The sequence below is a fragment of the Molothrus ater genome, chromosome 1 (assembly GCF_012460135.2).
Source record: "Molothrus ater isolate BHLD 08-10-18 breed brown headed cowbird chromosome 1, BPBGC_Mater_1.1, whole genome shotgun sequence".
In the NCBI taxonomy this organism is placed as follows: domain Eukaryota; kingdom Metazoa; phylum Chordata; class Aves; order Passeriformes; family Icteridae; genus Molothrus; species Molothrus ater.
This window is the reverse complement of record NC_050478.2, coordinates 100856517-101433232: the sequence shown is the minus strand read 5'-3', so window position 1 is coordinate 101433232 and position 576716 is coordinate 100856517. Positions and strand designations below refer to the sequence as shown.

The window sequence follows — 576716 nt, the reverse complement described above, 5'->3', positions numbered from 1 at the left end:
TGTTTCTGCGAGGACTAGGCCCAAACTAAATCTTACCAAAGCTGACTCTTGCTATTTTGTCTTAAAGTATCTTTCCAGGAGCAACTTCATTATCTAGGCATGGGTATGTACAGCTTGTGGGACCATAAAAAAACCTCTCGGTGTAAAGGCAAAGAGCTTTCCCCTTCTGGGCATGGATGGAGTCAAGAGACTGAATGAACCATCCACATCTTGCTGCATTGTCTTCCATGATCTGTCAGGCTCTACATCAGAAAAGTCTTCTCACATTGTTTCTTCTCAATTGAGTCTTCTCACATTTTTCTCACATTGTTTCTTCTAGGGAGTGTGGGGAAGCATAGAGAGGTATTTGTTGGTTAACCCATTGCAGAGGTTTTCCCATGGGTGGTAACCAGTGCCTAGCCTGTTTGAAGGGACAGTGTTACTGACTGGTTGCATTCTAGTCTGAAAACAATATATTTTGTTATATTTGTTTTTGATGTTTAGTTAAGATGAAGTGCTGCTGGTGAGAGACTTTACAGACTACAGTGAAGATTCTTTTTACTTTATTCTTTGCTTGCCTTGTGAGCAACCTCTCAGCTGTGCAATGGGTGTTGGCACAGACATGTGAGCATCTTTCTTCACTTGACTGAGACAGTTGTAGGTGAGGCCATGTGGGGAGGGACAATTGATAAAGAGAAATGTGCAACATAGGACAGTTCTTTTGTTACACTGCTAGCTGCCATGCAGCACAGGAGCCTTTCTCACACTTTGGGATATGATACTTGACAGGAGTTTGTTGGTCAGCCTCTTCTCCTTCCTGGGACAGGAGAGCTGCCCTTTGTTCCTGCACCATGCCACAACTCCTCCCTGAGAGACAAAGCTGGGCTTCCATGCTGTGTTGCACTTGATTCCAACCTTGTCTTGAGCTCTAAGAGCTGATAAGGACACTGATGTTTAACGGGCTGGTGGGCCCTCAGCAGCAGCTCTGATAGGGAGGTAAACCCCTCTTGTAAACACTATAAATCCAGGTTTAGGATTTGCAAGTCAAATCCCTGCCTGGCTAATGTGTGAAAAGGTGTTTTTCTAGTCCAAAATGGTGATTATCACATCCACAAAAGCTCTGCTAAACTCCCACTGAGTGGGAACCAGGTACCTAAGGACCCCTGCAGATCTGGCCTTTACTGTGATGATTCAGTGGCAAAAAAAAGAAAATTCCTATGGAATAAGGTGCAAAGCAATGGTGGTCAACCTGTGTTTAACATCAAATGTTACTGCAAAACCTGATGAACTAGAAATAAACCTTAAGAAAGGTTGGTTTGATTTCATTTATGATTACTTGAGATTGTTTAGGATTATAGCTGCTATTTAAATTTTTGTAGGTAAAACTCCTTGCAGAAGTAACACTGGCTGGAATGTATATACATATGCTGAAAATTATGGAGTTGGTGTATTTATGCAATGGCTCACAGTCCTCCCAATATCCAGAGACTAAAAGGAGGATATATGCTACATCAGCAGTGTGCAGTCAGTTGCATTGTCCATTACTGTTTCATAAATCCAAGCTAAGATGCACAGAAGAGAACACAAAAAATCACACGTATTTTAATTAATTTTAGGTTGGTGTGGTGGTTTGACTGTGGCTAGATGCTAAGTGCCCTCCCAAGCTGCTCTAGCACTGCCCACCTCAGCTGGGCAGGGAGGGAAATATAGCTAAAAGCTCATGGGTTGAGATAATAACAGGGAGAAATCACTCAGCAAATACTGTCACAGGCAAAAGAGGTTCAAATTGGGGAAATTAATTCAATTTATTACTTAAATAATATTATTTAATTATAAATAATTTAAATTAATAATTTAAAATGAATTTATATTTTTATTTATGAATTTAAAATTTATTTTATTTATGATTTTTAAAAATTACTAATTTAAAATAATTTAAATTATTAAATCTAAAATAATAATTTATTATTTAAATTAATTTAATTTATTCGATATGAGATCAGGATAGGAAAATGAGAAGTAAAAAATAAACCTTAAAACACCTTCACCACACCTCCCTCTTCTTCTCAGGCTCAACTTCACCCCCAATTGTCTATCCCTCCTCCCCAGGTGGCACATGGGAGGTTGGGAATGGGAGCTGCAGCCAGTTCATCACACGTTGTCTCTGCCACTCTTTCCTCCTTAGGGGAAAGTCTGTCTTCTGTATCTTCTCTTAAATGGACTCTAACAGCAATGGGATTTATGTGGATACACCTAAAATCAGCTCTCAGTCATCAAAACAAGTATTATTGCTTGTGTGCCATGTGTCAAGGGAGATGAAGGTCATGTGTTGGCTTTAAACTAAAGGCTTCTCAGATGGGATCAATAAATGGTGTGGGATGTCAGATTTGTTTAGTTTTCTCCAATAAAACAATCCTTTTTTCCTTTTAATCTAGAAAAGCCATCCATAATGAGATGGGGGACTGTGCTATACATCCTGGGAAACAAAACAGCCTTTTTAGGAGGAACTCACTGACAAGGGCTGAAAGTCTTGGGCGCACTCTATGGAAACAGTCAGGCTAATTCACTGCTCAGAAGTTAATTAGTATAAATGATAGAGGATCCAGCCTCTTTCCTTTCCCTTATATTTCCAAATATCTCCTGGAGCCAAATTGAGACAGTGCACAATGAGTGTTTAAACACACTTGTCCCTCTCCCCCCCTTGCTAGCAGCAGTGTCTGGAATACAGGTTGTAAATCAGGTCCTACAGTGATTGATCCATGTGCTAGCAAGCGAAGCATAAAAATAGCAGCACGGTTGAAAGGACATTAAAAAAAGGGAAACAGACCATTATTATTTCTGGGCTCAAGGGAAAGAGCAGTTGAATCTGTCATGCTGGCCAAGTCTGAGTAGCCCTGGTCTGTCTGAAAAACACAGACAACTGCTTTGCTCCCTCCTCCGCAGCTGTGTGCACCCTGTAAACAAGGAGCCAGCCCCATTTTTCTAGCCTGTGAACCTGGGTCCCTGAGGTTTGAGTCCTTTCAGGAACTTCTCTTAAACCTTTGTGTGCTCTAAACCAACTCTATTTCTCTGGCTGTGAAATAACATGCTGGCAGGGCAAATTGCATCTTTGCTCTCTCTGATGCTGTCATAAAAGTTACTGACATGCCCACCATATATTTGAAGCATATTTTCCCCCTTATCTTTGGCTGGGGAGAACATTTCTAGAGCTTTCCATAGTACTGCTAGACACAGAAAATCCGTAGTTTAACTATTCTGACAGCTTAATTGGGAGCCAGGAGGTTCCATCCTGTTAATGTTTAAACAAGAATTGCTGCTGAAGCAGGAAAGATAGGGTAGCAATATTTTCATCAAAATAAATAGCTGAAAATAAAGATAGGAAGGAAAAACTTGCTGCTTATATTTTTGCATTTATGCACCCCTATTTTATTAACAAGGAGCTGTGTAGAGCTGGAGCAACAAGAGAGGCTTGTCAGTCTCAAAGTGTCTTTTAGACATTGACTGTGCACTTAAGTACTCTTCTGATATGGATAAGCAAAAGTAATAATGGAATAATTTGGTAATCCTTACCGTATGTACTGAGTTGCTGTTTCTTTCCAAGAAGGCAATTTACCATTTCCATACTTCTGCTGCCTATGCCTGGAAAACCCTGGTAAAATTCTTTGCCTCTGTAACATGCACAGGTGCATACACATATAGGGTCTATTTTATGTGTATGTAAAGTACTGAGGGATTTGTTATTTCAGGATTTTGGCATTGCTCAGGTGGCTCAGGTGCTATTGAGCTAACCTTTAAATGGATGAAAAATGCTTTTGTTTCTGAGTATGACGGAATCCTTACTTAATTGCAGACATTGGCATCATCTTATCTGCCTCTTCCTTTACGCTGCTTCAGAAACTGAAAAGGATCCTGATGATTATTCAAGGAATCAAGTAGAAATTTCAAGTCCTGTGATTTGATGATTTGTTATGATTTCTACTTTCCCCAAATGTCTGTGGTACCTCTTATCCCTTTTCTAACTGCAGTAAGATTGACTTAACCTCTGTCCCTCACATCAAATGCATTTTTGTGCTGTGTGTTTTATGTTCTCACTACCAATACTTTCTTTCCAGACTTTCTGATCACTTTTTATTCTTGGAAAATGTATATTAGCATTTAACAAGACCTAATAATGGTTTGTGCTGTGTTCTCAGTTTCTTGGCAAAATCCTGCCTTGAATGGCTTGAAAGTTTCTGCTGAAATTATGATGCTTATGCCCAGCTGTATCTCTGTGAATATTAAGGTAATGCAATTTTCAATGTACTATTCTGGAGTTATATTCTCATGACTATGCTCTTCTCTGAGAAGAGCATGTGGTTTGGATACAGGATGACATTTTGGGTGTGTTCTCTTTAACCAGAGTGTCTTGTGGTAGGAGTTCCCTATCAGGCAGGGAAGAAACATTTTCTTGGCTAAGTCTGTTTTGCCCTGCATGTGCTTTAATTAAGACTGTCTCCATATTAATTAAAATAATCCTCAGCAAGGCAAAAATTAGGGCAATTATCAAACACATAAAAATGTTAGTGCACAAGTCTTTGTACCTACATATCAGCATGTACCTACACCCAAGCAATGTCTTCAGCACCATACTACTCAATGCACAGCAAAAATCTACTGTATTCTTATAGGGCATGTTTTTTTGCTGAAAACATGGGGCTTTTCTGACACTTTTAACTTCAAACAAATCTTAATGTGGTGTGAATGCTTAGCTTGATTTAGGAGCAGCTTGCTTCAGTTTATTTTAAATCCATTGAGCCTTGGGGCTGAGATACTTGGTGACATTACAGCCATTCAATAAATTGTCTTTCAGCAGCTGAGTCTGCAGTGAGACTGAGTCAAGCTGAAAGAGGATTAGTCCTGCCCTTGCTCTGGAGCACGCCAGATTACACCAGCTTGTCTCTTGAAGGGGCTGTGTCTAAAAGCACAGCAGTATGCCTTTGCTCTGCTCCAGGTTTGGAGATAACTATTCCCTGCATTCCTATAGCCTGCTCCTCTGTTGTCCATTCCCTCACCTTGCAGTCTGTGTAACTCATTCTCTCATTGCTCTTAAATGGGTCTGTAAAATTATGTGATCTGGAGATGGCTTCCCCCTCAACACACACTTTTAATCATCTCAGATGTTCAGCAGCTTGAGTCTGCATGTTCTACTTATCCTTTGCTGTAAACCTCTTGGACACTGTTATATTCAGCCATTCATGGATTATCCAGTTTAGACCTCAATCTCAATAGATGCAGCTTCATTAGGATGTAAAGCCCATGTAGTTAAATTTACTTTCTTATCACGTCCATGCAACAAATATCTCAGTCTCAAGACTTACCTTATCTAGGGATTATTTTGATGGCTGAAGCAATAACCTGAATAGACTCTGAAATGTTAGCTAAAACTTCTGGTTATGATTTTTTCTTCATTAATTCATTAGTTTTCCTTTCCATTCTGACACAGGTCCATCAGTCACATGGAGTTTTTGTCAAAGGCAAATAGATGATGTGAGTTAAAGACTTAAAAAATATTTAAGACATCATGAGATGCCTTTAAGACATCATAAAAACTGATGACCAGATTTATGGGTAACAAAAAAGTGAGGGGTCTGAAGAAGCTGAGGTAAAAAATTACAAGCCTGACAATATTTATGTGAAAGCTTCAGATTGGTCAACTAACCAAAGACAGCCCAACCACAGTAGAAAGCAGAGACAGGAGGAATATTTGAAGAAATGAAAACAGACCAGTGCCTTTATCATGTTAATAAAGGGCATCTGCCTTACAGGCCATTCGGAAACATGGGAGGTATGTGCAAGTATGAGAGGTTTCTTCTTCTCCCTGTGCGCATTAGTTGAGATCATGTAGAAGGGAAAATCTTAACTCATTTCCATTACCCCTTATCCTAGGAGTGATTCCCCAAGATCTGTGTATTCATGGCCTGAGATTTCACTGATTTTTTTGCTGGTGGCGATACCTGCATCTGAGGTGCTCAACAGCTCTGCTCCCCATGCTGTTGCCCATTGCAGAGAGGAAGAGGAAGAGAAAAGGGATCTGAGAACTCTAGAATTCACTTTTCTTATAAGTCAACCCTAAAAGGTCGAACTGAAATTAAAGACCTGCTGTGTAAGGGTCTGATTTCCCAAAACAAATTAAATTACTTAGTTGCCTATCTAAGGTAATGCAAATAGCCCTCTTTGTTTTGCCAAACAGAAATCAGAATTTACCGACAGCCTTCTAAGGAAGTTCCTGCTAAAGCATGGAGAGAAAGGACAAGTGAGGTTTGGTCACCTTGCAGCTGGAGATTGGAAGGTGGAAGGTAGAAAACCAGCACACAGCCATTGAAGTGGACATGTGGTTTGCATCGTTTTGTTTTGATAAAAGGTATTTTGTATGAGAAAGGCTCCTTTCCCTTCTATTGCTAGCCAAGGTTCCCAAGGGCATTTGAAAGCTTTGGAGACATCTTGGGCTGGTTGAAGCAGTCTCTCTTTACTGCTAGGCAGGTAGTGGATCAGGAGTCTGGTGCAGGATTTCCCCATCAGCAAGGCAGGTGGAGGCCAGGAGAGACAAGGTCCCATGGGAACTCAGATGTTCCTGATCTGTCAGGAGCTTCTAGCTGGGTTACCAGGCTGTCAACTAAGCTGCTAAGAGACATCATTACTCCCAGCAGCTGATATATTCTTTCTACAAACTATCTATAGATTATTACATCCTGTTTAAATGGAAGATTTAATTGATGCAAACCCTGAAAAGTGGAAATCACTGCTGTCCATCTCTTTCCTTGCACCCTGTTGCAGGGCTTGTCCCAAGGCAGCTGTACTGGCTGCTCTACCCCATGTAGATGGCTCTGAAGCACTGCCAGTTTTCCCAGGAGCTCCAAAAGCAGACATGAAAGTAGTTTCTATATGAGGTGGTTTGTGGGACAAAACACAGGCACTTTTGTATGTAGTTTTATTTTCTTGCCATCCAGGCCTGCACTGGCCTCTTCCCCTGGCATACAGACCATCAGAGCACAGCAAAATGCACACCCTCATCAAGCTGTGAAGATTTAATTACCCCAAGCCCCAGTTTGTGAGAGAGCAAGTCACATTGGCAGTTGAATTAAACAACTATACCTGTGGTTTTCCTTAAGCTCAACCAGTGAAAAGACTCACTTAAACTCTCTCTCAACATCATGGTTTCCACCACTTCTCTGTCAGCCTTACTGTAAATCACTGGGATGGCAGATTTAAGGCAAATCTACTTTCTGAGCTGCTGGGACAGCAAGAGTTAAGCAACTGAGCTGGAAATCCCATGAGATCAGGCTTTTCTAGTGGCAAGATTTCTCATGCTTCCTGCTTTTTGATGTGCTGGAAGTACTTTATGCTCGGCCTTTCTTGTGGTATCTTGGCACAACTTCTGTAAATACTTGAAGGGACATCATCAACATAACAATCATGCTTCTGTCTAAAATGTTTTTATTATTCCAAGTCACAACTAAAAGAGAAAGAGATTGTGGTCTCTTTCATTCAGGCACTTAAGCATTGACCAGCTTTTCTACGTGTCAGTCAGATCATGCTCTAGAAGATTTAAAGTTTAAATTCAGGACTGTATTTTCTTTGCTGACAGTGCTGGTAGAGAGAAAGTTTTGACACCTTGTTTCCACCCTCACCTCACCACTATTTGCTACCCTGTTGGTTGGTTATAGTCTGTAAGTGGTTGTCCAGTAAACCTGATCACTTTCTCCTTTTTTTTTTTCGTGTGTGTGTGTGTGTAAGAGAGAGTTGTTTTAATAAGAACAATTTCATCATCCTCTCTTTACAATGATGGCTCACTGTAAAGCTTTATCACTTCACAGTGATGGCTCACTGGCTTTTCAGTTGCTGGCTCCAACAACTACTTTTTGGGCTGAACTGGGAGAATGGCAGCCTGGGGAAGGATGAAACACTCAAAGGTGGGGGAGATCGGGAACCTGCAGACAGAACTGCTTGGTACTGCTGACTGACACTTTGACCATCTTTGGGCTTTGTACTGAAAACCCAAATTCCACTGCATATATGCACATCACAGCTCCTCTCAAGTCACAAGCCTAAAGGCTGAAATGAAGTATCTGCTTTCTGCTCTGAAATGATCTTGTTGTGTTGCACAGCGCACCTGGTATGAGCTGTGTGGTCTTCAGGCAGTAATATTTCTTATTACCTTCGTTGTATTTTCAGTAACCACTGAAATTATGTCAACTACAGGGCACCAAACACTTACAGAAGCCCTTGAAAGTTTCCAATGAGAATATGCACTGAGCAATTGGGTGTTCAGAGCTGAACTGACACTTAGACAAATTCCAAGGCTGTTTGGAGCCAGTGTTTTAGTTGGGCATTATCTTCAGTCTAAAATGAGTCTTGGAGTATGTCTTTTGTCATGGTTATAAGCAGACAAGGAGGTCTGTACCAGCATACACCTGCTGCTGATAGAAACACTGACACTGGGATGATATTTCTAGAGTCACTGTCACAATTGTGGGTTATGCTGATGAGGAAAACTTGCACACAGGCTGCTTTTAATTTATGAAATGTATCCCCAGAATGTGTAAAATGTGCAAACAACTGTCCTCAAATTTCACATGCCATATCCTCTTTTCACTTGTCCCTCCCATCCCTTTGGTTTCCTCAGCTCACAGTGCATGCCCTCTCTTGCAGGTGAAATGCAGACCCTCCATGTGCCATAGGCTGCTGGGAATGACAGGACACATTCTTCCAGAGCTGCCTGATGGCTGCTCCAGAAGGTACACTACAGGAGTGGATAAGGACCCATTAGAAGCCAGGAAGTCTCTAATGTATTGTCTTTTCAAGCAAACAGCTTTAGCTTTTTAGTTCTCCACTTACATTAATCATGCCTGTCATGAGCCACTTGGAGAGCTGCAGCCACCTCAGGGTGGCCTGCAAAGCTTCCTGCTTCACTCAGAGCTCTGCCTCTTGAAGTTTCCCGTCCCACTGTTTGTATGAAGCCTACAGGAGACAAACCAAACAAGATATTTACTTCTTTCACTCAGTAACCAGAGCCTCCCCCATAAGGTGAACCACCAGTGAGGTGGAGGCAATAAGCATCATCTTACTGATGCTGACTCTAGCTCTTCTTCCCCCATTGTTACTGAAGTTTTCTTAAACATCTGGTTTTCCATGTATCCTAGTATTTGAAAAGAGTTTTAGGAGACTTAGAATATTTCATGATATATATTTTTTAAGCGGTTAGCAATTTGCAAGCAATGTGATCAATATTAACAAAAATCAGTCAAGAGGAATGAGCTTCTCTCTGCACAAACATGTTCTCCCTTCTCAAGTCCTGTCAGTTTGGGACTTTAAATGCACTTGGTTTGAATTTTTTTTCTTTATTTAAGGAAAACATGAAGAAGCATAATTTTTCAAAACATGACATCATGTTGAACAACAGACAGGACCAGAGAAACTCTATCTACTTGAATACAAGGTAATTTGAGTCTACTTAGAGAAATTATGTCAGTCTAATACTTCTGTGTTGCAAATTTGAAATACTCTGGCTTGGAGGGATATTTGAATCTTAATGCAAAGTGAATGCAGTTGCAGTTTAGCCTCAAATCTCGTACCCTTTTTTTTTTTTTTTTTTTTTTTTTTTTTTTTTTTTGCATTGGCTTGGAGGAAAGGAATCTGGAAACTGGAGTTGTATTCACAATTTTATGACTAGGATCTCTTTCTGCCTTAAATCTCATTTTATCTTCGTATGTGTAAAACGCCCGAGCAAGCAGCTGTGTTTCTTAGTTTATTGAGCTGTAAAATATGTTGGCGATATTCACCTGTTCCTGGTGTCCTGAGATGCCTGGAAGGGCAGAACTCTTCCAAAGGAAAGACAGTGAAGGAGTAAGGCAAGAAGGGCATAGGACTAACATTGAATTTTAAACAATAAATTGTAAGCAAAATAAAGGAAAATAAAGAGTTCTGAATGACCAAGGAGGTTTTAATGTGGAGGAATGTCTTGCAGGAATCTGCTCTCTGATGAATGCTAATTAATAGTCCTACAGCAGATCAGGTATATCCTAGAGACTGATGCCTTGGAAGTGCTTTTCTTTGATTAAGCTTTATGTCTAGCAGTAGAGAAATTAGGTCATTTTATATGATGCAAGATTTATACTAGGGAACAATGATTCTGAAAAAAGTTCTGGTAGTGGCTAAAAGGAACTGCTATGATCCTGACATAGATATCAGGGGTAGATTGTTAGTAGCATTTATAATACCACTTCAAAACTAGGAATTTGTAACTTAATATTTCTTTTTTTTTTTTTCAATAACATATTGGCAAATTTATAAAAAGAGCTTTTTGAGCCCTTGATTTAAGTTATAAAATGAATGATTTAAGGAGTCCAGATTTCATAGTGTATCGATGAGAATAAGTTCAGAATTTAGGGAATGGTGTGGTTACACCCTGCATTGCATATGGAGAATGCAGCCAGTAACAGTGGGCTTTTGGACTTGTGAGGCAATGGTGGCAGCATTCAGAAGCTAAAGGACGATGCAGAGGAATACCAAGTGTAAAAATTAGGTAGCTGTTTTACCAGGTTTACATTTCTAAACGGCAGAATTTTCTTGTTGAGACGTGACTTGTCCTTCAACCCAAATATTTTTATCTCCTGTAAATATATCATGGACTATTCCACGATATTATGGGGAAGGGGTGTGGGGGCATATTGTTGATAAGGAGATGCTTCAATTAAATCAACACAATAATTATTTTTTGCCTTAGTTGTAAAAGTATGAGTATTCCTTAAAAAATCATTACTTTTTTTCCATCGCTCATCAGAAAACCTGAAGTTGCCAAAAGAATTTAAGGTTTTATTTCAGGGTATTAATGGTTCAATGTAGACCAAAAGGTCTCCCTCTCTTTAATTTTTTAAATGTAGCTCTTCATAGAAAGAAGGTTTTTTGCAGGATGTATCTATCCAAATGACTCTCTGTTATATGATGCTGTATTTTTAATCCCACAGCATATGGAAAACATTCCCCTGTATGGAAGAGGTATCGTTTTATAAAGTCGAGATTTTGCTTACCCCAGTGACTCAGAGTCAAAGCAATATCCCTTTTGTGCTTCCAGAGAGTGATGTAATGAACCAGACTTCCATGTGCACACACTAAAGCCTGGCTAGATGCGTGTGTGCTTGGGATTAGTAGCTGCCAGTCCTGACCTCTGCCTTGCCTGATGGATCAGGATCCACTGCTCCCTACCGCAGAGGGCCTGAAGACCTCCGTGCAATGCAAGCTGCATTTCGGTGCAGTTCTGAGAACTTCTGTGGGATGTGGGTGGGCAGAAGGTTTTGCTCAGTGGAAACATTTAAATTTGAGTTTGGAAACACTTTTACTAGCCAACAAGTTGTTTTCTTTTAAGCTTTCACAGACCGAGGAACATCGTCACATAATTCCATTAGTGAATCCAGCAAGTTTTTGTTGAATTGCAAAACCTCTTTTAGGAAGTTATTAAACAATGATTTAGAGACCAAAGATATGACAAATTTACCACTTCCCTTAATGTCTTTTTCCAATGCATAATTGACTCAATTTATTTCCACTTTGCATTTTAGATCTATCTTTTAGCCATTGAAAGTTAATGCACTTTGCTGCCAGCTCACAGTCCTAAGACTAATCACAAATTTTAACATGTGTCAGAGATAAAATAACTCAAAAAGTATGAATAATAATCTCTGTATCTCTTTAAATGATAGTAAAATTGATTGGCAACCTTCATGCCTTTCACCCACAGTGAGTATTTGAGCTGAAGATAGAAATGCCACTTCTTTGAAGGTGGTGGCTCCCTTTAACTTGGGTTTGCTTGTCTTTCCGCATTGCACACTGTGATTACCCATCAACAGCAATGCCAGAGGCTCTTGCAGCTTAGCAGGGGCAGCTCAGGACACGACTTTCATCTTGTTGAAACAAATAGTAATATCAAAGTTCTTACAACCCTCTGAAACATGGCAGAGACTTTGAGGTGAATATTTAGCGACAGGGCTGTGTGTGGGCAGTGCAAACACAAGCTGCAGCAAACAAGAGCCTTACAGCTTTTTCTTCCAGTTGTCCTACAGAGGACCGAAAGTTGCGAGCAATTTGCTCATTATTAGACCGGAGTCACCGGAGCAGGGCCTCTTCGTGTTGACTCGTGAAACCCTTTCATGCTTATCAGCATACAGCTGGATTTCCTCTGCTTTATCACACTGCCACTTTTCCTGTATGGCTCTCAGATTTGTTTGGAGTTCTCTGGTCTTGCTATTATATGCAGGTCTCTTTGATGCAACGATAGATCTTGCAACTGTGCTCCGTGAAATGTGCACCTCTCCTGAGGTGTTGTATAATTACAGGATCACTCTTATCTCATCAATCTTAATGTTTTCTAATTTTTTTGCCCCGTGGTCTTGTTTGAGGCATGGCATAAGATATCCCTGAAGATTTCCAAATTATTTTATTGTAATTCTTTAGAGTTTTTCATGTTGAGCTTTTAATAAAGGAAAACTTTGAGTATGAATATCTACTCAGTGCACAGTTTCCCTTATAGTAGCTTGTTTTGAAATGAAAGAAGTATTTTATTCATCAGTGGAAGAACTTTTAATTGTACTTGTTATGCTCAGGAGAGGACTCTGGACTGTTTCACATTAATAAAACTCTTCCTCTTCCATCAGGATTTCTGCTTGGCTCTTACACGTTGCCATTGTCTCCTGAAGTGGCAAACTTGAAATGTGTACTCCCTTGTGACTGAAATGTTGAGAGAATTGTCCAACATAACAGCTATATACTGCTTTGTAATCTTATGAATAATTTCAGATTGATTGACTCCAGTCTCCAGCTTTGCCTCACTTATGACAGCTGTATTTCTTGTTTTGCTCCCTGAACTTTAAATGTCTTCCGTGTGTACTTTATAGTTGACTGATTATGCATTACCTGCAAATTAAGAGAGTTGCTCCCATCCATGCAAATTAAGATAATTTCTTTAGGTGGAACCATTTTTATAACATTTTTTCAATGCTGTTTTGAATTCCTGCTTTAATTGATATATTTTTAATCTCTTTTCTCCATTTTCTCTTGCTTCCTGAGATACATTGCTGCTTTTACATTGCTGTCTGCCTCTTGCTATAGCAGGGAGCTATAGCAGAAGGGAACTGGGCAGCAGTAATAGAATGAACTGGTGCCTAAACAAGCTCATGAAAAGATATTGTATCTAGGAATGGAGAAATAGGGCCTGGAACTGACAAAGTTGTAGGTTTGAGACCTCTGCATAGCGAGTGCAAGATTGTACTTCCACAAGCAGGGCTGCCACTTTTAAAAGGTGTGGCCCAGTCTGTGGTAAATTCTGCCTCTGTAAGGGTCCTCTTTTTTGGTATAGACCTGTAAATAAAAAAAAAAAGTACATCTCCAGATAGTCCACACAGATATGAAAGGGTAGGAAAAAATTAGCATGACTGGAGGGTATACAGTACACTGGTGGGAGTGTGGGTTGCACACAACCTGGTGTTATACCTATGGAAATTTGGTGTTTACAGAGTTTCTTTTGCTAAATGTTATTGAGAAAGCCCAGTGAGAGGCTTAGTTGCTCACAAGAACAAGACACTGTCCCCACTCTCAGGTGTGGATGTTCTAGTTTGGCCCTAGAAATGCAGATAATATTGCAGAGTGTCTTGCTTCCTTTTTTCTTTGGTGAGAAACAAAATGCATCGATGTAACTGTTTTTAGCCCTTAATCCTTCTTCCCCCACCCTCCTGGGTAGAGACAAATGCTCACTATGAATTACTTAGCCAGAAAACAGATACAGCTCTAGTATTGTCTGTCAGCAATAGCTAATGGTAGTAAGACTGCTATATACCAGAAAAGGTCTATGAAAAAATGATCTCTTTCGTTTTCTTTTATTTTATTGTTTTATTTTCTTTTTTTTTCTTTCTTTCTTTTTTTTTTTTTTTCTTTTCTTTAAGGGAACACATAGCTCTCAACAAGGAACACTTAATATTGTGCTTTTTGGAAACAAAATGCACAGATTGTAGCTTAAGTGGCTTTTAACTTTGAAGGTCAGGCAGTACTGCATCCTCTTACACACTGAAAAAGAATGCTCAGGGACCTCAGTTTCTAAAGATCAGATTTCACAACATTCCTATTTGTTGAGCACTCACTAATTGCTGAAATTATTAATCACAAAGTTAAGCAAATTAACGATGTGGGTAGGCAAATTCAAATTTTTCTTCATGTATTATCATTTGGGTCATATCACTGTATCATAGGAAGGGAAGAGAAAGGGAAACTTAATCTACAACTTGGCCTTCACACTGTTTGGCAGCATATTAAAGTGAACAATCTGTGTAAGTATATTCTATAATTTCAGGCTCCCTGGATATGATAGACACTTCATGCACAAAGTTTGCTTTCAGCACAATTTTTTACCATTTCTAAAATAAATTCAGTGGCACATTTCAGTTTGTTTAACTGAGATAACGTTCAAAGTAATGGAATTAATTATCTCCCTTGTGCTCTTAGCTATGGCACTAAGCACTCACTGACATGCTAGACCATTGAAAGTATTCTCTTCCTCCTTCACAATCTTTAACAGGTCAATACTCTCACATCCAAGCATAGCTAACCTGGAGTACCTAATGCATTACTTACTGTCCTCTGAATAGAACTGCACTAAATATCTGGTTAATATTTGCCATATGCAATGTGGGATATGCTTTTGTGATAGCAGAGAGCTAACAAAACTATTTACAGAGCAGAGGGGGTTAAGTGTGCTGCTATTTTCTTCTTTTCTCTCTGCTAAGAGGGCTCTGTTTGCACTCTCTGAAATTAAGACATGGTGTGACCTCAGCTTAGTTGGATGGATTAGTTGAGTTTTTATTTGGTTTTGATGGGTGAATACAGACAAAGAGAAACCATCCAGTCTCAAGTGGATGGAAAATAGACATGGGTCCTGTGCACAGCAGTATTTATGTGTCACTGCCCAAAAATGCAGGTAGTGAAGAGAGAGGCAGAAGAGTGGGTTAGTTTTGCCCTCAACAATGAAGGCATCGAGTTGCTTTTGACAGGTATGTACACACATCAGAACTACTCTGAGATATCTGGTATCAAAATACTCTAAAGAACATGAAGTTGACCCTAACTGTTGGCTGAAGGATATTAATTTGTGGGAGACAGGTCTGGAAAAACCGGGGCAAATGCTGCAGCCATGGGTCATCCCCCACAGTTTCCCAGGGGTGCACGAGAAGTCAGCGCTGCTCACAGACATCCTCTACCACAGAGCAATGGCTGCTGTGTGTGTTGTACACCAGCATCAGTCTGGTGATGTGTCATGTGAACACCTCAGTGGGAGCTCTTTGAAGTACGGAAATTAGACCTGCAGTTGTAGAAGGCACCCTTGTAAATGAAAAACAATTTTCTAAAAGAGTCAATCTTCATGCTGGAGAAGTGCTGCACAGTGGACTGGGAGCACTAGTGACCTCCCAGTGTCAGCTGCAGGGCATGTTTGACATGCAGACTGATCTGGTGAGATTCCTGATATCCTGGGCTTTTCATCACAACCTTTTCCTCAGTTCTCAAAGTGTAGTTTGACAGCTGGCCTTATTCATATTGGTCTCATTTTTGCAGTGATCAGATATAAAGAACTCAATCATGGGGCACAAGTAGCAATGTTTTCAATTTCTAATGGAGAAATAAGCAACCCATTTTAGGGAAATATTGTAAAAGCAGATATTTCAGCACTTGTGAAATAATGAAATCAAGAGAAAGGGAGGATTTTTGTTTTGTATAAAATTGACATGATTTGAAAGGATTTTAAAAAATCTAATGACTTTTCAGAGACTCCTTCCTCTGTAATTGAGACAGAAGTGTAACTCAATCAGAAGGCAATGTTGGTTGGTTTAATGCACAGATTATGGTTTCAGAGAAGCATTTATTTCCCTACACACTGGACATCTGGAAACATTCCCCTGCCACATTTTATTAGAACATTGAAATCACCTCGTTAAATGATATGGAGGGATTTAGAAAGCAAGGTAATTGTTGGGAGATCAATCACCGATTAAACTTCCCATGCCACTTTAATATGTTCCCATTTACTGCCACAGACACTCATTCTAATCATTGGCTATGCCATTTAAATGATTTTCATCACAGACTTCCAGGTTTTCTGAGCCTTCTCCTGGTGTAATGACCCCCACAGCATTTTCCTGTCTTTGTTGTTGAGCAAATGAGCTGATAAGCAATGAAGTACATATGCCAAATTACTATTTTAGTACCCACTGCTGCTTTTCTCTCAAAGATATAATAGTAGAAAAGGAGCTGAACAGAAATCTCACTTGCTTATTTGCATCTGTTCTCTCAAATCCTGAAACAGAGCTTTGTTTGTGCCAGTACACCACAGACTAGATGAAGTGGTGAGTGTCCTGCTGTGACCAGGGGATATTTGAGGTGGATAAGAGGAAGTACATGGTGGGGGTTGGATCCTGAAGGCAAGTGGGCATTCAGGGAGGAAGATGAAATCCACTGGGGAGAACTGAAGTGCTGAGGACTGCCCTGGTGAAGGTGTCCACGAATGCTGAGCCAGCATTTGACATCTTGGAGCAAGAAGCCTTTGAAGGAAGAATATCACTGTTGATGCAGGAATTGGGGGAAGAAGAAGACCATCAGTGCAAAGGGGAAGCTGGTGAGAGGTTTTGAGTAGTGTTACTGATAAAGAATTTAGAGAAAGAAAAAATACAAACCAAGAACCATACCTGGACAGGCACAAGTGTCCTAAGGGTCACTGGGCAGAGTTGGCACAACTGAAAAATGCACGTTTTCTTGATGAGAGGAAAATATTCTAAAACTGTGCCTTGTATCAACTTTTTTGCTTCTTTGCAGGGAGAACCAAGAAAATGTAATGTCTGTATTGGGACTTATGATCTATAGCAAAGTTTTTTCTGCAAAACTGTATACAATTGATGTACCTACATAATTGCATATCCTCCATGGTCTTTTCCTGAAGATGTGTGTTGGAGAGAGCCATTCATCTGGTTAATATTTATTTGCACTTTAATCCCCTTTTCTGTCCCACTCCAAACTAATTACGTGTGCATTTGTCCCTCCCTTTAACCACTGCAAATAGAAAGCAGACGGAAAGCCAGGAGCTTTGACAAAAAGCAGGAAGAGGAGAAGAAAAAGCCCTGAGAAAATGATAGCCACACATGGCACACTCTGATCTCAGTGTAATGAGGAGGCTTGTAAAGGCTTGCATTTGTGGGTCATTTACCCGTGCCGTACAGAGTGTTTGTTTTACTTGGTAAACAAGGATCACAGCACTCCGCTTTCGGGCAAATAGATTGTGGATATATTTTCAAAACTGAAGTTGAATGACTTTAAAAGTGTGTAATAGCTCTCACTGCTTTTCATTTCTTTTATACATAGCTTTTTAAATGTTGTGTGACTATTGACAGCCCTGGAAGGTAATCTAGGGTGATTTTCCCCTTGTTTTGATTTGGGCAGTCAAAAGAGATATAGCTCTTTTCCATGTCCAGATAGCAGCTGTGGAATTTCTCTGTCTCTGAACATATTTTACTCCAGTTTCTGATGTTTCTGCCTGGCTCTGCTCTCTTAGCTATGATCTCAGCATCACTCTGAGGTGCTCAGCCATCGATGCTGCTCACATGTTGGCTTGCTCCAGGTGCAAGGAGATTGGCTTGCCTGGTGTGAAAACTCAGCAGTACAGTATGGACTCAGGCTCTGCCCCTTGGCTCTTGCCTTGTTGCAACCAGCTTGACCCACACATCAAGCAAAAGTAAACTTGTACTTGGACATGGTTTACGAAGAGATGAGAGACATGGTCTCTGTTTTTTCACCTCCACACAGAGCCCCAGAAACCTGAGAATTGCCGCACAGTGACCTCTTCTAGAAGTTATAGACCAGTTCTTACCTGTGCAGTACAATGTGATCCAGGACTCTCCACACAGTTTGGGTAAAGTGCCTTTTAATGCTCTCTGTTAGTGACTGCCCTTTGATGTTACTCTCAGTATTTAAAACTCTGCTCCTTTGGTCTTTGTGGAAATGAAAAATATTTTACCACTCTAGCAAAATTATGCACTTCAGATGTACTTTGGTAATTTTTTGCAGGAGTCCTCAGACTTTCTGATCAAGATCGACTTCAAGACCTCAGACCAGAATCCAGCTAAGGCAAATTTGTATTTATTCAAGATGCTTCATGAGTGCTTCTAGCTTTACCTGAAAACAAAATACCTTGATACCGTGTCTCTAATCTCATACCTGCCCATTCCTCAACTAGATTGCTGCTGTCCTCCTGTGGATCTAATCCATCCCCCTTCCTCCCTGGGGAGCATCTTATCCTGCCTTCACCCCCAAAAATCCAGCTCCCTGCATGCCTGACAGGCCAGCAGCCCCTCAGCCCAACCCACAACCTTCATTGTCATGGTGAATCAGCAGCTTGAATACCGGGTCAGTTCTCACTCATGTGCAACTCTTTCTGCTCTGGGGAAGTTCTCAGGACCCAGGCAGTGTCAGTCCTCCCAACTCTGAGGCTCCCTCAGCCAGGGTGTGACAGGAATTCACAGCAGCAGGGTATCATGCTGCTTACTGCCTGTGAATTTGGTGTAACACGAGGATTTTGGACAGAAGAGCCATATGCTGTGGGCTGTGGTAATCCTCTGCTTTTGGTCTCACATTAATTTTGTACCCTGTGAGGTTTGCTCTGAGTTTCATAGTCACCTTCTGAAAATAGTGAGTTTTGGCCTTCTTCCAGCAAAAGCCAAAATTTCCTTCATCCTCAGGCCCAAAGGACTGGGTTGGAAGGAGGGAAGAAGCAGAGGGAACAGGGACTAGGCTGACCTCTTTTTCCACGTAAGGGGACCAGCTGGGAACACAGGCAACCTAACAGATTCTAAAAGCTGCCTGCTGCCCTACCCTTTCCAGAAACCCTCTCTGTTCTCAGCAGGGGGAAACAGCTCTTGAGGCAGCTTTTCTCCAGGCTGAGAGAAGGTGGAGGTCATGGAGTCAGGAACAACTTTGATGCTGGAGCTGTGAAGACTTGACCTGTGACTATAGCCTGCCTCCTGGTCTTCCTGAGATTAAATTATGATATAGAGCAATACCAGAAATAACACCAGTCATTTAACAGGGGTGAGGAGTTTTTAACTCTGACTTAGCCCTGACCTGTTTTGTGATGCTGAGAGACCCAACAGTCTGTCATGTGCCCTGTTTTGCTAGGTGGTGATGAAATCCAGGGAGTGACTACAGACCAGGCTTGGAGGGCTGTAATTTCTGAAACAGCGTCTGAAAAGTTTGGGGATGATGGTGGGATTTCAGCAGGTCCTGTCCTCAGCTGGGACTGCATTCCTGCTATTCTCATTAGAGGGAAGCCACACTGCATCAGTGGAAAACTGCTGGAAATGTCCCTGATAGCGCAACAGAGGGACAGACTATTGGACAAAAGGAAGGGTGATGCCAAATTTTGGGGCATGGCCGTTGGAAGGAATGCCCTGGCAGTGCTCCAGGCTTAAAACCCCAGCTTGCCATAGTGGGTGCTTTTCATCCAAGCTTTCAGAGACATCACATCAGTTTGGTTTAGTAAATATTTCAACAGCGTTTTGAAGTTCCAATGAAAACAGAGAAAACCTTTGATGTCTACAGACCCTTTATCCCACCACACATCTCACCCCATGCTTTTCAGCAACATTGTTTAGTCAGGGCTCGCTGAGGCCAAAGGGATACAAGGTGCAAAATCTTAGGCCCACTGAAGTCAGTAGAAAACTTTTCCCTGTTACAGTGAGGCCAGGTGCATGCTGAATTAAGTCAAAGAGAACAATTTTAGTTTCTCCATTTCTCTCTTTAAAAAAAAAAAAAAAAACAAACCAAAAAACACCCAAAAAGAATTCTGGTCAGAAAACAAGAACCTCTGACAAAACCCCAAAACGGAATAAGCATCGTGTGTGAGGAATTATTTTTAAATTTTTCATTTATTTTTTCAGGAAGGGTTGTCTTGGACATTAATCCATGGGATAGAAACAAACTGAGAACTATTTTTTTGATGGCCAGCCTGGAAATCCCTGCATCACTGAAGCAGTGGTAACTATTGTTTTTCTGGGTGGAAAAACATGGATTTTTCACATTGGTTTTCCCAAAAGAATTTTTTTCAACAGAATTATTATTCTTCTGCTGAAAATGCCTGTTCTATGATATGGATATTTTATGCATATTAATCATTCCAGGAAAAATTCCTACCCAGCAAGTCTATTCAATGCCTTACTTATTTTCCTTCTTTGTGTTTTGCATTCCAAATGTAAATATTAACAGTAATTTCTAAGGCTCACAAGGAGACTCCCAAGTTTAATAAAGCCTATGTTGTGAGTCTTTGCCTTATTACATTTCTGCTTAGAAAATATGGTGCATAACAACTGAGGGCCAAAGAATGCATCGACACAAACTGGGGATTTCTGCAATACCTGTGTGGGTGTTTAAGGGGGAGAACACTGCATTCTGAAGTTTGACTCCAGTGAATGTGTTAGTATATATGCATAAGATCTAGTTTGTTTTCCTCTCTATTTTCTCTCTGCTACTCTGTCTTTCTCTGTCTCTCTCTGTCTCCTAATATTTTGTCAGTGTTTTGTTTATGAGTTGCTTTTTCTTTTTTTGTTTTGTTTCAACCACCAAGATGGATTTTAATTTTCTTTCCTTTTTCTTCCTTTTCTTTTTTAATTCCCTTTATCTTCCTATTCCAATTTATTTTCCTTTTTTTCCTACTTCTGCCTTTCTCTGTGGGAGCTCATCCTTATCCCTGATTTAGTGTGATAACACAGAAAAAACCCCCTTGTTTTCAGAAGCTCCCGTCTGTCTCAGGACAAGCACTACGCTAGACCGGCTCCTGACAAAACATAGCCCTTTTGTTCAGCATGTGTTGGCTCACCCCAGCTGAATGAAATGGCTTTGTTTTAGGTGTAGATAGTAAGCTGGGTCTGCCTGGCAGGTGCATCTTGCAGCCAGTGTCACACTGCAGTAAATTCTGTAATTACAGGTCATGGAGGTGGAGCTCTCCTTTGATGTGACTTTTTCTGTTGTTGCAAGCGGATACAATTTGACTGAGATATCAAATGCAGATAGCAGTAAAAATTTAATTAACAAATCAAAGCTTTTATCTGGGGTTTTAGAACTCAAGCCAACAGGTTTCTTCAATCTAAAGAAATCACAGAGATGGAGGGGCGAGGGCAGTGCCTTTGTAGTGTATACAGCTTACGACCTTTTTTATAATGCTTGCAAAGATAAAGCCTCTTTAACTGTTACTTTCCCTTTAAGAAGCTTTTAGATCTTCTCCAAAAACAAGGATATTGTTCACTTCATTTTCATCATTTTAACTCTTCAGTATGTGTGCATTTCTCTCATGATACTGCAGATTACTTACCAGGGGAAGACAAAACATGCTCACACTTCCCTTCCTGCAGCTGGGGCTGCACAGAGCACCCCACTACTCCAAATTCATGTGCTGGATTGATTATTTCTCTTGTGCTGAGCCAGACAGTGATGGTGTCAGTGGCTTGACATTCCTTCCATAATTTACTTACCATCTTAACAATGAAAGCCTCAGTGAAATGAGGCTGAAACTTGGCTCTTAGCTCCTTCATCTGCAGGGAAGTGGATGCTCTTCACTTTCAGTGCTTTCCAGGAGTGTGTCATGATCAAAGCAGATGGGTCCACATGCTGACTGCCTCAGTCACCCCACTCATTCTACTGCTAACTGGGAGCTGGGAGAGCAGCACTCTGCCTGTTACATGTGGTGTTTGTGATTACAGCTGCCTGTGAACAGAAGTAAGAGCAAAAGGACAAAATAATAATAATAATAATAATAATAATAATAATAATAATAATAATAATAATAATAATAATAATAAATAATTCACATGCCTGGTGCTAGAGGCCACATGTCAGAGCACCCCAAAAAAACATAATGAGAGATAATCAGAGCATATTGCACCCTGTATCTCAATAAATACAACTGACTTGCATTTATGGGCCAGCTCTTTTTCAGAAGTTATTTCCAAGGCTGTGTACAGACCAAAGTTTTAAAATGCTGCATGACAGATTGAAAGAGAATAAGTAAAAGAAAAATGATCTCAGCTGTTCACCATGATACTATGTATTTCAATTTTCAAGACCTAGAAGTCCTTCAAAGGAATGAACACTCTCTGAGAGAGATCCCAGGCTGATCTTCTGTGGTTCTGTAGAGTCAAGTTGTCCTATTTGTGTAATTCCTGTCTTTCTCAGTGTATCTGAGATTGGCCCAGGAGTTTCTGCAAGTTTGCACACAAAGGTCCTGGTTCAGGGAAACATGTAACAGTATCAGACAGCACTTAGGAGAGTCTTAAATATAGAAACATTTAATCAGGGTCTAAAGGACCTGCCTGAAATGAAGCAAAAGAACCTGAGTCAAAGACCTCTGAAATCAGCACAGCACCACAAACCTGTGCTTGTGCCAGTGTATGTGCAGAGGCTCTCACCTGGAATTATAGATCTGGATTTCTGAGCTGACTACTAGAGGGACTACTGAAACAAAACTCTACCAAGCATGATAGAAAGTGATGATAATCCTAGTGAATTTATAGTGTCAATCATATATAGCACAGTTACCCAATTCTAAACTCTCAAACTACCACTGTTGCAAAAGCATCAAAAGCTATCCAAACCTCTAGCTGGAGTTTGGAGAACTCCAAGAAGAAAAAAAGAAAGTAAAAACAAATGAAAGAAAGAAGAAAAAAGGAAAGAACGGAAGGAGAGAAAAAGAAAAGATAGGCCATCCTTATATTTAAAGTATGCAAATTAACTTCTTGACATTTGCATTACTAATTTTAGTGCTTTGATAGAAGTACTCTGTTACCAGACTTTAAAGCCTCAGATATCACCTCAAAGAGCTAAGGAAAAAGAAGGAAAGACTTCAAAGTGAACAATTACCTGTTGATGATGTATTATATTTAAAGGCTCTGGCTGTGGATTAAAGCTAGTCCTAGGATTGTTAATAGCCTGCAGTAAACAACTAATGAATCAAAGAAAAGGAACAAAAAGCAGCTCTAGTTGAAGGACATTCCCACTAATACCAAAAGCCAGAGTCTAAGTGTTAAGTGTAACACAATAAAATACAGTCATTTCACACTAGAGTGTATAAGAATTTAGAAAAATGGGCACAGGTGAATTATTAGGGGCTGTCCTTTGAGCTTTGTTCTCAAAGCCCTTTGATGCCATTAACAGCACCAGGTTTTCCAGTCCTCTGTTATCTTTTTTGTTTTTTCAGTTTACATGCAATTTTTCTGTTGTATAACGAAGAGGATAGGTCTGAATGTGAAGAGCCATACCTACAGCAGCAATAGAAACAGCAAACTTCCATACTGCAGAAGTAAAAGCTCAAAGAAGGAGGCACAGAGCAGGAAATGGAGAGAAAACAGCTGAAAACAGTGCAGAATAAATTGGATGTCTACAGGGATCTCTCTGATTTGGAGCTGTTAAGAATCTTGATGAAATAGGAAAGTCAGTGATTTAAAGGGGGTGGTTGGGAGAAATTATTTCAACATAGTTCAGCTAAGTAGATGACAGCAGTGCTGCAATCATAGTCCTTCAATCATGGCCCATCTTTGTCCCACCAGAGCAAAACCTTTTAAGCTGTTGGCAGCATTCACATGAGCAACAGTGGAAGACCCTCATTTCATACTAGATGGAGCCCTGATTTGAGAAGCTTTAAAGAGGGAATGTTATTTTTACTTAAATGTGTGGGAACTGAGGTAAGGGAGAACTTTTCAGGGGAAAGTACTTTTTCTCTTTGAAAATAATTTTGGGAGAATTAAGGCACAGGAAAACCACTGTGAGCTTGCAATTCATTAGGGTGCTATTGATACATACATATGTGTGTGTGTGGCATGGTGTGAAATGACTTTTCATCTTTTGTCAGATCTAAGCTTTTAAAGGCTGCTAAGTTTTCTCAGGAAAATTTAGGAATTGATTGAAAATAAAGGAGAGCTAAATGTGGATGATGCACATTGCACTGCACAGTGCACATGCACTGAAGAGCTAATAGGTATTTCTAATGAAAGTGATTATTTTTAAGACTGAAGGAAAAAAACCAACCAAACAACAAAAACTCCAAAGCAACAACAAATCACAACTAGACAAAACTAATAATGCCCTAGAAGTGGCCTACAGATCATCTCTGTCTTTCTGCACTCTGTGGTGGATTGAGATAATAGTGTATCTTCCTGAGGTAAGTTTTAAAACCAGCCTGGCTATTCAGCAACCACCATATCCAGTCTGTGGCAGGTCTGAATCATGAAATTTTTAGGTTTGGAAGGGTTCCCTGGAGATCACCTAGTCCAACACTCCTGCCAAGGCAGGGTCACCTGGAGCAGGTTACACAGGAACTCTTTGGGTGGGTTTTGAATGTCTCCAGAGAGGGAGATTCCATGACCTCCCTGGGCAGCCTGTTCCAGTGCTCTGCCACCCTCAAGGTAAAAAAGTTCTTCCTCATGTTGAGGTAGAACTTCTTGTTTCAGTTTATGGCCACTACTCCTTGCGCTGTCACTGGCCACCACTGAAAAGAGGCTGGAACCACACTCTTGGTACCTGCCCGTGAGATATTGACCTCCATTAGTGAGATCCCCTCTCAGTCTTCTCTTCTCTAGACTGAACAGGCCCAGCTCCCTCAGCCTCTCCTCATAAGAGAGATGCTTCAGACTCCCAGTAATCATTGTGGGTCTCCACTAAACCCTCTGCAGTAGCTCCTTGTCTTTCTTGTACTGAGGAGCCCAGCACTGGACACAGCACTGCAGAGGTGGCATCACGAGGGCTGAGGGGCAGGATCACCTCCCTTGTCCTTCGGCCACACTCTTCTCAATGCACCCCAGGATACTCTTGGCCCTCCTGGCTGTAAGGGCATTGCCAGCTCATGGTCAGCTGGTCATCCACCAAGGCTCCCAGGTCCTTGTCAGCCCCCAGCCTGTGCTGGTGCTTGGGATTTTCACCTTGCTCTACACAAGCAAGGCCCACTGTCTCTAGGTCTGTGTGGGAAAGACCCCAGGATTCCCATCCCCAGCAGGAGAGATGTTATGTGCCTGAAGTGCTTCCTTAATCACAGGATGCAATATGGTAACAATTAGTTTTTGAGACTGAAGACTGGTTTTTTTCCACCATAATAAGTCACTGGTTCAGAGCTGGGACCTACTCAGCCACTCTTCGTGACATCACTCACCCTGAATGAGGACTCATTGGTCAGCTCATCTCAGGGAAAGGATTGCTAATGTACACCTGAGATAAAAATCAGGCTACACAAAGTGTCTCAGAAACATTAAGAAGGATATGAGAGAGAATGAGTCAGCTTGTGAAAAGCCAGAAAAGGGCAGTGTACACATGATGATGGGGACAAGGCTTTCCTCATTACACGTAGGGTTGCTGCTGAGTGTCTGCTCCTCTCCATAGGGATGGCTGCTGAGGGACCTGGACCCTTGTATATCAATACATTCATGGCAAGAGTTCATTTTATAATGACTGTAGAACTAAACAGGGAACAAAAGTGTCCCAACTTCATTTTGAGTATGTCTTTCCCTACCTGGTACTGGGATTCCTGTCTCCCACCATTCCCTGTCTTGGAACACATGGCCTTTCTGGAGCTGCAGTCCCATGGGAGGCAGTGAGTCAGTTTGGTGTCATATCACCACGGGAGAAGAGTCCCTTCCACTGCCCCATCTCACCATCTTTGTATTGCCCTTGCTGTCTCCTGACTGTAAGCTCCTGCTGCTTACCATGTGTGGGCTTTTGGAACACTACTTTACATGATTTAATTCCAAATATGGCAGAGGACTAACGTAGCAAAAATGGCTCAAGGAAGCATCTGATGAAGATGGAGCTGCCCCAAAGGAGGGTGGGGCAGCACTGGGAGATTCCCTGAAAGGATGGAAGAGTCTGAAAGGAGGGAAGGATAGAGGAGACATGCCTTTTTCCAGACACATAAGCTGTGAAACAGCACCCAAAGACATTTTTCTGAGTTTTGTTAAAGTCCCTGGAAAGAGGCAGGCAGTCTGAACTGAGAAAGCTGAGCTGCTCTCTAGGAGTTTTGATAAAGATAGCCTGAACAATGAATGTGGACTACAAAACAAACATTTGGAAGCTGAAAGTTAAATGAGGTGAAGCCCAAGCATAATCCTTGTCACTTCAGGTAAATTGTTCATCATTATTCCTGTATTCACTGTTTGCATGCATGTATGTGACGGCTGTCTTTATGTTTGAGGTTCCTTAGTAGGCCACACATACTTCTGCAACAAGCTGGTAGTTTCCATGTCCTGTCTCACCCTTGCTGTCCATAGTTTTTTGCTGCTTCCAGAGGTCTGGGATTCAATAATAAAACACTACATCCTGCGTAGTGTTTTCTTATTGAATCCCAAACCTCTGGAAAGTCCCACAGTCAGTTTGCCAAAGGTTGCCATTTTAGTGCATTATTTGTTTGTGCCGTAGCAATGCCCAGAGGCCCCTTTGTGCAGAGCAGCATTTGTGGCTGGTACATTTGCAGCTGTCCTAAGGTCCAGGACAAGCTCTCACAGCCCCATCCCTGCCTCTTCGGTGCACAGTGTTTTCAGCCATCATTAAAGCTTAATATGTTCCATTTGGCACCATTGCAAGAAATCTATCTTGTTTGGGGAAAATGTATTTTATTAAGCCCAAAGAAAAGACACAGCCACTTTTGGGTGATATTGACTATTCGCGAAATGTCATTCCCGAGTTGTCTGGTTTGCCAAGTGTGGGACATATGTTAGTAATTGACAATGAGCAGAGTGGATCTCTTCTATAAATGGCTATTTCAAGACACGACTAGTAATAAAATAAAGGGGCCAGGGGTTCCTCAGAAGATCTAAAACTGTACATCCTTTAAAGCTGTTATCGCTAGCAGGCGAGACTTGTTCTCCCCCTTTCTCTTCCAGACTGCTTTTCTTCCTGTAGAACCTTAGGCCTGTTCCTCATTTTTGCTTATGTTGCAACAGACGGGTTTTTTGTTTCTTCAGGAGACAGCTAGCTGAAATCTGTGTCTCGTGTTTCTGAATACACTTTCCACCAACATTTGTTCTATCCTTAGTTGAACAACTCCAGCAATGACATACAATGATTTTTGGGGACCTGAAGGAAGAAATAGTTTCATGAAAATGTCTTAATTATTCCTATGGATTCTAACTCTTCATTCAGTTGCACTGCAGAGATGTAAACTATCATAGATACTTTAAAAGAGACAGAGACCTAAATTTGCTCTCATGTCACCACTGCTTTAATGTGAAAACATTAATTCAGATGACATAATTTCTGAACATATCAGTGGGTTGGAAGGGTTTGAACATACAAATAATTATGTATGTGTGCAATCCTGCAGTCTTTTGTTGCCACAGACCTGTTTGCTCCAGGAAGTTATTGGTCTGTAGTGATGGAGGTAGAAACAGGTTTTTAAGAGACCGAAGTACACCTGGATATCGAATGGAATGGACAATACAGTGCACACAACGAAAAAGGTGCCACCTGTATAAGGTTCTGTCAAGTTTGTCTGATATTTGGTGGGTCAAGACTATATGGTTGTTTGGGTGGCTGGTCACATTTTTTTTTTTCATGCAGAATACTGGTAAGTTTGAGCGTGGTTGTGGTAAAATGATGTGTAAGTAGATGCTGGAAATCCATCCTTCTGGTGACTTGGCCTAATTAGCAAGGAGAAGAAAAGAAAGAGGCGCAGATGACTGATGCAAAGTTGTATCTGCCCTTTATGATGTGTCTTTCTTTCATGTCTTAGTGGGCTCCACTTTGCTATGGGACACTTGTGTAACAGAAGAACTGGTTTACATTTTTGCCTGTTCTTTCCAAAGCAACGCCAGCTGATGTGATCCGCCCCAATAAACATTAGCTAACTATTCCAATATGTTCTGTGTGGGGTGTAGTCTAAACCAGAAAATGATGCAAAATACTGCATCCCCCTTCTCAGGCAACAGCCATGGCCAAATTGGTGCGTGATTTATGCACCAACAGCAATAACAGCCCAAGGAGCACTAAGGTCAGCAGGAGTCTTTCCACTGACTTCAAAAAGTATCATCTCCAGCCACCTGAGACAATGTTAGGCACATTTACCCCAGAAATAAACGTGGATTATGAAACATTTATGAGACTGTTTTCTCTCTTTTATTCAATCTGGTGATGAGCAATCCCAAACCAGAGATCTCTTGGCTCATGGGGAGGTGGCGTTGCCTGGCTGCAAATGGAGCCAAACCTTTGGTATTTTCCATTTGTCTCAGCCTCCAAGATGCGAAGCTTTTCCTGACCCTTGGGTAGAGAATGCAGGTTAGTCCTTCCATGTGGAGTCAGCATTTGTTGATCTCCTTTCCAGTTTGTATTGCTTGTTTTCCCATTAAAGGAGGAAAGAAAGGCAAATTAGATCACTTTTTGGAAGGAGGGGGACTGAACTATTGTTCTTACCTACTTCATATCTATATAAGTCCCATACATCAGTTCTTGTGCATCAAATAAAGTAAAAAAATCATAAATAAGTCTGATCCCTGCTTCTCTGTATGCACAATTTTAACAGTAATGGATATACATTCAGCTGTTGGACTCATAATTTATGCACTTTGCATAAGGATGGTACAGCCTGACAACACTGCTGCCTGGTAAGACATCAGAGAAAGTGCTCTAGCAGGGTCAGGCACCATGACTACTGCTTGGAAAAAAACCCAACCAATTAGCAAAACTCCAGGAGTAACAGTATCCTTCACAAACCAAGGAAGGATCTTGATAACTGCAGGGTTGAGCTATTACTTTTCAGCTCAGAATTAAAATTTTTTATTGAATACTTTCAGGACAGAAAAAAAATTGCAACGGTAATCTAGAGAGGTTGGATAAAGTTAAGCTGTTATTTTCAGCTCTCCCAGCTATACTCTGTTAAATTACATCTTGTAGGACATGAGTAACAGTGATTTCAATCCTGTGGCTCTCAAATTGTGGGTAAAACTATGACAGGACCTGAGCTTTTCCTCTCTCCCCACTCTTTCTGCCACACAAGTTATGACTATCCAGGGAGCAGCAGGAGTATGTTGGAGAAGTAACACTGAGCAATGTGGGTGAGGGGAATCAGGCATGACAAAGTTAACTATTACCACCCAACATCTGATTTTTTCTAAATAGTCTTTGCACTAAAGGCAGCCAGCGACAATGGTATTACGTTATTGCTGACAGTAATTCCTTTGTTGGGATATATGTTTTGCTGACAGCAGTCGAAATCTTGGAGGTATTTGCCATTGGGAACTTGGTCCCATCCCTCCTCATTTGTTTATTATTTGCTCTGATGCTTTGGTCTCTCAGCCAGCTGGCTTGTGTGGAAAGGGGGTTTCTGGAAGAGCAGGCTGGCTCAGGCCTTGGGGGGTCGTTACCATGTCCCTGATTGTGCACTTGACACCAACACGCTGGGTGATTTAGGACCAGACACTTGCTGTCTTTGCCTCCATTTCCCTCCAGTGAAATTGTTAATGGTGGTGGTGCTTACTTTACAAACTGCATAGAGTTGTACAGTTGCCAAGCTCTCTATGAGGCAACAGATGACATCAATTAGTTGTTTTGTACAGGCCCAACACTAAGAAAGAAAAAAGTTCTTTCATTCGCTGTGGCACTGAGGTCATTATGTTTCTCCATCCATCTTGAACATCTAGCCTTGTAGGGCATGAGTCAGGATCAGTTGTGCACTTTGCCTTTCTGTGTTCAAATACAGAAAGGACCTGTAAACATGCAATAGTCAGCATTTATCATCTGATCTATCAAAAGATAAAAACATAATGTGATTTATTGCCTATCTTTACTTTGGCCCCAGTATGAAAGATTATATTTTATTTGCTCAATGGACTTGTAATTAAACAAAGAAAGAAAGAAAAAAACCCCAAACCCTAGTAATTCTCTTTGTTTTCTTAGTGCTCATAGTTTTTCCGTTATTTGGTCTTCTCCAAATTTCTCTGAATTTTACCCTAAACTTCTGCTTCAGTTTGAAGTTAAAAGAAAATTTAGTATAGACTTTAACAAAACCAGAAGAGGCCTCAATGTCTTGCCAAAACTTTTAAAAGGTGAAGATGCTGAGTTGCTTAGAGGAGATGCTTTGGATTCTTCATACTATGAGTTGGTTTACTAAATACTGACTTAATGCATATAAAAAAGGGGGGGAATCCCCCTAGAGTCTCATGTTACAGAACAGAAAAAAATGCCTCACTTGTTTGTGATTAAACCAAAGTCTTATGGATTACTATGCATTTTTTTTCAATATAGGAAAAGCATACAGGGAAAAATTGGCAACTATGACTACCATAGTTCCACCAGTGCAATAGGAGCCAAAAAATTTGCAGTATGGGATGGTTTCTTTGTGTAGCATTTTGGAGATGTCAGACACATGGGGTTTTTTTGCACAGACTAATGCGTGGCCTTTGCATCAAGTCTATAGCTGCATTACATTTGATAAGGGTTCCTAGAAATTAAGACCTTAAAACAGGCTGTCATTCATACCTTTGCAGGGCGGGGTGAAAGTATGAAATCTCCTCATTAAAAAAGAGCCAAATCACGTTACTGGAGTAGATCAAGTTACTGGACTTCATGCACTTCATGAATCTCTGGCATGGTGTTTGATTCAGGATTGCCTTCAAGATGTGAAAGAGGAAAAAGACCTGCTGGAAAGCCCATGGCTGTGTCCTTCTTAACTCAAGCAGTAATCACTGTAGCTTCCTTTCCCAGTTGTTTCCTTGTGACCCATTGATCCTCCTGGACCCAGGCTCTGAGATTTCAAGGCCCTTGGCAGACCACTGAGCTCTGAGCGAAGAGGTAGCACATGGGTGTGATGAAAAGGGTGAAAGCTTTATGGAATCGGCTCTATTTTCCCTTCCTCGTACAGGCGCTCGCTTATCACTGTAGTTTTCCTGAAAGATCAAAAATAAAGTCTTCCTGGATTTGGAGTAGTAAGAAGTTGATTTTATTGCAGAAATGTGACACTGTAGGAGTTAAAGTAAATCCCAATATTTTGGTTCTTCATGGTGCAGCTGCCTTGCCATATTTAATACCACACTGTCACCAATATTGTGCAAAAGCTTCAGTACAAACAGATTAACAAGTAGCAGTGACACCACACCAATAGCAATAATCTAAAGTAAATTATCTCTTCTTCCTACTGTTCTTTCCCTTTGCATTTCTGCTCTGGCTGAATTACGAAATTCTCTAGGCCATGCATTTTATTGAGGTGACTGCAATTCTGCAGTAGCAAGCATTTCTGCCCTTTAGCTGTTAAGCACATGGTGCTCCAAACATGACAGCAAACCACTAGGAATGTCAGCTGCATCCCACCCTACTGGGAATTCAACATTTTTCTGAAGACAAAAAATATTTCCCTTGGCTGATATATTATAATAGCTAATAATAATAATAATAATAATAATAATAATAATAACAACAACAACAATAATGCTGTGCTTTCAAAAGATGTTTTCTAACCTAGAGTCTGAACGCTGTATATCACTTACTTTTAATCAGGTCTGATATTGTATGAAAAGGTTTGTATCATCCTTAGGAAAAGACAATAACACAAATGAAAATGGATTCTCAACCAGTGCAATCCAGAATTTGTTAGTTTTATTGAAGTGAATGATCACTCACTTTATTGAAGTGAATGATCAGCTTTGTTTTCTTCACCCCATCTATATGACCATTACTCTAGCGGCAAAGAGAGTGTTAGCACCTTTTGATAAATAATCTTGGCTATCAAGAATCCAATTCCTTTTCCTTTTCCTTTTCCGTTTTCCCCCATGTTTCCACCTTCTGCTTTCTTTCCTCTTTGTACTGGTTTTTTTGTTTGTTTTTGCAGTTTTTTAAGGTTGTCTATCTGGAAGCAAAGCAAACACTGGCTTTCTTTCTTTCTTTCAAATGAGATTTTGGTTGAGGCAGCAATAAAACATTTGTGGTGAGCATCAAGGGGCCATCTGCAAGGCCCCTTAAGCCTTGGGATCAAGACACCCATAAGCATGGGTTCAATGCTTAAAAAATTATTCACAAAGTAAGCATATCAATGAGGTGCACTGAAAGCAAAGCCTCCTGGAGTGCTTCTCTCAAAGCTGTTATTTAAAGCTTTTGAGTTGCTTCAACCCACATGGCTTTGAACAGAGCTTCTGAGGTTGTCTGGGTTAAAGCTGGCCTCTTTAACTTGAGGACAGCCTGCTCTCCCACTTCTTCAGCTACTGGCCTGCAGGCAGGAGGATAAAGACCAGCCCTGTCTCATGTGCAGGGACTGCAGATTACTGAGAAGGCTTTGGACCTACATATCATCCATAATACCTCCCTTAGTCATGAGAGTGCCATTAAATCAAGGGAATGTTCTCATGAATGGCCTTCCCACGACCTCTGCATGCTGACTATTTGCAAGACTTGTTTACTTTCAGTGTTAGATGATGAAACCTGATGGGGACTACTGCCCTCTCTACATGAACATGTAAAGGCAGGGACCCAAGGGAATGGTTCTTCATGTTTTCACTTCTTCTGCTTGGCAAGTGAGGGTTGCCTTTTGACTGAAGAGCTGGGGAAATCTGCCCCTTCTCTGGTGTCCTGATGTTATGGCTAAGGCACCAAAGGGATCTGGGAGAAAGGCGGTGAAGGCAGCACGAGCTGCTCATGCTGCTTTGTGTTTCAGGAAGCTCCACACTCCAGGTGTCTGTGTCCCTGTTGGTCCTGCACTGCAGTTCCTGCACCTGCAATGGCTCTGCCACCCTGAGCTGGGACTTCCCACCTCTCACATGTGCCACTTGCAGTGGAGGAGGATGAGATGGGAAGACCTGACTGAGTCTGCTCCTGTTGCTTCATTTTCAGTAACGCTGCTGAGGCTCTCAGCTGCTGCCTGCAGCCTGCTTATCACTGTGCTCACTTATCACAGTGCTGACAGGCATTGTGATCCTGAGTATGTAGCACTGCAACAAATTTGATATGTTGAGTGTGAACTTGTCTGTTCTAATGAGCTTAGAAGGTCCTGATCCTTCCATCACAATAAATTTACAAGGCAGCCTGGAAAAGGTTTAGAGGTGGGCAATAAAGATGATCAAAGGTACAGAAAGGCTCTGTGTGAAGGATGACTAAGCTAGGACTTTTGTATATGGAAAGGAGATAAAGGAGAAGGAGGTGATACATTTACAAAAAAAAAATAAATTGAGTGGCATGGACAGAATGAATAGATTGATTTTTTTACTCCTTTCTAGTACATGAGCTGGGAGACATCAGATTAAGCTAATAAAATAGTAGGGCTCCAAACAAAACATCTTAGTCAGCTGACCCATGGATCTCCTTGACAAAGGATGGTGCGGGTGCTGAAGTTTTTAGGATTTCAAGGACAGACTAGAGATTTAACATAAGAGTCATGCCCTGGGAGTATTAACCACATAGATACCACAGCCTCATCAAGAGGTTCCTGTTCTGAAAATGTCAGAAAACTGGGAGAGTGTTACAGGGAGTTTTCATATATGCCTGTTCACTAGGCATCTGCTGTTGGTGTGGTGGGAAGTAGGATAGAAGGACCTTCAGTCTGACATTTTACAGTTTTCCTTCTGTTCTTCACAGCAGTGAAAAGTCTGCAAAGCTGTAGAAACTATGAGTAGGCTTTAGGTCACTTAACTTTAACTCTCAGAAAATAGAGGCTCTAGAAATCTCCCAGAAATCAGTGGCGTGGAGGGCACACCACCCACCCTAAGATAGGTATCCAAAAGGACAGATGAATCACCATCTCCAGCTACCTTTTATTTCTGATTTCCCAGGGAGTCTGGACAGCTGCCTCGTGTTGGATGAGTAGTTTCTTTCTAAGTTCAGTTAATCTTACTTGAGTGAGACTGATCCTGATTAAAGTGGGTTTTGGCAGTAGGTTTAAGGCCTTTTTCTGCAAGGTTTCAAATGCCACTGTGTTAAGGCTAGCATTTATTAGATGTGTCCTTTGAAAAAAGCTCCTTGAGCATGACTGGGAATTTCACTCTTCAAAGGTCAGTGGTCTGCAGCAACAAAACCAATCAAGCTCTACCTGGGGTCTGAGGAATCTCTGTTTCAGAGTGTGGGACTTCTGACATTTCACTGCCTATTTAGACACTGCATCTGAAACTAATTAAAAGGAAGGTGACTGATAGCTGAGAGACAGAGATTACTGGCTTGTGTTATACTGTCCAGAAACATTACATGACCATTCCCAGCTGTTGTTCCGGCATGGGGTACACCAGCTGTCTCATCAAATCACACCATGGAATAACAGCACAGAAATCTTCCATATTATCCTGCCATAAGAAAACAACTCCTACTGACAAGACCCCAAAACTAAAAAAGAGTATCTTGAAAGCTAATTATTTTTTGCTTCCTCTGATTACGTTTTGACTTCCAGGAAGCAGATGTAAACACAGTCCACATCCATTCCAGCTTTGTAATCACCAGCCTTTGTTTTTGTAAATGTATCTAAACTGCTAACTTCATTTTCACAGCGCTTAAATTACTTGGAAAATTCTTTCTCATCCAGATTGCCAAGATGTAGAGTGACAGACTTTGGCACTATTGGAGCAGTGTACCCTGCCTGCCTTCTGTGGATGCTTCTGTGGATGTGTTAATCACTATAGCACAGCTTTCCAAACCCATCAGATATTGCTGAATGTTATATACATATTAATTAAGTGAAATACATGCCTTTTTCTTTTTAGTTCTGCCTTTTACAAGAGATTGTGACATTCAAGACGTAAAATCAAATTTGCACCAGATTTTAGATTTCATAGGGACTGACTTAGTAAAAGACAAGATTAGCAAAAATAGCCCTATTGTATTTTCCTTTTGTAAATTTGACTGGATGTAATTCTTTAAATGTATAACCAGTATCTTATCAACGCAAAGCTGCTATACTTGATCCCAGATATGAAACTGGCAGGAAATGGTTTACTATAACAAAATGCAGAACTGTGCTATCACCAGCTTGCCTGAGGAAAAGGCTAAAAATCTTAAAATTTTAATTGTAGCTGAATTTTAAAAATACCAGATGCTATTTGATATTTAGATATGGAAATTATAATAAAATCTATGAATACTAATTCTTCAAGGTCTTACAGTGTCATAAACCCAGAATAATGCCACTGAATACACCTACGTTTTGCTGATATAGAACTGCTGGAAGGGTAGAGTCAGATCTCAGGTATTTTTCACCTGTTCTGTTTAACCTGGCCAGACCTTTACCTACCACAGTCATTGCTGTGTGTGCAAAGCTCAGACATCAGAGCTTTTTGTCTAGAGAATATGAAGCAACACTATCCTTAGGTAAAGAGAGCCCATAACACATTCAAAGGCTCACAGTGTGGGAGAAACTCATAATTTAAGCCAGTGTGGGTGGCTGAATACTCTGAATCCCTTTATGGATCTTTTAAAAGTTATGAGCTGACAGCATTGTACCTTACCTACTCCTCTGAATGCCATTTTGTGCTGTCCTTGTCCTGCTGGGGGAGGTAAGGCTTGTCAAATGAGTAAGAGTATCTAGATACCTTCCTCCCCTTCACTTCAGTTAAAATTAGGCACAGAAATGCCTTTGTGGGTTTGGGCCTGGTAAGCAGTGAGATATAGCAGGGAATCAAAGTGACCTGCAGGAACAGCGTGGCATCTGAGCAGCTGCAGTGGGTATTTTGTGGCAATGCTGGTGGCAGATGGACCAAAGGAATTGTCTCTGGATGCACCACGGCTGTTCTCCTCTCTGTGCAGAAGCCCACACTCACCTGAGGCTGATGCTGACTCTCTAGGATGGATGGGAATTACAGCTGACCAAGTAACTTGTGCTAGCTGTCCCATCAGCTCTCTGAAGAAAGTGTTTTCTTAGAAGCATTTCTAGAAGTCCTCTGCAAGTTGGTGGTGTGGCACTTTTTAGGAATTTGCAAAAAAAGTGACACTGCAAGCAGCCAGACAAGAGTTGGACAGTGTACAAAGACAGCTTCCAAGAAAAAAGGCTAATATCAACAAATATAGGTCAGATACACATAATCATTTATCTGCTCTGGCCACACTAACAGTAAACCAGCTGCAAACATATGACATGCTGAGTGTACTTCAAAGGCTTTTCACAATTCCTTAGCTTGGACAGAAGCAAGGCAATGTGGGTGCCAAGGCAGACACAGGAATCTTCCCCAGACAACTATTTCTTAGCCTGCCATTGCATCCTGATTACTCCCTTTCAGAAAAGGAGAGCTGCCATAATTACCTGGTTTCTTTCCTGTTATAATTGGCACTAAGCAACAAGGTTTTATGGTTGCATTTAATTCTCAAGCCTAAAGGAAAGGAGAGAAGCCTAAGGCAGGGGAAGGTGGGGACATGGGTTTTAGCTGAATTAATCTGTAGGGCTGGGCAATTTAGCTAGAGAGCCATCAAATACCCAGTGGAAGGATTGGGGAAGTTCCTTCCCATTTTTGGAGGCTGCTTCAGACAATGTGCTGGAAGTTTGTGTGAGGGGCAGGCTGTCCTGCTGCCCTCTCAGGGTCATCACCCAAGAGCTGTGCTGGGGACAGAGACACAAAGCAAGCACACAGAGTGGTTAAAGGCTGGCCTGCAAGGCCAGGAGCTGGGCAACATGGGAACAAGTGTCATGCCTGCTGGGAGGGCCATGTGCCTGTTAACCCTGTTCAGAAACTATCACCTCACTTGGCAAATGCTCTCAGGATTTGTTGTGAGCCTTTTGTGGCAATGATGTGCACCTGGGCTAATAAACACTGTGTACCACCCATGAATCAGCACTGGTATGGTTAAGTCTCGGGGAACTTTCTTTTTTTTCCACACAGATAAAAGATCCCTTAAAAATATCTTTCAGTTGTAGTTCCAGGATATTTTCCATACTGGATACAGCTACAGATTTCCTATCTTCCCAGAAACAAAGGTGGCACAAGGGTTGTGTACAAGGCCAGGTAGTAAATAGTGCTGAATCCCAAAGAAATGTCATCATAAGTATCTCTTGATTTTGGAGCCATGTAAAAATGAAAACTGAGCTCAGGTTCAGTAAATAAATAAAAAAAAAAGTATAAGCCTCTACAAGAAAAAAAAAACATTGTGCACATATAAAACCCTTTCTGGGATTGTGATTTTTCCAAAGTGCTGTGAGTTGAAAGTTGTTTTTCATTCAACAGCTACAGCTGTGACTCCAGCTGTCCCCCCTGAATGTTATTTGAATCAAGAAGCCTTTCGTGCTGAGGATTGACCTTTCAAAGGGTTTCATATTGTGTGTGTTACCCCTTTTTGTGCTTCATTATGTATATGCTGATGAGCTGAGGGTGGTGGCCAGGTGATAAATTGCTAGCAAGTGATAAATTGCTAGATAGCCTACTCATTAGTTGGAAGGCTTGTAAGTAAAGAAGAGAAGAAAGAACTGGGAAGATCAAGGACTGTTAGTGGAAGGTGGTGAGAGGTCCCGTGGAACAGGATTAAAACGAGTGAGTCTGAACCTGACTGTGTTGGTGGGTGCTGCCTGTGGTTCATGCTGCTTTTTGGAAGGGGTGGCTGGACGTTCCCACCATGACTGGAAGGTTTTCTCCTTTAGCTCTTTGCACATGTGAACTTTTGTGCTTAGCTGTGTAAATAGATTGCTCAGCATGTGGGTACCTCTGTAAATATGTGCTACTATACTCTTCAAATGAATAGCCATGGTGTCTGCTACGTGGAAAAAAGAAAGCCTTCTCCTTGGGGAAGCAAGGGATGGTATTTGGTTGATGCTGACTCCAGCATGTCTTGAGATGCAGTTTGATATGTAAGGCCATGCAGTACAGCAGTGCTACCTTCCACCTAAGGAAGGCTCTCTGCCTTGTTGAAGAAACCCTTAATTTTAATAAGACTGATTGTCCTTTCCCACCCATGGTAAAAGCATCACACTTGTTTGTTACCTGTGAATGCTGGCAAAATACCTGTAGATAAGTGTTGCAGTTTCTGGCATTTTCTTTTGGAGTTCTTGAGACAGTGAATGCTTTTCAAGGTGTGCATGGCTGGTGGAAGGAAGCTGATAGAAGCTCATATTCAGTGCCTATCAAAACTTAATTCTTGAAAACTGAGAGAAACACTCTAATTAGCTGGGCTTTCCTGAAATGATTAGTTGCAAATGAGTAAATTTACTTAATGGGGCAGTCTTGCCATGCAGGCAGTTGTGGATTTTTCTTGTCTATAACTCTTTCTGACAGAACTTGGACTTCTGGTCAACCAGGGCCTGCAATCAGTGTGACATTATCTGTGGTTCTGCTGGTATTGGAGTGAGATTGGTCTCTTGCCATCATATTTTGGCAGCACAAGCCACATGTGCAAAAGAGACAATACAGACTTATGGGTCCCCTGTGGCTGTCTCCGCACCTCTGAAAAGAAAATGTATGATATTGGCAATGATGCACCAACTTTGGGAACTGTTCCAGGAGTTGTCCCTGAAGCATCCAAGGAAGAAAAGAGTTAAATCTATGCTCCTGGAAACAGAAGGGCAAACACACAAACACACTGCCATGTTAAACCCAGGCAGCCAAGCTGCAAGGATGCTGTGCACAGAATAAGCCTAGAAGGAACTACAACAGATATGTTGGGGCTTTCACAGCTTTGACTGCAGTAGAGATTAATCTAGACTTCTGTGTTGTGCCCAAAATACAAGGCTGGGAGCAGGTAACCTCCTACCTCTTTCTGCAGATGTTCCCATCTGCAGTGAGTGTAGCCTGGAGGAGTTTGTGCCATCTGCAATGGACCATCATAAAACACTCTAAGACACAGAAAACTGTTTGTTGCTACTGAAGTGCTGGTGCTTGACAGCAAATACTTTTATTTATAGTCAATGCATCAACAGATCACCTGAGGAAGCAATGCTTATAGAGTGATTATAGTAGAGTGATTTTGAAGGCCTGTCACTGCAAACTTGGGACCATTCACACATGGATATGTGGTGATACTAGTGTTTTATGCCCAAAGTTATTTTAGTGCTGCAGACAGCTGTATTTCAAATTCTTGGGGCTTGGAGAAGCATGGTGAGCAGCTAGCAATATATTAACATAGATTAAAAAAATACTTCTGAATATCTGTGTCAATCACTGTTGGTAGGGTGAGGGGGAAGTGGCACTGAGGGCTTGTAACAGCCAGCTTTCCAGAAAGACTCTTGTAACATTCTTTAAAGGGTCACTAATACACTGATTTTCATGACTATTTTCTAGTTAGGTACAAAAACATCTTAAATCCTTTCAAAGGCCTTTAAGTGAGATGCAGTTTGAAGAAAGGAATTTTTTTCCCCAATTGAGCAATGGAAAGAACTGCAAGGGGAGAAGCCAATAAAATTACAGGCTTTTTGGGTTATCCAAGGTAATCTTAATCTGAAAATTAGAAGCAGGCACATCAGGTTAAGAATGGGATGAGAACAATTGCTCTGATAATGAAAGGACAGAAAGTGGTTTCCAGTCCTTAAAAATTACACTGTGGACTCCCACTCTAAATCAGGATACTTAAAACAAATAATGCAATCTGTGCTGTAGAAAGGGGAATAACAGTAGGTAGGAGAAATAGGAATAAATTACCAATAGCAGAGGAAGTGGGTACTTGGTGCAGATTGTAAAAAATCCATGAGAGGTAATGTCTCCTTGTATATCTAACTTTTGATGAAAAATAACATTTTAAGAAATTCCTACTCTCTTCTCATCCACAGAGTACTATTTACATCCACACTCCCTGCTCCTCCCCTTCCTCCCCACCTTGGCTGGGCTGCACAGATGTTTAGGAGGCCACTGGGGAACTGTAGTAGGGAATTGATCAGAGGCCTTTAAAAATCCTTGCCAAAAAGCATAAATCATCCCTGTGCTTGAGCTAGAGACCCCCACCTATGTTTGCAAGGTACAATTACTTCCACTCCAAAATCTCTGTGTGGAGCTTGCACATTCTTCCTCAGCCTGGATCTAGCTTGGGGTGCCAGCATGTGGTGTAGGTGAGCCTGGTTTATCCCGTGTGCTGGCCACAGTTCTGTCTATACAAATCCTGACGGGGTTTTGTAAGATCAGGCCCATCTTTTATTAAAGACACCTAAAATTATCTTGTTTTCCTGTGTTTAAGTGTTCTCCTGACAGCACTTCTTTGTGGAACATCCTTTCCTTAGAGTTTTGTTAAGTAGTAGGGACATAACATAAATATGTACATAATCCTGGGATTGGCAGCCTTGTGGATGCTATGCACATAATCCAAGCCTGTCACTGGGAGTTATGAGTATCCCATGAGAAAAAGCAGAATCACAGTAGCAAGCAGTGTTCTGGTAATCTGTACAAGGTGGGATTGCTTCTGCCCCTCCTCATCCCCATTTAAGGTTTCTCAAAGTAAAAGATGTATTGATATATTTTTGCTGTTTTCATCAGCAATTCAACTACATGGGTTTCAGTTGGCTTAATATAAAAATTTTGTTGATAACTTGTGCTTTGAGTAGCTGTCACCATTTTTTAAAATGACAAAATCTATGAAAAACCTGATACCATTAAAAATACAATATCTACAGAGAAAAGCCTCAATATGAAGTTTGCTCGTTATTTCAAAGAAAACATAGTTATTGCAATAACTGTTGATCCAAAACACTTCACATGTGGGAAAGTTTAGCTGAAGAAAGAACAGTTCATATATCTATAAAGACAGACATCTATAAAAAAAGGCATATAACTTGACCATTTAAACTCCTAATCATGAGTTTAAATAGCAAGGTCTAGCTCACTTCCTTTTCCCAGTATTTCATCTGCAGATTTATGGGTATAAACTCTAGGAGAGAGATCCAGTTTACGTGTTCTATCCTGCTCCATCTGGCCTTTTAAGAAGGCTCACACCAAGGTGGTTATGTCTTGGGATGGAACATCTTCATATGGTGGTGATAGTTTGTTCCCTTCAAAGTATTTTTCTATTGTGGTTCTGTGTTTTAGAGGAGCCAATTAAAAGCATGCTTGGCAGGACATAGCTTTTTCAGCTTATCAAGGCTGGAACTTGCTAGATAAGCTCTGTTGCAGTCTATGCCTATATCATGCCTCTGCAGCTTTTAAATGCACTGTAATTTAATGCTGCCTGCCAATAGTATATTACTTCCTATATGTGGAATTTAAATGCTGGACAATTTGGCTTTTTACTGGGTTCACTAGAAAGTTATAAAGAATTATGTGCCAGAATTTCTTTTTTTTTTTTCTTTTCTTCACATTTAGGCCTTATTTTAAGAATTCTATATTGGCTTCATGCTGAGGTCTATGCGAACACAAATTGGTGCATGGGGAACCACATCCTGCCACGTGGCAGCTCCCAACAGCTCTGCTGTCCTGGGATGAGAATGGGTGTGGATGTGTGGGGGCCTCACCTTGTGCAAAAACTGGCCCTGACCCACATGTAGATGAGCAGCTATTGCTCTCCAGTGCTGCCTTGGCTTGGGCTGAAATAGAGCTGAGTGGTGTGCCAAGGAATAGGACGTTGCAGTTGACTCCATGGCAAGAATCCTGTTCCAAGGAACGAGGAAATGCTGGGTGGCTGCTGGCTGGTGGTAACCTACTCTGCTGTGACATCATCTAAGTAAAGGATTTTCAAACCTATGTGTCCAACATAAGGGCATGTTAAAGGATCTTGGGATGTAAAGTACATATTTGACATAGCCATGCTAAGATCCTTCAAGCCAGAGCCCACCTAGTGCAGTTTGAATATTTCATACATTTCTGGTTTTACTTTAGTTTATTATCTGCTTCCAGCTGAGTCACATGACTGTAAACAGATCAGTTTGTCTCTAGGGAAATGATTCCAGAAAATTGGGAGAGTCTGATCAGTCCAAATACCATCTGCAGAAATGAAGATTTTAAAACTCACATAAGGTTGACCAATCTTACACTGCTCCTGTTTGTTCTCTTATGTTTTACTTGGGTAAGCATATAATTTTCTGGCACAAAGTCTAATTTGTTGCATGGATGCTGACATTGCAGCAATGTTCCTCAGCACTTCCAAATTTCGAAAGCAAAAAGTGGCTGACTTCAAAGTAATGCAGATATTCATGAGCTTGTGTCACCAAAATCAATGTGGAGACCTAAACTTTAAGAAAAACTAGTTAAAAAAATAACTTGGGTCCTTGAGAACATTGTCCTCAGACTTTTTCTTATTAATGTTGCTGTCATAGACTTGAAGACAAAGCAAAACTGGTTAGAACCACCACAAGAGTGAACTCTCCATCAGCTCAGCTCCACAGCAGCTCACAGAAATGTTGCCATTGTTCATATTTTCTGTAGTTTGGTCAAGTGGCTGCCTGGTCACAGCAATTTAGGTGCTCAGCAGATGACAGCTCAGTACAGAGGCAACGCTGGAAAATGTCAGCACTTGGAATAGGGACAAGGAGCAAGTTTGGGATTAGGAAGGTGCTGGAAGTGCTGATGAAGCACTGATTTCTGTGCTTTTCAGATTTGTCTTTCAGGCTTGTGCTACCTGTGAGGAAGAGCAGACGGCTGGTTCTGCCACTGCCCTGTGCCTTCGGAAAGGCACAGGAAGAATAAAACACCAACAGTCACAATACACAGAGGTGTGCAGACATCCTCATTACTGTAGTGAAGCCCGCTGAAACAAACTTATGGACTGCAGGTATACACCTGCTCAGCACTGAGCCCTTGCCTTCAGGCAATAGGATCACAGTCCTTGGGATGACTGCCATGATCTACTTATCCTTGAGTAAATAGTTGTTAATTCCTCCTCTGGATAATGTATGACTAACATTAGTGGGACACCCAATTGCTATTCAGAGCACAGTCAGAATTCTCTTCCTACCACTTTGCTTTGCATCTCCCCTTTTCTTTGCTTCATTTAAAATTTCCTCTCACTACATTTCAGGGCTTCTTCTAGGCAGGCATGCTGTAAGCATCAGATCTCCTCAGCATGCCAATGTACCTGTCTACTTTGTTCAGCCATTAGTGACAGAATACCATTAACTTCTCTCATCCTACAGCACTGCCTTTTACAAAAATGCCATACTTACTAGCCTTTCCCAAAGAAGCCTGCAGCCTGCTGTGTTGGTCTTAAAGCACTCTGAAACAGTGGGGCCTGAGTCCCTATTTATTTATTTATTTATTTATTTAATCTGGACTCTTAGTGCAGTGAGATTTCTGTACAAATTGGGATATTAGTGAGACATAACTTCTTGACTGGAAGTTGATCACCTTGCTTAATGACTTCAATAATATGACTCAAACCCAGTGAGCTCAGATACTGCCTTTGGGTTGATCCAGACTATGAAAAAACATTTAGGATGGAAAGTAGTCCAGAATGATCTCTTGTTAACATGGCTGCTTGTATTTGAAATTTAAAATATGATGGCTGTAATTTAAAGTGTGATCTTTACCTTTTGTGCCTTCAGTTCTCAACTCCATCCTGCTGCAGTGGCAGGGGAAGGGGAAGCAAGAGAGCAACACCTGGTTTGGGAGAGTCTCCATGGGGGTGAACTGGGGAGTATGATTCCTAAACCATGGCATCTGCAGTAAAAGCTGAGAATCTTCCTGTGAAGAAGACAGCTGGTTTTCAGAAGGCAATTTCTGGGCTTTTTTGACCCATTTAGAAGCATTAGACACTGGCTGCCTTCAGTATGCAAAACTTGTGCATGGCATTTTTGAGCAGTCTACTTGCTGATGAGCTGCTGCATCACAAAGCTGCCTAACTGGGGCAGCTTCTTGCAGCAAGGCTTTCAAATGGATGTCATTGACCTAAGCTGTGGTGCCAGCAGCAACAGGGACTGGAGGAATTTTGCATGTTTTTCAGTCTGAAGTCCAGATTCTGACTAAACCCTGCATGGGTGCTGGTATCCAGTGATGGGTTGGATCAGTCTCAGTCACAGCTGGGTACACTGCATATCTTCTTTCCAGCCTGTAGTTCTGGATTTTCTGTCTGATGTGGTTTTGAAAAGTACCAGCAAATTCTTGCAGAAGTCTTTTTTTTCCTAACTGCAGCTTATGGATATTCTCCAGGCAGAATGGCAAAACTTGTCCTGAACTTTCTCCTCTTGCTTTCTGTTAAAGACTGGTTGACCCTTCTTGGTTTACCTTGCATTTGAACTATGGTGTTGGAAGAAATCCATTCTGTACACACATAATCAAGGCCTTTCCCCAAACCTCCCTGTTGTGCATTCCAGCAGAGATTAACCATGGCCACTTCGGGCACAACCCACATGTGGCAGCTGTGGGTAGTGAACACAATGTTAAACATCTCCTACACAGAGAATCACGAGACAGACTGCAGTCTCATTAAGTCCCTGGTACTCTCCCATTCCTATTTTGTTCATTTAAATTCCCCTGAAGAGGGAGTATCAGCTTTCCAGAAGAGAAGAAACACTGACTGCTTACTGAGGAACAGCTGAAAGCTATCATTTTTAGACTTATGATTTCTTTTGACATTGAATGCTTACACTGGAAGACACATTTTTCACTACAAACTATTTCTATTTTGCTTAGTAGAGCAAAAGAAATGATTAAAGCAAAAGCTATTCCCAGTTTACAATCACTTCTTCAAGATGGTAATAATAATTGACCTTAGGTTAGTCTCTATATAAATTATATTTGAAATTGTGTAAGTTGCAAAGAAGCACAGCCGAACAGTCCCCAACACATTTTCCAACAGAAAATTACGTCAGATTTCAGTAAGACATGGAGTGAAACTTGCTTTAGTTCTTAAATGCTGTGCCCTAAACAGAAATCAAGCACTTGTATCCCATATGTTACAAGTATGATGTTTTGCTAGTCATTAACAAGAAAAGTATTATGCTTAATCTGAGGTTTTTCTAAAGTTTTTTTTTTTTTTTTTTTGGCAATTACACTATGGAAGGGAGCAGCTGAAATAATAATAAGACTTTATACGTGCAGGGAACTTTCATCTGGGAATATCAAAATAATTTATAAGTCTAGTTAAGTCTATCTTGATATTTTCCTAGGATACTGCTTTCCTATGGCATTTGGTAAGCCAGTAACTTTGCCCTGGTTTAGCAGAAGGGAGAACTGGGGCACAGAAAGGGTGAACAACCCATGCAGGGTTACTGCAGCAGATCATGGAGGGTTAGCCAAGATTCATGCACACAGAGATGTTGTTCACATGATGGGTTTGGCTTACACCTTGGTTTCTTATGGTAGGGAGGTTCTTACTGCCAGTAGCCTTTCCCCCCTGCAGTGTGGAATATCCAGGTCCTGAGGATCTACCTCTGGGTGCTGGTAGCTGCTTGCCTCCCTCTTAATTTCATTCATTCACAAAGGGTCACTCACTAGGTTCCCTTTGGATGCCCAAGCCCCTCTCTTCCCTGTGCCAGAAAATTGGGCTCTTCCACCCCCAGCAAGGAACCCAGCTGGGACAAGGAGCACCTGAGTGACAGACTCCCAGATAGCCACACTTACAGGGGAGGCAAAATGCACCTGTTGAAAGCCTGATGCATCTTCAGGTGTCTAGTAAGCATCCTGAGGTATCTGGAGAACAGCAATCCCTCGGTTTTAAGTAATGAAGGCCCACTTCCTGATGCTAAATCCCTAGCTGAGAAGAAAGGGTGAAATCTCCTGACCACTGAATGTGGGACCACTCTAGGGAGTCTGTCAGCCACTTAAGAGACACGTCTTCAAGAATAGGGGGTGGCTCTGATCTGGGAGATCTTCATGTGTCTCTCTTGAAACAAGCTGACCCCTTGTTCCAAACAGCTCCTTTCTGTCTGGAGCTGCAAATACATCTTCTTTAAAAAGAACATATTTTCACAGGCTGTAAATCAAACTCCTCTTCCTCATCAAGGGAGAAATGCCCCATATTTCATGGCAGAGAGCTTATAAAAGCACAAGGGTGCTAACCCTGGGTCTCTGTGGATGGTCTGGGCAAGACCTGAAGAAGAGCCACATTGTGTACTCTGGATAGAGGAATTTCCCTGTTGTGCCCATTTCTGCTGCCCATGTGAAATCTAACTGCAAAAAACACTAACTGGGAAACATAAATCTGTAGGTTTACAATTAGCTTTAGGCAGGTGCCAGTGCATAGACTTATGTACACTTGAAAGAATATTATAAACTTTATTTGTTCAGTTTTATGTGTGTTGGGCAGAATGTGTTTTGAGGAATAAATCAAGGGTGAAAAAAAGAAATGTGCATTGTAGCTCATTGTCAGTCACACACAAGGATTATGAATTTTTTGGCAGAGGTTCCAATAGTAGTTTTAAAAGAACCTTTTCCCTTTCTGGGATGCAGAATATAGGAATTGTAGGAATTCAGAGACTGTAGGAATAGCAGAGATTTTCTATCTCACATTGTTCATTTTATTTCAGTATCTCCCCTCTCCTTAAGTGCTACCTTCTTGCTACAGTTTATAGCTGAGATTTTTGGGCAGGAGGCACAGCTTAGAAAGTACAGTGTGAAGCTCTGGAAACCTGGCAAAGTGTGGGAGCTGGTCTGGGACATCGGGACTTTTGCAGGATGTATGAGCTGCTCAGTCAGGTAAGGGAGCACCCAAAATTCTATGAAAATAAGCATTTCCCTTCAAAAATCTGGACTTAGACCACAAACCCCAGTTATATGAGATCTCAAAATAGAAAATAGCTTTTGTTTTCCTGGAAGGTACCATGCTGCTGATTCAGAACTGAAACACCACTACTCCACCAAAGAATAAGCAAATTGGTATCTGCATGGCTTGCAGTTAGGGAAAACCAGGAGAATATATTTTTTTACTATTATCTCTGTTTTTCCAGTGATTCTGTTCAATTAACATGACTAGATCTACAGATCCCAATGTCATTATTGGATTCCAAAAAAACCAAAACCAGCAGGTGCCAAGCAGACTTGCAGATCTTCCAGAAATTTTATTCATTAATGAACTCCAACTTCAAATACACCCAAAGCAAACATATGTACAGAAGGCTTAAATTCAGATGTGTTGAAGGAATTCCAGTTCAGGACATTTTATTAACCTCCACATAACTGATTGTGCTTTAGCTCTGCACATGTTTTGATTTGTCACTGTTCAAAAAAAATCAACAGCTCATGCAGATCAGATGCCTGGTTGAAATATTTTGTGAAAGTGAATGATCAAAAACAGGTCAAATGCCTCATTCTATCTTGCTCAAACATGTTCAAAACCAGAATAATTCATAGCATTTGCTTAACTTTATTAATGCTTTTTGTCTTTTTTTTCCCTCTAAAATCTCTGTAAAGGAATATCACAGTCTGTGAATTCCAGGACATAAATATGTACATAGACAAATTAATTGCTAGTTATGATGTGCATTAAAAAAACTGACAAACCAGTATATTGAAAAAAAATCATTTTATGAGTTGTTACTTGCTTGAAGAGCATTGTTAAGGTATGAAACTGAGATGTTAGGTTAAGTTAGAAGGAAAATTCTCACACAAAATGAATAATATAGAGCCTTACCTTGTAAGGTGAGACAGGGTTTTGGTGTGAAGGTCCACATGAAATGGGGATGTTTGTATTAAAAGTATTGTTATAGTCTGGCTTTTCTTAAGAAGTTGATTGTGGCAGTGAAGGTCAGAAATGTCATCTTTGGACTGTTTCCTAATTTCATTCTCTTAATGAAAATTTAGCCAATTTGCAAATAATATTGCTGCTGTTGATTGAATTTTATAAGATCTTTCAGTACATATGGAAAAGTACCTTCAACATGTATCTTTAATGGTCTTAGGAAGAAGGTAATTAAAACCACATACTTCATAATGAGCAATGTCATTCTAAATCAGAAAACTTTGTATGTCTTTGATTTTTTTACTATTACCCCTTTTTTCTTGAAATCTGCTATAATTTATGGGAAAACACTAGTCTTTTGTAGAATGACATGGAACTAGGATTTTATAATCTTTCTAAGTAGTATTAAAATTATTTCCCACAATTGTTGTTTCCTTTGGGATGATTAAATGTCCTTATCATTACCATTCCACATATATATACCAATTGTCTGTAATAACTTTGTTGGCAATCAATGCCTTCTATGGGATTTTTTTTTTTGTTTAGTTGTAGTCTCACTTTTCACATGGATGATACATCTTGCCCATGTTTTGGACCAATGTGTATTTCTGTTTATGTGCATATGTGTGGCACTGATTTTTAGTCTGAGGATCACTGAATATGTGGTAAGACTAGTTACTTTCACTGTTTCTTTTGACTCAAATCTTTAAAAAAATTATTGTACTTCAAAGTGACTAACATTTGGTTTCTGTTTAGAATAAAGTTTTGAGCCAACTTTTTCTTTTTCCCCCTTCTCTCTCTCTCTTCCCCCAACCTGCCTGCCTAATACCTGAGCCATTTAACCGTGTGATTAATGTAAAATAAAGATCACCCAGAATTTCACTGTCTGTAAGATGAATTATACTCTCCAAACATAATGTAGTTGGAGACTTGCTCTTCACATGTGGTGGTTTTTTTTTTTCCCTCTGAGTGCACTGTCTGATCTATACATGAGGGACTAGTGAGACTCACACTGTTCCCTGCAAGGTTCTGGTTTGATGATGATAATTTTATTTTTAGGGCATTGTTATTGATATTGGCTAGCATTACTCATAGCCTTTAATCAAAAGGAAGGAGTGATAAAGACATCTTTACGATAAGCTCGTATGTGATAAGCATGAGAAATATGGAAAAAGATTAAAGACCTAGTATCTTGGCCTCAGAGAAAAGAGTCTTTGTCCTGTTAAAAATAAAGTTGACCAGATGTGCTCATTTAGGCATAGCAGCTCTCATTTTCTCATCAAACGCATCACTGGTTAGGCTTTTAAAATCAAAACCTTTCGAATTGGAGTTCCCATAATGATTTTTACATTGCTGTGTGACCAAGTTATGGAGAGCACTTCAGCTTGTACCTTTTTTCTGCAGGTGTATAGCCAAAACAAGCTGGCAACTAAATATGTGCTGTAATTCCTCACTGAATCAGGGTGTCAAGTGACATAGTTTTTCCCTTGCTGACCTGTTCCTGTGCATGAACATCTTTGTTGTTGCACTGAAGTGAGGCAGGTTGTAAAAAAAAGAAAAAACAAACAGCTGCAGGTGCAATCGTCTTATCAATCAACCTGTAAAATCACTCAGTCTCTACATCTATTTCTCTGAAAGAGCCTAAGGAGTTAAAAAACCAAACTTATAAAAATTAAAGAAAACAACCAAGTGAAATACCAACCAGGCCACCTGTCCCTGTAGCACTCACCCACCAGGCTGCATATGCTTGCCACTGTTTGAGGATGAGGTTTGTCAGAAGCAACAGCATCTGGCAGGGAGGAGTCTTCATTTGCACATTCAAGGTTCATGCGGTTAACCGAGCCCTTCTACTTCAGGGTCACACACAGCTTGTGGGAGCATTTTCTCATTAGGTTTTACAGTTTAGAGGAGACTGAACATATTGGTCTGCAGGACTGCTGAGAGGTTAAATTTGAGACAGGGATTTTAATTGGAATATTTGCATACAACTGTGTGCTCTGGAATGAAGACTTATTTTTCATTCACCCAGGCAGCTGACTGTGTAGGTTCCTACTCTAAGTATGAAGAAGAAAAGGAAAACTTTAAGAACTATACCTCAGGACAGCAAGAAGCATCTGGACATATCCTAAAATAAAAAGTTTGGTTATGTACCAGGCATTTATTCCATCACTTTGACTGTATTATGCTGACACAGTGAATTCCCATCCTCTTCTGCATTTTTGAAGCAGAACCAAAACTCTAGGAGAATATAGATTATTAATGTTTTTTTCCCCCCGTTTTTTTTTAATGTGAAAATTGTCTGCTTTTGAATGGTCTTTAGGGGAAGTAAGTCTATCTTTCAAATGTCTTTTTCCATAGACAGCTCTTTCTTGTCTATCAGGAAACATTGCTGGCTTTTGCTGGAAGAGTGTAATGAAAGAGCTGTTTAGATTTCACAAGTTCTTAAAAAATAATTTTATTACTGTCGAGTGGAACCACTTTTAATGTTTTTCATGTCCTAGATGGGATTTATCAGTGTTGACAGAAACCTTAAAGAGGTGGAGAAAATAGTAAACAGTCTTTTAAGCTGGAAGATTATATGTGTATCCAAGCATCTAGCAGCTCTGAAATGGATAGCTGATCTTCAAATCAGTAGGAACAGCCACATGGCTGCCTCATCTTACCTGATGAAAATCCTATTCAAGTTTTTGCCATTCTGCCCCAAGATTATGGAGGGGACAGGTAGGGAGAAGGTATTATGAATCTTTCAGCAGTATTTCATACCCCTCATTCCCAAATGATGGTGAAAGAACTGCTGATGGTCTGTGATGCCACAGGCCATGCTTACTTCTGTGAATCAGCACTGGAAGGGCTCCACTGGTGTACTTTAGGTCCCTTCCCATCCCTCAGATTGTCACAGAACCACAGTCTTTTCTTCACTGGGCCTTGCTGTGCAAAATGCATCCTTTGCTGCGTGGCAGTTTGCTTGGTGGGCTGTTCAGTCCCAGGCTGTATGTCTGTGTGATGGTTTGCAAAAAAGGCATGTAGAACCCATCACTCACCTACATCCAGTAACTGGCTTGACTTCTTGAGAGCCTTGTATGGTTAGGAACAGGGATCAGTAAAGATGAATGGTATCTTTGGTGGCCATTCATGTATAGCAGAAAACTCCTAGGGGGCAGATGAAGTTTGTCTGGCCTCTGCTGCCTAATGACCCTTCTTCTGGAGAGTCTCATGCTGAATTTGTAGTGGTGTCTCTTTGTTTAAACATTGACTTTCAATTTATCACTTAAGGGACCCAGCCTTAAATTACTGATGGGTCATTATTTGCCCTTCCTAATGGTAAACTGAACTGTGCACACAAACAAATCAGAAACAGCTGAAGGTAAAATGCTTTCTACTCTGGCAGCCCAGCACTTTATGCCGGTGTCACTTTGATTAACATAAACTGTCAGTGGCCATGGCAGCTAGAGAAAAGTTTGTCTTTATTACCTGGAAACTCAGCAACACAGCTGTTACTGCTTTAGTATGGCCATAGGATGGAAAATGGATAGTCTGTGATGCCCCGTGTTGGGTGCTGTGTGAGCACAAGCCAGAAAGTCTGTTTCCATTTCCTGGTGCTTGGAGCAGAGGGCTCTGGCCTCCTTGGCCACAGACTATTTTCAGGCAGGCAGTAGGCATCCTCCACAAATGTTCAGGCAGGGCTCCTATGAGCCTGTGCTGACTCAAGTGAAAATCCAGCTCAGTGTTAGGCACAAGTAAATAGAGAGGGCCCTCTGGAGACACTGCCATATTGTTTCCACTTCTTCTTAGGCTTCCTGAGCACTAGGGATATCAAGAGGCAATAATATAAACCTATCCAGTAGTTTTTTCCCCTTGTAGGATCTGTATCTCATTAATTTTTGTGGGCTGGAGAATATATCCAGTAAATACCTAGTGGATTAAGCCCACAAAAGTATGATAGTCTTGGTTTACAAGCTAAGCAGTGCTCCCCAGGTAAACCTTTGCTTTTTTTCTCCATCACTTGCTGAAATGGAGTTACATGTAACTAGAAGGGAGCCATGTGGGAATAAAAGCATCCAAACAGCGAAACATGGTGCTGTTAGGAGAATGGAGGTTGGGCTGCAGGACCTAAACAAACCTCATTTACTGTAGATAACAGATTGCTTATACTGCTGTGTGCATTCAACATTTTCCATCAGAGTTATGAGTTTTCTGGCTGATGCACATTGTCTGTGGTTGCATAAAAGATTGTGATATAAAATCAAGGTGAGGCCAAGCTGGTGGAGTTTCATTCACGGCTGGGATGTTTCTGATGATGTGTAACTATCCTCCAAAACTGATCCTCTATGCTTATCTAAGTCACATCTACCACTTCTGACCCCCCCTTCAGCCCCTACATTTGAATGTGAGAGTGATATCATTATGCAGTCAGAAATGTTTTCAGGTTGGGTTTTTCTTTGGCCTCCTTATATTTACTCGTTTGTTTCCTTATAATGTCATGGTTCTGCTTGGAAATATGTTTGGCTACACGGGAAGAGTACCCATTCCAATTTTTGCTTCCTGACCTTTGGTGAAGCTAAAATAAATTGCTTTTTGGAAAGAAACCAGAGGCTCTCCTCTCTGTTCCTTTCAAAGAAATCTGACCTTACAGTTGTTTCTTGTGGGGACAGTAGAAGCTTCTTTGAGCCAGAAAAAAGGAAGCAGGAAAGGGTAAAATTTTCTTATGCTGACTTTTTTTTAAAATAATTCGGATATTCCTTGATGGACACAGGGTTTTTCAAATCCTTTTTTCTTATTGACAGGGCTGCTTTGTCTGTCATGCTTTATGCACTTAACTCCTTGTTGCTTTAACAGAGTATCTGGCACCCCCCAGCCACTGTACACGTGTTCCCTCTCCTGGAGGCCTGAGATGGCTGCTGCTGTTCCCTCTAAAGCACAGCCAGAAAGGATGAGAAGCCGTGCACAGACTGGACAGAACTAATGAAGTAGGTGTCTGCAAGCCCCTCACATAGCCTTGCATGAATTCTTGGAGATGTTCTCCCAGCTGCAGGGGTCATGGGCTGGGACTCGAGCTACAAGTGCTGTACAGGTATTGCATAGGAAATTGAGGCAATAAATTCTGCCAGCTGATGAGGGGTCATCACTCTGGCACTTTTATGGTCTCAGGGATCACAGAGAGGCAAACATGGCATCAGCTTGCAGCCTGTGCTGCTCAGGGGAATTCCTGGAGCCTGGAGGTTCAGGTGCTGGCAGTGCAGGCTTAGAAGTCCCATATAAGTTCTGATGTCTTCTCTGGGCATCTGATTTCAGCTCCAGCTTTTCCCAGAGAGTGCTCAGCTCTGTCCAGGGAAGAAAGTCAGCTGACTTACATATGCAACCTTTTGCTTTTTCAGACTAGGCATGTGTGTTTGGAAGAGAATGACAGGCTTAGGAGAGCAGTGACCATGAATTTCTCAATCTTAACCATGTGCCTATCTATGTCTTATCAAAGTCTGAGGCTCAAGGTTGTGTAAAGTATTTTAAAATTACTCTCTAAAGTGAATAAGTAATGAACCATCCTGATCATTGTTAGAGAAAACAATGCCATTGGAGGAGACAGGGAAAGTTCCTTTCTGACAATTCTTTTTAACAATGTGATACAATTTATTTGAAATTTGGGGAGCAGTTAGGGGCAAAGGGAGAAACACCCCTTCCTTTGGTTAACCTTGCTCGGGAAATGTGAATCACTGAACTAAATAAAGTTTGTAAAAGATGCTCTGAAAATACTATGCTACGCCCTATAATTCAGCCAAGAATGAAGGAGGAGGGAAAAGAAAACATCAAAAGTCCCTGCTTTTTTTATATTGCTTCCTGGCACATTTCTCTTCCCCCCACTTCCCCCTCCCCCCTCCCCATCTTCTTTCTGGTTTTGTTTTGTTTCATCTCTTCCCCCCCCCCCCCTTTTCTTTTTTAAAAAAATCCTTTTCATTTTGTAAAGCTGGTACCATAACTTTAACAACAATCTTGTTGTCTACAGATGACAACAATGAGAAATGCCAAAGGAGAAGTGAGTCCTGTAGGGACCGGATGACAACAAAGGCAGTTTTCAACATTTTTATTAGGACCTCATGATGTACACATGAAAAATTAAGTTCAGAATATTAACTGCTCTTCAGATGGTGCTGTTTAAGTCTGGAGGATGTTAACATTCCTGCTGCATGACAAAGGTCCCCCACCCCCTGTGTTGATACTCATCCTGCTCAAAGGGGCAGTAACATCTAAGGATGAACAGGCTGGGCACCAAATCCTGTTTGAAGGCTACTTTCACAGACTTATCTTGGGATTTCCTAGCACCCCCTTGCCAGGGTCAGTTTGCCCTTGAGGGCTAGGCTGCCTAGCTCTAGCTCTTTGCAGTGCCCCAGCTGTTTCATTTCCACACATTTGAATGTATGCTTTGGCAGAGAGGATTATTAGTGGCAGAGGAGAAAAGGCAGCAGGGGAGTACCTGTCCCTGAAGTGTGGGAGTGGGAGTTTTGATGCTGTTTGAACAGCCGCTCGTGTAGTCAGGTGACATCATGGGGAAAGAGTGTAGACTGTTTGTATGGACAAACCCAGCTGTGGTACCCCTGTGCTGGCCTGTGTGGATACTGGGAGCTGGCAGTGGCATATAGTGGCAGGGTGACAGCAGGCATTGGGAGGCCTTGGGCTTGTTCCCCCAGCGCTTGGGGCAGCTGAGTGTGAAACCATCCCTTTGGTGTCTGGCATTCAGCCTCACCTGTTTAATTGAAGTTTAGCAGGGAGAGCATGTGTGGCTCACTTGAATGATGCTCCTCTGGAGCATGCCTGAATATGCCCTACTCTCCTAACCATGAAGAAAGCAGCAAAATAAACTGAACTGTCTTATTTTCCTGTCCTTTCTAAAAAGCCATGTTGCTAGGGAGACCACTGCTGCTCTGCCCTCTTCCTGCCCCTGATGGATGTCTTGTGGGTAGCTCAGAGGGTTGGGACCTGGAGTTGTGCAGCCACCTGGGCTTTGCAGAGAGGTGGCAGCTCTCACTGCCAGGAGGCACAAAACCAGCTTGTTGTCTGCTTCTCTGTCTCTGTTTTGCTGGCTGACCCCTTGCCCCGCCTCATAAAAACAAACACACGCAGCCTGCCTGACTTCCAGGTGCTTTTACTGGTTAAACACCCATGGCAGCAGATGCAGCCAGGGGAGGGCTGGGGACTACAGCAGGATGGGAAGGGAAGGGGTTTGGGTTTTTTTCCCCAGGCTGCCGAGCTTTGCAGCCACTATTTAGCCTGAGGGCTGGACTAGCACGCATGTGGCTCAGGCAGTCCCCATGGAGCACTAATGACCTTTGGGTCTGTAGCTTCACTGTCCCCAGACCTGGTGCTTTTCCATCTGGTTCCTGGTATTCCCTTGAATCCCTGCTGGCTGTTTAATAGCAGTCAGGGAGTTTCAATGAAGCTGAGGTCACTTTGACTCACTAAATGTCATTGCTTCTAAACTGGAACCAGAGTGAGTTGAGGGTTGTGTTTCTGCTGGGGGGAGCAATGACAAAATGTCTCTTGACTCCTCCCCAGATGTTGATCATGAGCCCACAGCCTGAGCTCCAGGTTTACTGTGTGTGAGGGTCAGTCTCTGCAGTACATTTATGAACATGCCCCTGAGTGGACTGCTTTTCTTTAGATGTGGGTTTTATGTCAAAGTCCTTATATATTTCATGGGGTTTTTTTTGTGTTTGTGTGTACTCATTGTTTGTGTGTACCTGAAGTTGCCTGATGTTCCCAGCCTCTGTGAGGAATATATTTGAGCACTCAGTAGGCCAGCATGAGCAAAGAAACTTCCATATGTCCTTAATGTCAGTGAAAGCTGAAAACAGATGATTTCTGACAATTGATTGGCTTCCAGATCTGCTGGTAACACCAAGAAGCTGTGGCCAGTTAAGTACTACTGCACCAAGCCCTGAGCCTGGCTGTGCTTCACTCTGTGGCTCTGTTGTGCTGTCAAGGAGCAGAGCCTTGTGCCAGGAGAGCTGCCTCAGAGACTGCTGAGCCCAGGGCACTCCTCTTGGTCTGTGGAGAGAAGGCCTGAAGCTGCCTTTCCATGAAAAGCCTGAGTGCTCTGCTGAAGAAGTGATTATGCTGCCCTTCTAACCCCTCACCCTTTTTCTATTTTTTCTTCCTCTCTTCTTAAGAAAGTAATGGGGGAAAGTTTGTGAGAGAATAGTGTTTGCTGATCTTGTGCAAAGCATGGTGACAAATGATGGCTGGAGAAGCATGACAAGGCATGTAAACTTGTGCTAATGGAAACCTGTGTGTGCCAGCTGAGTGTTTATTCAGGCCTGTCATTGTCAACAGAGACCCCTTTACAAGTATTGTTTGTAGTAACAAGTGCACCATGAAGGAGACTGTGGCTTTGAATTCTATGTATTTTCCTCTTTGAAAGAAATTAAAAAAAAAAAAGCCATTACCCTATTTTGACATGGAATAATGGTAGTAACTAAATACCCGTTTGTATGTCTGCATATTTTGGATTTAATCAGCCTACTTTCTATAAATCAAACTTCCTCTTAATTGCACTGTTCTCATTGGTACTGCTGAACATATGTTACTGTCCCAAGTGTATGTATCTGGTTTGTCACCTGCATCTTTTGATATCCCTGGCTGAAGCAGGATCAAAAAAAGAAAGGATCAGCAGTGTCCCAATGTTTTTTCTCTGCAGAGCAAGAGATAAAAGAGATTGTTGAGCAGACTGTCACACTTATTATTGTGGCTTTTCAGCAAAATGTTTCTCAACTAAACAAGTAATAGTGGAAGTTAATTTTGAATATAATTCACTGATTTGCAGTTATTTATACAAAATACATATAAATTCTTAAACATGACATAAACAAAGGGCTAAATCTTATTTCAAAACTGCATTAGAATGTACTGTATCCATTCTGTAGAAAAAGAGAAATATCCAAGGAGTTTTGCTGATCTTTGACTGAATTTATCATATATACCTCTTTTTCCCTTTTTAAAAAATAAGAATATCTTACAGCTGTAAATTTTTGTCAGCCTTGTGGACCTATACAGATATCAACTGGATACCAGTTGATTGAGACTGAGAGTTCAGAGAATCAGAAATAGGACTAGATAACTAGGGTAACCAACTTCATCTACATTTGGCAATTTAGAATAGCATCCAAGCTTTGCCTGTTAGATCTCCTGTGTTGCATCACAAAGAAATGAGTGTGTGATGGCACACACTGGAAATTTGGGATTGGTCTGTTTCTGATTCCATTCTGGCTTTCTGAGACTCCTAGTTTCATCATGCCTCAGTGTCTTTTACTTTAAAAATGCCAAAAATCCACACTCAGAAGTACTTTCCTCAAAAAGACCCTGCAAAATTTAATTGTTTTAAAATTCTTGGGGGGAGTTTAGGAGAGAACATCCCCTTAAAGATCTGCATCTGCACAATGAAGCAGGGATTAGTTTAAATGGGGAATGTGGCCAATGCAGTGATCTTTGAGCTGAGAGAGTAGTCCTGACCCAAATGTTTTCTCTTATTTTCTGCTTCACTGGTCTTCTACAGAGATTGCTGCTGTACCAGGGTGCCAGTAACGCCCCCTGAGCATTTTGGTAGAGCTGATTTAGGGGGAGGCCCAGATGTGTTTTGGGTATGCTGGCTCACCACCCTCCCAAATGTAACTTAAATCCCAAAGCTGCAGCAGAAACTGTGGGGAGGCAGAGTCTGTTGTGTGAGATAAAGTTTTAATCTCTCCTGTTTCCCTTGGCACTCCTGCTAGCTGGGCACACAGGAAAAGCATTCAAGTAATTTATGCATCTGGCCTTTTTGTATAGCCTTGGGAGGACCCTGCTTAGTAGGCTCTGCTCTCTAGTTCAATAGAAACAGCACTCAGTTTGTGAGCCTCTGAAGAGCTTAACTCCCTGTTACTTGGAAAAAATATCTGCATCAGGTCTTAAGGTCCTCTGCAGCTAAGCTTTTAGGGTTGGCTGTTGAAGCGATCTAGGAGGTTAAGTGTAAAAACCTGCTCCTGGAAAGAACTGGAAATGGAAAGAAATTATATATTCGACTACATCGGGGAGAGAATGTGCAAAGCAATTTAAGCCAGAGCAGTTTAAGCATTGAACAGTGGCTGGTGGAAGATTTGTTGTCAAGTGTTTCCATTTTTCTTTATCAACTTGAGAAGTGAACAAATCGCTGGCATTCGGTTCCAAAAGTACACGCCCAGACCTTTGCAGACAATGCCAAACTTTTTCAGATGCTACTGACTCCAGAATCCAAACTACCAGTTTCATCTGTGCTTGAATACTGGGCCTGCTAGCAACGTGCTTAACAAACTTTCTTGGCCAGAGCAGACAGCAATTAATTGGTTTATACATGTTTATACTGGACAGAAACTAACCCCTTGTTAGAAAGAACTGTGCATAAAAATAGTTGTGACAAAGAGCCTGGACTCAAAGAAAGACTGTACCTTAGGTCACCTAAACAAAATCTCTTGTTTCCTTCTGCTTTTATCAGGAGGTATCTTTGAATTTTTACAATGGAGTGTCTTGCCAAGATCCCCTGGTTTCCGTGACTCAGAGCTGTGGGTCAGCAAGCAGCAGAAATGCACCAGCATTGCTCCCTGCCCAGGCCAGCCAGCCTGCCCTGACACAGGGTGTGCTGTCAGGCTGCATTATTCCCTGCATGTGGCTCCAAGGGCTCTGTGTTTCCAAATGGCCCAGCCACAGAAGGACAGACAAACCTCACTTGGAGACCTGGCCACGGCTCTCAGCTATGCTACAGAGATACCCTTGTAAGCACTCCCCTCTTTTGCTCCACAGCACTCCTTGAGCTGCTTTGACAGTCCAGAATAATAGAACATTGCCAGGCACCTTCAATAGCCAAGAACATTGCTACTGAAAACACAGGTTTATTAAGAACTTTTGAAATTCCCAGGCTAGAAACAGATGTGCTTTTCTAAAGGTGCTTCTGCTGAAAGGTTAATTTTGTATAAGTTACCATCCAGGAGAGAAATTATGTCATCAGTGTACAGCTAGTAATTTGTCTCTAGAAGGGTTAAAGCAAAGAAAACTCTGAGTCACTAGAAAGGAATAATTCCTTTATTTGAAGCACACATGAAACAGGAGTCCGGATGGCAAAGGAACAAAGCCTTATTCTTTCATGTGCATTTGCTGAACGCCTTGGTGTCTTAGATAAAGGACAAGTATCTACTAGTGGATTAACATTATGAAAAAGTCAGGATTAAAAAAAATTAAATAATTCTCAGTGAGGCTGTGTAATTGAAACTCCATAGAAGTTCAAAAGCTTAGGCCAGTAAGCTCCTGGCCACCAGCTAATTCATGTATTTTATGACAAGAAGGCAGAATGCTAATTAACAGAACAGCATATGGAGGGGGAGAATGAGAGGGCTGCATGGATATTCAGTGACAACCATCTGAACTTCAGAGGCAGTACAGAGGGCTATTAATGCACTCCCTTGCCCTGTCTGAGAGTGCTGACCTCACTTCTAATCCTGCCCCTCCAGGGTACTTAATTTCCAGCATTGCTCAACCCAGTCAGGCCTGTTTAACAGTTTCTTTTCTGAGTTAGTCTCTTTGAAGAGGCCCTATTTTCTGTTCAGTGACATGAAAGAGATACTGATGTTGATTATCAAAGGCATGTGCTCCAAACCACCAAGTGTCTAATGCCCAGGGGAGGTAATATTATCTCTGCCTTCAACATTTACATCCTCCTGCCAAGAAAGATGTGGTGGTTAACTAGCACATCTTTTTTCCTTCCTACTAATTTTACATGAGCTATTAATCAGAGGGGAAAATTAACTAATTCTTCGGCTTGTAGGTCATGCTAGGGCAGCACTCTCATCTAGATTAAAGGGACTGTGGACTGGTGCAAAGTCAGCTGTGCTGTTCCTTGGACCCAGACAGGTTTATGTATGATCTTTTTGCTACATTGCACCGATGAAGTTTCACTGCAAGTCTGTCCAGTAACTGCAAACCTTAGCCCAGCTGCACAGCTGGAGGGCTGGTTGCCCCCACTACTCCTGCTTCTGGGAGGAGTCTGCTTCACCTACCAGCTGCCAGGGTAAAGATCAATCAACATCTGCCTGCTCCCTGTGAAAGGGAAAAATCTCTCCTGAAGAAGGAGCTCTTGGGCATTCACCTTCTGATGAAGAGGGAAGGCCTCTCTTCCAAGCAGTCATAATTGCCTGTGCTTTTAACCCAGAAATCCTTGAAATTCCACTGTGGGCAGGTGGAGCTCAGAGGTAAAAACAGGGGAAGCAATTGCTACCTTAAATGAAGTTATCACTCGGGGTTTCTTTCTATTATGATTCCCTACTCACTGGCTGGCTGAAGAGCTTAGTCTGCTGCAGGGCAGCAGAGAGAGCTGTGGCTCAGCATAAGTGCATAAAGCACTGACAAATGACACCACCGCTGAAACTCATCTCCTGAAGCCAAAGTGATCATGCATGTGCAGCAGCAGGTCCTCTTTGATGCAGTGGTTCAAGTCTTGTCCCATCATGACCCTCACAGTACAGCAGCTATACTAGGCATGCATGTATATATATCGTGCTTTTTTACTATGGATTCTGGGGTCTGGACTCCATGGCTCAAGAGGTCTCCTTAAGCTTTGTGTCAAGTAAGATTACACAAAGCCAGAGGGTTTTTTCTTGAGATGGGAATTGAATCCTAACCTTTCACCTTGTGTTTCTCTGCATCTTTCCCCCCACCATCACTCTTAAGGTACATTCTGACTTCCTAGATGACAAAAAAAAGTAATCCCAGAATGCTGGAGGAAGCTGTTTAGTGAAGTTTAGCTGGATCAGCATTTCTTCATCTTTTGCCCAAATCCATACTAAGGGATTTCAAAATACTGTGTGCACTGATAATGAAAACAATGTAGATATGGTCACGTAGTTTTAAATTTTTATCTGTGATAACATTTTGAAATAAGGGGCTTTGAGTTGACAGAAATGGGTCATATAAGCATCTAGACAGATTTATAGCAATTTGTGTAGGTCAGGTGCTCTCTTTTGAGCTGAACACTAAAAAGTCCAGTGAAGGGTATCTAAACTCTTTTCAGTGAAATATGGCCATGTGAGTTTTTGTAACATTTTACAAATACATAGTATCAGGACACTGACTAAACACTTAGAAACGTGTTCTTTTAACAGTGTCTGAGAGCGGAATGAACATGAGTTCCTCCACTACCCATGGATCCATTGTAGGCAGCTGTCATCTGTCTGTCTGTTGGGTTTTTCCTTTATAAAGATGTAACTACACGTGAAATATCTCATGTAATTATTGCAGCAGAGCACATGCAAAGCACTTCTGGCAATAGGAGCATCTGATCTGCATGTGTTCCTGCTGCAGTGCCAAGCCTGGGGAAGTTTTTCTGCTGCTTACTTGTGGATCTGCCCTTCCTGCATGCAAACCTTAGATACTCATTCATTCTCTGTGAGAGCTGACCCCAAGTATTTTTGAGGTTTTTCAAAAAAATTATTTTGACTGAAAGAACAACACTTAGGTCAGGACTTTCAAGTCTTTGCTATGCTTTTGCCTTTGTCCTTTATCTGGCATGCACAATACAGATAAAAGCCTCCTTTGGCACTCTTATGTGGTTTTCAGCTCCATATTGCTACCAGCTAATGAGTAATTCCATCACCATGGAGTTGCTAATGAGTTTCTGCTAGGAAACACAGAAATAACATGTACGAGCAAATGTTCATGATGTGCCCTCAAAAAGTGCTTGGATTTGGTCTTCCAGAAGAGGATTCAGCAGTGTTTTCCTCAGTCTTAATTAATCCCAGAATGAAAAAGCACCGAGCTGTGTTCAGACAGTTCTGTTTTGATCAAGACTGACTTTATTCAATAGTGTGTCTGCACATAATAATAATACATTTTGTGATGACTGAGCGTATTCTGCCAACACTTAGCTCTGGAACAAAGGACAGTGGCAGTGGTGTATGAAAATGTGTGTAAAAGCCCTTTACTGATGAGATCTACACTGGACAGATCAAAAAACAGGATCCTTCACACAGGAGGAAAAAAAAGTATTATTGCTGTTTTATCTTGATTTGGAAACCAAGTGTTCTGGCTCATCACCAGCATCAGACTTGTGCTCTTTTATGCTTCAGCCTCTGGAAAGTCCAGCCTTGGACGGAGGCCACTGGATAATAACTGGAAGCTGCCATTGATCTAGAAAACAGGAGGAGCTGACATAATGGCAGGGCTAGAGCTAACCAGACTAAATGAACCTCTGTTCCTCAAGCGTGACTTGGAGGGAGCCATGGAAAGAGCTAGCAGATAGTCCAGTCTCATGCTGAAATCAGGGCAGGCTGAACTGAATATCAAATGTTGGCTTTAAGCTGGGTGATGTGTTTTCCCAAAAATCTCATTTCTCACTAAGAGCATTGGTCTTTGTTGTAGGATGCTCTTACATTTCAAACATTCCTTGTTCCAAGGCAAGTAACTGTCACTCATTTAGATTTCATATGTTTCATATGTTCATTAATTTCATAAGTAATACCTATATGTTGTCTGATCCAGCTTATTCCACTGTGTTCTCTTCTTTATATTAACTCTGTATACTTGTCCTAGGGTGGTACCTCGACAATACTCTATGTAACAAAAAAAAGAATTTAAATGTTTTAGCAATTTATCTTGCTTTGGTTATTTTAGACTAGCTGTGAACTAAGGTGTTAATATATTTAGCTCTTACATTGGCAATGGCAGAGCTATAATGAAGAAGAATACATTTGCAGCAGGATTACCAGCAACATATGTGTTTGCTCTTGTCATTTGACAGAAAACAGAATTTTTACAATAGGCAAGCTGTGCAGCTCTGATTAGTTATATCCAGTTATCTCAAATAATCTTCTGCACTAAGCCTGTTTAGAAAACGGAGACTCTTAAGAGGAGGTTGCTGGTTTCTAGACCTCTAGCTGCATAGTAATGGAACTCAGTAACACACCAGCATTTCCATTTCAGTGACACTGGTACCATTTTGTTGATATATTCTTATGTCTTATGGGGGAGTTTTTCTGAAATTTTTTAATTTTGTGTTTCCTTAAAGTTGAACACTCAACTCCTGACCTCAGAACCACTGGAATCCATCAATCTTTGACCACATTCCCCAGGTATAATTGGGTCTATGTCAGCCTGCTGTGAGCAGGCTACATGATAACTACATGAATACTATGCAGACAAAACTTAATTTAAGGCTGTTACTAGAGTGGCATTTCTAATATCCTGTGATACATACCACAGTTAGACTAATGTGGTCAAAAAACATCCACTTTTTAATAACTCGTCATGAATGCCCTGGGCTTGGCTGTGATAGAGTTAATTTTCTTCTTAGCAGTTGGTACAGTGCTGTGCTTTGGATTTAGTATGAGAATAAGTTTGATAACACACTGATGTTTTAGATGTTGCTAAGTAGTGGTTACCCTAAATCAAGGATTTCCAGTGTCTCATGCTCTGCCAGTGAGCAGGAACATGGCAATTTAGGGGGTAGCATGGCCAAAACAGCTGACCTGAACTAGCCAAAGTGATACCCCATACCAGAGAAGGTCATGCTCAGTCTATAAACTGGGGGGATTTTGCAGGAGCCACCAGTCACTGCTTGGGGATGGACTGGGTATTGATCAGTGGATAGTGAGCAACTGTATTGTGCATCACTTGTCTTTCTTGGATTTAATCCTCTGTCTCTTTTTCATTACAGTTATTATTATTACTACTACTATTAATATTAGTATTTTTAGTATATTTTGTTTTGTTTGAATTAATAACCCGTTCTTATCTCAACCCATGAGTTTTACTTGTTTTTCCTATCCTACTCCCCACTGGGAGGTGGGTGTGTGTGAGCCAGCAGCTTCATGGCAGCTCAGCTGATAGCTGGGGTTAAACCACCACAAAGCAGTATATAGGTTTTTCCACTGATGCAATTACCAATACCAAGTTGAGCTAGTTGGCTGATTTAGGCCCATTTTGGATCACTTAAATGTCTATGAATCAGCTGATTAATTATTACCACTGCCAACACTACCCATTTTGCCAGTGGGCTGGGTAACTGTGTAGCTGTGAGGAATCAGAGAGGATATTCAGGCAGAGATTGGTCTTCCCTAGAATGAACTCATGTTTTGTGGAAGCTCCATGTCAATTTTTTCCTTCTCCATTCCCATTTCATATAATTCTTGCGCTCAGAGGACATCCAAACTATAGGCTCTATTAATCTTTTTCATTACAGCCTTGCCAGTGACCAGCACGCTGGAAAGTGTCTTGTGTAGTTTCTAGGAAGGTAATGGTGTTTAAAGAAGTCACAGTATTTTATCCTGATGATGTTGGTTCTCTGTGTTGTGAAATTTTGCTGTTGATCTGCTCAGTATTATTAAACAATGCTCAAGCCTTTTATTCTCTGGAAGGAACAGTAAATGGGTTTATTTTTTTAGTATCTTGAATTGCTATAAGAAGTGCTGGGGGCAAGTCCAGTCTCAGAGAACATTCACCCACTGTATTTTCCTGTGCTAAGTTCACAGCTGTTAAGGACATCTGTGCTACTCAATAGCTCTTATTACCTTAAAATAAGGTAGGCAGTTTCCTCCACATTTCTTCCCAAGGCCAGAATTTTGCCCAAATTGTTCATATGATAGTAATAATCAATCAAAATTAATTTCAATTATAGCACTGCTTTTTTGCCACTCTCTTTCTCATGCCAAGCCTTCCTGCAGAATTATGTCAGTTTATTTTATAGAATTTATTCCCCCAAATATACTAAGGAAGGTGGTTTTAATGTTCAATACTAAAAATCATTATTTTTCTGAGGCCACTTTCCCTCATATTGCCAGAGAGAGAGATACACAAAAGCATAATATAATTTATTGAACATTGGAACTGATCTGGATAGCCCTCCTCCATTACACTGCTCATCTGAGCTCAGCAACCATCAGAGAAATGCTGGTGGTCTTGAATGTGAACTGCTATGTTTTTCCAGTTGACAGCTTTTGAGTGGAGGCACAGTTGCCCTAATACCTCTTTTTCTGGGCAGAGTTTTTACATGCAAAGCAACAAATGCAACCTGTGGTCAAAGAGTAATGTAACCATTCTTAGGTATTTCATCCTTACACAAACATCTTTCAACACAGCTATTCTGTACAAGACGACACTTGGATGGTTTCAAACAGATCTGTTATTGTCATTCTGATTATGGCACAGCTGAGGGCTTTGATCAGCACAGTAGGCAAAAAGGCTGCTGGCATAATAGAAGAGTCATTTTTTAAAAAAATGCTCCAAAAAATAAAAGGCTGCAAATCTAAATTTCATCTTCTAAGCCCTCAGCTCCCCTCAATAATTCCCAGTTATGACCACACATCTTGAAGAAATAACATTACATATTAACTCAAGAATACTATCATATTCCATTTGTAAATCATCTTACACCTTGCAATCCTATTCCCACCTCCAAATCCATACTGAGTTGCAAAGCACAAAGAGGAAAAGGCACTGCCTCCTCCCGTGTGCTTGCTTATTAGAATGGGGCTCATTCCTTGGCTGTGGCACAAATGATAATTTGCCCCTCAAGCTCCCTCTTGTAATTTTGCCACTGGTTTACCTCAAGGGGAATTGCCTGGTTACCTCCAGTGTAAGACTGGAGGGGAAAGCTCCTTTGCAATCATACATTGAATTTGGGAAGTGCCCATAAGACAGTGAAGAGCTGGGTGAGTGCAGTCTGTGGGATGATGCAGTGTGACCTCAAGAAGGGAGCAGAAGGCAACTAATTCCTGCTAAACCCTGCACATATTAAACACCTTCTGGTGTGCCCATGTGTGTTAAACCATCATGAAACTCCTAGGGAAGAAAGGGATGTCATTCATGTAATTCCACCCATAACCTACACCAACATCTGGCCCTAGTAATGAAAACATTTGCCCTCTGTGAGCTACAGAGTGGCTGTTCCTGCTGGGTCTGGAATTGAGGCTAGAGCAAAGCCATGCTGCTTTGGGAGCAGAGCTGATGATTTTCTGCTACATGTTGTGTGCTGTTTCCCCAGGGTAGTCAGGATCAAGCCCTAGCCCAGGGAAGACAGTGAAGCTTCTCTTATGGTGGGTCTTTCCAGCTGCACAATGCAGAAGAGCATCTCCTGTAGAACCAACTCTCTCACAAGCCACTAGGGTCTTTGTCAGGCTTTTTCTCTTGGTTTTATTCTGCCTGTGACCACATCTCACTTGCTATTTGAAGGAAAAAGCCATGCAGTCCTTTTCCTGGGACAGAGACTACTCCTGCAGTGCCCCACAGCCTGTTTGCTGCTGCAGAAACCCCTCCTGACTCAGTGACTTATTAGCAGCCAGGGCTTTGCAGGTGACCGCTCACATGCCAACTACTGCCTGCAGCTGCCTCAGGAATTGTCCGCTTGCTTGGGGCCGAAACAAGAGTGTCAAGGTAAAGTAGCCTCTGCTTGGTCCCCAAATTCACATGGAGGAAATCACGAGAGGCAGCCTGGCCTGTGGAATGTGCCCATGGCATGTGCTTGCATTTGCTAGCATGACAACAGTCCCAAAGAGGCTTAGAAACACTTTGGGAGCAGTGAGGGAGGAGGCATTGCCACTTGTGCTGCTCCTGCACTTTTATGGTTGAGAAAGATTTCACCCTGGAGGACATAACAGAGCAGGAGAGCAGGAGAAAGCTCTGGGTCTTTCAAGTATTTTTGCAATACATTAATGTGATTTTTAGTGAGGACTCTTCTCCTTACTTGACCTGTTGTGCCCCATTGCATTACATTTGACTTTACTGATGAGCACAAGGAGCACCTCTAGTGAGCTGCCAAGCAGCCCAATGTTGTGTCTTGAAAATCTTCATGCTCCTCCTCTCTCCTCCTCCATCTGCTCGAGGGGATTAGGGCCAGGTAGGGAGTGAGGTGGAAATGACCACAGAGAAGAGAGGAAGCACAGTTGAAGAAGGCAGAGCTGGAAGCCTGGCATGAGAAAGGGGAATATGAAAGCAGAAATAGGAGGGTCAAACAGAAGTGTTTTGAGAAAGGAGAGAGGAGGTAGAAATAAGAAGTGATCCTTTCTAGTCTGCAGGTTCCCCAGGCTAGGAACCTTACCTGCCTCTGTGATTGCATATTGTCCTCAGATATTCTGGGTACTGCTCTGTCATGTAGACTTCTGAGCATGGTGGTGGGAACCAGGAGGCTGAAGGTTGCTGCAGTATTGGTAGCTTCTCTTTGCTAGAGACAGGGTGAGATGCAGATGCTGTACAGAGTTCTTTGCATTGCTAGACCTGTTGAGAGCTTTCTCTCAGGTAAAAGCTGTTGCCTACAGCTAAGGTGTGGAAAGACAGTATGAGCGTGTCCCTTTGGAAAGAGAGGTTAACAAATATAGAGGAAAGGAAGATATATATCATAAAATAAGATGATGGGTGTCACCTTAAGAAACCTGTGGGGAGTTGCTAACAGTACTGTTGTTCTGAGGAGGGTTCATGACATTTACAGATTACAGTCTTCATCCTCAGTCTTCCCCCCAAATTTATGTTTATGCTCCTGCTCTGTATTCAGCAAGCTGAATGAATGAATGAATGAATGAATGAATGAATGAATGAATGAATGAATGAATGAATGAATGAAAAAAATAGTTAATATGTGGCATGAAATGCTAACCTAAAACTTTCATAAATGGATCCCAGTCTATAACTGTCCAGTTAAGAAAATGCAGCAGCTTTACAAATCGAGTGATACTAGACTTGGGCAAGCCAAGTGATCAGAGGTACAGCCAAGCCATAGTGAAACAAGCCAAAAAAACAGACATCGGCCAACAAGGCTGACTAACTATGTAAAGTATGAAAAAAAAAGAAAATAATAATAGATATGCAAGATCACTGTGGCCGCCAGGAAAAGGTGCCAAATATCCCTGCTGGCTTTGGTTCTCTTGGCCTGGATATACAAGTGGATGCTGAGCTGAGCCCAAACGAGGCATCAAGCACGAGCCTGGCCTGCTCCTTCATTGGCTCAACAGCTCATCCTTGCCAGAATGTGTGAGCAGGGTTCATTATGGAGATTGTCTTGTCCATAGGGAAAAAAGCAGAAAAGCCTGACCTGATCTCCCCTCATTGCCCCTGAAATGAGGCCACCTTTCAAGGTTTCATCAAGATCACTCCCACTGACGCTATAACACTAATTTCTGTTTCTGGTTTTGCAGCTGTGATCCGACTCCTGAGAGCTAATGCTCCTGAAAGCAGCCAGGTCTGCTTTCATTTGTGGCTCCTTTTCCCCTGCACAAAACATCATAGGTTTAGAGAGGTGTGGAATGTATGGTGGATGCTTCCAAAGGCTGAACATACTCTAAATATCACATTGACACAAAGGTGTTTTATTAATGTTTTTAATTTCTTTAGTGAGATTCTTCATCAAGGTCTGTAGATGGCAGTAGGTTGGTTTTCTCTGAGGTATTTTGCTCAAATACTTATGCAGTAGAGCATGTACTTTTCTCTACACAAACTTTGATCTTTGCAGGGTCAACCCACACTGAAAGTGGTAACTAGATGCCATTCTCCAATGACTTGGGTCAAGGGTTGGGGAGGTACTCAGGGTATTTCACTACTGTATACAAAACTATTGACCATGTGCTTAACCATGAATAAAGAAATTAACCACAAATAAAGAAATTTCCTATATATAAACAGAAAAGCTGAAAAGCAACAGTACAATACATCAGCTTTTGATATTTACCTGTCTCTGGAGTCTCTCAGCTTTATGCTCCTTATATTTACAATGGTTTTTGGCAAGAGAGATAAGTGACTTAAAAATAGATAAGAAAAGTAAAAAAACATCTGAATCAGCAGTGAAAAGCTCTATGGAGTCTTTCTATTGCCACTAGTGGCTTTTTGGAACAAGGCTTTCCTGAATTAGAAGTTAGAGACACAATGTTTGGCTCAGAATACACATTTAAAAAAAAAAAGGTATTCATTCAGATTTGATCCTGATTGCAAAACAAATGTTAAAATTATTAGAATTACTTACGTGATAATTGTTTTTCTTCAGGGCAAAACAGTAATTTGAAGAAACCAGAACCATAACTGATCTTTTGGTTTGTAATTACCTTTATAGATGCACAATTGCATAGTTGGCTCTGGCAATTGAAATTATTCTATTTGCTTTTCTTTGTGCATGTTGTCTGTAATTACCGCATCTGAGCACAGAAGATGCTCTGTAGTTGTTTTGTGAGGCCAAAAGGATGAGGGAGCCTGTGGTTTAGTTGCTGGAAAATTTCAAAGGCATTTTGAATACAACAAAATTCCTAAGGAATTGCCTGCTTTGTTGAGTTACTTTTATTCTTCTTCTTTTTTTTTTTTTTTTTTTTTTTTTTTTTTTTGGTGTGTGTGTTCTTTAGGGTGTGGAGTGGGAGGAGAGATGACAAGACCATATGGGCTTATTTACTACTCACAGAGGAGTTCAAGCATTTCTGTGCCTGCTCTAAGTATTGTGGAATGTTGCTAACAATTGTAAATAATTTTATGCTTATTTTGCAATCTGCTTCAACTGCATGACTGAAGCCCTCGGTTGTTTTGCTATTGTCATGAACGGATGGAAAATGAGATCTTAAACAAAATGTGATGCTGAAGTGTACTTCCCCTTTCTTAAATCTGCAGATAGGTTCATTGGTGCCCTCCTCTGATTTTTGGAAAACAAAAGGCTGGATGAGAAGAACTGGTCAAAACATGAGGATTATGACTAAGGACCGACAATTCAGCATGATTGTACCATAATTTCATTTCCCCTTTATAAAGGACAGATAACTTTGCTCTGTGATCTGTCTCTGCACAAAATAGCATAGCATATAGTAATATTTTTAGTATATAGTAAATCTGTTGATTGGCATACTTGCTCATATGTTTTGGTTTTTATTTGTTTAATTGGAAAGGTCCCTTTACAGCATTCTGGCATAGTAAAACAACTCCAACACAGACATAATTTTCAAGGACTCCTGTCTGATGTCTAGACTGCTATCATATACACACACATTCTTGTATATAAGAGAAGTGCTATGGGCTACAACCTTGCCCATTTGGCAGAAGAGGACTCTTTTCCATAAAACTAAGTGTTATGTGTGCTACTTTCAGCCAGTGGAATAAATGCCCCCAGGAACTGAGGTCCTGTACAGATTTAGCACTGTCTGCCTGCTTGCTGCAAGTGCAAAGTGACTTTTTCAGGCTTGTCTTCTGTAGTATAGATATGTATCAACATACATAACCACAATTTAAAGTAACCCCTCAAAAATAATACAACCCAATGAACTTCACTGCTCATGCCGGTCTTCCCTGAGGAATGGTGAACAAACAGATGATATGGGCCAAGTCTTAGTCACATGAGAAGCTTTCAGAAACTGCTCAAAAGCTATGGTAAAGTGCAATATTGGAACATGAACACAACAGGAGGAAGTACTCCCTGCTGCTTCTTGCTGACAGTAAGCTAAACTTTTGGTCAGGACTTAGGCCTTTCTTTGCTGGAGTCTCCCTCTTAAATGCAAACAATTTTGGTTACATACTTCATTTTCTAATACACATATCTCCTTTGGCTTCGTGACAGTCAAATGGGATATAAGTGAGGTTAAGGGCACACTCCAAGTTTTCTCCTGTGAGCTACGAGAATCTGGTCCCAGAACTGAGTTAAACTGAATCAGACATGAGCCTCATCATTAACCTTGCTATCCATCATAAACAGTTCCATGGGATCAGTTGTGGTTGTTGCTTCTTCAAGAAATTTGTTAATAGAGAAGAATTTTTAGTTTCTCTTACCTCTTCACCTGGACCTTACTTTGAGGGACACCATGCCTGCAAGCAAGGAAAGTGAGATGTACAACCTAGAGCTATCATACTTCCATATTTACCCTGCACTTTGTCTCCCCTGATATTTTGTCAATTTAGAGGATTTTCAGGAGTATTCAAAATTCTGACAAGACATTTGAAAACCCTGAGACAACAAAGACATGGTAAAGGGAAGGGCTGTGCAGCCACAGACTGCATTTATTTCTCCCCAAAGGCGCCTCTTTGCTGCAGTGGCAGGTGGAGAGCCCCAGGCAGATGCAGCTGGGTGGAGATGCTCCAGAGAATAAGCCAGGGGATGAGTGAGGCTGGGGTGCCAGCTTTTACCACAGCCAGAGACAGGGGAAACACCTCGAGGGAAAGATGGGATTTTTCCCTGTGTTATACCTCAGTAGTATCTGGCTCTGTGTTATCAGCAAAGCTTCAAATAGCTTATCTTTTGCCTATGTGTTTGTCCTCCTTGCCAGCCCAACATTTCTTCATTTAAATGTGTGAATAATAATCCCCTGAGTAGATATGGCTAATATAAAAGCATACTGAAATCCCCAAATATTCGGGGAAAGATCTTATCTTTTGTTGCATGGAAAGATGTCTGCAGTCTGGCTTCAATAAAGGAATAACTTAAAAGGCAGAAAAATAAGCAGCAGAACATCAGCTCTCACTTCAGTGTGTAAACTTTGGAAAGGCCACCTGTCAGATCCCTGGTGGAAAGCCGCATTTTGTTTGGCATCTGGCTGATTGCCATGATGAAATGTTGAAGTGTTTGGAAACCTGTGGAACTTTCTTCAAAAGGCACACTTCCCCTCCCCCTTTCTCTAAATAATTAAATCTTAAATGTTCTGGCTTGCAGTTAAGAAAAGATAAAACACAACGGCAGGATTCTTTCAAACACACAAGCTAATAACGTGGGGGCCTTTCGTGTTATTTATTTTAGCTTTCCCCACATGAATTACAAAAGAAATTGCCTCAGTGTCACCTTAACTTTTCATCCCAGGCAGTCACTGATTCTGATCTTGCTAACAGTGAAGTAAATCTGAAGTAACTCTGCTGAAATGTGACCTACTTGCAGAGGACTGCCTATTCATTTCAGTGCAGAATTGGCATGCAAGCACAACTGTGATCTTTTAAGTCTTGTCCTGTCATGAAGTGTATCAGTCACTACAAGCTACTCCAGATTTGGGAGACTCACTAACCAGACTTAGCCATTGTGACTAAACAATGTCAGAAAATAGAATGAGACTCACAAACATCATCTGGGTGACGTCTTGTGAAAAGATAAAAATTTCACGTGAAGTCAGTTTGACAGCAAGCATATTTTGCTCTGATCACTCATTTTGTCTGTTTTCCCTAACAATACATTGTGTTTCAGGTTGAAAGCAAGTAGTTTTATGATTCCAGCACTTTTAGGAATGCAAAGCTCCAGATTAACACCATCTGTTGTTTGAAGATAAAAGTAGAGACACTGTTGTTAGTGGCTAGTTCTTTTTGTAATTGCTGTTCTTTTAAGAAGCAGACATTATGAAGTTACTCTTTCCCCAGTAGATGTATATGGGACTGCCGACAAGAGGATATATGCTCTTGAGAAGTTGAACCCATATTTTCTTACAGCTACATGTGCTATTTAAGAAAAAAAATTGTTTTATTCCTTGAAGTTTCTTGTTGGCTTTAATGCTCACAGATACTAGAGAATAGAGGGCCTAGAGTCACCTGTGGCCTTGATGCACAGACTGGGCTGCCAACATTCAGCTTTCTCCCACTAACATATCCTAAAGCAAAGCATGAGAAGTCAGTCTGCTGTGTTTCTGCCAGAATGGTAGTGCCTACAGATGAAACCATGCGCTGCTGAAACATTCCCCACTCTTTTCCAGCATGTGTTATGCACACCGTATAAGGGGGCAAGTGCTGTTCCTTCTGGGGATCTAGCTCTCTGTCTTGCATATGGGAGTTGGAAGAGTGCAGGGACAAATCAGCTCAGTGATCTTGTCTTGCATGCTGGTTAGTAGACCTAAAGAGGGAAATGAATTTGCCACAGGTAAAGGAGCACAGCCAGAACCAAGAACTCGACTGTAACTGTGCAGTTCTCTCTGCACAGGTCTGGCAGTGTTTTGCCCTAAACTCAAAAAAAGCCTGTCAAAGGCTTCCAAACACTGCCCAGCTACAGCTGGGAATTAGCACAGGACAAGGACTAAAAGGCATTTTGGGTGCAAGCACACTGTTTAGACAATAAGGCAGTTTAGCTTACCCTATAGCTATGCTGTGCTTGTTGGCTCAGGGCAAAGAGCAGCTGAGCAGAGACAGATTATTTCATTCACCACCACGCTCTGATCTATCCTTGGGAGAAGCCCAGCACCCAGTGACTGGATACCTGTTACAGGGTCATTTTTGAGATTTATGATGTATTTCCTACTGGATCCCATGAGGTACAAGTCAGGCTTGCTGCTATTATCCCTTGACTCTGGCACAATATCGATTAATATCAATATCAGTATTATCTGAGACACAGGCAATTGAAGATACAGGTAATTGGATGGCAAGAACCAAATTCAGCTTGCAGGAAATGGTGTTGTCTTAACTGACACATGCTGAATTTCATCCAGGAATTTTGGGATCCTTAACAAACTCTGTCTCATATCTTTTGATGAAAATCTGGAGGTTTTATATTTTAATATCCAAGTCTTGTATATTTTTTCTGTGCTTTTAGTGAGTACGGTAGTTTAAAGACAAGTTTTGTGCAAATAATAAGAAGTGAGAAAGTCTTCTAGGACAGGAATGGTCCTCAATATTTCCAGACTGGTGACAGTATCTTATTTAAATAAAGCAGCATATTTTGTGGCTCCAACATTTAAAATATTTTAAATATTTTTGCATTACAAAACTAAATCAGAAGAAAAAAAAGGTATGCATCTATTAATCACGAGCATATTTTTCTCATGTATTACAAAAAACCCAAAAAACCACTGAAAAAGGTTTCACTTTAGTAAAATTTCTTGCCATGTCCAGGAATCCTTACTTAGGCAAACAGAGTGAGAGGGTTATGTGAAGCTTCTCTAAGTTAGGCCTGCAAAGGTCCATCTAAAATTTCCAAAAATAAGTGCACAAATGACTCCTAAGTGGAACCAAAGGCCAAGTAGTTGCTGGTCATGTTACCTCATGTTGCCTCAGGGCAATCACAAGCACAAATAGAGGCTAGGAGGAGAATGGATTAAGAGCAGACCTGAGAAGAAAGACTTCACAGAATCAAAAAATCCTTAGGGTTGGAAGAGACCTCCAGAGATCATCTGGTCCAAACCCCCTGCCAAGGCAGGGTCACCTAGAGCTGGTTACTCAGGGTGGGGTTTGAACGTCTCCAGACAGGGAGAGCCCATCAACTCCCTGGGCAACCTGTTCCAGGGCTCTGCCACCCCCAGCACATAAAAGTTCTTCTTCATGTTGAAGTGAAACTCTGTTTCTAGTTTATGGCCATTGCTCCATGTCCTGTCACTGGGCACCACTGAAAAGAGCCTGGCACCATCCTCTTGGCACCTGCCTTTGAGATTATAGTCTTTCTTGTACTGAGGAGCCCAGAACTGGACACAGCACTGCAGAGGTGGCCTTACCAGAACTGAGGGGCAGGATCACCTCCCTTGACCTTTGGCCACACTCTTCTCAATGCACCCTAGGATACTCTTGGCCCTCCTGGCTGTAAGGGCATTGCCAGCTCATGGTCAGCTGGTCATCCACCAAGACTCCCAGGTCCTTCTCCAATAAGTCAAGCAGTGTGGCCAGCAGGGTGAGGAGGGGATTCTGCCCCTCTGCTCTTCTCTGGTGAGACCCCACCTGCGGTGCTGTGTCTTGGTCTGGGACCCAGAAGGAAAGAAGAACATAGAGATCTTGGAGTGGATTCAGAGGAGGACCACAACAATGACCAAAGGGCTGAAACACCTCTCCTGTGAAGATAGGCTGAGAGATCTGGAATTTTTCAGCTGGGAGAAGGCTCCAGGGAAACCCAATAGCAACCTTCCAGTATCTAAAGGGAGCTTACAAGAAAGCCAGAGAGGGACAATGTGCTGTTCCCCTTTGAAGCTCCCCTGTGCTCCCCTCAGACCTTCAAAGATAAAGAGGCATCCCAATCTCCCATAGCTAGACTTCAGGGGAATTATAGTGCAACCATGAAAAGCTGACAGACAGCTTAAAGGACTTTTTCCTGGTTTAGAATCTGGGGGCAAGCCCTGTGGCATAGCCCCTGAAGCCTGTCCCTTGGTGAAAAGAGCAACTAAAATCCCTTATAGGCTGTGTGAGGGTATTTACACACAAAGATTTTTTTTCTCCAAAGCCTCTTCCTGTGGGTTTAAACTACAACGGGGATAGTTCAGACTACCGTAAATGTTGATACAATTGTAGGAAAACAAGAATCCAGTTTGCCCTTTCCTGTCAAAGAGTAATTTCTTCACTCGGAAAGTGATGACTGAGCCCTGATCCAAAGAAATCCTGAATGCTCAGCAGTTCATGTTAAGGAGCAAAAAAAAACCCCAAATCCCCCTTTTATTCTGCCATAGCGTTTTGGTAACTTTTCAACGTGCTGTCATCTGGTGACAACAAAGGCCTCATATCTCCTTTCAAAAGCCTTCCTTTTGACCTTGTACTAATTAGAGTACATGTAAAAACAATTGCAAATTAAAATTCAGCATAATATCTCTGTTAGCTATTTCTAAAAATAATGATGAATGGCACAAAGAAATATCAACACAACAGCTTTGCGTAAGCTGCTTGTGATTTGTAAATGTCTTTGGTTAATCTACAAACTTGCACACATTTTTTTTTGACCTTTATGAGGTTATGCTTTGCTCAGATTGCTGGTCATGTGTTTAAAAGCTAATATGTTGACTTTGTTTTTAAAGCAAGCATGGGGTTTATAACTCCAGGGCATGTTTTCATCCCCATTGTACAGGGGCGTATACATGTCAAGATGTACTACTCAAAGATAATACTTCAGAATCATATATGGGCCTGCTGGAATTTTGTGTCTGACAGAATATGCACATCCCAGCTGAGAGAGGATAATGCAAATAATGTAATGCAATATTTGGGAATTTCCTTGGGGGTTGTATAATACTGCATCCTCTTGAAGTTCAGTGATGAGCTCTCCACATCATTTATTAAGCATGTTAGAAATGTGAGCACCTAATTCCTATTTGGATCTGGAGGAACTTGATCCTCATAGAGATTTTTTGGTGACTCTACAAAGATTGCTACAGCCCGAACTGTGTCTTGAAGGATAAGAGAGAAAATTCCTTGAAGTAAAACCTGTTTCAGTCATGTGTATCCCTCTCCTTGTTTCTCACTACTGTGAGAAACCAGGAGACTAATATTTTCAAGGTTTCATTCTCACAAGATGCCTGTGGAATGTTTGGTGCTAACTTTTGTGCATTTCAGTGAGCAGCCAAGATAAGTTTTTCACTGAGAAATGATCCTGAACAGCCTATGCTGTTATTCAGAATGCCTGGGGATGTGACAGGAATTGGTTTTCACAGTATGTTTCCTTCCTAAGATTTTAAATAAGGATAGCAAGATGTCTGAAAGACTACAATGGCAAAGCAAATAATGATCCAGATCATCATATCCCTGGTTAGGGATACTGGGAGTTAATGGGAGCTGTGAGAGCTCAGCTCTTCAAAGGATGTACTTAGAGGCCTTCTCTCATTCATCTGTCCCACCCCTTTGGCCTATGTCCCTATATGATAAAGTTTCGTGAGAGGGACCCAGGGGTATATGGAGCCTGGAAGCAGCTGATGGTCCTTGAAAAAATTCATCTGTCCTTGCCTGCCTGGAGCCTGCTCTGCATGGTCTGAAGGCCAAACATCAGTTGTTAGGACAGCAAAAATCTGCTTATCTATTTCATGAGGCACCATGAGTGGGGATTTGCTGACAGGCTACTTAAAAACAGGCAGGAAACCTTAGCTCATTTACCCTTGAATGTAAGAAACATCCCTTGAACAGGTCAACGGCAGATCTGTACACACAGTAAGGGACTTACAATGATGCAACACCCCCCTTTCCTGTCAGTTCACGAATAGAGAGATGGAATAGCTTTCATTTGATGCAGCAAGAGACAGTACAGGTTTCTAGAAGCAGTATGAATCATGACCTTAAAGAAGAGCAATGTTAGCCTGAAGGTGTAACTTACTGTTAGCTTTTGTGGTATCAGCTGGTAAGTAGACTGGAATCAGTCTATCTTAGATGCTTTTTACTCACAGTACAGGCCAACACTCTAACACAGCAAGAAGACAAATCTTTCTGACCTCAGCTTATGCCCAGAAGCATGACAATTGGTGAGCCTCATCTTCTTCTAGCCTCACTGGCATAACTACAGATGCCCTTCTTATTCTCGTAAGAGTGAGGCTGAGGGTGGGAGAAGATTGCTCATGGTCCTTGGTACCTCCTCTGGTGTTAGTCAATGACAAAATGATGCCTCCCAATGGGAATGTAAGAAACATCCCAACTTGCCAGCACAGTGACCTGCCACTCCCTGCTGAATAGGACACAAATGGAAACAGCCAGTGCGTCAAATGAAGCTGACCACATTCCACAGGACTTTTTGTAGCCCCCACAGGTGGACAGCCAGGCTGTATACACAGCCCAGCTCTTATGCCAAAATTTGTTCAGTACTTTGACTCCACAGGATAAACAATCTTCAAGAATGAAGACTTTCAGGCACTGGTCTCCACTTCAGATAGTGTTAATGTATATACCCTTAGCAGATCATGCCATCAGTACAGAGGTGGTTGAGGACAACTGTAGTAGAAATAACGTGAACAGCACCCCAAAAGCGGCATTTAGTAACTAGACAGCCCTGATGCAAAGAGATTGAAGTTTAAAATAAGTTTGCAAAGAAGAAAGATAGACACCAGAGAGAAACAGAGTACCTGGGCTATCTGTTGTTTCCACACCACTCAATTTTTGTATTTTCCTTCTCTGACATGATGCTGCTCTGGATTCTGCTTTCTCTGGCAAATCACCAATATGGAAACTCCTCTTCATTTTTTCAGGAACTAAACTTCCCAGCCTTCATTCTTCACATCCAAAATAGATGCATACACATGTTTAAATGCTTGCTTTTTTTTTTTTTATTCTATAAATACTTTTTTTTCCCCCCTTATTATGTCTGTATTTGATCATGAAGGAAATCCTACAACAACTTACTCAATACAGGATCCTGTTCAGTGCTGGAACACTTGTATCCAAGCCAGCTGTCCCAAATGCACTTCCATTATTGAAAATAATTACCTAAGTTTGTCTCACTAATAACACAAGTTTGTTGCTAACCAGTAGAAAGCATATCACTTCTACAAGTGGTATTCCCTCAAGCTTTACCTTCTTCCCTTTTATTTTACATTTCTGATTCACAGATTTCTCATTTCAGTTTTCTTTCATTTAGCATTCTTCCATTACTCATGCTGAAACTGTAAAATGAAGGTCCCAGTTACAGCACTAGGTTTTATGACTTTTTGTGTGTATGTGAGTAGAATGTGTGTATAAAACCATAAATGAATACATAAAGAGATCAAGTTAAACATGGCACCTACACTGGATTGCTTCTCCTCTTTGTAGTTATTTCCACTTGCATATAGGTTTGCCAGCCTAGGACTGTAAAGGTTAAATCTTGCTTAGAGAGCTTTAAGTTACATCTTTCTGAACTCTGAAGTGCTTGAGATTGCAATTCAATTTTCTTCAAAAGAGGTTTTTGTTTGTTTTGGTAATACACCAAGTCTTTCCTGTGAAAGTCAGCTCAACATTCATATTATAATAACACCTAGAAGCTCAGAGCTAGAATTAAAATGCTGTTGAGCCTAATCGCACTAACTGCTCTCTAAACATAGATGTCCCTGTCCCAAACCTACAAGATATGACAAATATGAACAGATGGCTAAGATAAAAAAAATAAGGACATCAAACAGGATATTCCCAGTTCTTAGGACTCAGTGCTCAAAACTCTTTATTCATGTATCCATAATTCAGGTGGAAGTGAATGCTTAGGGGAAGAATGTAAGAATAGTGCAATTACGGAGTGACCTTCCCATTGCTTTACCTCCCAGATTCCAGTACTAATTTGTTTAGGGGCTCCTTAAGTCACAGGCTGAATATACATTGTTGTGTTTAGCCATGTTGCATCAGTTTTTTTCCATGAATCTGTCTTAATTATTTTATAAAAGTAATTTTGGGCTCCAGAGCATCCTGTGACAATGAGTTCCCCATTTTAATTATTTGCAGAAAGACAATTTAATTTTGTTTGCTTTGAACTGCTTGTCTCATAACTTAATTAGTTGCCAATAAATTCTTGCAGTTAATTGTTCCCTATTTATTTTCTCTGAAGCAAGTCACTTAGTATCATGAGACCCTGCTACAACTCCCTACTGTGTGCTTTAGTTTTAGCTAGCCTGAATAATTCTGTATTGTTGCTAACTCAATCACCTCATCCTTCAGTCCCTTCCCAGTTCATTTAATGAACTGCATGAGTCAGTATAGCTCCTCGTATGGACCTTACTGGTAACCTCCTTCAAATGAACAAGGCAACTATTTATTCTTACCCTTTATTTTCTAAAAAAATAATCATCCATGTGACCACTCCCATGACAGCTTAGTTCCTTCTAAGCATTTCTGGTAAAAGATGTCAAATGCTTGCTAATAAAATCACCATATCAATTGAATCAATGCTACTTACAAGTTCAGTGACTGGATCAAAGAACTGAAATAGGATAAATATTAATAAGAAATAAGAAATAAGATAGTACTTCTAGAAGATAGAAGAAATAAGATAGTACTTTTCCTCTAGAAGCTTTACTCTCCTCTTCAAGTCTTTCCTAGATACGTCGTGATTATCCACATGTGAACTAACTCTGGTTTTTTTTAGATTTTCCATTGTATTTATCACCTTGTATTTCTCTTGTGCACGGGCTGATTTAAGCAATATATCATGCACCACAACTCAGTCGTAGCCTTCATAGTGAGGTCCTCTGGACCATTTAGGTAAACACCACATGGTCCTGATTAACAATTATTGTGTGGTTTGCATTTTTGTCTACGCACAAAAGTCCTTGTATCAACACTTCAGATTGAGATAAATCTTTGGACTCTTCCTGTGTAAAGGACAGTCCTGGTATAGGAAACTCCATGAACTTCTCTGTAACGAACAGTGAAGCCTTGGCATCAATATTAGGTTTTACACATAGATAATTTTTCAAGCTCACTGATTCTCTGGCATGTGTCCTGCTTTTGAGGTTTGAAAAGTTTGTATTATTAGTTTTTTAATACCTTTGGTAAATTGCATGCTTCGTATTGGCCTTCCTTTATGATTATCTTGCCAATGTTTACGATTTCTTCTATTTTCCTCTTAAAAATAACCCCCAGTTCTGAAGAATGAAATATCACACCTGTTAGCTTTTGTCATAGTTGTTGTTGTTGTTTTAGCTGCATTGGTTTCTTTTTTTACTGACTGAAAATTTTTAACTGGTAGAAAATATTTAGTCTTTCAACCCTAAACCTTCTTCTTGCTCTCATTCTCTCAAGTGTTAACTTACCCTGTTAGTTACTCAACCTGATTAACTTTGCCTTATCTTTCACTGGCTTTTCTGAGATTCAGTGCCAAGGGTCTGCATTTCAGAATCTTTCTGAATTAACACATTGTGAATCAGCTCCTGCTCAATCATCAGGCCTAATCCAAGAGCTTCACCTCTTTGGATCTTTCATTTTATTTTTTTTGAAATTGCTACTATTTTCATTATTTATAATTTAGATCAGCCTCCTCTTGTGGGATATTTACCTCATCTGCAGCAGGGTGAATGAAATTCCCAGTTACTATAGCATTTTCACCTTGACAGCTTCTCATACCTTCAAGAGTCAGTTGGAGTTTCTAGGATTCTGAACATGTTTTTTTTCCTACAATCTCAATTCTCTCCAGGTGCTACAGAGCATAAGCTGTCTACTCCTGTCTAGTGTATTTTCATGTTTATTATATTCAGCAAAGTTTGAGAAAAAGAAGCTCTTCATCTCTGTCTCCAACAGTAGCAACCTTATTCCATGGATTCTGGCATCCTGCCTTTAACAATGTGCAGTTCAGGATCTCAGACTAAGGAGAGGCCCTGTGCAGTACTTAGGATGAAAGAATTCTTCTTACAGATCTGCTGCAACATGATCAGAGCCAAATTATTGTAGATTTCTACATCAACAATGAAACTGGTGAATTTTTCAATGTCTTTGTGCTAGAACAGGTTTTATGAATACACCCAAGAAACATTCCAAAGCAGATTATAATCTTAATCTTAATCTTAAAGAAGGTCTTCTTTGAATATAAGAGTCTTGGCAAGGGACATTTAAACTTAAAAATAGCAACCCACAAGTCTTAAATTTTTGGGTTTTTTTTGCACCTGAACCTTGAAGTTATGGTAAGACTTCATGTTAGATTTATAAAAAGAGGGCACATCCTTTGACAAGATTATCAATCATAGATATCTCGCACCTTTAATAACTTTGTGTGAACAGCAATGACTCATTTACTTCTTGGCACAGTACAGCTCCCTGTCTCAGTGTCATAGCTAGAGATGAAGGGAGAAAATTCAAAATATCTAAAAATAAAAACTTAGGAAAGTGGGAAGAGAAGTATTTAAAGACAATATATCTGAAAGATAATAGAATGGAAGTTTCCTCACATATGTGAATCTAAACTACTACAGATCTAAATGGGGAAAATCAAACAAAAGTATTTTATTAACTGTTAAATTGAAAGCAAATGGACCATCTTAAGGAATTATTTTTACCATATGGTACCAGCTGTAATGTTATATTCTTCCTTCTCCCCTTTCTGCATATAGTAAGCCATATCTAGCTCTTCACTTTTAATCTTGTTTAATACCAGAAAGAAGTAAACGCCAAATGGTCTACTTCTATTGATGTCATTCATTCCCAATAAGTTAAGTTTTCATTTCAGGTACAGAGCAATGATTGCACATCTGTTTTCTGTGGCTTTTTCTGTGGCTGATGCATCTGCACAGACTGCAGTGAAAAAGGGTCTGTGCACAGTGCTAAATTGTTAAAGAGGGAGTGACATAAACTGATAAAGGATGAGGATGCTAAGATAAAAAAAACTGAATAGTTGACCAATAAATGAATTTTAAAAAAATTTTTACTTCTGTTCATATCCAGTAAAATAACTTAGTCTCAGGCCTAATATCACAGATTGGAATTACTCTGAGGCTCATTCTGGGTTTCATCGCTTTGGGAAATCTTTATAATGTCATGTCTTCTCTGTTATCTGCAGCAGTATTTCAAGCACAGATTACTCCTTCTTCACATATGACACTGTTATGCTATTCCCAATCCTGATGTCTCAGAAAAAAACCTTTATTTTTTCCTGTGAAGAAAGTCCATTCCTTGCCTGTGTTTTAATTACCCTGTGAATTTTGTCTCTTTATGTCCATATTAAAAGTCTCTCAATTTATACTCCAAAATCAAATGGGTGGTTTGGGACAGTACTTTTCAAGTAACAGCTCTTATTGCCATAGGTGAAGTTGAGTGATAGATTAAAGAGGACATAAAGGCATGAAATTCTGTAGCCTTCAGCAGTTGTGGTAGCTTGGGGTGAGGTTGATGGCTTCACGTGCCTTGAGGTGACTGAGCTGCAGAACTTGAGTGCAAATATTTCTTCCTTGTACCTTTACCAAGAGATCTAGTCCCCCTCAAGATTGGAGGAAGCAGCTATCATATAACACAGTGCATGATTTGGGATTGTTAGTTGGGACAGGAACTAAGTCTCCAGGTATCATGACTATTGAGGGCTGAGTACAAAGCTGTTGTACTCTGCCCAATACTGTTTCCTGTTCTGTGTGTACTCAGAGGTGTATCTTGTGGAAGCAGAGACTTCCCTGCCTTCTTAAGCTCTAACAGGAAATAAGGCAAGGAAATGCTGAGAAAGCTGAAGTCCCAAGGACACTGTTGTACTCCTCTTGTGACCACAATCCCATGCCTTTTCTTCCAGCACACTTCCTGCACTCTACTAGAGTGTATCTAGTGTGAGCCATCCCAAAGCATGCATGCTGTAAATTAGAAAACAGCTACAATGGGAAGCTGCAGAGGGAAAACATGAAGAAACAGACTCACATTCTCTTATGGGAATTTTCCAGGTAGCTCAGAGAAAGAAGTGGACTTCAGAAGTGTGAACCCAAGAAAGGATTAACCAGAAATATCTGCAGTATTTCCAGTAACAGAGAATAGCAAAGAGCAACCAAGCACAGCAGAAATGTCACAGACAAGATAGCTAGTGTCATTCTGGTCAGGAGAGAAAAGGTTGCCTTCCTGGAACTAAGAGCAAGCAGGCAGACATTTGAGTAGGTGACAAGCTCTGGGTGAGCAGACTTGATGTCTGAGAGGCTGCCTCATCTGCATGGGTTTGTCTTCTTTCTTTAAGCTTTTATTTGTAAATATTTTTAAATTTATCATCCACTCAAAATGTTATAAGCACTTTGATTTTCACTTTATCTTGGCCTGGATTAATTGGGATTTAGAGAGATGAATAACAAATAATTTCTTAAGCAGGGAGCATTAGACAACAGCTGTATGTATCTGTTAGAAGAGCACTACTCTGAGAAGCACAAATGGATTCAGAGGTAGAGCTGGTCCCCAGATTAGGGGAGATATGACACTGATTTTTTTGTTTGGATTATATGTTGTAGCTTGCACGAATAATTATTACCCCTTTATACTATTAGGAAAGTGTAGGTCTCCTTAAAAAGCTGTACTTGGCTTATGCCCACATTCAGAATCTTTTCTGTGTGGTGCCACAGGAGATTGCCAGGCACTCTCTGAGCCTAGCTTGAGACATCTGCTGTAGGAGGTGGGTCTCTACCACATTTTCAGGAAGGATGTGCTCAGACTGGTAACAGTCTAGCTATAACAGGCTGGCAGGCACTGTAGGATGCCAAATGCACTTCAGAAACACGGTAAATTAAACCCATGCCGTGCCCTCTCCTGCTGTTAGGAGAATGGCTCTGCACTGCTTTTTGTGTAGTCACTGCTAGCTTGATACCAACAACCAAGCCAGATTGTTTAAATCTAGTTCAAGTATTTGTGCATAACACAGCAATGCAGAAGTATCCAGGAACTCTCATTACATTGAACAGACAAGCTATTTTATATTTTTAGTGGAAAGAAAAAAACAACAACCCTGCAGTCTAAAAAATATTTACATAGGACATTGCAATTATTGTTCAGAATTAATGAGCTTTATCCCCTCCTTTTGGCTTAAAGAACACAAAATCCCAATGAAAGGAAACAGATGTAGTTGTTTTAAGCATTTCCAAAGGAAACTGCAGTAAAGTCTGAAACATCACTGTATAAATGCCTTGTGTGTCATGGAGATGTTCTGATATTGTTTTCATTTGCCAGCTGTGTGTAAAGAGGGAGTTATGTCTGTGGCCAACAGATCTTCCCACATCAGAGCAGTAACAACAACAAAGCAACGGAAATATTAGGAAAACACTAACTTTACCTTCAAATACACTTGATTTTCCTAAACAAGAAACGTGAATTAGGAATAGTTTCAAAGAAAAATGGCCAGAATTTATAATGCTCTACTGAAAAAGACAATAAAAGGAATAAAGAGCATTAATAAAATGAAATAGTCTATAGGGAATTTGGCCAACAAATAAGATATCAGAACATTACCTCCTGGCTCTCCTTGTTAGCTATTGCTTGTCATTCCCTATCCTCCAAGAAAAATACCAGGACTTTCAGTTGATCTGAAGAGATATGGCATAATAAACTAGCTAAGAATTTCTGGGCCTACAAATCAGGTGATTCAAGTCCAGCTCCTGCCTCTGCCTTTACCATTGGTGTTAAATGTTATTATCTGTGTTACGGTAACACCTAGAAAAATCAGTGTAGCAGACATTTCTACAGCAGACCCATAAAACTACAGTCTTTGCCCTGGAAACACCTGCAGCCTGGTGATACAGACTTCCTGTGCTTTGGTCTTTCTATCAGTCAGTCAAACTAGGAACTCCTGTTTGACCAGGATGTCTGTATGACCCGACTGTGGGTTTCTGATTGATGTTCTTTTTCTGTTTATTTCTTCTGACCCCTGTGCTTGAAAAACAACTGAACATGGCAATCCACTGGTCACAGGTCTAGTTTTGCATTCAACACTACACACTGCAGGGATATGTTCAAACCTTACTACATATGGAGTCCAAGCTACTGAACTCATTGGGAAAACAATTTAATCAACACATCCAAGGGATAAAACTTCTTGAAATGCTTTTGAACCACATGGTTGTATGATAGCACGACACTTTAAATTACTGACTACAGTGGTTTCAGCTGGGATAATGTTAATTTTCTTCCTATCAGTTGGTACGGTGCTGTGATTTGGATTTAGTATGAGAAAAATGTTGATAACACATCGATGTTCTGGCTGCTGTTAAGAAGTGCTTACCCTAAATCAAGGTCTTTTCAGTGTCTCATGCTCTGCCAGTGAAGCAGGTGCACAAGAAGCTGGGGGGGAGAACCAAACTGGCCAAAGGAATATTCTATACCACAGAATGTCCTGCTTAGTGTATAAACTGGGAGAAGTTGATTAGGGGCTGCTGATTGCTGCTCAGGGACAGACAGGGTATCAGTCAGCAAGTGGTGAGCAGCTGTATTGTGCATCACTTGTTTTGCTTGGATTTTATACTACTTTCTCTCTCTCTCCTCTAACAATTATTATTATTTATTTTATTTCAATTATTAAACTGTTCTTATCTCAATCCACAAGATTTATCTTTTCTTTCTGATTCTTCTCCCCACTAGATGGGGTTAAACCATGACGCCGATGCTTTCAACTGGGAATGCAGTGGAAGTGACAAAATATCTTCCATGAACTGAAAAAATATAACGCACAACTAATATAAAATAAGGGCTAAGATCTGCAGTGAAAAAGATGGTAGTTCTCTGTGAAAATCCTGTCTTGGGTGTGTGGATTTTTTAATGTATTTCTTTGACAGTGTCTTCCCTCAGTCAGTTGAAATGTTGACCCTGATAGCCACTTCAGTAACCTAATTTCTCTCTTTGTTTATTCTGGTCACTTTTTGCATTTCAAAGCATTATCCTTCAATTTACAAGAACTATAGTATTGTCCTGACAGCTTCCAGTTAAACTAGAAGACCTTAGAAAGCCCTTAACCCTAAAAACCTAAATAAAATTTTACAAAGCCCTAGTACCCTAATGAAAGAGTATATAGGAATAAACTTCTGGTGACCCAACAGAAAGAAAATATCAGAGAACAATAAACCTTTCAGGAGAAAATATTTCAGCACATATATATCCTGTTCAGTGAATACCATCTACAGTGTCAATAAAATACAGGAAGGCTGTCAGAGCTCACTTGCTGGACAAAAGCTCTAGAAAAGGGAACTTTTATTTTCCACCAGCAGAGGATTGTGTTTTCCATAGAGTGAAGAAAACACAGGTCAGTTTACCAACAAGGGCCTCCTCTCCTACAGGAGCCACAGGGAAAGATTCTACACAAGAGCAATTACACAAACCAAAACCCAAAAGTGGAATTGCAGTAGCTTGTGCCATATCTGAGCAACATTCACCATCCTTCACCTGTTCTGCTGGGCTGAAATTCATCCATCATCAAGGCCTCTGCTCCCATCTCAAGGATGTGCAGCTGAGAACAAGACACTGATGACTGAAGCTGCAGGTAGCAGAGGCTTGGACTAATGAGCCTCTGCAGAAAGGCTCCTCACAGCCCTGTTTGGACAATGTGTGTGTGTGTGTTTTTTTGGAAGGGGTGAGGATGCCAGAGTACAGAGAGAGAACAAAAGTACAGATAAGAGTTGTCCTATGCCCAAGGTCAAATGTTTTCAAAACCCTAAAATAAACCAGGGCCATCCTGTATTTGTGATCTTATTTGGCAATAAAAGCAACATTTATTTAGTTCTTTCCCTTTTCCAGCCTTCTCAACTGTTAATTCCAATTCTAGACTAAGCCCCAATGCATCTTGTATTTAGTATCTGCAACTTAGTACAAGTCACCTTAACATATTTTTTTTCTTGCAATTCTGTATTTTGGTCCTATACCTGCATGTTTTCAACAGCATTACCACACAGTTGTCCCTTACAGAGACATCAGAAGATTCATCTCTACAACCAGCTCCACCTTTCCCTTTTTAACCTTTTGTATCTTGAGTCCAGCAGCCATTCATCCCAGCCTGGCTCATATGATACTATTCTGGTAATTTGCAGTCTAATTAGGATGCACAATTCCAGCTTAAGAGCACTAGAGAACTGCTGTGCTTCTTTGTAGTTATCAGCAGAAGCTCTGCAGATCTGAGAACTTGCTTCTTGAGGAAGGCAATTAATTTTCAAATTAGTAACTTGTACACACATTTTCTCCTTCCTCCCACCAGCTTTAATTGAACAAAATGTTTGAAAGGTACTCCAGAGTAAGAAACTTGTTTGGTTAAGACACCAAAGCCAAGTTCTTTCCCTACCGTGGACTTCCCAGGAGAAATCTGGCAAAGCTTATAAACATTTCCCTTCACTATCAGTAAAATTTAGTAAGTGGGAAGGCTATAGAGAGAATAAATCAACCAACAACTGCTCCTAGGTATCATGGGATTGAAACCACATAAATTCAGAGAAAGCTAAAAATCTGGATGCTGGGAAAAAGTAAGTAGACTATAATAAGAGACAGTGTCTTACTACTGTCCCACCAATGTGCCTCATTACTATGGATTACAAGAAAACATTTAGAAATGAGAGGACAATTTGTCCCCAGACCCATTAAATTCTTGGCCCGTTCAGTAGCAGTGTCCAGGAGCCCATGCCCTTTTTTATTTCTTTTTTTCTTTTGATGGAAAATGTTTCTTAGGATGAATAACCTTAAGACAAGCTATGAACTTCACACAGGTCACAAATAATCCTGCAAGCTAAAACAGCTTGATCTTTACCACTTTGGTCTAAAGTCACCTAGGGACTGTTCCCTTGGTTGAAGTCTTTGATCAGTCTTATTAATTTGACATAAGTTTGTAAGCAACTCTGAGATTAATGGAAAACAGAGAGATGTTCCAACAAAGACCTTGGAAGGATGACTCAGAATCTACACAAAAATAAAACAGAAACCTGTCCTCCTAAATACAGACCAGTGCATGAACTGGGCAGTGGATACAGCTGAATGGTTTTGTTTGGCTAGGCACAAGTACAGTTGTATATTGAAACTACAAGTTTTTTAAGGCAAACAAGAGGGGCAGAACCCTGTTCTACTTGTTCAAATAAGCCCCAAAGAACAGACCCTGGTAAATCAAGGGGAATGGGCTTTTTCTAGCATAATGATAACAGTGCTCTTTTAATCAGCTTAATAAGCCTTCAAGTTTCATCTTTTTAACATTCAAATTTAACCTTCTATCAAGTTTACTTAATTTAAAAATGAAGGCTGATCTCATTTCCACCAACTGAATTCCCAGTTGTTATTTACAACAAATAATTCTGACATTATCCCTCCAGATGCGTGTTGAAGGCCAGAGAAGAATATCTGTGGCAGTCTGTCATATTCTGATCCTATATCTCATTTCCCTTTCGCTTACTAGGCAGACTTCCTTTTCAAAGAAGGTTGCTGAAAGCATTTTTTAATAGATAGAAAGCAAGTTTCTTTGCCCATGGCCTCTGGAAGAATTCCAGATCTTAGTGGCATAGCTCTGTGAAAAATGTCTTTCTTGTTGCTTGCATTTTCTTCTTCACTGCTCAGCGTTTGCTGTCAAACACAGCATTGTAAGGGCAGTCAGCTGCCACTCAAAGTAGTGCTGAATGAAGAGTCCAGCCAAGCTGCAGCTGTACAGGACAGAGCACCAGCGCACAGACAGAGATCTGGGCTTACTGTGTTGATAGACTAGAAGTGACATGAGCCAAGAAGAGAAAACTGTTGTGAGACAGCAGAGAAGCAGGCTTGCCCTTAAGTGACTTTCCTCATATAAAAGACAGGTTTAAAATACTTTCCTTTTCATTTTTCTTATCTTATTGTACTATTCTTCAGAAAGATGGTAAAGCTGTTAATGTCCTCAAAAAGACTTCTAAAAGTCTTTGAAATTCACCAGATTAGCACCAGGCAGATGCTTGTAAGGGAAACAGTTCATTAAGGATCGAACACACTTGCACCTAGTTCCTCACAGAAGGGCACATCAGTTGTATGCATGCATACAGCCAGGCACATCTGAGGAACAAACAGGATCTTGATGTCTGCTTCTAATGTGCACAGGAGGGCTATTCATGTAAGAAACCTGAATGAACTGCAATCTCAGTATGAAGCCTTTATACGACTTAAACCCACCTACAGTGGTCAAATTTCAAAGTTGTGCAATAGATGAGCAAAATGAGAGCACATCACTTAAACCAAGTCCTTAAAATATATGTGTCCTTCAGGCTTGTATAAGATTTAAGGAATGTATAGACCCCATTTTGGCATAAAAGTCATTTCACATCTGGAGAGACCAGAATATGTGATTCAATCTGTTCACAGCTACAAGGGATAAACTGTATATGAAGGTTGTCTTTGAAGATTGAAAGACTGCTAAGAGTGAACTCTTTTCATTATCTATGCTAAGTATCTCTGTATCAGAATCTTTCCTGAGAAACATATCTATCAATTATTTCAGCTAGAATTTGGCTTCAAGCATGTTTACTGATTCCACCAGGTACTGCCATGATAATACATTCAAACATTGCCAAGTATAAGCATGTCACACCTATTCTCAGGACTTTTAACAGGAAACTAGTAGGTCCATAAAATCCAGCTGTCACAGACAGAGAAGAAAGGGAGATGCTGTTCAATGCCTCTTCCAAGGGAATCAAATAAAGCTGCTAAAATTCCAGGTTCAAAATAAATCAAAGAAGGTGATTGTTATTATACCTAGATAAGCTGTGGAACACCTCTTCTGATACTGTAGAAGAGGAAATTTTAAATGAGTGTGAAGGAACACTGGACAAACTCATGTAAGAAAAATCAACCATGGATTATGAAATATAAAGTGTAAATTCCACTTAGAAAGTCTACAAAATGAAAGTATGTGGAAGATAGGAGAATACAAGGGAAAGCATCATATGCGATTGCCTTTCTACATAATTTTCTAGCCATTTTGGCTACTCTTGAAGAGTAGAAAACTGTAAGAGATGGTTCTATTTTCCAACCAGGTGTGACCCCTCTTAGCTTCTGACAATCCTCAGCCTCAGATTTGTCAAGCATGAAAAACTTCAAAGCAAACAATCCCTTATTTTATTTTGTAAGAAAAAAATAATCAGTCTTTGAGTTACAGTGTAACATTAAAGAATCATTAAAAAGATAAAGGCCTCAAAGAGAAATTATAATGCAAAAGCTGTGAGATTTTTTCCTGCTTGCTTTATTATAAAGCATATAAAGGAAGGGGTTTCAGCTAAAAATACAACAAAAGACCCTCACTGACTGGGTCTCAAGTGCAACCGATTTAACAAACTGTAGTGTCAATTTCTCCCACCAAAAAAGGAAAATGGGAGAGTAACTGAATAACTGTTTTATGTGAATGAAATAGGCACGTATAATTATGGCAGATGAAACATTTTCAGACAGATGTGTGATTTCTGTCTGTGAAGGCAGAGAACAGTAAACTAATAGAAGGTTGTAGAACCAGTATAAATGTGGCTGCTTGATCTGCTAGAGGCAGAAAAGTCTTTAATATGTTGGACAGTACCTGTGGCGCCTGTATATCGTCTGATCAAGCCTTTACTGGCATAGTCTTTCTTTTATTTTTCTCCTTAAGAATGTTCCTTCTCAAATATATTTCTGTCATTTGTAATGGCTTCTGCTGCCTGCCTAGACTTTCCTCTGATAAACCTGCATTATTTTTTTCACTACCTGATAAAAGATTCTTCTCTGATTCCCATCCCCACAGGATAGCTGAAGTGAGCAGAATCTAGTAGTGGCAGAAAATTCATTATATAGGGTGACTATCCTTTGAAAACATTTTGTTAAAGAGATTTTCTGTCTGTGTTACACCACAAATGTGTTACTACTTCCCTTCATCTTCCTCTCTGGAGGAACAGAGCAAGCATCAAACGATGGAATGGAAGAAGGCAATCATTTGTACACTATTTTCACTGTTTGTCTCCTTTTTTTACCCCCCCAAACTGAGATTAATATACTGTGGAGAGACTAAAGTGCCAAGATATTTGTGGTTCATCTAAATGGAAGCAGCAATTGGTGGATCTGCTATATAAACGCGTCTGTGGGCCAGATTTGCTTAGCAAACCCACAGCTGTACTGCAGTAACACTCATTTTCTTCCTGTCTTCCTGGGTAGTCACATGAAGAAAATATATGGTCTTTTCCATTATGTAGGTACAGCAGTCAATCTGGAATACTTCAGCAGACCTTGCAACAAAAATTCTGAGAGGGAAAAGCTGGTATCAAGCCAACATTTTTTCCTGGTAATCCTAATGAAAGAACATATGGCGATCTGAATTAAGACTTAACCCAGAACCTTGATCCAAACTTTGCTGAAGTAGGAGGATATTTTCATCCAAATTTAGGTCAGAAGTTTGCAGGTTGTGACCTGTTTTTGTAATCAGACAAATTCACACATTCAATGAGCAACAATCTTTTCAGAAATTCCAATTTCAAAGCTTGGGTCAGTGATTGAAGATCCATCATTGCCTGGGTACTCTGTTTGTACATGTGTAAGTGTGCCTTGAATTATTTTTATAACACTGCTTGCTGTAAAGAAGTGATAACCTGCTTGTCAAGAACAGCAAGTCTGTAACACAACAAATTAATCTTTTCATGCTGATTAACTGTACTTTGTACCACTGATCCCTAGAAGAACTGTTACATGTCCCTTTAGAAATATATTTATTTAATATCTTTATCACTGAAGGGAGAAGAAAAAGAAAATACTTAAGATTACTAGTGGCAATTAACAATATATACTAAATAAAAGTAATTTTTTTCAGAAGGGGAACTTGGTTATCTCGGTTAAAAATTACATTCCAGAAATCCTTTGTAATGTACTTTCCTTCCCAAAGGGTTTGTAAATTAATACATCATTTGCTGTGTCTGTGTAGGTTCGTACTTGTTGGCAAAAGAAAAGTCCTGGAAAACAAAAAAGCAAAACTCCCAATTACAATAAAATATAACCTTAACTACCAGCCTGCTGGAAGTGGTCTTAACATGACAGATTTTAACATTAAAGTCAACTAGCATTACAATGTGATGGGCTTGACAACTGGTATTGCTTACCGGAGGCACTCACGTGCAATTTTAGTATACGGCTGAACTGAGCTAATTAAGTCCTAAAGGATTAATCCAAGAGTCTTGTACAATTCTTCATCCTACTGGAGTAACTTTACCTTTGATTTCTGATTTAATAATGAACTTGTCCTCTTCATGGATTCTTCCAGACAGTTTGATCTTGAGGTTTCTGTCAATAGACCACCTTTATCATAAGCAGCTTAGATCTACATAATCTGATTTTTAACATCTACATTACTGGAAGTCTCTGTTGAACAACAGATGAGATGGTGCACGTGTAAGGTAGCTGAGCTACAACTCAGGGTTCAGGGTTCACCTTCACAGGTGAGCATCTGCAGAGAGATAAGGAATCTGTGGCTTCCTTTTCCTTGTTATTACTGTCATTGGTGATCATCACCCACACTGTTCTCATGAGAATTGGAGAGGTCCTTCTTCATGCAGGGACTGCCAATTTATTGTCAGATTTTATTTACTCTCTGTTTGTTTTCCCAGAATTGTTCTGTGAAGGGGGTGGTGGGCAAGGGACACTGGGCAGAGAGGAGATACCCACCATCTCTCAGGGCACCACCTGACATGAGACCCATTCCTTTGGCTCATGTGATACAGCCGATATGGCTGTACAGCCCCACTCCTCAGAAAGAGCCAGAGGCCTTGCCACAAGTAGTTTGTCATGATCTGCACACTGGCACAGGCAGGTCCAGTCCCTGCCCCAAGGGACTTGCAGTGACAGGGCTGTGCTGCAGCAGAGTCCTGTTGGGAAAGCCTGTTTGTCTCTGTGGAGGAATGATCAAACCCCATTATGCAATAGTGGCTTTTTGTTCCGTTTACTGTCTTTACTCCCCATTTGTTTCCATGGTAGCAGTATGGCAAAATTAAGATTTGTAATGTAAAATCAAGGAAAGAGACCATTTTTTCCTGTCAGAAGCCAGTTTGTGATATATTGAAATATATCTATGACAGCTAAACCTAAATCTGTTTCAAAAAGAAGAGATACATTTAGCAGAAATGTCAAAATCGGGAATTTTGTTTTGTTTCATAATAGTCCCCTTCAGCTGGAGTTTATAGGATTTATTTTTATATTTTTATGCTCCAGCATAGAGACAATGCTTAGATATAAACCCAGACATACCCAAAACAAGATGGCAATTTCATAGCAAAATCTTTTACTACTTTAAACTACACTGCAAATTAACTTAAGGTTATGTAACACCAGAACATACCACTCCTGTCTGGCACCAATCTAAACAGTTCTAAATATGTGTTCACATAGAGCCCTCCTGTGTTTGCTAGGTTTCATTACAACAGGCAATTACATCTGACAGACAATTTATTGACCTACATCGACATGACTGAGCTCCAGAAGTGAATGCCAAGCTCCTGTCCTCTCACATTTACACAGCATGGACTGTTGAATTCCACTTGCCAAATACTCTTTCAAGCTCCAAAAGGTGACAAGTGAGAATCTGTCACTAGCTCTTAGTTACACCATTTTTCAGTGATAGGCATCATAAATATCAATAATTTATTTGTTATAAATATTGCTTATGATTTTTATCACATAATCATAGAATGGCTGGAAGAGATTCAAGATCATCTAATTACAACCCCCTGGCCATGGGGGGGAGACACTTTTCACCAGACCAGGATGCTTAGATACCCTCCCAACCTGGCTTTGAACACTTCCAGGGATGGGGTAGCCACAACTTCTCTAGCCAACCTGTTCCAGTGCCTCACCACCCTCAAAGGGAAAATATCCTTCTTAATCTCTTATCTAAACCTAATGTTTTTCAGTTTGAATCCATTCCTGCTAGTCCTTGTCAGTACACACCCTTGTAAAAAGTCCCTCTCCATCTTTCCTGTAGGCTTCCTTCAGGTACTGGAAAGCCACAGTTAAGTCACTCTAAAGCCTTTTCTTCTCCAGGCTGAACAATCTCAATTCTCTCAACCTTTCCTCATGGGTGAGGTGCTCCATCCCTCTTGTCATCTTTGTGCCCTTGCTTCAATGGGTTGTTGTCTTTCCTGCACTGGGGACTGCAGAGCTGGATGCAGCACTGCATGCGGGTCTCACCAGAGCTGAGCAGAGGAGCAGAGGACAGATGGAAAAGAAAGAGAGAACAGTGTAAAAAATGTAGGAGGTAGAAAGCAAACACACAGAAGCTGGGCATGATGCTGTGCACAGTATTTGAAAGACAGAATGGCATGTAAGAAGCACATCCATTGCAAGGAAGACCTGGCATGCAGAACTGTAAGAAAATGCTACCTTGAGTTACCTTTCCTTCTCTGTAGGTCAGTCTGTAGTCATCATTGATTATCTGTGAGGGGAAGCAGATCTGTAAGTTCAGTAATTGCTCTTTGTGAAGCAAGTTTAGAGACAAGAAGATACATTTTGCAGGTTAAAAGAAAGACTTTGTAGTTGATTTACCCTATAGTTCTTCAAAATAAAAGTGGAGAAGTACCCGCATTTTCATAGATTAATTTCTCACTAACATAAAGACTATGAATTTTAGAAGGAGGTTTTGATTCACCTGGATTGAAATTTTCTCACTAGTGTTTTCAGAGGATATGGCATTAATGGTAATTACATTTAAGAAAGTTCATTATGCTCATGTGATTTTAGCATATGAGAAAGTTTAATTATGTATCTTTGGACAGCCCAAGGATAGGATATTATAATTTTTTTTTTCACAAAATACCAAACATTTTCTTTTCATAAGAAAAAACACCTCTGGGTTCTGTCCTACATACACTACAGCCATAAATGGTCTATTCTGGATCAGAAAATTAAGTTAGAGTTTTTATCAAAATAAGTCAGATAAAAGAAATGGTGGATTATTTAAACAAAATTAATTTAAATTATTCTGGTCTACACGATTAGGGTGAAATACTAAGGTTTAATTAATTAAGGGAAAATGTGACTTAGAAGGACTATAGAAAAGGAAATCATGTTTACTAAAGTTTATTTCAAGATTTATTTCTATATTTCAAGGGAAAATCATAAATGGGCCATAGCTAATTATTCTGAATGAACCAAGACATTCACTCCCTTCTAAATGTTTTTCATTAACTCAAAAGGGCTGTTTACAATACAGTAATATTTAACTACTATGGCCTACTGGAAGAGAAATCTAAGTTCTGGTGGGAGAATGACATGAAATGTCTAATGTTTGTCTAGGCTTTTATGGACTTCATTTTATTTTTGTTCTGGAAGGAAATGAATGAAAATCCTTAAATGCAGAAACCAGGCTACAGTTAAGACTAGTAGGAATGCATTTTTTGAATGTCTTGTTTAACACTTCCAAATAGATTTTCAAAAGTTCATAATGACCAGTGAACCCTAATTGGACATCAGAGTATATCTGTATGAAGCAGCCCACTGAACTCTTAGAACTTTGAATAGCACACATAGGTGCTAGAGATATTTGATTTTTTTATTAGAGAATAGAAATTTCACTCACTATAGTGACTTCAGTCACAGATGAAATTCTAAAGATTTTTGCTACCTTTATCTAAAGACCAAGACCTAATGTACAGATGTAGTCCCTGTAGGAGTAACGAGTCTTTAGGCCACTGAATCAAATGGAATCCTACTATCAAATTCTCCTTTAACATTTAGAAAGTAGCTCACTGTTATATTTGAGAGTAAGAATCACCAGCTTTAACAGTGCTAAATGAACTGGAAGATTTATTTTCTTTACTTCTGATGTTTACATGGAGAACAATAGAGCCTCACTTCTCAGTCACTGAGCTGCCCATGGAACTGAGTTCAGTACCTTGGGAGGCCTTCAGCTGCACCCCCACATGGCTGCCTCACCAGCTTGGATAATCAGGTCATTGGAAAAGACTTACAAAAGTGCACAGTTTGGGCTGCTGCAGACATGTACTGCTGCAGCATGATAATGGAGGATGTAAATGACAATTCAGAGTGGCAGAACTGACTCCTCTACAGGGGGAAATAGACTTTGATATTATCTAATCAATGGTGTCATGAGGTAGGATGTTCAGATACATGACCAAAGCAATTAGTCTCAGAAAACATTTTATGCTGAGGAGTAAAACACTGGGGGAATGCAGCAGATGTTTTCATAAACTCTATGCTGCCATGTGAAACAAAACCTAGCAACTGTGACTGCCCTGTATTGTGTCTCATCCATAGTCCTAATGAGGAGAGCACTGTGGAGCAGCTTCTGTCCAGGCTTGTATTCCTGATTCTGCCAAGGAGGCTAGAAGATTTCCAAATGCTCTTCTGAAGCAGACTAAGGAAAACAATGTAGAAAAAGGTTAAGCCAATTAAAAACAAACAAAAAAAAGTTATCCTTCTCTGTAAATCTTGCTCCAGGTGTGCAAAACTATGCTGTCAATAAAAGTGAACAAAAGTTTATTGATATCCTTGAATAAGGCCAGCCTTATTGATTTTATTGGGTATTAGTGATCTCACTTCCCTGTTCATGGGTACAGAGTAGAAGGTGGCACCTGAAAGAATCAGTCATTATCGAATTTGGTATTTCAATGGAAAAGTGGAAAAATCTAATTATGCTTTCAAAGCTGATGAAAACAGTTATGTTTTCCTGCCTCTGTTTTGGGATCTATTTCAAACACTATTTCAGTGAAAAATTGAAGGATACATGTTCATGTCAAGTTATGAATGCCTCTTGATTTGAGAAGCAATGCTACATGTTATACCATGAGGCACTGAGCATCTTGTTGTTAAACTGCTGCAAAGCAATGAAGATCCATCAAAATCCCCTGTGTGGATTCTGTGGGAGGAATAGCTGGCTTTCTACCAGGAGATCTGATGTGAGAGTTTTCTGTAGAGAATAATTCAGAAAGAAGGAAGGATGAAGAAAAACAGGAGAGGAGTCCAGATGTTCTAGAATTGCAAAGCCGGAGCAGAAAAGGGGTCACATTTTTAAATTAGGTATGTGCTCTATCTTGAGCAAGTTACCTCATCAACAGAAAGAGAAGCTAAAGTAAAGCTATGATTACACATTTATGATGTGGTACTTCAATTGACTTAAGCAATTCATGCCTGCACCATATATTCCTGCCCCTCTTCGTGCAGGTGTGACTGCTTGGTAAATTGCCAGAGGGAACAGAGCTAGCTAGGAAGAGCCTAGCCAACAAACTGTGAACCTAGCCCAGTAACAAATTGGCATCCTGAAGGAGTCCAGGTGATTCCAGAAGTGGTTTTCTGGTGAGATCCCAGTCTCAGAATGGGAAATTTTTGCTCCAAAGGTCATCCTTCCAAGATCTACTAACCAGCAGAATGAAGATATTTTTAATTGGAACAGGTTGTCAGGGCTGTGGAATTGCCACCACTGGAAAATAGAAAATTAGTAACTACTTCTCTGAGACCACCAAAAAAAGCCCTATAAGCATTTGTTAATGGTGGGTCAGGTGCTGGTGGTGCACACAACCATTAGGTATGAAAGCAAATTATCATCACTTGTGGATGCAGTGGCTGAGAAGATGAGGAAGTATCAAGGAGTAAGTCTAGGGGTAATAAATGCCAAAGACACTGAGTTGGTCAGATTCAAATGGAGCATGTGGGAAGTGGTGTGGTGCCAATTATCCAACCTTCCTATCCAGCAGGAGTAGGTGACTCAACTCTCCTCCAGAAGAGCTCTTCTTCACATCTGTAAATATTGTACATTTATTTGTGAGTCATACGTTACTATTGTATAAAATTAATTTGACTTTAAATAAATTACAATTTGAGAGTTGTCATGACTGAGGGAAATGGATTATTTTTGGAAGCAAGGGAGACCAGGGGAATAGTAGGGAGGGACTCAAAGGGTGTTGATAATCTTGATGCATTATCTATCTTACTACTTACTGACAAAATCAACCTGCCTTACCTATGTGGACAGGCCACCTTACTTAACCTTCAATAGAGGCATGTAAATTATGTATGTTCAACAAATAGTGTGGAAGGCATTATGAATGATTCATGTTGGCTCATCCTACCAGAATATCCTCCTCCTTTCTCATGTCCAGTGAATCTGGAAATCCAAGTAGACATTACCACCTTCCCCCAGTTAGGATATTTATAATACCTCTCTCTTTATTCTCTGACATCTAAGAAAAGGCATGCTCACATTGCAGTCCTGTGCTATTTAATTAAAGACAATCAGTATCAATCTACAGAAAACCAGTCTTTATTAACTTTCCTGCCCTCAGAGTTATTAATTTGCTTTCTGCCATATCCACAAAAACAGTAATGTCTGAAAGACAAATAAGTTATATGGATTTTTTTTTTAGTGCTGAAGACAGGAAAAGGAAAGATACCAGAGCACTGAGGTGCTGGCACTGGGTTGGAGTGATGACAGAGCACATTTTTGCGTATATCATGGGCCCAAAATTTGTCTGACCCAATTGTACATTAGACCATTAGTGATGGCCCAGTCTTTCTGGGAGAAGAAATATGCAGATCCCTCTCCCTTACTCCCAGATAATTTCCTCAGCATGGCAGTGGAGCTGTATTGTAGTTATGACTCCAATTTCAGACACTAATAAATTACAAGGCAGAACTTTCCATGTTCTGCTGCCATAAAAGGGTACCAGACAGAGGTGAGAAATCCAGATCTAGGAAAACTTAAATTCACCTTCCAGATCCACTGGAGTAGCAGATAGGATTCAGCAGCTGACTTAAAGTACATTTTGCTGCAGTCAGTCCTGACTTTCTGAAAGAACATAACAGATTTATAGAAAAATTACAGTTCATTAAGAAACAAATTTTAGCTATGGTTTTACTAATAATTTCATATAACTAACAACTCTGAAGGACACCCTGGTTGTTCAGATGCCAGGCCTGTGGAGGGACCCAGCCATAATGGTGGAAGGTGCTGTCTCCAGCTGCTTGCCTACAGCCTTTAGCCAGAAGTTATCCCCATGAAGCCTCACACAGGTGCTTTTTAACCCATTTAAGACAAATGAATTGTAAAGCTTAAGCACCTTGTTTCTCACAGCTTGATTCCTTTGGTTGCAATGGTGCAAATGAAGAAATGCTTAGAAGACAGAAGCTCTCTGCAAGGTGTAGTGATGGGCAGATGAGGACTGGCTAATGATCAATGACTTCTACTAATACAGCTATTTACAGAGTTCACATCTTTGTCACTCCAACTATTTTCCCTGCAAATTTTTTTTTCACATTTTACCTGGTCATTTTTTAGCACCAAATTCTAATTCACAGCCAAGCACCAGATGCTGTGATATGATCCTTCCCAGACATAAAATCTCCGGAGGTTCCATGTCTAGAAAATAAAAGCTACCTAAGAATATCCTATTTCATTTAATACTAGTCTTGGAAATCTTCCGTCTGGTCATTCCAGTATAAAGTGTAACCAGACAGTGCACATGTGCAGTTTCACTAGAAAGTGAACAGATATTTACAACCCAGGGAACAGAGCAGGCAAGAAGCCCTTGCAAAAACAAATACACAAACTAGAAGTCATAAGTTTGGTGCTTCAGAACAACAGTGAGATTATTCTGTCATTCAATGCTGCTGTCTAGGATTTAATTTTCCTGGTTAACACAAATTTATTTGAAAGACACTGCAGCAAGCTCATAGTTAGCTGGCCAGATCTATCCTGGCTGACATTACGAGGGGAAAAAAAAGACAGACGTGATGACAGAGGAATCTTTCTGATCATAGCTTCCTCTGCTTTATACCTGCTACCACCGAGCACTTGCCAAAAACCTTTTCTGTGTATGTATTATGCAAGACTAGCTATTTTCTCCCAGTACTCCCGTGACAACTCATCTGCTTTTCAAAGCAGAAAACCTCTCTACAACCTTTTTCCCTACTTTGATCTAAGACAGAGAATAACAGTATTTAAGATTTAGTAGGATTTTTCCACCATTTGCAATAGATGATAACCTCTCAAGTGCAATGCAAGAACCAAAATCAGAAAATTAAGTGTCCATGTCATCAAGGGAATGTGGGAAAAAGAAAAGGAAGGGAAAGCAATTCAGACTAGTGAGTTTTATGACTACCTAGAGTAAAACAAATCACGTAAATATTGCTTATTTTCCCAGTTGATGTAGAAACTTGTAAAGCTCTGATTCCTGTAAAGGGTATGGACTTTCAGAGAATCACAGAATATTGAGTTGGAAGGGACCCATAAAGTTCATTTCAATGACTTCTAGGCTCTCGGAAGTTCTGCAAATTTAACCAGGTTCTTGTTTTGCTCTCTGGTGTTGATAAATACTTCATTTATTCAGATTGGAATAAAATAATGATGTTCAGGATTGGAGAAGAAATACCTTCTTGGGCTCCATGACTGATATTCTTTTTCTCAGGGATGTTTCACATTAACAAAACTAAGGCATCAAGGAAGCTGGACATACAAGCAATAAGAGACTTTAGCAGTTTTGACTTAACTACTGAGTGTATAATTTGGGTATCTTGCACAATTGTGTCGCCTGTGTCAGCAACTCTGGTGTGCTCAGCCACTATTCACACCTTCTGCATCAGATCTCTGTGCCAGCCCGGCTGGATACACACTCTTGTTTTCACCAAGTCAGAAGATCATGCCTCAGCAGAACTGCCTCTGGAGGCTTCCTCAAGGCAGGACATGCAGTGCTGCTCAGATTTTGGCCTCTGAGTTGTGCACTGATAAAAAAACTGGCCTCCTTTTGAAAACTCTGGGGAACGCAGGTCTTGCTCATTGCTGTTCTGGGCTGTGTCCAGTTCTAGGCTCCTCAGTACAGGAAAGACAAGGAGCAGAGGGTCCAGCAGATGCCACAAAGACCGAGCATCTCTCTTATGAGGAGAGGCTGTGGGAGCTGGGCCGGTTTAGTCTGAAAACTGAGAGGGGATCCCATGAATACATATAAATGTCTCAAAGGAGGATGTCAAGAGGATGGTGCCAGGCTCTTTTTTGTGGTGTTTAGTGACAGGACAAGGAGCGATGGTCACAAAATAAAATGCAGGGACTTTCACCACAGCATGAGGAAGAACTTCACACTGAGCGTGGCAGAGCGCTGGAACAGGCTGCCCAGGGCGGTCGTAGAGTCTCCCTCTGGAGACATTCAAACCCCACCTGGTTCCTGTGTCACCTGCTCTAGCTGACCCTCCTTGGCAGGACGGAGTGGAGCAGATGATCTCCAGAGGCCCCTTCCAAGCCTAACGATTGTGGGATTCTGTGTGATTCTGTTTTGTAAAAACTTTCTGTCGGCCTAGCACAGGAGCGGGCTGTTCACGGGAGGTGCCCGCCGCCCCCGGAGCGCGGCACAGCCCAGCGCTGCGCACCCCTGCCCGCACAGGCCGCGCCGGCGGCTCCGCGCCCGGGGCCGGTCCTCAGCACTCCCGGCACTCGGGGCACTCCGGGGCGCTCCGGGCACACGGGGCGCTCCGGCCGTGGCCCGGGCGCAGGCGCGGGGAGCAGGCGGGGCCCGGGCCGCTCCTCCCGGTGCCCGTGATCCCTGCGCCGTTCCGTAGCCGCAGCGCAGGGAGGCGGAGGAGCGTGGCCGAGCCCGGCCCGCCGCGCTGGCGAGATGGCGGCGCAGAAGATTAACGAGGCGCTGGAGCACATCGCGAAAGCGGAGAAATAGTGAGCGGAGGGTCAGCGGGGCGGAGGGTGCGGCTGGGGGGAGCTGGTGAGCCACTGCCAAGCAGCTGCCAGCTCGGCGCCCGCGCTGTCCGGGGCGCCCGGCGCTCCTGCCCCATGGAGGCGGCGTGTCCCCTCCCGGCCCGACAGGGGGGCTGAGGAGACTCCGTGGGTCAGGCGGCCGCACCTCGGGAGAAGGGGAGGGAGGTGGCGAGGCCGCGGGGGCCGGCCCGGGGGGTGGGGGGCATGGCTGCACCGCCCCTCCTCTGCCTGAGGGGAGCCTCCGTCCGGGGCTGAGTGCTCTAGAGGGCCTGCTGCCCCGAACAGGGAGAGTACAGCGGCCCCAAGACCGAACAGGGGGGTCGGTGAGGCGGTGCGGCTCAGAGGCCTGGAGCCCGAGCAGTTTCCTTTAGGGCCTTGTGGCCTGTATTGCTCCGACCCTGACGGCAAAGCGAGGGCTGTCACTTCTGCCCTTCCGCTAAAGTCAGTGGGAGGAAGACGAGTCACAGAATCAGTTAGGTTGGAAAAGGTGTCTGAGATGATCGAATCCAACCCTTGACACAACACCACTCTGTCAACTAGACCAGGGCACTGAGTGCCACATCCAGTCTTTCCTTAAACAGCTCTGGGGTTGGTGAGTCTATCACCTCCTGGGCAGCCCACTCCAATACCTAATAACCCTTTCTGTGAAGAATTTCTTCCAAATGTCCATCCTAAATCTTCTTTCTTCCAAATGTCCATCCTAAATCTCCCCTGGCACATCTGAAGGCTAGAGACAAGTGGGAGAAAAGAGTTATGGAGACTGTGTTAGAAAAAAGGGCTTGACTTTGCTGAGGTGGTGTGTGTTTGTTTCCTGTCTGTGAGAAATGCGTGATTGGTGCTTCTCAGGTGGCTTCAAAGACCTGTACTTACATTTATCTTGGAGAGCTTAACATCTATGGTAGTCTATAACTGTGCATTTTAACACTGAATATAGCCATTTTGCTGAATTGCACAGAGTATGGTATACATGTAATGGAGTGGACTAATCCAAGGATGCCATAGTTTTAGTAAGAGTAGTGACAGGCCCTCTGGAAATCATGGATCAAATGTATAAATTGGCATAGAGGAAAAACTTTGAAATTGAAAAAACCCAGCATGTCTTACTCAAGTTACTTGACTGAAAGTGCCCTCCTGCAGAATTAATTTTAGGCTTATCTGGAGAGCACTTAAAATAAAAGGGACTAAGACCTTTAATTGTGTGTAGATTGAGTGCATTGTATATTTCAGCTTGATGTGTTTGAGACTTCTGACTGTGATAAAAAGAACACAGTATAAAGGCTTGTATTAGTGTTACACACTCTGGTCATCATCCAAGTAAGACAAAACGATCACCTTAGTATCCACATGCAACTGTTTTGCCAAGTAAAGAATGTATTGCATATGATGTGTTGGCCTATAACAAATACGTAAGCAGTCTGTAAAGTTATGGTAATATTTTAATTTCTTTTAAAAATGAGGAAGTCAGCATATTAAATTCCAAATTGCCTAATGACTCACCTAATTTTCCAATATTCATTTTTCCCTATGTATTTGTGCCCATGCGTGGCACCTTTTAGTGTCATGATCTATTTTAGACATAGAAATGACATTTGAGTCTTTGTGTTGGTAAGTAAATTCCTTTGATTGTGTATGCATTGGAGAATCATTGATAATTCTCAGAAGCAAAAAAAAACCAGTCCTGTAGAGGAATGATGGAAACTTCCTGATGTGTGAAAAAAATATTGTCAGGTGTCACGGTATTAGAAATCTGGAGATATGTTGGTGTAGGAGGAAGTATTTTTCTTCTGCTGACTTCTTACTGCTGAGAAGATGGGCTTGGGAAGACGCTGTGGGAATAGTAAAAGCATGTTAGGGTGAGGGTTGTAACTGTAGGAGATAATTGCAGTGCTTTATGCAATTCTTAACAGTGCTGGCATTTGTTTTTATGGTAGAGATGCCACCATAGTATTGGCACATAGGTAATTGCTCATTTCCAGGGCTATTCTAAAGTTTGAAATGTATCTGAAGTGCCTTGATGGTAAAACATAAAATCTTTACTAATTGTTTCTTGTGTTTTAGCCTAAAAACTGGATTCTTAAAGTGGAAACCAGATTATGACAGTGCAGCTACTGAATATGGGAAGGCAGGTATGTGGCAGTAAATATGGCCATATATATTTCAAAGTATTCATCAAGCTTAGTCGCTTATAATGTTTTATGTATTTTTACTACATTACTGTGTAAGTAAAACTGTTGTGAAGACTAAATGTAAGATGAAGCAACAAAAAATCCTCTTGGTAGCACTGTAAAATAAATTTCAGGTTGTTCTTGGAGATCTAGAACAGTCTCCAAAACCAGTTGTTTTTTTTTTTTTTTCAAGCTTACAATTTCTATGTGACAAAAATAAAGCTTCCTTTCCTTCTTTCACTTGTCCACCCCCAAATCCTGTGACTTTATCTACAAAACAACAGACGTTCGAGCTGGTTTTAAAATTTTGCTTTATCATCATCTTATGAAATATGTCCAGTCAAAGACTGTCTCTGTAAGGTGAGATGTTGCCAGCTTGGGGTTTTTTTTCAGGCACAGTAAGGTCTCGTTCCTCCCTTTTTCCACTGCCAAGTGACACACTGAGTATAAAATCCTTAGTGTTGATTTCTTTTTGTTCTTAAGCATTTTCTTCTTTCTCATGGTAGTAATTTGTTGTGGTCTTTTGACTTCTTACTCTAGGCATTCCTGCTTTTTCACCTAAGATTGAATACAAAAATATGAACTTGGAAGAACAACTGGAGAATTTATAAATTGAAATTTATTTTAAATCTTACTTTATATTTTATTAGTTAAACAAGATAGAAATATATATTTGTACCCTGAAATGATTGTGCTGATGAAGTTATGCTTTGTTGGTGGCACATTTCTGACCTTGTATAACTTCTAATGATTAAAATTATATAAATATGCATTCCTCCATGTCTGTAATTAAAATCCAGTATGAGTGACTCTCAAAGTCCACCTGAACACATTGAGAGCTCTGTATGATACTGTGGTGGTATGGAAGTGGTGTTGATAATAAATGTCTTTAATGGTAACTAAGTAACTAATGAAACGAAGAGAACTATCTGGGATTTTTGGGAAGAGGTTGGTAAACTGTAACCATGCATTTAAAAAGCCTGTTTGCGTCTTTAGGTAGATAAATTCTCAAGCAGCAGTGGTAAAAATGAAGACAAGGTCAAGTTGTAAATAAAATCTTTTATTTCCTTTTTTGCAGCTGTTGCTTTTAAGAATGCCAAGCAGTTTGACCAGGCAAGGGAAGCCTGTTTACGGGAAGCTGAGGCACATGAAAACAATAAAGCGTATCTTTTCATTCACTGAGATTCTTTCTTTCCCAGAAGCTAACTAGTTGCTACTTAAATTGGAGTAATGGGGGTTGGGAGCAGGTTATTTAATATATTTGCACATTTTGTCAGTGTAACAGAATTGCTTTTTAAAAGTCTGTTCCTGTGTGCTCTGAGGAAACTAAAGAGCTGTTGGTGAGAAAGTTAGTGTTGTCCCAAATAACAGCTGACAGGTGCCTGAGATACCTAGGGACTGCTTCAGAAATTTAATTGGTTTTTATTATCTACTAATGCATAGTATAAACTAAATGAAGCTCTGACATTATTACAGTATTTGTAGTTAGATACAAAATATGTTCCTGCTTATTTAATAAGCAGGAACTTATTTTAAGGAAGTGTGCTTTTTACAACTTTTTATGTAGCTATACATTGGTATATTGCATTTATTCTGTCCTTGGAATTATTTATTTTTGACAACTTGCCTGTAGTTGTAGTAGGTTTGATTTGCCTTTATGGGGATCCTTGCTTTGAAATTAGTAGTTGTGTAAGATTTTATACATTAATATTTTTCCTGCATTATATTTTTGTGGCTTTTGTCCTTGACTTCAACAATTTCATGTCTAGTCTCTTTCATGCTGCCAAGTAAGTACAGACGTGCTAAGTAATCTGAAACAGATTTTTTAACATACAGTACATTTTGATCTCAGAGTAAGTGTTTTGGTTCAAGTAATTTTGCTGCTTCATAATTAGTTCAGTGGAAGTGTGAGCTAGGAAAGTTTGAAAACATGTAATGGCCACCTGAAGAAATTATGATTTTGGCATTCTTTAGCACCTTTTGATAGCAAATATTTTTTCTTAGATGAACTTCTTGTAATTTTGGAGTTCTACACTGCTGAGCTAATTAAGAAATTTTTAATTAAAGAGTACTTCAGAGATGACAATAATCCAGATATTGCCTGGGGATTGGGTTAGAATAGATTTTACTGAGAAGTGTGGTTGAATTTTGTGGAAGATAAAGTTACATGTGTGCTGTGTCATTAAATAAAACACTTTAAATATCTTCAAAGCATTAAATATTAACAGTGAAGATGTTAGATAGTCAGTGCACGTTAACTTTTGATTCATAACTACAGCTTGTTGTAATACACCATCTCTGACCAAATTGTACAATTTTTTTCTCTGCAGAGCTTATGAACAAGCTGGCATGATGCTAAAGGTATTCTCATTCACTAGTTTTTATTTTTAAGTTCTATTTTATAATGACAAATATTGTGCACTGTACTATTTTACAAATATATGTAAGCAAATTGCATATTGAAGTGAAATTTTTTTGTTGACTCATAGTCCCCATTTCTGCCTTCAGTAGATTAGGGAAGCAACATTTGTATTTGGGGGGAAAGATAGTTTTCCTTTTCTAAAAGAAGAGTCCCTCATGTCAGTGGGTAACAGAAGAGTGGTGCTGCTTTTGCTATGAACTACTACAAATTCATGACTTACAGAAAAGTTTAGTACTTTAAAGTAACTTTTACGGAGTTGGTGGTTAACTTTCACTAGCTCTACAAGTTTGTAAATAAATAAGTTATTTTAATTTGCTTTGATTTGTGTCCTTGCATGTAAACTCCTTTCCTGACAACAGTGTTCTGGTGACTGTTGCCTTGTAGGAGATGCAGAGGCTTCCTGAAGCAGTTCAGCTGATCGAGAAAGCCAGTATGATGTACCTGGAGAATGGGACACCAGACACAGCAGCCATTGCACTGGAACGGGCTGGAAAGTGAGTCTGACTTACTGTGGCTAAAATCTGTGCGGGGCATGGGTATGTCTGGGCTTTCCTTTTATGTCTTTTTGATGCTTTCAGGTAAAAAATATTTTCCTTTCATCTGAAGAGAAAGTATTGATGTTTATTACAGGTTAATAGAAAATGTGAGTCCAGAGAAGGCTGTGCAGCTCTATCAGCAAGCAGCATCAGGTGTTTGAAGTAAGTGGGAGATTTTTATCCACGTTTTCAGTTTGTTGGGTTCTTTTCTTTCCACTATAAAGAAGAAGCCTAAGATTAGGTTCTAAATTACGTTTACTTCATTTTACATCAGTGGCTGAGTAATGAAGCTGAAGGCTTCTCATGCTCTAGAGAAGGAGATGACAAAAGTTAGGATTCAGTTTACTTTGCCCTTTTCTCAGTTTAGGACTTGACAGAATCTGAATTTTATCGTTCAAGTGTTCTGGCTCTTGTTGGGCAGAACAGAGGGTAGAGTACATATCTGCTGTTGAGCACTGGAACTCAAAATAATTTGAAATCCCTGAAGGCACAGGAGAAAATATTTTGCATGGTGCTTCACCCATTTAAATGAGACAATGATTTGCCTTTTTACAAGTGGCTTTGATGTACTTTTCTATTGTCAGTTGTCATGGGTTTTTTCAGATTAGTAAATTTACATTGACATTCCTCTGCTGAGCAGATCCACGCAGGAGCTGGCTGTGGAACTCAGGAGCACCAATACACTTCATGTTTCCCTTGAGTGTATGAATTGCTGATCTAATAGCTAACAGGTGTTCTAAACTACAGGTGACACACTTAGATGTGGTCTTAATTCTGTGCAAATGAAACAAAAATGTCTGAATTCTTTTTTTTCTTCTCTAGAATGAAGAACGTTTACGGCAGGCGTTAGAAATGCTAGGGAAGGCATCAAGACTTCTGGTCAGAGGACGCAGGTATAGCTTTATCACTTTTTGTTCTTTTAATGAAATTGAATCTTAAAATGTGATTTTGATTGTGGGTTTTTTGTCTTGGTGTTGTTGGTTTTTTATGTACTATTAATTCTTATTTGAGACTTGCTTCAAACTAAGGTCCAGTTTCTGTGGGATATGCCATGTTCATCCAGGAACCACCTGATTTTCTGTTCTGGGATGGCAGAATGTGAGCTGAAAGACTTTTGCTCTGTGAAAACACCAGTGTTCATTAATTCTTATGTTATTTCAGGATTTTTTGGGGTTTTTTTCCAACATTAAATGTAGAAAGTACTTGAAAAATCTTCTATAGCTGTGGGATATAAAACAGAGGAATTGGGACTGACCTGAAGAATGAAATCTGCAGCAGTCTGATTCTGGACTTCTTAAAGAAGAGTGAATCTTGGACTCTCAGTGAGACAAGTTTAATTGTAAATTACTTATACCAAACTTTACCTTCAGTTCATCTTAGACTTGCTTCGCTGAAACATTGAGGTCTTTTAAGAACTATATTGCTAGTCATGGATATCAGACTTACTGATAGCTTATAGTAACCTCAGGACATACAGATGTGCTAGGGTGTATAACAAAGCATTTGTCTTTTACAGTGTTACAAAAACCAAGGTTTCTCTAAATAAATATCAGAGATGTTCTTAGCATGTAGGCAAAAGGAATTGCTGACTATATATTTACCTCATCTATATATTTACCTTATTTACCTTTACTTTTATTCTGTTAGTAAAATCTACTGCTGATTTTTAGTTGTGTTGCTGTTTATTCGAGTATACTTGCTGCTGTATTAGTTAAACACTTTGTAATTAGCCTTGGGTTCATTGTGTTGTATTCCTGGCGCTGATACTCCTGTTTTTTTTGTTTTTAGATTAGATGAGGCTGCACTGTCTCTTCAAAAGGAAAAAAGTATTTATAAGGAAATTGAAAACTACCCCACTTGCTATAAGGTAAAGTCTAAGAGACAGCTTCTGATAATACATTTCAATTTTTTTATTTTTGTTGTTACTGACATCTGACAGATGATGGGCACCTCTTAATTCAGTGATAATTTTCTTGCTGAATGATGAGAGTTTGTGGTAGTGGTGTTTCCCCAAACTTCAGCTGTGCTTTTGTAAGTTTTAAAATGCTATTATCTACAGGAGCTGTCAAAACTAAACAACACATAAAAAATAAAGATGTTATCAAAAAAACAAACTACAAAAACCGTTACTTGGGACAGCAATCCATTAAAATGTTATAGGAGATAACCTATTTCATACTAGCTGAGAAGATGGCTTTCTGCTTTTTCACTAGTTTGTTCTGACTCACGTCATCATCTTAGGATGATTGTAATGAGCTCGAGATATTGTTAATATCTCGTACTAGATATTAACAGTCTACTATTTTTCTCATATTTTATTGTTAATTTCTAAAGAATCATAAGGCTTACTCTTTTTATTTTTTGTTTAGAAAACTATTGCTCAAGTCTTAGTTCATCTTCATAGAAATGATTATGTTGCTGCAGAAAGATGTGTGAGGGAAAGCTACAGGTAAGTCTGCTTCGTGTCCTGTGATTTAAACTGATTGTTTCACTAGTGGAGATCTATCTTGCTTGACATTTTTCTTTCATAAAATATTAACCTGCACTTCTGTTGACTTAAAGTACAATAATAATGTTTTCTTGTGTATGGCTATCAGGAATCTTTTTCAGACATAACAATTTAGCTGTACCGGTTACAGTGATTCTTCTTAACAAACCTAAAATACAGAGTCATAAAGAACTAGTTATGTGTGACAGGGGAAATGAGATGAAAATTAGAAGTTCTTGCCATGTTACAGGAGAAAATTTTGGTGTCAAAATATGGATTAGTGTTTAACCCTGGCAGTTCCTCATTTCACCTTTCATTGGAACTTCAGTAGCAAAATCTCAAAACAACATGTTTTTACTTAAACTGCGTTTTTAGTGAAATGAACATATGTATGAGTTAAATTGTAGTACTTTACCTTTAGAAATAATCTTTCAAGGTCAGTCTTTAAACATCTTGCTCATGTTTTCCATATCTCCAGTTTTATATACAGAAACTCATGACAGGAATTTTCTGTATGTGAAGTGGAGAGTTTATTGACTAATCAGGAAAAAAAAAATCAAATATTCTTGTTTCATCTTTACTGGTATTGTGGTCTTATTTGCAGTGTGCAAACTAATATTACTTAAAGTTTAATTTTTATGAATATGATTCATGTACCTAAAGAAATCAACTCTTAATTTCCTTCAGTATACCAGGATTTAATGGAAGTGAAGACTGTGCAGCACTGGAGCAACTTTTAGAAGGGTATGATCAGCAAGATCAGGATCAAGTTTCTGAAGTTTGTAATTCTCCACTTTTCAAATACATGGATAATGATGTAAGTAGACAGATCCTGTGATTGGGGGCTTTTTTCAGGTTAAGAGGGTGGGGATTTTTTCCTAGTAGAGGAAAATAAGAGCACAGTCTGTGCATTTATTGTGACTTCCTGTCATGCTTCCCTTTGGCTGTGAGCTTCCTGCATTCTTTTACTTTGCCTGCCAGTGATGGTGCTGCCTAACTTTCAGATGGTGCAAAGAGTTATGTGAAAGAACAGCTTGTTAAGGATTTGCTTAATTTGTTTAATGAGTTGACCAAAATTCAGGCCTCTTCTGTTTGCTTCCATAAGAGCAAGAACAGTCTGCTGCTTCTGCTTTTTCTCAGAAATACCATGCAGCAGATGAATGTGCATAAACATGAACAGAGCAGGATGCCTACTGCATTCAGTGATGGCATCATTGAATGGTTTTTTCCATTGCTTATTCTTAGTAAGGTATTCATTCAGGATAGATTTTAATTTGGAGCGAGTAATTGTGTCTCTTTCTCCACCATTTTTTTATTTAATTGAATTTGTAAATAGTAGGAAGTATAAGATAAGCGTGAAGTAATGGAAACATCCATCCCTACCAAACCTTGTAGCAGTATTGACTAATTTCACTTCATTGAATAGTAAAAATTGAGTTACTAGTCTTGCTGAACAACACTTAAAAAACTGTTTACATGATCTAATAGTAGATAATGTATGAAAAGGCTACATACTGGAATTACTTCTTTTCTACATAAAGCTTGAGCCAGAGGAGGTTAAAGAAGGTTCAAAATGTGGCCAATTTATTTGATAATAAGCAGCATCAATACAGATCTTATATCCCATTCACAGAGTATTTGAGAAAGAGAAAATTGGACCAATGTTATGTTTATTCCAAGCTGAGAGCCATCATCACTCTTGGTTTTTTGTATTGAATGTTGCCTGCTTGCTTATTCTGAGCATCAGTCAATTCTGTGATAGCACAGAAATTAAACTTGCCTTGTTATTGTCAGTATGCCAAGCTTGGTCTTACCTTGGTGGTGCCAGGAGGTGGAATGAAGAAGAAATCGCCAAACGCTGCCCAAGACAAAGCCAGAGGACCAGCTGCAGTGGGCTCTCATGCTGATGAGGAAGAGGATGAATATTCTGGTGGACTATGCTAGCTACAGACTAGGTTGTCATATCTGACTGACTTGTGATGCTGAGCATATCCAAAGGTACCAGATTTACCAGAGCTTCATTGCAATTGTGATATGGGAATCCTAATATTAACATGGCAGCTTCTGGGTTCAGTGCAGGAGAAAAAGCATGATTGTACCCATCGTCTTGAAACATCTTTGGACTTCATCTCTTATCTGGCAGGAGCTTCCTTAGGGCCCTGCCTTCAGCTGACAGGAAAAAAATTGAGGAGAGTTTTACTAAAAGCACAGTTTAAAAGAAACCAAAACTTCAGAAGCACTGGAGAGGAAGTAGTACAAAATTTTAAATGCTGGATTTCAACAGCTGACACTTCTGGTCCCAGTAAGATGTTTGCAGTTGTCTTCAGAGTTAAATGTATGATCTCTGCCTGTTTATCTCCTGTTTAAGACCATTTGAGGCAGACTGTGCCAGGCAGGATTTTTACTTGTGTAAGCGCTAGGGGGAGCATTCAGTTTGTTTTCAACGTGTTTTTACTGCACTGGGGAATATTATTTTAATACTTTATTTTTACAGCATCCACATGAGTGTGAAAAACACTAAGTCAACTAGCTTGAAGTTATCTTGCAAGCTTAAAAATACACATCTGCCTTTCCTCATAAGAAATTTATTGACCTGAAGTACTTGGAAATAAATGTGTCCACAGTGTTTGTAATGTGCACCTTAGAAAAGGAAGGAGTGAACAACCATTCTTAGCGGTGTTTTTGAAGCATGCCATAACCAAAAAAGAAACTGAAGTTAGCAGGTAATGTGCACAGAATATAAACTTCTGAAGACAAATGTTTAACAAAAGCTTAGGTGGAATGTTTCAGTGATATGTTTGAGTTTATAAGTGTCCTAGGTGTTTATTTGCTAATCAGTATGCTGAAAATATGAAAGAATCAAATATCTTCATACATGCTAATGTATGAAGACATTTGATTCTTTTATATTTTCAAAGCATTGAACAGGTATCTCCTATAAGTGGCATTTTTCAAACTTGCTTAGAATCCAAGGTAACCAAATTTTAATGCATCCTATTTATATTTGGTTCCAAGTCATCATATGTTTTGCAAGCTTCTTTAGTGTCCTGAATTTGTTTCACCATTTTATGCTTAAAAGTTGTTGAGTCTAGAAGTTTCACCTGTGGCTTGTTTTTTCAGCAGGACCTAAGCAAGGTCTGCACTAGGGTGACATCACTTGGAATCCAGCAGGGATTTGTATGTGATGCCCAAAGCTCTGTAAACAAGAGACCAAAAGCACAGTTTAAAGTGTTGGGATAGTTTCTGCCATATTAAAGAATTGGATGTCATCAAAAATATCAAGCATATGTGTGACAAAATTGTGTCAGGCGTAATTGTGATGAAGGTTCAGATTTTAGAGAGCTAATGCTCACTTTGCCTGGGGTGAATAGCACTCAGTAACATTGAGATAGGAGCACAAACTGCAGCATAATTTGCTGTCACATTAGAAGGTCACATTATTCAATTTAATGGGTATTCAAAAACCAGTTTTGTGTCTTTGTCTTGTGTAGTAATAACCATGAGTTTTAAAGCTATTTAAGATGCACCTGTAGGTCTTCACTATCTGATGGGTAATTTCCTTTGTTATTGATGATGTATGTAAAAGTTTTGGCTCTGTGAAATTTTAGGAAGTGAGGTGCTTTTCTCTGAGAATGCTTGCAGTTATATGTGAAAGATGGTTTGCAAGACTTTACTAAAATTCTAGAACTCTCCTAGAATTTTTGCTGTTGGAGGAACTCACTTCAGTTTAACTGGAGTTTAACTTTTGCCTTCTGGATTCGAATCAAGTGGAACATAACACTTACTATGGTGAGTCTTCATCACAGGTAGAAAAAAATGCACATGTAGGAACTCAGGAGACACTAAGTTGTTTTCTTCAAGCGTTTCCTGCTCCTTCTAGTTCTGAAATCAGTTTTGTTGTGTGAGCCCAAGGAGTCTGCTTTTTGTGTGTGTGAACAGTTGCATATATCTGAAATGACGAGGTGCATAAGAAAACTGGGAACTGTGTGTGCTTCTGTGGAAGAATTTTCAGATTGATTTAAACTGTGCTTGTAACACTAACAGGCCCTTAAAAGAAAATGTAAAATTTGAAATTTGTGTTGCATTTTTAAGACATACTTTCCATGTGGCCAAAAAAAAAAAAAAAAGGGCAAAACTGTCTTCCTCCCTCCTCGAGTTGTTTCTTTGTTCTGTGCGGAAACTTTCAAGTGTGGAAATCTGGGACAGAAGTGACTGGTACTAAACATGTTAAGCTGCCATTGAATTGACATTTCTGATTCTTAGTAGTAGAATCTTAATCTTTAATTGCAATGTTGCTGCAAAGACCAAATCTGCAGAAATGGAAGCATCTGAAAATAAGATGGTCTATTTTATATAACTTATTCTCCTATTTTAGACAGTGAAAGTGTGTTAGGAATGTTAACTGCCTTTTAGTAAATGTTTAACTATAGAATAAACTGTCTGTATATTATGTGTTAGTGTTTGTTTCTATCTTTCAAAGCAATTTGCACACTTATGTAAATACCATTTAAGTGATCTAAATGGAAAATATAACATTTACAGCAAAAGAGTTTCCAAAACCAGTGTTGACTGTAATAAAAAAATAAAGTTAAATTGTGCATGGAGGCTGAGCAATGGCTGATGCAATGTTTATGTAAAATCAGAAGATTTCTAAATTATCTGTAACTTAATGGTCAGATGATCAAGTGCAGTGTGAAACCTGTGCTTTACTTGTTTTTTTCCCAAATCTGTGGTGTAATAGAGTACAAAATGTGTTTGCAACAGCTCTACAGATGCTGCCTCTTGAGGCTGTGTGTTCCACCAACATGAAGAATAAAACTTGAAATTAATGCATATGTGGTAGCTTTCTCTGTTGTTGATCAAGTCCTGCTGAGGGCCACCATTTGAAAATTAATGTTAATTATATTTAATTTGTCACGGGGGTAGATTTTCAAAGTGTTTTTTTGGCATGAGAATAAAAGTTTGGAATCAATGGAGAGTTGAAATCAATGGGAGTTTGAAAAACAACTAGATTTCTTCACACAACTTAAGGATGTGAATTCTATAACTCTTTGGAGACTTCATAATAGTAGAAAAATCACCTTTTCTACTGTTTTAAACTGAAACTTGCTGGAGTATTTGAAGGTTGAAGAATCTGGCACTGGAGTTCTTCCAGTGTAGTGGGAATTGTTCCTTAGATGCTGCAAATATGCAGCTGTATAAAATTATAAGAACTGAGCTGCTCTCAGGAGAAAAAAAAAAAAAAAAGCCATGTCATCTAGATTTATAATAAGTAGTGAACTTTTTTGGATGCAGGAAATGGAAAAAAGAAGCGACCCCAACCTCTATGACTAGTAGTGGTAATAAAATTGGAGGAAGTAGATGTAACTTTAGAGAGCAGGGGGGAACCACTTGGGATCTGCGGTTTGAGTCTGAGCAGGGCCATGAATCTCCGAGTTAATGGTGTGTAGATGCCAGCGTGCCCAGGAGCTGGGCCTTTCTCTCCTCTGCCTGTAGGAGAGGATGTGCCGAGTGCTGTCTCTGACCGCCTTCCGCAGGGCTGGCCGCTCTTTGTTTCAGAGCCGCTGCCACTGCCCTTCTGCCGCGATTTCCAGAGTGGCTGTCAGCCTGGAACAGGAGCGGGGAGGCAGCTGCAAGGCTGCACGTACGTTTCCAGAACATGTGGCTGTTGTGATTCATCTGCTGAGTCCGGTGGGAATAGGGGTAAGAGAATAGAATCGAGGCGTAGCTGGACTGCGCAGTGCGCACTGCCAGCATCTTCGCTGGTGTGCGACCAGTGTGGACTGCGCCACAGAAATGTTCCAGTCCTAGAGTGACAGAAGCGGGCCCCAGCCTGTGCACAGTGAAAATGGGTTACTAGAAGTTGTCTTGTTTTCGACTTGTATTTACGTGTCTTTATTTTGCGTTGTTTCTGAGCTCTGTGTAACGCGGCGTGGGTTATCCCAAGAGCATTGTTCCCTCTCAGCGCTAGATGGTGCCGCAGAGCCGGCACCAGCCTTTCCTCCGCTGCCGGGAGCCTCTGCTCCGTGTCCAGAACAGCTTCTGCCTTTAAATATGCTCAGGTGGAGCGTTGGTTTGGTTAGAAATATCCACACGGGGACCTGCCCTTGCTGCTGCTTGTCATGGCTTGAAACACCTGCCCGAAGTCCTAGAAGTCAGCTTAGGAAGACAGCTTAGGTTGTTGTGTTTTCACTTGTCGGAATATAGGCCTGGGAAATCGGGTGATTAAGAGCCAGGTTATGGATAGTAGGTGGGTGGGCAAAGAAAGCAGTAGCCAGTGTGCACTATAACGTGTTAAAAGACATTTTCAGCTCCAGGGCTGGCTGATTCTGCTACAACTGGCAGTCTTAGTGCAGCCACACAATTTTATGAAATGCTTCACGCACAGACAAGGATAGGGGGCAGGGAAATTAACAAAATGGAAGGAGTGAGGAAGCTGGTCATCAGGCAATGGTATGTTGATGGGTGGAACAGAGCTGTAATTTGTTGAAATGAGTTTGCTTAAAAAAAAAATATACCACTTTCTGATTCATCCACAGAGGCAGGAAGGGAAGGATGAGGACTGGCATGACTGTTCTCTGCATGCTGGGAAGAGGTTCTGCTGCTGTGTGCTGTGTGAGGCAGTCTGAACACAGACACATTACATCTTTTGCCTGTCACTAACTGACTGGAATTCAGGAGTGAAAGGTAAAATTTTATAGCTGCAGACAGGGACTTCTTTGTGTGTGTAGCTGACAACTTTTTAGCCAATGCTTGCTGTGCTGGACTGCTCAAAAAATGTCCCAGAGTAATTGTGTTGGTAATAATAGAGCAGAGAATTCATGAGGTGTAAAGACCTATGGTACCCCATGTGTTTTATGGGTGCCAATTATTTTATTTAAGTGGCCACCATCCAGTAATTTTCTGGCTCCTCTTTTGTGTCAATGTATGATTTTCCAGGCTGAATGACTGGAGGAAGAATGAGGATCCTCTCAGCAGCACTAGAGCCCAGAGCACAGGTTGGGTGTGTAAGGAGTGAGTGGTTAAAGCTGGGTGGAACTGGGGGTCTAAGGCAGCTGTGTAGCAGCACTGACTGAGCAAAGTATTGTAAAGCTTTAGTAACAGAGCTGCAGAAAGAGTACTCTATTTTAAAATTCTCCTTTAAGTAAGACATGATCTGGTAACTTCTGCTACTGCCTTAATGTTTATCTTCCCAAACGTACCAGATTCTGCACCTTGTGGGAATTCCTGAGAAGCCATTTTCTTTGAAACAACATCAAAGAGTTATTTCTCACCACTTTGAAATACTTCAGTCTAATACTGATGCACTTTGGTGAAAGGCCATGCTGCTGAGAAACATTGGAAAGTGAAAGAAAACACCTTTGTTTTCTGTTGATTCAGGGTTTTTATTTTCCCCCTTTAGATCTTAATATTCTCTAAGATGAGGATTTTTTTCCCTTTGTAGCTCATGCATGTTAGTATGCAGTCTGAGATTCAAATAGTTGTTTTTCTGTATTTGTCATCCTGCAGCCATTAGGGAGCAGATTTCTTGTGACTGAGATGGGTGCAGGGAGAAATCAAGAGTGGAAGTATGCAGGGTGACTGCACATATTAGTCTCTTTTTGGTTCTTTTGGGTGTGCTAAGACAGAACTGCTTGTGATCTCTTCATGGATAGGCTGTCATATGGCTTCACATCTATGTGGTTTTGCTACCTCTTTTTTCCCTGGAGATGCCATGATTGGAAAAGTTCACACCTTGGAACAGGTGTGAATACCTCATGGCCAAACAAAATCTGGTATTAATGACATGCAACAAGGTAGTAAGTGCAAGTAGCAGCCTGAATGCACACACATGCTTTATGCTTATCCCTACTGACTTTTATAATAAGCATGATAATTTTTGTTTTAGAAGGTCATGGATATTTAAATGAGAAACCCTATTTCAGAAGTAGTGTTTCTTCACATGACTGAAGTGCAGTAATGGGATGACTTGAAATTTACTGTAATTTGGGCTATGCATTAATTGCTTCAACACTTTCAGGGAGGTTTCTGTTTCCAGGATAAATTTCTGTGTATCTGTTTTGCAGGAAACAGGTACAGGAAAACATTCCACATCTGTGATCACTTCAGTGGACTTTGAAATAGTTTGTTAAAAATGTAGAACGGGAGAATTCAGAGTAACTTTCTTCAGAGTATTTCAGGAATAATGCCTGTTGGGTTTTCCCTTTCTGAGTTTGTATTGTGAATAATTCCACTGATGACTTTGTGTAGTATTTCATTGCTATAATTAAAAAATTGGCCACTTTTAAATATAGATAGTGGTGCTGCTAGGACTTTGATCTTTATGAACTAGAATATGGGATATATTAATCAATATATTCACTATGAGTGAAGTGTACAAAGAGGCTAGGAGGCAATGTGTGATGGAAAGGAGTGAACTTACAGAGAGGAAACCAAGGAGGATTCCAGTCCAGTGCTGAGTACTTGTGCCCTCTTATGATTTCTTGATCATAGAAGAAGGGTGAAGGAACAGCTGGAGACATAATATGCTGTTTGACAAATAACAGAACAGCATGAATCACACATCTGATAGCTTGTGTAAATCACAGAAGTCACCAATTTTATCAGACACTTGAAGGTAGTTTGAGCATAAATCTGATGCAGGGCATCAGGGGAAAGCATTTTGTATGATGTCCCTTCAGTTAATATCAAATTTATACTATTCTGTTCCAATGCGTTTGTTCAGTAGAGTTTCCAGATGCACAGCAACTGAACAGAGAGTGCAATAAAGGGTATCCTGTTTGCTGCATTGTTTCCTTCCCTTTCCTTTTTAGTAGTGTACTTTTTGTCTTTGCTGCAGGAGCGGAAGTCTTCCTTGAAGGCCTTGCTGTATATCTCTTTTGGGGTGGGTTGTTTTGGTTTTGGGGTGTTTTTATTTGTTGGGGGCTTTTGTTTTGTTTTTTATTTTGTTTGTTTGGTTTTTTGTTTTTGTTCTTGTTTGGGCTGAAGAGAAACCAAACCTTTGCTTTAGGTGGATATTCCAGTACATTTTCACCCTTTTGACCATTTTTTTGTTGGATTCTCAGCATCTTATTAAAATCCTTACTTTTTAATTTAAAAGTGCTGAACTTGGTTTGCATCCACTGATAAGAAACTGTAGTTTCTCAGTAGAGGTAATGTACTATCATGGATCTGGAGCAGATGGAAAAACTCATAGTCTTTGTCAGGAATCCAGGATGTGCTGTGTTAGTGGCAGAAAGGCTGGCATTTTGTCACTGTTTTCCATTTTATCTTTGACCAAATGTAAATAATGAGTGAATACGACACAAAATCATTAGACTTAGGCCATGCCCATGTTGAGAGTTGTGGTAGATAAAATGAAGTCTTGAATTTCCAACGTACAAATTATTTTTCCACCCTGGAGCAGATTTTTAGGGGCTGTCATTTGTCACCAAACTCTTTTTCTTTTGAGTGTGGAATTCATACTTTTTCAAGTTAACTTAAAGAAGTTAAGTTAGTGGTGTGGCTCACTAATATAGCACACACCGTACAATACAGAATTACAGAATTTTGAGACAGCTGGGTTAAATGTGAAGTAATTGCTTAAAATAGGAATGCTATGGTCTTTGTCAGTCTTCTAAGTTATTTTTGTGTAGTTATTTGTCTTTGGCTCTCTTCCTGATTTTCCTAAACTTCATTTCTAAGTAGTTTTTAAAGTCATTGATATTCCTGATTTCTGTATGAATGGTTGGAAGTATCTGGCAGTGATTTTATCTTCAAATGAAGATTTAAGTTATTCCTAGACAGCTGTGGTATATTTTTGTTCACCTCGTCAATCTCTATATTATATTTGTCCCTATGGTTCACTTTGTTTAAGGGATGCCACATTACAAATCAACCATGTGAGTCTTACTTCATGTCTTTCAAAGTGTTCTGGGTTTTTTTGGGGTGGATGACTGGCAGCCTGTGGACCTTTGGCAAACTCTCATAGTCAGGCTGTAATCAAATTGTTTGGAGCAGAAGTCTAGGACAATTCTTGATCTTGTTTCTGCTGGTTGAGCTCTTTAATATAAATGTCTCAATGGTAGGAAGGAGAGGTTCCATGAAGAGCCTGGAAGCTGCACATCCCACCTGTGCTGAAGTTAAAAGAATCAAAGGGTGAAACTTTTGTAACCAGCAGGAGAGGATGAAACACTGTGACAGTCTGTGCACATTCCATCCTCACCCATGAGGGCGTATGCCTTAAAAAAAACCCCACTTTCATGAAAGGAAAAGAAGTAACTAAGGTAAGGAAATGGCATTTATTTTTTATTCCTTGAGTGATGCAGATTAAAAAAAATAATTATGGATGCTTTTATAGCCAATATTGCAATCACAGAGCTAGAAGCAAATTCTGAGCTCTAGTTTCAGATCTGTATCATCAATTGAATGTCCCTGGACCTGAGTGTGGGAGATAAGTTGGAGTCCAGCGTTCTCCAAGTGCATGTTAAGCAGTAAACTCTCTCCTTCTCTCTCTCTCTCAATCTTTCTCTCTCCTGTTAATGTATTTGCCTACAGACAGAATAGAGCAGATCCTCAGCTGTGCAAGGTGCACTGCCTTGAGGCAGCCAACTGTACCCACCAGCCAAAATTCCTGCATTGGAGGATTGCAAACTTTTGGCTTTCCACCCTTTCTCCCAGACAGGTCTCCATAGCAGGCAAAGGCTGGACTGAGAGTCCTCTATGTGTTTACCAGCCATAGACTCCCTCTCTTAGGGGAACGATACTCACTTTCTTCTTCTGCCAGGATTTCTAAATGCTGGATCATGCTTGCCAAGGCACTGAGTGGAAGAGACAAGTGGATAGAGAGATTGAGGCCACGGATGAGTTGGAGGTTGAAACAACATATACCATTTGTCAAGGTCATTAATTTCCAGGCAGATTGTCTTTGAGCACCGTGGGGCTGTTTGAGTTATTACTGAAATGCAGCAGTTTCCAGAGCTGAAGGATCCACAGCACAATAGTATGCAGAAACCTCACAGTGCAATAATATGAAAAATAACTGTCTCTAAATACTACTACAGTATGGACTTAAAGTAGGAATTTGTTGCTGTTTAGACTCATTGCTGGACTAGTTAGCCTTCCATCATCACTTCTGGTTCTGCTACATGCCTTGGTTTGGCTTTTCTCTTCTGTCATGAGAATTTATTGATACATACTGTTGTCATGGCCCTGTTACACCCAGTGATCCTGTACCAGCTTACTCTCCTTCTATTTGTTACTTAGAAGTTACCATGTTTCATTCTGTTGGTCTAACAGACTGCTAATTAGACAGTTCTAAGCAGTAATGCCAGGTAGGAATAAATCAGCCAGACAGTAATGTTGCTGTAACTCTCCACTTACAGTGAGTGGGTAACCTCAGGTCAACAGCATTTGTATTCTGCCTTTAGTGAAACCAGGGCTGAATGAAGGTATAAACATACCTGAAGTACTAGCATTCAGAAATATGGAAAAGCCTCTGAACATTATGCATTGAAAGCTTTAGCACAAGTCTGATATACTGTCTATTACAGTCAGTCCTTAGTTAATTGCTGACATTTAAATACTCATAAGACCTGGAGTCTGACATTTGTTGGCTTCCTCCCCTCCCTGCCTCCTTCTTTTCTCCTCCTCCTCCTCCTCCTCCTCCTCCAAAAAAAAAAAAAAAAAAGGAAAAAAAGCACACTAGTTGTCTACTTTATATGACAATCTCATAAATTACCATGGTGGAGTTAGTTTTCCAGCTGCCTGTGTCCTGCTGGTCCTGCTGGGTATTTGTTGGGGAAAAGAATTCTAAGAGTTTCATGTCTTATTATGAATGATTCTCCATCCTAAAGTTTGGAAGCTTGGACTGGATTGATTATTCCCCAGTTTAAAATATTTTCCTCTTTTATTCCAAGAGTAGTAACATTAACCTAATCCCAGGGAACCTGCCACTCAAAATGCTTTGGAGAGATAACATAATTGGAGAGAAGACCTGGCAATTTGCCCATGATTTCAAAATGTTATTCGTCTCTGATCACCACACTAAATGGAAGCCAGGTTCATTTCAGGAGTGACTTACTAACCAAGAATGGAGTTAATTTTAATGGAGAACATTAGAAAAACTGTTCAGCCATTGCTAGTGCTGATGTTGTGTCTTCAGTGTGTTAAGAAGAGTTGCAAACCACACATGCATTGCTGCCCCAAGATCAGAAATTTCTGTGAACTTGCAGCCCAAAGCTGTGCAGTACAACTTGTACCTCATAACCCGCGAAATAGGAAGAATGCTTATCAGCAATTATCTTCCTTCTACCTTTACTTTTTATCCTGGTTCATTTAGTTTCATCTTCTGAGACATGCATTTATAATGTTTTAGGTGCTTTAAACTGGGAGTGATGGTTGAGAAGCAATCCAACCAGAATGAGGACAGGGCAGCTAGCGACACAGTCTCCTCCAGGCATTCTCTCTTGAGGTGAGGGATGTACTATTCATTTTAGTCCATCTACTTCAGGTAAAGCTGCAAATAATGGAAAAAGGATGATCCACAGAATTTGGGAGATAATGCTATGGTGGTTTCTCTGGATATAAAATATGGGACTGACTGGTCCTTTTCTTTTGCTCACCCACTTCATTTCACCTCTCTTCAGCCCCTGTAAGGAGATAGAGCAATGAAATCAAGGCAGAATATTGTGAGAAACTGAACTCGTCATATGGGACAGCTGAAGAAGTGAAGCATCTGATAGTAATTGGTTAGTAAATTAAATTTTAACAACCTAGAGTTTGCACGCAGTCCAGTCCTTCTCCCCTAAAATAAATCACTCAGATTTTCAAATATGAAACACATGTTTTCTGTCTGACCCTGTCTTTCATGGAGCAGTGGAGATTGCAAACACAGATGCTCAGGTTTGTCTGCTTTCTTGGCTGCCGAGGCCGTAAATGGCAGCTTTGCTCTCGGAGCGCACGTGACACTGACATTGCTTGGTGCACTGCAGAACAGATACAGCTTCAGGCAGGCAAGCTGAGCTGGGTCCTGCTCAAACACTTTCACTCCCTTTAGGCCTTGTTCACCCAGGGCAGGACTGTGACCTGGGATCACAGGCCTGTCGCCCTGATTTTTTAAGATTTTCTAAGCTTCTGATGTTTACATTCTTGTAACAAACTTTCTCACACACTTTCTGTAAATAACTCATTGTTTTGCATTCCTTTATGGAGGAGGAAAAATTTGATTGACTGTTGGTTTGTCCAGTGTCATTGGAGAGGTGGCACTTTCGCCCTCCAATCCACTGTCACTTTTGGAAAACTATAAATGTTAGAGTCAGATAATAAACTCCCCTTTTCTTCACCTTGAGAACAGTGGTGTGTGCAGTTGTGTTGTTTTGTGTCCTATCGCGACACAGGCCCAGCCTCTCTCCCCTTCCTGGCCTGGGAGGGAGGGGGATGCCAGCTGCCCCTGTGATGTGGCCTACAGCAGAAGGCTGGCAGTCACCTGCCCTCTCTGCCTGCAGCAAAATGCAGATTTTTCCCCTTTCCTAGCTGTTCTGGCTTAAACCCAACAGCCATGGAGCACTCTGGCTCAACTGGCCCCTGATGGCTTTCCCCGAGCTTGTTCCCTGGAGCCACAAGCTCAAACACCCACTTGAGCACTGTCACAAGGGCTCACCCTTTTCCCAGAGGCGTTCAATGGACCTGCCCAGTCAGGTTTCCCTTTGAGGGCTAAAGCCCTTGTATTGTTATTTCCAGGAGAAATCTGAGGCTCTCTGCATACCATTTTTCCCTCTTTCTCATCAGAAGGACATGTCCCAGTCTGACGCCTAATTTTTAGCACTGCTATTCTGGAGCTGAAGGGGAAGCTGCATGTTTAAAGCTCCAGATCTGCTCTGACTACAGTCAGTGGGATTTTTCCTGTGTAGGTGCTAAATATTATTCAGTGTAAGCAAAATTTGGCCTTTTAGTTGTAATTTTTTTTTGCCATTATAAATCAAATCCTCTCTTTAATTTTTGCTTGAAATTTCTCCTCCTAGAGAGGAATTGCTGTAGCTATAACATTGCCATGAGGTATTCCAGCCTGGAGAGCTTGAAAGTAGTTTTCTTCCTTTATAGGTGTTTCTTAGGGAATCTGACTTGGTCTAAGGCCTTTGTGATTTAGTGATGTCTTTTGACTCCTAGAGTGATGTTGCTGATTGTTGGAAGATCAAATGGATTTGGTCCTGAGGGCAGCTTAGTAGTCTGAGGGGTTAAAAAAAGCTTCTGATGAAAGCACATGTTTTAATGCCCATGTATCATTGTTCCCTAGGGCTTAATTGGACAGCTTAAAAAATTAAAGTCCTGTGCTTGAACTTCCTTATAGCACCAAAATAAAACAAGGCTTGGCTTCAGGGAAAGCTAGGGTTTGCCTTCCCTCAGATGTGTTACAGCACTAGGAAGGGGCACTGTGGGACTCTCCTTCAAGGAAATGACAGTAGACTCCCCATTTTCAGTCACACTGACCCATCAGTGTGTTGGTGATCTGTGATTGTGCTGGGAATCCCAGACTCCCTGTGCTGGAGTCTGGGAGAGGAAATAGAGGCAGTGGGGATGAAGTGAATAAGAACCAGAAAAATTAAAATGTGCAGAGGCCAAAGGCTGGAGCAGTACCATCATTTCAACCTTTTTCTTTGAGGAGAAAATGTTCTTAAATAATCTCTGAGAACTCCTACTGCCTCCTGTCCACACCTGTGAACAGGATGGGACAGAAAGGACACATCAGTGGTTTAAACAGTCAGTACGAAGGTTCTAACACTGATGTCATGTGTGATTTGGGTATTTTACAGTGATCTAGCTCCAGCCTGGTCCTGTGCATCATCTTCTGTACTTCTCCATGACCACCCCGTCACATCTCCCCAGAAGGAAAAGAGCTGAAGACAAAAGCAGTCTGGTCCCATGGACTGAATTGCCTGTAAGAGGTAATAGCACATTAATATGCAGCTGCAGAGCACCCTCTGTGTTAGATTCAAAGGGAAAGGATTCAGAGAATGTGCTACAAAACCACTTCATAACACAAGTTAGAGTTTGGTAAGAGGGATCTGCTTGGGAAGCTGCCCTCAGTCCTGCACTGCAGATCCGAACTGCAGTGCTTCTGCTGTGGACACACCACTAACAGGAAAACAGACATTTACATTTCACTGCAAAGAAGAGTCCCCAGAGAGCCCTGTGATATCTTTGCAGTAAGCAACACTTAACAAGATTTTCTTCTAAAAGTCTCTTATAGCCATGTAATATCTGGAGAATTGTTTTGAGGTGGGAAGGAATCCCTTAAAGCACTTTGGTTTAGTTGCACGAAAGAATTTAGTCATGTAACCAAGAGTACAGTCCGTGGTTCAGCATTGCTTTGGATGGTCACTGATCATCTTGAATCTTAGTTACATTACTGATCTTCAAATCTTGCTGATTACATGAAGCATGTGAAGCTGCCTTTGTGCAGACTTCTGTCAGCAGCCTTATACTCTTTCAATGCCTGCTTTCTTGTACTGGGTCCTCAGCATTTTTTTTGTGGGTAGTTAAAGCGTTTTTATTATTCTTTTTAGAGCCTAGGGTTCTAATTTCCAAGCTGATGAAGTCCTTATCAATGTTAAATGAGCCTTTGGAGTAGTCAATTATATGGTAAAGGTGGAAATTAAGTTTTTACCTACTGAAATTTTTTATTGAAAATGTTTTAGCAAAACATCCCTGCAATAGCCACTTAATATAGGCAGTGTATGCTGATATCATGAATGTGTTTTGTAATATAAGAGGCACTTTCCATTCATTTAGGGACATAACTATGCAGTCATTTCTACTAGAGGGCTACAGTGCATGTAGATTGTAGTTTCATGTAGGAAGCTAAATTGATGTACTTTATTCTCCAGATTAACAGGCTTATTTTTTTTGAGATGATGTCTTTATCATCGTTTAGGCTTTTAAACCTGGAGATGTTAGTCACTACAGCCTATTATTGTAAGAACAAGAAGCTAAGGCTTCTGTATGAATTGCTGTTTGTTGACAAGCTCCTGCAGTTCAGTATCATTTTGATTTGTGTGTTATTACTATCTGGATGTGGTTTCTAGTTCTGCATTAAATTAAAGTAATAACACTGGAATTAATTAAGATTTGCTTTTTTGGGGTTTTTTTTCCCTTTTTTCCTCTGAGGGAAAATGTGTTAACAGCAGTCTTGGTTATGATGTGACCAAGAACATGGCAGCACTCTCCAGTGAAATTCCCATTTGCAGTGATGTTTGCAACCAAGTATTCTTTTATTGTGCAGAGCCACGAGGCTGATGAAAACAGACCTGCAATCCATCAGTTCTGAGCTGTGCTGCAGCCTCTCACTATTGCACAGGCTGCCTTCATCACCCTGCTTCAGCTGACTTCTTTTAAGCCAAGCATCATATTCTTTTAATCAGCAAGCAAGCCCTTCCTAGCAGCTGCAGTGCCTCCTGTAAAACCTGAGGCCATCTGGAAACTTGGCTGCTGTGCTTGCTTGGTCCAAGGTTGTGCTGATCTGCTCTGCACTGTGCTTGGTTGTAGAGGTGTCACAGGTCGCTGCAGCTGGATCGTGGTAGGGCTGAACCAGGCTGGAAGAGAGGCCACGATGCCTTCCTTGCATGGCACAGATCCATAGAGATCTGTTTCTGTGCACTGACTGACAGGGAAGAAGGGGAGCAGGTCTGATGGGAGGTTTTGGAGTCTTCCCTTTGTGCAGAGTCCTCCTTACTGCTTTGTAGCCACCAGAAGCTGTAGGGCTGGGCACTCCAGGCAGAGATGGCTGTACACAGGCTTGTGGAGTTGACCTTGGAGACTGAATCTTTCGTCTGTATTAATGAGTGATCTCTGTGTCTCTGTGGTATCTGCAGCTTTTGGAAAAGGTAGCAGATGTGGGACACTGCAAGCTTGCAATTTTCCAGTGCATTACCTGGATCTTGCTTTGCTGGTCTGGGTAGAACCAGCTCTTTGCTCACTGCTGCTGACACAGGTCACTGGAGCAGGGACTGCTCTAAAACTCTCCTGTTTGGGATTCTCCCAACAAAAGGCACCAGCTACCAAGTAGACTCAGCCCATCCACAATATTCTTAAGTATGTCCTAAGCAATCTGCCTTGGGGGAGCATCTGAGTTTGGTTTCTTTTAATCACAAATTACTTAAAGGTCTGCTTTTGCTGAAAAAAACCCCATACTGTTAAGCTGCTAATGTAATGAACCTATGCACAGTATCTATTCAATATAGATGGTTATATGTAAAATGTACAAATATATGCATTGCATTAGCTGATACAACAATTACTGAATGCAGGATCACTCCTATATGCCATGGGATGACTCATATGAGTAAGTTTTAAATGTGTTTTTTTCCAGCTATGCTACATGGCTGTGAATCTTCTTGTTTCCTGGTGGCTACACACAGTATTTAATGGGGGAGATTGCACAGATCTGCTACAAAGGCAACTCTTTGTAGGGGGATTTCACCACTGAAGGCTCCCATATTGTTAAGACTGCTAATTAAGACTGCTGTTAACACTTCTTCCCTCAGAAGTAAGATTTAAATCTGAAGTGACACTTCCCCACCACCCCTCCAAATTATCTGAGAGCTCAAGGTTCCTGCAGCAAGTGTTGTGGTTTTCTCCTGTAAGCACCTTGAGGCCCAGCAAGCTGCTTATGGCAACAGCTGAGCTGAGGTCAGCCATCCTGCTGTGACAGCAGCAAATTCCACTATTCCTCCAGTGCTCTTCTCTCTATGTTGTATAATTATTCATCTGCCTAAACCTATATGTATTTTTTCCTTTTTATTCCAGCCCCTGGGGATTTAGGGAGTTAAATTTTATTTAATGTCAGTCCAATTGTCTGAAAATTCGTTGAGTGTGAACTGGGAAATCGCTGGGAGACAGCTGAAAATCTTCCAAACTCATAAGACCTGGAGATCTTAGGGCGCTCTTGCACAGAGTTTTTCATTGTGGATTTCTTTGCCAGATCAGCTCTAAAACAGACTACAGATCCTTGTGATGAAAGCTGAAGAAGGCTGAATGCTAAAGAAAATATAACAGCTGCTGGAATGTGCAAATGTGCAGTCAAAGCAGTACCTGACAGTGGAGAGAGATCCAAAATACAGAAGTTCATGGGCTAACACTCACTGAAATATCAGTTACCAGACTGTACAGTGCAACTTCTTCAGAGGTGCTTGTATTTTCAACTACCTGAAAGAAGGTTGTGGTGAGGTGGGGGTCAGTCTCTTCTCCTGGGTAACAAATGACTGGACAAGAGAAAACAGTCTCAAGTTGTGCCAGGGGAAGCTTAGATTGGATGTTAAGAAAAATTGGGGTTGTCAGGCATTGGAATAGGATGCCCAAGGAAGTGGTGGAGTCATCATCCCTGGAAGTGTTCAAAACAATGTGTAGACATGGCCCTTGGGGACATGGTTAAGTGGTGGATTTGGCAGTTCTGGGTTAGTGGTTGGACTTGATGATAGTAAAGGTCTTTCCCAAACTAACTGGGTTTATGATTCTATGACAGGACTTAAAAACGAAATCTCTCTATAACCTTCTCAAATCTGCATTCATTTTTTGCCTTCCAAAAGTACTGGTTTGTGCCATTGCCTTCTGATCTTAGCTGATTCCATTCCTCCACCCTTTCTTTGTCTTTCCTTCTGTGTGTGCATGTCTCGTGCTCCCATTGGTGTGTTTTATGGGAAGGTCTGGCTGGTGCTTGGATCACTTTCCCTGTTTTCCCTACAAGACGATGCCGGTTGCTTCATGCAGGCATTGGGCTAACCTGTTCAGTTGGCTTGAGCTAGGAGCAGCTCTACTATTTCACCTTCACATGAGCCTTTCTGATCTTTTTTCATCTCACTGAGAGCATGACAGCTGCAAATAAACAATTTGCTAGTAGTGAGCACAGAGATTTGGCTGTACAGACTTGCTGGCTCTGGGAGTAAGCCTGAAAGTTAAGTGAGCCAGGAGAGTGGGCAACTAACTGCCTCTACTAGCCCTGGAAAAATGCTTGTCCAAAAAGGAGATCTGAGCATCTCCTCACAGGCACAGCCTTTTTGTTGAGGTCCTAGAAATCCAGGGAGTGATTTCTAACTCAGCTGGGTGATCTCTGGGATCCACTTGAAGATAAAGAGACACATCATCCAGCAACGTCTACTTTTCCTGTTGCTCACTCATTCCTCTTTTGGGGAGTTGCCTATCTTCAGAATGCTGAAGATCTGCTATTCCCCTAGTTATTGAAATACATCCATAAATAATCATTTCCCTCTCTAAATTACATTTAATTATTCTGTCAAGGCTATTTCAAGAGCATGCAGCCATCACAGGTAAAATCCATATCCACCTTTCCCTCTGCCTCCCTCTAACATCTCCTACTCATTAGATTGGGAAAGTTGATCTCTGATTTGGAGAGGCTGTATCTGCCTCTCAGCAAGAGACAGACAGCTTTACCTAGGCAGGGATCTGCTTACCTTGAAATGTTACCTCTTCATTTCACTTGTAATTCAGCAGTTCAGAGGTAATCTCTGCCTTATGTTACTTAAGTAGCAGCGCAGAAAGGTTGTTTTGCATGACTCACACGTTCCACATATTCTGTAAACTTTATTTTCTGTGTGGCATTTGCCTGATGTGATGAAATCACTGCTTACCTGATGCAATTTTTTTGTCCCAGTGGTGCAAAGCTGTAAAGACAATCTAACCTTCAACAACTGAGGTTCAGACACTGCTGCAGCACATGGTATTTATAATCCTACCACTTGATTAGGTGCTGAATGGTGTCTGGAGAGGCATATATGCTAATTCAGTTAACTTGAATGGCTCTGTTTGAAAAAAGAGAAAAAAAACCAAAACTCAAAAAGGAGAAATTACATCATGGACCTGCTCCCTAAAATCCATTTCTGTTCAGGGTCTTCCATCTGTGTTAGATACTTTACTTGTAAGCAGCCTTCAAGCTTTTAAACAATATGTTGAAAATCAGTGCCATAACAGCCTCCAAAGAGTTTTTTAGGAGTCTTGATCTTGCCTTTGATGAGCACTGAAGATGTGAAGAGAGAGACAATTCCTGATGTGCTATGCAATCATGAGACCGAGTTAGTTTTACTTCACCCTCCCCGTGTCAGTTCTGAGGAGGCTCCCGTGTTCCCTTTAGTGATGCTGTGTCTCATGCTCAGACAAGGGCCATGGCAGGCACAGGAGTGTCGCAGCTTTGGCTGTGGTGGCAGCGCAGAGGGGGGGCAGGGGAGGCTCCTGGCAGAGAGCAGGAGGCAGCTCCCCCTGCCAGCCCCCTCCTCTCCCCCTGCCAGCCCCCTCCCACCACCCACGCCACAGTGTCTAGACTGCCGCCCTGCACGGGGCAAGCACTGAGCTCAGCCCTTTCAAGTCAAGGAAAGCTCCTGTTGAGGGAATTTCACCTCAGAGACAAATGTGGGCTTAAGCATCCAGTGGGTTTATAAGCACTTTATATCCCTGGGCTCTCTGTGCCTGCGTTTTGCTGGCTCAAGGCCCCGAGCAGGTCAGTGCTTTGGGACATTATTGCTACTGGCTGGCAGCTGGACAGCTTGTGTCACACGAAGAAATTTCTCTGCCATTTCAGATCTGGTTTTCTTCTGACCCGGGGTGAGACATACAGGTCTGGAGAGTTTTATGGGACAGGCATGCCATAAAACGTTGACAGCCAAAAATAACTTTTCCCTGCTCCCTCTTTTCACATCCCACCTTCCAAGCCAATATTCGCTAAGGGCGGGGAAAGGAAGGGAGAGGCATGAGAAGACTGTCAGAAAGAGCAGTGCCTGTAAAACTTTTGGGGTGGGCTGCAGCATCAGCTTTGGTTGCTGAGTCCTGAGGAATTCAGTCAGTAATAAAGTTTCACCCCAGCGTTGTTTTTGACAGAACTGGAACTCCATTTCAAAACCGCCCTCGGACATTTTATCATCTGTAATAAGCACGTGGATGGATTGAAGAAGTAATAGCTACATCCTAAATGCAACCAGCACTCTCCACAGGAACAAAGGTTGAAGAAATAACCTTTGACCAGGAAATGGTGATCATGTCTGTTGCAGACATCTTTAAGAACCGAGTCTGATGTGGTCAAGGAGAGGGAAGTAGAATAGTTTCACAGCAAGTGCTGGACTTAATGTCTCCGAAGGACGGAGACCCCACAAGTTTCTTTATCCCTTGTAGTTTAAAAAAAAAATGTTTCTCATATCTAATGGAAATCTGTGTTGGGACTTTTGAATGCTACCTCTTGTTCCATCACAGTGCACCTTGGAGAAGAGTCTGGTTCCATCCTCTCTAAAGCTACATATATAAGGCACTTGAAGATGGGAACTCCCTTCAATCACCCCAAGTCTCTCTGCCTATTCTTACTTGTTTCCTAACACTGTTTAATGTTTAATATTGCTTCCAGAGACCAGATCTGGGGTTAGGAAACAGCACTAAGTGTAGATTTGCCCCACAAGCTGTATCCCACTGAGGAGCACAGAGATGCAGAAGTGGAAGGAGAGCTTGTGGGAGAAGGATGTCATAGGGAATGTGTAGGTGACTCCTGTTTTAGGGCCTCTGGATTGATCAGCATAAACATTTCCTATGACTTGGAATTGAATGGCACTTAATCTTGATAGTAAAAGTCTGGAAACTTGTGCTAGTGATCACTGCCGGAAGGAGTCAGATTTTATGCTTTATAAAACATTCTTAGTAAATGCAGTACAGTCATGTCTCATAGCCATCCTTTCTGTAGAGAGTTTCTTTTTTTTTCCCTGGTGTGGATGTTTTTCAGGAAGTGTGCATGATGGAGGGCCAGCTGTATGATAGTGTACCAGCAGAAATGGTTTACTCACAATGGACAATGGCTCAGTGTGGTTTCTGATCCTTTTTTTAACTGTTTCTCTGCAGCTGCAGGTCCTGTGCAGAGGGCATAGGATTGTGCAGCAGATACTGGGAAACTTGCCCCTCTTTTTTGCTGGCTGGTAACTGTTTGTGAGAGAGGGTGAAGGTAAAGGCATACTTTCCAGAAACAGAAATAATCAGATGCTTGCACCAGGGTTTAGAGATCAGTTCCTATTCCACTGGCTGAAAGAGTCTACTTAAAGAGGATGAAAACTTGAGTGGTACTGCTCTTGACATCCAAACCAATTCTCCTTCATTTCATATGAAAATGGGAGATGTTACAATTGCTTTGGGAATCCATACTTCAGACTTTTTGACTTCTGTGAATCTAATTTCTCAATCTGACTATTCCATTATATTTATAAATTGAAAGAGGCTATAAACACCTGCAAGCAAATGTTTTAATTGTTATATCAACAGCATAAGCATGTATGGATGGCTTTTTAAATAGCATAAAGGACTGAATCTGGTAGTGTGTGCCTTTGTGAAAGTCAGATGCACTTGGACAGAGGTGTGCCTTCCATCAGTCTTGGAGTCTTTGTGGCAGTGATGCGGCTGCCACAGCAAAGTTATACACCACCCTTCCATCCACAGCATGTGTAGGGTTAAAAAGGAACAGGTGCAGTGTAGAGCCCTTGTCAGCTACATGTAGGTGCAGCTGCATTTGTCACCTCTAATAGTCATCCCTAACTCACCCTCTCTAAAACTGTCCTACTCTAATTTCCTCTTTACTGCTGCCTTGTTTTTGTGGGGCTTATGTGAGTTAGGAGTTACACAGGCAAAAAAGGGCGTTTCATCTGTAGGTTAAACTCAACCATGGGAAGCAGGTTTTTCAAAGTCATAGAGTGTTGGCTCAGGCTGAGTCACAGTGTCTGAATCGTGGTGAAATGCAGCCAAATCGTACTGTTGATTAGCTACAACAGTCCTTGATCTATTTTGATCCATCCTGATAGGTTTCATAAGTACAGGCTGGGAAAACTGATGAAGGAAAATAAAAGGTTCAGTTCCTAGTCAGCAGCAAGATGCAGTGCAGTGAGAGCTGGCTAACCTCTCTGCTTTGTGGACCTTCCAGATGAATTTGTAATAGTGAAAGAGGAATGGTTTTGGAAGCAGGTGTTGCCAGGTGAAACTGAAAACACGTTTCTGTAAACACCACTGGTTGCATTTGATTTTATTTCTCAGACTTAAAACTGGTGGTTTTTCTTTAACAATCCCTCATGTCTAGTCACTCTTGCATCATTTTTCCATATTACCTGTTGCCATAGTATTCCAGAAATTGTGCCAATGTGATTTGAGATGAGTGAAATCGCACATTGCTCTGTGTTTACCTTTAAGTTGGACAATGAGAATATAATGGAAAACTTCACCAGATGTCTAAAACTCTAGAGTTTTAGGGCTGAGAACTGTGTTTGGGTGAATATATTCACGTGCACAGCTTTAGGTCTATCCTTTAGCTCCCTTGTTTAATACTTTTGACCCTTGCATGGTCCAGTGGAGATACCCTAGTTCAGGGTATGCATGATCTTCTTCATGCATTTTCTTCTTTGCCCTCAACCATATAGGAAGCATGAAAATAAGTATTAAATCATTCTGTGCTGCTGCCAAATGACTAAAGCTTCTCTTCAATAAGTGACCATCAGAATTTATATGTGTATGTGTGTGTTTTTCTTTTATCTTTCAGATATCATGTTGAACTGCACCCCAGTTGCAAGGAGAATTATTGTCTTCTCTTGCATGTGTGATCCATATTAATACTGCAAAATGAAGAGCTGTAGTAAAGAAGGCTTACAACTATTTACATGTTGAATAGTTCTGGTGGGAGCCAGTGCATGACTAATAAGGAAAAACTTCAAATGGGTACATCCTCTACAGATCCCTTTTAGAGAAGTTAATTCCTCTGTCTGTTTCATTGCACTTTTTCAGCTCCTGACCTGAAAGGCAGAAAAGCTCTTTCCTGAGTCACTGAGCCCTAGGATAGGTTTGCCCCTTTTCAGTTGTTGTGTAGACAGCATGCTTCCCCAAATCCCTTAATCCTTGTTCCTGCAGTTCATATTCTTGTAGCTGGAAGTGGAGGGCACCTCAGTGAGCTGCGCTGGGCTGCAGGGAAGTGCTCCAATGTATGCCTCAGAGGCTGCTGGCTGGGAAAATGCCCTCTTCACGGCTCTGCATGCCCTGCTCTTTATTTGATGTCAAGGACCTTGAGCTCATTGCATGGGCATCAAAAAGCCTGGCCACAGGAAAAGAAGGCACTCAGCTTTAGAATGCAGATGTTGAAATTGGCTTCCCCAGGCTGCAGCCAGGACATTTGGCTCAGAGGTGTTCCCTACAGAGTTCAGTGGAAGGTGGCACTCTCTGTTTGGGGCTGGCCACTTTGGTGGGTGACTCCAGCCTCTGCCCAGGAGATGTAGGGAAGTGTTCAGCATAGGGAGCACACCTCCCTGGATGTATTTGGAAGGAGAGCTGGGGCGATCTAAATCTCTGCTTGGTCAGCTGAAAAGGAAAGGGATGGCTGGAGCAGGGAAAATGAGAAATGCATCCACCTTTTTCTCCAGCACAGCAGACTCAGAATCTGTCAGAAACCCTGATTGAGACCAGTGCCCTTCCTCTCCTTTGGACTCCAAAAAAGACCACCACCAATTTTTCTTAATTTTTTTTTTTTAGCTGAAAGCAGTTGAAGTAGCTACATAAATTCCACAGACCTGGTGGACTGGCTGTGGAGTCTTGTCTAAGCAAAACAAGCAGGAGAAATATTACTTCATCAACAAAGTACTAAGAATATGTTTTGAATCCATACATCATGAGCTAAGAACCAGATGGGCTGGCTGAGTACTGTAAAAGAAACAGCTCAGATAGATAAACATCTGATAGATAGGATGATTCAAAAAGCCATCTGAAAATGCATTTTGTCTCCCTGCTCACAAATAACCTTCAGTCATTTTGTTTTGCAATGAAGTACTTTCAGCTCTGCTAGATTTCCTTAGTTCTTTTATTGTGTTTTTTATTGGGGTGGGAGTACAATTGTGCCATTCCAAAGGCCAAACTTTGGTGTCTCCCAGTGCCTTGTGCATGAATGGGAGCCTGCCTGTGCAAGAGAGAGCTTGAGGCTGGACTTGAGCTGGAACCTGGGGAGGAGGCAGGGCTGGCTGGCACTGGGATCTCTATGTCAGAGCCCTGGCAGCTGTGAACTTGTGCAGATTTTTAGGGGACAGGGAAGGGAATCTGTCATGTGCCACATGTGAGACCTGAGGACAAGGGATGGCACCCAGCAGAAAAAGCCACCTTGGTCGCAGTAGGCAGGAGGAAGAGAGCAAGCAGTGTCCAACTATGCCAAAATGAATGAGTTTTGACCTCTAGGGGCCCCATTGAAACAATCTGAAGTGATTTACTTTGCTTATGTGTCTACCAGAGCAATTGGTAGATAGAAGCATTTATTGTGTTTTTTTCTCATCTATTTGTTCCTTTATCTGTTTTCTTTTTTCCCTTCCCCTTTGAATAACAAGACCACAAGCAGCTGCTCATCTCTCAAGCTATCAGCTGTAAGCACCATGGTCCTGCTCAACTATGGAATAAGAATATAAAAAATTGGCATCTTTTCCAGATCCCAGTTGCCTTTTTGCAGGCCAGGCAACATGGTGTTGAATCAAGCCTGGAGTATTTGGAGCTCATCCATATTTTGTGACCCTTTTTGAGGAAGAATATTTTGACCCTTTAAAAAATAACTTTAGAAGGCTTTCTGTGAAAAGGAGAAAGGTACAGTTGAATTTTTGTCCAAAAGTTCCATGTGTTTCCTTTTGATACATGATGAACTTTACAACTCTTTTCTCTTTTCTCCCTGTGATCCACCCCTCTCTCCCTCCCTCCTGTCCCCAGCATTGTTTAAAACAGGGAAAATTTTTTATAGCTGGATGAATATCTAGTTAATACACTGCCTTGACCTCCAAAGTTTGGGCTCTACAAGGTATATGGAGATGTCAGCTGAAAGGGTTCATAAATATTTTAACTGCATTACCTCACTCTTGCTGCCATAACATTAAAAACGTGCTTTCCCTGAATGTTTGCTGCAGGAGTCTGACGGTCACGTCTGTGTCTGCTGGCAGCTCCCTCTTCTGCCCCAGCACGAGCTGCAGGAGACAACAGCTTGAAATATTAATGAGGGCTAATACAGCAAAGCTGTGCTCTTAAAAAAACAGAGAGAGAGACACACACATGCACAGATGCACACTGTCCAGGCATGTGTGTGTTTGATGTACTTGAATGTGCAAGGCAAGATGCTAAGTTGCAGAGCAGGCATTAGCTGGTGTCCAGCAATGCAGCACATCCAGCACAGCTGGGCTCCCTCAAGCCCTGTGGAGGTGTCAGATTCTTCACACCAAGACCAGATTCCCTCTGAAAAATTATATGACCTCATGAAAGCCTTTGAAGGAGGTTTGGGTTGGAACCACAGCACTGAGAGCTTTATGCTAGGAGGAGATCCTCATGGGTGCATTTCCCCACACCAGGGAAATGATTGTGTGTGATCTTGCTGGTGAGGAGAGGCAGGAAGAGATGGTCACAATACATCTGAGCTCTGTGTGTAATGTGTGTCCCTCTAGATAAACAATCCTGGTTTGAGCTTATGATCTGGTGAGTCCAGAGCCTGGGACTAATACAGGGTTAGTGTTTTAATTTTGTGCATTTTGTTAAGCATAGCAGTAATTTCTGCACATTGAAGAGGGATAGTTTCCTTCAAACATGAATACTCCTCCAGTTACTTTTAAGAGGAAAGTCCTTTCCTCTTGAAAGGAAGGAAAGTCTGCAGTCTCCCTGGTCATCAGCCAGTGTCCAACTAGTTTTCTTCATAGCAGATGATGTTTTTCATTAGAATTCTGTTTTAATAAGAGCTCTAAATGGCAGTCAGTGGAACTGGCCTTGGGAAGTACCTGTCAGGCCAGGAGAGGCAAGGAGAGATGTTTGCTGGTCCCTTCCATGGCTTGCTACTTGTGCAGCACATTCCTGAGACAAATCTTGAAGCTAAGATGTGAATGATTTCTCATACAATGAACTTTATCAACTTGAAACACAGGATTGAAGGACGAATCATTCTCACTGAATGATTCTGAATACTTGTTTCTTCTCCAGTTCTTTTTCTACTGTCTTAAGTGTCCACCTTAACTCTTAATATAACCTAAAAACACCTGTAGCCCTTCAGTTCAGTGGGTCAGGACTTGTAGGTCCTGCTCCCTTGGCTGCTGAACATGAATTTGCCTTTCCTATTGCATGCTCACAGGTTGCATTTCTCTTGTTCTCCCCAAGCTTTTAATAAAGCATTGGATTTCCTCTGGTTTCCTTCCTCAAGAAGGAAGCAACAAAATCTGATCTAAAATAGCCCATATGCACCCAGAGTAGAAACTCTGTTTAAATATCACATAATGCCAGGCAGAGCAGCCACAGTCTTAACTATCTATCTATCTATCTATCTATCTATCTATCTATCTATCTATCTATCTATCTATCTATCTATCTATCTATCTATATCTATCTATCTATCTATCTATCTATCTATCTATCTATCATCTATGTATCTATATCTATCTATCTATCTATCTATCTATCTATCTATCTATCTATCTATCTATCTATCTATCTATCTGCATTAACTATCCAGGGTATAAGCAGTTTATCAAATCAGGGAAAACTGTGAAAGCTTTAATTACACAGTGCAAGCTGAACCTTTTGCCCTGTCACACAGGCATGTGAGAGTTCTGGGATGCCTGGTGGTGCAGCTGGGTGTGTTGTCAAAGCACTTGTCCTTGCTCTGACTTCCAAACTCACACCACTGCCTGCGTAAGCACATGCAGGTTTCTAAATAGAGCCAAGGAAAACAAAACTGCAGCTGAAATCTGCTTCTTCTCCTGCTTTAAGGAGTTATGTCTGGACTATTGATGGGCAGAACAAGGGAGCTAATGTATCCACAGACTGGGAAAGCACACCAGCAGGTCACTTTGCATCTCTGACAGGATCTTAAAATCGTGACATTATTCAGATTGCAAGGGACATCAGGAAATTTCAGATCAAACCTACAATCCAAAGCATGGCCACTTAGAACAGGATGCTTGGGGCTTGATCAGCCAAGGCTGAGGATCTCACAGCTTCTCTGGGCACTTGCTCCAGTGTTTGATTGCCCTCATGGTAAAAATAATTTTCCATTTATTTAATCAGATCTATCATGCAGTTCTGCAGAGATTGGCTTTTCTGTATCTCACTCTCAGGCAGCTGTAGGCACCAATAAGCTTTTCCATGGGACTTCTCTGTTGTAAGGCTGAGCAAGCCCAGCTCCTGCAGCCTCTCCTCGCATGTTGTGCTCTCAGCTGCCTGCTCAGTCCAGTATGTCCATATCTTTCTTGCCCTGGAGCCCCCAAAGCTCCATGCAGTTCTCCAGGTGTGGTCTCACAAGTGAGAAATAGAAGGGACTAATAAATTTCCTTGACTTTCAAGGTGATCCTGTAAGTAAAGCCCAGCATGCTGTTGGTTTCCTTTGCCTCGAGAGCATGCTGCAACTCCCACCCCTGGTCTTGTCTCTTTTTATTCTAAAGCTGTTCCCAACCCATCTACCTAGTCTGCATTGCTGTAAGGGTTAGTCTGCCTCAGAGGCAGGATTTTTCTGCATTGCCCGAGCTCATGAAGTACCTGGCAGATAATTTCTCCAGCCTCCTGAGATCTGCCTTTCAAGGAAGTCCTGCCCCTGCTGTTGCAGCTGCCCAGCCCACGCCCCAGGAGAGAGCTGACATGCTCATGTTATCGCAAACCTCCCCAGACCGAGGTTCACTGAAGTCCACACTGCTGAAAGGGCACTCTGTTGTGTCCTCCAGGATGTTAATAAAGATGTTAGATGGTACTGGTCCCAGTACTGACCAGCTAGAATGCCCCTGGAAATTGGCTGCCACTTCAATTTTATCTGGACAGCTGGGCTCAAAGGATGATCTGGTACACTCCTCACCCATTGCAGGTAGCTACCCAGTCCAGATCAGTGATTTGACTATAGGCTGTTTTAAAAAGAAATAAATTAAAAAAAAAAAACAACAGAGGAATCCTTTTATTTTCAAAGTTTGATCAATCCATGAAAGAAAGAGCAGCACATTTTTTGCAAAGCCCAAATAACTGTACAGCTCGTTCTGAAGACAGATTATTTTTCCCAACAAAAAGGAGGTGCCTGTTGAAGAGAAGGAACCAGGAAGGGAGCTGGGACCAACTGTGGCCAGCATGGTTCTGCTGGCTGGTACCTTTAGAAACACACTGTATCCTTCACACTTCTTCCAGTGTTCATTTCCTTAAAATCACTGAACACCCAGGTGAGGATCCATCCAGCTATAAAGGACATTTTAGCATCCCTGAATGCTACGTCAGGGCTGCCCTGTATATTTCAATTTTCATTCACAGGACCTATGGAAGAAATGGAGCAAAACTTTGCAGGGGGGAATGCTGCCTGGGTATATGAGCAGCCACCTTTTCACTTCAGAGGAAATCAGGTTGTCTTCCAGTGAGTTCCAGTCATCAAATTATTTTATTGTTACAATATCATGAAGCAGATTTTATTTTGTGCACGTCAAGGTGCTCAAAGTGTTAGTTTTCACAGTATAGAATGGATGTGACAGCATTTGTCATGGAAGCACTCAGCAGAGTATGTTTCAACTTCATTTAGTTGTGCTGTTTTATGAAGTTCTGCAGTAAAATGTGCCAGCAAATTATGTTAGTTTCTTTCTGGTGATTAACTAATCATTCATATAATAAATAGCAGCTAACTACAAGAAAGAGATTTACTTGTCACAGATTAAGAAGAATGTCAAACTTTTCCCATTTCATGTAAAAAGGCAGAGGAAAAAATACTTCTAAAATGACTTTGCAACATGTGCTTTATTTTAAGTCATTACTGAATCAAAACTACAAGTATATCCTTTAAACATACCCTACCCACTCAATTACTTTTTTTCTCTTTTTTTTTTTTTTTGACGTGGAAAGAAACCTACACTGCAATGGTAAATTTTCATGCTGCAATGAGCCATTTGCTTCATTAATAATAGCAATTAAAAAAAAAAAGGACATTTCTCAAGCTCATATGTATGTCTATATTTGGGAACTTAAAAAAAAACCCGTCTCAGATGTAAAAATGTGACTTGGAATATGTAAACATTTTTGTATACCTGAAACACTGGAAGAAGAATATCAGCTAACAGCAAAACAAGAGTTGCCTTAAATCATCGAAATGGGAAAAAGCATGTCATGGGAAGCAGAGAGAAGCACACACTACTCAGTCTTTAAAGGGTTATAAGAAATGAAGTAGCACATTAGGTCATCGATTTCACTTTCTTTTCTCATCCAATGGAAAGCAGTAATGCTGAAGAGAATGGCCCAGCAGAACACCCCATAATTCAATAATTATTCTAGCCATTAGTTAATCTTGACGAAGTGTCAAGTTTCAGTTGCTTTTTCCTGAGAAAAGTCATTGATGTTTGGTGGAAATGTCTCCTGTGACTGTACAAATAAAATAAGGCATTTCAAGAGACTGTTTCTTGTTTTCTGACTGGTTTTTACTTTTTTGCTGACAGAGGCTTGTCCACAGTGTCCTTTGTACATCAAAACCTCTACTTTTCTACAAATGGGTATGGCTAGAATGTCTTCAGTTCCCAGTGTGGCCCTGGGTTCTGGGTGTCCTGAAGGCTCGTCAGTGTCCCATTACTGTAGCTTGAAAGTCAGTGATGTACAACAGCATATTGCACAATCCAAACTGTGTGGCTCCAGAGAGGATTAAGAAGGTACACTGGAGTCATCTGTGGGTTCACTCCTTTCATTTCTCTCTAAGGTGTAATGGTTGTCTGGAAAATTAAATTAGCCAGACAAAGATGCAAACTTTTTGCTGATTAAATTACAAAGCAGTCCCCAGATTGTAGAGGAGTGGCACATTAAAAATAACAAATCATTCAACCTTCTTCACTGTTGATCCTTAATTTGAAAGGCAGCATGGATTCCTAAGGCTGTAGCTTCCAGGATTCCTTCAGTGAAAAATCATTGCTACCCAACTATAAAAGGCTTAGCTCTTAAGAGAATATTGTGCTTTTTTTCTTTTTCCTTTAAAATTCAGATTTAACCAACTTGATTTGCAATGTGATGCCAAAGAGATCAATTTGTTTTTTCCCTAGTCCACTTGATCATAGTCTCTGGTGAGCGATACAGGAATATTAGCTTGGCGTACAGGTCTTCCTCTAGTTCCAGTTCTCCAGTCTCTCGCACCAGGAAAATGTCAGTGCACAGCTTCAGGATTCGGTCTACATTGGGCAGCTCCTCAAACATGATGGAGTGAGAGATCCCACTGAAGAATTCACGGACAAACTTCCCTATCACCAGGACAACTGAGGCATACAATCCCATAATGCTGAAAAGAAAGAAAGGAAGAGTTCAAATCGTGCCTCATAAAAGGGCAGCCAGGTGTGAGGAAGCTCATCCACATGGCTAACTGTAGTCTGTCAGTGGGCTGAACGTCAATTTCTAATTAGGGTCACGTTTCTGCTGTGCCACAGCATGAAGGAAAATAAGATCTCTTCAAACACCTCACAAATCTGGAATCATAAACAGCTGAGGCTGCTGACTTAAATTCATTGAGCCCAGTTGCTGATGGTTGCATGTCCTGACTGCTACAGCTTGGAAATCACAATCGGAAATCTGACAGCAGGTAAAGGCAAATAATCGGTCAGGTTTATATCTTATATTTTTTATTAAGGTATATGTAACTGGTGACAAACTAACATTTACCCTGATAATCTTTCTATGGGGACTTCCCCAAGATCCCACCAGAAGAGTGTATCTCCTGGGAATGCTTAGTCTCCTGCCTTCCTCTGTCTGTGGAGATGTATTTTATAACTCTTTCACACCCAGGGTCCTGGCTACAAGATTGGGAAGGTCACCAAAACCAGGCAGAGTTCAGGCAGAACTCAACCTGCAGCTGAACTAACATATTTTGAGTTATTTCTCTTCAGTAGGAAATTGGTGTGAAGGGTGCTTCTGTTTTTATTCCCACTGGAGAGCAGTTATCAGGGGTAATACTAACCGTGCAAACATTAATCCTTCTACAGATAATATTAATAGACGTGGATTTGAAAATCTCACAAAACCCCTTTTCAAAATGTTGTAATGTTCAAACACTCCAACAAGGACAAAAAATATACCCCCAATTCAGCAAACAGTCACTTCTACTTCTATCTTATATACTTTATTTAATTTTATGTAAAGATTTCCTCTTACCCATAACCAGCCAAGAATCCAAGGCTTGGTGGACTGACTTTATCACTGAATATGAAGAGTTCAAGACTCTCATGTGATGTTTTATGTCTTTTCCCAAGCTGATTCAAAACCCACCATTCTTCAGATGCATTTTTGACAAGGGAAACTGTAATATTTTCCCACTTGCAGTCTATTGAAAAAAAGAAGTGTTAATATATATACAATAAGAATTGCAAAATTCAAACATTTTGAGACAGATACTTCAAACATCTGCATTATAAAATGACTGAACAATGCAGAAGCAAAATTCTTCTAATACCATTTTACATATGCAAAATTATAAAACCCAGACTTCTGGGTTTTTTCTTTTGCAAATCTTATCTGAATCTGCATTAAATATTTAAAATATTTCATATCACCTACATACTCTTCTGTACAACTGTCAAATAATTTTGGTATTTTCAGGCCAAAATATCAATAGCACTCATCACTTCTGCATTTCAGACTTATAGAAACACATTGAACCTGGAAAGGTAGCAGTCAGCTTTTGTATCTCAAAGGGAAGCCATCACCATAAACCATTTGTGTCTGATATAAAAGATATTATTCTCTTGTACCAACAAAAAGGGTGCTATCCTGTTTTATGCATACTGATCACACAGACAGGAAATGAACTCTGGTCCTCCTGAGAGTACATTAGCAGTGTATACATTAAAGCCCTTTCAAAGAAACTCTGATTAGGGACCTGAACAATGACAGTGAAGCACTCTAGAAGAAATAACTTATTTCTGCTCACAGAGCTGGGTTCAGAATTATTTTTCTTGATGAACCTTGACAGGAACATACTACATAGCACTACTACTATTACATTCAAACTCCAAATTTAGCTTCTGTTGAGAAAATTGCTCTTGGATAAAGACTTGTTCCTACTATTCCAACCCAACAGGTTTTTCACACGTATGTATGTGCATGGGTGCACGTATTCCGTATGTCTGTGAGTACCTGTATGAATTCTGAAATTCAATGAGTTATTTGAAGTGGATTCTTTGTAGCCAATAAGGAAGGAATAGCTTAGAAAACCACAAAAATAATGCAGTGTCATTATTTAAGCTGAGGAGCTGCATTTGCAGAAATGTCAAACTACTGACTGTTCATGGTAAGGTAGCAGGGAGATGTGGAGAAGTGAAACTTGTAATCACTTACACATAAAACAAAGGAAAAGAGTTCCTAAAGCAGACTTGAAGAAGATGGACTTCATCCTTAGAGTCCTTACTGTTAAATCCAAAGCTAGAATACATGGAGATGCATTTTCTGCCTTATACTGTAATACCTTATCTCTCCTCAAGCTTGCAGACACCACGTAAAAACCATTTAAAGTGCATTTAACACTGAGGTGCCCCATAGCAGCAGTGAATATACAAGTGTGAGTGCTGCCTTGTACTTCTTTAAGCTATACTCTGTTTTCCATGGTCTGGAGACATACCTTTCAATAGCTGCTTTATGGGTTTTGCCAGAGAATCACTAGGAGCCTTGATGTAGTATGGATACACTTCCTCTAATGTTCTGGAAAAAAATGAGAAATAAAATATTTCATATTTTTATACCTCTAAAATAATTTAGAAACACCTAACAGTGCTATACACAGTTCCCACTGATTCTTGTCTTAAGTTATATCACTATAGTGTTCAGGCGTCACATCTGAAAATTAACTGGATTTTTCAGCTATGTTTTTTTCAGAACTTCAGCAGAGAGTTCTGTCCATAATGTCACCATTCACACACCATGAATTCCACATAGCTGGGGCACATGTGTTTGCACGGAATGCAGACTTTTAATTTTGTTTCCCTTTAAAAAAAGCTGCTTTTCTAGTTAGCAATAAAGTATATAATAAAGGCAGCACATTGCCAGTAGTAAACAAGCTAGAAAAATATGTTGTGAGCACAGCTATTACTTCAGAATTGCAAGGTGTTTCAATAATAACACCTGAAAAGAATGAGAATTTTTCATTGGGAAATATTTTCACAGCTTTTAGGTGGATTTCAAAATTCTAAAGAAAGATATTTGTAAAAGTTCTTCCACTGCACTCAAAATCAAATCATCTTGAGTGGGAATAAATTACCAGTATCTAGAGGGAGACACATTTCATTAAAAGCAGAGACACTGTTCTAACATTTTCTCTAATGACTGAAAAAGTCCAGGGAAGAGGAGCTCTCAGATAAATCCTGTGACACTTGGCTACATTGCATACACCAGGCTGAGGAAGAACAAGGGTGGCAATTGAAAATCCCTTCTGATCACTCCAACGGGTCCAAGAAAAGGTCAGCAGCTGAATTGTCCCAGCAGAGGTAGCAGAAAGCCTCCTGCAGAAGTATCTGAATTTCTCCTTCATGACCAAGTAAAAAAAACCTTAAATCTATAAAACTACTGCAAGACAGGCAAATGCAGCTATATTGTCTGCGTTACTGCTTGCCTTTGGCAAAGAGAGAATTATGAATTAATTAATTCTTCCCACAAATGAGAAAAATCTACCCTCTGTGGCCCTACATCACCTCAGGAAATATTGCTGTATCTTCACACAGCAGAAAAGAGGCATCAAATATTTTTAATTGCAATGATCACATGTGCAATAGCAGTCTGTATGTATGAGGGTGTGTGGGTGCAGAAAAACAGCTGTGCACAGAAAAGGCAAATCTAATTTCTACCTACTAACAAATAAGAACCCCTCAGAGTTTTCACAATCTCAGTTGCTCTCAGTTTAAACTTTTCAACTCCTTTGGCCACAAATCAGATCAAGTGGCCTTCAGGGATGATGTGTTGGCTTAGCAGTACTTAGAAACTACTGCTGTAAAGTAGTCCCCAGTGACAAGGTGGAAGAAGAAGAACCAGACTCTTTTCAGATCTAAAAGGAGTCACCACTGTGGTTAATGCTATAAAGATATATCTGTAGAATAATGTTTGATATCATATGAAGTGCATGCCTTGTGAATTTCCATCACAGGAAAAGATCTGATGTCAGAAATGACTGCAGATGTTACCCTTTGGCCGCAGTGATTTAACACTTCCTTGCCAATCTAGTACTATTCAGGAGTAACAATGTGAGATACAGTCTGGATAGTTATTCAGTTATTTAGAACAAAAAAATCTTCAATACAACATCCTCAGATCAAGTTGGACCGATGTAACTCAAAAGATGAGTTGAACTAAGAATATAGTGAACTTGTGCTTATCCAATAAATCAAAGAAAAGTTACTAATAGCTTCACCATGCTTGTCGTTGATGATCCTGTGTTCAGGGTCCTCTCAGCCTACATTTATAATAGGAAACAAGTTTTCACCTTTAATACTACTATTACTTGGTTTCAGTGCTGTTGGCATCTGTTATTAGAGGGGGATAGATGGGCAGACAACTGAAACATTTGCACTAGCTTGACCACCTTGGGAAATCAGGCTTCAAAGGGGAAAGTTTGCATATAAATAGAAAAAGAAAATAACTTACACCTTTTCCGGTTGATTTTCAGCCATCATTGTAGCAATATCTATTCTGGTATGTTTTTTAAGTGGGAAGGTAAGTTTATCTGATGCTATTTCAGCCTTGGCACCAAGGGAGAGATTCCTGTTATAAGTAAAAGGGAAAACACATTGACAACCTTCAATGAGAACATAACCTAAGCTGGGTGAGGCAGCTGCTGGGGGCTGCAGAGAAACACCCATGGTAGATGATGTGCAAAGGCAGGAAGCCTTTGTAAAAATGTATGCTGCCTCTGTGACACAACAGGACCACTTTCCTGCTGCTTGTGGCCTCCTGGGCTAGAAGAAAGGGAGCAGTCAAACAGAAGGTGACTGTGGTAAGTCCATAACATTTTCAGTTGTTCGTGTTCACAGCGTATCCCACAAGATCCAATTTGAGGGTGAAAAATGTCTCCTTGCACTAGTGTATGAATGCTTGTAGCCATGAAAGCATATGGGCAAACTCAGCAGCAGCACTAAAAATTAATGTAAGGCTCAGAAATGATGGAGTGATGTAATTCACTAGCTAATAGCCACTGCTTCTAGGAAAATAAGGGGGCGTGGGGGTGGGGATGTCAAATAAAGTTGCATTAAATTCATTATAAGCCTATTTCTGACTGTGGAAGAACGGACCCAGCATGTCCAGAGCTCCCACAGCAAATAGACTGACCTGCTTCTTGTGCATAGTCTTTCAACAATCCAGCTTCTACTTCCAAGGAAACATGTAAATAAGGAGGGTGCAAAGGAACTTGGATTCCATCGAGTGATGACTTAAACTCCAATTTAATCCAGTAATCTACAGGAACCCCATCTGGCAGACAGTAGCCAGCAAATGACCTTGGTGACTGGGTGTGCTCTAGCCTGAGTGCAAAAACTTTATACTCCAGGCTGTCTCTTTCAAGAACTTCATTGTAAAGTCAGTTCACTGGGGCCAAAGAAAGCTCACATGAGCAAAGGTCTCAACAAAATGGATCTGTGGCATTGTTATGGTATTTGCACATAAAAATTGTTGGTGTCACTTCCAGATTCCCTTAATAAGAGGATGAAGAACTTCTGTTTGTATTTCTTCATAGGTTTTCTGCCTTAACTAGGTCTAAGTGAATACACTTTCCATAAATGTTAGCAAGGTTTTTATTAAGGCCCGTTCATTGGAACATTCCCACCTAAAACTGGCTAAAAAATTCTTGCTTTTTCTTCCTTCCTGTCAAATCCCATTGAAAATTCCACCTGGACATTTTAAATAATCTATTTGGTAGTGGCTCTACTTTAGTTTTTGAGAACTGCAGGCAACAAATGTTTTCATGGGTAACAAAACTGACTTCTCTCTGTCTCTCTCCCTCCTACCCTCTGTGCTTTGCTCTGCCATACAATAGAATTTGCTAAAGAACTAAACCAAAAATACACTGTGAAACTGTTCTACTGAGCTAATGCTTGGCAAATGATCCATCCACCTGATAATAACTTTGTTTAATTACCTCTGAATGGTCCATGAAATAACTAAAGTGAAATCAGCATCAAAGTCTGTAAGTCCCTGTATCATTTTATTTCTACTGGGAGGGCTGATGGTCCATAAAGAGTTTGAATTTCCCTCCAGGTCTGCTCGAGTTATATCTTCTCTTGCATAGCCCTCTAGAAACTGCAAGGCAGCCTGTAGGTGCAGAAGAGGAAAAGAAAATTTCAGTGCAGTGATATTCACAAGACACAGAACTACATTTACCAGTCAGACAGGTTTGTAAATGTTTGATTAATTGTAAGTGCAGTGCTGCACACTGATTGTTTTCTTCAGGTACCAACTGGGGCTTGAGATAGGAAGGGGAATCAACAAAATATAGCCAAGCTAAAAAGGCAAAACAAAAATGGCCTCATTATTTGATGGCCATGTTGACTAAAGTGAGTCTGAAAGTTCATGAAACAAACTCTGTAGAGGGTATTTAAACTTGAGCTAAAATTTTACTCTGTCTTTTGTTAAGTATCTTTCTGCATAGAAAAGTGTCTGCAAAGGATGAACCAACTAGAACCATGTAACTTCCAAATGCATCTAGGTTACAATATTAGTGCCATTGTACATGGGCTATGTGGTAGGATCTAAGATCAAATTCTAAGATCAAATTCTTTAATGAGCTAGTAGCAAGCACTTCTTTTAAAGTTATATCTGATCAAATGTTAGTTACATTAGCAATACAACAGCTCCTACTAACTACTAGTCCTTTTCCTGAAGAAACTTGTGGAAACTGGGTGTGTTGCTCCATTAAACACTAAGACTATGCTTAAATATTTTTTTTTGAGATTTTTATGTCAAAAAATTTCTAGGCTATGCACACTTTCTTTTGACAGCACCACCATTCCCCACTAGAAGGTGAAAGATGTGCACTCTAGAAAGGAGCATGGGGCTTAAAAGTGCATAAGGCACTGCTTTGTCCCCACAACATGTTTTCTTTGGCAGTACACAAACAGCATCGCATCTCCCAAAGGTTTGGGTCATTTAGAGGAGAGGATTTCATTCAAACAACAGGACAATTAGGGTTTCTGCATTCCAGGATTTTGTGCAAAGATGTAGCTTGTCTCACCATAACCCAGCACTGTCCTGACAAATTATGTGTCTGAACTTTTTTTCATGCAAATCCTCTTTATAGAAATAGCTTCCAATTGATGACAGCACTGATGACCACTTACAACCACACAAACAAAACTCACAAAAGGCCTCCATGGAAACATACACACATTTTTAAGAAATGAGGTATTCTGCTTTTCACTTACAGTGTTACCCCTATAGCTTCTCAGAAAGTCATTGAACTCACTCGGATCCAAACTTTTGAGCTGATTCTGCTGAGCACTCATGGTAAAAATAGGCTGGGAAACAAAAGAACACATGCTTATCACATTTACTTCACATTGGCTGCTACATACACAGTCCAGCATCCTGTGCATCACAGTCCAAGACAATTATGGCACTCAATTCAATGAGACAATGCTATAATCTCCTTCCTCTGAGATGCAAGCTGCCTACAATTACCTTATATCTACCATGTGGACCTGTAGAATAATTTATTCAGTTTCCATTGGCAGTAGAGGCTGGTTTTGACTTGAAAATGAGGATAATATTTTGCATCAGTTATAAACTAACATATTTTTAAATCCAAAAGGTTTAAAAAAAAGGTTTAAAAGCTATTTATGGAAGCTTGCCAGGTACCTTGCATAAAGCAGGAGAGCTCAATTCAATGGAAGGAAGAAGAAATAGCACAAGGAAATATAATGCAAAAAACAGAGTTTGTTTTTAGTGTTTCTTCTTTTTTACCTGATAACCTCCTAAAGTTATTGTGATTGATACATCTAGAGGCTTGTTGGTGATGCCTGCAACAGATTTGATTAAAGACATGAAGAGCAGTGGGAACCAGACAATACAAATCAGCAAGACGATAATCATGCCACCCATTCCATACTTCACAACTTTCTTTTTCTTCTGGCCTCTTGGTTGGGGATATCTCTGCAAAAGCAAACAGCAGTATGGTAACGTCTTTTCTATCAAAGGCACACTTTATAAGATTTGATGAGTGAATATATAATGATCATAAGGCTTCCCATCTCATGTGGTTATTTGCTACCCCATTGTCACAACAGCTATTTTGAGATTTTTTTAGCCAAACCTGCACAGACACCCAATTTCTGATGGCAACAGAGAGAAGTGACAAGTGAATCCAAAATGTGTGTCCAGTGTGAAAAATATTGTAGACCTCTGTGATTTTGATTCTTCACAACCATAAAAAAAGAAGAATTTAGGTAGGATAATTTGATTTTTTTTGTCTAAGCGCTAGCATGAACTCACAAGAACAATATATAAAATAATAGCAGAAACAGCGATACAACAATTCGTTCCAAAAACTGCTATTATGAGGGACCCACTTTCTTGTATTTGCACTTCTGAAAAGTTCTATCACAAAACTCCTTAAGGCAGACTTCCTCTCACAGGTCTTGAAATGCTGCAAACTGTATATTGTGGCAGATGGGGGGAGCAGGAAAACTGCTTGCCAGCAACTGACAAATACAATCAGTAAAATTTCTGATATTGGCTACCTCCACATTCATTTCACACCTCACTTACAGTATTTCTAAGAGTTCACAGGCTTGATCCGTTTCTACACTGACTCCAATTAACTAATGTTAAAAATGTTGTTGCTGTTTAACTAATGTTAAAAATGTTGTTGCTGTTCCTAAAGTCTGGATACTGCTGATGTAACATCCTTCTCTTTCTTAGCTTCTGAGGACAAAAGTGACCGCTTTTCTTCTCCCTTCCAAGCAAATCACATGGCATGTCTGTTCTGCCTTGCCCATAATTCCTGTCCTCCACTATTTGCCTCATGATTGAATGCTCTTAATACTCTCGCCATCCTGTAAAATGTCTTACTTTCACTGTAATTTATTTTGGTGTAATTCTCTTACTGTGGTTTAACTCCACAGTGTTTAGTAGCCTATCCTCCATACATTGCATACCACATGTGCAAAATAAATATGCACTGTACTGCACTGCACCTCAAACACCCCAGGAATCTGGCTTTCAGGAAATTGTTCTTGCTTTGCAACATGAATCCATAAAGCCCTAGGAGAATATTACATTTGTAATACAATGCTTTATTTAAAACCAATTATTTACTTTTCAGAAGCAGTGTATTAAGTCATTTGTCTCATGCTACAGAATAGTATTTTCATTAAAATATCCTATCAAGATTAGCAGGGGTATTATTATTATTATTATTATTATTATTATTATTATTATTATTATTATTATTATTATTAGTCTGGAGGATAGTAGTTCAGGCACTTCTAATGATGTTATAGAACATCTCAGAGGGACTCTAGCAGTCGAAATACTTAGGCATTCCCCTCAGTGAGAGAGAGAGAGAACAGAAGTACCTTCACCAATACTTGCAAAGTTGTAACACAGTTATTTTTCTGTATGGCATTAGAACATACATGCCAGCTTAGACATGGGAATCCTCCCATGTCAGATCTCTGCTACACATAATGTGAATTGTAGCATAAAAAAATGTGGTGAGATAGAGAGTCAAAGTAGAGCTGGGTTATTACTTCCCCAACTCCTGAAGTTCTTCAGAACTCCTTCCATTCATGGCAGAAGTGGGAGTCACAGAGAAAAAGCCTATATGCATGATTTGTGTGCACTGTAGCTCTGAGTTAATCTACGTGATATACTTAGAAAGCCATTGCCATTAAGAGACAGGATTATAATAAAAGTAGAAATACGTCAGTAACACTTAAAAGTAAATCCACTTCAATGCAGATGTAGAATTTCTGACTGGTTTGGTCACTCTTAAAATAATGTTTAATATCTTTTTAAAATTGGCAAAATGAGCAAGCATATGGTTGCAATCTTTATAGCAGTTACAAAGAATCCAGAATTTGCAAGTTTAATTTGAACTGAAGCTTAAATGATTTAAATAGACTGAAATTTCAGTGAGACAAATGGTGGGTTTATCTGGCCTGCAGTTCAGTTCTGGATGTGCAGGGACTCTCCTGGAATAAAGGAGCCAGCTGAGTTCTCTCTGCAGTTACATGAACCCAGTGTCCCTAAACTGCAGGGCATGAGCTCTTGCTTCTACTGTGCTTTCTCCTCAGCTGCAGCTTCCCTGCTACTCCAGGTTACTCATTTAGTTGTGTGTGACTGTGGGAATACCAGGACTTCCAACCCCAGCCTTGAAACCCAGGCATGCAATTAAACCAGCAGGCACATGCTTCTGGAGTTCATGTTAATGGTGGAAAAATCAGCTGGACACAAAAGAGAAACTGTTTGAGGTTTCATTCACAGCAGCTGCCAACTAACATAAAGTACCCAACAGTCTGGATATTTCTGAACACAAGTGCCAGGCATATCTTCCAACAAACTTTTTGTGGTGGATTCCTCAATTGTTTAGGGACTCATGATTATTTTACTTCCCTCCTGCATGGGGGAAGAGAAGATCTGAATCACTCATATGGGGTTTCCTTACTTTTTCTGACTCTCGCCAACACTTCAGGATGAATATATGAGCATAGATATCTTCAACACAGATCCAGCTGGAAAGACTGAGAGTGGTATCAGTCCAAACCCAGTCCATTACTGCTCTCAGCTCGGTCAAAAATGGAACCAGGCGGAACCTGAAGGGAGACCACAGCAGATAACTTGTCAGAAACAGGGGCATCACATCAAACAAGCACAGCACGTGTATATATGACAAAAGGGAGAATTAAGACAGCATGAAAAGAGATTAATTGGGGATTCTGTAAACACAAATACAATCACATCCTTGTTTTACTCTAGATCTTGCCAGGCCATAAATGTGCTTATGCATCATTATGTCCATAACTGTGATTGAGCCCCTGATGGAATAGTACAAGATTTCCTAGATTCCTCTGACCTGGGAGAGAAGCACATGGATGGGGCTGCAGGAGTACATGGGAGAGGAGAAGCAGGATCGTGGGATTAATTTTAGACCACTAAATGTTGCATGGCATCTTTGCAGTAGGTGGGCAGCCCTCTGCTACATATGGAACTGGGCTTTGTGACTCAGGATTAAACAGCAGAAGAAGGTGGGAATCAACAGCAAATCAACATGCAATGAGCAGCTGTTCACAGGGCATCATTCCCTTTCCTTGTCCCACACTTTAAAGAGTATTTCATGTGAGGAAAGCTTTCTTCTGTAACTTTTACTTGGAATGCAAGAAGCCTATTCTGCAAATACTGTGAAAAGGCTGAAATGATTCAATTTTTTTCTGTGAATTACACATATGCTTCAAACTGGCTTAATCACAAGGCCACTGTAACAGTGTAAATGGAGGATGTGGTCTGCTTGTGTAAAACCACCTTTCACTCAGAGATAATGCTATGCCTGTTCCTTGCCCTAACTCCTGAGGAGTTTCAAATGTGCAACACTTTTCAAAGCAAACATATTTTCTTTTGTGCTTATTTTTAAGTTCCAGTTTCTGAGGTGTGTTGTCTTTCACTCCATTCCTTTCACCCGCTGAGGTATAGCAGGTAGACCTGCTCCAAAGGTCTCTTTGGGATTTGATACCTTATTACTTTTTAGGACAGCAGAATAAACAACATTACCTGTTTTCTTGCACAATATGTAGCCCCTATTTCTATTCACAAGGTGATTTCTAAGAAGTGTTGAAAATGTCTATTTATTTCATAGGGGATTGAATGGCTGACTGGTATATCAGGCTTCTGGTTTCAGATCAAGAGATGGGATTTTATGAAGTTTGCCTTCATAAAATTTTTCTTTTTCTTGTGGACTACAGAGAATATATGGCATATAGTGTGCAAAATTTACTGTGCTGTGCAAAATTTACTGTCTTATTTCCAGCAGTCTGTGAAGAAAAGTCATGAATAACCCCCTCATTTCACTATAGCAGATCCTTATTACACAAAAGAAAGAAGAAAGGCAGTAAGTCTATGCTTACCCTTGAAATAAGAACAGGTTGACATAGTTATAACTTTTTGTGAGGAAGTTGCCAAGAACACGAGTTGGATATCCGCAGCGTATCTGATAAGCTGATAAGCCAAAATAAACACATTTCACAAAATACCAGAGCTGGGCAACAGTGTTCTGGCTAAATTTCCTGTAAAGGAAAAGATAAAGGAAAATTATGAGCTTTGTATCTGTGCACGACCAAATTAGCTTGAAATGGTTTTTTGCTCCTGGCAGTTTCCCCTTCCTGAGGTCCTGTGAAAAGGCCTTGGTTGCTGATCCCATGGCAGAGTTAAAAGAGTATTGGAAAGACACTGAATGAAAAAGTCTAAAACCAGCATCCACTGCCACCTCAGGCTCCCTAAATAGTGAAGGTTTTGGGCAATGCCCTCTCCCTCTGCATGCTGAAGGTCCCTTGCTGCCCAACATGGACCAGTCTTCCTCAGCACCCTTGATTGCCCAGCCCTCAGTGATTCCTGGGCAGGGGCTCAATCAAGGCAGCTTTAGTGGCTACTTGTGCTCATGGCAGCACCTCATACAGGAATTTAAGATGGAGTGACCTCTGAAAATATTTTCTGCTTGACTCAAGTCTTATTCCAACAAATAGTTCAGACAGCTCTTCACTTTCTCTTCTCCAGACTGAACTAACCCTCAGCCTCTCCTCACATGTGCCATTCTGGTTGTTATTCAATAGCACAGTGGATCTGCAGCAGATGCCTCATGATGGACAGCATTTTCCAGCCAGCCATAACCCAATATTTTCAATTAAATCCCACAGAAGCATTTTAATTAAGAAATTTGCAGGGGGCTCTAATCTCACTTAGAAGGAATACAGGATGTTTCAGATGCAGATTTGATATTAACAACTTGATAGAGATTTCTCAAAAACACAAAGTAAAAATTATTTTATTTCCTAACAATTCTCAATGTGCAGTAGATAAGAGATCCATTTGAAAAATGATTTTTTTTTCAAATTTGTGCACAATTGCTACTTCACTTTCTTTTTGAGAGGAAGTGAGACTTTTCAGTCTTCTTTTACACTATAAACCTATTTCTTTTTTCCCAGTAAAATAACTTGGGTGTTAATGAAGTGTAAGGTGCCCAGGTGATACACTCAATTTCCATGGATAGCAAATGGAGTGAGGGGAATACTTCAAGGCAACTTAAAGTAGGAAGAGGGGAGTTAGCCAAACACTATGGATGGAACTTTAACACCTCTGCACTGCAGACTGCAGTGGTCAGTGCCCTGAACCATGAAATGTTGAATGAAAAATGAAAATGAAATGTTAAATGAAAAATGTTAGATTTGGGAGTGAGCCTAACCAGGTATGCGACATAAAATTTCATGCAGCAGGTGACCACCTCCACATCACCTGCAGAGCCAAGGGGCAGGAGCACAGGAGGAGAGCTTTGCTCTTCAGAACAGACACATATTTTAGACATTCCTTAGTTTAAGGAGATTTAAATCCACAGTTCACACATTTCAGGAAAGTGCTAAGTTATAAGTTACTCTGAGGGAGACATTTTCTACTCGCTCTTCTAAAGCAGCATGCAGCAGTCTTGGGAGCAGGGAATTGGATCAGAGGCCAACATTGTCTCAGATGAAGTCTCTAATCACTCAATTACAGGCAATTTCTCTTTCACCTGCTTGCATTTTGGCCTAAACTGAGAATATTTCTGTACCTATATAACTAATTCTTCCTCAAACTTATATTGGCCACAGTTACTGCTGTGGAAATGCATTCCAAATTTCTGCTTAGAAATGAGGCAAAGAAGAAACCTGGTCATGATTCCAAAGCCTAGCATAAACATCCCCAGTTGAAATACAAAGAACTTGGTAGAGCATCAGTATTCCACCCATATTGTTTCTTTATAAGGCTTATACCTTTCTGTCACTCCAGGCAAGATAAAGAACATCCAGAAATGTATTCCGAAAACAAGGATGACCTGGAAGATTACTTTTCCCATGACAGTCTTTTTGAGGTACAGTGCTCGATCTACCACCATGGTACCAAACTGAATGAGCACCATCACCAAGAATGCCTCTGGGACCTGGTCCTCTGATAATGAAGAGGTGATATCTGCTGCAGCAGAATGTTTCTGAAAAGCAAAATATAAGAGTGGTCAAGGAAAAAGAACACTTGCACGATATTTAGCATCTACAACACGTAAAGCCAGCTGAGGATTTACAGATAGATGCCTCTGTGACGTACCCCAAAAGCCCAAAATCCAAACACAATAATGATGAAGTCCACTGTATCTGCGAGGAACATCAGCACGTACACATCAGTCACTGCACTGTAGTCTGGATGAATAAGATTGTAGAAAAACTGTCTAATGGGCATGTACACCTGGAGAGTCCTAAAACAACATAGACCACAATGTGATTTAATAGCACATAACTTGCACTGAAGAAAGTAAAGGCTGAGTGTGATATGATTAATATTTTTAAAGATATCTAAGATCTACTCTGACAGCCTTCACAGGACTGCAGAGACACCAGTCCTTTGTTCTGATTGCTTCTAAACCACTGTATTAGGATTTGTTCGGTAGAAATATACACAGCCAACCAAGGTCATAAGGGATATTTAACTTTTTTATCAGGAAGATGCTATTTTAACAACTGCTGATTTGTCTGATGTTCAGCTGGTGGGACATCTGCATACAACAAACACTTGAATTAACATCAGTAGTAGCCTACTCCCTTTAAAATGCTGGCTTACTGCTTTACTGTTTGGAACCTCCCCCCAAACCCACACAAGTCCTCATATTGCTCACTTTTTAATTGTAAAAGCCTTGGCTTTGATCATCTGTTCTCGAAACTTTTCCATGAGAAGCTCTTTTCTAGATTTTTGCTTGATGCTTAACACACTGCTTCCCTTCTGACTGCTGTTCCGTGTACTGGTACTTCCTGGAAAAAAGAGGAGCGAAAGAGAAGTCAATTCAAAAGAAAAGTTTAAATACTAAAGTTAGAAAGTAATAAATCTTGAGACTTCCATTTCATATGACTCCCACATTTGAAAGAAGCTTTGAAATGAATTCTTCTTTTTTCCCCCAGTATGATAAAATCTTGAGAGCATCCAGTAAAGGTTTAATCACTGGCAGATCAGAACTTGATTAATAGCTATAAAAAGAGAAAGCAGACTAGTGATAAAAGCAAGTATTTGATTGATCTGACTTAGTCACCTCAATTGGTATTATATATATTTAGGCTAGAGTATTCCTGCCCTTTTTACAAGATGAGACATGTAATCTGTTCCAATTTAACTAATAAAAACATTTTCTTAATTCAAGTGTCTACAAATGTAGATATGAAAAATACATGTGCTTTGCATTCCCTCTAGCTGAAGATTATGCTGGACCAGAATTTCTGGATCTGGGCCACACCGAGCATTCCTTTCCCAGCTTTTGGATAATGTCATTTAGAAAACATAATGAATCACAAAATATGGCTCTCCATTTGAACTTTAGGAGTGTGGTCAAACATGAAGGCTTGGAGTGTGTTCAAACATGAAGATACATTGGTTCATATCCTATTTCATCACTGAGAAGCAGCAGGATTCAGTAGCCCCTGGGAGCTCCTCAGCAACCAGCCCAAGGTTTCAGTAGAATTATCCTATGGGAAATGAACATTTGTCCTTCTAATCCCAGAAATGCCATGACATTTACCTCTCTTAGATCTGTGTGAGGAGAAGCTGGACCTGTGAGAAAGCTGGGATATGCTGCTAGAACTCTTCCTCCTGATGGCAGTCTGCTGCTCGGGGAAGTGGACATGGATGGACTCCACAGATGCGGCAAGATTGACAGATTTCAAAGAGGCAGAAGAGCCTCTCCTGCCTCCTGTCAGAGAGAGCTCATCATCAGTATCCTCTTTATTACTGGAGCTGTCTCCTTTCTCATCCTCATCCCACAATCCATGGCACTAGTAGAAAAACAAGAGAACGTATCAAGCCTGTATTTCTGTCACAGTATTTATCACAGGCATTGCTCAGCTCAGTCACGTGTTCACAAGGGAGCAGACAAATTCAATGTGTTGGGATTTCATAGAAACATTTAGGTTGCAGAATTTCTTTAAGATCATCAATTCAGCTGCTAACTCAGCACTGCCAAATCCACCACTAAACCATGTCCCTCAGTGCCACATCTAAATGTTTTTTGAACATTTCCAGGGATGGTGACTCAACTGCTTCCCTGGGCAGCCACTTCAAATGCTCGATAACCCTTTAATGGAAAAAAAAATTCCTGATAATCAAATTAATGACTTCTTTATATCACAAGACTGATTTTAAAATTAAAATTAAAAATTAAATATTAAATAAGAAACTACCTGAACCCAGATTACCTTTAAAATGGATCTGTGAAAGAATAGAGCAAGAAGCTGAACAAGATCGTAGTGCACATAACCCTCTTTCTTCTCAATGCCAATAATATTGGGTGGATGGTAAGGTTTATCTTTTGTGTAATCCACATGTTTATTCCAAGGAAAGAAGCCAAACTGGAAGAAGTATTTGATGACAATGGCCACCTGTTTGGAAACACAACACACTTGGGGTGTTTTATAAGCATGTCAGATATAATAGCCTCATGACAGTAAGAGGGATAAAATATATCTGCTTTGTCAGTTTTATGAGAACATAAACAAGCATGCTTATTACTACAGAGGCATAACACCTCATGTTTCTCCAGAAATAAAGTCAATCAAAATTCAGCAGCAGATGATACTCAGTGGTACTTGAGATATCACAAGCAGTGGATTCTGTTTCTTGATTAACCATTACAAAGCAACAGTTTGCAAATGATCTGTTCTTGTGAGAACTGCTTTACATGCCAGGAAGGATATTGTTCATTGCAATGGAGGAAATAACTAACATGATCTTTCCATACCACAAAAATTTCTGAGGACTTTAGCAAATAGTTGTATTATTATGATGGGCCAAAGGCCCAGCCCAGATCCCAGGGATCAAAACCAGCAAGGGGGCCATGCAAAGATTACAACTTCAGATTTCTCTGTTCAACGTGGGCTTGCAAAACCAGCAGCATACCTCAGTGTAGACAATGGCTGTCATCCAGAAGCGTTTGCTTGGCCGAGGAACAGACAGCATGGCCCACAGGAATATAAGGATGGGAAGCACCAGGGTTATCATGGAGGCAGAGATCATGTGGTTAAGGATGATCACAAAATAGCAAACCATTTCTGACCGGGCCACCAGCGTGTTGTACAGGGCATAAATAAGGAGCAAGACTCGAGGCTGACCGACGTAGAACTTCTCTGACTCCTCCAACTCGTCATCATGAAACATCCTGCGAGGAGCAGAGTACCACAAATGAACTGAACATGAACTTCACAAGAGCTGCTTCTCAAATTGCTACTCTTTTTCCTTTTGAAAAGTATTAAAATCTGCTGCTCAGTCCAATGGAAGAAAAAAAAAGGGGGGGAATTAGATATGATAATCAAATAGCCTGATTCTAAGCTCAGAAAACAAGAATTTCAGAAAAAATAACTAGAAGCACTGTTCTGCTGGTTTTGAATTTATTCAGAAAGAGAATCAGCCTGGCCTAAGCACTTCTACAAACATGGCTTTCCTACAGCTGCCCAACCAACACATCTCAAGCAAATCACCCAATACTGGTATGGATTCACATCCCATTTATCAGCACAGATAGGAATTGAGAGAAAAAACAGAGGTACATCACCAGACCTATATTTTGAATTGTCCAGGGGCACAAGATTAGAACATAAAAAATACCCATGAGCATTAGATGTGCTCAATCTTCTATTTATATGACTCAAATAAATAGAAATGGCAGCAACTTTCATATACATTCATAACCCTCTTAGCTTTTCATAAAGTTTCTTGGATTGAGAAGGGATCTTACCAAAAAGAAAAAATTGCTTAAGAAAACCAGAAGACAAGGCACTGCATCTGGCAAAGTCAGATCTATACACCCTCTCTCTCCAGGTGAAGGCAGACTGAAAGGCAGTTCTGTGCTTTAATATTTTGCCCCTGCTTTCGGGGAAGCCCTCTCCAACTAAGTCAGGCCAGAGAGCAGCTGAAGATGTGTAGTGGCACCATCCCCACCTCAGTGCTGGTTGTGCTAGTGAGCACAGTGTCTAAGGGGCAAAGAAGGGAACATCCTCTCCCTTATGAAAGCACCTAGCAAGGTGGTGTCCCTCCATAACCCTCAGCTCCCACTGGCTTGAACAAAAACTGCCAAAGGTCAGAGTTTCCCTTTCAGTAATCCAAAATAATTAAAGGAGAAACATTTTCCCAGATAGCCCTGGAGGAAACTCATTTGAAATCACAGCTGCCTGGAGAAGAGAAGCCCTCTAAAAGAATTTTTAGAAAAGCTCTTGACCCCAAGACAATTGCAGCACAGAAATTCAATGCTAATCAGAAAGATTAAATATGGCATCTAGGAAGAAAGCAGAGATTCCTTCCAAGATGAGTTTGAGTCACTTTAGAAATCTCTAATTAGAACAACTGCACAGGAAATGAGCTTCTTCCCTTAAACCAAACTTAGCACAAGGTCTGTATCAGAATTTGTATGCTAGTTCTGAAACAAACCCCAAAGTAATAACAAAATTTTACACACTGTGATCAACAATTTTTCCTGGTTGATTCTTACTTGTTCAGGAGCAGCTCACTAGCTGTGAGCTCGTGCGTCAGTGGGGGCAGAATCCTGTCGAGTTTGTCTGTCCTACTGTCGTCCGGGCTCACCATCATGAGGCTCTTCCCAGCTGAGTCATCTGGGGAGCCAAAGGGAAGGTGTTCAAAGCTGACAGCTTTGCTGTAGGAAGGTGGAGCTTCTGCATTGCTGTCCACTGTGGAGTACAACGGCACATCGGTATCAGGAGTATATGCAGCTCCTTCTGAATCCAGGCTATAATCTTCCACCTCCTCTTCCTCCAACCTCGACGCAGAATGAGCTCCTTCTTCCTCGTGCTCCCCTTCTACCTCCTCAATGGTTTCTGTGGTTCCCTGACGGGAATAGAGCATGGTGACCTGTGTGGGTTCACTGTTGGAGATGGATGAAGAAAGTCAGCTGAGTTTTACAAGACTCATGATCAAGAAAAGTTTGTTAATTGTACCTTTATGCAGACAGCTGAGCAACCTCATTGCATTCCCAGGCCTCCAAAGTTCATATGATCTGGTAGAAAAGGTATTATCCTGAACTCTTCTTATACACATGGAACATCTGGGTCCATCTGTTCCCTAAATGACATCCCACTGAATTCACAGTGATTCACCATCTTTTAGCACCAGCAAGGGGCAAATTAGTATAATCAACAAGAGAAACTACACTACCTTTCTGAAAGTAGTTCAAACAGAGTTCTGAACAGAGTCAACACTTGCTATTACATCTATTTAGGACATGCTCCATGGTAAAGGATAGGCAGCCATGGGATTCCTTCTAAACACAGTGCTTTTAACAACCACTGTATGAGTGTTGTACACAACTGGAACATGAACTGAACACACACATATCAACTCTGATTCAAATAAAAGAAGATGTAACTTGCTAGCATGAAGAAATACAAACCAAATTACAAAACTGTTCCAGTAACAGGGTATCTTGCTTACCTTTAGATTGCCCTATGTTCTTCCATACAGTCTTCCCTTTTACTTTACCTGCCTTTACTTCTGCATGTACCAATTTCTGGATTCAGCTCTCTGATGCACTCTGATCAGTTCTTTGCTTGATTCACCTTCCTTACTCTTGGCTTGGCATAGACTTACACAATGGTTTGGGTATGAAAGTACCTTAGAAATCATCTACTTCCAGCTCCCCTGTCATGGGCAGGGACACCTCCCACTAGACCAGGTTGCTCAGAACCCCATCCAACCTGAACTTGAACAGGGATGCAACATCCATAATTTCTCTGAGCAACCTGTTCTAGTGTCTCACTACCCTCTGAATAAATTATTTCTTCATAATATCTAATCTAAACTTGCTCTCTTTTAATGTAAAGCCATTTCCTCGTGCCCTATCACTCCATTTCCTGTAAAAAGTCCCTCTCCTGCTCTCTTGTAGACATCCTTTCAATACTGGAAGTTCACTCTGTGGTTTCCCTGGAACCTTTTCTTCTCCAGCATGAACTCTCTCAGCCTGTCTACATGGGAGGGGTGCTCCAGCCCTCTGATTAAATTTGTGGCCTTCCCTCTCAAGTATTTTTTTACCTCTACTCTCTCTCTTTTTAGTCTCATTCCACTCCTTTTTCACAGGTTAGACAACAGGCACCAATTTAGTGTCTTTGTTGGCTGCATATTCCTGTATCTCAACAGAGACAAAACAAGATTTCACATAGCTCCTATGAAATTAATGGGGCCATATTTTCACATAAACTATAATCTTTTAGAGAAAACTGGCATTAGCAAAGCCATCTGGCACTACCATCTTCTTCCAAAATAAAAAATTAGGTTTCCTTTTTTTTTCTTTTACACTGCTTCCAAACTTATTGTGGCTATGTTAGGTCATGTTATTTATAGCAGAGTTTTAATTAGACCATGTAACACTTATGATGATGTGTGTTTGGATGATTCACAGTAGCACTCATATTGGTTAAAATGTACAAATTCAGAGAATCCCACAATTTCAAAACTGATTGACTCAAAAATTTTTTCAAACACTTTCAGAACTGAAAAACAATGATGCAAAATTACATAAAATTTCAGGTTTATAATATTTGTTAAACTATTGAAACACTGCTTCCCAATGTCATGTAAATCCCTGGGTTTTACCTGCTGAAAAGTGAATGAACAGTTCTGAACAGTTCATTCTCTTGCACTGGATATTAATATTATTTGCTTTTTTGTTATAGCTATTTTCCCTTTCCTAATTCCAATACCTTACTGTAAATCAATGGTAAAGTAATCACAACATATTTCAAAATCTTTCCTGTATGGAAAAAAAATAAATTGAAAAACTGGCACAATGGTGCCTTAGTTTCTAAAATTACACATCTCAGTCCATATTTAGGGTAACTGATTAGCTGAGAAACTTAACTTCCAGCTTCCAATTTAAGAACAAGCACTGACTCAGTAACTCTGAAAATAAGACACTTTTTTAGCTGAATAAATACAGCCTGTTTTTATACACTCAGTGTAATGTTGTGGAACAATGTTAAAAATACATGAATTGAGGGTGAAAAAACCCCCAAAAACCAGAACAAGAAGTGAAACAGCACATGAATCCTAGATTATGACCCTGACTTTGAATCTCAGACTGTGCCATGACACAGGAGGGAGTAAAGCTTCCTGTAACCATGCAAACCACTCTGCACACCACGTGTCTGCACACACAGGCCCGTGTACACTGCAGTCAGAATAATGGTATGGGTAAAGGAGTGAACAAAGCATGCATGAGTTAAGCACCTTGACACTATACTGCCACTGTCAGCTGATGAGGAGGACATATCCATGCTCTGCATTTTACGAAGCCTAGGTCGAGCGCGCTCACTTGTTTTAGGAACAGAGTCTGGTCCATCTAAATCATCAAGGGTTGACTGCCTTGAGAACAGCATGGTTGCTTCAGTGTAGCAGCTACAGCAGCGCAAACAGTTATAGAGACAGTGTTAAATACAAATGGTGTTATGGTACACATGGTTCAGTCAACAAATATGCTGGCCATGCAGCTAAACACCGACACAGAGAAAAAGATTCAGAGAGAAGATAAGGATTTGTTTAGAGTCACCACTGGGACACATTTCTATGCACAGGTTAGTCATGGTCAATTTCATATAGGGGCTATAGAAGGCCATCTATTCACTATTCAAGCAGATATGGAGCCAACATAGTGCTCTACATACTTTCCAGGGGAACAGACTTACATATGTGAGCAGGTTTTATTTTGTTTGTTTACCCCTGATATTTCCAGATTCCACAAGGATGTTTTGGGAAGGGACCTCCTCTGTACAAATTTTGTTTTATTATTGATATCCTGTGCTGAACTTTTTACACAGGTACAAGCCAATTTCCTAAAAGATCCCTTAAAACTGAGTAAGCTCACACTCCACAAATAGAAAAAATAGCTGTCAGACATTGGCTAATCCTCTTTCCAAACCAAAGAGCCAAATCGGATATGTTACTTAGCCAGTAAATGCATGTCAAATATAACCTGCTCTGCATGGGATGGCTTTTATTCTGATATTTACTAGGAAGCCCTGATGATTCTTTCCAGAAGATTTAATTTATTTCAATCACAGCTTAAAAGTATTTCAAAATTGGTAACATGTGCATCTTGAAATAAAGAACAGATATAATAAACCCTTATCTCCTTTCACTTATCAAATACAACAGGACACCAGAGACATACACAATACATTGAGCATTCATGTGTAACTGGAGAAAAGAAGAACTGGATGAGTTATGAGAAAGAAAATATATAATTAAATACAAGCATTTAACAGAGCAACAGGAAAGAAGCAAATACATTAATGACATATGGTAGGTAAAAATACTATTTCTCCTGTAAAAATCTTTGACAAACACAGATGTTGATGAAAAGAGTTGAGTGGTCTGATGTTTTACCACATGCAGTGACCTGCCTGAGTCTCTCAGAATAAAAGAAGAAAAGACCCCAAAATTCAGGATTTACACTCTACTTTTCTTCTTTTGACTCCATTTGTATTACACCTGAGCTGGAGCAGCAGGTGCTGCTTCAAACATCCAAGCATGATGTTTGTCCAGGGGCACAGAGAATTGGGAAAAAGGTCAGAAAAGACGGGCAATGGCATTTTCCAGGTTCCTTTGGTCTTGCAAGCTTGAAGTGAGGAAAAAAATCTGCTGGCATGAAGTTACAGTCTGCAGCTATTGACGTTAGAAAAATGGGAAGGAAAAAGCAAAAATATGTGGAGAGAAGAAGCAGTTAATCTTAGGCCTACCCTCACTGATGATCTTTTTTGACAGAATGGCTTTTTTGACTGGGGCTAAAAGCATACCTTGGCCTGTGAACAGAAGAAAAGAATCACCAAGATACCAAAGGTATTGTGAAATATTTTCCTTAAGAACAGCCTCACTAGCAGGGGCACCTCTGTCCCGCCAGTTCACTTGGCCAAAACCCCTTCCAAGGGGTTTGCCACTTCATTATTTCTGTGCGTGCACAAAGGCACACAAGGCCCTCCAGACAAAACCCGGAGGGCTGTCTGCGTGGTGTATGGTTTATGACCGGGGGGACCAGGGGGCCTGCCCTGGAGGTGTGATTCAGCACCTTAGGAGTTCAGCTGAAGCTTGGTGTTACTAACCTGAGGGGCTCTTGAGGGAGGAGGTTTCCCTCTGCACCTACAAAACATGGGATATAGCCAGGCCGTTCTATCTGTGAGGCTTTGGTGCTAAAATATGGGAAAATGGCAGCAAGCAGACAGTACAGTTTTTCAGGTGACCTTTCTGTCTATGTGCTACGATGTTTTATGCACGTGTCATTTTCGATCTCAAGGGCTGAGTTTATTCTTTTGAAGGGCACACCTAATAATAAGGTGTTGAAGGATTTTAAATGCAGATATAGTTCAAGGCAAACTGTCCAAGGGACTTAAGGAGAGCAGCTGTTTATGTTCACATGCCCACTCATATATTTTCAATGGAAGAAACATATGCCAGCTGCTCTCCCAAGCATGCCAGCCCTGACCTCGCTCCCAGAAAAATCAAAGGAAAAGCATCTATTAATCCCAATAGATATAAACATTTGTCCAGATGAGGGCCTGCAACATTTGGTTTAAAGCTGTTTTAAATGAAGAATGAATCATCAGAGTAATTACTGACTGAGCAGCTGTACTGTATCCTCAAATATCAGGAGATGTGTGTGAGTTGTCACCTATAGCACTGTCTCTGTATTCTTTATTTGCTTTAGGAGCATGCTCCCAGACATGGAGGAAATGAGAACACCAACAAAGTGAAGAGATTCACACTGAGCAAAGCTGATGTTGACACAAGTCATTGCCTATGACATAAATTTGATCCTAGCATATCTTCCTAAGTGATTTTTCGAATTTGTGTTGGAGACTTTGAAAGTATTAGCTTCTTAAAATAATTCAATGACTACTTATTTTAAATTGAATGCTCATTAGAAGTCCCAAGTTCAAACATTTTATATGAAGTTGATCAGATAACCATTTTAAATAGGGATATATATATATAGCAGAGATGTTTTTATCCTCAGTGGGTAGGAAATTTTTAAGCTTATTAGTTACTTTTTACTAAACAAATTTGCTCTTCACAGAGTTTTTTAGCTTAGTGAGTGGGTGAATTACATTTTTTTCTGTTTCCTTCTCTGCTCATGGGCTAATTTCTGACTGGCATTATCTGTTTGCTATCTGTATTACTACATTCTCCATGTCTTCAAGAAAAGATTCCAATCAATCCCTAACAATCACAGGGCCTAACTTGGACAAACGGGGGTTCTCCTTTCATCCTTCCTTCTGCCTCCCTAGGCAAAATTACTTCTCCAGTACCCCCTGCCTCAAGCCCTATTCTCCCTTCTAGTGAGGGAAGCACAGATAAAAGATGGTGCTCTTAGACATCCTGACAGGGATTGCCTCCTTCAGCTCCTATAAAAGTCTACACAAAGGTAGAGTGAGGAACTGAAATTGTTATTTGTCATTGGCAAAAATGAACACAAACTGAACTGGATACGAAACCTTAGATAATCTGAAATCTGACTTAGGTCCTTTGTGTAGCTGCTATTACATAATTGTAGGCAAAGCCCCAGAAAGGCAGCCAACTACATTTAGTAAGTTCCCTATCATCTTACTGAAATTCAGAGGTTTTTTTAACTAATAAACAGGTCATCAGTCAAGGAAACAAACTGCAGTAAATGCTCTGCCATGCTAGATCCCAATCCCTTTTGGTGGTGTTCCTCAAGGAGCTTGGTAAAGGAACAGCGTCAGTCCCTTCTCCTGGCCCATATGAACTTTGTGCGTTGTCTGTAGGATACATGAGAGTACTTATATATAAAGAGAAACCAAATAGCCTATGAATACCTCATAGTTTCTACAGCATAGAAAAATGATAGAATAAATGACAGCCATACAAAAAGAAAAAAAGCCACAAAGGATGCTCTACAGAAGTCCTTTCAGAGCTTTAACCAAGCTAAGAACAACATCCCTCAATTAGACTTATGAGGGTCAGCCCTGAATTTTACAAGAAATTTACAGTTCCTGCACTGATCCAGAGGATTTTTCTCTTTGGTTATCCAGTGTTTACCTGCAGTAATTCCTATCCTGAGCACTGAGGATTATGGCTTATTAAAATGGAATAGCTTCTGTGCTTCAGCATTCCTGTGTGCTTACAGACTTGTTCACCTTACTCAGGGACCTAATGTCCACTTCAGAATTTTGTCACTACAGAATTTTTAGTAGTGCAACCAAAGGATAACCAGAAAAGAACCCTTCTGCCCCTTCCCAGAAGTTCTCCATTGCAACCACAGATACATGATCACAGGGATGCTTTAGATTTAACTAGTCACTTCTACATTTACTAGAAATAATTACTTAAAAAAACAAACTGCCACATGCTCTTGTTTGGGTAATTAAAAAAAATAAATCAATAAGCTCATAAGAAGTTTAAAACATTTCACCTTTCTGAAAAACAACACAGGCACTTCTGTAATTGCTTGAAGAGATATGCAAGAGTGCCCCAACAGACAGATGGCACTATCATTCAATCAACAGACTCATTATTACTTCCTCTATTATTATAGCAGATGTCCACAATTTGTAATACTCAGTGCAAGAATATTTGATTGTTCATTACCAGAAAGAGAATTTGAAATTAGAGAAATCAGTCATAACTCTGCCTTTGCTATTCCTTTGTTTATAAACCCTGTGACATCTTCAAAGGAAATGGAGATGACAGAAACCCATGTGAAAGATTTAACTTTTTCTGTTGCAAAGCATCACTACAGAATCACTGAATTCTCTGAGTTTGAAAAGAGATTTTAAATGTGCAAATGTGCCTAAAGCAGGGTGAATAATGGGGGCTTATTCAAAAAAAAAACCAAAACAAAGCACAAGTTGAGCTCAACATTGGATACGAACTCATTGAAGAGGCAGAATCTATATATTAAAATTAAAAGATTTGTTTTTCTTTTTTTTAATAAATAATTTTGGAATTGGCTTCCTTTTGTTTATGGTTAAAGTTCCTGCTAATGATTGCATAGTAATTATACCTTCTATCTATAGTAATCAGGGTGAGCAAAAACTATTTAATGAAAGCAGGACTTATATTACAATTCATTTTTTAGGTGAGACTGGACTTTGTGGAGTTAAAATCTTCCCTGCAGATACCAAAGTGGATCCAAGCGAGCGGGCAACAGAATTTGACTTTAAATTTTTCTCACATCATCTGACTCCTGTAAAACTTTGAGACAAAACGCAGAGGTGTTGCTCAGTTGGACAACAAGCCACTGAGAAAGATTTGCTCAGGTCTGGTGTTTTTTCTGGAGTGAACCTCTCAAAGGCCAGTGCTCACTGAAGAGCAATTTATGGATATTTTTTTAAGCATAATACTCACAGGCACTCTCTTAACTCTGCTTTTCAATACTATCAGAAACGAAGACAGCCCCTCCTTATTTTCAGTCTGCTGACATCTACCCATACGCCATTAGTAAAAGCTATGCATAATTCAGTATACACAGAAGTTTCTGAGTTTGCTGGGAGTATCAAACACAATATAATACTGCCATAGCTCACAGAGGGGCAGGACACAGAAGGCCAGGGATTATGAAACAGCTGGATTTCCAAAGCATTCCCTTCTCCCCCTCATGTTATATAAATTTTGCAGTATGGTAGAAGTCAAGAACTCCAGGGGCATGGTGGGAACAGACTGCCTCTGTAAGAGAGGGAAGTGAATGTGTGTGCCTCTGTGTGCATGGAGCAGCAGGAGCAGGCAGTAATTTTGGCAAAGGACTTGACAGCATCCGTTTTCAGAAAAGAATGAGGAAGGTGGTTTTCCTGAACTAGTTTGAGTATTTGATTAACAAACATGTAGCTCTGCTGGACTGTAATCATGGCAGCTGGGAAACCAGGCTCTTCAGATGGTTTCTGCCCTGTGGGTATGAGAGGGGATTTTGTTTCAAATGCAGAATCTCTTTCAATGCAAAGCCTTTTCTGATTTGTGGACAACAATTTATTCTACAAAGACAAAATATTCACCATGAATGATCTCTTCCCAAATTCTGTGCCCGAAATCCTAAACCATTATCACAGAAGCATCCTCAGCACCTCTTAAGTTCCATTTCTTTTCACAAGGAACAGAATGCCAATGCCATTGACTCCTTACTCTAGGGGAAACTAAAAGCAGTGGGGTAGTCATGCAGTGAAAGAGAAGTTTAGCCAACAAGTGAGTCCATCACTACAAAGGAAAAGTAACAAATAGTAATTTTCACTATTAAGATGGCATGGACAAATCAAAAAGAATTCAACATTGGTTAGAAAGTTCATCAGTACTTAGACAATATCTAATATTACACCTACTGTATGATCCCTCTGTCTTTCACAGAATAAAATTAAATCAATACCTGGAGATGCTGTCATGAGATGCTGCTGAATCTAAACTATCCATTCTTTCAGATGCTTGCAAACCAGAAGCTTGACTGGGATTTTTATCAATTTCATCTAGTCCTGACTCCTCAGAAAGTTTCATCATATGGTTCTGGTAATACAAATGGATGCTCTCCCGTGTTGGAACATTTCCCTGTGGAAGAGAGCAGAGGTAGACACACATGGCCAGGGGGAGGTGTATTCTTTGAGGAAGCAGTTTCTTCTGTCATTTGGAAAGTAGCAGATTAAGGACTGTGCAAACACTTTCCTAGTAAATAGAAAACTACAACCTTTTCCTAGAGCAAGTCGGATTTTGACTTAACCTACCATGGATCAAAGTGTTCAGTTTTCAAGCAAAACTGTAGCAACCCATTTTGATTTCAAGCTATATTTAGCCACCACAACTCTGCTGGGTGGACTGCAGATCCTTCAGCATGGGAATGAGGAGTGGACTGCATCCATGACTCAATGTGCACTCCAGCAACTTTTGATGGATCTCTTTTAGATAGCTTTGCTGACTCTAGGAACAAGTATTGGTGGCCAGTAGCAGAAATTTTAAACACAAAAAAAGCCCAGATCTAGATTTTAATTAGTGTCCCAAAATCAAAATTTATTCATGAATTATGGACACAGCTGGAAATCCATGAAAAAAACACTGAAGACCTTTACTCTTTCTCTGAAGCAAGTACATGGAAGGATAGTTTTATTAACTGTCAGACCAGATCTGGGCACACAATCAAGTCTTTCTGGCTGTGATATTGTAATTAGAATTCTAAAGGTGTATTATAAGAATAAAACTGAGAATTTTCTGTTCCTAGGCAGAAATCTATCCAACTCATTCCACTAGTGATTCCACAGTACTTTTTCTAACTTATAATGAAGCCTTATGCAAGGACCTTTTCTACCTAACATAATAAAAGTAGTCTAAAATATTGCCTGTATTTCCTTTACTAATTTCAATAGTTTCTAGTACTTCAACTTTGACCCTCTACAGTGTCCAAAACTACAAGACTCAAAATACTCAAAATCTGATGTTTTGTGAAAAAAAAAAATCAAAAATCTTAACAAAATTTGACTCTCAGGTTTTTAATTAGGTATGTTTGTGCACAAGCTGTGTTGCTTCTTCAGTGGTAAATGTTGGTGCCATTATGACATCTTGAGTCTGAAACGATGGCACAAGTCACATTCTAGCTCCACTGCAGGCTTGGCATAAAGGATAAGAGTTGTATCATCTACTTGCATTTAGGAGATCTAAATACATTTCTGGTTACATTAACAACAACAATCTCTGCTAATAACAGGTTTTGCTAATATACAGCTAGCTTGTGGAGGATCACATATCTCCATTCTCACTGAAGAAATGTATGCCTGTATGTTGTCAGCCATTTCCAGAGCAAGTTGATCTACAAGAAGAGTGAAATAAGCAAACTGAGATAGTTTTGGAGCTGTTAAAAATGCTGGCCTTTCCCTACCTTCTTGAATCTATTCTGTCCCTTCAGAACCACACTATACTACAGAAGTGTGTCAGCCAAAACCATACATCAACCTCTCAAAGAATTATTTTTCCCTTAATTTGTTATGTGTCCAGGTAATAAATCAAATAATTTATTCTTTAAGGATTTATAAGCCACCAAGCTGTAAAAAAAAGTCCAGACTTATTTTTAAAATGCACGTGTATGTGAGATTTTCATAATTTTCCTCCTCACTGCCGTGATCTGAAGAGACAGCCTTTCATTTTTCACCAAGCTGGAAATGGTATTAGCAGACCAAAAAGGCTGAAGGCATTACCTTCTTAATCTCCCTGGTGAGCATGCAGCGCTCGATCCTGAGCACGGTGGAGATATCGATGTGTTCTCTGGAGATGGAGTTAAGCCAAGCTGTGAAACTGTCCAGCGTTGCCAGGAAAAGGACCCAAGTAAACTTCAAGATATTAAATATCCTCTTGATGATGTTATCTAAGGGAGAGCAAAAGCAATAGGGAATTAATGAACAAAAGTATCTTTTATTGTACTTTTGCCTGGAGTTAGATAAATTTTTCTTTTATTGTCTAATAATGGTAATCCAGGCTGTGAAACCCTGTCACATTAAGGAATCTCTGAAGATGGCTGGAGGCCTTTTGGCTGTCTGGACCATTTTCCTGACTGTATGCCTAGGCTTATCATCTGGAATCCCTATTCCACCCTGTAAGTCCTTGGTCCTGCAACTGTTAGTCAAATAAACAGTTCCTGATTTTAGAGGGACACTGTATGCACAGGTCTGTGAAATGAAACACAAGCATTTGGACATCTCCTGAGAGTATTCAACATCACCATGTCCTGTGATCTGAACAAGTGCTCAATCAGTGTGTTGAGCTGAACCTCTTCAGTGTCTAATTGCTGGTGTTTCTCTCTGCACAAACTTTGCCTTTTGTGCTTGAACCTTTCTAAGCTGAATTTTAAAGTCTAAACTGCCTAAACAGTCTTTGAATCTGACCTCACATCACTTTGAATCACACTTCTCTGTATTTACTGTTTTCAAAGCCTCTGTTTATCTAAGTACGCTGCACTGTGCCATCAATGATCTCAGATCAACAAGCATAAATAGGACAACTAATAATTTATAAAACTTTATTCTTGCACCATTTTGGCAAAACAGTACACTTTATCATAAGGCTTATGGATATATACCAACAATAGTAGCTTTATTTTTGCTCAACACATGTGTCTCAAGTTAATTTCTCATTTCAGTAGTTCATTTGGCATTAATAATGGTATTTCTCAGCCAAAAAGCAGCACTTCCACCTTATTTTTTATCCACTCACAAACATAAACATCACAGTAGAGTTCTCATATCATATTGCAAGTGTTCAAGGCCAGGCTGGACGGGGCTCTGAACAATCTGGTCTAGCAGAAGATGCCCCTGCCCATGGCAGGAGGGTTGGAACCAGATGACGTTTAAGATCCCTTGCAACACAAGCCATTCTATGATTCCATGAATCTAGGAAATACTGAAAAAATTCTTTTCAATAGCCAGTTCCAGGGCTAGCTGTCCCTGCTAGGTTCTAAAGCCCAGAACACTGGGTGTAAAGACAAAATTTCGATTAAGCAGCCTAAGAAACAGTAGAAAACTGTCAATAATCTGCCATGCATGATGCTCTCAACAACATCACTTCTTAGCTGTACCACAAGATGGCACGCAAAACTCTGCAGAATGAGTGCACAGCTCCTTACGAAGACTGCAAAAGGAAAGCTATAATAAAGAAAAAGATTTATCTGGACAGGCAGAGTTGTTGCATGCACATTTATGTGGAGAGAAACTATGAGAAAAATTCATTAGGGGTACTTTCCTGCAAAGTAGGTGCTGAAGTAGCAGCGTGTCCCATTTACCTGAGCACTGCCATGGAGCTGTCTGCTAGCACTGAGCAAAAAAGCATTTAGCACCCTCCACTTGGTCATATAATTATTTCAATAATATTATGCCCTTTTTTCAGACCTTTTCTATGTCAATCAGAATTGGAGATATTTTTTTAAGAGCTATCCACTTAAATTTTATTCATTCAATGTGCAGGTCTTGAAGTTGAGGAAATCCTGCCATTAAAAACTAAATGTAAAGCTGTTTCTTCTTCAAGGACCATCCATTACCTTTGAATTCCAGACAATATTATGAATAGGTGAAAAGAGAACAGCACACATACACAAAAATAAATAGCATGTATTCTTTTTTAACCCACACTCTTCCTCTCCAATATGGAACTGCTGAACTGCTGCTATTGACTTCAGAAGAAGTCACTGTTCAGAAGAAGTCACTGCTCTCAGGTTATTTTTTTTTTTTTATTGACCACCACTGGCCTGGCACAGTCTCACCATGGTGCCAAGTACTTCCAGTCTAATCTGAAAGGTCATTTTTCTCCCTGGGATGGAGGTGACTTAGCATACATTTTTAATGACGCTGTAGCTGTTCTGGCACCTTTGCTGTTCTTCAAAGTTTTTTAAAAATAATATTTTGGGGATCAATTGCTTCAGTGTTTTCAGACAGATAACTGCATTGCCAGTAAGTAACAAATAAAAAACCCACCATCCTCCCTCTCCCCCTCATATTCTCATAGCAGTGCAGCCCATTTATTTGAGACCAGTGCTCTTGTGAGATAGAAATTATACCTCCCACATCCCTTTAGTCTCTTCCATCTCTAAGTCACTCAGGGACACAATTCTAATTGGAACTGTGGGAAACAATTTTATATAGAGAAGAAAAGTAGCTCTTGATGATAAAGTCTCACTAAAGGTAAGCCATGGTGAAGATTTAATTAAGAGGAGAGTCTGTTTTCTTCTTTTGCTCTAGTTAGAAACAAGGAGACAAGGTTGGGTTTATGAACTATTAAATTTCTTTGTAGGAAAAATCTGAATGTGGGCAAGATCCTGAAAACTACTGGCATTTCTTCTGCTGTACAGAACCGTCCTAAGTCTGATTTTGAATGAGAATGTGTAAGATCAGGAACATGTAATGTTTTTAGAGGTGATTACTGTGCCTTGCTGAATGGATAAGTACCAAGAAAAGCATTATACTAACCTTGCTAAAACATACCCAAAATCAATGGAGATTTTAACACAGGGCTGTGTGTAATCAGGTCTAGAACCTTAGCTTAAGTTGCTCTGTAAGTAAAATACACAGCAGTGATCAAGTCTGAGCTGGCAGGTGTATTTGCTTAAGTGTTTAGAGAGGATGCAGTAGTTTTTGGTCCAGAATTAGAAGTTCCTATGCTCAAGGCTTGTAGATCTTGCAATAGAAAATCTGATAGTAGTTAGGAAGCTCTTCCTACATCAGTCAGAATGGATCACTACAATGCTGTCCCTGTGACAGACCACTGGTCACAACTGCACTGTAACAGCACAGAAACCCTCATTTTGCCTTTATACCTGGTCCATCAGATTTCTTCTTGACAGGTTCCTCCTCGCTGTCCTCACAGTCTGCATCATTGCCACCTCCTGCAAACAAGGAGGAAAACAGTGAGTGTTACACCTGCAGAAGTGTTGGTGTAAATGCCGTTCAAGCTAGAGAATGCTACAGTTACTAAGCAAGAGAGACTGGTTCCTCACCTACCACCATAACAGAAAGTACATTTCCATTTCCAAAGAATTCAAGGGAAGGGAAAATCCTGTCAGTGAAGGTGTTCATGGATAACATCCCTCTCTTGTAATTTGCAGTGGTGTTTTTATCTTAGACCTTAGATAGGCTGCTGAGTGAGATCATCTGGTGGTGTAAACCCAAATACTTTCTCAATCACTCCTCAGGCACACTCAGCAGCCTCACCTTCTGCTGACTCACACTTGAGCTCATTTATTCCTCTCCTGCAAAGGGCAACCTGAGCAGTGCTCTGATCTTTTCTTGCCTCTGGCCCACCAAACCTGAGAGAATTGAGTGGGACCTTCAGGCTGACCTGAAGCAGCAGAGTTGTTTTGACAACACCACGTGCATTTATTGAAGCCTGTAGCCAAAGAGTATTGCAGAATCACAGGCAGAAATGAAGGACAAACAAGTGATCCTCCTTCCATCTAATGCTCAGTAATTGCAGCTATAGTTTCAGTGGCAGAAGGCCAATTATAAATTCCTTCTTCTTGACAGGTAAAGATGCCAAACAGAGGAAATGTCCAGCTGATTAAGCCTGTATGGGTCCTTCTTTTCCCCACCCATACTGACCAGAAAATTTCTATTTCCTAGCTTAAAAATGGAGAAAAATATATATAAACCATTTATAAACTGGTGTTTTCTTCAGGGGCATGAATGATTTTACACTGCCACTAAAACCAAATCAACATTTGTATGTTTTACTTTTGCTATCTACTGAATTTACAGGTTTGTGGAAATTTGGGCTCCTCAGTGACTGCAACATGGAAAGTGAAACAAATTTCTGTATATTCTTCTTCATGTATCATCTCAAGCTTCTTTAGAGAAGAATATAGAAAATGTGGCCAAAATAAATAATATGTGTCTCTTTAATGGAACATTTTTTTTACAGTTCCACTTGAACTACAGGTGTTTGGAAACTCCCTCATGAAATAGTTCTTCAGCACCTTTCCCTGGGAATGTACATGACTTGACCATTGAAAAGAGTGACTTTGGTGAACTCTAGTCTGTACAGAAAGATAAACTTTTTTAAAATATGAGGAAGTGAAAGGGTAATGTCCTTGCTCTGCCAAACACTTTGTTTGTACTCCTAAATCTTGGAGATAGATTAAGTTCCAGGTTATGAGCTTTATAAAGTCATTACTTTACAGTTTACTGCAAGTACTTTACTTTACACTTTATTGCAAGTACTCCCACAAATGCTTTCACATAGCTGATGTGTTGAATCTTCCCAGTCAACAAAAGTTCTAGGCATTTTTTGCAACTCCATGGAAAATACATATATCCCATCTTCCCCTGTACCTCCCTCAAAGTGTGCCAGGCAGAACAGAAGGATATGGTTATAGCTGACCTTGTCATAGGTTAGTAAAGGAAAATAACACCAGCCAAAGTTAACTCATTTTTTCAGTTCTTAGCCAGCACTGAGAGCACTTCTCCTCTAAACCTCATCTGCCTTTCACTACCAGGAACAACAGGCAACAGTTAATATTGTATTTTTTAAAATGGAAAAGGTTACCTACCATCCCCAGATCCTTTTCTCCTTCTCTTCTCTTTCCCAAAACTTTTCTTCTCTTTGCGCCTCTGTCGTAGAGCTGTTTTAGGGTCAGTTATCCAGGCTTGATAAACAAACTGGAAGGAAAAAACTCATTTATATCAAGATTCCTCATGTTCTGAGAGTAAGCCATAGAATAAGCCACAAGCAGGACTATATAGTTTGAGTAAATGCATTCAGACCTGTGGGGGCAAGGAAATATTTTTAATCCCAAATCAAACACCTCCCTGCAGATCTGCTGAGTTTTCATGTGCTATTTTTGTAAGTGTAAAGCCAAATGTGGAAATACTTGTGGGTGACCCAAGCTGCATTAGAACCCACAAAAATTTATGCTCTGAACTTTGGGAATTAATACCTTTTTGTGCATATGGGCTACCTTGTCTGAATCTCTCTATTCTGTATCTCTACTTTATCACATTACAGACAAGATGCAGAGCAAAGAAAACTTTTAGAGAAAGTGCTGCAATCCACTAATTAAAGCATCAAAAGATGTAGCGATAACTGTACAGATGTACAGGTAACTGTATTTTTCACAGCTTAGGTATTTTTCCCCCTCTGTATGTCCCAGTGGAAGGTTCATAGATTTGTTATTCATACATGGTCCTGAAAGGCGCTCAGGAATTCCTCAGATTGCTTCCTGATTTTAACAATGGTGTTTCAGATAAGTCACTTATGAATCCTTCTGCTACTGGTTTTCCAGTTGTAAAATGAAGACAGCAATACTTACCTATTTATTTATCTAAGGTGTTTTATGGGACAAAATCCTGCTCACAGCACTCACTCAGATCAACAGTCTGTTGACCTGTATGACTGCATGAAGCATTGGAATTGGCCCAAAATATTTATAAATTATATAGCTGTGTGGGTAAAAAAAACCCCAAAAAGTAGGGAAAGAGGTGTTTTGCTCATTTAATGGTTTTCATTGAAAAATGGTAATTATCTTCGATTGTCTTCTATTTTTAAGCAACACAGGCCACTGGCAGAGACAGAGCAGGGAAGCACACAGATGCAGGCAAGAGGCTGAAAAAGCACAGTAACAAAACAGCTTTATCTAATTCACAGCACAAACATGCAGATGATGGCAACAACACACATATAACTCAGTGAAGCTGGAATTGCCCCTCATAGGACAGAATGGTAAGATTTCTATTTAATTTTTCTTATATTTTTAGAATTTTCCTATGCAAATCACTTTGGAACATTTAAAGTATTATTTTAAAACTGTTAAACTGATGTTAATTTAAAAGGGAAAAATACTTTGTTTGTTTGTGAATGTATACTGCCATGGAGAGGAAATTATTTTGATACTGTTGAGAAGAAGATCCTCTTCCAAATCTCTCAAAGTCTGTACTTTTAATTTGGTATGTCTGAGTTGTTCCAAACAAGCACCACATGAGAAAATGTGTGGGATCAGAGGCTCTGCTTTCCCTTTGCTTTGTAACAGGTGTCTTCTAATGAAGGTGATCTGGAGAAATGGTGATACTTAAATGAGCTAACACCATATTACTTTACTGAAGTCAGAAACTGCCGACATCTTCTATTGTCATTTAACTGTGAAAATGTACACTAGCCACAATTATAGTGTGAATAAAGAAATTGGAGCTAAAAGGCGGACTTGGAAGGGGGTAGAAAATTAGGATTAATAAAAGGAATTTGATTTATAAGTTTAATGTAACTACCTATGTTAAGCAGGGGGTATTTTAAGAGCATACTGGTTGGATACTAGTCTAGATTTCTACCACTGCACAAACTTCCAATTTAGTATCTCTTAGTCTTTGGAACTGGTACTCTCAATCTGTAACATCCACTCCTTACAAAAGTCATGTTACCTATGGAGAGGAAAATAATACACAGTACCCACAGTTAGGAAACGCTAAATGTATTGAAGCAGGGCAAGAAAGAAGATGCACAAATGTTTTTTGTGATGATAAAGGCCAGAGGAGTAGAGAGCTGAAAAGGGATTTGGAGAAGAACGTGTGTTTAACAAATCTTTCACCAGCTTTCTGAGATCAATTACCACTGTGTCCATAAGATACATGCAACTTGATGTGACCATCTTGTAAATCAGTATCAAAAGAAAATGAGAATTTGGGTCTGCATTTTTTCTCTGAGATTGTGTGTAAAAAAAGGATAAACCACTTTTCTTGTGATTTGACCTCACCAAAGTTATGGAATGCATTGCATTTACTAGGAATGAGACTTCAGCTGTCATCATTTTTCTTATTAATTCATATAAGAGGAAAAATGCAGACGAGGACAGGGGTATATATACACTATGTCAGGAACTATGGGGTGGGTCACATACTGAGCATTTGCAAAATGTCAAATACCTTTGCTGCTTTGATTAAATACTGAAGAATAGTTTTGGGTAGTTTAATGATAGACTTTGGCAAGGCTAAAATGGCTGAAGCAAATTTTCCAATAGCTCTCTATAAAGAAGGACAAAGCAAGAGTAGTTAGTAGAAAAGCAGAAAATATTAATAAATAGGATCTCTTTAATTACTGTATCTAGAATACTAAGAACAAATTTACATGCATGAACTTCAATATGAGAAAAAGATAATTTATGTTGTTCACATTAAAATTTCAATTATATGACTCTTAACTGCATGCATTCTCTAATATTTAAAATCTCTAAGTTAACCATTGAAGGGGCTACTGGACACAATTTACCCTGAAAAAAAAGATCGTACATTCAAAAAATTCTTTAACACAATCTACAACAAAGTTCACTTGGCTAGTATTTTTACTAAGACCTTGTGCATGATGATGGAAGGCAAAGAAAGTATGATGACCATAGATGAACAAACTTTTCATGAAGAAAATAAATTTTCTGTTTTTTACAGTCCTCTGGCTTTATTATATAAAGCCATCCAGCATGTTTATATTGCATATACTGCAGAACAGGCCATCTATCCAGAACATCTGACCAAATTCTGAAATAATGAACAGATTCTCCATCCCCAAACTGATAGTTTCAGGACTGAGATGAACAAAAACCCAAATCCCGGCATAAATGAAACAATCTTGTTAACTTCTGACCTCAAGTTTAGACCTCTTTAGCTCAGTGCTTGGCACCAGCACATCTGTACAAAATGCTGTCACCAATTTTTTTATAAGTCAGCAGAAACAAGAATGAAAACTTTCCTCTATTACCTGCATGAAAACCAGAAAGAAAAATGACCTAGAAAGTCATGAGCCATTTTTGTGGTCCAAGGTAAGTTAAATGCAAAATATATTCAAAAAAATAGTGCAATACTAGAAAACAAAACTTACTCATCACATTATTTTGATCTAGATTTTTTTTTGCATTTATTAAGGTCAGATTTTTTTTCATGTCATTGCCATGCAGACAGTTTAATCAATGTAGCCAACTGGCAATGTTAATATATAAACAAAGGCACATTCTGTTAATGAATAAATAAAACTTTTCTTTCTCTAATTCAGTAATGTTGTCTGGGAAGCTTTGTTTGAAAGGTTTTGGCTTAGGGGATGGAAAAGCATGGAGGCAGCTTCTTGCTCTTGCTTGGGTTGAGTGTTCCGCAATGCGCCAGTTCCACAGTGATGTGAGGTTGGATCTGGATGGGAATACTCAGCTAGAAAAAGCTGCTTCTTTGATTAAGCTTTTGAAGCTACAGACCTGAAAAATTTCTGCAGCATTTCAAAAAGGTTCTTCAACCAGTGAAACTTTAATCTTATAAAAGCAAAAGCAAGTCCAGATGTAGGAGTATTTCACTAACTTCTTCACCCACATTTTTCATTTAAGCCATTCAGTATATCTGGTATTGTCCAACACCAGCCAGTCCACATGGAGGAAATCAGATAGGAAACCTCAGATATCTTTTTAACATTACAATATTGTCCTGCACCAGCACAGTCTGGCACTAAAAATGCAAATATATTAATTAACACTGCCCTGAAAATGAAAGAAAATAAATGGATGTAGTCTCTTTTTGTAATTTTCTAATCCAAGGACATATTTCTCTGGCCCACTAGGTCGAATGATATTTTTTTAAATTAAGTATGTATTCTTTTCCATGAAAACATGCTTATTTTGGGGATTATTTCTTCATGGAATGATAACATCTCCTCAAAACTAAAAAACCACTGGAGGCATTCCACAGTAGCATCAGAGGCAAGTCAGCTTCCTCAACTGTCTTTATTGAAATGAAGAAAAAAGTAAAGCTTGGGTTCTTAGCCTTTGTTTTTTTAATTTTTGTTATCTTCATAAGTGACTGAAGATATGACTCTGGTATAGTTTTGGTAAGAATTTGGCAATATTTAAAGCATAAGGCAAACTTACATTTTAGATCAGCAAGAAATTTAATTTCCAATACATTTCAGGACTACTTTATAGGAATTGGCAGCTTTAACATATGTGCCTGTGTTATGAGAAATATACATTTTTTTTCCGGATGTCAATAAGACAGCAAATTACCATAAAGTACCTGAAAAGCAGATTTTTTTCGCGGCTCTTCCTCTTCTTTTTTTTCCTCTTCCTCTTCCTCTTCACTATCCGTCTCAAACAAATAATAATTTCCACTTCTGACCACTAAGTGAAACAAAATATTTTTTTACTTTTCTGAAAAGTTCTATTCTCAACTCCCCCAAGACCTATGAACAGGTAGCCAGTCATTTAAAAATTCATAACCAGGAGAGGTGAAAACAGAGAAGAAGCAAGAGATGAAAAGGTCTCAGGTAATTTATTTGATGTTAGTCTGCAATGCTTTGGGCATGAATAAGAACTATACAAGAACTAAGGAAAGCATCCCTATAAAAAGAAAATGTAAAGAAAATATTGTAACATTTTTGGTGAAAAATGACAATTAAGTCTAAATTTATTGGGGACTTATGATTATTTGAGGGAGTAAAAAAAAGCCCAGCAGGTAAGTAAATGAACTTATATGAACAGAACCACTGGACAAAAAATACAGAATTTCTCTTTCAAACACTGAGGGAATCCTTTAAACTAGGCAATGGGATAGTATTCTTTTGATGAGGTAATGGAAAACCTTGGCTTGTTTAAAACAAATCCCTTGGATTCTATTAACATGATTGCACATGAGTTTCAATTTTTTGCCCATGGATTCAGAAAGATTCTGAAACCTTGATACAGCATAGGTACACAGTGATTAAGCTAGGCCTTATATCCTTGAACAGAAGCAATGTTTTTACTTCACGGATGGCAACAGGCCAACATGAACAAACATGGAAAACAAAAATAAAAATAAGGTAATGAGCAAGAGAAAAATAAAAATCACAGCATTACACTCAGCAATGAAAACTGGTAATTAATTGCCACATTTAAGCTGAAATATTTGAAGGGACACTTATTTAGACAAAAATTTACAAAATCTTGATATATGTCTTTATATAAAATTATATCTATTCATCATTAGAGGTCTCTGGAAAAGTAACAGTTGTAATTCAATCATACCTTGAATTCTACACAGATCCTGTGTGCACAGATGATCACATATAACTAGTCATAAACCTCAGGGTAAGGCTGTGAAATTTGCCAGAACTGATCTTTGGATCATAACTTTGCCATCTAAAACTCCCTCACAGAGGGAATTTTGTGCCTCATGTGTGCACTTATGATTTTTAGCATCAATGAATGCCCTGCAGAGGGACAGAAAGTCCACTCCAGCCATTCTAATTGTTGCACTGAGGTGAAAAGAAATTTTGGAAATTTCCTGGATGAAACAAATGGATTTTTGGTGCTGAGCCTTCCAAAAAGGCCCATTTAAAATGCGTTGAAGAGATGAAAGCATTTTAACAGCCAGTAGTCTGCAGTTCTCTTTCATAAAATGGTATCTTGTAGTCAGCAACAGAAATTGTCAATGCAGATCAGCTGGGTAAGGTTTGACATTAGGGAAAACCTCTATGGCAGTACAGCTTTGTAAAGGCTCAGAGTAGCACTCAGTCAGACTTGGAATGCCTGATCTGGAAACAAATAAAACTACATTGATCTCCCTACACATTTTTTTAGGTTAAAGCATATCTGAGGGGACACTCCAATGTAGCAGTTCCATCCCTTTTACAGCTCAAGAGAGAGGTATGATTGAATAGCAATAATGCATTCTTGCACACATCAAAATGGAGCAAGTGGCGTGTCAGTCACCTACAAGGCTTCCTGAAGAGACCCAGTTCTACAGGTAACACAATTCATGGCCAGACTGGGCTTGGGAGACCCCTCTTGTACTGTAAAATGTGGCTTCTTCCTACTGAGAAAAGGGTTGTACAGGCTTTTCGTGGGATGAGATGGAGGATGCAGAAGAAAGCATGATCCCATCATCTGCTTGTGCCCAGGGGGAAAGAGCTCCCCAGGACAGCTGCAGTCACCATCTTCTGCACTACATCAGACACAACTGTGTGACCCAGGAGAATCTGAGCATGTGGTCCTAACTCCTGCTCATCTTTGTGGGACTTCAAAAATAATCCACAAGCACAGGAGGAACCACACCACCCTACCAGGGAGATTGTGAGTGACTGTCAATGAGGAAACCCTCACTGATATTTTTATCTGCTCTACTCAGACTCAAATTCATGAATGTTTTAATTGCTACAATATACAAAATGAGGTCTCTTTCTGCACAATAAAATTATAGCAAGTGATATAAATATAACAATAAAAATCTAAATTTAAAACTTCAAGCTTGAGTGACTTCAATGTTTGCATATATACACCCACAAACCCATTTTCTGAGGTGAAGAATGGCGCTGAATGCTGCAGTTACAGTGGTGTTCCAAAAAGAATGAGTGGGGAATATCAGTCTATTCCCAGTCTGCCTGCCTGTAAACACCCACTGTCAGTGCCATGTGTCAATGAGTGTGGATGCAAGCCATGTGGCAGGAAATTGCTGGCTGTAGGGTCAGGGTCTGTGATGTTTCCCACAAGGTTTTGCATTATTGCCGTAAATAATTTCAAGAATGCTCAATATTTAAACACCAAAATGCAACTTGCCACCTAAGAACATTAAATAATGAGAACAAAATAAGTAAAAGCCAAAGTCAATATCTCTCTGTGCAATTCTTCTTAGTACAAAATCAGTGGTGAATAAACCAGAGACCATATCCCATTCCTTCAAAGTTATGATAACTTGAAATTCTATAGAAAAAACTCACAAATTATAGTTTTTATTTGTTTTTTCGTTGTTGTTCTAATGAAATTATGGGACAAGAATTTTATTCTCATAAGCCTTTTGAAAAGGATAGGTCTCTCTAAAGTGGCAGTGTGCCCTTTAGAAAAACAAAAATAGAGGCACAGTTTACTTGTGACTTGATAGAAATAAAGATCCCATGTTCTGGTAAACACTGCTGGCAAATATATGTCTGCTGAATTTATAAATAAATACATGTAGGTAAATGAAGCAGTATGTAAATGTGTAAAATTATGACTTGGAGTAGCTCTTAAGCTAAATGACCAAACAATATAGACATTCATATTTTTAATGGCATGAAACTGATTTGGGGGGTGGGGTTATGTTGGATATCAGGAAGAAATTTTTCACCCAGAGAGTGGTTGGGCACTGGAGCAGGCTCTCCAGGGAAGTGGCCCCAGCATCAGCCTGTCAGAGTTCAAGAAGCATTTGGACAATGCTCTCAGCACATGGTGTGACTCTTGGGGATGGGCCTGTGCAGGGTCAGGAGCTGGACTGGATGATACTGATGGGTCCCTTCCAACTCAGCACATTCTGTGATCCTGTGTTTCTATGGTATAACTCTGATCAGTGCCCTACATTAAAGTACTTTTTTCACATCTTCAGAGGTTACTAAACAGTTCATGTCTGATTTCATTCAACAAACATCCAATTGAAGCACATTTGACTTGAGATTGCAGTCTACTCAGTTTTCCTCTTCTACCAAATCCATAACGTAGCAAAGAACTCTATCATATGACTGGGCTGGGCTACAAACAAATTGCATCATAATGCACCAATTATATGAGTGACACATGCTAATAATTTCTTGTGCACAAGGCAAGACATATTTTTGCTCTCGGGTAAACACAAAAAAAAATGGAAATAGCAAAACAAGTGGCATCAACCACACATTGAAGTGGCATAAGAGAGATGGAGCTGAGCTGTACACAGCCTATTCTATGTCTTCCTGCCTTTCTGTGGTGCTCAGATTTCTATAGTTGATACTAAAATGACTGAAAAAAAGATGTATGATATGTGTATATGAAAAGGAAATGATGACTAATCTTAGAGTGCATTGGCAAACTTTCACAGTCACATTGTTAAATATATCGAGCTCTGCAGTATCGGGGAGTTGAAACCTTTGAGGTCAAGACAGATTCTTTTCAGCACATGTTTATCTGATGTGATATTTTTCTAAGAATGCTCAAAGTATCATGAGCTAGCTATGCTTCCAACACACAGAAGTTCAAAATATAGTGAAATTCTTTGAAGATTGGAAAGTAGAAATCACTTTTTGAAAAAAACCCCAAGCCTTCTATCAAGTCACAATCACAAAATCAGGCATAAAACAAACAGGCTATGGGAATGCCTTCATTCTGGTCAAGGATATAAGGGTTAAATCCACATATTTGTAAGAGGATTGAGAAAACCTACTGGAAGCATGATCAACCCAAGGCCGCCACCACAGCTTTTTTTTGCCCTTGGCTTTCTCTTTGTCTGCATCTCCTAAAATAAAATATGTTCAAATATTAATTTTACAAAATGAGAAACATATTTCTTACACTGATTAATAATTTTAAATTTCTCTCAAAAGAGCTAAAATTTCATGAGAACATCAGATGTCAGGTCTACTGAATACATTTATTATTAAAATAATTCAAAACCATGACCACTAAGCAGAAGTACTCTGATTTATGCAGTAGTTAAAACAGCATTCTACTCTAAAACAGCTAAAAAGTTGGGTTTTGTGTTTTAAAGCATACTGTCACAGTTGACTGTAATTTAAAGAGGAAAAAAATTTCCCTCCTCTCAAATCCCCTTATATTTCAGGCTCCAAAAATTTTTAAATCCACTAACTGCTGATCCCAGGTCAATGCTGGAAATGTGGCACTAGATAGGTATGATTTTATCTGTGCCCATGATTTTAAATAACATTTAAAAGCACACAAAAATTTCAGTGACTGAAAAAAATCCAGAACAGCATCCAGAAAACATTGCTGGAAAAATGTTGGTGCTATCTATTTGTAAAACTGTGGTTTATAGATAATGACTTTTACCAAAACAAACCTCTGACTCTTTTCAGCTCTTTGCCAACAGCCTGAAGTTAACCAAAAGTATCCTCCAAGTGAACCATTTTCTCTAAACCTTGTTACAGTACATAACACAGATTTTTTTTTTTTCCTGAATCGAGCCTGAAACTGATACTCAGCTAACAATGTTGTTATGCACTGGCAGTTTCAAGAAAAATTTACCACTTGTCCAACTAGCAGTTCTATCAGATCCTTATGGAAATATGGTACAGGAGTAGCTAATGGTACCTTCATCATCTTCTTCAGAAGCCTTCCGAATCTCCGGCCCCTCTGAGGACTCCTGGTTCATGCTCAGCATCCTCTCTTTTCCCTTCTTGTATTTTTGCTGCCTGGCTTTGATGCGATCCATTCTAGCAAAAGGAAGAATCTCATTAGATTTACACCTTCACCCACCCTGGAAAACAAGCATTAAACACACATGCACACAAACACACACACACACACACACACACACACACACACACAAACACAAACACAAACACATGCACACATACTCTGCAACACTTCTGAGGGAAATATTCCTCACTGTCATTAGTCCTGTCCTTAAACAGAAGGAGTTACATTGCTCTGAAGGGGCTGGCTGGGAGGACCAAGAATAGTTCCCTCTGTTGGTCAGTGAGAGCTGGGTTTCCTGCTGTCATGACTGCTTTACTTTCTCCCACTCAACTCTGTTATTATCATTTAAAATTGCTTTTCCTGAAATTTGCAACTCTGAAACAGGGATTTGGTTGTTCCTGTACTGCTTGTACTACATCTTCACCCTTTAAGATGATTTGTCTCAATGGACATCAGTGACAAATGGTGTCCCTTGGGGGTCCAGTGCTATTTTTACTGTTTGGGGATGAAGTGGGATCAAGTGTACCTTCAGCAAGTTTGCAGATGACACCAGCTGTGTGGTGGTGTCGGCACAGCTGAAGGATGGGATGCATTTTGCAAGGATCTGGACATGCTCAAGAAGCTGATGTACAGGAACCTCATGAAGCTGAGTAAGACCAAATTCAAGGTGCTGCACCTGGGTCAGGGAAGCTCCTGACATCAACACAGCCTGGGGGATGAACTGGCTGAGAGCAGCCCTGCTGAGAATGACCTGGGGGTGCTGACAGATGAGAGGCTGGACATGAGCCTCACTGGGCAGTCCCAGCCTAGGAATCCAGCTGTGTCCCAGGCTGAATCCAAACCAGAGCAGGTAGGAGGGTGAGGGAGGGGATTCTGCCCCTCTGCTCTCATGAGACCCCACCCACCATGCTGCATCCAGCTCTGGGGTGCCCACCACAGGAAAGACATGGACCTGTTGGAGAGAGTCCAGAGGAGGCCCAGAAAGGTGATTAGAAGATGAAGCACCTCTCCTACAAGGAAAGGTTGAGGCAATTAGGGTTGTTCAGCCTGAAGAAAAGGCTCTGGAGAGTCTTATTGCAGCCATTCAGTACTTGGAGAGAGCTTATAGGAAAGATGGGGCCAAGTGTTTTTGCAGGGTCTGTTGTGAGGACAAAGGGCAATGGTTTTAAACAGAAGGAGGATTGCTTTGAATTGCCTATAAGGAAAATGCTTTTACAATGGGGGTGGCAAAACCTGGAACAGGTTTCCCAGAGATGTGGTGGATGCATATATATATAAATTCATTAAATACATACATCCCCAGACATATAAATTCATTAAATACATACATCCCCAGACACATTCAAGGTCAGGCTGGATGGGGCTCTGAGCAAACTGATCTCTTTGAAGATGTCCCTGCTCATTACAGGGGGTTGGACTAGGTGACCTTTAGATTTTCCCCTACAACTCAAACAATTCTATAATTATGTGATTCTATATAGGTAGAAAATATGGTCCCTGCAATCTTCCCATGATTCTTCCATTATGCAGCGTGGAAGAAGCTGTCATGAGTGGGCTTTGACACTTGGTTAGGAATCAGTTAGGGCTTTCCATGCATTGTGTTGAAGGAGTTTTGAAACTTTTTTTTGGAACATTCTGCAGTTACCAAAGAAAGTGTTGGCTGTATGCAAGAGAAATCAAAGTGACTTATGGGCTGTATAAAGAGAAAGGATCTCCAAGCCACTTGAATCGAATGCAAATATTTTCAGTGAAGGTAAATATATATTTTGCACTTAAACACCACAGGAAGAACCACAAATAAAACAGAAAGAGCAGTCATGCAACAATTTTTTCCAGGAATACAGATAACAGATATACAGAACAAAATTCTAGTAATGGTAAAGCATTTCTATAAAAGAAAGTGGTGGATAAATACCAGAAGCCAGTATTTCTATCAAAATCTCTATCAAAGAAAGTGCAAGATAAGTACCAGCAATCAGTTAAATATGTATATACATATGCATAGAAATATGCATATATATATATAAATGCATTAAATACATACTGTCTTTTCAGTTGATCCATTGATTTTTTTTCCTCTTCAATTCTTGCCTTTACAGCCTTGACAATTGTAGCCTGAAAAAGCTCAGCACCCCTACATCAGAAATGGGACAGAAAAAGAAAAAGGAGAGGACACGTTAAATGTTTCTAAGTTTTCCTTATGGCAACTAATCACAGAGAATTCTATGTTGCTTCTATACTTGACCTTATCTGCATCAAACAAAACTAATCCAGGACTTGAAAGAAACAATCAATTGCTCTAAAATAGTAACATCTTTACATACAATCATTTCAAGATCTTGGCCCAAATGTTGCGAACCCTACTCAGCCTGTAAGTTCCTCTAGCAGCTGCTCAAGAAATTCAGTTTCCAGTCCTCAAAACACAGAACACAAGTAGGTTCAAGGATGAGGAAGGATTTCTTGCACATCCTCAGGATTTCTTTATAGTTATTTCAGCTTTATAATCACCTCAATCCCCTGCCTCAGTCCTCCTGGAAGTTGTGAGCAAGGTCCAGCTTTATCTAGGACCATGGTAAGCATATATTCAGCTTCACTTTTACCCTCTGAAAACTATGGTGCTTTCAATCTGACGATAACAAACCCTGGAGCAAGTTTCTGATGTGCCAAGAGAATCTGGCTTTCCACCCCATTACATTAGAAATTTAATTGGTTCATTGATTTGAATGTTATGACCATTCTTCCTAATTCACACATGTACTTTTAAGGCTCTTAAAGAGTCTTAAAGTCTCTCTCAAAGAAGTAACCTAGATCTAAAGTCTTTCTTTTGTCAGGGATTCAGTAAGAAAAGCTATAATTTTAGAAGTCTACTCTTTCATTCTGGATGCACATTTCCCTATATAGGACGTATTTTGATACTCATGATTTTGCTTTATGCTGTTTTCACTGTGAAACCAGCACACCAAAAGAGGTACAAAAAGAGTACAAAGAATGCTATTATCCAGCATAATTTGGCATCAGCACTGAAATTCACTTCAGAACAAAAGCCTAATGCAATGTGGGGTGGAGATGCAGCTCTTTTTGTAGCTCTCCTTACAGGGCTGAATTTTGTTTATTACAGGGAGCTAAACATGTCCCCTTCTTAAAATGATCCCTGGAAGAGGAAGATAAAAACTGCTTCATTTCATTACATACAAGCGAAATTTTTCCTGAAATACAGTCAGAAATCAATGTCTGTATGTCTTTTGAGGAAAAAAAAAAGCCACAATACATTTATTCCAATATTAACAAAAAATTTCTTGGAAACCCTATGGAAATTAATACCATTATTTCATTCCTCATCTGCCTTCATATCATAAACCAGAAGAATGTTTGTGCTAGTGATGGCTATGAGTTAATGCTTGTGGTGTAACAGGCCAATGAGGTTAACACTTCCTTGCCAAACCTGGTCAGTGTTCAGTGATGTGACACCTCCCAAAAGTGCTCCCTTTTCCTCCCAAGACATAAGAACTTTCCCGTCTTCCTCATCCTCTCTCCTTCTTGAGATGGGATTTCTAAGGACAATTGTCTCAAGCTCTGACAGCAGAATATTTTCTTTCCAAGACTTAGAAACTCTGGAATTCTCTCTCATGCATATCAATGTTGAGAGAATGCTGCAACACATTTTCAGAGCTTTTAACAGGAGCAGCAGATGGCATTTGGTAGAAAGAATTGTTTAATTCCTATTAGATTCTCAATTAATTTGTTTTCTTGTGTCAAAGCTGGGTTTGCAGTTATGAATTTAGCATGGATTGTTTAAATCAATGTTAGAGGACTGTTTTGGTACTGCCTATCATAAAAACTAAGTACTGCCACTATAAGAGATTTGAGCTGTTTAATTTAATTTCTTTTAAATTTTCTGTTACCTTGATGCTAATATCTGAGAAGCTTTTATATCTGCAACCACATGAAGGAAGTAGTAACTCATGAAGACTCTTCTTTGCAGCAACAGGAAAGCAAAACATATACTGTCCCAAATGATTCCTGCTTCACCACTGGGCAGTTTACAATCTGGATTGCTCGTTGCTGGAAAAAGACACCATCAGTGTTAAAAATTCTTTCATAATGTTTAATGAATTAAATAATTCTAGCCTTTAAAATTATTTGAATTATTTTAGATTTTCCTAAAGAAAATTGTCATGCATTTCCATTTGAGGTGTACCATAATTTGTTTTACAACAAACTGAAAAGCTTCCAACAATGTGATGTCCCATGTGCCACTGTCCCACAAGTAAGAATATCACAGAAGTGAACCATTTGCATATAAATTCACCCTACTTTAGTAAGTACTTGAAAAAAAAAAGAATGGAAAAGGCACATTTTTTGTTACACTGAATTATTTGATTTCAGTGTTTCCTGAAGTGGCATATATCAGTTTTTTGTCCTATTCTCTTCAAAGTGACTTTTTCTCTCATTTTTTAATTAAGAATGCTATCAACAGGAGAAATAAATAGTTTATTTTTGTCAAAATGACTTTTTGACTGCCACCACTGATTATTTTTATTTTTCCTCTCCACAACTCAGTTCAATGCTCCTTTCCATTGCATAAGAGAAGAAATATTTGAAACCACAAAACTGCTTCCTTTGGGGTAGGACACAGGCAGAGAGGAAAACCCATTCTTCCTACCCCTAGATTTTGGCTTGGGCTATTTCTTTCTTCCTTTATTCTCTGTAAGACAGTTCTCTTGGGGATATTAAAAAATTAAAACTGGGTTTTGTGGACCTGGACTATAAACTCCATGGCCTATGCTGCCCTATAGAAGGCAGTAGAAGGACTCCAGGGACAGGCTCTGGCTTGAAGCTGGCTTTTCAAGCAAGCAAGCCAACCTAATAGCTCTGAAAGGTCAAACTCCAAGAGCTTCAAAGCCTGCTGTGTCCAAACTCAAACTGGGTGGGAGTTTAAAACCTGTGCCTAAGTTTCTGTTGCTGCCCAAAATGTTTTGGATAACACAAGAATTCCTGGGCACCTCTCATCCTGTGAATTTGTGTCTTCCTATTTACTTTCTTTTGCCCTGTTCCACACTTACCTATTGGGATCAATCACGACTACAGGAATTCAGAACTTTGCTGCAGACTCACTAGGCTGAAACAGCTCTTTAAATTCAGGAATAAAACAAACCAAACCCAAAAACACACCAAAAAAACCCCTTCAAGTGTTCTCAAACTGTTAATCCAGGGTGTCAGGACAAAGTGGAGACAAATTAATAGCTCACTGAGATGTGAAGGGTTTTGCTCTCCATACTTCATTCTTCCCTTCTCTCACCTCCATCCACAGACATTATCCACTCCATTCCTTTTATCACCACATGAGAATAATCACAAGGAAAAAAATTGTCTAAACTCTTTATGCATGCAGAAACTTTATTACTTTCATACCATTTCAGTGAGCTGAAGTGGTTTCTCCTTTGAACCACTGAACCCTGGTACACAGGGAGGAGTGGGAACCCGCACTGCACACAGGGAGTGCAGCAGGGAAAAGGTGCCCTGTCCATGCAGTGATGGTGAGCTGACCTTTTAGCTCAAGATGTACAGTAAACCAGGGTATCACATCACCTGCATTTATGGGAAAATGTGTCAAGTGCCACTATCTGTGAATTGTTCATTTACAGCAAACGCTGGCTGTGGGTGGATGTCTGGGCAGTTTTCTCTGTATACGTGTCCCCCTTGTTTCTGTGAAATGTTTTCAATATTCTGTGTTGCTAATCAATATAAGTCCATGATTTTTCAAAAGGTAATACATCAAGGGATGGCACAACTTAAATATGGTAGAAGATTTTAAGGTGATTCTTTTTTTATAGAAAATCATGGAGAAAAATACGCTGTACTTACGAATATGGTAGCCTTTAACTGTACAAGCCAGGCTAAATGCCTGAATCACCCAGCAGCTCTTCTGAATTAATGATTCAATGTAGCCACATGCCCCTATCTGCAAGTAAAAGACAGTTTTTTATAACAAGACCTAGCAGTAATAAGGATAAGAAAAATTACATCTTTTTACATTACATGAGAAATAATACAGCCAAGGGCAGTTGAATTATTCTCATTACTAAAAGAGCTTGGAAAAAAGAGTGGCTTTACCAGTGACACACAAACTAGTCTTAGACAGAATTTGATTTTTTGATTATTAGTGAGACAGGAGGTATGTGGGGCTTGTTTGAGTTTTTGCACAGAAAGGGACACATCTGGCATACAATGCAATGTGACAACTTAGCAACTTTTATAAATCACTGACTTATTCTTGCAAACATACATGGACAATTTTAAGACACATGTAGCTCCACTGAATTCCCAAGCATAAAATGAAGCACATATGTAAGCATTCAGAACATTTGCAAATTCAAACCACCCATAAATCAATTTTATATCAGTGTAGTGACTTAAATAAATGTAAAAAGAAAAATGTCTGTTCTTTGCAGTCCAGCACTAAAACTGTTCAAAGCTAAAAAGCAACTGCCAGGAATAAATCTAAATTTATCTTTCAAAAAGATTGAAATTACTGGCTTGTCTTAATCACCTGTCAGTACCACTGCAAGAATAAATATAAAAGACTTAATTAATCCAAGAAAAATCTTTCATATTTTGCAGAAGAATTTGACATTTAATTATCAAATACATCTGTTTCCACCTGAATTTCACACTAGTTCTAAAGGAAACAGGAATGGAGTTTGTAACTTTGTACTCAACTTCACTAATTACATCACATCACACAACTGCATCTCATACTAGTTTGAAAATTCTTTATTTAAATAAGTTTTCCAATTAAATGTGCACTACTTATCAACAGTATGACTAATTTGCACTTCTTACTCATTTTTCACTCCACTTTTCATGAGACTTCTAAGGAGAGACTTCATTAGGCAAAGAAACCAGAACCTGGCCCTTAGAAAGTAACTCGTGAGCTTTTACAAAGCCTGACTGAGCACAAGGGTGCACATTTCCCTATGATGGATATGCACTGCCATTCCCTAGCAGTGCTGAACTGAAATGGAGACTGCTTTGGGCTTGCAGAAGGCTATGGTCCCAAAAAAGGACTTTTAATGACTGCTCAGCGCACTGTGCACACTGCCAATGAAACAGAAGTGCTGAAGGCAGAGGAAAGGCATCAGCTCCCTACCGACAGGATGTTCTTCATGGTGATCACGAAGACATTGTAGGCAATCAGCCAGTCCCAGTAACGCAGAATGCTCCTGATGGGCTTCAGCAACAGGTCTCCACCAAAGAGAAGGAAATAGAAACAGGCCACCAAGTAGCCCATACAGAATATGCTGATCCTTGTGGTTCCCGTGATGAAGATTATGGTAAGCACAAACCAGAAGAGGTAACTAAATATTATCACCTTATACATGTCTAAGTAGGACCTAGAAGTAAAATAAGGAGAAAAAGTTACCATTTTTTTTCTGAGGGCAATGCTATCTTTCCTCTTTCTGCACCACTGGCTGACACTTGTGCCATGGTCTTCTGGGCATTCTCACACTTCAATATTTGTGCAGGCACTGACCACTAACACCACAGTCAGGGGGTTTGGTTCATGCACAGGTCTGCCTGGGTCACACATTTCACTCCAGCTCCTCCTTGTGCATAAGCACCTTGCTACACCTGGTCAGGGTGCTGTGCTGTGCTTGCTGCAGGATCAAGCCTTACACCATGGCAGGGAGGACATCCCGTTCTCACCAAAATTCATGGGAGAGGGATATTATCTGCAATACCATATATGAGATCTAAAGGCTGTCTGAGATTATCTTTCAAGAAGTCTGAGAAATAGTATAGCAAATCTATTTTAAAAAGCCAATTATAGTACACCCCTGCAAACAATTCCATATTTATTGATGACTTCTAGGGAATTCAGCCTGGTCAAAAGACTAGTTTTCATAAAAAGCTGCTAAAATATATTTCTCTAACAGAGATCAACTGCAAAAGTTTTGAGGGGGAAAAAAGTTTCTACAGAACAGAAATGTGATAGAATTTACTGAAACATTTACCAGGAAGCTCTGAGAGGGAGCTATCTGAAATCAGCCTGGCCCACAGTGGGAAAGAGAGAGAAACAATTTGGTGTTTTCAGATTCCTTAAAATGTTGACTTAATATTGAGTCAGTGAGCTTTCAAACAAGAATGTCTGCCAAAGGCAATAGCAAATACTACATATAGCTAAACACTGCAAAACCAACTAATTCTTAATTTCTTCCCATTTATAATGTTTTGATTCCAAATCTAACTGTGTTTTCAGAGTCTGTTCACCCAGGCTGCATAACTACATTTGTCAGGAAACCAGGCAGGGAGACAGAGCTACAGGAGTGCACATATACCTGAGCCAAACCATGTAAGGAGCAAATGAACTAAATGCACTGTATGAAGCCACATAAAAAGGCTCCTGCTGCTTGATGTTCTCAGGCTCAGAACTTTCTAGGAGTATGTATTTATAGTCTTACATTTATAGGCCTGTATTACACGTTTTACCAGAGAGGCATTTAATGAAAGGTAAAAAGAAAGCTCATTTATGTTTATTTCCCGCAAATATTTAAGAAATTTGTCATCTACTGCCTATGAAATCTAAAAATATCATGACTTTGGAGATGTTACTGGGTTCTGGGTGATAAAACATTAACAAAGAATCAATATGTGCTGGGACAATAAAGAAGACATCAGTCAAAGAGGTCTTCATTAACTTGATGTGCATTAGAAATGGTGCTCTCATTGTTTCTTCAGAAAATAATATTCTGTTTGATATTCCTTTAATAATAATTATTGGTGTGTAGGATGGCTAGGAAGAGATCACTTTCCTGACACTGCTCTATTTCAAAAGGCTTGTCCTTTGCTACCAACAAAATGCATCAGCATATTTTGAGAAAAGCCCAAAATGGAATCAAATTGATCCAAAACACAGCAATGCCTTAATACTCATCAATAAGAATGAACTCTGACTCTTTGAGACAAACGTGACTCTCTCAATCCAAACTTCCCAACATATACATGTGGCATTTGCTTGGGTCATAATCAGCAGCAGGTATCACTTAGAGTAAAACTTCTGTAAATTAGAGAGAATATGAAAAGGAAGACAATAATCTAACTACATTTTCACTATAATGGTAGCCATTTGCTACATTTTAGCAGTCATCTAAAATATTAAATATACCTTTTCTTCTTATATCCAAAATATGCATTAAATATAATAGCCTTAGGCATCTCTAAACCAACCAAACAACAAGACTGCATGTAATGGAAGAATTCTTAGAAGGGAGGAGGCACTACAACGGTGTCAAGTGACAAATGATACAGTCCTTAAAGATGGAAAGCAATCTGACTTTTATAACTCTGCAGTTACAAGCAAATCCAACAATAAAAATGGCTCCCAAGAATTAATCTTGGAGTGGACATCTCACAGATGGTGTTCAAACAAGTCAGCCAAAGCACACCTAAACAATGAAGACCACCAACCATCCAAGGTACTTCTGTGCTATCCCAAGAGGGATAGCACGTTGAACATAATGGAGAGAACCACTCAAGTTGTTTCAGGTAGAAAATCTGTTTCTTCCAGTTACAATATGCAAAATCTTGTCTGTTGCAGCATAGAGTCATGCATACCCCTAATTTTCACTAATTGGTATGGATAGGTCAAGGGCTATAAGAGCAGGAACAAAGACATGTCTTGGTGGGGAGATCTCTGCATGTTACCTCTCAAATCATTTGACATGTTCTCATACATAAATCTTTAAATTCTGTCTCAAAGCCCAGAACATTAGGAAGCGAGGAGTTTCGGATACTTGCCCTGGGATCATAATGCAACAGTGGGAGGCTGAAGGACAAAGACCCCCCAACAGTTAAAAAGACCCTACACAAATCCTTGAGGACAGATGAGGTGCTCACCCTCTGTTTAAAAGCTTTTACACAGACAGAAGAAAATGTTAAATCTTCGATAGCATATACTGTGATTTTATGCTTTCACTGCAGACCACATAGATTGTTAGTTTAATGTCATGTAAATCTTCCAAACTCTCATTTTCTAAGTGTTCTTTAAACCTCCCTTCATTCACCAAGAGCAAAAGGCCACCCTCAGGATGTGATATTTAACAACACACCTTAGAAATCTGCACAGCTGGTTCCCAAGGGGACAGTCCCACCCCTGGTCATCCCTTCAGCTCTGCATTTCAGCCTCTTTTTTGTCTTTGGCTCTTCAAAATGGTTTCAAGAAAAGAATTTGCAAAAGCTTATTTACTTTGAGGGAGGACAGAAGGAATGGATACTTTTCTGCCCAATTAGCCTCCGAGCTCACTCAGTGCTGGTGTGATGAATGCAGAAAGGTGGGAGGGTGCAGTGGGAGGCCAAGAACACAGACACACATATGAGTAAGATTAGCCACTACACCAGTGCACCAAAAGCATCCAACTATGGCTTTGACTACAGCATGACAGCCTCTGAATGAGAAATTACACAGAAGAAACATGAAAGATTAATGAGAAATAAAACCCACTGATTTTCCAACCATGTCATTAGTAGAACCCACTAATACTCTGGATAACATTTTGGAAAAAAATACCCTATCAATTGGCTCAAAACCAAGGAAGACAAAGTCTGAAGTTCATTCCACACATCCATCAAAGCTATTTTAACTTCAGATGGCTCTCTATATCAAATTATCTGCTTTTATTTTCTAAAGTTTTATTGGTCTTACCATGATTGTTTCAATATTTTATTTCCACAGGAATTAATTTTTAACTGTAATATAATGCAGCCTGTTGCAGAGATTGCTCTAGGTGTAGTTGTTTTCCTGGCATGCTACATGATGTGTTTGGCTATAACCAGCCTAGTGTCTAGACCTCTGCCTGCAGGCACCAAGAGGTGCTGATGCTGCAGCCAATAATCCCTTTCAGGAAAGGTATTTGTCCTCAGCCAAATGTCCTGCCTTGAAATTTAGGGGAAAAACACACTTCTGCTTACACACTGGTGAAAGCCTTTTTTGGTGATGGATGCAGCTCAAGGGTTCTTCATGCTGGAGGAGATGCTGTTGTGTAGTTTCACTGTTTTTCCCTAGTAGCCCCCTGCTTTGAGCATGATACCCACTTTCATATAACCCCAAGGCTCCTCCAGTAGCCATCCTCTGATGACATACTGTCCCTACACATATGTGTTCAATAAGCTTCACCTACTCCCAGATTTCTTCTTTCTTCCATATCTCTGGTTCCTCACACTCTTAGCAGCCTGTGTGACCCTGCATCAGAGCTTGTCTCCCCTCCTAATCTCAACATTACTAATGTTCCCAACCCAGCTTCCATCACCAAACCCTCCCCCTGGAGCTCTATTTCAGCTTTCAGAAGGGAGTTCTGTTGATTTTCCCTCTGCCAATAGCAGCATCTAATCTTCTGAGAATTACCTCCCTTATATCAATGGACTTCAAATCTAGTCTTGTGGATCCCATAGGTCTTTGTTCCTACTACTTTTGTTAAACCCTCTCAAGGAACTGATATTCTTTTACGATTACTTTCTTACCAATGAAGTCCTTCCTTCATGCTTGTATCCACCTTAAAAATACCCAAATTCACAACTGTGTTATTTGTTGAAGCTCATTTTTTTAGCAACAGAATGTTTATCTGCTTTAAATATGACAGGAAGCCTGTAATGCTCATTTGCAAGTCCTATCTCACTAACCTAGGTTGGAACACGGTTCCAAAACTGGCATTACAGCTGCCTTTCTGACACTTTACCTGACTCCCCTCATGATGGTTCCCAGAGTACAGGTATTAAAGAAGACAGTTTAATGACTTTTTCTGCTTCTAAGTGGAAAAAAGCAGTTACAATCCCAAGCTTTTTTCCCCCTTGAAAATGTCTAAGAGAATGTCTGAAAACTGCTTGGGAACTGAAATGAGAATTTTCCAGCATTAGAGACTGTGGGAAAGGATTATCCTCAGTGAGGTTGCTTTAAATCCTGTGTCATTCTAAAAGCTCCTATTTCTATTCTTTGTTCTTATTTCTGTTTCAAAGTCCTTTGGATGTGCACTCCTTTGGGGTCAAGCACATATCCCCTGGGAAATCTGGGGGTGGAAAGACAAGAAAATTTCAGGAAATCTCTTAGACTATTTATCAATGTTGAACTCAAGTATTTCTCCAGAGAGAAGAAAATGAAGCATTTTGGAAATATGTTCCTCTTCTGCCATTGTTTATGTTGCAGCTAAAAGCTTTTTATCCATGTCTACTAGAACAGTGACCAAGTAGTATCTTCTCAAGCAAAGTGACACTTCAGAAAGGGTGCCTTGGTCTGCAGCTGCCATTCTTTTACATAGCAGTAAATACACATCAGGCTTCTCAGAAAACACAAGAATACCAAGCATAACTCTTTAAATTTTTTTTTCTTCTGCTTCTTATTATTCATAACCAGGTTGTCTTCTCTTACTGTTTGGCTCTTTCCGACTGACTTTTGGAGAAATGCCATTATTAATTTCACTTGCTTGGATAAGGATTGAAGCAAGTTCTTGTCCATACTACTAAATGTTTAGACCGTTCTCAAACTTCTCTTGAAAAGCATAAGAAATGTCTTTAGACAAAGCCCTTTCAGTTCCAAATTGTCTTGGATGGAGGCCATATACACACATTTACTTCTGAGGTAGATCTTCAGTGGATTACCCAGAGCTTGAGAGTCCTTCTTTTAAAGATTTATAACTCCTAATAAAATATTCAGTCACCTTAAGGTACTGTCATCTATCGGCCTATCTACTGGTGCTTCTTTGAAGCAAATTAAGCACTTAGGATTGCATATATGCAGTACAAACTCTCAAAAATAATGTAATCTAAAGCCTGGGATAATCTATATTGTAGTGAAAGCACTGAAAGAGACACTTAAGAGCTCATAAAGAAAGGTAAGATACCTTGAGGAACACAAGAACTATTATGCAGTTCCCACTAAAAGAAGGTCTGTTTATACTTAGGGACATCATCCTACATGTTCCCATTACACATTCATGCAGCTAACACTACAAAAAAACCCCACAAAAACAAAAAAGAGAAGTTATAGCTTAAAATGGGGTGGAAGGAAGACCTGTAAAACTACAGATGAGTAAGCCTTCCCTCTGTGTTTGGGAATATCACAGAGCAGGTCTTCATGGAAGCAATGTTAAGGCATATGCAAGACAAGAAGGTGATGGCTTTACTAAAGGAAAATTGTACCTGTCCACTCTGGTGGCTTTTTTATGATGGAATGACTGCAACACTCTATAAGGTCAACAGAAAGAGAAATGTAATCTACCTGGACTTTTGTTAAACCTTCAAGATGGTCCTACACAACACCCTTGACTTTCTAGACTGCAGTGACATGGATTTGACAAATGGACTATTCAATGGATAGAGAACTGGCTGAATGATCAGCAAGAGAGTTGGGGACAATGGCTCTATGTCCAGGTGGAGGCAGGTAACAAGTGGTGTCTCTCAGGGCTCTGTCCTGGGACAGGTGCTGCTCAATATCTTCCTCAGTGACACAGAGAGTGGGAATAAGTGCACCCTCAGTAGGTTTGCAGATGGCACCAAGCTGAATGATTCAGTTGGCACAACAGAAGAATGGGATGCCATCCAGAGTGATCTGGAAAAGCTTGAGAAGTGGGCCCATATGAACCTCATAAAGTTGAACAGGTCCAAGTGCAATGTCCTGCATCTGAGACAGGGAAATCCCACACATGAGCACAGACTGGGAGAGAAATCCATTGACAGCAGCTGTGATGAGAAGGACTTGGGGGTTCTCATGGATGAAAAGCTGGACACGAGCTGACAATTTGCACTCACATCCCAGAAAGCCAGCTGCATCCTGGGTTACCTCAAAAGACATCAAGGGAGGTGATTCTCCCACTCTACTTTGCCCTTGTGAGATACCATCTGGAGTATTGTGTTCAGGTCTGGGGTCCTCAGTCTGTTAGAGTGAGCCCAGAGGAGGTCCAAGAACATGGCCAGAGCACCTCTCCTATAAGGAAAGGCTGAGAGAGTTGGGGTTGTTCAGCCTGGAGAAGAGAAATCTCTGGTGAGATTTCACATTATGTTCTTCTAGTAATTAAAGGTGTCCTATAAAAAAAGGAGAGAAGTGTTTACACAGGGATACAGGGATAAGACAAGGGGAAGGGTTTTAAGCTAGAAGAGGAGAGATTTAGATTAGGTATTAGGAAGAAATTCTTTACTCAGAGTGTAATGAGGCACTGGAACAGGTCACCTGGAGTTGTGGATGCCCAACCTGGTCTAGTGGAAGATGGCACTACTCTTGCTAGCAAGGTTGGAATTAGATGATCTTCCTTTGAAATGGAAGGTCCCTTCTATTTCAATGCAAACCAGTCTATAAGTCCATGAGTCCCTGCCCAAATATCTACAAGAAAAGATATTATAAACAGGAATATCCCTGCCCAAATATCTACAAGAAAAGATATTATAAACAGGAATATCTTTTGTTCCTGAATGTGTTACTTTAATGGGCTTTCTAGTAATTAATGATTCATTTTTCAAACAAAAATATCCCTGTTCTTTTCTCTTTCTCTGCCTTGTTTTCCTTCTTCTCCTTATTCACACAACATAAAACTGTCACATGAAATGATTTCACAGATTTTTGACATTTAGGTGGAAAAAATATAAAGTGATCACAGTTTATTTGTACAGCTCACCTCCACTAATGGGCTTTTTGATTTTCTGGAGTTTTTTGTACTCTCAATCAGTAACATTACCTACTTCCTAATACATGCAGCAAACTCCCAATTAAATGGTTCCATTTTGTTAATCACCTCTCCACATGTCTCCTTGGTCAGCACATACCCAGCAGTGTGTCTGAGTGGATGTCCTGCCAAGCTTCAAGTTGATGCATCCCATGCACATGAACCAAACCACAGAAATTAACCCAAAGGATTGTGGAGAGGCAGAAGGCCAGTTCAGCTTGAGCTTTGCTTTCCTGACTCTGATTAGCACCCAAAATCTTCAAATATCCTCTGTGTTTCAAATTTTCATGTTTGTCCATTTGGGTATATCTTATACAGATGTTTAGAATTACCTATCAGATTCCAGAAAACATTGAAAAGATCCCAAAAGAAGCTGTTTAAAAAACAGTGGTTTTCTTGTCTTTTTCTCTTCTAAAGACAGCTTTAGAACACATTCCCATCAGTAACAAGTTTTTTGGAGGAAAATTCAATCTTTCTGTCAGAAACCAGTGATGGTTTTTACCAGTGACTAAACATACCAGTGTGCCCAATGCAACTGCTGTGTCATCCTTTGCTAAGATGGACACAACTGCAGTGGCAAGAGAAAAACTCAGGCAACCTCCACTATGTTTCCTCTTAACCAAGCCCTGTTTGTTAGCTATCTTTTAGAAAGCATTCTCATTTGATGAAGCTTTTTGAAGAAAGAATAATATTTCTCCCTTCCTGCTTATGTTACTGAATCTAGAGCACTGGGTCCACTGTGTAGACTGGAAATTCTCAAGGGGGAGAACTGCTCAACCTTTGCCCAGTAGCTACTATAAATCTCTGGACAAATGAGTCAATTGAATGTTTCAATGTAACAGAAATAGCAGGATCGTCCTAAAGATCCTGGGTAGGACTTCCAGTGATACCACTTGATTGGTAAAAGAAATAAGTCTGTCATCAAAAGAACGATTCTTACAGACACTAGTTCTAGACATTTTTGTATTCCTGTCATACTCAGACATCTGTTGGTAACATGCATTCACAGATCAAGTCTGACAGAACACCACGGCTAAGAAATCTTACTCTTCCCATTTACTCTTGTGAGACTGCATTAACTTTCAGAGACAACTTCAAATAAGAGCATGTCCAGCAAAATTTAGAAGAGCTGAGCTAATCTGTGTTTTCTGAAATGAGCACACAATGGAACAGTTCCATTGTTTGAAGGCTGTTCAGAACAGATTGCCTCAAGCTCTGTCCCTTTATGTGTTATTCACCTTCTTAAACAGCCTTGTATGCAATGCTCAGGAACAGGACATGTCAGTTGTCCTTCCAAGGCACTTCTATTGTTCTTATGCCTAGATGAAATAGCACAAAGGTCAGTCTCTTAGAGTGTTATTTTGATTGTGCTTAGACAACAACTCCACAGGACACAACTGATGACTTTTTGGCATTAAACACATACATGGGAAACTGCAGACTACAATGGATTCTTGCTAACATGTCTGTGTTTGGGGAAAAACAGCAGAGCACTTAAGTCCACCATAAATGCTGCCCTACTGGGCATTCATGGAGGGAAACTCAGATTTGAGTACCAAGATTTTTCCTGGAGTTGGAAATAGAGAGGGTTAGATTAATCTAACAGTCAAACTACTCTTTTTTCTCAAACATTCTAAATCCACATGTGCACAGATAATATGCAGGAACTTGTGACCTAAAGGTGAATGTTTTGCAATATGTTGGTTATCCAAGACGGTGGTGGGACATGATGATGTTAAAGGTCTTTTCCAAACTAAACAAGTCTATGATTCTGTGAATGCAGGCTTTCAGGCAAATTTATCTCTGAACTTCTCTGGAGAGCACTTAAAACAATCATCAGTTTTAGGAAGATGTGTTTGCATCCACCCTTTTCTAAACCAGATGCTGAATACCCAGAAATTAACTATCTGCTCTCTCAAACAGTGGTATGTTAGATGGGAACATACATGGATACAAATTCCAGGGAAAATTGGAAGCTATGAGAATGACTTTTAGCCTAGTGAACTTTGTGAAAATGAAGCACTGTATTTTCCAAGTGTTTAAGATTCAGTTTTTACCGGCAGTGGATGAAGTCAGGAACAGGATTATGCTGGCTAAAAGATGCTGCATCAAGGTTCATGCAAATTTCCACATTGTCTCCAGCCATGATTCGTACTGCAGCTTTATTTTCATCCTCAAATGTCTGCCTTTGCAAGGATGCACACAGAAGCAGCATGAAGTCATCTAGGAGAAAGTAGTGATTGCAAGGAAAAATTCAGTCACCAGCATAGGTGTAAGGAGAGTTGTGGTGTATCCTAATGTAGTTACCAGACTGTTTTCCCACACTTTGAACCTCCAAGACTGAGTGGTTTTCAATGCAATCAACTCTGAATTGAAATGTATTAATGCCTTTAGGTTTTTTTACCTGTCATTGTCTATGACTTTTATGGAGAAATAAATGGAAAAAGGGGAAATATTCATACATTTTTACATTGAATTATTTAAAAAGGGATACAGGAAAAGCAGATGCAAAAATTACTAACTCTGTAATTTTTTCTAGTACATTCAAAGCCATGCTTAGTATTCAATCACCCAAAAAATCTGTCGTCTTGCTGTTGAAGTGTAAATGAAAGGCTGGCTTCAAATTCCACTGTACAGATGATTTAAGCAAAGGATATATAAACACTTTATAACAATGTGCTAAAATACTTACACACAAGGAAGACAGGGTTTGGTCTCACAATGAAGTCTGGAAAGTATAACCACTTTATGATGTTGGAGTTGAAGTTGGCATTGCCACTTCTCCATGGATAGTCTGTGTGGCAGGAGCATGCAAAAATTCAATCAGTACTTCATAACAATTACTTAATCCTTTTCTTCAGAACACTTGCCAATTTTCCAGCATTTTTTCTATAAAAGCAACAAGCAGTAATTTTACATAAAGGGTGTCCTTACCTTTACAAGGAGCAGGTGGGATGCCAATGCAAAGGAAGTATTGGAATGTAATGATGCATGTTAGAAAACAGCAATATTTTGGCCAGATCTCTGCAATAGCTTTTCTCCTACGTCGATACAATACAGCAATCAGCCAGAAAGCATGAATCATTGCATAAAAATCCATCCTTTGACCAATTACATTCACTGATAGAAGAAAACAGGTCTGGAAACAAAGTAAAGAAACATAAACAACTTTTACAACCTCATGACTAGTCAATACAGCAATAATAAATTATTGTGGATCCTGACAGAATCCCTGAATGTGCCTGTGTCTGACTGCAGGACCCTGTCCTGTCCAAAACAATATGCTCCAACAGCAATTTCCACCACTCCACCCAAACACCCAGATTTTTTATACACTTCTGTCTAGAGCAGGTGTGATATCTAAAGATACCAGAAGGAAAGAGCCTTGTCACAATAGCTAGTATGTGAAATGTTTAATTGTTGCCAAGCAAAGAACACATTGCACAGCCACATATTTTGACAGGATGTATAGATGTGGAAGAGGAACTATTAAGATTGGTACAATTTAAACGTGTCCTCATGTAGGAAATGGACAAGGCATTTGGACCATACAGGTTCTATCAGTGATAGACAAATTCAATTTCTGCAAGAAAGCTTTAGTTTTCCATTATTCTAAAGGCTCTGCATTTCAGCATTTCTGCTCTCTGGCTTCACTGAAAGCAGTCCCTTCACTCAGTTCCATGAAACATGTTTTGAAACTTTGTGAAAACTTCATTTATTCAGCGCACTATGCTATTTTGGCTTTCTCTCTCCCCAGACTAGAATGATTTAAAATTATTTCCCAAAGGAAATAACTTGCTGGGCTTTTAAAATTTTTATTCATTCTTAATCCTCAGATGGCTGTGAACAGTTTACTCCATTGATCATAGTGGCAGTAATGTTTAACAGATAGGTCAAGAGCATCATTATGATTAAATTTAGGATGCATTACTCTGGGAGTTGCCTCCTTCACACAGGCATAGAAAATTGTGAACAATCATTATTTATGGAAAGATTTTTTGAAAGTACATTTCATGTGCACATGAACAAACGGACAAGGTAAGGAAACAGAGATGACTAACATGAATGATGACTAATAAGCCTCTAGATGTCAAACACAACCCAAGCTACTATTCAAGAATACCACATTCAAAAGGTTTGGAATGTTAATCTAAAGAAAAGTAATGCATATTTACCTCCAAACCAAACTTGTAGAAGAAGTAGTTTATGAAATACTTGACACAGTTTACAAGTCCATCATCCAGATGTGCTCTTGTAATATCATGGAAAATGGTTTTAGTCACAGGTGCGGTGAGGTTATTTCGACATCTGTAGTATTCTTGGTGACGGTAGATTGTAACTTCAAAGGCCAGAATAGCCAGCATCAGTAAATTATTCTATGGGAGACAATGAGGAGAATATTAAAAAAAGTCAAAGCCACAAGAAGCAATAAAATTTTCTGATAAGTATAAACCCATTAATACTCTAATTGATGTTATCACTGAGGACTTCTGCACTCCAAAATGCACTGGCACCTATTCCCAGCTACTATGATTGAAACAAATTAAGGTTCACACCAATTCTTGGATTTTGAAGAATCATACAGACATACAGAAGACACATATAAAGACATTAATTAAAAATACTACAGTAAAAACTAGTTGTGGAAATGAAGGGAAGGAAAACACCATCAACGTGCCCTCTTATATTTCAGAGATTTTCTTAAGGTATCAGGTTTTGTTTTGCAGGAGATAGAAGACACAAACATACACAAATATAATCTGCAGAGGTTTAGCTGTCAAGCACTAACTTTCCAAAACAAGGATTTTGGGTAGAGCAAATTTAACCTAGGCACTCTTTCACATGAACAGTCTATCTGTCAGTCTTCTCTCAGGCACAGCCCTTCTGTCCCAAAGCCAGATTGACTAGGACACAGTCAAGGCTGGCTATGAATGATTTTTTATTTATCTCAGGAGAGAGATCTGTCCTATGCTCAATAGAAGAGAGGTACTAAATAACTGCAAAATCTGTTAAAAAGACCAGCTCAGAGAAAGTTCCTCAAGGAAGTCATAACTGAAGCAGAAGTAGCAAACTCTAGATCTCTGTTCTTTGAGAAATATTCGGGACAAGAGACTCCTGAAACAGATGCCACTGGGATTTTTATATTTTCTCTCAACCTTAAAATGTGTATATAAAATGTCGGAGATTCTTTAAATTAATAACAGGTATGCTTTTCCCCAGGACTTGGCACATTTTCACTGTAAGTAAAGTTTTTTAATCAAGACAGGAATAATAAAACATTGCTCACAGGCATCAAACAAAATCAAGAAAAAAAAAAAGACATCCATTTACTAGTGTTTGAATGAATGATTCTCTTAACTCATTATATGTTCTAAACTGTGGCTAAGGAATAAGCACTTAGAAAAATTAACTTCTAGCACACACTGTCATTCAGGGCAATTACTCCAATTAGACCCACCAGTCCTTTTGCACCTGAAAGCCACGTATCTCTTCATTACTTAGAGTTCTTAAATATCACATTTTTTAAAAAGCTTTTAACAGATGGTAGAGTCCAAAAGTGATAATTCTACATGAAAGAATAACTTAATTGGTACTGAATCCCTTCTGGAAATGTTCTGTATAACAGATGTGGTTTACTGTTGCCTCTTTCCCTGTGTACTTCCCTATTATCAATGATTTGCATTACATTTTTTTGTGTGTGTGACAGATTATTTATTTCAAAGACAATGCTACTTTCATCACAAATAAGAAGATTTCTGAAAACAGACAACAAAGAAGTTACCCTTAAGTACACAAGAAGGGGACTAGACTTTCTCAATCCAACCCACTCCGAAGGATCAACTGGCCCACTGTAGAGCACTGAGGTTTTCAATTCTTCTAAATTGACTCTAGTTTCATTCTCTCCTGGCTAAAAAGAAAATGCAACAGTTATAAAACATTACTTTAGGAGTGCTTGGGAAGGGTATGATAATCAACAATAATACATCAGGTGAACTGTTATTTTTGTAGTTGATATGCTTCCTTTTGCTCTCCTTCACTGAAGTAGACAGCAGTCAAACCTTTTTAATATGCATTTGTACTCACCAATGTACAGTTTCTGGAAAAGTCCTTGGGATCAATAGATGTGAGCTGATACAACATCTTGCAGACAATAATTACACATGTCCAAACAGTGCAGATACTTGATGCCAGTGGGCGAAACTGAGCATATGGCAAAGCAAGAGCCCAGGCAATTAAAAACACAAAGTTAAGCAGAGACACCTGAAAGCACAAAAACAGTACAGAAATTACATGGAGTAACAAAAGAACTAAGAAAGTTTTACCTTTTCCACAGCAGGTAAAAAAAAATATTCAAAACAAAGGGTCATGCAGAAACTTTGAGGAAAACACTGAAAAAATAAATTACAACAATACCCACAGTAACACAGACACAAAGTAGCAGAGTGAAGAAGGAAGAACTTTACAATTGGTTTAGGAAGATATTTACCACCTACATAATATTAATACTATTAGAGCCACAAAACTCCAATCTTCCTTATCAACAGATGTGAAATATAATGAACCTCATGCAGCTTCTGCTGCTTTAATACTCATGAAACAAAGAAGAGATGGCACCGATCCATGTGATGAGAGACCTTCATCCTCTTGACTTCTCCCCCACAAAAAAAAAAAGATAAAAGTGATATCTTTTTGTTTTTAGTGAATTCTGTCTTACTACCCTGTTTATGAAATGGCTATGTCACATACAGAACTCACACTGCCCACACCAAAAGCACAGCTGAAAGTGTTGCTCCCTTTTTCTTCAGGCATAGTTCCACATTCTTGTTTCTTAAGCACCAGATCAAGTCTAAGCAATTTTTCTACCTTTACCTTCCCAGTCCTTTTCTATGCCTTCCATCTTTGGATGGTACACACAGTTTGAGCAGGAGAGAGGGTATGTCTCTTAAATCCAAAGAATTGGACTACTAAAATTTTAATACCTGGAGAAAAGGTATTACCTGGAGAAAAGGGAGCTGAGACTCCTGAAACAGAGAGAATGTGGAAGATGTCAAGGCAGGTTCCCAGCAGGTGAACAAACCCAGCTGGATCCCACAATTTCAGTGAGGTGACAGGAGGAAGCCTCGCCCTACACCTGGGTGTGCAACCCCATGGCAGATGCTGACATGATGTGTAAGAGTTTTACAGTGGGTGTTTACTTGCCTCTTTCACTGTGACCCAGATGATGTAAGAGGAAACAATTTTGATGATGTGCAGCTCCAACAGCCACCACACAAAGACTTGCATCTTGTGAAAATACTCCAGGAATTTCAAAAACAGCACTGTAAGGCGGTCGATCACCAGATGCCACTTGTTCCTCAAGTCTGCAGGGATGTTCAAGCAGAACCATTGTAAGGACAAAACCAGAAGGTCTCTGTGAAATGGAACACTCCACTAGACAACAATGATCTTTCTGCTTCTCTTCTAAGCCTTAGAGTAAGATAAGATGGAGGATAAAGGCACAGCTCAGTAGTCAACTAACTAAAAGTGGGGTTGAAGCCCACTTAGCTGGTGTGCTTTCCCTTCTGACCCACATTCCCTGGAAGGATTCCGCACTTCAAAAGCAGCAGTGGTGGCCTCCCTTGCCAATTTTGCTTTCATTCCTCTCATCAGAGCTCTTTTTGGACTCTTGTCCTCCAGTATTTTTGGACCTAAGCTTAGAGATCTCACTCAGGAACTAATTCCAGCCCTGGTCCTTTTCCAGCTCAGAAAAATAAAAAGTTTTTTGATACTTGGAAGCTATGGATCCAGCCTATTTTCAGAAAGCACAGACTACTACTACTACTACTACTACTACTACTTCGAAAGCTTTTCAGCCAGACTGGAAGAAATCCATGCACACTAGGACTTGGATTCCTGTCACAAGGGTTGAGACAATTTAATATAGACATTTTCAGATGCCAGAATTATCTAAACTGCCTTGAAAACAGCACAGCCTTTTAGAGTGTGACCTTTGCCTTCACCGGACATCTAAATCAAGAAAGGCAAACTGTAGCCCAGTCAAATATTTCCCTCTGTTGAAAAAGCTTTATCAAGTGGAGATCATGAAGTTGGGTGAAAGTATCCTTTCACAGGGGTGTTTGGCTAAAAAAGCCAGCCTCCCAAATAGTACTCCAGTGAGCAAACTTGTGGCATCACCTGTTACATGTGAGTCTACACAATACATTTGCTGAACAGTCCTCTCTAAGTGACCACTTTGCTTGTGGGCTGGCTGTAAAACTGTTTAATCTGGCTGGTACATATTAGTATAGAGTTTTCACACTGTATTCAGGGTTTCAAAAGCATTTTGGAGATTAGGAGGGATTTTGCATGCTGTGAGAACATTCTTTATATCAGAGATGGAAACATTTGCAAGTGATACCAAAGCACATCATTGTCTAAGCTGGTAAAAATGCGAAGGACTTACCACCTTCTTTATGAAATTATTTCAAATTATCACTTTATTTTATATGTAAAGAACACCAAGTTGGTTACTCATGCATATTTGTGTGGAGAACACATGCACATTTGTGTGAAAAAGCAGACTTCTGGAATACCGCACAACTAAATTCCATTTTTTCCCTCTGTGTTTTTTCTCCAAACACAACTTAGAAAATCCTAATAAAAATGCTGAGTGATGTGAATTCTGTAAGCACGTAATTAAACTTGAGAAATTAATTAAGCTGCAGAGCTCTAATCCTACATGTGTTTTTATAAGCACAATAAGAGTACTTAAGAGAAGTCTTTACAGAGTTAGACGTTCTCACTCATTCTTTCATTGCATTTGTTTTCATTTACAGTGTTGCATCGTGCAAGATGTATCCAGACAGTGCCAGTTAAGTAGAGCAGGCAGATAAGGAGCTCTGTCTAGCATGGCCAGGCAACACACACACAGGGAATAAAATACAGGCCTGACTGCATCCACTGAAAGATTGTACAACACTCTGTAGTGAAGTCTGAAGCACACATGAACGTGTTTAACGTCAAAGCTCCGGCCACATGGCTGTGTAAAAATGGTATAACCCCAGTAGAAATAAATGCCATGTGCAGCTTTAAGATGGATCCCCTTGTGCTATTCTAAGCAACACCAGCTGCAGCTCCCCATTTCCCTGCTTGCATGAGTCACTGCACAGAGTAATGTCCCCCAGCTGGTCTCTTTCCCAAAGCCCTTCCAACAAGCTGGGATCGCTGAGTGCAGCAGACCCCCTCACCCCTCACAGACAGTATGAAGCCTGGCTAATAAAGGTTTCCACAGCCCATGACCACCTCTGTGATGACAGCTGTTCCAGCCAAGAAAGGTAAGTTGTTTCAGCTGAGGTTCAGGCACTGGAACAGGCTGTCCAGGGAAGTGGTGGAGTCACCATCCCTGGAGGCATTTAAAAGATGTATAGGTGTGGCATTTAGGAACATGGTTTAGTGGTAGATATGGCAGTGCTGGGTTAATGATTGGACTCAATGATCTTAAGAATGATTCCCTGATTCCCTAGGGCTGCTAAGCCTGATGTGCTGCCATTTTGCCTTCACAAAGATCCTCTCCCTATTTAGCTGTCACTGTCCTGTGATTATTATCATGAGTAACTAAATTTGTAGTAAGGCCCTTTCCAAAGAATACATCTTCCTTGAGTGTTAAGTGCTCTTTCCTAGTTTCACTTTTGGCTCATATTATAAACTGAGTTATGGGAATAATCAATTTTAGAAGGTCATATTAACAATATCAAGGATGATATTATAATCCCTACCCATGTCTGCCCTTAAGCTTTTTTTATGTTCATCTGGCATCAATTACATATTCCATATTCAGAAGTGAAAAATACGACACTAATGTGCACATAAATAATGAAGCAAAACCATTGGGACTTCTGGGGAGAGGTGCCTTGAAAGCATGCAGTATCAGGTATTAAATATGTATGTGTATTGTTTTCTTTGTTGTAAGGAGATTTCACTCTAAAGAAGTAATTGGGATTTGGGGTAGCCTTCAAATAATCTAACCCAGACCACCCAGAAGAAATGGGCACTGGATTTCTGTTGGTTTCTTCTTCTCAGCATCCTACAGTACACTTTTTCCCAAGAAGAGCTTGTAGCCTGTTGAATATTTGACAAGTAGCCATCTGCTCAGTTCAGGCTCTTTGACAGAGGCTGCATGTGAAACTAGAAGGAAAACCTGGTGATTGAAGTTAACAGGGAAGACCAATAACAAACACTTATTGACACTATTAATTAAGACTGAGGAAAGAAAAATTTGCAGCTGTAGAGCTCACCTGTAGTTTCTTCTTCCTCTGATTCATTGTCTTCATTGTCATCATCATCATCATCTTCTTTATCCTCATCATCCTTCTCTTCTTCTTTTCCTTTTTTGACCCTCCCTTTCCCTCCCTCCCCCTCTGGCTCTTCCATTCTTTTCTCACCAGCCTCTTCCAGCATTTTATCCTCTTCCTTTTCTCTGCTGGCTGTTAGATTCATCATAGTTATGTCAGGCAGGCTTCCATCTTGGTGCACCAGTCTGTAGGTAAAGAGTAGCATGTCAGCAAACTGAGTAGTAATGACATGGCAGTCTTTTTCTTTTTCAAACTGTTTGATTAGAAAAGAATTAACTGTTCATGGAAAATGCCTTAGAAGTAGAACAGTTAATGATTCTGGTACTCTCTCCAAACACACACTGAAAATTGGGTCGTTGGAATGTATTAGTAACTACTTCTCACTCAGATACTAATGGTTAGTTAGTAATGAGTGGTATCGGCACTTAAACTTGACATTTTCCCCACTGGAGAAAATGGTCAGAGTTTAAGATGTAGAAGCATGAAATGACATTAAGAGGAAACATTTCATGACTTCACTGGGGACTTACTCATTTTGGTGGTTTGGTATTTTTTTCTTGAGGCTGCTCAAAGTAATTGGAACAGAAAGAAAAGGGAGATGAGAACAGAGGGGTTACAGAAGAAGGTCATTGACAAATACGTCATGCTACATCACAAGTCAAAGCATTCTCCTACTCCATCTGCAGAAGCCTTCTGATGCCAAGAGCATGCCATCATGACATTCACGGGGTGCTTCTATAAAGAAACGTGGATTTGCAGCACAGATGGAAAGGGGGCAACCTATTCACACCAGTGCTAAATGTGGTCAGTGCTGTACCATGCTCTGAGTAATGCAGCTGAACCATCACAAGTATCTGACCTATCACTGTAAATGCATTTCCATCTTCCTCCAATTAAAAGATTCACCTAGAAAGCCAAGGAATTTGCAATTTTTCTCCCAGCTACCATTTTGGGAACAAACAAAAGCAAGAATTCCATGGCTGCACCTTCAGAAGATTTTTATAATATCTGTCTTTGATAGTGCCATTGATTCTCTCTTTGCAACATCTCAGAGAATTTTTATTTAATTTTTAATAGTCTCCATCTAAATCTATCAGTAAGCGTCACACTACCAAAACTGGAATACAACCGATTTAACACAGAAACAATATTTCTCTAGTGCCATGATGCCTTTTTTCCCCCTGAGATTATTCAGTATATATATTTTCTTTACTATAGAAGATAAATATTTTTTTATGGTTTTCTTTTTTCTCCCAAAACTGTGCTGTTGGGACTCACCTCCCAAAGCTGCAGAAACCCAAGTTTCCCTTTGAATACGACTCCTTGCAATGAAGTCTCCCTTTGGCAAGTGTATGATTAGGTCATTAAATGTTTGGTTATGCTATTGAAATTACTACACTCAGCATTCTTTCAAGCACCTGTAAGGCTGTTCTAAAATGCCATAGTACACCTCAGGGATTTATTTTTCTTGATGTGAAATTCTGGCCTATAACCATTTAGACAGGAAATTCTGCCAATTTTAGGGTTTTTAAAGAAATGAAAAATATTTTTTTCCTGATCATTAAAAATCAAGAGAATAGACTAGGTAGTTAATGAGAAATTCAAACAAGCAGAATTATTTTTCAATCATTTGGGAGCTGCAGTTTCTTCAAGAAGGAATCTTTGGAGTCTCAAATGCAGGAAAAACTACAGAAATCTGACTAAACAATCGTGAAGTAGAAATATCATGCCAATTGTCAAAAAGTAGAAAAGCTGGTTTAAAATTAGAAGTTTAACAGGACATTCAAACACCAAAAAATATCAAGTAATAAAGTTTAATCAAATTTTAGCCACATCCATTTCTAAAATTCCTTATCATGGGTTGGGCAATTAACCTGAGTGTCTAATAACCTGAAAAAATCTTATACTCAAGAATTTATTCAATAGCTTTGGCTACTGAAAACAGAATCATAAAATAGTTTAGGTGGGAAGGGACCTTAAAGCATCCACTACCATGGGCAGTGATACCTCCCAGCAGACCAGGTTGCTCAGAGTCTGATCCAACCTGGCCTTGAATGCTGCCAGGACCGGGGCATCCACAACCTCCCTGTTTGAGTGTCTCTCCACTCAACAGTAAAGAATTTCTTCCTAATATCTAACTTAAATTTCTCCTCTTTCTATTTGTACCCATTACTCCTTCTCCTGTCAGTGCAATTCCTGATGCAAAGTCCCTCTCCAGATTCCCTGTAGGCCCTCTTCAGATAATGGAAAGCTGCTGTGAGGTCTCCAAGAAATTTCTCCTTCATTAGGCTGAACAGCCCCAACTTTCTCAGCCTGTCTTCATAAGGTAGGTGCTCCAGTCCTCTTACCAACTTTGTGCCTCTAATCTGGACTTGCTTCAACAGTTCCAGGCCTTCTTATGTTGGAGACCTCAGAGCTGGATGCAGCACTCCAGATGAGGTCTCAGCAGAGCAGAGTAGAGGGGCAGAATCACTTCTTGACCTGCTCACCATGCTCCTTTGATGCAGCCCAGGAATCCATTGGCTTTCTGGGCTTTGAGTGCATGCTGGCTCATGGTGAGTTGTCCATCGACCATCACACCCAGGTCCTTCTCCTCAGGGCTACTCTCTGTCCTTCTCTGCCCAACCCATCGGTGTGTCTGGGATTGCCACGACCCAGGTGGAGGACCCTGCACTTTGCTTTGCTGTACCTCATGAGATTTGCATGGGTCCACCTCCTGAGTGTGTCAAGGTCCCTCTGGATGCCATCCCTTCCCTCCCATGTGACACAGCACACAGCCTGGTCTCCTCAGCAAACTTGCTGAGGGTGCCCTTGATCCCACTGTCCATGTCACCAACAAAAATGTTGAATGGTCTCAGCCCCAGTACCAGTGTTGAGAGACACTACTCATCACTGGTCTCATAAACAATGAGCCGTTGACCAATTCTGTGTGGCCATCCAGCCAGGTCTTTATCCACCAAGGGGTCCATCCATGAAAACCACATCTCTCCAAATTGGAGACAAGGATATCATATGGGATAGTGTCAAACCCTTTGCATAAATTCAGGCAGACAATGTCAGTATGTCTGCCCCTATTTATCAATATTGTACCCATATCATAGAAGGACACCAAATTTGTTAGGTGTGATTTGCCCTTAGTAAAGCCATTTACCAATCATCTCTTTTGGGACTTTTTGATTATTTTCATATCTAAATCACAGATCAGCTAGCATATACACTAGAAGGATATTCAAATCTCTATAAAGTTACTAAACATCAAGGTTCCCTAAAATGACATAACTAACTTACATTTACCTAAAACTTTAATAAAGTACCAATAGGAGGGTCATGTATAAAGAAGAGAGAATGAATTTTCAGTTCAGTTCAAATGTTATAGAGATCCCTGGTTACTATAAAACATTAGTGCTTATTTAAAAGGCAGTGCACCATGAAATGAAAGTAACCATACAATCAGACAGGTTTTGTATATATGCAATTGCATTGATTTTTATGAGGTATTTTCTCAAGTGACTTTTATAATGAAAAAACTCTATTCACACTGATGTAAATCAAGGACTTAATGACTTACCTCAGTGTAAATTGGACAGAAACACAGTAACTCTATAGGATTTGGTATGAGTGGACTCATCTTTCTCTTATTCATGATTCTCATTCATGTTCTGGATATCCAGGAGGCAAATGGGGTTATAAAGATCATTACATATGATATATATACCTGATAAAGCCTCAGTATGAGTTTGGTTTCAAGTAGGTTTATTTTTATTGGCATCGGTAGGCTTGAGCATTGGATCATGTGCTTAGGAGATCCAAGGATATATAAAATGCCCTGCCCACTGTTTGGAAAATCAGTCTATTTGGAATCTTTCTTCCAAAACTTCCTTATGTACTGCCAGAATTGCTTTTCCAATTTCTTTTTTTCTTTTTTTTCACTACAAGATCACATTATATTGTAACCAACAACACTGACGTATTAAGATATAAAAACTTCATGAGTTAAGAATTTTTAAGACAAGCTACCCATACATCTTCACAGCTAGTGAGATATGATTTCATTGTTGGAAGCCACATACCAGTGGGAAATTACCCCAAATAACATAAAGGCATTGTGTCTGATACTAAGGGAGAGAAATAACTAAATAATAATGCAGGCAATAAGCCTTGAAGGTACAGCCACTACCGATTTTAGCTGAGAGCATTTCTTACTCTCAGGTTCATTAAATAGGATATCAACAATGAGAACTATACCAAGAGATCTAGTTTTTGGCAACAAAGCAATTTCTGTGGCACTGAAATCAGGCATGTGCCACAGGCCCTTGCTGGATTCCTAGTACTTTCACCTAATTGCAATTTACTGGAGCAGAAGATTAATTAATTGAATGCATTGTTAAGCATCTTTTGTCTTTGATAATTTTTTGCTGTTTATGAATAGTTTGAAACTTTCTGGCTAAAAGAAGTTCTCAAGTATCTTTCATGCAAAGCCTTAAGAACAGAAAGCTTTCTGCTCTGCAGAGCACTAGCGACCCATGTCCCAAATATTTGGTCTCCAAGACTCAAACTGAGCACACAGTGCCACACCTCCACTGGCAGGAACCTTGAGTGCCTTTCCAGGGCTTTAAGGGGATATGCTGCTTGAATCCAAGCCCTGTTGGGGTATTTGGACAGGCCAGGAATCCTTGGTGCAGAGGTCCCTCTCCTTTCATTGGGTGCAGTGTCCATGCCGAGGCCTCCACTGCTGGGTTGTGGCTGCATTGCAGTGCTGTCTGTGCCTGCTCCCACACCTCCCTGACCCTGAGCCTGACATGCAGACTGACACTCTGCCTTCACTACACACCTGGCTTGTCTCCATGGACTCACTGGGCCTCACCAGGCTGTGGCTGACCCTCTTACCAATTCCAGATCTGATCCTCACCCTCAATTGTTCGTTCATGACTGCCCATGGGTGAGAGCCCAGCCTTGCCTCCTGGCCATGCCCCTTGGCAACCAGCTTGCCTGCCTTAGCCAAGGTGCTTGCCCTCACCACTCCCTTAAACACAGACTTCTGTAGACCAGAATTCCAGCTCTGGTGAACTTTTAGGAACAGTGACTCAAACCGTGTGATGACATTTGAAGAAGGAGCATGAACATGACTCATAAATTGACTTCTTGTTAGAGCAGGTAGTCACAAATATCTAAAATATCTAAACAATGCATCTTCTTGGTTTTTCTGTTTATATTCAGTAATGACAACAACTCAGAAGTCCTATTCTCAGAGATGACTTAAAAATAGCTCACATTTATTCCAGTCAAGTATTTTGAAAGGAATCTAATTTACAGAGTTTTCAAGATGCCATTTATAAAGGGATGATCATGATGGCAATTTTTCAAGTTTGGATCCTGCAGCACCCAACTCAGCCTTGTGAATTAACAGCCTTAGCATGCAGTGGGTTCAGTGTTCCCTTTCCAACTCTGAAATTTCAGTCTGTAGAAACTCGTGTAAATACCATATATTTAACTGAACAGACCCTCAAATTCTTATTCTTACATGCTTGAGAAAGACAGGGATGTGTGTCTCTGTGTTTGTGTGTCTGGGTGTACACAGGCGCATGCAGGCATGCATCTTTCCATGCACAAATAAAGGGTAGACAAACGAGCCTCCTCAACCAAATCTATTGTCTGCAGCCAATTACAAATAGCACCAATTATTCCTGCATTGAGGCATGGGCAAAGTTTAGGAGAATTCTCAGCTGGGAGAAGAAACTCACAATGTATAAATATGCAGAAGAGGTGTATTAACTGCTTCATCAGCTTTAGGAAACTGCAACACCTGAACAACATTATCTCCCTGCTTACTTCACAGTACTGCGCAGCAAGAACGTACTTTGCTTTAAGGCAGCTAAGAAGTAACCAAAAAAATAAGGTATATTGCTTTTAAAGGAAAGGAAGAATTGAAGTACCCACCTATTAATTATTAGATATACACGGCCATTGACTTTGGCATGGCTATGAGGTGGGAGATGAAAGCACAGGATGAAAATGGGAAATGAATTAGAGAGAGAAAAGAAAGCCGTTAAATAGGAACTGAACACACTTTCCTGTCTACCAATGTGTTATGGCACATTGTCATAACAATGTACACTCTGAAATTTTAACATACACCATGCAATGAAAAGTCTAGGAAGCTTAAAAATGCAACTCTTAGATATTTAGATCCTATGCAACTTCAGTCAGAACTACAGATAATTTTCATAGTCCTCAAAATGTGAGAACAGCCTTTACTGCTTTATTTGAAGTAAGCCTTAGAATACCACCAATTTTTTAAATATTTTTTTTCTTTTCAAAAAAATATATGTAAAGGTAATTATGGCAGAGCATCATAACAGAGAAATTATCTACCCCACCACCTTTATCTCTGACATCCCATAATTCATGGTACAGCAAGGAAATGGGTTTGGAAAGTCCTAGTTAGAGAATTTTTCTTTCTCTTGCAGATGTCCAACTGTGACAATCAGTTCTGACACTTTTATAAATAGTGAGAAGTGCCTCACTCTGCCAGTTCCAATGTGCCAGTTTCTGTGTCCTCTCTTTGCAGCTGGCAGACCCTTACTCTTCAACTCACTCTGCAAATTTTGCTCATGAGAAGCTGCATTTTAATAAATGAACATTCTTAGCAATTTCAACAGGACTCTTCAGTTACACACAACTGTAGTACTGTAATCACACCTGGCAGTTCAAAGGCAGATGGAGGAACTGGATATGCTTTCTTTATTGCTTTCATGACCAGCTCTCAGCTGCTGTGATTATTTTAAGAAGTGTACTATTAAAAGGACTGAGTTCTGTCTTGTTACTCAAAATAAAGATTCTGTTTGTTTATTTAATTTTTTTATTTTGTTGCCAAAGGTGCAGCATAAAAGCAGTTTAAAAAGATAAAGCATTTGTTAAGTGAATGCTAGTGTCCCCAAAGCAAAAAAGGAAAATTAATTTTTAGTAGCTTTGAGAGAAAACTGCACATATATATGAATCTTGGGTCTGTTTTAATTGCCCCTGCAACTTATTGCTAGCATTACTCTTAAGCTGAAGATGGTTGTTGTGTTAGTTCTTATCCAGCTTTATGCATCATCAATACAAACATCAGCTGTGGTCTTATCGTGAAGCTTTGAACTATAAAGTCAGATGAGGCTCAATAGTGATTTATTGCATGAAGAGAAGAAAAGAGATGGATTTTCATATGCCAGACAGTGTTAGTAGGAGTACAAACCAAGAAAACTGCTCTGACTGGGGCATTGATCATAATAGTTAAAGCTTCTCAGGAGGAACAAAGGAGATATTTGTGATTTTGAAAATACTGCAAAATGGCAAATGTAGCACATATGAAACATTTAACAGTTAAAAATATTTAACTTCTTATGTGACTACTTAATACAATCTAGTAAACATTTAGACTCAAAAAAATAGCATTCTAATGCCAAGATAAAAAAGCTGATGATATCACATGTTCCTCTTCATCTGTGACTTTAATAAAAAGCTTGGTACGACAATGAATGTCCACTTTCAGCATGATATCTCAAGGCTATTTATTTCTGGCAAAAATGTTTGCTCACAATGCATTAAAACATTTTGTTCTTCACCATCAGCAGTTCCATCCTTTGGGAATAAAGTGACTTTAGTCACAGTGATCCTCTTCATGCCACCATTTGGAAAGCTGTATAATATTCTTGTATCTTTCACGTGCAATGGAAAGATTTTCAAGTAGCGGTTGCGCAGGCAAAGTGAACCCATCAAAATCCTACGAGTGCCTCAGGGTCTTTTTGTTTTTATTCTGTGTCTATTGGATCACACTAGAAGGGAGGTGGAAACTTCCTTTGTTACTCAGCACAAACTGAGTGCAAACTTTGGGCTGCCAGAGAGCTTGCAGAGTTACTGCAATCTGTAAAGCATTCCCCCAAATGCTTGAGCCTAGGAAAAGCCCCATTTCAGATTGGACACATATGTGGGCTCTGTTTTCAGGACCTGGCCAATTCCAAGCTCTTAACATGTACCTACTACTGCACAAAAGTCCACTATGGGCAAGGGAAATTTGCTCATAGGCCATTACAAAAGCACCCTTGAATCTACCATCACATTTAGCAATTCAAGAAGAGCAACAGGAGAGCTGTTACAAAGACAGACATTTAAAAATTAAGTTTAATCCCCCCCACATCTTTATTAGGAAATTTTATCAAGTTTGATCAGTTCTGGTCTTAGCAATTATTTAAATATGGAAATTGGAAGTATTCCATAGAACTGGAGCTTATTCTCATGGCACAAACTTGTACCATACACTGTGAAGTAGCTTCATGTCGACTTGAATGTATGAAAAATAATTGAAATGCTTTTTAAATCTTGCATAACGTAGAACATAATTCCATGTTAAGTAATTGGCATCATTCCCTGTGGCATTATTCCCTGTGGTCTATGTGGTGTAATGCAGCTAGTCCCAGTTCATAGAAGTCCAGCTGAGACACACCTATCACTAGACAGGTGAACATTCTAAAAGTGGGGTCTAAATTAATTGCTCTCTTCAAAGAATGAACGTAATTGTCATTGCATAATATAACACTATGTACTACAAAACCATTTCTCTCTCTCATACTCCTGGAGGATCCTAGGCCAGACTGGTTTTTACACAGGAAAATATGTAAGAACCGAACACTGGAAAAGTGATGTCCCAGATTCACGAAAAAACGCTAATGAATGTCTAGATGAAATCACCAAATGTCTAGCACAGCCAAGAGTCAGTACTATGAAAAATAACCACAAATTCAGAATTCTTCTATTTCTGAAGATCAACTTTACAAAAAGGCCTAACTGTTCAATGCAAATGTGGTGTTTTCCACAGATATCCAAATCTTCATGTGGATGTCAAAATGGATGTTGAAACAAAAGAAGTGACCCAAAATAAAAGCTGTATTTCTTATTACTGACACATACAACAGGAACACACATACAAAAGGGCACACACAGTAATTAACCTAACTTCCAGTAAAGGTCAAAGCCAATTAAATAAATATATAAATGTCATTAGTACCTCTGAAAATGTATCTTAAAATGAAAAAGTTCAATATGTAGGGGAAAATGGGGAGAGACAGATACTTTGGTCGTAGTGGGGTGCTGGATACTGTGCACTTTCTTTTTAAGCCAGCTGGTCATAGCAAAGGCAAATAATATCTACCAAAAAGTGAGCATTACAAGATAGTCAGAAACAGCATTTCCATACAGATAATCAATAGCTGAATTTACTTTGCTTCTTTACCTGTAAATAGTGTTGTCCTGTTTGCTGGTTACAGCTTTTAAATCAGTGATCTGCAGAAACCGATCATGGAAATAGTGAAGGTGTAAGATACACACCAATAGGAAGGAGGTGGGGATAAAGATGCGTGTGAATAGATCAGCCACAGAAAACTGTTTTAAGCCAAGGTCCTCTAGTCTGGAAAAAAAAAAAAGCATTCCACTAAGGCATCTTTTCACACAAAATATTCTTTCCATGAGACATTTCTACAAATTATTTCCAATAGAAAATAAGGGGATGGTACTTTTTGTGTGGTTTTGGTTTCTAAAATTCTCCCAAACTAGCAAGTTTTACAATGCAAGTATCCTGTGTTCAGACTCAGTAATGTAGAGAGGTACTGTAAAAGTACAGTCAAATGAACAAACTCTGCCACAGATCTCTTGAATCAGATGAGTTTTCTCTGACTGAAAGTCCTGCACTGGAGATCCACTTATATTGCTTATACTTTCAGTGTAAGCTTGTCTTGAGAAATGCCCAACTCATCATAAGGATGAAGAATCCCAATGCTCCTTATTAGCTGGAAAGCAGGTTCACTTTCATCAGTTCTAAACATCTTGCAGATCTACCCTTAATCTTTCCCTGGATCTGGTTCCTATGGTTGAAGTGGTGAAGAGAAGTATTGGCACTGTATTGAGAACATAAGCAATCCAAAGGCCTAAGCAGCCAATTGGAGAAAATACAACTCTGAGCTCCTCTCTTGGTTTTGCTCAGTTCTATGGTTATACCAATAAATCTATGGCTTCATAACTGAGTGCCTAAAATCAGCTATGCCTGAGAATGGCTGCATGATGTTTTTCTCCCATAAGAAGAAAGACTTCTCTTAGATCCTTCCATCACACTGAACTCAGATAAAAGATACAAATAAAAAATTAATCAAAACCACTCACTTCCTTTCATCCAGGCCTGTCATGTTCTTCCACAACCCAGGGAATGACTCAAACTGGTATGTGTAGATGAAGATAAGTACCAACATTGTGTAAACAACCACTGACATCCAGAAGTACTTTAAAATCTTTCTCCACCATTCATAGTGTACCTGAAAATCACACACTAAAGATGCTGACACAAGCTGAAGGCAAAGACACCGATAAAAATATTGACAACATTGTACTGTCAAACAAGAATAAAGAACACTATTTTTCCCAGCTGGTCTGAAGTAAGCAATGATTACCAAGTGTCAGGCACAGATTTTTGAGTTAGTTTTTACTCCTGATGCAAATGCATTTAAGTAAAGACTTTTGTGCAAAAATGTCTGATGAGATATGGGCCATAGACACAACGTCAGGGACAGCTTCAGCCAGCTAATTTCATCACTATTAGGAGTAGAAAGTCCAGGAGAAGAGGGACTGCCATGCTCATTGGGGTGTGGAAGCAGTGTGGACCAACTGTCATAAAAACTGGTGGCTATGTAGAATGTGCATAGACTCAGAATTTTCCACAAAGGTTCCAAAGCTTATGGTGAAGTGGCATGCCAGAGGTGTGCATTGTATCTAATTTACATGCACTTTGCCTGTCACTATAACCAAAAAAAACAGAGGAAAATTAGTCTTAATCCCTTCAAATGGCCTTATTCTGTTGTGCTTAACTAAAGAACAAGTTCACTGTTCATGAATTCTATTTGGTTTTTTCTTTATTACCAAGCTAAAAGTACGAACAGTCCTATTCAAGGATAAAATTCAGTTAACACAGTTCTCCCTTACCTGGTAGAGGGCCACACAGAAGAGGAACAGTACCATGTAGATGATTTTGTACATGACAATTGTACCCTCAAAGCTGACAAAGAAGAACATGCCCCCACAGACGTAAATCCAGTACTTGATTAACATAGCCATCACCAGCTTCCCCAAGACTTTCATAATATCCTGTTCATCCTCCTCCTCTCCCTCCTCCTCCTCTTCCTTCTCCTCTTCCTGTTCTTCTGACACTTCTCCCTCCTGCGACTCCTCTTCTGCAAACACAGAGTCACATTTGGCCTGTCTCTTCTGGGGACTTTTAGTAAGAATTTAAATGGGTGGAAAGTAAAATCTCTGCACACAACACAGAAACTTAAAACTCAATATTCACAAGAGACTGTAATTCCTAATCATGCATGCCTCCAGAGCAAGGAAAAGGGTTGTAACTTTGTGTGAGCTTAAACCTGCTGCTGGAGCCATAGGGCACATGGCTATACATCCTTACCAGACACCCACCTTCTCTTTGTCTGAAATGTCAGCAGCTTTAGTGGAAAATTAGAGCTTAAGGGTTGCATAATGGATAACAGCCAAAACACTTTCCATATACTCTTATACTCTCGAGTAAGCAACATTTTGAATTGGAAAACAAAGAGACCACCAGCACCACCAGAAACCTCTCGAGTTTAAACTCTCATCTTGAGTTCCAGCCTCCTGTCTTGAGCTTCATCCTTTAGATAATATTGTGTTTATCCTCAAAACCACAACCAAGGGAAAACATTAACATAAACCCAAAGAAGCTTAAAAAATAGAAGTGCTGCACTAACACTGCAGTTTTTCAAAAAAGCTACCATTTATCCAGGTTTTTGTGCTGCACCTGGGCCAGAAAAGAAATGCTGCTTTGGCCTTATGAAGAGTTCAATATTCCCCAGTTATTAACCCTATGAAGAATGTGGAGATCAGGGTAAGTGACCCCCAGCAGCAAGTACATGTGCAAGTACCTAGATAACAGGGCTTGCCAGAACCATAGTACAGTTGTTTTTCCTTCCACTGAGAGCAATATTGAAACTTCACCATCAAAAGGCTTGCCCACTCCTTTTGTCCCACTCACCATCCCCCTCCTCAGGCTCTTGCCTTGAAAATCCTTGTAGTACAGCTTTGACATTGATCAGATGTTTTACTGAGACAAGGATTGTAATTAATCAGAGACAAAACCACACCACTGCTTCCAGGGCTCACTTTCTATCATTTCAGTGCATTGAACTTTTTCAGTTTAACATCCAGAAGAGAGAGAGAGGGCAAGGAATGTTTGAAGGAACATGCAAAAGAAAGAACAGGTCACTGAGTTATTAGGCAAGCTGAATCTATAAAAGTAAACTTTGCTCTCAGGTGTGCTTGAGCCCCTGCACTGAAAAAACATATCCTTTTTTTCCCACTGAAATTTGTAGTTTAACTTCTGTGTCTGTAAAAGAGTTTATGCACCAACACAACTTTCAAGGAATTTAGCAACTTTTCCTAGGTAAACTCATCTCCTGTGGTTAAACTTTAAGGCAATTAATCCCCTGGTTTGAGTTGGGAACACAGCAGTAGACTGATCATTTGAGTTTCATGATCTTTCTGAAATGAGTCATTTTATAACCTTCCAGTAAAGAACATTTTATATGAAGTTCTAAAGCTTAAAAGTGTTTTACTTCTATAGCTCAGAGATAGCTGCACATAGATTTTGTAATATCTTTCTTAGCTAATAACAGATACCTTGCTAATTGCTTTCAGCATCAGAGAAACGCAGTAACTGGAACTTCTATCATGACTGAAGGACTAAATTGGATCTGGCTTTACCTTTTTCTTCATTTTCTTCACTTCCAACTTTGACCTCAGATAAAGTAGCTTCTTTTAGCCGAAGTGCTTTCTGTTCAGTGAGGTGTTGCCTAAGCAGTAGCCAGAAAGTAATTGTGAAAAGAATCTGCAAACAAAAATCAAAACAAAACCAACAGACTAATTGTATATCCTATGTCCTACTGATACAAGCATAGGTTTTCACAAATTTTGCATGCCTTTGTTTTCTCTGTCTCTGAGAAAATGGCAGCAATGGCAGAGGTGTCAAAGTGCATCTTATGGCAAGTTATGTTATTTAGGAAACATCCTGCATTACAGACAACTTGGCTTCATTTGCACATTTTCATTTCTTAAAGATATTCACTTATACGCATCTATTCCTATCCTGTTTTATTCAGTTTTTAACTACTGTCCTATAAGTTTAGGGATCTTCTTATTATGCCTTGATTGATATAATTACCATTTGTTGTGTTTTTGTTCATTTTTTACCCTTTACAGGGAAGAAGCATATGCAAGAGTGTGTTGTCATTATCATGATTTTGTACATCATAAATATTTTGATTTAGGAGGTTTGTTACTTCAGGTGCTTAAACACAGTTAATTTAAAGATCCATTTTTTGGTATGTCTTGCAGATACAGAAGACCCAGTTAATGGAATATGCTTTGTATTTGCAAAGAGCTGAGATAGCTCTCAGCTATCTCAGAGCTGAGATAGCCCTCAATTCTTTTAAGAGCTTCAAGAGATGTTAATTCAGTAACTGCAGGATACCTTAGAAGTAAATGGATTTCTTTAATGAAGAGTGCAATTCTGTGTGTTGCAAAAAGCTACATTCAACAGCTTGCAATACCAAGAGTTGGACAAAATTTAAAAAACATGATACCTGTTGTCACACACTTGATTTTATGTTTGCTCTCTGCAAAGTTTTTGCTAATTTTCCTTCACAGAAGGAGACTTATTTCACTACATAGCTAGAAGAACAGAAAATTTCAAAGAAGAAGCACGTAAGAGCCAAATATTTGCACACAATAGAATGGCAAGGCCAGTGGTACAGTGTATTTTTTTTTTCTAATGCACAAGACCTTAATGGGGAAAAGGATTGCTCCCAGGAGATGGCTTTTTTATTGACATTGCTGCTAACACTGAGCCATGGCAGCAGATTGTCAGTCTGTGTGACTTGTCACAGTTCCCCAGATACCTACTGGAGCTCTAGCTTTTCCAACACAAACCTTTGATATTGTAAAAAAAAGACTTTCTTCTGCAGTGATTAGCTCTGACTTCCTGCCACATTTACTCCCTTGTTCTACTCGGCATTTCCACAGCCAGAGCTGGCTCTAAGAAAAGTCTTGAAGGGTTGCAGATGAAAGAAATGCTTTTAGTCACCTTTTACAGTATAGATTTTATCTCATTTTCAGACCAGGAAACACATATAGCATGCAGGCACTTATGCAGAAAGAATTACAGTACACTTTCTGCAGAATACAGCATCTAGTCTCCATTTAAATTCAACCATTATTCAAAGGACTTTAAAATAGGAATAAAGAGGGGTACAGAGTTACTAGCAGATAAACTGCTAAAGAGAGACTGATGGACAAGGCTAACAAGCAAAGGGTGCCTGGGGTGATGTGAACAAAAGGAAATACATAATCAGCAAAACAGGGCTTATACAGGGTCACTGCAAGCATTTGTATATATAATCAAGGCAATTACTTCAACACAGCCTTACAGGGAAACCTGCCAGATTCTTTCTGGGAAAACAGCATGTCAGGTACCCTTCTCAAGTGCCTGTAAACTTGAGCCCTGCAGCATGGTGAACAAACCCAAGCAATCAGAGATCTCTGTGCAGGGCTGTGGTCTTGTTGGCATGAGAGAGACAGGGTGTGATGCCTTGAATATTTGCAATACAGAGCTACAGGCTCCTTAGGAAGCACAGGCCCGAAAGATGCAGAGGTGAGGTTGGGATTTGCACAGCAACACAGCTGGAATGTATAGACTCTGCCTGCATGCATAGACTCTGCCTGGCCATGCATGCACAGACATGGTTAGAAAAGTCAAGCCTGAAACTGAGTTTGGCAAGGCACATCAAGCAACAAGATTTTGCTTCTGTACATGCCTCAGCAAAAAAAGGGAGGCTAGGGAAAATCTAGGCCCCGATGACTGGGGCGAAGGCCCTGGTGACACAGGGCATGGAAGAAACTGAGGTAGCAAATGCCTTCTGTGCCTCAGCCTTTGCTAGCAAGACTGCCCTTAGGAAACACAGTTCTTGGAGACCATGGAAAAGTCTGAAGCAAGGATGAGTCTTCCTTTGGTGGAACAGGCTTGGATCAGGGAATATTTAAAGAAAGTGGACGTACATAAGTGCATGGGTCCTGATGGGATGTGCCTAGGAGCTGGCTGGTGTCACTAGTAGAGGTTACTCTCAATGATATTTGATCAAATGTGGTGATGGGAGAATTGCTGAGGAAAGCAAATGTCACTCTTCTCTTCAAGAAGTTCAAGATGAAGGATCAAGCCTGGACAACCTCACTTCAATCTCTGGGAGGGTGATAGAGGTGAGATGTTGGAAAAGGCTTCCTAGAGAAGCAGTGGATGCTCCATCATTGGAAGTGTCCAAGGTCAGGCTGGATGGAACTTTGAGCAACCTGATCTAGTGAAAGATGTCCCTGCCTATGGCAGGGGGTTGGACTAGATGATCTTGATAGGTCCCTGCTGACCCCAAACCATTTTGTGTTTCTAATGTGATGGAGGAGCTAATCCTGAAAAACATTTCCAGGCAAATGAAGGATGAGAAAACCATCATGAATAGTCAGAGTGTATATGTTCAGAGGAAGCTTGACCAGCTTCATAAACTTTTATGATAAAATGGGGGCTGGATGAGCAGACAGTGAGCTGAACTGAAAACTGACTGAACAGCTGAGCTCAAAGGGCGATGATCAATGGCATAAAGTCTACTTGGAGGTCAGTTATTAGCAATGTGCCCCAGGGGTCAATACTAAACCCAGTCTTGTTCAACATCCTCATTTTTAATACAGATGATGGGGGAGAGTGTACCCTCACCAAGTTTACTGATAACGCACACCTGGGAGGAGTGGCTGATCCACCAGAGGGTCATGCTGCCATCCAGCAGGACCTCGACAGGCAGGAGAGAGGGGCTGGAGAGAGGGGCCAGGACATCAGGGCATTCAAGAAGGTGATGTACAAAGTCCTGCACCTGGGGAGGAAGAACCAGCTCATGTACCATTAGGTGTTGGGGTCCAATCAGCTGGAGAGTAGTTTGGCAGAAACAGCCTGTAGATCCTGGTGGACAACAAGTTACAACTAAACCAGCAATGTGCCCTCATGACAAAGAATGTTAATGGCTGCATTAGGAGGTGTTGACAGCAGGTTGAGGAAGGTGATTCTTCTTCCCTACTCAGCACTGAGAGGTGAGGCCACAATTTGAGTGCTGTGTCCTGTTCTGGCACCCCAGTACAAGAAAAATGGATGTACAGGAGAGAGTCCAGCTGAATGGCCATGAAGGGACTGGAACATCTCTCCTATGTAAAAGACAAAGCTCAGGAGGAATCTCATTCAATGTCTATATATATCTAAAGGGAGGCGTGAAGAGGCTGGAGCCAGACTCTTTTCAGTGGTACCCAGTGATGGGACCAGAGGCAATAGGCACAAATTGAAACATGGGCCATTCCCTCTGAACATCAGGAAACACTTTTTTCCTGTGAGGGTAATTAAGCACTGGCACAGGTTGCCCAGGATGTAACAAGGGTTTCCACTCATAGGGATATTCAAAAACCATCTAGGCATGGTCCTGGGCAATCAAGATGGCTCTGTTTGAGAGTTGGACCAATGACCTCCAGAAGTCTTTTTTGGCTTCAACTATTGTGTGATTATGTGAAAGCTATGGAGTACATTTAATTCAGCTTAAAAAACCCCATTAAACACCTAATGGCTTTATGGATGTGGCCAAATCACTATATACACACACCAACTTCTTTTCTTGACAGTATCTGTTTTTAGACAAGATGCTTGATGATATAGCCAATAAGAAATAATATCAAAGGGAATGAAGTATTAAGACAGTTAAAATTCCTTAGAGATTTATGAAGTCATTAAAAAAAAAAGTAAACTTCTCTTGCAGAACCCCTTGAGCTTTATCCTTCTTACCAAACTAACCCTACTGTTACAAGACAAATAATACAGCACTCACTAACTTTTGAATGCATTAAAGACCCAGGAATGGTTGTCCAAAAGGTATTGCCAACAAGGAAGATGTCGTACAGAATCAACTTAAATTGTAATTAGGGGTCACAAGGGAAGTGATCCACTTAGCACAAGGGGAGCAGTGCCAACTAGATGCACTCCCTGAGATGCCCCTCTTGGGTGCTCTAGGAAAAAAACATCCTCTTTTTGCTCAGTCCCTTCTCCAGGAGAAAAATTGCAGAATGAAATGCTTTTTCAAGACATTAAAAAAAAAAATCTGTCATGCACTGGGGCCAGCAAATTCTCTTGGTTCTAACCTAAAATGGACTTCAACTCATGCTGATTCAGGTGTAAGGATAAAGAATTAAACCTCAGGCACCCACTGCTATGTGCTGCTGCTTGTGCCAAACCATTAGGGAGTGAGTAGTATTGGTAATTGCAATGACAACACAGTTCCAGTTGCCATCACAGTCACAGACAGAGCTGACATCCCATGGGTATTAATCTAGAGAATCAAATAACATCTGGTTTTGAATTCAGTTTATAAAACCAAACAAGTGAGAAATTTCAATTCACCAAGTACTTTCTACAGAATTATCATGAAAACTTAAAAGGTGTCTGAACCATTTGCTCTAGTATTAGCTTAATATGCAAGAAGCAGTTTTCTGAACACTCTTTCTAATGACTTACCCTTTACTTTAGAATTGCTGCTGAATACTGTAGATGCACTCTTAAAGAAATGTCAAGAGATCCATATTTTTATCACAATATACTTTGTGGTTTCATAAATAAATCTCAACTGTTTGTTACACTTACCTTTGATGCCAGCTCCCCAGGTTCTTTTCTTTTTAAAAAACCAGATACTTGAGGAAGTTCATCATTCTTGAGCTCAATACTCCATATATACTGTAATATTAGCAGTAAATTTCCATAAAAAACCATGAATGGTGAACTGATCATGGCGTATTTCCTTCGGTCCCGAATCATCCACAATGTGCAAGACCAGATCAGTAATACAAAAGTCAACCAGCTGTGATATGTGATGCTCCATGCCTTGTGGAGGGAGGAAAGAGAGGAAAAAATGTCCACAGATGGATTCAGGAACAGCACAGATGCAGATTCCCAGTTACACTTCATTCACATATTTTAATTTTCATCAGACTCTCACCCACATTAATCACCTACTGGACCAGCTTAAATAAACCCCTTGGAGAACCTGCAGAAAGTAGATTCTGAGGGCAAACCCTTGATGCATTAGCTGCACTTTGTAAGCAGACTCATTGCCTCTCATTACACCAAACTAAAAGAGATGGAAAATAAAAATTAAAGTTTGAGCACAGAATTTTTTCTTGCAAATCAGCAGCAAAGAATTCAGAGTAGGAATGGCAAAACAAAATCAATAGGTACTGCATTGAAGGCCTTTGACAGCATTACAAAACATTAACTCAATACTGCTCTAGCTTTTGTGGAATCAGTTTAAAATGGAAAGCTATGGTGTGCACCCACCCAACCTGAAGAACATTTAGTCTACAGTAACTGTGGTAGATTACCTGAATACTCAACAACTACAGAACATTTTCTACAGCTTTCAGAAGTCTGTTTTTGAAAACTTCTCTATTAAACACTGAAGAAAAGGATTTAGGGGGTTTAAGTGTTTTTATCTACATTATATTATTGATTTAGGACTAAATTTAGCTGTGTATCTGCTGCTATAACTGTGGAGCAACTGTCAATAAAGCATTAAAAAAATTATTAAACATTAAGAATATTTCTATCAGGTTAGCTTAGCCCTCCAGGAAATTGTGTCTTTTAAGGGTATGTGAAAAACACTGATATGCTACTTCTCCATCCTTGTCTGAGAAAATAGCTTACACTTTGGCTGTAGTATAAACGGAATTTCCATCAGAGCATACCACAAGTAAATTCATAAATTAATTTGAATCACATAAAATCAGAATATGTCATGAAGATAAAAGCTAGCAATAAACTACAAGTAAGTTCTTCAAATATATACTCTCCTTTTATATTGAGAGATATAACCCTGGGACTTTATTAAAAGGGAAATGCAAACCTGGTCTGGTAGGTGTCTCTGCCCAAGGCAGGGGGTTGGAACTAGATAACTTTTAAGATCCCTTCCAACCCAAAACATTCTATGATCCTTAGATCATAGAAGTACATGAGTTTAAAAAATAGGAAAAAAAATTGTGTCAATATGAAAATAACTAACTAATTGCTGATATCTCAAAATGCATCAATCCAGATCCATATTTTGCACAAGGAGCCTGCCTTATTTACAGGGGAAACTTTTTCTGTTAAAAGACAGCCAATAAAGTTTGAAACTTTATGCAAACAAGAGGCAGCCAAGGTAATTTGTTTTACCGTTTTTAATGCAAAATTGGGCCAAGAAGCTTTATGGTTAATTTCATCATAGTTGAAACTTCTCCAAAACAGTAAAAGCAAAGATTGCATTGGGAATATAGAAAGACATCTAATCATTATGTGGAAACCTTGGTATAATGCAGCTCAAAGTATTTGCAACAAGTAGGCTTAAAAACAAGCAGCAGCATGAAAAAGAGAAAGACGGGTAATAAATAAAACAACATGAAAGTCTGCCTTGGCACAAAGTTGTATTTTCCTTGAGATCTTTCTGTGTCAATACAGGAAACCAGACTTTACAAATCCTTTCTTCTCAGAGAGTCATTGGATGCATGCATTGCCTGAATTAGGAACCATATTTTTACAGTTTTCTATATCAGTATGACATACATTAATTTTACATGTAAATTTTTGAGTGGTGCAAACACATGACAAACCTGCTTGTGTAAGAACTTGGGAATCAATAGAAAACTGAGACCCAGTGGTTTTTTGGTATTCAACAGAAAACAAAGCCTGGGGCTCTCAGTCCTGGAAATGTGTTGTCCTATTTAAAGGTGTGCAACAGTCCTAGGAATTATACATTAATAACCTAAAATGGGCTCAAAATTATGCAGACACCATCTTGATATTTTTTAAGCCTGATACAAAGACTTGCTGAAAACCAACCAATGAGACTACTTTCAGAAAAACATGGAGAAGACACTTTCATAAAATCAGCAGCATTCTTTTTGTTGCTAGTACTTACCATCATAGCTATCAGAGCACAAATGTAGCTTTGTTTCATGATAAATTGAAACACAGAGACTAGGGCATGCAATTTAACATTTTCCTTTTCCTCCTGAGTAACCTCCTCTTCTTCTTCTTCCTCCTCCCCTTCCTTTTCTAAGTAGAAAAAGAAATTCTTATTTGCAATCCATGCTGGTGTAAAGATAGTACATGCATCCTCTCCTGAAATTACTTTGCTTGCAATCACTCTGATGTCTACTCCAAATCACTGGGTTGGTAGGCAAAGTATTCTGGATGGTAACACTTGGACCCCAGTTTACAAAACTGTTGTATGGGTATCCATCATTGCAAGGTGACAGCAGTTATTTAATTTAACAGGCCAAAGAGCTTACCAAAATGACAAGAAATGCTACAGGCAGTGACTGACGACACAGAATATGAAAAACACACGGAAAAAATGACAATTCCTAGGCCATTTACTACCTGACATGCCATCCGAGGGCTCCCACTTGTACTGTGGTGTGGAGTACACGTCTGCTTTGGCTGGGCCATTTTCTAGTGGCAGTGCAGGGTGGATGGTGTGATAGTCAGCAGGGTTCCCGTTCACTGTCACCAGCAGCACCTGCCAGGACACCGGAGAGAGGCAATGCATTTATTGTGGCTCTCAGAGGAGTGGGACTCCTACTTCTGTGTTTTGCTACTCTTGGAGTGCCAATGTTAAAAGAGGTTAGCGGGCAGCTGCAGTTACTTCCAAGAAACTGATATGTTATAGTCGTGTTGCATGCAAGAGTAACACAGAACAGCTTCCAAAATTTATTATTTATTATTAATCGTCAGATTTTTATGTCATACCAATAGAAGTAACTTAAAAATCATTCTTCTTCTTCTTAGGCAAACTACTTCATCAGGATTTTCAGACTTCAGTTCACATCTAGTTATTTCCAGTAGTTATTAAAATAATGGCTATAAATGACTTTCCAATTTGAATTTTTAGTGGTGAGATCTACATTTGCAGCTGTTAATAAAACCACTTGTGGTAGTCATTGTTATTGATTGCACATTTTTATCACTTAGTAGTGCTAATTCAACACTTTTTTTCATTCTTTTATACTTGTGACTTCAATTTCAGCCCTTGTGCTTGTTTGAATAAGGGCTCCAGCAATCACAACCATCAATATCTTTCCTATTGGCAGAAATTCACACATGCTGCGGGTGAGTGATGGCAATACGTGCTCAAGACTGACTTCTGCTCAGGCTGTGAGACAGGAGCATATCTTGCTTGTCAAAACTATTCGCAGGCATGTGCAACAGCCTGTGAACTGTTTCAGAATAGTATCTGGGTTATGTTCAGTCATATCCAGCTCCACCAAGTACAGGCCGTGGAGCACGTTTAGATTAGGCTATAGATGCTCCTAAAATTCATCTTCATCTCCATTCTCCCGTGGGTGCTAAACAGAGGGGACGTTTCTGCTTTCAGAGTCTGCTAAGGTCTGTAGCAGTCAAGATAAATGGATCATTTGCTGTCTGTTCAAATAAAGACTTGGATTTTCTGTAATCTGCAAATTGAACTCATATGTGCTGTCGGTCATGCGTTAAGGGCCTCAGCATTCCAACACGAATGAAATTAAAAAATATAGCAAAGAAACTAAATCAAATTTAAAGGTGGCTTGCATTAGAAAGCATATTTTCATATCTTATTCAAACCCAATGAAATAGCAAAGATCGTTTGCCAGTTGGTACTACTACAAGCAGCTTAATTTCAAGTGATCAATCAATGGTTTCTCAGGGAAATTATTAAGGAAGCAGAAGACAATTACATTTAAGGTAATCAAGATTATAGGGTAAATGGCAGGTTAAGCATAATTCTAGAAGTTTTACAAATGTCATCTAAGGTTTTATCTGTAGGTATCATTGTTGTCTGTATTACACACATTGAGAAGAATTGCAAAATTACAAAGACTAGTAGTATACTAACATCCGATGGCTTGTATTCATCTTGGGTCATTGACAGAAGCTGCAAAAAGCAATGCAAGAACAAATTATTACAGAAGCACAGCTCAAGCATTAATAAGTCAGACTTCTTGAATACATGCATGCATGTGTGCTGACTTTTGCAGATTTGCACCAAGAAATTCAGAAAGAATTCTTAAAAAGTCAGCAGAATTGTACAATACTATAGAATTGTATTCAGTGTGCCATAGCATTGACATAATTTTACTGTATGCTCCTGTGAATTTTAAACCAGAACTGAGAAGGTTGCATTGAAATTTTGGATGCTAACTCAAAGAATTAATCAGTATTGCATTATACTGATTAACTGCTTTCTAATGTCTTTCTAATGATCCAATGCTTAAAAACTAAGTTTTTAAACAATCATTAGAATTACTACAATTATAAAAATAGTTCCAATAAAATGGTGATGCATAAAATACAATACTTTATCCATTTGCCAGCTCCTTTCCCATTACTATTACTGTAGTGGATTTCTTGGGGCTTGAGTATATGTGGCTTGAGTATATATGAATATTCATATGTCCCAAATTTGACAATAACTCAACAAATGAAATTTTGTAATGCAGCTGGTGCAGATAGGTTGTAGAGAGCTGGACCCTTCCAGGATATTTTACACAGCTGCCTAAACTGCCCTGCTTTGTATCTTCAAGAAGGACACCAGTGTGCTTAGGAGATAATCTGGCAGTCCCCAGTCACCAGTGACGGTGCTAATTAGTAGCTACAAGGCAGATCAGATCTTTACACCAGGTTTAGCTCTCTGACAGACATTCTAGCTGGTTTGCTCAAAGATAATGGCCCCAAGCCAAAAGCCAAGTCCTACACTTAAATGTGGAAACTAAAAACATGCAGCATGCTTTTCATTTACATCCTTACACTGGCTCCCGGTTTTGTTTCATTCAGTTTTACAAAATATATTCCTATCCTACTCTACCATACAGCCTTGATTTTTATATCAATCAGATATTTTATCTGATTTACATAATCACACGTGGAGATCTTACTTGCAAGTTATGTTAACACTGTAATTCAAAGTAATTGTGCAATGCAGAGACCCTTCCCCCTCCAGTCTTACTTTTCTTTCATCAGTTGTGTAGTGGCTTGCATACCACAGGCTGCGTCTCCTCTCTGCTGTCATTGGAATTGGGCTGCAGGGAATTTCTTTGTCATCCTCCCTGCTGACAGATTTCTCTTCATCAGTTGTCTGCTAAATGACAAGAAATGACAGCATTAGCTGTAGCTCTGTAAATACAATCTTAGCAGAGGAACTAACTGAAATTTCCCTTCCAGCTGGTGTTCCCTCTCCAAAGCATGTCTGAAGCACCTTTTAATGACTAATTAACCATTATTAGCCATATTACCCATAATTAGCCACCATTAGTGGCTGATAACTTGGTTTATGGTTGATCACTCTGAGATGACATTTTCAGAAACAATGACAGCTTTTCTATAACTGCTGGTTACATGACACCAGAATTACACAGATCTCCAGGTACTACCTTAGTTTACCATATAATCATACCATAATCATAAACAAATACATAAAATATAAAACCCACAAGGTGCAATGTCTAATTTTCAAGGCAGTGTATTCTATTTCAGCATCTTTGACCACTGTTCCATAATATCTTTGCTGACAAGCCAATAAGATAAGGACTTGACAAATGGAGCACAAGATGGGTGGAGAATTAGCTAAAGTGCCTTTCTCCAAGTAGGGTAAAGGCTCAAATACAAAAAGGTAGATTGCCATGAGTGGAGCTTCTCAGAGACTGGCATTAGATCTAGTCCTATTCAAAACTACCTAGATGGAATAGCACTGACATAAAATTTGTGAATGATAAAATTTGAGAACTGGGAGGAAGATAAAATAAAATAAAATTTGTGAACAGGCCAGAAGAAAGACTCACCATCCAGAGATGGGACACCAAAAACTGCACGAGGTTTAGCAAAGATAGTCCTGGAATAAACACAGCTGGAATAAATGCACATAACTGTAAAGGCTGTGGACAGACTGTGTGGGAAGCAGCTCTGTGGAACAGGCTCTGGTGCACAGCAAGCTGAAAAAGAGCCAGCAGTGGACTGCACTCCAGCAGCAAGGAAGGCAGACACGTCCTGGACTGCATCAGCCAGAGTGCTGCCAGCAGATCAAGGGATGTGATTATTCCACTGTGCCTGGCAAGTGTCAGGCCCTACCTGCTACGCAATTCTGGCATCCCCAGCTCAAGAGAGACACAGAAAATCTGGACAAGATCCCACAGAGAATTGTCAAGATGATTAGAGGCTTGGAGAAGCTGAAGGATGCAGGAATCAGGTTTTTTTCTCCAATTTACAGCAATAAAATTACAGTTTTAGAGAAGACAAGGGTAGTCTTCTCACAGGGAGAAATAGTTATAGGAGAGCAGGCTAAGGACATAATTTGCTTCGGGGAAATAACTTCTGAGTATTAAAAGGAAATTAAAAATGATATATATATTTTTTTAAATTATTTTTTCCCCTCCACCATGAGAACAATGAACCATGCAAAGATTTGGCCCTGGAAAACCTAATCTGAGGCCCTGCTCCCAGAAGAAGTTGCTTCACATGACCTTCCCAAGTTCCTTCCGACCGGGACTGTCCTATGACTCTGTGATTGTCTCTAATCCACATGGTTTATTTCTCCATCTGAGATGGCAAGTGTTGTCACTAAGCTGAGGAGGAGTGTAAACCACAGTGGGTTACAGCTTCTCTTTGATCCCTACCAGAGCCCTTCCTGCACTGTTCCTCCTGAGCAGCAGCTTGCTGGTGGCAGCTGTTCTCATTGCTTAGGCAAAATCCTCTGATGTAATAGAAGAATAAATCAGGGTGCTGGGCAGAGGTCTGCACAGCTACCCATGAGAACAGGACATCCAAACATCCCAGCTCATTTTGAAACTCTCCTCATTCCAATCCTAGCAGCAAGGTCCTATTTTTTACTTGACTTAGATAAGCAATGATCATTAATTTAGTTTCTCTTCTCAGAGGAAATGGTAGCACATTTCACGTATGATTGCATATTTGTATTTGATAGCAAAAGGGCATTCCTAGCAAAACTGTTAGATGAAATAAACTGTTTCTGTGCTTAAAATACTTGCCACTGCCATTTGAAACTTTAATATAAATATGAACCATAACGAACTGCTTATCAAAGGCATTTAGTTTGGCACCAGGGTGACAAAAACAATACAAAAGACCTAAGACACACACAATCATTTTAGTAAGATATTTTTAGCCTTAGACACAACAGGGAAGGGTGAGAAATCTTGTTTTTCCTTTCTCAGAGGAGGAAGAAAAGTCAGAAAACACAATATTAGCCATACAAGCACAGCTTGTGAGAGTCCTTTGACTTGCCTAATTTTTTCAGTTCTTCCTCAGCAACTCCTAAATACCTTTTAATTCAAATAATTATAAAAATTTTATAAGAGGACTCTACATTCAACTGCTATAGCTCTGCTGGCTCCTGTACTATTACTTACCACTCACAGCACAGAGTGAATGGGCTCTATTCATGTATTCAGCACCAGCAGTTACAACCGTGAGCTGAAATCTCCAGAGACAGATTGCTTTTTCTTATTTGCAGAGGTAGAATTTCACAAGACTCAATGTTAGAAGAAGTCAGGATTGAAACAGCAAGCAAAAGAAAAGCAAATCTTCCACTGACTGCCACAGCCACTTTGCATGAGTAAGATCCATTCAGAATCCCATATGGAGAGCATGCACTGAAATTTCATGCATGCCATACTCTGGCACTGTGGTGCACACACAAAAAACTGAACCCTGAAACTGGAGATTTGAAGTGGGGGGTGTTTCTGTAAAATTGTTCATCACCTGCAGCATTTAGAGGCAGTCTCAAAAGCATCTGTCTCAAAGACAATTTTTGCTGCCATCCAGGTGGAATTTTATTCACAAGAGGACCACAAGATGTAATTCACACAAGAAAAGAAACCCCATCAGGTCTACATGTTTTACTCTGCTTTTAGCATCTGCTACATCAATATTATATTTAGCTTATGCGATCTTTTTAGACTGAAAAAGTATTTACTTCTTGTTTTGTTCAAAACAGTTTTTGTCCAAGAATTTCTTTTGAGCAAAATTCCTAAGATGAGCCACTTCTTACTGTACAGGACAGCAGCATATAGAGAACAACTTCTTTACACCAAACACCTCATAGCATTTTGTCTTTGCCATTTATTAAACACCAGGTAGGTTAGTAGTAAGATCCAAAATACAGAGAAACTTCAAAATCACTGGGAACTGAAAAGGCAGGTTACTTAGCTCCATAATGAATCAAATGCACCACAATTACACAAGTTTAAAAACATTTCAATGAAACCTAGAACTATTCTGGATTTAAAAAAACTGAGAATACAGTCTACTGGAGAAAAACTAGTAAGAGAAATTTTAACTCCTCATCTATGACACCACTAAACAAAACCAAAATGCATATAGACAAAAAAACCCCAAAATTATAGGGATTTGCAAAATACAGAAAATACAGTAAATTTTGCAAATCTCAGCATCTCTTTCTAATGACAAATACTTGCATCACTAACATCCTGTGCATCAAAAATAAGCATTAATGCATGGATACTCCTTCCTTTACAATGTTCTCTTTTCAAAGCATCCTTTATCTTTGGAGGGAAGCATCATTTCCCTGGCATTTGAAGTTCCCTTGGGAGTGCCAAGACTTGGTATTGCCTTTCATGTAGCCTTGAATTCGACATCAGTGTTTCTTAAATTAATGTCTTTTAATACTTACTCTAGCTCAACTGCCTGAAAAGCATCTCTAATTTCACTTGCTGGCAGTTCTCAGAGACTGGTTTTAGTGTTTTATGGGAATATCTATCTCAGACACCACAAGCAGTCTAAAAAAAAGAACTGCAGGCAAGACCACTATAGTTCCTCTCAAGTCCCTGTAGGAAATTGCAGCATTCACTCTCTCCTAGACAGAAAGACCCACTTCTTTCCACTAAAAAAGCACAGCAACTAACTTAGGTCCAACACCATACTTTTAGATGGTGACTGTTGGATGAAAACAACACAGGTACTGGAAATCAATTCCCAGACTTGCTGAGATCACACAGCTCACACTAACTGCATTTCACATGTGGCTACTCCTCTGTGGGTAGTTCTCATGGTTTTACTAAGCAGTTTGTGAGATGTGAAGTTCTAGTTACAGCCCCAGTGCTAAAATCATATTATTATCTGGAAATCTAGTGTTTCATTTAAAAAGAGAAAAGAAAAATCTAACTTCCAGAAGCTGCAGCTGCAGAAAAAATAAAAATACACTAAAAATACCCAATGCCAGAGGGTACTGGACCACAATGATATGACTTCAGAAAAGACAGTATTAAGATTTCTGGAAACTTAAGACACATTTTTTTAATAGCTCAAGTGATGGCTCAGGCATCAGTCACCTTTTGAAGCCAAATTACATATTTGGGGATATGTAACCCCCAAATACCAGATATGTCAATTCAGAGGGGACGTATTTTGATTGCCTTTCTAAATGTTAAATGGTTACATTATCCATTATATAAAGAAATACCCTTAAAATAAGAAAACCTTCAACATTTTTACTTGCCTCTACAAACTCCACTAATTCACAGCAGAGTCATGAGTATTTTCATTGTGGTTTACAGCACTACTAAACCTCAACTCAAAAACTCCCATCAGGCCTCTGAGGATCAGGAAATTAATATAAGTAATGCCTAGGATCATCCTTTTTATACTTTCAGTTTCTAAGCTTTTAAGATACCTCTGGGTTCCCATATACCCATTTTCCTCTGAAATTGGAAGAAGTAAAGGTTTACTTTTTTTTCTCCTTGTTCTCTTGTTCTTGAATGAAACCTGGGATTTTTACTCAGGCACACAGGAGGAAAGGTTTTAAGAAAATTTTTTCTATATCTTTGATAAAATAACAAATTTGTGCTTTGTCTTACTGTATCCTGTGCCAAAATCCTAGCTCTGTTCTGGCAGACAAGCCTTAGGTGCTGGCATTTCAGTTTGATAGCACCTAAAGTTGAATCACAGACTCAGAATCATTTAGGTTGGAAAAGACCTTTAAGATCATTGAGTCAATCAAGTCCACCCACTACAGCATATCAATACCTGCTTTCCAAATCAAAGCATTAATGCTCTGCCATTGCATTCCTTGCTTAATTGTCCTGATGATTTTAAGAATAATATCCCCAGTTAGATCAGACTCTTGGAGAAACTGAGTGAAAACACAAAATTCAAAGAACCACCTTGCACTTGCTGTCTATTTCCCTTAATTTTCCTAAAGTTTTGCACCTCTGTTAGTGAGCATTTGCCCTGAGCAGTCTCCCAGTCATCAGTCATGGGAAGAGAGGAGGAAGTTACCCTTTCAATGGGCTCCTGCAGCCAGAGACGGATGAGAGTCGCGAGGGTGTAGTACATCACCAGCAGTAAGATTGGGTTAGCGTGGTGATACCAATGTAACTCTTGGTTTTTAATAATCATCCAAGTGCTTGAGCAGTTTGTCTGAGTAAGAGAAGTGACACCAAACAACCTGTGAATATAAAAATACAAAGCAGCCACATTAGATAATAAACACCAGCTCTTAAAAATGTTTAAAAATATTTCAGAGGGCAACTTTTGCTTATGCTTAATACCAATCACTCTGTTCAAAAATAGCATCCGCCATCACATCTAAAATGCAGTATTTTCATTCCACATACTTAGTCAAAAGGAGTGGATTATTACAATTGCTTTTCAACATGAAAAATGGGAGTATAATAACATTACATCTACTATGTCCAGTGAGAAAACTTGGAATGATCTGCTCCCTATAGATCCAGAACTACAAAAAGTGGGAAGAGAAAATCTGGCTTTAAGTCCATTTGGCATATCACAGCAACATGACATTTCAGAGAGATTTAGTAAACTGATGTGTAACACCATTTCAGTCATCCTGCCAGGACACAGGTGTAAAGTATATCTTCTTGGCACACTGAACAGTTTACTGGTCTTTTCTTTTAAAAACCTAATACTATTAATAAATTGTTATCTAGTAATGCCAATGTTTAGAAACATACAGGGCTCTACTGAACTCATAGCTTTTGTGAATAAAAAATGAAAATATTCAGAAAGGTTATTGTTTCAGATAATCAAATAACTGAGGGAAGAAAAATAAGAAAAATTAATCATAAGTATTATCAATGACATGAGATATTTGATGTTTCTGGAAAAACTGGGATTACACAATATTGCAAAAAAACCCACTTAGTATTAAAAAAAATTCCCAACATTTTCAATTTAATACAAGATGTTAGATGCTTAGTAGATGTGTTAAATACTGAAAAAAAACTAATAGGAAACAATAATTAATCTGTCTGCTTCATTATAAAATAGCTCACAAAGTTCCAAAGTTAGGGCATGAGCTACCAGTAGCATGTGTCAGTATTCATTAAAACATTTTGTCTATTGACAAAAGCTTTTTCTACCATAATGTCAGTGAGAGTTTTCATTTTTTTTTACCAAAACAAGGTATAAGAGACAATTAAGAAGATCTTCTTAGTGGTAGAACAATAAATCCCAAATTATTGTTCCTCTGAAAGGGTAAACCAAACACAATAATAAAAAACCCAAACCCAAACCCAAACCCAAAACATGGAGGATTTTCTGCAGGAGGATTTAATTTTTAAGACTGTCTAAAGCTTAGTTCTTCCTTAGGCTAGTGAGAGCCATCAACAAAAGCTGAATTAATACAAAGAGTGAGTACAATATTCAACAGAGGTGTGCTGCTTGAAATCTGCCTTTGGATGCTGCAAAGTACAAATATTATACCTGTTCTTAACTGGGGATTTGCTGCATGGGCATAATGACATTAACTCACAGAAGGAGAGCTCCATAGCATTTTATTAACCAATCTATCAGCACTCACTTCTCATTCTGATTGTCAACAGAGGCCAAAGGTATAAATTTTAAGACCTTTCAGAGCTGTTCGGTGGATATGAGGCTGGGAAAAAAAAATTTAAAAAATCCTACGTACAAAGTAAATTGCTGTAATTTAAAGGAGCTGAATGAGCTGTGTTTGGAGCTGACTCAGACTCAAACTTCCATAGCATCCAAGAACATTTGGAGCTGATGTTACAGTTTGGCTCCATCTGGGTGAAATTCATGCTGGATTGTATTCTGTTCATATTTCTATCAACAAATAGGATCATCTTGTTTGTCTGCTTTCCTCTCTCCTACTGACTTGTCATTTTTGCTCATCGATGATCAGGGTTGTTGAGTTCCTATTAGTTGCTGAGCTCCTGTCAGTTTCATCTTTTACCTCTGTTTCACAACACAGTTCTCCATCTTTGGTTTGTTTTAAGTTTTTCTATGCAAGCACAGTATGATTCACCCTATGATTTCTGTCTCATAAGCATCAGAATCAGAGTGAAATCCAATTCTTACTGAAATGCAAAGTCTTTCCATTGACAGTTAGTGATGAGTATTTCCTAGAGAAATGAGGGAAAGTTTCTTAAGGTCCTCAGAACCTTCTGCCAAGCAGATGTGACCTTCATATCACATATTCCATTCCTGTAGTATGTTTTATAATATACTATAACTAGAAAGCCAGATCAACTGTTTTACTTTTATCTCCACTGAAAAGAAAACATTCCACATAATCCTAATGGCTAGGAAATTTTATTATGTTTCAGTTATATTCTCATTCTCTTAGCTTCGTTTGCTGGCTCCAAATTATTCGTACATTATAATATTGGACTTAATTCTGCTCCCTTCTGGCCCTGCATTCAGCAAATATTAATAAGTTACAGCACATCTTTTCCCTCTAAGTTGCCACATGGCCAGAAATGTAGTTTAATGTCTTTAACTTCAATTTATTCAATGTATTTTGCTTTGTCTCATAAAGCATGGATGTAGAGGAACTGCTCCTCATTTCTGATTTCTACTTGGGCTTTGAGACTTCTTAGTCACAAGGTACTCAACACAACTTTCTCTGTTTATCACGTTCAAAATTCACTGTTGTCTTGGGAGTGCTCGTTCTGTCTGTTCTGGCCTCCAGTAACGCTACAAGTTGCTACTCACTCAATATTTATACTTTATCATTCTCCTCAATGAGGATTGCTGGTGCAGAAAATTTTTCAGAGGGATAGAGTCATCTTCCCTTACACAAAGCTCCTAATTACACAGGGATGGCTGCCATAAAATGTATAAGCAATATAAATTAGGGCATTGTTCAGCTCTGCATACTTCACTCTGCAAAGATCTCTTTACATTCAGTATTGATCCCAACCAGCTGTGTTTAAGTACAACTCTGATCTTGCTGTGACTTCATCTTACCCAACATACATGTTTGCCATTAGTAAGGTCAGAATGAGTCCTAAGTGGGAGAAACCCACTACTAAACAAGTCAAGTAATGTGTGCCTGGATACAGAATATAAAAAAAAATAATAAAATACTTTGAAAATGAAAATTAATGAAAATTAATGGATATATTTGGGTTTCCAAAAGACTGCATGCAATGTCACATAAAATGGAGGTTTGCAAGATGTGAATAGATCAGTATTTCTACTCTTGCGAGGAACTAAAGCTGGCTTTTTCAAAGTCCTCACTGGTATTCTGAAAAATGTATAGCAGAAATAATTTGGAAAAAATTACAGAAATTATAAAAGGTCAAGAGGAACTTTAATGTCTGACTGAGAAATTCTCTGGGATAACACAGTGAAAAAGAGTTCTTAAAATAAAGATGGCATCTTTTTGTCCAGTTAGTATTCTATAAGCTTGTTTTCTTGGAAAAGATTCCTGTTGAATCTGTAAATCATCCTTCTAGCAGATGCATCTTCATCTTTCATGACTTCCCGGCAAAGCTGTAAACTGTGATCATACAAAATTCCCACTTTCTATATTAGTCTAACATTAAAATTCAGAAGACGAATTTCAATTTCACTTGAAAACAGAAAAAAAACCTTCCTGTTGCACCCACAGTACATTCCCCTAAGGAACTGTCAAAGTTACTAAAACTGTACATTGCTAAAACTTCTATTACATACAATTACTTCATTATTTCATTAATATATTATAAGAAATGGCATAATTACTCACGGTACTACATATGAACAAAAAATAGCTAAGTAAACAAAAATATGTCTCATATACAGAATTAACAAAGCAGTCATTACATATCTGTTAGATCTGTGAATTTTACATTCACTAAAATTATTTGGAATTATTATTATTTTTTAAACATATTTATAAGTTCAGGTCCTGCTTGTGCTCGTGTTTTAGGAGTTGACTTCAGGCAAGTATTTGCCTTGTAACTTTCAAGGCCAGGAAAGGAAGTAATAATTCTGACTTCCTGCACAATATAGGACACCCAATAATTCTTCTATTGAAAACGATCTTGTGGTGCAGTAGGAGTTTATAGTCTAGAATGGCATCCAATCTTGACTTCAATTGATAGAAAATCTTCTACTGTCTCTTATTCTTTTTCATGAGTTTTAGCTTCTGTAATAGTTTTGTCTAGATGCGATTTCCAGTTGCTGCATGTTCTTACAACTCTTTGTACTCATGCACACAGTACTTTTCACAACACAACAGAGAGGGGGCAATTTTTCCATATAATTTATGAGTTTGCATGAAGATTACAACTTGAAGAAAATGTCTGCATCAGCTTGAAGAAAATGTCTGCATCAAATCATTCTAGGAGCTGCATTTTCTGATTTAGCATTTAATATTATAGGATGCTTTTTTCCTATTTTTTCTTTTTTTTAGGCCAGTACCTATTGCATGGTTATTCCCAGCAATGGCATCAGAACATTTTAGTGTGCTGGGTGGATTTGAGCAATCCATCTTTGTAGAACTTCTGAATTTGCGTTGGATTTTAGGAACTGTCTGAATCTTTATTTCATCTGGATATCTTCTATTGCATATTTATTTCACTCTCCTCACATGAAAGGAGATGAGAATGGTGTCTGCAAGTCTGGGGTAGGAGAATGAAATATCGAGGCTGACATTTTAATAGCTGAGCCCTAAAACTGAGATGCTAAAAGTGACCAAATGAGAGAAGAAAAGGGAAGAAGAGTATAGTAAGCAAAGAAGAGGAGAATAAGGGAGGGGAGAATAAGGGAAGAAAGAGAGCAACAAATTCCATAAAACCAGGCAAAAAATAGTATATTTGGAGAAGATGGTGGTGGTTGTGGTAGAAATATTATTTTTCGGGGGCAAAAAGGACTGAAATACAGGGAGAAAAGTCAAAATTTCATATTTCACACTACAAGCCCTGAATACTGAGTTTCATGAAGAAGAGTATTTGAAATACTGAAAGGGCTGCATCCCAAACTCTAAACACTGCTTGAAGAGTGAACCTCTTATCAAACATTGACTTAAAAGAGGTGCATACTGTTGTCCAGTTTGAAAATGTTCTGTGGGTAAGAGAGAGAACGGAATGGAAGGAACTGGAAAATAAATTAGCATAGAGAAAACATAATTCCTACATAATCCTCCTAAAATACAGGAGTTCCCTTTTCATACACAAGCCATCCTGTTGAGTTTTCCATACTTGGATGAGAGAGCTACACAGAAGTTAAGATCCATAAACTCATATCCATAATGCCTCTTCCAAGAGAATGCTACAAGCCACTCCACTCCTCCTCTTTTGGCTATGTGCCCAAAGCAACACATGCTGTTGGAAAACACTCAGCCAGCTCTGTGGTACCTTCAGACCCACCCTGGTCTTCCAGAAGGTCATTACTCCCCAGGCTATTGGCTGGGAATTCAGACCATACTGGGGCTACTGCTCCAGGGTACACTGAATTGACACCACATTTTTACAGAAATAGCAGAACATTGGGAGGAAAGAGGTGGAAAAGTTGGCTGAAATGCTTTAGGCATCCCAAAGAATTAGGGTTAAAGAGAGCAGAAGGCATTTGGTTTCACGTGGCTTTTTAAAGGAAAAAAAAAAAAAGAACGAATGGAAAAGTTGGCATTTGTCTTTCCAAATCATGTTAGAAAATTCCACGGAGAAGGAGTTGATCCTTCATGCCTCCTCTTCAGCTCAGCAGGACAACTGTGCAGGGAGATACAAACCTCAATTCACAGCTGGACTAAAGTCATTAAATGTATCCATATTGGAGTGATACAAGTTTCAAAGAGCATTGCAAGTATTTTTAGCTCTTAAAAGCCCTATACCCTGCTTTGGTTCAGACTTGGATAATTCAGAACTGGCTAGATGGAACTGTGCCATATTAATGACCATACAAAAAGTTGACTTTTTGGGTTGAGCAGCATTATGATAAATTTCAGCTTAACAGTCCAAAACATTTTTTTGAATTATCTGTAAATGTACACTAAGACTGGGATTGTTTTTCTTCAGCATGTTGCTATCCCAACACTATAATACAGGCATACAAATAGTGAATGTAGACTTGGTAGGTAAGTAGATCGTTCTAACTTTTGTTTTAATGTCATCACATTTCTATAGCTCTTTAGCAGATGTCTTACGTCTTTTTTCTTTCTATGAAGTTTTGGTTTTTGGTTTCCATAGCTTCTATTGGATCAAAGCTTTTCTGGCAATGACAAAACCAGCCCTTGTGTATATCCCACCCTCTTCTGAACATCAGTGACTTTTCTTTTAAAGGAAAACTAATTTCAAATGCACATCTATTGCATGAGAAACCTCATGATAAAGTGAGTAGTTTAAAATTCGTGTGCTAATATCATCCATATAATGAGGGCAGAGAGAAATTATGAGCCATTAATCAGGAAGCTGCAGAGAAAAGATATCTTTAAGGGTGGTGAGTTACATAAAAGCTTGCAAAACCTGTAAATACAACACAAATCTTAATTCAAGGAGAAAAAAAGGACCACATGATTAGCTACAATAGAATCATTTTGCTTTCAAGTTTATTAACAACTTTAAACTAAGATGATAAATAGTATCTACCCTATAAACTTTTTTTTTGTTTTGAAGTAACCAGATAATCAAATTTTCTCTAAGACTATGTGACTGGAAGCTGTTAAGAAATGGGCATCTATTAAAAATGACCAAATTTCAGAAATCAAAATACTTCACATATCTGAAATAAAACCGCTTCCCTAAGGGGAATTTAAGTTTGAACATGAAGACTTGTGAGCTCTATATCACATTTCCTCCAATAATTTAGCTTTGTACTGACTCCCTATCACAAAAAGCTGTCATTGCTTTAGAAGCAATAATTAAAGCAAGGGATTAATAGACCCACACCTATTAATAGATAGTCTATTAATCCCTTGTTTACTGAGACAAAACCCATCTTCAAATTCCTTAAATGAAGAAGACTTATCCTATCAATGGGTTTCCTCTCTGCATCCCCAAATCTTTTCATTGTCCATGACACAGCTCAACTTCGCTCTGAGTTTCTAGTGAGCATCAGTATTGACCTTGCTCCTTTCAGCACATCAGCAAGCTAGAAAAGCAACATGTTCCTGTAGCCTTTGGGGGCCTCTGCTGGGACTTCCAGAGGCTCTCATCTGATGAAGAAATGTACTGAAGCAGCGATTCCAGTAGCTTTTCATTCCAATCAGACATCTGAGCATCTGGCACAGGGAGGACTGCCAGAGAGGATAGCAAGAAGGTGGTGAAGTGGGAATAAACATGCTGGAGAAATTGCTTTAGGACTCCTGCCTGATAACTTAGCTAGAGTGACTCCATCAGCATGATGGGCCAGCATTGTCACTGCTTTGATAGCAGCAGCCTGGCTCATGTTTAGGTTAGGCAAACAGAGTTTGTTCTCAAATAAAATTAGGCAAATAGTTGGTTTTTCCTGTAACTAAAATAAAAATATTTTAAATGCAGCAGGGTTTTGAGGTTTTGGGGCTTTTTTTCCAAATAGTTTCAGCTACAAACCAGAGGCAACTCAAGGTTTGTAACTGAAGGATGGAGGCTGCAGGAGTGAGGCAGCCTTGCTGGGATGAGAGGATGAGAGAGAACAGTCACCCCAGCAGAGAAGGCTGGTTGGCACCAGTGATTTGCCAGTTACTCATCCTCCTCATGTACACACATATTCCCTGTGATCATAAAGGCACATGAAAAGCAACTAATACTGAACAGCACCACCTGAGTATGAACAACACCCAAGCTGCGTGGAAAAAATTGAAAATATTTAAGGTTCAGTTGGACCTTCTAGTCAGAGGTGAAAGTAATGAGAAAACAGGCCCAGGCTTCTAAGGAGTCATGTGGAAAGCATGGGAAAGCAAAAGGCATGTTCAGAAAGATCCATGGACACAAAGGCTTCCCCCTGTGAGAGGGTGAACTTGGACACTAGGGCACAGAAGAGAAGGCACAGCTCAAAAATGGCACAGCTTAACAACGACATGGTTAACAAAGGATTTCTATGCAAATTAGTGACTGAGGCTATTGGTTTTTCAAAGTGAGTTAGCTGAGCTGCTGAAAGGAAAGGAGCCAACAGCCCCACCTCAGAAAGTCTCTCACAGGCAGAAGGGGGAGAGTCTGCTCCTAAAACTCAACCAGTAGTGCAGACCACGGATAGCCTTGCTGTCCTAAGCTCAGGTGCTGGGTGAAGGACAGAACTCAGGTAAAACCTCAGCAGAAGTCACTTAGGAGGAGGAGGGAGTGCTCAGATAACCCCAGTGAGCATCAGCATTCAGCGGGGTGGTGCTGACCAGAGCATGCAAGTGACCTGGTAAAACAACGAACCATGCAACTGTTAAAAGCTTTACTGCTACCCCTTAGAGTGACATGTACAGAAGAACAGAAATTGTTTTAAAGTGTAGCTTCATACTATTTTAATTTTGAGGCAACTTGGTCTGTGATCTAGGATTCAGACTGCAGCCAAGGGCTTTGTGCTTTATTCCAAGTTCTGGCTATCTTGGGAGGGTTATGTGATTCATCTAACTTCTCTGTTAGGGAATTTTTCCACCTCTGAAAAAGGAGTGAGGATACTTTTCAGTCACATTGGGGCAGCCTGCTAGGTTCAGTGATGCATGCAGAGGATAAAGAGATTTTCCACTTACTCAGCTGGCAGTGAAACAGGTTGAAAAAAACCACAAGAGTGATGGATACCTTCATCAAGAGGTTCTGCAGTAGAAAGTATGAGCAAAGAAAATATTCCTGTTTAGCAGCAAGTGCACTAAGGCAGAAATAAAAGCTATGATTCCCATTTGGCTTTAAAAATAAAGTAAAATAGCAGGATATGGAAAAGAAGATAATGGGATAATGAACAATAATGCCCAGGAAATGTTTGGAAATTACCCAGTTTCAAAATGAAAGTGGTATAACAGCTGATTTTAAATTGGTTATAAATTGAACATGATTGGCTCAGCTTTTATCAGCAAGTTCCAAACTTCAGCTAAATGAGCATAAACAAGAGATTAAGCACTTCCACTCCGTGAGTGTTTAGAGAAACTGGTGAAGACTGCCCCTGCATGGACAAGGACTAACTCCCCAGTGTGTGCTTGACTGAGGTTACTCAGGACTGCCTTTTTTACCTCCAAAGAATGTGGGAGGATTCGTTTGTCAGTGTTGGTACATTGAGCTGAAAACACAGAGCGTTAAATATTTTTCATCACAATTTCTGGTGATGCCAGAGTACAAAGATCATTGTTCTTGAGCAGATCTCAAGAAAACAAGTTTGTAAATCCAAGAGAAATTTGCTAATTACAATCCACTCTCCTAACACCACAGAATAATAGGAATACAAACCTGGTCGGAGGAGAGGGGTTTTGTCTCTTTTCTGTCCTTGTTTTCAGGCACTTGAACAATGATCATAGAATGGAGATCCGTGTTTTCCAGAAAATACGAAGAGAAAATTAAGGGGTCACTTCTTTGCAGTCACCCTTTTCCTGTCCACCCAGGATAGGCTGTGAGAGGCAGGGAGTCTATTCAAATGTCAGTGCTGGGATTGGCCTCTTGCAAGCCCATGGTGTGTATGGGGGAGTGGAGTGATCTGTATCACCCTAGCCATGAGCAGAGTTCTGCTAGCAGGGAGGTGTGCTGCTCACAGAAGAGTCAAAGCTACCCAAGAGTGTGCAAAAGTGGGATGGCTACGTTGTCAGGCCAACTGCATGCCCCATTCAGGTGAATGAGAATCAGCAGGCAAGTTTATCACAGAATATCAGCAATTCTAAGACCTTAATCACTTCCCTCTGTCCCTCTGACCTCAGTAGTTCAATGCATGCAAGGAAGAGGAGCCCCTGTGCAACACACAGCTATCTGGATACAGGAAACATTGAGGAAGAGGCAGTTCACCAACATTATGTCACACGACAATGGCTGATTTTTATGTTTGCAGCTTACACTCAATTTCCAGGTGCAGTGTGGTCGTTGTTGGGAGTGTTAAGACTCCCCACTTCCCACTAATAGAAACCTTCCATGACCAGGGCCAGCCCCACCAGACTGCTAGGGGTCTCACCAGTGGCAGGCTCACCACTGTAGCAGAACACAACTGGGAAACCAGTCTCTTCCACGTGCAGAAAACCATTGTTTTGAAAAGGTCTTAGCACATGTCTCAGTTTACACCTCTTTCAAGCCCAGTGGAAGACAGAGAGGTGTAAATCACCTGGGGTGCAATGTCAGTAACATAAATTAAGTTGTGCCTGTTTATTCCAAGGCTAGATTTGGCACTTGATACAGCAGAGTGGTGATGGTGAGTGCTGACAGCTCTGCCATGGGGATGGGAAGGACTGCTCTCCAGGCAAATTGCTACTTATTATTTCCTCTCTTGCCTTTTCCTCATCCAACCTTTCGTGACAAAGGGAGCCCAGATAAGGCCACCTCATAGTTTAGAAAGAGATGATAATAGCAAGAATGATTATTGTCTTTTGTCAACAGGAGAGTGAACTTGTATTTCTAAGCTGTTAACAGAATCATTCACTTCCTTTCCAAAATATATTTTAACAAATACAAAGAAGCTGAAGTTCTGAGAAAGCTAAAACATTCTAAGTAGAATTAAACCCTAAAATGTGGTACATTATAGAGCTAGTATGAAACTCAGTGGCAAATTTCTGTAAGAATAAGGTCAAATACCTAACGTCTCTTCCTCTGAGACAAATTGTGGCTCTCTAATCAAATCTGGTCATGGTAATCAACATAGTGGCTGGCCTGGTATGTTTTGGAGCATGTTCTGCAACTGCAAAGTGTCCTTTTGCTGATAGAGGATGATGGAAACAGACAAGTGCAGCGCAGTCTTTACATGGCAAATATCCAAGGGTCTGGCCTCTGTCCTGGCAGTGGTAATGCAGTATCATGGTGAGAAGCACCTAAAAATACCAGGCAGAAGGCATGAACACTACTGCAGCCAAAGGGCAGCTCATTATAGCATACATAAATGAGCTTTAAATACTCCATCTTTTCAAACACTGGCTTGTTACCAAGTCAAAAGGCAACCCCAAAAACCTCAGTTTCCTACAAGGTTAAGAAAATTCTGCCTCTCAGAGGTGAGTCACCTTTGAGACAGGTGCCAAAGAGGGTCTGCAGGAAGGATTAGCAGTGGCTGCAGCTCAGGTGAAATATGTTGTACAGCTACAAAAGCAGCAGCAGAGCAGGAGATCAGTGCCTTGCCCTGCAGAGGTAATCAATCAGCTACATCTCACTATTTTGGCAGTATCTGCTCTCCTAATGGGATTTTAGTTGCAAGGTTAGTGTCTAACTTAGGAAAAAATATTACAGCTGGATCTGATCTGACCCTGATCTGACAACTCCAGGAACATTTTTGAGACAGTGCTTAAGCATTTATAACCCTGGTTGAACAGAGTAATTGGACTACAAAATCCGAATCTGTGTCAAAGCTTCCAGGGAAGTCCAAAGGAGGAATTTTGGACTGGACTCTTCTCAGATTAATCTGAAAACAAACTGAATATCCTGAATATCCTAAATCTACCATCTGTAGCAGATATATTTTCTCCAAAAGTAAAAGAGTAATTTAAGTAGGCTTATTATTAGTCACTGTAAAACCTATTTTAAAAGTCCTGCTTAAATAGATTTATAGACATCTTTCAGATGAAAATTTCCTCTTGAACAAAACTCCTTAGACTAGACTTCCCAACTCACACTGCAGCAGAACAATCAGCTGTGTAATTCCAAATTCCCATTCACTTAAGAAGGTGTGAAATAAGGTACCACTATGAAGTGGATGACACTACCTGGACTCCTAGGTTTGCTTCATTTTGTAAGGGAGATGCCTTTTGTAGATGAAACCAGTTGTATTTAAACTATTTGGAACATTATTTGCCTGAAAACTACAAGCAAGACAGACCTAAACTACAGGAAAGCACACAGATTTTAATTTATATTGGGTTGCTGGATCTTTAAATTAATATGCTGATAAGCACAGCTTTGGACAGGAATAACTCTATTGACTCAGGACAAACCTCATACCACTGCATGGATCCTATTTCTTCATGTTGGCAAGGCCTTATCATTTCCCCAATTACATTCTTTTGCCAAAATAAACAATATCAGGAAGAAAGGAGGCAGCAATCTGAAAAATGGTGAACATATTACTGTGTATTTTTTCAGGCTGTGACACCGTGTACCTAATTTCTAAAGTCATTTTAGCTCATTGACTTGTTTTTACTAACTTGGGTGAAAATAATTTTATGGTAGAAACATGATACTTTCTGAATTTTGCTTTAAATTGATACTTCTTGCTATTTTTTCCAATCTTTGCAATATTTGCATATTGCAATATTTGAGATGTTGCATCAATTTGCAATATTGATTTGCTGGCAGCGTGCCTACCCCTGATGTACCAGCTATATTCAGACTTTTCAGTACACTGTACATTTTTCAATCTGCAGATCCCAGTGCTCACTCCATGGCATTTCAGTATGTTTGTGATTATGCCACTTCTACCTGCACACACAGATCCAGACAGCCACAGCAGCAGATGTGAAACTTTGCAGGACAGCAATACCTCCATGTCCAGTAATATCACTCTGGCAAGTACTCAGGGCTATGTTATCACAATATCCTATTTTTTTAGGGAGGAAGTACTTTGCAAAATACCATGAGATTTCAAGGCAAAATATGTAAATTCACCAGATGTCAGGTTATCCCTCCCAAGAAAACTGCTTTCCTCTGGTGACATAATTCAGTCACTTACAATCACAAATGGTCAATTTTGAGTTGAAGAGTTCTTGAAAGGAAGGAACAGCTCAAGGGTGATGCAAGTCTTAGCTGAATAATACTGCTAACTTGAGAAATTTCTGGTTTGTTTGGGTGTAGTTTAACTTTATTTAGTCTGAAATCAATCAATAATCTGACAAGCTGAATGCATTACTATTCATAAAAAACCACATTTTTTATTGATCAGAGAAACCACTTGTACATTTCTTGTAAACTTGAGAACTCAAATCCAGAAAGGAGCTTTTTAAAACACCAGACTTACAATCTGCTGAAAAAAAAAAAGTCCACCAGCAGCCCAACCAGAGCAGTTTTCACATCTGCCTGCCCTTGAAATTCAGGAGAGCTTATTCTGGGGATTGGGCCCTCAAAAATTTACAGAGAAATAGAAGTCCTTCCTGTGATTCATATGGAATCACAGAGTAATTTAGGTTGGAAAAGACCTCTAAGATCATTGGGTCCAACCATTAAACAAACACTGCCAAATCCATCACTAAACCATGTCCCTAAGTGCCCACGTTTACAGATCTTCTAAGTATCTCCAGGGATGGTGACTCAACCCCTTTCCTGAGCAGACTCTTCCAATGGCAGACAATTCTTCTAGAGCAGAAAGTTCTCCTAATATCCAATCTAAACCTCCCCTAGTGCCACTTGAGGCCATTTCCTTTTTTCCTGATGCTTTTTACTCAAGAGAATAGACCAACCCCCACCCTGCTACAACTGGCTTTTAGAGAGCAACAAGGTCACCTCTGAGCCTTCTCCAGGCTTCTCCTTGTGTCTACACCAGAATAATTCCAGTTCCCTCAGATATTCCTCATAACATTTCAGCTCCAGACATTTCACCAGTTTTGTTGCCCTTCTCTGGGCATTCTCCAGCACCTCAATGTCCTTCTTGTAGCAAGAATTTGGGGAATCAAATTCTTTTCTTGGCATATAGTTTGCCTATGGAAGTCATGTACTAGTATTAATGGAAACTCTGCATATTTAGCACATCTTCAAACCAAGATTATACATAAAATAGCAAGGTATTGATTTTCTTCTAGGATGCAAAATGCTAAAATATTTTTTCTGCAGCATTCTGATACATGTCTCTCACTTTTCCTCCTCTTGCTACTGCTTACATATCAGCCCAAGTCAATCATTAAAAATCATCCGTGACCTTTTCTCACACTAAGGTTTTCACTTCCAAGCTCTGATAACACCTGGCTTGATGCTCTTCAAAGACATTTCCCTGAAAGCAGATCAAAGTAGATCCACAATAGAAAGAGACGCAAATAAAGAAACAAGGAATACTGCTCCTTCTGCTGCCATTGTGTGTTACTTGTGTATAGGTTGGTGTGGATATTCAAACATAATTTCCCACATAATTTGGAACATCAGTCCCTCACATGACTTCCTGCATAAAAGGCAGAGTACCCAACAGTACCAGCTCAAGAGAAAGTCTTCAGGAAGGTAACATAATTTTTTTGTTTACAAAAATGTCAGTACATACTCTGAACTCCAACGCTTCAACTTGTTTTTAACCCAAACTCTGAAGGTGTTTTTCTTTTCTACACCAAGGCAGAGGCAACTTTCTTGTAGCTTGATTTTTTCATATCAAAAATTAATGACTAAGTTAAAGTGCCATATTTGTAATGAACAAAATTTTGTCATAAAACAAAGAATCACATTATTTACAATAAAAGAAATTACTAAAGAAATTACTACATTATCAATGTCATGATAATTGTCTCAAAACAATTATCTTAAAGTAAATTAACTGAAAAAATAATTTAAAATTAATAGAACAATAATAAAGAGAAAAAAGGGACTTCACAAATTATGCATAGGAAGGAAGTTTCACATATTGCAGCTAAATTGTATGAAGCACATATTTCTTCTCCTTGAGAAAATGTTATTGCTGTCTGTTGCTAAAAACTGTGAGTAGATATCCTCAAAGCCAAATGACTGAGAATTTTGAAGCCATTCTCTTTTTATTTTCTTAATACATGGAGGAAGTAATATAAAAGGTTTAGGGAAGTTGAGAGCATTTCAGCTTCTTGGCATTAGAAATCATCCATTCTCCTATCTTGACCTCTAGGTGGCACAAAAGACCCTAAACTAAGCAGGTTTTCCTGATTTTTCAGGTAATGTTATGCTCTCCGAATCAGACTCCACGAGTCACCAGTTACAACATCACAAAACACACATCTATTAACCTGTCTTAAATAAAATGTCAAAATAAGTACTAAAGTAACAGCTACTGTAGCTAGATAGCTCAATTTTACTACTTTTATTAGTGCATTGAGAGATAAATAATTAACTTATTCTCCACAGTAACGTTAATTTCCTTTTATGTTCAGCTTATAATAAAAGGTACAATAGGTTTACTAGAAATAAAGTTAATGTTCACATTTAGCTTAATATAAGGATTACTACAGCATTCAAAATACATACCATAAAAGCAATTTTGTCATCATACTCCAGCAGAAAAAAAATAGGAATGAGCAAAATACATCCATTATTTAATATTATTTTAGATTACAGTGTGTAGAAAATTAAAGGGTCAGTGAAATCACAGCCAGTCAATATTTACTGAAGAAGTAACTAGAAATGCTGCTTTTTTACTTAAGCTAAGTAGCTTACACTGTTGGTATGAAGATCAGCATGTTCTATGTGAATCTATGTGACCAGAGAGAATTTTTATATCATCAGCCTAATATGCACAGTACATGAAGGACCCCAGCAGCCCTCAGCCTCTGCACACAAGAGTGGCACCACAAAAGCATTTTGCTCCAGTCAAAGGACTATGACATTAGACACCAGAGAATTTATTTTCTTCTACAAAAAAAAAACAAACATGCATTTATACACTTGCCCTTGTATCAATGTTGCCATCAATTCCCTTTATTTCCTGCATTAGCCCAATCATTCACACTCACATCTGAGGAACACTGTGCAAAAAAATCAAAAGTAACCTTCCCCTCCTAACCTGCTCCAGTTTCTCTGTTTGCAATTACCCAGTCTGGACTTTCCACACTATCATTTAAAACCATTCCATCTGAAAAAATTTGACTCTTCCATGACTGAACAAGAAAGTATGTGCCAAATTTGTTAAAGCATTATGTGGAAGATCATTTGCATCAACATGTGACAAACAGAGCATTCCATCATGTGCCCATAATTAAACAGGAAAGGAATTTTTCTCACCTGGCATAGAAATCTTTTGGTGGAACAACCTCTTGAAAGAACTGTAGCTGGTACAGATAAAGTCCAATCAAGTGTCCTGCACTGAATATAGCCATTAATACACACAAGCAGCTGAATATCAGCGGATCAAATGCTTGGCAACAGGACCACCATGTGCACAGGCCCAAAAACACAAAGAAATACACAGCTGAGGTCAAAGATGGCACCATCATACCTGTAAAAATAAAAACATGGAGTGTTGGAGAAGTACAGAAAATATCAGCATTTGTTAAAAATTAAATTTGACAAGATGTATATCAAAAAATTTGATCCAATTAGTTTTCTGGTAATTATTACACTTAGCTCTAAAGACTGCTATTAACTTTGAGACTAGAAGGACCTTCTTTTTTTTATTTTATTTGTTCAATTAACTTATGCCATATCTCAGCACTTGGAACACAATCACTCTCCAGGCTTTCCTCTGAGATGGAATTTTTTTCTATGTAAAGATGTTTCATAAAGCATGGAGAAAAACTGTGGAGTAGCTGCAAGGGCAGCTAATACTGCCTGAGACCACCAGTGTATGTCTTTTGAGTACAAGGTGCTAAAGTGGCATCATGGATGAACAGTGAAAAGCCCTCTCATACAGATATTGAAATACCTTGACATAGTAAAACAAAACAGATGCTGATTCGTGTATCAAAATGAAGAGCTTTACATAAAATCTACAGAATAATCAGTAAATGTTTGATTTAAAAAAAAGAAAGATAACTCCCAGAAATGTGTGATTTACATGTGACAAAGTCTCTGCTGTCACAGACATGTATATTGTTTTTGTTTTGGCACACGTAGCTGAGTATGTCACTTCAGAAAATGTCCAACTGGTGAAGGGGACTCAGTGCTCTTTGCTGGGAGCCTGCAAAAATAAGTTAGGAAGCAGGAAAGATATTCATGTCTAAGAGTGGCTACTATGAGAAAATGATGTAAGAGCTTGCAGCCAACACAGCACCCCAGTGGATTCTCTGAAGCAACAGTGCTGGAACTATCAGGGGTCCCTGCCTAAATTTATTTTTAGGTTTTTTAACTAGTAAATGTCTAGGAGCCACCTTCCTCAGGACAGACCTGCAGGCTCCTGGTGCCTCACAGCTCCAGTGTGCCTGCTGGCCATGTCCCTCACCTGGCTTGATGTGTCTTTTGGGTGCAGCACTCCCAGGGATGGTCCTGAGCTGAGCTGAGTCCAGGCATTGTAAGGACTGATATCCACAGTTATATGCCTGAGGTTCACCATCACATCTTTCTCATTATATTTTTAGCTTTCACCTATTGTGCTGTAAAACTTCACCCAGAAATTTCTGCTTCAAGGCTGTAACTATTCCTTTTCTTCTTACAAAGAGACACTTAGTCTTTATTCCAACACTTTTGGAGAATGAGAATACACAATATCCTAAAATAAATTATTTATTATGGCCAGTTACTCTGGCTGTGAAAAATACAAATTTTATTTCTGGCCTGAAATTGCCTAGGTTTACCATTTAACTGTTGGCTCCTATTATCAATTCTACTAGATGAGATACCTTAAAAAATGGAAGAACTTTGTCAGTTCTTTCAAACTGCAGTCAAGTCACCCTTCATCTTTTTGGCACGGTAAGTAGGGAAGTATTTAACTTATAAAGCTCAAGGTCTCTCTCTGGAGTACAGGCTTCTCAGACCTCAAGTACTTTTTGTAACTCTGCTCTGAACACCTCCCACTTTTTGGCTTGTGTTGGAGCTCCACAGGCAAGATGCCCATCACCATTCAGAAGAAACTGCCCCCTGCTACTGCTGCACAATCCTCCTGCTTCCCCTTGAACATGGATGATGTTCTCCTATGTAGAGTGACATCAGCCTTTTTGATTTTGTTTATTTGAGGTTTTTTTAATGACATCTCTCTTCCCTGGCGTCAGGCCCTATGGTAGCCCAAATATTTATTCTCTTTTTAGATGTATTACTTTTCATTTGGGTACATGTAAGGCTGTTTAGCAGGCCCTATGGTAGCCTACATATTTTTTTTTCTTTTTAAATGCATTACTTTTCATTTGGGTACATGTAAGTCTGTTATCACTCTTGCCTTAATGAAAGAACCTGCCTTACTAAAATGGCCACACCTCCAATCTCATCATTCAGTATCCAACTTTTTTGTACTGTTGTTTTATACTTCATATACTGACAACTGATATGATAAGTTGTAATGTTCATATGTATCACTCCATTCAAACATGTGAGTTGGCAGATAAATGCTAATCTACAATTCCATGATCTAATTTTGAATTCAGTAGTTGCAACAAATAGTAATTTTGTACATTTCTGTTCTGGCTGTAGCTGATTATGTGGTTTTAAATCAAATATCTTATAAAAAGGTAGGCTATATAACATCAAAACAACTACTCTTACCAACTAAATTAGAAAAAAACAAGAGGAAGTCTGCTTATCACTCTTTTTACACACTACATGGTCAAACAAACAACTTTTTTTTTAAAGGCTATGTGAATACAGCTTCTTTTTACACTTAGAAGGGATGAAACCAAATCTATGAATTCACTTTAATGTAAATACATACATGTATATACATATATATACACACACACACACACACACACACACGTATGTATTTACATTACACACACACAATATATATAGTCATCTATAATATGCCCCCCATGCACCGTTTGGTTATAACAGCAACTGTGAAAATCATAAATGGAATAGCAGGGTCACACAGTATCAGTTCAAAAAATTAAGCAACTCAGCATATTCCAATACTTGCCAAAGAGTTAATTCAATAAAATCAGCAGAAATTTCTTTTCCCTTAAAAATTTCCATTGTTACTCCCGCAGGTGCCAAAGTGCTGAAAACTCATTTGTTAAATGCAGAATCTAATGGGCTCCTGAGGAAATTTTTCAAACACACCAACCTGCTGAACCAAGTAAAATTGTAACAACAACTTTTCCAGTGGTGATTATCATATTGCCAATAAACTCCCTCAGTTTGGATGCTAGAAAGGCAATTCTACGCAGCAGTTTTAATTTCATGGTCTCTTCAAATTCTGCTTCTCCACAGTCGTCATCATCCAGATCTTCTTCATACATCAAAGCATCATCTGGCTCTAATTTTTCTCTTACAGCCTAAAGGAGAAGGAAGGAAAGAAAAATAGAATGCAAAAACACAGAGAGAGAGAGACACAAAAAGGAATTTGAAATTAAAACCCATGCATACATTATTTAACAATGAACTCTTCTTACAATCTTTGACTATGCCAAGTAGTGAGACCTAAGAAAGACATACTAAAGCTAGAGATGTACATCGATGACCCCCACTTCAGAATTGTCTCAAAATAAAAGATTGTTAAAGGTGGTCTCTGGGAAAGGCTGCACAACAGGCTGCTTGCTCATTTACACATGAAATTTGGTTTGATTAGTTCAGCATTCTTAGCAAGATAAGCATCTTGCTATCTAATATCTTCTAAACTCCTCTTTGCCTCAAAGGTTTCAATTATAAGCTCCAAAAACTGTAATCCCTGGGTTGATATTGCTCAATATCAAACCCTTTCCAAACCCATTTTTCATCAACCCTTTCTCTAAAGGCAAAACCTAGAATGGAGCAAGTAGGAGTGATCTGGAACAGGGCAACAAGGGCTGAAATGAATGGACAGATAACTCATTGGTGACGAAAGGGCAGCTTGGGAGAGAAATAATAGACTAAGCAGAGGCTTGAGCAGAGAATGAGAAATGTGGAGATCAACTGATGGTGAAAGTAAAGGTAAAAATGTGAGCAAGAGAGACGTAGTGAAATCTTGAGTGATCTACAACAATTTAGCAGGGGTAATGAGACCAGTGACTTAGAACTACACAATGGAAAAAAGAAAAGAAGGAAATGTGGAAAGGCCCATCGTACTTGAGTAGTTTGTTAGGATTTGGCAGTGGCCTTCACCATCAAGTCTCCATCGTATCTTGGAGACCAGAAGACATACACAACTATTGAGTGATGCAGACTAAATCATCAACCCACGGTGAGAACCTGCAGGATTAGCAAGAAGCCCACACAAAGATACAATTTATGGAAAAATTAGTCAGTCATGAAAATGTAGGGGCATATTAAAAAAAAAAAAGTTAGAGTTTTGAGCCAGGTTCTCATTTGATGTAATATAGAATAGCTTTTTTGGCAGTAACTTAGACTTGTATTAGCTAACACTAGTTCTGGCCAAACATATCTCTGTGAGTGAAATTAAAAAAGAGAGATTAAAAAAGAGATTATATGTATTTTTCATCAGAATAGCGATTTTATATGTATTGGTGACCTTTGGCAGAAAAAATTCCACACTGACAGATAAGATTGCAGTAGGAACAGATGAACTCTCAGCCTACTTAACCAAATTCTTCTGTACCATTATGTGGATTCCCAGAAGAACAAAATTCCCTGTAGATGGCTTCACTCCTTCATTTCACCTCTAAGATTGTTGCCAGCTTTCTCCTCTTACTTCAGAGCATTAACATTGTTGTGAATGCTCAGGAAAACAAACAAGCAAGCAAACAAACAAACCCCTAAACAAATCTGCTTGTTCTAAAGAATCTATTTCACAGACAACGATATATGTAAAAAATACAGAGGGCTGATCTGGGAAATCTACATTTCCATTTCAAGCCATGCAGCACAAAGAGGCATTCTGTGTGTTCATCACTGCTGCTTATATCTGAGCTCCTATCCCAAGGATAGGAAACATTAAATATTCAGAAAGAATGTTGACAGTAGCCACAGCAATACTTTCTGCCCTAACTTCTGCCAGAGCTGTTTCAGTGAAGAAGTTAAACAGAAGGCAAATGTTATGATCCTTTTTGATTGTGTCACAAATACTAGATTAATGTGTTCTTCATCTACTCCTTTTGAGTCCAATCCTGCTTCTCCTGGTCTGGTTCTAGTGCTCTGTGCCTTGAGCTTAACCAGTGGACACTGAAACCTTCAATAGCATCCATATCCCAAAGAAAGAGAATGAGTGAGACTGATGGACATTTAAATGTTTTGAAATGGCACACTTCCTAAACATAGATTTGTGTGAAGGAGACCTTTGTTTCTTCAGCTTGTGCCTTCAGCTTGCTGAAGACAATACACATTAAGAAATACACTCACTTTAAAAGTATATAGGAATCAAAATAAATAAATAATTTCATGGAAGGCCATCAGTGTTCATCTGTCTTTGAATACTATGTTAAACATAAAGACAGGATTCATATATTTATTACAGCTTAAAATTGCTGATTGCTATGAATTATACATAGGCGGGAACAAGAAATATAAGTCTGAAGAGTCACAAAAGACAATAATAAAATATTCTGCAAAAAAGCAGAAAATGCTTTTGTGGGGAAAATGAAAATAATCAAAATATTTTTAAGTATAAATTGGAGGAAAACGCACAATACCTTAAAATAATAAAATAAAAAGGAGGACACAGAAGTAAGGAAACCACACAAAACACCCCAGTGAAAGGTGGGACTTGATATACTTTTCTGTTTCTCATCCCTACCTGCCTTCCTAACCTTGGGTGCCAAATCCCCAAATTCACACCTCAAAATCTCCTCAAAAGAGATCTTTGGATTTTATGTCATAACTAGAACCATATTTTTTTTAACTTTTAAGGCTATTTCATCTTGCTTCATTAATCTAAAGAACATTTAGGCTACATTTTGCCTTGAGAGTTAAGCATTAATAATCTAGTTCTGACATGTATGACACAGCGCACCCAGGGAGAAGCAGTAGGGAAGAGGTTATTTCAATGGACCAGGATATAACTGAAGCTGAGAAGGAGATGATGGTCTAAAGTTTCCATGGACTGAGGCTTCTACGCTTTAAGCATAGCCAAAAGCTCCATTGTCCATGAGTTACCAAAGAAGTTAACGTTCTTTGGTTTTTAGCTTTTATTTAGATATGAAAATATGAATTCCAAGTTCAGCAAGAAAATTAAGACATCACAAACATTTGCAGGAAATGCAGAACAACCTACTTCTGGTATTACTGAGGTCATTGGATGTTGGAAAGAAAACTTCAGCATTCTGAACCTCAGGAAATACCAAACTGATTTCCCAAGTTTTCCCTCTAAAACGGCAAAAGTCTGTTGGGAGTTGGAGTTCTTCAACCGCTCTCCTCAGTTTAAGACAAGATGACAAATGGGATGATCAACAACAACCATCATATGGAGTCCCAGAAGCTTTCTCAGAACAGATACATGTTGGTTTGCAGCTCTTCAGGACAGCCAGAATTATCAATGATATGGCTGTGCAAGAATTGCCTCGTTTCATGACACAGTTGATGGCTATGACAGCAAAAACAATGACAGTTAAACAGCTCTATATTTGATTTTACTGTCTTTTTTAAAAAAAAAACAAACATATCTGCTTTTAGTTCAGTATCCAGGATGAAAGACCGTGTTCCTTTGCTGAAGTAGATGGAAGGCCATGTTCCAGTGTATGTCAAAAAGACAAACTTTGGATTCCCTACTCTCATATTCACTGCCCTCTAACTGCATCATATGGGCTGGCTTTCCATTTTCTCACATTGAGCACTTCCAATTGCAGAAGGCAAGCAAACAGTGAACAGTTTTCACATCCAACATGGTGATAATGTGCTTGTTGTTTTAACACTTTCTGATGATTAAAAAGCCATACAAGTGTGCGCTCATCACAGAACACCATTACTTCAGTCAGACTGCTTTGCAAAGCTCTTTTTTACTATGTGGATTAGTCTAAAGCTACAAACCCATGCTACATGGGCTACAGTTAGAAAAATACTTTTACTTCCATAATAAATTACCTATTATGCAATTACAGGATCCCTGTGGATGCTGATTAAATCAAATAAACTTCTCCATTCAAGGAGTATAGAGCATTTGTGAAGCCATAAACATGTGTTTCCATGACCCTTGCTCTGTAGAGCAGGGCCCCAGGACTTTTTATAAACAAACTAAATGCAGTTTAGGTTTTTTAGCAATCATGTGGAAGTCCCTGGAGTATTTATTGTACAACACTTTTTTAAACTGCCAAACTGAGATAGAGAACAGGCAAGGAAACAGTACAGCTCCTGTGGCAGCTATGGCAGCTGCTCTTGTGGCCAGGCCAGAATGTCCATTAGCTACTTTGGGGGCTGCTTTTTCAACATCCAACTTTTAAATGTTTCATCTGGTACAGTATAAACACTACTGCACAGAGATATCCTCTAGTCCCAGAGATGTATTTACTAACAGGAAGCCTTAACTCTAACCTAAACCCCATTTTTGCTTCAGAGCACTCCTTGCTTTTTACCTACTTTTAATAATATTGTGTCTGTACACACAAATTTGCTCATTTATTGACTTTCAATTCTAGAGGGAACACAAATGAAACCCTTCAAAAACTCAAATAATGACAGCAAGAAAATTTAATTAGTCAGAATTATTACACCTAAGTCTCCAAGTCTCCTAACTCCCATCCTGCTGAATACATTGCAATAATTATTGGGACCGCTCAAGCATGCCCTGCTAAGCTCACAAGAGTAAGTTCCTGTCGGGGTTCAGGTGCTTCTTCATTGTACTTGGCTCATAAATGTTGTACAAATTGCCTCTTTTCAGTATTTTGACACTCCCAGTCAGTACCAGGAAATAGAGAAGAGCGAGAATGTTACACTTTTCTTGCTGTAGCATCCCAGACCTCAGCACAGACTTCTAAGCCCTGCTGCTGATAGCCACACCAGATTCTCTCAAAGGGGCTGGATTGTCTTCATGCTGTCTCATAGTTTGTGTGCCCTGAGACTCACAGTCATATCATCCAGCTGACCTTGCCACTGTTAAAGTGTGATTCTCTCAAGATATCACCACCTACTACTTCTTTACCTCTAATCAGAGATTTTTATTCCATACTTGTGAAAGAGTAACACAGATATGATTTGTTACACATCTAAGTCTGTTAAAACCATGAGGCCCAGGTTTCTGAACTTCCCATTTTAAAAAAAACCCTGTAATGAACAGCTTGGTTTAGGAATTATCTGAGAAAAGCTATTTGACTCAATTTTACCAGCAGAACAATAGAAATAGGCTCTCTCCTCTCACACTTAGATCAAGTGCCTCCATAGTCACACAGCTGCTATATTCAGCCTATCATAACATGACTGAATTCCTACTAATAAGTTTGATCTAAAAGCCTTCTTTCTCCCTTAAAAAAGATCTTCAACCTTTATCTTCAAATATAAGATAATTGCAGCAGTAGGAAGATTAATTACTTACTTGCTTTTAGAAGCAGCACATATATAAGTGAATATATGAAATAATAGTCAAAATAACACAATATTCCTTAGAAAGACCCAGATGTGAACACAAAAGCTGGAAAACAAACTGAACTGCTACTTCTTTTACAATCAAAGGAACTGCAAGCCCTTTATGTGATATAAATGACTGCAATTTCAACCTGTGGTCAATACTAAACCATGTTAACACGATCATTTATTGAATTTTCAATTTTGCAAGAAAGTGTAGAACTCCACTGTTCTGAAAGCATCAGCATGTGAGAAGTGGATGTCCTTGCTTTTCCTGCCACAGAATAGATTCAAACATTTCCACAAAAATTATTCCCACATGTCATTGAACTTGATTCCTACAGAGATGGGGCAGCTTAGCGAGAGTATCTTCCTTAAGATCATCTTGTGCGAGGTACATGGGATCTACAGTAAGGCAGAGGGGAACACCAGGCTACCCAAACATGGGATGGGCATGGAGAGGAGGCTGTGGGCTGCAAGCTGGGATAGAAAAAGGAAACTGTGTGACTTCAGGGGAAGGCCCTGCTAAATGAGCTGAACTAATCAAGTGTGGGACTGCAGTGAACATTTTGGAGGGTGTGACATTAATGAGATAGATGCATCTTGGAATTTAAGCCGTTTATTTTAGTAATTTATATTACTCAGCTGAATCACTGAAAGAAAACAATAAATTATCTTTAAGTCATATCGATCTTACTGAAAAATTTTATCATGGGTACATCTTAAGTTTGCTAAAGCTTGGGTTCAAGGCCCACACAGAAAGATAGATGTAGATCAGAAATAACTTTCTGATATCAGAATAACTTTCAGTGTGTTTGCAGTAATAAATGCCATACATACACCTCCACAGTAAAATCTCCTGTGGGAAAGAGTAACACAAAAAAAAAAGGATCAGCTATTTACTAGAAGCACATAAGGACAGAAGTATTTACTGAGTCAAAGGAAAGTCAAAATAAATTAATAAAGACAAGCACTGTTCAGAATCAGGACAACAGGAAGGCAATTCATTAAATCCTGTATACAATAGATATTGTACTGAGAGAACCAGAGATTATTTCACTTCCCAAAGTACCCATTGCACCTGAGCAAACACTGAGTGATTTCAGCACACAACTCACTGGGCCAATATTGAAATACAGTTTCACATCTCGACTTCTGAAGGTTGTCAGGCACGGAAGCCAAATGCAAAAGAGAGGAAAACTCACAGGCAGAGTTTAGTGGTTTGGCCTGAGACAATTAAACACTTCTTTTTTAGTGAAAAGGAAATAGGAAGAGTTAGGTTATGACTACAAGGCACGATGCAGTTAACTGAGCTAGAGCAGGTATGCACAGCACCTATATGGAATAATTCCTGGCCAGAGAAGTACACCTACTGTAACAGTATGCATCTTGCTAAGAAGGAGAATAAATATCCAACCATGGTGCTGTGGTTATTTGCAAACCAGTGACTTGGATGCTTCTCCAGTACCACCCTGAAGAACCTCAGACTACTGGGATGAATAGGAGAATGTGATGTCTAAACTTCAAGAGGATCCAAAGTCTCTTGTCTTCTGTCTTGCAGAGCAGCCTTTAGAGAAAGATGTGAGTTTTTTCTCCCAATCAGAGGAAATAATTCTAGAGAAAAAAACATTATACTGAAGCAAAAGAGCAGAGAACTATAAAGGTTATCATGCAGCTATGTATGTGCAATATAAATCAGATGTTTTCTAACCACCAGAAGAGCAAAATTACAGAACAGGGTCATTTCTGAAACAATGGGATGAAGTAAAACTGCCCTGTTTTCAAGATGGTGCTTTCTACCTTCCAGAGGGAATTGTGTGATACATCTGCCTGCAGTAACAGCAGACTGAATTCCGTGAGTCAAGAGATTCCTTCTCCTGATGTGCTATTCATCACTTAGGCTGTCCAAATGCAGTAGTATTCCAGGATTTTAATCTCTCTGTTAATAAATCTGTATCTCAAAAATTGGAAGGGAGAACTGTTAGTAACTGTGAGTGAAGAGCTGCCACAAGAAGAATTGCATCCTGTCGTGTTTCTGCCCAGAACAGGACAGGTGCACACCAAAGTTTCCTGCCCAGCAGGCTGACAGCCTTCGGTAACACACTGCACTATGTAACATCATGTAGCTGCAGCCTGCTCTACTATAATTACATATTTCTGTTAAGACTTATCCAAAGACATGTGCATCAAACCAAGGAGCTCATGTAACTTGTAAACTTTTGACCCTTGTTAAGATGAGATGCATTAGAATTGTTACTGAGGGAGGCAGCTGTGTAAGGTCTGGCAAACTTCACCACTACAAACATCACAAGCAAAGAGATAAGGGAACCTCATCTACTCTTAAAACTGCAGAAAAAAAAAGTTTAAAATCCTGTTTATACCATGTTCAAAGCACACAAAGACCAAGTGGGTTTGACCAGTTCTCCAGAGGTCAGAATCAGAGAAACATTAATAACCAATTAGAAAGAGTAAGCTAGTGCTGTGCTTAATATGAGCAACAAGAAGAAAAAAGATGAAAAATAATAGAGGCATCATCAGGAAGCTAAAAGAAGCCAAAACTTTCCAGCCTTCTCTAAGAAGTTCTTTTTCCATAATATTTCCCACAATAGCAATCATTTTCTATCTCAGAAGAGAAGCAAATATTGAAAGAGGAGTTGCATATGGAAAGATGTTTAGAGAAATCAGGGCCAAAGCATCCCATGTCAATGACCATTAATCAAGTCAGGTGAATGTTTGATACTGGTAAAATCTAATTAAATTAAGACACAAACACAAAGCAATAAATCATCTAAGGAGAAATATATCCATCACAGACTTCAAGAAAAATGGGATGGTCCTGTAGACAGGGTCATGGGCACCACTGTAAACTGCTTAAGGCAGGTTATATCTGAGGGCAAGAAAAATGCAACTGCAAAAACTGATGGGACATCAGACCTTTCTCAGAGCTGTTCACTTCACTCATGCAGGACATTCAGGTAGGTGATATGCTGGTAGAATTGCTTGATCCTAAAATATCTGAACCTAATAATCAATGACATAATATTATCATTTAACTCAACAGTAAGATCTTGCCTGAAATGGTGAGGAACTGATAATCTCTGCATCTCAAAAGAATATTGCAGAACTATAGTTTGCTCAGAAAAAAAAAAAGTAATTAAAATGACAAAAGAAATTTAAAAAAACCCCAGAGATTGCTTAGCCTTTAGAGGTCAAATATAGAAGATAGTAAATACATTTGATTTCCCTTACACCATCTCACTCTAATTTATTACATGTAGTACAAGGGACCTTCCATAAAATTAAATAGGGTTAAACTCAAAACAAAATCAAAGAGCACTTATTAAATTGTGAAAGTCCTTGCTTCATGATACCACTGAAGCCCAGAAATTAATGAGGTTTTAAAAGAGTCTGGGTAATTATAGGTTTAACAAGATTATTCAGAGTAGCTATAATTATAAACAACCTTTTTTGGAAGGGATTTGAAACCACATGCTTTAGGATTAAAGTCATTCTCACACTAGGAGAGATCTGGATAAATTGTAGCATTGCAGAAGGGTATTTTCTTATTTGCTCTTGTCCTTATCCAGCAGGTACCAGCTACTTTCAGGATAAGGATACTGGTCTAAAAGTGTAATTCTAGGCTAGAAAGTCCTTGGACAAGGCATGGGACATGGGCAGTTCTCAGAGCCTGTCTGCTCTGTCCTGTATGGAATGTAGTCCAGTTACACTTCGGGACCTGGAGCAAGTGAGAGCTCTCAATGCACTACATGCTCAATGCATGTGGAAGACAAACAGCCTGTCACTGTTCAGATGGACAAAGCTGGGGAACATTTTTAGTGCTTCTGTGTGCCCAGGGACACAGGAGCTGAGAGACAGATGAAGTAATAGACTTGAGGACGCCAAGTTAGTGGCCAAAGTGAGAACCATGATGGTCCTCCTGATTCCAGTCCAGTATTTTGACCCCTGGCCAAGCTCTCCTCACATTCTTCTCAAACTCTAGTTTATTAAAAAAAAAATACTCTATTTCCTTTTTTCATATTTTTTTTTCTTTTTTGAGATCCCAAACAAATCTCTGACTGCTGCAGAAAAGACGGTGGGTGGTAGCTTTGGGATCAACCTTACTTATGAGACAAAGTCAGGACCTAATGGTCCTGTTTGCTTTCTAGGACATCATGCATGAGAAACGAGCTTCAATGGCAAGGCAGCAAGTGTTTCATGAGCAAGCTGCATTCAAGACTACAACAGTTTTTTTTTCAAGATCAACACTTCTTCTAAAGTTTAAGTTGTGCAATTGCAGAAGTGTTTTCCTTCCTGCCACTGTCACTTGAAACATCAAGGAATTTATCCACAGTCTCAAGAAAAGGCTACTTCCTTTCTAATACCTATCAGACTGTATATACTGTATTTGCATTTTGGCACATCAACCGCCATCTGCTCCAAATCAAAAATGTTGTGCTTTCAGCTGCAGCTGGAAGTTAACTGTTGTTTCTTATTTTCTTCCACCTTTCACACCTTGTGACTGGCATTGTGCTTTTCAGCATTTGCAACCCGGGCCTGTCTCCAGCTGAATTCACCTGCTTTAAATTTTCTGGGCCCTAATAAAAAGGGCCTGCGGACACGTTTGCTCCAAGTGTGCAACCATTTAGGGGTGGTAATGAGTTGGACTGCAGCCTGGTATCTGGCAGACCTTCCTACTCCATGACTCACTGTTAATTAAAACCACACTCTTTGCTTATTCCTGGGATAGCGTTACTTACAAATAATTGAGAGTCTCACTGCCTTAGAGCCTGCTCCCTCAGTTCTGTTCTGTAGAATAAACTTTTCTGATGGAGATCTGTTTCTCTTAAAGTTGGATGCAGTGTAATGGAGAAAGACATCCATTTTTCAACAAATCCTTGTTGTTCTTTATTTGGATTCTGATACTTTTTCTTGTTTTGAATTGCATCTCAATCCAAAAGCAATCTGATCCATCATGGCTGGTTTCTCAAGGCTACTGCCATGCCAAAATACAGCTGCTCAACTGGAGGCATTTTTACAACATGCCCATATATCAACAGAAATGTGATGGGCTCACACAGACCTTTGAAAAGGTTAATTATAGCAGTATTAAACCAATTATTTAACAGGTTTTCCTATACAGAAATGCTGGAAGGAGTAAATAGATTAACCTTTCTTTTTTAATTAAGCCTACTTTGATACTATTTCACACTCCTACAAAGCAAAGAGGTCTGGGAATCATTCAATGTAAATAATTTAATGCAAGAAGGTAAAGCTGCAAGACACTGCTTTGGCTTGGAAGTACTTGATCTATAGAACCATCTGTGGCTAGGCATCTATCAACCTCAAAAGTTACCTCACTAAAGGCTCTGCTAAGGCTGTTTAAATCAGCTGATGCAATCTTAACAAAATCCTACCACAAATTTCTGAGGGCTGGTGGCAAGAATTCTCAGCAGCAATTCTTCAACTCTAGAATTACCTACAGAACTGGTCTAACAAACCCAGGACTATTTCCTTTGGAGGTACAATACCAAGCTCAGCATTTCTTCTGAAGTGTCTTTTTGAAGGACAGTTGCTGCTGCAACTCTGTTTGTGTTTTCTAATTCAGTGGAGTTACAGCCTCAGTAACGAGCTGCATCAACACAGAACTACAGGTATCAGTCAGCTCAGGCAGAATTCAAAGAACTCGTCACTTACTAAGTCTTCCCTTTTCCAGTGTACTCTACCAAGAAAGAATTGAAAATTATGTGAAACCTACACAGTTTGGACTCATTTTAGACTATGCCAACATTCTCCCAAATTCAGACATTCAGTGGCCTGATCTCCATATGCATTAGGTTCCTTTCAGTCAATCCTGCCAAATACATATTCCTTGCAGATTCAGCTGCTTCTGCCTCCTCCTCCTAACTAGCAGAAATGATTCCAGGATGTTATGTGCAGACACCTAGAAAGAGAAAACTGAAGTTTGGAAAAACATTTTTAATAGGTATTTGATTTTCCACTCTCCTATTTCACTCAATCTTTAAAAAGCTACCAGATTACTCAATGCAAATTCATCATTTTGGCTGTGAAGGGCAGAATTCCTTAAAGTTTTTGGGATCCCCTCACATAACAGAAAATATTTTCCCTTTTTTAAAAAAATGCCTGTGATAGAGCTTTGGGTTTCACTAAATCTAAACACAGCTGCTGCATTCACTAAATATTCTGCAATACATGCAGTTTACAGAACATAAATAATATTCACTGGGTTTTGATGTGAAGAAAAAAACCATATTTACATATATTTCTATTTGCCCAGTATTCATGTTTCTCTGCAGTCAGAGTTTTCTTCTCTCCCTCCTTCTTCCCTTATGGAATACTCTTGCCTTGGCATTGAGGTAGCCAGTCCAGGATCAGCCTGATGTAAAGCTACACTCTGTGCTATGCAATTAGGGCTTGTTAGCTCAGTTTTTCTCTTGCACTGGAGGGAAATGGCAATTGAACCCAGCCTGGAAGCCAGCACCCATCCACCCCAGGACACTGACCTCCCTTTGACTCAGACCCCAATCTCAGGCTCACCTCTGAACCAAAGAAAAAGTGAATATCTAAACATCATCATTTGGTTTCAGACGAACCAAACTATGCCCATCTTTTAGTTTCTGCCATCAGATTACTCCTGTTTTGTGCTTGTGAATACTTTCTCTTCAGAAGATCAAGAGCACCAAAGAAGTCTGTTGGAGCTCACTTTGGTAAAATAAAACTTGTTTAAGAGGAGAGCTGAACACAAACCATTCTAATAAGCCACACTTCTTTCCTTTTCTGGGTATAGCCCAGGGTTCTAGCCTGCTGCAAAATCCATTTTGCACAGCTTCAACGATAAAGCAGATTTAAAGCTGATAAAACCATGTTCCAGGAGACACAAAGCTTTGCAAAGGTACATCAAACCAAACCCTACATATCCTCCAATGTGCAGTTAAAAAGCTGCAACCTTCAGGCAATCCACAGCTGCCAGGAAAGCCCATAAGAATTCCAACTGCAACTGAGTATAAAGCACAGCCCTGATATTGATCTCTCATGTGCTAGTAACTTGACCAGCTTCTGGCACTGCCACAATCCAGACAACCTGGCAACATGCAGGGAGGCCTCTTTTTACTCTATATAGTGGCACCAAAACGGGCAACTGATCCCCCTAAATATTTCACTCACTTCAAAGTTTTTCAAATTTCTATTTGAAATGAGCAAGTTGAAATTGTCTCCCCTAAAAATGGTGTTTTGAGAGTAAAGAAAAAACATTCCACCCATATGTAAAAGAAGACAGAAATTGAGCCCCAAGCCATGCTAGACAGTCTGATAAAAAACATGTTAAGATTAGTAGTAGGAATTTCTCTGCACCCTGGCCCGAATTCCCACTGTGGCTTTTTATATTACAAAATTGTTTTCCTCTTTCTGTGGATTTTTCTGAATTCAGTATCTCTGCTACTCTTCTCCCCACTAGTAAAAGACACAGAAAACACATCAACACTTCCAGCTAAGCCAAATCATTCTCAATCTCACTCAGTATAACCAAAGTTTTAGATAACTCCTTCCATGAACTTAACACACAGTCTCTCTTCTATTCTTTAAGAGTAATTTCTGATAATCACTCAGATGCTGCTGTTATACTTGGATAAGAAATTTGGAAATAGGAATGCTATCTAAGAAACTGAGTACTGTATGTAGCAGAACAACCTTATCAGATTTAACCAGCAGCTCTGGTGAAGAACAGCTTGTGATGGACTGTCATGATTGTTTTTTAACTCAACATTATTTGAAAAATCCTGTAGCATATCTACCTCTTTTCATATTCTGCTTTTTTTTCTCAACATAAAAACTTTAGATTTTTCCACTTTAAAACAAATAATTTCATTTCCTGAAAGAAAGTTTACTACTTAACATAGCCAGGGCTCATGAAACCATTTCAGAACACAGGAATGTCAAAGCTAACTAAAAGCCATACAGATAGAAATGTGCATTTGATACCATCTCCTCATTTTCAAACTGCATGTTGCACTGTGCTGCATCCTCGGTTACCAGCTTCTGGAACACATTGCGGCAGATGAGCCATATTGTCAGGCTAGCAATGAACATCCCAATATCTGGTACAAATAGTCTGATCACGTTCCCAGCATCTGCTCCTTTCACACTGTATGGGACGAAAAAAATAACAAAAAAAAGAAGCATTTGTTATTTTTAATGGCATTTTCAACTGGAACAGAGAGTAAGCTCAAGGCAAGGAAAAAAACCCAAAAAACCCCATCAGTAATAACAAATCTTTGCAGTATGGGAAATATAAAGATGATTGAGGAACTCCAGACAGACAGATATTTTTGCTCTCCAGAAGTACAGAATAAGTGATTATTTGTTGGGAGCTTGCACACTCTTATTTTAGTGATGCTTAGCATTTTGATTAACCCAATTCTGAATCAATTTTTTGAGAGCAATACAGGAATAACCTACAAATTCAACAAGCAAGATTTCAGCTGAGTACCCAGAAAATCCATCTGTATGAAGCACCATCCTTTTTTGCCAGCATTCCTTGCAAAGACAACAATATCCAGGTCCACCAAAGATGAGGTTGTCCACCCTTAAGTAAGCCCTAATCCTTCTTCCTGGCACACAGAGGAATGACCAGAATGTGTTTAATATTTTGACATGTTTTATTATGTTTACTGTTAATACATTTTATTCAACAGACTACCTGAATACCTTTTGGGGTATTTAAGCACAAATATTTAAATGCTAATTAATGTGTTCAATCCCTGCCAAAGAAGCCTTTCTTCTGCTCTGCAAGGTTTGTAAGGCATGATTTTTATGCAGGAAAAAGGTTGCACTGTTTCACTGTGCAGATTTAATTGCTTATACTAGGGAATACAACTTTTTGGATTTGGATGTGGTGTCTGAATTTGACTCACTGTTAAAAAGGAGAGCCTGGATTTAGTTTTAGTGGCACAACAAAATTTTTATTAAACTGCTGAATGCACATATTAAACTTACAATTCTTAATGAGAGGACATAATCACAATTAATTGAAAGCGTGAAGTTAAGGGGTGTTAAATATGCAGCTCTAATTTAATTTTTTTACAGGGCTTTAAATCTGTAATCAGTTCTGAGGACAGGTGAACCATCAGTATAGTGCCTTGGGCATGGGTGAGTGCACCAGGTCTTCACAGCCTGAAGTGGTAGAAAACCTAACAGGTTGTTTTACAGATGCAAAGAAAGAGTTCACCTCTGGCATTTCTTCATTGCAGCTTTGAAGCCTAAAATAAACTTTGTGAAGGAGTTACCTGCAACTGCTGTGATTAAATGCAGTTGGAGTATCAAAAAAGTCTCTAATGTGATTACAATACAACCACTGTCAAGAACTGTGTGGGTCTGCTCATACACCCACGATCAAATCCAACATTTCCATCACTGCTGCTCTGCTGACCCAGCTTTTCCACTGATGTGTATCTTGCAAAATAACATATGCTCAAAGTGGGAATAAGGTAAGTGATCAGAAAGCTGGCTTTAATGTTTGTTTCAACAGCTTAACCCTGAATGGTCATGCACTGTATGGCACCTAAGTAGCTTGAAAATATTTTTCTAATGGCTTTCAGTTGTCCTGAAACAGAGAAAAAAAAAGTAATTGAAAGGTTTGCAAAAGAGTTAGATGGCAAAATCCTTGCTGGACTGCTTGCTTGTTTCTTGTGCCACTGGTCCCAGGACAGCATGCTGCAGAGTAAACTGGCCTATGAGAGCATGGCCACTCTGGCTAACATTACAGAAAGTCCAGGCTTGACATGAGCCCCCCCCTTCTCTTTGCAGTACAGTGACCCCTAATGTCACTGAAGATTAGCCCAGGCTGCACCTTGGCAGAAAGAGGTAAAAAGTACATGTTTAATGAATCTTTTTCCCAACAACAGTGTACATGAGTTTCATAATAATGTTAATGAACTTTTTTCAATAATCCTGACCATTGTGATGCCTAAAGAGGTTGACCTGGAACACAGGCTAGACAGTGTTAAAGGAATAAAGTAGGTATTTATTAAAAGGCCTTCAAAGGATACACCTTGGGCAGTCCAAGAGCCCGGCTGTGGCTCTGCCCAAGACAGACACAAGATGGATGAAAGATGCATGACCAGTCACTAATTTAGACACTTTTACGCGTTTTGGTCCATTTACATATTGGGGTCAATTATCTATCAATTCGACCTTCAGGTTATGAAGTCCTGTCTTCCCAGATTGCTCTCCTCAATTCGCTGTTGTTTGTACTTCTTGAGCCTAAAGCTGCAGTGGTGTCCTTGGTTCTCAGGCTGGAAAAGGATTGTTTTGTCTAACTACCCTGTGAAGAGAGCTTGCAAACACTTTATATGAAGTTCAGAGTCACACACTATTGCAGTACACAATCTAAAATATATGAAAGCTAAAATTTAAGGCATCACTTCTGTAAGTGATTTTTTTCTTTACACAGATCTGAATTCTTAATTAATTGAAAATCAAAAATTAATTTTGCATCACTTCTGAAGTCCTTCAGATTCAACCACTCACATGTTTACAAATTAAAAAGTGGCGGCCTTCAAGTACCAGGGCTTCTTAGTTGCACCAGGCTCTCCTTCCTCACATTGTACTCCCATGGAGCCATGCTGGGTATTCCTTTGCATATCCCGCTCCCCAGACTGAGGGGAGACCCTTGCGGGAGCCCTGCCCCTGGTGCAGCTCACATTTCTTTCCAAACCAAGTGCTTCTGATCTTTCAAAATAAATCATTTAGTGTGCTGTTGTGAGAGATGTAACGTACAGCTCAGGCTAGCAACAGAGAGACTGAACAGTGATACCTAACCACGGGGTGGGGGAAAATTCTGCACATGAATAGTTTATTCAGCAAAACCAGTTGCAAATGTATGCTGTCCCCACTTCCCCATGAAAAGGAAAACAAATTGACCACGGTGTGATAATTAAAAAGGAAACAAAAGATCGCTTGAAAGTAGAAAAATGTATATTCTCCTGTAAAGCAGAATAATAAACTGCCTCATTCAACCCCAAGTAATTTGCTCCCCACTTTTTCACAGCAAAAGCTGAAACAAAAATCAGTTATTCCCACTTGTTATCTCTGGCAACACAAAAAAGAATGGCAAATACTGCCATCATTCCACAAACATTTCTCACTTTATTTGCGCATTCACACATGGTCATATTTTGCATTTGATAACAGTCTATACATTGTGCTCTTTCCCCCAAAAGAGGCTTTTAAACTACCAAGTTAAACAGAAGAACAGGAAACCTATTCAGATCTCCTACAACAACAGCTTTTTTTTTAATCCCTGCAAGAATCTCATGGTGTTCAATGAATTGGTCATAGCCTTTGATCTTCAGCTGGTAAAGTATAATTTATTCACTTAAATGAAATAATTTACCTACAGGGCAGCTTTAGTTGTAATAGATACCAGTGACTGAAGCTTATAATTCAGCCAGAAACATATTCTGCAGTATAATTACAGTAAATGACAGCTTTAGTTTTTCCTTCTTTCTTACAGGATGCAGAAGAAAACAACATGGACACACACACAGAAACATACATACAGATACAGACACAGAACGGATTAGGGCTTTGAAATGGTTTATTACTTTCCCTTGAACAAAGAAATCAAATGCACACAACTTTTTAGAGAAGGGACTGCTGCAGTTAGGGTTGCAAGAGTTCCTCTGTAACAAAAATAACTTTTGTAGGACAAAAGAGACTTCATCTACTTTTCTGTCAATATGTGAAACTGTTTTATTATATCAACACACTCCTAATACGGCAATTTCCTCATCAGTGTGTTCCCCTGCTGATTTCAGCTGAATACTTTAAACTTACTGCCTTACAAAGGGTTCATCTATTTTCTGTGCATTTACAGAATTTTCCTAGGACAGTGTGACTCTGGTTTATTCCTGTATTTCTCTGCTGCTCAAGAAACTGAGCAAAATTTCCTACTTTATCTGCACTGAGAATAGAGATATCTGTGGACACACACACATTAGAACCTTTGTCTTAGTTCATGTACTCTTACTGGTAGTCAAACAAATATCATCATAATGAAACATTACATTCTTGTTTGGAGCTGTAGAAATCAGCATTTCTGTTTTTATTAAATAAATTTTTCACTTTTTGCCTTTCTAGAATAACTGTTATTCACAAATTAAAATCATTCAACTCCTACTAAATGTACAAAGCTTTGGTGAACAGTGAAGTGTTAATACTGCCAAACCTGGCCTGATTTCATTTCTTTAGAATGGCAGACACTCTAACTTCCTCTTTATTTCAGATTTGCAGAATAAAACCAGAAAGGCAGCAGAACTATTAGAATTAGAACTCCAATGTTTTCAATTAAAAAAAAGTAAAATATATAGTAAGACACATGTGAGATACCATGAATAATGTACAAAATAGTCCACATATCAAATGAATACCAACAGTCTTCAACTTTAAATATTAACTATTTTGTTACAAATAAGCAAAAATGGGAAAGAACAATCAGTCTTTCTTAAACAGAACTAAAATTAATTCAGCATCAGCAATGTATCACAATGTTAAGCTTATGTTAGACAATAAATAAGATAATGCTTCTAGATTAAAGAACTGTAAAAAAGCTTGATTTTATATTTATTTATATTTATATTTATATTTTTATTATATTTATATTTATATTTATATTTTATTTATATTGGATACTGGGTAAACAAAGTATTTTAAAGCTTATTTTTTATTGCAGTTTTAAAAGTTAAAAAAACCTCTTATTCGTGCATACTACATCTTTCCATACATGCATCCATCTTTCCTCTTGTCCCATCAGGGGTTTTCTATAGCATCTCTTTACTTTCTAATTAATTTAATAAAACAAAAGAGGTAATACTGTATTAACAGTTGGCAAGTGATAACCTAAGGAGGAGATGCATAGATACTAATAATTTCCATTCATCTGTTTGGTGACTGTGAAACATCTGATATTTCTAATTTGATCTAATATTTCAGGGTAATTAATGCACCTCTGTAAATGCTTACAGCTGAATTCCCATGGGCTTCATCTGCAACCGTAATCATTAAGTTTGGAAGGAAAACAGACCCAAGAACCATAAGCATGGACCCCTGGAAACATGGACTGGCAGTATTTCACAGGTGCTACGCAGTACTGTGAATGATTCATTTGTTTATCATTAGTATCCTCTCTGATCCAAAAATAGTGGAAACTTCGAGGGTACCAAAGGCTACTAACCAGATGGCCTTAGAGATGTGCCTGCTGATCCTTGCTGGAAGAGGGTGCTGGGAATGGCTGCAGCTAGAAGCTAGTTAAAGGGGCTCCTTATCCTTTCTCAGTTTGAAATAAGGATGAAATGTCTGATCTGATATTTACTCTCCTGGGAAACTCCCGCTTTACTTATCTGAATCTAAGGATTGCAGACACTGTCTGAGCCACAGCACTTCAGTGAACACGAGATGCACAGAGTTTATATTCATGGTGCCATACTTGTCTCTGCTAGCTCAAAAGACAAGTTTTCTATGATGTTGGTTCCCATGGCATCCTTGCCACCATGTTCAGGGCAAACCTGCACTGTGGGTAAGGTTTACAAGCTGCTGAGCACTGGTAGATCTGCCCTTAGTCTTCTCCTTGCTCATCAACAAATTGAAAATAAATTATATCACAAAAAAAACCAAAAAACAAACTTTGAAATATTAACATCCACAGTGCTTTGTATGCTCTCTCTCTCTCTCTCCTGCACTGCCTTAATATGATGGTCCTTTCAGTTCATGCAGAGCATGGCATGTGTTTTACCCAAAATACCTGAAGTTGCATTTTCAGAGAATATTGGTCGTGCAAAGTAAATGTGTGGGAGGAAGAGGGAAGCAAAAATGCATAGAAAACTACTTATAAAAATATTTAGCATGCATTGACCTACCCAACATACAAGTTCAAAGGGCTCCTGAAGTATTTGCAAAATCTAAATCACTGCTTACAAACTATGTCTGCACGGATTCAAAACCCAAAAGTACACTTTGCTTTTTCAGGAAAGATACCTTGCAATGAAGAACACACTCTGTATTGCAGAAGTGCTTAACCACGTATTAACCAAACATTTGCTTTCCAAACACCGCTATGCAGAGAGAGCGAGCAGCTATTTGAAACTAAATGTACACTGCCAAGATTTGGTGTCTCGTTGCTTGCAGAAAACATTCAACATTAAGAAATTATGGATATGTGCAACAAGTAAAACATTGGTTTGTGGTAATTTTTCTCTTTCTAAAGCACCTATTGCTTCTTTTTGTTCATTGATCTTCTAACAAAGGGCAAGCTCCAGCTTGCCCAGGGCAGCACACAGAAGATTTAAACTTCAGCAGGGATTTTCAGCTATCATGCAAAGCACTCAGCTACACTACTGCCAGACTCGTGACAGCACAACACTCAGCTCGCTTTGCCCATGTCCCACAGCTCCAAATGTGGAGCAGGACTCAGGTTGCACAGCCAAGAGGAAGGGAACAAAATCCCCTCCACACCCATGGTGCTGTGCGTGCCAGCCCCACAGCACAGCGGTGCAAATGACAAGTCCATCCGCTACACAAATTATTTCAGGTCAAAATGGGAATGTGATCCTAGGTGGAGGCAGAGCCAAAGTGAGCAGAAGAGACCTGAGGACACCTCAGCTATAAGTGAATTTTGGTCTTAACTCTTCAAAGAAACTCCCTGTTTCCATTTTCAACACTTCTCACACGGAGTTCCTACATATGCACTCATTGTGTAAGGATTTAGCTTAAGCACTAATTCAGTATTCATTGATCTCTGCAAAACATTCCCAGTTAAATTTGTCCATAATGCTCATAAATATTTGGTAACTGGCAGCAAAGTGTTTGCATAAAGGCATACAGATATACATATGCTCCACAATAGTCCTGAGTAAAAGAAAGTGCTGACAATCTGAAGCAGGCTGACATTCTGTGATTATTTCAAAACATATTTTCTCCCTCTCTCCGCAGTTTTCATACTCTAGTTGGAGCATGAACAGATCATCACTTCAAACTACATTTCATTCTGTTGCCAGCATATAACATTCTCACAGAAATTAAAAGACACATCTAGATTTTCCAGTCAGCTGCAGATGAGGAGGGAATAATATATCCCTCAATTACAGCAACCAACATTGTAAATTTCTGTCATTTTACAAAGCCAAATTATCTCCAATACAGAGAAAAAGCACACAACTACCAGTGGTTCAATCTGGAGTGTCCACTGCACTTTATTGTTTGCATAGGAGACCCTTCTGTCCCACAAGACCCATTCCTAATTTAAAACCATCCAAGTGACTGTTTGCTGGGATGGGACCATTCACCCTCAATTCTTCCATATGAAACAGCTCCCAGTCTACCCTGCCTGCTCTGGACATACCCATCTTTCTCTTCAGAGCATCAATCATGACAGGACAGAAAACAACATCTAACTTTTCTCATCACCACCTGCTTGAAAATCCCAGTGGTTTAGAAGCAAGAGCACATGGACATTGCTGGAAGCAGGCTCCAGCCATCAGAGGAACGTGTACAAGATCTCTCCTCACTCCTCTGCTGACTTCCATTAAAACTGGCCAAATGAAACATCTGATTCATCCCACTGGTGCACTTTGTTCATTTCTACAGTGTCAATCAAAAAAGTATGGAGTAGAAATGAGTGGCAAACTAAATCCCCCAATGCCATTAGATGTTGCTTCTAATTTTTCTGTAATTGGAGCCTATAACAGAATCTCTGGATGGAAAACACCCCACATCCATGTGGGAGGGGAGAGGACTAATCCCCCGCACTGCTTGATGCCATCTGCTCATTGGCTGGATGTGTGGCCACCAAGGACCTTTCTCAGGTGCAGGAGGCAACTGTGATAGTGTTTTGCCAATGTGGAGGCTCTTACCTTGTCTTAGCATTAGACAAACCATGATTGCTCAGATCCAAACTGGGCAAAAAGGAGCTGAAGTGAAGGGCTCCAGGCTGGCTGGGTGCCAGGTGTGAGCACACTGCAGCAGGCTGGTCAGACCCAGCACTCAGGATGTTCCTGCTCCACCAGCCACAGACTCCCTTCTGTTTCATGTGCTAGTCTGTGTTTGGAGATCTCACATGATTTACTCATGAACAAAACCCAACAAAAACAAAATAAAACACAAAGCCAAACTGTTAAGCATGCATCCTAGAGAGTTTTTTGGATGCTGATTGCAATGCTGATTGCTCTCCAGATTAAAACAAAGACTGGCTCACATTGTGCTGCTGGTGGGTTTACCACTGCACTGCTCCCAGCTACCACTGTACTGCAGGAGGCTGGGCTGTGCCAAGAACAACACTGACAACAGTCTCACAACTCGAGTGCTCAAACAGCATCGGCCATAAAAGATCTTCTCTCAGATGTTCCTTTTATTTGAATCCCTAGGTTGAATGGCATGAGAAAAGTTAGCTGAAATTAATTTAGCTGAAAAGAAAATAAGCACAAGGGGTGGTAGGAAACAAGCAACCTGAAAACTGAACACAAACAGTTAGATAAATAAGATTCATCCTGAATGGAGACAACTTCTAAGAGGGCCTTATGCCAGTGCTGAGGAGCCCAGACCATCAGTTCAACACGACACAATGACAGGTTTCAGAGGCACAAGGACCCTACATGAAATTGCCCAAGCACAGAGAAATTTTCTCCTTCAGTTAGCAGTGAGGACGTACCTGGGGTACCAAATTTAACAGTAATGATGAAACCTCAGGCAAAGACTGCTCTGTCATAATTTCCTTCCTTCTATTTTATCATACTTTACTTGTCAGCATCTCTTAGTCTATAGTGACATGAGGTTACTCTTCTTTTTGCAAAGTACCTAGACTACTGTAGCATGCTGTAAGAAATGGCAGAGTAATAATCACACATTTTTTAGCTTTTGCTTTCAGTGTGGTAGAAATTAATAATTTTCTTGTTAAATTATTTAAAATAATCCTGTTCTACTTCAGGCTTCATTTCCCTTTAATCTCATTGTGTTGCTGACTGCACATATGCTGCAGTTGTTAGCACAAAGTAAATTTACCTATTTGATTTACATCCCTGAGACTCATGATCTCTTATTTGTCTCCCTAGTTTTATCTAGCCTCACCTGGGCACCTTATTAAGCCCTTTTGTTTGTTTAACCACTAGTGTCACATAAAAAAGATTACAAGCTGCCATCATGTGATTTGGGAATTCTCCTGTCATAAATGTGCAGCCAATATAACACCCCTGTGGCAGAGGCTGGCAGAGAAGTATCAGAATGAAAACAGGCATACTGTGCACTGCTAACATTTCCTAGATTGATTGACCTCCTTCCACAGTTCTCTCTCTTGAAAATCTATGTCTCCAAGTAAAACAGAAAATAATAGAACAAAATAGCTCAGTTGAAGGGGTCTTACAGTGATCTTCTAGTCCAGCTTCCTGACCACTTTAGGGCTGACCAAAAGTTAAAGCATCTTATTAAATGAATTGTCCTGATGCCTCTGACTGGCTGACAAGGCCAAAGTCCTCAGACACTCCTCACAGGACATGCCTTCCAGCCCTTCCACCAGCTTTGTTACCCTCTTCCCAAAAAGGACTTCAGCATTCTTCTTAAATTGTGGGACCAACACTGCACATAGTGCTCAAAATGAGGCTGCACTGACACTGCATACAGGGGGAAATATTGAGTGCACCACATCTCTTACTTTTTTTCTGAAACCACTAATTTTAATTATTGCCCTCTTCCTGACATAGGCTACAATGAGTTCTACCTTAAAATAATTCATTTACTTCATTTACTTATTTGGTTTCAGACCTCTGGCTGATCACAGTAAAAAGACAAATCACCCTTTTTCTGCTCAAAGAAACTGAAAGAGCCATCAATATTCCAAAATGTGCACAAAACTGAAGCTGCTAAGTTAGAGCCTATACCATTCCCAGTGACTGAGGAATGGGAATGGCATGAAAAAGCCTCCCTGACTTGTTCTGCTGAAACTGTACTTCTGCAGATGACCAACATTACTAGAGGAAGTCTTAGAGCAGGATTGAGGCAGCATCTGCAGTTGAAGGCCTGGTCTATGTGCATGAGTTTGCAAAGGAATGTAGCAGCACTTGTGTTATTTCTGATTCAGCAATTGCTCTCCAAGCACCTTCACCTGAAATTCAGCCTTGAACAAAGCTGATATAACACATAAAAAAGTCATAATGATATTGTGATTTACAAAGTTGTATCTTGACTCACATGGATTCCTACAGCAGTTTAAAAAAAAAAAAACAAACCAAGGCATAACAGAAATAACAAAATAAAATTGACTAAGAGGATGCTTCGGAGACTTCATTAAAATTTAATAGAGAATTTTATCTTTCAAAGTTTTATCATCTCTCAGACAGTAAAGAAGTTCTTTGCTCCCTCATTTTGTTATGGAAAGAGAGAGCCAGATGATCAGCTGATACCAATTATAAATTATAGGTCAAGATTACCAAAGGAAATGAAATATGGGGGCTGACTGATCCAATTTCTAGCAGCACTGAACTGGAGCAGATGTGAGCATGGAGCCCTGCAATGCTTTCCTCCCACATGTCTTTTTCTCCTCTGAATGGCAGCCCATGAAGGGAAAACTTGGCTTCTCAGTAAGTTCCCGTAATTCATCTAGGTTCCACAATAACAGCATATATTCCTTTGTGTTCTGACAGTGTGCAGAGACCACAAAAGTCCCCAGTGAACTTGGGCTGTTCACCTCCATTCCACTTTTCTCATCATATGCATATGGTAATGAATATTTACTAGCTGCTTGGAAGAAACAGTACAGACCCTTTACTCATGTCAAAAAAATGGGAAGAACCCTATCCTGTGGAGCTGTCTTCCAGGGCTAGATTAATTTTTCAACACAAATGTCATTTTCTGAAAGAAAGAAAGAAACCTTACTAATTTCCTCTATTTTTTTCTGATTAACTATTCACCACTTTACACTACTATTTCACATTAGCTCACCATTTGCCCAGAACATCTAATACTAATCTTCCTGGGTAATACAAAGTCTGCTAGAATTTTCTGTTCACTCAGCTACTTTCTCTGGACACGTAGAAAAGCCATTCATAGACTTGATTCTATTTCTCCAAGTTTTCTGGTCACTCTGAACATCTCCAGAGTTCTAAAAAAGAGGAGCATATGGCCACTCTTTAAATACATTTTAGGACTTGTGCACAGTGGGGTTGTTCAAACTAGTGTATTATGATGAGTGTTGTTTAATGCACAGCTAATACTTTAGAAAATCGTATTTTACTTTACATTTTTTTTTTTACTTAAAAACCCCACTTTGTTAGCCAAAAGAAAATTATGAAATGAACGTGCAAAACCACTGTGACGGAACCCAGAAATGTATTCTTTCACCTTTTAATTACATCAGGCTTTATCATTATATCTTTGTATGACTTTTTATCCTCGTTTTTTGCATTCATGTGCTTTATCCTCTTCACTGACAAGTTTTTAATTTAAAAGTTACAACTGATTTGATTGCTCATTCACAACTGCATCTGCTGCAGCAATTAATCTTTGGTTGTGCAATCACTTGCCAATGTCATCACATAGCAGTGGGATGCAGTCGGATGGCAAACACACACATACACTAAAGCTACAGGAAGACTGTAAATAAATGAAAAGTAACCAAAGTAGTTTTTTACATGCTGAATCAAAAAGAAAGCAATGTTATGACACTGCAGTGACAGTGGGAGGGAAGGGAAGGAGTTATGCCAGATGCAGAAGATGACAGATATGCTGCTGTGTGCAGAGCAATGTGGAACAAATATAAAATCTGCACTGCTGTTTCTACCCTGGCAGCTTGGCTGTCTGCATTGTACAGGATCAGATCTCTGACAGTCTCTTGATCCACTCTCACAGGGCAGAAATCAGGTTGGCATGCTGGAGAAAAGGTAGTTTAAAGCCATTCACCTTCTAGACTGAGATGGAGTTACACTATGAGTGTTGCAGAAGAGTCCTGCAAAGCTTAGATATCACTTTGATAGTTTCAAAATCTTTACTGGGGATACAAATTTTTCCTAAATGTTCACCTTCTGTAACCATGTGACCGTGACAGTCACCAACATTTTCTTACAATGATACACACACCCATTTACAGCCCTTACAGCTATGAAGAGAAGTTGTGAAATGTGAAGCAACTTCACTCTTAAATGTTTGAAGTCAGGAGAAGAATAACAATGATTTTAAATCATTCCACTTTGAAGCTATTCATGATTATTCTTGGCATCCAATCTTTACTTGTTTTTTACTTCAAGTTAGAAAACAGCAGAAAAGCCATAAAAATACTTCAGGGAATGTGTCTTTATATCTGCAAAAGAAGAAACCAATGTCACAAGGAAAAAGAAAAAATATTTTTTGTTTCTTACTAAACAACATTACATACTGAAATATACATATCTTTGGTATCTTCAGTAGAGTGTATCTAGTACCAAACACCTTCGTACAGGCAGTGTAAAATTTTAATTTCTGTTTTGGTCCAAACTGTTCTAGCAGAGAGCAATTTTAAGACTGGAAGGATGGGACAAACCCATATTAATCCCTCTTTTGTCCTGGCCTATCAAATTATTCCTTTTCCCAAAAGCTACTCCCAGCGTTGGAAGTGTTGGAAAGCGGTTTTATAAAAGTATTTGGCTTGGTTTCTAAACACACCTTTGCTCTACTGTTAGAGAAACACTATGGTGTATGTTAGGAAACTTCAGCCATGCTGATAAATAAATGAGTTTCAAGTTTCAGGTTTGTTTGATGGACTTTTCCTAGTTCATTGAAAAAAAAAAGAAAAGGAGAAAAGGAAAAACGTGACAAACCTTATTCATAAAGCATCTTGCAATTAGTAACACTACTGTGCTTCTCATCTTCTCATCTACACACAGCTAAATTTTAGATTTATCACAGGCACATCACACAATTAAGAGATTTATGTGCCTCCAGGATGTTTGTACACCAGCTCTCTTGCTGCACAGGAGGTGCACAGGAGGCTGGACAGGAAGCAGGACTGTCCTGCTTCCCACAAGTGAGTGGCTTCTTGAACTTCAGCCTGCCTGGGCAGAGGATTAAAACCCAGTCATCACACATGTGTGCTTTACTTGTATAACAATATGATTTTCCTCTGGACTACCTGGTGTGATGTGCACCTTGAGTTTTTAACACTTGAATTCTCTCTAAGAGAGTTTAGAATTCTCTAAATTGTAGAGAATTCACTGTATTCCCTAAAAACTAGTTTATTTATTTATACCACTAACAATGAATTTTTGCCTTGGTTCCATTTACTCTTGTGAGACATATCTTTGAAATCTACTGAGTTGCTTATATGATTAAGAACTGTGTGTTCAGACATTTAGAAAATTCACATTGCTGCTTTCTAAGTTGTTTAAAAAGAAGATGCCAAAGTAGCTGCAATCAACCCAGAGAAACTCCTTTCTTGGCATATTACAAGGATGTACACCAGAGAATAGCCATGAATACTGTAATTATTTTAGGTAGAGATTGTTTATACTACCATTAAGACAGCCACTTAAACATAAAGATGGGGGTTAAAACCCAAAAAGTCTCTTAAATCTGCTCAAAACAAATGAAGTTACTTTAGTGACTGTTTACATATTTTGTGATAGTTTTATCACTTTTTCTTAATAAGGACAGCTTTGAGAAAATCCCACAAGTAAGGAAGCAATTAGTGGTCTAAGTGTTTTTAGCCATGTAGTGACCACCTAAAAAGCTTCTATAAAAAAGTCTCCCTCGGTGAATTATTTTTTGCAGTCTTGCAGGTATGCTACACAAAGGCTACAAAACCATCACTAGCAAGATATTAAAAAACATTCTGTGACATGGTTGCTAGGAAGAAATGTGTTTATTATGCAAAAGCTAGGGTAGTATATTGCAAAACTTGCAAAAATGACATCTGTCAAAAATCAGTTTTTCTTCTAGGGAGAGGAGAGAGAGGAGAGATTTCAATTGGAAAGGAGCTACAATGATCATCTAATCTTACTGCTCAATCACCAAAATTTAAAGCATGCTATTAAGGGCATTGTCCAAATGACTCAGGCAGGCTGACAGTCACTGCAAACATGGGGCTTCAACTTCTCTTGAGGAAGCCTGTTCCAGAGTTCGACGACCCTCTTGGTAAAGAAATGCTTCCTAATATCCAGTCCAAATCTCCCTTGATGGATGCAGCTTTCAACTATTCCCAGAATTTCTTCATGGTCTACTACAGCATGCCCGATACAAAGTATTGTTTGAAGGGGGAATCAGAGGGAGCACACTGAACTGACTACACACAACACTGGAACAAAGGTCAACATTGGAATAAAATCCAAGGTAAGTTAGACTGGTTTAAAACAAGGTTTAAATTGTTTCTATCTCACTATTTAATATAGACTGAAAGATTTCAGTTGACACGTTGGTGAAAAAAAAAGCTACTTAAATTTTCCTCATGTCTTCTTAAACATTTTTTTTCTTTGCAAATACAATTCCATTTTTATTTTGGCTTTCTCTGCTTTCTCTGTAACTCAGACTTTTATTTCAAAGTCTTGCTTTTTGTCAGAGCAGCGAAGAAAACTCAATTTAAGATAGAACCTCAGGCATGCAGAATATATCAAATAAAACTGAAAACACATTTCTTCCCCATTTCCTACACTATAAACAAGACAAATACTTCGGCACACACATGCACAAATTCCACAGCCCTGGCCACCACGAAGTAACAAAAAGAGAGAAGCTTTGTGAATTAAATTAAAGCAACCTCAGTCCCCCTGTCTTCCCAGGACTCAGCACCCTGTGCTGCCCTTTGCCTGGACACAAGTGTATGCATGTGGGAAGCCAAATCATCTTCTGCTCATCGCACCCTGAGAAAAGAACTGCAGTGTTAGGCTGGAAGGACATAAATAAGACTTTCTGATGTAGTCCTCTGCCTCCAGATCCCTACCTATTATTACTTAGGTGTGGCAGCCTGGGGCTGCAGCTGAGGTAGCCAGTACCATGTTTGGCCCAGATGAGAAAGGTGTGGAGGGCTCAGAGTTGGTGCAGCACCTCTTGTCACACCTTCTGCATCACCAGTGTTATTGGAGCTGTAGCCTTTGGGGATCTCTGAACCTCAACCCTAAAACCCCAAAAAGCAGTTTGGGGTTGAGGATGAGGCCCTCAGTGACATGTTTTACCAGGCAGAGTAATGATAAAATAGAGATACCACCCAGAAGACAACACTTGTGTTGCAAGCAATAAACTGCTCTTTTATTCACAGCCTCCCAAAGGAATGTGTGGAACTGGTTCTGTCTCTCGACTCCTTATGTTACATTTATCTGCCATATTATTCAAATAGCACATGCAACCATAGAATATTCAAAACTGCAGAATAAATTCACATTCATTAACTCCTACAAAAGTGTGATGGCCATCGTATATTAAGGATAGAAAGTATAAACAAGCCATCAATTAATCTAATCTCTCCGATTTGAAGCACATCAAGGATGGTATGGTGTGGAAGAGAGGCCTGCCAAAGTAAGTGCCTGAGCACTGAAAAATTAGCACTTGCTTAAGTGCTTTGAGAGGCAAGAGACCAAAACAATTTTACAGACTAATACAGCTATTTTTCCCAAAATGGTGAAAGATGTGCCTGGCAGGGGTTTTCCAAGTCCCTTTGATTGCACCACTGCACCCATTTTTCCTTGTCTTCTCAAATTATTCAACATTAGTGAAAATTATTCAAGCTGCACTGTTTCTTTTAAAATAACCTCTCAAGGATCAGACCATACAGCCTCATGCAGCCCCCGGCTGAGGCAATGCTCCCAAAATGATGTCAATGGGAGCCTTGCCCAAGAAAGGACTATAGGATTCAGCTGTATGTGAAGAAAGGCTTGAAATAATGGAGCATAGTATCAGGATAAGACTTTATATTTCAAGTATATATTTATTCTTTACACTAAATCACCGAAGAGCGTGGGGAGAAGAGGGGGATGTCACTTTGGAAAACCATATGGTGCTTTGATTTCCAAGCCAGAACTGTGCATACTGAATGTTTATAGAATCTAGTGATATTCTCTCCTTTCTGTTTATTCCTATCACCCAGAGAAACTCTGGCCAAGCACCAATCAAATATCCAAGCAAGCAGGGGGAAAGAGAGAAAACAGCTCACACCAGCAGTAGGCTCATGATTAGCAACCTAAACCTGGAAGGAGACGCTTGGGAAGCGACTCTGATACATTTGGATTCCAGCACTCACCGCATGTCATGAGTGGTTTTGGAAATTGAGTTCTCAGTCTCTGCAAGGGGTAGGGAAGACATACACAGCATTTCTGGCTAGACTGAGCAGGGGCATATGTGGAGCAGCTGCAAAAGCAGACATCCTTCTGCTCTCAGAGATCAGTGTAGGAACAAAAATGCATCTCTCAGCGATGACAGCTAATCTGCTCCTGGGTTAGCTGTGTCTCTCTACCTGTGGCAAACAGGGCTGCTGCATTTACTTTGCTTCAAATAAAACCAATGCAGAATATCCTCCTTATCACCCTGTGCTTAGGAGAGCAGTTGGAGGAGTTACTGAGGTACATAGAAGATCTGAAATGTATCTTAATAGGAGACAGTCTTCATACCCAAGCTCTAGCCTTGATACAGAAATCGTCAGGTCTTTTTCTTTTTCCTTGCGAGTCTTATTCCCTTCCCTGCTCTTATCTGCTTACCCTTTCCTTTCAGTGTGAGAGCAAGCAATCTCCAACTACTCTTTCATTTTTTGGAAACAGTAAAAGGATTACAAAAAGCATAACAAGCTCACAACTCAATACACAGTATTTTATATACAGGAGCAGCTTTCACTGCTGATCAGCCTCAGTATTACTTTAGAGAGAGTCTGGGATGCTACTGGTGCACTTTCTACATAGATGTTGCTGCTGTACTAAGTATGGTGCAGAGAGGTCTTATTAGCATTACACAGGGTAGAATTCACCTAATTTTAAACACACACACATATATATATATGTAACTTCTAATTAATAGTAACTGTTTGCATACCATGAAAATAACAACAATTTTAGTATCAGCTTAAAGGTATCAACCAAACAAAACTTGTATCTTTGATACGGAAAAGTCTTTCATTTTTATAAAGATAATTTCCTTTTACTGTGAAATTGGTGCTCAAAAGTTCCTTTCTCTATCCTTGAAACAACTATTTACTATGAAAAACATACTTATTGAAGGTTGCCAAAAGTGTAGTAACCACACATCTGTTATTCTTCAAATATATATTTTCTAAAACATTTGATATTTACTTCACATGTTATAACAGTTATTCAATTTTCCTTAAGTGTGCTTTGTGGAACCATAATGTAAAGCATTACATGCACAGGAGAAGCACCATGGGAACAAATGCAAAAAGGGAGTAGAAGTGTTGTTAGTAGCTGAGTAACTTACTAGTCACACTACAAACCCAGAGAAACATAGTAAGAGGAGTATTGGAAGTCTGGAAACCCTGCAGAACGATCAGTTTTTAAAGGTCCAACATCATTCATTTAAAGTTTTAAAATTGTTAGATAATTTATAGGTCAACAAATATGTAAAAACAGAAGACATTTCTGTAATCGCTACTGAATCTACTAGACAAGGACATAAACTTCATCTGGTAGCTCAAATTAGAGAAATTTAGGTGTTTAAAAAAGCCTTCTTTTGGTTTTAATTTTCCACAGTGTGGTAACATTTCCCCAGGGCTGGTGGTGGCTCTTTGCAGGCTCTGCACTGCAAGCCTCACCCCAGCCATGAGCTGGAAAGACACTACTGGCTGCATTACAGGAGAAGACCAGCTCTCTGACTGAACTGATCTTCTTTCTTTTTGAATTTTAGCAGGCTTTGTGTATTAGGCTCTCTTTAATTGCCAGAGTAGCCAGGAAACAAGCACAGTCATGGTTAATTGTTCATAACTATTCCACTTGAGAATTCAAGTGAGCCTCCCAGCAACAGGACAAAAGGAAATGGCCTCAAGCTGTGCTAGGGGAAGTTCAAGTTGGACATCAGGAAGAATTATCTCACAGAAAGGGTGGTTAAGCATTGGAACAACTGCCCAGGAAAGCAGTGGAGTCACCACGCCTGGAAGTGTTCGACAAACAACTGGATGTGGCACTTAATGCTATGACTTAGTTGACAAGGTGGTGTTTGCTTAAAGGATGGACTCTATGATCTAGGAGGTTTTTCCAACCTTATTGATTCCATGATACTATGATTTTTTACTGGGTCCTGAATATGACTGAAAAAAATCTTAAGCCATTGAGATGAACAATGCTTTCTAAACCAAGTTTTTAGTCATGTTTGGAACAAAGTACAAGAGATCTGACTGCTTTCCAGAAATTTTTCTGCCTGTGTGGGTGCCATGGTAATATGCATCAATAATGAACAATAATACCCACATTAACAGCGGCAAAAGTTCATCCTATTTATTTATAAGTCTACTTGCTTTGGCTTACTGAAGATTTTTTTAAAAACAATTAAGGTGACAACTTGCATCACGTGAAAGTATCACTCATGCTCAGCCTTTTAAACCATGTTTCTAATAGGACAACAAAATGCAATACAATATTTTTCCTAAATCTCAAAATTGCTCCTCAATGTTCTTCCTGCGGTTAGGAACTAGTCTAGATCATGCTGGACAAAGGTGGTAACTAACATAGTATGTTACAATTAGCTTATTTGTAATGTCTCAAAAGACAATCAATAACATAAAGACCTTCATTTATATCTATCAAACCCACATATACTCCTTTTAATTGAAAAGCTCTTAACTCCAGTCATCTCCTGGATATAAAGCTACCTTACTCGAGCTCCAGCATTTTTAATTTCCCTTGCATTGAAAAGCAGCATCCACAGCTCACAAGTAATGCTTACATAAAAGCCTTGCAGTCAGATCTCTTGGTGGCACATTGTTTTTCAGGATATGAAGACAACAGTAATATAAACACTCTACTACTGCAGAATAAACACCATGTAGCCACGAAGCAGTGATGACATCACCTGTAAATTATATGGGATTAATTTTCTGCAATGTAAACTGACTGTCTATGTCTCCTGTTCCTCAATGCACTCTAAAACTGTTTGTTGAGAACAATTAATATCTTCCGGGTTTAAAGCAAAGATAATTCCTCCTTAGGGCATTACTTCATGTTTCACCTTTTGTGTATCTAAAAATCTTGCTTTCTCCCTCCTGAATGAGAATGTTCTTGCTCAAACAATACATTTAAATGCTATTGATATTTCAAAGCTGACTCAGGTGTGCCTAAGTCAAAAGCTTGCAGAGAATAAAATTTTAAATAGTGAGACATGCTTCTGCTGGTTCTTTCCCTAGAGTTTATATAAATAAACACAAGAACAGCTGTATTGGATCAGAGCTAACATAGATATAGCCCACTAACCTGTCTCTATTTGTGGCCAAAAAGGGATTCCTACTGAAGAGAATAAGATTAGGGAAAGGATGTAGTGATACATCCCCAGAATAAGCACTCTGCTTTAAGAGATCAGCAGACTTGAGATTTCTACTTCTGTGACTGCAAGTTAAGTGTGATTCCAGCATCCAGGTACCATATATAGGAATATGTTTGCTTTGGAAGCTATTCTTTAAGATACAAAAAGTACTGATCTTAAGCAGTGACATATGATATTAAGAAAATATTGCTTTAAAGGAGTTAACACTGAACTTCACTTATGTTTCTCATTAACCTTTTACTCAACCAATTTTTACTCAACCTTTTACTTAAAACTCCAAATCTTAATTGTTGTATCTATATAAAAGTCTTTATCTTCCTTTTTTTTCTCCTTGCCAGTTCTCTGAAAAAGCTGAAAAGAGAACACATTCAATTCTATGACTATGGAAAGCAAAGTACATTCAAATCTTCACCTCATCTGTGCTAACTAATGTGCTGCTTCAAATAAAGTAACCCCAGAGTGACAATCAATCTCTCAAGGTGCAGAAGTGCTGTTAGAAAGCCTTTCTGCTTTTCAAACTAGAGTGGCAATAATGGCATCTGCACAGAAATCCCTTCTACATATTTGCCTCCTCTCAGAAAGGCTCCTCAGCTGTAATTTAGTCGATCAATAATTCTCTGTCCTTTATGTGGTATATATACCTTGCATATACACAGCTAGCATGGATTCTTCTTGTTTTGAAACATCTCAGAAGTTGGAAATTGCCACCACAGAACTTCTAATGAACTCAGCTAAAAAGATGCTGACCTTAACCATTCTCTCTTTCAAAACACAGACACAGAGTATCAATTCATTCTAGAACTCCTCAAAACTTTTTTTTTTTTGATGAAGAGAAGCAGCACCAGCAGATGCACCAAGAGATGCTAATTCACAGTTTGGGTGATGAAAGGTTTATTGTAGTGTCCTATGGTATCACACTGAGTGAAATGCTCATTAGGAACCAAAGTGGATGTAACTTGGGAAAAAAAAAAACAGCCTGTTAAAAAAAACAACTTTTGAGGACATCAAACTCAGCAACAGAGTGTTTAATTTTCAACAACATCCAGAACTTCAAGTGGAGAGGAGATTCTTCTGCTTACCATTTGTAGATGAATAAAGATAGCATTGAGCATCTGAATCCTTCTTTACTTTACATAACTCTTTACTGGACTTGGCCTTGTTTAATTTACAAGACAGAAATGTGTTTCTGGTGTGATCACCTTGTGGCTAAGTTTGTCTGCAAGAGGTTCTTGCACTTGAGGACTGCTGCATATTGAATTTTCCTCTGGTGCTAAATTGATCTCTGCCAGCTTTGCACCTCTTTCAACTTCATTTACTTTTGTCAACTCATATGTCAGAGATTAGAAGTCTCATGGAAAAAAAATATGAGTGAGAGCAATATTTTCATTCATAAGACTTGTGGCCAAAAGGTGTGTCTCTTTTTTAATACCAGCATGCTGTAGAGTCACCAGCAAACCACATGATGAGCCAAGTTCATATAATGAATAAATTGCTTCAGATTGACTCAGGAAAGAGAAGAGGACACAAACAGAAAAGCTGAACACATATGTGCATGACACTGCATGACTTCCACTCTAAATTTGAGGTCTCTGATACATTCAATCAACTAAAATAAATAACTGTGCACATTTGTCTCTGCAATTTTTCTTCCTTACTTTTTTGCACTAGTAAGGAAATAAATTTATGGCTTACCTTTCAAAACCAATCTGCCGTAATGTTTTCTCCCATGTCGAACCTGCACAAAGAGGAGAAAAAACACCCTCAGTAAAGAACCTTTTTGTATGAACCCTCTTTTCCTTTCCTTGTGCAGCTGGGATCTGTATATTAAGGAGATTTTTCCACCTCTAGAGAAGTACCTGTAAATAACACGACTTTTCCCCAGAGGGGAGAATGTTGACAGATGCTACCACTGGGTGACACAACAGTGAGAGGGGTATCAGCCTATACAACTTGACATTGCAGAGCAGCTACAGTTCACTGCAGTCCCAAGGGTGGTCTCCTCTGCTAGAGCAGTGTGATCTGGAAGCGCTGAGCTGGCATTTCACATCATGCACTCTTCACATTTCAGCTTTTCACTTTACTGTAGTGTTTGCCTGATTCTTGCTGAAAGCTTTACAGCTCTCTGAAATCCAGCCCTTTTATTTTTAAGCAAAAGCATGAACATGTATTCCTTCCTTATTGTTTAACCCTTCATACAAAGAGCTACAAAGGACTCTTTCTCAAAACTATCAAGGACTCAGCCCCACAAACTACTCAAATGTGCAGATTCATCCAAAGAACTGCTCTCAGTATTTCTGATGCACTTAAATGCACGTCAAATTTTACCTAGATTTTCTCCAAAATAACCCTCCCACACACTTCAAGAACTAGGTTTTTAGTATTAAGCTCTTGGTAGATTTTTAGCCTTTTGCCAGTCTTTTTTTTTTTTTTAACTACTATGAGGTCATTATAAACACAGGCTACTAAGAGCACAAATATCTCAAGTCATGCAGGTCTGCTCAGTAAATCTGTAGGAGGACATGAAGCTGCATTATAGTTCGCTCTCTGTCCTTTTGTGCTGCTGTGGGAAACACAACAGGACTGCATGCCATGTAAGCAACTACAGCTCTTTTTGAATGACTGACTCATCTCAATCATTCATCGAATTCTCAAAATCAGAGAAGTGACAAAAATTCCTGTTGCTGATGCATTCCATGACCTAAAGGGAAATATAAATTAGGAGCAAAAAGATTCCCTGTGAGTTTCATTAAGCAGCACTTTTTACTGCCCCCATTCAGTGCAAAGCAGGCATGAATTTCAGGCCCATATCCAGCAAAACACAAAGCAGAAAGAGACTTCAAAAGCAAGGTGGAGAAATCTCTACCTTCACTATATGGGAAAAAAAAAGAAGTTAAATTCTCTTCTGGAATAACTGAGCAATGTTGATTGTTTGATGAGTAGTGAGAGCTTCTACTGTGGCACCTATATTTGCCTGAGGTGGGGCACAACTTCTGCCTGCACAACTACATAAGACATTACACTCATCACACTGAGTTAATATTTTATGAAAAGAAGTCCTCTAAAGACACCTCTAAAGCAGGACAAGAAATACTTTCACACATTTATTTCAAATAAATGTGAAAAACAAAAATAATATCCAGCACAGTGAACCATAAATGATTGAGATAAATAAAGACCCACTCCATTAATGCATCCCCCAAACCCATTATCTTCTGCTCATCTCTGGAGTGTAACTGGTTTCACACAGCATCTATGAATCAAGCCATTGTTAAAAAGGTAACTGTGCCACTCCACAGGAGGCAGGGCAGACACAAACAATTCTCTATATATTTTATTCAATCCTGCTGGCTTTGGAAGAGTAGCCAATGGTTTTTGAACTCTGAAGATTTGAAGAGTGTTGAAGAAAAGAAATCTCAACAGCACTTCCTAAAGCAAAGGCCAGTACTGACATTTTTAGTCTGAGTTTATGTGCCTTCCACTGTTATGTATATGTACATGTAAGTATGTATTCATATATGTATGAATTTTTCACCCCATGATTGGCTACATCTCATTCATAATATATAGATAGAGTCCTACTGGAGAGGGAGAGAGAAAGGAAAAAAGCTTTAGAGGAAAGGGAATTGTGTCTCCATTGGTTTGAAATAATCTTTTGGCTGCAGCTGGCCACCAGAATACTCTTTGAAATGCATCTGACTCCTCTGAAGCAAAGCCTGCCAAGAACACAACTAACATTTCATATTAAAAAAACAAATCTTTTTTATGGAGTCTTATTTTAAAATGTTTATGATCTAAACATTGGGTTTTAAGACTTGCCAATTCCATTCACAATAGTATCAACTTCTACACCACACTAAGAGCCAAAAGTAAATACCCTGAGGTAACAGAAGCACTAAAAAGAATAGTGTTATTAAAAGTCTAGAAAACCTAGTATTTGATTTAAACCTTACCCGTTGCTTCCAAAACATAAAACAGGATTATATCACATAATTCTCATTAAAATAAAAAAGGAGTCAATCAAGAATTAAAGACTTGATCCTGCTCCCAAGGAAATCAATAGGAATTTGGCTGTTCAATTCAGTCTTTCTCTCTGCTACGACTGGGGAAAATATTCACCCCTTGACTTTCAGAATCAATCAACTACTACACTTGAGTTACTAAGTTAAGGTGGCTTCCCTTTGCTTTCTTTTTTTTTTAGCACCACAACAAAAATACTATAACTGTTTATAAGAATCTGGTACCCATGTAATTAAGTTTTTTTTTTCAAATATTTTCTCCAGAGTGCCCAACCATCCTCATTTATACCAAAAATTCTGTTTCACATTAACAGCTCTAGCTTCAATATTCTTCAAAGAGATGAAGCATAATGCACTTCCAGAATTTCTGCTCACATTTAATAGGGGCAATAGTAACACGCATACCATGTTCACATAAGCACTCAATGAAATCCTAGCATACGAATGAGAGTATAAGAATATGAGATTTAATAAGATAGAATCCAGAACATCTTAAGTCAAAAGTTGCCTTCTATGACAGGTAGTCTTTGATTCACAAGGCAGTTGCCATATTTAGTTTGGCTTGGTTAAAACTCTCTGCTTACTATGAACTTAGTAAGGATGAGAGGACTCACACACCACTGCTAGGTTGTTCACCTTACAAAACATGAAGGTGCCTTGCTGCTGAAGTGCACTGGTGGGCACAGGGAAAACACACAATGACACATTCACAGGATCACAGAATCATGGAATACCAGGTCAGAAAGGACATCAAGGACCATCTGATCCAACCTTGGATGAAAGCACAGGCTAGACAAGATGCCCCAGCACCCTCTCTAGCTGGGTGTTAAAAGTGACCAATATTGGGGAAGAATACTGGGTAAGTGATTTTCATCCTTTTATGGAGGTTGCACAACTATTCACCTTGAGCAGTATCATGCCCTATCTGCCACTGCTGCAGAGATCTGTAGCTGTTGAGGGAGAAGTCTGGCATGCATTGTAATTGAAACTCATGCCTCCTTTGCCATTCCCATGCACATGTGCTTGAAGGTCCCTGTGGATCCTGTGGTCCCCTGTGGCTATGTGCAGTGATTACCAACAGCTTGCTGCCTTCTCATTTCTCCAGAGTTAGTGGCTACTTTAAGAACTACATGCCTGTGCCTGACTCTGTTCTTGAGGCTTTCTAACAGGAAGAATAATAATTCTTGCATTCTTTTCTCACTGTGATTTGACATAAGGACCAGAGAGGAAAAATGGGGCTTAACTGAACCAAAAGACAATGTTTGACATTTTTCAGTAAGCATTAAGTGAGCCTGTCAAAATGCAAGTATACAATCAGAATTATATGAAGGTCTCCAAAGACTGGAATAGGAAAAATCTGTTAATTCCATCAATCCAAAGTTAAAAAGGTTTTTTCTGAGCCTGTCCATGGGGTATCACAGGGAGGCACCCAGACTCTCTGAAGGAACAAGCAAGGTACCAGACATACCCCACCACACTTAACTCATGAGTAACATGCAGCTGTGACACATATAAACCTGTTATGATACTTCAGAAACAGGCAGGTAGTCTTGCAATAGTAACTTCAGTGATCTTTATCCTAACATTTTGAAGGAAAAGAATTTCGGAAGAACAGCTGAATTTGCAATGATTAAAATATTCCTATCAATTTCAAAACTTTGATCTTAAGCCTGAGACACTTACTAGTATTCTTCAAACCATGGGGGAAAAAAAAGGGAAAAAACCCTTTCACATATTCAAGAGATACAAAAGAGAGGTACAGAATACTCCAGAAATGGGAAGAAACACTGTGCTAAACATTTCCGCTACAGGTGCTACTTCTATCAGCTCTGCTTCTCAAACAACAGAGAACAGGGCAGAAGTTTGCAGAGTCCAGCCCAGCCAGACTAGTTGGGTACCAGAGTTTCTTGAATGGACACCTTACAGCTTTCAAAAAATTGAATGAACACATTAGCTTGTCCTGCTACAGCTTCTTTTTCAGTAGAGACACATACACTATATAAACCACTCGAGGGTCTGCAGCCTATTTTCAATGGATTGGGAAATACTGCTGTGTTGTGTATTCTCCTTTATCACCTCAGTACTTACTAACAAGTAACTAACAAGTGTTGCCATTACTAATGAGCTGAAATGTTCACACCTGATAAAAACTGCCATATTTGGAACATATTTATTTCAGCAGCTTCATATATTATTAACAGCCTTTACAGTTGCTTGTTCCTAGTAGCAAGCTTCTATCTTCTTCCAAACAAAAACTAAAACAACTGTTTTTTTTAAGAAATCCTACTTTTTTGTTGTTTAGCAAACACAAAACCACAGGTTTTGTGAAACAAAACAGTAGTTTTGACTTGAGAAATATAGGTGGCATAGGGAAGAACATTCTTTTACTTGCTGCACAGTACCATAACGGTACTGTTAATATTTACTTACTCTTGGCTATCCAATAGTTAGTTACATGCAATGTGACTCTTACAGAAATAATAACTTCTCTCATGTGAAGGACAACAGACAATGCTACCTTGGCATTTAGAATCCATCTGTCTATTTTGAGAAATAAAGCTCTCTTACACTTCCTCTTCCCTTGATTCAAAGTACTTAGCCTGCACCCTGCACTCATCACTTTGTAATTTTATCTCCAGTCTATCATCTGGGATAATGACAACACTTTATTTTAGCATGAGATCTCCTAGTACGGCATATTACTACTCTGCTGTGATCATGCTGATGTTTTAATTCAGAACTGGAGAGTATTTATTGGGCAATTTTTTTATCATGCTTTGGTTTGCACAACAGAGCAATCTTTGAGTGCACAGACTGGATTCCTTTCATGTGAAACTAAAGCACAGCCCACGGACCCAACTGCTGTGTTTCAGCCACCAGCTTTTTTTCTGTATGCATAACCAGAGCAGAGCTAATCCACACTCAAAACACATCAAAACATGGCAGGCAAGGACTCTGCACCAAATGCTTCACCCCGATCACATTGTGCTGCTTGCTGAGACAGATGCAGCTCACTCCACCACTCCCTGTGCCTGTCCAGGAGTGTTCCCAGAAAAGCTTCCCAGTTACAGCCACCCTGAGGGATGAAGGGGCAGGTCAGGGTGCTCACCCTTAAGATTGTTTTCTGGGTTGTATCCTATCCAATGCAGTGAGCAGGAGCCTTTCTATTGCTCTGATGTACGAGCAGAGCTCAGCACTGTCACACTCCCTATAAAACCCCAGGGAGCCAAATGTGTAAGGCAAGACAGCAGATTATTTAATTTTTAAAGCAACTCCTGAAGGAGAAGAAGTAGAGGGAAATCTGGGCTGCTACAGTTTGTTGTGCATGCTGAAGAGACTAAAACACCAGTAAAATAGAAGGTTAGGGCCAGTGGTCCAGGATTCTGTCTAGATGAAGAAAGTGATTGCTGACTACATACCAGGAAAGAGTCATATCAAGAAGAAAGATCAGATGTTGCAAGCCTTTACTTGCCTTCCACTCATACCACCTTTCAACAGATTTTTTTTACTGAATAAAGAGCACAAATTTGATCCCTTCACAACAATGTCATGGGAAAGATTTACTGTGTATTTTCTCCTCTGAGAAAAAGAATAAATTACTATCGTGAGATACAAAAATTGCTTTCCAATAAAAAGAAAACTTGACTCATTCCATGTTAACCGGAAAAATAATCATCATCAAAAATGCTAATTCTCCTCTGAGGAGATGTTATGAGTGGGAACTTCTACTAATAAAATGAGCAGAGGAGGAATATAGAGCAAAGTGCAATAGTACTGACACTACATTTGTGTGTGCACACATATGCACATTGCTTTAAGGTGAGCAATAAGAAGACAAAGGCTATGGTAAAGTGATTAGCAGCTGCATGTGAACAGTCACCTCTTCCAGCCTGTGGCTTTCCTGGGAGCTCTGGGGCTCCAGATATGTGTCAGAAGAGCTCTCACAGAAAAGTGGGGACCCTAAAAGCAGCTGCTTCACAGGCCTAATCCATATTCTTTCTTTTTTTTTTTTTTTCCTCAGTACCTTGATTAGCACTTAGAACTGGGAGGCTGGGGGAGCATTGGTTTTTTTTAATTGACCATGTAACTTAAGATAGACAACACCATGTGAAACACCCCTTAGAGCACCTGGGATATAATTGATCCAGCATCTTGCTGGAGGAAGGGGCAGATCCCAGCTCACTCTGCTTGGTGGTAAAACCTGTGTCTCTGAGCCTGATGCAAAGTCTATAGAAATAACTGGAAAGACTTGCATTGAGTTAATGGGCTTTGACAGTTTGCTGAAATGAATAGCAATGTGGAAAAATAAAAGAAAAAAAAAATCAGTCTCTATATGTGAAGATGACCTGATTATTAAAAGGCAAGTTAAGAGATGTGTGGGAAAAAATAATGACTTGGAGAAAGAAAAAGTGGGAAATTTCTGCATTTTTTCTCCCATGAAAGATTTGTTTAAAATGATACACAGGTAACAAAACAAATTTAAATTGGCTGAATTGCTTCATATATTTTTTTACCATCTTTTTCACAAGGATGACAGGTTCCCTAATTTTTGTAAAAGCCATGACTTCTTTTATCTGCTTAGATATATCAGAAACACTTACAGGCAATCTTCCCCTGCAACACACACAGGCTTAAAACCACTCTTATTTTAACCTCATTTAATTTCAAATTTATTTTCTCAATGAGGGAGCAAAACAGCAAAACCCAAAGCACTAGAATATCCTTGGGGAATGTATTCCAGATGAAACCCAAGACAGCTAGCTAATGGAAAGGGCTTTTTTGCTTTTGTTTAATATTTTATTTATCTATTTGTTTGCTGTAATGGTTGGTTAGTGGGTTTTACCCCAAGTTTCCAAGGATATTTCATGTTTGAATTCATTCTGCCATCTTTTATTCTTCCTTTTGAAACAGAACCACCCCTCTTCCCCCATCATGTAGAACACTTCAAAAATGGATGAGGAAAATAAAACAATGTGCAGAGCAGAACACTGCAGGTTACCAGCACTAAGGGAATAAAGGGTAACAAGTCAGATGGTCCTTAGATATCTCCTATTCTTCTCTACAGCAGAAAACAGTGTCAAGGCTCCAGGGAGCAGCCTCAAAAGAAGGCTGCTTTTCCTGCTGCTGCCATCGGGGATTGCCAACCTTAAGCCAGAGAATGACAGAGTTTAAGAGGATCAAAATTTGCTCCAGACCTTCTGAACTGGACAAATAATAATTTAATGAGTCCTTTTTCAAATATGGTAGACGGGCTTTGCTTTAGTTTTCAAAGTGAAAGAAAACTTGTACTAAGTTTTCTTTTTCATAAGCCTAAATAAAATAAGTGCTTTCTCCTTTTTTATTGGCAGAAAAATTCTCTCCTCTCCTATCCCAAGCAACACTGCTCTGTCTGCTAAGGAGCATCTCAGAGGCAAGGTTTTAACTCCAGAGTGTAAGTGATAGGCATCCTTCCAGCCTCTAGAGCTACCCTCTGCTTACTTATTGTACATAATATTATGAATATTAACATATTATCAATATTAACATCTGTTATGAATAATAACATCAACCTAGTTTCCTGCAGTGTTCAATGTGTGCAGCGTACCAGCACAAGGAATTTGCTTTTCATTGTCTCATTTTCTCTTTTTGTCTCATCTGAAGGAGGGGAAGTGGGCACATGATTCTTCATGGATTTTTCAGCATAGACACAGGAAGGGGGAAATAAACAGGAAATGTGTTTGCAGTAGCACATCCATATACAAGAAATTATGGATGTCATAAATAAGAACAGGAAACTAGGAAATCTTGCACAGAAACAGGAGAAACATTATGACAACAAAACCCAGAATTCCAGTGGTGGCATCTTTGACTCCACTAACATACTGCACGCCAGGTAAACCATGCTTTTTCTTTGAAATTGCTTTCTGGCTTTTTTAACTTTTTATTTTTTTCCTAAAGTTACTAAAGAACCATTTCATTCACATTATTGCCCTCAGAAATTAAGGAAGTTTTGCACCGTACAATGAAGACAGCAATTTGTTGTTGTTGTTAGGCATAAGGTCCTGCCCACATTCTCAGATTTCAAAAAACAAAACAAAATAAAACCCACCCCAAATTTTTTTCAGTGACTAAAATAACACAAGTGCTGTGGTGTAGAGAGCTTTTTGGATAATTGGTTAGCTGAGAAAGGACATTTCGATGTGATACCGATGGATAAGGATAGGGGAAACAAGCTGGGGATTATGTAACCGGTGTCCAATCACTGACAAAGGTCATAGTGACCTTCACTGAAACGGGAAGACGGGGGAGAAAATCGCTTGCCAGAAAATGTAGATACCTTAGGTAGAGAAGCTAGAAGAATGCAAACATAGAAACAAAATAATCATTAGAAGATAGAAGTAGGTGTGGTTGATCTAAGTGTGCTTTAACCAATAATGAGCTCAGCTTTTGCAATATGTATAAGCTTCATTAACACCAATATAAATATGTGTGAGCTTTCAATAAACTTGGGGATTTGCCATCACGCATATTGTGTGCTGCATTTCTCCCGCTGTTCACGACACTGTGGGAAGGATGCTATGCAGAATGAACTTCAGAAAACAGGCTTGAGATGTGTACAAACGTAGCACACCACCTTCCACAGAAGCAGAAAGCAGCACTTTCAAACCCTCCTTCTCTCTGCATGCCATTAAGAGAAGGCAGCAGTGACTGGATCAGGCAGCCAGACATTCAGGACATGGAAGCTGGCTCACTCCCAGAGATCCCTTCAGAGAAGAAATCTGGATGCAGAAGGATGTGCTCCTCTGGGCAGTGGTGTGAAGCAGGCACACAGACTCAAACAACCAGGATAAGGCAATGATAGCAACAGATACTATTTTTCCTCCCTAGAAAATATGAAGATGCTTTATCTAGTTCAGCTGAAAAGTATAAATATGTAAGCACTGAACAAAGGGTTTCTTTTGGTTTAATTTTCTTTCTCTTTGCAAAACTTACAATTCCGCAATTTCACTCAGATTTTCACAAAGCTAGTCTGTAAGATCAGAAAGAGCAAAGATCTTCTGCTCTCCAGCTCCCATTCCTCTCATTCAAGACAGAGATGACTGTGTAGCTGTAAGAGTGTTCAGAGAAAACAAAACTGACAAAAGAACCAGGGAAAACAGAAGGCAATGAGGTGCCAGTCACAGGCTCAGCCCAAGTCATTGCTTCTTGACATCGGTGTTTTGAAAACACTGCTGCCACTCACTGGGAGAGGAGTCCATACAGATAAGGGGGTGCTGAGGAGGAGTTTGGGCAACTCAAACTGGTGAGACACACCAACACCAGAGAGACCTCCCACCCACCCACACCTCTCTTTTCCAGCTCACAAGCACATAGCTCTCAGCACCCCCTGCCAAGCCAGGAGAGACACAAGCCATGCACTTTGCCACCTACAATCTGCTCCCCTGCACGCCTGGAACACCTGCTGGATTTCAGTACCACTGGCTGGGGCCAAGAGGCACAGGTGAGTATTACTGATTGTGCTTTGATCGTGACCTGTGCAACAGGTGAAGTCTGTACTAGAAGTACCCAGCCAGGTTTCATAGCAATCCAGCTCTGTGTGATTGCTTTTAGATTCATCTATAACAGACTGCAGGATTACATTCAGTGTACCAGGAGATCATTTCCCAACACTTAATTAGTATGCCACAAATAGTATGAGCACTATCAACAAATTAAAGAAATCCCTGGGTTGCCTAATAATTTCCATTTTAAAAGCACTCCATGCTTTTTTTCCTGTGTGCTTTAAACAGTTTACAAATAGTTTGCTCTTTCTACAGTTACATAGCCTTAATTACAAGTATTAAGAGTAATTTCTCCCCATTTAGTTTGCTTGGCTAAGTCTTAGCCAAAAAAACTCAATAAAGGCACTGAAACCTTTGCCATTCTCACATGCTATTAGATGATAAGAGTATTCTCACACTTACTTCAAGTGTGGTTATTTTGTCCTCACTGGAATGTGTTTAATTTGAGTGCTTCATTAGGGTATTAAGAGAGTCATACCTTTCGAGTGAATACTGAAGAAAATGATGAGCAGTAATAATTTTCTACTCAGCAGAGATTTGCATTTTACAGAAATCAGGGGCTGTTTAGATGTGTGACTCTCAAATGCATTCTTAAATCATGTGCTTTATTTATTCACGTGCTGCTTCATTAGAAGTGATATTACATCAGACCTAGTAGAAAAAGGACAAACACTTTATTGCTTGCTTCTTTTCAAAGATGCACGGCCAAAACCAGCAACACTTCAAAGCTGCCGCCACTTGGCAAGTTTTCCCAGTCCAAGCAGGTCTGAAGAACTGGAAGGTCCCACAGTGGGATTAGTATGTCAAGTGATGGAACACAGGTGCAGAATTAGAGAATAAGCAGTTTATAAAGCACCTCCAAGTGTGTATTAAAAAACTTATTGGAAACATTCTTGTTCTGCTCAAAATAATACACAACAAAAATGCCACAGTTCAAGAGAACTTGTCTGAAAGATATTGGCCCACTTCCTAAAACTGTCTCACCCCAAACTTTCCTCTGCATCAATTTTACAAACTAATACCTGAATATACAAATCTGGGCATCTTGGCAATATTTTCCACAAAGCATAAAGGCTATTAAAATTTCTTGTCTTTCCCAGCTGAAATGCATTGAGTATTTTTTATGCAGTTGCAAATGTGAGCTATTCACAGCACTGGGGGACAATGAACCTCTTACATTCTGAAATGAAAGCAAAGACACAAAGGAGAGAAAAAAATATATTTGATAGGAAAATGGTCTGGAAAGTATAAAAGAGAGATTTCTAACAAAGAACAAGTCATACATAAAAATATTGACTTCTATTGAAAAGAATGCGAATGCAAACGTTTGCATTAAATCTGAACTTAATTTAGATCTAAATTAATCTAAGCTTCAGTCATTCATTTTTTATCTGCAGTGATTTCTTTGAAGACACTTTGAATGAGAAAAAAAAAATCACAGTCTAAAACCTTCATACCACCCTATCTAACTACTAATTTGGAAAGGAAATTAAGTGGTGGAAATAATAATAATACTAATACTACAAATAATAGTAATACTACTACTACTACTAAATAAATTCTACTACTACTAATAAATTCTATGTCAACACTTCAGTGCATTTGTTTTGTACAGTCAGTGGATGTAAAGCAGTAAGACTTCCACAGGAGTCTCAGTAATATTTCATCCAGCTTTAAGAATTATATTTTCAGGATAAATTTCCTCAAGCTTTTACACTTTTGATGTCATCACCATATCTGCATAGGACAGGACAAAATGATGCCTAATTGGTTCTGCTTATGGAGGAAGAAAGCTCCTGAGAAAAAGGAACTATTAACAAAGCACACAGAGATGCAAGAGGGACTCACTTCCAAAGGATGCTGCAATTGTTGGTGCTCACAGATGTTTGCCTTATAACATCTGGTTTCTGAAATCAGGCTGCAAAGCAAGATGATACTGAAATACAGTCAAGATCTCACACCTCAGGCCATCTCAGAGAAAACCTGAAAAGCTCCAACATTAGGCACAACTATCCATACCTAGATAGGCGCCCACTGGCACATCAGTGGAGGTTTAGTGATTAAAATTGTATCTGCAGGATAAACACTTAGAAAATTTAAAGTAAAGAAACAAATTAGTTCTGGGACACGTAATCCCTTCAGAAGATTCAGACATCTGTAACCTCACAAGAACCAACTTTCCAAAACCTGCATATGTTTTGGTTTCTTGAGCATCAATTTGATAGTAATGTTATTCATTCTTAACAAAAGAGCAACAAACAAAAATAGGGTCAGTGGATGGCTTGGCAAATATCAAATATAGCAAAGCTTCCAAGCTACTGGTGAGGCTAGAAGAGTTGTGAGCAAAAGCAAATACTACTTAACAGATTTTGGAGGTCTCTGTGAAACATTCTCTGACTGCTGTCAAATTTTGTTAAATTTTATTTTTACTATCAACTGTGTACACTAGAAAAGACACCTCAAACAGGTAGCAAATGTCACTGCCCAACCTAACACAACCAATTTTATCATCCAAACATTTGGGATTTTTACAAGGGGAAAACCTATTCACTATTTAAAATTTACTCAAATTCACCTTATATCTTCTAGAATTTGAATGAGCCACATGACTAGTAAGTCTTTATAGCTACTGTTACTTATGCTTTGCAGGACCGTAATTATGTGTTAGTGGCCACATCTTCAATCCACAGAAGAATGAACTGCACTCCCTCTTTTTCTCTTCCTGTGCTCCTCAGCCCACCCTAATATTTCACCTCTATAGCAGGAGGGCAAATCTGGATTCTTCATGACTCTGAATTGAAGAACTAGTCATGTCAAGAACTTTGAAAAGTCAACATTTCTGAGGAATGCAAGGCCAGCCTTTCAGAGAAAAAACACATGAAATCCCAAGAGTCCACAAGTCCACAAATGTCAAAAGAAATCCCTCACACCACTGAGGTTGGATGTGCAGATAGAGAGACAGAGGAGATATTTATTTGATACAACCCAGCTCCCCACCTCTTTCCAAGAACAAAGCTCACCATATCAAAGTCCGTGCACTAGGTCAGCCCCACCACCAAGAAGTCACTGCAGTTGTGGAAGAAAAACTGTATTCAAACCACTTAAGAACTTTAGTTCTCTCTCAAGTGGGTAAAAACTGGCCACACTCTGGTGTAAGGGTAAAAAATCCAAACAGAAAACAAACAAACAAGCCCCTTAAAATTACATAGGAAGAAAAAAAAAAAGAAAAGGAGAAGAAGCAACCTTACAGGTTATTAATCTGACTCTGACTTATTTTCTCATCGAGCATTAGTTTCACATTACTTGAGATTTTAAAGCAATTTCCCGGTTTAAATAAATACTGCTTCAGTAAAAATTATGTACAGAATTAAGGATTAGTTCATGAGAGAGATTATAAACTTTGGGTAGATTTTTTTTTCCCATTAGTGCCTCATAACGCAGCAATTGTTGAATTAGTAATACATTTGTCAAACCTAGTAAGCAATTAGAGTTAATACATATAAAACAAATTACTGCTCCATTTCAGCATGTGAAAAGCAAAAGTTTGGCATGAGGTTCTAATTATCTACTTAATGTGAGTCGTGCCAAAAACAGTGGGACAAATTGTATCTTAACTCCCAATGTGACCCTACTGAATCCAGCTTCTCTGCATCATGGCACCAGTCCCAAAAGCAGAGTATACAGCAGGACTTGTCTGGGTGCAGCAGCCAGCCTGCAGAAACCAGAAGTCAAAGGGCGAGGGTGGGAGCTGCCAGTTAAGAACAAATGCAACAAGCCAGCCCAAGTGATTCCTCTGAAGGCGTCAAACCTCGACCAGGGATAACTAATGGCTTCTTTTGTACACCACAGTGAAGAAATAAGTACATACACTATGTCAAAAATAATGGCCCATACTCCATACAGAAAAACCTGGCACAAACAAATGACTTTGTGCTGACAGGTTTTTGCACATGAACTATGGACCATGAAAGATGTTAGACAGCCCAACCTTCTACTGGCTCTCTTTTGAGAGTGAAGCAGAGATGGGCTGACATTGGAGATTAGATTTTTTTTAAAACCCTGTTAAATAATTCAGGGCTTCATCTCTTGCACAGCTGCTCTTAGCAGTTTCTGTGGAGTGATGTGGGAGCTGTGAGCAAAATTATCTCTTAGCTTTGAGAGCTGCATGTAACTTCCTATTACATTGTATGCTGAAAAGTATGCATTAAACCAATACAAATACCGAATTTCACAGGAGACAATGAAAAATTAAAAGCATAAAAAGGAAAATAAAGAGTCAATTTAATGTGTTGCTGTCTCACATGTCAGAGGGAAGCCAAGAAACAAATTCCGCACTTTGATTTATGAACAAGCTCATCAGAGATCTAAACCATTGCTCTTAAGATATCTCACATTTTGTGCATTCCTATGCCAAGAATTCAATTCTCTCAATTTTCCTTCTAAATTCAAGGAAAATATCTTTCCTGGGGGATTTGCTGGCACCAGCACTGTCTAAGGGCCAGGAAATGGTGGGATCCAGCTGAGCTGAGGGCTGTATAAAAACACTGAAGTACACAGTGATTACCTTGAAAAATGCAATCCAGACAGGAAACAAAAGCTGGAGGAAATGCTAAAATTCCGTATTTTATGAAGGGCTAAGGGAAGAGGAGGCTCTAGGCTATACACAGCTGAGGCACAACACTGCATCATGAGGCTCAGTAATGTGCTACTGCAGCTTCTCATTTTTCTTCAGATAGAAGGAAGTTTCTCCTTAGGTAGCCCATAAGGGACAGAGACACTGAATTTCCTCTTGTATCAGGCCCAACAAATGCACACATTTCTCAAATCTTTTCTAATTCTTTCCTCTTTGAAGCTGGCCTAACAGAATGGCTGTGGATGACGGCTGTGTCGTAGAGAAGATCCTCCAGGAGCTCAAATCTTTAAAGTGAGAAAATTAACAAATAACGACTTCTTGATTTACTGCATTCATCTCTCCCTCTCTCCATGCTATTTTCCCCATTAGTACTAGATGTCACTGAAGAAATTTTTTCGCTGCTGTTTCCAAATGCCTTGAAACCTGACATTTAGGATCTCTGTGTACACCTAAAACATTGGAAATGTTCTGAGAGTCTTTGGAATGAGCCACTGGGAGAAGGATGGATTTGCCAAGCAGTGGTATCAGGACTATAAGTTTATGAGACTAAACATCATTTTATTTGCTTCATTCTCAAGAGATTCTTTCAGTGTCAACAGAAAGGGACCACAACAATACTCAGGTCAGATGTTTATGTGACAAACAAGCTAGCAATAGCGTTTGAATTTCTGAGAGAAATGTTCATGTCAGGAGGCCTCCTGCTGCTCTCAGGAAGCAGGAACCAGGAATCATAGGTAGAAATGCAAGCAAAGGGAGAAAAATAAGGTATCCCATTACTGCAACAAGCCAAAGGATGAGGGAGGGTGTACACAGCACACATTTGTCACTGTAAGAGGAAATGCAGTTCAGAAGAAACCCAAATACAGCATGTAAAGGTATGTTGGTCTAATTGAACATAGACACAGTCATTGAATGCCACCTCCATGGAGGTTGCCTTATGTTTGGCACACAAATAAAGCAGTTTAGAAAATTGCATTAAATGACAAGTAGTGATAATGGTACAAGATTACACAAAAAGAAATTATTTTACATATAGAAAAGGAAATGGATCCTGAAGTACTCTGTACATCTTCTTAAATCTGTCACTGCACTGCCTACAGTGAATGAACACAGATGTGGAAAACAATCCTCCTTCAGGGTTTGTACCCAATAAAAATCAAATAAGCTGAGAAAGGCCAATTCATTGCCTTTACTGAGGAGCTGGAAAGTGACCCTGGTGAAAGAGGAAGCTCCCGTTTAGGAACAAGCAGAATCTACATCAGAAGCATATCCACAGCTGAGAACATCTGCAGATAGACACATATTTCAAATAAAATTTTATAACGTTTATTCAAGTCATTAAATGTTTACATAATTGGTACCCTACTGCTTGATTTTTTAATGTATCACCATATGTCTTTGAAATACTGTACTTTCTACTAGAAAACAACCCCTGAGAAAGATGGAGAATCAGAACATGATAAATTGAAGAGGAAATCTCCAAAAAGGCCCCTGAGATAGCTCTATGAAATCTGCTCCTGCAGGGCCCAATAGAAACATCAAGGTAAGAAAACAGGTTAGAAAGTACATCACTGTCTCATTAAATTTGTTGCAGTAAGAAATAAACACACACATGCAGAAAAGTTTCCTATCAAGGGCTGGCAGGCAAGGTATGCTCAGGGTAGGTTGTTGCTGAACCACAATATGAAAAAGCTGTCTATGCAAGAAAACTTAAAATCTTCTTTTTATCGTAGCAACTGCTCAATTTCCACGTCAATCTTAAGTTGAACATGTTCTTCTATCACTGGGATGTATCTGCACAGCTCTGATGACATTTGCTGACAAAATCCAGTCTAACTTCTCATCACCTGGGATAACAACATAGGACCTGAGATCCTGTTCCTCATTTATGTCATTTTTGTTAGATGATATTAGACTTTGGCATTTGAGCAGAGTTTAACTATCACTCTTTTAAAAGAAATCTTCTAATAATGATTTTAGTAAATTATTTGATGAGAGATTTCCAGCTCATCTTCAGCATTCCACAGAGGCTACAGTGTTTTAGAACTTCCATACAGATACTGTAGATATCAACAAAGGCCTGATAGCAAGGAAGTCGAATTGTCACAAACCCCAAGAACCAGAATTACAAATGGATATATCTAGACTTGATGCCAATGATTTCAAAGAAAAGCAACATTAAATTCCCAAGACAGAGCAACAGCAGAGACAGACCAATCATAGAGGTCTCCAAAAACAAAGGGCAGATCGAGCCACAAAAATTCTTCTAACATAAGGTACTTTTAGTATGCAACAAATGTAATAAAGTTTTAAAAAGAGGCATCAGGTGGGATGCTGTCACATCAATAAAAAACAAATCTCCAGGTGAAAGGTATGTGAACATATGAACATATGAAAACATATGTGAACACTGTTCATTTCAAAGCCAAGATTATTTAACTCTACTCTACACAAAGAAGATTTCCAGTTAGGGAGATCATTCAAAGCCTAGCCAAACACTAGGAAATATCCAGAGAGATTATGACTAAACTATCCACATCCTGGACTAAGAATTTCAACCCCCCCTCAAAAACTACTCACATTGTTATTTATGCTGAAATATTACCTAACTTTTTTTCCCATTTCTGTGTTCCAAAATACACTAATCTTCTTCATAGGAATACATTATTTATTTCATTTAAACAGCTTTCATATAGAACCTCCAGCTGAGGAAGGAATAATGAGCAAACACATGTTAGGATAAAGTATTTAAAGAGCAGAGTGCTCCTGTGCTCCTGATGTGTTTGATTTACATCTGAATGGATTTAGCATCAGCATTTGGAAATTGCAAAGACTACATTCCCCTCTCCAAACACAATTTTTTCAGCTCATAAACCTTTTTGAAATTTATAACAGCTTGCTGAGCAGTGTCTTCTGCATCCCATATGCTAGGGGGATGGGAGGTTTTATTAATATTAACGGAAAATTACAGCAGCCAAATTTTGGGATCATTGACCCAAATATAGAGGATACTACCTCAGAATCAAACACAGCCAAAAAAGGTACAACTCCAAGGTGAAAGTAGCTATTTGTACCACAAACAGTAACAGAAACCAAAAAAACCCTCTATAAACATGAGATCACTCTGGCAATGATCCTAACTCAGAAAAGGGAACACGACAGTGAAAGTTTTAAATAAATGCAGTCACTGTGTGACATGCAGAAGACAGAGAGGGAAGTGGAGCAAGTGAGAAATATTTATCCCGTTTTCCATAATCTGGTAGGTTTTTACCAGATTTTTGTTTTAGATACCGAAATCCTATTGAAAAATCCTAGCCACACATTTAACCTTTCTTTATTCTCAAAACTAGATCTTAGACCTTTTCTCAAGTGAGGACAGAAAGCAAGGTTTTGTGATTGCTTTTGCTAAATTCTCCTTGCATTAGTGCATGGGCAGACACCCAGTTAAACCTTGCATCCCTCTCCACAGAGCAGCCTAATGATGCACCTTCTACCTGCTCATGTAAAAGAGAACTGCTGTTACATATGTAAAAGATTTAGAGAGGAGGAAAAAAAAGCGAAAATGTAATGCATTTAGGAAACATGGAGCTAACTACTATGCAGTTCTCTCTCACCAACCCAGCACTGGTGGTACATCATTGCAGTGTGGTGCTGTAGCACCAGCAATGATATATACAGCATTACTTTTATGGCTTCCAGGGACACATCAATCCCTGCTAATGAAATGTTTATTTAAAATTAAATATTCTTTACTTAAATTAATAGCCTAGTAAAGTATAAACATTTAATGGTGTTTACAACATATATATTACTGTACAACAAAATTTAACTCTTGCAAAAAAACCAAAAAAAGTGAATTTTACATTGCTGGCACACAACACTGTATTTGCAAAATAAAAATATCCTGATATTTCATACAAGTTTTGGGAAATCTCTGAAATCAAGAGCTGCCACTACCTAAAATGCAAAATATTCTGCTTTTCTCTGAGAAAATTACATAGCAAAACACAGAAGCTGATTTTTGCCTTCTGGCTCAATACATCAGCCACCAATAAAATGCAATATTTATTGTCAATTCCTGCAGCTGTTGTTATAGAACCTTTACTATAGCTCTTTACTATAGCTAAAAAACCCAAAAAACAGGAACTGTGAACTATGAAGGGAAATGTGATACCATTTTTTATTGTTATCCAGAAAGACATAGAATAGATATGGAAACCCATCTTTGATTTTTTCCAGATGTTCATGGAACTCTATCAGCATTCCAACCTTTGTTTTATGTGGATATGGATTCTCTGAACTTCCTTGCTCAGGATTTTCCTTTTTATCATATATATGAGGCAATTCTGACAATGTTTCAGTGGGGATATGAAAAGTCATAAAAACAATCTGAAAATTCATGTGTCATAGGTGTTGTGTAATCTAACTCGTGTAAAGACTGTTGAGAGAACAGGATTGTAATGAACAGGTGGTATTTCACTCTCAAGACAATGCAGTTTCATGAGCTGAAATTTATTTTGGTTAGAAGCCTTCATAAAATAGTGATCTGATGAGAGTACAGTAGCAGAAGAGGGGTCCAATTCAGCATGGCTGTAGAACTGCTACACCAGGCAGAACCATCTACATGTCAGCAAGACAAACCTGATCCCTATCTATTCCCAGAAGTTTTCATTTAAAAGCTGCATAAAAAATTTTAATGGCACTTACAAGTACTACTAGAAATTGAAAATTTTGCTTAATTCAGTTCATTGGCTAAAAATTATTTATTCCCTCCCCCAAAATCTTGATGGGGCAAAACCTGTATGAGTAGCAGCCTCATGGACTTCAGAAAAGCAAGTCCAATTCATGGACTCTGAATGCCCATGTCCATCTGCTGACCCTCTCTTCTCCTCCTGAGAATTTCCTAAGCATCTGACCAAGAAGTGCAAGTTCAACAAATCACTCTTGCTCACTATCTCCATTCTGCAGAAAACAATCATTTACTGTGTGACCAATCCATGTATCGTGAATAATAATACTATTATTTCCATTTTGATAACAACGCACCTGGCTTTTTTTTTTTTTTCCCCTATTAGATCTCAAAGTATTACATCCCCTCTAATCTTGGCTGGTCTGTGTATATTTTTGGAAGCCCCCTACTTGGAGTCAAAGAAGTTGAGCTTCTTTTCTATTGACCACTAGAGCACATTTTCCTTCCTCGTTTGTACTTACAACTTTCTAAACCTTGGACAATTTCATAGAATTTTATTATTGAAAAAATGGTGCTGAAAAGTCCTCTTCCCCACTTAGCAAGGTTGTCTAATTGCATAATTCAATCAGCCTGACTCCTGAAATTGCACAGGTTGCTGTGCAGTACTAAAACTTAATAATCACAAAAAGTTCCTGCTGTAATGAATGAGGCCCCTCAAGATGAAAATGTGCATGTGTGTTTATATAAACAGAGAGAAACTGAGCACAATCTGATAAAGGCATCTCTTGTCCCCTTCAAACAGCACTGATTGTTAGTGTTTCTGCCAGTCTTGTACTTTATTCTTAGTCAAACATAAAACATCAGATAGTCAAGAATAAGGAAAACTATGTAAATATTCCTCTCTGAAGTAATGAGAGCTGGGAGACCAATAACTTTTACGAAGCTGGAATTGTTGCCAGCACAACAGCATCAGCTCCAATTATTTTTTATTCTTGCCATGTTTATTGGGGATATTTTAGAATCACAGATTCATAGAATCAATAAGGTTATCTCAGAAAAGATAGTAAAAGGTAATCTTAGAAAAGACCTCTAAGATTACCAAGTCCAACCATCAGCACCACAAGAATATTCAACGCCAAACATCTCAAGTGCCACATCCACATGTTTTTGTTACCTCTTCCAGGCATGGTGCTTATAGGACTTTCACCAGTCTTTTCAATTCCACAGGTTTCACACTGCAGCTGTGTTTAACTACCACTAGACCACCACACCCTCCAGGTGTATAGAAGATTTTTTAGGATTAAAATTCAGTTTGGCACCTAAATTAAGGACTACATTTTAAAGAATGATGGTAATTTGCTAGACTCTACATTGGGACCTATTCTGGTTGTAATTTGAGTCTTTCGTCATGTCTACAGTGAAGGTAAGAACACCGGTTCCCTCATGAAACATTACATTATTTGCAGACAAATTTGTGGGGTCTAGAAAAAGCAGGAATTTCCTGGAGCCTGCTATGTAGCCAACCATGGCATCACCAACAAACCACATGGACACAATCCCATGACGAGGTCAAAGTCTGCTGGCTCTAAAGGATGAGTTAAAAATCATCTTTTTATGTTTCAAGATTCTAAATTTGTGTGCCAAAAATAATTTGTGCACCACCATGAAAAACAATTTGCTATTTATTTTTTGACCATAGTGACAGTAGGTAAGGTGATACATGAACAAAAGAACTTCACATGCTATCAGTTCTTATCACTGTATCCTCTGTACCGGGGACTGGCTATCTTCTTTTAAAATGCAGGAGTATACACTTAAATATACAGTTTTACAGGTATCAACAACTAATTAATGTGCTCTGAACTACATTACTCTTGATTTCCTTCAGGAACTACATCCATTCACTGTTCTACACCCCAAAAGCTTGGTAAAGCTTTTGACAGCCACTGGCTGGAGTGCTTTTGAGTGTTTTACACTACTTCAGTGTGAAAACTGTGTTTAACTTGTTTACAGTTTTAAAATCTGCATTCAATGATATCTGATGACAGATAAAAATCAGATTCTCTTAACCATTTGATAGATATTGTGTTTTATTCTCCCTATTTCTAGACACAAAAATAGGACTAAAGTTTTTTCATGAAATATTTTTCATTTACTACACCTTTCACTGATATTATTGAATCTCTTCCTGGTTTTAGTCTAGATGATGACTATCACATTTCTGAAATCCAGTTTCTTGATTGCTTTAAACAAACCCCTAAAGAAATGTAGTACGATTAAATCCAGCAGTAAACACAGTAGAACTAGATATCGGGAAAAATGCAGGAATTGAAATGAAACAAAAGGGGGATGTACAACTTTGGAAATCAAGCCTAGCCTTCAAAATTCAGCGTTCTCCTCCTTCCAGAGATGTAAAGGATACTTTTTCACCCTGAGTGTTGCAGAATTGTTCTTAGTTATTTTGTTCTTTGTTAAGAATAAGCATTGACAGATGTGCTGCACATTGTTTATGCAGAAGGTGTAAGGTACAGCACTTTCTGTCATCCTGTGTGGATGATTTAGACTTGTATATCTGGCAGAACTTGGAGGGAATTTTGAGACAGACTTTCCTTTTGGAAGTAAACTCAAAGCATGCAAGTTCCAATTGTATTTGACCGAGGTTTAGGACTATATTCTAACACACTGATGCGGGAGAGCCCACAAAAGAATTTCAAGTCCAACACCATTAAGAAAACACTTTTTTCCTGATGGCTCCAAGCCCTACTTATGTGAGCAACACTTTTTGCTTTGTTTTACAGGGTGATTTGTTTTACATCACAGCTTCCATGGAGGGCTCAGTAAACTCAGCCCTTTCAATTAGAGGTTAACCTCAACTCAAGACCTCATTTTTGTCCAGAGCAGCCCCTAGCCCACACTGGCCAGGGAAGCCCACCCACTGGGGTGCTGCACTGCCAGGGATGGCCCATCAGAGCTGCCACCCTCAGACCCAACACTGACCTGTCCTTGCAGCTGAGGTGCCCAGCTGGTGGTCCAGCCGTGCAGAGAGGCTGCGGTGAGCAGCTGTCATCATCTCCACTCAGATTTGCTGTTTGCTTTCCAGCTGCTGACGTAAATCACCAAGAGGTGCAGAAGGATGAAGCCTAAGGGCTCTGGCCCAGGGACCAACCCCTCTCAAACTTGCAATGTGGACACAAGTACATGCACAGGTTCACAGCATCACACAAAAGAATCAAGTTTTCTAAAAATATTCAACACAATTACATGATGAAGAGCAATCCTTAACCATGTAAACAGCCAAACAGAAGAAACAGATCCCCAGAAACAAAGTGAAATATTTATTCTCAGTGGAAAGTATTTGTCTAAACAATGTCCAACACACAAATGTATAGTTTCCTACTCCTGAATAGTAATACTACAGTAAGACTCCCCAGCAAAATATTTATATTACAGTGATTTGAATGATCAACAAGGGAACATTTCAGCATGGTCCCTACACCAGCCCAGAGATGCTGGTTGCTAAAGCACTGTAGTGCTATCCTTACATACCTCATTCTGCTACATACCTCGTTCGGCAGCCAAACACTGCCAAATGAGCCTTGATAACCTGGGTCAGAATAAGGGTCAGACCCTGTAGACAAGTTTTTTTTTACTGTAATCATCTGAGGAGCCAGTTTCTGATTTTGCTGGTCTTCTAGAACTTTCTACAATATGGAGAACAAGTTCTGTAGTAACTTGGAAGTTAAAAGCAGTTTGCAATGTATGCTGATAAGGTTTTCATACAAAGGTTAAACAAACAATCAGGGGACAAGCAAGCAAGCGGCTACCTACAAAAATACAGAAGCCTACTCTGCACATTTGGTTCTTAATTTACTAACAGCACTAACCCCAAGTATAAATCAACAAACAGTTACTCTCTTCTGCTTTTATTTCCTTCACACATACATTCTGCTCTCATCTCTTCAAGTTTTATTGAGTGCCTTCTCCTTCACAGCTGGCCTTGATTTCTTCCTTCTGTTTGCTACTTCTGCTTCTTCCTTTAAGAGGACAGAGGGAGACAGAAAACAGCTGCTCTATCTCTCCTACAGACAGCCCTAAAACAAGCTGACAGTGATGTTCACACTTCTATTCTATTACCCTGCAGTCATCCTAGCTACAACTAGGACACTAAAAAGAGAACTGTCCCAGTTTGCATCCCAGCATCAGCAGGTACACTGGGTGCTTCCTTGGGTGCACCTTGGGAATACCTTCCAAAGTCCACCAGCTTCAGAAAGAAGCTGTACAGCCCCATGGGCCAGCAGTTTCCCAGATCTTCTGTCCAATGCAATTCTGACTGTCAAAAATACAAACTGTGAGGGGCAGTGAGAAGGGTGACCTCCTACGTCAGGTTCTCTTAAAGGGTTGAACACAAGCGAGCATGCCAACATCACTGCAGCAGAATAACACACATTCCACAATGGAGTCATGCACCATTCCTTAAAGTGACTCCCTAGAATGTTGCTCAGTTTTCACATGGCAGCCTGTGAGTCCAGAAATAAAGACTCCATAAGTACAATGAACTAAACTGCTAAGTAATAACACCCAGCAGGAAATTGAGCAGGACTTATCATACATGCCTAAGAAGCAATTACACAAGCTTCTGTTTCCCCAGTCATAAATTTCCTGGCTCCATAAAGGTGCATGGAAAGTGTTGAAGAAATGTTAACATCCAATGTGCACTGAATGAAAGTAAAATTAACTTTCATATACAGAATAAGCTATTGTTCTAAGTTTCTGTTGAGACAAAAAAGGCATGCTAACACCTTTGACTAATTAAAAGTTTCTCATTGGATGTGTTCCACATGTTAAACATTCTTGAGTCTTGGAATCATTGAAGTGACAGTCAGAAATGGTCCCTGGTAATAATGTACAATCGCACAACTTTCTAGGACCGAATATAATGACCATAATGGTGCCATCACATCTGGGTCTCACTGCAGTTTTTTACTGCTAAGCATTCTTTTTAATCTCAAGCTCTTCATGACTCCATAGAGAAGTTCCTTATTATTCTTGTATTCTTGACTCCAACACTGCACATCACCTATGCAAGAAACAGTACAGGATGAAACCAGAGTGTGATAGGAAATATTTCCTTAAAGTCAAATCTCCTGCCTTTCTGTAATTTCCTAGGTTTTCGCCATGTGAAATAGCATAACAGGAGCTTCAGCTCTACTTCAGTCCTTGTAAGAATCACTGTTACTAATCTCTGCAGAGATTCTGAGATTTTCTGTCTCTCAGTGGAGAGCTGGACAAATGACCATTTGCTGCTTTCTAGCTCGTTATTCTGCAGGCTCAGTGGCTGATGAGAGGGAAGCTCTGAAGAAATCCTATTCTCCTTATTCTGTCAACTGTGGTATTTCCACAAGGCCCCAGCCACCCAGCTGAATCCTGCCACAGGCTGTAGGGTACAAACAGAAGAGGAAAAGCTTCTTCTTAGAGGAATTTAAAAGTCAAAGCAGGGTTTTTATTTTTCAATCCACATGGCACTGAGCAGATGTCACCAAGAGACAGCCTTAACTACTTTGGATAAGAAGGACATATCCACATATTGACTTTTAATAAAGTTTCCACAGTTTATAAAATTCTATTAACCTGCATTCTGCAAAGATTTGCAGCTTCTCATGTGCTCAGCCTTTAGCAACCTGCTAGTAATATAAGCAATAAAGTCACAGAGTTTGCTGAGAACACAAAGTCAAACCACAAGAAGTAACTTACTGTCCTAGCTTTGCTGGGATAGAGTTAATTTTATTCCTAGTATCTGGTACAGTGCTATGTTTTGGGTTTATTTTGAAAATAATGTTGATAACACACTGATGTTTTGGTAGTTGCTAAGTAGTGCTTACCCTAAATCAAGGACCTTTCAGTGTCTCATGCTCTGCCAGTGAAGCAGGTCCACAAGAAGCTGGGAGGGAGCACAGCCAGAACAGCTGACCCCAACTGACCAAAGGGATATCCCATACCCAGACTGTCATGCCCAGTACATAAACTGGGCAGTTGGCCGGAAGGGACTGTTTCCTGCTCAGGGACAGGCTCAGCATTGGTCAGCTGGTGATAAGCAATTCTATTTTGTGATTTTGTGTGTGTGTCACTTGTGTGCCTTGAGTTTTCTTTTTCTCTTTTTTTTTTTTCAGTAAAATTAGTAGAAGCAGCAGTAGTAGTAGTTTACTTTTTTTAAATTATTAAACTGTTCTTACCTGAACCCATGAGCTTTGAGCTTTTCCTTACCTTTTTTCTCCTACTTCTCCTCCCCATCCCACTGGGAGGTAAGGGGGAGCAAGCAGCTGTGTGCTACTTACTTGCCATCTGAGGTTAAATCACAGCACTCATCTTTCATAAAACCTGAACAAATAGACTCTCCAGGCAACCAGCTGCCTGTACTGATTTAATTAATAAATACCGTAGTTCAGGACTTCAAAAATACGTAGGCATCTAAATTCCATTAAAAATAGACTTTTATATTATGGAATTTAGTATTATCATTCTTGCTGGCAGCATGAAGAACCTGTATAACCTCTTCTATTAAAATATTGGTTTAAAATTTGTTTTTCCCACTGAAGCACCACTCATCACTCTGGAATTCATCTAGCTAAAAGTCTGGACTAAATTTGTACTATATTGGCTGTCATAGACATCATAGGCTCAGACAACTTTGAGTTTAAAATATATAAACTCTCAATGGAAGGTTACTCTGATTCTTCTGCAGTGCTACAGCTGGTTGTTTCATCCTATATTAGTTTTGCTAAACTGGACATTCCACAGTTGTTCTTGAAACAAGAGTTCATTTCTGAATCTTCTTGCTGCTTGTACAGAAACCACACAAGTACAATCTGATGACTACGGTGATAACAGAATAAACTGTTTCTTACATGTTTAAAGGCATCACTTTTTGTTCAGATTTTGGCCAAGACTATAATCTTTTAGATTACATGCAAAAATGTTCTGCAAGACAAGGGCCACTTATACTGGAAAAGACATGGAAATATCAATTTCAGTGAGCAAAAAAGAAGGAGTGTGATGCACATACAACTGAGGTCACTGAAGATCTCAAATTTGCAGTTAAACTAGTTTGGAAAGCACCTTAAGCATTTGTCTGGTTGAGATATGGATGTGTTTGTTTGGGAAGAATGACCTGTTTTGCCTGGGGTGCAGTGCTTGAGCACTCTTTAATGAAAATAACATAGCTTTTATTTTGGTAAGCAAAACCATTGGAGAGGACATAATGACTTTTTCAGTATAAAGATAGTTACTTTGCTATGACTTCTGCTCAGAAGCTTCTTACAATAAACTTACTAGTTTTCTTAATGCTATTTAGATTAATTTCATTTCATATGAAGCAGTATTTTTCAAAGTAAAATTGCCAAAATTATCAATACAACTAATAGGAAACTATCAGGATATTTTTCATAAGATAGTATTTAAAATTTCCAATATTTTCAAAATATGTGTTTTCAAGGCAGTCTCCCATGAAATGATGCATCAAAACAGCCAACAAGGGGCGATGAGATATACTCAGCCCTCAGACAGGAGTTGGGCCAATAAATCATGGTATTTGAAAGACTGGCATTCATCTACCTTTGAAATAGAAATACGAAACCCTGTATGAAATCTTTTAAACTTTTTTCCCCTTTAGAAACAAAAGCAGCATCTTTATTTCCAGTGAGTTAATTAATCCAGCAATAAACAACAACTTTCACCAAAGCTGTACTTTACAAAATCAGCACAACCTTAGAAGTATACTCAGGAAGATATAAAAGGCATGGAACCTCACCAGGTACATAGGAAAAAGTAATTATTCATTCCTATGAAAGGTCAGCTTCAGTCCTGAGCCTGAGCTTTCAATAAATGGTGAGACATAATTTATTTGTACTGGGTATTACTGCTTCCTAACATAACAAAATACCTCAGGGACATGCTGGTAGTAATGCAAACATAGGATGGTCTTCTAAGCCAAGAAATAATTTCAAAATTTATCTAAAGCACAAAGTTATTATGATTCCACAATGGTGGCATGCATTTGTTTGACATTCACCATGGCATACCAGAGACAGAGAATTATCTGATTTTAGTTCCCATGATGTAACAGAGAAGCTATCTAGGCAACTCGGTGCTTTAAATCTTTTCTCCCCTTTTCTACATATAACCATTTTGTAAATAAAGCACTCCAAGTAGGCACAATAAACAGAGATTCATAGAAAGTCTATAGAAGGATTTCAAGGTACCTATTTAAATGCCATCAGTTAATTTATGTGATGTATGAGAAAAATATCCAGAAATGTCTTAAATATTCTTTTTTGTATTCTTACAAATATTGACTACAAATTTAATTAGTGAGTAGCTGAAGTAGTCTAAGCTGCATTTCTCATGAACAAAAATACTGTTCCAGAGAATAGGCATTTCAGTAAATTCATTCTCAGAAGTCAAGATCAAGGGATTATAGAGGAGCACAAAATAAGAAATGGATGTACATCACTACAGTTAAGGGAAAAAGAAAGCAGACTTCTTTTAAAGGCTGATTAAACCCAAGAAGATACACTTACAGTGTCTATACTTACAGAGTATTATGGTGAGAAATAATTGCACTAATTTATTGGAAGTAAAGTTTAAAATTAACATTGTGGAAAACATTCCTGCTAGTGGTACTGCCATTTTTAAAGATTTTTAAAACTAGTCCTAGGAAAGAACCATACTGTGCATACTGGAGAATGCAACTATTACCTTGTGGTCTAATCTTCAACTGCCTGCCTGACAGGTTCTATACTCAAAAGATATTAACTAATCTAATAACCAGAATTTTATTCCATCAGAAATACAAACTTAATAATGAAATTCTATTACTGCATCAATACTGCTATATTTCAATATCATGCTGTCTATAATATGGAGATATCAGTGAAACAAGCTTAATTACGTAGCTCTTGATGGCTTAGGATTAGCTCCACTCACCCTTTCAGTATTAATTCTTTTCCTTTCTATGTCTGGGAGGTATTCAATGTTAGCTCCACACACTGAAGTTGTGGCTAACCAGAAACCTTTCATTAAGCTAAATAAAGACTACTAACAGCAAAATTTTATTAGTGCTAGGCAATAGTCACAAGGCTCTTGAGAAACAAGAGCCTTCTGTGGGCCAAACATTTTTAAACACCTCTATCAACACACCACCATCATTTAGAGAATGCTGTGGCATTTTGTAGCCATCCTGAAAGAGAAGATATATGAACTCTAAAAAAGAGTCCTCCTTCCTAAAAAAGGAAGGGGATGAAAAAAGATAACCAACCAAAGAAGTTCAACATCCCAGGAATTATCCTAAACTGATTTTGAATTGCATAAGTCCAGGATAAGAGCAGCATGTTTTGAAATGAACCTGAAATTCTATATGTCTGGTTTGTGTGTGCAGATGGGCTCAACTAAAACTGCTTCTAGACATAAAAGATACAAGGATGGTTGTTCTTCATTTCCAAAATGAAACTATAACTGTATAAGGTTTAAGAGGTAATAGTTTTTATTACACCTCTAATTTAAACATTTTTCAAGTGTTTCTGTTACGAAAATGAAAATATTATCATAGGTTCTTATACAGCAGTGTGAAAAGAACAACTAAAACCAGAAAATCTTTTGTTTCAGAAATTGGCATTTGAAAATATTGAGACAAACTAACCTGCAGCATTTGCAGACAGTATTATCCTGCCCTCTCGCCCATTTCTGAAATTGCCAGGAGTTAGATTAACCACACAAAGACCTGCAGGGCATCTTGTCCCAGACAACACCTCCCACTTTGATAATTGTTAGTATCAAACTTCCTAATGGTGTATTCAACTCCTGCATGCAGATCGGTGACAAATACATTGAGAACAGGACTGGTTCTAGAATTGAGCCTGAGGGTCCTGCGGTCCCATTCACCACAACCCTTCAAGCCCTGCCCTTCAGCCAGTTCATCAAACAAGCACATCTTGGAACCTACTGAATAATTTTTTTCTGGGAGGACAGAATCAAAAGCCTTACTAAAGTACAGGAAAAATGCATCCAGCACATTTCCTTCATCCACTGGGCAGGTGGACTTTACTATAGAAGAGCATCAAATTAGGTAAACAGGAGTTTCCCTTTGTGAACCTGTGTTGACCGTGTCTGATGACTGCATTATCCTTTAAATGCCTTTAAGTAGTACGTAATATAAACTTTTTTATATTTTTTTCAGGAACTGAGGTTTGAATAACTGGTCTGTAGATTCCTAGACCTTCCTTCATGCCATTTTTGTAAACTGGAATAACACTGGCTGGCTTCCAGTCAGCAAGGGCCTCCCCAGACTCCCATGACCTTTGGCAGATAATTAAGAGGGGACCTGCCATAGCATCCACTAGCTCCTTTTATGGTTTGATTAACTTAAACTTGGGGACATACTACAATTCTAGAAAAATCAAAACAAACACTAAAGGAAAACCAAAAATTTATTTATCCAAAACCCCTTAAAGGTGTTATTGCAGAAGGCCCCTATCAGAGAAGCCACTACCAAACAAGGAGATAGAACAGTCTTGATAAATAAAACTTTCTAGAGAAAAAACAGGCAATCATCAACTTCCACTATGCTATAAGAATACTCACCTACATAAACATGGGATTGAAAAAACGTGGTCTGTTTCCAAGAAAAGGATTTGTGGGTTTCAGTGAATTACAAATAAAAAGTATGAGACCATTGCAAAAAGTACCATACAGTAGTTCATAGGGAGTATGACTTGCAGACACTTGGTTATTGTTATATTTCAGTATATGCTACTAAACTCTCAGCTGAAATAGTGCCTAGCTTTGGACACTGAGCTTCAAGAAATATCTGAAAAACTAGGAGAAAACAGAAGTAGACCAACAACAATAACAATAATCTCCTTCCTAGAAAATGCAGTGCATGAAGAAAGTTTGAACAGGCTGAGGTTGTGAAAATAGAAGAGAATGACAGAAAAGAGTACATATGACAAATGTGACTGCAGCCTTCAAATACAAAATGGGTAACCATAAAGACTAATGGAAAGTTTTTCTTCATTTCCACATCAGGCTGAAGGATGAAGACAGGATATTTTGACTAATGGAAGAAAAATTTCCTAATGATAAGCATCAGAAAAGACTCTAGCTGTAAAAAAATGTTTTATTAATAGTGGATCGGGGTCTGGCTGGAGAAACAGAACACATCAGTCTTCCAGTCTACACTTCTGGACTTCTTATTGCTCACAAAAAGAGTTGAATAAACGTTAACAGCAAGTCTAAAATGCAGAGATCCTAACACGGTGAAGATGCCATGGGTGAAGTGCTGTCATTTCTCCAGCTATGGCTTAGCCCACATCTGCAGTCAGTGTTGTATAGCCCTCCTCATATGGCTGGGGAGCAGGAAACCAGAGGGGCTGTGGCGCTGAATTGTTACAGGCAGAAGTACTACTAAGGTGCTTTCTGGAGCGGGAATTCTGTCCTCTCTTCACCCACACAGGAACATCTAAGTTCTGGTGCCATTAAATGACAATAATTGACCTTATTCCCTGACCTAGTAGATGCTCTGGCCTTTTCTAGCTCCTACATTTACAACCGTCATTAACTTCTCCTTCAGCATCTTGGGGGTCCAGCAACGCCAGTATCAGGTTGCCCTTTTTATTGTTTTTATTGGCTTCACCTGGATCTCACTGACTGTAACCATACCAGTAAACAAAATGGTGCCAGTTTACTCAGTATTCAGGCACTGAAATTCAACAGCTGAATATTTCATCTTGCTTAACAGTTTAAAAACTCTTGGAACAACTTTGGTCAACCAGCTTCTTTCCCAAACAACTTGGGCACAGTTTGGGTGTTCCTCTGGGACAAATACCACTCCCAAGAGGGAACTTCAAAACACCCTTTGCAATGAGGAGGTAAGAAGAGCTTAATGGTGAGTGTGTGGGAATGTCATGTCAAGTGGCCTTGGTGTCAGAGAGCAGACTGATAACATTTAATGCACTCCTACAGCTACACCCACTGCCCTGTGAGGCCCCGAGGAGATCATTACCAATGGCAGCTGAAAGAGGAGCTGCTACACTTAGCAAATGTGAATAAATAGTAAAAAATGGTACATTTCATGTTAAAGAATGGAGTTTTCAGGATGAAATAATAATTTTAATTCCCACTGCAGACCCCAGTTCCCACCGCAGACTCCAGTTCCCACCAGAAAAGGGGGAAAAAGCCAGCGGTTTTTCCGCAACTCTCAAAAGCAACTCTGTCTTGGAATTCTTGACTCACACAAACGGTGTCTAGATGATGCAATTCCTCCAATCTAAGTAAAAATTATGTCTTTATAGTCATAAGAACATTAAACACCTACAGAAAACAATCAATCCAGCTCACTCAGTGAATTACATAAATTTTTGGAAAAAAAAAGAAAGTATGTTTTTAGACGCTGAAGGCCTGATCTAAACCAACAGAGCCCAGGATACTCCAGGTGAAACTGGCATTTCATGAACACAATTATGCCTTTTACTTTAGGAAATGGTTTAAGCTAAAGGTGAAATGGTAATATTCACTTCAAGCTTTCTGAGGGTTTTATTATTTAAGTCAAATCCTTTACATCACATAAGGTTTCTTGTGTTGAATTGTAGTACAGCTGTTTACTCAAGTGGCAGCAGCATACCTTGTGATAAATTAAATGGACATTTATCAAAGGTAAGTTGACAGGCTTAAATGTTAAATGTAAGCATGGTAAGACAAGTACAAATAGTTTCTACCTGGAGGTTACATATATAAATCACAGGATAGATATTTTAATTAACTTCTGCACAATAAAGAATGTTTGCTTTCTGAAGTATTGAACAACACTTCCTGAGAGAGGAAGATACAAAATGTCATGAAATATATTTTAAGTAGAGCTTACACATAAATGAAAAATTGAAAATCCTTCCTCCCATACAACATAGGCAAGAAAGAGACAAATACTGTTCATAAATATAAGTTTTGGAATCAATACTTAAAGTTAAATGAAAAACTAAAGAGAGTTATGTCAGAGAGGGGCATAAAACATGGATAGAGGGATGTTTGTTACTTTATTTCATTTTACTCTTAATTCACTGAATTATTATCTAATGACAGAAATTAGTAGTTTCCTCAGGTTCTGAGATGATTTTGAGAAAGCCTAAAAGCTGAAGTCATAACAATAGTCAGTGGTAAACTCAAAGAAAATGCATCTCTGGTGGGAAAAAATAGTTTTAGACATATATATACACACACACACACACACATATAATAGTTATATAAAATTTCTTTAGTTTCTTAAGCCCTTCTAGTCTTCCTACCTTACTAACAGAAATTTTTAAGGTAAAAAGCTGGAAAACAAGAACAAGCTGCAAACCCACAGGAGCACAAACCTAAGTGCCTTCTTATCAACCCTTCACCTTTCAAACCACTGAAGCATTTGGACACTTAAAATGCTAATAAAATCTAAAATGCTTTACTCACAGTTAAAACCAGGTTCAATAGTTTTTGCAGCTTCAAGACTGTTTATTGTAATCTGAAAGATGATGTGCAGCAGCAGAAAGGATAGACTGGTGAAACACAGAGATTTCAATAATCGTCCTGTATGCCCTAAAAGACAAAATATATATGCATATAATAGGTGAACTTCCAAACATTGCTTAAAGATTTTCAGTACAAAACCATAAAAATATCCTGACCAAGGATATTTCTACTAATCAGTTCCACATTAATCATGATTTTTCCCTATGGTCAACATTATAGTAAAAATCACACTTTGATTATAGTATCTTTGAGTACTCTTTAATCACAAACCACAACGACAGCTATTGCCAGATTTTTCCTTTTATTTTTTTAATTAAAGAAAACAGTTTTTAAGAGAGTTTCTTTAAAAGAGTTTTTTTAAAAGTTTCCAGAGAGCAATTTTACATAAATAATAACATCACCATCATGCTTACCAACACGTTACCTGGTACTTAGACGAAACATGAATGATACTTCTACTTTTGAGAACATAAAAGCCTATTAATCTTATTACTCTTTACCAAATTATTACACAGCAGAGGGCATAAGACACAAACCTCAGTCTGGCACAGGAGTATAGACATACTTCCAATGAATGCTTTGCTTTGTGCCAACTGCCCTCTTCCTTCAGAAGTTTTGAACTTAATTTTCAGTATACACTAAAGAACCCTGTGCCAGACACATTTGGTCATAGTTCCTCTGTGATTTACTGGATGTCTATTCAAAAGCCAACAGAAAATGTTTGATGAAGATTTAGAAATGCCTTATAAATCCTCTAGGAAACACTTGGCTTAATCACAGGCAGCCAAAATTGCAAGGTATGAATAAATAAAGTAAACCATCAGTATTTCAGGAAATATGCATCTTCAAGAGAAAATTGAATTGCTGATAAAAGACAACATTAAATATCACCTACCTGACCTATCTGCAGTAACAGTTCTACTTCCAAAGCTTTTTAAACCTAGATTTTATACCACCTGCTTCATGCATTTGAGGTTAATTTTTTAGTTTATAAATTAAAAAAACAGCACTACTGAAATTCTTATCCAAGGCTGTAAATAAAGCCAAGGCTATGGAGGGCAGAACTAGTAGAATATACCTAGGAAATGCTCACTCTACATGCAGCCTATTTTGTTCATACTTATTCTGCAAGCGACTGTTTTGAGCAAGTACTAGAAAGAAGATTATCATTCACATTCTGCATCTAGCCAATAAACCAGATTTTAATTTTAGTTTTTTTGTAGTTCAAGCATAGGTCATCAATGGCCTAAACAGTTGTTTATAAAGCAAAGAATAAGTCTATTACTTTCTAGATCTATTGAATCATGCTTATCTATCTCCCTCCATCAGACTCCAAATTTTTGCCATAACGCTATCCTGACTGCAGATTTTGAATATCAAATCTCTGTAATAACCTTCCCTGTTCTTTTTAAAATATAATAAATAATTTTTACAAAAATAATTAAAATGGTTCAAATGAGCCCATGTATGAATTTTCTGCAATCCAAAAAGGAAGATACATTTGCTAGATACACGCTCTGTATGATCTATTCAATTTTGTCACCAGAGCTCGCACAGAAAGGAGACAACCCGGGTGCCACAGCATTACATCGAAAAGACTGGCTATTAAAATCTTTGGACCACTATTTGTTGTTCTTCTGCAGAAGCTGGCCTGGTGTCCTGTCTTAGGACAACAAATTCTAAGCACTATAAAAGCAGCAACAAAATAGGTAATATTATCAAAAGCTTTAGAAGAACAAACATATGACAAGCTACATATTATTAAACGATGTTTGATATGATGTCACATGTAAAGTAGTCCAAGACTGCTGTATTTCACAATTCTCTTGCAAGCTTCAATATTTGATGCTTCTCTTCTTCATTACCAGATCCCAGGCTCAAGAACCACATCCTCAGAATACAACAAAATATAACTAAAACAAAAAACAGTCTCAAAGCTGGAGAAAGACAGTTTGACAATACAAGTTTTGTGGACTTTAAAAGTGTTTCCAAATGTTCAGATTTCAAAGACAGTCTGGTGATTTATGAAGCTCTAAGTGACAAACTCTTCTCAGTGCTTGGGAGTTAATAGATATCAAGCAACAGATTTTTCATTTGGAAGTGGATTTGATATTTGGTAGAATGGTCTGAGTCAGTATCCAAAAGTGAAAAAATTCAATACAATTAGTCAATGCACATTCAATTCCCAAACTTTCAGGTCTATTTTTTAGTATTTCTCTATCACTCCAAAATATATCTCAGTTTTAGACTTCGCTTCTTACAAGTTTGAAATCAAACATCTTTGAATTTAAATTGAGCAAATAATTTATTTTAAAAAACCTCTTTTACAGCTGTCATCTTTTTAAGAATTGCAGAAAACCCAAAAATATATTTCTTCAAATGCTGAAATGTTGAAAAAAGATTTCCTTCTGCACAAAGCTAGGAAAAAATGTAAAGGACTATTAACACTCAGGATAATAAATAGTCTCTCGATGTACTGGTAAACATGGCAAGATAAACCTACATCTGGAAGGCAGGAAAGTATGTTCAGAGCAGGTTATGGTATTCCTCAAGGGCTACTCCCTTCATGGCCATCAGTGGGACAGGACCACCATCACATTCTACTGAGCAGGAGCACTTTGCTTGCACCACATTCATCTGTGCCAGCAGAAACTAGAAACTGGAAACTAGAAGTATTTGGAGAAAAGTAAGAAATATTATGACCTGGATTTCAAAAGTTTGGAGCTACATCAACAACTTGGGAGAAATGGGAGTGCTAAAATAAGTGAATTACTGAATACGTAATTTATGTTAAGGAAGAAGAAGTGACAGATTTGGAAAAGGGATGAGTTTCAATTCATAGTGGGGTTTGGGTAAACCCACTTAACTATGTTTTTACTTACATTTTTCTCTTTCTACTGGAAACTTGGTTCTAAATGGCACAAAGGAAAAATTAAGCATATGTGTACAGAGCTGAGATGGTGAGAAAAGAGACAGCTGAAATAAAATGGAGCTTCTTACAATGAGGAAGAAAGATTTTTTTTCCATCCCTGGATTTTTTTTAATTCTAATTCACTCAAAATTTTACAATTCCTTTGCTAAAACATACCTCAACTTCTCAGTTGCCCTAATGTAGAAGTCCTTGGGGATGTGAATAGAAACTGAATATCCCACAGAGAAGGAGATATATATTGTTCAGAAAGATGTGTGGAGGGAACAGATGTGCAAGAGAACATCCCCCCAGCCGATACCAGAATTCACAATATCAATTCCTTCATTTCTAAATGTATAGGCTTTTGTATGTCCAACAAGACTAAAAAAAAAATCTCATGGCAAAACGTGCCTCAGTTTGGAACTTGAGCACTGGGTTCTGATTTCACTCCAACAACTTCTGAAAATTATGGAGGATAGAAAGGAGAGAGAACATTTGTCTCAGAGCTGGGCTGAAGGACTGAGAAAAGTGGGCTTGCTTTCAGGTGTAACTGCAGGTGTCATTTCTAATGGCACCCAGTGGGACCAAAACCTGGCATGTAGCTCTAGAAATGTACCCCAGCACGTCTCAAAGCTCCTGGCAAAGGGCTTTCTTCCCTCTAAACAAGCCTGCAGGAAGCCAGACAGGATGTGAAGGCTTCATTACCCTCTTTCTCTTCAGCCCAGATGCAACATTAAACAGGACTCAAGAGGGCCAAAAGCTTTTCACACGTGGAAGAGGAATCAATTTCTTATTTTTCAAAAGGTAATCCAGCCAAGAGCTGGATTAGTAATGGCATGTCCCCCCCCAGCCACAGGCATGTAACCTCGGTACAACTATTTGAATGTGTTCTAATTGGACTGCTGCCTCCAAAACACACATGCACCTCTTGACACCATGACTGACAAACAATAGGTTGGAGAATGCTACCCACATTGTGTCCAACAACAATGAAAAATTCTTGTACATTCATGTCTAGACCTGGTAGTCCTCTGATCTTTTTTGCTACCCTCTTCCCTAAAACAGCAAGAGTATGTCAGAGTTTTTTGTACACCTGGAACTTCCTCAGAGCTTCTACCACAAGGATGGGACACAGAATAACTTAATGGCCAATTGTCACTGAGACCTGCCTAAAAATCATATACATTAGCTCTTATATGGCCATGAACCTTAGGCTATTACAAAGGATATGATATGATTGCTATGATTTATGATGGCCATGATATGGTATCACATCATATGGCAGTTGTTCGCAAGGTGCATTTCTCATTCTGATCTATTTAAGGGGCATGACAAAGAACATGTTGAATCTGTAAGAAAGTGAATAATACTGCTAATAATTTATCTTGATTTTTTAAATAAACAGTACTATGCATCTCTGTGCAAAGCTGGTAAGTTCAAGGGGTCTGTATCTATTTGAATGCTGTAACATTATCAGAAAAGGGAGACTAGAGGAGGAAAAAAATGGAATCTAAAAATTAATTTAAGACTAAGGGAATTTAAAAATTAATTTAAGACTATTAAGTTTACTATTTCAGCAGTGTAATTCCATCATCATAATCATACATATTCTGCATAGCTTCACCTAAACGGCAGATGTAAGTGTTTGGGTGTCTTATTTGAACTTTTTATTACTTTGCACAGGTTTATTTTGTTTTTTTTAAAGCAACCTTAGTGTTGCATTTTCTGAATTTTGTTCATTTGAGGATATTTCCAACATCTCTTTAGCCATATACATAGTACTCCAAACTGGTATAACACTCTCAATTCTTCTTGAATTGACATTTGGGCAATTTTTTTTGCAGACCACTTTCTATTCAGATCAGAGTAGATGAAATACGAAAGCAAAAGTCATTTTTCATATAATAACCTCTGATAGCACACAGTGAGTGATAAATATTAATGTGCATTTATCTCCTGAACTAGTGACACTTCATCTAATAAAAATACTCTAGTGCAGCCATTCAGAATTTTTTTTTCCATAAACCTCTTCATCAGTAAGTGACAAATTTGAAACTAAAGAGCTCAAACTTCTGCAGCACACACAGACACAGTCCCAACAAATTTGTTTCAGCTAGAAACTGAAAATCTTAACTTGACTTTCCATCAGGAAATCTAACATCACTTCAGAGATCAGCTGAAACCAGGGTCCAGAGACAAATCTCCTGCTCCATGGTTCCAAATAGGGATCTGTCAACGCCATCTGAACTGTAGACTGGGCAGCTTGGGGTGGGAAATTAGGAAAACATTTAATTCACAATACATGCCTTTTGGAAAAATCTGGATGTTTTGAAGCAATATGATCTGCAAGAAAAAAAAAATCAAAACATCATAATTTCCCATATAAAAGAAATCCCACCCTTGGCCAGCTCTGGTTTAAGTGTCTCAAGATACCACAACTACCTTATTGACATAAATGCAAGAAAAGAGTTCTGATTTGAAGCTGGTTTCTGCCAAAGGTCCAGAGGCAATAAAAATACAGTTGATTCCAGACAATCATGAAGGAAAATGTCATCACTAAGTTCAGCATGAACGTCAGCCACTTTGTCCTCAAGTGTCAAACATAACTTCCCACACTTAAATTTACACACCAAGAAAAGTTTACAAGAACGAAACAAGCACTGAGATATCCATCCTACATTTGACAGGAAAACTTTGTAGTTCAGGATGGGCAGTCAGCAACACCGAAGAATGCAGGCCAGTTCCCATTCCTGAATTCACTTCTACTATTGCACACTACTTGACACTTAATGCAGCAGGACACCTCCTGATGACCATGCAAGATGAAAAAAGGGTTCAATTATGAGTTCTAAACTCAGCTGATATTGCCAGATGACTACAGGGTTACATTTGCAAGGCACAAAGAAATTTAGCCCTGTCCTAGAAAGCACTTAAACAGATACACATCTTTGAGCATGTGGACAGGGACTGAAGGGCTCTGAGTGTTGCATAAAAGGATCAGAAAATAAGGCTGAGTGCTTCACTCTTAGGGTATTGATACTTGATGTGACCCAGCCTTAAAGCACACAGCTTGCAAGCCAAATCCATTTAGATGCCTCTAATGGTTAATTTTCTCTAGTTCTCCCTACAGGTAGGCACAATCTCATTGTTTTCAACTCCTCATGCACTTTTGGATGTGAAGACAGACAATGCCTTCCAGTTTCAGGTTCTGTAAGAACGATGCTAAATGCCAGCGGCAGTTACATCTGTTATAAAACAATGTTTCCCAGATGTAAAATATCCATTGTATTCCTTCAAGCACAATGAAGCTGTGCTTAGAGCTTTGGCCTCTTGAGTGCTGAAGCAATGGGATAAAGCTATCAACAATGGATAAAGGAAGGCAATTTTTTGGCAGGACTATTCTAAGAATAAAATTTGATAATGGTGTGCCTTGTACACTGTGCAATTATACTGTGCAATGTCAAGTCATTGATCCACCAAGCAAAGTATCTGCATATCAGCTCCTATTTGTGAAGCCTTGCATGAACACCTTAAGTAGACTCAAAAAAGATAATGCTTAAATCATCCTGAAGCTGCCAGGAATTATTTGAATGGTTTAAAAAGTGCTACTCAAAGTGCTGCTATCCTTCCACTGCACAGTTAGCAGTACATCTATATTTAGCTTAATAGAAAATGCATTAATATTTCCCTTCCCCCCAAAGAGTATCTTATATTTTAACATCATCTTCCACATAGAGGATGTCAACTTACCAAAGCCTTAAAAGTGGGCACACATCAGCGCTGCAAAAATATAAACCCACTTGCTTTACTCACTGGATTTCCAGCAGCAAGACAAAAATATCTAGCAACTAATGCCATTGTCTAATCTATAGCTATCCAGACCAAACCTCAAAATGTGTATCCACAAACAACAGCTCAAGACTTCATGCAATTATTTTAGCTATGTTTAAATGCGCGTGCTCAAGCAGCCACATGGAAATTACAGAATTACAAGTTCTAGATTCTGAATTTCCAGCAAAAGCTTTGCTATGGTCAAACAGTTTTGTCCAGCTTTCCTGAACGTATCCATTATTCCCATGTGTAGCCAAATGTCACAGTGTACAACTGTGACCAACAGAAAAGTTTTCTAATAAATTTACAAAAAAAAACCATGGCTCCTTCATTTCAAACAGCTCTTTATACTATCACATATTCATTTGCATTTCAAATTGGAATATTGCATAGATGATAGAGCCACATGAATTTGCAACAGTTTATCACAAGATAAGTAATTAACTGAAAATTTTACTTTTAAAAGTAAAATAAGATACATTTTTCCAGGCAGTGTATTTGCACACAAAATGCTGGTTCAGTTGTACTATTCATACACTAACTAGTTTCCTCACATTTCTCTTTTTGCTTCTCTCTCTTTTAAAAATACTACAGAGTTCTAAGAAGGAAAAAAGTTATTCTAGAGATAGACACTTTGCAGGAGTGCCAACCAGACTTGGGTAAACACAGTCAAAAATGCTATGTGTAATTAAAAAAAAAAATGCAGAAATGAAAACATAAAAGTACTGCACAGCATAATAAATGTCTCCTCACTCTAACTTCTTGCAGGATTTCCTGTTTTTCCTAGAAGTTTTCATGCCCAGAATTCTACTAGAACTGTGCTGTATCCTCTGCATCAATAGACAATACCATCGTTCAAGCTACTCATAATCTCTGAGCTGCAAGTTTACACAGAAAACTTACCCATTTTCTTAACAAAATATTTTTTCAGACAAGACTCAGAACTTGACCCTTCATTTTTTTCCAGATGATGCTCATAAGCTTTCAAAGCAAGTAACAGCTACTTGATGCCTGCTTCATAACTTGACAGGTGGCTGCAACAAGCTAAATACAGGCAATAAACATGATCTCAGATACTACTGCATATGAACTGAGAAATTTTAAACCAGAGTGGCTCTTTCACAAGAGGACTTGAGAATTTTAATACAGAGATCCAGTTCCTTCCCTTGAGCAACTAACCTCTCCATGTTCACCATTACCGGATAATTTTTTTTTTATTTCAAATTAATTCAGTGATTATTGTCTGTTAGAAGCAGTGCTTGCAACTTGGTTTCTTCATTCCTCTATCACTGTCATAAAGAGTGATAGTTTTCTACTTATCCAGTAGAAAATTCCTTCAACGACAAAGAGGCCAAACAACTACCAGGTAATGGGAGATGGCAGCAGGGCACATGCTACAGCAGTGAACCACATTTTCAAAAAATCTGTACTTATTAGAGAAGAATATTTTTCTCTCCTGAATACCTACCAACATATGTTCATAAGCAGTAAAAAAATGTGATGCAGGGCAGGGTGAGAAAAGAAGGCTAGAAAATTACGTAAATAAGGCTACATACAACTAAGGCAAATCAAACCCTAGGCCATGATGTTTTCCCAAGGGAATGGAAGCTGTGGTATGAATTTCTGCCTTTGGCAGAACTTCTCCCAGAAGCTGTAGAGACTGCTGCAGCTCAGAAAGAAGTTTTGCAAAGAGTTAAACATCAGTATCTCTAGCACAATGTAAGGGACCTCATGACCCAGTTGCTTTTCCTTTACTGTGAAACTACCTCAGCTCACAAGTTTTCTCACTTTTACTCTTCTTTCTGCCCCATGCCACAGTGAGGAAGTGAGTGAGTGGCTGGGTGGGATTTAGCTGCCTGCCAGGGTTAAACCATGAGAGTCATGTATAAATATACATGTAATCTAGACAACAAGGAATTCAACTGTGCTTACAGAAATCCTAGATTTCTTCATGAGAAGAAATCACAGTATTGCTCAACATTTCACAAAAGGCTTATATCAAGGAAGAGTGAGGCTCAGTGAAACACTGAACTCCTAAGTGACACCACTAGTGTTTTCTTTCAGAAGCTATTCATTGGAACATCCTGCAAACCAGGCAGAGAAACAGCAACTACATCTGTATTATCACTATTATATAAATTCCATGTAGGCATACACAACAATTCTCCTCTCTTAATATCTCTATGCATAAAAACATAGCTGTAATATAGTCTGTTGGGTTCTAGGTAGATCAGACAAAGCAATTTTTCAGAAATAATCCACCACGTTCAACTCAAAAATGTTACCTATGAATTTCCTTACAAGGCTACAGCTCAGGACCATAAAAGAACCATCTTATTTCCATATGAAAGTAACAGTTGTAGTTTTTGGACAATGACTGCAGAGGGAATCAAACAGTCCATTTTGACCCTACTACTTTGTTTCTCATAATGGAAAAAAGTGGCCAACATTACAGTAAGTTGAGAGTTGAGCCCACGCCTGCAAGCTGACTTTCAGATAATTGTGTAGTTATGTAATGAATGAACAGTGATCCTCTTCCCTCTTAGGATGACTGGTACCATGGGCCAGGCATTTGGTGGAAACTGTCCAGACACTTACAGGATAAAAGATAGAATCCAATGACACTATGAAATCTTAAATTGCTTCTGTGAACAAAATGAATGATACTATGAAGGGAGGAAAGATAGCGGTGCACATTAATGCACAAATCTTGGATGAAGAAATTGATTGACTTTTCTAATTATATGGATTTAACAAACCCTAGAATAAAATGGAGAATGTGTACCTTAAAATTTTCATAATTATTTTTAAGCAGGTAGAAAAAATTCAGTTTCTGAGAAGACTAAAAATCATGAAAAGGAAACTAAAAAGAGTGGCATGTCAAAATGGGAAAAAACCAAGCCAGGTGTGGAACTAACTCATAATCTGAAATATCCATCATCCTGCAACCCACTGTGAAAACATTAGAAACTGTGAACACAAAAGAAGCTAAGAACCTCTGTACTGATACCCGTACTAACCAAAAGTCCATTATCACCAAGTAATCAGCAGCAGTGTAAACAGTTGTCCAGGGTAAGCATAAAAGAAGATTAATGCTCCCTCCAAGTCTCTAATCTTTTTCAGATTGCTTGAGCCAGATCTTTACAGTAAACATCTCCCTTGTGGATTTCCCCAGTGCCTTCTCAATCATGTGAATTTCCAGCACACAAGATGTGTGTATTGCCACAGGTCAATGGCTCACCCTATGAAGAACATCCTTTTGCTTCCCAGTTCTCACATTATGAGAAAAAGAGAAACTGGTCACTATGCATCCTTTCCCCACCACCCATCAATTTGTATCTCTCATTCATACAGTCTTCCATGTGCATTTTTTCTCAGCTAGAGCCCCATCATGCTTAGCTGCTGCATATACTTTAGTTATCCCTGTCAACCACCTCAAAACTCTTTTCCAGTTTTGCTACAGTCCCTTTGGGATAGGGCAGCACTACCACTACAAAACACAGACAACTCATGGCTTTATACCGCAATACAAAGATCTATTCACTCTCCATTTTATTCCTTTATGTTCACATCTATTTTCTCAATATCTGCTGAGACTCTGAAGTAATGTTTCCATAGATCCACATATCACAAGCCCTCAATTCCTAAGTGCCAATGTCAACTCAGTGACCAGTGTTTTTTCTACACGTGATTATTTTTCTTTTTCAAATTTACTTTTATATACACTTTTCCCACAAGAATACCAGTGGGGTAAAAGGAAACCAGTGCATTCACTGACAAAAGGGATCATAATTTTTTTTCCTCAGAGATGCAACTGAATGTATAAAAGTTACCAGATGCACGTCCTCTTAAATATGTGATATTTATCTGGAAATTCCAACTATCTCCACTACAGGAAATATCCTTCAAAATTCTCTTGTCACATCAGATACTTTCAAAGACTGTAAGTTTTATCTGCTTGCTTCTGAAAAAATAAATTATCTCAAAACACAATTTATCTATTCTAGTATCTGGAACTTACAGTAAGAATGACTGCCTAACAATGAATCAAGTTTGTCATAGATGAACTTATTTAATCCACACATTAAAAACTACCCAATAGAAAGTACATGCCATCTTTTAGGATAAATACTTGAGTTCTTCTCTACAGTCCTCTGGGATTTTATCAAGGTTTTTTCAAAGGCTAACCAATTACCAAGCATTCACTGCAAGACCTTGGCTAGGTAATGGCTGTGTCCAACTAGATCTTATATGTCTGGCATTTTGTCCACTGGGGTAGACATAAAAGGATCAGTAGTTTCATTCTTTCACGTACAGAAAAAATTATGGGAACCCAGCAGCCAAATGTAGTAAAACTGCTTCAACACTGAAGCTGAATTTGGCATCCATGCTCTGCACACATGTAGCTCAATTGTTATCCAAGCAGCATTTCAGGATCCAAGAGGCCTCTACAGTGGTATATGAGACATCACTGCAATTCAGCTGGGATTTCTCACACATCTGCCTTTCTGGTAGAAGGATTTGGAATCATCCCCTGGACAGAAGGAGGGACAACAAGCTCAGACAACTCTTGCAAGAATCACTAGGGACTAGAATAGAAGGCTGCACCATTTACACCTCTTCTTGTAGCTGCTTTTTAGAAAGGGTTGCTACTGGACCACTTTTAAATACTTTTCCCTGTAGTAGGAAACCTAGGTGTGGAACTAGAAAGCCAACATATAGAGAGAGTATCAATAGGGAAAGGGAGTGTAAGATTGATTGGAATGTATGTACTACCATGTTTTACAGAGTATAGTTTTAGCATTCTGCAAAGCAAGGAAGTGCAGCAGAATAGCTTGCTGCTTGCATGGCTTTAAAATGGTTTCATGATTTTTAAATGGTCACCAATGTTGCCTTTGCAGACCAAACATCAAAAACAAACAACAAAGAACCAAACCTCCCAAATGAACAAAGGGATCATTAAGAGGCATAAAATGTAGAGACTTTGCCAGATATAAAGGGTGAAGATATTCCTTTTCTCTTTACAACTTTACAACAAGTAGTTTCAAGTCTTTGCTGTAGAGCGTGAGCAAAAAGATCCCTGTGATCCTGCACTTTGTACCTTTTGTTGAATGTTAAAGGGCACTAGAAATTTCAGTCTTCAAAAGTCTCTGATAGCCTGAGCTTGGGTCCAACCTGAGTTATCTCTGTCTATCTCTCCAAAAAGTAAAGCAATCAAAGAATTATTTTTTATCTGTCATACATGGAGATTCATGTGGGGAAGGTAAGAAGAAAACCTTTGTTTGGCTATGTGACCTCTGAATGTCCTCCTAAATCACTGATGTCACTGAAGTAGTGTAATGTCTAATCTGCAATTAGCATAATCTCATTGTCACTACTCTTGTAATGAATAAACTGGAAAGACTCAACAAAAAAAATTCCTTAAAGTTCTTAATACAAGTATATTTAAGATAAAGAGGGAATGAGTACTTTTTTAATATGAAAGGAATTGAAGCATGTTCACTTATACAGATTGGTTTTACTTTTGGATAACCTCAAAAATACTATTATGAAATAGGAAACAAAGCTTGCTTTTGAAATTTTTATGGAGACAAGAATGAGCATGCTTCAGTTTAGCAGCATATATGTATGTACGAAGTTGTGTACATGCAGAAGTAAAAAACATATATTGGTCACATAAACACAGGTAAAGCAGACAATCTTTTCTCAGCCTACAGTATAGTTAATAGTCTTACTTGCATGCTGAGAGGGAAAACTATACCAAATCCATTTTTTCATCCAGGTTTAGACTTATAAGAAAACACTTTTCCTTCTACAGTTCCAGCATGGCATATTTTGGACACTAGAAAATGAAAGGTTTGGCTTCATACAGCATTATCTCTGCATCACAATCAGAATCAAATGTAAATGTCATTTAGCTGTTTCACATGCTTAACATAAAATGAAAACACTTTAAAATTTAGTCTTGATTTTAAATATTTTCCTGTTTTCCATTTTCTCATACATAATACTTTGCTACTGGTCTGTAAGACTAAAGTTTAACTCTGTTACAAAGAAATAATTCAGATTCCAACATGATGAGTTAGTCTATAACAAAGTGAGGTGTCAAAAAAAAAACCAACCATACTTCCGTGAATTTTGTAGGATTACTATAATTCAAAAACTATTTACCTATTAATGAAGAGAAAAATGTGCATTTGGTGTTATACTCCAGCATCCTAACTAAAACTCTAGTGTATAGTGTAAACAAAAAAACCGCAGCCCTACAAATTTACAGCTATATACTCCTGTAATAAAACACATCTGTATTCAGTACAGTCAGTAGCCTAAGCTATTTTCCAGTCAGACAAATTCAGACCTTTTCTTAATCTACAACATACTAAAAATATTTAGTATGAAGCAATGTTCACAAAGCTCATGAAAGTGGAAGTCTGATTCTAGTCTTGATTGCCCATGTTAAAAAATTCAAGCTGAAATTCAAGTTGCTAAAGGAACTTTTACAACACTTGGCTAGAAGGATGAAATGCCACTGTACAGCTCAAGAAATCAAAAATAAAACTCTTTAGTTTGAGCTTACCGAAATTTAGGTATTTTCTTTATATTTTTTTCCACACGGTAAAGAATTTCCACATTGGCAAATATCAACATTTCCTCATGAAAAAAAAGCATCTGATTTTATTACAGCACCTATTGCTCTGAATTAAAAACTATTTGCTCGGAATTTTTCATAGAAAGTTACCAAATAGCAGGAAGAGAAATGTTGTTGGGAAAGAACAGCAACAACACACAGCATCAGCATGCATCCTCTGAAGTGCTAGTGACACTTCAAAGGAGGACTAAACTGATTTTGTACAAGCATGGAATTTGTGCAATAGATGACAGAAAATCCTGCTACAAATGTTTCAGGGCCATTTGCTGGGGACAACCCCTGGAGCACATTCAAGGCTTTTTGCCACATGTAAGTGATGCAACCTTGTAAGCACGTGCTAAAATAACCGTGTTTGTGTTCAAACACCACCAAGGCAACATCTAATCCCTCAGTATAATGGACATCTCTCTCTGTATGGATGTGGGGCATGCTCAGGCACACAGAGTTGCATCAGTATCACTTCAGGTGTATACTGAACCACACGCAAATGTTGGGGTATTAAAACCTAAACAACCTAAACACCCAAATGTTGGGGTATCAAAACCTAAACCACCTAAACCCAAACAGTGTTTCTGGTATTAAAACCAGAAATAGTGCACTGGGCAACTTGCAGTGAGACATGCAAGTCCTACCCAGCACTGGTGAGGATGGACCAGACCAGCCTGCTCCACCTCGGCATTCCACGAGGGACACGCATGCCCTCCCCTGGAAGCTCAGCTCTGCTTCACTGCCAACAGGAGCTGAGTTTCCAGCAGTGTAATACAGATATTTCACTCCCTGACCCTCTGCTGCTGCCCAACACAAACACTGGGAGTGAGACAGCCTGCCATGACAGTAGTTGAACAGCTCTCTGAGTTTCTGCTCTCCTCAGACACTGGGAGAAGCAGTATTCTCCTTTATTATTATACCACGTTTCCTTGTGTATGTCAACTGTTCCTTAGTTACAGAAAACTGTACTCTTTCCAGACAAGTGTAATGAATCTTCAGAAAAGGAGTAAATTTTTTTTTTTTAAAAGCATTTTATAGCAACTCCCAGAAGGAACGAACATTTTTATTTACAGCCTTGTCTGCTCATATGTGAACACATTTCTATGTAGCCACCTCATGGTAGCATATCCCAGCCATCTTGTAATGAAATTATTGTGAACATATCAGCAAGACATGATCCCACATATTTAAGTCATTACAGCAAACTTTGGCTTAGATGAAAGTACATTAGTTATTTTAATTACAGCTGAGTCAATCTCCGTTAGGTATGAATAACATTTGGCCAAACTTTTCTCTGCCTTTAAGCTAAAGGAGCCTCCTTTACATTTTAATTTTGAACTCATGTTTTTGAGATTTACATCATTAGTACAACTCTGGCTTAACTTTCACACTACCATTATCTCCTGCTTAGGAAAAATGAAAAGAAATCTAGTACAAAACAGTATCAGTTCAACCATATTAATTTCCTAGACTGATTCAATACCTAATTACTAAAACACAAAGGATAATAGACTGGAAGACAGTAAAAAGTTCCTGTTTGCAGTATTTTGAGGATGACATTTTTAGACACCCAAGGATCTCTACAGAGAATTTTGGTGATTTTGGTGATTTTCCAGAGAATACTGGTAATAATTGCAGATGTATTGCAAGACAGCTCAATAGTGATGCACCTCAACCAACAATCCTCCGTGGATTTCTTTACGAAAGCGCAGGTGGCTGGGACAATTGCACTGACAGTACCATCCTCATTTAGTCACTTCAATCCTCCATAGTATTTATTTGTAAGTGTTTCAGTGATCATATTTACAAGCAATTTTTAATTTTTTCCCACTGCTGCTGACAGTAAGACAATGGTGTCAAATCATGTGCAAAAAGGGAGGACATCACTGTGGAGACAAATAAGTTCATAGAGGGTGCCCCATGAAGAAGATGACAGACCAAATTGTTCAAGGGCTCTCAGGCAAGGCTTCCATCCATTGCCAGTGCTCAGGAATCTTCTCTGGGACTGCAGAGCATCCAGCTCTGTGTTCATGTTTGATGGCAATTCAGTGTCACCTTCTTCCCTCGCTTAAAGGGATTCAGATCCCATTTCTCACTGCACCACCATCAGAGGCTGCTGGCTAAGCCTGCCCAGACCTAGGGGCCTGCTCAGCTACAGCAGACACCCTCCAATGGCCAGATGAACCACAGTCCTGGATCACAGCTGTCCTCACTTTCCTATGCAGTAAGCACTTACCCAAGTACCACACCCTGCCATTGTCTTTGAGCCTACTGCCTTCTGTCCTCGTGGGGCACAGCCCAAGGGGCACAAATCCATCTTTTTCAACAGCTGTGACACTGATCCCTGACAACTCGACCTTGCCAAGCCAAACTGGGAACATTGATGGAGATAGCTATACATATTGGGAATTTGAGATACTTGAGGTCAGCTGGCAGCTGGTCATAGATTTTAGGGAGCAGTGTTTTTATTTCGACATCTAATAAGGAGCCTAGGCAATACTAGGCATCTAATTGCTCTTGGAATTCTACCTTCTCTCCACAAACTCCTTCACAAAAGTCTTAGCACTTCACATGGTTCCTTTCACAGCTACTCTTATTTATGCCTACGTTTCTAATGCACAAACTCTTCTTTGAATCCATAAGCCCTGTAGTAGCTTAGAAATTTCTAGAGCTGGAATCTGGACAAAGGGAAAGGAATAAGAAAGAAATTATTTCCTATTTTGAAAAATATTCAGCAATCATTATATACAATCTGTCTCTCAATTACTCCTAGTCCCCTAAATATTTCCTGAAGTCTTAATAAGGCTAATCAGGGAACAAAGCTCCATATGATCAGCATAATCATTTATCCCAGGGGGTTGGAACTAGATGATCTTTAAGGTTTGTTTCAACTCAATCCATTCTACGATTCAAAAGACCCTCAAATTTAATAATGACTGACAAGTCACAAAGCCAAATTCTGCCTTCTGAAAATAATCAGCAGCTGTCAGAGACACTTAATGATGCATCACCATTCCTCTTCCAGATAGAAGTATGTTTAAGAAAACATGTCTAGGTCCTCACAAGCATCTCGAATAAATATATGCAGAACTCTGGAAATCAGAAAAGGTCCCAGATTATTACTCTCTAAAGCATTTAGATTCTGCATTATTGGAAGTTTTTTAAAAAATCATAATTCTTCCTTTAATAACCTCAGCACCTCTCAAATGGGTCATTACAGATACCATGAACATCCTTAGTGTATTGTCTGATCACAAACAACATGCTAGTTAAGTATTACCATAACTATAGGGTTTTATGCATTCAGAAGGGATCCCAAGTCTCAAAGTCTGTGGAATTGCAGAAGAAGAGACTTAGGAAAGATTCTGTCTAGTGCAAATGTACCAGCAGGCATGTTAAAAAGTAACCTGACATGGTGCTGTTAAAAGTCAGTGATGTTCACAGTTTAAAAAGAGTCTGTACAGAAGCAGGCTGTGAAAAGATTCCAGGAATGCAGCCATTCACTGCAGAAGTGTATTTCAGGTTCAAGGATTGCAAGACAAGGAGGAAAATCTTCCATGCACATGTATGTGTGCTTACCTCCTCCTCCTTCCCCCAAATTCCAGCAGCAAAAATAATGTAGGAGAAAGATGGAGTAACCAAGAGTAGCTAATTACTCTAAGTCATTTTAGGAAAGGTAAATTAAGTACTAGAATCAAGATCTGAATAAAAACAGAGTATTTAAATAAATAATTTTTTTAAAGGAAGGTGAAAACAGATCTGTGTCATGCAGAAGAAATGGCATGGTGAATTAAAAGGACCTTTTTTACCTGGAAATTACAGGCTACTGAATGCAGAAGGGAAACATTCTGAAATTTCAAATATGCTTAAAGGGCCTAAAACCCAGAACAGGTGTTGTCTGCCATCCAAAATTACTTTGAAGAAATGACAGACAATTAAGGGAAACTTTGAGTCATCATGCAATGTCGCTTGCTTAACCATACAAAAAGAATGAGACATAACACTACCTTATTTTCTAGAACTTAAATGCTCTTTCTCTTACTGAAATCTATTATCTTCTGAAAGAAAAAACCCCCACAGTCCGTAAAATCTGAATACTGTAAATGAAACATAACATGCACTGGCTTAGGAAATCAGCCAGCCAATCTAGACTGAAGCACCTAAATATATTAATTTAAGATTTAACAGGCACAGCTCTTCCAAAAAAGAAATGTAAAGCTGAATGTGAAGGGTGAACACTTGAGTGGAATCAGCATTGCTTCATTGAAGTCAACTGCACTACACTGTTCGAAGAGGATGAGAATCAATGCTCTGTTTTACACAAACCAGCACTAGCAAACATACCCAATATTCTGCTGAAATTTTACACCCCAGTCAGACAGCATTTCTCACCTCCAATCCAAGAGCATAAATGAAATGGCTCTGTACAATTCTCTGCTGGTAACACGAAGACAAAATTTGGCAGAAGGAATCCTTCTGCAAACATCCAATGTGGGCTCAAAAATATTGTTCAGTGGAAAACCACTGAAAAAACTGATTTATCTTTAGCTACCAGATGGACTCAGGAAAGATGGATGCATTCTGTAATGGAGATGGAATGCCCTATTCTATGTCTGTCTCATTACCATTCTGTATCTCCTTTTCTCAGACTTCAGTAGGATTTTTAGAAGGGGAACACTTTCACTTAAAAAACACTAGTTTAAGAGCTTGTTTAGGTTTTGCAGGGAAGCACTTCCTTCAGCTTGCCTTTAAACTTCAGGACATTCAGATAAGGGAGAAACCGACTAGTAAAATACCTCTAAAACAAATACCACATTTGTAACTTCAACAGCCTTCTTCTTTTCAGAGTCCTAACAGCTGTGCCCTGAGTCCTAGAGGTTCATATTGACTCTGCTTAGTAGAATAGCAAATCTCCTGCTCCCACCATGAACAGCTTGGGAGCCAAGGTCAGGTTCTGAATTGCGCAGGTCCAGTCTTTGCAAAATAATTACTGTGGCCAGGACTGCAAATGACCTAGCTTCTCTCACCAACTCTAATATTAAAAGAAAAAAAATCTATAATTATCCTATTTTCCTGCCAGGCAATAACAACTTATGCTCTTAAATAAAATGTACAAAGTCATGCAAACCCAAGCAGCAGGAGAGTGGTGCAGAAAGCAGGATTCTGAATCTCTGATCCACATCATGACCACAACAGAAAGGAGAGCATTGAGGGACAATCAAGAGCCTCAACAGGGCAGCAGGAGAGGTGGAAGAATAAACTCAAGTGTTTGCTGTAGGTGAGAGCAGGCAGTTGCTCCCAATTAATCTCTTGTTTCCAAGAGCTCAGGGATGGCATCTCTGAAAATCTGTCCTTTGTGAGTAGCTAAGTGCTAAATTGGGCACACATTTTTAAAGTAGTATTGTTCCCAAATACTTAGCAACCCTCTTTCATTAGATGTGTCTATATTCTTGGCTGCCTGTGTGTGTTTAGAAGCTTCCCTTTCCTATTTCCTGTAATGCTCATCACAGAACAATAATAATATTATTATTATACTAATAATAACTACCAGGTTCTTTCTTATTCCTTGATTCCCTTGTGAACCAAAACAGTTTTAATGATTTCCCTAACTTAGGCTTGCTGAGAGTCAGCTAGGTACAGCACACACATCTGAGCAGGTCATTGACTTCTGACACAGTGTTTAACCTCCTGCTTCCTACCCCACGCTCTGTCCCTCCTATTTGTAAGGAAGCAGCTTGGAGCTTTGAATATGCCTTTGTGTGAGTAGGCTTCCTGCCTAAGGAAGTAGCATCAGTTTCAGCTGAGGTTTCAAGGCACTCTACTGTGAATAACAGTGAAAAACACACCATGCTGTTTCACCTGGGTTTGGCTGGAACAGTTAATTTTCTTCTAACTAGCAGTGTTTTGGATTTAGTGCATCAGTGAGCAGGTGCACAAGAAATTTCAGAGGGTAAGCACAGCCAGGACAGCAGACCCAAACTGGCCCAAAGGATGTTCCATACCACAGAATATCATGCTCAGTTTATAAAGTAGAGGGAATTGGCCAGAAGACACAGATTGCTGCTTGGGGACAGACTGGGAATCAATTAGAAGATGGCAAGCAGTAGTTTTGTGCATCACTTTTTTCTCTTGGGTTTTATTCCTTTTGTACTACTACTTCTATTATTACTTTTAACGTTATTATTGTTGTTATTATTACTATTATTAACATGACAGTAATGATTATTAAACTTTACTTCATTTCTGATATTAAACTGTTCTTCTCTCAATCCACAAAGTTTACCTTTTTTTCTCAATTCTCCTCCCTACTGGAGTGGGGAGGTGATGCATTACAGTGAGAGAGCAGCAGTGTGGGCGTTAGGTTAAACCACAATGCTGTTCTACCCTTAGGAGTATATGAAAAGAACCCAAAAAACAAAGCAAATGCTGTGGCAGGATATACCTCTGAAATCCAGGTGGGCTTTTGTTTTAGGTACGTATCCTAGGGTGTCACTGCACAGTCAGCAGTCAAACCTAGGAGTCATTGGCCTCAAAATGAATACAGAAATATGGCACAGAATTGTCTTCAGAAAAGCCTGACCACTTGCAGTGCTGGTTTAATTTTGATCTACTTTTCCACTTTTCTCTAGAGTGGAAAAAAAGTTATGGGGTGAGAGGGAGGTCAGAAAACTGCCAAGAAAACTGTCATGGAATTATCTGAGTATGGCTTGCCAAAGGGCTGAAGTAACTGTCCAGGTTATAGGATGCCTTATCATCTGTCAGCTTCAGACTTGAACTGACTGGAGTCAGTTTGGTGTCTACCCTCCATAATCACTTTTATATATTTCTTAAAGCACCAACCACTTCACAGGACTTGCTGTGAGGATTTTCCTCTGCTTAAAATTAATGAAATATTTTTTTCAGACACTACTGTTATTTCCTGTACTACTAAAACACACAACTGTCTTAAAGCACTTAGAAGATTAATTGGTCAGACCTGTCTAATTTATGAATAATAATCATGGGTTTGGTCTCTGGATGAGAAACTCATTTTTGTTTTTGTCATCTGTTGGACATCATTTGTTTGACTTGGCTATAACCTGGTAGAAGTGTGACTCATTCCCTGAGAACTAGAGTCTCCACAGAGTTAAGTATTCTCATTCTCTCTCCATTTCTGAAAAATAATTTTTGCTTTGTGATCGTGTTCCTCACTGCCTTGTCTAACATGTTTATGGGCTGGGGAGGAGTGGAGTGTTTGTTTGTTTTATTGGTAGTAGTAGCTTGGGTAAGGTATATAGATTTAAAGAAAAGATACAGACCTCAGTAGCAAGGTCCCTGGCAAGACAAACCTGGCCTAAAAGAGTTTGTGATGGACAAAGATACACACAAAGAGGTTGCTGGCAATATGGTTTTAATTTATTAATATCACTGTAACAGGAATGATGGCTTCATCTGCATGCGTGTACACTTGATGGACTTTCCTCTCCATTAACAAAAATTTTAAAAAATTAAAAATTAATTCCTTTATTGCCAACACATATAGCCATGTTGCCATCCCACCTTTTTGGGCCCTTCTTGAATTACAATGCAGCACTAGGTTATCAAAGCAGAAAATAATTCACTTGCTGTAATTTTTGTGAAGTGCAAGGGGAGATAGATGACCAGCTACATGAGACAGATGATAAGCTAAAACCACATGTCATCCCAAAATACTGTCTCAGGGAGTGGGGAAAGAAGTAGATCTGGTTTAATACTCTACTGTTACTGCCTGGTTGTGTTTTCCAGTACCTGACAAGGGCCTGCTGACTGCAGTACTCCCAGCAACGTGGCATTCATAATGCAGAGCACCAGTCAAGAAATGTACTGGCATGGCTCTGTGGCAGACAGTAAATAACTGACCTCAAACATTGCGTAGCTTGAACTGAAGACACCAGGAATATAACTGGCATTAGTGAGTCTACCTGTGTACTCTCCAACATGAAATAACAGACAGTGTTAACTTCAAGGTGAAATTTTAAAATAAGAACATTAGGGTTATTTAAGTACTTACTTTTGGTGACAGGTTGTAGGTGGAGTTTTTTTAGTTTGGGTGTTTTGAGTGTATTAACTTTGCAAAGATAGGTATCATCCAAAAAACATTCATGGTTCACACACTTCCTGTAAACTTGAGCAAACACGGCAATTTTCTAGCTGGGCCAACTTTTTTACTCAATTTTATTTGGCTTACAGTAGAGTTTATAACGAATCCTGGCAGCATTTTAACTAAAGAGAGACTATCTCCCATGTATAAGCAAAACTGTTTTAAATGTGAGTCATCTGAAAATCACCATAGTCAAAATGGACTGATGTTTAAAAATGAGCTTAGCAATATTTTAGGGAACCCAATCTGTATTTTAAAGTAAGACCAAGCTATTCTAAAAATTCAGCTGTTACTGAAGTCTCACATACACTGTAATTTTATTGCACAGCACTGGACTGAAAATTTATACTTGTTTTTAAATGGCACTGTATCTCAAGTCTTTCCTCTGAATTTCTTTTTTTTTCAAATGTCTGCCATTGGTATGTGTCATATGTGTACAGAACACAAACAACATAATTTTGCCAGAAAAATAACTTAAAAGTGCAACAGATAAAGAAAATCATTTGGCTTCCATTATTTTAGATTTTCTCAAGACCTTTCTTTTCTATTTTTTTTTCAATGCTTCAAATTTTCAAGCTAGAAGTAGAATACAAGATGACAATGAAGCACTCCATGCATCTGTACTCAGATGAATTTTTGACACTGCAGTTTTAAGTTAAGGCCACACAGATTTCTCCTCTTTAAATATGGAAGGAAGCATGAAATTTGCTTTTTTCACAAGGAAAAAGGGCTAAGAATGAGTCTAAGCCAGCACAGTCAATTCAAGAGAGGTGAAGCATTCAGAGAAGAAATATATGAGAAAAAAATCTCCAAATCTGCATTGAGCACCAACTCATGAACCTTGTGATATCCAGTGCCACATGAGTATCAGCCTCACAGGCTACCATTTCCCAGATGCAACTTTCCCCCAGATTTGGAAGGTCAAACGAAGTATCTGCTCACAACACTTAGAGGGCAGGATATATGTGCATGTGGAAAAATGCTTTTCAAAACCTACCATCTATTTTAGAATGCAAAAAGTGGCAGTACCTATTCCAAACCATCAGAGTAGTCACAAGAATTCAGCATGAAAAATCCACATGCATACATGCATCTTTAACAAATATCATAGGGGAAAATCCCCATATATTTTCCTAATTCCTACATGAAGTATTACATCCAGCATAGCATTCACAAAAGATTTTATCTAGCACCATAATGAGTTTTATTGCTGAATCTCAATTATTATGATCCCTCATGCATCTAGTTATATCATTTAAGTGAAAGTTAAGTATCTAAAAGCAAGCAGACAAAGAGACAACCTAAATCCATTTTTCAGCTTCCAAATCTAATACTCTTCTTTGAAGATATGTCTTAATAAAAAGCAATGTGTTTTGCTGGGTAGAGGAAGAAGTCAGCAAAATTTTAAACGTTGTTATTTTGTAAGGCTGTGAGAGACATTTAGATCATTTTACTAAAGTGGTCTAATGTTTAGCTTACAAATAATCACTGAAGCACTTTTCAAGCTGTCTGGAGTGCATAGGAGGGTTTTAGTTTAAATTGGAATTGTAGGTACTGAAAAATGTGTCTTTTCCCCCAATAAATCCTGTACCTGGCTTATCTCTAGATTTTCCTTCATCTTTCATAATGATATCTAGTTTCCAGAATTATCTTATTTATTTCTGTTACTCATTTTTTATGTACATATACAACAGCACAAGGAAGTACTCATCTAGCCATCTGAATATTCTCACAACACTAATATTAAGATAAGTTTTTACGCAATTGTATGTAAAATGTTTTTTCAATATTGTATTAAAATGCATGATTTTTATGTCATATTCCAGTAACTTATTTCTTCCCATATGCCCAAGAAAAAAAGAATCCCTAAAGGTCACTAAAGAGTGCACGTCCTGGGTTTGGCTGCCAAACCTCACCCAAGTTCTTATTTCATAATCAGAACATTGTCTCCAGCTAAACATCGGTCATCTGTGTTTTGCAGATGTGGAAAAGGTTAAATCACCAAATAAAGAAGCTGAGATTAAAAATGGTTTTCTCTAAACAGTCATATTTTTGTGCTGAAATGAAACTAAAGCTTGCAGAAGAAAACTTCAAGTTTAGGACACAATAGATCATCTTAATAGCAGATAAAGCATATTTGTACTGCCTACACAGTATTTCTCCTGTACAGAAACTCAGTTGGTCAGAAAAAGCAAAGGAAGCAACAAAACCTCAAACTAGTTTTTTTTGCATAATGAACCTTGTTGATTTAAGCACATAACACCATAAATTACCTCATATGGCTTGCAAAGTGCTTATGACGCTGATGAGCACCAGTAGCTGTAGTAACAAAATGGACCCTGCTTTAGGAGCTATTCTTTCCAATCATTATTTTCCTGCAATAGTCAAGCACAGGGGTGTGTGTAATAAGAAATGGCTTCCCTGGTGCCCACTGATGCTGATGTTTTTGGCTCAAGATTTAGACCAATCATTAGGGGTATTCAAGTGTAAAAAAAAGTTGCACATTTGGTAAAGTTAATGACTGATTTCACAGTCCCTAGAGAAAGCCAATATTCCAAAACATGTTGCACTCCTCTTGGTTTCAGGTCCAGACCATTGCTGGTTTTGAGTATCAGTGGAGGCCAACTACAATTTGGCTGACCTGCTACAAGAAAATGTCCAGCCAAAACTGATCCCATCTTTACAAAATGGAGATTTTTCTACATAAATGCATTTCTTTAGGAATATATTCTCTTGGTCACATATCTGAATGCAGAGATAGCTTGCTTAAGAAGAGAGAAGCCAAGTATTTTCCAGGCAGTACAATAAAAGATCTTATTCCATGAGACCTTCTAATGCCTTCAATAAAAGGAAATGGAAGAACGTTGACCCCTAACTTTTATATGAGTGTACAAGGAGAGATTATCATTAACCTCCTATCCAAGATCTGCCCAAAGTGCTTACTTGCTGCTGAGGTGAGATATCATATAACTGCAGAGGTGTTTAGGAAAACAGGAGTGAAGAAACTGATGGAAACATTCATAAAGATATTAACAGTACTAAAAAATTTCTGAAAAAAATCCAAGTATTTTAGATAGTTGCAAGCGACCGTGATTTATACCACTGCAACACAGGAATGAGAACCGGCCCATTGTTCAATTACAGTAATTCTAAATTTTCTAACAATCTAGTTCAACTTTATTTCAGCCGTTGAGCAGAACACACCAGCACCCCCTCGACAAAAAAAACCCAAAACAACAAAACCCAATAACAACAAAAACAACACACCTCCCCCCCCCCAAAAAAAAAACCCAACCAAATCCCACAAAAACAATTACAACAAAACTAGACAGAAAATAGTAAGGGAAGAGGATAGAGTTTTAGAAATTATAAAACAGCATTTTAAACTGATGCTTCCAGCTATTTACCATCTGGCTATTTTTTTTGATGTAAGGTTTTCACCAGGAAATACTTGTTTTCAAAAGATTATTATTGCAATAATGTCAGGATCTGGTAAGCAAAACGAAAAAAAAACCAACCAACCAAACAAAAAGCCCAAGCTAATAAATCAGCTAATAAATCAGTCAGTCTTTGGCTGGTCCTATATTCTAATCAGTCTTTTGTAATATTGATATATTTTAAATTTGTACTTCAATACTTTGCCTTGACCTTGTAACTGTTCTACATTTAATGGTCTAAAACATAGACTGCCATTATCAGGTTACACTTCTTTTGCTGATGCAACAGTCTTCCCAAAACTACTTCCAGTAATAACATTTTTATTTGGCTTACCCTGATCTAGCCCTTTAGCATAATTACTTCTTATCATTGAGTCAATATAACACTCAAAATTAGCAGCCGATTTGCACATTTTACAGACAAATCAGATGAACTGAAATCCTGATTTTGGTGCAATACAGTCTTCCCACTGCAGGGGTGGAAGCAGGGGGTGGCCAGGGGAAAGCACAAAGGAATGCAAAGTTATCCATATTGGCCAATAATTCTTAAGAAAACTCTTGAAACTGCCAAAATTAAACTGCTTTTGCTGCTCTCATTCACCTTTAAACATCAGTTAGAATAGAGACTGAGCACAAAAATAACACGTTTGTACATTTTACACAGTCTCCTCTGACCTCTTAAACAGATTCCTAGGTATGCTTCCAGTGCCTGTCCATTTGAATAGCAAGGGAATATTCTGTCAATACTTAACTTGCTCTGCAAAGCTTTCACTGTCTTGCCCAAAGATGAGCACATACTCATCACACCTCTATCTACACAGAAACGCTGAACCTCCCCTCCTCAAAAAAACAAGAAACTAAAATCAAAAGTTATGGCACCTAAATCCTCTATATAGGCATGGTTAACTAATTTGAAAATGTCTTGTGTAGTTTAGCAGGGAAGTTTCCAATTCACTCAAAGCAATCCAAAACAAGCCTCTCAGATTTGAAATCAGAGTGCTCACGTGGGGATTTACAGATTTAAATCACAAAACAAAATCTTTGTTTTGGAGTTGCTTTGGAGCCAAGCTTTAGTTAGGGGTTTGAAGTGGGGATTCCAGCCAGTAACCTCATGGTTGAGAGTCTTTAAGGGTTGGACTCATCTCTTGTGAGTTTTTTCGTAAAACTGAGTCTCGCAAACTAAACTAATATATTATTAAAGGCATTAATGAGGCAATAATTTCTTAAAGTAAGTGAAATCATCTTATTAATACAAATCCCAGTGCTGTGCTTACTAGCTTGCCCAAGTATCTCAAACTTTTATGAAGATCTTAAAGCCTCCAGATCCTGAGCTAAGTTTCCTCCAGATGAAATGTGATTGCCTCCAGAATGGAATACCACAGTTATCTTGCAAATCAAAGCAGCACTACACAGCTCTCTATGCCAGAGCTAGAGAATGCCAGATCAACTGAACCTCACTGAGGAAACTCTACAGCCAATAAAGTAAATATAAACATACCCAGAGTGCCCTCTAAATGATAATTTTAAGTACATGTAAATATTCCATTAATTGAGAAGTTGCCAGCAAGTAATATTAAAAAAAAATGCTGAGTATCAACAGATTGGTGATGTTCTTGAGTCCTAATGGTTTCCTCCTTGCAGATATTCACAAGATCTTAGTTGTAATTGTCAAACTTGAAATCTAGCCAATACATTTAATTAGGGAAAAAAGGGACTAATGGATTTACTTAAAAATAATTGCCCACAGATTTTTAATAATGTTCAGGAACTTGCTGTAACTTTTTTATTCGAAATTCACTCCCTTACTAAGTTAATATTCAGGTACCATGGAAGACACATGATAAACCCAAACTTTGCCTTTAAATCTAACTGGCCTCTAACTCTCTCTCTGACTTTCTCTGCACTCTTCTATTTCCTGCCCACGCACAAAAAACCTCTTATTTAAAACTGATTCTGAAATAACATTGTGAGATGTGCAGTAGCTGAAGCACACTGTCCCTGACCTACCCGTCACTCAGCTTTTCTGCCCCTTTGATCTCCAGCTCCAGACCACTGCTTCTAAGCAAAGACTGCTGTGAAAACAACTGCACTCCTTCAGTAAGGAACAGACATGTCAGGTCTATGCCTCTTCTACATGGCAGTTAAGTTTTCCTTTTAAAATTAGTTTAAACATTTATTGGGCTAAGCTGCCAGTTTAATTAAACATTTTTTGCTACAACTCCAAGAGTTGAAATTCTAGGGCTTCAGAGTACCTATGCCAAAATCCAATCTGCCAAAGCACATTTTTTTGTTCATTGCCAGCTGAGTATATAGAAATTGGCTCTGAAAATTAGGCCAAGGCCTGTAACACTGCACCACATGCATACGAAATGCCTGAAGGTGCCAGCAATATGTACTGCACACAGCTTGACTTCACAAAGTGCATAGGTCTATGTCCAAAGCACCAGGTCAAGACTTGGAGTAAACTCCTCAAAATTAAAGCCAGAAAGCAATACCTTTCTGTTGTGGTTACTGTATCTGTTTCTAGCCCAGTAACATCAGGGTGTACTGAGCATTCCCACAATTGTGATTGAAGCTGGTGCCTGTTTGCATCTGTAAAGAAGGGGGCACTCCTGCCAGTCCCAGCACAGAGTTAAATCAGGCACATTTCTTCAGTCTGCTCTTCATGAGACATTGCCCCACGCACCTCAGAGCTTTCAAACTGGCTGTCACACAGAAATAAAAAGGCATCATAGGCATCATAGGCATAGACACCCTGTTGCTAAAGGGGAAGGGTACCACAAAAAAAAAAAAAAAAAAAAAAAAAAAAAGGAGTGGGAGGGAAAAAAGGTAGAAGAAGCAAAAAAAAAAAAAAAAGCAGAGAGGATCTCTCTCCATGCCATGGCTTACAAGTGATAAATGCAAGTGTACACAAGCAATGCAGCCTATTAAAATGCCCAATTAAGGAAAAAAAAAAACAGTGAAGCTTATTGTATTTTCTACCTGGAATCACAGAGACATGGAATGGTGTGGTGGTGTGCAATATGCAAAATCTGAAGGAGTGTGACACAAATGAGATAATTTTACATATTTCTCAAAATTCATCATCCCAGAGTATAATGATTTAAAAAAACCAACAAAAACCCCTCAGATAAATAATATGAAAAAGTATTATCATATAGGTAGAAGCTTTTTAAAAATGGTCATCCCTCACCTCATCTGTTCCACAACCACCAAGAAGATTTAGATATGGGCCAAGTACCAGGGTGGAGAGTGCTCCACCAAGAGCACTGGGCACCACAGTGCCAATAATCATTTTAAATATCATCTCTTTTCTTCAAACAAGACTTGTGGGATTAATTACACAGAAGAAGAAAAAAGACAACTCAATTTAAGGATTATAAATAGCAGTTTCCAGTGCTAACAAAACACATATGCTTAACAATGGAAGGTTAATTTACCTGGATTATTGGATTATGGTCATTTCACTCACCAGCCTGAGCATTCCCTGGGGGTGTATTCCCTGTACTCACTGCCAGCCTTAACCTACCACTCTCCAGCTGGCCCAGAGGAGCCAGACTCAAGCACCAGGAGATCAGCTACAAATGACTATGTAAGGGTCACATTTTCACTCCTACATTCCCTATCACTTGAGGATCCTGTGGGGAAGACAGATTACATTTTCTTCTATTATTTTTCCATTTATGCAGCTTTTTCCATGGCAAACTGTTCTGTAGAGATGGATTAAGCCTCCTAACAGCCCTTTACCCTCTCATGCTCCAGCAGCACAAGGCAGGTGCCATCCTTGTCACATTCCATGGGTTTCCTTTGGGAAAAATCCCCAGAGCACGTGACGATGAGAGAGGAGGAAGGAGCTGCAATGGGCTCTAATAGATTTCCCAGGCTGAGGCTGAAGGACTACATCCCTAAACCCATTTTCCCACAGTGCAGACACCACTAGTGTCCAGCTTGATGTAGGACAGACTTCAGTTCCCCTAGATATTGATCTTCAGCAAGCACACATGCTTATGCTGCTTTTCTCATAAATTACATCAGCTTTGGTTTCACCTGTGAGACAAAGTAAGCTTTCTTCTATCAATCATGTGGACAGGAACTAAAAATATATAGAAGAAACGTACACCACAGTCAACACATAAAATAATGCCAAAATTGATCCATCTGTGCAGAGCTCTGCTAGAGTAAAACTGCTGCCTAAAATATTTCTGCCTATGCCTGTTCTCTAATAAAACTTCATACAGATGATGCCTTGAGATGAAAACTTTTCATGGTAAGAGTCTGCTTTCTTCAGGACACATTTCACTGGAAAGCCAAAATCCTACTGTTTTCACCCTGAATATCAAATCCTCAGTTTTTGGCCAAAAACATAAAAGCCTTACTAAAAAATCTGGTAATAAAAACCAGACAAGGGTTCTATCTATTACTTTTTACCACAAAATTACAGATTTTTCTACAAAGATTATTCTGATCAGGGTAATATTAGGAACACTCCACAAAAGAGATGTTTGCATGCACATAATTACTTACCAAACACTGAAGCAATCAATAGACTTGTTCACCACTTTTTGTCAGTTCTGTGAAACTTTTTGTGCCCTGTACATGGTGTCCTAAGACCAGTTCTCTGCATGCCATGTTCAGCACATGTGGAACACTTTGACAGACATCAGGCCTAATAAATTTTTAAATCTGTGACTAGAGAATCATGCAGATGCTCTACTTCACTTTTTTATCAAGGATAAGTTATACTGCTATATAAAAATGGTAGTGCTTGTGCACCAGGCTCTCCTTTTTTACTACAGAGCCCCTAATCCAAAAGCACTTTTCTGAGCTCCCACACCTGGCATATTGTTTGAGAAAAACCACGTTTCACAGAATAAAATACTGGAACATCCAACTGCCCCATTTAACAGATAGATTTTTCTACAGAGACTATATAAAAAAAAGAATCTAGACCTGTATAAGAGAGATCCGTGTTAATTAATAGCCCTTGACAAAGAATCATTATTTTTCATGTCCAGATTTGCCAGATTTGAATTTCTTTCTTGTGACTTATGCTCCAAGCACATGCAGCCTCAGACTATGGAAATAAAAATACTAAAATCACTCTCCTATAATGCCAGAGTCTGCACCTCTTCAGTGAACAATTTTGTTCCCCGGTGTTTGTTATTTTTGCTGAGGAGAACCAGAGTAAATAACCAAATAATTTTAGAGACACGGCCTGTTTACACCCAGTGGACTTTGTGCTCACCTGCTCTGATCCTTCTTTGGCTCCCTGACGTCAGGACCACGTTCACACCCAGATGAAACCCAGACTGTGGTTAGTGGTGTCAGACCAGTCTCCAAACTTAGGCACCAAAATTAGCAGGTCTGAACAGGGCTGTATGAAATTGAGTTTCCCAATACCATTTATCAAGTAGATAAGAATTCCAAGCTCACAGGTACAGAAGCTGGACACACTGCACAAATTATCTCTCCTCTGAGCACAGTATAGACCAAGACCAAGGGAAACTTCTAGCCCTGCACTCAACAATTCATTCCTTACCATCAACACACCCAAAACAAAATTATCACGGTTCCAGGATATTTAGGGTAACAGAATGAATTTTGGTTGACAAGGATAAATTTGGGTTATGTCAAGCACTTAAGCAAGTGCTAAACAGATGTAATATACATACTATGAAATTCACTAAAAAATTCTATTTAAATATTTGTATTTGATTTCACTATAAAGAAATTCACTACTGGAATGATTGCAGAAGAAAAGCCAGCAAATCTACTCAGATGAACAGTGAGATAGGAACTGACTTGAAAAATAAGTCATCTCAGTAACAGTCAAAACCCTAAAAACACATAATTACTCAGTTAGGAAGATGAAATGGATTCAGTGGTCTCTCACAAAATTGTGCAGCATCCTTCCTGTCCTCAAGAATTAATAGCTACATTTAATAGCACTTCTCAGTTGTTTTTGGAGTAAAAATCTACTCAGCATAAAGGTTATTAAATTCCTAATGATAGACTTAAAACTACCCCTAAGTATTTTATTTAAGAGAGATCAAGAAATAAGTATATTTGGTATATTCAAATCAAGAAACTGAATGAGAAGGCAACAATCCACGGAGCAAAAGTTAAACAGCAAAACAGTTTTGAACACCCTGACTGAAAACCACAGCTTTCCAGACAACAGAAACTATGGTAAAGACAGAGGCAGAGCCTGAACAGTGCATTAGGGAGTCTACCCAAGTTCCTTCCGCAATACGTCAGCAACACTTCCCTCTGCAGTGCTGCTAACAGCTCCTCTAGTGCACAATCAAAGGTGAATTTCTGATATATGAACAGAGATAACTTTGCCTCTGCATTATCTTAATCTGTACAAAAACACAAGGGGGTATGGAGAGTAAGGGAGAAAGCAGAGATCCAATTGCCCCAAGCACCAAACTCCCTGCCATTAGCTCTATGTGAATGTGTGCGCATGAAACAGCTCTAACCAAGAGATCTGACTCTGGGGTATTGAAGAAATACTTGAAATCATGAGCTGGCAGGCAAATCCCATGGTTTCCAAGCCTTGGATGCCTTTTGCAAAATCACCTGCTTCACTGTACTGGGGGCTATGTCATTAAAGAGGATACAAATAATAGTGATTTTATTCTGGAATAAGCAGAATTTTAAGGTCCTTGCTTCTGGTTTTATGCCTGCTACTGCCTCATGGACAAAAAACGTGGCATTCATGTTAGCTGCAAACAGGCCAAGCCTGCCCTTTTCCTTAGAAACTGTAAGTTTCTGTGCCTTTCTACAAGTCTAAAGAGAAATTATAGCAGCTTCTGTTTTCTTGATCTAGACCCAAACCCAAGAGTACACATAATTTCTTGTGTAAAGAAATGACAAAGATATATCATCAGCATTGAAGCCTTCCACAGACAAACAAAGTGAAGAACCCAGAAGATAGTACTACATGGTATATGGCCAGAGCCTCTACAAGTATAAATCAAAAAACTGTTTGGACTATAATGCTGTACAAAAAATTCCTCCATTTTGTTATCTTAAAGTGCATTTTTTTTCCAGGCATTTCTAATTCAACTTGATATTCATCATGTGCCAGATTCTGTACTAACTGGATGTCATGGAAATGCGTTCAGTGAACTCAAAAACCTCATATCGAGCATCTGAGTGTTTCCTAGGAATCTTTTCAACATCTTTCTGATTGCTCTTTAAGGTCAGGAAGAATGGCTAATAAAACTGATTTACAGATGATTAAAAAAAAAAATTAAAAATACCTGAAGATCCAGAACAGAGCTTTAAAATGCCAGAACTATTTTTTCTATGGAAACCAACTCATGAGTCTTCTAATGCAGTCAGTCTTCCCTATTTTCATACTTCAGGACTAGGATAGTGACTAAATTCAAGGTGACACCAACAAGATAGCATTCATCCCCATCTTCATCCTCATCTTCATCCCCACCACACTACAACCCATCATTGTGAAAGACTACATGAAACTAGAGATAGTTTTGAAATACAGGATGAGGGAGACAACTGGGATATACTAAAGAATGCATATAAATCTGTCAGTCAGCTACAAATACAAGAGTCTGGATGAAATCCCAGGGTCACGTTTACATTAGTGAACGGCGACAGGTATATATCACTATGTTTATTTGTGAGGCAAATTGTTACTATGCTGGAGTTTTTGACAAAAAGGCTGCACTTGCTTGTTATGAGTAGTCCACAACAAAAATCTGACTCATAGAGGTCAGCTCCAGTGTTTATATTACTTTATTTGCATCAACCCAAATGTCAAAATAAGTACAATTTACTGAAACCAGGCTCCATCACAAATTATACACCACAGAAGACACAGCACTAAATACACACAATGAAATACTTTCACGTTGCTTTTATAGCCTGAGGAAACTTTTATAATCAAATTTAAAAAAATAAAAAAAAGAAGGTATTCACATAAAAATCTCTTCAAACCAGATATTTTGCTTGTGGTAATTAGTAAACCAGAAAAGGAAGAAAACTCTGTGACCCTGCTGCCTTTCACCACAGACCACCAAGTGTCCCTGGAAGGTTTCTGTAACCTGATGATCTGCTCCAAAGCACACAAGAGGCCACTGAGCTGGGTGAGAGGAGTTACCATTACCTCTGATTATTACTGTAGTGGTAATTACTGCAGCACCAGAGGCATCAGAGGCTTAGGCAAATCTGCAGAAGCTGTGCCCATGTAAGTTGGCTTCTAGCTGGGAGCAACAGAGGAATTTAAATGTCCTAAAACTATTTCCTTACCAGCTCACTGCCCTTCTTCCCCTGCAGCCCTGCAGGCTCTATCCCTCCCCAGTGTGCAGCACACACACCTCCTTGGACCCCTCCTGCATGGAGACAGGAATGCAAAGTGACAGACGTGGTGGCCTGTCCTACCCTACTGAGAAGCTCTTGGTAACCCAGAGCACTGTGCCCAATGCCTCTTGCCTAATTCACGTCACAAGAAATAGTTCTGTAATGGATGGGGCTGCGAAGGAGGCTCTGAGGGAATTTGTTGTTTTATGCAGCACTTCCTTTACATTTACCTTGCAAACAGAGGCAAATTGTTTCTTTTCTACTAAGTAGAGAAGCTGCTAATATTAAAAACAAATCTGAATCTCCTACTGAGACTTGGTTTTATTTTCTTTTCTCTTTTTTTTTTAACAGGAGCATCTTGTGAACCAAGACAAACATGTGAGGCTTGGTTTGTGACCAGCAAAAACACATATTCTAAACATCAGTGGACTGCAAGCAACCCTAACTTTTGCTACTGGTCTCAAAGTATTTACACAGAACTTCAGCTTGATTCTATTACATTTTTTACCTAGAATAAGAGACTAAAATTGACCAACACAAACCTCCCAATTTGATGTCAGTCTGTAAAATATACAAAGTCACACAACCCAAGGAACAAAACTGTCTCTGCAAAAGAAATTCAAAACACTTTCTATTGTTCCTTCTCTCATGTGTGGCTCCACATTTGTGATTTTAAGTGGAAGAACTTTCCAGAGTGGAATAATTACAGAAAAATCCATATATCCTGAAGAATTTGGAAATAAAAGGAATATAGATTTTTCTTGGGGATTAGTTTATTACGAAAAACCCTCATATAAACATATAGGTGAAATTCTCCTGGTAGAACTTTAAACCTATGCAATCTCCCTTTTACGCAAAGATTGATACTTTGTTCAGCAAAGCATCTGCACACAGTGAAACACTGCCCTAGTAGCTTCACCTCAGAAGGACCATCTGAAACCAGCTTCCTTGATTCCCTAAATTAGCTCATCTTCAGCCCTGTGGCACAGTCAGGACAAGGACAATTTTTGTTTTAGATCAAGCAGCTTTTTCCAAGCATGCAGCAATTCTCTTCCTCACATGGATCTTATTTGCTGTGCAGCTGTTCAGGTTTTCCTTACTTATTTACTAACTAGTTACTTCCAGTAAGAAGCTCTTCAAATTTTTTTGCACAGATAGCACATGTAATAATATGCTTATTGTTCTCTATATTTATACAAGGAATATGGAATTGGAAGTTACAGGAAAGCATCTGTACCTATCTGTGTGATCATCACTTCTGGCTATACTATGGCATTATGGATGTCCCATAACTGTATAGGTGTGCCAATAAAGATGTCTTGTGCCTTTCCTCCAGGGCACTTGATGCTAACAACCTAAAAGCCCAAATGCATACCATCCATAAACATCCAGTTGGAAGCACCAAAGCAACAAAAAGCACCCCTTCTAAGTGATGGATTTAAAGCACCCCTTTAAGTGTTGAATTTGATGTTCTCAACCATATCTCATTACTAAACTGACTGTAGCAGAAAGTTTATTGGCCTACGAAACCACACAGCACCTTACACATTTTTTAATAACTCTGTTATGAATAATAATGAATTATGATAGCTTAGTGTTTTTAGCAATCTAAAATATATATGACCAACCCAAACAAAAACATGGGACTAAGTGCAAGTAGAGTAGTAGTGATGGGTGCACTACACTCTCTGGAACAGTCTAATATACCCAGCTGCTGGACAGGAGCACGTGGAACAGCCACAGTGAAACAAAACACTATTAAGGCCTGCTTCAGATGAGGAGCTGGAGATCATATCATAATGAGACCATTTCTACAAGTACAAAGTAATTTAGTTTAGTGAGTACACAGGGGATTCACAGCTAAACAATTGATGGAGACATTCTCTGCTCTCCCAAGCCCTGCAGTGTGAGGTTTGTCCTTGGTTCCCCTGCAATGTGAATGGTGAATGGCAACCCCTCTCCGCCTTGGAGTGTCTGTATTGCAGAGAATATTGTAGCTAAAATTTATATTATTTATATAAATATTCTCTGTATCGCAGAGAATTTTTATAGCTAAATTTCAGAGAAAAGCTGCAAAGACAGTCACTTCATTTTCATATGGTTAATGTGAAAAAAATAACATTCAGCACATCTATTTGAAATGAAATCACTTTAAAAGAAGGTTTTGTTCTGTGTTATAAACTTACATAATGGGAGGCATTTGGTGACATATGATCAGCTTTATGCTTACATAACTCATTGTCATCACAGCCCCTTGTCTTCCTGAAGTGGACTTGCTCTAGTAACAATAATGGACCAACTCTTCCAGGACACTGGCTTTTATAACACTGTCTGTAAACTGAGGATTCTGCAATTTTATCATAAAAATATTGATCCATACATTAATAATTTATGTAGAAATTATATTGTTATGTTTACATATAGTATGATTTAAAAACCTACTATATTTAAAACTAAATCCTCAAACCCAGACGTTCTTTGCTTTTTTTTTCCCAGAGGGAGTTTTTTAAAATGTTCCTCTAGAAAGGTGCTGTGCTCAGGAAAATGCTACTAGCAATTAAGCACAGCACTCACTTTCTGGAGGGGGGGGAAGAAAAGAAGTCTTCAACAACCCACCTATCACCTGAACATTTTTATTTGCTATTTATTCAGTTTTGAAGTGGTTTACCACTGCAAACTCTCCAGTTCTGTTTCTCTGTTGAAAAATACACACTTAACACAGCAAGGTCACCCCACTAGAGTGCTGATACCTGGATACCACCTGCAGTATCAGGCCAGGAAATGCTCAAACCTATTGGACCACAGTATCATTAACCTAAAAGTCCAAGGCCCATCCAGGATAAGAGTTCTCCTTCCCCAGCCTGAAGTTCCCCTTGCTGTGTACCAGAACCTGACCCCAAAGGATCCATACAGTGTATCTGCGGTCATTTGTCCTCATGGAGAGGAGAAAAAAAAGGGACTTCCCTGAACAGAGCACACAACAGTGCCAGCTTGCAGAAGTAATTCCTCTACCATGCTTCTGATCCTGGCAAAAGGCAGCTGCTAAAGGACAAAGCTGCATCAAAACACAAACTCAATAACAAATAATTTCTTTTTAAAAAGTCTTCTTTTCAAAAGTTTGTTTTCCCCACTCACCCCAACGCTTCAATGCATTAGGGCCAGTGAAATGATGCCAAGGAGGGACAGTATGCCCCATTCAAACAAAGCTGTTTTAGTGGCTGCACTATCCAACATAAACTTTGTGACTTTGTACAACATTCTCCTACAAAATAAACTCAAGCCATTTGCCAGCAATAACCTATATATTGATGTGGTATTAAGGGAAACTTGGAGGCTTCAGCTGGGAGACAAACTGTCAACCAACCACTAATTAGTTTTTATGACGTGACTCATAGTTCAGTAATTTCCCAGAATTTAATCACGGGGCACCCAGAAAGATCAATTAAAGAACAGGCTCAGAATTTGTTAGAGCCTTGTGTGAGACAGGGGAAGGCAATGACCTCAGCAGCTTTGCCACAGAATTTTATGAATTAACAAAGAAAGGATTTAAAAGGTAAGTTTAACTAATCTTGTGTTTCCTTGCAGACCCATTCATTGTTTTTACAAAGGACTGAGTTTTTTTAATGAAGTAAAAATTGAAGGATTGTGTGTTGTAGCTACTGTTTATTTTACAGCTTCATTTACATGAGACCATTCTGTGTGTGACTTGGAATTACTCCACTATTTTTTGCTGCAACTTCTTTTGTCTCCCTCAATAAAGAGGGGGAAAAAAATCAGAGTAGGTATAAATTTCTTTAGATTTTTGAACAAGAATCATATTACATTATTGCAATGGATAGTAGAGTATTCTTCTTCACAAGTATTCCCCCCTAAAAAACCCAAACCCCTTATAAAAAGTCTTCTAACAACATTTAGTAAAAAGAAAAATGGAATTTTTGGCCACAAAATTCTATTATTTCCTTTATCCTTTCCCTCATTTTCAAGCTTTTTTATTCCCCCAGCTTAACACAATGAAATCTATGTTATTTCCACCTCTTGCTTTCTACCATCAATCTTTTTTCATAAACTGAATGAAAATAGCAATGAAATGCTAAAAATTACTTTCTCAGTTCTTAAATGGTTTTGCTTATCAAACTTACTGAATCTGATTTTTTTTACTTGCTAATTTTGTTCTTCTATGCAAAGGTATAGAATATATACCAGACAAGTACTGTACAGCTGTGATGAAAATTTCATTCCCTCTTTCTGGGTTTTGTTCTGCAAAAAGCTCTTCTTTACTGAGAGATTTCAGAGGATGAGATTTAACTTATTTTCCTGGCCAAGTTATGTGAAGCAAGATTATACTGAAACCGTCTGAAAAAGTGAGGATTTCTGAAAATCTACTAAGCCCTGTTATTTAAATAATATTTGAAATAATCATAAGAAAAACACTAAATGTAGCATGTTGTTTTTTCTTACAATAATAAACAGCTCCAAACTGAGTCATGCATGTTACATCTGAAAACAAGATAATAAAAGAAGTTTTGTGGGTTTACATTTTCTCTTAAAAAACAGAACATTCAAAGTTCGTATTTTGAACCTGAATGAGTTTTTTTAACTTCTTCAAAGAAAAATTATTCTATTTAATTGACACTGTCTTTGTACTGACTGTGGTGATGATGATGATGACAATGATGATGATGAACATTTGATGAGGAATGATGGAAAGCTAGAGCATTGGAGACTGGGTTGGGAAGAGCTCTGTATCTATGAAGTTGCTGCTACTATTTCACAAAATTCACAAGCCCAGTACACAACGCTGTCACACAACTCAAGAAAACCTTGAGCAGCTCGAGATTCTCAAGCTCCCCTGGATGAAAGCGATGACTGTGGGGATGCTCAGAGGGCACCAAGTACTGTAGCAGCTCCGTTTTGCAAGAATAATCAAAATTTTAGGGAGAGGGATTTGAAGAAGACTAGGGATAACAAAAAGGCACTGTTAGCCAAGAGCACTTGGGATACAGGAGAACTAGATTCAGGTCTCTGCTCTGAATTAGAACAGGATGTTAACAAATCTGTTGGTGGGGAAGAGGATGTGTTTTAAAGCTCCCTGCTTCATCCGGAGGCAGAACAGAAACATTCAAGTAATGAGAAACTGCACACCTAGTTCTGAATCTGCACCAACAGCTTCATTTTCAAGAGTTCACAGCTCCCTCTAAATCACATTAAGACCAGGGTTTAAATGCTAATTAGGGAGCATGTGCATATTAATTTTCTGCTTCCTTCTCTCTAGGAGTAATGGGAATGCTTTTAAATGCCTTTTGTTTGGTTTCTTATGGGCTTACTTGGTTTCTTAATATATTACAGGGCACTTCCTGCACTGCTTACGGAAGCAAATTTCCCACTGCTAGTGGGAGTTTTCCCTAAATAAGGTAAGCAGATTTGGTCCCAGGGGAGTGAACTGATATTCAGGCATAGCTACCCTGAAAATCTAGCAGAAAGCAAACCAGATATCATTCATCTTTAGAATTCGCTACTATATCATATCCTTCTCCAAGGATCATCATCCAAGACAAACAACTAGGAAACGTTTTGCTGCAATAATCCTTTCAATTAAGGCTCCCATTACAGTGAAACAGCTGCTCACTAGAATACATCTTTGTAATGGAACTATTTATTTCCCAGAAAACATTTCTTTAGTTAAGACAGATGCAATAAACCAGATCCACGGAAGTTGCAGAAATCAAAGCAGTGAGCAAAATATGACCAGATAAATATCCTTGAACTGAAAAAGGGGTGCTTTCTATGAAGGCACAATTTATGTGCCTGTGTTGACAAAAAAGCCTACTCAATTTAAAGTATGTGTGGCATCTCACACTCAACATAATGTCAGCAAACTGCAATTGAAATAGCAGGATAAGCCCTCACATATATACATCATTAGAAAGAAAAAAGAAAACACTCTAAAAACTTTTGTCCTCTGTCTGATCAGTGATATTTGTGGGGGCCTCTAAAAGCCCTTTGAAATGTCCACATCATAAATATTTGATGGACAACCTCTTGCTGACTGTCAGTTAGGTGCTGCTCTTGGCATGTAAAGACAAATGAATCAGCATCTTGTTCCTGCCTCCTGCTCCACACATACATGGTCCCCCTCCCAGCCCTGAGCAGCCTGCTGAACACTATTTATTTATTTTATGAAAAAATCCAACTCACGTTACTGTCATTCAAATATAAACAGTAGTGACAAAAAGCTATTATCATGAAAAATTTAATCCAAGCTTTGTGAGAGTTTGTAAATGAGCAGTTTTCTTGCTGACAATTCAGTCCCTGTGATTGCAACTCCAGACAGCTTGCATATGTTTCAGACAATGGAGATAGCAGGAGGAGGGGACATTCTTCTTCCACTTACCAGTTGCCAATGATTTGAAAACCTTCCTTGCCAGTTGTGCCTCTGTTGGTTATCAGTGCTGCAAAAACTAGGGAAATTAAGAGAAGCACCTTCCAGTCAGATGATGGATAGATGTGCCCTAGCGGCACTAGAACCAGGATTACTTAGGATCCAGGAAGATATTAAATGTTTGTTCAAACCTAAATGATTCCATGATAACAGCAGCTCCATATTCCTGTCTTCAGGAATGGGTTCCAAAAGAGCATTTGAGAACAATCTTCACCCATAAAAGCATGACAAGTTCTCAGGCTGAGTGGAGCACCACATCTACACAAACTACATAGACATTTGTCTAGATGGGCTTGAAAATGCCAGGGCCTGTATCACTGCAACACCAAATGATTTCTCAGAACAATCAGAAATACAACTGGTGAACAACCAAGACTTTGCTACCTAGTTCTCCTTTAACTCTTAAATCCTTTGAAAAAAAAGCAGTTCATAAACAGTGTGTGTCACACCCTCCTAGCTTCTTGTTCAGCCACATAGCAAGGGTAGTTCTGTGTTCATGAAAGGAACAAAGCAGTTGGAGCACAGATCAATCTACTAGGTGACAACAAAAAAGATCTGTTAAGGCATACAACTAACAAGTGGAAAGGAAGGTAGATGATTTCAAGAGAAGGAAAGAAAAATACAAGGATGCAGTATTCTTATAGCGGAGATTGTCTCTGAGGCTCACTATGACATGAAAGTACAGTGCTGATCTGCAAAGAATTAACACCAATCTAGATTTCTACTTTAGGCTTCCCAAATTCCTGGGGATGCAGAATCTGGATTCAAATCCATTATAGACACAGGAGCATCCACAGGAAGTCAGGCTTAGCTATGAAATCTGATAAATGAGGCCTAATATCTACCAATTACTCTGCTCTAAAGGCAGTATTATTTTCTGTCATAATAAGCTCCTGTCAAGAGTACATACTTTTCCATGTGTGAGGATGAAATTCAGAGTAAAAGAAAATAAAATCCATGCTTAGCACTTAACTTGAGGACCAAATCTCTTGCTGACAAGAACCTATTTGAAATAAGGTCAAATAAGAAGGGAAAACACAGAAGAAAACTAAATTAAATATGAATTTTAAAGAAATAATATCTACCTCAGTGGAAAAATTTCTGGTGCTACCAGAGAGTAATTAATAGAAAAAAGCTGATGCCAAGACATTGCAATGACAAGTCAAGCTGATGCCATCAGCTGCCTTGCTGTCTAATACGGTCCAAGGCTCATTTCTTAATGGCTCTTCAGACACCATCTGGTATAGTAGATTCAGGATGTGACTCTCTGTAGTGTGGCTGTCTTCAAACAAGGCCATAGAATTGGAGTTAATGGGAACAGCTGCATTGCTTTTGAAAACCTGCACTGATTTTATTGGAATTCCTCTCACCTACAGGTCAGCCATAATAATAAAAAAATGTACCTATTAGCTTACTGGGTTTTGTACCCTTCCTGTAAGAAAGCATGATAAAATTTGGTTGTTTAACATACAGGAGTATGAAAGATGAACATAGGGAGGCCCAAAATATGTTTTAAATTCTTCTTACTCTTTCATTTTCCAAAGCCAAGCATAATCCTCTAAGACAATATACAGTTCTTCTGACTGTTGAACTCTTGAAAACAGTTCTGATGACCACAGTAACGCTCCAAATCTTCCAACATTGTCCATCTCCTGAACCAAACCACCAGACAGTTTCAAGCCAGCAACTGTTAATTCAGCCTAAGGTAAAATAAAACAAATAACCCTCCCCAAACTACTCAAAACAGGGACAGAAAACCTCGACAAACCATCTGACTCTTACCATTTATATACAGGTTTTCTGGAGAAATTGGGCAAGTGATGTCGGTAATGCGGGTGTAGAGGCATCGGCTGAGTTATTCTACTTCCCATCATCACAGGATGTATTCTGGTTCATAAAAGGATTATTTTCCACTATGAAGTTGGATGGGTCTTTAGGTTCACTCTGTTCATTAGAAGCCTGAAACCTAGAAAACTATCTCTGGTCCACCATGCATTCAGTTTCTAGATGGTCTGCCAGCAACCCCATTTAACTCAAAAAGTCCTCCTTCTCCTCAAATCAAAATCCAAAATGACAGTTTCCCTTTGCAGACTGAAAAAGTAGGAAACCTATTTTAAGCCATGAGATGAGTTGTTTTTATCTTACTTGTGTACATTAGCATCAGCTTCTTGGGACTCAATCTGAACTGACCTTACCAAAGCATTATCTAGGTTGCTTAGCACAACTCCTTTTTAGAACAGACATTTTCATTTAATCTCTTTTTTTTTCCAGTAGCCTCAAGATATTTATTTATTCTTCTCTTATGAATATACTCCAAAATTTGAAAAAATACAAGTTCACAGTAGTTCATATCACAGGAGTTAACACGCAAGACCATTTCCCCGTATTTTCTGTATTTGAGCTAATATTATCGTTCTTCAATTTGGGGTATCAATTTGAGTGTGAACTCAGATTTAGGAAGGAGATTATGCAGTCTTTAAAAGTTTAACATTTAAACTCCTTGGGTCTTACTTTTTCCTCACATACAGTAGGTTTTCTTTTTCCAGCCTCTTTCCCAGATGGTGCTTTAGCCTTTGTGTTGAATAGCATTGCCTTGATTCAAAGCTGAAGCACACAATCTAAAATTTGGGGCATACCTAGATGATATTTGATTCCTACTTCATCCTTACTGCATGCCATGCTTTTAATTATTTTATATTCATATAGATAAACACATTTTTTATTCCTTGTTTCAGTTTCCTTGGAAGAGTTTAACTCATCTGACTTATGGCAAATTCTATTTCATCTGACCACTTCTGACCTCTAAGATTATTCCCCTTTTACTCATTCCTTTCAAACTCTGTTTATTCTTAATGTTGTTTGTGGAAGTTGTTAGTCAGCAAGTTAGGTCTGGACTTCTCCTCTAAAAGCCACCCATGCTTGAGATGGGAGTTCTAGAAAGATTGTTGCATGTTTTACTAGAAAATGTCACCACATCCAAATGCTTGAGCTCTTCAGTCACTATCTAGTTTCCCTGAACTTATGTTGCACTTCAGGTTAAGAAAACCTTAAAGATTATTTTCTGTTAATTTTGGATCATAAGAATAGTGATGACTAACTCTCTCTGACGTCTGTAGTCCCTCCAAACCCAATTTTAAAACAACACTGACTCTTCACAAGTCAGTAATTGTTTAAGAAGTTGCATGCCCTAGGGAAATATTTGGCTGTATGATTATTAGGATCATTCATCCTCTAATTTATAGTAGACCATAACAATTGCATGTTGATTTTCTCCTCTAGTATTATCTGAATCTGGCCAAGATCTTATCAACCTCCTACCTTCTTGCTGAAATGTAATTTTGACTTTTAAATTAGTCTAGTGTAGAAGCAGATTCAAAAATATCCCTGCAATTTCTCTCCAATCTACTTGCTCATTGACAGACCTAAAAAGCTACAGCACTGTAAACATTTTTGATTCCCTTTTAACTCTGTATCACACAGCTTTTGACAGAGCTCGATAAGAGGTCTCAGAATCGTCACGAGGAAACTGCTGCCTCAAGGGCTGGTCCATTCCCACTGTGGGGAAAACAGGGCGGGAGAAGGTTCCTGGTTTGGATGGAAGGTCATGATTCCTGCTGTATGTAATGCACATAAAATAACCAAATTATGCCAATGAACCCAAAAAAGGAAAAAAAAAAAGGCAAAAACGAATGGAAACAAAAAAATAGAAGCGTAACACTTCTGCAATCATTTACGTACAAAGCGCAGTAAAAAGAACAAAGGCAATTTAAGTCGGAGAAATTCATGCTTCAGGACAAAGAATAGAGAACAAATTGTTGAAGTTTGGCTGTCCTGGCATACCCAGCACCACCCTCTTTCCATCATAATCTGTGGCCTGACTAATCAGAACTAGGATTACTGGACTACATGGCCGACATTTAATCCTACTTTACATTCTAAGGTGCTGCTATTTTCATATGATTTTGTAAAACACATTTTCATTATTTAACTCAATTTTAAAACATAACATAAGGTCATTCTGAGTTTAAAATCCTTTTACAACTACAGTAAGCCTACATCAGATCCCTAATTTGAGAATGCGAGCACATTCAGGAAAGTGCTTTTGACAGTGCTCAACTTCACAGCTGGATTCTAAACCACATTTTCTGTGCTTGTCTCATTCAAACTCAGGGCAGAAATCTCTACTTATGCTTTAGTGGCATTAGATAGGAGGACTGCTAGCTCACAGCAAACTCCCCTTAGCTACCATGCTGTTTCTTGATTACAATCCCATTTCTGCACTCTTTCATCCTCCAAATACAACAATAATAAAAGTTTTATTTTGCACATCCTTCCTAGAAAGGAAGAAAATGGACTAATTTTCAATTATTTTAAAAAAGAAAAACAGAAAGGACAGCTAGAAAAGTCACCTTCAGAAGCTCTATAAAGTAAAATTGATATTATTAGGTGTTGCATGTAGGTTAATGAATCAGGGGAAAAAATGCAAGAACATTTTCAAACTTATTCCCAAGAACAAAAATTCCTTATTTGCACCTCTAAATTACTTCTCTATGTAATAAATTTGAATTTACTTGTACTTTGGGGTTAAAAGGAAGCTTGGGTTTGGCTCTAGCTCTTTAGTCATGGCTAGAGTTAAATTAAACTAATTTAATTTAATTTTAATTTAAGAGTTTTATTAAACCATGGCATGTTTAGTCTGAAGCTGACTATCACCAGGGCAGGGTGATCACGGCAGGGCTCAGGATCAACTAGAAACATTAAAATAACTAAAGAGATCACTTTCAGATCAACTGAAATTGACTTTTTTCTTTCCCTAAAACAAATGCTATTTAATACATAGGCAGAAGTATTGCTTTAAAATAAATAAAATAATACAAAATCCAATGCAGCTATAAAAGTGCTCATTCCTACAATGAACACAGTTTGTGATAGTGTCAGCCTTCCTTAAACTAGATAAACTAGATTTTTCTTGTATAATTTAGTAGTTTCACCTCTATCCAAAAAACCCCACACCAGTCTAATTCCAAACACCTTATTTCAAAAGCCTCTGAAGAATTTTTGCCCTTTTTACCAAGACTCATTTCGCTTCTCTACATTTGAATCTTTCCAAAGATTCATGTCATTAATAACCACACAAAAGAAAGTCCGAATCAAATAGTTAATTGCAAGTTAAAAAATTTTCTAGTTATTTTCTCCTCCTGACTTCTGATTCTTGTCCCAGTTCTGATGGTTCTGCTTTGCTTGCAAGTCTTCTATCAACATTCTGCTGAGTTTCTGCCATACCTGGATCCAAAAACACTGCCAGCAGTCATATAAAACGTGGAAATATAAATGGGTGACACACTGTCTAATCAGCCACTTACTGGGAATCCCTTCTTACAGTCTAGTATGTGAAAGCCAAAAAGTGAAACAGTTCAGGCACTGGAGTGCCCGTCCTTAGAGTGGTGTTCCCATTTGGCAACAGCATTGCGAGGCGGTGAAAAAGTCATGAGTGAGTATTTGTTATCACACACAACTTAAGAAAAATACAAGATTCTTGTGCCCAACAGTGTCAGTCCAATGCTTCTTGTGAGTTCACTCTCTCTTATTTGAAGGGGGTTCTAATTCATCTCTTAAGAAAATGTTTTGGTCCTAAATAGTGAGAAATCACACAGTACCAATAACAGAAATGTTCACAGGCTCTTAAGATGCAAGATGCATTTGTGAAAGTGGTTAATGTAAAGATACGGCTCCATTTTCACTCTCGCATTGCTAAAATTTCCAAGAACAGGTACTTCTTATTGGATTTGGCCCAATAACACACTGTTCACTCCCAAGAGAATACCTTATAATGTTAGGAGTGGAGAAACCTAGCTGAGAAGCAGTGCTTTAAGTCAAAGGATGTTATGTAGCAGCCTGACGTGTCTCCATAAGAAAACATGTGTCCAATCCAGTAGGAATCCCACTTGTTACTGCTCAACAGTATTTTCTAACTTATAAAAGAAGTGAATGAGCACAGAAAGACTGCTAGTAAAACAGATGCATTGTAGAATTGATGAGTGCACATAGGGGCATTGCTCTCGTATGAAACTCAAAATAATGTTTGCATAAAGTTTTTTCCCATATTCACTTGGATCAATACTCTCCTGAAAATCCTTCAGCTATATTTGGGGATCCAAATTTGTTACTGCAACTCTTCTGTATCATACAATTCTGTGCAGATTATTACAAATCACAAATCCTCTAATATCTGCAAAACAAATTCCATTGTTCCATTTCTTTACCTTCGTTTCAGCCACACTTCGAATAATGCTGAATTAACAATTTTTTAATTACAATTCATCATTTTATCCATCTAAGCATTTTTAAAACATCATTTTTACTGATCTGAGTGCTGTGACAAGTTAATTTTTCCAGCATAAATACAAGTTTTGTCATCCTGAGCAGTGAATTAATTCAGCAGCAAACCCATTTTTTTTGCCATTAACATAAGAAAACTGAGAAAAACCTAGTCCATGTGTGAAAGTAACTGATTCCCCCCCTCATTTTTTTTATTTACATCATGACTGGCTACAGAGTGTTATTAATCAAAAAATATGAAATTAAATAAAGTGAAATAAAACCTATGTAAATGTAAAATCGCATCTCTTACTGGGGAAAAAAAGCCACATAAAACAGGTATTTAGTACAGCTACATGAGCCATTTGCCCAAGACTGGACCAATCTATGTTGTGATGTTTTATTATTTCTATAAAAACATCATGTACAAGCCTTTATTAAGGATGAAGACATAACTGCAGTGGACATTAGACACAAAGGAAAAAACATATCGCTAATATAAACAATCTCACAAAGAAAGAAGTTAGAAACCAGAGTGCTGCACAATTTACTGTGTATTTGTCAGCTCCAGAGAAATAGAAAACAAATCAGTTACTGAATTTAGAGATAATTCATACAGAAGAATTACTGCTGAAATCACAGGGCTTCACTACACATACAAAGAGGTAAATGCCTCAAAAACTGTTCCCATTAGCAACCCTTGAAAAATTGGCCAGGCTTTAAGTTACTGCTGTAGACAAGAAGATGTTCTTTGCAATAATGTTTCTTACACAGTTGTCTCTGCCTATGTTCCATAGGCTAGTTTTAAGATGCTGACAGGTGAAATACCAACCTCTTTAGAAGTACAGGAGACAAATCCTTCAGTTAGATTTGAAACTAATACATGGAACATAGGCAGAGACATAGACAGTGAATTATATCTTCAGGTTTAAGGATCAATATTACTTTATCTTAGTAATTAACCTTTTTAATGAGATTAAATATTTAAGGGGGAAAGAAGGAAAAAAAATTACTCATTAATCTTTAAACACCATCTGAACTATTTGAGCAAGTATAATAGTTTTTTTCCAGTATTTCTAAACTTTTAAGTTTCTGTAAAAATTTAAATTAACCTAGACTGATACCATGCATTTCAGAATAATTCCTAATTCTATATCCTGTAAAACCCTTAAGCTTGGTGGAGAGAAGCTCCATAAGTTTAGGGACTGTAAAGTGCAAGGTGACAAACTGGGAAAACAGATGAAAGTGCAAGAGATAGGAAAGTTGGCCAGAGATTTTGCCTGAAGAGCTGAGTGTATCAGGAGATGATGAGGAAAGAAAAAAATAGTGGAAAGCTAGAAAGTTTAAAAGAATTTAAAAAACTTAATCAAAACAAACAGAATTTCAAGAAAAAAATATTATCTGAGTGACAGAAGTATTAGGGGAAAAATACAAGTAAAGTACATAAACATAGATTTGATTTGGTTTGGTTTTGGGTTGTTTTTTAGTAAAGTTTAATTTATTTATTCTTTGACTCTGATTTACTGGTGGTTTGGCTGGTTTTAGCTAAAATATTTCAATATTTCCTCTTTCTTTTTCCATCTTCTTGACACAAAAAACACAAATCCAAACAACAACTCTCAACAGTTTCTACAAAGATAGAGCTACACACACACACAGTTTAGAAATGTAACAGGGACAGTGGGCAAAGTGGGTACACTCAAATACTAAATTTATATAAGAAATTAATTCAGACAAACGCATCATACATAACATGACATTCAGGCAAAGTGCAATGCAATGTGATACAGAATACAGGGAAACTATCCAAAGTCCTGAGAAAGCATTTTCCTCTGAGGAGAGATTGCTACCATCAGTGAGGCAAACTAGATTACTCCATTAAGTCACACAGGACTTAGTCCTAATCAAATAGACTTTTTTTATACTCTAAAAGAAGAGAATTTGTATGTCTCTCCACTCTCACTCTTGACATCTAGCAAATGGCTCTGTTTATCCTGTCAAACACTTCTCCTGGCACACACAGAAGGGGCAACAAAAGTAAAACACACAAAACCAATAGGGTAATTGCATATTATCTGCAATGAAATATTGGAGCAGCTGCAACCAAATTCCCAGTGAGTCTTTCCCTTTCAGTTCATACCTTCAGCACCTTTAAGAGAAACTCTAACTCACAGCTGGACATTTACTGATGTTCCATGCTTACACTGTCCTTGTAATATTCCCTTGTAAAAATGACTGACAGCCTCACCAAGAGTGGGATTTCCCACTTTTTATGCTTGCTTAGTTTATTTTTCAGGCCTGTTTTTCTGGTTCCACTGGCTACTGACACAGACAATATTGGTATGGATCCCCACCAAAAGACAGAAGCAACTGATCTACAAAGACGTGCTGGAAGAACTGGGATTGTTCAGAATGGAGAAGAGAGGGCTCCAGGGAGAACTCATTGCAGCATTCCTGTTCTTAAAAGAAGACTTATGAAAAGGAGAGAGGGACTGTTTTTGCAGGTAGATAGTGACAGGACAACAGCAATGGTTTAAAACTGAAAGAGGGCAGGTTTGGATGAGATATTAGGAAGATATTCTTTACTCAGAAGGTGGTGAAACACTGGAATAGGGTGTCCAGAGAAGTTGTGACTATCCCATTCCTGGAAGTGTTTGAGGCCAGGTTAGATGGGGCCCTGAGCAACCTAATCTAGTGAGTGACATCCCTGCCAATGGAATCAGATGATCTTTACCTACCCTTCCAACCCTAAGCATTCTATGATTCTATACCAATCAAAGCTTTATAATTCAAAATATATAAACTATTTGCAGACCTATAAAGAACCCCTTTCCTCCTCATTACAGGGGAATGTAAACACCCCTTTCAGAAGTATTATATTCTTGCCCTAGACAAGGCAGAATGGCACACTGCTGTATGTGAGACATAAATGCTTGAATGCCTGATGCAGTCATTCGTCATCTCTAAAAGCAAGCCCTTTGAGTTATTTTGCTAAGGCAGCAGTATAATGCCAAAATGTCAGTTGTTTAAATAAGTACCTAAAATACAATTGAATGAAAAATCTGGTATCAAATTTAATTATCATAATTAAATACCAATTCAGACCTAGAGCACAATCTATGACAGGATAGCTTTGGGAAGGTTCTGAAAATTCATTTTTCACCCAGACCACATCAGTATTCCAGAGGAAATGATGTCATAAAAAGGAATGCCCAGTAGTGCTATCAGACAGCCCTGATGCAATTTAGGGGCGAGCATGTTGGAAGTCCTTGGGCACCAAGGCCACCATATTGTAAAACTACAACATCAGGGAATTTACAGAATGTTTTGCAAGTCAGATCACTTAATGAGGGGGATGCACTCAGGACTTCTTCTTCTACTACACCAAAGCTTTTGCATGTACTCTGTGCACCACAGACTCTGAAGAATGAAGCAATGAACTTCTTACCTTGCATGGTTGCTTTTGTGGGTTCTGAAAACAGAGGAATGAGCAGGAGGTAGATGAGGTAGACAAAGGAGAGCCCATTGTAACGGAAAGCACAGGCTGCAATGAGAGAAAAGAAAAACAACATATTGTTTAATTGACCTGATAAAAACAAATTCAATGGCACAAAGTATTTCCCACTTGAGTTTACAATTGACCTTGTCAACTTTTGACCACTTATTTAAAGGATTTTTTCAAAGGTATTCAAGTTTATGCTTAAAATAAATCTCAGAATCAAAGGTTAGGTCAAGTTGGAAGGAACCAAAGTGGGTCATCTGGCCCAACCTCCCTGCTCAAGCAGGGTCATCCCAGACCACACGACACAGGATTGTGTCCAGATGGTTCTTGAGTAGCCCAGTGATGGAGACTTGTATCAATGAAGTCTTCTCAGCTATATCCAAAACTATTTGGTTTTGGAATACATATACATCTTTAGCCGTGCCAGAAACATGTATTCCAAAAGAAAATAAGTTTCACCAGACACAACTTCCTGAAAACAATAGTGTATCATGGAATATCATGGAATAGTATAATGGAAACAATAGTGGGAATGAGTTAACAAGTTATGCATTAATTGGTCCTCATCATCATCACATCTGTCCACTTTAATTATAAAACAAAAGTGTAAAGGTTCTCTATTAGCAAATCCATACAATAACTACAACTTTTGTTTCCCAAACCAGCAAATGTTTTGAACAACTGATTTGATTTCCCTAATAGCCTTGATAGAAAACTCTGGGTATACACTCCACATCTGCAGGTTGCCTTAGAAGCACGTGAAATGCATGGGTGCCTAGCAAGCAGGAAAAATAAGAAGCACCTATTCTTTATTTCTGAACTGACATGATTCCACAATCAGCCTTAAAAAAATCTGTCAAGTACTACAAAATCCACCAAAGCTTGATAGAGGGGTTTTCTGAGTGAAATCCAGAATCTTTAAGAGCAGCTTCTCATTTTCCTGTAAGAATTGCTCTTGTCACTTAGTAAATTTTCCTTATAGCCACAGTCTTAAATATCAACTGAAGACTTACACCTACATTTGTAACTATAAAAAACCTGCAAGATAGAGTAAATAGGACCTATCCCACAGGGAATTCTGCAAGCAATTATCAGAGCTCTAAAGTCAATGTACTTGAGAAGAGGGAGGGCAGCTCTGCTATTATGCACCTACTCTCAGGGTCCTCTACAGAGGAGCACAGAATGTACAATGGCCATTAGCGGCCTTCTTGGAAAGAATGGCAAAGAGGACACTCCTGATATCAGGACAAATCCATAAATCAACTTTTTGGTTTTTTGGGTTTTTTTCCAGTTTAATTTCAGGGTGGGAACAAATTCTGTGGCATTCATAGGAAGAGGTACAATAGTGGTTTAAGGCCTTTTATGGCCTGAAGGCTTTTCCATTTCAATGAGAAGGACCAATGTGCTCAGTCATTCTGGTAGCAGAATAATAACACTAGCAGGTAATACTACTATCCAGTTATTTTTGGCATTATGTCAACCAGATTTTAATCATGTTAAACAGCTTACTTATTTTCAGCGCAATATTATACTCATTTTCTTCTTTCTTGAGGACTGAGCTTGCTCCACTTCTTGTAGAGCACCTAGCAGTCAGTTTCCCAGTACAAATACAGAAAACAGCAACTGTGTGCTTTAAATGTCTTCCTTCATTAGCTGGAAGTCACTGAATGTCTTGCTAACAAGTCTGTGTCAAATATTTAGAACCTCTATTTATATCAAAGCCTCCTCCAGCAAACTCCGCTAGACACTGCCAGGAAAATTTGTATTTATTTAAGCAGTTGCAAGAGCTCTACCATTATGTTTCTCAGAATTATGAATTAAACTCCCCAAAACCTAGCTGCAACGTTTTTACTATTCCCTACTGCAACTGTTCCAATATTTTTATTTTGTGTTTATCTCCACTTATCTAGTGTATGTGTCTGGAGAGATGAGTGCCTTATCAAGCTAAGGTGCAAGAGTAAATGACTGAATATAATTTTAGCAAGATAAAAGATTAGGAAACAGCAGCTGCACTGCTTTCACATGTTGGCACTGCACTACATTATTATTTTGTCAAACATACATATTCCTCAGTTCTGACACTCAAAACTATCTAGAAAAAATTTCAGAGCATAAAATCAGTTTTAGTTTGTCACTGATGCAACAACAAAGGACCCAAAAAAGCAAATTAACCCATCTTCTACAGTTTCTCTGGTATTTGCAGAGGTCTCCTTCTGCAAAAGGAGCCGTACACAGATGTCCAAAACAATGGAAAATCCCATTTAGGATCAATGGAATTCCATCACCAGAAAAAGCACCTATAAAGATGAGTTTCTTGGCAAACCAGATGGGATAGAAATTTCTGGGTATTCTGGATACATTTGTCAGTTTGCAGTATCAAAATTAATGTAATTTTAGCATTTTAGGCTTGTTACTGCTTCTAAAAATTGTCTAATCAATTTGCAAAATTAATTTCAGATGACTTTTTCTTGAATTATATTTACCTCAAAATTTACTGCTTTCTATTCCTAGAGCTGTGTACTCAAAAGCTTTTTTTCCCTCTATTGCTACATAAAGAGGACTGTTAACAGAGATTACATTTCCATTCAAACCTTCTCTTATGTATTTTTTCATATAAAGCATCCAGAAAACCCTTTGGTTTCTTAGCTTTCAAAGGATGGGCTCATCTACAGCAAACACTGAACAAAAAGGCTTAAACTGGAAATTACAACATATGTGCAAAGTCCATTCACACTTCCTGCTCTTCAGGCTTCCTTTTAAACTGTGCTTCACCATGTTTTCTAACAGTCCCTATTGACAAAATTTCAGAAATGTGATTTTCACCTGTGAAGTTCTGCTGTTGTTCACAGCCAAATAATAGCAATAATACACAATTGCGAAGAGACATAAAAAGCAGAGCTATTAATACACAGAATTAGAAGCAAATTAGGTTTTATTTTGTATCATCTGAAGTACTTTAAAGCACCTTCCCTTAGACAGGAAGAGAAGAGCACTTGATAAAATATAAGCCTGACTTCACCATTCATAAGTGACTATTTAAAATATTTCAGTCTTAATGTATAGAAAATAAAAGGTGCTGTACAAACCTTTAAAGATTTTTATCATCTTTCACAGCAGTGGACAAGTTGATTTATAGCTAAAATATTTAATTCATTTTTAAGAACGGTATGTACAGTGTGTGCCATACAAAATTTAAAAGGAATCTCAAAAAAACCCCAAAAAACCAGAAAATCATATATCACGTGTATCACATGATAACCTTGTCCTTCTAGAATTTATTTTTCATTTTTCTATGTTAGCCAGACTAGGCCTTTGAAGAAATTTAATCCTGCTTCATAGACACATCAGCTTTCTACATGTAGAATTCTAACAGCTGTTACATATTATTATTTCATATTTATACCAACAGTTTTCTTTCCTCCATTTAAAGATAATAATTTGTATAGAATTGGTGTTTCACCTGTTATATGAAAAATACTGGAGAGCAAGTGAGGGGCAATAAAAAAATTCACAATAAACATGAATTTGGAAAGAAGAGGAAAAAACCAGCCTCATAAACGATGTGTTTAGTTTTAGTCCACAAAAATTTTAAGAGTACTTAATTCAGAAGTGGAAACTACGTGTTCAGAAAAACTGGCTTCAAGAGTGCAGGACTAGTACCAAAGGGCTACTGACTCCTCATTTGAAAACTAGAATTCTGTCAAAAGCCACAACAGCAGAAAACAAGACAGAAGGTGAAGAAAAAATTAGCCATCCACTCACTATTTTTGAATTTACTTTGGTAAACAAAAGTAGTGTAATTATTGTTAACAGAATAATGTATTGCTTGTTATACCCTTTTGTGTTCAAGAAATATGTAAAAAGATCTCTTCCACATATTTCACATATTTCTACTGGAGGTTTGAGAATATTATGTATCCTTCTTAGTGTTATCCTATCCAGACTCTTGTGTGCTTTAGCATGAGAAGAAATTAATTCTGCCAACTACACTGAAGTAATGTGTCTTCTACTTCAACAGGATATTGCATGGTGTTTGCATCCTGTTTTAACAACTTTACAGCTGCAAGATTATTAAGAAAGCTATGCAATTATATTCTTTAAAAATGGTTCATTTAGACTAAAATTTGGCCTAACTTTCATGCTTATTTTTCCAGTAACACAAAAAAAAATATATTCGGTGAAAATATTAATTGGAAAAAGTGCTACTGAAAAAAATGTCTAACCCTGAGCAGGCAAGGGTAGTTGGCTAAAAGACAGAGGTGATGCTGTTCATTCATTCTTATATCCAGCTGATCTGAAATAAGAGACCAAAATGCAGAAGGGAAAAGGAATCAGCAGCTGAATGACCTTTGAAACTTCTCAGTCTCCAGGAGGCCAAGTGTCCAACTCTCAAAGCTAGGACAACTCAGCACCGGATTCCTGCCTGTAATGCCGTAATTATTCTTAGTTATCCCATGGTTAATATCCATTATATCCTCATTGTTCTGAAAAAATCCTCGATTACCACGCAATTCAGATGACTAAAACAGGCTACAGATGTAGCAGCCTTTGCTACTAGGTATAACATGTGAATGAGACACTGGCACATACCCCAGATGAAAAGATTCTAGGGCAAAAGCTCAGCCTAAGTCAAATGTTGAAGCAAATGCATCTCCCCCTCCAAACCAAGGTGTTCTAAATGACAATCCATGAATGTGTCATGAGTGGCCAGCTCTTCCAGGAAGAGATACAGTTAAGATCCCTCTTACCAATAAGGCACTGTCCTCAGGTCACGATTATTCAGGCCTTTTCACTTGTGCTGCTCTCCAGTAAGACATTTACCAGCTGGTTCCCACATTCTCTGGAACATTCTAAACTGGTGAAGTTTGGGGGGCTTTTTTGTTGGTTGGTTAGGTTTTTTTACCCCTAATCACCTTACTAGACATCAGGGAACTGCCCTACCAAGGCAAGTGGGTCCAGCACTAGGCCATATGGACTTGGCCTTCTGTCAGAGACTGAAATGTTACAATTTATGGCTTAAACATCTTCATTGCCTATTATAGCAAAACTGTACAAAAGCTGCAGGGAAAACCACCAAAACCTGAATGGAGCCCTACACTGTTCCTTGATGGACTATATGAACAACACAAGAGCTTGGTAAAGTAAGTAAATATTAAAAGAGGTAAGGTGATTTAAATTCTATAGAATAAGAACTGCTGGAAATAAATTATTTTCAAGGAAAAAGAGTTTAAAAAAATTCAAAACAAACCAACAGTGACAAAAAACCCCACCTTCATTAGCCAGCCAGATAAGTACTTCCAACAATGTGATACAAAGAGGAGAGGTCTAAACTGGTGAGAAAAGTCTGATTTCCTTCCATTCTGCATAAAGCCCTTATGTACAATGCTCTTTAATTTCTGGTAACACTCCCTCTTGGTATCAACCAGCAAACATGAGAAAAAATGGAACAAGAATTTTTTCTTCTTTTCCTAAAGAGTCATGCATGCAGCATTCTTTAACCAAAACTCACCCACGCGCATAGTAGCAATACAGTCAACAAGCAGCAAACAGGCCCTCCAGTATTTCCTTATAGTTCCTGATGCCTCTGCCCCCAGAGGAAGGGGCGTCCTTGAGAAGAACACCCACCTTATCTCACACTGACACAAAGACCCACAAGGCTGTACACAGCTTGCTCTGTTGTCTATGAGCACTGCTTTACAAACTAATGTAGCAAAAAGTGAACTCATTCACCGTTGGCAGGACAAAATGACCCAGTATTAATTACCTACAGAGCTGAATCTCCCAGAAAGATGATCAACCAGTTGTTCTCATCTCCACTCTAATCTTATGAGCCAATGACTGCTAAGGTACAAAGTGGAAGGCAACCTCACATCTCCTTTTCAACTCAGAGTCACAAGTGAATGTCTTGTTTCTGAGGATTTCTCACTTTTACATGACATAACCATTAGTAACCAAATGCAGTAGAAAAAGACTCAGTTTTTTACTTAGAAGACTACGTAAAAAGACTAAGAAGACTAAAAATTAAGTTCACTTGATCAGAAATATGCATTACCACTTCTGAAAAAGAAAATTGCACTTTTGAAAATTGCTATTTTTCAACTCTTCTAACACTTCATACTTCAAATTTGTTCCAGAAATACAAAGTTTGTTTCAGAACTTTTTCCTCCAAGACTTTTTACAATAACAATTAAAAAAAAAAACGCACATTGCAAAATTAGTTTATGCTGTAAACAACCTATTTTAAAGAATAAAACTGTGATAGTGAGCAAAAATGCTCCTCTTCAAAAGCTATACCTTCTCGTAATGACATATATCTGATAGGCATAGTGCCCAGGGAACTTTAGCTCACAGATATTTACTTTATTTTTACTTATTGAAATACAGAAGAATGGATTAACTCCTGACATAGTTTTGGTCTCACTTCTGAGTAATTGCACTTAAAGTAATACTTGTGACAGATGAGATTGGAATGATACACTGCTATGCAAGACAGTTACGTGAAGTGCTTGTAATCTTACCATCCCTTCAGAGCAAAATAATGGTCATAGCCTCTGGTGTGCAGTGCAGAACTGTGCCTGCTCAGGACAAGTTCCCTCCCGCATCAGCCCATACTCCCTCCACATCCAACAGCTCTGTTGATAAGGCCGTGCTAACACACACCACTCCCCACCCTGCTCCTGAGCCAACATCTCAACACGGGGCTGCTCTGTGTGCCACACCCAGAGAGAAAAAATTTCTTCTTTGGGAAAAAAAAAACAAAACAAAAGACCCCAAAAAACACCAAAGACTTTGATGAACAGATGAATAGAATGCCTTCAGTTCATGTCAGCACTTCTACAACCACATTTTTTCACCTGTCAGCATTTATCGGAGAGATAACTGCTGGATAGTGAACAGTTTTGCAATGGCTTGGGAATTTTTTTTTCCTTTGCTTTTTCTTGCCTTTCCTCTATTTCTCCAAGCAGAAGTTTTAGTAAGCTCACTCTTCATCAGAAACCATCTGGAACAGATTTTAAATTTGTGGCAAATATTCCACAGGAATCAATCAAAAGGAGGAGAAGACAAAACACCTTGTTCACCACTTTCTTTCAGCGCTTAGGAACAGGAGCTCTGTTTCCCAGCTGTATTTGACAGCAAGAAAATGAACAAAGGATCTTAAGTATAACCATATCACAATCATCATCTTACTTAGAATAATGTATTTTAAAGCTGTATCCACTTTCACAAGCAAATCCGTGTCCATACACTTTACTGCCATGACTAAGAATACAAATATTTCCAAATTAAAAAACACGATAGGCACCATCATCAGTTATTTTTCCGATTCAAAAGATCAACTTCACATTGTAACTCATTTCCATTTCAGTGCCAACTGAAACAAAATTCATTTATTTGTATGGGAAGTGGAAAGAGATGTCTTCTTATTCCTCCGCTGAGGTGGCTGCCTGCAGAAGGGACGCTGTCTGCATTCTCACCTTTGCTTCACCAACAGCTCTTCTATCTCCAGGCTCCTCTCTCTAGGAAAGTAACTGGGAGCTAAAGAAATAACTCTGCTCCTCACTCATTTTCATGGGATGAGAAAAGCATGTTCCTGTTTCCCCGGACATCTGGAGACAGTAGTCTGGTTCTGCTGTTACAGTTGCATAACCCTGTCAAGACTCAGACTAAAAATAACAGCAAACTCAGAACACAGATGACAATCAAATGTCACACACAGTGCTACTGCTAAACATAACATCAACCAGGGACAGATGTGGAGAGAGCTGGGTAACAGAGAGACCTGCATGAGCAGAAAGGGACTGAGACCTTCGTTTACAGCTGCTAAGAAGCTACTGACACCCAGAACAGCTACCCAGTCAGATGTTTCCAGCAACTGGAAGTGTGAATTTCAGCATATATTACCATTCCTCCACCACCATTCACACTCATAGTCTTTTAAAACACATAAATCACCATAAGGCAATTGACATAAGGTGCAGAAAGAACCAAGTAATTTTTTTCACCATCTGTTGCTTACTGACATCAGTCCTAAAAAACCCTGAGTCAGATGAAGGACGTGTTAAAAAACTAACCCAGATAAACACTTCTGAGGAACATAAATATGATTAAACATCAGAGAGGTGTTAACACTGAAAAATATGAGTGTCATTAGTGAAGTTACAAATATGAATGCAGACTTTGAAACTCTGCCATTATTTATTCCAGCAGAGGAAAGGATAGATAAACTTCCTTTCTTGGTCCATCACTGAATAAAAGGGACCCAGAGGATTGCAACTGCAAGATATAAATCTGAATGATGTAGGAGCATTTCAGACAGTGCTACAAAGCCACAGTGTTTATCAAAGGAAACAGAATTTTTAAAAATAGGTAACTCCAGGATATCATCAAGTGCATAAAGGAGATACAAGCTCCCCATTCGTGCAATGTCCCTATTCCAAATTGATCTTGCTTGTAGGAAATAATAAATCCCTTTTTGTTTGAAGACCTGTGGATTTCTCTCTCTCCTTACAAATACATGAGGTAACTTTCTCTCATTGCAAAGAAGTTTCAAGCTGCTACAGGAATCTACTTAGGAATGCCATGAATTGTCTTGCAAACTATTCCTCATAACTCAGAACCAGGAAAGGAACCTGAAGAACTAAGAGTCACAGAACCCATGGACATATTTAGCAGGCTATTTGTAATCCACAAATCTAATCTGATCATTAAGATTGCCTTTCCTGCAGAAGCAGTGCTTAAACCCATCTGACTCCCAATGAAATTTCACATGCACATGACCACAGTCTCTGTAAGAGAGTTCTACTGGGACAGATGCATTTTACTGTGGGTGTCAAATGCAACACGTATCTAACATTGAATGAAAAATGTCATTCAGAAATCCTAATATTGGAACAGAACCATGGTCTTGTCCATTTCTTTTATTATCTCTTATTACTTTTTCACACAGCAAAGGAATAGTTATTATAATTACTCCATAGAGCAATTCAAGGGAAAAAAAGTCTTAATTGTGGATTTATTTCAAGTAGTAATTTCAATTTCCCAGAAAGTGCAGGGCACATCTGCATCTGTTTCTTCACACGTCATTCAAGAAACTTTCCCTACATTCATGGAGTTGCCATCTGTGGCACTCTCTTCAGGTTGGCAAATCTCTTGTTCTTATGGGAGGCCTTCTTCCATGTATTGATTTTCTTTTGTACAGGATCTGTAGCAATGTTTTCTTCCCCTGGAATATGTTTTGAAGAAACTCCCCCAGACTTTTGATAAGCTCTCAGCCAAATTTTAAGAGCAAGACTGGAAATTCAAAATGATTTAATACCCCTTTCATGTTTATAAAACAAACCATTGTGTCCTTGTCCAAGAATATTTGAATGTGGGAAGTTAAGAAGAAGTTTAACTTGAAGAAAACTTCCCACGCAGTTGGTAATTCTAATCTGTTTATATCTAGGCTCAATATAAAGTCTAACTACGCATTTCTTTGGAGTCAAGCCACTGTCCTGAAGACACCAAATAGTATCATGCAGCATCCCACCAGAATAAAAAATAAAACAGTCATCCCAACAAGGAAATCAGGGTCCTGGGCTCACACTACAGAACTTCTAGAGCTCTCAACTTAGCCAATTGCAAAATAAAGGATTTCTTGTTGCAAGAGAAGACAGAGAACAAAAACTTGCCATCATTAGGCCTGTTCTGAACACAAGGAGATGGGTGCAGTAAATTTAAGGCTCTCAATATAAATCTTCATTCAAAAAACACAATACTGTACTTATTTCATTTAAGGAAAACCAAAATAAAACCAAAAAAAAGCAAACCAAAAACACAGCATGTTTTTAATTGAGCAAGATCTCAAATTTGGAGAAATGAGTCCACTGAGAATCTCAGAAGGTCTGTTCTTGACAAAGAGCCAAAGTATACATCCTGGAGAATTAAAACTAAGTGAAGAGCACATTAAATTTGATTTAAACATATCTCAAAAATATAAGAAATATATAAACACCAAGCTGTCTTTCAAGTTAAAAAAAAAATTGTTTTTCTTTACCATCTCTTCAGGGCAGCCAATGATCCTTACAGACAAGAGTTCTACATACAGTGAAGATAACAGCAGTAAAGACTTACATAATCCTTGTGACTTTATTTATGAGCACTTCCGTGAGTATAAATTTTTATCTGGTTAACAAAGTATTTTTGTCAGTAAACTGACCAAAAAATTTATACCATCTGAGAACACAAACATGGATTTCAAAGTCTTTATGAGCATGGTCTTTATGAGCAAACTGACCAAATTAGTCTTGGATGAAGTTTATAGCTCCAGAAAAGTGCCAGAATAAGTAGAATACTGGGGTTTGTTCAAACACAAGGATTCTCTTCATTAACAGTTAGACCAATGTACAAGAGCCAGTCAGGAATGTGTCTCAGGAGTATTCTTATTTGTCATGCTTGAAAAATAACTAACTTCATCCCTTCCTACATGGTCTTAAGTGATGGAAGTGGGAAGACAAAGCTGCAGAAAGAAAAACAGCACCTACTAAAAAGCTTGAGTATACCTAACTCAGTAATGATGTTCTGTTAACGCTTTATTGGAAAGTTCATTTACTACAGAAGGAGGAGAAAGTTTACCTAAAAGTAGGAGTAATAACAATAATAATTATAAAAAGGATTTATTGAAATAAATTAGTTGTGGTTTGGTTTGTTGTTTTCATTTTTTTAACCCAAGAAAATTGAAAACATTTTTTCAGTTTGAAATCGGGTGAGAATAATGCTGGAAATGTGAATTTTTTTCCTGCTTCATCCATTCATATAAGATAACCTTCTCTCTCATAATTAGCTATCCACTTCTAAAGTAGTTCAATGTGGTATTATAGTTAATTTTGAATATTCAATGCTCCCACATAATTTTCTTGCTTTTCATAACGAAACAATTTTTAGAACTAATTTTTTTAATCTAAAACTTCCAAGTTATTTAATTATAGCTATCAGAAAATGCACCCTTTATAAATGAATAAACAATCACCAAGACTGCCTTCTCAGCTCTTTGATCAGAATAAATGCATATTAGCAGCAAAATTCCCACCATCATCTTAATTGGTAGCATAAATAAATTAGGACCCTGCTACCAAGATATGGTAAAGCAAGCTGGAGTTAAGTGTGATTACATAACAAGGAACAGATCATGAGCATGACCAGAAAACATTTATCCTTTGCTTAGGGCATCACAGTCTACTCATAAAAACATCAATCCTCAACAGATAATGGAGTGTGGCTTCAGTGTCCCCAAACTACCAAAGAACATTACAGAGCAGACAACTTCAGTGCACAAGACTACTCAGAGTAGAAAAAAGGGAAGTATCCTTACCGAGTTTATACAGGCAAGAAACCTATCCAGAGAAAATTACTTTACTTTATCACATTTACATGACAGCCGTGTAGTAATATGACCCCAAATTCCCAAACCTAAACCTGTACTTCTAAGAACACAACCATCCCACAAAAATTTATTATTGCCTCTCTTCCTAAGGGTGCTACATGTACATATAACAAGACTTTACTCTGGAATCAGTATTTTTTTATTCATGAGAAACAAAAACCCAAAATTACCCCCCTAATCATATTCACATTGTTTTTCTGGTAGATTTCCCCATATATGTGTGTCACTTGCTGTTGGAATACATCACAGACTGAGTCACAAGCTCTAACTCCATTTGTCACAATATGCTGTGCTGCACTGCAGCATCTGAACACCTTTCAGGAAAAAATGAACATGTGCCAAATACAATCACACCTTCTGAGAAACTGGAGGTGGTAAAGGGACAAGGATGCAGCTCCAGCACAGGAGGCCAAAACTGCTTCTGTCCTTCAAGATGACAGTCTTAATGCTCCTTACCTGCCTCCAAATGCATTCATTAGCAGCCTTAGGTGGGATCTTAAAGGGGAATGGCCCTGTAGCCATAGACCCCTTCATTCAAATGGAAAAAATTTGTGAGAATATATTTACAGGAAATCATAAATCTAATATCAGAGCCTTCGAATTTTCAACCATATCTTGTATGAAACCTGTGTTTATTTCTGCATTAGATTAAACGCATCAACTTTTGGCACTCAAAAAAAAAAAGTGCAACATTATAACCATTTGAAAAAGTGGCATATTTGCTTTCCTGTGGGTCTTGTGTTTTAAGCCAACAGGCTGGCTTAAATTTGAACTTCTGGTATCACTAAAATTATAGAATAACCTTTAAGAAAAATTCAATAGATGCAGTAAAGTCATGATTAACTCCAAACCATTGGTGGTTTTCTTCTTCTTCTAAACTAACAGTCATTGAAGCCATTCCCTTCATCTTACTCTCTTCCCTCAAATTCACAGCAATCCAATAAAAAACCAGTTCAAATTTAAAGGATAAAATTTCAACATACATTATACAATAATTCAAAACAATCTAATCATTGCCTTCAGTGGTTAATAATATAGAATCTGAGGCTTGGTTTACCTGAACTACAAAGAAACACAGGGACCTCATCCAAATCGGCACAGTAATACCCTGATCCTGCACTCCTTACACAAGCATTTTTGTCCTCTTTCCCAGGACTGTTCCAGGAAGGGCAGATGAATTCACAAACTTGACCGGTATCCACAATCTAGTAGCTGAACTTGCTTGTGCCTTAGACAAAATATACTTCTTGCTCGTAAACCACTGTAACCTGATCAACCACCATGACTCAAATCCGTCATACCAAACTCCTGAAAACAGGAACAACCAGCTAGAAACCTGTCCTTTAAAAATATTTTTGCACTCTGCTAAGTGACCCTTAACCAACAATACCAGATGAAAAAACTGTGACCATCTCAAAGCATCCGAGAATACTCTTTTGTTTGTGGGTGTAATTCTTAAAAGCAAAGAGATTTTTAGTTCAAATCCATTTACTGGCACAGCAAGACAACAGTGTGCATGCCATGGTCTCACTCTCTCAATCAGCAGACAAGACACTGGTAAATTGGTCTCTTTCAGCCAAAAGTGCAAGAAATAAAAAAGGCAGTTCCAGAAGGGGCCAAATACTGAATGGACTCATCTGAAAATGGGAACTGTAGTCCAACATATCCCAAAGAAGAAGAAATGTTATTTTTGTGTCTGGAGACAATTTGAGTCAAGCTTGATAAGAATATTTCCAACCTCTGAAGTGCTTTGTGAACTTCACCCTGCACTGTACAGCCCAACAAGGCTGCTTTTGTGGATGATGACACAGAGCACAGACAGCAAAGCAACCAATGTGCTTGTCCATACAGAGTTACAATTTTAACTCTGAATTTAGAAAACACACAAAACATATTTGTGATCAGGCATGAGACAGGCTACTAATTCAATTTATACATTTTATTAATTTAGCTCATCTCTCCTGCCAAAAGTGTAATCACCTTCCAGCAGATGAATGTCAACCAGGTAAGCCAAAAGCCATTTATCAACTTTTAGCTGAGAAATATTTGAAGAGCTTAAAAAAAAAAAGGCAAGTATTAAAATGCAGATTGGAACAAGCATGAATGGTTTGATTATTACATGGAGTCCTGGAGTGGAAGGAGGGGAGCACATCCTGTTTTGAGGTTAGGAAAAGTTGGCAATCTGAATCTGACCCCCACCCTTTTTTGTGAGATCTCTGCATATTAAATTCGACATTTCAGAAGAAAGCTTCCATTCTCCTCCAGAAATCCTGTGCAAAGGAGTAGAGAAAAGTGGGTCCTCCACTCCATTTTTTTTTCAGTCATCTACAGGATTTCCAAAAATAATACTTGCCCAGATGTTGAATCAGACTTTTAGTTTATTTGCAGGCAGCAGAATCAGTAGATTTGAAATTAGCTTCAGATGCTGTGAGTGAGGAAATATCACTTCCCTCCAAATCCAACATCTACAAGTTTTATGCATTTTTATGCTTATTTTAAAAAAAGAAGATTTATAGGCCAAAAATTAATATATGAGCTCTAAATCAATGCCTCTTTCAAGATCAGAACTTCAGGATGCAAAGAAATCCTTAATCATGGTCAAACCTGGGCACTAATTGTACCCAAACATTCCACCTCAGGCACCTGCACTCCTTATTTTACTGAAAAGAAACCACAAGCAAGATTATAGAAGCTACACCTGGTAGTAAAAATGGCAGACCATCTCAGATACAATAATTAAAAATATATCTGCAGTTTTCACTCATTTTTTTCTTAGGTCAGTATCGAGATTTATTCTTGACCCTTCCAATCCTGTCTTTTCATTTGATTAATAAATTTAACCTCGAAATAGGGCAAAAAGATGGAGCCTGTATCTCTAATGCTTGGTCACTGTATTCAAACTTGGATGAGGTGGGAGAGGAACACCAAAATTCCCCTCAAACAATAACAAGCCTGTCTACCATGTAGGTATGTCATGTTCCTGTAACATGGGAAAGGTTTGCCTTAGGAAAGTATACTTCGTGGCTCAAACATCTGCTATTTCTTCTTAGTCAAAGCACATCCAAAGCATGCAAAAATACATTGCAGCATGTTCTCAAATATCTGGATGCTTCTATTAGAACAGTTTATGTCTGGGAAGTGAGGATTTAAAATAAACATGGAGTCAAATCCTAAAGCCTTTAACATGGGCAACCTTCCATTCTCCAAACTACAGCAAAAAGTATAGTTCTTCTCTTTTAGTTAGGTTTATACAGATTTAAATGGATTTAACCACATTTCTTGAATTCAGGTCTATTAATCTGAAAGTTATGACCATCTTGTAGTGAAAATGGAGAAAGAACAAAACTCTAGCCCAGGATTATTTCAATATGAAGCATCAGGTCTGCTAAGATTATAGCACTAAAACTAGGAAAAAATGCATTTAAATAGCACTACAATCCTGCCATTTCCAGTGGTCTTGAACTAACCTCTTTGTCCCTACTATTAATCCTCTTAAGAACAACAAAAGTACAAAGATAATTCTCTGGAATACCAAGAAAGATAAGATATTTTTTTTAAATGTATTAAGTATTGGTCTTAATATGTTTCATATGATCCATTTATCCATAAACCCTGAAAACAGTACATGTTAAAATCCTGGTCACCAGAAAGCAACAATTTTTCTGGTTCCATTTGTACTCTTTTGGATAGAGAAGACAAGTGGACACTTCTCCATGCCCAAGGAGGATTCTTCCCTCAGGCATGGGGACATGAAACACCTCACCAGAAGCACCATCATGCAAACTCAGCTAGGCAGGAGAGGTAATTTTACAGTCTTTGTCCATATAGCTGAAGGAATAATCAAGGAAGCCAGAGTTTGTACTACTGAGCTCTTCCATGGGGCTTTGAAGATGCATATGACTACTTTTCAAAGAAACTAAAGCAAAAATTTTGTGGTTTTCTTTTTTTTTTTTTTTTTTGAGGAGGGAGAATGATGTACAGATGCAGAGGATCAAGGTTATAATAAGCAGAAATCAATTCTGAATGCTGCACTTTAGCTATTTCTGGAACCTTCTTTTTTTTTTTTCCCCCACCATTTGTTCCTGAAACACAAGCAGCAGTAACACCAAAAAACAAAACCCAAATAATTTCCTTCTAATAAAAATACATTTTTTTGTAAAAGTGATACATGTACCTATGCTTACACACACCCCAGACTAAACCAGCCATCCCCTTTGTCATGGTTTAACCCTAGTCAGTAGCTAAGCACCACACAGATGCTCAGTCACCACCCCTCCACCCCACTCTGTTGAGATAGAGAGAAGAATTGGAAGAAAAGGTAGAAACTGGGGATTGAGTCCAGAAACGTTTATTAACTGAAATAAAGTAAAATATAGTAGTAATAATAAAATTTATATGCAAAATATTTGAAGGAAAGTAAAATGCAGTAGCAGCACTAGTAATATTATGAAAAGAGAGAAAAAAACCCCAAGAAGCACAACGCAGTTGCTCACCACCCACTGTGCAATACCCGTCCCATCCCCAAGCAGTGACTGGTGGCTCTCAGCCAGCTCTCCCCAGTTTATAGACTGAACATGACCCTCTGTGGCACAGAATATCCCTCTGGCTGCTTCAGGACACCTGTCCTGCCCACATTCCCCACCAGCTTCTTTGTTCACCTGGTCACTGGCAGAGTGTGAGACACGGAAAATACCTGGGATTAGAGTAAGCACTGCAACTAAAACACCAGTGTGTTATCAGTATTGCTCTCACACCAAATCCAAAACACAGCACTGGGCCAGGCATTTAGAAGAAAACTAACTCTGTCCCAGCTGGAAGCAGGGCACCCTAGCATATCTAATCCCTAAGGTATAGAGATATTGGTTATCTCAATATCTGGAGATCAAAAGTTTTCACTTAGCGTGTTACAAGTGAAGTTTATTCTTCCAACCCTACCTTGTGATACCAAGCATGCTGGTCTCCTTCCCACACCTTGCCAAAATTCTTATCTTTGCAACACAATTACCATTAACACTACAAGTTTTGCGTGGCAAAAAGTCATCTCCATTGCTAGTCCTCTCATTCCACTTTATTCTTACACAAGTTACTGTAGTTCCAAGGCAATCACAGTTACTATTCCTCTCAATTTGTTCTCCAGAGAAACACTGAGCTCAAACCACTGCTTTTCTCACAGAACTACCAAGCAAGCATCATGATCTCAGAGTACTCAACATAGACTTTACAAGCATTTCAAAATAAAAAAAAAACCCACAAGAATTCTTCTGAAATATTTATACTGTTTATCCATCAGTACTACATAATACAAACTTGTGATGGAAATAGATTACACACACCATGTCACATTATTTACATTTAAATCATGTTTTATGCAAGCTGGCATTCAGCTAAAGAGACTCCAACAGCCCTGTGTATATATCTCTTGTGCCATTGCAGTCTGGATATAGCCACGTAGTTTTGGATTGCAAAAATAGTAACAAAACACTGGAGGTAGTTCACAGAGCATATTATTGGGGAAAGAAGTTAATTTTCTCTGTCAAGATGAAGAGAGATTAATTGTTTCACTAAGTCAAAGTGGAAGATTCTATAAAAAGACCTGAAGGGCTGAGCACACCATGCAGGAAGAGGGAGTGCATTACATACTGGATTACTGAGTGAACTGGCCTCACCTGAATTGAAAAAACAGGGTTGTTTTTTTTTGTCTTCTTCAGTAACCCCACACCAAAACCAACACCAGGTGTGCTACTGATGGACTTAGCACTGTTCAGGAACATAGGAATTACATTTGAGCAGATTACTAGATATTCTGAGGCACTGTGTGACTTCCCATTTTCTATAAAATCCCTCAGGAATGTGAAAAAGAATCTTTACTGTCAAGCAAAATCAATTGCTATAGAAAGCTTCACCACTACATCAAGCTTTGGAGCAGAGCTTGGGCACCAGGTTTACCCATAGCACCCAAATTAATGTTGACTAATGAGGAGTGAGAAATTAAAGCTGAGTAAAGAAACCAGAGGTTCCTTACCCAAAGCAGTCTGCAAAACACAGATGCTGAACTCACATTAGTGGTGACTTGTTAAGTGAAAAGCAGGTTTATTTTCCAGTTCAGGCCCCTGAACACCATTAGAAGCATGAAGAAGTGAATGTCACCTCAAAAAAGTTATACCTGTTTTAACTAATTGACATCTCCCCAAAAAGAAGAAACTTGGGTTGGAAGATTTCCCAACTATCTCATTTGAGGAGAGCTTTCTATTTACTAGGACAATCTTACAGGTCTTTCACTTCTGATTCTGTGTTTAATTAAAAAAGAAAAGACATAGCAAGTTACCCTAATTCATAGTGAGGAATCTAAATTGTCACAAAATGATAGATAGCTTAATCCCTACAGGGTGTGAAAACTCAGTGGCAGAATACCAAATAGCATGAAGTCATAGATATTAAGCAATCAGCTCTTATTTCTTCTAGTTTGGTCTCAAAATAAAACAAAGAGGAAGGAAAGAAAAGGGCACACAAAAAAAATCTAACTCCATCCAAAATACTTAAAATTATTTTCAAAACAAGGAATGGCTGTTATTGCCTTATAATCTAGTGATACTCTCCTAAAGGAAAACATCACCTCCTCACTTTGGCCTGCATAAAAAGAGCAATCCTGCCTCCTGACAGGCTGCACATTTGAACTACCCTTGAAAATACGTATTTAGGAAAAAGATTATTTATTTGGAATTATAGGTTAGAATTCAAATTAAATCTTCAAAGCACACATAAGGACATTGAAACCTCTGAAATCCTGGTTTTCTGTTTAAGCAATTAAAAAGATACAGCAACTCACAAGTTCTAATGCCTAAACATCTCTGTGCACAGAGACACGGTTCTCAGCTTGGGCTCATCTGTAATTTGTATGATTAGTGCAGTGAATGTGTGCATCAATACCCATCTGGGATTTGTTTTACTGGGTAAAAACATGCTGCTCACAGAAACCTTGACAAGAGTTTTTCTTTAGATCAATATCTGGATCCATCTGTGGACATTAACATTAATAAGAATCTGTATCTACTTATTAGAATTTAATATCAAATTCTGTCTTTGACAGAAGTGGCATTAAAATGATTCCATATGAATCTATGATTCATATTGCTCCAGACCTTTTTTAATGAAAATACAAGACCTAAGTACATTGTCAGATGCATGCCTCCATATAAGTTTTCTTTACTATTATTTTTCTTTTACAGTTTTCTGCATTTTCTACTTCCTCTTCTCCCTGTGAAGTTTTTCTTCATTAATACTTTTTAAACCAGTGAGTGCAAGTCTTCAGCCATTTTCACCTTCAAAATCTAATGGAGGCACCCTCTATTAATTTGACAATTTCTCTTACAGGCAACTTTTCATCTTTCAATTCTGATTCATCAGCATCCTCTACTATCACAGCTCTTTTTTCTTTCCATACATCCATGTAAATCCAAATCACAGATATGATAACTGAATTAAGTTTTTGCTGATATTTCATAAAACAAAACCAAAACCAACCAACCAACCAAAAAAAAAAAACCAAAAACGCCCCACCCACGCTCAAATGCATCATGATTTCAGCTATTTCATGCACAAATATTCTCACCTTTTGCTTGTAACCTCCTCCACTACTCTTTTTCCTCACAAAAGTTTAGTAATGATGAACCTGTGGCTTCATTAGCTCACACAGCTCCTGAGTAATTCAAGGGTAGCTCCATGGCTGAAGTTACACAACAAAATCAAGAGGAAAAAATAATGAACCTGCAGCAGCTCAGTGACCTTGGGACACAGGCACACAGTGCCTCCCTGGTTGCTTCCTGTCACTGGGAAGCCACTGACACCTTCTATGAGCTCACTAGTCCAGGCTGGCTCTTTTCCAATCACTGTTCAAAACTGGGCTTTATTGGCTTTCAGCTAAATGAAAATTCCAGTAACAAGTCACATGTCAACTGCCTAATGACAAGAAAACAATAAATTATAAAATGTTGTACAGGGAGAAAACATTTAATCTCTACACAACTCTACACAAACTCTCTACACAAAAGCAAGACTTTTTAAAGATATTTTTAACAGAAAAACACAAGGGGGTTTTTTTCATGTCTTGGAAGTTGACAACAAGTCAACTCAAGCCCTCAAATAAAATAATTCAAATCTCCATCATTCTAACACTCAAAATATATCCAACATACCAATAAATTATCACTAATTTCCTTCATTTATGTACATTGTAATCATTTATATGCAACCAAAACTTGAAATTTATTCTAGACAGCATACTCCTTTACAGCAGGATCATTAAATCATTCATTGTCTTTACATATGGTTAAAAAAAGCAAAGATTCATTCTTAACAGCATCAAAGGTATCTTGTTACTGCATTAATTAACTTTTAAATTGTTCTGAAATTAGAATCTTTTTCTGGAATTACAAAAAAAAAAAAGAAAAAAACCATGGAAAAGCAATAGTCTTTTTTCTCTCTTTGTCCAACTTTCACCATGGCTAAAAGAAAGACTTGTTCAGACTTACTGCCCAGAATAATATTGTGAAAATCATGATTAGCATATTACAAAAATGAAATACTACCCATTATGTGTTTATTTATGAGATTTCTAATTTGCTTCACAATGAGTGGCCATAAGCAAGACAGGAAATACCAAGAATGTCGACCATCATCCACAAGCATGCTAATGTGAAACAGAATTTGTAAGAATACAGAAAACTGTACAAATTAATCTCATTGAGTCCTGTAGCACCGAAATTTAGACATATTTAGAAGAGAAAGCAAGTTAATACTCTGAGAAAGAAAATAAAGATCTGAGACCTATTTCCATATCACATCCATCTCAACAGGAAACGTTCCAGGACTGTCCTCTCTCCTAAAAAACACTAGTACACAGGTGATGTGGTATGATATTGTGGTAATAACACATATTTTGACTGGCAGAAGTTAAGAAAACCTTCTTAACATTGATGATAATTTACTTGCCTTTATCTCTAAAATCTCTCACACATGCAAAGTAATTTATTTCATACAATGATCAGTACAGCTGAGACAAAGTATTAGAAGCTATTTTTGAGAGAGAATTGCAGTGAAACAGACAACTGTTTTTATCACAGCTTGCCAAACAAGCTAGGTAACTGAAAGATATTGGGAGGCAGGAGTCCAGCCAAGTTTTTCTTCCTACTTGCCCAACTATTCTTCAATTACTGACCTCACTGATTTCCCCTGCAAGAACTCAGTCCCAAGTTTTTAGCTGCTAGAAGGTGACAAAATGTCTAGCAAAATTTTAAACAAAGAATATTAGAAAAAAAAAAAAAGAAAAAAATACTTATTGTCTCTGCTAACTGGTATGAAAAGGCCATCCAGAAAACCCTCTAGCTTTCATATAGTACAAGTACCTGCAAATTTTTGGGCATACACTGAACCTCTTCATGAATCATCAATGCACTTTATCACCAAACCCACTGACAACAGTGGGACCTTGCCTAATTATTATGTGCCAGAGAGACATTTTTCTTGTCTTTCAACCATAGCTCAGAGAACAATGAAAAATTAGATCTTCACCATAGTGTGTAGGGGTGAGATGAGAAATAGACAAGCATCCATGTGTTCTTCTCTGACAAAAGGAAATTTGAGGGTATTCAGAAAATGCTCATTAAAAACATCTGTCCCAATGCTATATCCATCTGCAAATATTTATACTGTACTTTTATGACATTTTTGTTTGCATGCAGAAGGTCTGAAAACAGGCTGAAACACTGACAAGTAATACATGAGCCAAAAAAATTTAGGGGATGTATTTCACTCAAAACCTGTATCATGAAATACTTCTCACATGAGGTAAGAATAACCTCTGCTAACCTGGATGACCTTACTACAGCATTTTACAAAGATACACTTCTGAACTGTATAAGAGTCCAATCACTGCCTTCTCACTTGGCACATCTAATGTAAAATCTAAACCAATCCCACTCTTCAAACAATGTCCTCTTCCCTCCTCCTTCCTGCTCTCCCCTTCCCAGACACGAATCTTTTCTAGTGCAGCTGTACTGGCATCCAGCACCTCCAGGCACTCAGGAAAGGAAACAAGCTAGGAGGCAATGACAAGGACAGATGGCTGCAGCTCTGGTAAGCATTAAAGCCAATATCTGTAGGAAAGTTACACTAGATCCATCACCTCATGTCTCACTTGGAAGAGCTAGGACTGCTCCCCCTGCCACTTACATCTCCTTCCTTTGCAAAGAAGGTGTGTGCATGAAGGTTAAATGGTAACTGGGAGAAAAACACCTTTAAGAAAAGATCATCATGATTGCCTTCTGTGTATAAACCTTCCTGAACCCAAGTCTCCTAAACTAAAATTAAATACAAGGTGTAGAAGAGGTTGTAGCCTTTATGGAGCTCAGGAAACTCCCAAATTTCCTGAAAATGGTAACATCCCATGGATATGAGCAGATTAAAAGATACAAGGTAAAAAGGCTTTCCAACATTTGTTATACTCAGTAGTAGTGTTAAGAACACTGTCTCCAGTAGAAAAGATTTTATTTTTTCCCTACAGCATTTTGGAATTACACAGGCATCCATGGCCTGAGAATCAACAAATAGTCACAGCTAGGACTACTTTAAAATTTCAGAGAGCTAGAAAAGACAACAGTAAATGCCCTCAAAAAAAAAAAAAATCTATGGAATCTACCTATATATTTATAGAGCAGAAAGCTTGCAAGCTTCCCTGAAATTGAGTTTTGCTTATATTGCCCCACCTCACCATCTTGTCCCTGCCTTCCCTGGATGCCAGAGCTGCTTATGCTCTTCTTTTGCACCCACCAAGAAAACTTGCTAATTCTACCCAGTGAGGCAGAAGTGGAGCATATCCCTGTGGCCCTTCCTGAGACACAAGGAAAGGAGAAAATAAAATCTGAATTTCCATAACAGGATCCATGAGTAGCATTAGTTTAATTCAACTCTCCAACCCCAAAATCAAAGCAACTTAACCAGTACCAACACTTAAGTGGGTGCACATGCTGCAAATGGCCTTCATCTTCTGTATCTGCACAGCTCATTTGCAGCTTCCAATATTTCAAATACCACATTCAGAGTTAGAAGCTTGCCATCAAAAGGATTCAAATATTACTTTGCGTTAGCATTTTTTAATGAATATTTAAATAAACCCTGAGAACCCAGATCTGAAAATGCAATAAAACAGAAATCTAGAACTTTAATGAAAACAAGCCATTATTACTAATAAATTATACTCTGAGTTATGTCAGATGGCTGAAAGACAAACATCTAGATACAAGGATTAATTGTAAAATTGGTAACTTGAGTTAAAAATAAAAGGCTCACCATTATGACTTAAAATCTTCAGCTGCACTAATACAGCCACGTATTAAAATGAATATGATGCAAAACAGATTTTGAAAAGGATATTAAAAGAATCAGAACTACATTTCAAATCTCATTTGATTTCCCATGCTGACTCTTCAAAAGGTTTGCAAATGCCAATATATGTCTTTCTCTGTCCAAAATCTACCTTTTTAATATTAGTCATTAACAAAATTCATTGTGGTGTTTTGCTTTGGTGGATATTTTTAAAAAGATATTTAATAGTTTTTACATAAAATACTGAAACAGATATTCACCATCAGCCACCTCCAGGACACCTGTTTTTTAAAATTAATTTTAAAGTTTCTTTCTAGTGAATATGGCTGTTGTGAATAGGAATATATTCTGATTCCTTCTACAGATCTGCATAAAGTGGAAGGATTTGTAAAATCTCTACAGTATTATGTCCATGTCTCAAATGAAGAGAAGCTCTAAGAAAAACATCTATAGAATGTTGGACAATTATGACATCAGTAATTACTGATATACATAGGACTTACTGGTAGACAATGTAATAAATAGTAAAATAAAAAGTAATGCAAAAAATAATTAACCATCGACCTTCCTAAATGTCATCAATATGTAATTTCAACTAATAAAAGTCCTGGTTTAAATTTGTACACTTTGTAAACATGGCATAGACAACTTCTGTTCAGAAATGCCCAGGATAGTTTCCCTCAGTTTTCTAAATGCCATGACACAAAGAAACACTCTAACATGGATTTATTCCAATTGATACTTAAGATTGAAGATGAAAGCACCTCATTTTCACCTGCTCGCAAAACTGTGTCTAGAGTTTACTATTACATATTATCGGCATTCTAAGTATTGTAAATGCTTTGCTCCTCTGTTCCCTAGTTAAACAGGGGATACCTGATTTTTAGACTCATGTTTTATCTGAAACTGCTTTTCATGTTCTTTTTGATAGCTTAAGCCTGGAATTAATTCAGTTAGACAAAATAATTGCATTTTTAGTCAATATTTCATGACCTTACCTACCTCACTTGAAGCAGTAATCTGCCCAAAGACACAGAATAATGAATCATTCATAACTAACTGCAATATGAACGAGTAGAAGATTCTCCTTTAGAAGAAATTAAACCTGATCCTCTAATTGACTTGCACTGAAAAGATTAATGTCAAATTAAAGTTGTACAGAAGAATTTTTTGGGGGATTCAGTGAAGATATAAAAAGGAGGGGGAAAAAAAGAACATTAACAATTTCGCTTTGCAAAGTTCACCTCTAAGTTTAGCCCTTATGGACAGACCATAAAGCCCCTTCTGACTGCCCTGTACTGATGGCAGGGACCTAGGAATTACTGCAGGTGCCAGGCAATGGCATCCCCCTCGCTTCAACACCCTCTTGCTGTGTCAAGATGGGATGGTGAACCATTTTGGGAATAAGGAGCCTGTGAACTGCAATAGCCTTTGCTATCAAATTATCACTGTCTATTAGGAACGTGTTATTGATATACTGTAAAACAGCTGAAGCCCAGGCCATTTTCTTGTTCTGTAATGCAGCAAACACATCATTTCAGCCCCAACAAGTGGAGCCTGCTTGTAATTAAACTAACATCTGTTGATACTTAATCCACTTACTCAACTTCTAATACATGCAAGATTTTTGCATTAATCTCTTATCCATAAGGATGTTCTTTGACCTGTGCTTTGGCACTAGGAAAGTCAATGTTGACTAATCTTGACTATAACCTTAGACCCCTGTGCTTTGGAAATTAATTTTTGCCCTGGGATTCTCATTTTCCGGTTTAACAAATGATGCAAAATTAGAAGTTTACCTTACTTATAAAGATTCGTTTGTTGTTTCTAATAGAAATAGTGCATGCTTCATTTAGCCACATTTCCTGACTTCCAGGGCTCATAAAAAGGAGAGAAATTCAAATTTATAATGATTTATATATTGGGTTGGTACTCTGTTGCACATTTTCACAAATAGGGCAGTTGGAAGGTGATAAGAAATGTTCTGTGTGGATTTTCACAAATTTTATCTTCATTTCTGATAACAGGACTTCTCTCCTTTGCATCTTTCTACAATACAAGTTTGCCAGAGGACTTTTGCTGGTATGTTTAAGGACTAAAATTGTTTTTATTTTGGATTTCTGGGGCCTTTTTTGGTAGGATGGTTAGAAGCTAGGTAAAATGAGAAAAGACAATCACAACAATTAAGGCAATTGGCCTGTGATGCACAAATCCTCTTAGAGAACAGAATCCACCACAACAAGAATTGTCAAAGTACTAATGCAGGATCAATAAATATTTTTGTAAAATAAGCAAAAGATTTCTGAAAAGCTAGGACAGTAGCAAAACTCATAGCTCAAAGGACATTGTCCTCAGTATGCTCAACCTAGTCCTGAATTGCAAGAAATAGCACGTAACAGCCAACTGCTATTACTAATAGGATTATATACATCAGCAACCATGAAAAAGGTATTTTGCAAATGAAGGATGGCTGAGAAAAAGCATTATGCAATTAAGTTGGAAAACCTTTACATGTCCCACTTTTACAAGTTAAAGAAAAGTGAAAATTTCACTGCTTTTCTTTTTACCCTTTCTTTTTAATTGCCTTCATTGCATCATGCAGTATAAGGATTATGTCACAGGCCCAAAGGGAATTATGTAAACAGGTGGGAAGTAGTTTGGAAAAGTCACTAGATTACCTGCACCTGCAAAGTATGCTCTGAAAAGAAACAGATGGCAATTCAGCTTTGCACTGCTGCCTCCTCCACGCCCACCCCCAAGTGCTCTGGTAATGTATCCACTGAATGTTCATTCTGCATCTCTAAGTAGAGAGCTGAAAATAATGGGAAATTTTCTCTAAGACTGGAAAATATGTTGAAGTGTTCAACATGAATATCAAGTTTATATGGTCTTGAAATACGTACAGTAAAAAACGGGATTTAAATAATTAAGAAGAATCATTAGTCTTGACACAAATATGCATGGAAATTGGGCCCAAACAGACATAAATTCTGGTTTAGTGATGCACTAGTTAAGAATGTCTGCATTCAGGAGCTTTCAATAAAAGGAAGAGGACTTCAGGAAGCCTTATTTAGTGACAGTTCTGCTCAGTCAATGGCAGATAGACCAGACCATGAAAAAAAACATGGTCTTGAAAAAACAATTGTGATGTTTTAACCTTTTCTTTCAAATGCATCTTCAATCTCCTCTCTTCTGTTTTCTTTCTTCTGTGAAAGAAGTATATAAAAATTATATTAATGCCATAAGGACTCACTTTCTGCACAGGTACCTATCTCAGATAAATAGACTGGACTGAAATAACACTGAAAATATGGATGGAGGAAAAAAAACCTTTCTATTTCTTCACTGTGCACCAAAGAAAACAAGTAAAAGAAAAATATCATCAATACTGTAAATTCTTAGGAAGAAAAGATTTTAGAATAATTAGCTTCATTTATGGTGTCTCTTCTACTTTAATGCTCCTCATCAAAGTAAAATGGATGGAGCCTTCCACTCTCCAATGAGACTCCTTTGCATTATCTATATGCACCAAGGGGAACTCGGAAAGCTATTGGGCTTTTCAAGTCAATTTCTGGTTTTGCTCCTGAGTGATAATCAATAAACTGAAGCTAATGCAAAACAGAATCAAGGTTTGGTGGTCAGCTGTTACCTCTGGCTGTCGAGGTCTGGGCACGCTGTGAAAAGGCATCATGCCCACCCAAGCAGATTGAAGAGGAGAGCAAATATTTTCACTTGTTCTCTCCAGCAACCCTTGTGGTTGACTTTGAAGCAATCAGACAACATCCACAGAGAAATACATAAGAATATAGGACCCCCTCAATCCTTTATTGCAGCAGGGAAACCCCAACTGCTCTGCACAAAGAGAAATAATTCGTCTGGATGATGACTTTTTCTCATCCATTTCTTTAATTGTTAATGTGGCTAGAAAGGTTTTCTTTTCAGGTGGTTTTCTAATGTAATTCATTCATGCCATCTGTCAGCACCTTCTATTACTTTTAAATGGCAGGACAAGCTCTCAGCACATCAAGGTGCACAATGTGGTGCCACCTTTGTTTTGGTTACCCCTGGAGGAGATGGGAGCATGCCAGCCACACAATTCAGCAGGTTAGCAGTGACAGCGGGTAAATAGCTTGCAATTATGTAATGCACACCTGACAGCCCTACTTGGTGGTGCTTTGCTAGTTTTCAGTCACTCTGCAGCAATATATTTCACTGGTATTTTTACTGGCAGCATGATAATTTAAGTCTGGTAAAAAGCTCCTCTGTCAAAAAAAAAAAGGGGACACAAAGCTGAATTAACTGAACCATTAACTACATAAATGTTAAGGAAAAAATCTTCATTGGGCACTAAATACAAAAAAAAAAAAGGCACAATAAAATCATGTATGTGGGGTCTTGGGGGAAAATTTAAGAACACATTTAACCTGTTTAAACCAAAAGTCTATCCTTGATACTGGGAGGATTCTTTAATAAAGTTCATCTAGTAGGAAAAAGCTTCTAATCAGTCAGTAAAGGTAGCATAGGAAAAGAATTGCAAATACAAAGGGTAAAGAAAAAACTGTCATCCTTCTGTGGTTTTTGTTAAAAAAAACGTTACAAGAAGCTTCTAAGGCAAGAAAAACAGACATGGAAAGGTATAAAAACTTAGGTTTACCAAAGCCAGACCCATACAATAAGGTTCTTAACCAGTCTAGACAATTGTAGTAAGTCTTTGTTTCTATTTCAGCTTTAATAAAGTAACTGATATTTTACATGGGAAACAAATTAAAACAAGGCTTAAAATTATAAAATGAAAGTGGCTACAGAAGTGATCTGAGTAATGCTGGAAATACTTTCCAGCTGCAGAAAGATCACCAGCAGAGTTCTGCAAGGCCAGGTCTTGGCATGGGCACTACTGTTTTTGTCAGTTGACTTGGCAATTAAAATACAAGTGATAATGAAGCTTGCTAATAAAACAGATCAGGGAGTTGCATTTAATATGAGGGAAAATCAGTCTCCCAGAACTGCGTGATTCTGAGGACTGAAATAACAGGAATTCTATTACAATTAGTAACACCAAAATACACTTAGTAACACCAAAAATTATTCAGTCCAACAAAACAAGCTGCTGTAAACATGGCTGAGTGACTATAAACAACAGTGTTTGCTCTATTAGCAGATGGAATAGAACCAGTATGACATTGCTATACTGGAAGAGAGTGTGTAATAAAAGACAACTGGCAGGAATTATATCAATCACTGGGAAAACCACATCTAGCCAGGAGTGTACTTGGCAATTCAATTACCCTCCTTTAATCCAAAGCAAGGCAGATAACTAGTAGAAGACCTAGACTTCAAATTGTTTATTCTAACAAAAGACAGAGAAAATACCAGGTGTTTGTAAACATGTAAGAGGCAGGAGAGTAAAGCCAAGAATGAATAGAGAACAAAAGCTATATATGCTAAAGAAATAGAGTTTTTTGCACTGCAATAAAAAGGGACATGTTAGTTCTGAAGGAATTTTCATTGGGATTTAACAGGGTTTGACCCTTGAGTGATGCAAGGCCTGGAAAAACATTCTCAAGGAAGGCAAGAGGAGGGCAAACAAAGGTTTGATTTCTAATTGGAGTTTGGTGTGTTTGTGTGGAGACCATATACTGCCTCAGCATGCAAGCAGAACACATTCATGAGTCAGAAGGTCTCAAAAGAAACCAGCTGATCTAATTTATTCAGACATACCTGAGAGTGGACAAAGGTGGGCTGTCACTAACTACATGTTAAGTGCAGTGCTGATGTGTAAGCTCACATATAACAGATGAAAGACTTTAGGGAACACGTGGATAGATCAATGGGAGGAGTTTTTTCTTTCCTTTTTTTTCTTTTTATTTTTTGGCAATAAGATGGGCTGATGTTTTACCACAGAAAAAGTCTGTCTCTAAGTGTAGCAGGTTATGATGGCTCTGTTTATAGTACCTTTGTTTGCAGTAGTTCCTGGCACTTCATGCATTTTTCATAGCTGTTTCTTGTTAATACACGCTGTATTCCTTGGAGTGCCAACAAAAAGGGCACTCAGTTGTTACCAGCCTTCTGTCACTATTTTACTGACAAAACAAGTAGCAAGAACAGCAGCTTCTGACAGTCCTACAGGATTGCAACTTATTCATGGTGAAAGAAACATGACAACTGTATCACAAAAGAACAGATGCAAATGCAATTTTCAGCCTGGTCACTGAGCCACTGATAACCACAAAGCTTTGCAAAACCAGATTTCCTTACTTGTGCACACAAAAACACAAGCAGTTTGTGCATATCCTTTAATACATATTAACCCTGTTTCCAAGAGGTTAGGTTACAAAACCAGATATAATACACAAGCAAATGCTGATACCACCTCCATACACGTTTATTATTTTGCAAGTAAAAACCTGGTATTTTCAGAAGCAAGAAGCCAAAAAATGGATACAGCAGTACAGGAGGCACCCTGACCCTGTAGACAGTTTATTATGAGGCAGTCTTAGCAAGCAGATCTGAGGGTGCATTACGCCCTTTACATAAATCCTTCCCTATCAAAGCTTTGTTCCTTCTTCCTGTCAAATCAATAAATGGTCTCTGCTCCACTTAGCGACTGCTCTCGTGCACTCACTTTCATGTTCTCTCTCTCAACTTCACTATAAATGTCCCTTTTTCCTCCACATACATCTGGCCCCAGACTATACACTTTCCATGTCATCACAGCAGGGCAAAATTCTTCCCTCCTTTCACAGGCTGCAGCCTTCTACACCAGAAAAAGGGTAACAGCCAGCAAGTCTACTGTCAGCTACCCAGGACCAACTCAGATTACATCAGATACATGATTCAGTACTTTCTAAAATTAAGGGGATTCTTTTTTCACTGCTGAGCTATGTTTGGTTTATCTGTAAATTCAGTTTAAGGTTCTGCATATACCAAATCAAAGCAACATGTTTACAAAAAGTCGTTCTAATCAGTCCACGCTAGCATTCAAAATTCTTAGATGAGTACAGCTACAAAGAAAAAAAAAACTTTAAAAAAACCACAACAATTTCTAGCAAAGAGTCAGCTTCCCAGTGGGGACAAGGCTAAAGAGTCCCAAGAGTATTGCAGCCATAGCTGCAATAGTTTATCTCATTTCAGTATTTCACAGTTGTCCAGATAAACATGTTCCATTTTTCAAAAGCAGACTGAGAGCAAATAAGTGTTTAAAAATTCTGCAGGTTTTCTCCTTTCCTAAGATCACTGAAACAAAGCCACCTTTAAGTTTTGCCATAAAAATGTTCATATTGAAATTCAAAAAAACCAAACTAGAAATAAGAAGGCAAAGTTAAGTTGCTATTTTGAAATATTAATAAAGAATGTTTATAGCACAACATAGAAACTAAGTGAAACAGAAGGCCCCAGAAACAAGCAAGTCTTCTCCCTCTGAAAAAACGAAAAGTAAATGTCAATATATTAGTTTCCAAATTTAAAAAAAAATTTAAGAAATTAACTTTCAGGCATGTACAGCTTTTTATTAAGTATAAATTAATACAGTAATATAATACAATGCACAGAAGAGACACACTTGTGTGAATCCTTTAGATTGGTGTATGACAACACCGCGTAATTTTTTTTATATGTCCTGAAAGAAGAAACTTAAAGACTTAATTTACTGCACTCGTACAAGGTCACAGCCCAGTGAGATGTGAAATTACTAAAATAATATTCCCCAGAAAAATCAAATTTCCTGAAAAATACAAGAACGCGGTTAATTTACAAGAAGTATCTCTATGCAGTCATGACATTGTTTGTCCTTTTAAAGGTGTTAGAAAGCATAAGAAAGAGCATATTTCTCCTAAAGTTAAAAAATAAAATAATTCAGAAACATAAACACAACTGAGCAGACTCCTCTTGGGTAAATGAACCACCGAACACCATTACTGGCTGACTGGGGCTGCCTGACCATGGTTTTAATGAATCAGAGCCGCTGACTCATAAAAGGAGAATGTATTTTACTCTGGCTGAGTGCCTAATTCGGAGCACACTGCATCCTTGGGCTCACTGTGTAACACAGTTAAGATTGAAGGTCGGGACACGACCACTGCCCTAAGAGGCAACCCATGATAACTCAACAGCGGCCATCCACAAGCGGTGTCAGAGGATACAGGAGCTGGTGGAGCCATGATCCCTTTGCTGAGAGTGTGGCAGGGGTTGTCATGCCCCTGACATCCAGCACAACCCCAGGACTGGCAGGAAGGCAGCTTCTCTCTGCTGCACACCAGCATCCCCAAGGACCCCAAGGCTGCAGAGCCAGGGGAAGCTCTCTGCTCCAGGATGGCAAACTCCCATCTCTGCTGAGCTGATACCCATGCGCGTTATCTCCAGAAGTGCTCAGCCTCAGGCACAGAGTCCCTGTGTCAGCTGAGGAACCACCATTCTTGCTGGTGACAGCCCCAGAGCCACCCCACTCCATACAATGATGGGTCCAGGGACCACACACAGCCCAATGTGGGAAGCACAAGCTGGTCTGAGTCAGGCAGGTGCTCTACTTTGCTTTTTAAAGTCTGCCCTCCCAGAGCAACTCACACCACTCGTTTGGTCAAATTTCAAGAAGCCAATCCTAGACTGTCACAGCCATTTCTTCACTGTCTACCATTCAACATGGAGAAAATCCCATGCCAAGGGAAGGGTGAGGAAGAAGGATGGCACCAGGAGTGCAGACAACTGAGCATCTCAGACATCTGTGAACCACAAAGCCCAAAGAAGGACACAATGGAGAGCAAAGCAAGGACAAGGAATAACTTCTAGGGGGAAACAAAAAATGCATTAGCACAATAATTTGTTTGGGTGGGGACTTTGTTCTTTTTTTTTTAATGCAAGCCAGAATCAGTTGAGTCCTAAAGTAGGCGAGTCCGTACCTTGGCCGAGTTGCAGCAGGTAGTATTTACCACAGATCCTTCCAAAATTTCACTCATCTCTGGGAAAAGCACATCAAATCACACTAAAGGCAGATATTCACAAAATTAGATCACTATCTCCACAGTAATACCCTTCAACCCTTGAAATCCCAAGCCCAAAATACCAAATTCCATTCTGGAATGCATATTTTTCACCACTCCTTCTTTTCAGCATTACCTCATATTTGTCACTTTTGATGTCTCTTCTTGTGTGCCTAGTCACCTTCCCAAAGGTGCTCTGAAAGACTGACAAAATCTTTGTCTCTCCTCTGAATTTCCACTTCTATTTTCAATATTTAATACTCTATTTCTATATCCCTTAATTCAGTTATTTATAGAAGTCCTGTCACCTCCTTCCCTGAAATTTCTAGAAGTCACACATTCTTGCTGGCCACCACAGCTAACGTATTTTCTACTGACAGAGTTATTTGATGTTTTTATTATGACTCTGCCAGCTGGCCCCGTTGGCTATCTTCTTCAGCTTCCTATCCTCTTCCAAACATCATTAATCTTTTTGAACTCATCTACTCATTTTCCTATGTCTCAAATGAGACAGTGATTTCTTTGCCCTTTTCTATGGAAACCTCCTCCCCCATCTCCCACCCTACTAACATCTCCCTTATTCTCTGTACTCCCAGCCCTCATACTCCATTTGCCTGCTCTCCTGGTCTTTGCTTAACTGCCCTTATTTACCTGCCTCCAAATACTTCATAAACTAGGGCTTAAAATGACCTGAAACACTAAATTCCCCTACAATTACATTATTATATCATCTTCCTCATTAATTGTTCTCTCCTGTGACATTCAGCAGGCCAATAAATTACACTCAATTTGCATTTCTTCAACTGTAATTCAGTTTGTTTCCAGTAAAGGCGACTATTCTTCTGGAGTCACATCAATGCAACCCCTATAAACCATGACTCGCTTTTCCAGAAAAATGACAAGTTCAGAAGCAGACCAGCTCCCATGTGAGGACATGTGGTTTCTAAAAAGGAAAGTGTATTGAGTTTGCATAGCCTGGTTTTGGTAGCAGGGGGGCTACAGGTTGCTCCTGTGAGAAGTTGCTAGAAGCTTCCACCATGTCCAGCAGAGCCAATCCCTGGTGGCTCCAAAGACAGACATGCTGCTGGCCAAGGACGGCCCAATTATAAATAGTGGTAACACTTCTATGATAACAGATTTAAGAAGAAAGAAAAAAAAAAATTGTCCTGCTATTGTAATTGTGGCCAGAGAAGAGCAGAGTGAGAACATGTGACAACAACTCTGCAGGTACCAAGGTCAGTGAAGAAGGATGGAGAGGGGCTGCTCCAGACCCTAGAGCTGAGATTCCCCTGCAGCATGTGGTGATGATCACAGTGAAGCAGCTCTGCCCCTGCAGCCCACTGATATCCACAAGGATGCAGAGATGCACCTGCAGCCCATGGAGACCCACAGGGATGGAGAGATCCATCCACAGCCCGTGGAGGAGCCTGCGCCCATGGATGGATGCTGGGGAAGAGGCTGTGACCCTGTGGCAGAGCTGTGGAAGGGGAGTCCTGCTGCCAGGCTGGAGCAGCCTGTCCTTGGAGGATTGCAGCAGTTTGAGGCGGACTGGTGCCCATGGGAGGGTCTCACATTGCAGCAGCTCAGAGAGCTGTTTCTCATGAGATAGAGTCAGGCCAGAGAAGTTCATGGAGAACTGTCTGCCCTGGGAAGGACCTCATGGTGCAGCAAGGGAATGAGTCCTCTCCCTGAGCAGTAGAAGAAGACACAGGTGATAAAGTGACCATAACCCCTATTCCCCATCTCCCTGCACTGTTGGTGGCAGGATCTAGAATAAAGCAGGGGTGGGCAGAAGGTGTTTTTAAGGGTTGATTTTATTTCTTTTTGCCCTGTTCTGATTTTGTTAATAATAAATTAATTTCATATCCCTAAGCTGAGTCTGTTTTGCCCTTGATGGTATTTGATGAGTGATCTCTGCCAGTCCTTATCTTGACCCATGAACCCTCTGTTAAATTTTCTCTCCTCTGTCCAGCTGTGGAGGGGAGTGAGAGATCAGCTTTCCGTGGCTGCCTGGCATCCAGCCAGTGTCAACCCACTACAGTCTTCTTCGCTGGAAAATATGGGCAGTATTTTACTGTGGGCTAGGGAAATCTGTTTATCTCTTGCTAGAAGAGTCTAAATTCACCTACCAGCTACTTTATATATACCTTCAAATGCCTCCTTTGTTTGTCCACATACCCTCCTAGTTATATAAAAAGATATCTGTTCCCACCACCATGCCTGAATTTTTAATACTCTGCTGTCTCAGTCTTGTTCCAGGGATAGGATTGTCATACTTTTTCACCTGGAAGGATAATTCAGGATAAAACTACTCCATCTACCAATTCTGATGGAATCATCAATTTACACTTCTGCTGCAGATTTGTAGTATTTACCACAAAAACAAATCAGATCACTTCATGTAGTAAAACTAAATACACCTACACTCTCATATTTTTGTCAGCTGATTTACTTCACTACACATTAAAGAATTCAGTAATGCCATGATGACAACATAACCAGCAAGATAATCCATTACTACTGCACAGAAGATAAAACCAGATTTCCTGCTGCAAAATGTTGTGCTTTGTAAGAGAACCATCATCCTAGCCAATAAATAGTCAGTTTAACTGGTGATGTCTGCACAGGCACTATTTAAACCAACAAACAAAGAAACCAAAAACCTTTTGCAATCTTTTAACAGACAAAATCCTTTACATATTGCTAAAAGAGAGCTCTTCAGAAAGAAACACATGTTAAGCCACACATGTTTTTCAGCAAACACTGGAAGTCTGGGCAGATACTATGCCTGATGACACTGAACACTAGCAAAAGATTTGCTGCTACGCTGTCTTTGACCCACAACCCAGCAGATGCTTTCAGCACTGCTGGTCGTGTCCTGAACCATGCAAACCATTTGCACAGCTTTCTGGATTTGACAATGGTAAATTTAACTCACTAAATGAACGTTTTTATTCTCTTTATGATTTTTACTAGCTTGTTTCATCTCATAGCTCTTTCACAGGATCTTTGGATTTTCTAGCACATCCTTTCACAGAGACCTTCTGAATGCTAAATGCTTCCATTTCTACTGACTAGGAAGCCAGCAAAAACTGTGATCATGGTGTTCAGTCCTACCCAGGTGTCTTACACAGGTACCTAATGAAATCAAACTATTACCATTGTACCATGATTCATATTCACACCTAATTCATATAGTTAAGTTTTTTTCAGATTATTTTTCTTTTGGTCATAAACCCAATTTCAGATTTTTCAGTGCACTGAAAAAAGTTAAACCCCCATCATATATCTAAGAAACGTGTGTGGGGCTCAGTCTGATTTTTTCCTCTGCCTGTTAAATACTGGGAAAAAATTCTGATTTCTCTTACAGGATCATAATCTAAATTATTAGGATAGAATTGTTTAATACTACCACTTTCAGCAATTCTGACTCAAAGAAACCAACATATCGCATATTTGCTATAATTATTTTTAAATATAAGATATTTCAGGTAGCACTACCCATTCTATATTTGACTAACATTATTTCCAAAATAAGACGACAGATGATTACTGTGGGATGCTGACCACTCAAAATTCACAAGAAATCAATGCAAGGTACAAAGATTCAAATACTACAAGGTCATTTGTGTCAGAAATAGTGAGACCAGCAATTGTCCCCCTGTACTGGGCACAGGTGAGGTCACACTTTGAATCCTATATTCAGTTTTAGGCCCCTCACTACAAGAAGGACATTGAGGCACTGGACCATATCTAGAGAAGGACAAAGGAGCTGATGAAGGGTCTGGAGCACAAGTCTTACAAGTTGCAGCTGAGGGAGTTGGGGCTGTTAAGCCTGGAGAAAAGGACACTGAGGAGACCTTGCTGCTCTCTACATCTACCTCAAAGGACATTGTGGCAAAATGGGCCTCAGTCTCCTTTCCCAGGTAACAATTGACAGGACAATAGGAAATGGTCACAAGCCACACAAGGGGAAGTTTAGCTTGGATATTGGGAAAAATTTCTTCAGTGAAAAGAAATTTTCACTGAAGTGAAAATGGTAAAATTACCATCCCTGGGGGTATTTTAAAGGCATGTAGATGTGGTGCTCAGGGACATGGTTTAGTGGTGTCAGTGCCAGGTCAACAGCTGGGTTTATAATGGTCTATTCCAACCTAAATCATTCTATTCTATTCTACTCTATATTGCCTCTAGTTATGACCTCTTAGAAGCAATCTAAATATATAATGAGCTTAATTATACCATAAGATAAAACTGACAGGAAGCCAGGCTGAACTTCCATGAAGCATGCAATCTTTGCATTGCTTCCTTTTGCAAGAAAAGTGCAAAGGACAATATTAAATGAGGAGGCAATTTGTTTGTGGTTTTTTCCTCAGAACACTCAACATCCATAAGGGACGTGAATCTGGTTTTCAGACAGCAGCAATTAAAAAAAAAAAAAAAAGAAAGAAAAAAAAGGAAGCAAAAACCACTAGCAGCAAAGGCTACTTTGACAGTCTAAGGAATCTTTTTTCCGTGTTCATGAGAAGAGACAATTATGTTGCTGCTTGTGGAAGGAGCCTTTGAAAGGCAACGTTTTCTGCCAGGATTTTGATAACCAGCATGAAACAAGTAACTTTAATGTGCTATCAACAGTTCTGTGAACAACAGCAATAGTATCTTCACCTTCAGTTTTGATTAACCACTTCAGGAAAGACATTTTCCTTCCTTTCCTTTGTGCCCAAACTTTCTTAATGTCTCCTTCTCCACTGCTTGTGCGCACCCACATCATTAATTTATTGACACCATTTGTGCTCTTACACTAACCAGATGGCTTCTGCTGACTTTGAGATTGAATCTCAGATTATTTCTTATTTTAAGTGTAAGGAACTATCTAATCAGATACAAACATACCTCAGTATTGAAGAGAATGACAAGCTGATTATTAGTTATCTGAAGTTCCAACAGCAGTTTCTTTCTAATTTGGTGTTACATTTTCCTCTGATTTACTCAGCTTTGTGAAGACGATGTATTATATGTTACCTAATTAATGGAATTCAGACACTGGCATTTTCAAATAACCTTCTGGCACTGGCAACATTGTTCTTGGACAACTTCCTTGGGAATCATTATGGTGTTTTAAAAGAAAAAAAATTTTAAAATATATATCTGCATCATGCCTGAAAGAATCAGCTGACCTGAAATGTGAGGTTTTAAATCAATTAAGCAATAAATCCTAGCTATCAACATGCCAAAAAATACAACTGTGTCAATTCTTGTAAAAAATGTTACAAATACATTTATTACCAAGCCTACTCAATATTCTCTACCTGAAGGAAAAAATAAAATAGCATATGCTTACCTTGACTTACTTTGCTACATTTTATAGTAATATGAATTTTAAAAATGCTGTTCTGTAGCATGCTCATCCTCCCCACCTCTGTTATGTTTGATTCACTCCTTATGCACACACATGGGATGCAAACAAGAAACTTCCTGAATCTGATTTGCAAAAAAGATGGATACCTCCAAGCAAGCATGATTCAGTAAATTACATGGAGTCTGACAATTCTGAGTTGGGCCCATCTTGTCTCGTTTTTTTTCATTTCTCAAATACTAGGAGAAATACACCTACTCCTTGCTAGAATATCAGAGGAACATGAACATTTTGGTTACACAATTTTTATGAAACTCTAAAGCTAAAATTACCAGTATCTTTAAAATTTTTTAAAAATACATACTATTTTGATATTTCCCTGCAGATACAAATTTACTTTTTCGATGTCTTATATTTAGAAAAGAAGATAATCTCACAATGAAAGACCGGTTTGAGCAACAGATGACATGCAAAATGCAAATTTGATAGAAGACTGAAAAGCTACAGGAAGACTTGAGTATATTTCCCACAACTACAACAGCATAAAGAGCCCTCAGAAAAGTCATCTGGGCAGCTACAACTATACCAATTATTGTTTTCCATGTTTTAATCACCTGGAACCCAAGGGCACACCTGTGCAGAACAAGAGACAAAAACAGTAGCAGCATGTGACTTTTGGGATCAATAACTTGCCTTTTATCAAATGCTATATGCCACAAACAGTTCAACTTTTTATATAGTTGAACTGTAACTCCTCCCATGCTTCCTGCAGAATGAAAGAGCCTAGGAAAGGGAGTTTCCAATATACAGTGGGCTGACCCTCTAAAAGCAGCACAGTTAACTGAACACTAGTCAAAGAAATAAATAATAAATCTTTCAGTTTTCTGGGGAAAAAAATTGAGACAATTCTGCTGGATTTATAGAACCCAGCACAACAGATTCTTTGAATGATCAACACAGTGTTTCATATGGCCAGAACACAAGCCAGTTTTTCAAATACTTGTTTCAAAATTGAAACCGAACAGTAAAATAACTACTGCTAAAAGTAATTTGTCAGTTCTACATGAGATGGAGGTCATGTAGGAGAAAAGAATGCAATAAAGAAACATGCAGAGCTGATTTTTTCCTGTGGTTTTAAAACAAATTAGCTGTCAAAGTTATGCAGAATAACAAGAAATACTGACTAATTAAAAATATTCAAGTATGTGAACATGATTGCTGGGAAAATAATGCCAATAATTTACTGGCTAGTTAGTTCCTTAGAACCGCCAGCTTTGGACAGCTCTTGAAATTGGGAATAAACTTTGTAGGTCTTGTACTAATTCATCATTCCATTCATTGCAAGTCAGTGACTGATGCTGGTGCCAATGTTAAGGAATAACATTCATTAATAATCAGCACATTCAGGTGAGAAACACAAGTTCAACTTTTCTGAGCTTTTGAGTGCATTTTGTATGCACTCAAACACAGCAAATCAAACATGCCCTACAGATAGAGGCTGTAATTAATCTATTTTAATACCAAGAATGGAAATCTGCACTTTCATGAGATTTGAGGTACCAGTGAGTTTACACAGACTGAAGAAACAACTCCTCCCAGGAGGACTTCCAAGATCTGCTGCTACACATTTTAGGATCAAAACTCAAAGGCCACAACTAGAACATGTTGAAGAACATACTTTCATGTGAGGAGAGAGTGTTTAGGATTTACTGCAAATAATTAATGCTTAGGTTCTTAAATGAAAAATGAGGAAGAAAAATTCTAACAAGTTCTGCCTGGGTAGCAATGCTGACTGTTCAGATATAATATCCAAACACCAATTTAGTTTTACTTGTGAACCTTTGATCACAGTTTGAAAGTTCAGGGTTGTGTTTTGGGGTGGCTTTTTGTTTGGTTTTTCTCTTTTAAGGAACAATAAAAATGGTAAATGTCTACTTTCTGTTACACTCAAACCAGGTCAAAAAGTTCCCAACCCAGTGTCCCTTGGGACATTCAACATAAGCCCCTGGGCTGTATCAAGTGCAGCATAGCCAAGGGAAGGGATATCATTAAAGGGATTTCTTCAGCTATCATTAAAACACATGCAATTTTGGCCCCTCTCAGGAAACTTGAAAAAATCCAGGGGAGGATTTTCCCAAATCCCAAAGACAGTGGAGGCTGAGGGACCCAGGCTCATTCAGCTCCAAGACAAGGCAATTTTGTGGCCACTTCACAGCAGCCTCCTGACCTAAGGGGAGGTTATAGAAAAGACAGTGCCAGGCTGTTTATAAAGTTGTCTCCTGAGATACAATGGCTAAAATGGAAGTTGGAGGGATATAAGAGATGAAGGAAAACAAATGAAATTAAATCCTAATGATTGTGAGATTAACTAAGTAGAGCAATAGACTGTAGACCGCTCCTCTCAGATTTTCACCAAACAGGAAAAAGCCCTGAGCAATCACAGTTAAATTCAGCATTGCATTGAGCTGGAGATTAGAGAGGAGATCTCCTGAGGTGCCTCCCAGCCTGGGATGCTGTGAGGAGGGAAACAGAAAGACTGACAAATGCCCCTCCCATAATCACCCCAGAAACCTGGGGCAGGGGTTGGTAGGGGTGTGGCCAACCTCAACTGCTTCAAAGGAAGGCATAAGAAACCCAAACCAAACATTTGGGGAATTTCTCACCCTGCAGAAGAACATTATTCTTTCTCCACAAAACAGAGGCTTAATCTGGTGACTTGGCTTGCTCATTCTTTATGCTGTTGTCTTTTTTTTAAACAACTACTATATTCTCATTTCTGAGTATTTTGAGGACAACTAACACGCATTAATTATGCAGGCAGGATACTCTGGTAATGGGACATCCTTGTTCCTTCCAGTTTGCAATATTGTGTAGCACTGGAACAATCTTACTGCTATTCCATTCCAAGAGCAACAGGAAAGTGCAAACTCCACAGGGGGAAGAAGCAAACGGAACTCCCCCAAATACAGTAACAGTAAATACAGGCAGGAAATAACCTGATACTCTTGTTCTGCAATTCTAGCAACTCCAACCAACAGCTTCATCCTCTGGGGCACACTAATGACCACTTGGACCTTCTGCCATTTCCTTACTGCTGCCAGTATGGCTCACCCAGCAGCCAAGCTGTAGGAAACAAGATTTTTGGTACTGCCTCTTTTCTCTGTTTTAATGTGAACTTCTGCAAAGGGAGGGGTAATAATTAATAACTTAAATTATTAGGTCAGCCCTGATTTCTACCCTCCAAACAGCACAGTGGGATTGTCTTGTACCCCTCAGTCTATCTGCATGCTATGATAAAAATGTAGGCATCAGGAGAGGCTTATTGAGGCTCCCAAATTTGATAGTGGCTTATTGCACATGAAGTTATTGTATCTCTAAACAATTTATTCCTAAAATCACTGTAGTATGATAAACTGCAAGGATCTTTTTTTAAACACACATAAAATGAGTATGCTTACTTATGCTTTCAGCAAATTAGCAAGAAAAATATTTGTCAAGATCTTCAAGCAACTGTGAAGCTTTACATGCAGATGGCAATGAAAAGCCACAAGAAACGGGCCATGTTTATGTACATCAACAGCATCATAGTGGAGTTCAGTCACTCAGTTCAATAAAAACAAATGGCTAACAAGTAAAACTCTACACATGACAACAAAGTCTATATACAGGCTAATAAGAATAAGCATAGTGAAAACCATGAACTATAGAGATTCCAGTTGAAACATATTTCACAAATAGACAGTGTTGCACTGGTGTGTTGGGGGGTGTTGCCCAATTATACTCTGAAATGACAGAAGAAAGTCATAAACGTGATTATCTTTACCAGATGCTTTAAGAACATAGCAAAGAAACTTTGTTTAAAGCAAATTTTTTAAAAGCTGGTTATTGATTTCCTTTCAATTTTGAGAAAATAAGCTATGGAAGTGGTGGGTTTTGCTTACTTAGCACTATACTGCAAATACATATGCCCCATATTTAGCTAACAAACAAGATGATTTGGGTCATACTTCACAGATCTTTATTCTCCAAATTACAGTTATTTGACATGTTAAATAATATGTCAAAGACATAACATGACAAGAAAGAAGGAGGAAGAGGACGAAGGAGAAGAATCAAGATGACTACGCAGCTTTTCTAGCTGATGATACAGTTATCACAACAGAATTTCTTTGGCCAACAACACTACAAACTGAAAAAAACAATTTCATTATTTAGCATTCAAAAAAAGCACAAGTATTTCTCTATGACTTTCTATAGAGAAATAGACAATTACTGCCCTCAAAGAAAATGTTGATGGTGTCAGTGACTCATGCAAACCAAAGAAAATAATTACAATTCTGTGCTTGCAACTGGAAAAGCCCTTCAAAACACATGCACCAGAAAGTCTGGTCTCTGACAAAGTTTTGAAGGGTTAAAACACGAGTTTTTAACTTGTTGTTTTGTAGAAGTGTATTTAAGTATGTAACTGTGTCAAAAGAACACAGTGTTAAGGAATGTAATAGGGCAGGGTTTTTTAATTCTAAGCATGGAGTGAAGGAGCAACAAATTGAAACATGCTTTTGAATACTGTTTTGACAGTATTTGACAATATTGTCACAGATGACAACACGATCTAATGTTGTAAAAGTTTTCTACATACATCAGGATTTGTGGAGACAAGTTTCCCTCACTTTCCTTTGGCTCATTAAAATCTATTCTCAGTGACCAGGAAACTGCGATTCTGAAAGGTGTAGTAAAAAGCCACAAATATAACTAGGAAAAAAAAGCACAACAAAAACAGATGGAGCCTCTGTGCAATCATTTTGCATGTTCCAGACATTTCCCAATATATGAGAATGTAATAAAATGAAATTCAGAGTGTCACTGTACTTGTTTGCTAGATTTCCTTGACAAGTAAATCAACACCATCAGAGATGCCTAATGCTGTAATCATCATCACCTTTCACAGCTGGAGATTTATTAATTTGGATAAAGGCCTTCTATCAAACTGCAAAAGGGGGGGGGTTACACTGGCTACCCAGTATGTTTCACTGATAATTCCTTTCCGAGTCTTTGCAACCCACATTGCATTTAAAAAAGCTAAACTAAAAATAATGTATACATGCAACCTGAAATACATGACGGCTAGCAAAAGGAGTTTAGTGTTCCTCAAATTTACTAGAAGCTAATTTCTTTAATAGCACATCTTTAAAAAGAAAAAAATCAACATACTGTTTATTGAGTGGCATTAGCACAACTAGGAAAAAGACAGCACTTGTTCTTGTTTAGCATCTCTAACCACACAGTGTTTGGCGTGCTGCAGCACAACAGGAGTCCAGAACACACCACCTGAACCGTTCAGGAAATCTTTTCCAGTCATCTATGCAACTTTGGATCAAGGGACAGAACTGATCCCCACTTGAATACCCCTTGGTACTTCAGTTTTAACATTTGGTTCTGTCAAGCTATATTAACTAATTAGTGGCTTGGAAACAGTAGACAGAGTCTGCAATGTCTGGAGTCCCAGGCTTTAGAATATTTTGCCCAAAAGGGAGTGATTAGTGTATCACTCGCAAACACAGCGTCACTTTAAGTTTTACTTTTATAAAACACCTTCCAAACTAAAGACTGCCTGAATGAATTCAGAGAAGAGCTACACTGTGCTGTCTATACAAGCTGTAAAGGTATCCTGTCCTGAAACTCCTTTTTTATGGAGAAGGCAGAATTACATAATCCTCATCCCTTTCTCTTCAGAACTGGACAATTGATGGGAAACTCAGAGTTGTTAATTTCTACAGTTAATCTTAATGGTTGAGTTTATGCTTGTGAATGTTATTTTAAAGTGTTAGAGTAAACAGAACACTACACTGTTGTTGATTTAAGTGATTACATACTTTCTCCCATCCAAAGGATTATTTACTAAGGCAACAAACTCAAAATTAATTTTAAAGTACTTCTTTTTATTCCTGGTGGAATACACCCATGGAATTCGTTGCCCCAGGATATTATCAAAGCTAACACTGCAGCTCAGAATTAATGATATAAAAGAAATTAAAATACATAATAGCAACCTTAATGTGACATTCAGGTTTTACAACTGCCTACTCAACATAGGAAATAGACAGGTAAGACCCTCAGGAAAAGAGAAATGCATTAATACAACCACATCCTGAACATAATGCATCAAAGGATATACTTCTAACAAACACATCAAAAGAGCTGATTTATCTGACAAAATAACTCCCAATATACCAGTTTCTCTCATTCTCTAAAAGAATGAGAAGGCTCCCTCACTTATTCTGAAAACTTCTTATCTACACACTACCAGCTTCTGACCTGCTTAAGAGACCTGTCAAAATGACAGAATGAAGATCTGTGGTCACCACTAAAGTAACGCTACAGAAAATTTTTACCCTAAAAAACAAATCTAGACTGATTTAGTTACAAATACTGATCAATCCACTGCAGGACAGGGAAAAAAAATTGTACAGCCTCTTACTAGCAAATCATACTTAGAGTATCTTTAGAACTACCTGAAGATATTGGAAAGGCTAAAACAATCTGCTGACTACACAGACTTTTTCACTAATTAGAACTTGCTAATTTCATTCTTCACAATGGAAGCTAAACAGTCTGTTTTTCAGAGTGCTACAGTCTAACACATGAAAGTAGTTACTGTTGTTCCTCAAACCAAACATTATCCTCAAAAAAAGACACCACAGCTTCACAATGATTATCATTTCAAGGTGAAAAAACTGTAGAGAAGAAAATGTGAAGTGTAAACACTCAGCTTTACACACTTGCAGGAAAGATTTTACTGTTCTGAAGGAGGACATAATTTGGTGTCCCTTTCAGATACAATCCTTTGCATGATACTTCCTTGCAAGAGTTCTTTTAGCAACACCAGCCACTCTGAAGTTGTTCGGCTTGTGCTAGCATTTACAACTCTGCTACTTGAACAAAAATATTGTTGAAGATGTAACATGAAATTATTTTTGTGCTTAAGAGGTTAAAACTGTTGAACTCCGTCCCCCTGCCTATTGTATATCAGTTGCTGTTTCCTGCAGTTTTGGACTTTAGCAAATACCTGAAATGAAAAAGCACCATAGCTACATACATACAGGTGCAATAATTGTATCATTCTCTTCCCTGATCTGCATCAGAAACATCCACCAAAAAATGAGTTATCACCAAATGCACACAGGTTCGTCATTTCCTGTTTTGATTTGACTGCTCTGATTAAAAAGAAAAAAAAAAAAAAGGAACCAAAAACCAAAATACAGCTCAGTGTTGTATCTGCAATTTAGAAGACTGGGAATTTCATGCATGACATGATTTCCATGAACTCCAGCACAACAAATAAAGGATTCAGGTGCTTTCCAGTTCTGACAGTCACCAGGCAAACTGTCCACTTTCTTCAAGTAACTCTCACCAGGCAGCAGTCTCCCACTGATTTCCATTTCCATGTTCAACACTATCTCTGGAACAAGCTACCCACCAGGTCAGCCCTAACCCTTGCACACTTATAGGTTCTGATTTTTGTTCATCTTCGTAATTAAGTGGATTCAAATCACTTAACAGAATGGCTAGGATAAGTAAGTGGACAAGGTAAGAACCTATGGAGACAACTTTTATTCCTATTTTATGGTGGAATTCATCTTTAAGTGGTTTTTCAGCCTGAGTGCTAGGGAAGAAGCAAAGACAGCCAATCCGAGATGGCTGTTACATCAGAGAGAGGGAGCACTGCACTTGCAGCAGACTGCTGCTTCCCCACTCTCCCAAAAATTCTTTCCTCTGGATTTTAATTGACCCTAGGTGGAAGCCACAGAGATTGCAACGTCATTTTGTGCACAAGAACATCTAACCCTGTGCCTACAAGCCTGGAAAATGTTGCTCTTGCAAGGCTGTGGATATTTTGCTCCCGCTTGACACCTTTCACCTGCTCCCATTGAACGAGGCAAAACTTCCTGTAATCAAAGAAGCCAGGTAAAATAAATTAAATCATTTGCATGACAAAGGAAAGCTGCCATTTTAGCTGGTTTAGAATCTCTTGTGCAAACTGACATCCAAGTTAACTTTTTTTTCAGCATGCTACCCACTAATGGTTTCTAGACTTTCTGTTGCTGTGACTAATACTTTTATGAGTGTTCTGGGACAACGCAGAGTTTTAGAATGTAATGGGAAATCTATGTGAATTTTTATCATGCTGGTCCCTAGCATTCTCTTGGTTCATCATAATAAATATTCCCCGATGTCACCATTATGACAAAAAAACCCCACCAGTCTGATTTTTGCCTTCTTTTCAGTAATTGACCAGTTTTAAAGCATAATAAGCATGACTTTCCCCATCTACAGAAAGTTTATTTCAATTTTAAAAATATATCAAAGTTTTTTGATATGTATGTTTACACTGTCACATGCAATGCCTCTACACAAACTGCCCTCTAGTCTGAACAGTCTTGCATCACAACTTGCTATGTCATCACCATGGCATCACCTGCAGCGGGAGGCAGATAAAAATCACTCAGTCACCTGAAAACTGCAACAAAATATTGTACTCTATGATCGTTTCTTGAACAGCCACCTCCAGTGAAATCAACGAAAAGCACAAAATAAATAATAATCCAAGCACAGCATGGTTCACTGCCTCCACAGGCTTGCCCCAGTATTACAGGTGCCCAATTTATTCTCTCTATAGCAGACGCGAGTAGCAGTAATTCAGAGCAGCAAAACATACAGGGAGGCATCGGATTCTGAAATACACTTTAAACATGCAATTTAAGAAGCATTTTAATACCTGGTAATGTAGTAATTCAGGTATTTCCCCCTCAAAATTCTCATCAATATTTGTTAAGTTGGGGATAAATATCACCCAAGCATCATGGAATCTACCTTTTCCTTCCAAGGCAGAACACAGACCTCACTCCCACTGAGGCACTTCCAGCAGGTGAATATATGTACTTTTGAAAATACTGTAATGATTTAAGAAATGTTCTCTGCAACATATTGTTCATATCTTGAAGAGATGCTAATCCTGATTCATTCAGTATCATTTTCATGAGTACTGGTTGCTGAAAGGAGAAATAAAAGAAATAAAATGAAGAAAAATAATTCCTGTTATTTACCAGGAGTTTAAGCATTTGGCTCAAAGACAGTTGTGAATATTTCCAAATAATATCTGAACTCTGTCATCAAAAAAACTCTGAAGTATTTTATTTTTATCTGCCATTGCTTTCAAAACACTGATACCTGCACTCAACCCCTCAGAAAACTCTAAACTTTCTCGAAGCTTCTACAACTCTGAGTTCATCTGGGTCAAAATTCAAGAGTTCAGAAAGCAAGTCTAACTTTTCTGGGAAGCACTTGGCCCAGGAAACTACCTCACTGAAGCCCATTTGCTAATAACACACAATCCAACAGCATCAGTCAAAACCCAGAGAAAGCCATCCTCTGGAAAAATGTCCTAAGCATTTTTTCCCCAGCACCCCATTTGAAAATAACCATATTTGGCTTAAGAGAAAACTAATGAATTGTGTGTGAACAAAAACAATTAGAAGCAGTATAATTAAAAACTGTTATTAAGCCAGCTTTGTGGTTCAAGTCTCTGTAAACCAAAGAAAGCAATTACCAAAAGATTGCTCTGATGCCTTACTTCAACACAAAAAATCACTTCTTGCATTTTTCAAGTACATATGAGGAACAAAAGAAGACAGATTGACACCAAGGCTCAAGCTTTAAAAGACAAAATACATAAAGCCCACTTTTCAGCACCAGTGCCAAAAGCTCCCTCTCCTTTAATTTGTTACTTGTTTTTTCAGCATTGTACTACTACAGTAGAGAAAAAAATATCACATTGTAGTAATCACACTGAAAAAAAAAATCCAATAAAGTACCCAACTCTCTCAGTCTTATTACCAAACACACTACTTTATTTGCAATAAGTTTCACATTACTCTAAGTTACTATCCAAACTCTAGGATCACATTGGACTGAACATAAGATTTTTATCATGAAAATAACATGACAGGATCAACCTTGAAGTCATAAGCCCACAATAAGCTTTTCAATCTCCAAAGCCTTCTATTTTGTGTGTGTTAAGTTTCCTGTCTTTATCAGACACTCAAGACCCATCATTCTTGAGCTTTAAATGGAGGCTTACCTGCACAAGATTAGACTTCAGGGCTACAGATCTGATCTTAAAAATTCTTACAAGCAATTGTGTTTTTTTCTCAGATATGTGGTACTGATCAGTGCCTGGAAAGTATTTCATCCCAGCAAACTGATATTTTTTCATAAATGCAAACTAGCATTAGTATTTATTTTAAAAGTATGTGAACTTAAGGTATTTAAGGTATTAAGACTTAAAGCATTAACCATTTTAACAGTATTTAAAGAATCCATTTTCAGCTCAGCAGATGTGTTACTTTTAATGATTTGCCACAGCTGCCACTGCCTTCCACATACCTGGTCAGGGCTCTCCAACCTCATTACTTTCTAGTCTTAGAAAAAAAAAAAAAATTATACCATGATAAGAAACTGTAGTAACTGAGCTTATTAAAATCATACACAATGGATTCTGAACCAAAAGAACCACTCTGCATTTCCATCCTTTTGGCAGTGCCAGACACATTCACTGCCCAGACAGGGGCAGGAGACACAAGAGCATCAATCTCTCAGTGAGTCCTTGCAGCAGCTTTTCAGCTGCGGATGTAACCTCACCGTAAGTCACACAAAAACCATCACTCTAAAAAGCCTTTTCCAGAAGCCCATGAAACACTTCCTTGATGCTTTGAAAAGGAAGAGGGCACTGGCTCAGGGATAACTCAGGTGCAGACACAAGGTAAGTGCAAGAGTGAAGACAGCTGAACTGTGATTTTCCTCCTAGTGAGGGCTCTGCTAAGAGTTTGTAAAGGGGGAAAAAATAACACCTACAGACACAGTAAACTAAGGTAAGAGAAAAGCTGTTTGTCCACTTACTAATTCCTCTCTCAAATCCAGCTGTACAAGATCACTAGGTCCAAACCCAAAAGTTCCACAGTGGGAGTTCTTTTTCATACTGAGAATGGAAAGTCCCTCTTTCAGGTTTTATCTTTCGATTAGTAAGATTTATGAGCATAAGCAATTCATGACAACATCAGTTCTCATCTGTGGAAGTATTACTGCAATGCGAAAGTACTTCTGCATTACTAAATATCGGGAATATGGACAGCAAAACCACTTTATCTGAACTTGTTTTGATACAGAAGGAGTCTGAGCATTTGACAGAATAATGCCCCTCTTATTTTAATAGCACAGCAACCTATTATATAATGAGAATAATACTAAAAAAAAAATTCACCTAATTCATTTCTTTGACCCACAGGTCTTTCCAGTAAATTCATCCTCATACTTCAAAGATCCTTCATAAATTTAAAGAAAGCACGGGGCCTGGCTGATTCCAAACAGGGAGTTAGCTCTATGACTAACACTGGCCTTGAAAGACCTGTCTGACATCCCCAGCCCTCGGCTTTGAGAGCACCTCACCGCCTGCCCCATGCATTACCAGCCATCTCCTCTGCACACAGCGTTCCTACACACCGGCCACCACGGCACAGACACCTGGTGCACAGGGACAGCCTTAAATCCCCTCATCTGCTGCCATGGATCAGTGGAACTGTGCCCTTCCCAGCACCAGTGCTGGCCACCCAAGCCTAGGGCTGCACCTGCGGGGAGGCCACAGGCTCTAGAAGGAGCAGTAAGCGGGTGCTGGTCTGAAAAGCTGCCTCCCTCTCATCCCTCATACAACCGAGCTAACAACACCCACCACACACACGGCCTCAGGCAAAGCGACGGGGAAAAGTGCATTTTCACTGCCAGGCCGGAGGGCTGCACACCGCGAGGCACCAGGGAGCGCCCTGGGTCCCGCATGCCTCCAGCGGGGCTGAGGATGGGACCCGCATCCTCCTTCCCGGAGAAGTCGGAGGCAGGAGAGGGCACCTGGAACAGAGTGTCGGGCAGCTCCCGGGCAGAGTGGAGGGAGAAATGCGGAAATAGAGAGGCGCTGGCCGGGCCACCACGGGGTTAGTCAAGGGCAAAGCCCCGGGAAGGATGCGTGTTTCGGGGGCCGCTGGGCAGCGCGGTCCTACAAGGACGGCGAGGCCGCACGGAGGGTGGGAGTCGCTCCCGGCAGCCCCGGCTCGGCGCCCGCTCCGTGCGGCCGGGAAGGGGCCAGCGGCGGCCCGGGACCAGCCCGGGAGCCCCGCGGCTGCCGCGCAAGGTACGGCCGGCACCGCTCCGCCGCCCGCGGAGGATGCGCCACGTCGGGCTGACCATGGACGGGTTTCTTTCCGCGCCGTGCCATTCCTGGCCCCCTTCCCCATTTCCCGCCCCACAGCCCCCCACCGCCCCGGCGGACACCAGGCCCGGCCGAGCTGCCCTCCGCAACCGCGGCTTTCGAGGCCAGCCCGTGGTCCTGCGATCTAACGGGCATCGGAACTTCTGCAGACTTTTTCCGAATTGTGCGGAGACCACGGATTAATATTAACATATTCACCCATTGCTGGACACCACAGTTCTCCATCCAAAAATAATTAGTTTCTTGGATGGCCGCCCGCTAAGTAACGGGCTTTAATAGACTGAAATTTCTCTCTCTCAAAGTAAGGAAAATCTACCTCCTGGAAACCTCTGTAAATTTGGGAACTGCTCCTTCTGAAAGACGCTCACTCTTCCCTTTACAAAGTACCCCCGAAACCCTAACACTGCCTGCAGGGCAAACCCCGAATCCTCCTCTCTCCCACGCCTTGCCCGAGGATGCGGGACGAGGCCGGACTCGGAAAGCAGCGGCAGCTGTTCCGAGCGAAAAGCCGCGGAGTCCCGCACGCCGGTGCGGCGGCCGCGAGTACCCCACCACACGTGGGAGCCCCGCAACCCCGAGCGGACCGCAACGGCGACAAAAATTAATAACAACGGCAAACATATAAGAAATTAGGGGCGAGTTACGAAGTTTAAAGTTTCTTGGAGAAACAGCGGAACGGGGAAGATGCCACGAGGAAGGAGAGCGGAGCATCCCCCAAGCCGGCAGCGACGGCGATCCCACGGCCCCGGGACGCGCACCCTCCCGGGGACCCATGGAAGGAGGGAGGGACGGAGGGACGTACCGGCAGTCAAGCACACGGGCAGGAGCAGCCGGAAGGTGAGCCCGCACACCACCTCGCTGGCCATCGCGGCGGACGGGGGTCGCAGCCGGCCGGCCGGCCGGAGAGCCGTCCCTCTCTGCGCGCCACCGCCGCTCCTAGGGCCGCCCGTGAGCGGAGCCGCCGCGGCGGCGGAGCATCGCCCGTCCCCTCCTCGCCTCAGCCGCGCCGCCTCACGCCTCCCGCCGCATCCCGGCGGCAGCCCATGCAAGCAGCGCCGCGCCGCACCCCCGGCCCAGAGCACGCACACGCCCGCCCCTCCGGGGCTCCCCCCACCGCCCTCCCTCCCCCGCTCGCCCGACGGCGCGGGCCCAGCCGGCGGCACCCGGGAGCGCCCCGCACCGCGCCAGGGAATTGCCCGCGGTGCGCCCCGCCCCGCCCCGCTCCGCCCCGCTCCGCGCCTCCCCCGCCCCTGCCTGCGCGCCCCTCCGCCGGGACCGTCCTGCCACCGCGCCGGCTCCCCTTCTGCGCTGAAAACTTCGCCGGTTTTCCCTAACGCTTCTTTTCGTGTTGGTTTTGGAGAGGGGTGCTAACAATTTTTTCTTTCTTCACTTTTTTTCTCGTTTAAATTTTTGTTGTTAACAGGGTTTTTTCTTGATTGGGGAGCGGTTTTCTCTAATCTGTTCACTTTCCGGCCCTCCTTCTTCTCCCCCCCTTCCCCCTCCCCTTTCAGCTGCACATTTAGGTCCGCAAGAAAATTGTCGCCTGGAAAAAAAATAGATCTCCGGTGGCTGGAATGTATTTGACTTTTCTGGAAAGCTTTTTACCCTTTAAAATACGGTGCTGGTTAGAAAATGCTGTGGGTTTAAAGGGACCGCTTCAAGGCCCAGCTGGTGTGTCCATGTGCGTGTGCTGAATGAACCTCACAGGCAGGGTTGGAATAGCGATGCTGTAAAATATAAAGTTATTAATGTTGTTATCAATACAGGTAAAAATGTGTTTCACTTTTGGCAATGTATTGCAATGCCTCACACTTAAATGATGGAAGTTTAGACTGCACATGCTCTTCCTGGGGGCAGTGCTTTAGGTAACTTCACTCTGGGGTCAGAGAAAGCAGGAGCAGTAACCCTGTGGTCCTTGACATAACTTCTCAGCCCTTCCTCCTGGTGAAGAACCTCATCTAGTCTCACCTCAAATGTAAAGAGTCCTAGATTTTGCTCTTGGAAGTTTTGTTTGAATGTTTGTTTTGGGATTTTTTTTTTCCTCTTATAATTACTTAAGCATATTTTGCTTTCCTATGCTTTCTAAAAGAAAGTATTTTCATATCCTTCTTGCAGAGAAAAATAATTGCAAACGTGAACATGACTCACAGGAAAGTATAAGGGGTCTTTTAATGAAAAAAATTAAAACTATGCATTTGGGGGGTTCAAATGACAAGTGTTGAGCCGTGTAGACATCCGACTTTTGTTTTATGAATAATGGCAATTATTCAGATACTCAAATATTATGTAATGTGCTAACAGAATCTGATACAAGTATATTTGAGAAGTAAAGAACTCTAGACTTAGATATATGAAAATGCTCAGGAAAGCTAAGAAAAACCAGCCACAGAGAGTAATTCCATGTGCCTAATGAGTCTGATAAAAGGAACCCTATCACCAGAGCCTAAGCTTCCTCTGAGGAGGTACAGTCAGCTCACAGGCAGTGTGTGGAGTAAAATGTAACCTCTATCTCTCTTTACAGAGATTGTAAGGAAGCCCCATCCTAGCAGGATGAATGTGACACCCCTCCAGGGCACAGCCTGTGGAGGTTGCTCCCTCCCTCCCCAAATTCAGGCCCAGCATGGCTCATCCACACATCTTGACCACGAACCAAGCCTGGATATGTGATTCTCAATCTTCTGGCACAGGTTTCTGTGCACATCAATCTTTGTGAATACACCTAGTGATGGTGTCTGTAGGTGGCAGAACACTAGGATCAGCAAGTACTTAGTCTGCTAAAGCAGCTGATCAGCCTGTGGTAAAGTTAATCATTACATTGTTTTAAGACCACAGGATCCATCTTAAAAATTTTAAGTTTCCAAGGAAGCTCTCCTTGCCTTAGAGGCTACAATAGTAGTCTCTGTGTGTAGGATACATGCACAGCTGAAACATTCTGTGCACTTTGGCAACACATTTTCAGATATTGACTGGGTTTGGGGGTTTTTGTTTTGTTTTGTTGGTTTTGTTTTGGTTTTGAGTTTTTCAAATTAGCTAAAGCCAGGATTAAGTATTTATTGTCTTTAGAGTAGAGTTACCAAATTCATTACTTCAGAAAGCATTGGTTTTATGCTAGTGTTTGGGAATTAATTAGCCACTTTTCAATACTTTCTATTCACACTGTATGAAAAGAGGAGTTTCAATAAATGCATTGCGTGGCTCCTTACATTTTACCAGACTGTTCATCTACTGCAAAATCTATGCAGCCGCAGTGCCACCTTTTGGCTAAAACGTCTTTCGTGTAAGCAACAACATCACTTTCCTGCAACTGCTGGGAGTTAACTGTTTGCATACACAGAATTTTGAGAGAACAATGAAACATCCATTGTCCAACCACACACCTCTGGAGTGGTAAAAAGTATAAAGAAATACATGAAGCCTTACCAAGAATTGTGTACACCTTCTGTAGCTCAGCTATTGACAGAAACAATAAATGCATTAACTTGAAAATTGGAGAGGCACTTTAGCCAGCGTGGAAGCAATAAAGCACAGGACTGACTTAAATTTAGAAAGGGAAACTGAATTAATGGGAAAAGTGTCTGTTGGATTAAGTGTACCTAATAGAGAGCAATGGTTAGAAATAGGCCAGGAGGTTATTTAGCTAATTCCAGCTTTTTAAAGTGACGCAAAAGCAATTTGAATATAAAGCAAGAGGTTTGCTTCTTCCCTAAAGACATACAACTTACTGAAATCACACTGTGGGCTACACAGTTTTCCTCTTTCCCTCTGTAAACCACAGGAAATTGCCAGTCTGTGTGACTCCTTCAGCATCCAGTAAATGTGCTAGCAGTGGATGTAGCTATCTCATCACCTATTGGCATTTCTTTCCCTTGCTTTCAGCTACCAGGATCTCAGCTCCCCAGATGTGTAACAGTCACCTTAGTTGAAAACATTTTAGCACTGGGGAGATTGATGAAGCTTTAATAAAGAGTGGGAAGAAGATCTTACTTTTATAAAATAACAAACCTCAGCCATGAAAATATTTGCTCTACCTCATCTTGTCACCTTTTCTGTACTGATAACTTGGGGGGTTTTTTGAAAAATGTTGTTCCCACTCCATCCAGTAGGCAAAATCAGTGGCAGTGAATTGAGTAAGAAGCCAAGAGAGCTACTGGGAGGGAAAAAGTTCACAATGTATTGTATCACCAATTCCACAAGGTAGAATATAATAATTTAGAATTGGTGGTTGAAGTTGACTGTATTGAGCTGACTGTCCAAAACAATGCTGTTCAGAAAAACATCTTCTAATTGCCTGAGCTGTTGTGTTTGTTTGGCTGTTTGAATCATGAACTCATGCTTTTGTTCTAACAGTCAGAGACTGAATAATATAACAAGGGCTTGGCTATGGATACATGTGTGTATATATATATATGTATATATATAATATATATATATATATTACATGATCACAATCCATACAGTTGGCTCACTCCATAAATGAGTGCTAAACTAGCTGAAGAAATAAAACTCCTCTATATAAAAAGGCAGCAAGGCATTAAGTTCCACTGAGAGGCAGGAGAAGTTACTGAAGCCTTTTCAGGGCAGTCACTGCTGTACAGTGCTGGTTTATATTTGTTATTCTTACAATATGAGAGTCCTGCTTTGGGGACCTGTGGGGAAGGAAATGGCTTTAACATTTGCAGTGATGATTAACTAGTGTGTTATGTCTCTTGATCCATGCTCCCTAAGAATACGTGAAAACATCCTGCTCCTTGTACCTATTCTCCTCCTGCTCAGTCCTGTCAGCAGCTGGGGGAACAGCCTGCAGTGGCTCACCAGGAGTCAAGCAATTCAGTTTTTAAGCTTAGTTCACATTCACCTCTGACTGAAACTGTTATTGTTCTCTTCCAGCATGGAGTTCAGTTAAACTTCAAAATAATATTCAAGTTCAGTTCTGGTTCAAGAAAAGTTAAAAAAAAAAAAAGAGTTCAAGCTGATTTTTGGTTCAGAGTGAGTTTAACTCCCCAGTACCAGCAGTAGTCAGTAACTATTTTATCTTCCGAAATTATGAGCTTGTCTTGCTTTACAATAAGGAAATTCATTCCACTCAAATGTATGCTGAGTAGGCATCCTTAGAAATATTCAGCTGCCCCAGCAGAGCAGGAAAGTTTCTTAGGAGCATCCAAATTTCCTCCATGCTTGATATATCTTCCATTTATTAATCCACAATTTCACCACTCATTTCAGATGAAATAGAACTGGGCACAGGGTGTGCAGAAGCTCTCTAAAATCAGATGCATTACCAAAGGTCTGGGGTTTTTTGCCTCCTAGACTGTGTTAGTGTTCACAATTCATGTTACAGAGTCTGTCTAGAACTTTCATCTTGCTCAGTAAATACCTATTTATAGAAACTCTTGTTGATTGCTGGTCTTGTTTTGATGGGTTTTACAATCTGATCAATTAGGAAGTATCAAAATGTTATCATCTTTACTTGAGAATAATGTAAAACTCAACAAGAGAGAACTGTCATGTACTCAAGCAGTTCCTGTTTCATCATGTTTTGTAAGACATCAAACCTGGCAAAATCCAAATGATGTCTCAAAGCATCATTTACTGTCTATGCAATTATAAAGGAAATCTGTTCTTGACTACTGAACACTTCCACATAGATCAGAAGTTAATCATTAGGAGCAACATTCATTATGACTGTTAGGGGAAATGGCATTGGCTAGTGGTCAGTGCAGAGGACTAACAATACAGAGCTGCTCACTGAGTGGATGGAAACCAAAACCATCCCCAAGCTCCTCCTGCATTATTTTGTGGCTGCATCAATAACACAGGAAAGCTCTTCCATATCCATTTACAGGAGAGGCTAGACAAGGTGGAAGCTTGTGGGATCTTCACATAGAGCTGTGACATGACATACCTGTGAATTAACTCATATCAGGAGTAAATTTTAGCAATTATACATGAATTGTGTTTGCTCCTTCCAAATCAAGTAATCATCAGCAGGTGAGACACTGCTTTGTTTGCTCACAAGTTTCTTTTCTTGGTAGAATAAGAAGTATAGGATAGCTTCAACAGTTCAGGATTATTAGTACTTTTAATATTTTCCTGATTAGACTATCAGATTTCTGTGATTGCTGAGACATATTATGTCATGGATTTTTAAGCACCACACCTCAGTAGTGATCAAATAAAATAAAAAAAAAAGAAAAATAATTCTAATAATAATTCTAATTCAGCATACATAGTATACCTGCCTGCATGTAATCATATATACATTGGAAGACATTTTCAAAAGATTGTGCAAAGTCTGAAAGGATTGTTCAATAAACAATGAACCATGAATTTTCCCCTGCGTGTTCAGAGCCCAAACATGAGCAGACTGTCAAATAACAAACAGGCATGTCACATAATTAAAACTGTCTAGTAAAAGAGCAGAGCTTGTCAAGAGTATTTTTCAGTCTGAAAAAAACCACAAGTAATAAATTTCCTACTCGTCACTGAAAAAGAATTAACCTTTAAGATTATCTGTTTAATACTTTTACATTTCAGGCATATTTTAAAGAAAATTTTCAAACAAGATGGAACAATGCCGTGAAATACAACTATTCCTGGTCATGCTCTGTATCAAGATCATTGGTTTGACTATGGATAATTACAACATGACCATAAAGCACATGATGAAATTAAGTGGTTCCAAGACACTCCTGCTCAGATTGCTGTAAACACAAAGCTGTGCAACAAATCTGAGCTAGCTGGAATTAAACCATGAAACATTCATCTGGACTCCTTTGGAAATGGCTGTCAGCAATGCCTTGCTGTGGTGGGGATATCATTAGTAGCTGGCAGAGAGCTGGGCCTTTGCATCACAGAAGCACCGTCGCAATTTACACTTCTGCTGGCGGCATCAGTGCAGAGCAAAGAGAAATGAGGCTGAGCAGATCCCAAAGCATGCTGGACTAAAACCAGAATTCTCTGTGGAGCAGTATAACAGTAAAATAATATATTTATTACCCAAGTGTAAGAGCAGACATCACTTCACACACCTGTGTTTCAGCCAGAACTCCTTCCTCCAGCTGAGCCTACGCAATCAAGGAAACCACTGACTCCTGCAAGTCCTGAGCTCAGATCCAGTTTAGGATGACTGTGACTGAAATGCATCATTCCTGAAAGCTGAGCAGTGGGCAGGCATGCCCTAAAAACACTCTTCTTCGTTCACGTGGGATTCGTGGGCAGGGAGCACTCCCTTCTAGTGAGACAATGAAATGCTTTCAGTCCAGTGTCTCTTTTCAGTTTCCCCACATCTTCCACCTCATCCCTCCCTGCCTTTCTGCAGAGCCTACTATTGCAACACCTGCTCTTCTGCAAGGGCTGGAGAAGCTCAACCTGTCCTTTTGCTTCCCTTTAAACAGACACTGAAAAAATCCTTATAAAATCTGTGTGCATTGTTACCACACCTTAGGCAGCCTCAGGCAGATCTGCAATGTAAGGAAGCAAATAGGAATTTCAGGTTGGAAAGGAAAGTAGCTCCAGCAGGACTGTGCTAAGAAAGCTGCTGGCATGCCTTAGCTCAGTCACCTGATGGGTGAGCAGACACACAGTCCTTCACCTCTCCCCTTTTCTCATTTTTCCTGTCCCTCCAGGATAAACTCCTTGAGAGAAGCTCTTAGCAACTAAAGGATAAACTTGGCTTGGAGGAGATGGACAAAATGAGGAAGAGAAGGGAAGGAAATGATTTTATGTTCACACACACATGTGTGCTTCATCCCTGTCTTGGGTAGGAAACAGGGAGTCGAGAAGTAGGAGAGGAAGTCAGCTGATGAATGGCTCCAGGCAAAAGAGAATTACCTGGCAGGGTTGCTCCATACAGCAGTATACATTTAAAAATAATTTTGAAAACTAACTGGTTTGGACAGAGACATCTATCCCCAGAGAAACCAACAATGGAAAACCAAGCAACAATAATTTTCCATTCCAATGACCAGTGCTATAATTAGATAATAATGCTAGAAATTTAGTCCACTTTGAGGTGAAACAGGAAAGTCATGCATGCTGCCTGACAGCTAAAAAAAAAAAAAAATCCCTGTTAATTCATTTACAGGGACTGTTTCTGCGGTCAGACAGATATTTCTTTAGTAGTGAAAATTCAGCAGCTCCAAAAAATTACTGCTGAACTAGAGAGAGAGCTTCATATTGAGCTCTCAAACATGTGACACCAAGGATCAGACACCCTACACACATCGTTGGTGACCTGGACAACAGGCATGGACAGTAAACTCTCCTCTAAGCCAAGGAGTCAAAGCTGGCAAAGGACAGGCACATTGACCAGTGTGAGAAAACCTGGAATACCACTGCTTGTAACACTTCTGTTTCATGGCACAAGAGGAGACAAGTTTGACTTAGAAAAACACTGCCTTCATTCTTAAGAGGAAGAACACCACTGGAAAAAGCATACAAAAGTTACAGAGCACATGACTGGAGTTACAGGATGGAATCCTAATTAATACTTTTGTTAAAAAAACCCTCAATTTTAATTCTTCATTCAGATACCAGTTTGATTCAGCATTGCATTATGGACCAAAAAATATTAATTAAAAACCCTCCAAATAATCTAAATATAATTTTCTCTCTAAGATGAGAGGGAACCAATTCAAGTTATGCCAGGGGAGGTTTGGATTGCATATTAGGACAAATTTCTTCACTGAAAGGGTTTTCAAGCACTGGAACAAGCCATCCAGGGAAGTGATTGAGTCACCATCCCTCGAGGTATTTCAGTAATGTGTAGACGTGGCACTTAAGGACTTGGCAGTGCTGGGTGAGTCATTGGACTCAATGATTCAAAGATCTTTTCCAACTTAAATGATTCTGTGATTCTGTGATAGTGCATTTTCCTATGGTCTGGGGTACAAACTGAGATTTGAACGTGAAATCAATGCAGGCATGTGAAGATGGAAAATATTTCAGATCTCACATGAGCATTGCCAAACCTGTTTCATTAAATAAATAAAATTAAAAAAAAACCCCAACCAAACAACAAACAAAAAAAAACAAAAAACAAAAAAAAAAAAAACCAAAAAAAACTAAAACCAAAAACACCAGACAGAATTATAGATGCAGACCTACATTTTGGTAGATAGTGAGGTTCCTTTCACTGCTTCTGAGTCTTTTAGATTGTTATCCAGAGATGTAACATTTTCCATTTACATTATAGAGAGAGTATAAAAAAAACTTTTTTAATTCATTCTGGGAATAGATCCTTTCAGCTACTTATTGAGGGGTTATACCTACCCTGGTAGAAAAAAAAAAAGGAAATGCATGTTTTAATATGGCAAGTGGATTCAATTTCTGAGTAGGTTTATTATTCACAACAGGGTCAAGTCAATCTCCAAAGAAGGACAAGGAGCTCCACAGGATCAGATTCAACTGCTGATGTGCAGCCATCTGACATTGTGGGATTCATAAACCAATTTCTTGGTTTTGGTTTTTTGGGTTTTTTTTATTCTACAGAGAGGTGTACTGGGATTCAGGTAATTTGTGTGTGACAGATCCATGAGGCATCCACCTGCAAGTGGCACAAAACAGGCAAAGCAAGCACAAGTTGTTGCATCTGTTCTAATCCTGCAAGGCTTGAGTAGAGGGCTCCTAGCCCTCAAGCACACACATAGTACCAGTAGGAAGGTCAAAGGATCTGCACCACTACACTTTCTAAAGTGATTCTGCTGCTGCACAGACTTCTGCTCTCAGGCTGACTTGTTTGATAGCTGAAGTGGGCACATGTAAAGATTAGGTCTGTGATATGTTTTACATACATGGATATTTTCACCACCCAGCTTGGGAGCCCAGTCTTCCAATAAAGTTGAGAGCTGCAGGCACATTTAGAGGGCAATCCAGAGCTCCTGTTTGGAGAGTGCTGGATTTTTCTCTGAAGGTACTCATCTCTCCCTCCACTAACTCCTTAGCAAGACTAGAGGGTTGGTAGTGAGTCCATTCCTGGTTTACCTGCCTGTTACAGGCCCTTATGAGCAGTAGGGACAGAGAGGCAGCAGGATGCCAGAGCTGCCTAGCTGCTGTGCACAGTGGCATTCTTTACCATGAGGTCATGAGTCTACAACCCAAGATACCTGAGAAAACAAGCCTTTTGCATCTTTACCTCTCCTTGGTCAACTCAGCTCACCTGGAAAGAGAAATAGCAGGGTAAGGGATTGGCTGGATGGACACGAGAAAAGCGTGGTCAATGGCTCTATGCCCAGTGGAGGTAGGTGCCAAGTGGTGTCCCTCAAGGCTCTGTCCTGGGACAGGTGCTCTTCAATATCTTCCTTGATGACACAGAGAGTGGGATTAAGTGGACCCTCAGCAGGTTTGCAGATGGCACCAAGCAAAGTGGTGCAGTTGGCACAACAGGAGGACAGGACGACATCCAGGGGGACCAAGCTTGTGAAATGGGCCCACAAGAATCTCTTAAAGTTGAACAAGTCCAAGTGCAAGGTCCTGCATCAGGAAAATCCCAGACATGATCACAGACTGGGAGAGGAACTCATTGAGAGTAGCCCTGACAAGAAGGACTTGGAGATTGTTGTGGATGGAAAGCTGGACATCACCCAGTGATGTGCACTCACAGCCCAGAGTGTACTCCTGGCCTACTTCAAAAGCAGCATGGGCAGAGGGAAATGATTCTGCCTGTACTCCCCTCTGGTGACACCCCACCTCAACTGCTGTGTCCAGCTCTAGGGTCCCCAGCACATGAATGGCATGGATTTGTTACAGATTCAGGGGAGGGACATGAGGAGGACCAGAGGGATGGAGCACCCCTCCTATGCAGACCAGCTGGAAGAACTGGAGTTGTTCAGGCTGGAGGAGAAAAGGCTCTGGAAGGACTTCATTATGACCTTCCAGTACCTAAAGGGGGCTTGTCAAAAAGCAGGGAGAGGGATTTTTTATACAGGATTTTTTATACAAGTGATAGGACAAGGGACAACAGCTTTAAATTAAAGGAGGGTAGGTTTAGATTAGATTAATGCTTTACTCAGAGGGTGATTGGCAGTGGAACAGGTTGCTCAGAGAAGTTGTGGATGTCTCATCCCTGGAAGTGTTTAAGGCCAGGTTGGATACAGCCCTGAGAAACCTCATCTACTGAGTGCTATCCCTGCCTGTTGTAGGGGAGATTGGGACTAGACCATCTTTAAGGACCCTTCCAATCTAGGCCATTCTGATTGTATGACAAAAATTAAACAGTAGAGGGCAACAGGTTTTGATCAGGCCACAGCTACAAACACAGTTTAGTTTGGACATTTAAGGGAATTCTTGAATCTTGAGCAAGCTGTCTTATAATGAAAAATCAAGTGGCATAACATTATCCAAGTGTGTATTTCACCTGGGCAACCATGAAGTTGACTATATTTCTTTGCAAAATTTTGCATGGACTTTCTTAAAATTACTTCCTACTAGTGAACCTCATCATGTGACTTGAATTCTTCTCACTTCTTCTGCATGTTCAGGAAAATCCTGAACAATTATGAAAAGCACAGTGACATTTTAAATATCAGTTGCAGCATTGTGTCTTTTCTGTACAAGTTTCCTCCAGAAGAGTGGCAAAAGCAACCTAAAGATAGAAGTCCCATTTACCGTAAAACAAGGACTAGAAAGACAAAAGAGAGAAGTCAGGGGGAGAAAAGATATTTTTAATATGTATTTAAAAAATTAAATTTTTCTACTGTCATTATGTGATGTATTTTATTTTGATACAGGGAAACATAGTTGAGCATAATGCTGAACTTTATATTTTATCACCTTATCCAAGGTGATAAGAACAGGTTGGCTTTGTAGTTTAGAGACACAAAAGAGTAACCTAGACTACCACTGTCACAATCGCACCCCTTGGATATCAAAGCACAGGTAACCAGGTATGGTAACAAAGACAAGACTGGATGTACAGTGAAATACCTGACTCAAACACTCTGAGCACAGATCAAGAATGAGGTGCTTCAAATGTCATGGAAGTTGGAGGCAGAGCTGAGCTTTTTCATTCTAGACACATGACAGGGTGATCTCCTTTATGCCCTTCCCTTGATTCCTCTGGTCCCTTGTGTTTACAACTACACCAGGGAAGAAAAAAATCTTTCCCCTTCTTCCACGTCTCCTATCTATTTGTAAAATTCTCATAGTGTAATAAATAATAATAACAATTTTGCAGTGGTTGTCTTCCAGCCTGTTTTTATCTCACTATTTCCCAAACCCATATTAAAGTGACCTCTGCTTATTTGCAAACAGAGCACAGAACTAAAACCACTGGAGGAGGATAGGAACTCTTTGGCTGGAATCAAATATTTTATTAAACATGATGCATGTCTCTTTGCAGATGAAAAAAGACTAGATAAGAGGAATGACCTTCAGTTTCTCATTAGGGAAATGTTTTCCCTTATTCTCTCCTGTCTTTGCTTTGTTTTGAATAGTCTTTCTTGAAAGAAAAGCTTGTACAAAGACAGTAATAACATGGTTTTTACAGTTATTAAACCACTATTGTGGTGGAAACAACAGTTCTCTTACTCAAAAATGTATGTGTGAAGTAGTCTAAAAATAGGAAGTGAAGTCCCATGAATCATGATTGTTTTATACTTTTCCAGCTTACAGGCTGGAGTATTTGGTAAAATATAAGTTTTTAAGTTAATTCAGAGCTTTTAGGTGCCAGCTTTGACTGTTACCTGAGCACAAGAAAGGCACAAGCAGCATCCTCAAGGCTCAGAACCAATTTTTAGAAGCAAATCGTTCTCTAATGAACAAAGGCGCAGAAATAGTCCTTTTGAGTGTCTGTGTGAAATATGTGTCACCTTGGAGAAATCTCATAGCTAGGAGGGATACACATCATCCATGACCTCTGCAGTCACACAGCCTATCCAAAATGACAGGACAGAGTTTACAGCAGTTTTCCTTCTTCTCCCCTTCTTACTCATCTCCTGCACCCAGTCACAGATCTCCAACCCAAAATGCAGGTGCCAGCCATTAAGACATGCAGGTAGCACGTTTGACGGGGCAGTGTCTTTATAACAAAGTTCAAATCCTAAGCAAAGAGTTCAGTGCAGCTACGTCTCTCCTGGATGAGTTGCAGGAATAAGGCTAAAAAGCTGCTAATTTGGTGTGCTGACTTTGTCTGGGTTAATTTTCTTCATAATAGCTGGTATGAGGCCATGTTTTGGATTTGTGAGGAAAACAGTGTTGGTCATTCAGGGATGTTTTAGTTATTGCTGAGCAGTGCTTACATAGAGTCAAAGTCTTTAATACCTCACACACCATCCCACCAGTGAGAAGGCTGAGGGTGTGAGAGAATCTGGGAGAGGACACAGCCAGGACAAGTGACCCACACAGGCCACAGGGACATTCCACACCCTATGGCATCATGCTCAGTATATAGAGCTGATGGAAGAAGAAGGAAGAGGTGTTTGTCCTCCCAAGTTACCATCAAGAGTGATGGAACCCTGCTGTCCTGGAGATGGCTGAACACCTGCCTGCCCATAGTGATGAATAAATTCCTTGTTTTCCTTTGCTTGCGTGCACAGCTTTTGCTTTACCTTTAAACTGTCTTTATCCCAACTCATGGGTTTTCTTACTTTTACCCTTCCAATTCTCTCATGCATCCCACCAAGGGAGAATAAGTGAGCATCAGGATGGTACTTCATTGCCAGCTGGGGTTAAACCATGGCACATAATTAAGAGTCACACTGTAAAGGCCATGCTCAGACCAGAGCTGCTGGATCCAGTGTTACAGGAAGAGTTACATTTATATTCTTGATGCACTTGTATTCAGAGACCATCTAGTCAAGATCACAAGACAGAAATGGTTTAGCCTTGACATCATTGGCAATTCTAAAATTGAAAAGGGTTTGTTGTTTTTCTCTCTCCCTTAGAGAATTATGCTCAATATTTTCAAGGAACTGTCATTTCCTGTAAAATAATGTTTATGGTGGCAGGCTCTCAGTCTTTCTGGTAATTTATTTTCAGAACATTATTATTTATTGTAGCTGTTCTTTGTTCTCTGGGCTTTTTTCTGGCTTTCAGCAGGACTGCCCCATGCCTTTGCAAACTGTGGAGATTTTACAGTGTAGTGGCTCACAGTCATTTCAATCTATTTGAATGAATGCTGAAAATGCCATCAAACTTCAGTGCCCACTTGAAGAAGATTGTAAAATGAACATCAAAGGAAGGGGATGCCCATGTCTGCATTTTCTCCTTCAAAAGCACTGGGCTACTCTGTGCAACAGCCATGTTTGTTTAAATCAACATGATGTGGGAAACCATGCTAGCTGTCTTTTAGTTTGCTGCTTTTCTTTAGATCTGCCAATAGCCACCCCACATCCTGATCACCATTAGGTTCATACAGATGGATGGTGTTCAACCACAGGCATTTACCATGAAAAGTAATATAAGGAGGATGCTGAAGACCTTGGCATGACATAGTAGATTCCTATTACAAGGTCGTTCCTAGTTATTACTGGTCATTACTAGAGTTCCACCTCTAGCTCAAATCTTCTGGATAAATCTCTGTCCAGTTGTAAAGAGAAGGCAGTCACACAGTATCAGAATTTAGATCTAGACCTAGCTTTTCTTGAAGGAACTTATCTCAGTATGCTGCACAGTTAATCCTCAAAAGAAATCAATCACAAATGTGCTTCTGACACTAGGAAATGCTGCCTCAGCATTTTCAAATCTTCTAGGCTGCAAAAGCAAAATTATTTGTCCCACTCACAGTCCTTGTGAGCAACGTACTTTCCATTGGCTGCAGAAAACAGTAAGAATTGCTTAGTGGCAAAACGTGCAATTGGCAATGCAGTTTGTGGTCACTAAAAGGAAATCCCATGACAACAATGACTTCAGGGAACAGGTTATGGCTCAAAGACATGAAAAGAAAGGAATGAAAGGCTCAAGTTCAGTGCCTTTCCCAGGAGACAAAATGTCTACCAAAAGCATACTGTGACTGGTGACCTACTGGGGCTGAGACCCAAAGTGCATTGGGTCATGAGAGGTGCTGACAGCATCTCCCCAGAATGTGGAGTTAGAAGGAATATAGGCATAATATTCTCCTAGGTTTTTACTAGGAAATGTGGAGACAGCAGGCAGTGTTCTCCCACTTCCCCTCTGCTCTCTCTCACAGACACTTCCTTTGTCTGTACCAGCTGGGTTATTAACAGAATATTGTTTTTCATTCCACTTCTCCTCCCTTTGAGCTTTCTATACTTCTGGTCACAGAGAAGAAGGTAAATAAACCTTTTTAATTACATGGTCTGTCAGAATTTTTCCACACTCACCCAATCTATTAATTTTTTTGTACTTCAGATTTGTTTTTAACCCCCTTCCCTTACACTTAGCCTTTTTCAGTTTGTATCTGAATGTACCAATAGAAAAAAAGCACAACCCTTTCCCCGCAGAAACCCAAAAACAGTTGTTGCAAAACTCATTTTATGACAACATCAATTTTTCCCTTTGTGTAGCAAAACTAATGCCTCTATAGACCTGAGAAATGGTCCAAAAGGGAAGATACTTACCACTACCTTCCAGCTGTGCAAAATAACGCAGTTTTCACATCAGAGAACCAAATGGACTTTGGTTTCTTGTCAGATGACTTTCACAGATATATAAGGATATATTTCTTACTTTCCAATTGGATTTTAAATGTAACTACATTTAAAGAGTTGGTACTCCATAGACCAAACTCTGACAACAGAGGAAAAATACAGTTGGGTATATTAGCTTCCAGATTAGCCTTACTTTGGCTTTTTGAATTGGTGCTGAAACTTGTGCTCCTGTAGGAAAACTATTCTAGCCTTGAGGCATCTTAAACACAGGGCATGGAGTCAACTGACATAAAGAGTACAAAGATAATTTTTGTGCTAAATAAGAAAAGGATTCCTTATTTGTAAGCATGGTGGTTCTGATACAAGGAAGATCAAATAGTAGCTCCTTTCTAAATCCACATGCAAGCATATTTTCATTCATACCACCACTTCCTCTGCTTACCACTCCCTGAAATTAATTGCCCCTATTCTGCCAGACACTCATCCCTAGCTCTTCCACCCTTACCCATGGAGACCCAGGACTCTGGATTCCCTCTTCAGGCATATACAAAGAAAATCCTGGGCTACTGCACTTGAAAATACACTTTTCTGAACCCTTTCCCATGAAAACAGAGCAAGTAGCAAAGATAATTGCCAAATGGAGATAGCCAGCAGTTTACTGTCATCAACTCACACAGACAACCTGGACACTGAGAGAATAACATTTTGTGTGCTAGCAAAGTCTTGGACAATGAGAAATGTAGCATATTTTTCAGCAAGAAAAGAAATAATAGCTTTTTTCCTTTCAAAAAGAATTTGCAACCTTCTTTTAAAACTCTAAGAATATTTGTATTCTATTGAAATATCTATTTCTCCTGTATGTATACACACATATAGTAATAGTCTGAGAAAGTGATAACCTCTCCAGAGATTTTTGAATTCACCTTATGAAATGAGAGCTTACTGCTGCCAGCAGTGAGCAGGCCAACTATATTATGACTGCACTCAGATTCTGACTATTTCATGGTCCGTTCCTCCCTCCTTCCCTCCCTCCCTTTCTCCAGAAGAGATAGTTCAGGTACAGAGCCAAGGACACTTCCCTTCTCCAGGAGCTTACTTTCAAAGTCCCACTCTTAGATTGACCCTGCTCCTACCTTCCTTCCTGCATCCAAACAAATGATGCTGTTGGCTAAAAGCAGGAAGAAATGGAGGTTGAAAGTGCCACCCTCTACAGTCTCCCCTTCCTCTATGTGCCTGCCCCTGCTCCCCAAAACCTCGGAGAGGGAAGATAGAAACAGGTCTAGGGACTGCAATGTTTTTTACTAACAACTGGTGAGACTGTTTTGAGACGGCCCTGCCCAGAGATGCCTGGAGGAGTTGTCTCACCATGAGTTTGAATCCTGTTTCTGCCAGTTGTTATGAGCAAGTGGTTTCTACATGACCCTCTTGCTGTCCCACTCCAGCCTGGAGCTAAGCCTGGTCCCACCCTCGTGGGGGTGTGGGTCTCTCTTCTCAGCCTGAGCCTCAGCCCTGCTGCACCTTTCAGAGCCTTTGCAGAAAGGAGCTAAGAGACAGACAATCACAGTTTGTTTCCCCTGGTGTTCAAAAGCCTGCATTGGATAAGGAAAAAGATTGGTAAGATCAGGACACTTTATTCATAATTAGACACAGATTTAACAAAATGTACAGCAGAAATGTTTTCCCTGACATGATGTAGAGGCCTTTATTGTACTGCTGCTTGTGTTACCATCCTTAATCACAATGTCTGTGCTCCCATAAGACTTGGTGGGGTGGTGGGAGGGGACCAGACAGGAGTGATGGGGAGCCTGAGCACTCAATGCATCCTTTACCAGAAGAGCTGTTATACAGCAGCTATGGGCTCACCTGCAAGGGGGCTTTCTGGAATAGACAGTAACAGAGCAGAAACCAAAATAGATGTGGCAGCAAGAAGCAGGGCCATGGTTGCTAACAAAACATAACTAATTCCTAGATATTGCCTCAAATGTCACACGGGTAACTGCAGTCATCCTGGTTCAGAGACAAGCCTGAAACATCTCACAGAGTGGCACATAAGAAATCTTTTCAAGATGAAAACTGCACCCTTCTTCTTTAAGCCTCCGTGACTTCTCCAGGCATTCGGTATTTGCCATAACCATCATGGGCACTGTTGTCATTGAGAACATTGTCAACTAGGTTATTCTTGTGCCTATTGGAGCAGACTGTAGAGTACTCACTGAATTTTTGGCTTGAGACCTAGTCTTTTGGTGGAGGAGGAGAACAGCATTGAATAAAAATATCTTGGAAATGAACTGGCTAGAAAAGGAGAACGTTGTGGGAGGCAGGGAGCAGCTCATGCTCAGCACTTGGTTCTCCCCCGCCACTGAATGCTCTGACTGCACAGTCTGCCTGCTCAGGAATGAAATGCCTTCCCTGTCAGGCAGTCTGAGGGACATCCAACTCAGAGTCTGGCATTTCCAGGGTAAGAAGGCTGCAAGAGACCTTCTGCTACTTGAGTCCAATTTTAGAACAGAGGCACTGCTCCCCATCAGCATCACCAGGACGCCTTTGGATTGTCAATAGGCAGGGTGATAAAACAGACTAACGCCTTGCTGCACTGACACACATGAATTTCCATGGTCAGAAAAAGATCCTAATTTGAGGAATATTAAGTATCAACTCAATTAAGTATCAATTCCTTTGTGCTGGACCATCACCTGAAAGCTGATTTTAAAAGTAAATCAGGTATGTTGGGGACTTAGCTGTCACAAGCTGCATTACCATGTAAAAAACTTCTACCCACAAAGCAACTTGGAGACTGTTGCTGTTCCTTTTTGCAATTTATTTATATCCTCAAGTGAACAATAAAACACAAATAACAGTAAATTTTTAGGGAAAAAAAAGGAAAGGAAGCTGGCCTCATGTCTTATTTTAACTGGATCTTTCCAGAGGAAATGCTATAAATTGCACATGTTACTATATAAGCATCCTATCAGTGACCACTGAAAAATTAATTCTAAAGAGATAAATTGGTTTATTGCATGAACTACTTTTCTGTGAGTATATGTATATGATGCTCTTAATTTATTTTCTTCATTATTATCAAATACAATAGTGTTAAACCCTCAGGCATTAAGGTGAAAGCCAGAAATGAGAATGGTGAGAGGAGGAAGAAATCCTAAAATACCAAACTGAATGAGTGTAAGCTGCCAGGCAATACCCCTGACTGGCAGCTCCCCCCAAAAAATGCTAGTTCTTTGCAGTGGTGAGATTTAACATGAAAGATGTTCTTGCACCTTAGAGATGCTGGATTACAGAAGAAGCTGGGGAGTCTGACTGGCCTGTCAAGACTGGTGTCTAAAAAGGAGATAAAGCAGAAAGAAATAGAAAGAGACAAAAAAGGATACTCATCTCTCCTTGGGGCTGTTCTGTGCAGTTTTTAGCCAGCACTGAATAAATCTCAAAAACAGATCTTCTGGGAACTCCAGTGCCTGGTTCTCAGCAGTACTTCTAGGCAAAGATTCAGCAGATGCTTACCTTGGGGAATCTGTCTTCTTAATATGCATGGAAACACCCAGGGTACATCCATCCAGGGATCCTACAGCACTATGCAAATAGTTGCTAATTAGGGAAATCTGCCTTCACAAAGCTGCACAGGGGTATAACAAAAAACCTCTTAAGGTCTGCATGATGCAGTTGCTGTAACAATTTGTGATCATATTTGGCTGATCTCACGTCTTATCTTAAAAATTAGAAACTTTCCTGGATCTACTCTCAGGGTGCAGACAGCCTAAGGAGCTGCATGCTGGGGAAAATATGAATACATTTGTATTCATCTCTTTGAATAGATTGTAACAGCCTCCAGTTATCCCAGTTATCAGAGTGAATCAATATGGATTAAGGCCTGCCATCCCACTCAGCCAGTGCAGAAGCACACACTAACCACATCCTTGAAAGATAGCTTTGGTGCCATGTTGTTGAAGCTTATATCATACTTAGAGCACTTTGCATCCTGAAGTTCCCCAACTCCAGCTTCTCTTTTGAACTCACAAGTTGCAACTGAAACCAACAAAAAGCTCTATTAAACATTATCCTTACTTAATTGAATATATTAGTTGCATAGAGCAATTACCTTCTCCTTTTTACAGTATAGTAAAGCACTTATGGTATAATAAAATCTACCACACAGCGCTCAACAGTCCAGTGTGTTGAGCAATTCAGTTTTTAGTGCTTCATGTAGGTTAGGAATTGATTTTAATTGCCTGGCATAAATCACACAGTCCTACTGTAGAGACCCTTATTATTTCACAGACAGAGCTGGTTTTAATCCTGTATATTCATGGGGAATAAGAGGGTAGCAGAACGAAAAGAAAATCACATTTCAGAAGTTTACTTCTGAGGAAGAGAGATTTGTTCTGAATTCAATGAAAATTTAAGAAATGGTCTGTACATATCATGAGCACAGTAGTAAAGAAAACTTTGTACATCACCACTAAACCTCAGGGACTGCAATTGTTTCATGAGCTAAACCTTGACAAACTATGTGAGACTTACAAAGAGAACTTACAAGAGTACAGATGGAAATTTATTTTGCTTACACAATCGCTTTAACCTCTTCCTAACATATCCAGAAATAATATCTCCGTGTATTTTTGCATGTATGTTTGGCTTTATAATGCATGTGAGAGGGAAGCACTCTCTCATGAAGTTTGGATCCTGTTTGTAGGTTTTCTGTTCCAACACAGTTGAGTCATTTGTCTTAGTAATAACTTAAGTAAAATGAAAACTACACCAAAACATCCTGCATTAAAAAAATAAAATAAAAAAAAGAGAGATTAAAAAATAGCTGAAAATGTCTATTTAAGAGTGAAATTGAGGTGGAAATGGTCTATACATGATTGTGAGCCATCATCTAATTAGTACATTCATGATGATACCATTTTTTGTCTATATGCACAATAGTTCCTGAGGACATATGAACATTACAGGAAAGAGATTTTCATCTTGTATCTTTAAACATCTAGACCACAAATTCAGGTCTAATCAATACTGATTTACCTTTTTGTGCAAATACCAGCCCTGAACATTCAGTGTCTGCAGTCCTAAAGTCTCCTTGGCATTGCAGAATTCTGATGTATCTATATTGTCTGTATGAGGAAAAAGCAGAAGATGAGCACTGAGATTCCACAGAGAGGAGTTAAATGTTAGAGTCAAAAGCATTATTTATGGTGATAGAAAGAGATATCTTATGTTTAGTTACAAGTATCTTATGATTTAGTTACAAGATTTTAAATCTTCAAAGCTATACTACAAGGCTCAAAGAGGTTTTTTTATATAGAGAGAAAAAACATCAATAATTTTAAAAATCTGAAATAATTTGCAAAGCAAACTGAAAAATCATTTACCTCTAATTAATCCCATTAATTACCCCTTCTGAAAATGTTCAATTATTGCTTTCAGCATTTTTGAAGACCTTTTAAATTCATTATTGGACTATCAGCTGCAGATTTATCAAATCTAGACAGGCTAGGCCATCATTCATGGAACCAATTTATACAAGCGCCAGTTAACCACCACATGCAAAAACTGGCTTTTAAAGTTCACAGTGCTGTTACAAAGGTCATGGTGATACTTAGTGAAAATTGAATCACGCAGAAGTCGATACAAAAAGACATATTGTCTTCCTTCAATAAGGATTTTAATGCTATACCAGTTTACTTACCATCAAACTCTGCATAGTCAGCAAGCTAATAAAGAATTTAGGATTTATGGGCCCTTTAATTCAGCTTAGAAAAAAATAGTTAGAAAGTGACAGACTAATAGGCCAATTATCTGAAGAATATTTTGTTTATTTGGCAGAAATTACAAGGAGATGCATAATAAAAATACCTTCAGTAACCAATTTACTCCTACATTAAAATAAACTCATTCACGACTACTGTGCTACAGAAAGTACCATTAAAATGTTCAAAGTTCTTTCCTGATGCCAAACAAAAACTCTTAACCAAGGCAATATACAATATTAATATGGTTTTATGGTCAATTTATGTCTAGACACAAGCAATAAGAGGTGGAAGAATACTACAGAAATTACAGCTTTTATGCAGGAAACAGGAACAAAGCCCCAAAGGATTGTATCCACATTTGTCTTACTCCAGATTTAGAAATTATTATTTTTTCCGTATTAGGTATGGGTCTAAAATATTAGCTGTTTTCTTTGCATGAATGAACTCTGGAGAGGGAATAGTCTGACAGTTTTTTATTAAAAAATACTTGAATAAAATTTTGCCTTTTTTATTTAGCTGACATAACCCAACTGTACTGTGCTTCATACTGGCTAACAAATGGACTTCTTGAAAATAACCACAAGTGTCCACAGATTTTGACTAATGACACAATGTCAAAGACCACAAACATCACATACTTTAGAAGTTTAAGTTCTGCTTAAAATTAAAGAAATGCGAGCCACTATGTTTCTAAAGCAATCAAAATAATGGTATCCCCATATTTTGTGATTTCACAAGCTTTGGCAGGAGACATGAAAGAAAGTTTAAGCCCTGTTTTTTCATTTGGGGTACTTTATAAAGAGCATGTCTGCATTAATAATCATAGGAAGGCATTACAGTTCCAGTATGAAATAAAATAATAAAATGCCAACATATAGTTCCCATATAATTAATCCTATACATTATCTCCTCTGAGCATTGACTTTACTAAAAATAAAATAGATAAGGAGGTAGTAAGTGCACAATTTCCTTACTAGGTCATGGGAAAAATGTTATTAGAGAACAATATTCTCAGGATTTTCTGAAATGACTAGTGTCTCTAAATGTCTTAATTTGGGTCATCACTATTTAGACATAAGGATTTTCATTGTTAGAAAATGGGTGATTCCATTTCTAAAATCAAGTTTCTTCAAGATACAAGAAACTGAACTTTGGGAAATTAAGACACACATATCACTTTCAAAGCTCTTGGCTGGAATTTTAGTTGGGAGAAGAAATAAAAACTATGAACTAATTTCTGTGGCCACTGTGTAACCTTTGGACTTCTTTAGACCTAGCTTCTTCCTTTGTTCCCTTGTGAGATTCCAGGAAACCAAGATACTTTGTTCCTACCAGATAACAGTAAATTGTTATTAAAGACTTACTTGTTTTCCTCCATGAACTCAAATTTTGGATCAGTTGCTGAGACATGGTGGCCAGTGCCATCCTGTCCAACTGCTGCTCCTAGAACTGTCAGCCCCAAGATTAGTGTTTGCTTAAAGGAAATATAAACCAAAATAATATGCAAGGATAAAGAAAATGGTAATACTAAATTTGTCTGATTTTTACAGTGGAATTTTCCACTTACCAAAGAAAATTCCAGCAGACAGAGAACTACACAATGTCAGAGTTTTGTTTTTTCATTTGTATTTAATGGAGAAGATTAAAGGAATCATTCATGTGGTAGATTAATCAAACTATCCTTTTATTGAAATATAATTGTAGGTATAATCTACAGCAAATCAGACTGCTAAAGTGATCCCACACTAAAACAGTGGTTTGATAGCTTTCTCTCCTGCTTGTATGACTTTGCAATGAAGTAATTTTTTTATGAGGCAACAAAGACACACTTGAATTATTCTACAAGATGCTTTGTAGGTGGGACAAATAATTTCTGGATTTTTATTTCTCACAATGACAGCTTTCTTACTGTCCATAGATCAGAGAATGAAAAGGAACTTGTGGAGATCATCTAGTCCAATTCACAGGATCAGGAATGGATCTGATATGGATCATCACCTGTTAAAGTCTTTTTATCTCAACCCATGAGTTTTCTCCCTTTGACCCTTATGATTCCCTCCCCCATCCCACCAGGGGAGAGTGAGTGAGCATCTATGTATGGCTTAGTTGCCAGATGGAGTTGAACCAAGATAGAAATTTATGGGCCAGAATGCAGGCATAAAAACGAAAGCTATTTTCTAGAGAACTCATAGAAAATCAGTGAAATGAGTTGGAAAAATTCGTAAGTTTGTGCAGAACCCTCCTGCTCTAATACTATCAATTGTGTATTGTGTCTTCAGTACAGCCGTTATCTTCCTTTTCAATTAGCAAAATCTGTAATTTTGGCATTTGACAAAAAAGTTAGGAATGTGGTGATTCACAAATACAGGCAGAATCACCAATCAAAATTCTGACAAAATTTTCATAAGAATTAAATCTTTTAGGAGTATCACTCAGGGGTACTGAGTGATTTTCTAGAATAAGTTTACATAATCATTAGTGAGGGGGAATGGGAAACAAGGCCGACATAATCAGCTTCAGTGCACCAAAACTTTCAATAAACACATTCTTTGGTAAGGTACAGTGCTGTAAAGGGCTCTTTACATACCACAGAAGGAATGTAGGTACTTTTTTGTAGAATGACTGAAAAATATGCAATTGTGAAGTAAAGGATCTAGAAAGGGGAAACAAAGAGATAAAGCAATGTCTCTCACCGGTGCATTTTTACCTGCAAACACTTAATGAAAAGCCCATGGGTGGATGCCTCACAGAAATAAATTTAAATTGCAGAACTGTTCAATGAAATTAGTTCAAGTGTGTCACATGAGAGCTTTTTCAAGGACCATGGTTGCTTTCACAAAATAAGTGTGCAACAATTAAAAACCAGCAGATATGAGGACAGGGAAAGAGAAAATGCCTTACAGTATCAGTTGTAAAGGTTTTTTCCTTTCACTTTCAGGCAGGTAGTTCTGTTTTTGCCTGGAGATAGGTGTAAGCAGAGCTCAGCTCTGCAAGTGTCTGCTGAGGGAGCACAGCCCTTGTCACCATGGGTGCTTTGGAGGCAGGGGAGCTGCATGACTGCTGCTGAACAAGAGCAGCCCTCAGCAACGCAACTACTGTCATGGCCAGAAACCAGGCTGGCTCTTGGCAAGTTTCCCCATGCTGTTTCCCCATGCTACTCTCTCTTAAGTGCCTCATATGAAAGGGGTATTTTTTTACCAGGGAAAGACCGGCTCTGCCCATGTGCCTGATGAACTCCCAATTCCTTCACGGAGGCTGTTGACACAGCTGCCAATTAACGCCATTTGTGATGTACACAAATGACTACAGAGACTTTCACAGGCCAAACAGCACGTGGACTTTTCATTCATTACTGTCATGGGTTAAATTTAAGCTGGTGACAGAGAACAGATGTGAGGGGCCCTTTAATCTTGAGCTTTTCCATCCAGGCCTGGAGGTATTTCCAGGGATTTTTCTGAGGGCTATAGACCCAGTTTATGCTGCATAAAAAATTATCATGGTCACGAAAGGTCTGTGTTTTGACAGTGTCCAAGCAAAAGCCACTCTTTCCTGAGCACCTTTGACATAGCCTTCATCAAAATCCAAATCTTGAGGCATTATTCTGCCACACAGAATGCTTCCTGACAGAAGCAGGACTGTCAGCCATATCTCTGCACTGATCAGCCCATCCCCAGATGAGAGGAAAAAATTACACAGAGACCTCAGGAGCCTTTGTTATTTTTGGTTGAGTCATCAAGAGACAAAGGAAAAGGAAATGGATCTTCCATCCTACTGAAATGCCCACGGCAGTGGCAGGCAGGACTAGTTTCTTTCATATTCTCACCTCAGAAGGTCCAAATCCTTCTAGGATACTACTGTCACATCTCCAGCTGACCCGTGAGCACAGAACATTTACTGCCATGCTCTGGGGATGCACTTCCACAGCTGCAGCTATGCTCCAAGATCAAATTCTCTCCCTCTGTGGCTCAGTGTTAACATTAGGATGTGTCTGAATAGAGAGGTGAATTTCCTCTTGTATCTTCCCTACCATTGTGAATCCTCACATATCCATAAAGACTTACATAGTGTAAGTTCCAAAATACTATATTTACTACATAGTACTAGAAACCATGGAATTGTATTTTACACTGAGAAAAACAATCTCACACCGACTAATTGCCCAGTTTCTTCATGTGTGGTATTCAGTAATTGCATGCACAGGGAGGTGATGATCTGTTGTTCTTTCAAAAATCTAGTAAGGATTAATGCAAACAGATCCCCTCTGTTCCAAACAGTTGGACAACAGATATCAATGCAAAACAAGAGAGACCTTGACCCACTGACTTCAGGAAGAACCAGGTGTCTAGTGCACTGTTCCAAATCTGTTCGCACTTCTGAACTCTGCAGCTGTTAATATCTCTCCACACTCATCTCGCTAAACTGCTTCCATGCACATCTGTATCTGACATGCTCAAATCTCCTGAGCACTTGAAATAACATACAACATGCAGAGATACCATTAATAGGAATTCAGATGGTGAGGCTGATGTTTTCTTTCTTCATCAACATCAAGCATTTTCCTGGGAAAACAACATTTTCCTGCTGTTAGGATTCTACTAACAGAAGCAGAAAAGGGAAGTAGGTGAAAACTAGTAAAAGCATACAGGAAAGTAGACTGTATCATTCTGTGGGTCACTTTCCATGATCATCTCATTTATTTTCTGTTTACAAGAAAAATTCTGGAGTAAAATATCTGAAAAACAGTTACAGAAAAATCAGGTCTAATAGAGAGAAACAGTCCACAATTTAAATCCTTTTCACTCTATTCAAGTACATTAAGGCTATTTCTGATGTTTCTGGCTGTTTTGAAGGTGAAGCCACTCACATCAATGAATCTCTCCCTGATGCATTGACTTCATTTTACTTTGTCTCTTTTATTGGCAAACAGGTTAAAACACATATTTACACATTAATTTCTACGATCTTTGGCTCAGGCAAAATAATCTACATCTACAGAAAAATAAACAGCCAACAAATGTATTATAGAGCAGTTGCCAAAGGTTCAGACTCATTGCTGAATAATTTTTTCCTTTTAGTTTGGATACCAGCCCACAGTACTGAAAATTTACATTGCAAGTATGACGAATGACCTTCATTTTGTCTATTCTGTTGCAAGCACAGCAATGAAAACAAGAAAATAATGTTAGGGAAAATCAGCTTTTCATCTTACTTAAAATCCATACATTGATTTTCATTGAATCACAGAAAAATTTAAGTGGGGAGGGACCTCTGATCCAGTCCCCAGCCCAAATCAAGGCCATCCTCAAAGTTAGACCAGCTTTTCCAGTTCTTAGAGTTTCCAAGAATGGAAATTACACAATCTCAGTGCAGTTTGCTTCAGTGTTTGAAGACTCTTATTATTAAAAAAAAAATAATCCTAATATCCATTTGGAATTTCTGTTTTGTCCATTGCTTCTTGTCCTTTTGCCTTGCACTTCCAAACAGAATATGGTCTCAACTCCCTTATAACCAGACATTAGGTAACTGAAGGCAGCAATAATCTTCTCTTGGCCTTCCCTTTCTCAGACAGAAAAAATAGTTCTCTCAGCAGCATTTCCTACATCAAATGCTCCAGCCCCAGCCATCCTGGTGGCCCTCTGCTGAACTTAATGACTTTTTGCCACCATCCATGCCTACTCTATCTTCCATCTCTACTCTATCTACATTCCATAAATACCATCTTCATCTAATGAGATGAAGTTTAATTTTACATGTGTGGGTGAATCTAATACTAACAGCAAATGAATGATCACCAACTGGTAGCAGACAGATGTTTTGCAAACAAAATCTCTGTTCCCTTCTTTCCTACATGGGCCAGTACACCATAGCACATCCAGTCCAGCATGTGCCTTGAGAAGTCCAGACACATGCTCAATTCTGTGGCAATGTGTTATGTAAAGTGTGCTGGTGTGTAAGAAGCTCTGTTGCCTAAAGCCTAGGTAAAATTATCACTTTATTATTAAATTATGGATTTCAACAAGCAGATGCCCCTCATTACATCATGTATCCCCAAAAATATGATGCTGTAATGAGAAAAAGTCATTCAGCAAAACTAAACCCCAGCAAGTAAGAAGCTAGAGATGGTGCTGCAGGGAGAAATACACAGGCATTTTGATTCCACAAATGATGACCTGTTATTGCCAGGTATGTAACATTTGCCAACAAATTAAAGACCAAATTAAAGACTCATTTGAAATTGGACGTGAAACAGCTCTTCACTGATTGTGGAATGGCCTATTAATACACCCATCTAAATGCTGTGATTCGTATTCCTCAGATAACACAACATATGCAGTGCTGCTAATAAAAAACACACATAGTTTCCTAACGTAGGCTGGCAATAGTTAAGCATTATAATTTGAACAATGGGTCAGTGTTGAGGTGACTGCAGTTCAGTTCTCTTTTGCCAGCTATGGCCTAGCAGTGACTAAAGAGAAAGCAATTCCTGTGTATTAGCAGCTTTGAGACCAGCTAGCAGAGCCAAATGCTAGCAGTTAACCAATGTGGGAAGCATAGTAGAGGTAAGAAGACTTTAGAAAGCTGTGAAAGTAGGTTTTAGAAATAGAAAGAGTAGAGAACTTAGAGTTGTAAAGTTTGAAAGTAGAAAAGTTATAATAGTACAGTAAATAAGGACATTAAATAATAGTTTGAGTTTTTGGTTTGGCTAAGGTAGACCTTAAGGCTGTAGAAAAATATACTTAGTAGGATATTAGAAAGTTTTAAGTTTAATAATAGAGTATTGTGTAATGTTAATAGAAACTATATAAGTAAACGTTGTTTGAAGTAAATGTATGTGTGTTTTAGTGATTGGTTAGAATAATTATTTCTAAGTTTCAGTAATATATTTATTAGCTAGAAAGTTTTTTAAATGTTCTGTAACAAAGAAATCTTTGGCTGTTGTTGGTAAGATGTGAGTTGTTATTTTTCAATTGTCTCAACTATGTAATGATACTGATGTTATAATAAAGTTTAAAGAACATTCCATCACTTAATGGAATAACATGCTCCTTAAATAAACAAAAAAATACATTAAATAGTGAGAAACTTTAAATTTTACTAGTGTACCTTTGTGTAAAAAACTTATAACAGTGTTTTACTAGATTAAAAAAAGCACATTATAGTAGAACTATGTAACACAAATTAGTTAATAAATAACTAAGAAACTTTCTCTGTATTTGTACTGAGAGGGGGAATTGTGAGAGACATTCTCACAATTAAAGGTGAGAAGACTTTCAGAAAGCTGTGAAAGCAGGCCTCAGAAACAGAAAAAGCAAAGAACTTAGAGCTGCAAATTCTGAAAGTAGAAAAGCTACAATAGTACAGCAAACAAGGACACGAAACAATAATTTGAGTTTTAGGCTTGGCCAAGACAGACCTCAAGACTGCAGAAAAATATACCTAGCAAGATAGTAGAATGTTTTAAGCTTAATAATAGAATATTGCATATTGTTAATAGAAAACATACAAGCAAGCATTGTTTGAAGCAGGTGTACATATGCTTTTAGTGACTGGCTAGAACAATTATCTGTAAGCTTTAGCAATATGTTATTAGCTAGAAAGTTCTTTAAATGCTCTGTAACAAAGAAATCTTTGGCTGCCACTGGCAAGACATGAGCTGTTTCCATCTTTCCATTGTCTCAACCATGTAATGAGACTGATGCCACAATAAAGCTCAAAGAACTTATCCAACAGTCCTGTCCTGTTTGTACAAACCTCCAACACAAACCAAGGGATAACATGCAAAAACAAAAGCATTTTTCATTTTCTCATAACTGTGGATCAAAGTTTGCCCCAAGGACTACACTAATTTTTTTCATTCACTTTTTAAGTCTGCTTTGCAATATTTTCTATTAGTGAAAGACTGAATCTATCCATGCTGTTTTCATTTCTATCTGACTAGGAAACTCATGATGTCTTCATTAGAAATCCCAGACTCCTAAAAAAGGCTGAATTTTCATCAAAGTACAGCAAAATATTGAAGATCTGTTTTCTTCTCTCATTTGTGGACAAATTTCTCCTATATTACTGCTATGTTTAAGCTCATGCTCTAAAGCCTTTGCAGATGTGCTGTTACCTGGTACAGTGTATACAGACTCAGTGTCTTTACCACTGCTCCTGTACAGGCTGTGAGCTTGGGGTTGGAATGTCAGCCACCACTTCCAAGCAGTTATTTTAATGGATAAAATGATCACAGAACTTTTCTTACATCTCTGACATGGCTCCATTACTTTTACAATTTAAACAAGGGTAAAAAACCCAGCCCAAATCCTTCAAGCTTTTTTTTGATAAATGTCAGACTGGAAACTACGCTTTGAGAATGTTGTATTCACTTCATAAATTGTAAATAGATTTCATTATAAATTGATTAGAAGGGCAAAAATTAGAGTATCATTTAAATTGCATTTTCACAAGTATTCATTAAGAAATACATGTAGTCTTGCATACTTCATAAAAAATAATGATCTGACTTTTTTTTCTTTTTTTTCATTGGTTGAGGGTTCTCTGACAAACAGAACTATCTCCTGGAAAAGGGGAGCACCATTTCTCATGATTTGCATTATTTTTAAAAAGAATAAATATATTTAGAAGTGAAAAGAATAAAATTTAATTCCATGGAATATGAAGAGATGGTATGACCAAGAGCACACTTCAGATATCTACCTTCTCTTAATGGTGAAACTCCTGAAGGAGTGATGATAGTTTCTTCAGGTGTGTTCATGAATATTTACCCAGAATGACACTTTTGAAGAATTTGATGCAAATTTCACAGGTCTCTGACTCAGAAAATAAATTTCATGTCTTGATTGAATGCTGGCATCTGAAACAGAACAGCAAGGCAGAAAGGTAATCTTCACTCATTTGAATCTGCCATTTATATGAGAAAAATAGTATAGAAAAATCAAAAAGAAAAATTACAGAGACAACTTTCTTATATTTTACAGATTTTTTTCAAAATTGTTTTTCTTTATAGCTCAATAAAAGAACAAATATTTACCAGTCTAGACTTCTAGAGCAAATTCTTTACATTCAAAAGAAATATGTTTCTTTTTGTTGTTATAATATAAGAAGCAAAACAATGCTGTACTCATAAACAACTATTTGATAGTCACATTTCACGACAATCCATATCTATCCCTGCTTCAAACTTAAATCTTAAAAGACATCTCCATTTCAACCTCCAGCTTCCTTAGTTTATCTCTGGTCCAGCTGCAATACATAGACCATTTGCCTCATTTTACACTGAAAATTATTTTGGAAATATAGTATTTTCTGCCAACTTAAAACCTTTTTAAAAAATTTACAGAACCTTAAGAATTGTGGTAAATGTCCTGAATGCCAAAACCTCAAATAATAAAACAAGACAGATAAATAAGCTTTAATTACTGGAACAAGAGAGCTTTATGCTATGCATAGAGTGCATAAAATTCTTACTGAAACTAGCAGAGTTTTTCACAATCACATCACAAATCCTTCACTTAAGATGAAAATATATACACTAATAGTTAGTCCTATGCCAAGGAAATATTCATGAATCCACATGAAGTACTAGCTGTTTCACTAACTGCTTCTATATGGTAACAACCATAAATACTGATAATTATGTCAAAATAACATCAAAACAGAAAGAAATTGAAAGTTGTCAACTTCCAAAATGAAGATTCAGTGCTACTTTTCTTTTACATCTTTAGTTAGGCATTACTATCAAGTATCTGTGATACTGCTAAGTTTCATTGAATGCCAGGTTATTAAATTTCAAATGAAAAAGCCAACAAGTATTTTACAGTGGCATTAATTCAAGAGTTTAAAAAAATGGTTAAGTTTTGATGTGTATTAATGTTGGATCAATATTAGAATTTAAATACAGGCTAGATACAGGGTCCAATTCAATTAAATCACAGACAGCTCTATCTTATTCATCAAAGTTCAGGGTTTCTTCACAGCTGTTTCACTTCAGTTTATGAGGGAAAGAAGGGCCTATTCCTATCTATGCAGTAGTTCTGAATCCAAAATTTCCACATGTTTGGATCCAACATTTGGGTCCTGGCCCACTTTTGCAACATGTCAGAGCAAAGCCTTAAGACATCAAGTAAAAGGGGATTTTGGGATTAAAGGCAAAAAAGGCATTTAAAAATCTAATTAGCAATATTATGAATTATCCTCTCTGCACTATATATATTATTGCAGCATGTGTCCCAGGCATGACCCCCTTCTGGATAAAAACATTTTTAAAAAAGGACTGGGCTACTGAAGTATCTGTGGGCATTTTGGTGATTCTGTTCTCTGTAACAGCAATATTGAGCAAATGCTTTACTTATAAAATGTTTCTAATATCTCATCTAGCTCAAAAATAATGTTCTGGGGAAACTGCCAGGAATATATATCTTGGTTTTTAAATTACAGTGGTTTCAGTAATGAATCTGCTTCCTTCACACCTGGAAGTGTTCAAGGCCAGGCTGGATGGGGTGCTGAGCAACATGATCTAGCTAGTGATGTCCCTGCCCAGGACAGGAGGGTTGGAACTCAAGGATCTTTAAGGTCCCTTCCAGCCCAAACCACTCTATGATTCTGTGACTCAAATCTCAGTAAGTGCTTTTGACTAACTTATAAGAAAGACAAGTTGACAAAATGTAGAAAAATTACTTATTCATGATTTATAACATGAAACTTCCCTGCTGGTATTTACTAATGGCTTTATTTAGTTTAAATACAATTTTATGATTAAAGTATGACCTCATACTACTGAAGTGAACATGAGAATATATAGCTGCAATATGACATAGCACTGTGACTCACTCCAAGCCCAGCCTGTAGGACGATGCAACGGCATTGTGACAGCAGAACAGCTCTGGTGAAAGTTTATTAAGACCTTCATTATGAAATTTTTTTAAAAGACATTTTATGTTGGTCTGTTTTGAAAGTCATGTAACTTTAAGCATTTCTCATTAATGTTTGAGCTAGCAGTACTAACTACTGACATTCCATGTTCTAAATCTTCTCTTTCTCACTGTCAAATGTAAATGGTCTGCCAGTGTGACTGTAAAACTGTGATCAAAAGCATAGTAAAGAGTTGTCCTTGGGCCTAAGGAGCACTGCAATCCTGCCTTCTGGAATCTAAGTGCCATTGCATTTCACTATCTGTATGGCACCTTTTCAGATCTAGTGTCTTGAGATACGCTGGATGATGAATGTTCTTTACTGAATATTTCAGTATTTTCCAACTTTTCAAACATATATGCAAGCTTTTTCAGAAGAACGTATTACCTACTTCCTTACTCTTTCCAAAATAATGACCTCATGCTTTTGTGCACCCATAAATTGAAGCCTTCTTGCTAAACATTTTATTCCATGTAAAATACACAGTTATCTCCCAGACAGTCTTTGAAATTTTGTAAACTCAGTACAGTTTAACCAGTGATTCAGATTTCCTAAATTTTGCATATTTTACTGCAAATACAAAGATATTAAATGTAACTGCACTCTGGAGTATAGTTTTTTTATATTTTTTTGTCTCCATCCATACAGAGGAGCTAATATAAAAATTGGAAATGTGACATAATGGAATTAAAGTGTAGTCAAACTAAGTGATATTTGATGTTTCCGTAAAGTGAAAAGCAAATTTAATTGAAATTAGCTCTTAACTGAAAATTACAGCTCTAAATAGTGACTAAAAATGAAAGTGAATTATGGCACCTCAGTGTCTGCTAGTAAATGCAACATATTATAGTTAAGGTCATAGACTCCAGGCCTGGCAAAGGAAACCAAAATCCTGGAAGTTCCTCAGTGCATCCCAAGGGTATGCATGAGTATTTTTAAGGAAAAATTAATATCCATTCCAATGGGTGCATGTAAGTGTAAGAGATCATGTCAGCATTTACAGAGTATCATAAACAACTATGTCATCAAATAGAAAACGTCTTTATGCAAGTCCCTGCTCCATATTGGTTTGTCTCTACATAAATAACAATAAACTAAAAGGAACCCAGACATATTTTGATTACTAAAACTTCTTTTGAAATTTTGAAGCTCTCCAAAACAAGTTTTAGTAAAACCATAATAAAATTCTCTAGGTTAAGTGATGTCATCCTGATGTTTTCTGACTTTCTCAAACACCAGAATGTTCTTTGAACTGTACTGCAAGAGCTTGGAATACTTTTCAGACAGAAGTACCACCAAAGAATTCACATGGAAAGCAATTTCTGTTTTACTTCACTGTTCTCTGCATGATTATTAGCTGCAAATAAATTTTAAACTATTTCTAATTTCTCTCGAAGGAAATGATGGAGTTTTAGGAGTACTGCTAATTTCTTTAATCATTGCCCAAGACTAACACTAATTTAAAAGTTAACTTCTTCCAAAAAGCTTATTCTTTCTCCAAAAACTATTCTTCATCAGGAAAGCTTCCAAGTATCAATGAAAAAAATATGTGTTTATTTGCAATGATCAAAACCTAGCATCGTTTATGTTGGAGTAATTTTAGCAGAAACAGCAAAAATCTTTTCCAGTCTTTTGTTTTCTTTTTTTCCATGTTAAGGAAAATATATCCTCTGTTTCATTTTAGCATCTCAAAGGCCATGGTAATATAAATGCACATCCTAGAGTGAAAATGAATGGGTGGGAAAAGGAAGTCATTCACTCTCTGAGTAATTAATTTAAATCAGGTAGAAGAGGGCTTGTTTCCTCCTGGTAGTTAGGAAATAAAGCTCATGTCGTGGCAAACAACTAATATGCCACAGGAGCTGCAGATTTTTTAAGTGTGCAAATAAATTTTGTCTAGATGAAGGTTTTTTGCAGAAAATGTTTGCCTCTGTTGTGGTTGATTGAGTCATGTGTCTTAATCATACACAAATACATTTAGGTGATCCAATGAAGGTGACATCATTTTATTGCTTCAAAAGTATAAGCACAACTGCACAAAGCTTTGTGTATCTCACTTAGTTGTAGTGTTGTATTCATTAATATCAACCCACCTTGGCAACAAGATGTAGCAATGGCTGACTGAAAGAAACAATGAACATGTTATTCATAATTTTATAACATTGAGTGTGCTATCCTAAAGATATTTATTTGCGTAAAACTAGGGCAAAAAAGAAAAAGCTGATGAGCATTACAAAAAAAAAGCAGACTTGTTTTAACATTATTTGATTTTCAGAATGTGGTTTATCTATTTACATTATTAATAAATTCACATATGTGTATTAGAATTCAGCTTATTCACTTTTTATTGTCTAGTAGATCTAAAGGACCAATTCTATAGGGAAAAAAAGAGGCTTTCATGCAACTTTCTGCCAGTACAATATCATTCTTAGAAAATAGCATTTCCTGCATCAAACTGTACAGTAATTTCTAATTTAATATAAGACTCTCTTGTAGTAGAACAATCACATCTCTGATGCTATTACACTTTCAGAACAATCATGCTAAATACAATCACTGTAATTTTATATTGTACTGATCTTCTCTGTAGGGAGGGATTACAGATGCTGTTAATATCTGAGGAGCTTAATAGGGGAAGGCTACAAGTTAGAAACAGTGAACTTCATAATGGTGAAATTTAAAATTCCCTGGGCTCAAGGGTGACTGTCTCAGCCAGCCACCAGGTGTAGGACATCTCTGTTTCCAGGCTTCCAGACCCTAAGACTACACCTTCCTTTAGTTAGGGCAGGCTAGACACCAAAGACCACACGCAGGTACATTCAGGAGGGCATTTAAAACTCAAGGCCTCAATCACAATCTGAATCCTATCTTGCAGAGCTTTTTGTAGCTTCTGATTTTGCAAGAAACATAGCAGACACCAACTAGACTTACTAAAGACAATAAATAAATAAAAACCCACTGTTGACTTCATAGCAGCGGTGATAGATTTATCTCAGGATTTTAATCAGACCTCAGGAAGGCAATTTTTAGCTGTGGCTTTGAGTGCTGACTATCTGAAGAGAGTAGCTGAATTCCTCCGTCAAGTGGCCTCTTTGCAAGAAGTTGCCACAGCTCTTCAGGGTTTGGCATCCCAAGGAAGTGGCAGTAGCTAATGAGCAGCCCTGAGTCTGATGTCTGACCTCCAGGGAGACACTTAAGTGACCAGCAGCCCTCTCTTTACTTATTATGCCTGAAGGTCAAGGGAACTAATTGTGCCCTCCACTCTGGTGAGACCCCACTTGGAGTGCTGTGTCCTGCTCTGGGACCCCAAAACAGGAAAGACTTGGATCTGTTGTAATGACTCCAAAGGAGGGCCACAGAAGCAATCAGAGGGAGGGAGCATCTCCTCTGTGAAGAGGGTTGAAAGTTTCAGGATTGTTCAGCCCAGAGAAGAAAAAGGTCCAGGGAGAATTTAATTGCAGCCTTCCAGTATTTGAAGGGGGCTTATAAGAAAGTTGAGGACAAATTTTGAACTGGGTCTGTTGCAACGGGACAGGGGGCAATGGCTGTTTAAAACCATTAAGGAAGGTCAGTTCTGAGGAGATATAAGGAACAATGTTTTTATGATTATGGTAGTGAAGCACTGGAACAGAGAAGCTGTGGGTGCCCTATCCCTGGAAGCGTTCACGGTCAGGTTGGATGGGGCTCCGAGAAACCTGGTCTAGTAGGAGGTGTCCTTGGCCATGGCAGAGGGGCTGGACTAGATGACCTTTGAAGGTCCCTTCCACCTGAAAACATTCTATGATTTTATGATTCCCTGCCTACCACTGGCAGCCTGTGTTCCATTCTGTAAGCCAGATACTCACCCATACTTAGTCTGAAACCTACTGAGCAAGGGCCACATTTGCTTCATGTTGTTTATTTCTCCCCTTCAAGAAACTGTCTTCATGCAATGCATTTTCTTTTACATTAATTTCTATGAGTTTGTGACAGAGAAAATGAGACTGCAAAAGCTTGCCTGGAATTCAGCTTGGAAGATGATGAAAGAAAGGGAAAATTCCCTCTGCTTCAGTACCAAGATTACAGGCAATTTTTCCAAGATATATTTATTTTGTTTTGTCTCTGGATAGATGATATTGAAATACTTCAAAACAAAAATTTAGTCATATCAAAGAACTAAAATGTTTCAGCTTAGGCCAGTTCCATTTAAAATTATACTGATGAGAGGAAACATCCAAATTATCATACTAAACCTTTATAGCTTGTGAAAATTGAATTTTTCAGTGAAATGTTCACTAGTCATGTATTTCATGAGACCATTTACATCAAGACATATTTTACAGGATCCTAGGAGAATGCATCTGGAAAAAACTCCTCAAGAAAACATCTTGTGTTGGGAAAGGATAAACAATTGACAGAATCACAATAAAACCTCTTTGTAATAAAAATTAAACAGTCTTTCCATCAACTTGTCATAATCAATTTTTTGTCAGCTCCCACTAAGACAGGTTGTACCTTATGCAAGGTATCTATTCTAGGGGTGGGAAAGGCAATCAGGTGGGAAGAAGGAGGGGAAAGGGATGAGTTCAACTGCTCCCTGTTTAGAAAGGATTAAGGCAATGTTTTTACAGACATTCAGATCAATTAGGTATCAAATCCTCTAGATTGTAGTGAATATATTTTCACAAAAGATAGGACAAACTCCCTTTCCTACTACGTATTTGGAAAACAAACAAACAAAACCAACACCGAAAAAAGGGGGCAAAGAAATACAGTCATAAAGTGGAACTTTACATTTGTTAAAGCTTTTTTTCTCCATATGCTACTTTCATATAGTCTTCCCCAGAGATGTGATTTTTTTTTCTGTAAAATAGATTGTCTTGACTTTTCATTCTCACTAGTTTTCTGTAATACAGGAAAAGAAAAGAAAACATGTTCTTACTGCAGTATTGTTAGTTTTATCCATCTGGAAAGCATAGGTTTTCCTCTGTGGCATCCCAATGACCATAAGAACGGAAACAAAATGACAAAGTTAGGTGGTTTAATAAGCTCCTAAAGTGATTTAATTAAGGAAAACCTACTGAGCTTTTAAGCATGTGTTAGCACATGAGATAGCATACAATGAAAAGATCCCTGTGCTTGCATCCTGATTTAAGACCTTGAGAACTTGGCACTATGTTCAGTGGACACAGGTTCCATGACCAGAGGAAAAGCATTCTCTGCCCTTTATAATACGAAACATGCAAGGTCGTATCACATAGTTTAGTTCACTACTGAGTAAGTGAACTAGCTAAAAGCACTGAATGATTTTAGAGTTTGGCCATGGAGACTAAAAATCCGTACCATGTTGGGTAAACATGAGTAATCTAGGCCATTGAAAACAAAAATGTTTATAAACAAAAGATTTCAAAATACAGAAGCATTAAGAGTTCATAGAGGGCTGGAAAAATAGATCATAACAACTGAAAAATAAGAAAACAAAATTTCCCTGATAAAAAGAACATAAAATCTACAGAGTAGCCCAAGATCCCTTAGCCATTCATTTATATCAGAATTGCTGGAACAGGTAGAGCAATATGAAATTGATTTTTTAAATCAGCCATCAATGGATATTGCATACCTACACACTAACTACATATGCAACCTGTGAAATCAATCTGTGTGCACTATTAAGATAAAGTTACTAATTTGAAGGGCAAATCTAATACTAGGTGTACAGTATTTTGATATTCCATTAATTCTGAGTGTACATTATGTTTCTAAAATTAATATCTGCCTCCCAGTAATCAATGAAGAGTGTGAAAACATTTCTAAGAATCATTGTCTTATAATAACAGAGACAGTGTTGAAACAAATGTATTTAAGCTGGAAAATGGAAGAAAGGATTCCTTTAAAAGACCAGAGAAGTTGAACTTTAATGACAGGTATAGGATCCAACTTTTAAAACATCTACCAGTTAGACAAATTGGACATTTGCCTGTCTGGAGTCAAGGCTGGGGACTGTTCAAGGGATACAGTAACATGAATTGCAGAATGACAACAGCAGATATGTGGGCAGCAGAGCTTGGGCTGAACACAAATATAGCAGGACAAACACACCTCTTGCACTGACTTCCAAAAAGCACTTGGCCTCCATGGCTGTAGAGCATTATGGGAAAAGTTTACCTGCTTGTCAGCTCTGCGACAAAACACTATTTATTGCACTTCCTGGATTGACTGCATCCCAGGGTCTTCATCTCCTCTTGTCTGCTGATTGTCCACAGGACTAACCACAGTCACCAGGGCTGCGGGATTGCACCTTCTTGGTGAGATCCTCTGCATCTGGTTTGTCCTTTGCTATGAGCTCATCCTTCCCTGTGGAACAATCTGACCTTACTGCTCCCCAGCAATTAGAATTACACCAAAAGCACTCTTAAATGAAATGTCTCTCTGAAGGGTCAAACCCTAGAGAAGAAAAACCTTCTTGTGTTGCCAATTCAAGAGGAAATGAAGTTGTGCATTTAATATGCAGGCAAGAGAATGGCTGTGGCACCTCCAGATACTCCAGACTTAGTAAAAAAATCAATTCAGACTGAGAGTGGGCAAATTAATACTGTGGAATACAGTGGCTGTACTGTATAATCTGTATAAACACTCAATGTCTTTCTCTACATTTCAGCAAAGATTTAATACAGGAGTCTGTGGTGAGCTGACATTATACTGAGATTTCATTTTATTTTTAAAATACACCACAGATCATTTATTAATACATGAAGGATTATAAATATTTAAAACAGGTCTGTAATTGTCAAAATCAATGCGCAAAATATATTAGCTGATTTTTGCACTTACACTGTTCATTTGCTTACTCAAGAATTTGGAAAAGTCTAATTCACAATGGATTCCATCAGTAATGTTTTTCTAACATAAACATATTTTGTAAACTAAATTATCTGTTAGTAACATAAATCTAGGCAGTCAGTTATACCATGACTTCTCTCTTGCCTTCAAAAACAAACCCTAATCTCACCACTGTCTAATCCTAGACTTTTTTGGCTCAGGAAAAATTTCTCATAAAAGTCAATAGCAACTGCAAATTAAATCCAGCAGAAATTTTACATGAATAAGGACACTGTGAAACTTACAGATGAAATTTTTCTTGTCATCACACAGAGGAAAGGATAAGAAATTCCCTTTTCTCCTTCTTCATGACTCTTTCAAAAGCTGATGCCAGAGCAAACTATGAACAATAATCTACACAATCTGGAAAAAAACTGTACACCTGTACACTTGAAAGGATGTTTGGTTTCTTTTTTCCACACATCATGACTTGTTTTACAAAACTTAGGAATCATCCTAAGTTTCCTAGTGTGTTACATACAATAACATAACTACATTCAGAGGTATGTGCATGTGTATTTTATACAGAGACCTTCTGACATTCATTAACTGTGTTCCTAGGGGATGCACACCCAGGAAAGTGTGTCAAGGGAAAGGAGAGAAAGAAGAAAACCTGCCCAAGCCTTCCTAAGCTACAGCCACCCAGCTAATAAATTACAGCCTGTGGAAGGGCACCCACTGCTGTGTTTTTGTATACCAGCTGGTTCCCAGGGGGCATTCCCTCAGGACTCAGGCAGAATCTGGCATAACTGGACAGGAGGATGCATGTCTGTAAGCCCCACTGAGCCTAAAAGAAGGGTTTGGCCCTATATTAAATTTTAGCAACTCAAACACAGGACAAATTCTCCACAAGAATAACACGTAAATATACTGACTGCCATGGAATGGCAATGATTGAGAGCAGTTAAGATCTGAGCAATTTATTTAGTAGTGTATTTTAATTTCAAAATCCATTTCACTTGTGCACCTCTGGTTGAACTGTTATGACTTAGTAATTCTTTGGAAGTAGCAGCCACAGCCTTGTCCTTTTGTGTAAGTTATGACCCAACATAATTGTATTCAAACACTTCAGTTTAAAATACCAACATTAAGAGTTTGAAAGTTAAATTAAAAAAAAGCCCAACTCAAAAATCTTAAAAACCTTCCCCTAACTATTGATGTTGAGGTTATAAGGCCAATTCCAATGAAAATCTTAAAACCACTTTTTTTTTCTTTTTTTCCTTTTTTATGGTATTAATGCAAATCTTTTTCTATAAGGCTGCTGGCAGACAAATAAAAAAACACCTGGAATTTGTCCTTGATGATTTCTGGATTTCACCTTCTCCAATATCTCTCACATCTGGTCTGTTTTTGGCCTTTTCTGGTTTCCCTTTGAAATAACTGCAAAGACAGCCTGTTCTCCATCTTGAGTTTTACCCAATCACTGCCCATCTCATGTCCCACATGTTCTGTCTTCCAGGTGTTAGCTTTGTTTCCAAGTACTAAGCTCACTTCCCTAAATCCATTCAAAATGCTGATGTCCAAATTACCTTTTTGTTTTATGCCTGTTGCCATGATGATCCCTTTGCTTCTTTGTTTATCTCTCCAGACAGCAAAAGTTTTCTGTCTACCTATTTAGGATTCTTGACTGTGGTGTTAATTGAAGTACTCTTTGTGCTGGTAATAGCAATAAACCCTCAGAACATTTTTAGCTAATCAAACACATTATAAAACATTTATTGGAAAAAAAAAATTCCAGTCTAGGTTAAAACAGTCTAGACCTTACCCACACCAGGGCAAATCTCATGGCCTCTCCAGCTGGAGCTGTTTTCAGAAGAGAGCTTGGCTGCCTGCTCCAGGGGAAAAAACAGTGTGGCACAACAGAGAGAAACTGGCAGGAGTGGGGGAGCTGCCACTGAGAGAGACCTCGACAGGCTGAAGAAAGAGGCAAACAAGAAGTTTGACTCATGAAGTTCAGCAAAGGCAGATGTGAAGTCCTGCACCCTGGAAAAATCACTGGATGCACCAATACAGGCTGGGAGTTACTGGCAGGAAAGCAAATCTGCAGAAAGGACCTGGGTGTCCCAGTGAAAAGCAGTGGCCATGAGCCAGCAATGTTCCCTTGGGGCTAAAGAGGCCAACAGCTGCCAGGAGGTCCAGTGAGGTGAACCTTCCCCTCTCCTCAGGTCTGGTGAGACACAGCTAGAGTGCAGGGTCTAGTTCGGGGCTCCCCATGAACAATGTGGGTATTCCAGAGCAAGTCCAGCAAAAGGCCACAAAGGTGATTAAGGGTTTGGAGCCTGTAGTAGGCTGAGAGGCTGAAAGAGCAAGGACTCTTCTTGGAGAAGGAAAGACTCAGTGGGATCTTATAAATATCCAAAACACATTTATGGAGGGAATAAAGAAGGTGGAGTTTGACTCTTCTCAGTGGAGCCCAGTGATGGAAAAAAAGGCAATGGGCACAGATAAAAGTACAAGAAATTCCACTTATATATGAAGATGATTGATGCCTCCCTCTCTAGGCTGGGAGGTTGTGGAGTCTCCATCCTTGGAGATATCCAAAACCCAACTGGGACAGCCTGACCCTAATTTGAACCAGGGGATTGTATCAATGATCTCCAGAGGTATCTCAGTCTGAGACTCTTATTCTGTCAAGTCTCTGTTCTAAGAAATATAAATAACATTTTTAAAAAAGAAAAAAAGTCTGAGAGACACCTGCTTCCTAAAAGCCTTGTGGAGAACATACTGCCCTGTGATATGAGAGTCCAAAGCATCTGTTTCAGGTCAGGTATACAAAACAGTGCCCTGTCTATTCCTGGGGGAGAATCTCTTTGGAGCAAGGCATCTTGCTATCCATGAAATACTCCATGCAAATCCTACCTATTGAATGTTTCAACAAAATTTATGTATTTCTATAGAAAAATACTGACTTTTCAAAATAATCATCTACTCATATTCCAAACAGATGCATAGATAAACACCTCATTTTGTGCTTAAGCATGTTTTAATGTTGCGTCATTCATCATTATAAAGCATATAAATATTTTAAAAGCGCAGAACAAGTTGACTGTAATATAAACTTCCATACATCTATCTTAAAATGTGCGTGTGCTAACAACAAAAGTTAGGGAGGCCTTTTTATCTAGGTTTCTTAACCACATGAGGCCTTTTCTTTCCTAGGTCCACCTGCTACTGGTGAAATGGAAAAGACACTGTTATGCTACTATACAGCTTCTATAAACAGACACTGTGTGTCTCACCCATAACTGAACTTTTTTCTATGATGTTGTACTCACTAACATAAATTGCAGTCTTCCTTTTAGTTAGTTTTCTTTTTTATCATATTATTTCCTTTTTTCCTCAAGTTTATTCCAAAACAGTGTCTCCGGAATGCATTTTGAGGTATTAATCCAAATTAATCCATTCACAGAATCATAGAATCATTAAAGCTGGGAAATACCTTTAAGATCATAAAGTCCAGCCATAAATCCAACACTGCCGACTCAATCACTGAAATGTCCCCAAGCACCACATATACATGCATTTTAAGTGCCTCCAGATATGGTGACTCCATCATTTCCCTGGGAAGCCCATTCCAGTGCTGGACAACCCTAACCATGTGGAAATTTTCCAATCTAAACCTCTTCCAGGAAAACTTGAAACTATTTCCTCTTGTGCTGTCATTCATTGAACAGGGAGAAGAGGCTAATTCCTACCTGGCTACACTCTCCTTTCAGGTAGCTGTTGAGAGCAGTAAGGTCTCTCCTGAGCCTCCTTGTCTCCAGGCTCAATGCCCTCAGCTCCTGCAGCTGCTCCTCACAGCACATTTGTTCCAGACCCTTCACCAGCTCCATTGCCCTTCTCTGGACAGGCTCCAGCACCTCAATGCCCTTCTTGTGTGAGGGGCCCAAAACTGAATACAGGATTCAAGCTGTGACCTCACCAGTGCTGAGTACAGAAGGATGGTCCTAGTCCTGCTGACCACACTCTTTCTGAACCAAGCCAGGATGCCATTGGCCTTCTTGGTCACCTGTGCACACTCTGGCTCATGTTCAGCTGCTGTTGACCAGCACTCCCAGGTCCTTTTCCACTGGAATACTTTCCAGACACTTTTCTCTAAGTTTGTGTGGTGTTACTGTGACCAAAGTTCAGGACTCACCACTTTGTCTCACTGAACATCACACCACTGGTCTCAGCCCATAGTTCCAGCTTGTCCAGATTCCTGTGCAAAGCCTTCCTACCCTCAAGAAGATCAAGATTCCCGCCCAACCTGATGTCATCTGCAAAGTTATGAGAGTGCCCTTGATCTCTTCATCAAAGTCATCAATAAAGATATTAAACAGGGCTGGCCCCAACACTGAGCCCTGGGGAACACCACTAGTGACAGGATGTCAGCTGGATGTAACTCCATTCACCACCACCCTGAACCCAGCCACCCAACCAGTTTTATTTCCATCAAGAATGCTAGTGGCTCACTGTCAGGAGTGGCATTTATTCTGGGCTTTCAAGAATTTCCCCCAGCACCACTATCCTGTTATATTTCAGGTCATCAGGTAGGAAAAAGTAATTTTGCTTTGAAGACACTATCCTGGCACTATCAGGCACAAGAGCCTTGATGTCATGCCTGCTACATGGCATTGCCTTGCTGAGACCTAAAGATTAAATGCCATTTCTGAAAATAATTTAGAAATAGGAGGAAAATGCCTTTATATTATAGACCAAAAGAAATAAGTAGTTCTGTTTGAAAAAAGTAAATATTTGTTCCTGTAGGTGGATATTATTCTGACTTTTTGAGTGAAGAGTACTAACAGCATGAAGACAGCCAGATGTGCACCAATCTTTTTATGTTCCTGCCAAAGGTTATTAGCCAATGCTGTTCCAAAGGAGTTAATCCACAAGAATTCAAACACAGATAGCAGCTGAGAGCAAGCAGCTAAAATCATTGCATTGCTTGATCCATTCATGCACATGGAAGTACTCTGCACAGTTTGAGGAGAAACTCACACATGTTTTGCTGGAGAGGTGCAGTACAGCACCACCCTCTTACTGTTGGCTTTATGACAAGGCTTTTCTCAGAGCAGGCTTCCAGCCAAACTGCTGGAATGGGCAGGCTGAACTGCTGCAGCAAACCAGACAAACAACAGTAAGCAAGTTTAGCACTAACTACTGCTTCTTTCTTTTTCATAGGTCTGTATATACCTAGCACTCGTTTTATCTTGTCTTCCCCTTTTATCTTTTTGCTCAAAATACTTCAATTTTTATTTTTTTTTTAACTGACTAGGGTTTCCTAAAGTTGAACTTGGTAGAGATACTGTCAGCACATGAGATGAGAAAAGGTAGCCTTTCAGTTGATCTTCTTTCTTGCTGTGCAGGCCAAATCCTGCAAATCCTGCCTAGGGGGGCATGAAATGTTTTACTGACAATTTCCATTTTTGTGAATTTTCACATCTAAACCTGACCATTCAAATTCAAGTTCTGCCTGCATCATCTTTTTTCCCCCTGAAATATCTTGGAAATGGTAATAAATTGTATATTTTAAAATGTGACAATTCTTTCAAATATATTATAAATTGGTCAGCTGAAACTTTATGATGGATTAGAGGAAAAATTGCCAGAAAAGGTATTGCCAACTAGCACAACAATCAGAAACTCCACTTTCATTGTTAAAGTGGATCATTATAACACAAGTCTCTATTTCAGAATGATTCAGCTCTTGTCAGAAATTTAGATTAAAAGGTGAAATTAAAAAAAAGGAGCATAACTAGAATCCCAATAAGAAACCAAACAGAAATTGTAGTTAGAAGGTTTACCATTGAAATCTTTTCTGAGAAATGAATAAAACTTTTAAGGGCCTTTATTCCATTTCATACAAACACAATACTAGGCAAATCCCTGAGGTAGTGAAGTTTGCTTTTCTCTTAATTTAGTCATGATCCTTAAGAAATATTCTGCCTGCTCCTAGCAACAAATCCTTGGATGACTGACAATGCAGTAGATTGGTTATTATATCAAATCAATCAATACCCAGTGAAATGAGTAAATGAATACCCTGTGGGTATCTGCAGTCTAAGATCTTAGAAAAAATTTAAACTTCAATTAGAGGCTTAAAATATTATCCATAATTCCGAAAATTTAAAATTAGTAATTTTAGGAAAGAAGCAAAGGGGGAAAGATTCCATCTTCACAGAGGAAGAACAATCCTTTGAACACAGAGATTGAACATGTGAGGCTTGTCCTCTGTGTGATTCAGTCAGGGAGTCAACACACTGAGTCGTCTTGTACCATGGTGGAGGTTCAAGGACAACACAGTGTGTAATCACCCTGCAACACCCTGCAATCCACCTCTAACAATCCATTTCTTATGCCTTCTGTCTTCAAGCCCATGTTATTCTGTATACAAATAATCACCCATAATGTGCAGAAAACACCCTATGTTGCTGATCCAAAATATTCACACATTACTGTGACAACATCCAAACAAAGTTGGTTAAAAAGCAGCACTCATATAGGGAGAGCCATGTGTCATCAGATGACAGTTTCCAAACACTTCTCTACAATTAATTTTAAATAATTTTATCTTAGTAGATGTTAGGAGCTGTCTGAGCTCATCTAGAGACAGAGGAGGGTTTGTGCTGATCTGAGGAAAGCTCATCACACATGGAAAATGGAAGCACTGCTACAGGCTGCACTGCCCTCACCCTGTCTCATCACTTACATTTCCCTCTGTCCTGCCTGCCCCAAAATCTGGGGCAGTAACACTCCAGAAGTCATGCCAGTGATGAGACAGGGTGAGTTCCTGCCTTCCTCTTCAGAGGAATGCAGATCAGACTATTTTGCCCTGACAGTTTCTCAAAACTCACACTTTCTATATAAGGAAAGCAAAACTGCATGGAAAGACTCAAAGGACAGAAATGTCAGGTGCTCATTCCTGAGTGTATCATTCCTACATTTCATGCCCTCTTCATGTCATGTCATACACATGCCAGCAGGGGCAGGCTGTCCAGGCTGCTGTGTCACAGCTGTTCCAGTGTTTAATAAAAATAATAATCAGGTAATGATTTTTAAAGGGTACCTAGAGTATACATAACCAGCACTACACAAGCAGGGGTCATTAAGGTCAGCACATTCCTCTCACAAAAGCAGCATGACAAAATGACAGTTGCCACATGTACACATTAGTTAGCTTCAATGGAACCCCATTTCTTTCCTCTTTCACCTTATAAATCACTGCACCATACAACAAAGCTTTTCCTCTAACATGTTGGGAAGGATGAGGCCATTAGCCCCATCCCAAGCCTCAGGTGTAGACCTCACATACTTGATAATGGCCATCATGCACAACTCAGACAGCAAATATTAGGGAATTTTTGGCACACACAAGCCTCACAGTACTTCAGCTCAATGAACTGAGCTAAAAGAGCATAGTAGCAAAAATTGAGATTCAGTTTAATCAGAAGAAGGCATCCTTAATGAATTTAAAACATTATATTAACAACATTATATTAACAAGAAGAGACAAGACAGGGTTGGGGTACCCCTGGGGTAAGGACTGGTGGCCCTGGGGGCCTGAAGTAAGGTCCTGGGCCATATTGGAGGATCCCTGGAGCCCATCCAGTGAGGGAGGCCTGATGGCAACAGGTCAGTGGACTCAAGCAGCTGGTGCTGAGGAAATTAGTTTCATCTTTCACTAACTCCAGGAATGTTACTGAAAACTCTGTCGGCTCCAGCCCCACAGACTGAGCCCTTCTGAGCAGGTGGAGCACACAATTTCTGCTCCCAGAGCAGGGCACATTTGATAATTTACTTTACTCTAAACAGAGTCTGGTCCAAGTACTCCGGGAACGTTTTGCAATCCAAGCAAAGAAAATCAGGAAATTTTTCTCTGATGTAGACACCAATACTAGTGAAGGTGTACCCCATACTCTCAGCCCTACTTATTTTTTAATCCAGTTTTGTCTTGATTATTTCTATCTTTGGGATGCAAATAAACCACCCCAGACTTTCCCACTGCTAACAAAGGTGGTAGTTTTTGATTTAGTAATTTTAAAAATTAACACATTCCCCCACCCCTCTACACAAAGTGAAAATTAAAAAAGTCTGCGTGAAAATATGTGAAGAGCTACTTGTAGGAAATTCTTGGAAGGTACTGGAACCAAGGGACTTTAAAAGCCAGTCTCGATGCAAGAAATTCTGAAAGAAAAACCTGGGACTGGTTAAATCTCTTTAGAATTCAGGCATGAAATGTCTAGTATTACAGTGCTTGCTTCATACAAGTAATGACTGCTTGGAGAGACATTACAATAATTTCGTTTCCTGAAATTTTCCCCAGTCCATTTTTAAAACACATTTTAAATAAGTTATACATTGTTTGTAGATGTCTACCTTTGAAATTTAGAAACTGAGGCAAGTAAAAGTTAAGTAAATTGTTTAAGGTCCCATGGAAGTCTGTGTCAGAATTTCATTTTCAGAGGTGAATTATGCTGTGCACATTAATAACATAAAGTGTAGTGGTCCAAGTTGCCATTGAGCTTTTCCTTCTTTACAAAAGCAGGAACTTTCCCTAGGTGAGTAGGGGACACCATATAAAAATAACTGTATTCTGGAGAAATACTCAAAATATATCACATTCCTGCTGAGCCTATGATTGTTCTATTAAGCAAAATTATGGAAGATGCCACTAAGAGAATCCACTGGCAGCATTTCATCAGTACAAACATCCTGATACTAAACCTTCGGTGAAAGACAGAATTACTCATCATTAGCATGCTGGAAGAAAAAGATAGAACAACCTTAAGTGGAATAAAGCAAACAGCCTTATGTTGTGTTTGGACAGATTTTAATATGTATAATTTCTATTATCCAAGCATGGATAAAGATAGTGCATATCTAATAAGTAGTTGACAAAAATCAGATGGATTAAAGATAAAAGTTCTGAATAAGTTTTGTAGGTAAATTCATAGCCCTTATTCATGCATTTGAAAACATCTAAAGAAATAATTGGTTCTTACAAATTCCAGTCCTACATCTTATCTTTCTCTTGCCACTAGTTACCACAACGGAAGTGATGTTACACAGCCCTCATTAATATTTTTCCTAAAAATATGGGAGCTGATTTGGGAATATACCTATTCCTTAAGCAGATCTTCTCTTTTGAATAGATGCAACCTTTACTTTTTAGAGACATGGTTGCACCCTCTATTTATTTTCATCTCTGAGTAAATTCCTGGTTATTCATTACCAAAACTAGCCCTCTTCTGATTTCAGCCAGCTGAGGCAGAACAGTAGGCAGAGAAAACCTCAGGGTGCCCTGAGCAAAGCCTACAGGATAAAAATACATTAAATCTCTGCAGAGAGAGCTCTGACTTCAAAACAGACATTTTTAAAATAAAAAAATAAGATTGTTAGGGAAAAAAAATGAAAGGTGCTGAGGACAGTATAATAATTCTTTGAAAGTTTTACTTTGCAAAATGGGGCAGGTGTGGGCAAATGTTTGAGCTTTTAAGTGGTGGAGGGTTTTTTTTGCAATATTTTTTTTGCAATAAGTATTGGGTGAAATTTCTTCATGGATTTGCTTAGTACAGTGCCACATGCTCATAGTTTGGATTGATGAGGAAACCACATTGAAAGACTGCAGCAGGGGATAAAATTTCTCCAGCTGCTGTGGCAATACATTTGTCTGTGCACTGCACTCTACATAATCCTGAAGAATATTACCTGGCTCCAGAAGAAAGAAGAAAGAATGCATATTTCCATGATATATTTCAAAAATAAACAAAACTAAAACCTACTAGGCCACTGCTTCTATATGAGACCAGAAGATTAGAACAGAGCATGCCATTAGGCAGGTATACAACCACAGGTGACTGAGACATAAAAGAAAGACACAGTCCCAAATTTTTTGCTCCTTAAAAGTAATAGGAAAAGTCCATAGTCTACTGCCTTTGCCTTTGTGTCTAAAGAATTTACCAGTGTGGCAATGTAAAGCACCATGCAAAATCTTTTTGTTGAATTGTATTAATATTGTCCTCAATTAATTTGAAGTAAATTAGAGATTAACACCACCAAGCAGATGCATGCTTAAATAGCCGCAAAACCATCCTAGTCAAAAGAAAAGGAGAAATCAATTAATGATACAAGCCTTCAAGACTTCTGGACATCATCAGCTGGTAGCTAATGAGATGAGGAAAGAGTTTGACCTACAAGCAAGTACTGGCAGCAATATTACACCAGCCAAAATGGGATGCAAATCTGATCAAGGAAGGCCATGCACCTATCACACCTTCACATTGAATTCAAAGGTATTAGATAGGATTAGACAGTTTTTGAATTTTTTACATGTCACACAGCAATCAGGTGGAGTCCATAGCTCAGTGGTCTTGGTTATAGTATCATGGCTAGGAATTTAAAGCAGGACAGATGGAATTTCCTTCATTTAGGGAATCCCAAAAGTCTGCAAGAAACATTTGACATGCTCAAATGGTTTTTATGAATAGAACACTGTTATCTAACATGAAATTTTGCCATTTCTAGACCAGAACTCAGCTAATACAAATTAGCACAGGCTTTCCTGCAGGAAGTAAAAAATAAATATATCATGTTAGAACTACAGGGGGAATTTCATGTAGGCAAAATCTAATTACACAAGATGGAGTACAGCCAGTGACACCAAGTAACACACTTACTCTTTTGAAATGTGTAATAGAAATTTTTTTTAATAGTTAGGCTTTCTCTGGGCCTTCCTTTTTATTCATCTGAAATGCTCATTTGTGCAAAATCAGTTGTAATGGATATAATGAAAATTTACACAGGTCTTGTATAACTGGATTTAACAGCTAGAATCTGAAGTTTAGGTTTGGCCAGCATCAGGCCACAAAGGCACCTTTGTATAGTGTCAAAATTTTTTTGCAGAAACTGGAGACAAGTGGCAATAAAAATTAAAGTGTTGAGACTGTCTTTTAAAATACTTCACACACTTCATAAATAAAGCTCTGTATTTTTAGAATATTAATAAAACTGTCCTACTTCTACCCCTCCGGTTTTAAGTATCCATCGTGTCCCTTTAAAGCAGTGACCCCTGAAAAAGGGAAGGAGGCAGAAAGCAAAGCCAGTAATAGAGCACATATCCTGATGAAACAAAACCAGAAAATTATTGAAATACTCCCCACAGAACCATTCAAAATCTATACAGCAAATTTCAAAACATCAATTTGTGATTGTGTGTGTGTGTCTAATGCCAACAAAATGGCATTGGATGTTACATATGATTTCCACATTGCCCAGAGTTCTAGGTGGCTCATTGAGCCCTGTGCCAAATTCAGTGAATTCTTCATGTGTTCAGTGGCAAGCACTGTTGATCCTGCAATGGTAGTAGTAGTGGTGCTCTGTACCAAGAGCTGGCATTTCTAGTTCTCTATGTTTTAATTCCTTCCTCATGCCTTTGGGGTACTTCTGCTGCAAAACACCTTTGCTATCCTGCCACTCCAAGGCAGAAAGAACATCATGGTGTGCAATTAGCAAGAGAAGAAACCCAGGAAGAGTGAGCATAGCTGCAACCACCCCTTGTATAGACAGCTCTTTGGCTTATTGATTAAGGCTCCCAGAAAGCAGAAGCAAAGCAGATTCTCTGCAGGAGTATTTGTACTCCACACACTAGCATCAAGAAAACAGTCAGCAAAATCAATCAGCAATAGTATTTTTTTTCCTCCAGTTTCTAGGATTTTTTTTAATACTTGGAGCACTGCAAAGTCATGCCCCAGACATTTCACATTACATTTACATATGGCTTGCTCGTCACCCGTTTTTGTCTTTCCCATTCCAAAACGAACAAAATTCTCTTCCATTTGCTCATAAAAGAAAATTTGTTCATATCCACATTACATGTGGAAGAGATTCCAGCCAAAATGATGCCCAGTTATCTCTGCAAAGCTAAAAAAATCCCCAAACGTGATTTTAATACCCTGACATGGCAATAGGCATTTCAGAAGTTAGTCTTCATCAGCTGCATCTTGTTCTGTGTTTGAGATTCTTTCTTTTTTAATTGGATTCTGTAAATACATACCTGCTAACTAACTGTACTAAATAATCAATATCAACAAAACAAGTCCATAAACTGAAACAATGTTATAAAATCAAATACATATTAAAGTATCAAAAAGACACTGACTTTTTAATCATCTTCCCACTGTAGCAATCTCACTCACATATATATTTCCATTATTAAATTCAGTAAGTTAAAAAAAATCACTTTTTTACATACAAAAGTACTATTCTGGAACATATATTGTTGGGATAAGGGGCATAGTTAAGATAATACCTTGGGAGAACTCTAGGTAAAACCAGAAAGCAAAATTTGGACCAGAACACTCCCTCTGTTCAGAGTTAGTTTGAAGCAGAGTATTTTTATTCAGGTCTCTCTGGAAATTGTTCCTGTAAGAGAAAATCTACTCTTTGACTAGCTTCTAGCACTTCAAAGTCTGGGCTCATGCCACAGGATGAAATAGCTATTGAGTGAGAAAGGGAGAAAAAGCTTTCTGAAGCCACCTTGCCAACATGACTCAAAACAACTATGAAGGGACCATCTATAAAGCTTGAAAGTTAAAGCTATCTTCACACAGCATTTTTTTACCTTTCTGCTAAAGCTACCAGAAAGCGTCATTTAGTTCTTTAGAGCTTCTGGCATCTCCAACCCGCCTGAAACCACCAGTTTGTCTTTTGAAGGGCAATGATTTTTTTCACATTTTTGCTTACAGTAACAGTAAAGATTTAATACAATGTGATCTATGAACACTTTCTATTTGTCCTGAATATTAATTATCATAACAGGAAAATGATTGTGCTGCACAGCCAGTGCGTGGCTAGACAGTAGAGAAAATATTTCCACAGTAAATAAACAATGTAGCAGACATGGGTATGCCTGAGTTTATTTCAGGTGATCAAGTGATTAGCTGTTGTTTGAATTCCTGAAAGGAAAGCTGCCATCATCAACAATGTTTTCTTTTAATTTTTCTGCCAAATAAATAGGTATGTACACAGGAGATTTCCTCTAGTACTATAACATCTGTATTCAGAGCATGAGACAAACAATTACTCTGTGTTAGCTGTCAGAGGTCATTAAAGAAAAATGGGTAACAAAAGAAAAAAGAGAGCACTGGAGAAATGGGGAAAACAGACTGTGTATGTGTTTCTGTTTAAACATTTGCCAAGCAGACCTCACTTACATCTTAAACACATACATGACACAAAAAGGAAGAAAAATCCATTTCATGAGGAACACTTTGTTTAGGATATTTCTTTAATCATGCGTTTATCAAAATTTTTGTATTTGTGCTTATCTATAGAGTTTAAAGCTACTACTCATATTTTAAAAACCTTTTGCTTGTTCAAAAAATAGTCCTTTCACAATCCCATAGCTTGAAACCTGTAATTTTGCCCACATTTTCTCTGTGCCTTATGTCAGCTTCTCATCTTTCACATGGTTGGCAATTTTCAGCATTAAAATATGTGTAAATTACTACTTTTGCAAGAGAAATTAGCAAGTCATTATGGCTAGTTAAAAAGAAAGAGTAAATATGGAAATAGAAATATTAAAAGTACTGTCTTCCCAGAGTCTCTGAATGCAAGAAGTATTCAATTTTACAAAAAAATTCAAAGTATTCCAGATATTTTATATGAAACAAACAACTATTGCTCTCAAATTGAAGAAGTTTTGAGGAAAGTATTGGTGTTAGTAGATGTTATGTTCTATCATTATTAAAATTTTTTAACCTTATTCTGAGACCGAGTGGAAAAAAATACTAAAATTTATTACAAAGGGGAATCAGCATTCTGAGTCTCTAGATATGTATCCTGAATAATTAAAAAGTGGGTGTCTTTTGTTGTGTAGAAAAGCATTGCTGTAATTTTTTAGAGCTTTTGAATGTCAGAGCAATATGAGTGAATTAAAAGACGAACTTGAAAATGAAATCCTAAGGGGGGGTTTAGGTAGTTAGAGTTATGTGGTGATGCTAGCTGTTATATTTTTATATTAATCCTACTCTTTTTTCTCTATAGATCATAACTTTCTTAAATATTATTTACATTTGAAACTAGTCTCAAAGTCACCAAGACCTGTATTATCAATGAAGTTGAACCAGTGCTACCAACCTGCCCACTCTTTTTAGTTGTGACAGAAAAATTTCAGGTGACAGAAATTCAGTGTAGCATGCAATCTACTAAAATATATTTAACAAATTGTTAAAAGCAAGACATATACCAACTGATGTCTACCCCTCTAACATTATTTTATTTTACTCTAAAAGGCTTGAACCTAACAGGAGAGGTGTCTTACATGGTTTTTTCTAATGGCCATTGAATCCATAGGAACTGAAAGGAAGCTGAAATATTACAGCTGGTGTTCTGAGAGACTGAACAAGATAAATGTACCATGAAAAGGATGGATAATAAAAACACTTCTGCAGGTGAAACTGAATTCTTTTGAAGAATATATAAACTCACTAAGTCATAATCATTATTTAAATAGGGAGATCCATGTCATTTGTGAAGAACAAACCGCCAATAGACTCTGAAGTTTCAGTCCATTCAATACAGAGGAGTTTTATACTATAATAGAAATATCCTAAAAAATTGAATTGTTGGTGTCCTATTGTGCAAAAAAAGTATATCCTTAACTCTGACACCAAATCCAGTCACAGTGAGAAAGCATTTCAAACACAAGGTTCTTAAAATGTAGTTGAAACAAAAACAGTGGCAGCACCATAGAAAACATGGAGAGTGAATAATGGTGAATATTTTGCAGAAGAAGAGAACATTCAGTGGAACCATTGGGTATCAAATTTTAAGCAAATGGAAGCCGCAAAGTATTTCTCAAAATAATGTAAATTTATGGTGTGGAATCCATTGCCACAGGGCGCTGTAAATGCCAGAACTATAAATACATGTAGAAATATCCATCAGGGGCTATTAACATACTAGATGAAACGACCAGTTCAGGAAGTCCCCAAACTTTAAGCATTCATGGAGTGGTCCTTGTCAGTGACAGGACACTCGGCTAGAAGAGCTGTAGGTTTGCTTGGATATGACAAGTCTTAGTTCTCTTGATGCAAAAGCATGCCACAAACAGTTGATTTTAGGTCAAGCTAAAAATAAATAGTTAGGAACTTAGCTCAGTGTGGCCTGGAATACACCATTTAGAAAAAGAAAACCATGTAAGGACAGAACCTTAAATGCAACTATATACACAAGGTACTTGGCCACTCAAAGTCGCAGCAGGTTAAATTGAAAGAGTTCATCATATTGGTAATTCAGAGAAACCCATTTAAGTTAATGGAATAAGATGCTGATGGAAGTCCTACAGAAGCACACAGTTAAAATCAATCCAACTGAAAAGTGGAAGCATTTTTGGGAAGTAGGATATCAAATGACACACTGGATAGCTACACAGGTTTTGGATTAAGATCAGGAGATAAGATGAAGTAATGTTTTTTTATCATAAGCACATACCATAGAAAAGCATCAAGTAAAGTCAGCACGTAGTCCTTAAACATTCTTAAATATATCATAAAAGAATTTTGAATTTTGCAGTGTGCAACATTCATTCAAGAGATATTCCTTAAAACGTACCCAATATCTAGGACCACACTTCTCACCATGATGTTTTCTGTTATAGTGGTGCAGTGCTCTGCACAGGTGCACCTTTATATGATGTATCACCTTTGACAGAAGCCTGTATTACAGCTGGCACATGACATTAAGGTAGATGAGTATGGGCATTTGTCTACAATATAAAATTGGAATAAGAAATGTTTATTTGGAAGACAAGACATGAAAATGCAGCTCAGAGGCAGCTTTTAAGTTTATATTAGACATTACAAGTTATATTGCAGGTCTTCCAAACAACCACAAATTATTCATTCAAGCTCAGTAATTACAGTTGCTGGTATTTCAGGAATGTCACAAACTAAAAGTTACATACTAAAGACAGTACATAATTTTCTCCAAGGTATATCAGAAATCCTTTTCCTGGATCAAACTGGTACAGACAACTATTTCACTTGTGAAATATTTGTCAGGCAAATTTTGTTTAATGGTTGGTTACTAATCTAATTCAAAAGTCATTCAAGCCTGCCTGCTTCCTCACTGGTCAACCTACTTATTAAGGTCAGCTCTATTTGCATAATGAATGGTTACACTGGTGAGCTTCTGCTTGAGTTGCTTAGAAAAGGCCACTCAGTTTAACTGGAGATGGTCACAATGTCATGTCCAAATCAGAGGCAGCTCAAGTGTTTCAGTTAAAATTTAGACTCAGATGTTGCACTGCATGTAAGGCTTTGCCTGGGGTGTGGGGAGATGTTGGAAAGCTGCCAGTCAAGTCACTGCATTTCTAATGCCAGTTCTCATATCCAATACTCCCACAATTTGCTTTCTCTGCTTAAAAGGAATCTTATCTCACTGAACTCTGCTGAGTGGACTGAAATGTTAGAAATTTGTATCTGTTCACCTTACAGATCTCCCATCCTCCTGCCTGGATGCATTTTCAATGTTCAATTCCTGCGTTTCAGTTTTGACTTTTCAAGCACCTTCCAGCAGGCTTTTAGGTGTTGTACAACAAGGGTTGCCTGAGACTCTTTTTATTTGTTTTTCATAACATGAGAAGATATTTTGTGAAGTTGGCTGCACTCCAGTTACACTTCTGTTGAAACGGTTTCACATGCACAGAAACTCTTTCCTTAGCGGCATTCCCAGCCCCAGAGTAGAGCAGCTGGCAAAGCACGTACTCAAATGCTGTTGATTTGTAAAATGCAGCCTTATTCTGCTCCAGTTTGAGCATGGATATCACCAGACATCTCCCACCTCCCAGAGAGAAAAAGCGGCCAGAACTGAGCACCTTCCCCTGTAGGTCCCCTCTGGACCTTCTCTGGGTTTTATATATATTTAGGTATTAATCTGGAGGAGATAGAGGCAGCAACAGAAAGTAACTTTATTTTATGGCCCACAGAAAATAAAGAGCACACAGCTGGGAGGTGGGATAACACTGTTGAAGCTGTATGGATTAAAGCAGCTTTTCCCATACTCTGGGTGGAAGAGCTCAGTGTCTGTGCCAATAACCATAACATACTTTCTAATTTATTGTGTAATGTCAAGAATATATGGTTTGCCAGTCTGGCTGTTAATTTCTCTTTCTTCTGGTTTACAGGTCTCAAAGACAATTTTTTTACATTACATTTAAAAGTGTTGCCCATGCCTGAGTCGACATCAGACAACTTTGGACAGGCTAGTTTAGAGATGCCAGCCAGTCTACCTGCTAAGCAATGTGGAAGCAGTGCCTAGGCCTTTTGCCAGGCCTTGTTTTTCCACTGTGACTGCCCTTGAGTCCTTTTTAAAACAGGATGGAGAGGGGGTTTGGTATTGCACACTTGTTCCACATTTTAAACAAGATCAAAAATATTAGGATTATCCATGAATTTAAATCAAAATGAAGAGTGGATAATCAGAGAAACTCATCAACATTGAAGTGCCACATAACCTGATCATTGTCATCATTCTTTTAATTCTACTGTTTCACAGTGTGTACTTATTCTTTTAATTCTACTGTTTCACAGTGTGTACTACGTATTCTTTGGTAGCTTCACTCTTACCTAACAAAAAATGGCTTGACTTTGCTGCCAGCTTTTGTCTCCATTACTCCTCCAGACATGTTCCCTCTTATCCACAAGTACCAAGTTTTCTCCATCTTTACTACCTCCCTCCCCTTTTGTTCAGACAACAGTCCTCATATTCTTGTTCACAGGATTTTCACCCAGCAATTAGAGCTCACAGGAAGGAGATTCACAGAAAGCTGTTTCCCAGTGGGATTCTTTCATAAACAAATTCAGCATATGCAGGTCTTATTTAGTACATTTCACACAGTGTGTGAGCTGCTATGTATGAGGAGCCATATTTTTTTAACTTCCTGTATTTTTATACCAGAAGTCCCAGCAGAGCTGACTGGCTCTAGAATCTAGAGCAGGATGATCAGGTTCTAGTAATTAGTCACAGAACGATCTTTTAGCTATTTGTCAAACAGCCCTAGGTAGCTGCAGATCTTGAGTTCTCTCTTTCCTACAGGAAGCAATAACAAAACCTCAGTCCTCTTCAAATCAGTGAACAGATGGGTAATCACCTAACTGTAGCAACCAAGGATGACCCCATCCCTACATGATATCAGGTTCAGCTTGATGTACTTATTACCCACCATTCCAGCATCTCTTATGGCATGCAGATTCATAAAGAAGTTGGTAGCACAATCTTGTCAAATTTCTTGGGCATGCAATTAACCAAAAGGAGAAGATTCTGTCAGAAAAATAGGGATTTTTTAGTTCTCAGCTCACATCATGATTTTCTCTAAGAAACATATGAATTACCATTCTGAATTAGTCGAATCATCCATGGAGAGCAGCATCCCCTTTAGTAGGATGTGTTTCAGTGTTAGGAACTTCAGAGAATTCTGCAACAGGATGAGTGTAACAACATGCCATCAAGGAGGTTTCTTCCATCCAGCAACAAAATTGTCAGCTAAGTCATAGCTGATACCTGCTTCCCTTGTGTTTAAATGAAACAGTGCTCATCACTAATGGGCTGGTACATCTGTTCTAAGTACCTAGGTAGGGCAAGAAACATTTAAATGCCTCAGACACATTGACCAAAGATCTAGGCTTTGATTTCCAAAGTATTTCACAAATCATTTTCTAGAATCTTGATTACACAACTCAGCTATAAATTCAACTCCACTTAACCATGGCCTTGTTATGACATCCAAACAAAGCTGATGAGAAATACAACCTCTGAACTAAAATGAATTATTGGCAGCTATATAACAAACTTTCCACAGGACAACTCCAGATTTCGTCTATCTTTAAGGAACATTGGAAAATCTCCTTTTCATGTAAATGACTTTATTGCCAGTCACACAATTTTTTTTTTCAATCCCAAGTTTTATGATATTTGTTACATGGATATATCAATCTTAATCTATTTATTTCCTTAAGAAGACTCTAGCCTGCAGGTCTACAGAGAAAGGCCTATAAGCATGTACCCTAAAGGCTCAATCTATAAGAAGATCTCTTAAAGAAATCCAAGCCAACTATTTCTTAGAATCTCATTAAGTTATACAACCTTCAACATGGTTTCTTGTGTTAGAGGAGATACAGAAAAAATGAGTTTTTCTGACATGATTTTTTAACTACCACCACAGTTTCTGAATGTTTGGATTGCTACTACTTGGTAGATAATAATTTTTTCACCCTAGGGAGAATTACTTTCACTGCATCCTTGGCCCCTATAGGCACACAAAAATAAAATAAAATAAAATAAAGTCTTACCCATTAGCTCCTAGATATGTATAAAGACTGAGATAGTTACACCACTTCTCATCCCTGGATGAAGAACATTTCTTTCTGTTTATACCAAAGTAAAGTTACCTATTCAGTTTGTCATTCATTGGTTTTATATTTGTCTATCATACCATATTCCCCACTTCCTTTTCCAATTACACATCATGTCTTGTGATATTTAAATAACTGCTAAAAATAAAATTTCACTTTTCCTTGCTCAATGAAAGGAATGCACTCTACCAATTAAAGAGCTTTCTATGAAGAAATCTAATTATAAAAACACAAGGCCTAATTCAAAGCCTATTTTAGTCCATGGAAATACTTCTATTGACTTCTTTAGCCTCAAGTCCATATTCAGCAATATTTAAGTTGAATAAGAGAGCTTATTTCAAGCTAACAAAAAAATCATGGGCATATTAAATGCAAATATATACTTACATTATCTCTACATGTTCCTATGAAGCACGTAAATTGACCACTTTGGAAATACAGTGTTGTGCCGGAGCAAAAACTTCACATGAAAACTCATATATTCCTGCATATCTATACAGGATTTTTACAGATAACAAATGGAATGAGGAAAGAATTTCCTCTGTGAACATCACATAATGGGGATGTGAAAGCTTCTCTGGGAAATGTTGGCATTCTTCAAGTTAAAATTCCTCATTCAATAATTTCCCATAAGTTAATGTCTGGATTTCTAGAATGGTCAAATAGCCAAAGGCTATACTTGTTTATTAGTGGGCATGTCTGCAGCCTTGAAAACCTGTATTTATCAAGGGACCTGAGCACAGAAATTTTCTCTCTTTCTTCCCCTCAGCAGGGCAGTGGAAGCAATGGGATTTGCTCCTTTTTTGCATTGCCTGTTTTGTGAAAGACCCAGTGAGCAAGCCATTAGTAAATGGAGCTGGCAGAGGAAGGGCTTGCTTTGGTCAGTGAAAAGACGACACCTAGATCCAGCCTCTGTGCCTGAGACAGCTTGCTGTGCAAAACAAAAGTCTCTGTGTGCAAATTCCCCCACCACACAATTTCTTTCTCCACTGTGTGAATTCAGCCTGGCTGGGAAATTGCCAGAGCTACCAGCTGAGTAACTCAATAGAGGAGAGTTTGTTTTGAGGAAAGGAACAGGACCTGTGGCTCCAGCCCATCTTAGTGTAGGAGCTGGAAATTAACCACAAATACTGACAAGTTTTTCCTGTTTTCTCCCTCAGTAGAAAGAATTACATTTGCAGAATATTACCATTCACAGGAATGGGATCAGAACTACATTTCCAAACTTCTTTAAATAGAGAAAATCCACTGAGTAATCACTACAGCAACTAAAGATTGTGGAGGGGATGCCAGCTATAAAACATGAATGTATATTTTGAAAGCCAGCCAGAATATTTTTAATGAACTTTCTCAACCCATGTGGCCTCTAGATAAAAGAGAGACTTTGCTTTGAGTGTGTGTCCTGAATGCAGGCAGACCCTGTGTCATTTGAAAAGGGAGATGAGTTTAAAACAGTAAATTTCTGCTAAATTCAATGTTATTTCAGAGCAGAACTTTGCATCTTGGGCTTATTCTGTCTCAACACGCACATTCATGTTTATTTCCCAACTCATGTTTTTAACACAGCTGGCTAGTTCTGCCTTCCCATAACTTTATTTAAGGAAAGCTATCCAAGTGTTTTCTGGACAATGTTAACTTCCCATTATATTGCTAGATCTCCAGAAAGCAAAATCATTTCTAAAGGCATCATAGCACATTCTCAGCAGCAAAATACTATCAGATGAATCATGACATTATTATTTGAGTATCCAGAACCTTTTGTGAAGTAAGTATGAGTGACAAAACACAAACTTCCAGTACCAATACTGGAACCTCATAAAGATAGACATTAACATTACAGGTCTTGACTGACGTTTCTTGAAGCATGTCCATATGTAAAATTATATAAATACTGCAATGTTAATTAGATGTGTGCATTTGATTCACTGTAATTCATCGGACTACTCAAAAAACCAAACCAAACAAACAAAAATGTCAAGACTGTGAAGTCCAAGTATAATAGAAATAGTCACAAATTATGTAAGACAACATTCCCTTCTTGCAAAAGATAAAATACAATTACAGGAACAAAAGTATACACGTTGTGAGCAGCACTGTGGATATAATTATCTCATGTAGAAATTCGTAAGAAGTTTGCTTCCAGTTTTGATCAAAGATTCAGTTATAGCATATTCCTCAATTCACTGTTCTTTTCAAGCCTCTAGATATGAATTTGTTATAATTATTCTTAAACACAAATCAGTACTTTAGTCCTCATTTTTCTGTCTGCCATTCTGTGAGTTTAACACTTCAGTCTTCATCATTGTTTCAGCATAAATATTGCATTATACTGTAAAACAATGAACGACAGTAATTCATGTACAGCTGCATTGTTAAACCAACATTATTTCTGTATGCTATGGATTTCTCAAAGACCAAAATTACTCAGTTGCAAAAATCCACTGTATCTAAGCAATTTAAGAACTGACTGTTTGGGAGTATCTTTCAAAAGAAAATGAGAACATATTAATGTGATAGAAAAGCTTGCCTAGTAGAAAAGACCCATTTATAGTAATGGAGATAAAGACATTAATTGGCTTATAGTGGTTACTAAAAGCCAGTCAATGGAATATCAAATCTCTCAAAAATGGAGGGAGGAAAACAGATTGTAAGCCATCAGTGTTAAATTAATCTTTTAGACTGCAATGACTGACAGACATGTTTAGCCTAAGTGTCCTTGGATAAAAATTCAAAATTAGTTTTTCATAACCTGTATACAAAAGGCAGGGAAATCTGCTTATATCTTTCATTTCTTTTGCTATCTATTTATGGGTGACTTGCTTAAACTCCTGATGAAACTTCTAAAACTCAAATGGAGTATTCGTACTAATTTTCTGGACTGCAGATCACAACTTCAGTATTCAAGAGTTCAGAGACTAAGCTCCTCTATCACTTTTGTCATTCCCCTGGATCTATCTAATTTTTGATAAAAATCCATTTTACATCTGTAAGATTCCACTAAATGACCTTGAAATGCATCGCATTCATTTGTTACTATTGAAAGAAGATGAGGACCAAGTCAAAAGCTTGCATACAGACCAGCAGAAAAAAACCCACTGGAAACACTGAGCTATAAACTGAGACTCAAGAGTCAAACTGGGCTATGTTGTAGAGTAGCTAGTTCAGCATATGAATGGAGGCAGGCAGAAAATGGGAGTGCTAAATGTTCAATACTTGGTTAAAACTAGACCTTCCAGTTTTAAGAAACATCACTTTTTGGCACAAATTCAAGCCAATCTTATTCAAAAAGAGCTTAACTAACCACTAAATTTATCTCTAAAATCTGTCTGATTAATTTATTCTCTCTTTAAACCATTTTTAATGCCCATTCTCTTTATAACATTACATTTTCTTTCAATGACTCTGTCTCTCATTCCTTATCTGAACTAAAATATGGACTTGAACTTTAGATTTCATATAGAGCACCTTCTCTAGATGTCCTAGAGAAGCCAGACACTAGGAAAATTATTCCTACTTGAGACTAGAAGACGCTTGTGGACTCCTAACAAGCCAAAATGCCATTGTTTTCAATAGGTAGAGGAAGCCAACAGGCAGCTTTTACAAAAAGAAACCCAGCTGCCATGCACAGACACATATACTGTATCATGTGTGCATCTCTCTATACACAGATGAAATGTTATTCTTGACCTTGATTCCACTTACTGCACTGGAGGTTGAAATCTGGGGGGTGATGTGGGCATGGGTGTGGTGTTTTCAGAGGAACGACCCACCACCATTATGCTGTGGAAACAGAGCAGGGAGGAGAGAAAGTTAATTCAAGCATCTTCTCTGATTTCCTTTATGTGTCATCTGTGAGAAGTTGCTGTCTGAATTCCTTGGACCTGAAGATATTCCAGAGCAATTAGACAGTGCATCCCGTGAAGTAGGATTGCAAATTTTCTGAGCCTTGTTAGATCTTTTGATTCTTTTCTGTTCAATTACCTTGGTGGATAGGGAGGGGAATGCTTAGGGCTGTATCACAGCATAAATCCTTTTTAAGACAAAACAACATGGATCTCTGTTTGTACCCACTCACCAATGTAACCAACTCTTTTTTTCTTCTTCAGTTTTTCAGTTTGTAAGAAGTTTTGAAAGTCTGTGAGAAAATAGCAGTCAAGTTCAGGACTGTAGAAAAATGGAAAGCTCAGATTTACCTGACTTCTTCTTTAGTGACTTCAAAACCTGTGATGAGATCAACAAAATACAGACAAGAATCTGTATTCCAAATGCAATTCAAGAGTCATGTGTTAGCTGAGGATCACAGAATCACAGAATAATGAGGTTGGAAGAGACCTCTAAGATCACCAAGTCCAACCTACGCCCTAACACCTTAACTAGACTATAGCACCAAGTGCCATGTCCAGTCTTTTTTTAAACACATCCAGAGACAGTGATTCTACCATCTCCCTGGGAAGAGCATTCAGTACTTTATTATTCTTTCGGTGTACATTCAAACAGCAGTTCATCCAAATTATTTCATATTATTGCCTGTTTGACAATATGTGTGTAAGTCTTCTCAGATGGAACCAAAACCAGGCAGTGCCAAATCTAGAAGCCTTATTTTAAAGAGATTTAAAGCCAGGGGAACTCAACAGCAGAAGAAAGTTGAACTGTTAGCAGCATTGAATCATGCAAGAGGTCAATTCCTTTCCTTATGTTTTAAAAGATGGCTTTTTAAATGTTGATATAACTCCAAGTGTATGGTGTTACTGGCTTCTTTACATCTTAAATATTATTTGATATACCCACCATAGCTTTTTAAAGGTCTAGAAGCCAGCTATGCAAAAAAGGAGCTCTCCAGATACTAGACTCTTAACACTGCATTTTTTCAAGTATTGGCACACTCTTTATGACAGGCTTCTATAAACTTTTTATTCTGATTCAGCAAAATAATCTGGCTTGCTGCAGAAAGGAAGAAGCTGCTAGACGGAATATTGCACAAAGAGTAGCAAGGTACGAATACAGTGTCTAAGTGCAGTCTTTGCAATTATGCTAAGAAAAATGCATTTGAACTAGGTGAACCTGTGAAAAAAAATATTTAAATAAAATAGTCATCAATGTCACATTAAGCAGCACTTGTAACAGAAGAACATTGCTATATCCACTGCTTTTTTCTTTCCAGGCTTCAGTCTAAACTTTGAGCTATGTTTTTTTTATGTATTTTACACTCCTCTGAATCATCTAGTAATTGCATGTGTGGATTTAGGTAAAGATGACAGTTTCCAAATCAACTCAATATATTGCAGCAAGTTCTTATAGATGCTGTAACTTAAAGTTCTTGTAGCACTTAACAGTTCTGAGCCTGTGAAGTCTGATGATGCAGGACGGTAAAGAGCGATATCCTTCATCACTGTCTAGTAAGTATTGGTGTAGTTTCATATCCAGAAAGCCAACTTCTTCATCCTCTTTTGCTGCAGATGAGCCATTGTAAAGTCATTTTCCAGGAAAGCATATCGTCTCACTTCACTGCATCTACTGTCACAGGGAAGAGGAGAAGATCCCCCTAGTCTCTCCTCTCCTCTCCTCTCCTCTCCTCTCCTCTCCTCTCCTCTCCTCTCCTCTCCTCTCCTCTCCTCTCCTCTCCTCTCCTCTCCTCTCCTCTCCTCTCCTCTCCTCTCCTCTCCTCTCCTCTCCTCTCCTCTCCTCTCCTCTCCTCTCCTCTCCTCTCCTCTCCTCTCCTCTCCTCTCCTCTCCTCTCCTCTCCTCTCCTCTCCTCTCCTCTCCTCTCCTCTCCCTCTCCCTCTCCCCTTCCCCCTCCCCTTCCCCTTCCCCTTCCCCTCTCCCCTTCCCCTTACCCTTCCCCTTCCCCTCTCCCCTTCCTCTTCCCCTTTTCTCTTCTCAATATGGGCTACTGGGGGAGAGCATTCATCATTGATCTCCATCCAGACACTGAGCTGTTGACCATCCATCAGGTCCATATCTCTCCACTGTCCTGACATGTCAGCTGGGCAAGAAATGGGTTTACATGCATGAAACACAAGCACTCACAGAAATAGGGTAACACAGTGTGTCCATTTCCACCATAAATTTTCTTTCTTAGCATACGAGAGCAACTGAAGGCACTAGGGACTAATGAAAAACACATATCTCTGTCTTGTGATCCTGGCTGAAAGTAACTTCAATTAAATGCCAGCCTGATTCCTTTCCCTCTAAAGGGGAAAGTCCTTCATTCATTTTTTGCAATTAAAGTAACTCCCATTCCAAGTCATTTTCTCAGTGGTGCATTCTTTATTCTTCACAAACTCTATAGATATCAAAAGATTTACTACAGTTTAGTAATCTGCACCAATCAAAACTCTTTTACAGTGTTTTCACCATCCTGGCTATTATTTCCTCCTTTATGCCACAACTTCAGCTCAGTCAACACTGCTTTCTGGGTCTCATTGGACTAGAGTCATTTTGAAGTGAAATGTACATAACAAATACATAAATACGTAACTTCTGATATTGTAGCCTTATTCTTGCTTCTGAAAGGGTGTCACGGCTTTAGGCAAACCCTTTAAAGAAGCTTCACCAGGTATATTCTATCCCCAGAGATGTGAACTAGAAAGTTAGAAAGCTGTATTAAAAATACAGGTGTTCTTTGTGACATTTCCACAATATGTGTGGTTGAGAACATCATGGGAAAATGAAGCTTCCCTGAACAACTAAGTGCATGACAGCACATTCAACAAGCTTGGACCTAGAAATGATGCAATTTTTTTTTTTCCAAAAGGAGAAAAGGCTGCACCATTGTTTGCTGACACATAAAAGTTCTCAGAGCAGCTTTGGCCCAGGCACAGTAAATGAAGTGGATTACAAAACAGAGACAGATCCTACTTTCATTAGTCTACTGCTATCCGTATTTTATAAACCTTCTATTATTTTGGAGAAAGAGAAGAAGTTCCCATGAGACCAAAGAGGAAAGGTTATTCATATTATTTATGATATTTAGGTTCCTACAGCCATTCAGATGTAAAATAATTCCACCTCTGGGTAAAAGGTTATTTATAAGGGCAGTTTATTTAAACATATCAATTTTTGAAGGTGTTCATATGAAGATATACTGTTGCTTACTCGATGGTGTGAATAATTCATTCTTTTCAAGAAAAGCATACACTCATTTCAGAGAGGAAATGCCTCCAAAACCACATTTATTGACTTGGGGACCAGCATTCACCAAGCAACATCAGATAAGTAACTCACAGTAGGAAGTAAGAGGAGCTTTAAGAAACATGCTGAAATGAGAAAAAAAAAATTAAAAAGTTTTTTGCCCTTTACTGTTCACAGCAAAACAAATGTTGTTTCTTCGACAATAAAAACCCTATTTCACATTTATTAGTGTTAAAACTTAAAAAGATATTCTGGCTGCAAAATTAAGCAAATGGTGTACCAAGAACAACTGAAAGTAAACAACTGCATCCTGCCTTTCTCAGTGACTGGAGCTCTCTGGCACAGGGGCCTATTAAAAGGCCCAGCAGTGTACCCTGCCCTTGGAGAAATGTAACCACCTGGTTTGGGGACACAGCCAGATCCACAAAACTACTTGTGGTACTTGGCTACAAGCTCTGAAAGACTGCACAATGCTCTGTTCTCAATCGTGCAAGTGGAGCCCTCTTTTGAAGGGTCAGGTCTCAGGAATTATTTAAGGGGATTGCCAGGGTATGCAGGAAAAAAGTACAGAGGCCAAAGCTCAGTTCGAACCTAATTTGGCAACTTTTGTAAAGGACAATAAAGAATGTTTTTACAAATATAATAATGGCAAAAGGAAGGGTAAGACCAACCTTTGCTCTCTACTGATGCGGGAGGGAACTCAGTAACTACAGATGGAGAGAAGACAGAAGTGCTTAACACCTTCTTTGCCTCAGTCTCTAGTGGGAAGACAGCTTGTCATCAGGACAACTGTCCTCCTGGGTTGGTAGATGATGTCAGGGAGCAGAATGGTCCCCCTGTTATCCAAGAGGAGGCAGTCAGAGAACTGTTGAGCTGCTTGGATGTCCACAAATATATGGGACCAGATGGGATCCATCCTAGGCTGATGAGGGAGCTGGCAAATGAGCTTGAGAAGCTTCTCTCCATCATTTACCAACAGTCCTGGCTCACTGGTGAGGTTCCAGATGACTGGAAGCTGGCCAATGTGACACCCATTCCCAAAAAGGCTGGGAAGGAGGACCCTGGTAATTATAGGCCAGTTAGCCTGACCTCAGTACCCAGTAAGGTAATGGAACAGTTTATGTTGAGTGTCATCAGCCAGCACCTACAGGACAGGCCAGGGTATCAGACCCAGTCAGCATGGCTTTAGGAGGGGTAGGTCGTGTTTGACCTACCTGATCTCCTTTTATGACCAGGTGACCTGCCTGGTGGATGCAGGAAAGGCTGTGGATGTTGTTTATTTGGACTTCAGCAAGGCCTTTGACACTGTCTCCCACAGCACACTCCTGGAAAAGCTGGCAGCCCACAGCTTGGACAGGAGCACACTTTCCTGGGTTAAGAACTGGCTGGATGGCTGGGCCCAGAGAGTGGTGGTGAACGGTGCTGCATCCAGCTGCAGCCAGTGGTGTGCTAGGGCCACTTCTGTTCAATATTTTTACTGACAACATGCTTGAGGGTATTGAGTCCTTCATTAGTAAATTTGCAGATGACACTAAGCTGGGAGCATGTGTTGATCTGTTGGAAGGTAGGAAGGCTCTGCAGAGGAACCTGGAATGGCTGGATGGATGGGCAGAGTCCAATAAGATGAAGTTTAGTAAGTCCTGGATTTTGGCCACAATAATGCCCTGCAACATTATAGGTTGGGGACAGTGTGGTTAGACAGTGCCCAGGCAGAAAGGGGCCTGTATCAGGAATAGTGTGGCCAGCAGGAGCCGGGAGGTCATCCTTCCCCTGTACGCGGCACTGGTGAGGCTGCACCTTGAGTGCTGTGTCCAGTTCTGGGCCCCTCAGTTTGGGAAGGACGTTGAGATGCTTGAGCACATCCAGAGGAGGCAATGAGGCTGGTGAGGGGCTTGGAACACAAGCCCTGTGAGGAATGACTGAGGGAGCTGGGGGTGTTTAGCCTGGGGAAGAGGAGGCTCAGAGGTGACCTTATGACTCTCTACAATTTCCTGAAAGGAGGCTGTAGTCAGGGGGGGATGGTCTCTTTCTCCAGGCAGTAACTGACAGAATGGGAGGACAGTCTCAAGCTTCATCAAGGAAAATACAGGCTGGATATTAGGAAAAATTTTTTTACAGAAAGACTGATAAAGTACTGGAATTGTCTGCCCAGAGTGGTGGTGGAGTCACCATCCCTGGATGTGTTTAATAAAAGACTGGATGTGACATTTGGTGCCACGGTTTAGTTGAGATGTTAGGGCATGGGTTGGACTCGATGATCTTGAAGGTCTCTTCCAACTTTGTGATTCAGTGTGTGATTCTGTGTGTGGTTCTGAACATCACTTCCTGAGGCACCCACCTGTGATGGCTCATTCTACTTAGACACAGCTATAGAAGCAGTAAGATATTCTTTCTACCAGATTTTGTATAAAACCCTCAGAATTTGCTGTAGAATGGGTTAGTCTCTGATTATAGTGAAAATGTAGTTTAAAGAAAAGTTTGTGAACTAAGTGAAGTGAAGCAAGAAATTGTGGTGTATGGGTGACAGATGACAGCAGACTGCAGAAGAATTTTTCACCAAAATCAAATGAACCAGACAATACACAACTTCAGAAAGAAAAGTTACCTTCTCATGTAAAGGGCACCCCATTGGCAATTATAAGTGTACTGGATTCACATTCAATTAAAAGGGTTTGAGATAGCATTAGACAGTGGGGATCTATTTTCTGCTGTGCTTGAGTCCTGGTCACTCGGCAGAGCTGGGACTAGCTCCTGAGGTGTACATTCACATGCTGCAGCAAGGACATCTGGCTTTTTTTTCAGTGCCACTCTTTCCCTTCCAGAATGTAGAAAATTCCCTACATAAAAGCATTCTCTCTATATAAAATCCAGTATTTATATAAAAATGGATGTGTATTGTCTTACATTTTGAAGGGAGAGGGATGGCAAGAAGTTCTCAGATGTAAATCTTCAAATGGAGATTTTCAGATCTTTTCTTTTATCTTCCCAAATCCATAAAACAATTGGACCTCCACCCATGAGCAACTTTACAACATATTACAAAATCAGAATATTTCTTTAATCCAAAACAATCATTCAGCTCACAAGTTCCATTATCATTCTTCATTGAAACAGCAGAAAGGTCAGCAAGCCAACACATTGCAACAGACATGCCATAAAAACCCCTTATGCATTTAACAACCAATACATCACACATATTCCAAGAAGGTAATTTTGACAGTGTGAAATACAAGCAAAAAATACAAACTTAGTATTTATCTATAATAAACAAAGGTGTTTCTGTGCAGGCAGTCAGGACAGCTCAATGTCTTTACAACAATTCCTGAAGAATAATCGTCTAAAGAGTAATTTTTTTTTTTCAGTCAGCATTAATTGTACACTTCCAAAAGTGTTGCAATAGAATTTGTAAGAGGATCATGACTGAAATTCAGGAGAGAAGTGGAGAAACTCTAGTCCTGTAAACTTTTAATAATGAGAATAGTTGCCTATGGTTTTTATGGCAATATTTACACAAGTAATATTGGAAGTTATTAATGTTTGCAAGGTAAAAAAATTAAATTTGTAAAGAAAAGATTATAAGCAATTCTACTCTGGCATCTTTCCCAATAATGAAATGGGAAACTGTATGAAGCCAACCAAAACCAAGTATTTACACACAATTCTTAAGAACCTTGATACCTAGGAATAAAGTTTTTAAAAGTACCTTGATTAGCAGGGCTGAAGATAGATCCTTTCCCAAAAAATTAACACAAAGCAGAAGTACTCTTTTTATTCAGAATTAGAATAGCATTGGAAAAAAGTTTTTTAAAAGGACACAAAGTATTTTTCATGTTATGGAAATCTACAAAATTCATTAGTGAACAGTACTAATACAGACTCTCAGTTCAACCCAAACCACTCTTCTTCATGGGCTCACCCTTTCTTTTGAACAAAAAATCCCATCCTCTAAGAATTCATCTTCAGTCATGTTTACACCCTCACTCCCATTTTTATTAGTCATTTTTATTTCACTGTCCCTGTGAACAAAACAAGAACAGCAACTCATTGTGGTGCATGCTGCACAAACAGGCCAACATCAGGTACTGCCCTGCTGAGCTTGCATATAAAATAAGAAAATAGCCATGCATTTCAATAGCACAAATGCCCTTATGAACCAATGTAGAGACAGTCACAAGAAGAGGAAAATGTTTTACAAAGCAATCAGGAGGGAATATGCCAAGTTAATATTTCAGAACATATGTGAGCTGATGTAGTTTCAAAATAGCTGTAATATTTTCCATTGTATTTCTCAAAAAATGTTCTTATTATTGAATCTAGAGCTGGACTACAAGTAAGTGGATCAGCTTTCACACAGTGCCAGATAAATTCAGGATCGGTTCAACTCTACCCTAAAAGCACCAAAGGCTGTTCCAATATCAATAGTATTTTCCTGTTTTAATAATCATTATATTTGCTCATACATGCTTTGATTTCACCTTTCATGAATCTGGTACAATAAGCTCAGCATTTATAAGAAAATTAATAGCCAAGGGAAAAAGTTATTTCCTTTGGCTCTGGCCTCACTCTTGCTGGGCTGGGCAGAACTATTCTTGACCCAGTTTTATAGGTTTCACAGTTGGCTGACCCATCCATTGTCAACTGATACGGATGTTAGCTCAACATTGTCCTAGCAACCAAGAAAGCACACAGAGATCTGAAGGAACCCCAGTATTTAAACACATAATCTGAGATCTCCCATTCAGCGTGGTTTAGGCAAGTGCAACAGAGAACACCAGCTAACATGTAGTAGGTAACAAGCTGCTTTGTAAAAAAGGCCAATAGCTCAGCTGGCTAAAACAGGGTGCACAGCATGCTGCAAATGACTGCCTAATTAATAAATAGTCTAAAGAACATGTGTCCAATCCAGAGATCATGTGCCAAAACTGAATGAAGCAGATGTGACTATTCTGAAGTGCGTGCATACTGACAAAAAGCTCTTCTCTTTCCAGCAATAAACAATAGGGTTTGTGCAGACTCAGAAAGGTTGAGAGTGTCCAAAAATCGCCATGGCAACCCTGATACCTCCCATGAATCAAGTTTCAATATGCTGTTAATTACTTGTCCTTCCCTTTCTTGTGTTTTAACTGTAAGTAACAATGATGCCACACTTTGTAAAGTGCATCAAATCCAGGGTCAAAGGGAAGCACTGCTGTAAATAATTTTAAATTTTAAAAGAAACATGTAGTAATGTAGTGAGTGAAGTTCACCAATTACTGTGGAATCTCCACTCATGCACACTCCTCCAAAATGGCTTGGAATTACCATGCTAATTTAAATCTGAAAATCAGGGTAAAATCAAGAAAATGGAAACTTAACTTCTTTTGAAATGTTTGCCAATTTGAAAAATATTCAGAAAAAGAGGTTCAAGAAGTAATAGCTTGCACTGGGAAAACAGTCTTTTCTTTATTACTGTGTCAATATTTTATAAGTGTTACTCTTGTAATTCTTGTAACAAGCTTCTTAATTATATTGTACTACCTGAGTTGACTTCATTAGTCACCTTTTATTCATTCTTTCATATATTCAAAAGATTTTTTGGTCCTTTTTCCTGTTTTACATGTTCTGGACTATTGTCTTGCTCTTACAAGAAAGCTGCCATATGAAAACAGGAGCAAAAATGTCAGTTTGTGGCTTGTCTATATTTCAGCAATCCACTTGGCATTCTGTGCATGAATTACAGCTTTCCCATAGCTAAGGTATGTGTGACACTATATTCAGATTAGTACACCTACAGATTTGGTGGAAAGCTCACATGTAAAAATCCTCATGAAATGGACTTTTACTGAAAAGTTGTATTTACCCTTAACTAGGTATTCCTGCTATTCCCTATATATAGAAAGAGAAAATGCAAACCTGCCAGAGGAAGTTTAACCAGAATAAGTCATAAAGAGACAGATTTTAAAGGGTATTCATGGCGCTGACTGTTTCTTATTGCAAAGTCTCTTAGTGACTCCATACAACCAGCTGATTTCCCTGTTTTTCTAACAGGATTTTCCACTGGCATCAGGCACCAGTCAAGGTGCTACACTGTCATATATTGCTCCAAAACAGAGCAAATAGGTGGTTATTATTCCCACTCTTCCTGTGGAATGAGAATAAGATGCATTTAGGTCATTTATCTACTGATACCAATGAGATTATGAATTTAAGTCCATAACAAGGAAATTCTTCCATTATATAGAGCTTCTGGGTCACAAAATCAGAGAATATGCTGAGTTAGAAGGTATCCACAAAACTCATTGAGTCCAGCTCCCTGTCCTGCATAGAACTATCCCCAAAAATCACTCTGTGTCCCTGAGAGCTTCCTGAACTGGTCAAGCTGGTGCTGTGACCACACTCAGCCACCCACAGGGTGAAGAACCTTTTTCTAATATTCAATCTAAACCTCCCCTGACTCTGTTTTGTGCCATTCTTTCTGGTCCTGACACTGGCCACCACAGAGAAGAGAGCAGTGCCTGCCTCTCCTCTTCCCCTCATGAGGAAGTTGTCAACTGCAATGGCTCCCCTCAGTGTCCTCTTCTCCAGGCTGAACAGACCAAGTGACACCAACCTCAGAGCCATGCGCTGACCTGATGGATTTGCCTATTCTTATCAATATTATTAGGAGTCAGCATTTGCCACAAAAGCAACAGTTTTCAGAAAACAGTTTCTATTTTGTGAGTTATAAACTGGATCTATTCACTCCACATCTGTTGAGCCAAATGCTCTGGAAAAGATAACTATTTATCTGATGGGATTGTTTGTTGGTGATGGCATTCTTGGCTAGCACAAAATATATGAAGTCCTTAGATTGAGAAGGCAGGAATCAAAATAGACAAATCTAGAAATACAGTATTCATTGGGAAATCCAGGGATTATTTGCTTAAATCATTTCATTCTTGCAGAAACATTTCACCATGGATGATGGATAGTACACTACAGTGGATGACGCTATTTTAGCTGAATATACTATACATTCTAATGTGGTAGAGAATAATTCCTTAACTCAAAATCACGTAATGACAATATTTAAACTAGGTTTAAATTTAAACCATTTTCTAGATTATAAAGCTTTGCATGGTGCACTTTAATAACTTTCTGGTATTTAAAGTAATTTAGTGGACACCTACTCTTTTAAGTCCCTGTATGGTAAAAGATTCTAAAGTAACTATTATGCCATTCTATATTCCTATAATGTTTAATTTTAATAAGGACTATAAAATCAATATTTAAGTAGTACTCGTCTCAAACTTGAGGTTTTTTAGATTTCCTCTGGCAGTACAGAGTGCTGTGTCAGACCTTTCACAATTCTGGAGGAAGACATTTTTCCTAATTTTTAAAGAGGGAATTGAGACTTACTATGGAACATTTTTAATTGAGCATTCATTAAACAGCATTTAAGAAAGAAGATTGGGAAAGTGCATATGCTTTAATGTCTTCAACATTCACCATAATTTGTCACCAAGTACTTCTCCTAACTGATCAACGTTATTTAATAATTTTGTGAAGTCATTCAAAACAGAATTAGTAAATATTAACCCAAGCTAAGACTAAAACTACTAAAATATCTTTTCAGTTAAAATTTTTGTAATCTCATCTCAGAATACAAAGATAACTCCTGATTGAAATGTTCTGCATTTGTGTTATATCTTGAATTCTGCTTCTCTTTCAGACTTGAGTAGGTAAACAACACTCAGGTCTGTATGCATTCTTCTACCAAGCATGTAAGAAGTACATAAAAGAAGTAGAAAAAGATGACAAATAATTTGAGTATCCAGTGCTTCCACTGTCATGAGGATGTCTTAAGGTAATTTACTCCACAAGACATTTCTCCCTTTTTGTAAAGAGAATTTGTGTTCTATTATCAAAAATAAATTCATTTGTGTTTCCACACCTGCTGAAAATAATAGAGAAGGAAAAAACCACCAAGAGTGATGTCACCAACTGTGACATTAATAAATAGCCAGAAGTACTACACTAACAAATAATGCAGAACCAGTTAGACAGTTAGACCTTTAATGTCAACAGTAATATTGCCCCATGATGAATGTGGTTAGAGGGACAACTTGGAACAAAAGTCAGCAAATTTTTACTTCCTTATTGTTAGATTTATATGCAAAACCATTTTTTAGAAAAAATTTAATCCCTGTATTCAATAATTCTTAATTAAAAACAACACAGTTCTCTCCAGGTTTTGGAGGAAGAGTGCGTGTGAGATGCCAAATACAGGTAAGTAGACAAGTCTGAAGAAACTTCATATGAGCAGTTTGGCAATAACCATAAAAACCAACAAAGTCACAGCTTGCACAAAAAGAAAAGAGAACCATATAAGAGTGGCCCAGCCTTTCTATTTACCAGCCAAAGAGTATCAGCACCACCACAGCTCACAGGACAGCAATACCTTCATGTTAGAAATGTGAGGGAAAATTAAGCTATTGTTTCCTTAATTCTTACAGATATCACAGGTAGCTTGGATTTCCTTGTCTAGTTTTCTCTAACGCTACAGGTGGATCTCCCCCCTGACCTCCAGGGAGTATATTTTCTTTTTCAGGCCTTTTTGCCTCTGTTTTATCATCTACCAGCCTTTTGGTAACAGCATTCTAAAATGTTCATTTACTCATTATTCTGACAACAATGGGCATAAAGATGAAAGAACAAAAAATACACTCATTATACAAGTCATATTTCCAAAATGTAGCAGTGTACAAAAATTACTAGAGAATGGCTACTTTGCCCACACTTTGAAAACACAGGCATTATATTAAAAATGTGCATTCTCTCATCTTCAACTGTAGTGATTGTTATGCAGAAGTCACAGATATAGATAGAAGCAAATCTGATGGTGGCTGTTTATTGAGCTATCTAAGATTAATTGGTCACTTTTCCATCAATGATAATTATAAGCACTACGTTCTGTAGTTTGTAGATATTTTGTTAAAGAAACATTTCTTCTTGTATCAACAGTGTTTTTCTATTACTGCATCTTTCATAAGCTGAGATCCTTGCTTATTTTGTGTACACATGAAATTCAAATTGAAAAGGATTGTGGCAGAAGAATCGGAAATGCTGAAAATACCACAGAGATTTTATGCGAGATTACTTAGTGAATGCACATTTTTTAAACACCTAAAAAACCCTGTTCAGAAGAATGCAAGAATGGAATTTCATTTGGAATGGTCATGGGAAAAGGAATTGTCATGATAAAATAAGGGGTTTACTAGGAATGCTTAGATTTTAAACTACTAGCTGGCTTCCAATTACTTCAATCAGTGACAGCATTCAAATAACAGCACACGAAATAAAGGCTCAATGAGAGAGGAAGACTGATTTTCTATATTCTATAAAATTCAATTTCAAGTAAAGTACTTGAAGAAAAATTTAAAGTAATCTAATCCAGTTAAAGAATAAGGTTTTAATTAGTCAAAGGCATTACTTTTATTTTAGTTATATCCCTCTGTTCCATAATAACAATTCAGAGTTCAGGGCAGGTTATGATTTTCCATTACTAAATCAACTGCATCATAGAATTGTACAAAGGAATATTTTTTTCCCCAGCGAGTGGCAAGATTTTTCACTTTCCAAATATGCTGCAAGGATCCTATGAAGTTAAGAGTCTTTCACTAATAATTTGTTTGCTTGTCGATCAAAAAAAAAATCCCAAATTTATGCAAATCTAGGTAAATACAGAATCCCATAGTTAAAATGTTTGTCCTTTCATACCTATAGGAAGATATTTTACATAATATTTTGGACTGAAGCATAGGAATTTTTGTTACTTGTAACTAACCAGGGCTGTAGGAACAAAAGAACTGTTGCTACCATTTCCAAGCTGAAAAAGACATTGAAGTTTTTTGCTCCTAGTAGGCTTTACATGCTGAAGACTGCTCTCATCTACCTAAATTCCCACATATATCAGTAAAAGACAATAGTATTATACAAGGTATAAAATCACCTTTCATTTCCTCAATATCCAAGAAATAAGGACATAATTTATAATGTGATCTGACTTATGAAAGTCATGACCCTGAAATTTGGTTGCTTGTGGTCAGGACAAAGAGACACATGAACAGTGGACAGAGGCACATGTGGCGCATTAGCCGCAATCTGAAACCTTCTGGAAAAAGGTTTTTTTTTCCCATTAAGACTTCTGGAGAAAAGGACCAAGAAGAAAGCATACTATACAAATTAAAGGTGAGACCAAACAATAAATGCGGATTAGTAAATTCTGCAAATTAAAGGATTCATTTTTAAAAAGTAAATTATTTGCTTTTTCAAGGATAGTTTTTATACTTCTCTAGAATTAAGTTCCTGATTAAAGGTCAAGAACACAATGTAATTTACAGCTGGTGTCAACACTTCTCATAGGCATAAAAATTTTGTATCCTCTCAATGCAAGTACATATAAAAATCACTAAGAAGAATGTTAGGAACAGGGCAGTCTAATGTAATATTTTTTTCAAATTTCAAGTACTGGTGCATTTTAATGTTGGAGATGCAAGGACCATACCTAACTAAGCCATTAACTGATTCCTTAGCAGTAAAAAGACAAGCAGGTATCTGAAATACAAGAATTAACTACTATTTCTGCTTCTGCTTCTGTTCCTGTTATTGTACATGGCAACTTCAATCACAGGACTACCTCAGGTAAACATAGGTCAGTAAGCCTTCTGTCACATTCTTTCCAGCTAAGAACTCTTCTATGTTTCTACAGTGATTAAAATTCTTGTGGCTGAAAGTAGTTGTTATTGTGCATTCAAACCATTTCACTTTATTTTCCTAATTTCCTCATTCAGATTTTCATTTTTTCACTAGGTGGCTTAAAATTTCATTTTATTGGAGCACATATTTCTGTGAATATTTAACGCAAAACACATGTTCACTGTTCAGGCCTCTGAGAACTCTGAAATCAACAAGGAATTTTAACTGCAGTCCAGTCACTTCACCATGAAATCTTTGTGTCAAAAGATTCATACCAAAACAAAATATTTTTATGAACAGATATTTTCCTTAACTTCTGGTGTTAGGACAGCTTATATTGTCACATCTTACATGGCACTACAGTTTTTGTTTTCCCTTTCACATTTTCAGTACGTAAATTTCTTAGAAATTCATTCATCAAAAACCCTGACATCAGAAAGTGAAAGAATTTATTGAATTTCTTTCAAACACGGTTGATGGCACAAAACAAAAACGATGTTGTTCTCTTGAACTAAAATACCATGTTATTCCCAGCTGAACAAGAAAAAATGCCACTTCAAAAGAAAATCATCAGAACATTTAAAGGAATAAATTTTCAATGATTTCAGGAACACTTGATCCATATAAATGTCCTAGAAGTAAATGCTTTCAGAGGCACTGCTCAAGCAGTAGGCAAAAGGGTTTCCATTTATAAAATGGTTCCTATTTAAGGGAAGGAAGGGAGTGCCCACTCTTGCTAACCCGCCGGGGGCTGTCGTTATGCTGCCATTAAAGCTGTCTCTCAACTCATAAACAGAGCCATTTCAGTTTAAATGAAAAGGGGAAAAGTCATTAAAAAAAATAAAGAACACGTAAAAGGAAGAGACCTTTTGCAAAACGCTTAATTGCACTAAGCTTTTTGGAATCACAAACAATAGGGTTGTTCAGTAGAAGCAAAACTCCCAGCTACAGTGACTATAGCTCAGGCAATTTATTAAGTAGCCTTTTGATATCCAAGAAGACTTTTCTGTTTCTTTTTAATTAATAAAAAAGCACAATACTGAAAGGATCGTGGGCGATCCTACACATCCATCCTCTTTCTAAGCTGACCTACAAAAGCCAGCAGACATTAAATATTACACAAACCTTCAAAAATTTGCTCCAGCATGTTTTTTGCAAGATTTTAGGCTAGGTCTAGCAAATTCTTGCATCTGGAATTCCTTTTTTGGTTAATGGGAACCAAGGACTTTCAGGAGTGAGCACAGGTATATTTGGAAATGGCACTTCCTGCTTCAACAAGAAGAAACAACCTTCTGATCAGCAAACATGAACTGATTAAAGAAAGTTATGTGGCAATGACAGAGGCACCAATGACTGATTGCACTGCCAGGTACTTCTCTATTTAACCCCTGCAAAGATACTGTCAAGGAGGGGATAACAATATATGCTATAGCTTTTTCCAACATCATGTGATGTACCAGTGAACAATTTTTTCCTTTCCAGCTTTGTTTCTGGATTGCTGTAGCAATCTCTCATTGAATACATCACTTTTCAAAGCTTCTAGTTTATTTCCCTTACCTAATTCCCCTTCTTTATGAAATTTTATATGAACTTTAGCTTCTCCCTGAAAATTTTCAACAGTTTCAGTGTTTTTACAAAGCATGTAGGAATTAAACATTAGTATTCTGGGGGATCTATATCAGATGGAACAATTCAAACAAATTAAAACTTATTAAACACAATTCTCAAGAAGTAACTTTTGCAAGAGCATTTTAAACCATTCCTCATACTTGAACAGCACTCAGTAAGGTCTTTGTACAGAGTAGAATGTGCCTCCAGGGTTTTCCTTGGCAAATTAGGAACTGAGTTCCAATCAAAGACTTTAGTAGTTACCAAGGTAAGTACCTTGAAGGAATCAAAATTTGATAGATTAAGAGAATTCTCATTTAATTATATATATTTTTTATTTTATTCAGGGGAAAGAGCATTATTTGAAGAAGCAACAACTGTAAGGTTGCTTTTCCACAAGTTAAAAATCAGTTTCAGGTCTTGCAGTGAAACAGGGGGAAAAGTCACTGACACTTGGCACAATAAAAGTAGAAATAACTGCACCAATGGGCTTGAAATGTCCTTCCTTACAGAGAAGCCAAATTCAGATATGCTCTAAGCAGTAGTAAATCCATTAACAGTAACAGCATATTCAATTAAAGTTGCATTTGTCATAGATCTGAATGCAGCATTATAAACCCACATTAACAGCAGAATTCCAACTCTACAGTAGGTCAGGGTTGAGTACAAGAAGGTAACCCCAGCCTCTGTAAAAGGGAACTTTGTTGAATGCTAAAAGCTTAAGTCAGAGCCAAATTATAAACCAATTTGCTTTCTGCATGTCAGGCAAGATGAATACCATTCATTGGCATGAATGCCTGCTTTGAAGTGTAAGAAAGCCCCTTCTCTTTTCCAGGAGATGTGCAATTTTAAGATCACAAGATAAAAACTGTGAGGACTCATAAAATAGTCAACCAACCACAATGTGACACACGATGCCATTGGGTGTTATGTCCCTATGATAATGAAGGGCATCATTTTCCTGGCCCCTGCTGTACAGATTCCAACTCTGCAATGGGAAAAACAGTGAGTTTTAGGCATACATTACTTCCATGCCACATTATCAAGTCAGAAGATTCATGATTCCACACCAGATTACAGACTCCTGCAGCATTCCATTGTTAATTAGCACATATGTTGGGAGCCCACATTCGTCCATTTATATGCAAGTCTGAAAATGGCCATTGTCCCATCCTCTAGAGACACTAGACACCCACTCCCATACAGGACTCCTCTGGGTTACCAGTTTATCTTCAACCATTTTTGACACAGAACTTAGTTCCACAGGTCACTTTTTCATTATAACATCAATAAGCTGCTTTTACAAGTAAGGTCACTGTTTTAAGAAATGCTCTTTGGGCAAATGTGCCCTGGGCAAATGTTCTCCTTAAGTATACTGGCACAACCAGATCAAGTTCAGCAAGGTTGAACAAATATAAACAAGAGCAAATGCTGGACACATGATTTCAAATCAACAACTAGCTGGTCCTAGATGAAAGGCTCTGGATAGATTTTAATGAACTTAGTTCCCTTGCTAATCCATTGAGAAGTAAAACATAACACGATCTCTGGAAAACATATCAAGGAGGTATTCAACAAGCATAATTACAGAAAGAATGAAATAACATGGGTTCGTAAAAGTCCAGAGGAAAAACTAAAGTAACAATTGATGAGGCTGAATCAAACAAATGGATTGATTCTATCTTAGAAAACATAAGATAAAATCATAAAATCATCAATTGAAAGCTTGAAATAAACACTTTTAAGTCAGTAACAATCCTTTGTAGTATAATTTAAATCATGGAAGAAAATAGAATTCTTAAATTCCATTATTTAACAGTTAATTATGCATACTCATACAAGATAAGAATATACTATTAAGAAATACTCTCTCATTTAGGAAGTGGAAGAAGAGGCTCTAGTTGCTGAATAAAGAAGCTTACTGTGAAGAAATATTTGTCTGGTTTGATCAAAATATTCAGTCCTGCTTTTATGTCTATGAATCTAGGTTTTCATGTTTTGAATTTAATAATATTTATCCCTTCTGAATGCTCCTTCCCCATGAGAAAGCTTCTTTTATTTTAGCTGCATTGGCTTTCACGGTCATTCATTTCTGTAGACTTGACCAGAATAAATTTCAATTTTGGCCTCACAGTCTCCTAAATATTTGCTTATTTGGACCAGATACTTTAGAGCCTTTGTACAATTAAAAAACAAAATACAGATTCATATTACACCCTTGCAAAATAAGTCTGCAAGGGAAGAGGGTGCCTGCATAAATCTCTGTAGGGTTTGCCAGTGGCTGTTTCTACAATCCACTTTCTCTCCTCACAGTGTCATTCTTTATCATTTTTATCACTTTCCCAGTCTAGCTTCGTGAGAAATCTCTTAACTATGAAGTCCGCTAAAAAAACCCACTTTTAGAGAGTCATCTACCTTTTCCCTTGGACTCAAAATGGTTTGCCCATGCCACGTTGGAACTTCACAGTACCAGTTGGAAACCAGGATCTTGATTTTGGGGGGATTTTTTGGAGCAGTATGTTATAAACAAAATGAAAATATAGTATCTGGTAGATGACATCCGTCTCTCCTCTACTTAAATTCTATGTGTCAAAACCAAATCCGGAGGTTTTGAAGCAAGGATTTAAAAATTATTCACCTAAAGAGTTCTATCAATGGACAACATTGATTTTTAAGAAGTTTTTTCTTTTAAACTAGGGAAGGGCTAAAGAACTGGAAGCTGGAAAGCGTGAAGTTTGCATATACCAATTTTAACTGCATTATTATTCCTTCTTTTCATGCAACAATTAGATATGCACTGATAAAGGACAAGAAAAATCTAAAGGATTCAACCCTTTAGATTTCAACAAGACCAACAATAAATTCAAGACTAACAATAATTTTTTTGCTTTACTCTGTATGAGGTGTGATTTGTCTTTTCCCATAAGCAAGATTTTGAGCACAATAAACTGAAAGATGTGAAATTTTTGCTGACAAAAATTTTAAATTTTTTTTATTTTACAAAAGCTGGGGAAACATCAGGTAGGGAACCTCCTAGGTCATCAGCATGGAATATGCCAGAAAATAATGGCATTAAAAAATCCAGCTCACATCCAGCCATACTTCCAGAACTATCTTAGCAAGCTGAAAATCTGCAATAGCTATAGACTGAGAAACTACACAACAGTTGAAAGTAAGTCTTCTATAAAATCTTCTAACAACTAGAAACTATTGATTACATTTTTCAGTATTTATGTGGTTTTCTTTTCTCTTTTGCAACTTGTATAAAAATAATGCTTTCAGGCTTCCCTAGTGAGAAAGCACAAGAAAGAAGTAAAATGCTAAATAGCTTTACTGGTTTAGGGCCATCTTCAGCAGGATATGTAAATCACTTGCCTGTTGGATTCCATTGAACCAGAGTTCTCTAAAACTTTAAACTATCATATTAAAACATTGATATAGAAGAGGGGATCTATTGGTGTGTAGTCTGCTATGTATAACAGTATGTGTAATCATAGAAACAGAGAACTGTACAGGAAAGGACATCTGGAGATCATCCAGTCCAATCCTTCACTCAAAACAGACTATTTCAGAATCAGATCCACCTTTGAAGATATGTCAAGTTGCTCAGGCCCTTGTTGAGTTGAATTTTCAAAATCTTGAAGGATGGAGATTTCACAGCCTCTTCAGGCAATATTATTCTGTGTCTGACTACCCTCAGAATGAAAAAATTCTTTCCTAACACCTACTACAAAATTCCTGAGTTTTAACTGTCACCTGTTGCCCCTTGTCCTGTCACTGTGGCCTACTAGAAGCACATAGTTGCATTTTCTCAGCATCCACTTAATTGATGCTGAGGAGAGCCATAACATCTTCTCTTAGTCTTTTCCACACACAACTATCCAACCCTCTCCATCTCTCCTTACATGCCATGTGCTTCAGCCCATTACTGCCTTGATGGTTCCCTGCTGACCTTGCTCCATTGCTGAGTTCTGTGTAATCAATCATCTAATGTATAATAAACTACCCAAAGGCATGGGTTTTCAAAGTATCAAATCCCCTAGAAAAACAGTGGAATAAATATGTCATTACTCAGAAAATTCATCCACAACTCAAGACATTACATATAAGAATGGAGCATTTTGAACTTGTCACACAAAATGATCCCTCTGTACAACATCTTCTAGTGTAGCACAAAGAGTCTGAAGGATACAAAAAGCATTTTTTAAAAAGCAGCGGAATGCATGTAACAGTGGAAAAGAGACTAAGATTTTAAGAATGCCAGTAATCGAGTCTGACTGCAGTATCAGACAAAATTAGAGAGTGGAATTTAATGACCAGCAAGAATATTAATTTAGGTGTTCATCTTTCAAGCCTGTAAGAATCTGTAGAGACAATGATAAATACCCAAAGAATGGTCATGGGCATTGAAAAACATATTTATTAGATCCCTAGGAGCTTTTTTCTATTTATCTAGGAAATCACCTAGATAAATTTGAAGACCAGGTATGAGGGGCTTAGTGTTTAGCTTTTCAGAAAAGTAGAAAAGATCATTTAAAGCTGAGAACAGATAAAATGAGAGAACTGAGGGAACTAACTGCCTCAGGAAGAAGAGCAGTTAGAGGAGCCACCAGAAACCAGACAAGTCCCAAAAACAAGGTAGCTTGAAGAGACCAGGATGGAAGCTTTGATTAGAGTTGCAGAGCCCTCTATTTTATTTCATCATGGGCTGGTCTAGCTGTCACCTTGGAAAATTACACAAGACCTTGTTCTGGTCTCTTATCTAGTGTCATCTTCTTTCTCTCTACCTGGAAAAATCAAATCAGTGGGATTATGGCATAGCAGATGAAGAAGAAAAGAGGGAATTCTGTCCATTTTTGTACCTGAACACAACACTCTAAATAGAGTGTAAAGGGTATGGCATGCCATGTTGTCAGTCAGTAGTGTTCATTCTGCCCAGAGGGACAAAGTACAGATGGGAAATCAAAGGAAATAGGAGTGTGACTGCAACCAGTGCTCCCCTTGTTGTGTCACATGGAAGAATACTTCCCATCACACTGCCTCTCTATGCACTGCTGGAGCTGCATGTGGCACCTGCAGACCACACAGCTACCACTACATTCAGTTTACAGCTAATATTGGCACTTAATAATCCATCCAAAAACAAGAAAGTGTTCTGTGTCACAGGGTCTTGCTATCTTTCCAAAGATTTTTCTTGTCTTACAATATCATGTTTTTCTTTAAATTCCCAATTCAACTTAAAAAATAGTAGGAGCTCAAACACTAGGGAGAAGGTGGGTAGAAAAATAGTCCCAGGCAGAACAGGAAGGCCCCTTTGGGTGGTAACCTGCATTTAGACTGGCTCACAGTGCTTGTGACCCCACAGTCTCACTCTTCCTAACCATTTTTCTTTCCCAGAAGAAGGAGTTCTTTATTTTACTGTGTACTTTGCAAGAAGTTTCAGTAACTGCTTAACCTCTACCATATAAGCAGATCTATTGGACAGTAATATGTAACCAAAATATTTTCTAAGCATAGCAGCAAACTACTTCACAAAAATCCTTTTGAAATCTGCATTTCATAAATTATATTTGGTTCTGTAATACTAGTTGTTAGTGTCAAAATGTTCATGAAAAGTATTTGGTTACCAAGAAAATATAATTTATGTCTATTAGTGTTTCAACAAGAAATTTTCTGGACTAAAGAAACAAAACAGAATCAGAGAAGGAATCTGTTCTCCTCTCTTTTGAAATCTGATTCCCAAATATGTTAGGAATAGGTATCAAAGTAAATAATTCTGTTCGCCTGGAGAAGCTGGCAACCACACTTTACAATCCCATTCAGAATTATCAAACTACAATCTGAAAACAAGATAATGCAAAGAAGCCCCCAGCAAATCTAACTGACTGCATGGGAAGGCTGTTTCAGAACCTCAACGTTTCTGTGACTGGAAGCCCTTTCCAAGTTTTTTGCATTCTTTTGCTTACGACCAGTCCAGATGTTTTTCTTGTGCCAAATTATTCTTCAGGTTGAAGAGTTGAAACAACGTATCTTTATTTACTTTCAAAGTAGCTTGCTGGCCTCCCTAGCTATAAAGGGACAGGAGAGAGGCAGATCCAGAGCTTCATTCGAGATTGTCAGCTGCCTCCTCTCTGTTACAACAACATGAAAAATAGCATTCCAGTCCTCCCAGGTCTACCTTGAACTGCCCTCTGCAAGAGACAAGCAGAATAAAAGTAAGCAAGCAACAAATTTCTTCATTAGCAAAAACCACATGTATTTTCACTGCAGAAAGACAGGACAAAAGTCTAATGCTACATCTGAACAACATAAATTTGAATGAAAAACAGATTTCCAGGATGATTGATTTGGAGAGCAAGAAATCTATGATCTTGTTCATGGGCTCAAATTTGGAGTTCTTGACCTACCTCCTAAGAAAGGGCACATCACCATTGCTTTTATAGGCACTATTCTCAAAAAAACATGCCTGGAAGAACAATAGGATTTCTAGGAACATTGTTTTTTTTAATTTTCAGATCAGAATAAAGGCAATATTTTCAGGACATTGGAAGCATAAAGCCTTCAAAAGCTCAGGAGAAAAAAGTAGACTAAAAAACCATATTTTTCAGTTGCACAGGATAAATTTACAGTACAGTGACTGATCATTAGAGCATAGAGAAAATCATGCTGATATTTTCAAGGCTAAACTTAGGGCTTGGGGAGTATAACTGTCTCCAGGGTGGAGTTTTTTCCTTTTTTTTAAATCTCAGTCCTGCTTTTGTTTCCTCCAAGGCAGCGAAGTTCCACGACTTTGAGCAGAGTTAGATGCTCCGAGTTCAGCTTTGAATCTGTCATCTACAGTCTGAAAGATTCCTCCTTATTTTTATCATCTTAGTTGGAATGAAAGAAGCATTTTCAGCTATCTTATAAGCTAGCATTGCAAGACTCTGTTCTCACTCCCGTCTTAGGATGTATTATTAATGATAGAAAAGAACAGCAGGCAACAGAATTTTACACAATTGATGGTGCTGAGTACCATGCCAAGATATTATTAATGTAGCTTTTTATGAAAACAAAAACAGTTTTAAAATACAGCCTGTAGGTCTACGGTTTAATATTTCAGGACAGGAGTCTTCTGTGGACATTTTGTTTCAAAACGAAAAGCAAGATGGCTCTAGGTCAGCACTAGCCATGTCTCTGTGTGTGTCTCTACTCCTTGTTTTACCTCCCCAAATCACTGGGCATTCTCAATACATCCTCGGTGCTTTTATCCCCAATCTAAAATCCTGCAGGAAACTTGAGAACAGAATCAATTATTTTTGTTGTGAAGTTCAGTAAGAGTCTTCATATCACAGTTTCACAAAAACAGTTATTAAATCAGAATTGGAACGGAATCTAAGTTGGTTCGCTTTCAAGGTCTGGTTTAACTGCCAATCGTTGTCCAAAAAAACCTAGTGAAAAACTTCATTGTTTTAGCTTATTTTCATTATCAGAGATGTTTTGCTTGCTGTTCACATTATTATTGTGGAGAATAAGAAAAGAGTTGTTCCAATACTAGTCTTCCACACTGAGGCTATGGATACGAGGATCCCAAAGTTCTCACAAACTCGCCCAAAGCAAAGGCGGTTTGAAGAGAACCTGAAACTTCGGTCAGGGGTAAGATAATGCAAGTATCAGTTTGGATCTAACAGCAGTCAGGTATCAGCATTGCTCTTCTGCATGCAAAACACCAAGCACTGGAGCTGTGGCTTGCCTAAAGGAGTTTTCTCCCAGCAGTTTCCTGAAAGCCAGAGAAAGATGAACTTCATTTCCACCAGTGAACTGTAACAGGAGAGCTCTGATGATACATTTCGCATAAGAAATGAGTCATGCTGCGGTTTCCTGCTTCAGTTGATTGAGTGCAGAGTTGTTTGGCCTTTTTCTCCAGCCATGACCCTTCTCCTGCTCACAAGTCCTTGAAGATAGCTCTTTCCTTTCCCAGTCTCCATAGTTACAGTAAGGCTCAAGGATACAAGTTTGTTATGCAGACTCTTACTTTTGGCCCAGAGGCAAAATCTTACACCCACATCTTGTAAAATCTTGTAAAATCACAGTGGCCAACAACAGCCTGAAAGACAGACAAGATCAACAACTATACAGCTGGCTTATAGCTGCACCAGTGTTTTAAAAATAATCATTATTAAGGAGCTTTATTGTAAATTCCAAATAATTCTGCAGGCTGCCTTTCTGATGTCAAACTCCCCCAGAAACAGCAGCATGATGGTTCTGAACAAACCAAGAGCCGCCTGCTGATCGAACATGACAGGGCCAGAAGTTCAGAACACTCTAGGTGCAATCAACTGGTTGAAGGGAAATTTGTGCAGTACCTGATAATTCTTTTATCTAATAAGATAAAGCATTCTCATATATACACATCCATCATAGGAAGTTAATGGCTTATAATTATGGTTCAAATATTTTGCTAATAGCTTAAATATCAGTTAGGTATGGGAAAGGAAAGCCAATAATGAAGTGGAAGAGAAAGTAAAGAGAAAGTAAAGAGAAAGTAAAACAATCAGTGCTCTAAACAGTGTAAACAAGATATGAAGCAGAAGAAAAAAATGCAGATGGTCACTTTTGACCCCATGATGTGTGCAACTGCTTATCAGGGGTACACAAACATGGATCTCCTTGGAAGACAGTCAGGCTACTCAAGTTTATGTCTAACTAAGCTCTTGTCCTTGAAATCAAGAATGCTCTTGGCTACAATACTTTTTGGTATGTGAATGTGAAGTGTCACATTTGACTAAATTTTATCATTTTTCTATATGCATACACATGCAAATCCCCACCTGCAGATTCCATACAGTAGCTGTGAATTTTTCACATGAAATACTAAAAATGTTATTCTTTTGACCAAATCATTTCCCACATTTGCCTCATTGATCCCTTTGTCCTCATACCATCTTAACATATATTTTCTCATTTTCTGATATTTTAAAGGATCTTCCACACCCCTTCTTACTAGCTTCTTTCAGAATAATTCAAGTTCTCTTGGAGCAGCAGTGACTGGCAATTCCTTCTTCTTAACAATTATGTAGTTATCTCTTCGCCAGTGACAGTCTTATCTTCAAACTCCTTAATATTGCTGGAAAGTTCCTTGAAACATTCTTCATAAAAGGGAGTTGCATTTTGGCAGCTCTTATGCAGTTTTCTTTTTGTTGGAGGCAGAACTAATTCATCTGAAGGGCATTTTTGTCGTCATAAGGATTATTGTGGTGACAAGCAGTAGGCATTTTGAATTCTTCTCTGGTGCACCTACTACTCACAGACTTAGCTCTTTTAAAGCCAAATCCTTCATATCTACATCAGGGAGGGAAAGTTTGTAAGCAAAGCTCTGCAGATGTGTGCAAGCATTTACCCACCATTACATGTGGGACTCAGATTCAGAAGATCTTGTGGCTTTCTCTCAGCTTTCATTCCCTGGATTTCCTAATAATAAGGGTATAAATTACAGCCAATTAGGATGATAGTTATTGCTTGGGGAAAGGCAACTGAAAGGAAGAAAATTCTTATTTCAAAAACATTGGGAAGAGGGCATTCATTGATGGGAATAGTTAATTTTTATGGAGTCTATTCAGTCTGGTTTCTAAGTGCAATCTTAAGTGGTGCTGAAAGCACTGCAGTAAGAGATAAAGTATATGATGCATTAGAGTCTCATAGCACCCAGTGCATGATTCCAGTCTTCACATTATAACAACTTTTAAGACTAGATCAACCCTGGATAACATCAGGAGAAATATCTTTTTTGTCAGCTATGCATCAGTGCAGACCCCAGTCTTCCCTACTGCCTTTTTAACACAGAAAAATCACATTTAAATCCCAAAGCTATATCCACCATGCTGATAAGTCTTAGTCACCCAAATATAGATAGAAACCCTTAAAATACTTTCTCCAGTCACTGGTAATCTAATTCAAATTATTTATAAAAAAACCTTTTATACATCTTCTGAATTACTGCTGGAGTCCTCTATTAGCTTGAATAGTCATTTTATTTTTTGTGTTGCTATTTAGTTCTAATGCAGCTTGTCACTTCTCCCATCAATTTTTGAGAAAAAGAAAATGTGAGCAAGTTACAAAACAATGTTTCTGTGAATGAGCCGGTAGGGCAGGAGTTCAATACTTTAATAACAATTATTCTGGACATATTTCACTTTAATTTGCAAAGAGATGAGTTTTAAAAAACCAGCTTTTTCTGCAGCACAAAAGATATGTGATACCACATATCTTTTAATGGTATAGGCAGTAAGTCTGTGCCTATATCCTCTGTTACAATGTCCCTAAACCCTCCTCTGGTTCTGCCTGTGAACAAACTGTTAACCAGGTTCTGGGATCCCTACAAGTAGGTTAGCACAGTCCAGCAGGGCACCTCCAAAGGCACTATTTTCCTGAGTTGTTTCTAAACTTGTCTGTGGGTGTCTGGACACACAGCCAGAATTATTTGTTTCAATAGTCCTTAAGATAATTTCCCAGGGAATTCCTTCATCTGTGAAAGATTGTATGAACTGTTGAGCTGTGGGAGCCTGAAGAAAGCCCTCAGTATTCATAAGATATTTTCTCCTTATGAGATGGATGAGCTCCAGCCAGAACTAAAATCATTCCTGGTTTGCAATACACTAATCCAGGTGGGTAAATTGCAGCAAACTTTCACTTCCATCAGACCCTGCTCAGAAATGGTTTTGCTTTGTCTATGCACAGTACAACCCCAGACTCACCCTGAGTGTGGGTGTTATCCCCCCTTATCAACACTGTGCAAGGGCTAAAATTCAGGTAACAGCCCTTACTACTTGTGCCTTACAAACACACCCAGACAATTACTGCAACAAGGGGCAAGAAGGACAAAGAAAACACTGGACAAGTGTTAAATTAATTCCTGTGTCAGAATATATTACGAAGTCTTCTCTGCCCTTTAAGGAATAACTTAACATCTTTATTTCATGTCTGAATGATATAGAAATTGATAAAGCTTATAATAAGGAGAGAAGTGAAACTACTTTTTTAAATAAAGTGAAGTTGGTTTTATCCTCCTGAAGTTTCATTAAAATAACAAGGGTAAGAGTTGACAGTTTTCTGAAGCAAGCAGTAGATAATTTCTTTCACGACTGCTGCTTTCTTATTTGTAGAATTCAAACTCTTAATACTGAAAAAGTGACCTGTAAATTTCAAATGAATCTCATCAAATATTTGTAAACACCTTGCATTCCATTAGCCAAATTTTTTTGACTCTCAAGAGATTTACATTCATTATTAATTCTAATTTTGAGTCAAAATTGAACATATCTTTCTTTTATCCCATTTACTAAACACCTCTGAAAGAGCCAATGTCTAGTTAATCCAAAATAGACCTGTATAAATTTGTAGGAATTATTTTGATAAGTACTGTTGTAACTGCTTTCAGATTTCATCTACACTGGTCCATAGAGTAAAAGCATGTCATAACTGAATTGACAAAATTGAGATTCTTTTCATTCAGTGAGCCTCATACTGGAAGGGATATAACCTGTTGGATTATTTTTCGTCTTTATTTCTTCTATGCTTAATGTTGTAAAAGACATTGCAGCACAATGCATGCAAGCCCCCCAGCCTAAACTCCTAAAATCAAAGAGTACTTCCACGGTTTTATGGAAAATCCAATGATTCATTTTCATGACTGCAACAGAAATAGGGAAAAGGTTGAATTTGATTAATGGATTTCTCTTAGATTGATATCACTCTCAATGAGACTTCAATATGGCCTTGGGGTTGCCTTTGTAAAGATTGTAGTACTTACTTGGACGAAGAGCCATTTTAAAATTGTGGGGCAAGCCTCTTAAGGTAAGGTATTTCTTCCCTAAATACCGAATGCCTAGACTCTTGTGAGTATAAATGGTACTTAATTTATTATGATAACAAGAATTCATTTCTTGTCCTCGTGCTTAGACAAAAGAACTTGAAGGTGTGATTTCTTTAACCCCCTTTGCTCATTATTTGTAACATCTGTCTGCTTGAAAGTCAGTCCATTTATTTATATTTTAGAGTAGAACTGTATCTGGAGTACATCAGTAAAAATATTGTATGGGCTTTTAAGCAAGTTTTCAAATATTTAACAGGAAAAAATGAATTTCCATGTGTTTTGCTGACACACACGTGTTTCAGGAGGAACCACTTTAGAGTTTCTGACCCCACTACAGGAAGAAATATGTTGGAAGTATCCACGTGAGTAAATTTGAACATGATTTTTGAGACCTCCAACACTGGTTTTGACTGTTTTCATTCAAAAAATGTCTGCTTGTGAGGTTCAGAGAAATGTGGATTCTGTGGATAGTGTTTCTATAGTGTGAATTAACAACAGAAGCAGCTCACATCTGCTGGTGGTCATATTTTTCATCATAAACTACATCAATACCTGGCTAAGAATCAAGTTAAAATCATGACTAACCTAGAGTTTCTGCAGCACATTTCTATCCTGAACTATTCTCTACTCTAAGAATCAGACACACATTTTTCTACAGACAGTGGTCAACCTGCCACCTTCTTCCAGTATCTATGAATCTATTATGGGGTACAGAAGAAATGTATTAGAGAATGTAGAAAGTATGATTAGAAGTATGTTCTAGTAGTACTTGTTCCATCAAGTGTATTTCTCTGTGCCCTGCAACACCATGAGCTGGTGGGCATTCACCTGACAGTAAACTACAGGGACGGTCTTCCCAAAAGTGCTATCAGCCTGTTGCACTCTTCAAAAAATTACTGGTGTAATTCTCTGTCTCAGAGAGACAGAAATAAGAGATGAAGATATGTAAAAACAACTTTTGTATTGCTTGCAATTATCTCTAGTAATCACTTGCAGACTGAGTGTGTTTTTGTATACGGGGTGTTCAGGATATGCCTACGACAATTGTTTTAGGAATGTCTGGGACAAAATGATTATATACTTCTGTAGTTTTCTGCAAATTAATAAATCATTACAAGAATCACGTGTGCACATCTGAGAAATAATAGATGAGATAAATGTTAACACGGGAAAAACAAAGATTAAAAGCTGCAAACAAATTGCTCATGGAATTAATTTGAAAAAGATTATTTAAGGACCATTTTCAAAAAATTTTATACAGTACTTATCAGAACTGGCAAATTTAATGTGCTGGATTTCAGCTTTAGAATGTTTTGTCAGATTCTGAAATTCCAGCATGTTTCATTTAGGGATAGGGTGGGATGAGATAGGTGGGGATGGATTGAGATGGAAAAGATGGTGCAAAAAAAGAGGCACTGCCTGTAGAATAATGGTGCATTTTTCAGTAAATAGATCACAAGCATTAAATCATTCCAATTATATGCAAGATTGTTTCTTTGATGTGAAGAGGATATCCTATGCGTCTTTAAAAGGAAAGATTTACTCTAAAAAGCCAATGAAACTGTGTTGGTATTCAAGATAAAAATCTTGAAGATTTATATTTTCTGAATTCAGCATCTGAAGAATGTAAATCATAGAGAACAATGAAGTTATAAAAAGCATCAAGTGTTCTTCCATGATCATTTGTGAGGGTTTTTTCCCCTCACACTTTCTACTGTTGTGACTCAAACAAACAGTAAAACTACTTGGTTTAACTTTGTTATTTCAGTTAAATTCTTATTTCCTGTCATCTCTATTGTGGATTCTACAGACAGGATAAAATACAAAGGGTTCATCTGTAATTAAAATTGATTCTATCTCTGCAGCAAGACAGAGCTTGATAGAAGATAGACAGTGTATTTGGTGAGTAATTTTAATTAGGATAGTTGGGAGAGAAAAAAGTCTCAAAGCTTTAATTTTCTGATATGTTATCTAGAGAGTGAAGTAGATTAGGGACTTTTAATTTAAACTTGTAAGGTAGATGATAAAATCTGTATTACAAGTATATATTAATATAGGCTGAATCGAAAGGTAAAATGTAATTTCAAAACTGGGTTTACACAAGTGAGTAAATCCTAAGGAAGCTTCCAAAATTAGTGAGTAACAGAAAAAAAAATTTTCTTCTCTAACTCTGAGTATCTCACACTTATGATTTGTAGTCTCACCTCCTCATGCGTTCCCATGCTTTACCTCCCTAACCTGGGGTTTAGAAATTCTTTCTTACTAATAAAGGGCAAAATCCTTGTGCATGCATAGGACTACAGTTGCTGAAATGGAGAAAGGGAATCAGCAGCAAGCCCTGCAATAAAATCAGGAAAGCTGGCAGACCTGACTCAGCCACTACTTCCACCTCATTTCCGCACAGCTGGCAGTGATACAGAATAAATCCACTGCCCACTGCCTCCTAAACTCCTGAAGAGTTTAGGTCTCTGACCTCACCACTGATTCCAGATGGAGATTGCTGCAGCAAGTAGCTTTCCAGCATTTTTGAAATGCAGTTCTAATGCCTCAAGTCTTCAAAACCTTGTCTCCAGGTTCAGTGAATGATGGTGCAGTTCAGTGATGGTGCAGTCTGCCACAGCCATTAAGTTTCTATTCTATCCTTTCAACACTTCTGGAAATTTAATATTTGTTAGCAGCCTTATTTATACAAGCGAATAGAAATTATGCAGAAGGAATTCAAAATACATAGAAAACATGAGTCAAGATCCATTTTTATGGATCTTGTAGGAGTATAAGAGTCAGAGGAAGCTGACACCTGATCCCTTTTTAGCCATCTGTAAGTAAATAAAAGTAACAAAACCAAAAGTCAAACATACACAAAAGCATGCACACTCTGAGATTACTCATCCCCTGGTGAAACTTCAGCTCCCCTCTGCATTAATTCACCTTTCATCCTTCACACATAGTAACATTTGAATTAATACTATACAAACCACACAGATTCAAACCCAAAATTCAGGGTCATCACTTTTCTAAAACCCTAAGGAACTGCAGGGTTATGATTTCTGATTTGCAACCATATGCTCTGAGAAATGTTTTGGACAGAGAAGGCCAAGTATGACCAGAGAAAAAGACTTCCACTTTTTACAGCAGAATGTCCAAAACTTCACAGGTAGGGAGATGTTCTTATGGGCAATACCTGACTTGAAGATGCACATCCAGAACCTGTCTTTCTTCAACTAGTGGAGATGTGCAGCCAGTCACCTCCACACCTTCTCCACCCTCTTGACTGTATGAAATAGAAATGTCTATTCCCCTGGCATTGAAAGATACTGAAATTAAATAAGTCCCCAAATATAAATAAGGCATCCCCAAGAAAAATTATTAAAGTGACACTAGAGCTGAAAAGAAATCTAATTTTGTAGTTGTCTCCAGTAGAACAAGTCACGGAGAGACAGTGTGATCCTCTTTTTCTTTTCTTTTTTGATAATTTCCTTTTAACTGAAGGATCAGTTTGAAAGAGAGAGGAGAAAAATGTCCACAGAGGTACCAGAAGGCAGCAATTCACAGCCATTTAAAGCAGTGTAATAATACCATGGGGCAGGGCAGGTTTGAAATCATTAAGGAGACCAAATCCTGAGAAAGGAAATTGTTGCAAGATTGCATTATTTATAAAGTTAAACTATTCACTGGACTGAATCCAAAGTAGTCGTTATTAAGCAGTGAAACTTTGACTGCTATGAACAAGCCATTCTGTCCTGTCTCATATCAATATTACACACAGCTGGTTTTAGTAAAACTCCTGGTAATGAGTTTTGGACCTATGTAATTCTGCTTCTGCTTCTGATCAACTTTTTAATTTTATCATTACAAGTCTCTTTGAATGAAGTTTACAAATGTGCATGTACAAACAATCCCTCCAGCTATAATCGCAGCATTTTCAAAGGAAAGAAAGAACTTGAAGTCTGACCTGCAAACAGCCTACTTGCATTCCAATGTCTCTCTCATAGCTTGAAAATGTTCCTGAAAACTTCTCCACAAGTTTCATTTTCTGGTTTGGTGGCCAGTCCTAAAAAAAAAAATATATATATAATAGGTAGATGGATATCAAAATCTTATGGGCTATCCCCTGGGAGCATGACCCTACCAATCATTCCCATAAAGATTTTCCTGTTCAATAACCATGGAGAAATCGGCAAATGTGCTCACTCTAGGCACTGAGAGATTTAAAGCATGGTGCTGTAACATTTCATTGAGGTTGGGTAAAATAATTTGCCAGAGACAATATCATTATGCACCCCACCAGAATCTTCAGAGTACAAGTCTTCAGACTATGGGAAGAAAAAAGGGATGGAGAATGACAGTAGAGTAAGTAGAGAAGAGTAAGTAGCAAAATGCAGGAGATATTTCTTAGTTCTCTTCAAATGGCTTTGTCTGTAAGAGAAAATGCAATATTCTTGTTCATGGTTTGATCTTTCTTTCTGTAAACACATTAGGACATAAAATAAGGATTGAGGGCCATAGAGGTACAATGTTTAGTTTCATCAATGCTGAAAAATAGGATCCTCCAATGCAGAAGTGGGATTAGGAAACTCATCTAAACAGGCTTGCAAAGCAAAAAACAAAAGACATTATTATATCACATTTGAAAGCAGCATTCACAACAGGTTCAGACCCTGATGGACCTCTATTCACCTCCCACAAAACCTGTGGAGGTCTCACACCATGCCTGCAAGGGAAATTTTACAGATCCCCAGCAGAATCTGTCAGAAACCAAAGGGGAGATTTCCCAGTAGGAAGAATCAAGCTATAACCACACTACCATGCTATTAATGCTACAGCTGGCAACAGCTCTCATTATTTCCTCCAAAGAAGAAGAGTTTTTAGAAATCATTATCCTATGGAACACTGATTTCTTAGTAACTCAATGAATAGTGGAAAGAAAATGAAAGAAATTTTTTTACTCAGAACTGCAGTAGGGATATTGAATTTTATGAATGAAAGTAAAGGTGCCATTCCCATTCAGCATCAACACCCTAGTCCTCCTCTTTATGAAGACTTCTGAAAATAAGGCAACTCATTGCAAATAAACAAATAATTGGGAAAGAGAAGAGTATGAATATGTTCATATATAGTCAATGCACAGAGGGTATGTATTCAGCTGCAAACATCTTGAAGCCAGAATACTCAAAGTTGTCTTTTCTTAACGTGTATATGTTTATAATTTTGAACATGATACAATTTTCATATTATAGGTAAACAAGAAGAAAATTAAGTGATATTATCAAATTTCCAGTCCACTTGATAACTTATTATACTTAAAAACAACTGATGGATTAGATTAAAGTGACAGATTTACAAGTACCTGTATCTCAGCAGAATGTAGCAAAAATATTTTCCACAGATGGCACACCAACAGATAATAACTTTATTTATAAAATGTCTATGTGGAGAGCAAAGAAAACACATTCTTCCAATTTGCCATGCTTCATTCTTGATGTTTACAGGCATTTTGAAGGAAAAAAATCTAATGGCAATTTTCTACAGAAAATCAGTTTCTGTGCAAGCCCTTTAAATAAATGTTTCCTGAGGACACATGCAAAGGGAAACTGAGTGACCTGTATGTCAGGTGATTATTCCCCTCCAGTGGATATAATTCATATAATTATTCAATAATCATCAAGATTATTGAATAATTATATTAATCATCAAGACACAAGTGAGGACCATAATAAGTGAACTCCTTCAGATCATGATGCAAATCTTATGATTGCTGTAAGTTTAGGCAGCCTTCTGCACAGCACCACAAATCAGTTTTTTTCTCAGAGAGATCTTTGAGGACTTCTTTTCACAAGAAGAGGTGAGGAAAGGAAGAAAGTAATAGCAAATTGTATAGATTTGAATCACTTGCCAATTCAGATTCACTTACTAGAATTCTTTTCTGACTGTTATCTATTTTTCAGGAGAAACAGGACACCATAGAATGAATTTACTTCATGTTTGACAAATACGAGTGTAATGTTCAGTCCGTATCAGGAAATGTCTAGTTCACATAGCACATATCACCCAGAAGGCATTATTACCTATAACTGAATAAAAATAAAAAAATAATGAAAATAATAAGGATCTGGTTTCACATACATAGTCTTCTGGTTTAAAGAGGAAGGTGGAATATGTTTTCCAGAGAGTATAGAAATATTTCCCACGGAGGATACTCCACAGCAGAAAGTACCAGAAAAACCACATCAAAAAAACCACTCTGTGAAACTCAAGTGTTTTCAGATGAATGTATCCACTTCGTTCACGTACTTCTTGCTTAACAGGGATGACTAATAAAATTCTTTGCAATCACCAGTCAGATAATTGTTTGAAAAGATGCTCGACCTAAAACGACCTAACCAAGGCTACTGCAAAGAGACCAAAATACAAGACCAAGAACAATCTAACATAGTTTCTGCTGTACTAATATATTTTAACCATTTTTTGTTTATTTACTTGAAACTGAATCACAACAAGATTCTCTGTGTAAAGAACTTATCATCATTATTTCAGGGTCATCAAAAGTTCAGCAACATCCATCAGCATTTTGTATGAAATTCCAGCCAAACCCTGAAGTTCACCAGATGTCCTCATATTGGATTTAGGTATCATCACAGGGCAGGGTCAAGAATATTGCAGCTACCATTGGTTTTTATACATGTCGAAAACAAACAACTCACAACAGCACAAGATGAAAAAGGTTATAAAATAAAAAAATCTCATGTAAGCAAAACTGCTTGAAGTTGATTCCTGGCATAAAAAACAGTATCCTCAGAAAGTATAATGCCTCTGTTCCTGCCAAACATCTGTGATGGGTTTACAAGTCAGCCAGAGCAGGGGGGTAGCTTTGCCTTGATCTCTCTCAGCAACTTTCCCCCAAAAAATAATAGACTTTAAAATGTAAAAAACAACTAAATCATAAAAAGAGGGGAGGGCATGGATGAGACACACCAAAACCTAAAAAATACTGAAACACTACTTTTCCTCTTTAATTTTATCTTTTTAGTCTCATCTTCTCTCCAGCTTGGAACCAGTGATTATCCTGGTTGCAACAACCTCCACTCAGTTTCCTTTCATCATTAAGAAATTTTATGACATTCAAGATGTGACTGTCTAATACTCTCTGCCCCTCCCAGGGGTAGTCTCTAGACTTCTCTCCCATTGTGGAGTCTTGAGAATTTTCTCTTTCCTGAAAAAAATTCTTGCCATGGTAGATCCAATCCAATTTGTTTAAAAGGAATACAATAGGATTCAAATAGAATACAGTCCATCCAACACCTTCAGTGTTTCCTCTCTCAGCATATGGTCCAAGCTTGAAGTACTTATTCCTGGGCCAAATCCTCTACCTTTCTGTTACAAAGAGTGGGAAAGAAGAATAGAGAAAGGTTTGCTGGATGACAGCTTTACTGCCACATCTGCTCTGACTGCAGAGGCACGGTTTGCAAACAACTGCCTGGACCAAAAGCCAGGACAAACATACCAAGTTCTGTCTGCAGTTTATGTGCCTTAAGACAAAGAGACTGTTTCAACATTTACAGCACTGGCTATATTTTGGCTCCATTGTGCTTCCCAGGAACTGCTGCTATATATGTGCAGTATTGTATTTAACTTCAAACTTAGGCGTTTTATTTCTTCATGTTTAATTTTGGGGTTTTTTTCCCAAAATGTGTAGGAGTTAATGAATTAATTTGCAATTAATTTAGACTAGAGTCCTCAACAGCTATTTATGTGTTGAAATATCTCATTAATGAAAGCACAGCAGAATATAATCTAGCAGCAAAAGGTAAGTCTATAAGTATCTTACTTCTAAGCCCATCTTTCTCTACTACAGCTGTGCTGACTGTGTTTTGGCATAAGCTAATCTCCATGTTCCCACACAACTCAGTGCTCTTTTAGAACAGCTGCATAGCCTTTGGGGCTGGGGGGGGGGGAATTGCATGATGTGAAGTATTACAGTTAACAGCATTCACTCTGTAATTATTTTGAAGCCACACAATGTCTAATTGGATTCTAGGACTTTAAAAAGGGATAAAGGAAACAATACTCTCATTCAAATCTTCCGGTATCCCATTAACCATCTGCTTCAAAAATGCACTCCAGGTTTTAGATAGCAGTAAAGCAACATGTGGAAGATGCTATTGGATGTTAAAATTCATTCTCATCATCAGTTTTATAGGTCTTAGGAGCCATGAGTCCAGCTGATGGCAGATGACTTGAGGGACATCAAAAGAGAGATAGCAGAAGACTAAGCAAAATCCACAAAACTTTTTTTCAGAGCAACTTTGTTCAGTTGAACACAACTTCTGGTTTCAGCTTGGACACAACTGTGATGCAGACCTGGTATGACCTGCATGGAATGGAGTGATGACAGAGTCATTTTTCTAAAAACCACTGCAAACTTGCTCTCAACGACAGAGAGACAAACATCAAGGTTTATTTAGTAGAATGAAAAGAAGTGGCCATTACAATTTGGAAGTTCACCACCACAGCTTCTCCTAATTGATAGCTAGCCAGTTTTGTACACTAGAACAATCTTCAAGCTCTTCTGGAAGCAGGTAACATTTAGATACTAAACTGCATTAGAAGTGCTATTCAGACTGTCTGCTCCAGGTGTACAGTAAAGGAGTTCAGAATTCCTTTTCTTCTTTTCCAGACTTAACTCCCTCTGTGAACTGCATAGGTAATTCGTCTCTGAAATTTTAATTATATTTAAATGAGAAAATGGATGGATCCATCCCCTAATCTTTCTCTTGCAGCAAGCACAAATCCTACAGGGCATTTCTGGTTAAGGCCCATTTAATAGCTGTGGAAATTTCCTGAACAGCAAGCATAATCAATAGTTCCTGAATATAAGTGTAAAGAATAGTGACAGGAATGCTTGATGGCAATGGAAGAATATTTTGCTCCCAGATCCACAGTGTTCATTAAGGATGGTGGAGGTACTGTTGTCATTGCATGAGATTTAGTATGCTCTGCATTTTTCTAGATAACAGATAAGAGAGAAAAGTTTATCCAAAACCTAACTAAACTAGCTGAAAACTACCTGTGGGTTGGAAAGGGATTGTGGGTGTCCTACTAGAAATAAAAAGTACCTGCTTCCTGCTTCTTGAAGCATAGCTCCCACTTTGCACAAATTCCTTTTGAGGAAGTGAAAAAGTTCTCTAGCAAAGGAGATGTTGAGAATTTTGTCTTCTCTGAAAAAAACAATTCTTGCCATGGTACTTCTGATCCAATTAGCTGGATGTAAGAAAGAAAGAAGCTTTATAGACATGCCAGTCCCATGAAAATCATGCATCTGAAAATCCCCAAAACCGATGAGGTGGTGTTCTCACACCTTAAATGCTGGCTATAAGAAAATAGAAAGCATTCTGCCAAGAAGTAAATTAACAGTATTTGTATAAACATTTATTAGTCATTGTTGGTTTGGACTGAGATCCAACACAACAGGATGGATTTAAAACACAGGAAACTGAAGAGGTCAAACAAGGTGAGTACACATATGTACTTAGTACATGACAGTGACATATCCAAGTCACTGTGTTCACAAAGGATGCACTGAGAAAACCTTGGGAGGCTCTTCTTCTTCCAAAGCAGGCATTTTACAGCACTATCAGCCAACCATCCAAGAGAGGGAAAAAAGAGGACAGCTGGCACATAAACTGTCTGAAGGTTCACAAGTTGCTACATTCCATGTCAGTTAAAATCACCATCCCTAAATGTAAATATTCTCCTGATAGCTCCCTGCCTTTCCCAGAAGCACTTATTGTATCTCTTATTCTGCTTTCTGAGCATGCTGACAAAACGCTCTAATAAAAGTTTGTTCTTTTGATTAATCACAAATTAAGCAGCCAATGAGAGCTGATAAATTAAAGAGAGAGCAAGTTTTAATCTCACAAGAAATTTTTATTTGACCTCTTTTCCCTTTTGTCCTCTTTCTCCCAACTCCCTCTCCTGCCCTTTGTGAGGAGATATGAGATATTTCAAAGCATAATGAAAATCTGGAAATATTCCCTTCATCACAGACGAGTCCACTGCTCAAAGGCGTACCTGGTGTAAGAGATACCACATGGGGCCACTCTCCTCTGGATACGACTATGAGGATCAGGGAAGATCTCTCAGCATTCTTTTAGCCTAAAAAAAGCACAATTCTTTCAATGGAAAAAAGTTTACAAATGCATAAAAATCTACTGTTTTGCATGCCCAAGGATTGTGATGCTTGAGTACTTACACAGTAAGAAATGTCACTTAGCTGTTTCCTGGAAGGAACAGCTGCTCTTTACCTTCACTGTCTGACCACACCCAATAGGAAAGTGAGAAGGCAAAAAAAGGGAAGCAGACAAGAGGTAGTGAACATCTTGCCTTACTGTTTTTTTCCATAGGATTCTTCTTTAGTAAACAAAATTATTGGTTAATATTACCTTTTGATATGCAGAGAGTTTTATTCATCGTCTCAAGGCAAACTGCCAGAATTAAGCACAGAGCATAAGAGCTAAAAATGCTGATCAAACCATGTGCCAAAGTACTTTTCCTCCCTTGGTTTCTTGTCTGCTGTAAAAGCAGTTATAGAAACCAAGCAGTGATGCCATTCATTGCATTTAATACTGATGGCTTCCTTTACCTTGAGGTAAGCAGCCAGCCAAACAAAAAGAAAGAACAGGAATGAGCTGGGTACTTGGTACAGCTGCACAGTGGATTTTCTAGTTTTAACAAGCAAACATTAAGCATCTGGCTCTCTTAAGAACCTAAGCACCTAAAGAGGCACAGAGACCAAAATAACAGAAACAGAAGTGCTTGGCCATTGTTTGAAACTATCTTACTAAATGCACCTACTGGATTTTATTGCAGTTTCTCTTTTATTTTCCAGCAGGACTGCTCCACAGCAATATCTACCTGGATTTTGTATCTTTCCTTTGATGAGTAATGTGCCAGACAAGAGTCTGATGTCTGGCAGACCTGTGCCTTGTCTGAAAGCATATACTGGCCCAGAAAGGCAAGGATTCAAGGTCCTGCCCCCATCAGCTCAAATCTCTGTGACAGAACCAGGTAGCAGCAACGCCTCTTGCACAGGTTCAGTCACTCTCTCTCAGTACCTACAGCAGAAGTCTGGTTCCCTTCCTGTACTAGCACATGATACAAAGAGAGATACAAAATGGTTTATGAGTAGCTGAGAACTTTTGAACAAGTTTACAGGCGCACAAAGAAAGTTGGCAGATTGATACAAAGGAGGAGTTGTGCTGTATTGAGGGGCAGGGAAAACGTAAACTCTCTAGTCCAGTGAGCTGCTGCCTTTTTTGAACCCACAGGAATATCATTCTAACTGCTTGTTCTGGAATATTTTCAAGTAAAACAAGACCTAGGAAGGGGCTATCCTTTCTGTAGTAAGATTAGTATCTTGAGTCAACATTGGGAAAAAAATAAGACAAGAAAATAAGAGATTGCTGTTACTAAGTAGAGAAAGTATGTAGCATATATGGTCCATGTGTAAAAGAATAAAGCACATGTAAAAGAATAGCACCTTAGTAAGAAATTATCCTTGCAAATTCTACTATTATTCTAGCTCCTTAATAAGTAGCATATTTTAAATACTTTCCATGATTCCTTCTTGAAATGCATTTCAAACTTTTTAGGCATCTTAGAACACTGATTGGGAAGTTTAGACATTAAGTAGCAAAATGTGAATGTTTCCAGAGCACCTGAGTATAAAGTTCTTTCCCTTAGTATCTTTCAGAAAGTATCTTTCAGGAATGGCCTCCAAGGTAAGTAAACTGATGATACTTTTCTTTCCAGGCACATTTGGGGAGTTTTGAGTTTCAGGTCTCAGTGAAGTCAAGGAATTTATTTTACTTATTGTTTTTTATCTTTGAATAAAAAAAAAAATAAAAAATAGAGTGATAAAGACACAGTCACCTTTAAAGTGGTTTCTTCAAAAATCAAGACACTTCTGATGCTTTAGAGGGAGAAATCTGTGTGAATGACACCAAAGACATTCAAAGGAGAAAGTCTGAATTTGTTCCAAAAATCCTTTGGCTTCATACAGAGAAACTCCAGCACCAGAGTTTAGGGATAAAAGAATAGCTCTCTCTACTATAAAGATAATTCCTTTTTATTTCTAGAAAAGGAGTTTTACAAAACCAGTAAAAATAGTTTTCCTCTGAATCTTCCAACAGAAGATTCAGACAATGCTCAGAAATTCCCAGAAAGAGACAATCAAAGTAGATGAGCTTCTATCATTAAATCGTTCTCAGAGAAAATATTTGGACTATTATCAAATTCTTACCTAGACCACAGAAACAGGACAGAAAATGTTCATGTCTGTGTTTTATCCTCCTTTTCTTTGCTTAAAAGGGTTTTGATTAGTAGGCAAAAGGAATAAGTGCTAGCTCTCATTTCCTGGGGAAAAGTATGCCCTTCATCCCATGTGGGCAGAGACTAACAGCTGCAATCTACCTATTCATTTCTGCAGGTGACATCACTCTAAAAGGGTTGGTTCTTTCAATGCAGAAAGCCACAAGGGACTGATCATCTGGGGCAGTGTTCTCCTTATCTCATAGCCAGACACAGTTTTAATCAAAGCTCTTTTTTTGTATGATAAAGAAAATACAGGGTTCGCAAAATGAGTAAATTTCACCCGAATTTCACTTCTGATTTCATTTAGAAATGCATTGGCATTTTCAAAGCTTCTTTATTGCCATTTCATGATTACTATTTGCCCGCATCACCATCTTGTATTTACTACCATGTGAAAACAGTTTACTTCATAAACCACAAAGCCCTTAGATATTCCTTTCAGTGTAGCATTAATAATGTAATCTGATGCCCTGGGCATTCTGCTGCATAGCTTATCAACAGCACATTAACCACTCAGTACTTTCTGCACAGTGTTGCTATCTTATATACCACCAGTTCCTGCCTAGATCACATCTATTCTGACTGAGAAAAAAAGGTACCATCAGCCCACTAGCTGATGGTGATTAACTGTGGTCTCATCCCAGAGACATCAATATGGTTCTTGAGACACCATAGACAGTCATTCCACATAGCATCTGAAAATGAAATTTCAGATTTACAGGAAAGGGTGCAATTCTTCAGCAGACCCATATGCAGCAGAGTTCTTATTGCAAGATCTTTTTTTTTGACCTTGCAAAATCTATTGTTCACAAAATCCCAAAATGGTTTGCATTGGGAGGTACCTTTGGGGTTGCCTTGTCCATCCCCCTCTGATCAAGTAGGGCCAATTGACTCACTTGTATTCAGCAAGAAGTATATGAATACCAAACATGAAAATCCAGCCCCTTGCTACAACTCACCAGCTTTTTAACCAGTCTGACCACAAAGGGAGATATGTAGTAGCAACACTCATCCTGGCTTGCCTCACTGCAGGCTGCAAGGGGCAGTCTGCCTACCCAACACACTCCATCCCAGATCATCAAACCTCACACCACCTGGATCATGACTTCAGCACCTTCATATCCCTTGTACTCAAACAGGTACTTTTTTTTTTCTTCCAGCTTACCCCTCATAGTTTTCATCCCTGTAACATACATACTTTACTGTTATCCTCAAATTCATCCATTCTTTGGTGCAACAAGCCCAGAAGATTAGGCAAAACCAGATCACCCATTATAGCTTTGGCTTGAACTTCACTTTTGTACACCCCATGCTTCACTGCTTTATTTCAGCAGTTCTTGAATGTACATTACTTGCACATGAGATCTCAGGAGATTTATTTCATTTGATAATAAGCTGACTATCAGCAGAGCTTGCCCAGCCTGACCACGATGCACACAAGCTGCACTTGACAGAAATTTTTTGTGAATATTTGCTTATGATAAAATGTAATTCAAACATTTGAAATTACAGCTTCTTTAAAATAGAAATTAAAGCAGTTTCACAGCCTCATAGCAAAAAACCTTGTGGGAGAGAAATCTCACCTACAGTAATTTTGAGTTTTCACAGTCTCAACCATTTTTAAGATATTCATATCACTGTTTGGGCTCAGAAAATAACTTGATGAATTTTCTGAAGAGTCTCAGGCTGGACGATATCAGAAATTCCAACAAATCTTTCTTTGCTCATTTTTTTAATGGAAATTTGAATAAAATCACAGGAGTATCCAAAAGTTAACTCTAAGGAATATGAGATAACTGAAATCAATAAAATTATGCTAGTATTGTTTATGTTAAAACCAAGACACACAGATGTACCCCATAGCTGTTCTTCATACAAAAGTACAAGGCAAAAAAGGTATTTTGGCCAAAGTATGTGAAAATTGAGCAGCGTGTTCAGATTTTAATGGTAGTCAAGTGGAGGTCAAGAAGCAGCATCTCGGCAATTCTCACAGAGACATGGTGGGATCCCAGGGTTGCCCTGTGCACAGCTGGGAGTTGTGAGTCTCTTCCAACTCTGGATATCCTATGACTCTGATTCTAGAGAAGTAATTTTGTAAAACACAGACATCTAAAGCATGAGGTCTGAGGTTGGGACATGGTTGTCCAAATATTTCTTGAATTCTGTCAAGCTTGGTGCTGTGAGCCTCTGGAGCCTCTTTCAGTGCCCAACCACCCTCTGGGTAAAGAACTTTTTCCTCATGTATGACCTAAACCTCCCCTGATACTTGAGGCCACTCCCTCAGGTCCTATCACTGGTCACCACAGAGCAGAGATCAGTGTTTGCCCTTCCTCTTCCCCTCATGAGAAAGCAGTTGACTGCAAGGTCCCCTCAAGCCTCCTCCAGGCAGAACAGGCCAAGTGACCTCAGCCACTCCTCATGGGCTTCTCCTCAAGGCCCTTCATCCTTGTGGCCCTCCTATGGACACTCCCTGACAGTTTGCTATCTTTCTTAGACTGCAGTGCCCAAAACTGCACACAGCACTTGAGGTGAGGCTGCCCCAGTGCAGACCAGAGCGGGACAATCCCTTCCCTTGCCCAGCTGGCCATGCTGTGCCTGATGCCCCCCAGGACAGGTCTGGCCCTACTGGCTGCCAGGGCACTGCTGACTCATGTTCAACCTGCCATGCTTTGTAATGAATAAAACATTTCCAGGTTAAGTCCACAACTTAGGAAATGAGACAAGTTAAAACAAAAAGCTGCTGAAATGCTACTAATTTTAAATATTTTGGCTTCCTATCAAATCAGAGATCTTCAGGTTAGGTTCTAAGGTATTTTAATTACAAGAAGTGTTATCTGAAGTTCTAGATGCTTAACACTCCCAAATGCAATGTAAGTTTGCAATTACATATCATGGGCTTAAAAGCTTGTATGAGAAGAAAAAGAGAACTCCCCTATACTCTTGTTTAGTTCTATAACTGCCTAGGCAGGGCAAGGTGGCATTTTTAGGAGGAAAAATCAGCCATTTAAAGTTACAAACATAATGTGTTGTTGACTGGGCTGCAACTGTGTTTCCTAAATGGATTCCCATGGTGCAGTTGGTTGAAAGAACCAGGTATCAAAAGGGTTCAAATATCAGATATCACGGATGGGCACATGAACTTTTATTTATGCACAAAAAGATCCCAGCTGCTAAGCATTAATACCACAGATGGGGTTTTCATTACATCACTCTTTTCACAGAGGATGAACATATTCTGTGTTTATACAACTGCACAGAGAGAAATAGATGGTTGGTTTTGCTTGTTGCCAGAGAATCTGAAACTTCTTATAAACTTAGAAACTTATAATCAAATAAATGGCTGTCCCATCCAACATATTCTTATTTTCATAATGCCACTGAAGACAATACTGATCAGTACCAGCAAGAATTCAATCTTAGAGGCAGAATCAAACTCTACCACTTCAAGTTTTGACACAAATTAATAACATACCTTGAAAACTGAGTATAAAAGTTGTGTCTCTTCCAAATCTAAGTGGTTAGGCTTGAAATGGCTGATTTAAGTTCAAGGCATGCAGGTAAATAGGCAGTTTATAACCACAGCAGCTAGGTTTGTGTTCATACTTCCACCCATTTATCAAAGTCATTCTCAATTATCTTTGAAAGGTCATGGCAACTTGGGGAATGTTCCTGAGGACTGGCAGAAAGCAATCATCACTGCTCTCTTCAAGAAAGGCAAGCAGCAAGATGGGAGAGCTATAGACTGGCAGCCACACCTCAGTGCCCAGAAAGGTGATGGAGCAAGTAATCCTATAAAACATTTTCAAATATGCTATGAACAAGAAGAAAATTGAGACAAGTCATCATGGATTTAGAGACTACACAGCCCTTGGTGAGCCTGCATCTGGAGGGCTGGGTCCAGTTCTGGGCTCCCTGGACAGAGATGGGAGTCAGTCCAGAAAAGTGTCGTGAAGGTGGTTAAAGGACATGGGGGATCTGACACACAAGAAGAGACCCGAGATTGTTTAGCCAGGAGAGCAGGGATAAGGGGTAAGACTCAAGGGTAATCTCATCAATGCATATAAATATCTGATGTGAGACAATAAAGAAGACAGAGCCAGACTCTGCTCTGTGGGGCGCAGTAACAGGACACGAGACAATGGGCACAAATGCAAATCCACATAATTAAGCTTAAATATAGCAGAACCTGTATTACTGCAAAGGTGGTTGATGACTGAAACAGGTTACCTAGAGAGGCTGTGGAGTCTCCATTCTTCAATATAATCAAAACCAAACAGGAGAAGACTCCCAGCAACCTACTCTAATTGAAGCATTAATGTTGAACTACATGTTTTTCTTCTATCCCAAATAATTCCTCTTTACCAGGACAAAGCTAGAAGAAAACTAAAATTCCATTATTTTAGGTAGCCTTTCTGGTCATAGTAATGAAGCACTAAAGTTGCATGCATAGCTGTCAAATCTGTGTTCTTTATACACCTTACACCATGAGGTCTGCTTTCCACATTTGTTTAGAAACAGAGAGCTGTGCAGTTTATTACTTGGCTCAGAAAGATAAAGTCATGAGCTGAAAACAGGGGAACTCATGCAAAAGGAAAAATATGAAGCCCAGTGACAAAATTTCTCTCCCTAATATCATCAGTGTATGGCCATGTCTCCCATTGAGCTCGGATGAAAGGTCACAGAGGGAAAAATCTCTAAATTTTACTAGAAAGTATAGGCCTTGACCAGAACACCTGATTCCACAAAAAAGGATCTAGCTGTGCCCCTTTTTCTGTAATACAAGGTATTCCAGGTCTGCAAGGGCACAAAAGGGAAGCTCTGGAATAGAGCTTCTCATCCTGGAACTTTCTCTAACCATTTTATTCTTCTACACATGGCAGCTGCTTTTCAGAAACTATTAAAACCTCATGTCATTTCACCTTGTCTCTAATACATACCACTCAAAGGAAACAAATTCCTCATTATTTCTCTCACAACATTACAGAAGCACAGAACAGAACTAAATAAAATGGGGACCCACTACCCATATGCAATAGTTATTTCCTTCACAAATTTCTCCATACCCCATCTGTTTAGGGGGAAGGAAGGGGTACAACATCCCTCCTCCTCAGAAGTCATGGCACAATGTAAAACAAATGGATTGGAATGGAATGGAATAACTGGGTTTTGGTACCATTCATTGAGTGCAGACAAATGAATTCACCACACATCATCTTATTCAGCCACAAAGGAAAATAGTTTACTGCCAGGACAGTGTCTCTCAAAATCTCTGACACTTCTCTCAACTCTATTCATCACATCCTGTATTTATTAACTTGCAAAAGATTGTTTAAAACTGAGCTCTTCTGGTATTTTAAAAATGGGAGGCTGAGTAGGATAAGAACAATAGGACTCTCATTTATGTGATTTAATTAAGTTCGATGGAAGCTTCTGATTAGAATATGTGTGGGCAGTGGTTTCTTCCCTATTTAAAATGTTATTAGAGGGAATCCAGTAAGTGTTTCATTATTGTTAAGTGCAATCAGGGAAGTTGTTTTCTACCAATTAAATGCTGCTAAATAAATAGTTAAAAGCAGTTAACAGTATAATGCTTTGCAGCTGTTGGATTTCTTCTCAGAGACTTCACAGTAGACATGTTCCTCTATGCACACATATAAAATGAGAAATTTGAGGAAAGCACCTTAAAAGCCAGAATTGTACAGCTCTTCATTGTCAAGCTCATACTAATGAGGAAAAAATAACAGTTTTTTATGTAGTGGAAAACAGGATAAATGGCCTTCCATCTTTCTCATACACAGTTAGAGCCTGACTTGCTGCATGATAACTTGCATGCCGCCTGTGAAACTCTACTGAAGGGGGCTTCTGTACCCACATACAAATGTGTCAGGACTCTGTATTGCAAGAACACCTTAGTTCAACATCTTTTTTTAATGGAAGCCTGAAACAGAGACCTGTACAACAAATTATTACCACTTGTCTTGTGGATAAAATCCAGAAGAGTTGGGGTTAGGTAACCTTCCCCCATGCATCACTAAGCCTTGTACAGCTCCACAGCTTTGGGAACAGCTGGGAAAAGACTCACTGAGAGCTGTTCTACATTCCCATAGCACAGGGCTGTACCTGCTTAGAGGGACCTTCATTGCAGAGGTGAAATTAAGATGACAAAACCACACTTATATAAAAAGGGAAAGTTACAGTTTCTAAGTACACAGCAGAGAGAAGAGATGGAAAGTGATCTTCCTAAAGTCCCCAACAGCTAGGTAAGTGTTTGTGGTGGGTTTTCTGTGCTGTAGCAAAACAAGCACATTTAGGGCACTTCCATTCCTAATTAGGCATCATTGTGCTTATACAAAATTTTTGAAATAGCTTAAATTGGAGGTGAGTCTTGTGGCTTTCTTAAAGCCCACAGAAAGCCTTTAAAACAAACAGCAGTCAGAGCATAAATAGAACATGGATTTTACTCTTGACACATGCCCATCCCATTTCACCAGCAGAACATCTGTGAAGCATTTCAGATGTGAATGTTACATTATTCTACTCCTAAAATGAGAGGTGAGGGAAACAAGAGAATAGATTCTGAGTTGCAACTCTGCCTTTTTTCCTTTTCCAAAATCCCTTTTTTTTTATTACCCCTGCATGCTTTGCCTGGCAACCCCAAAGCACACTTGTTTCCCTCTAATACTTGTGATTTTTTTTTTCTCCTTGTTTCCCTCACAGTTTGGTGTGGTTTCTTGCATAAGCATGGTATTCCAAGCACGGAGTTATATTTAACAATCCTCTCATTTCATTGTTTGTATGTCAAGTCTAACAATGGAAAACCACATTAAACACAGACATATTTGCTCTTTAAAGGCATTTTCAACCAAGGCTCACAAGATGGAGTCACAACTGTCTCCTCAATAATATAAGAATGTGCAATCTTTGCCAGGCAGCATGGTACTTTGATACTCCTCTACTTATCTGAGTTACTGAAAATAAGTGATCTCACCTTATCCAAAATGGTCTCAGATCCCCTTTCTTCATCTACAAATAAATTGGGGCCCTTTCTGCCATGCTATACTTTCATAAATTAAGGAATAAGCAGTATCTGAATTTCTCTCAGAGGATATAACTTCATGTTCTGCATTCATTTACAAGTAGTGTTACTCTACCATGGTTACTCCTACAGGTACACAGTGAGAATTCGCACTTTGAGCCATCTTTCTCCCCGCCATTTTAGATTGTTGTCTACAGAAATTTTCACACTGAGATAAGAGTTAGAATCTCCTCAGAGTCTCATGAAGCATCAGGAAATTAAATACAGGGGAAACCAAAAGGGGAGCAGCAGACACAAATACCCCTGCAGTTATCAGAAGACAGAAGTACAAGATAATCATAAATCCTGCAGATAACACTGCAGCCCAGAGACAGGAAAGTCAGTTGTGGATGTAGGCCTGTGAAGGACTGGGTATCAGTCCTCTCCTCTGCCAGTTTCAAGTCATAAGCTGGCACTGAAAAGCTGTGAGCTGTCACAGAGAATTCGTGGGCTTCCTACTGAGAAACTGGACAATCAAAAAAACCCCCTGGAATCCATGATGCAACATCTCCTTTTTTTGATTCTCACTCTAGGGTTTTATTTTGGTGCTGACTGAGAAACTGCCCACTTTTCTGTGGAGTTCTGTGGAGTCAGCAACCCACAGAGCGGTCAACCTGATGTGTGTGGGTCTATACGGTGCTGCTCAGATTCCTTGGCTGTAGGACAAACTCACTCAGCTGACAGAAACAGAGGAGCCTGCAGGTAGCTCCCACTTGGTACCAACAATTATCCTGCCTGGGAGGTCTTGCCTTATCTGAAAGTGTGGCAAAAAGTTCTCATGATAGCCTCCCTCAGGAATACAGCTGTTTTCTTTTTAAAAAATTACATTTTACCTTGGAGGACCAAAAGAGAGAGGATCTCTTCACAGACAGGGTTGGGTCTGCTCTGTGCAATGCACCAGGGGAAAAGGCATCTGGACTCCACCCGATGTTGCCCAGATGTGGAGAACCCAGTATCTGCAAGGATGCAAGATTTGTTATTTATATTCGTGTTCTTCTATCTCATTAAAGAAGTTATTAAGACTTTTTGTTGTTGTTGAGACTTTCTTAATGAGATCCAGAAAGAAACCTGCACTGTCTCTCTTTTACCTCAATGCTCCTAAGCTTCCCAAGCCCATGCAGAACAGATTTGAAGGCCTGTAGGTCAAACCAACAAGTGTATACATGAATTTACAGCTTCTAAGGGAGACAGGCACTCTATATACTCTGAACACCTTTTCAGATATGGGATATAGTTTTTTAATCCCCACTTTGCAATTTGTGCAAGACCTTAATGACAATTCCTGGATTTTGATGTAACAGCTAAGCCTGAAAAAAACTTGGAGACAGAATAGAGGTTAGTGATGTTAGATGAGAAACAATGTGAAGGCAGGAGCAGGTAAACGGGTCATTAGTAGAAGAGAGGTGGCCGCATACACATCAAGAGAAGGTTGCATCACTTGAGAAGAAAAATCTGCTTTGAGAAGCAAAAGAGATATTACAATAGATTCAGTCTTGATTGTGCTGAAGGATTGAAGAATTCCTATCACTACAAAGAACTTCCTTTCTGGAGAGTTAGTTTTCAAGAGCTCAGAGCACAAGTACATGCTATAAAGTTAATCAATACAGTTTAAGAATTTAAGAATCTGACAGAACTCCCTAATGTACAACAAGCTCTGTGTTGAGACCCTCTGCATTTTAGTTGGGCTTTGTTTGAATAGTGCTCAAAAAGTCAGTGTTTCAAGTACAATGAATACTGTTATGAAATTGGGAATAATATAAAAACTACATTACAGGAGGTTGCTCCTAGTGCATCAGCTAATTCTCAGTAGGACTATAGAACTACTAAACTGGATCATATCCATAGCCTGCTCCAGTACTGCCCTGCAGCTTTGACCAGGACCAGACATTTGAGAGGAAGAAGTAATCAACTCCACAGGACTCAATATTGTAAGACCTTCCTCCAAACCAAATTTCTTCCTGACTCTATGCTGTTAGCTGCAGCCTGGCTTACACCCTTAACCTATCACTATAGTTAGAGACACTGTTAGTCCACAGGAGCTGGAGATGCCACACAAAGCATGTCCAGAACAGCTGTTCCAGTGGAGCAGCTCCTTGGTTAAGAGCAGGCCAACAGAAGGTTGCCATGAACAAGTACTGCTGCCAACTTCAACCCAGTGCCCTGAGCACAACTCATTTAGCACTTTCCATTTTACAGCAAGAATTGTTCATCAGACACTGAGCCCAAACCACACAGTCTAAAACACTACCATGCTAAGCATTGTTTCACAGTGTGACATCTGAACCTCTCTTCCAAGATATTTCTCCCTCAATGTTCCATGACCAAGGATTTCTCCACAGGAGCCTTCTTCACAGAGTCAGAAAAATATTCAACTCAAGATTTTTGTGGACATGACTTTCTTCTCCTTTCACAGATCTGATTTTTTTTTTAATAGAGAGACTAAAAAGAAATCCTGGATTTAAGATTTAATCCTATTGCAGCTAGGTTGCTGACCTACACATGTTTTTTCTGATCATGCTTCTAGTTCAACTGAGCTCTTCCAGCAGGTGAGTATGTTGAATTAGTTGCTGTATCCCAAATTCAACTATACTAGCTAATTGAGTTTACCAGCTTCCATTAATTGTTCCTTTTCTTGGTCAATTCACAGATTCTTGTTATGCTTTTGTTCTCAATGTCTTTTTGTGGCATTAGCCAATGTATAAAAGCTACAAATTTCCTTTTATATGCACAAAATATCTGCATATTGCAAACATTAATAAGTGAAACAAGTTCAGTGGGATAGAAAAAGAGAAAGGAAATGGGATAGAAAATGATTGATATTTTTCTTTCTTTAAATAGAGGCTAGGCCAAGGCAGAGTAATTGTTACCTGCTGGTCTCACAAACTATGCTATAAAAATGTATACACTGATAAAATATCGTTTATTTTAGTCCTATTCAAAATCACACCACACTATGAACAATTACAATATGAATAAAATGGGACCCAAATAGTTTACATTAAAATACCAAATGGAACAGGAATAATTTTGCAAAAGAAAAATTAATCCACTGTATGAACACAAACATTAACCTATTTCCAAGCAAAAGATGTACTGTGAGTGGAGTAAGGAAGGGCAAAGGGCAGTATTGAGACTGGGAAGCAATATAATTGCATTCTATTGCTAGATCTGCTGCTGATTTCTAGAATACCTTTGCATAAGTCAGTTAAAGTGCAGAGCTTTTTCAGCTGACATAGCAACCCCTCTCCTTCTTCTTCATTCCCTTTCTCCCACTTATCTGGAGCCATGTTCATGACTGGAACACTCTGAATTTCCCACTGCCTGGCATCCCTAGAACTCAAAGAGATCTGAAAAAAATTATAACCTATTTTGATGAAAAAGTAAGAATCAGATGTAAGTTTCTGATGTTTAATAAGTAACACAAAAATAAACATTTACCATGACAGTTTAGAAATTAAAGACAACCATTCTAACAAATTCTATTTTTTAATACAAGCAAAAAATCAAGGTATGTTGCAAATAATTCAAATCAAAACATTTTAAACTTCACCTAATTCATCAGTAAAATGAAATCCTATTATTTGCCCTGTTTGTCAATATAAGTTCAGTAACAGAAGTCAAATGCAAATTTTTTAATTTCTACTTTTAAGGCTTCTAGAGGACATGCTGCCCTTAAATACTGTGGAGAACTAAAAAGGTACTCAGAGTGCATGAGGATCAGCCACTCACTGTTTATATGCAAAGAGCATTGCCTTGACCTTCCTATAAAGCTTCTCACACCAAAAAAAGTCTGTCAAAGTAAATACAAAAATTCAACAGATTACTTTTTCCTCGTCTTCCATCATGTTTTATTACAAATGTGAAGTGTGATCAAATGACAGAGTTAGCTTTATGATATACAATAATCTTGTACTAAGCTGCTCCTGGCATTTAGGAAATAACATTTTAGAGATACATTAGTATGTGATGCTACCTACGGCCAAAGCAATTTAAATTTATCAGGATACCATTTTTAACCAGTCTATTAAAAAAAGAGGGCCTAGTTAAAATGCTTTGACAGCTCCTCGGTACTCTAAAATCTGGGGTGCTCATTTGCCATATGGAGTTATACCACTGTAAGAGCTTATGGGGACACTGCACACACTTGTGTGAAGCTGTCTGAGGGACTGGGGTGCTTTCCCCTCTCCCCTGAGTAGCTGCTAAGTGTGTGCTTCCATACACATAGCCAACCTATCCAGCCTTCAGCCAGTGTCAATGCATTGTACACCCTGGGGACTCACAGCACTGCACATTGCTCTGCTTCCTCAGGTGAAAACACTGAAAAAGTTTGGTCTGGAAACTGGAAAAAGAGTGGTCTTCAACCTTTCCAGCCTGCAGAAGAGCCAAGCACATTAGATATCCTCTTGCTCTTACTGAGCACAAAAAAAATGAGAACATCACCTCAACTATTATACTAAATCTGTCTGTCTGTAATGCTGAAACTCATTTTCTCTACCACTTTGAGAATCACAGAGTGATAAACACTGATGAACCCTGCATATTCAAACAATACAAGGAAAGGATACAAGATGTCTTCATTTGAAGTGGCTTTCCAACAAGTACTGGTTGCATTCAAAGAGGAGCAGTCAATGATTCACCATTCCAATGGACAAGTGGCATCCTTCAAGAGTCCATACTGGGACCAGTAACAATGATGTCCATATTTAACATAATTGACAGGAACATGGAGAGAGGAATTGAGCGCATCCTTGGCCAGTTTGTGAGACAGCACTAAGAGGAGTGGTGCAGGGAAGTGGTGCAGTGGCAAGGGATGTCATCCAGGTGATCCTAAGAGAAACCTGAGGCCCATGGGAACCTCAAGAAGGTCAACAGGGTGGAGTGCAAGGTTTTGCACCTAGGTCAGGGCAATTCCAAACATGGATTCAGGCTGACACATAAAGGAGTTGGGAACAGCCCTGAGGAAAAAGGCTGTTGGGGGTACTGGTGGATGAAAAACTGAATACAATTTGGCAGTGAGTGCTCACAGCTCAGAAAGCCAAACGTGTCCTGGGCTGCATCCAAACCAGTGTGGCCAGCAGGGAAAGGGATGGGACTCTGCCCCTCTACTCTGCTATGGGGTTACCCCACCTGCAGTGCTACATCCAGCTCTGGGGTCCCCAGAAGAACAAAGCCATGGAGCTATTAGAGCAGGTGCAGAGGAGGCCACCAAGCTGATTAGAGGGCTGGAGCACCTCTCCTATGCAAACACACTGAGAGACCTGGGTGTTCATCCTGGAGAAAAAAGGTTCCAGGGAGATTGCTATAAAGCAGCCTTCCATTCCCCAAAGGGAGACTACAAGAAAGGCAGAGAAAGAACTTTTGCACGGGCAGGTAATGATGGAAACAAGGGTAGTGGTTTTAAACTGAAAATGGGTCGATTTAGATTAGATGCAAGGAAGAAATTCTTCCCTATGAGAGTGGTGAAGCACTAGAATAGGCTGCCCAGGGAAGTTGTCAATGTCCCACCCCTGCAAGTTTTTTAAGGTTGTGTGGGGCCCTGAGCAACTTGGTCTAGAAGAAGGTGTCCCAGCCCATGGCATGGGAGAGTTCAGAACTCAATGGTCTTTAAGGTTTCTTTCAACCCAAACCATTCTGTGCTATTTTACAAGCTGACAAGAGTGATCTTTCTGAAACATGTCCTGTATTTCCAGCTAATATTGCCCTAAATCCTCCAAGAATATTTTTCCCTGAGCATCACACAATGGGCCAGATATTCAGGAATTGAATGTATATGTCTCAGATTTAAATCAGTCATAGATCTTACCCAATGAGCAGGGAAAAGCTATTCTATTCTTTTGCACATTATGGGACACAGAAGAACCCAACCAAAGCAAAAAATATGTTAGCCAATTGCTAATGGGAGGAGAGAGACTATTTTTTTTCTTTCTGATGCATGTAAAAGGTAAATGCAGGTCTAAATGCAAGCATTTTGCCTCTATTGACATAATTTATAAGTGCAACATAAATGAGAACAGTACAAGACAGTTTATAGCTTTCTTTCTTGCTATTAACAACACCAGAGTGTATTTTGAGGACAGAACTGAAATTAACAGAAACATAAAGGGCAAAATAAGGTAATCTGAGATGGCAGCTTTCCAGACAACTACCTTTTTGCCAGTTCTTCTTTAAGTTGGAAGCCCAAGACAAATGCAAGTAGCCAAAAAAAAGTAAACTTTGTTTCTAAGCCAACACATACAGAACAATTTTTAATACTTTATATGACCCTGATATGGAAAGAAGAAAACACTGATTTTTAAAAAAAGAATATTTTACTCTAATAATTAATTCCAGATCTAGTCAACAATGCTTTCTAAAGATTTTAATATAAACATATTTTCACTTGGTTTATATTAGACATTCTGTTCAAAATCTATACTTAGATATTCTCAAATACCATAATAATATGTACCAAAAATACAGGGGAAAGTAGATTGGCAGATGTGATTTTAAATCCTGAGTAGCTTCAGAACTCCACTAGCACAGATTATAGTTCACAGGCAGTAGAATAAATCACGATCTTCTCAAGAAAGTCTCTACCTTAACATGATAATAATGAGTAAATGAATGTTAGAAAAATCTCCCACAATTTTGTTAGAGACATTTGTAAGTTAATCTGTAATTGGGGTTAGCCTAAAAAAATGGGATCATTATCTGAACAGCTTGCAAACTATTTCTCTAAAAGAAAAGTCTGAAAAGGTAAAGTGCTTCCCTCTGACAAATATAACAAGGAAATGTTCATATTCCAGTCTCATAAAGAAGTTTGGGGGACCAAAAAAAAAAAAAACAAAATTAGGCTGGATAAATTACAGACAGTCCCTAAGGGATGGAGGAATTTCCTTCTCCAAGGACAGTGGAATACCAGTTTAGTCATCCAATAATTGCAACCAATATGGATTTGGAATATTTTTTTTTTCCCTATTAGTCATGGTCCACTAAACACATCACTCACTGGTATGTATGCTCTGTATGCTCTGCTGCAGAATCTCCTCCCTCTTAACTCAGACCTAATGGCACATATGGCACCTGAGTGCTTCCAATACGTCCCAGAGAGCTAATACAAGCTTTATGGAAGGACATCCTGTCCAAGAGAAAACATTATGTTCTTTCAAGCCAAAAGCTCCACCTTACTCCTTTCTCTGACTGGTCTCTCTCCTTACTTCAAATTTTCAGTTCTTCAGAGCTTTTTGTCTCTTCTCACATTCATGCCATATAGATATACTTATTTCTTTTAATGTGAGAAATTAGGAGTGTCAAGCTACCAATCCAATACACATATTTTTAATAAAGTGAAGACTTGATAGCAAAGTGGTATTGCCCCAGTTCTCTCCCTTTGAGCAAACCATTATGTCAGTACCTCGAAATATCAATTCTGTCCCAACCACCAATCATCATTCTGCTGTCCCAATGCTGTGAGAAAACAGCATCAGTGGAGCAGAAAGCCGCCTTCCTGCATAAGGGCTGTTACATTGTATAGTAATTGCCCAAGAAAGGAAAGGAAGAGGTTTTGGGGAAAAAGCATACTTCCTTCATATCTACTACACAACACATTGGCCTTCTAATATATGTGTCTGTTTCCAGGCAGGACACAGCACTGGGTTATGCTTAGAAAGTTTTAATCTATTTAAAGGATAATGTTTATTTATTTTTCTTTCACATCATGGTTCTACAGCCACATTTAAGAAATGTGATTCAGGCTGTCACCTAGAAAATAAATGTGTAGATTGGGTTTTCTGGTGTCTTTTCTCTGTATTCCCTCTTAATGTGTGAAATCCTGAAGAGGTTTAACGAGTACTAGTTCTTTTTGTTAAGTAGTTCTTGAGAGAACTATTGTCACCAGCTGCTTCCTATGCAGCGGCAGCACACCTCCATCTGCACTCTGTCCCTGTGGGGATACTCATCCTGTCTCCATGTTTCTGTCTGGGAGGAAAGAGGGGCACTCATCCTTGGCCTTCCTGGCTGACCTCAGAACAAAGAGCTCTGAGCAGAAGGAAGTGCAGATGAAACTCACCCACATGATCTAATACTCACTCCTAATACACAACTAACCCCTCCCCTGCACTGTTCTTCCAAAGCAACAGTAAACAGATAAAGACTTATAGCTGGAAATACTGTTGTGAGATGAGTAAGAGGAGCACAGAGGCAGATGTAACATCTGCAACTCTGTTCTGATCATAACAAATTCAAATTTTATATCACACGGAATTGTTAAAGTTTTGGTTTTTTAAGGTTAGATCTCAAGTAGAACTTTGCCACTGCAGTATTTTCCCTCACATGAATGGCAGTGGTGAAATCTATGAGTAAGTGAAGATAATTTCTGGGATTCTATAAGGACAATGGTATTCTCTGTGGCCTAGAAATTTGCTTGGATAGGCATTTAACTAAATTACCTGGATTTTGATTTAATAAATTCTGAACTTGAAATCAGAGGACAAATATTAAAGTAATTGTTACATAATTTCAAAAAGAAATACAGAAAAAGAGAAAGTTCACAACAGTGATACACAGCCAATGAAAATACTCTAGTGTATTTGAGTGTGCAATACAAGATTTATTCTCCTATGTATATAAATCTGTTTCACACATCCAAATAAATGCAGCTGTGTTTATTCCAGAGAGCAGAGTTCCAGATGTATACATACAGAACTCCAGATATACATATGAGCACCTTATTACATTACAATTTTCCATTACATTTTTCTAACACGTAGGATTTTATGCCACAGAGCCCTCTGGAATATGCCCCAGTACTTTCAGCACTTGCCCAAACAATACAACCTGAAATCCTAAGGGCCACCCAAGTTTGAATGGCTGTGATACCACATCCATGTTTTGCCTGGAATTGAGAGGAGGCTTTCAGACTGTAAGAATATAAGGTACAGGTTCAGCACTTGAATAATACCATTCTTCCAGCAGAGTGGTACAACTGTGAAGTCTTAGACCTTACATAACTTCAAACTATACTAAAAAAAAGAGCAACTCCAGAAGAAATTCATATTTTTGCAAACAGGCAATGTCTGCTTGCAGCCACAGTATTGAAGATATGCCAAAAAAGCTGACAGTCATACACACACAGGAAGGCACTGGACTGAAAATGTCTGCTGATTTTTAAACAAAAAAAAAAATTCTTCTCTAAGTCAAATTACATTAGGATGGATTTCAGAGCCTCACAGCATTAAGTAGCAGTTCTCATTAATAAAAATGCAAAAGGTATTAAGAGCACAAAGCAATAAGCTTGAAAACATAAACCACACTATTCACTGCATAGCCTGCTTTTTAGATACCATCAGCATTACGGTACTATTTAAGACACAGACTATAGAATTAGTACTGCCAATGCAAACTGCTGTGTTCTATAAAGTGCAAACAAGAACCCTAGACAATTTAGATTACAGTTCTATAGATTATTTCACATAATTGTTTGTTTAGCAGATTATATTCTCAATATGAAATGTACAAAGGCAATATACATAGTAAATAGTGTCATGGAGCACAACCCGAAAATCAAAGCCACAAAAGAGTGTAAAATAAACATAAATACAGGGAAAATTCTCTACGAATGTGCAAAATGGGTTACTTATATTAGGAAAAGTTTAATTTTTTAACTAATAGCAAAGGACTGCAGCAGGACAATATAGTGAAAATACTGTTATCAAAGGCAAAAATTGAAGATCACTTTAGACATTTTGAGTTTTTACTCCATCAACTTATTGTGAAGATTTCAAACAACTAGATACTAGAGGCATTTATTTTTTTGAAACCATTGGTGAAACCTTTGTGCAAATCACACTGAAACCTGTAAATAAGTATTTTTCAAAGAATAAAAATGTAAGTGCTTTTCACAGTTGTTTTCTGATTCGGTTCATAAATTAGAAAGCCTGTTCTCTGTAAATGATCACATGCTGTATTGCAATTGGTTTTTAAAATAAATCAATTTTTCAAATAAAACCCATCTATCTTTATTGACTAATAGCACAGAGACAAGTTGGAAATACTTAAAACATAATTGTTAAGGGATCTGATCCCTGAAAGAAGAATTTTGCTTTCCGTAAAATTACTCCATAATATTTTAACTCCTTCATTGTGCAGGCAGTCTAGAAGAATAGTACCAAAAAGCTTCCATGACACTTCCCTTCTGGCCTGAGAAGTTCTATATAAGGAATGTACACAAAGGGTACATTTTAGGAGGTTACTGGCACCTGAAAGTGGCCCCTGAGGTACAGATGTAGCATTGCTACCATGAGAGCTTATAGTTAACAGTTTAAAAATGAGGTGTGGAGGGAGAGAGCCCAGCATTGAACCTTTTCCGGTGCATACACTGAGGCACTGTACTGCATATGTATCCAGCAGAACCCTCATTCAGCTTGTAAAGTCTAATCCCATACCAGGCATACTTCATGGAAACAGTTTAAAAATAAGTTTTCCCAGTGAATAGCAGGTGGGACTGCCCTACAAAATCTTTTTTGGCTTGGGGCACAAATCTGCTGAAATACTTCACCCTAAAGAACGATAAAAGAAGAATTGCTTGAAACTTTGGTCTAGTCTGGCTGGTGTCTGGACAGAGTCTGATAACTCTTACATTTTATGAAGGAATCTGCCACACTGTGTGTGTTTACACTGCAGGTGATGAGCAGCTGAAACAGCCGGTTTCTGTTCTAGGTGGTCTCACAAGTTCGAGCATTTTTTCATCCAGAGACAGACTGAAGGGAATCCACTGTACATATAGAGCTGTAATGGGATTTACAAGCACCTAAAAAATGAAAATACCTTATGCTTTCTGCAACTGAAACTCCAGATCCTTTACTAGCAGATGACTGGATTGCTGACAAGATTTCAAAGAGCTGGTGATAATGAAGTCAGGCATAAGCAACCTGCACACCCTGGAGGAGTCAGTAAAGCAGAGGGAATTTGCCAATTAGATTGTGTTAGAAAGCACTATAGTACAAGGCAAACAAACTAAAAGATTACTGACAAGTCAGCAGTGAGATTATCTGAAATAGTCTAAATTTATACTAATCTACCTATGCCTATTTCTCCCTCATATAGACTCAAAATACCTTGGCAGGACTATTGGCTGTCCAAGTGAGGTATAATTGAACCCTGATTTAGCATTTCTACAAGATGAATTAAAAGGACATGAATATTCAAAACTGAAATTGTGTTAATTAAACATTCTCTATATTATGTGCTGGTTTTGACTGGTGTAGAGTTAATTTTCTCTACAACATCTAGCACACAGAATAAGACAAGGGACTTAGAAAATGTGATAAATACTAAAATAGTTTTCCTAATGCCTGAAATATGACACAATATTATATTTTGATCCAAAGTCCAGGTCTTTACTGACTGAGTGGGACAAATAAAATAAACTAATGACGCATCCTACCGAAAATATAAACACAATATAAAGAACATTGATGTCGGGTGTTACGCTACAACAGCCAATGTAGTGGCACAGGGTTCTACTTTTTCTGGATTTCACCTGTAAGCCACTGGGAAAGAGAAACTCTCCCAAAGGCTAACTTAAAGCATCCAGATTGGGCTTCTCTCAGGCTGATTCCATAGTGGATTCACTCTTGTTAGAATAGGAAGCTTTCTCTTCTTCCTATTTATAAACAGCATTTCCTAGTCCCCATTGAACCTATTTTTATTGAATTCTAGCAGCTCACTGATTGTTTCCCAAACTGTCTCATCTGTGCCCCCAAATCCACACCAAGTACATTTTAATGCCCTATTCATACAGAACTGAAAAGGGTCATTTTCATGAATAGAACTATGAATGCTAATACTTGACCAACTACAAAGAAAGTCTGCTGCTACTCATCCATACCATCCCCTTCCACAAAGGATAACTGATCTTTTGCACTCAGCCATCTGTGCACAAAACAATTCATGGAAGCACAGAAGAAGCCAGACAACCTCAATGACTTCATAAGGCTGTGCTTACTCTTTCAATATTTCTCTACAATATCCTGTCCAGTGCCTGCAATGTCTGTTTCCATGTAGAAAAAAAAAATACACCAGCAAAAAATACAAATTCAGACATGAAATATCCTTAACCTGTGACACCCTGATAATAATCTGCAACAAGCACCACAGAAGTGGAGGGTCCTGGGCTGCAAGGTACTACAATGTTAGTAAAAGTAAGTTTATGTTACTATGACAAGAAGGATCCAAATCCCAGTGTTACATCTAATCTGCAACATAACAAACTGAATCTCCATGCCCTTCTGTGCCAAATTTTAGTCTCTAGAGCATTTCTTATTTTCAACCATCATGTAGTTACTGTCCACTGAGATACACAAAAAGTTGAAAAGTCTTCCAAACAAGAAAATATTCTCAGAAATAGATATGTGAAACCAATGTGGGTATTATCTCTTTTAGAGAAGTAAATTAGCATTTGCTCTATGTGATTAAATGATCCTTTATTGATCAGACAAAATTATGCTTTTCAGAAAAAAGAATGTATCAGTATACCTCACCAACTCTGTATGAACCATACACATGCAGCAGACTGTGCTGCTGCTGCACACCATTTATTCCTTTAACACAGGACCACGGAATGCTGGGGTTGGATGGCACCTCTGGAGGTCATCTTGTCCAACCCTCTTGCTCAAGCAGGGCCACCCATAGCTAGTGGCCTAGGGCCACGTCCACATGGCTTTTTAATATCTCCAAGATTAGAGTCTGAAAGACTCCACAACCTCCCTGGCAACCTACGCCAGTGCTCAGTCACCCTTACATTAAAAAAAGTATTTGTGGAGATTCAGAGGGAACCTCCTGTGCTTCACCATGTGTCCACTGCCTCTGGTCCTTCAGATGGAGGCCTTGCTCTGCTACAAAAGCTTTGTTTCTACTGCCAAAGTTTATCACTCATTTTATTTCCTATTTAATTTGTATGACAAAAATAGATATTCTGATATACATGTAAAATCTCCTCAGTTAGTCATCAAGGTTTTGTTTGATCCACAAGGCTGTACTACCCTACATCACAATGGCATTTAATTTTTATTAACTAATGAATACTATTTTAAAATAAAGTACTCTACTCAAGCAGCTGGTAAGATTATGCCTCTTTCTTCCCTAATTTTAAGGCAAAATGCCTACTGTAAGTTTTGTGCTCTTCCATATAAATTTGCATGCAAATAGCTGCTGTGAATTAGGTAATGAAGTAGGCCCTGGCATTATTTTTGTCATTTCCAGCAAATCCCAATGGCAGGCAGCACATTTAAGGCAAGTTTTTATCTGAAGTACAAGTTTGGCTGGCATCAAGACTGCAGAATGCCATGAAAAAGGCAAAGTAAAGAATACAACCAGCAAAGGGCAAAGTCAGAGGGTTCTAGATGAACTTCTAGCTGGAGATATCCACTCCCATGAATGCCCTGGTGCCAAGAGAACCACACTGAAGGAAGTGTCTTGAGGTACTTGAGTTTAGATGGGAGGCTACATGCAATGTGAGAGAGGAGGGGCCCAGCTGTGCAAGCACCCTGGCACTGTAGCACTGAAGCAAACACTGCTGATCTGCCAACTGTGAAGTTTTTCCAGTTGCTAAACTGATTTAAACAAGTTTGGTACGTGTTAGTGCTTGTTCACAGCACTACATGAGGAGAATTTGAATGTTTATAATGTCATGCTTGGCTAAAGGCATCTTCTCATTGCCTGATTGCCAATAACCTCAGCACTTCTACAGCACTTTGGGGCAAGAAACCTCACTGCAATTGAGGGCAGATGGGCTAAGTCCCATGCAAATGTGAGGAAAAAGGGAGACATCTCTCTCTTTAAATATCCAAGGAAGAGTGGCAGTAGAAGGAAAAACAGCTTTGTCTAAGAAAACACAAAACTTAAAGCCTGGCAGACAATTACATCATGAACTATGCACAGTGACTTTGATGGGCAAAAATAAATAACATACTGAAAATACTTCCCTTTTCATCACTTATTTAAGAAAAAAAGCAATGTAATATCAAGAAAACAGTTGGGCAATTATTAAGCAGACCCAAAAGAACAATGAAAATGCTTTTTTTTTAAAAAAAAGAGTGGTTGAATGGGGACAAATAAGGTGAAAAGTCAGTTTATTCACTTCCGATGAGAAAAATTAGGTCAGACAAAACTCCAGAAAATGTGCTTGAGGAGGCTTATGAGCTGCCAGAAGAACTGGCATTAGCTTAATGATTAATTGGAAGTCAAATTATTCAAAGTCTTACTTAAAAATACTTGAAATTAAACAAACTTAAAGATTTTGGGACTCATTTTCCTTACACTTTGAGTACAATTGGAGAGGGGCTGATATCATGCACACAATCATCAAAACAATTCCTGTTCTACCTATTTAGCTGATGAAAGAGAACAGTTAAAGGAACTTAGAATGATAATGAAAGTGCTCACAAAAATGAATGGAACATATGTTAAAATGTGGAGTACTACAAACTAAATGGTAAAGACAATAATATCAAAATTAAGCGGTAATTCTGACACGTTTTTATGTATCATAACCAAAATATGTTTGCAACATTTAAAACAAGAACAAGATCGTGTTTAAAGCACAAAAGCAGGGATTGAGAGATGTCCTTATTTGTTTAGAGTAATTTTTGTTTGGTTTTTTGGGGGTTTTTGTGAAGTGAATTTTACTACCAGAATTTCAGAAAGAAATATCATATCTGAATGAATACTGCATTCACATAGGACTACAAAGAACAGGACCCCATCAATCCAAAGCAGTCTTAGAATGTATTTCAATATTGCATTTTGGGATATCACATACTGTTTTTTAACAAAAGAAATTGAATATTGAACTGATTTTTCAACCAAAATTTAGAGGGTGGGCCATTTTGGAAATGAATAATCAAAGTATTCAGCAAAATGATTTTTCAACATTCTCTCATACCAACTGTAATGAATTAATCAATTTTTATGAATATTAATAGAAAACACTGGGGACTCTTTTTTTTTAATCTGTTATCTACCTTTCCTGTGGCACCTAAACCACTAGTACACAGATGTCTTGATTAATGACATATCCACTATGGAACCCATTATTAAGCCTTGGTTGCACTCCACTGGATGCCTGAGACATCTCAGAACCCTCATTAATGAAGCAATGTATGTTAGATAGTATGATATGTTGAATAATTTCATTTCTGTAGCAGTGGACAACTTTTCTGGGAAAAAAAAGGTATCAGGAAATCAACAAGAAATTTATAATCTTCACAGAATTTTACCCCAGGGCAGAAAAGTGAAAATACCAGTCTTTAGAATCAGGAAAGGTTAGAAATACCACTAAAAGTCCTGAGGCCTGAAATAGCCCTATATGCTATTTCTCAAGTAAATAGGAAAGGAAACATTTATAGTTTGCAGAAATGTGCAAAACAACTGTCCTGAACCTTGCTGGGATGGAGTTAATGCTCTTCATAGTCACTAATATGGTGCTGTGTTTTGAATTTGTGATCAAAACCAGTTTTGACTTTTTCTGAACAGTGTCAAGGCTTTCTCTGTTTCTCACACCTCCTAACCTGCAAGTAGGCTGGGGCTGCCCAAGAGGCTGGGAGGGGACACAGCCAGGACAGCTGACCCCAACTGATGACATCATCCTCAGCAATAAAATAGAGAGGAGTGGAATTTTGGTAGGTGAGCCATACTTCATTGGGGAACTGACAGGGTAACGTTCTAAACACAGGAGTTGATACATGATTACATTTGTATCACCTGTTTTCTTTTCTTTCTCTTTTCTTCCTCTTCTCCTTTTCTTACATAACAATTTTTATCCTGACCCATGAGATTTCCTGCTTTTTTCCTTCCTTTCTCCTTCCCTCATCCCCCTGCAGGGGTGGGGGGAGTGAGAAAGTGGCTGTGTGGTGCTTAGCTGCCTGTCTGGATTAACCCACAACAACAGTATAGTTTAGTAATGGAGAAGTGTCCTTTTAAAAAGTCATTTTGTAGCATGAGTCAACCTGGTTTGCTGCCAGAATGATTTGACATTTAAAAGAGTTATACCAAAATGTGCCCATGTGCCACGTCTCAGATGACAAGACCTGGCTGCCTGCCCATTCACATCTGTTCCCAATATGTACCCCCAGAAAGCAATGAAAATCCTATGACCACAGCCTCAATATTTATTTATTTTTCACAGCAAACAACAAGCTTTTTCATTAACTGAGCAGTGACATTAGATCAAATGTGTTCAGATCTAATGAGTTCCTGTCAAACAGGAACAAGCATAACCCTTGACAGATGAATTCAAATAAGAATTTGTAAACCTTAATAAAAAAGGAGGTAGAAAGAACAGATAAAAGGAGAAGAAAATATAAACAAGTATTAAGACAGTTTGCATTTTGGCTTTCACCTCCAGCTGCATATTTAGTTTCAGAAGGATTAGAAAGCATAAACAAAGTGTCCAGACATAATGAGTTCTTAGTTATGAAAGTAGATTCATTTTAAAAAAGCAGAAAGTAATCATAGCCATCTCCACCTCCAGGACAGCATATTTCTGAAGACAGGATAAAAAACAAGGATGAAATTTAGACCCAAGTTAGACCTGTTCTAAATTACATCTTTTCTACATGCTGAGTATCATCATCTTCCATCTATGTTCTTTCCGAAAGGACTGACTCTTGCAAGTGATGAGTACTTCCCACTTCAGTTTAAATCTGTTACTTATTCATGCATTTAGATGTCTAATTTTAGACATGTGCGGTTAGCAAATATCAGCCTTGGACCATATTAAAAATAGCATCAGCATTTCTTTGTTCTGCTTTGAATTCTCAATGGAAACAAAAGAATGCTTTTCAGTTTTTAAGCCTCAGACTTTTAAAAACACAATCTTTTTTGTCCTGGAAGTCAAGGGTGCTTGTTTGCAGTGCATTGCTCATCTTCTCCATTTTCCCTCTCCCACTCATCACTCCACTTGAAGGCACGCTCTCTGTTCCTGCTTTGTTCTCTGGAGAACTGAGGTGTGATAATTCACCCTCCTGCATTGCTACAGAGTAGCAACAGATTCCATTTAATTACAGAACTGACAGCCAGCCCAAACCTTTTGTCCACACACAAGGTGTGTTTTTTACAAACATGTATCTTCGCTAACAAAGCAAAACATATATTTTAGAACAAATAAAAGCAAATTTCTAAGTAAATGAACCAGCCTATAGACAAGGACACACCACAAGTGACAAGCGTGAGTCACCTCTCTTAAATGCACTGGGAACGTGTCTTGCTCTTAGTTAATGAGAGTGGTATTAGATCCTACAGGTTCTCACCTTCACCTCTCTCTTAGGAAGCTGCAAGTGGTGACTCTGGGATGTAGATATTACACAGAATTCTTCTCATACTCAACCCAGCTGAGTAACAGCAATATCACACACAAAAGCAGGGTTACGAAGACACATAACATCACCAGGAGGTCTAGAGACTTTCTGCTGAGCAAAAGCCTAAACACTTTCCAAGTCCTAAAGAAAGGGATCCATTTGGTTTAAGATGACATCTGTCCTAAAGCAGGAGTTCACTGATATAACCCTCTACTAGCACAGTGCAAAACTACTTCTACCAAACAGAAAAGAAAAAGAAGGAAACCAAAAGCATCAACAAACCCCTACCTGGTGTCCCAAAAGCACCAAAACATGAGAAGTTCATCACACGTTCTTTAAAATTATATAAAATTTTATTGAGTAGTTGGTGTTCTCCATATTTTCATGTAATATTTATACAGAGATAGAGATACCAAGACATAGATGTTTGATAATAAAGTACTCAGTTATGAGTAGCATTTAATCTTATTTAATCATTCTAAATCCAGGATTAAGCAAGATACTTCAGGCATGTTCTGCTTTTTAACCTATAATGTCCAAGTCCCCTAAATAGTCAAGAAAATGCTTCAATTTTCCATCACGTGTCTTTAGTAAAAAGAGTTTTGTTTTGAAGAATATTACTTGTCTTGGTGCATCAAGTGTTTTTCTCTAACATGGATATATTTGCAATCTGAGTAAAAACTTTCATTCTCTCTAGTTTTCAACTATGGATTTTTCTATAATAATCAATATCATGCTTACTTTAAAGTATACACATTTTGCCATTTGCAATTTCAGGAATATTTTCTAAGCCTCATCTCTAAGTTCCAGCAGTTGCATACTAGAAAAAATCAGGCAGGGCCATGGAACAAGGTGTGCATTGTAGATTATACTGAAGCATTACCTATGACCATGGCTCATCTGGCTGCTGGGTTAACAGGTCACTGGCATGGAGCCACCAAATTTCAGAGAACAGCCTCTCATGGTATTTTGATATTTCCCTTTCTGGATTTGTCCCAACAGGGAAGTGCTGGAGCATATGAAAACTGGGAGTGGAGCTGGGAAGCTAACCAAACTATTTCAAACCTCAAATGTTTACGTTAGATGTTTATGTGGTCTTAACAGACTCACCCATCCCTAAATATTAAAGCATCAGGAATGATAATTTAAAAATACAGGAATGATACAACAGTGCCAGCCACTGTTAAGAGCATTTCACATTTCTTGCAATCAGTTCTGCACCAATGAGCACACTATGTGAGTACTTTGGGCATAGTTATAGGAATAGGATTTTTTCTTTTCCTAACTCGTTCTAAGCATGGCATTGTAGATTGCCTGGATATGCTATCCATTTGCTGTCTTTAACCTGGAGCTGCTGGAAGAGCAAGCTAAATTGAATCTGCTAAGTAGTCAGGTATCAATGCTGGGGAAGAAAACCAACAACCAAAACCAAACAAAACTATACAAACAAAACCACCTAGCTCTATATTCCTGCAGAGAACATGGTATTATCCCATGTGTGGTTCAGCCCTCACTTGAGATAAAAGGAAAAAATAGTTCTGTGCAAGATCCTGGATTTGGGTGTACAGGACTCATGGCTATAAAAAGACAGTAATCATTTCTCTACAGAGGGGAAGGGGAGATCTTGTAGTGCTTGAAAGGGTCCTTATCACTGCAAAGCACATTTACTGTGGAGCTTGTAGGGCCATAACTACATCCTTTGATTTCAGGGGGGTTTTAATCTCAATGCTGAACAATACAACAGCACCGAAAGACTCAAGGGTCTGTTAGCTGAAACAGAACAAATTGTGTTTTTCTTTCATTTTACTTACAGTTCACAGTGATGGCCTCATCGTTCACCAGTTTATTGTCCTTTTTTTGTGCTGGGCACCTGTGCCCAGGCGCCGGGGCAGACTCTGAGGGGAGCCAGGGCTGCCCTATAGCCCCCAAAGCTGGCTCCAATGGACACTCTGCAGGACACGGCTGAGCCCCACAGCCCAGATGGAGACCGCTGGAAAACACAGCTAAACACGGGGCAGAACACTGCCTGGGAGAGATAAATGAGGGCGAGGAGGGTGCTAGAAACAGCCCCGAAGGCGGCGGAGGGGGAGGAGCTGCTCCCGGCGCCGGAGCAGAGACTCCTGTGCAGCCAGGAGGGACCGAGCTCCCTTTATCATTTATCTCACTCCTCCGTTTGTTGCTCTCTCCTCACCGCTCTCTGAACAGGCCCGTGGGTGCTTGACACAGCACACCCTGCAAGTGCACACCTGATGGCGCAATCAGAAAATGAGAAAGGAGGAAAAGAGCTGAAAAACCTCCAGTGTCAGCTGTGGGTGACGGCTCTGGGCTAGGAGAGGGACTCCCTGAAGGACGCCAAGTGCAGAGCGCAGCTACCATGGCTGCCACTGCCAGTGGGTCTGCACAGCCCAGCCCTACACCCAAAAGGGGCCCAGAAGGATTTAAATGTATCATTCCTTTCGCTCTGTTTTACCACGGGCATTTTAAACTGCATTAAGAGGCTTATACTAATGTTTTGAATCATTACACTATCAGACTTTCAGTTTGACTGGCCACTGAGGGCAGACCTGAAAGCATTCAATAATGTTTCAATATTTAAGTGCATGATGATGATGTAGAACAAACAAACATATGTTTTATCAATAGAGCATAAAGTATAGCCATGAACTGTGCAAAACAAATCTGGAATGACAAAGCTCTAGCTAATCTCATCAGCCCAGCAACCTGCTATGTAAGATTCCTTAATGTCTTTGGTCTCATCTCTGACACTCTGCAAAAGTGATGTAAAATCCTTCACTGTGCAATATTGAAAAATTTGGGATGGGGAGTGATAGCAATGTGTGTGAGCTCCTTGGAGGGCTGAAATTCAGCATCCAGCTTGGAGAGGGAGTTTGAGCTTGGTTTGCCTTCTTCAGTCCCAGCACCTTGAAGATTTACTGCTCATATCGTAACTGATCCTAAAGGGTAATTTTGGGGGACAATTATTTTAGAAAAGATAACTCAAGAAACATTTGAATGAATTTAGAAAAAAATGACCCACCTAAGAATAATAAACACACAAAACATTATATGTTTTCAGCCTAGGACAGTGTATCTTTTCAAATTTAGGCCAACCTAGGGAAAAAGAGAACAACAGACTATTCAGGTAAGATGGCAGGTGTTTTCAGACACATTGACAGATGTCAAATAAAGGTTTAGTGGGAATGACAGTGACATTCACCAAAGACAAACATGGATGCCAGACAGTGGAAGAGCTAGTGACTTGTAAGTGTTTAAGGTTTTTTTTAAATCCTCCTTCTACAAACCACTTTCATTAAAATTAACCATTTTCATTAAAATTAGAGACCACTTTGATCAGACAGCCTTTCACACCACCAGTTACTTACAGAAATTGAAGGAAGCTCCTGGTAGAGGACAACAGTTATTGATATAAAGGAGGTGTAAGGGTAAATGAGGAGCAAAGGTTTTTTTGTTTCTTGATTTTCCAAGCACTTAAAAAGGCAAATTTGCTGAGTGGCTTTGTTTACAAGTGTAGATTGAATGCAGGAACTACTTAACCAAGAAAATTGATGATTAAGTATATGCAGAAACATTTAGAAGTTAACATGTTCTGTTTTGAAACCTTTTTTATAAACTATTGTGTTTCTGTTGTTCAATCCAGGAAGTGCCAGAATTTCTTTTGAACATATTCTATATTCCCAAGCAAAATTTTAATGAGTTAATACCTTAAAACTGAAGACAATATTTTATTTATTTAATTTTCCCCATAAGACTTGAAATAAAGTCCTATTCAGGTATCCAAACCAGAAACTATTAACAAAAAATAATATCACCTTGTAAATAAAACACCCACAAGAATTGGAAGAGGGGAAATTGATGGAAACTAGAGAGGAGGGAAGATACCTAATCTAACAGCCATGGTGCAAAAGCAGTACTGGTTTCAAAGCAATGATTTTGATGCAGCTGATGCAGCTCTATGGGTGATTGGCCTTTGTGGAAATTTTTTGAGGATATAGGAATATGAATGCTACACTGCAGAATTTAAACCTCAGTAAATAACAGGAAGAACCTTCAGCTATTTATCAAAGCTCTTTGATCTGTAAACCACACAAACAAATTTTACTATAAATTTTATATTCTACTTCTTGAGCCCTCTCCACAAGAATAATGATACTAGAAATTCATATGCCAGTAGGAGTTCAAGTATATTGAAAAAGAAACATAGAATAATTAGCTATGAAAATATACTTTAAATGTATCTCTCCACAGTAACCCACATGACTAGAAATAAACAAATAATCTCTAATTATCTACATGGAATTTGTTGTGTCATCCACAATCAGGAATGATTAAATGTGCTCCTTTCTTTCTGCATTGTTTATTCTGCATTAGATATTTTATTGATGCAGCATGTCTTACCTGAAAGACTTTCCTGCTGTGGAGCCTTGACTTTACATTGTAGAAAATTAGCTGTCTCTAGAAAGATATATTTTTTTTGTTTCCTTGAGCACAGACAAAATTTCTTGATTTCTGGTTTAACACACATTTTCTTACTAATTTATGTACAGGTGAAACTGAGTGCATGTTGAGTAAAGAGAAGATATATCCTCCCAGCTACAATTCTAAAAAAAGATTTTGCTTACAGCAGATATCCATAGTGGAATGACTTCTGTGTGTGCCATTTGATCCAATAGGAAATAAGCAATAGTACATAATTTTTAGGTGGCAATCAAGAATAATGCCTACACATATTGTGCAAGGAATAATGAGGGAGCTCAGTTAATCACATGAAATTGTAGCAGAAGGAACCATTATCTTTGTTGCCCAAAACCAGCAGGTTTTAAGAAAAATTTTTCATGGACGAGGCTTGATCTTATTCCAAAAACAAAAGGGTTTGGAAACAAAAAGATTGAGACAAAGGACTTGAACAAAGACAAAAAACTATTTGCATGTGTGCATCACTAAATTTTCCCAGCAGAAGGATAAGTAATGTAAAGTCTCTTTGGTCCTCCTGATATACTAGTCCATCACAGGAGAAACTAGGAATGCAAAGCAATGAGAAGAAATAAGAGATGCACTTTGAAAAATTATCTAGTGTCCTAAGAGGAAGATATTAAGAACTAAATATATTATTGACAAACTGAACCCTTTAAACTGTCCTAATCTTTGTATATGGTTGTTGATCTTTGCTGGAGGGATTGTACCCATTTTACTGCCTCATGTAACATTGTTTTGGTACAGAATCTTTGTGGATCTGGAATATCCTTTACTAAGACTGAAATTTATTCATGATAGATGTCATCTTTCTCTTAGGAAACAATGGGATGAAGGAGACTAACAGTAGACATTTCAGAGGCATGGTTCTTCCAGAAAGTAGATGTATGAGCAGTGGAACAGAGTTAATTCTTTATGTCTTTAAAAGCTCGGCTATGAAAAACCAAACAGCTTCACAGATGCTCGACAGTGCCTCTGCTAAACCACAAGCAGTTGCCAGTAGAAAGTATATGCCTGAGAAAAAAAACATTTAAAGCTTTATGGAAGGTAAGCTACTGTGAGAGGTTCACAATTCTTTTGGGACTCAGCTTTGAAAACAAAGCTCATAATGTCAATATAGAAAAGCCCTATTGCTTTTAAACTTTATTTGAAAACACTGTAAGGGAAAGAGCTCTTTGTTTTGTTTTCATATGTAACAGTGGGATTTTTCAAGTATCTGTTTATGACTTTTACAGTCTGAGCATGGCTGAAAACAGAAGTAAGCACAAAGTAATCAATGCACAATATTATTTGTTTTATTCCATTCTTTTATGTCTACCTTTCTCTTTAAGAAAACTGGTCACATTTCACACTCTAGAGGATAGGTTATATAAAAATGTGTCCTATATAGAAGGCAAGCATTCTCTGAGAATATAATTTCTTCCTGGCTAGCCCAGCAATATTTTTATGCTTTCATATAGTTAAAAAATTTGTTTGACATTTCTGATTTAATACTAGAAAAGCACAAGCCAATTTAGAATATACAAAATCAATTATTATGGCTGAGTTCTCTTACCATGGCCATGTTCTCAATCAGTAGTACTACATGAGAGTTGTAACAAACTTCAACTCTACTAGACAAAGGATATTCTATTTCAGAGCCCCTGTCCACTAGTCCAGTGGAGTAAAGCTTATTGTTGTTACAGCATGATTAATGGAAGTAAAATAAAACATGACCAACAGCAAAACAAAACAAAACAAACAAAGAAAAAGATAACTGAATTAGGTTTTTGAATAGTACTTTGCAATTATCATTTTGTTATGTTTGCATATCAGGTTACAGAACATAAGTGTATTTTCTACATAATCCTTTTTGGTATGATGCCATTGGTGTTCTTTCCTAGTTAATTTATGCAACAAAAGTTATGTGCTTTGTGTAGCAGGACATCATAAATGAAGAATTATCATCTTGTGATTTCAATTCCAACCCATTTAGAGATTTTTACCTCAGACTGATTTTCCACAGTCCCAGTAGCACCCCCAAGTATAACCTCTTAAAATATGGAAGAGAGAGGTACACAAGTGCAAGAGCTGTCTGTATGGTCACACAAATGGAAATGATGGCTGTGTAGTGAGAAAATATTGATAAAGTAATGCTTTTTCTTCCATAACTCTTTGTTTCCCTTTAGAAGATGAAGGATAACACACCATACACCCTGCCCTGTTTGCAGGTGCTCATGCTTTGTGATATTTATCAGAATATACAGTTTGGCTTCCCAGCAGCAGGCGAGGAAATCAGTTTTCTGAAAACTATGCCAAAGGCTTAACATGTGTTGAGCGTTTCCAGCTCTTGAGATCTCTTCTAGAATGTGATCTAAGTCTGGTTAGATCTGGAGGCAGCTTTGCAACAGCCTATTTCAAAATCCACCCCCTTTCTTCTCTCACAAACTGCCTCTCACGCTCATTCACATCTGAGATGGATGATGACCAAATTTGGAGCCAGGGCCACTGGAAGAAGTTGTCAGAGCTCCTCCACCTTCACATCTGAGCCCACACTTCTTCAGGAAATGAGGCACACAAGCAGTTGGGAGAAGCTTTTCTCCCTCCTTTGTCACTCCTTTTATTTTCGGAATTAGGTAAGCCTTGAGTTCTTCCTTTAATGTGCAGCCTGCCTCTAAATTAGGAGTTTCTGAATAGGTTCATCCCAGCCTAGAGGTTTCATACAGGGTTGCTTCTTTGCTCTAAAGCCTTATAGAATATCTTCCAAAATACAAGTTGGACAGAGGGTTGGTCAGAGAGCTCACATAAGAGGTTCAGGCTGGCTAACCAGAAAGCTGACAAATAAATTATAAATTTAGCAGAACACTATTTATTGAGGCAACTAGGATATTAATAAGGCACAAAGAAACACACCAACAAGGCAAATTTTACCAGTGAATATAAAAAAAGACAAAAACAATGAGGAGGGGGACATTCATTGAAAGACTCCCTCTTGTCATTCTCTGCTGTATATTCTTGACTTTATCAACCCAGAATGTGGACACACCTTGGAGAACTGAGTCCCTTACAGAAGTCACCAATGCCCTGCAAGATGTCTCAGGCTGACAGAAAGAACATCTGGAAAATGAAGCTTTCAGTTTTCAGGATGTTGGAACAAATGTGGCAATCCCAGTAGTCAACAGGGCAATCCCAGGAGTACAGCTCTGCTCTCAGAAACATAATATTTGAGAGACAGAAGTCACTAAAAAACCCAACAAGGACAGTATAATCTTTCTTTTTAAAAATCTGGGTCAACTATCAGATCCTATCTGATTTATGGCTTTGAGCCTTTGGATTGCTGAAGCATACACTGTTGAGTGATTCACTCTTGTACTCTCTCTGCACATCAAGGGAAGCTGCTGCATAAATACATGCATAACTTATTCTACAGGACAACTGAAGTCATAAAATATCTACCATACAAGGCAGATACACAACCATAAAATGTTCCAAAAAGCTATGAAATAAGTATAGCTTTAGAACTCTATAAATATATATGAAATATATATTTATATATATGAAATATATATTTCCAAATATATATTGGAAATATATTAAATATTTTCAATGAAGTAAATGTCTTTTACTTTTCCATTTAAGATTTTTTTAAAGAAAGACATTTTTCTTTAAATGTTTCTTATTTTTCTTTTAAAAATTTCTTTTTTCTAGAGAATAAAAAATAAATTTCTTCCTAGGAGTATTTAACTTGACATGAGAATATGAGGCTTAACAAACACAATGATTAATTTTGCATTCTATTAGCCTTCTTATTTGCAACATTGTTAATGCCAAGGGACTAAGTGGGACTTAATAGGTGTCTAAAAATAGGTGTGAAAGGTAAAATTAAGTCACCTAGTAAACACTGAGAGGGGTCTTAAACATTAAATACAGGAAGTACTGGTTTTATTTCTGCTCCTCATATGAGAGAGTAGTTGTTTTTATTCTATCCTTAGTCTCCACAGCCCTCTTTTGACACAGTGTCCTAGTACATCAGGGAAGGTACTCCAATAAGTGTGCTAGGTTTTCTGTTTGAGATTGCTTTTCTCTCCACCTTGTTCTTTTCTTGTTACTTTATTGTTGGTTGCACAGAATCTTCCTAGAGGAAGGGCTTTTAATGTTCTCTTCCTTTTGTTTTCCACAGACAATCTGCACTTTCGTTTGTACTCTTGAAGGGAGGCAAGCTAGCAAACATATTGGTGTCAGCCCTAAAATAGTCTGAATGCAGATTTAAAGCTGCCAAACTGACAGGAGACACAGTAGCACTTTGTGATTTCTCTGGTGGCAAAACTAGCTCCAGATATATTCAGTTTGCTGCACTCTCAGTTTTTGCCAATTCAGCTCTCTGCAAAGTAGACTCTAAACAGATCAATGAGCCCAGTAAAAAGTGAGACTAGGAAAAGTCTGTACCTGTGTATTTTAAAGGCCATGAAGCATTCAGGAAAAAAAAAATCTTGGATGTAGACAGGACCTCAGCTTGAAAATCCAATTCTTAACACATTATATAATGATCTCTAGTCCTCAAATTCATTGATCAGTCAAGGACAATGTGTCAGATATGTCATTTCTCAAAAGAAACTCAAGCAGACAGCAGAAACAGAAACTTACTAGAACAATGTCACATGGAAGGAAATAGTACAAAATAGACAAGACCATCTGACAAATTAATAAGCAAGATAAACAAACAATGTTGTACATTACCTTAATTGGGGGTAAGCTACACTATGTGAAACAGAAAAGGCATCTATTCAATATTCACAGAGGGAAAATTGATTGAAAAAGCAAATCTAGAGAGGCAGAAGATAAGTGGAACAATTTTACTAGGGGTTCTACATATGAGACCTTCACAATAAATTAACTGAATTTATCTTCATGACACCTTTATAAAGGAATATTCTCATTTCACAGATGAAGGACCAAACCACAGAGGAAACACATGGCTGAGCCAACTACCAAACTCATATCACACATTCCTTCAAAGCTAAACTGGAAAATACATTTTGAATGTACTTCAGAAAGTAAATAATAAGAAAGGGAATGAAAAGGGAGGAAAGAGATACAATGCAGAGTGTTACTGAGCAGAGGTGTAATTTTCACTAACCTTCCATTATATTTCAAACTTATTGACATTTTGAATAGCTACAGTATGCTTGTCTACTTGAAAGAGGAGGTTTTAGTGCGCATCTGTGGTAAGTATCTAGAAGTAGTCTCTTTTGTTGAGAAAGCAGATTGATTATTTTGTGTTAAAGTCAGACCTAACTTCTCTCTGTTCTCTACAAAATTAGTCCAAAACCCAGAAAGGGACTAGTGCAATAGACCAATTTCATAACAGGTCCTGTATACCTTTGAGCAGCAGGAGTATGTACAAACAAGTAGCACAGTGTAAGAGAAGCAGGTCTGTGAGGTGAAATAGCTGCTGCAGAGCCAGGATCTGCTCCATATGTATTTCAGGCATTTTACATCAGACTAGCTCTAAACAACTTAACAATCACTGATCACTGGAAGATGTTATATTCACACCTGAATCACACCTTCTAGTCCAGCTTCATTCAAGAGCAGCCCAGCTGGTTGCTTTGCAATCACTCCACAAGGCAAACCCTAACATGGTAAAGGGGCCACTGCTGCTGTTTGCTCACATATCCAACAAGAGCACTAATTTAAACATTCTTCTATATTGCAAACTCAGCACTGTGTCAGATAAAAATCCTTGAATTCCTTGTCTTTGTGTACAATTTTATGCCATAACATGGCTGAGAGCTGGAATTAGGGAGATCTGGTCTTTGAGGTGTCACTAATCCTCACTTTCTGTGGAGCAGATTCAGTACAGGAAGATATATTTACCTACAGCATACATGATTATGCAAATTGGCTTGAATGCACAACCAGACTTGGTTAGCTTAGCATGCAGATTATCCCTTAGGGATAGAAGAGACTTGCCTACCAAAGAATAAAACACTTGCCTGGAATCAGAATGCTGCAGAAAGAAAAAAATCCCACTAAGAACTAAAATCTCTGTGGCCTTCCTCCGATATATGACACATATTCAGTCTATTCCAGCCACAAACACACATTATTATATCTGGTTGGGGGACTGCATCAAGGATTGCTTTTGTCCAAAATTTGAAGGCACAATTGGTTAAGTATTCATTAATGCTTCCAGGAATGCAGTGAGTTACCTTAGCAATTTCCTTCTCACTATGATGCAGACAGTATTCCCATGCAATGCCTCTAAGGAGAAATCATGGCTGTCATTTCAAAGTTAACATCTTAGACTATTAAATCCCTAATTTGGTTTATTATTTTAAAGACTTACCTTGTAGTCATTTAGACAGGCCTTGGAGAGTACTGGGACCCATTCCAATTAGAAATGAAATTAGAATCTAAGTCTGTAAGAGAAATCTCAGTGCATTTCCCGATCAGCAGACATACCCTGCTCCAGTTCTTTTCCCATAGTCCAAAAGATCCAGGAAGGGAAAGGATCTGAGTATATCCTGTGATGCTTACTGTATCTCTATATTCCAAAAACGGCTGACTTCCAATAAGTTGTAGATTTAACAATAAATGCTCTTGACCAAAAATAGTTTGGTGTTCAATTACCAAATGCATTTTCCTATGTTGAGGGTTCAGTTTTGCTGAATGTCCTGAACAATAAGATGAATAGAAAAGTGGTGGTTTCCTGTTGATTGCTGCAAACTTATTCAGGATAGTTAAAAACTGGCTGCAAGGAGTTGCAGAGTTGTACTGAGTGGTTGGGAAATAAAAAGGCAAGTGGAATTCAGTGTTGATAAATGCAATGTGCTGCACACGAAAGAAGTGCTTCTAAATAAAGATGATGGGTTTAAAATTCGTATTATGACTAGTTTAGCCATGTCTTGAATATCAGTCACAGTTGCTATATGGAAGCACATAATGAATAGTAGAAATAGAAAGTTTGGTGAAGAATGTATGATTTGGACAAGTTTTTTGCTTAAAACTTGTCCAAATCATACATTCTTCACCAAATTAGGTCTCTTCAGCCTTGAAAATAGATAGCTAAGGATTATATTAAATACTTATGTAAAATTTTTGCTGTCCCAGAAAATGCTTCTATCCTGTGATCAGAGAATAATGCTGAATCCTTCAGATTCTCCAAAGCTGTTAAGCGTGAAATGGATGGTATGCTCATGAGGCACAATTATTTCATTAAACTGAGACTAAGAGATGTCCCAACATAATATTAGCTGATATAAAATATGACAGGGTGAACAGACTTCCAAGTTCTCCTCACCAGTGTGTACTTACACAATCATATATACTGTCCCAGTCAGATAGGGAATGAATGTCCTTCCAAACTCTGTGTCCCATTGTTAACTCAATTGTCTTCACTGGCATTTCTTGTTATGCCATTGGTTTCAAGGAGAGCTAATTTTTCCATTCTAACTCCCACCATTGTCCTCATTGCCAAGTTCTTGAAACTTTACCTGTTTGAGTTCCATATTTTAGCACAGTAACAAGCACATTTGCAAAGGTTAGTTTGGTTCTAAATGTTAAATAATGAATGGTTGTAAAGGGTGTTAATGAAAGTTCTTTCAAAGGACAAGTGAACATTAATTTTGCTAAAAATTAGAGGACTCAAATGCTAATGTTAAAATAATAGTAGCAATTTTTTGTATGAATTCAGGAGAGGTTTACATTGTTGGCATATGTTTTATACAAGCAGACATTCACTATAATTATCTTCCCATTTTCCTTGCCATTTGATATTTGACTATCATTACCTCTATTTTTAGTAAAAGTATTTATATTTAAGTTTTCAAACTACTCAGAATGCATAAACAGGCCTTTGCCACAAAGTACAGAGTGACAGGCACAAGAAGAAACTGAATGTTGCCAGAATATCATGTCTTGTTTCTCTACATGAGTAGAAAAATCAATTTCAGTCATACAGCTGAAAGGATGGAGACAACATGTTGAGCAACTCAGCTTTTCTCACAGCAGAAGGCAGCCATTTCAGAGGCAGACCTCATAAAGACTATGTTAATAAAACACAACTTTTATTTTGTGTTAAATTGTGGAACATTAAATTTGAAGAGCAATAGTTTCAGGCTTAATGGTGGAACATGAGCTAGTTGGAACAGTTCTTAGCCAAACACTGATTGACCATTCCTAAATATCACACAAAAGAAAGCAAAGCATTTCATTGCCTGATAACCTTCACACATACATGGAAAGAAAATCTCACTGAAGGATATTTAAAATTATAAGATTTGTTTCAGGACAGGATTGAAAATCTGGAAAGTGTACAAAGAGAAAGCACTACAGGAATTTTTTTTCTAGCTGGTAACAGCAGGGAGTGTTGGATGTACGGATCAGGGCTGGTCATGACTGGAAGCAGCAGGGTGTGATAGCAAGAGGCATAGCTGCACATCAGCCACCTGTTTCTCACAGAGAATGAGGTTCTGTCAGTCAGCACATAGCTTTCTATCCAAAGTCACACTGAAAACTGGCAAATTAGAATTTGAAGCTCAAACCCAAGTTCACTTCTGGTTTGGAGGTTGTAATTTTCCTGCTGTTACATATCGTATCCAGGGATGAATGAAGAACTTGGACATCCTGCACACTCTGCTGGCAAGTTGAATTATATTTGCACTTTTCAAACATAAAATAATAGTTATGCTTCCAGAATTCCTCTAACATTGGACAACAAATTATTAATTTTTTTAAGGCATTTGATCTTCTTTCCATACAAAATCCATTCATTCAGTTCCATAGCAGAGCAATTTTTTGAAGGATTATGTTCTTAATGCCAGAAACAAGGCTGTTACAGAGTATCTGGAAAACTCTTTTATTGGTAAAATAATCTACAAAAAGCCTATGACTAACAGATAAAGGCTAAGTTGTCTAATGAGAGGCATGGAGCAGAATAGAAGTTAATGTAGTTTCCAGAATCAGGAGCTGGTGACAAAATGCAATTTACATAGGGGGTTTGTCTGATTCTAAGATACAGTGAAAGTATCAGAGCTCACCATGGCTGGGTTGAAATGTGATAGTGAAAAGATTATTAGAAAACATATTATTTCTAGTATTCACAAGACATAGTAATGTGAACATAAAAACTTTGGTGCCTGGGTGTTTTCTTTTGAAGAGCCAGAGAGTTACATATGGAACATGCAGACACCATGTAATACTTCTGTTTCTTTACAACATATAAACGATTTGATGGCTTTTTCCATAAAAGTAGCTTTTTTAATGACTCTGTTAAAAATATGTTTTATTGAAAAACAGTGGTGTAATGAGGTTTGCCTCTGCAGTTTGCAGTAGAACAGGACCAGAAGCCCCAGGCTCTATGGTCCAAAAAAAAAATTACAGAACTGTGATTTAATGTGATGTTAAAATCATAAAGAAATCAAATGTAATGCTAAGAATTTAGCCATAAAATACTAACCAAATTGTCATGTCATGTCCAGTAAATCATCAAAAAATTTAGATTTAATTTGCTTTGCTTAGAAAATAAGCCAGCAGAACAGAATTCCAGCACATTGCACGTGATTTTTATAGTCATTTGTATAACATTGCCTCCCCCAGCTGATTGGAGATGGGCTTTTAATGCAGCTGATTGTCTTCTGCAAACAGGATGTGATGCAAGTACAGAACTGGGCATTGCCTGGTATATGCTGGCATTTTACAAGCATCAGAACAAAGCACTGTGCTGCACCTGCTTCTTGTCTGTGGGGAAGTGAGACCACTAGAAACATGATGGGCCTGCAGTAATCCATCCTGAGAATCTGTGCTGATATTCCAGTTGCAAAGATGTTTCCAGAGCCTGTGTAAATGGAATGTAATTGGGGACAGTTGAACTAGCTTAAATTTACAAGAGAGATCTATCAAGGTAGTAGGGAAACTATATATTAAAACTCATTTCTGAAAGAAAGACATATAGCCTACCCAGCCAGCCACCTGGAAGGTCTTAATCACCTCAACAACTGACAGTTCAGGGTATGTGATGGTCCTGACAAATTTCATCCTTTACATAATGACAAAAAAACGAGAGCTACTGCTGGCTCCAGGAAGACTCCTTCTGCTTTTTAGGCAATAGTTTGGCCATCCAGCTGGCCAAAAGCAATAGGAGATGCAAAGAAACTAATGGGATAAGATAAAGACATTTCAACATGTGAAGGAAAGGTGAAAGGAGGGGAAAACAAATGCAAAGGCTCTCATCACCTCCCACAAGCAGACAGATGCTCAGCTAGCCCCAAAGCAATGGTTACTTCCCCCAAAGCCCTGAATTTTTATTGCTGAGTGTGGTGTTAGCATGAAATAACCTCTCAGTCAGCTTGGATCAGCTGTCCCAACTGTGTCTCCTTCCAACTTTTCTCCCACCCATAACCTCCTCTCTTGAGAGACAGAGTGGGGAGCAAGGAAATCCATTATCTTCTACCTGAGAAACTTAACTATGGCTTTGATAGGTCATTGCCTTGGTACCACATTTCTTGCCATGAGCACTGAGATATATCACAAATGTGAACACTCCAGGTTTTGATACTTATGAGAGCACTTGCTCTGCCCCATTTTTTCTGGCAATTTTAAAGTAAAAAATGTTCTCATATTCATTGTAAGAAATTGGTGAACGTTTTCAAGCTTTGTTTCAAAGTATACTTAATGTATAATGGAAAATCACTAATATCTTATTCTTCACTTGTCCTGACTCTCTGTTCCAGGGGGCATAATGGGTTTTCAAAATGAAGATGTAATGTACTGTAGATATCATTACAAAATCAGAATATATTAAAGTTGTGCCAGCAACATGCTATTGGAAGTTACTATTGCTCCTTCACAGCAGTGATATATAAGCCAGCATTTCTGGGAAAAGTTCTCTGTGAACATCTCTGAAATGCTTTTTGGAAAACTCTTGAGTTGCTGCTAAGTTCTTAATTTGGGTCAGCCGTCTCCCTTTTGGTTTCAAACACAACTTGTGGAGTCCCACATTTATATAGTGCAAGAGCAATTCTGCTGCAGCTGAGCTTTTCCAATAAAGTTACCACACTTTTTGGAGCATGAATAGTGTAATATTTCATAGGGCTCTTCTAAAGGGGGAGCTCAGAAATACCTCTTATTTTTGAAGTCCTATCCATCTTTAGCCTATTTTGCAATGATATAATGAGCCCTTGGTCCTTATGCAGGGCAATGTGCTCAATAATAACACTGCTGTTCTCATGGAAGCTGTTTTAAGCAGATCATACTTTGGTAGCCACTTAGAGGTAAACTAGCAGTGCTAAAGTCTTACAGAAAGTTCTGTCTGTAAATGTCCTAATCAATACAGTTTCCTTTTACTAAATCCCCAGAAAGTAGTTGGGTCTCTGCTGTAGGTAAAGGTCACTGCTCTAGTCAAATTTTCTTCCTTGCACTCAAAGAAGCAAAATCAGTGTCTATTTCATCCACTGAGCTATTCTCAAAAATCCAGACCAAGGGATTATAATGGTGAAGGAGAAGATAGGTTTTCCCTTCAATTAATTGTGTGGTCTCACTTTTTTTTATGACTGGCTTTTACTCACTGCTGTCTGTATTTTTTTCTTCTATTCTTTGTATGATTCTGCATACTCCTCATCAGTGTGCCTGATATCTAACTTTAATTGTATAGTTGTACATTTGGATATCTACCTCATGTGGAAATATATGAAAGGGAGTGCTAAGCAGGTTAGAAAACATGAGGAAATTATAATAATATGGTGATAATGTTGGCATGTGATGTGGGAATTCAGAACTATGCTGTCAACACTGCAATGTTCCTTGATTAATGTTTCTACATAATTAACTTCACTTGATTACATAGACAAGCCTGAACCAAAACAATCAAAACCAGGTAAGTTTTATATCATGGAAACAGACTGAATAAGACTATTTAGTAAACCTGAATAACAACCTACCCATCCCTGAGAAAAGTAGATTTGATCTTTTTCCTCCCCAATAGCACATCATTTTGGATGAATATGAATTGTTGCTAGAATATAATTTCAGAAACATTAAGGCTTGTATAAATGTATATATCTGAATCTAAAAACAAGTCAAATGGAATAATTTTAATTTCCTATTGGAACTTCAATAATCAGATGTGTAACATAAGCAAAATGACCAACCTGTTTAATACAGAAACCATTAAGGTCTTGATCTTGCAAATATTTACATCCACAAATTCAAGCAGAGATTTAACTGTATTTGACTCCCAGACCTCTTCTTCAGCTCTCTTGCCATGAAATGAAAAACCTCATTTGATGGCAATTCAGACAACAGCTTTGATGACCACTTAGCTTTAACAATTTAATCTCTCCCTTTGTTTCTCTCCACTGACACACTCCTTTTCTGCAGCATCAAAATCTGTCAGTGATTTCACCTTAGGTATATTTACAAAAAAAAACACTTCAATGTCTTCTATATCAGAGCAAACTAATTATGCTCATGTATAGTTTTATTTTTCCTGTGTTATTTTGTATGTGAGAGGAAAAATATTTTTTAAAAGTTCAAGAAAACTGCTTCAAAACTTGCCATTCCTTTTGTAATGTATCTTACACGTAAGATAACCAGTTTCTCATATAGTGCTTAAACTAGAAACGTTCTGGTGAAAAGTGTGGCCTTCCTAATTTTACTAGCATTAGGTTTGCTCTTGTGTAGCATTCTCTTTTTCTCTTGGTTTGGCTTTTTTAAAAATTTCTGGTAATTGCTTTAAAAGAACAAAGCTCTTTGTTTAAGGGTAGCTCAGGGACATCATAATTGCTGTAAGGTACAAGACTGTTTCCAAGTATTTCTGAATTGCTTCTCTTCTGTATTAAATATTTAATGTCTAATGTTTAGCCAAACTGTAGAAATTCCCCCTAGAACATGGGTGATGACTTCAGGAAGAGAATCAAGACCTGTCAATTCAATTTTCAATATGACTCTCTTTAGAAAACCACAGCTATTAAAGAGTGGGTTTTTTAAAAAAATAATAATTCCAGGAGTACATGAAAATGTCCTTGGTGAAAAATATCAAGCAATTAATTCCATACTATAGATTCACAGACCATGAATTTAAGAAAGTGATAATCACGCTTTCCCTGCTGAAGGTTTTTGGTTTGGGTTGGATTTCTTTAGGACTGCTGTTATTATAGCCTGGTTGGTCAGGTCTTCCCCTCCCCCTCATGCACCAGTTCCTCATGGGCTTTGTCAGACAGACCTTACTCTTATCTCCAGCTAGAGCCAAGAGTGATGTTATCTGGTGGCATCCGGCAGCAAGGCCATAACCCAGTAGCCCAGGAGGGAAGTGTGTCAAGGTCTCTTTTGACCAGCAAAATCCTGCTGCATCAGCTAAACAGCACCTGCTCCTTGCTCAGATGTTCCCCTTCCAGATGGCCTGTTTTCACCTAAGAGATCAGTGTGTCCCAGGAGAGCTGACTACTACTTTTTCATTGTATGAGAACCTGACAGCACCTGGGAATAAACCATTTCAAACCCTAATGAAAACAAGCATGTGCTTCCTTCCTAGCCAGTGACACAACTCTGATGTGAATGCTGGTGATCACAGAATATGGGCCAAACATTACAATAGCATTGTACAAAATTGCACATTGAACAAAGTATAAAAACAATTACATCATTTTGATACTCTGTAAATTGTTTCTCTTTCCCAGGCTATTTCAGCTTCTGTCAGGACAGATGGACACCATTGTCCTACCCACCCGTGATCACTGACATATCTTCACCATGCAGCTAAGTATGGGAGGGATGATATAACTGATTCAAAGAGCCATAACACCACCTTATTCCAACTGCTCAGCAAAGTCTCATGAAGGGCATATAACCCAATATATTGAACTGGCTTCCAACAGTTTAGGAGAGAAAAAGATCAAAAGGAAAGTCAGTAGCAGAAGAACAGAAATTATGTCAGTCAGAATTGTAATAAAATTTCAATACTTATGAGTAGTATTAATTAAGATATATTGCATGTTAAAGTTTAATTTCATACAAATCACTATTTGTAGCATTAAGTATATATGAAGAAATAGGTTTAGTGTTGCTGTTTTACTGTGCTCAAAACCGTCTATTAAATATCTCATCATTTTGTGATCATTGTGGGCGTCCTCTAATAACTTATTAAAATAGCCTTTGTATTTAAACTTAGAGTGTCTCTTTTACACATCACTGTTCCTAATACAGCAGCAGCTGCTCGCAATAGAGAAGGTGGGTTGGTTCCTGCAGGAAGGTTTGGCTGTTTCTGAATTATCCAGGAGGCAGCTTTCCACCTTTCTTCTCCCTCACCTTTCTTTTGCATATTCAGTCCAAGTTACCCAAAAGAAAATTCAAAAGCACATTCCATGTGCTGTCAAGAAAACTGACCACAGGCGAGGATTAACACACTCTGAAAATGCATTTCTTGCTTCAGGGGAGAAGGGTGGCTTCCCTAAGAGAAGCCACTCTCCAGGGCTTTTCCAGGGTCCCCAGGCCTCAGGTCTGTATGAGCTCTCTGCAATGCAAGAGAGGAGCAAGATGGGGATCCTAAATTAGAACCCAAGTTCAGCTCTCAAACTGAATTTTGTGGATCCAGTAAATTTTAGTCTTTCTGAGATTCGATTTCCTCACACTGAAGCATGCCACATGCAACTGCCAAGCCACAGGCTAGACCCAAAACAAATATTTTAAAAATGGTGAATGAAATAAGTAGCTCCTAAATTTAGATTTAAAAGTCCCCAGTGTTGGCACATTCCTTACTTCTGCTGGCAATGAACTTTAAAAGTGAGTGTCTGTTCCATAATCTAAGTAACAGTTAATAGTTTAGTGTCTACTGATCTCTAGTAGATATGCACAGAGGTGGGAGTAAGTGCACACATGAAAGGAAAAATTAAAGCATGAGAAGCAAATGAAACAAGGAGTCTTCTATATTTGCTGAGATGATCTGTTGACATAAAACTGAATCTTCGGGAGCTTCATAAGTAGTCAAGTATTATCAGTATCTTGGAATCATTGTAGCACAGTCAAGGAACAGAATCTGGAGTATGTTACTGTTCAGCAACAAATTAAAGGAACCCCTCTGACATCCAGAGGGAGCTGATAAACTTGGGTCTAACACATTTCCTTAATACTTGGTTTCAAGAACAGCTAAGGTCCTAAATGCTTCTGAGAACAAAGTATCTCAGATAGGTCACCCAAGAATTGTGTCACATGAAACTATCGAACACTTTTGGAAACTTGGCCTGGCTGTTGGAAACCAACATTCTTAACAGTACGCAAGCTAAAATAAATACTGAGAAACTCAAATGTAAAGCTATTATAAAAAAAGCCCACCTAAAAGTTCAAGCACAAAGTAAAAACATCTTTAACCAACCTAATTAAAATATAGTAAAACCTATTTTTAAATACAATCTTAAAATCAGAAGGCTGAGCCAGCCATAGGAGAAAGTAGAAGCCAAACCACAATCTTGCTAGAAGACACTCAAGTATACAATGCCACACACTTTTTCCATACTTGAACATAAGAAATCTGGACTGCACTTCTCCAGTTTTGGTACCCAGGTATTGAACATGATTGTTTTAACACATTGCTTAAGCTCTCTGCCAACAAGCCACATAGCATGGGAATTGTTGATAGAAATTCAAAACAATTCAGTACAAAGCATATTGTATATGGCACAAATGTCATGGCAGCTTCATAAAGCAAAAAGTAATCTTCATTATATACATATGCCTTTGATTAGCAGCCAAGAAACTAAGTCTGTAAGTTAAACCCAATTTCTATGTAGTGTTATCACCTGTACAAAGGTTTTCCAGCATGATTGGAACAATAGAATCCATTTTGAACTGACCCATTATAGAACAAGTAGATCTTTTGTTTGTTTGTTTTGCCTAATCTTGAATGGTGGGGCACTTGGTTGTGCTTTTATAATCACAACACCAGGACTGCTACAAATGAGGATTACTCATCTGTCTGATCCAAATTTTATCCAGACTGGAGCCATGGGGAGGTAAAGTCTTTGTTTCTAATGAAATAATAGAATCTGGCAAAAAGATGTTCTATAAATTTGAATTTCCTCCTGGATTTTTTTCTTAAATATGAACAGAGATGGTCACTGTTAGTGCATAGGACATTACTGGAAAGCAAGTCCTTTGTCCAACTTACAAAGTTTTTAAACTGTGAACCGAAACTATTAATAAAGTTATCCTTCCTGCTCTTTAGATTTCTACCACAACTGCTATTCAGATTTATTCATGACTTCCTTTTATTAAAGACATGCCAAATCTGCTAGATTGTCCACCTGGAAAAATGCCCACTGTTCACAGCTACTGAAGTAGTCAGATATTAATCTTCATAATTTGCATTGTAGCCATCCAAACTGTTTTCACTCTTATGAAAGTTTTAGAGCAACATTTTTAAAATGTATTTTAAAATACTTTCTTATGAAATTAATTTCTCAAACTGGAAGGTTTTGTCTCATTTATACAAATGACTTATTTACAAATCTTGTTTTGCATTAAAAAACTGTGGTTCCAAAACTGTCTGGTGCCTCAGAACACAGAATTCCTTTTAGGGAAATCAGAGATACTTTTCATGTGTGAGCACTGGTTTTAATTAGATCCTGCTGGGTGGTGACATAAGTACGACAAAACACACACGCAAAAAAATCAACTGAAAAATGAGAAATGATGTTTCACAGCTCTAGCATCCCTACTGAAAATTGAGAAGGTTTGTGCAAATATGTTTAGTCATATTGTCTTTCTTTTCAGTGCTGATCTCTTCCAGACTCTTTACCGAATCAGCATTCGGGATAAAGCTTGCAGAGCTAGTGGCATAGATGAGTTAGAGCCAAGCTCTTAAGAGTCCCTTTCATAGTGGCAAAGACAACTCTTGGAGTTTATTAAAAAAAAGAAAACATACAGTAAATGTAGTGTTTTGAATAGCACTATACACATACTGCCACCACTGCTATTTCCCTTGTGTGGACTCGAATCATGGTTAACAGTAACTAGGAAAAAGAAGCTTAAATGCAGCAATGCTCTATTGAGGGGTTAGAACATCACAGAATCTGTAGAAAAAAACGCAAGTGCTGCTGTACAGCCCCAAATAATCAGCTGGAAAGGCAAACGGGACCCCGAAGAGTTCGGGTTCCTGGGGTGGGCATGCAGACAGAAAGAGCCCCAGGATCCTACAAGCAGCCAGCCAGAGTAGGCAGCCCACTCCTCCAGGGAGAATCATTCCCCACATCTTTTGAAGTCTTGTCTCTCCATAATGTGTTTCAGCTTGAGGACACTTCCATCCACTTATCCACGTGCTACCTGATGCTTGAAGCTGTCATTTTCCCAAGCTGCACCAGGTGCCTTTTCCTACTGCTCATTCACATTTTCTGGTTTCACTGCTGCATTTTTTCTCTTGTTACCTCCTAGCTCTTAAGAGCACTCTCAGTGTGCAATGCTTGACTACCAGAGAGTAACTGATTTTCTTGAGACCTGTTTCCATCCTTGGATCATATTTTCAAGACCTTTATAATTTTCCCACATATAAACACCACATCATAGTGGGAGACACACCTTGTATCTTGATTCACAAGCAAGTCCATATAAGTTGATACAAGAACACAATAGACCCAGAAGTTGGACTCTGTGCTCCTTGTGGGTCCCTTCCAGCTCAGGACATTCCCTGACTCAATGATTCTAGGCCAGGATGGAGACTTTGAATGAGTAGCATTAAGCTTGTAGTCTGTTACTAGCAGCAGCAATACTGGTTTTAGTGGACAACTTCACAGCTCTAGATACAGCATGAGTTTTTCCTCTGAAGTTTGAATGTGTTCCTGCTGCTAGATCACAATACAGCAAATCCAATGCATAAACGTTCAATGGGAATTTCTTAACAGAATATAAATGTCTGGTTTAAAGTCATTTGCACTGGATATTTTTCCCACACAGAATCTTGGGCCATTGGATAAAAGCCTATGCATGGGAAATGGTCTACTGTCATAAAAAGCAAAGCAATTTCCTTTGAGTTCCGGGGTGCACATGTGGAGCAGGGGGGAGGCACTAGAGTATTGTTGGAATCATCTCTAGGTCATGGGGAAATAAAATGAGCTTCAGTAGAAGCCAGCAGCAGTAACTAGGAATCTACAGTATGTTGTATAGAGATTTGCTCCTATTTTGACATTTATCCAGAATATAGAAATTCTCCCTGCCAGGTTCTCAAACCTGGGCCAGTAATCCCTTATATACTCACAAGAGAAATACAAAAGCTTCTCCCTATGTATAGCCAAAAGACTTTGGCACTTTGCTGCATCAGATGAATTTTTTTGATAGTAGCACCAGGATACTTCAGTCTGACAAGTTCATCTGTAAGTTCTCTCACCTGTAGAATGGAACCAAGGGAGACTTTCAAGTGCTTTGAAAATTATTAAATATTTTTTCCAGATGGAAAGCTAGACAGAGACAGGAAAGCAGTAAGGGATCAAGCCACTTTTATGTCTATGTTGTATTTTTATCAAAGGTTTGAACTAAGGAGCAGAGATTTATTTTTGCCTCTGACAGGATAAGATAGAGAAGAACATGGATATTGGTTTTTTTACATTTATATCAATTTTTTTAAACAGGTCCCAGAAAAGTAAAGCTAATTCAAAAAGAAACTATGAATTAGAACCTATTCATGAAATCTGTAAAAAAATCACAATATATTCCCATTACCCCCAAACCAGCACCAAAGAGCAAGAAATAATCACAGTACATTACTAGTTCTTAGAATAAATGGAGCATGAATGAAAAAAATTTAGTTTGTGCCCTACTGCAGATAAAAATGTCATCTATATAGTCTGAACAAAAGCATGTCAGGGTCTAGGAAATAAAAGTGGCACTTAGCAAGGTGCTGAGGTGTTGCAGAGGACAGCATAGTGACAGCAGCTGAATAAAACAGTAAAGCCAGTTTGATTTCACCCTCCCTCCTCCAGTACATTTGCACAAGTCAAACATATGTTGGTGGGACCAGAACTTACTCCTGCATCATCCTGTCAGCACTGGCTACCCTATCATTATGGAATTATTTCACAATTTGCAAAGTGTTTCAGTCCAGATAGCTAGGGAAAAAAAAAATAACAAATAAGAGAAATAGAAAGAAAAAAAAAAGCATCAATGTACTCACAACAGCATTTCATTCAAATATGATCACTGGTGGAGTCAGCACAAGAGCTGAGAGAAAAGAATTTCTGATACATCACACATGGTCCTGGGTCCTCTAGTCACAGCAAGGGAGGAGATTTTAAAGCTTTTATTTGGACTGTGCTAATTCTAGCTAGTGAAAATGAGACAAGGGTTGCAGAAGTTTGGAATACAGCTTTCCTTGCATGAACGAACATTTTCACTCCTATCAATCTCTGTGTTTCACAAACACAGCCCCTAATGGCCCATGAAGAAGTTCAAAGTGGGTCACAGACTGCTGTGGGGTGAGAACAGACTGTATTAATTGTCTGCAATGGGGAAACTAAGTTGCTACCAGAAATTCAAGGAGGCTAATAGCTCCTCAACTGATGTAAACACTTGCAGCTAGCAATTACAGCTATCGCATATTCCCCAGACCTGAAAAATTTGAACTGATGCCACCTTGTCTGAGAAGTGGTAATTGACAGCTTAATTGACTTTTTAAAATGGAGAATGGGAATTCAAGCTACATGAGAGCAGTAAAGTTACTAATTGTAAATCAGCATTATTTTTAATTGTAGAGAAGTTTTTAAAAAGAAAAATGTGCAAAGTGGATTTAAGTTCAGGGATCTCATACTCAAGAGACTGGCAGCAAGACTCAAGGAAAAGAACTTCTCTGCCATACAACCTACCACACAGAAAGCATGACCTCCCTTGTCCTGCTAGCCATGCTACTTTGGATGCAGCCCAGGGCACAGATGGGTTTCCAGGCCACAAGTGCACAGTGCATGCTCAATTTATCACTCACCAGTACCCCCTGTTGTCATTTTACTGCAAAACTCCCATAGCTTCTCAGTAATTTCTCATAGGCAGCTCCTTGCAGCACTGACTCCTTCTTCCTCACAGCACAGCCAACACAATCCCATTCTCTTCTTGAGGAGCTAGCCCACTCTTTTATAGCACTCACCCTTATTGGACACAGCTGTGGCCTGTTAAGGGCAGGCCTGTTCCTAATCTTTGGTAATTAGTACAGCTGCAACTCCTCAGGGGTGAAATTGCCTTCTGCACTATCTTTATTTTCTTACATTCTATTCCCCCACAATGCCCAAGCCTTTCTCCACAGGGCTGCAGTCAATCCCTTTATTCCCCTGTCTGTGCTGATATTGCAGATTGCCCTGACCTGTGTGTAGGACCTTGCACCTGGCCTTGCTGACCCTCATGAGATCCCCATGGGACCCCCTTTCCCTCCTGCCAAGGTCCCAGTGGATGGCCTCCCTTCCCTCCAGTGAATTCATTGCCTTGCTCCCTTGGTGTCAGTCCTGCTGAGGGTGCTCCCAGTCCCACTGTCAGGGTTGTTAGATGTTAAACAGCACCGGGATGGGAACAATGAAGGGATGAAGGGATCTTGCTTTAAGGGAAAAGCCTTTAGCTCCTTCAGGACAATAAAATATGAAATTCTAATGAATGCATCTCTGCTGTGACAAGCCTTTTCCTGCCAGAGCCCAGGGACCCTGCAGCAGGATATTAAGGAACAGAAAATTCCACTTCAGGTGACCCCTTGAGTTTTTTTCAATAATACATATAACATCTAATAAAACTAACAAGAAAAGATACCACGTATTAATTCCCACTTCACTGAATATATTTCTTTTTTTCCTATTCCTGCCTACAAAATAATAATAAAAATAGTCATAGGGATTTTTTTTTTAAATAGTAGATCAGGTTTGGTCAGGCAGCACAGCATTAATACAGCTGCAATATTAACCATGGAGTTATTTTTAGTAGTCAATTTCCTTTGCTTTAGCTTTGAATATCATGCATGTGAGATGTAAAAATCATGTTTAGCTGACCATGCCCTTGGAATATCTAAGCTCTATATTGAAAGTCTTACATCTTGTTCAAAGACCCCTGGTTTCACTTATTAATGCTGTTAATCACAGCCTAGAGTTCTGGCACTATTAGGATCTGATGAAACTGGGAGCTGAGAACTGCATATGCAAATGTAAAGTCTAGGGCTTAAATTACACAGCAAGAACATAAAATATGGATAAATATGCGTTAAAGAGGTGCAACTGGGCATTTTCCAATGTTTCAATATGCAATATACAGTCTGGGTAGAAGCAGTGGTTCTGAGATCCTGAGAGGTTACCAAATCGCACTTTATGTGCCCTAGGAAGAAGCCTGCATTTAGTTGCGATCTAACCTGAGGTCTGTGACTGTCATGGTAAATTTTCTTAGTCTAAGAAATATCCTCAGGTTAGGAAGACACAGCACAGTCAGAGACTCCAGAAATCATGCAGAAGTCAGCTGCCATCCTGAGAATGGAGGAAACCCCACAAGTTAAAAACATAATCAGAAAAGTACCTTGATAGTAACAGCTAATTTAGCAGCAGATTATTGGTGTATATGTGGGATTGGTAATCAGCCTCAGATTTTAAGATTTCCTCCTTCTGCCACACTTGAAGTTTAAGCTGTTTCTTATTTTGATAGCAATAAAGTGCCTTCTAAAACTCTATAAGCTGTTTCTTGTTTTGACAGCAATAAAGAGCCTTCTAAAATGCAAGATCATCAATCCATAGCACTATTCCCATACCTCTAAGAATAAGAGTGTAGGAGCTAAAAATGCCAACATGAGCTAATCAAGGTATGCAATATAATGGATCAAAAGAGGTGATAACAGTAACAAAATACTGAGTATTTCCCACCTCATTGACCACTGTAATGGTAGCTCCATCTAGCTCAGCATTATTAAAGATCAAGTGCTCTGATCCACTCCATTTTATTGTGTGAAGAAGGGAACATGGCTGATGACCAAAGCTGCTTACAGGAGATGCTTTTTTATTATCACTAGCAATTATTTTCATTTAAATAAATTTTGGCATAATGAGCCTTCATCCCTTAATGGCTGCTGGGCGTAATGGAATTACCAAGACAGCAATTTTATGGCTTCAAACTTAGGCCATGAGATTCTGGGACTTCTACTGGAATGTGCATTATTTCTCAGGTAATCTGATAATATGCATAAAAATAACAAGAGAAAATATTAAGTTAAAAATATAGGATGACTGTATAGGAAACTGCAACACACAATGTCTTTAGCAATGCAATACTTGGAACAGCTGCTGCAAAATGAGTTTCACAGAGCACCTGGAACCTGGGAATTCCAAAAATTGATTAAACATAAGCTGAAAGTTTCTTGTCACCAACAAAGAACAACATCACACAATGACATTTAAATTTTCCTTTAAATATTTATGACGTTTCAGAGTGAGAACAGAACATTATCTGCAGGACTTTTGTGAACAATGGTTGAAGAGAGACCTGATGTTGGAAACATAGTGGAGGCACCTACCCAGGAAATTGTCAAGGTTCATCAATAGTTTTATTTCCCATTACCCTACTCTAATTTGACATTTAATAAATTAAATTAATTAATTTCCCCTAATAAGATCTGATTTGCCTGTGAAAGTAGTTGCTGAGTCATCTTTCTCCATCCTTATGTCAATCCACGAGCCTTTCCTATATTTAGTCTCTCCTGTCCAGATGAGGAGAGAAGTGATAGAACAGCTTTGGTGGCAGGGAGGAACATCCAGCCATGGTCAACTCACCACAGCACATAGCAAAGAAATTGTTCCTCCTCACAAATTGAATGTAATGAAAAAAACATCCCCCCAAAGGTAGGAATGTAGTCATCTCGCAAAATATCTTTTTTGCTGTTGAAAATGTCAGACATTCAGTAAGAATAATCTGCTTAAAAATGGGCATCTCAAAAGATGGGAACTTCTAGACATAATATCTTGACTTAAAGTAGATATTTAATAGTGACTTAAATTAAGACAGCTTCTTCCAGTTCACCTTGGAAATCAAGTAGTCTCAGTACTAGACATGTGCAGTAAAATATTACTGAATCCCACCTTAAATGTCACTGAGTGTGCTTTGTTTTTACCCATAAATAAGTATTTAAAACCAAAAAATGCCCAACAGAGGAAGTCATAGGATAACCTACCTCTTTGGTAGATCTTCAGTACAGCCACAGAAAAAATTTCATCTCTACATCTGTGAAAATGCAACCAGATTCTTTATTATTATTATTATTATTATCACTAATCAGTAAAACAGAATTATTAGAGAAGACAGTTGCTAAATTTGCAACCTCAAGTTGGTGCTAAGCTGTTGAATGAACAATGGAAAAGCTAAAAAATCAAGATCTTCATTGGTTACTCCATTATTTTTTCCCCAAATGCTTAGTGTATGTTTTGGAATGAGATAATTTACCTGTGTGGTCACTGGTTATGAATACAGAAGTATCAAAAATTCTCCCCAAATCCTTTTTTTT

General features: G+C 38.9%; 2 protein-coding genes across 2 annotated transcripts; one reads left to right on the top strand and one right to left on the bottom strand.

The window, feature by feature from the left end:
- The first annotated feature begins 100935 nt into the window (after nucleotides 1–100935).
- Nucleotides 100936–113581, top strand: NAPG (NSF attachment protein gamma). Its single transcript, XM_036404964.2, has 12 exons — nucleotides 100936–101098; nucleotides 103196–103263; nucleotides 104381–104465; nucleotides 105072–105089; nucleotides 105633–105663; nucleotides 106109–106218; nucleotides 106355–106415; nucleotides 107083–107153; nucleotides 108049–108127; nucleotides 108630–108709; nucleotides 109436–109565; nucleotides 110543–113581. Exons 1-12 carry the CDS (start codon nucleotides 101043–101045, stop codon nucleotides 110690–110692), a joined length of 939 nt encoding a protein of 312 aa, XP_036260857.1. The 5' UTR covers nucleotides 100936–101042; the 3' UTR covers nucleotides 110693–113581.
- Nucleotides 113582–137660: 24079 nt separating this feature from the next.
- On the bottom strand, nucleotides 137661–423139 carry PIEZO2 (piezo type mechanosensitive ion channel component 2). Its single transcript, XM_036378969.2, has 55 exons — nucleotides 423005–423139; nucleotides 372707–372802; nucleotides 323176–323301; nucleotides 290497–290539; nucleotides 269311–269473; nucleotides 255956–256166; nucleotides 253027–253240; nucleotides 237107–237275; nucleotides 231804–231935; nucleotides 230694–230732; nucleotides 229202–229340; nucleotides 228738–228874; nucleotides 226433–226669; nucleotides 221425–221548; nucleotides 219616–219863; nucleotides 218803–218951; nucleotides 217880–218053; nucleotides 214549–214590; nucleotides 209142–209174; nucleotides 208555–208796; nucleotides 205481–205641; nucleotides 204365–204541; nucleotides 204063–204188; nucleotides 202456–202656; nucleotides 201215–201419; nucleotides 200973–201074; nucleotides 200338–200503; nucleotides 190726–190969; nucleotides 189441–189537; nucleotides 187478–187637; nucleotides 185620–185709; nucleotides 183468–183589; nucleotides 182584–182655; nucleotides 178453–178556; nucleotides 176335–176433; nucleotides 173973–174081; nucleotides 172245–172313; nucleotides 169141–169307; nucleotides 167331–167506; nucleotides 158448–158837; nucleotides 156863–157121; nucleotides 156163–156345; nucleotides 155490–155742; nucleotides 154599–154731; nucleotides 154034–154181; nucleotides 153706–153920; nucleotides 151813–151971; nucleotides 150360–150507; nucleotides 147656–147844; nucleotides 147118–147210; nucleotides 145836–146008; nucleotides 144350–144466; nucleotides 142338–142417; nucleotides 140876–141044; nucleotides 137661–140009 (listed from the first exon to the last, which is right to left on the bottom strand). Exons 1-55 carry the CDS (start codon nucleotides 423066–423068, stop codon nucleotides 139757–139759), a joined length of 8391 nt encoding a protein of 2796 aa, XP_036234862.1. The 5' UTR covers nucleotides 423069–423139; the 3' UTR covers nucleotides 137661–139756.
- Between the last annotated feature and the right edge of the window lie 153577 nt (nucleotides 423140–576716).

Coding starts and splice junctions, on each gene's coding strand:
- NAPG (XM_036404964.2), top strand. CDS start 101,043: ATGGCGGCGCAGAAGATTAACGAGGCGCTGGAGCACATCGCGAAAGCG. Junction 105,664..106,108: donor AAGCTGGCATGATGCTAAAG/GTATTCTCATTC, acceptor GTTGCCTTGTAG/GAGATGCAGAGGCTTCCTGA. Junction 107,154..108,048: donor CTTCTGGTCAGAGGACGCAG/GTATAGCTTTAT, acceptor TTTTGTTTTTAG/ATTAGATGAGGCTGCACTGT.
- PIEZO2 (XM_036378969.2), bottom strand. CDS start 423,068: ATGGCCAGCGAGGTGGTGTGCGGGCTCACCTTCCGGCTGCTCCTGCCC. Junction 290,540..323,175: donor TATTGAACCTGGTTTTAACT/GTGAGTAAAGCA, acceptor CTCTTTGTGCAG/GTTCGACATGGGAGAAAACA. Junction 230,733..231,803: donor ACACAACTGATGAAAGAAAA/GTAAGACTGGAG, acceptor TGCTTTTTGCAG/CTTCTGTCAATGACCCAAGA.